The sequence below is a fragment of the Scyliorhinus torazame genome, chromosome 25 (assembly GCF_047496885.1).
Source record: "Scyliorhinus torazame isolate Kashiwa2021f chromosome 25, sScyTor2.1, whole genome shotgun sequence".
Classification (NCBI taxonomy): domain Eukaryota; kingdom Metazoa; phylum Chordata; class Chondrichthyes; order Carcharhiniformes; family Scyliorhinidae; genus Scyliorhinus; species Scyliorhinus torazame.
Window position 1 is genome coordinate 31,178,912 of NC_092731.1, and position 576,716 is coordinate 31,755,627.

Genomic DNA, 576,716 nt, shown 5'->3' on the forward strand with positions numbered 1-576,716 from the left:
CTGTATTAGGGGATGTAAGGTAGGACCTGCACTGCAGGTTTGCCGGTAGCTCCTGCCGGCTGGCTCCGCCCACAGTGAACTGTATAAATATGCATGACCTCCAGTGCCCTGCCATTTCGCCAGCTGCAGCAGGAGGCCACGCATCTGACTGTAATAAAGCCACAGTTGTACCCAACTTTAGTCTTTGTGCAATTGATCGTGCATCAGTCTGTACCTCTGGTCTGTGATCTTAACACCGCGGAAAATCTCCTTCAGGTGTAGTGATGCTTCAATCTGAGAGATAAAGATGTGATGACCCTGCTACCAGCTGGAAATAAACTACACAGGAGCCAGTATGTGTGCGCTGTATGGGCTGTAACTCTGTCCCTCCTTGGTGTTGATGAATTGGAGCATGTACAGTACTAGCCCTGATCCCCATGGCTGCCCAGGTTAATGCTCAGTCTGTTGTGTTTTTCAGGCTGCACCTTTCATCCGTGCCTACGGTGAGGAGAGGTCTGCCCTATGTTCTACCTGCCCACTCCAGTGTCTCCTTCCACCATCTCCTCGTGGCCATTGTTCTGCCACTGGTACTTGTGTTGGTCGTTCTCCTCCTCTTTGTGCTGCCCGCTGTGATTCAGGAGTGCAACTGGCATCGGAAAAACACCTTTCTGCCATTTCATTTCACATTGACCTACCTCAACGGCCCACCACCAACGTAATTGGGGCATTTTGGACCTTCCACCTACCCGATGGCGGAACGGGGGTCAATGACTGAAGAGCTTGCTCCCAATGTAAACATTGCAGCTGAGTACTGACTCCTGACGAGAGGTGCCCGATCGGAGCATGCCCCCCCCCCCCCCCCCCCCCAAACCCTGAGTGAGCGTCCAGTTCAGGATCACAGACTTCTCCCTCCGGGGTCACAGACCAGAACCAGGCTGAAATGAGCTGGGTTGGGCTACGTTTTGGCCAGGCAGTGGGACCGAGGCCAGCAATGTGTGAATCTAGAAGGTTCTGCATTGTTCCCTCCCTCAGAGGCTGGTCGACCTGGTGACTGTCTCCACCATTTTAATGCTTCAGAAAATTGCATCTCGCCTTAGGTGAGTCAACGCAAGAATGGCACGCCCCAGAGGGCAGCACGGTAGCATAGTGGTTAGCACAATTGCTTCACAGCTCCAGGGTCCCAGGTTCGATTCCGGCGTGGGTCACTGTCTGTGCGGAGTCTGCACATCCTCCCCGTGTCTGCGTGGGTTTCCTCCGGGTGCTCTGGTTTCCTCCCATAGTCCAAAGATGTGCAGGTTAGATGGATTGGCCATGATAAATTGCCCTTAGTGCCCAAAATTGCCCTGAGTGTGGGGTGGGGTTACTGGGTTATGGGGATAGGGTGGAGGTGTTGACCTTGGGTAGGGTGCTCTTTCCAAGAGCCGGTGCAGACTCGATGGGCCGAATGGCCTCCTTCTGCACTGTAAATTCTATGAAAACATTCTATGAGAGGAACAAGTGCAGGGTAATCCACCCCTTGCAGCGACCTGCCCATTTAATAATCCCACGGTAACAATTCCCGTAGTGACCCCTCACCTGCCCCGAATGGTACTCAGGGGTAATGCCCGCGAGGTAATTACCTGTCCTCCCGTGAGTGAACTCACCTCTGCAGTGACACCGAACCGCGAAACTCAGCAGGTTGATGGTGTAGTGGCCGGCAACCTCGTTTGGGGAGATGGTGGCGCAAAGAGTTGCTGGTCAGAGGGTTCAGCGACGCTCAGCAGGTGGGCAGAGTGAAAGAAAACTGGAGACGGGAAATGGTCAGGAACACGAGAAACGTTGTGTGACTCAATCGAGGCAAGGGGGGATGATTGAATGACAAAAGTGAGAACTGTGTAATGGACAGCACGAGAGAATAAAGGATTTGTGTGACTCGCCGTTTGAGTGGCCCATTCAATCAGTGTGTCTGAAGAGGGACTGGCAGACAACAGGGCAGCCGATCCATCCCCACCTGTGTCTCAATGGGGGGGGGGGGACACAGGCTGGAGTGTTGAGGGGGAAGTTAGGTCAAATGGGGGTTCGGGGGCTATTGAGTGGTGGGGGGGGTCAGGGTTGGTGTGGTAGTACCTATACTTCCTCAGGAAACTAAGGACATTCGGCATGTCCACATTGACTCTTACCAACTTTTACAGATGCACCATAGAAAGCATCCTATCTGGCTGCATCGCAGCCTGGTATGGCAACTGCTCGGCCCAAGACTGTAAGAAACTAGAGAGTCGTGAACACCGCCCAGTCCATCACGCGAACCCGCCTCCCATCCATTAACTCCGTCTACACCTCCTGCTGCCTTGGGAACGCGGGCAGCATAATCAAAGACCCCTCCCGCCCGGGCAGCATGATAGCACAGCGGTTAGCATTGTCGCTTCACAGCTCCAGGGTCCCGGGTTCGATTCCTGGCTTGGGTCCCGGGTTCGATTCCTGGCTTGGGTCACTGTCTTTCACAAACTGCTATCTGATTCAACCATGTCAGACACATCGCCCCAACACAACCCTGGAAAATAGAAGCAGGCCATTCGGCCCTTTGAACCTGCTCCGCCATTCATTATGATCCTGGCTGATCATCAAGATCAATATCCTGATCCCACCTTCCCACCCCATATCCCTCGATTCCTTTACCTCCAAGAGCTGTATGGGCAGCACGGTAGCACAGTGGGTAGCACAGTTGCTTCACAGCGCCAGGGTCCCAGGAACGATTCCCGGCTTGGGTCACTGTCTGTGCGGAGTCTGCACGTTCTCCCAGTGTCTGCGTGGGTTTCCTCCGGGTGCTCCGGTTTCCTCCCACAAGTCCCGAAAGACGTGCTTGTTAGATGAATTGGACATTCTGAATTCTCCCTCTGTGTACCCGAACAGGCGCCGGAATGTGACACCTAGGGGTTTTTCATCGTAACTTCATTGCAGTGTTAATGTAAGCCTACTTGTGACAATAAAGATTATTATTATTCTCTCTTCCAACCTTTTCCATCGGGCAGGAGATACAAAAGTCTGAGAACACGCATAAACCCCTCTGTTCTCAGACTCCAGAATGACCCTCTTATGGACTGAACTGATCTCTCTACGCATCTTCTCCACTGAGTGGCACTACACACCGTATGTTTTACCCAATGTCTGTGTCTATGTATTTACATTGTGTATTTCTCGTATGTCCTATGTTTTTTCATGTATGGAACGATCGGTCTGGACTGGACCTAGGACAATACTTTTCACTGAACCTTGCTACATGTGACAACAAATCAAATCCTGTTGTCTGGATGAGGGGGAGTCGCGGGGGAGTGAGGAGGGAAAGTAACAACAGAGAAACATTGGGGGTGTTTGTACACAAAACTTTGCAGATGGCAGACAGGTTAACAGCAGGAGCCCCTGGGATTTATAAATGACGGCATTGGTTCCAAAAGAAGTTATGCTCGACATAAATTTAAGGTGAATGGTGGAAGATATGGGGGGGATGTCAGAGGTAGGTTCTTTACCCAGAGAGTAGTGGGGGCATGGAATGCACTGCCTGTGGAAGTAGTTGAGTCGGAAACATTAGGGACCTTGAAGCAGCTATTGGATAGGTACACAGATTACGGTAGAATGATGGGGTGTAGATTAATTTGTTCTTAATCAAGGACAAAGGTTCGGCACAACATCTCGGGCCGAAAGGCCTGTTCTGTGCTGTATTTTCTATGTTCTATGTTTAAACCATTTGTAAAACAATCGTTGGGCTGGGGTACTTTCCTTTAATTAATTTACGGGATGTGGGTGTCACTGGCCGGGCCCAGCATTTGTTGCCCATTCCGAATTGCCCCTTGAGAAGGTGGTGGTGAGCTGCCTTTCTTGAACCGCTGCAGTCCATGTGGTGTAGGTACACCCACTGTGCTGTTAGGGAGGAGGTTCTAGGATTCTGACCCAGCGACAGCGAAGGAACGGCCGATACGTTTCCAAGTCAGTTTAGAGAGTGACCCCGGGTCAACGTCGTGTGGACTTTGCACTTTCTCCTCCTGTCTACATGGGTCTGACCACCCCCCACAACCCAAAAAAGATGTGCAGGGTAGGTGGATTGGCCACGCTAAGTTGCCCCTTAATTGAAAGATTTTTTTAAAAAAAGAATGGTGAGTGACTTGGAGGGGAGCCTCCGGAGTGTGGCGTTCCCATGTGTCCGCAGCCCTTGTCCTTCTGGAACTATGATAGAGGTGTTTAAAAACCTTGAGGGGTTTAGATATCGCAAATAGAGGGGCACTTTTCCAATGACTGCTTGAGGGTTAGGGCTAATGGGGACAGACTTCAACTGATTGGCAACAGAGCCAGATATGAGCGTGGGGAATAAACTTTTTAACCCAACCAGTGGTTAGGATCTGGAATGCACTCCCTGACGGGATGTCGGAATCTGATTCAACCGGAGTGGAATTGGGTGAGTATAAGAGGAAAAAGATGGTGGAGATGTGGGAGAGGCAGTGGTGGTATTGTCACTGGACTAGTAACCCGGACAGCCAGGGTCATGTTCTGGGGACCTGGGTTCGATTCCCAACACAGCAGAAGGTGAAATTTGAATTCAATAAAAAAAAATTAAAAATCTGGACTTAAAAGTCTAATGATCATCACGAATCGATTGTCGTAAAAAACCTCTCTGGCTCACTGATGTCCTTTAGAGAAGGAAATCTGCCATCCGTACCCGGTCTGGCCTACATTTGACCCACAGCAAGGTGGTTGACGCTTAAATGGCCTAGCTGGCAAGCCACTCAGTTCAAGGGCAATTAGGGACGGGCAACAAATGCTGGCCACGTCCCCACGCAAAAATAAAAATAAATAGCAGGAGAGTGGGAAAACCGGCTTATTCTTCCGACATACCGGTGCAGTACACGAGGATGGCTCGATTAGATTGCAGCCTGTAAGTCAATCCCAGGACAGGGAAAAGGTGTGGGGGGGGGGGGGGGGGGGGGGAATTAGGGAGAGAGCGATTTGCAGGCTCAATGTCTGCCTTCTGCCCTGTAACAATTCTATGATTCACTGGGTTGGAACGGAGGGGGTGCAGTGGGACGGGGAATTCTAGATTGGGGAGGGTTTGACAGGGGAGAGGCTGGGGAAGTGGAAGGTGTGTGTGAGGAGGTGGATTCTGGCAAGGTAATGATGGTGGGTTGTGGGTGGGATTGTGCTAGTAGGTTGGGGGTTGTTGGGTGGGTGGGTGGGGGGGGGGGGGGGGGGGTTGACGAGATCGGGAGCGTGACACAAGTACTCAGCTCGACCCCGGGCTCTCTGATTGGGGTTTCGCATCCCCGGAGCTCCTCAAACTCCCAGGGGTGGATAATGTTTCTGCCTGGTTTCGAACTCGGGGCCTTTGGCATGAAAGGGCAACGTGATGGCCACTGCACGACAGACACATTGCCATGGATGGTTAGTGTCATAACAGCCAAGAGGATCACAGGGAAACAACCATTGGCCTAGGACTTGTGGACAAGTTCCCCAGGTAGGGGGCTGAGGCCAACCGCCTGCCGCTCGTTATGAGCTAACATAAAAGCCGGCCCAAAGCAGGGCCTGGGGAGACCGGTCCTCCCAGCGCAGACTGCACTGGGACTGAGGTGCTGCATTACACAGACAATTGTAAATAAATCCATCTTTGTTTACAACCGCTTCCCTCTTGAGTTATTATAGTTGGTGCATCGTGGGCGGGATCACTTTTTGGCAAATCTGCAGGTTGCAGCGAGACAGCTAGTCTCAGTGTAATGTGCAGATTCCCGAGGTACCTGAGGCTTTGGGATTTAGGCCGTTCACCTCAGAGACTTCAGCAAGTGCCGTTCAGCACTGGGTTCCACAAACGGGGGCCAGATAGAAAGGCACTCGGGTATCTCCCAGGGGATTGGAGGCTGCCAGCTGCATACCCTCTGGGCAGGATGGTGTCCTGGCACTCCTACCTGGGTGCTAGCCTGGCACTGCCAAGGTGTCCAGGTGGCATTGCCAGGTTGGCACTGCCAATCGGGCCAGGGGTGCCCTCAGTAGGGGGGTGGGGGGGGGAAAGAGGGCTGGGGACTCTTGTGTAGTGAGTTTGGGCTGGAGGGGAGGCTGGGAATCGCTTTCAGGCCTTGGACCTCCGACCTCCCCACTGTACAAAACGGGACTACGTGCGGCCTCGCCTGCGCGCTCCCTTAGACAACACGAATCGCTTTGAATAGCCACGTGTTTCTCAGCACTGCGAGTACCGGAAAACACGCGGCTAAACTCCCTCGCTATGGGACCTTGTTCCCATTTTTGAATCGTGCCCCTGACGTTGAGGCTAAACTAATCGGAGGCTAGCGAAACACTTCCCTCAGCACAAGCGACATCTCCTCCGGCTCCTGTCCCCAAGCATTGCCCAATATCTGGGATTGGAGTCAGGGTGTGTGAGCTGAGTGATCTGAGCTTTATTGTGTATGCGTGTGCGTGCCTGTGTGCATGCGCCTAGTCTGCAGCAAGCAGAATGTCACGTGCCCCTGTGAGTTTCAGTGGCTGGAACCCAAACCGGCACTCCACCGGGAGACGGTGGGTGTGGCACCTCGCCACCCCGGCAAGCCAGTGCTTTCCAAGAGGGTTGAGTAAATCCTGGAAACAGAATGTGTCACTTATTTTCTCCACTGGATGGGCTTTTATTGTAATGACATGGACCAGAAATGGATAAGTCGGATCTAGATCTACGAGCAGTCCTTGGATAACATTCGGGCACATGCATTTCCCCCAACCCTCTGGCTCCTGAACACGCACAATGTGGCTTTCGTGATAACACTGTGTTCTCCACGGAGAGACCTTGACCCCAACTATCGATCTGTTCACTCTGCACCGTCCCGAACAGAAGGGGTGCACCTGATTTGGACCCATTCTTTGGGTGTACCAGCAAAACAGTATTGAAATTATGCACCGAGAGAGCTATGCACAGAGAGTGGGACCTTTGCAGAAATGCACGCAGTCATTCCCACACCCTCTGGCATCAAGTTAGATAGCATAACATGCAGCAGCGGTGAGTGCATTGCGAGAGCTTGCTGTTTCCATGAAGTGAAAGAAGTTATTCTAAATACTCGATGAGGCCCCAACCGTAGTCAACGTCGGTGAGGATAAAATACTTGTTAACGGACAGTGCGTGCACTGTGGGTGAGGACAATTCAGTGAGCAGCTTAGCAGTAACACAGGCAGTACGCTTAAACCAGTTCGCACTGCGCTGGAGTCAGAATGCAGTAAAAAGGCTTCTCCATTGTTGAAAAGTAAAACGCGCAAAAAAATAACCGGTTTAATGAGTTTGAGGCCCTTTGTTGTTGTTTGTTTCCAACTCTGGAAATGTAAACGAGAAGATTTGAAGCTGAGGCGGAGCGGGGAGCGAATACCTTACTCACTGGGCTAAAGAGCTGGCTTTTTAAAGCAGACCAAGGCAGGCCAGCAGCACGGTTCAATTCCCGTACCAGCCTCCCCGAACAGGCGCCGGAATGTGGCGACTCGGGGCTTTTCACAGTAACTTCATTGAAGCCTACTTGTGACAATAAGCGATTTTCAGTTCATTTCATTTCCCATCAAGTGGCCCCACAGTGTCTCTGGGGCGATGGTCGGGGTTTGTGGCTCTCCAGTCTCATCGAATCGCAGACGCAGGGTATTCCTGATCACCAGCTTTTCCACGATGAAGGACGCACAGAACCAGGGGACTGCATACTCCAGTGTCACTAACCCCATGAAGTCATAATCAAACTGGGAATAGTCCCAGGGGCAGGCGTTGAACTGACGCAGAATAAACCCAGTCGAGAACTCCCAGACGTAGGTCCAGAGGGTGTAGATGAGGCATCTCACCACGCTGGGATATCGGTCCTTGAGGTACAGGTACATTCGCTCCACCACCATGATGGAAGTGCCATAGATGAAAAGGGCCCAAACGCTGGTGACGCCTGGGAACTTCCAGTTAAAATTGACCACAAACTCCCAGGTTGCTGTAAACATCACCTCGCAGAAGTAACCATGGATGGCGTAAAGGTACCAGCGGGAGAGGGCACCGAGTGGCTCGACATCCGGCATCATCCTCCTGCCATCCCGAAACTGTGCACATACCTGAACCAAAAGAGATCAAGGTTATTTCCAGCAGTGTTAGACAGTGACAATACCCAGAGCCGTGAGACACCCTACACACCAAAACCCAAACTGTCACCCCCCCTAAGCGAGAAGGACCCGCCCCCAAAACCAAACCAGCAAGTCCTGAAGCCAGAGGAGTCTGAACCCCCAAATCAATCCGCATTCCCCAAAACCTGCAGGTACCTGTACCCCAAAACCAAGGGGAAAGATTTCAACAAATAAATTCATTTTTTTCCAATTAAGGGGCAATTTAACATGGCCAGTTCGCCCACGAGGCACATCTTTGTGTTGTGGGGGTGAGACCCACACAGACATGCCACCCCAATACCAGACAGACAGTCACCCTGCCCCCCAAAACCAGACAGACAGTCACCCTGTATCCCAAAACCAGACAGTCACCCTACCCCCCAAAACCAGACAGTCACCCTTCCCCCCCAAACCAGACAGACAGTCACCCTGTATCCCAAAACCAGACAGTCACCCTGTATCCCAAAACCAGACAGTCACCCTGCCCCCCAAAACCAGACAGTCACCCTGCCCCCCCAAAACCAGACAGACTGTCACCCTGTACCCCAAAACCAGACAGACTGTCACCCTGTCCCCCAAAACCAGACAGACAGTCACCCTGCCCCCCCAAAACCAGACAGTCACCCTGCCCCCCAAAACCAGACAGTCACCCTGCCCCCCAAAACCAGACAGGCTGTCACCCTGTACCCCAAAACCAGACAGACTGTCGTCCTGTACCCCAAAACCAGACAGACTGTCACCCTGTCCCTCAAAACCAGACAGTCACCCTGCCCCCCAAAACCAGACAGACTGTCGCCCTGTATCCCAAAACCAGACAGACTGTCACCCTGCCCCCCCAAAACCAGACAGTCACCCTGCCCCCCAAAACCAGACAGACTGTCACCCTGCCCCCCAAAACCAGACAGACTGTCACCCTGCCCCCCAAAACCAGACAGACTGTCACCCTGCCCCCCAAAACGAGACAGTCACCCTGCCCCCCAAAACCAGACAGACTGTCATCCTGTATCCTAAAACCAGACAGGCAGTCACCCTGCCCCCCCAAAGCCAGACACAGTCACCCTGCCCCCCCAAAACCAGACAGACTGTCACCCTGCCCCCCAAAACCAGACAGAGTCACCCTGCCCCCCAAAACCAGACAGTCACCCTGCCCCCCAAAACCAGACAGACTGTTGCCCTGTACCCCAGAACCAGACAGACTGTCACCCTGTATCCCAAAACCAGACAGACTGTCACCCTGCCCCCCAAAACCAGACAGTCACCCTGCCCCCCAAAACCAGACAGTCACCCTGCCCCCCAAAACCAGACAGACTGTCACCCTGTCCCCCAATACCAGACAGAGTCACCCTGCCCCCCAAAACCAGACAGTCACCCTGTACCCCAAAACCAGACAGACAGTCACCCTGTATCCCAAAACCAGACAGACAGTCACCCTGCCACCCAAAGCCAGACAGTCACCCTGCCCCCCAAAACCAGACAGTCACCCTGTACCCCAAAACCAGACAGTCACCCTGTACCCCAAAACCAGACAGACTGTCGCCCTGTACCCTAAAACCAGACAGACCGTCACTCTGTACCCCAAAACCAGACAGACCGTCACCCTGTACCCCAAAACCAGACAGACTGTCACCCTGTCCCCCAAAACCAGACAGACTGTCACCCTGTACCCCAAAACCAGACAGACTGTCACCCTGCCCCCCACAACCAGACAGACTGTCGCCCTGTACCCCAAAACCAGACAGACCGTCACCCTGTACCCCAAAACCAGACAGACTGTCACCCTGCCCCCCAAAACCAGACAGACTGTCGCCCTGTACCTCAAAACCAGACAGTCGCCCTGTACCCCAAAACCAGACAGACTGTCACCCTGTACCCCAAAACCAGACAGACTGTCACCCTACACCCATCCCCTGTCACACTCCCTGTGAACTGATTGGATTGGATTTGTTTATTGTCACGTGTACCGAGGTACAGTGAAAAGTATTTTTCTGCGAGTAGCTCAACCGATCATTAAGTACATGAGAAGAAAAGGGAATAAAAGAAAATACATAATAGGGCAACACAACATATACAATGTAACTACATAAGCACTGGCATCGGGTGAAGCATACAGGGTGCAGTGTTAATGAAATCAGTCCATAAGAGGGTCGTTTAGGAGTCTGGTAACAGCGGGGAGTGACATTCTGAGCTGAGGAACTGTCTCATTAACCTTATCCTGCCTTTAAACCCTCCGATCTGCTGGCAGCCTCAATGTATTGCTCCCATTTTTATTAGGTTCTTGATTGAAGGGACGCACTTGTGGCGCAGTGGTTAGCACTGTTTAGGGGCTGTTTAGCACAGGGCTAAATCGCTGGCTTTGAAAGCAGACAAAGGCAGACCAGCAGCACGGTTCAATTCCCGTACCAGCCTCCCCGAACAGGCGCCGGAATGTGGCGACTAGGGGCTTTTCACAGTAACTTCATTTGAAGCCTACTTGTGACAATAAGCGATTTTCATTTTCATTTTTTCATTCACTGCTGCCTCACGGCGCATTCTTCCCGTTTCTGCCCTAAGCGCCGATAACACAAATTAGGAGCAGGCCGAGCAGGCAAAGGTGGCACAGCGGTTAGAACTGTTGCCTCACAGCTCCAGGGACCCGGTTTCGATTCCGGCCTCGGGTGACTGTGCGGAGTTTGCACGTCCTCCCCGTGCCTGCGTGGGTTTCCTCCCACGGTCCAAAGCTGCGCAGGTTAGGTGGATTGGCCGTGATCAATTGCTCCTTAAGGTCAAAGATGTGCTGGTTAGCTGGAGCAACGGGGATAGGGTGGAGGGGGGGGTTGCTCATTCAGAGGGTCGGTGCAATCTCGATGGGCCAAATGGCCTGCTCTGTACTCTCGGGATTCTATCGTTAGCGGCCCAGGGATAATTGGATCAATCCTCGTTTTAAACATCAGGCCGTTCTTATTTTTCGGCAATATTTGTTCCATCAGATTAGTAACAGCTGGAAATCCATAGCCCAGGATGATTTAGGAAGTGGGGTTGGGGGTCTCCCGGCGGTACAGGCAGGGACCCAGGGGGTGGAGGTAACAGAGCACGACTACCATCAACAGGAGGGCTCAGTACAACGTGACATTTACATAAGCAGATTCCCTCAGAAAAATGCGAAAACAGGCAATGCGTGCAGAGTGAGATTTGTAATAAAAGCACAAGACTGCGGACAATGTAAATCTAGAACAAAAACAGAAAATGCGAGAAAAACCCAGCAGGTCTGGCAGCATCTGGGGAGAGGGAAACAGAGTTAGCGTTTCCAGTCAGCTTGATTCTTCCTGACTTTTAATAGCTTCCTTATATCATCGATTTTTAAGGAGAAATATCAAAAGTTCCGATTTTATAAATTACCTTTTTCCTTCTGTCAGCAAGACTCAAATCCATTGTGGGTGCTGATTGGACGGCGGAACATGAGGTTGAGGCTGCGGCCTTTGACCTGTGGGAACGGGGTCAAAACAAATTAAATGATATCGAACCCTTCGCCTCTTCACAGGGACTCAAAGACTAAACAGTGTCCTTCAGTGGCAGTAATTATCACGCTGCCCACATAATGGGTGGAATTTAATGTTGCCCGCTTGACAGACAGCGAGAGCCCCGGATTGCCCACTTTTCGGAAGGCCCACTCAACTAAGGGCAAATTAGACTCTTAACAGGCCCTCCCCGCGATAAAGGGCTCCCCAAAGACGGGAATCCTGCCCTCTTGAGAACCGGCAGCCAGATGTTGGCAGCTGTGCATTGGCTGACAGTGCCAATGGGAGACGGCGGCTGCTGGTAATGCACTCATCCAAGGCACAGGTTTGATCGCTGGGGGGTCCCAGGGTGAGGGATGGGGGACAGCAGCAAGGTGGTTCTCAGCAGATGATGCCAGCTCCCTCAAAAAGGCATTACCTTTGAACGTAGCTCCCGAAAACTTCCACCAGGAGCCCACAGGCAACCCCATTTCGTTTTGGGTCCCCTCCCCTCCCCTACTTAATTTTCGGAGAGCAAATGCTGAGGGACCGTCGTGTCAGAGAGCGTCAGACAAACAATTCTGTGGGGGTGCTGCACTGTCAGAGGGTCAGTACTGAGGGAGTGCTGCACTGTCAGAGGGTCAGTACTGAGGGAGTGCTGCACTGTCAGAGGGTCAGTACTGAGGGAGTGCTGCACTGTCAGAGGGTCAGTACTGAGGGAGTGCTGCCCTGTCAGAGGGTCAGTACTGATGGAGTGCTGCACTGCCAGAGGGTCAGTACTTAGGGAGTGCTGCACTGTTAGGAGGGGCATAGAACATAGAACATTACAGCGCAGTACAGTCCCTTCAGAGGGTCAGTACTGAGGGAGTGCGGCACTGTCAGAGGGTCAGTACTGATGGAGTGCTGCACTGTCAGAGGGTCAGTACTGAGGGAGTGCTGCATTGTCAAACGGTCAGTAGTGAGGGAGCACGGTATTGTCAGTGGGCCAGTACGGAAGGAGTGCTCTACTGTCAGAGGGTCAGTACTGAGGGAGTGCCGCACTGTCAGAGGGTTAGTACTGAGGGAGTGCTGCACTGTCAGAGGGGCAGTACTGAGGGAGTGCTGCACTGTCAGAGGGTCAGTACTGAGGGGGTGCTGCACTGTCAGAGGGTCAGTACTGAGGGAGTGCTGCACTGTCAGAGGGTCAGTACTGATGGAGTGCTGCACTGCCAGAGGGTCAGTACTGAGGGAGTGCTGCACTGTTAGAGGGGCATAGAACATAGAACATTACAGCGCAGTACAGTCCCTTCGGCCCTCGATGTTGCGCCGACCTGTGAAACCACTCTAAAGCCCATCTACACTATTCCCTTATCGTCCATATGTCTATCCAATGACCATTTGCATGCCCTTAGTGTTGGCGAGTCCACTACTATTGCAGGCAGGGCATTCCACGCCCTTACTATTCTCCGAGTAAAGAACCTACCTCTGACATCTGTCCTCTATCTATCTCCCCTCAATTTAAAGCTATGTCCCCTCGTGCTGGACATCGCCATCCGAGGAAAAAGGCTCTCACTGTCCACCCTATCTTATTCTCTGATCATCTTGAATGCCTCAATTAAGTCACCTCTTAACCTTCTTCTCTCTAACGAAAACAGCCTCAAGTCCCTCAGCCTTTCCTCATAAGATCTTCCCTCCATACCAGGCAACATTCTGGTAAATCTCCTCTGCACCCTTTCCAATGCTTCCACATCCTTCCTATAATGCGGCGACCAGGACTGCACGCAACACTCCAAATGCAGCCACACCAGAGTTTTGTACAGCTGCACCATGTCCTCATGGCTCTGAAACTCAATCCCTCTACCAATAAAAGCTAACACACCGTACGCCTTCTTAACAACTCTATCAACCTGGGTGGCAACTTTCAGGGATCTATGTACATGGACACCGAGATCTCTCTGCTCATCCACACTGCCAAGAATCTTACCATTAGCCCAGTACTCTGTATTCCTGTTACTCCTTCCAAAATGAATCACCTCACAATTTTCTGCATTAAACTCCATTTGCCACCTCTCAGCCCAGCGCTGCAGCTTATCTATGTCCCTCTGTAACTTGTAACATCCATCCGCACTGTCCACAACCCCACCGACTTTAGTGTCATCTGCAAATTTACTCACCCATCCTTCTACGCCCTCCTCCAGGTCATTTATAAAAATGACATACAGCAGTGGCCCCTAAACAGATCCTTGTGGTACACCACTAGTAACTGGACTCCAGTCTGAACATTTCCCATCAACCACCACCCTTTGTCTTCTTCCAGCTAGCCAATTTCTGATCCAAACTGCTAAATCACCCTGAATCCCATGCCTCCGTATTTTCTGCAGTAGCCTATCATGGGGAACCTTATCAAACGCTTTACTGAAATCCATATACACCACATCAACTGTTTTACCCTCACCCACCTGTTTGGTCACCTTCTCAAAGAACTCAATAAGGTTTGTGAGGCACGACCTACCCTTCACAAAACCGTGTTGACTATCTCTAATCAAATTATTCCTTTCCAGATGATTATACATCCTCTCTCTTATAAACCTTTCCAAGATTTTGCCCACAACAGAAGTAAGGCTCACTGGTCTATAGTTACCGGGGTTGTCTCTACTCCCCTTCTTGAACAAGGGGACAACATTTGCTATCCTCCAGTCTTCTGGCACTATTCCTGCAGACAAAGATGACTTAAAGATCAAAGCCAAAGGCTCAGCAATCTCCTCCCTAGCTTCCCAGAGAATCCTAGGATAAATCCCATCCGGCCCAGGGGACTTATCTATTTTCCCTCAGTACCTAGGGAGCGCCGCACTGTCAGAGGGTCAGTCGTGAGGGAGCGCCGCGCTGTCAGAGGGTCAATACTGAGGGAGTGCTGCAATGTCAGAGGGTCAGTAGTGAGGGACCGCCGCACTGTCAGAGGATCAGGACTGAGGGAGTGCTGCACTGTCAGAGGGTCAGTAGTGAGGGAGCGCCGCGCTGTCAGAGGGTCAGTAGTGAGGGACCGCCGCACTGTCAGAGGATCAGGACTGAGGGAGTGCTGCACTGTCAGAGGGTCAGTACTGAGGGAGTGCTGCACTGTCAGAGGGTCAGTACTGAGGGAGTGCTGCACTGTCAGAGGGTCAGTACTGAGGGAGTGCTGCACTGTCAGAGGGTCAGTACTGAGGGAGTGCTGCACTGTCAGAGGGTCAGTACTGAGTGAGTGCCTCACTCAGTAGCTGTGACTTGTGGGTGAGCCAGTGAAGCCAAGGCGCTATTATATGTAAAGGGTCCCACAGCACAATGTTGAAGAGCATGTGACTGCTCAGGTGTACATCCCTCCAGGAAAAGTCTTCATAATTATGATTTTCTTATTGCTTTGTGGGATCTTGCTGTGTGTCAATTGGCTACGACGCATCCCACATCACAATGCTGAACACACTTCGGAAATACTTGATTGACTTCAAAACACTTTGTGAAATCAAGCTAGGTTGTGAAAGGCGCTACAGCAATGCAAGTTCCATTTGTTGCATGTCTCGGTTGCACATAGAGTCCAGCATTGTATATACTCCTGGTTACTGTCCTGTCCAATCCTGTTACAGCGTCACAAATCCACAGGAGACATTCTCTCCAGTTCAGCATCGTCCATCACTTTACCAACTGGGCACTGGGCCCACTGTGCTCTCGAGTGCTCCTTTGCTATCTGACATCGGTTTAAATGACAGCGCAGCAGCGAGGGTCCAAGCAAGAAGTCTGCTTATTGCACACGCTGGATACAATGATCTTGACACACACCCTCTTAAGTTTTCACCGGTTAACTGACCCATTTTCGATGAAACATAGGAATGAACAGGACAGTATTCTCCTGTGCAATATAAGATTTCTTATTATGCCAATCGCCGAATTGTTCCGGCGCAAAAGGAGGCCATTCGGCCCATCGTCTCAGCCCCAACTCTCCAAACGAGCATCGTGACTCAGTGCCGTTCCCCTGCCTTGCCCCCCCCCCCCCCCTGCACATTGTTATCATTCAAATAATCGTCTAATCCATCTGGAAAGCCTCGATTGCAGCTGCCTCCACCACACTTCCAGGCCGCCCATTCCAGACCCCAGCCGCTCGCTGGGTGAAATAGTTTTTCTCACATCGCATTTGCTTCTTTTGCGAATCACTTTAAATCTGTGCCCCCCCCCCCCTCGTTCCCCATCCTTTCCCGAGTAGGAACAGTTTCCCCCCGTCTACTCTGTCCAGCCCCCCTCATGATTTTGAACATCAATCAAATCTCTATTATCTATCACGGTAGCCTTGTGGATAGCACAATTGCTTCACAGCTCCAGGGTCCCAGGTTTGATTCCGGCTTGGGTCACTGTCTGTGCGGAGTCTGCACATCCTCCCCGTGTGTGCGTGGGTTTCCTCCGGGTGCTCCGGTTTCCTCCCACAGTCCAAAGATGACATCTCCCTTTTTTTTAATGTTTGGATGACATATGTGAACGTATTTACAAGAATAGGCCAATATTAACATATGTACATGCAGTGGATGTGTACATGTGAAAACAGCTGTCTAATGTGAGAACACAGAACATAGGAAACAGAACAAATGGTCATAAGTCCAGTCTCTGCGGCTTGCGTCTGATCCTGGTCGACCGCCGGAGAGGTGGTGGTGGGGACGACAGCGCCTTGATGGGCGGGACTGAAGCCTGACTGGTGGTATCGTGAGTCGAGGTATCAGGAGGTGGCAAAACAACAGAAGGAAACACGAAGAATGTGATTGCGGGCAGGCCCGTCTGTTTCGTCGCACAACAGAACCATCAGCCAGACGCACAACATGCGAGCGGGAGGCAGCCTGGAGAACAGCAACAGCTGGAGCTGACCAACCTCCATCAGGGATCTTGACCCGAACAGTGTCTGACGGGGATAACACGGGCAAATCGGTGGCATGAGCATCATAGCCCTGTTTTTTGCCGGTCTCGGAGTTGCTGCACTTTCTGCAGCACCGGGAGGCGATCCAGGTTGGGCACGTGTATGGCTGGAAGTGTCGTTCGCAGGTCCCTGTTCATCAGGAGTTGAGCCGGCGACATGCCAGTGGACAGTGGGGCTGCCCTGTACACAAGCAGCGCAAGGTGAATGTCAGACACACAATCCACGGCCTTGCAGATGAGCTGCTTCACTATGTGCACCCCTTTCTCAACTTTTCCATTTGACTGCGGATAGTGTGGGCTGGAAGTGACGTGTTTAAACTGATACGGCTGGGCAAACAGAGACCATTCATGGCTACTGAAGCACGGGCCATTGTCACTCATGACAGTGAGTGGGATACCATGCCTGGAGAACGTCTCCTTACAGGCCTTGATGACGGTCCGAGATGTGAGGTTTGAGAGCTTCACAACTTCAGGGTAATTGGAAAAATAATCAATGATTAACACGTAATCACGACCATTTGCATGAAAGAGGTCGATGCCAACCTTGGACCACGGAGAGGTTTTGATTTCATGCTGCTGAAGTGGCTCCTTACTCTGCGCTGGCTGGAAGCGTTGACAGGTCGCACAGTTAAGGACCATGTTCGCGATGTCCTGGCTGATCCCGGGCCAGTGGACAGCCTGCCTGGCTCTGCGTCTGCACTTTTCCACACCCAGGTGGCCCTCATGGATTTGACGGAGCACCAAGCTCTGGAGACTGTGTGGAATTACAATCCGGTCCAGTTTGAGGAGGATACCATCAACCACCGTCAGGTCGTCCTTTACATTGAAAAATTGAGGGCAATGCCCTTTCTGCCAGCCATTGGCTAGGTGTTGCATAACACGCTGCAAGAGGGGGTCTTTGGCTGTCTCCTCACGGATATGAATCACCTTCTCAGCAGATGCCGGGAGGGTGCTAGCACACAGCTGCACCCGTGACACAGCCTGTGACTCAATTTGCCGGATGACGTTCAGTGGTTCACTAGGCATGGTGATGGACCGGGACAGTGTATCGGCAATGATAAGCTCCTTGCCAGGCGTGTAGACCAGGTCAATGTTGTACCTTCTGAGTTAGAGGAGGATGCGCTGCAACTGAGGTGTCATGTCATTAAGGTACTTGTGGATAATGTGGACCAGGGGCCTGTGATCTCTCTCGACTGTGAATGTCGGCAGGCCGTAGACATAGTCGTGAAACTTGAGAATGCCAGTGAGGAGGCCGAGGGATTCCTTCTCTATTTGTGCATACTTTTGTTCGGTGGGCGTCATTGCCCTTGATGCGTAGGCAACCGGTGCCCAGGATGAGGTGTCATCGCGTTGCAGCAGGACCGCACCGATGCCATCCTGCCTCGCAATAATCGCGACTTTGGTTTCCCTGTCTGGGTCGAAAAATGCCAATATGGGTGCAGTGGTGAGCTTGGCTTTCAGCTCCAACCACTCTGCCTGATGGGCGGCCTTCCACTCGAAGGCAGTGGAATTCTTCACTAGGTTTCGTAGGGCCGTGGTGTGTGAGGCCATGTTTGGGATGAACTTGTCCAGAAAATTGACCATGCCCAGGAAGCGCAATACCGCCTTCTTGTCTTCCGGGACATTCATGGCTGCGATTGCCTTGACCTTGTCTGTGTCGGGGCACACGCCCTGCTGAGAGATCTGGTCTCCTAGGAACTTGAGTGTCAACATGCCAAAGCAGCATTCGGCCCTGTTCAGCTTCAGGCCATTGGCGTGGACACGGCGGAATACCTGCTGGAGACGGGAAACATGCTCCTCAGGGGTTGTGGACCATATCATGACGTCGTCCACGTACACATGAACCCCTTCGATGCCGTCCATCATCTGCTCCATGATACCGAGACGATGCCGAACGGCATATATATATAGCAGTACCTGCCAAACGGCGTGTTGAAGGTGCAGAGCCTTCTGCTGGACTCATCCAGCTGGATTTGCCAGAATCCATGTGACGCATCTAACTTCGTGAAAAGCCGTGCATGTGCCATCTCACTGGTGAGTTCCTCCCGCTTCGGGATGGGGTACTGTTCACGCATTATATTCTGGTTGAGATCCTTGGGATCAACGCAGATGCGCAGGTCTCCAGAGGGTTTTTTAACCACCACCATCGAGCTGACCCAGTCAGTCGGTTCGGTTACCCTGGAAATGATCCCCTGCTGCTGCAGCTCCTTGAGCAGTTCCTTCAGGTGCTCCTTCAGCGGAGCCGGGACCTGGCGTGGTGCACGGACCACTGGCTTGGCATTAGGTCGCAGTAGGGTCTTGTAACGAGATGGCAAAGTGCCCATCCTGTCAAACACGCCTGGATACTGAGCGAGGATGTCGTCAATGCCAGCTTGAAGATGCACGTTGGAGGATGTCATTGAATAAACCCGGTGCACCAGGCTTAGCTTTTTGCAGGCATGCGCGCCCAGTAGGGATGCCCTGTCCGGCTTGACAATTTCAAACCTTAGCCGTGCATGGGTGCTCCGGTTAGAGACGAGTAGATGGCAGGACCCCAGTGCCGTGATGGCATTACCGTTATAGTCCAGGAGCTGGCAGGCTGCTGGAAGGACCTTGGGGGGCTTCTTGATGCCTTTGAAGTCTGCCTGTGAGAGGAGGTTGGCAGAAGCACCTGTGTCCAGCTTGAACTGGATGGAGCAGCGGTTGACCTGCATCACCGCACGCCATTCGTCCTCCGAATCCACAGCGAGGATCGACTGAATGCGAGATGAGTTAGGTGTGGCATGTTCACGTGTGGTAATGATGCCCACTCGGTAGGCGGACTCCAGGCACTCGTCCTCTGGATCCGTTGTACTGCCAGGATCAGAATCCTGTAATCGTCGTCGCACATTCTGGACACGCCGTCGTTGGAATTGGGAGCGCTGGCCTCTGACTTGGGTGGTGCAGACCTGCACAAGGCTGCATAGTGTCCAGGCTTCCCGCAGTTTAAACATCGCCTGCCTCTTGCAGGGCAGTATCCCTTTAAGTGGGCGTCGCCGCAGTTCGGGCACGTCAAGGCGTCGGCGTTGTGACACGGTGTACGTCGTCGCACATGCACAGTGCGGTCGTCAGACGTCTGCACCTACGCAGTGTGGATGTCGGCCGCTTCGTTATCCCGTTCGCATCGCGCATGCGTGGGGCTCCGGGAAAAGCGCGCGAGATGGCCGCTGTATTCAATGCTGAGGCGCTGCATCCGGGAGATGGCCCGCACACTCACTGCCTCGTGGGAGGCAAGTTTCTCATTTTCAGCCGATTTGTATTGGGAATGCCGATATTTTGCATGCTCGTGTTTCAATCGCGACTGGCAGGATCATATGCCTAATTTTTAAGAGCTGCTCTCCCAGAGGATCAGAGTGAACTCCATGGTCTCTGATCATGGAGTCAGCAATATCACCAAAGTTGCAGGACAACGCTAGCAGGCGGAGGTTAGTTAAGAAGGCATTGAAAGATTCATCTTTACCTTGAAGACGTTGTTTAAATATGTAGCGCTCAAAGATTTCATTGGTGTCCACTTCACAGTGACTATCGAACTTGTCCAGGATGGTCTGAAACTTTGTCCTGTCCTGGCCTTCGGTGAAGTTAAACGAGTTGAAGAGTTTGATGGCTTGATCACCCGCTGTTGAGAGGAGAAGCGCGATCTTTCTTGCATCAGACGTACCCTCGGGGTCTGAGGCTTCGATGTACAGCAGAAACTTTTGCTTGAATATCCGCCAATTGGCAGTGAGATTGCCGGAGGTCCTGAGCTGGTGAGGAGCCTGAATCTTCTCCATGGTGCCGGGATACAGTTTTCATAGAAGGTTTTCATAGAATTTACAGTGCAGAAGGAGGCCATTTGGCCCATCGAATCTGCACCAGCTCTTGGAAAGAGCACCCTACCCAAGGTCAACACCTCCACCCTATCCCCATAACCCAGTAACCCCACCCAACACTAAGGGCAATTTTGGACACTAAGGGCAATTTATCACGGCCAATCCACCTAACCTGCACATCTTTGGACTGTGGGAGGAAACCGGAGCACCCGGAGGAAACCCACGCACACACGGGGAGGATGTGCAGACTCCGCACAGACAGTGACCCAAGCCGGAATCGAACCTGGACCCTGGAGCTGTGAGTTGCTGGTCGTCACGGAACGGACTGAGGTAAGCCACCTTAAATTAGAAGTCTCCTGGTATCATGTCGTGTTAGGTACACTGGTACAACACTAGCTGCAACTGGATGCAGCTTAAATCAAAAAGATACTCCAGACTTAGAAGTTAGTTCAATCAGGTTTATTGAACTAATAGCACAGTTATGAAAATGAAAATGAAATGAATGAAAACTGCTTGTCACAAGTAGGCTTCAAATGAAGTTACTGTGAAAAGCCCCTAGTCGCCACATTCCGGCACCTGTTCGGGGAGGCTGGTACGGGAATTGAACAATGCTGCTGGCCTGCCTTGGTCTGCTTTAAAAGCCAGCGATTTAGCCCAGTGTGCTAAACCAGCCCCAGTTAGCAAAGTTCTCTGTGAGTTCGACTCTCTGCTAACTTAAGTGTGGTTACTCTGTCTGACTGAACCAGACTAGCTCTTAGCCACGTGGTGGAGGTGTGAGATTGTAACAACATCCTTGACTGACTCTCTAGATGTTCATCAATGGAACGAGGCGGAGTGTGAGTGCCTCGTGTCTTTTATAGTCAGATCCCACCCCTGAGTGTCCTGCCTGCTTATTGGTCATGTCCTGTTCTCTGTGTCCATTAGCTGCTTGTCTGTGCCTGCCTGTATATCATTGTGTGTGTTTCTGCATATCATGACAGAAACATCCGTTCCACATCCACCCTGTCACGTCCCCCTCAGGATCTTGTCTGTTTCAAGCAAGTCTCCTCTTACTCTTCTAAACTCCAGTGGGCACAGGCCTGTATTTAGCCCCCTCAACCTCTCTCTGTGGCAGAGAGCTCCGCATTAACCATAGAATTTACAGTGCAGAAGGAGGCCATTCGGCCCATCGAGTCTGCACCGGCTCTTGGAAAGAGCACCCTACCCAAGGTCAACACTTCCACCCTATCCCCATAACCCAGTAACCCCACCCAAGACTAAGGGCAATTTTGGACACTAAGGGCAATTTATCATGGCCAATCCACCTAACCTGCACATCTTTGGACTGTGGGAGGAAACCGGAGCACCCGGAGGAAACCCACGCACACACGGGGAGGATGTGCAGACTCCGCACAGACAGTGACCCAAGCCGGAATCGAACCTAGGTGGATTGGTCATTCTAAATTGCCCTTACTGTCCAAAAAAAGGTTAGCTGGGGTTACTGGGATAGGGTGGAGGTGTGGCTTAAGTAGGGTGCTCTTTGGGATCTGTCTGTTGTTTAAAATGTGAAAATGTTAAAATTATAAATGCCTCAATAAAATATTTTCTAAAAAAACAGTAGGGTGCTCTGTCCAAGGGCCTGTGCAGATTCGGAGGGGCGAATGGCCTCCTTCTGCACTGTAAATTCTATGACCTCTCGTTTTCGAATGCCCCACAAGAGGAAGCATCTGCTCCACGTCTACTTTATCCAAACCTTTTAGCATCTTGTCTACCTCAATTTGATCTCCCTTCATTCTTCTAAACTCTCAAGAGTATCGGCATAAATGGTTGAATATCTCCTCATATGACAAACCCCTCATCTCTGGAATCAATCTGGTGAACCTCCTCTGAACTGCCTCCAATGCCACCATCTCTTCTCAAATAAGGGGACCAGAACTGTGCACAATACTCCAGGTGCTGTCTCACCAATGCCTTGTACAGTTGCAACAACTCTTCCTTACCTTTATCCTCAATTCCTTTTGCTATAAATGCCAACACTCCATTTGCTTTCTTTACTATCTGCTGCACCTGCAGGTTCGTTTCTGTGACTCCTGCACAAGGACACCCAGATCCCTCTGTATCGGAGCTCCCCGAACTCTCTCCCCATTTAGATAATAAGTTGCCTTCCCATTTTTCCGAACAAAATGCATCACCTCACATTTTTCCACGTTAAACTGCATCTGCCACATTTTGGCCCACTCTCCTGTGGCTGGGTCCAGTTCAGTTTCTGGACAACAGTAAACCCCAGGATGTTGATTGTGGGGGGATTCAGTGCTGGTAATGACATTGAATGTCAAGGGGAGATGCTTAGATCCTGTCTTGTTGGAGATGGTCATTGCCTGGCACTTGTGTGGCGTGAATGTCACTTGTGACTATGCACATGCTAAAATAAATGAATTGATTACTGTGACTGATAAGTTTGCTCGTTCGAGAATAGGTATATGGCGATGGGTCATAGTTTGAGTTGTTGCTTAGTAAGCCGGACACTGAATTTTCTGTGTGTTCCAATTTTCCCAACCACATTCTCCCCGTGTCTGCGTGGGTCTCACTCCCACAACCCAACAAGATATGCAGGGTGGGTGGATTGGCCGTGCTAAATGGGAAAAAAAGAATAGGGTACTCTAAATTTATAAAGAAAAATGGGGCTGGTGACCTGCGGTTAGAGAATCATAGAATTTACAGTGCAGAAGGAGGCCATTCAGCCCACCGAGTCTGCACCGACTCTTTGAAAGAGCACACTACCCAAGCCCACACCTCCACCCTATCCCCATAAGCTAAAGGCAATTTTGGACACTCAGGGCAATTTAGCACGGCCAATCCACCTACCCTGCACATCTTTAGACTGTGGGAGGAAACCGGAGCACCCAGAGGAAACCCACGCAGACACGGGGAGGACGTGCAGACTCCGCACAGACAGTGACCCAAGCCGGAATCAAACCTGGGACCCTGGAGCTGTGAAGCAATTGTGCTATCCACAATGCTACCGTGCTGCCCTTAAGAACAAATAAATCTACACTATATCATTTTACCGTAATCCATGTACCTATCTAATAGCTGCTTGAAGGTCCCTAATGTTTCCGACTCAACTACTTCCACAGGCAGTGCATTCCATGCCCCCACTACTCTCTGGGTAAAGAACCTACCTCTGATATCCCTCCTATATCTTCCACCTTTCACCTTAAATTTATGTCCCCTTGTAATGGTTTGTTCCACCCGGGGAAAAAGTCTCTGACTGTCTACTCTATCTATTCCCCTGATCATCTTATAAACCCCTATCAAGTCGCCCCTCATCCTTCTCCGTTCTAATGAGAAAAGGCCTAGCACCCTCAACCTTTCCTCGTAAGACCTACTCTCCATTCCAGGTAACATCCTGGTAAATCTTCTTTGCACCTTTTCCAAAGCTTCCACATCCTTCCTAAAATGAGGTGACCAGAACTGTACACAGTACTCCAAATGTGGCCTTACCAAAGTTTTGTACAGCTGCATCAACACCTCACGGCTCTTAAATTCAATCCCTCTGTTAACGAACGCGAGCACACCATAGGCCTTCTTCACAGCTCTATCCACTTGAGCTGTGATCTCTTCCTGGTCTCAAATCCACACGGGGAGAACGTGCAGACTCCGCACAGACAGTCACCCAACTGGGAATTGAACCCAGGTCCCTGGAGTTGTGAAACAACAGTGCTAACCACTGTGCCACCGTGCTGCCCACATACACATTGAAGAATGAACATTTTTTTTCAAATAAGGAAACAAAAAGTGAAATGTTTGCAGTAGGCCTTTGATCCACCATGAGAAAGCTTCCCCATGTATCCCCCGGAGATATCTTGTTTGCTTTTCAGAATCTCTGACACACACTAATTGTTCAACATGTCCCCATTTCCTTATTTTCATTCACAATATAGCCGTTATCAGTCTTCACCCGCCTCACATCTGTTTAACCCTCTGCCAATTTGTATTTCTATTCATGGCGTTTCATTACCGGCTCGTTCGTTCTCATTTCTTTTGAAGCAGAGCACCTTTCTGCTGAACTCCACGGATCCTGATTTTAAATGTTTCCACTCTCGGTGGGGGGAGGTGGTGGAAATCTCGTCAAGATTTTCCCCCTCCCCACCGTTTTGTTTAATTCTGTCACGCGATGTGGGCGTTGCTGGCTCGGCCAGCAATTATTGCCCCATCACTAGTCGCCCTCGAGAAGTTGGTGGTCAGAGAATTATAGAATTTACAGTGCAGAAGGAGGCCATTCGGCCCATCAAGTCTGCACCAGCCCTTACAAAGAGCACCCTACTCAAGCCCACGTATCTACCCTATCCCTGAAACGCGTAACCGTAACCCCCACTTAACCTTTTTGGACACTAAGGGGCAATTTATCGTGGCAAATCCACCTAACCTGCACATCTTTGGACTGTGGGAGGAAAGCGGAGCACCCAGAGGAAACCCACGCAGAACATAGAACATTACAGCGCAGTACAGGCCCTTCGGCCCTCGATGTTGCGCCGACCTGTGAAACCACTCTAAAGCCCATCTACACTATTCCCTTATCGTCCATATGTCTATCCAATGACCATTTGAATGCCCTTAGTGTTGGCGAGTCCACTACTGTTGCAGGCAGGGCATTCCACGCCCTTACGACTCTCTGAGTAAAGAACCTACCTCTGACATCTGCCCTATATCTATCTCCCCTCAATTTAAAGCTATGTCCCCTCGTGCTGGACATCGCCATCCGAGGAAAAAGGCTCTCACTGTCCACCCTATCCAATCCTCTGATCATCTTGTATGCCTCAATTAAGTCACCTTCTTCTCTCTAATGAAAACAGCCTCAAGTCCCTCAGCCTTCCCTCATAAGATCTTCCCTCCATACCAGGCAACATCCTGGTAAATCTCCTCTGCACCCTTTCCAATGCTTCCACATCCTTCCTATAATGCGGCGACCAGAATTGCACGCAATACTCCAAATGTGGCCGCACCAGAGTTTTGTACAGCTGCAACGTGACCTCATGGCTCCGAAACTCAATCCCTCTACCAATAAAAGCTAACACACCGTACGCCTTCTTAACAACCCTCTCAACCTGGGTGGCAACTTTCAGGGATCTATGTACATGGACACCGAGATCTCCCTACTCATCCACACTACGAAGAATCGTACCATTAGCCCAGTGGTTCCCCCTCCCGTCAGACACGGGGAGAACGTGCAGACTCCGCACAGACAGCGACCCAAGCCGGGGATCACAGTGGTGAGTCGCTCTCTTGAAACGATGCAGCCCCTGTAGTGTAGGTACACCCACTGTGCTGTTCCGGGGTTACTCTTCCCCAGTTATATTTTCATTGACTCAAAATTATCTTGTTCCCAATCTATCCCAACCTGTATTTATGTTTTTTCTCAATCATTATTTTAAACCGAATCATGTTATGATTGCTATTGCCTCAGTGCTTACTTCCCTGACTATCTCCTGCACAGTACGAAGTCTTACAACACCAGGTTAAAGTCCAACAGGTTTGTTTCGATGTCACTAGCTTTCGGAGCGCTGCTCCTTCCTCAGGTGGATGCAGAGGTCTGTTCCAGAAACACAGATATAGACAAATTCAAAGATGCCAAACAATGCCAGGAATGCGAGCATTAGCAGGTGATTAAATCTTTACAGATCCAGAGATGGGGTAACCCCAGGTTAAAGAGGTGTAAATTGTATCAAGCCAGGACAGTTGGTAGGATTTTTCAGGCCAGATGGTGGGGGATGAATGTAATGCGACATGAATCCCAGGTCCCGGTTGAGGCCGCACTCATGTGTGCGGAACTTGGCTATAAGTTTCTGCTCGGCGATTCTGCGTTGTCGCGGGTGCTGAAGGCCGCCTTGGAGAACGCTTACCCGGCGATCAGAGGCTGACTGCCCTTGACTGCTGAAGTGTTCCCCGACTGGAAGGGAACATTCCTGCCTGGTGATTGTTGCGCAATGTCCGTTCATTCGTTGTCAGCGTCTGCATGGTCTCACCAATGTACCACGCTTCGGGACATCCTTTCCTGCAGCGTATGAGGTAGACAACGTTGGCCGAGTCGCACGAGTATGTACCGCGTACCTGGTGGGTGGTGTTCTCACGTGTAATAGTGGTATCCATGTCAATGATCTGGCACGTCTTGCAGAGATTGCCATGGCAGGGTTGTGTGGTGTCGTGGTCACTGTTCTGAAGACTGGGTAGTTTGCTGCAAACAATGGTTCGTTTGAGGTTGCGCGGTTGTTTGAAGGCAAGTAGTGGGGGTGTGGGGATGACCTTGGCAAGATGTTCATTGTCATCAATGACGTGTTGAAGGCTGTGAAGAAGATGACGTAGTTTCTCCGCTCCGGGGAAGTACTGGACGACGAAGGGTATTCTGTCGGTTGTGTCCCATGTTTGTCTTCTGAGGAGGTCGGTCCGGTTTTTCGCTGTGGCGCGTTGGAACTGTCGATCGATGAGTCGAGTGCCATATCCCGTTCGTACGAGGGCATCTTTCAACGTCTGTAGATGTCTGTTACACTCCTCCTCGTCTGAGCAGATCCTGTGTATACGGAGCGCTTGTCCATAGGGGATAGCTTCTTTAATGTGTTTAGGGTGGAAGCTGGAGAAGTGGAGCATCATGAGGTTATCCGTGGGTTTGCGGTAAAGCGACGTGCTGAGGTGACCGTCCTTGATGGAGACGAGTGTGTCCAAGAATGCAACTGATTTTGGAGAGTAGTCCATGGTGAGTCTGATGGTTGGATGGAACTTATTAATGTCATTGTGTAGTCGTTTCAGTGATTCTTCGCCGTGGGTCCAAAGGAAAAAAATGTCATCGATGTATCTGGTGTATAACGTCGGTTGAAGGTCCTGTGCGGTGAGTAGGTCCTGTTCAAACTTGTGCATGAAGATGTTGGCGTATTGGGGTGCCACCCACCAGGTACGCGGTACATACTCGTGCGACTCGGCCAACGTTGTCTACCTCATACGCTGCAGGAAAGGATGTCCCGAAGCGTGGTACATTGGCGAGACCATGCAGACGCTGCGACAACGAATGAACGGACGTCGCGCAACAATCACCCGGCAGGAGTGTTCCCTTCCAGTCGGAGAACACTTCAGCAGTCAAGGGCATTCGGCCTCTGATCTCCGGGTAAGCGTTCTCCAAGGCGGCCTTCAGGACGCGCGACAACGCAGAATCGCCGAGCAGAAACTTATAGCCAAGTTCCGCACACATGAGTGCGGCCTCAACCGGGACCTGAGATTCATGTCACATTACATTCACCCCCCCACCATCTGGCCTGCGAAATCCTACCAACTGTCCTGGCTTGATGCAATTCACACCTCTTTAACCTGGGGTTACCCCATCTCTGGATCTGTAAAGATTTAATCACCTGCTAATGCTCGCATTCCAAGCATTGTTTGGCATCTTTGAATTTGTCTATATATGTGTTTCTGGAACAGACCTCTGCATTCACCTGAGGAAGGAGCAGCGCTCCGAAAGTTAGTGACATCGAAACAAACCTGTTGGACTTTAACCTGGTGTTGTAAGACTTCGTACTGTGCTCACCCCAGTCCAACGCCGGCATCTCCACATCATCTCTCCTGCAGCACACCTCTCAACCTCACCTGCTGCTGGGGGTGTCTCAACCTCACCTGCTGCTGGGGGTGTCTCAACCTCACCTGCTGGCAAAGACTCGGCCCCGCCCCCGGCGCTTCCCATTGGTTCCCCCTCCCGTCGATCACGCCTACCTGGCATGGATGCTGAAAAGCGGAGACGGGCGGCGGGGACGCGCCTCAGTGGCCGCTCCGGCTGCTTCCCGGGAGGTGGGCCGTGTCCGCAGGCAGCCTCCTCCCTCCCGCTCCCGCTGCCGCCGCCGCCTCAACCACAGCCGCACCTCCGACCGGCGGAAAGCGACGTCTGCATGGCGTGACGACGTCACCGGCGCGGCCCCGCCTCCGGCGGAACGGCTCTGCGCAGGCGCAGTGCGCGGACGAACCGGGGAGTGATTGGCAGCTGGACTGGCCCGGGAGGCGGGGCTGCAGTTGGGGTGGGGCTGCTTTGGGGGTGGGGCTGTCCTGGAGGCGGGGCTGCAGTGGGGCAGGGCTGCAGTGGTGGGGGGCAGTCCTGGGGGTGGGACTGTAGTGGGGTGGGGCTGTCCTCAGGGTGGGGCTACAGTGGGGGTGGGGCTGTCCTGGGGACGGGTGTGCCGGGGGTGGGGCTGACCTGGGATGGGGTTGTCCTGGGGGTGGGGCTGCAGTGGGGGTGGGGCTGTCCAGGAGGAAGGGCTGCAATGTGGGTGCGGCTGACCAGGGGATGGGGCTGCAGAGGGGGTGGGGCTGCAGCGGGGTGGGGCGGGGCTGCAGTGTGGGTGAGGCTGTCCTGGGGGTGGGGCTGTCCTGGAGGCAGGGCTGCAGTGGGGGTGGGGCTGTCCTGGAGGTGGGGCTGCAGTGGGGGTGGGGCTGTCCTGGAGGTGGGGCTGCAGTGGGGGTTGGGCTGTCCTGGGGTGGGGCTGCAGAGGGGGCAGGGCTGCAGTGGCGGTGGGGCAGTCCTGGGGTGGGACTGCAGTAGGGTGGGGCTGTCCTCGGGGTGGGGCTGTAGTGGGGTGGGGCTGTCCTGGGGTTGGGACTGCAGTGGGGGGTGGGGATGCCAGGGGTGTGGGGGGCAGCAGCGTCATTGCCTGGCACTTGTGTGGTGCAATGTAACTTGCCAATTAACAGCCGGAGTCTGAATGTTGTCCGGGACTTGCTGCATATGGAGATTGTTGCTTCATTATCTGAATAGTCGCGAATAGTGCTGAATAAAAGGTTATTCAGAGAGAGGTGTTGGTTTGAGAGGAAGTTGCTGGGGGATTTCTGGGATGGGGAGCTGAGTAGATTGCTGACGATGACTGGGGATTATTTTTTGCTCATCCGTTGGGTGGGACTGGGGTGGAGGTCAGCTTCTCCGCCCAGTGCCTCAGTATTGCTGGAGGGTCTTATGAAGTTTTTATATCACGAGAAGGTCAAGTACACCGTGAGGGGGGCAATCGAGGGGTTCTACCGGAAGTGGCAGCCGTTTATTCTGGATTTTTAAGAGCTGGTCACCGTTAGTTGCTGGGGGAGGAGGGCATGAGGGGGTTTCCTTTGTTGGGGGGTTGGGGGGGGTGACATCATAAATGTAAAGAACGGCAAGGGTTAATGCAATGTCTAAATCAACCACTGGCGGAGCTAGATGTACAACTATATAAGGCATTGATGCTAAGTCTTGTGGGTGAGAGGTTGAGGAGAAAGCTAGCGAACAGAATGAAGAAAAGATAGTGTGAGTGAGAGCAGATCATAGTTAACGTAATAGTGTAGAGATTAGTAGTAGGTGAGTGTACATTATACGTTAAATATCAACTATTATATAGGAGTAAGTGTCAAATCCAAATAAGTAGTGTTAATAAATTTATAGCTTTGTTCAATTTAAAAGCTATTTCTGGTCTTTGTGAACACTTCGCCAACCAGACTGAATTTAGCAACAAAGAACACCATTGGGGGATGGTTCTGGGTTGTTTGTTATGGATTGATTGTTAAACTGAAAATGTTGAATGAAAATATATTTTAAATAAAATTTTGAACTGGCCAACACCTTGACCATGTATGCCATGGCTGGACAGAAAGCTGAGGGCCTAACCTCAAACCACCTTCCAGCGATGTTTGACCACCGCAACTATCCCCTCTTTGTGTTCAGTGTGACTTCAGTTGCTGGAGAATTCCGTCCAATCCTTATCTACTTCAATTGCCTTGGGCTTTGTGGTGTTCCACTTGGCGACAAGGGCTCTCGCCTGGCCTCCTGAGTTCATCTACTTCAGTTGACTTGGGCTTTGTGGTGTTCCACTTGGTGACAAGGGCTCTCGCCTCGCCTCCTGAGTTCAGCTTTTCTCACCTTGTTTGGGCTGAGGTTGCAATAAAGTTTGGAGCTGTGTGTTCCCGGCAGAAGACAAACTCAGTGTCGGTGAGGAACGCCGCTCGATACCACTTGTCAACAACATTTTACTGATGATCGAGAGTCTACAGATGAGGCAGCATTTGGACTGGGTTTGCCCTGCTTTGTGTGGACAGGACATACCCGGGCAATTATCAGCATTGTTCAGTGGACGCCGGTGTTGTAGCTGTGTAGGATAAGCTTGGCACGGGGCACGGCCAGTTCTGGAGCACTTCAATATTGTCAGGGCCCATAGTCTTTGCAGTATCTGCCGCCTTCACTTGTTCCTTGATATCACGTGGATTAAATCAGACGTCCGTAGTGATGTCTGTAGTGGGTCTCAGGGGGAGTTTGAGAATCGTGAGGTATGGGGAGGACATTTTTCCCATCATGCCTTGAAAGAAGGATTCAATTCGCCCCACAATCTTCCCCCATAGCCCTTCTCAAAAATAAATCCAGACCCCTTTTGAAAATTGCTATTAAAACTGTTTCCTCGACCTTGTTCTGAATTATTATTAATTCAGGGGATGTGGGCTTCACTAAACGGACCGTTATTTGTTGCCCATCCCTAATGGCCCATGGACTGAGGGACTTGCTAGGCTCAGTTCAGAGAGCTGTGGATCTGGAGTCACAAGTAGGCCAGACCAGGCTAAGGACAGCGGATTTCCCTCCTTCCCTGCATTGGTGAACCAGATGGGTTTTTTCCGACAATCGATGATGATGGTCTCACAGTCACCAGTTCCCAAACTTTATGACTTGAATTTGAATTCCACCAGTGGTGGGATTTGAATTTGTGCCCCTCCTCGATGATTAGCCTGGGCCTCTGGGTTAGAAGGCCGGTGAAGTTACCATTACACCACCATTTGCCCCCCGGGATGTTTCAGATCAGGGCAACTTATTCTCTGGAAATCTGGAATTAAAAGTCGAATGATGACCATGAAACGATTGTCATAAAAAAAACATCTGGCTCACTGGTGTCCTTTAGGGAAGGAAATCTGCCATCCTTACCTTGTCTGGCCTACATGTGACTCCAGATCCACGGCAATGTGGTTTATTCTTAACTTCCCCCTCCAGGGTAATTAGGGATGGCCAATTAATGCTGGCACATACCCACATCTCCCTCCCCGCTCCCCCCGGAGCAAAAATTACGGCATTCAGGGCACTTTTTCCCAAGCCAGGAAATTTCCCAACTCGAATTTCCCGCCTCAGGAGTGAAAATCCGGCCCAGAGTCTCTTATCATCCATATGAAATGAAAATGGCTTCTTGTCATGAGTAGGCTTCAATGAAGTTACTGTGAAAAGCCCCTAGTCGCCACATTCCAACGCCTGTTCGGGGAGGCTGGTACGGGAATTGAACCGTGCTCCTGGCCTGCTTTAAAAGCCAGCGATTTAGCCCAGTGAGCTAAACCAGCCCCATATCCAGGGGAAACCCCGCTTCAAAATATTAATGTAGCAGCTGCGACTCAGAGGCTGGCACCCTCCGCTCACAATCGCAAGATTCAAGTTCCACTCAAGGATTTGATCACAAAGGCTCCAGGCTGATACTCCAGTGCGGTACTGAGGGAGTGCTGCACTGTCGGAGGTGAAATTTTGAACTGGATCTTTTCCATCCAGATGTGAGGGCCTGTCTGGCCTCTCGGGTTGATATAAGAGACCCCATGCCATGCAGGGGAATCATAGAGTTTTACAGCACAGAAAGAGGCCCATTCGGCCCATCATGTCTGAGCTGGCCATCAAGCTCCTATCCTAATCCCATTTTCCAGCTCTTGGTCCGTAGCCTTGTCTGCGATGGCGTTCCAAGTGCTCATCTAAATGTTTCATTAAATGTTGTGAGGGTTCCCGCCTCCACCACCCTTTCAGGCAGCGAGTTCCAGATTCCCACCGCCCTCTGGGTGAAGAGTTTTTTCCTCAAATCCCGTCTAAACCTCCTACCGCTTACCTTAAATCTATGCCCCTGGTTATTGACCCCTCCACTCAGGAAAAAAGTTTCTTCCTATCTATCCTATCTATGTCCCTCATAATTTTGTCCACCTCAATCAGGTCCCCCCTCAGCCTTCTCGGCTCTAAGGAAAACAATCCCAGCCTAACCAATCTCTTTTCACAGCTGAGAAATTCCAGCCCTGGCAACATCCTGGGGAATCTGTTCCGGACCCTTTCCAGTGCAATCACATCATGGGTAGCACAGTGGTTAGCACTGCTGCCTCACCGCACCAGGGACCCGGGTTTGATTCTGGCCTTGAGTGACTATTTGTGCGGAGTCTGCACGTTCTCCTGTGACTGCGTGGGTTTCCTCCGGGTGCTCCAATTTCCTCCCACAGTCCAAAGATGTGCAGGTTAGATGGATTGACCGTGCTAAATTGCCTGTTAGTGGGCATAGACGTGCGGGTAAGGTGGGGTGATGGGGATAGAGCAAGGGAGTGGGCCTAGGCAGGGTGTTCTTTCAGAGAGTCGGTGCAGACTCGATGGGCCAAATGATCGCCTTCTGCACTGTAGGAATTCTATGGCCGCCAGATTGAGGTCGGCATGTTCACTAACCATGACCTTCACAAATAAGATTCGATACATTTAATACAGGCTGAATATTTCATATATATAGAAAATACTTAATCTGTCATATCTTAATGGAACTGTCATCAACTTCAAATGGTAAAAACAAAATAAATATTTCCAGTCTGATTGGACAAAGGGAGTGCACAGCTGTTGTGTGTAATCAGTATGCACCCTCACTTCACGTGTCCTTGCTCTATTGTAAATCACTTTAGTCACACTTGAAAAAATAACCATGTGGATTGAAATCAGAGGAATGTGGCAACAAACTGTCTCGTGGGCCACACTCAGAACCCAGGTGGGTCGCACATCTCCAAACATCTGTCCTGGTCCACCCACGTTGACGGTACCACCAAGAAAGCACAACAGCGCCTATACTTCCTCAGGAAACTAAGGAAATTCGGCATGTCCACATTGACTCTTACCAACTTTTGCAGATGCACCATAGAAAGCATCCTATCGGGCTGCATCACAGCCCGGTATGGCAACTGCTCGGCCCAGGACCGCAAGAAACTTCAGAGAGTCGTGAACACCGCCCAGTCCATCACACAAACCTACCTCCCATCCATTGACTCCATCTACACCTCCCGCTGTCTGGGGAAAGCGGGCAGTATAATCAAAGATTCCTCCCACCCGGCTTACTCACTCTTCCAACTTCTTCCATCGGGCAGGAGATACAGAAGTCTGAGAACACGCACGAACAGACTCAAACACAGCTTCTTCCTCACTGTCACCAGACTCCTAAATGACCCTCTTATGGGCTGATTTCATTAACACGACACCCTGTATGCTTCATCAGATGCCAATGCTTATGTAGTTACATTGTATATGTTGTGTTGCCCTATTATGTATTTTCTTTTATTCCCTTTTCTTCTCATGTACTTAATGATCTGTTGAGCTGCTCGCAGAAAAATACTTTTCACTGTACCTCGGTACACGTGACAATAAACAAATCCAATCCAATCCAATCGCATGTGGTTCCTGGGCTGCTGTAGATGTTTGGGGCCAACAAGGCCAAGCCTGGCTACAGAGCACAGCCTGGATGTGCTGACAGGGAGCAGTTTGCAGTACATACCTCTACACACTTGTACACGCCTGTATGCACCTGCACACACTTCTACACACCTGTATGCACCTGTACACACTTGTACACACCTGTATGCACTTGTACACTCTTGCACACCTGTATGCAGATGTACACACCTGTATACACATACACAACTGTACACGCCTGTACGCATCTGCATACATTTGCACACACATGTATACACCTGAATGCAGCTGTACACACCTGCAAGTACCTGTACACACCTGTATACACCTGTACACATACACACAGGTATGCAGCTGTATGCACTCGACATATGGACGATAAGGGAATAGTGTAGATGGGCTTTAGAGTGGTTTCACAGGTTGGCGCAACATCGAGGGCCGAAGGGCCTGTACTGCGCTGTAATGTTCTATGTACATACACCTGTACACCCCTTGACATACCTGCGTGAGGGGGCGGTGTTAGTGCTGTGGGCGGGGTTAGTACGGGGGGCAAGCTCAGTGCTGTGGGCGGAGACAGTGCGGGGGCGGGGTCAGTGCGGGGGACGTGCCGGCGCTGTGGGCGGGTTCAGTGCGGGGTAGGGGTCAGTGCGGGGGACGTGGCCGGCGCTGTGGGCGGGGTCAATGCGGGGGCGGGGTCAATGCGGGGGCGGGGTCAGTGCGGGGGACGTGGCCGGCGCTGTGGGCGGGGTCAGTGCGAGGGGACGTGGGCGGGCGGGGTTAGTGTGGGGGCGGGACCAGTCGGGGGGTGGGGGCGGGTTCAGTGCTGTGGGCTGGGCAGTGCGGGAGGCGGGGTTCGTGCGGGTTCGGGGTGAGTGCAGTGGGCGGGGCCGGTGGTTGTTCCTCCCTCTCGGGTCGCGGCTGCGCTGTTGCCAGCGGCGCGGGGCATGGCGGGGGTTGTAGTTCGCGGCTTCCAGCTCCCAGCAGCCGCCGCGCGGTGCGGGACATGGCGCCGACAATCCAGAACGCGCAGCGGGACGACGGCCACCGGTAGGCCCGGGAGAGGCGGGGAGTCCGGGCGGCGGGCTTTACACATCAGTCGGAGTAGTTTAAGAGAGAGGCGCTGTTTTCGCGGTCAGAGAAACTCTCAACGGAACTCAATCTTCCTGAGTTCGGTTGTCGCTTAGCCGATAAACAGACTGGGACTTCACCGGGTCCTAGTGCCCGCCGAGTTCGTCACTGACCCCCCCCCGCCTCCCCCGGTCACCGACTCTCTGCTCGCTGACCCCCTGCCCCCCCCTCGCTGACCCCCCCTTCCCCCCCTCGCTGACCCCCCTTCCCCCCCTCGCTGACCCCCCCTTCCCCCCCCCCTCGCTGACCCCCCCCTTCCCCCCCCCCTCGCTGACCCCCCCTTCCCCCCCCTCGCTGACCCCCCCTTCCCCCCCCTCGCTGACCCCCCTTCCCCCCCCCTCGCTGACCCCCTGCCCCCCTCGCTGACCCCCCCTTCCCCCCCCTCGCTGACCCCCCCTTCCCCCCCTTCCCCCCCCCTCGCTGACCCCCTGCCCCCCCCCTTCGCTGACCCCCCCTTCCCCCCCTCGCTGACCCCCCCCTTCCTCCCCCCTCGCTGACCCCCTGCCCCGCCCGCTCGCTGACCCCCCTTCCCCCCCCGCTGACCCCCCTTCCCCCCCTCGCTGACCCCCCTTCCCCCCTCGCTGACCCCCCTTCCCCCCTCGCTGACCCCCCTTCCCCCCTCGCTGACCCCCCTTCCCCCCCTCGCTGACCCCCCCCTTCCCCCCTCGCTGACCCCCCTTCCCCCCTCGCTGACCCCCCCTTCCCCCCTCGCTGACCCCCCCTTCCCCCCTCGCTGACCCCCCCCTTCCCCCCTCGCTGACCCCCCCTTCCCCCCTCGCTGACCCCCCCTTCCCCCCTCGCTGACCCCCCCTTCCCCCCTCGCTGACCCCCCCTTCCCCCTCGCTGACCCCCCCTTCCCCCCTCGCTGACCCCCCCTTCCCCCCTCGCTGACCCCCCCTTCCCCCCTCGCTGACCCCCCCTTCCCCCTCGCTGACCCCCCCTTCCCCCCTCGCTGACCCCCCCTTCCCCCCTCGCTGACCCCCCCTTCCCCCCTCGCTGACCCCCCCTTCCCCCCTCGCTGACCCCCCCTTCCCCCCTCGCTGACCCCCCCTCGCTGACCCCCCTTCCCCCTCTCGCTGACCCCCCCTTCCGCCGCTCGCTGACCCCCCCCCTCGCTGACCCCCCCTCCCCCCTCGCTGACCCCCCTCCCCCTCGCTGACCCCCCTCCCCCTCGCTGACCCCCCTCCCCCTCGCTGACCCCCCTCCCCCTCGCTGACCCCCCTCCCCCTCGCTGACCCCCCCTCCCCCTCGCTGACCCCCCTCCCCCTCGCTGACCCCCCTCCCCCTCGCTGACCCCCCTCCCCCTCGCTGACCCCCCTCCCCCCTCGCTGACCCCCCTTCCCCCCTCGCTGACCCCCCTTCCCCCCTCGCTGACCCCCCTTCCCCCCTCGCTGACCCCCCTTCCCCCCTCGCTGACCCCCCTTCCCCCCTCGCTGACCCCCCTTCCCCCCTCGCTGACCCCCCTTCCCCCCTCGCTGACCCCCCTTCCCCCCTCGCTGACCCCCCTTCCCCCCTCGCTGACCCCCCTTCCCCCCTCGCTGACCCCCCTTCCCCCCTCGCTGACCCCCCTTCCCCCCTCGCTGACCCCCCTTCCCCCCTCGCTGACCCCCCTTCCCCCCTCGCTGACCCCACCTTCCCCCCCTCGCTGACCCCCCTCCCCCCCTCGCTGACCCCCCCTTCCCCCCTCGCTGACCCCCCCTTCCCCCCTCGCTGACCCCCCCTTCCCCCCTCGCTGACCCCCCCTTCCCCCTCGCTGACCCCCCCTTCCCCCCTCGCTGACCCCCCCTTCCCTCCCCCTCGCTGACCCCCCCTTCCCTCCCCCTCGCTGACCCCCCCTTCCCTCCCCCTCGCTGACCCCCCCTTCCCTCCCCCTCGCTGACCCCCCCTTCCCTCCCCCTCGCTGACCCCCCCTTCCCTCCCCCTCGCTGACCCCCCCTTCCCTCCCCCTCGCTGACCCCCCCCTTCCCTCCCCCTCGCTGACCCCCCCTTCCCTCCCCCTCGCTGACCCCCCCTTCCCTCCCCCTCGCTGACCCCCCCTTCCTCCCCCTCGCTGACCCCCCCTTCCCTCCCCCTCGCTGACCCCCCCTTCCCTCCCCCTCGCTGACCCCCCCTTCCCTCCCCTCGCTGACCCCCCTTCCCTCCCCCTCGCTGACCCCCCCTTCCCTCCCCTCGCTGACCCCCCCTTCCCTCCCCCTCGCTGACCCCCCCTTTCCCCCCCACGGCTGGCCCCCCTTAGCCCCTGGCTGCTCCGCTGACCTTCCTTCCCCCCCCCCCCCCGCTGACCCCCTCCCCCCTTGCTGACCCCCCGTTCTCCGCTCGCTGAGCCCCCTTCCAGCCTCGCTGACCCTCTGCTCCCTCACATATAAAATCCATGTGTGCGCTTGTCTGAGCAGGTTCTGAAAGGAACTTTGGTCTGGCTGGAATGAAGAGTCGGCTCTTTTAGAGAGATTTCTTCACCCAAAGGACGGTTATGAGCCTTTGGAAATCCCAGAGAGCTATAGGATGTTCAGTCATTCTGTTTAAATCAAAACGGACAGATTTTTTGGATACAAGGGGAATAAGGGATATGGGTTAGTGTGGGAAGGTGTAGCTTGGGGCAGAATATAATTAGTGATTGTACTTGAGGCAGAGCAGGCTTGAAGTGCCAGGTACCAAGACCTATTCTTTATGTCCTAAGAAGATATAATTGTAGATCTTCTAATTGTTACCAATTTATAGAATGCATTCGCGGGATGTGGTCATCGCTGGCTAGGCCAGCATTTATTGACCATCTCTATTGCCCTTGAGAAGATGAGTCGCCTTCTTGAACCTTTTTGCTGTCCATGTGGTCTAGGTACATCCACAGTGCTGTTAGAGAGGGAGTTCCAGGATTTTGACACAGCGACAGTGAAAGAACAAGCGATATATAGAACATACAGTGCAGAAGGAGCCATTCAGCCCATCGAGTCTGCACCAACCCACTTAAGCCCTCACTTCCACCCTATCCCCGTAGCCCAATAACCCCTCCTAACCTTTTTGGTCGCTGAGGGCAATTTATCATGGCCAATCCACCTAACCTGCACATCTTTGGACTGTGGGAAGAAACCGGAGCATCCGGAAGAAACCCACGCACACACGGGGAGAACGTGCAGACTCCGCACAGACAGTGACCCAGCGGGGAATCGAACCTGGGACCCTGGCGCTGTGACGCCACAGTGCTTTCCACTTGTGCTACTGTGCTGCCCTACTTCCAAGTAATTTCGAGTGACTTGGAGGGAAACCTCCAGGTGGTGGTGTTCCCATGTATCTGTTGCCCTTGTCCTTCAAGATGGTAGCGCTCGTGGTTTGGGAAGGTGCTGTTGAAGCTTGCATCTTGTAGCTGGTACACACTGCTGCCACTATGCATCGGTGGTGGAGGGAGTGAATGTTAAAGGTGGTGGATGGGGTGCCAATCGAGCGGGGCTGCTTTGTCCTGGGTGGTGTCGAGCTTCTTGAATGTTGTCGGAGCTGCGCTCATCCAGGCAAGTGGAGAGTATTCCATCACACTCCTGACTTGTAGATGATGTACAGGCTTTGGGGGAGTCAGGAGGTGAGTTATACGCCACCGGATTTCTAGCCTCTGACCTCCTCCTGTAGTCACATAATAGAATTGGCTGACCTAGTTCAAATTCTGGTCAACGGTAACCCCATTGTTGATTGTGGGGGATTCAGTGATGATAATGCCATTGAATGCCAAGGGGCGGTGGTTAGATCCTCTCTTGTTGGAGATGGTCATTGCCTGGCACTTGTGTAGCACAAATGTAACTTGCCACTTGTCAGCCTAAGCCTGGATATTGTCTGGGTCTTGCTGCATTTGGACCTGGACTAGTTCAGTATCTGAAGAATCGGGAATGGTGGTGGTCATCAGCGAACATCCCCACTTCTGACCTTATGATGGCAGGAAGGCCATTACTGAAGCAACTAAAGATGGTTGGACCTGGGACACAACTCTGTAAACGTCCTGCATTGACCACTTGAAGTTGAGATGACAGACCTCCAACAATCACGACCTTGTGCTGTTATAACTCCAACCAGTTTCCCCCTGATTCTCATTGACTCCAGTTTTTCTTTCTTTTTAATAAATTTAGAGTATCCAATTATTATTTTTTTCCAATCAAGGGACAATTTAGTGTGGCCAATCCACCTACTCTGCACATCTTTTGGGTCGCGGGGGTGCGCCCCACGCAGACACGGGGCGAATGTGCAAACTCCACGCGGACAGTGACCCAGGGCCGGGATCGAACCTGGGACCTCGGTGCTGTGATGCAGCAGTGCTAACCACTGCGCCACCGTGCTGCCCAGATTCCAGTTTTGTTAGGCTGCCTTGACGCCCATCTCGGCCAAATGCTGCCTTGGTGTCAACTCTCACCTCTCAACTTGCCAAAACGTCTTAATTATTAGTTACTATTATGTTCTGAGACAGCTGGGAATCTTTATAATTCCAAAGTGCCGTGTATGATCGAGCCTGAGAATGATAGGTTTCTAGATACGAATGGCATCAATGATCATGGGGATAGTGCAGGAAACTGCCATTGAGGTTGAGGGTCAGCCATGATTTAGTTAAATGGCGGGACAGGCTCGATGGGCTGAATGGCCTCCTCCTGTTCCTATAAATCTTCCAAAATGCACTTGATTCAGGATTGTAAAGCAGCCAATGACGCTCCCAATATTTCACGAGATAAACGTCTGAACTGCGGACCTTTAAGTTTTAGCGTCTGTTGTGGAGGCTGCAGGAGTCTGTTTCCTGACCATATGAACAAATCGGAGCTGATCAGAGAGAGCCAAGGTGGATTTGAAACGGGCAAGCCATGTCAAACAGAGCCAGAGAAAAGCTGGGGTGCAGCACGAGGCCATTCAGCTACCGTGTCTGCGCCAGCAAGCAAGAAGAGAAAAAAACTTGCCGCTCATGTTAATCCCACCGTCCTGTCTGTACCCTCGCAGGTCCCAGCACTTCAGCCGCAGATCCAGGTACCCTTTTAAACAAGTTGAGCGTTTCATCCTCAACCACCAACTTAGGCAGTGAATTCCAGACGCCCATCACTTTCCGGGTGAAAGGGTTTTTCCTCATGATCCCCTCTAATCCTTTAAACTCGGCTGAGTGAGTGATTGGGGCGGGGGGGGGGGGGGGGGGGGGGGGGGGGGGCAGGTGCTATTCCTTGCTGAAAGTACAAGTGTAGTTATTTTCCTATGAATTAAGGCAGCAGAATACATTTTAATACATAACGCGTGTCACATCTCAAACGTAAAAATACGGAGTTTGGTTTTCAAAATCGACGTGGAGAGTTTGGTATTAAATAAATGATGAATTTGCCCAAAGCACTGGTTAAACACCAGTTTGAGACCGTGTGCAATTCTGGGAACCGGATGACAGGATGGAGGGGGCAGCAGGCTGAGAGCGAGAGCTCAAGTGGCATTTGTTTAAAAGAGCGGCAGTAGACAGGGCAGGAATGACGGGCTGAATGGTACGTTGTTACTGAAAGTCTCTGTGATGCGGCTCGGTACTGTGCGAAAAATACCATGGCCTGGTGAGCTTGAAGTTTACACCATGGCACGGGAAGGGCTCAAGCAACAGTGACTGTTGACAAATGGAAAATGTGCTTTCTTCTTGAACAGGAATCCTCACTGTTGTTGTGTTGTTTCAGATCCAGCGCACATCGAGCAGCACCCCGAGAGGTAAGTAACTCTTACGGTGGCTTTTCACTTGGGGAATGCAAGGCTCCAAATGGCATCTAGTACGCCGATCAAAGGTTGAACAGCCTGGGGCTCGTTTCTCCAGAAAAGAGGAGGCCAAGAGGTGACCTGGAGTGCTGGGTACAGTTTAGCTCCCCTTATTTGAGGAGGGATGTAGTTGCATTAGAGGCAGTTCACAGGAGAGACATGGTGGGGCGGGGGCGGGGGGGGTTGTCTTATGAAGCGAGATTGAGCAGTTTGGGCCGTTACTCTAGCGTTTTGAAGAATGAGGGGAGATCAAATTTAGGTGAATAAGATGATAAAGGGTTTTGACAAAGTAGGCGTAGAGCAGACGCTCCCTCTTGTGTGGCAATCTGGAACGAGAGGTCATAGTTTTAGGATAAGGGGTAGCAGATTTATAACTGAGATGAGGAGCAATTACTTCTCTCAAAGGGTTGTGAATCTGTGGAAGTCGCTACCCCAGTGTGCGGTGGATGCTGGGACAGTGAGTAAATTTAAGGATAAGATAGATTTTTAATTAGTAATGGGTTGAAGGGTTATGGAGAACGGACAGGACAGTGGAGTTGAGGCCGAGAGGAGATCAGCTAAATATCCCACTCCTTCCCCTAGTTCTCATGCCCTTAAGATGGAGGCCATTGAGATTATGACGGGGGGAAAATCTGGTCAGCGCCCCCTCTGGTGGGCAAGGTGACCAACCGTTCATTTTGCCCCTGTATCTGAGGTCGCTTTTCCTGTCCCGGGTTGCATATTGCCGTGCTGCTGTTTCTCCCCCATTTCAGAGATTTCGAAGTCCCGTGCGTACGCCGTACCCGCTCTGCATGTGTTTGCCTGTCATCGCAGCTCTGCCCCTTCCGACCCCTCGCCACCCAACTGTCATAGTTTTGGCAGCGCCTACCAAGCCCCCAACACTAATCGACCCCCAATGCCAGACTGTCCAGTAATTTTCCCTTTGAGTGTTGGTCACCCTGCTCGTGGGGGAGACCAAAGGCGAGGGCTATGAATATAAGATAGTCACTAATAATTCCAGCAGGGCGGCACGGTGGTTAGCACTGCTGCCTCACTGAGCCAGGGACCCGGGTTGGAATCCGGCCTTGGGTTATTGTCTGTGTTTCTCATGATTTCTGACTGTAGGTTAATTGAAGTTACCTGCTGGGTTTGAGGTGAGTCTAACCGGGGGCAAGTGGTGGGCCCAGGTATGAGGCTCCTGGGCCGGGTAGGTAGACTAGCGAACGGCTCTGTGACTAAATGCCGTTTCTCTTCCCCTCTCCAGATCGGGAGTAGTATGCAGGGTGAAGTATTGCAACTCTCTGCCAGACATTCCCTTTGACCCAAAGTTTGTGACGTATCCATTTGATCCCAACAGGTAAGGCAAAGATTTTTTCAATCAGCCTGTAGGATTAACCATTCTCCATCCTCACTTCCTGCACACCATTTACTGTATTGGAGCAGACAGCGGCAGCTGTTGGGGAGGAGAGGGAAGAATGGAGCTTGGGCAGATCAGCAAAGTGAGCAGATGGCTTGACGCATCCTCAGCCATTAAGGGTGAGAAAGCTTCCCCCTCCGCCAGAAGTGTAGGGCAGGTAGGCATCCAGAAGGGCTTGTGCGTCTTAGGTGGCATTGAGGGATGTCTCATGCACCAGAGAATGCTTGCCACAAAATTTAAATCTACATTGTAAATATAATCTGCCATAGCGAGTGTAGTACGGCACCTCGTGTACTGTCACAAAAGTGGTGGGCGACACGGTAGCACAGTGGTTAGCACTGTTGCTTCACCGCGCCAGGGACCCGGGTTCAATTCCCGGCATTGGATGCTGTCTCTGGAGTCTGCACACTCTCTCCGTGTCTGCGTGGGTTTCCTCCGGGTGCTCCGGTTTCCTCCCACAAGTCCGAAACAAGTTGGATGAATTGAACATGCTGAATTCTCCCTCTGTGTACCCGAAAAGGTGACTAGAGGATTTTCACAGTTACTTGATTGTAGTGTTAATGTAAGCCTACTTGTGACAATACAGATTATTGTTATTGTCGCACTATACCTCTGGCCTCCTACTGAACTGTGTGTCACCAAGGCTGCGTAGCATTTCTTCTAACAAAGCAGGTTCACAGGGGGTGTAAACAGTTCGTCCTGAAACAATGTGGCCATTAGCACTGGGCCAGGCAATTCCACGCCTGTCTGGTTTCCGCGGGAAGTTGACTGTCCAGGGTTGTATGAATGCTGTCGGTCCCAGCTCTGAAAACTGCAGAGTCCAGCTAGGCTTAAACTTGGCTTCAGCATTTCGAGTTTTTACCCACGCTCACGAAAAAATATCAATATTTTTGTAACAATCCTGGAGGTCATGGGTCACCTGACCACATATTACTCGGGTTTGTAAAATTAGGGGCTTTAAACTAAATAGTGCGGGAAAGGATCATGTGAGGGGAGATGTGGGAATCAATGAGGTAATAGAAAGAGTTGCGATTCGGATAATAATAAGAGTGTGGCAGGAAGGAACAGGGTGTACAGACCTAAGAGTGCAGCAGCAGATAAGACCAGAGATTGCAAAAATGCTAAACGGTCTTGAGTTAAAGACTCTGTATCTGGGCACAGCAGTTGTAACAAAATAGATGAATTGCTTGCACAAGTTAGAAATAAATGTGCATGGCCCCGATGGCCATCACAGAGACATGATTGCAAAGAGACCGGGGTTGGGACCCAAATATTGAAGGATGTTTGATATTTCAAAAAGACAGGGAGCTTGGAAAAGGTCGTGAGGGTAGCTCTGTTAATTAAGGATGACATTCGTACAGCAGTGAGAGTTGATCTTGGCTTGGAAGAGGAAGGTGTAGAATCAGTTTTGGTAGCGGTAAGTTATAGGAAAGGTAACAGGTCAATTGTGGGAGTAGTTTATAGGCCAAAGTGTACAGGAAGCAATAAGTAAGATGTCTAAAAAAAGATGCCACAATAATCATGGGTGATTTTAATCGACATGTGGATTAAGCAAATCCGATTGGCAATGGTAGCCTGGAAAATTAGTTCATAGTGTTTTTGGGACAATTTCTTAGGGCAGTACATTCTCAAGCCAAGCAGGTTATGCTAGAACCGGTATTGTGCAATGAGACCGCATTAATCAACAACATCACAGTAAAAGAATCTGGTAGCTGACAGCGATCATAATATGTTCCCAGCCTCCCCGAACAGGTGCCGGAATGTGGCAACTAGGGGCTTTTCTCAGTTACTTCATTTGAAGCCTACTTGTGACAATAAGCGATTTTCATTTCATTTTCATTCATGATATTTCACATTCAATTTGAAGTGGAGGAGTGTGGGTCTAAGACTAGAGTTTTCAACCTAAATAAAGGTAACTAAGAATACGAAGGCTAAAGTGAACCGGGAAACTAGGTCAAAAGTAGGGATGCAGCGGCAGACTTTTAAGGATATATTTAATAACGCTCAACAAAGATTTATCCCAGTGCGAAAGAAAGTCACTGAGAAGAATGCGTTCACCATGGCCAAACAGTGAGAAACGTCCGTTCTATTGCAGGCAACTCAACAACCAGACTTTGCCAGCATTTCCAAAAGTCAAAGCGGGCGCATTCCGCAAAATACTCCCCGATTTCCCCAACATCCAGTAATGGTTCATCTTGGCATTGACATCTCTGATTAGGAAGATGGGTCTCAGAAGCAGAAGTAGGTCTTTCGTCCCTTCAAGCCTGCTCCACCATTTGATACGGTCATGGCTGATCTGATTGCGGCCTTAACTTTGTTTTCCTGTCTGCAGCTCCCCACCCTCTTGCCCATAACCTTTAACTTTGTTGTCTTATCACAAATCTGTCTAATTATGCCTTGAAGAAATTCAGTGACCCAGTCTCAACTGCTTTCTTGGAAAAGAGATCACCACAGTCTAACGACCCCCTAAGAGACTGTTTTTTCAAACTATTTTTATGCCGGGACCCACTTTTACCAACCGGCCGACCTCCGCCACACCCCATTTTCGCTTGCCTTTAATGCGACAGGTGAGCCTGCTCAGTCCTCACAATCTCACTTGCTTTTGTTATCCAATGTGTTACATTTCTACTAAGGACTTCAGGTGATTTAAGTTCTCGCTGCGTCCTTTGAAAGAAAATCAAGAGGTTTGTCCTCGAACTCGACATGCCTTTGAAGTTTTGAGGGTTTTAGACTCTCATTCGGCAGTACTTCCCTGCATGTAACACACTTGGACTTTGCATCCTGATTTGCAACGGCACAATTAACAAAGCCGAACCTCAAGACATCGTTTATATACGGCTTTTTTCCCGCTTTTAGCATTTTCTTTGTTTAAAACGATACATCTCCAGTTCCTCACACCCCTGTTGCCTTGCTTGCTCGCAGCTAGAAATTGGAGGAATGTCTCTTCCTGATTTCGCACCAAAAGCAGTGTCAGTGTACGTGCCGGGTGCGTGATCTGCTCTCTGCCGCAGCTTCTGGCCGGAAGACTGAATCATACCATTTAAAAGCTGGATGCGTCCAGCATTCCCGATTTAACAAAGAACAAAGAAAAGTACAGCACAGGAACAGGCCCTTCGGCCCTCCAAGCCCGTGCCGACCATGCTGCCCGACTAAACTACAATCTTCTACACTTCCTGGGTCCGTGTCCCTCTATTCCCATCCTATTCATGTATTTGTCAAGATGCCCCTTAAACGTCACTATCGTCCCTGCTTCCACCACCTCCTCCGGCAGCGAGTTCCAGGCACCCACTACCCTCTGTGTAAAGAACTTACCTCGTACATCTACTCTAAACCTTGCCCCTCGCACCTTAAACCTATGCCCCCTAGTAATTGACCCCTCTACCCTGGGGAAAAGCCTCTGACTATCCACTCTGTCTATGCCCCTCATAATTTTGTAGACCTCTATCAGGTCGCCTCTCAACCTCCGTCGCGGCTGTTCGGTGCTTCTCCCGCGACAGAACACGCCACGACCGATCTCACCGCGACGCGCCCCCCCCCCCCCCCCCCACGCTTGCCCGTGGGTTGCACCCCGCAGTTTGAATGGTAACACAGTGGTTAACACCATTGCTTCACAGCGCTAGTGTCCCAGGTTCGATTCCCAGCTTGGGTCACTGTCTGTGCGGAGTCTGCACGTTCTCCCCGTGTCTGCGTGGGTTTCCTCCGGGTGCTCCGGTTTCCTCCCACAAGTCCCGAAAGACGTGCTTGTTAGGTGAATTGGACATTCTGAATTCATGTACCTGAACAGGCGCCGGAGTGTGGCGACTAGGGGATTTTCACAGTAAATTCATTGCAGTGTTAATGTAAGCCTACTTGTGACACTAATAAAGATTAGTATTATGATTATTGAAAAACCCTGCTCTGAGAAAGAAATTCCACCTCATCTCCGACTTAAAAGGGATTCCTCTTCTCTTTAGACTGTGTCCCCTAGCTCTAACCTCTCCCACAAAACAAAACATCCTCCCCAGTATCTACCCTGTCAGGTCCCTTCAGGATATCCTGGGCAGGATTCTCCAAGCAGCGCCGGTCGGGGGCCACTGAAAGAGGCCCCCGCGACTATTCTCCGCGGTCGACCCGCCGGCGTGGTTCCAGCCTGGTATCACGGGAGCTCGGACCCGCGGCCGCGGTGGACGTCCTGGTGGGGGGATCTGAGTCCTTGGGGGGGGGGGGGGCCTCCACGGGGACCAGGCCCACGATCGGGGGCATCCAATCGGTGGGCACCCGCGATCTGGAGGGGGCCTACCTCCTTCCGCGCAGACCCGCTGTAGGTCTCCGACATGTTGCTCGGCGCTGACGCGGAGATGGCAACCGTGGGCATGCGCCGGAGTGCTGCGTATGGGCCCAACCTGACTCCGAGGAATGAGTCATGTGGGCCTTCACTGAACTGCTTCTAACACAGTTAAATCAAAGTTAAGGTGACCAATACTGGACGCAGTGCTCCAGATGTGGTCTCATCAAGGCCCTGTAAAGCTGCAGTAAAGCATCCCTGTGTTTATATTCCGTTCCCCATGAATGTCAGGGGGGCATGGTTAGAATCTGTCGTGTTGGAGATGGTCATTGCCTGGCAATTGTGGGCATGAAAGTTCCTTGTCACTTACCCAAGCCTGAATTCCGATACCTGAAGAACTGCTAATCAGAGGACACAGATTGAGGGCAATTTAAGGAGCGTTTAGACAAGCTCTTGAAACGCCATAGCACGAAGCTACAGACCAAGTGCTGGAACATGGGTTAGAATAGATAGGTGCTTGATGGCCGGCACAGACACGCTGGGCCGAAGGTCCTCTTTCCATGCTGTAAAATGTTATGATTCTAACAAGGAAAGCAGTGATTAGGACCGAGATTGCAATGGCTGATGGGGTGATGGATTCAATCGTAGTGTCCAAAGGAAATTGGATAATTATGTGACGGAGAATTGTCGGGATATCTGGAAAGAGTAGGAAATCAGGACTAACTGGATTCATCTTTGAAAGGACTGTTGCAGACTTGATGGGCCGAACGGTTGCCTTCTGTGTTGTATTATTGTATAATTCTGTGTCAGCGCTGAACATTTTATCCTGTGTACTTCCCAGGTTTGTACAGTACAAAGCAACCTCTCTTGAAAAGCAGCACAAGCATGAGCTGTTAACAGAGCCAGACCTGGGAGTCGTGATTGATCTCATCAACCCTGATACCTACAGAATCGATAACAATGGTAAGATCCAGGCCTGCCTGCGGGCACCATGATGTTCTGCGTATTTCTGCCCCTTCTGGATCTCCTGTCCTTGTGCCCCCCCCCCCCCCCCACACTTTGGCCCCTGCTACCTACACCCAGGCAGCAGCAATGAGACCAGCTGCACTATTCCACCTGAGATTCTTCTGACGTATTTTCACTTTCAAAAGCTCAAGAGGCATCCTTGCAACCAGATTGTATGCCTTGTGATCAGAAATATGGTTCTTGTGGGCGGCGCAGTGGTTAGCACGTCGCAAGGACCCGGGTTTGATCCCGGCCCCGGGTCACTGTCCATGTGGAGTTTGCACAATCTCCCCGTGTGGGTCTCACCCCCACAACACACAGATGTATAGGTTAGGTGGATTGATCATGCTAAATTGTCCCTTAATTGGAAAAATCTGAATTGGGTACACTAAATTAAACACAATATGCATGGTCCTTTCCTTTCCTGACCCTGAAGAATGCTTGGAGCTGATGGTGGTGGTAAATTGAACACAAGGTTCCCACCAGCTCTGGCGCTTTAGTTGTCCGAGTGGAAAATATGACACTGGCCAGCGAACTGGTGCCACGAGGCTCAGACAGTGACCCAACTTAGTTACTCAAACTTGAGCTGTTATAAACCACAGAGGATTAGACTAACTGGGTGCAGGGTGATTCAACAGAGCTGTCTTAGTGAGGTTTAACTGCCCCACCTTCGATTATTCCCTTCCGGTCATGTCTCTTGGGGAATTTCACGTGTTTAAAAGCTGTACACTGATGGATCACATGAACATTGTCCTGTAAGCGCTAAGGAATCTGCACAGATCTCACTGTTAGCCACTTTGTTCCTTTTGTAGTAGGGAAGAAAATGCATTTTCCAGTCCTAATGATCAGATCAAAGCCGTGTTGTCCGTGGGAGAACCTGGGCCATTCTTAGTCACCCAGCTTGTGGCATTCGACCTCGGATGCCTTGTCAGAGTCCGACCCTGCACAATGGTGGAAGTTCATCTTTGCTTCGCCTTCTGAATTGAATGGCCGCGGCCAATTGGAAGCCCGAACGACTTTCCACCTACGCGCCCAAGTGTCGGCCCTCCCTGCTGTTGTGTGAACGATCCTGCTCCCTGGTGTTTGTAGTGAGCACTGCTGCCCTCTGATTGTGCCCTTGCCTCTCCACAGTCATCCTCGACATTGCAGATGAGAAGTTACTCGAAGAAGAAATTCAGGCACCGTCCACTTCAAAACGGTAAGTTTAGCCAGAGGCCTACCTCTGGAGTGCGCACCGGCCAATCAGAGCTGACCAGGAGTGGCGGGGGGGGGGGTTGCTGGCTGGGAGGGTAGTAAACATTGGCCTTGCATGGCCAGAGCCCAGTGCTGGCATACAGTCTCTTGGGGAAACAGTGACAATTGAGGAGTTATGTAACTGAGCACCTTTTTGTTCAGATCACAGCAACATGCGAAGGTAGTGCCATGGATGAGAAAGACTGAATACATCTCCACAGAGTTTAACCGATATGGCATCTCTAATGAGAAACCTGAAGTCAAGTAAGTGACATGGGAGCGGAGCTCCTGTGGATTATTTGAGGGGTGCATTGGGCCCGTGTTCTGTTAAACAGACTCGATCGGGGGGTTTGTGGCAATGTTTTTGGTTGCTTGCAGCTGGCCATGTGCCAAGTGGTATAAATTGAAATGTCTTCTCAAAACCATTTTAAGGTGAGCATCATATTTGCTCAGGGAAGGTGGGACTGTGGTGGGACAATAATAGCCGGAGACCCCGGAACAGGCTGCTTAACCCTCCCATTTTTCCAATGACGGCTTTCCCCAGCAAGACGTTGGGAAGCTCCCTCCTGAAGTTGTTCATTTACCGAATCCGGGTTCTTTTTGAGAATCGCTGCCTCTATGTCAGGTTCTGGGCCGAGGGTATCAGGGACTGAGTTCAGCTCTGAAAGTTACCAATTCTAAATGACGACTCTGGAAACCAATCCGTCCAGGATAGCGTGTCCCAGTATTGCTGCCCGATTATTGCAATCTGACTTGCCGTTTCAGTTTAACCTCCGGCACGGTGGCACAGCGGTTAGCACTGCTGCCTCACAGCTCCAGGGATCCCGGTTCGATTCCGGCCCTCTGGTGACTGTGTGGAGCTTGCACGTCCTCCCCGTGTCTGCGTGGGTTTCCTCTGGGTGCTCCGGTTTCCTCCCACAGTCTAAAGATGCGCAGGTTAGGTGGATTGGCCATGATAAATTGTCCCTAAGTGTCCGGAAGGTTGACAGCACGGTGGCGCAGTGGGTTAGCCCTGCTGCCTCACAGCACCGCGGTCCCAGGTTCGATCCTGGCTCTGGGTCACTGCCCGTGTGGAGTTTGCACATTCTCCCCGTGTTTGCATGGGTTTCGCCCCACAACCCAAAGATGTGGAGGCTAGGTGGATTGGCCACACTAAATTTGCCCCTTAATTGGAAAAAAAATGAATTGGGTACTCTAAATTTTAAAAAAAGTGTCCCGAAGGTTGGGTGGGGTTACTGGGTTACAGGATAGGGTGGAGCCGTGGGCTTATGTAGGGTGCTCTTTCCAAGGACTGGAGCGGATTCGATGGGCTGAATGGCCTCCTTCTGCACTTTAAATTCTATGATTTCCTGCCTTGCCTGTTGTGTACTTTGTAGTGGGAGTAATGTTGTTACTCTTGATGTTGCGTTCCTGTTTTGGGGTGTAAGTCGCGGCAGTTCTGACACTGTTCTACCTTCGCTCCTGCCCTGAAAACCAGGATTGGCGTGTCCGTCAAACAGCAGTTCACAGAGGAGGAGATCTACAAGGACAGAGACAGCCAGATCGCAGCAATTGAAAAGACCTTCGTGGACGCAAACAAAGAGGTAGAAAAAATGTGCAAACTGGCAGAATCCTCCCGAGAGTCTCAGACCATCCACTCCATCTTGAAGGAGGGCATTATAGTATACCTTCCTGTATGGCCATCAAGTTATACCCCTCCAGGAAGTTCACAAAACTATGCCCTAACTATTTTAATAAAAGCAAATTACTGCGGATGCTGGAATCTGAAACCAAAGAGAAAATGCTGGAAAATCTCAGCAGGTTTGGCAGCATCTGTAGGGGGAGAAAAGAGCTAACGTTTTGAGTCCAGATGATCCTTTGTCAAAGCAAACGTTAGCTCTTCTTACTCCCTACAGATGCTGCCAGACCTGCTGAGATTTTCCAGCATTTTCTCTTTGGGGCCCTATTTTCCCTGCTTGGGGATTAACCATTTTTAAAATCCCCTCCTTTGGAAGAGAGCGCACAAACGCTAAACTGTGACTTCCAAGGGACTGTGCACCTGAGGTATTGAACCATCTGTCAAATGTATCCCCCGAGAGACTGTTGCGAACTACTCCTGGCGGGCGGGCGGGGGAGAATGATGAACGAGCCTCCTTGGACCGTGAAGGCGTGATTACACCGTGGTGGTAATGTTGCTGGACTAGAAATCCAGATGTTCGAATGCAGCAGCCCCCTGGGTTCAAATCCCACCACTGCGTCTGGGAGTTTACACTCCATTAATTAGAGCTGGGAGATAAAAAGCTCAACTCCGCAATGGTGAGCAAATTACTTCATTGTATAATTAGATCAAGTTGAAGTAAGCAAGATGCTAAACGGTAAGGATAAAGTAGACGTGGAGCGGAAGCTTCTTCTTGTGGACATTCTAGAACAAGAGGTCATAATCTCAGGATAAGAGGTAGCAAATTTAAAACCGGGTTGAGGAGAAACTGCTTCTCCCAAAGGGTTGTGAATCTGTGGAATTCGCTAGCCCAGAGTGCGGTGGATGCTGGGACAGTCAGTAAATTTAAGGAGGAGTCGACAGGTTTTTTAAATTGGTAATGGGTTGAAGGGTTATGGAGAACAGGCAGGACGGTGGAGTTAAGGCCAGGGTGAGATCGGCCATGATTGAATGTTTAGGTGCTGACATTCTGACTGAGGGTTAAACTGGTGTCTCTGTCAGCGGTATGAATGTGTTCCCAACATTTGTAACTGGGGAAATGATTTGTGCGTAGACTGTGGTTTACTCTGGTGTCTCTGTCCCCCATCCTCTAGGTCACCCAACACTACAGTAAGCCTCGGGTCATTCCAGTGGAGGTCATGCCTGTCTTCCCCGATTTTAAGGTAAGAGCTATGGGCATGCTTTAACAATGGACGTCGCACGGCCATGGCACATTAATGAATCCCAGTCTCGTTTTGTGACCTTGTCCAGGCTGGGTGTTGGCTGGTATGGGGAGGTGGCAGGGATTAACTGCAAATGTTAGACGATGCCAGGGTTGGCCTTCTCATCGGCAACTTTTGAGATTGTTCTCCTTGTATCGACACACCCGAGACAGCGATATGCACAGAGCACAAAATTGGACCCAGAGCTGAAGGAGGCCATTCGCCCCATCGAGCCCATGCCAGTTCTCTGGAGAAACCCGGTCGGCCCTGCTCCATCCCCATACCCCAACAAATTTATTTCCCTCCGGTGCCCATTCAATTTCCTTCTGAAATCATTGATTGTCTCTGCTTCCCACCACCCTCGTGAGCCGCGGGTTCCAGCTCATTATTACCCACTGCGGCTGGAAGTCCTTCCTCCCGTCCCCACTTCTAAGCAACACCTATTTGCAATAAACTCTTTTGTTTTCTGTTCAGCTTTACTGGCAGGTTGTCTTGTGAGGAAAGATTGGAGAGGTTAAATTCGTACCCATTAGAGGTTTGAAGTGTAAGAGGCGACTTGATCGAATAAGACCCTGAGAGGTATTGATAGGGTAGACGTGGGGAGGATGTTTCCACTGTGGGAGAATGTAGAACTCGGGGTCACTGTTTAAAAATAAGAGGACACCCATTTGAGACGGAGATAAGGAGAATGTTTTTCTCTCTGGGGTCGTCAGTCTCTGGAATTTTCTTTCTCAAAAGGCAATGGAAACGGAATCTGAATATTTTTAAGGCAGGGTTAGACAGATTCATGATTAACAAGGGGGTGAAAGATTATCGGGATTGGGGGGGGGGAGAAATGTGGGGTTGAAGTTACAATCGGAAGAGCCAGGGCGGAAATGGCTGTCACGAGGGGGACATCATTTTAAGGTGATTGGAGGAAGGTATAGGGAGGATGTCAGAGGTAGGTTCTTTACACAGAGAGTGGTGGGTGTGTGGAATGCACTGCCAGCAGAGGTGGTGGAGTCAGAGTCATTAGGGACATTTAAGCGCCTCTTGGACAGGCACATGGAAGGGGTGTAGGTTAGGTTGATCTTAGATTAAGGATAAATGGTCGGCACAACATTGTGGGCCGAAGAGCCTGTACTGCTCTATGTTCTCTGATCATACTGAATGGCGGAGCAGGCTCGAGGGGCTGGGTGGCCTACTCCTGGCCTTAATTCATATGTTTCTATCCTCGTGGCTGTTATCATGAACCTGATTTTTCCGAGCAACTTTCTTGTGAGTAAATCTTCCTGATCTCTTTTCTGGGTAAATTGAATAAGTATTTAGAGCTGCGGAAAGCAGGCCCATCAGGAGAGAGTGAGATGATTCGTTTGGATTGAGATAGAGCTGTGAGGAGAGCCCAGGACAGTGGGACTAGTTTGAATTTGATACAGGGCTGTGGGGAATATCACTTACGAGCAAGTGGTATTTTCCTTAACTCTTGCTTCTTGTTAAACGACCAACTTTCTATTCTTGCAGCTACGTGTCCTTTTGTTCCAGGTGCCTGAACTTTTCGAACAAAGCTCTAGTGAGAAAATCCTGCTGCTCCCCTAACTCGGAGGGGAGACTGATACCCATTGAGTTAAACTGGCACTTCTGTCTGTCAGAGGACATTGGGTGAGGGATTATGTGAACAAGAGCGAACACGTTTTCGGTCTGTTGCTCCAAGCTGGCGACCTGGAAGTCCGAGAACCGATTGCAGGAAGATCCAGTCAGTGGGGAGGCGGTGGCGTAGTGGTGTTGTCGCTGGACTAGTAATCCAGAGACCCAGGGTAACGCTCTGAAGTCCCAGGTTCGAATCCCACCCTGGCAGATGGTGAAATTTGAATTCAATAAAAATCTGGAATTCAAAGTCTGATGATGACCATGAAACCATCGCCGATTGTCGTAAAAACCCATCTGGTTCACTAATGTCCTTCAAGGAAGGAAATCTGCCGTCATTACCTGGTCTGGATTACATGTGACTCCAGACCCACACAGCGATGTGGTTGACCCTTAACTGCCCCTCTGAAATGACTGAGCGAGACACTCCGTTTAAGGGCAACTAGGGATCAACAACAAATGCTGGGCCCAGTCAGCAACTCCACATCCCAAGAACGGATAAAAATAAAATCTCCAGAAGCACTTCACACAGGGGTTAGAGCTCACGCTTAAGGAATGCTCGCGATACCGCTGTGTTCCGTTCGGATGGTGCAGGATGATTTCAAATCTTTTGTGTCCTCCTTCTTTCCATAGATGTGGATTAACCCATGTGCGCAGGTCATATTCGACTCCGACCCAGCGCCCAAAGAGATCGCTGGCCCTGGTGCTGTGGAAATGATGTCCCAAGCTATGATCAGGTGAGATATTCCAGTCTGCTCGCTGCTGTGCTGGGAGTTAAAGGAGGGCGGGATGTTGGATTCAATGTGCATTGAGTACCTTGCGAGATCAAACTGTGAGCTTTCCTCATTAAAGCTTTTGGATGTGCAGTGATTAGCTGTCAAAAGATGGGATCGTATTGATCCTTCAAGGTTCCCGTTGGCGCAGAGTTGCAAACAAAATCACGGGGATACCATTTAAGGCCATGAAGGAAAATGGCTCAGAGTTAATAATAATCTTTATTAGTGTCACAAGTAGGCTTCCATTAACACTGCAATGAAGTTACTGTGAAAATCCCCTAGTCGCCACATTCCGGCGCCTGTTCGGGTACACAGAGGGAGAATTCAGAATGTCCAATTCACCTAACAGCACGTCTTTCGGGACTTGTGGGAGGAAACCGGAGCACCCGGAGGAAACCCACGTTTTCCCCGTGTCCGCGTGGGTTTCCTCCGGGTGCTCCGGTTCCCTCCCACAGTCCAAAGATGTGCAGGTTAGGTGGAGTGGCCACGCTAAATTGCCCCTTAGTGTCCAAAAAAGGATAGGTGGAGTTACTGGGTCACGGGGATAGGGTGGAGACGTAGGGCTTAAGTACGGTGCTCTTTCCAAGGGCTGGTGCAGACTCGATGGGCCAAATGATTCTCCTTCTGCACTGTAAATTCTATGATCCATGACGATGTGTTTCATCGTGTCCATCACCGGAGAATACAACCTGCACTTGATGTGGAGGAGGGGGGGGGGGGGCGGGGGCTGCACTTGATTGGCGAGGGGGGAATTCAAAACCTATTTGCAGAAGCAATATTTCAGCGACCGAGTGGTCCAGCTACAGGATAATTTTCCGAGTGATATGTTGGAAACCGTTATACTGATTCGTTCAGGAGCTAATTGGATAGCATTCTTTCAGAGACCCTCCCTACCTTGGCCTGGGCTGCCAAGGGGGAGTGGGAAAATCGCCATAAAGCTACTTCAACGCGAGTTGAAAACTGGGTCATGTTGAAAATCTCAGTCTGCCAGTACTGTGGTGGAGCAGGAAGGCAGCAGTATTGAAAGCACAACACTAGGGGGAGCGTGTCACTCGTGTACAGCTCCCGCCAGCAACATCACAGACAGTGACTGCCTTGGAAGCTGCCAGCATCAAAAATGGCTTCTGTCTTCACAGAGACCTCCCAGTTAGGGATGGGCATTCAATGTGGCAAGAGGATGCAGACTCCCACTCAGCACAGCCCCACACATGCCCACCTCCATCTCTTGACCTCTTTCTCCCCCCCACCCCCCCCTTTCTCGGTCTCCTCCCCCGTGTTTCCCCCCCCCCCCCCCCCCCACTGTTGCTCTGTTTCTCTGGTTCTAAATGTGGTGGTCAATATGGTCGCCTTCCTTAATCCTAATTATATTTGCTTTGGAGTCGCCAGGTATCTTTTGATACCGCCACAAGGTTCAAACTCGAATACTGATCAAAGAGCCAATACACCAGTTAGTTAGTTCAAAGTCAATACTATTTATTTACACACACAGTAAGATCGGCACATGCACAAAGTACGACAAACTAAACTATCTCTAACGCTAACGCCTATACTTAGCTTCGTGTGCCCACTCAGTCAGCGGAACAATGGCCGTTGTTCGGATCTGAGGCTGTTGGGTTCGAAGGGGTACAGGAGAACAGCTAAGGTCGTCCGTCTGGTAGCGAGCGTTGACCTTGGATTTAGTTGCTTCTGATGTAGCTGGTGCAAGGGTCTCTCCGCTTTTAGAGCCAATTCCAAGAGAGCGATTCTCTCTCGGGGGTTTCTTCTTATACCCGAAGGGGCTTCGCGCGCTTTTGGGCGGGCCTTGAACTTGGCCCCAATTAATTAGGCCGTATCTTGATCACTCGTATTTATCTTGACCAATAAAGGGGTGGGTGCCCTGATGGCTGGGCGTGTCCTAGGTGGCCGCTGGCCTTGCTTTGTTTACGCTTTCGGTTTGGGGAACTGGCGCCGCGATGTCTGGAGCTAGATCGGTTGCTTGAGTGCCTTTCCTTTGTTCCCGGAGATGGGCCATCAATATGTTAATTGCCCATCAATATGTTAATGGCCCTACAGTTTCAGTCCCTACAGTTTCAGGCTCTGCCTGCTTGCTTTCTTAACATTGTCCATAGTTCCCTACAGTCTTTGCGATCATCCATTTTGTATTCTGGTAGTGGCCATCCCAGATGGCTACACCACCCCCATCTCTCTCAGTTCTCACTGCCCCCCCCCGCCTTGCTACAAGTGAGGCAACAAGAGATGTCTCAAGGCTTTGTAGGTGGAAACTACAATTGTTCTGACCATTGGTAGCAGTGATTATGATCTATAATTGCTGAACTCAGTTAAGTCTAGAAGGCTGTGAAGTTGCTGTGGATCAGGTTAAAATGTAACTGTGTGTGTCTCTCCCCAGAGGTATGATGGATGAAGAAGGAAACCAGTTTGTTGCTTACTTCCTGCCAAATGAGGACACCATTAAGAAACGGAAGAGAGACAATGAGGAATGCATTGATTACATGCCTGAGGACGTGTAAGTCTGCAGCCTACTGTATTCTTGTGGTTAGAATTCAAAGACGTTATGTTGGATTGCAACAATATTGAAAACGAGGAAGTCACTACGTATTAACTGGGAGTTTCATGGTCTGGACTTTCATTGTCTATCCGCAGAGGGTGGTGAAATAGGTAAATGGATGCTTGAAACATTCCCTGGTCATGTACAGCATGGGATTAGATACAGAGAAAAATCCCTCTATACTCTCCCCAACAAACACTCAAGACAGGTATAAAGTAAGTAAGTAAAGTCGCCATAGTCCCAGGTGACCATAGGCTGCTTTACCCTTTGAGGGGTGAGAGCTGACTGGTGGTGATTTAACCTGAGGATCACCACATCTCAGGCGAGGGCCAAAGTTGAGAAGGCGGGGCCTTCATGAATGACCTCAGCCGGTACGGGGATTGAACCCACGCTGTTGGCCTCGCGCCACATCACAAATTAGCTGTCCAGCCAACTAAGCTAAACCAGCCCCAGGACTGTTATAGCAGGTACAGCACGGGATTAGATAGAGTAAAGCTCCCTCAACACTGTCCCCATCAAACACTCCCGGGACAGGTACAGCACGGGGTTAGATACAGAGTAAAGCTCCCTCTGCACTGTCCCCATCAAATACTCCCAGGGCAGGTACAGCACGGGGTTAGATACAGAGTAAAGCTCCCTCTACACTGTCCCCATCAAACACTCCCACAACAGGTACAGCACGGGGTTAGATACAGAGTAAAGCTCCCTCAACACTGTCCCCATCAAACACTCCCAGGACAGGTACAGCACGGGGTTAGATACAGAGTGAAGCTCCCTCTACACTGTCCCCAACAAACACTCCCAGGACAGGTACAGCATGGGGTCAGATACAGAGTAAAGCTCCCTCTACACTGTCCCCATCAAACACTCCCACAACAGGTACAGCACGGGGTTAGATACAGAGTAAAGCTCCCTCAACACTGTCTCTATCAAACACTCCCAGGACAGGTACAGCACAGGGTTAGATACAGAGTAAAGCTCCCTCAACACTGTCTCTATCAAACACTCCCAGGACAGGTGCAGCACGGGGTTAGATACAGAGTAAAGCTCCCTCAACACTGTCTCTATCAAACACTCCCAGGACAGGTACAGCACTGGTTTAGATCCAGAGTAAAGATCCCTCTACACTGTTCCCATCAAACACTCCAGGGTTAGATGCAGTGTGAAGAGTTTGGGTGTGAGATGCGATGCCTCCAAGTCTCGTGCTCAATGAGTTTCTACTTTTACAGGTACGAGTATAAAATATCCAGAGAGTATAACTGGAACGTGAAGAACAAAGCTAGCAAAGGATACGAGGAAAACTATTTCTTCATCTTCCGGGAGAGCGATGGAGTTTATTACAATGAGCTGGAGACCAGGTGAGCTGAGAGCTGCAGCGTCCTGGCCTGGCACTGGGACAATTTCTATCCTAGAGTTCTGTATCTGGCAAGACGCGAGTCACTTGGATCTTGGTTAATTTACACACATTGGCTTTGCTTGCCGCCTCCTCAAAGCTCTGAAGTAATGGTTATTTGCTCATCCCTCACACAACCTCTTCACTTCACCCTCCTCCGGTGACTTTTCCCAGCAATCCCATTCCCCTTTCATGGTTCCACTGTTTTAAAGTCGGCAGCATTTCCCTCGATGAAGTTCCCCGTGGTACAGTCACTGTGTTAAAGGGTAGGTCGTGTCTGACTAATTTGGTAGAATTTTTTGAGGACGTTACCAGTGCAGTAGATAATGGGGAGCCAATGGATATATCTGGATTTCCAGAAAGCTTTTGACAAGGTGCCACACAAAAGGTTGCTGCATAAACTAAAGATGCATGGCATTGCGGGTAAAGTGGTAGCATGGGTAGAGGATTGGTTAACTAACGCAGAAAGCAGAGAGTGGGGATAAATGGGTGTTTCTCTGGTTGGCAACCTGTAACTAGTGGGGTCCCTCAAGGATCCCGCAGTTGTTCACAATTTACATAGATGATTTGGAGTTGGGGACCAAGTGCAATGTGGCAAAGTTTGCAGACGACACTAAGATGAGTTGTAAAGCAAAAAGTGCAGAGGATACCGGAAGTCTGCAGAAGGATTTGGATAGGTTAGGTGAATGGGCTAGGGTCTGGCAGATGGAATTCAATGTTGCCAAGTGTGAGGCTATCCATTTTGGGAGGAATAACAGCAGAATGGATTATTATTTAAACGGTGAGATGTTAAAACGTGCTGCTGTGCAGAGTGACCTGGGTGTGCTGGTGCACGAGTCGCAAAATGTCGGTGTGCAGGTGCAACAGGTGATTAAGAAGGCTAATCGAGTTTTGTCTTTCATTGCTCGAGGGATGGAGTTCAAGACTAGGGAGGTTATGCTGCAATTGTATAAGGTGTTGGTGAGGCCACATCTGGAGTATTGTGTTCAGTTTTGGTCTCCTTACCTGAGAAAGGACATATTGGCACTGGAGGGAGTGCAGGTTCACTAGGTTGATCCCAGAGTTGAGGGGATTAGATTATGACGAGAGGTTGAGTAGACTGGGACTGTGCTCATTGGAGTTTAGAAGGATGCGGGGGGATCTTATTGAAACATATAAAATTATGAAGGGAATCGATAGGATAGATGCGGGCAGGTTGTTTCCACTGGTGGGTGAAAGCAGAACTAGGGGGCATAGCCTCAAAATAAGTGGAAGTAGATTTAGGACGGAGTGTAGGAGGAACTTCTTCACCCAAAGGGTTGTGAATCTCTGGAATTCCTTGCCCAGTGAAGCAGTTGAGGCTCCTTCTTTAAACGTTTTTAAGAAAAAGATAGATGCCTTTCTAAAGAATAAAGGGATTCGGGGATATGGTGTTCGGGCCGGAGAGAGGAGCTGAGTCCACAAAGATCAGCCATGATTTCATTGAATGGCGGAGCAGGCTCGAGGGGCCAGATGGCCTACTCCTGTTCCTAGTTCTTATGTTCTTATGAGATACTGTTAATGTTAACCTGTAGCTGCAGTGTCCGGCTGGCTGACTTATGTTATCTGTTCTACAGAGTTCGCCTCAGCAAGCGTCGTGCTAAGGGAGGTCACGGAGTTCAGTCCAACACCAATGCAATGTTGGTGGTAAAACATCGGGACATGAATGAGAAAGAACTGGAAGCACAGGTAGGTGAAGCTGCTGACCTATGTCCACTTTGAGTATATTCCATGGTGCAGCACCAACTCTGGGATCGAAATTTCAAAAATTTGCAAACCTGAGCAAAGAGATTTCTCCTAAATAATCAACCCCTTATCTTAAGACTGTGTCCCCGTGTTCCGAGTCCAGGGAAATTATCTCAACATCTACCCTAGCAGGCCCCTTCAGAATTCAGTACGTTCCAATTCGACCGCCTCTCAATCTTCTAAACTCCAGGGTATAGACCCAGTTTACTCTGCCTCTCGTCATAGGACAACCCTCGAATCTCGGAAACCTTCGCTGTCCAGCCTCCAAAAACAAGTACAGCCTTCCTTGGACATGGAGGCTATAACGCAGTGCTCCACACTCCCAGTGTTCCCACCTCGGCGACCTGCTGTTAATTGTGTGTCACTGGGCGAAAAACAAAATACTGCAGATGCTGGAAATCTGAAACAAAAACCGGGAATGTCGGGACGAAGAACAGGATGGACGGCACCGATCGAGCGAGAGAGAGAGAGAGAGCACTAAACAGTTGATCTGTCTGGTGTGAAACCTTTCTTGAAGCTAAATGATGTTAGAATTCTACTCGGTTGACTCGCTGATCACTTTCCCCTGTCTGTAGACAACTGCTGTTTCTACTTCCAGTTCACACCAAGATGTAGAACACCTCTTAAAGTTCACCTCTCCCTTGCATTTGATATGGTCCATCTCCAACTCTCCCCTTCCTTTCTTGGACTTGTATCGCCAGGGAGGGGTGGGCTGCCCACTGACATCTCCATTAGCCCAACAATTTCCGCACTTCACCTTTATTATGCTTCTTCCTGCCCTGCTTCCTGTAAAGACCCAATTTCCGTTGCCCAGTTTCTCTGCCTGCGTTGCATTTTCCCGGCCCTTCCACCTGCTGCCCCAGAGCTTTCCTCCTCGGCAGAAGTTACCCTCACCCAAGGTTCAGGCGCCCGATCACGTACCGCTTCTACCCCCCCAGCACTTTTTTTTTTCCCCTTCAGCAATGGTGTCACACTTGTCCTCATCTTCCACACCACCGGCCTCTGCAGTCGGCACTTCCAGCATCTCTGACGTATTGCCATCACCAAACAGGTCTCCCCCTTCCCTCTCAGAATTCCAATCCCTTTTACACCACCCCCACACACCTGTCCCCGATGTCTTCTCATGTACATGCCCGTACATGTCCGTCTCTCTCTCTCTCTCTCTCTCTCTCTCTCTCTCTTTTTTCCCCTTCCCCCCCATTAGAGTCACACAGCACGGAAAGAGGCCCGCCAGCCCACAGTGTCTGCGCTGGCCATCAAACACCAAACTACGCTAATCCCACTTTCCAGGCACTTGACCGTAGGCTTGTGTGATGTGGCAATTCAAATGCTCTTCTGAAGGCCTCTTAAATGTTGTGAGGGTTCCCGTCTCCGCCTCCCTTTCAGGCAGCGAGATCCAGATTCCCACCACCCTCTGGGTGAAAAGGTTTTCCTCAAATTCCCTCTTAAATTTCCTGTCCCCTTAAATCTTTGCCTAAGAGGAAAAGCTTCTTCCGATCTATGTCCCTCGTTATTTTATACACCTCAATCAGGAGTTCCCCCCCCCCCCCCCCCCCCCCCCACACCCCACCTTCTCTGCTCCAAGGAAAACAACCCCGGCCTATCCAGCCTCTCTTTCGAGCTGGGACGCTCCAGCCCAGGGAACATCCTGGTGAATCTCCTCTGCCCCTCTCCAGCGCCATCACTTCCTATCTACAGTGTGGCGGCCAGAACTGCACACAGTGCTCCAGCTGGGGCCTAACCAGCGTTTTATACAGCTCCAGCATAACCTCCCTGATCTTATATTCTACACTTTGGCTAAATATGCCATATGTCTTTTTAACCACATTCTCTACCTGCCCCGCTGCCTGTGATCATTGTCCAGGGCCCAGACATTCCTTCCAGGTAGGACCATGATCTAGTTGATCCACCACCACCTGAGTACTGTCTTTGCTGTCCATGTTGCGACCTCTACCCAGGGGAAATTGGGAGATTGCGCCTCCCTATCTGAAAATATCACCCCGGACCCCCTTGACTTCCTAAACTCCTGATCCCTCCCCTCCCTCTCTCCGTCCACGGCCCCCTTCCACTGAAACTCGGTGCAAGTTTCAGAAACAGCAGCTAATCTCTCTGCTGCTCGGAACCCTTTGGCCTCCATTACATATTCTCTCCGGCAGCAATGCGGTGGCAAGCTGGGATGAGGGTAGACCGGCGTTTCGGCAGATGCCTGCACGCTGATACCTTGGGGTAAATTTTAAGGTCCTGCCCACCGCGGGAACGGCCATGGGTGGGACAGACAATTTGATGGACCGCTTTATAAAGTCAGTTGATCTTTTGGGGGGGAGGGGGGGAATTTCCGGTCTCTGGGTGGGTGGAACCAAAAAATCCCACCCCTTATGTCAGCCTTGTGCATTTCCCTTGTGCCTTGTGCATTTGCCTTGTGCATTTCCCCGCCAAAAGGAAAGGATTTTTATTTACGATTTTTGCAACAGCACCAATTCCAGGGAATTCACGGGCCTGGTGCTGCTCCTGTTTCCATACCCCCTTATTAATCCCCCACCCTTACCCCTTTAACCCTCCCCTTCACATCTTCCGACCATAGTTACTGTTTTATAGAGGTTCAGCGAAACACCTTGGCTCTTGTGCTCTCTGCCGTTATATATAAAAACCATTGGAAAATTCCCTTTTCTGTGTGCCAAACCTTACAACCACAGCTCTGCCAGACAATTACACAACCTGGCCGCTCGTGTTGTATCACAAGCTCCACTTCTTCGAACCTGGTCTTGTGCAATGTTTGAAAAGCCAGAATCCCCCACAGAACAATCCCATGAGAATATCTTGGGTTAACAGTGCCGATTGGCACATGACTTCTAGATTCAGTTGCAAGCGTGAAAGTGACGAAGCCAGTAAATCAGCAGCAACCAAGTGGGAGATGTCAAAGTCCCAGAGGACCATTGGCTGCTTTCCCCTTTTGAGAGATGGAGCTGACCGGTGGTGATTTAACCTGAGGGTCACCACACCTCGGGCGAGGGGCAAGGTTGAGAAGTCGGGGGCCTTCACGAATAATCGAACCCGCGCTGTTGGCGACGCTCCACCTCGCGAACCGGCCGTTCAGCCAACTGGAGCTAACCCAACCCCACCCAACCAACCAGCACCAACCAATTCACTGACAATGTGACACTTCTGTCCACACAACTGGGCTTTGTTAGCATAAAAATTACACTTTTCACTGAGTAATAAAACCTCATTTTAAATTGAAACAACTCGCACATTCGAATGCCCAGCGTTGTCTGGGTCAGCACTCTGAAACTGCCTCCCGAACAGCACTGTGGGTGCACCTACACCACAGGACTGCAGCGGTTCAAGGAGGAGGCTCACCACCACCGTCTCGAGGGGCAATAAATGCTGGGCCGAGTCTGCGAAGCGCACTTCCCTTGTGTGAATATTTTTTAAAGCATATAATTGGAGAGCAAAGTGCGAACTGGAAATCTGAAGTCTAAAACAATAATGCTGGAAATACACAGTAGACCAGGCAGCATCTGTGGAGAGAGAAACAATTAACGCTTCAGGTCCACGATCTGCACTAGTTCTGACGAGGTGCCAGTGACTTCTGTTTCTCTCTGCATGGAGCAAAAATAGCCCCTCTCGGCACCCCTTCCTGAAGGCGCAACATCAAACATGAATTTCAATAAGTGTGGGTGCGTAGAGTGTGTGTGTGTGTGTGAGAGATGAGGAGACAACTTGCTCAAGTTGAGGGCAAGCACTAATAGGGAGGAACAGGTTGGACTGAATGGCCTGTATCAGTGTTGGAATTTCCAAATATTTCTATATAAATGAACTGATTCCCAGTGAGGTCTGTAAAAACAAATTGGGGTTAATGCAAAGATGGTGCAGTCAGACAGTGGCAAACTGTAGGGCAGTGGGAGAAGAGGGTGGAGATGATGTGCAGCCTTGCTGGGGACCCGGAATCCCGAGGCTGGAGATTATTGTCTGAATGTCTTTTGTGCTCTTACCCCGCAGGAGGCCAGACGGGCCCAGCTGGAGAATCACGAGCCCGAGGATGAAGAGGAAATCGACCATGGAATAGAGATCCCAGGATCAGGTAAAGATGTTTGTCCAGCTTTCCCCTGCAATAAACCTGTCCCCGAGTCTCCTCTCCACCGCCTACTTCCTCCATCCCTGGGTTAGGCCACCCCCCACCCCATTGTTGGCTATCAATTTGGCCCTAGATTCTGGAAAGGTCCCATCAGATTTGAAAATGGCAAAGTAACATCTTTTATAAAGAAAGGAGGGAGACCGTAAGCAGGAAACCTTAGGCCAGTTAGCCTGACCTCTGTCCCAGGGAAAATGCTGGAATCTACCATTATGGAAGGAATCGCAGGTCATTTAGAAAATCATCATATACTCAGGCAGTGTCAGATTGGATTTGTGAAAGAAAATAGTGTTTCACTAATTTATTAGAATTCTATGAGGAAGTAACAAACCGGGTGGATAATGGGGAACCTTTGGATGTGGTGTACTTGGGTTTCCAAAAGGCATTCTACAAGTTGCTACATCAAAGGGTACTTCACAATAGGTGATTGGGACATTCTGAATTCTCCCCATGTATCTGAACAGGGGCCGGAATGTGGCGACAAGGGGATTTTCACAGTAACTTCATTGCCGTGTTAATGTAAGCCTCCTTATGACAATAATAAAGGTCATAAAATAAGAGCTTGTGTTATAGGAGGTAACACATTAGCATGGATAGAGGATTGGTTAGCTCAACAGAAAGCAGAGAGAAGGACTAAATGGGTAAATTGGTAAGCTGTTATACTATTTTATTTTATAATCTTTTATTATCACAAGTGGGCTTACATTAACACTGCAATGAAGTTACTGTGAAAAGCCCCTAGTCGCCACATTCCAACGCTTGTTCGGGTACACAGAGGGAGAATTCAGAATGCCCAAATTACGTAATAGCACGTCCTTCAGGACTTGTGGGAGGAAACTGGAGCACCCGGAGGAAACCCACGCAGACACGGGGAGAACGCGCAGACTCCGCAGAGACAGTGACCCAAGGCGGGAGTCGAACCTGGGACCCTGGCGCTGTGAAGCCATTGTGCTAACTCGCTATGCTACCGTGCTGCCCACTGGTGGAGGACCACAGGAATTAGCTCTGGGACCTCAGCTGTATCAGTGACTTGGACGAAGGAACTGAATGTATGGTAGTGGAATTTGTTGATGATACAGAGATAGGTAGAAAGATAAGTTGTTTAGAGGGCATAGAGTTTACAAAAGGATTTAGAGAGGGTCTGGGGGAGAATGTGAACTTGTCCAATTTGGCAGGAAGAATGGAAAGTTTGAATGAAAGGCACTTAGACCTCTACATTAAAGAGGGACCTGGATGTCCTGGAACATGAATGACACAAAGCTAATTTGCAGGGGCCGCAAGTGATTAGGACGGCAAATGGCGTGTTGGTCTTTATCACAAGAGGAATGGAATATAAAAGTCGGGGTCTCCTGTTTAGAGACTGAGACAAGACATTTTCTTCTCTCAGAGGGACATGGGTCTGTGTGATTCTCTTCCCTGGAGGTTGGGTCATTGAATGTATTCAGGACTGAGTTAGACAGAGTGGGACAGATGGGAAAGTGGGGTTGAGATTGAGTTGACAATCTGATCAGCCATGATCATGTTGAATGGCGGAGCAGGCTCGAGGGGCCGAATGGCCGACTACTCCTCCTAATTCATGTGTTCTTCCTGCAACCCTGCCAATAGCAGTTGGAAAGTACCTGTGGAGTCGTTACAACACCGGCGAAGGTTATCCGGCCCATCGAGCCCATAGCAGCTCACGGTGGAGCAAACCCGTCAGTCCCATTTCCTGCTCCATTTCCTAACTCTAAGTTATTTCCTTCAAATGCCTCAACAATTTCCGTCTGAAGTCATCAATCGTCTCCGCTTGTACCACCCTGGTGTGCAGTCAGTTCCGGGTCTTCGCCACCCGCTGTGTTAAAACAAATTCTTCTACCCACCCCATACCTCTGACCCAAAGCCTTTAAATCTGCGCCTCCCCACTCGATCCTTGTCCCACCAGCTGATGGGAACTATGTCTACCTTATCGAAACGTGTCAATGTAACTTTAGTGCTGCTTCTGTTGCACTCTGCTTACGTCGTGCTGACTACCCCACTTTGGGCTGTTAGATTCTCCTCCTCCCGGGCCCACGTATGTGCTTGATATTAGCTCTCTCAGTATTGATGGTACACCTTCTGGTTGTTTGGATTGGGCCCACCGAGCCTGATGGTCATCAACTAGCACTTTCCGCCTTTCAAAATGGCAGCTTCCTGAAAAGTCTGTGCAAAGCACCAAGTGTTCACCTGCCCCCCGAGCATTTATAGGCATACATTATTTTTATTAATTTTTTGTTTCTGCAAGAAGCTCTGACCCTGCAGGAGAATGCTGCTTCTGCTCAATTAGGGAGGATGGGACAGTGTCGTGGGATCTGAACTCTCTGCCTGACTGACGCTGTCAGCTCAGTTGAACGCACTCTCACCTCGGGCTACAGGTTCTGCGTTCAAATTCCACCCGACGACTCGAGCACACTGCTTTGGGCAGACACTCCAGCATAGTACTGGGGAAAAGCAACACATTCTTTCAAATGAGCCCTGCCTGCTCTCTCAGGTGAAAGTGAAAGATCCCATGGCGCTATTTCCAAGAACAGGGACGTTCACCCCGGTGTCATGGCCAATGTTTATTCCTCAATCAACATCACGGTTTGTTTCTGGGAGCTTGCTTTTATTGCAGTCTCGAACCACGCCCCGCCAGTTGCTAGGATACCGGACAGAAACCCCAATATTTTATTTGTAAGACTGTGAGGGAAGGATATTTTGCTCCAGGAGTCCACGCACAAATAGGGCTGTGGTGTATCAAAACAAACTTTATTACTAACACAGTATGAATAGCTTTAATCTTATAAATACAAATAGCGGGTGGCACGGTGGGGCAGTGGTTAGCACTGCTGCCTCATGGCGCTGAGGACCCAGGTTCGATCCCGGCCCCGGGTCACTGTCTGTGTGGAGTTTGCACATTCTCCCTGTGTCTGTGTGGGTCTCACACAGATGGGCATTGGCCACTCTAAATTGCCTTTAATTGAAAAAAAATAATTGGGTACTCTAAAGTTTAAAAAAAAATAAATACAAATAGCTTTCAATTATCAGTTGAACAATGCTTATCAATTCCATAACACAATAAACCTTAACTATCTTTATTTCCACTCAAACAACACCCATCTCAAACCAAAATCCACTTTTAAATACCGTTAGCTATCTCAGCGCTACTTGCTGTAAAGAGAAGTCTTGGCTGAACCACTTTGAGAAAAAGAGATCCCTCAGGAAACCAGCTGCAGATTCATGCCCGTCTCAACTTGCTGTTTAAACTGCCCAGCTTGCTCACGGGCAAATCTTTAATTCACTGCCTTGAACTGCTTCTGGTCCGTCCACAGACTGGTCTTTAACTGAACTGTATTGAGAGCAGCTGCTTGTCATCTGTTCACGTCCCAATCTAAAACTAAACTCCAGAGATTGCTTCAGCCCCTTGGCTCCTCCCATTAACTTCATCTTACCAAGCTGAACACATTGTCTCTAATTATCCACTCCCCAGAGAAACCTTTCACATAAACAAAAGTCCAAACTTTTACGATGCTTTAATTACACCTCTTGTAGCCACAAAACCTAGCTGGCTTGGAACCAAGTCTAAACTTTTACGATGCTTTAATTACACCTCTTGTAGCCACAAAGCCTGGCTGCCTTCATACCGGGATTTTCTTTTAACGCTACTGCAGCAGTCATACACACACTAATTCGGGCTTTTAACTCTTACTGCACCAAATACATTATAATACAGTATATCTGAAATTCCTACATTCATCACACTTATAAAGTACTTGATTGGCTGTAAAGATGTCTCGTGGTTGTGAAAGGTGCTCTATAAATGCAAGTCTTTCTTTTTGTTTCCCCAGAAGATGAAAAAGAAAAGGAGAGTGGCAGCGAGAAGGCAGAAAGTGCGGACGAGCACTCAGCGAGCGAAAGCGAACCGGAAGAAGAGAAGGAGGATAAAGCGAGCATCAAGAGCAAGAGCGACGCGGAAAGCGTCAGCGGGGACGAGCGGCAGGCCCGCGAGGCCCGCGACGAGGAGGAAATCTTCGGCAGCGACGTCGAGAGCGACAACGAGGGGCGACGGAACGAGAGCGGCCAGGAGGAGAGCGGCAGTGATGAGGAGCAGCAGAGCGAGGAGGAGGAGGACGAAGAGCGCAGGAGCCGGAGCGCGTCCAACAGCGGCAGCGAGCAATCTGACAATGAGAACCAACAGGCCGCGCAGAGCGGCAGTGAGCAGGGCACGGATTCGAGCGAGAATGAGGGGAGTGGCAGCGAGAGCGACTGAACAGAGCTCCGCCCTCAACTGGCAGACGGCAGTGGGCTCAAATGGATCGGGGCATCATCTTCTAGATTCACCGAGACTTTGGGATGTCAATGACCCTCCCCTCCCCTTCCCCCTCTATCTGTCCATGCACTTGGTGAGTAAAGCTAGCACAGTTCTGTATATTGAAGCCTTGAGCTACTGACCAAGGTCAAGAGCAGTTACGCAAGATTTTAACACTTGGCTGACTGCTGATGTTTAAGCTCATTTTTTTTTATATAAGCATTTGTATAAAATTGCAGCATTCTATGACATTCTTAACTAGAAAATAAAAACCCGTTGTGTAAAACCTGACACTGGGAGTGCTGACAGTGGAATGATTGAAATACAAAGGGAGACATCTGGGGACCCGACTTCTCGGTTTCAGACCGCACACTGCATTCGAGAGTTGAAATATTCCCCTGGGCAAGGAGCTCATCCACTTTTTGTACTAAACTCCCCACAGTTTTATACAGGATGGAACTTTGTGGAGCACTTTTAGTGTTGATTCTTATTCTGGATGTGGTCGCAACGTACTTGTTGCAGGTTCCAGGATCCTGATTGTTAAGCTTTGCGATCCGGTTTCAAGCGAAAAAAAATTCCCATTTATTCATGACGTTGTGTGGTCTCTGCATCTTTTCCAGTCTTCACCGAGACTAGGGCGCGTTAGGGAGAGTTTTGACAATCGATTAGACATGAAAATGAAATGAAAATTGTTTATTGTCACAAGTAGGCTTCAAAATGAAGTTACTGTGAAAAGCCCCTAGTCGCCACATTCCGGCGCCTGTTTGGGGAGGCTGATACATCGTGAGCTGCGGAAGTTCATAGATACATAACGTAGAAGATAGGAGCAGAAGGAGGCCTTCTGGCCCTTCGAGTCTGCTCCGCCATTCATCACAATCATGGCTGATCATCCAACTCAATAGCCTAATCCTGCTTTCTCCCCATAGCGTTTGATCCCATTCTCCCCGAGTGCTATATCCAGCCGCCTCTTGAATATATTCAAAATTTTAACATCAACTGCTTCCTGTGGTAATGAATTCCACAGGCTCACCACTCTTTGGGTGAAGAAATGTCTCCTTATCTCTGTCCGAAATAGTTTACCCTGAATCCTCAGGCTGTGACCCCTGGTTCTGGACACACCCATCACTGGTAACATCTTCCCTGCATCTACCCTCTCTGGTCCAATTAGAATTTTATAAGTCTCTATGAGACCCCCCCCCCTCATTCTTCTAATTTCCAGCGAGAACAATCCTAACCTAGTCAATCTCTCCTCATATGACAGTCCCGCCATCCCTGGAATCAGTCTGGTAAACCTTCGCTGCACTCCCTCGAGAGCAAGAACCTCCTTCCTCAGAGAAGGAGACCAAAACTGCACACAATACTCCAGGTGTGGCCTCACCAAGGCCCTGTACAACTGCAGCAACACATCCCTGCTCCTGTACTCAACCTGTTGATGTCACAGGTTTGGCTCAGCCAGAGGGAGAGGTGCTCCTGCTGCGAGTGGGAACTTTACCAGCCAGCCCTTCACCCCACTGTTTCTGTGTTCTCTGTAATGGGGAAGAGGCAAAAGATGGTATTCATTTGGATCTGGTATTTAGGTGACACGGTGGTTAGCAGAGCTGCCTCACAACGCCAGGGACCTGGGTTCAATTCCGTCCTCTGGTCACTGTTTGTGTGGAACAAAGAACAATACAGCACAGGAACAGGCTCTTCTACCCTCCAAACTTTTTTGGACACTAAGGGCAATTTATCATGGCCAATCCAGCTAACCTGCACATCTTTGGACTGTGGGAGGAAACCGGAGCAGCCGGAGGAAACCCACGCAGACACCGGAAGAACGTGCAAACTCCACATAGACGGTCACCCGAGGCCGGAATCGAACCCGGCCCCCTGGCGCTGTGAGGCAGCAGTGCTAACCACTATGCCACAGTGTCGCCCTGCAAATTTGTACACGTCTCTGCTCAGGTCATTTTATAGAAATTGGGAGCCATACTAGTTTTAACCCCAAGCCCTGTTGCACCCCCTTATTGCCGCCCTCACTACCGTAACCTCCCGTACAAGCACTCACTTTCCCTGTTGACCTAACCGCTCCCGGGATTTATCCTGAGGCCCCACAGCTTTGAATTTTATTCATAACCTTTCATGTGGAACTTTGTAAAATGTCCGTCAGAGAGCCGGATATTGCACCCTCCACTTGGACAGAGTCAGGTTGGTCGGCCAGGATTCTCCATCCATGTTGACTGCTCTCCTCCGGAGTGCTGTAGAAATAACTTGCTTCAGAAAGCCACGAGAATGGTCCCCTCGATTCATGAGAATGGTCCCAGGGAATGAGAAACCGCGGTAATGAAGACAGATTGGAAAAGTTGGAGCTATTTCCTTCTGAGAAAAGAAGGCGGAGAGGAAATTTGATAGAGATATTCAAAGCCATGAGGAATCTGGGCAGAGTAGATCGGGAGAAATGTGAAAGGATGGCAAACAAGAGAGGCACAGATTTAAATATTTGGGGAAAAGATGATGAGTAAAAACGTTTACACACAGCGAGTGGTTAGAGTCTTGAGTGTGAGAGTGGAGGAGTGCAGGTGCAGGTTAAGTTGAGGCATTGAAAAGGGGATGAAACTTCTCTGAAGAATGTGCAGGGTGGGGGAACGGGGGGGGGGGGGGGGGTAGGAGGAATGGGCACTAAGTGAATCGCATGTTCGGAGAGTTGGTTTGGACCTGATGGGCTGAATGTCATCCTCCTGCATCATAACAACCCTGCGATTGTCCAATTGAAATGTGCAACCTGGTGAACCTAGATTTTCAAAAGACATTTGATAAAGTTCCATCTGAAAGGCTGTTGGTTAAACATGAAAAGTCGGAGGGAGTTGTAGGAAACTTTGGCAGTGGATCAGAAACTACCCAAGGGGTGGAAAGTCATTGGAGGAGGAACGGAGATTCTCCAAAGCTCCGTGTTGGGGGGCCCAATGCGTTTTCTAATTTACACCAGTAATTTGGATCCTGAAACTCAGGCTAGGCTTAGAGAAGATAAAGTAGCAGGGACAGTGGATTTGAAGGGACATGGACCAAGTTAGATGACGTACGTGTTATGGCCGAGGTGTTTTCAGAACCCCAAAATGTATCGTGGAGTTCAACCAACCTCTCCCTTTAATGTATTTGTTGCTTTTCCTAGCACACAGCTTGTTTCCTCGGTGTGGGATTACAATTATGGACACGTGGGTTTTTAAACACAAAATATGTTTATTCCATGATCTCAACTTAACATCTTAAATAAACATTGGATCTCTTAATACCCCTTACTTCAAAGATAACTCCGAAAATATTGCAACAGAAAATAATTCGTCAAAATGTTCCTTCAAACTTCCAAGAGACTTAACACCTTTAAACAGAATCACATCAGGTTAAAGGCTTCACTATTATGAGTTTAAATCACCCAAATGATCCAGAGATAGTCTTTCATGGCAGAGATCCAGCTCACTGCAAACACACACACTCCCAAGCTCTCTTCAAACTGCAAAACTATACTGCAAAATGGCTGACCTAACCTCAGCTCCACCCACTCTCTGACATCACTGTTTTCTTAAAGGTACATTGCCTAAACATCCATGTCTTAAAGGTACTCTCACATGACATATGTAATATTGAATGAAATAGTTGGACAGTACTTCATATAGGGAGGGAGAATGGGCACCACCCTTATTGTATAAATGGTGTCCAAGCACACACACGCATCTGAACATATGAAATTGGAGCTGAAGAAGGCCATTCAGCCCCTCAAGCCTGATCCACCATTCAGTACAGTCGCGGCCATTTTTCTATTTCAACTCCATATCCCTTTATTCCCCGAGAGATCTAAATTCTTGTCTATCTCAGCCATGAGCATGCTCAACAGTGGAACATGCACAACTCTCTGGAGTAACGTTTACCAGTCTCTGAGTAAAGGTGTTTCTCCTTCGTTCAGTCCTAAATGATCATCCCCTTATTCTGAGACTCTAGATTTCCCCCAGTCAGGAAAGAACTACCTTTGAGTCTACCCTGTTAATTCCCTTCATTCAGTTACAATTAAAGCACCTCTCAATATTCTTAGACATGATGTGGCGATGCCGACATTGGACTGGGATGGGCACAGTAAGAAGTCTTACAACACCAGGTTAAAGTCCAACAGGTTTGTTTGGAATCACTACCTTTCGGAGCGTAGCTCCTTCATCGGGTAGTGAAGAGGTAGGTTACACAGACACAGCATATAACGGCAAAGCCAATGATGCAAGATGATACTTTGTGTATCATCTTGCATCATTGGCTTTGCCGTTATATGCTGTGTTTGTGTAACCTACCTCTTCACTCACCTGATGAAGGAGCTACGCTCCGAAAGCTAGTGATTCCAAATAAACCTGGTGTTCTAAAACACAGAATTACTCATGGGACAACCCTCTCATGCCAACCTAGTTAAGGCTACAAACTATGCAATAATAAGAGCCCTGTAGGTTGGCATAAACCAAGAGGATGTTGCTACAGGAACCTCTGTACACAAGACATTTGATTAGCTTCAAGTTACACTTTAAACCCGCGATCTCATTGCTTGCCACCACTGCCCTCTGCAGTGCCACCGCTGCATACCCATCCTTTGCTGCGCATTACATCAAGCAAGACAAAGTTGAAATGAAGTGAGACCAGTTTATCCTCCTCCGGAGCTGTATCAGCTTCTTGGCCCGCGGGTTCAGTTAATTTCATCGGTGTCATAGAATTTACAGTGCAGAAGGAGGCCACCTGGCCCATCGGGTCTGCACTGGCTCTTGGAAAGAGCACCCTACCCAGTCCCACACCTCCACCCTGTCCCCATAACCCAGTAACCCCACCCAACACTAAGGGCAATTTATCACGGCCAATCCACCTAACCTGCACATCTTTGGACTGTGGGAGGAAACCGGAGCACCCGGAGGAAATCCACGCGCACACGGGGAGGACGTGCAGACTCCGTACAGACAGTGAGCCAAGCCGGGAATCGAACCTGGGACCCTGGAGCTGTGAAGCAATTGTGTTATCCATTATCCACTATGCTACCGTGCTGCCATTAATGACTTCGCTATTTAATTACTCTTGCCAATTGGCACACTACCTGTAGCGGGAACAGATAGTCTGGTTGGCAGGTGGCGATGTGAGCTGCTCGGGATTGAAGTGTTCTTATACTTGTACTGGGGGAGGAGATGATCATGCTGCCTCCATCAGCACTGCCCGCTTTCTGACCTGCAGAGGTGCGGGCGGGGGGTGGGGGGGTGGGGGGGGGGGGGGCGAGGCGGAGACGGCTGCTGGTGTCTCTACAGTTTACCCAAGTATATCTTGCTGGGAAATCGCAGCATATTCCGGGAGCATGATTCTGGACAGTGAAGCCATGAGTTATGGTGAAGGTATAACTCACAAAACAGCCACCTAGGCCTGCGCGTGAGCCTTGCTGCCTCATACAGGCTGAGGCGACCGTTACAATTACTAAAACTACCAGCCTCCACTCTGTTAGCAATCCTGTGCGAGGTGCACACCGGCCTTGCTGTCTCCCAGATGAAATATTTCCCTCCTGTGTCACCAATGTGTCGATGGCAAATCCTTGTTATGGGTGGGTGTGAAGTTTGAAGGGAGCCTGTGGAATCAGGGTTGGGATGGAGCGCTAGATGGCAGAGGGAGAGGGGTTAGAGGATAGAGTGACAGGAGAGGTATTGCCATAGATTTTTAAAATATTTAACATGCCAACATGCGAATTAGGACCAGGAGGAGGCCCCTCAAGCCTGCTCCGCCATTTTATAAGATTGTGGATTGTAACCTCAACCCCACATTCCTGCCCCCCCTCCCCCGATAATCTTTCACCCCCTTGTTAACCAAGAATCTATGCAACTCTGCCTTAAAAATATTCATACTCCGCCTCCCCCGCCTTTTGAGGAAGAGAGTTCCAAAGACTCACGAACCTCTGAGAGAAAAAGCTAATCTTTGTACCTCCATCTTAAATGAGCCACCCGTTATTTTTAAACAGTGACCCCCAGTTCTAGATTCTCCCACAAGAGGAAACATCCTCTCCACATCCACCCTGTCAATACCCCTCAGGACCTTCAAGGTTGGATCAAGTCACTCTTCTAAACTCCAGTGGATACAAACCTAAACTCCAGTGGATACAAACCTAACCTCCAGTGGATACAAACCTAACCTCCAGTGGATACAAACCTAACCTCCAGTGGATACAAACCTAACCTGTCCAACTTTTCCACACAAGAACCTGCCCATTCCTGGTATTAATCGAGTAAACTTTCTCTGAGCTATTTCTAACACTTTTACATCTTTCCTTAAATAAGGAGACCAATACTGTTCACAATACTCCAGATGTGGTCTCACCAATGCCCTGTACAGCTGAAGCATAACCTCCCTACTTTTGTATACAATTCCCTTCACAATAACATTCTGTTAGCTTTCCTAATGACTTGCTGGACCTGTATACACTCCTTTTGTGGTTCATGCAGCCAGGACACCCAGATCCCTCTGCACCCCCAGAACTCTGCAATCTCTCACCATTTAGATCATAAGCTTTTTTTTATTCTTCCTGCCCAAATGGACAATTTCACATTGGCCCACATTATACTCCCATTGCCCAGATTTTTGCCAACTCACTTAACCCTTGTAGCCTCCTTACGTCCTCTTCACAAATTTTCTCACCCACCTATCTTTGTGTTCTCCGAAAATTTAGCAACTAGACCTTCAGTCCCTTCATCCAAATTATTTGTATAAATTGTAAACGGTTGTGGCCCCAGCACTGATCCCTGTGGCACACCCCTCGTCACATCCTGCCAACCAGAAAAAACATCCATTTATGCCAACTCTGATTCCAGTTAGGGAGCCAATCCTCAATCCATGCCAAAATGTTATCCCCTACACCATGATCTTTTATTTTCCACAATAACCTTTGATGTGGCACTTTATCAAATGCCTTCTGGAAATCTAGGTCCAGTACATCCACCGGTTCCCCTTTATCCGCAGCACATGTGACTCCTTCAAAGAACTCCAATAAATTGGTTAGATGTGATTTCCCTTTCACAAAACCATGTTGACTCTGCCCGATTGCCTTGAAGTTTTCCAAGTGCATCTTTAATAATGGCTCCTAACAGTTTCCCTATAACAGACGTCAGACTAACTAGCCTATAGTTTCCTGCATTCTGCCTCCTTCCCTTTTGAATAAAGGAGTTACATTTGCTGTTATCCAATCCCCGAATTTTGGATAATTTAAACCAACGCATCAACTATCTCATTAGCCACTTCTTTCAAATCTTTAGAGTGAAGTCTTGGGGATGTGTCCGCCCACAGACCCAACAATTTGCTCAATGCCACTTCCCTGGGGATTGCAATTTTCCTGAGTTCCTCCCTCCCTTCCACTTCCTCATTTACAGCTATTTCTGGGATGTTACTTGTGTTCTTTGTAGTGAAGACTGGCGTAAAATATCTGTTTAATTCATCTGCCATAGCCCTGTTTTCCATTACCAATTCCCTAGGCACACTTTCGATAGAACCAACACTCACTTTGTTAACTCTTTTCTTGAAATATCTACAGAAACTTTTGTGTTACCAGGGTTCGGTTTTGGGGGGAGGGGTGGCGAGGGCTCGGTTTGGCGTGAGGGGGACAGGGTTTGGTTTTGGGGGGAAGCGGGCTCGGTTTTGGGGTGAGGGGGAGAGGGTTTGGCTTTGGGGGGAGGGGTGGAGAGGGCTTGGTTTTGGGGGGAGGGGGAGAGGGTTTGGTTTAGGGGGGAGGGGGGAGAGGGCTCGGTTTTGGGGTTGGGGGGAAGAGGGCACGGTTTTGGGATGAGGGGGAGAGGGTTCGGTTTTGGAGAGGGGGAGAGGGTTTGGTTTAGGGGTGGGGGGGAGAGGGTTCGGTTTTGGGGTGAGGGGGCCGAGGGCTTGGTTTTGGGGGGAGGGGGGAGAGGGCTCGCTTTTGGGGGGAGGGGGAGAGCGTTCGGTTTTGGGATGAGGGGGAGAGGGCAGATGTGAAAGGCACAGGAGAGATTGAGAATTTTTATTTGAAGAACAGGCTCTTGCTTTGGAAATTTAATGTTGGAAAAGGTGAGCAATGCGGAAATATTTACCCTTTGAAAGTTGTGAATAGAGTCACGTTGGCTGTTGGTAACAGTAAATCTACACAGCTACACAGTGTTTGAATCAAATCAATCACAACTCTCACAGGCCTCTGGGCACATTTAGTTGGAGCCTGGTTCAAATCATCGTGAACCGAATTGATTTTCCCTGTAAACACAGTCTTGTTTCTGCAGCAGCCGCCATTCCAGCTGCTGTCCCTCCTACATGGCCCCTGCCGCCGCTGCCGTGGGTGACCCTCTGCATTGATCCCCACTTTTTCCGGGCTGAAATCCTCTTCAGCAGACCCTGCAAGTTAACCGAGGCCAACGTGGGAGGAGCTGGGATGAGATGTGCAGCCAAGCAGACCATCGGCTCATCCCTTCTCCAACGAGAGGTAGATTGGATTGGATTGGATTTGTTTATTGTCACGTGTACCGAGGTACAGTGAAAAGTATTTTTCTGCGAGCAGCTCAACAGATCATTAAGTACATGGGAATAAAAGAAAATACATAATAGGGCAACAAGGTATACAATGTAACTACAACACCGGCATCGGATGAAGCATACAGGGGTGCAGTGTTAATGAGGTCAGTCCATAAGGGGGTCATTTAGGAGTCTGGTAACAGCGGGGAAGAAGCTGTTTTTGAGTCTGTTCACCGTGTTCTCAGACTTCTGTATCTCCTGCGGGAGAGATTGTTGTCGCTGCACCACTCCACTAGGTTCTCTATCTCCCTTCTGTATTCTGACTCTAGATCCGGCCCACTATGGTCGTAGCGTCAGCAAACTTGGAGATGGAGTTGGAACCAAATGTTGCCGTGCAGTCGTGTGTGTACAGAAAGTAGAGTAGGGGGCTAAGTACGCAGCCTTGGTGGGAAGGTAAGAGGCAAGATAATCCAGACCATAATATTAGTACTCTCCACAGTTTGTACAAGCAACGCATGTAACTTGATTCGTCCAAATGTGCGCTCTAAGGCAGAAGCATAGCTTAACTTCAAAAAATTGTGGGGCAATTGCTTTTAAGACTTGACAACCAGTATGACTTGCTTTACCCGGCACCTTTGCACAGAGGACAATGTCTCATGAAGCTCTATGGATTATAATCGGAAAATATACCATCCTTTGGTATATTTTTGCCGACTGAGAGACCGTTGTGTGCGAGAGAGAGAGAAACCTCTCCTCAACACAGTCTCAGGACAGTTCCCAATGCCGTGGGTGGATGCTCCTCACCATTTAATTCAGGCAGAGTTGAATTTCGCTCGAATTAAATAAAGGCCTTTTTTTTTTTTATTGAAGGCCGAGAGGCGGTGAGTGAAGGAGACTGGTACAGGTAATTGGGTGGGTTTATCTCATAATTCAATGAGATAAGCCTCATTAATGTCAAGATTAGCACTCAAGTCAATGTTTGAGCCTTATTGAACATTCCGGATTCCAGCTCACGGGTGGGTCCAGCGTGTGTTTAATTTCTGACGAGCTGAATCCAGGAATATATATATATATTTTTCTAAGACGACACCAGAAAAATATTTTTTTTTTTTTTGCACATTTTTACTCTGCTGAAGCAGCCATTTTGTGTTTTACCTGTTTCTGTTCTCGTTCAGACGGCTGCTCACCTGCTCCCGGCGCATCTTCCTTCTCTTGATTTCTTTCCTTTCCTAACACTGGTTAGCACGGCTGCCTCACTGCGCCAGGACCCCAGGTTCGATTACAGTCTCGGGTGTCTGTGTGGAGTTTGCACGTTCTCCCCGTGTCTGCGTGGGTTTCCTCTGGGTGCTCCGGTTTCCTCCCACAGTCCAGAGATGTGCAGATTAGGTGGATTGGCCGTGCTAAATTGTCCCTTGGTGCCCAAAGGTTAGATTGGTTTACAGGGATAGGGGTGGGGGAGTCGGGTGCCCTTTTGGAGGGTTTGTGCAAACTGGATTGCCCTAATGGCTGCCTCTTGCACTGTTTGGATTCTGCGACCTGCTGAGTTTTCTTTCACCATTTTTGGTTTTTATTTTGGATAACGAGACTGTGCGTTTTGATTGGGCCGTGGAAAGGCAGTGCGCCAGAGTTTGGACATGTCGGGCGCTCGATGGGAGGATTGGGGGGGGGGGGGGGCAGTTGGAAGCAGGCAGCCATGCGTTGAATACGGTAAACCACACTTGGTGGCTGTATCAGAACCCTATTTTCTAAACGCAATATGGCCAATGTAGTGACACTCCACTCCTGTGTCACCCTTGGGGCCTTGTTCAGCTCATGTCCGTTGTGTGAAGCATTGAACTGAGTTTTCCATGGCTCCGATGGAAAATTCCACAGCAGACTTCGAAGGGCACGGAGTTCAGTGGCTGTCCTGCTCAACACTCTACACTCTTCCCTGATGCAGTACCGCGCGCGCCATATAAACCGATTAAACACACAAGTATTAATTGTGGGTCTAGTCATGTCCCCTCAGTGGGCTAGTCCCTGGCTTCATCCCTATCCCATCCTTCCTCAGACTGCTCGCCCTCCCTCCTGTGTCCAAGTCTCCCTCGCTGACTCCTCCATCTTCAAACACATCCTGGTTAAGCTCACAGTTGGCCCATGAACCATGTTGCCTCCAGCTCTACCGGCTGTACCTAGCTAAATAGCAACCCAGCTCCGGTTCTTCAGAGCTAGGCCACACTATGGCTGCTCCAACCCAGTTGCACATCTGCTCTGCTTCCGTTCTTGCTCCTGTTATTATTTCGAAACCATTCCTCAGCTCCTCCGATTTTCTGTCAGCAACTTTTTATTTGACGCCTGTACTTTAAATATCAAGCAAATTGAAATGTGTTTATTTATATAACCAGTTTTTTTAAAAAAAGGAATACAGAAATGTCGAACATTAAACTGTAATTGCCTTCTGCTGGCTGTTTCCACATTATCTATGTCGAGATCAGCTCAAACACACCAGCCTAACTATTTCCTCGGGGATAAGGCTCCCTTGATATTTGCTCTTTCATTTCATAGAATTTACAGTGCAGAAGGAGGCCATTCGGCCCATCGAGTCTGCACCGGCTCTTGGAAAGAGCACCCTACCCAAGGTCAACACCTCCACCCTATCCCCATAACCCAGTAACACCACCCAACACTAAGGGTAATTTTGGACACTAAGGGCAATTTATCATGGCCAATCCACCTAACCTGCACATCTTTGGACTGTGGGAGGAAACCGGAGCACCCGGAGGAAACCCACGCAGACACGGGGAGGATGTGCAGACTCCGCACAGACAGTGACCCAAGCCGGAATCGAACCTGGGACCCTGGAGCTGTGAAGCAATTGTGCTATCCACAATGCTACTGTGCTGCCCCTGGGGTGTCAATGTCATTATGTCATTTGGACTGGGCCAGACCTCACCAGCTTTTCCGTTCTAGTAGGTGAGTGCTCACACAAAAAGAACCAAGCTCCCCCACCCTCTCCCTCAAACTTCCAAAGTACACATAAAATGTGGCCTCCTATTCCAACTCGAGAGAGAGCTGGGGAGGACAGCTACATGATTAAAGATGGTGTGTTCCAATTCGCCTGAGACAGCAAGGACAGCCTTGAGGGAACTGAAAACCGAACTGGATAGGGAAAGCTGATAATCTGTATTGTCACAAGTAGGCGTACATTAACACTGCAATGAAGTTATTGTGAAAAGCCCCATGTCGCCACATTCCGGCGCCTGTTCGGGTAACGGAGGGAGAATTCAGAATGTCCAATTCACCTAACAGCATGTCTTTCGGGACTTGTGGGAGGAAACCGGAGCACCCGGAGGAAACCCACGCAGACACGGGGAGAACGTGCAGACTCCGCACAGTCAGTGACCCAAGCCGGGAATCGAACCTGGGACCCTGGCGCTGTGAAGCAACATTACTGACCACTGTGCTACCGTGCCGCCCATTGCTGATGGTCAGTGCTGATGAGAATTTCTATGGGGACTATAAAGAATTGGTGTGTATCCAGAATTTTAAACAGTTGGCAGAGACCATCCAACATATTTTTTTACTGCCATTAAAATTACTGACGTTAAAATGTCATTGTGACCTCTTTAATAAACAGTTCAGCTGGAAGTGCCAGTGTCCATCCTTTGCCACTGGCTCGTTCCTCTCTGCTCCCGTAGCACCTTTCGAATCCTTGACCTCTTATCGGCTGGACGGATGAGGGCAGCAGACTCTTGGGAACACCGCCACATCCCAGGCTTTCCTCCTGAGTGGCACGCCATGCTGTCTTGAAACTATTTAGCTGTTCCTTCATTGCTGCTGGGTAAAAACCCCTGAATGTGCAAAGCGTCGACCTACAAATGGACTGCAACAGGGCAGCTCGCCACCATCTGTTCAAGCTGGGGCTGAGCATGAGCTGACAGGCCTAGTCAGCGATGTCCATATCCCATGAATGAATGTTTCAAAGCAGCTTCTGTGGCACGTTCTCGAACTGCCTCATCTCAATGCAATGGGTAACATTGTGGAGTCCGATTTTGTTTCCAATCCGAGGGCAAGTTTATGTTGATTCATTCTTCGGTAGAACAGGACAGTGGGCCTCGGGATTGCTGCAGGAAACAGAGTCTAAGCAACATCGGAACTCCAGGCGGGGAAGAGCTGAAAAACAAAAAGAATAAATATTAGCAGGAGCTGCATCAGGTGGCAACAGAGAGTAACTCAGGGTCCGACAAAAACAATTGGTGGCGAGCAAGGTGGCGCAGTGGCGTATGAGCGTCAGTGCTGTCCCAGGTTCGATCCCGGCCCTGGGTCACTGTCCTTGTGGAGTTTGCACATTCTCCCCGTGCCAAAGAACACTACAGGACAGGAACAGGCCCTTCGGCCCTCCCAAGCCTGTACTGGTCATGATACCACACTTGGCCAAAACCCTCAGCACTTGCTGGCGCCGTATCCCTCTCACCCCCCCAACCCAAAGATGTGCAGGGTAGGTGGATTGGCTACACTAAATTGCCCCTTAATTAGGGGGAAAAAAGAATTGGGCACTTTAAAATTGAAAAGAAAAATGAGTGACCAGCAATTTGGCTGTTTATGGTGTTGAATTGTTTCAATGTCGCGGGGACGGCTCCGCCCCGGACCCTCAGTGGGACGACCGTTATTTAAGCGCGTTGGTAGGATGTTCTCTGGCTTCAGAACTTAATGGCCAAGGAAGGTGCGCTCGAAATGTGGCCAAACAGGCTGATTAAACAGGCCGTAAAACCCTCCCAAATGTGCCTGATGGTCAGCCAAACTGCAGGAGGCAACGGCAAGCGGCGACACCGCTTTGCTGAGCATGATTATGGATCAGTCCATTGGAGGTCCATGGTCACCAGCACCCTCTTGGGGCACAGGGTATCTGGAGTTGGTGGAGCTGGGAGGTAGCATCCTATCATGGGAAGAATAAAGTGGGCATGGACTTGGAAAATAATATGGAACCGGAGTTGGCGGTATTGATATACATTATGAAAGTAGAAATAAAGGTTAATAGATTTAAAAATGTAATCAAACAAAGCATAAGGGTTCCTCTCCCAACGGAAGAGAATTGGAAAGTGTAGAAGTTATGTTAAACTTTTCCAGAGACCTGGTTAGATCACACTTACGAGTAAACATCACCACAAACCAGTTTCGACTGAACAATTCAGTCTTGCTTCAATTCCTTACCTGGGTCGTTGCCTGTCTGTGTGGGGTAGATGTCCTGGTAGATTGGAGGTTCCTTATCCTTGGCCTCACCAGACAGAACTACGCCAAGCAACGCCATGTCCACTTGGGAAGACGGGCCAAAATGGCCTTGATAAAAAGGAGCCCCCTGCAGCGTCAGGCAGTGCACTGTCTGAGGGCCACACTGCAATGCGAGCGATTCAGATAGAAACACTGAGTCAACCTCTGAGGCGGAACAGAATTTTGCGTGATCTCCAAAAACGGCTTCCTCGTAGGTTGGAAGAGACCATGGCTGGGCTGTCCGGTCCTCTCCCTTCCTTCTGCACCTGGAATGAGATGGGCCGTCAGAAAGCATGACACCGGCCTTGAGCTCTAACCCCCATTTCTCAGAGCTGCTGTCATATAATAGAATCACAGTATGGCTACAGCACAGGTGGAGGCCATTCGGCTTGGAGTGTTCATGCTGGCTCCGCAAGAACGATTTAGCTCATGCCATTCCCCTGCTTCCCCACTCAGCCCCCTGCCTCTTCCCCTTGGCTTGCAATGAGTTTCCTCTGAATGTTATCCAACCCTCTCTTGAAAGCCATGATTGCGTCTGCTTCCACCGTGTACATTCCCTTCCTAACCACTCGTTTAAGTTAAAGTTTTAATTTGTTAATTAATGGGATGTGGGCGTCGCTGGCTTGCATTCATTGTCTATCCCTAATTGCCCTTGAACTGAGTGACTTACTAGGTCATTTAAGAATCAACCACATTGCTGTGGATCTGGATAAACATGTCGGACAGACCAGGTAAGGATGGCAGATTTCCTTCGGTCATTAGTGAACCAGATGGATTTTTCTGACAATCGATAATGGTCAGCATTAGACTTTTAAGTCCAGTACTTTATCAAATACAAATTTCACCGTCTGCAGTGATGGGATTCGAACCGGGGTCCCCTGAGCTTTACCCTGGGTCTCTGGATTACTGGTCCAGTGACTATGCCGCCACCTTCCCCTATGTTGCCGCTGGTTCATTATCCTATCATAGAATTCCGAGAGTGCAGAAGGAGGCCATACGGCCAATCGGGTCTGCACCGACCCTCTGAAAGAGCACCCTAACCTAGGCCCACTCCCTCGCCCTATCCCCATAGCCCCACCTAACCTGCACATCTTTGGACTGTGGGAGGAAACCGGAACGCACAGACACTGGGAGAACGTGCAAACTCCACACAGACAGTCACCGAAGGCCGGAATTGAACCCGGGTCCCTGGCGCTGTGAGGCAGCAGTGCTAATCACCGTGCCACCCTATCATAAACTGGTGTCCACTAGCTCTCAACCCTTCCGCTGATAGCAAACGTTACTTCCCTATCTACTAGTCTAGAACACTAATGCTGTTGAACACCTTTATTAAATTGCCTCACAACCTCAATTCCTCCAAGGAGAACAGCTGCAACTTATTTGAATCTACCCGGCCCTCTCGGCTGTCTAACCTCGACCCTCCACTGTCTCAGCTCGCGCCAGCTCTGCCCCACTTCTTGTGCTTGGACCCTGATCTAATGTCCGAAGCTTTCCGTCACCCTCCCCCCACTGGTCAGCAGACTACCACTTTCCTGGACTCACCCGCAGCATTGCACGATCACCTTGGGCGTGAAGAGGACACACAGCATCAGCAGGAAGAGGATCCCTGCCAAGCACATGGCCAGGGCCGCAATCAGGGGCATGGAATGAGTCTCTGTGTGGACATGGGACTCCGCACCTGAAACAAGGACGTCAATGCTGGATTAGTGTTTGCTGCCTGCATTTCTGCCTCAGCCGAAAGCTGAAAGTCAGAAAGACCAGCTTGGTCACTGAAGCTATCAGGCCCTTGACACGTGGGAGATTTCCAACAGCCTTAAATTCACTGGGATAGTTTCAATACAAAAGCACAATTCTTCAAACATATTCAGGAGAATGTTCTCAGTCAGCGTAGAGCCAACCCTTTGGATGTTTAGGGGATGAAGCTGGGCAGATGAAAATTCCTAATTCAGGAAAAGCCAATTTTACCACCGTGAAATATAATCTGACATAAGTGGACTGGAAACAGCTTCTTGACGGTAAACCGGTGTCAGAAACACTTGGGAGGCGTTGAGGGCGGAGATACTGCAGAGAGGGTTCAGAGCCGATACTTTCTCACAAAGAGAAAGGGTGGGACTTCCTCAGTATTGTTGAAATTAAAAATAAAATAGGGAAACAAAGAGCGGGCGTGAATAATATTGACAGATAAAAGCAAGGAAACCCCAAAGCTGTTTTATAAATATATAAAGAGGAAGAGGATAACCAACAGAAAGGTTTGTGTGTGTGTGGGGAGGGGGGTGTGATCGTCCCTTCAGTCTGAGGCTGTGCCCTCGGATTCTAGTTTTTCCTACTAGTGGAAACATCCTCTCTGTGTCCACTCTATCCAGGCCTCTCCGTCTTCTGTAAGTTTCAATAAGATCCCCCCCTCATCCTTCTAAACTCCCAGACTCCTCAACCGCTCCCCGTATGACAAGTCCTTCATTCCCGGGATCATTCTTGTGAACCTCCTCCGCACCCCCTCCAAGGCCGGCACATCCTTCCTTAGATACGGGGCCCAATAAAATTATGACGGGCCTAGCTAAAAGTCGCCAGAGCCCCAGATGACCATTAGGGTCTTTTTCCCCTTGAGGCGGGGGGGGTGGGGGCGGCAGCTGACTGGTGGTGATTTAACCCGAGGGTCACCACACCTCAGTCGAGGGGCAGGGTTGAGAAGGCGGGACCTTCGGGGGACCTTCACGATTAAGCCCAGCCGGAACGGCAATCAAACTCACTCACAATCCAGCCGTCTGAGCTAAACGGGTTTGGATAGGAAGAGCGATTTTTCATTGGAGATGTCAAGAGCCAGGTAACGTTGATTTAAAGTAATTGGTCGAAAGATCGCGAGGCAGCTGACAATTCTTTACTCTCAGAGGCTGATGGGGATCTGGAAGTCACTGCCTGACATGGTGTTGGAGGCAGAAACCCTCATTGCATTGAAGAAATAGCTGGATATGTTTTTGAAGCGCCGAAACCTCAGAGGCTTTGGACCCAGAACTGGAAAATGGGGCGAGGCTGAATTTATTTTTACCGGCACATCAACGACGGATGCTGAGTAAATCTCTGCCATCGAAGATGGCAGGAATTCACGATTGCAGAGATCCTGGAGCTGAGTCGTTTCACTGACGGCTCCAAGGATAGGTGTCTGACCTTGGATGAGGCGATGGTGTGGATGGATCTGGGGTGTGGGCAGAGGCATGGGGGGGGCCGAGCAGAGCTGGGTGTGTGAGGCCTTGGACCAGGTGGGTTTGAAGGTGCACCTGCCAAGCAGGCTTGGAGTGGCCTCCGCGTTGGTTCTGAAGGGGTACATAACCAGAAATTGTTCTGAGGTTTTATTTTTGGGTGGGGTCTGGAGGTTCTGATCCCGTCCCCCCCCCCTCTGCCATCCTATGGATGCCGAACTGTGAATACACATGGGCGAATGACATGGGCGAGTGAGGTAGTGACATTGGAATAATGATACCGTACCTGATTGTTGTCCAGGCGCATGTCGTCCAGATGCATGCTCGATCAGTAATAGAAGTGACAACGCACTGGATAGAGTCGATAGGGAGCTCCTCATGTTCCTGGGCAACCTGTGGTCACAGTTAGCTGTCAAACACCACATCCAGCTCTCTGAAAAACAATTCACATTTAATTAAAAACACAGCTCTCTTACAGTTGTTCGCAACTTAGACATCATGTCCCTCAGCGCAGGGAGGGAATGCAGAGGAAGTCTCTGCAAAGAGAGAAGGATTGAGTTTGGAATAAATTCCTAGGAAAGAATATAGAAACAGATATGCTAATTGGGATTGTGATAAATAGATCTGTTTCTCAATAAATGGAGTTCAGGGGAGAAGCATTGGGATTGAGGGATATGGACTGAAGGTGGGATTGAGGGATATGGAATGAAGGTGGGATTGAGGGATATGGAATGAAGGTGGAATTGGTGGATATGGAATGGAGGTGGAATTGTGGGACGTGGAATGAAGATGGGATTGGGATATAGAATGAAGGTGGGATTGAGGGATATGGAATGAAGGTGGGGTTGAGGGATATGGAATGAAAGCGGGATTGTGGGAAATGAGAAAGTGGGATTGAAGGATATGGGACAAAGGCGGGTTTGAGGGATCTGGAACAAAGGTGGGGATTGTGGGATATTGGGAGAAAGGAGAGGTTGTGAGAAATGGAATGAAGGTGGGAAAAAGGGATATGGGAAGATCCTTTTGCGGGATTTGAATGTGGAAAATAACCCAACCTGAGTTAATCTTAACTCGCGTTTGCTGTGGATTATTTAGGGAAATTGGATCACAGAAATTGAGGGATTGGGAAAATACACCACCATTTATTTTCAAAACTTAATTCAAAACATCTGCTTATGGCAAGAGAAAATCAATGCAGTTTGACTGTCTCACTCCTGTCTGTAACATGAAGGATGAATGGGGTAGTTGTATTGAAGGAGGGAAATAATGTCTCTAATTGGCCTGGTTGGCTGGTACCTCAAGTGCGGAGATATTTGGACCTGTGACCCGCCCTCTTCCCCCACTTGACAGGACTCCTGACATAACATCATTGTCATTCAACCCCTGTGCTGGGATTGGGGAGGGGGAACATGAGCAAGATTGCAGGCTGACAAGGCCCTAATCCTGTTCTGCACAGAGGGCCCCGAGTCCTGTGGGGTCTGTGGCAAAGTGTCTTCCCTCCCTGGTAGACACTCTGTGGCATTGCCACAGATAGTTCTGGGGTTGCCTTCTTCCTATTCTGTTGCCCTTGTTTCTCCCCCCCCCCCCCCCCCCCCCGCCTTATCTTCCGCCCCGCCCCAGTTTCTTTTACTCCATCTCTGAGCATAAATTGATTCCTGTGTCAATCTGCAAATGCCGTGGATGGAAACCAGGTTGGCGAGATGGATTTTAAAAGGTGGGGGGGGGAGAGGGTTTCGAGATTCCCGGGGAGACATACACTGACTGCCTCTGTTATCTATACACAGTGAAACTCTCCCCGTATTCTGTCAGAGAATACACAGTGGCAGACAAGATAATAGAGAGAGAGCGGTTTAATCTTTCCTTAAAGATAAACATAAGGCATAGAGTACTCTAGTTTAGAGAGTACTCAGTTGTCAAGTTAAACACAGATTTATAGGTAAACACAGCTAGTTAGCGAGTAACATAGTTATAGAATTAAACAGAAAGCGAGAAAGCTAGCTAGTTAGTCAGAGAGTAACAACTGGGGGCAGGTTTCGCCCGGTTTAGCTCAGTTGGTTGGACAGCTGGTTCGGGAGGGTTCGATTCCCGTACCCGTTGAGGTAATTGATGAAGGGCCCCGCCTTCTCAACCTTGGTCCTCTGGTTCAATCACCACCAGTCAACTCTTTTCCCTCAAAGGGGAAAGTAGCCGATAATCATCTGGGACTATGGCGACTTTACCTTTACTTGAGCACAGTAAGAAGTCTTACAATACCAGGTTAAAGTCCAACAGGTTTGTTTCAAATCAGTAGCTTTTGGAGGACTGCTCCTTCATCCTTCATGAAGGAGCTACGCTCCGAAAGCTCGTGATTCGAAACAAACCTGTTGGACTTCAACCTGGTGTTTTAAGACTTCTTACTATGCCCACCCCAGTCCAACGCCAGCATCTCCACATCATGACTTGAACATGTTATCGAGTTAAACAGAGAGTTATTGATTTAAACGCGCACAGGGTTAGCTAGCTGGCGAGTAACACAGAATTAAAGAGTCAGAACACGTAGGGAGTGATAGAATTAAACAGAGAGAGCCAGCTAGTTAGAGAGTAACACATTGTAGAGGTAAACTGAGAGTTATAGAGTTAAACACACACAGTTAGCTGGCTGGCAAGTAACACAGAGGGTTAAAGAGTTAAAACACAGAGGGAGTTATGGAGTTAAACACAGAGAGTTAGACAGCTGGAGAGTTACAGGGTTAACTACAAGTGTAGCACAGAGCTATTGATGATTGCGGAGTGCAACAAAAAGAGAGTTACTACAGTTACCCACACTTCAGTTCCAGTCCTATTTGGTGCCCGAATCTCACTCTCAGCACCTGTCTGCCACTGACCTGCACTGTTCTGTGCTGTGATCGACCCAGACGGCTGGGAAATACCAAGGACCAGGGCCTTTTAAACGAGCAGCGATACGGAAACGGCAGACGTCATGGAGTGCGAGGTGGAAAGAGGAAGGAGGATGTGGTTCTGAGAGGCTGAATCTAATAATACTATCACAGAATGGTGACAGCCCAGAAGGAGGCAGTTCGGCCCGTCATGCCCCATGCTGCCTCTCTGCAAAGGCAACTTAGCTAGTCGCGCTCCCCTGTCCTTTCCCTGGACCACAAGATGTCTTTTCTTGGCCGTTTCCCGTCAGAAAACCTCGATTGAATCTGCCTCCAGCCTCTTCTCAAGTAGCACATTCCAGACCCTAAATACTTGTGTAACCAAATGTTCTCCTTCATGTCCTGTCTGATTCCTTTGCTAATCACCTTCAACCACTGTTCCCTGGTTCTCGACCCTTCAACCAATGGGATAACGGGTGGGATCCTTCGCCGCCCACCCCCCCATCCGTGTGTTTCTCGGCACCGTGCCGTTCGTTGGCGGTGGGATTCTCCATTCCCACCGCTTGTCAATGGGATTTCCCATTGAAGCCACCCTGTCAGTGCCAACCAAGAGGCGGAGCCTGAAAGGGGCAATGGCCATGAAAGGGGGGGGGGGGGGGATCTTCGGCGACCCTGTAGCAAGATGTCGGTCATTTGGAGGGGGTGGCATTGGTACCAGTGAGTTGGGGGGGGGGGGTGACCTGTTTCCTGCGAGTAGGGGGATGATGTCTCAGTCATCGAGGGGGGGGGGGGGAATGTAGGGTTGTCTGGAAACCAGGGCCCCCCGTTAGATATGGCACACCAATTTCTGAGGAGCAGGCCTAGCCAGCGTCTTTCGGTCCTGCATATCTCTTACCCGGCAGGAACCTCCCCAAGCTCCAAAACAAATGACCAAGAGAATTGCGATAGGAATCACGCCGGAGCAGCCGTTGGGATTCGCATTGCTTTTTCCGGTGACATTTAGACATTTTGTGAGAATTGTTATCCATCGTTACACACCCAAGGGCTAGTTCATTAACGTAGATCAAGAAAAGCAATGTCCATAGTACAAGCCCCTGGGAAACAGCACTGTACACCTCACTCCAGCCCATAAAACACCCATTCCACACTACCCACGTCCTGTCACCCAGCAACTGTACATCCTTGCTGCTGCCATTTTGATCCCATGGGCGCCATATTTGCGAGCCAGCCTGTTATGTGGCATCTTATCAAACACTTTGTGGAGGTCCATATACACCACATCAACCACGTTACCCTCATCGACTGTTTACCTCGACAAAAAAACTCCAATCAAGCTAGTTTAACACAAAATAATAGTCAGTGCGTGCTGGGGAAATGTTCCGAAGGAGAGTCACATTGGACTCGAAACGTGAACTCTGTTTCTCTCTCCGCAGAGGTAGCAGAGTTTTTCCGGTACTTTCTGGGTGGAACTTTACCGACCGACTTCCCTCCCGCCAAAGTCTTTGCCGTTTTGCATTGTTTGCCGCATCTTATGGCCCCGCCCAAAATTCTGCCACCCGTTTTTATTTCAGATCTTCAGCATCCGCAGTATTTTGCTTTTATTTTAGTTGAACATGATTTGCCTTCAATACTTGTCCAAGTGGCTGTTAATTTCATACCAGATTGGCATTTCTAAAAGTGTTTTCTTCACCGAGATCGAGCCCACTGGACTGTAGCTGTCGACTTCTCTAGTTTAGAAGAATGAGAGGCGACCTTATTGAGACATATCAGATTCTCAGGGGGTTTGACAGGCTCGATGCTGAGAGGTTGTTTCCCCTTGTGGGAGAGTCTAGGACCAGAGGGGACAATCTCAGTGAGGGGTAGCCCATTTCAGACAGAGATGAGGAGGAATTTCCTCTTTCAGAGGGGAGTGAATCAGTGCAATTCTTTACCGCAGAGAGCTGTCGAGGCTGGGCTGTTAAGTGTGTTCAAGGCTGAGCCAGATTTTTAATCAGTAAGGGAGTCGAGGGTTACGGGGATAAGGTGGGAAAGTGGAGTTGAGGATTATCAGATCAGTCACAATCTCATTGAATGGCGGAGCAGACTTAATGGGCCGAGTGGCCTAATTCTGTTCCTACGTCTTATGATCTTAAGTCTCTTCCTTCCATCCTTTTCTGAATAATCTCCCAGTCCTCTTACCAGTCCCCCAATGTTTAGGTTGAATGTTTGTGGCCAGAAGCTTCATAATTTCCACCCTTTGAGTAACAGCAAAGGTTGGTGAAGGGAATGCAATGGATGTTTCCTTTATAGATTTTAAGAAAATATTTGACAAGATGCCACATTTTGCTTAACAAAATTAAGGCTGATGGAATAGGGGAGTCAGTGCTTAGGGGGCCACATGCGGCCCATCTTGTTTCCAAGTGCGGCCCCCACGATGGATTTTGTTGACCGTTGCCCCCGCGCGGGATCGCCACATTCCGCTGATTCCCGTCCGTTCAGTTTTGTTTTCCTGCCGGTATGGCTGAAGTGATTCACACGTAAAGCGAGGGCGAGTGAAGTGAGGTGCGTGCTGATTGCTCACAACATTGACTGTGAGAGCCGTGCGCTCCCTCGGTGTCCAAAGTGTAAGTATTTCTATTTTTACCATTTGAAGTTGATGACGGTTCTACTAATATATAAACAATTGAGCATTTTCTCTGACTCATTATGAAATATTCAGCGTGTATGAAATGGGTTTAGTCTTATCCATGGGGTCACGGTTGGTGAACAAACCTGATTTCAATTCTACTGAGATGGAGGAGGGCCACTCATGCGGCCCATTCGCTCGCCCAGGCTGCCTGTCATTGGACTAGAAGATAGTGGGCAGTGATATTCCCCAATTGTTATACACACACACACACACACACACACACACACACACAGGAGGGGTTTCACAACATCCATCCCTTTTACACACACGATAAATGGGGATAAGGAAAAAGGAAGAGGGTTCAGGGCACAACCACAATAAAAATACAAGTTGGGTTTTACATAGTCCACGATCAGAAGTCAACTGGTTTGTTCCTTCTGAGGGGAGGTTGACTGATTGTAGAATACTCCTCTTCCCAGAGCGAGATTCCCACAATGGGAGAAGACATGGGTGGGTTTCTCTCACCCCGGGGCATACACGCCCTCCCCACCCCCGCCGGCGATTCTCCGCCCGGGATGGGCCGAGCGGCCACGCCAGAAATGCCGAGTCCCACCGGCGCCGTTCACACCTGCTCTTACCCGGCGGGACCTCGGTGTGGATCCATCCGGGGGCGGCCTATTTGTGGGGGAGAGGGGGGTCCGACCCCAGGGGGGGGGGGGGGGGGGGGGCCTCTGCTGTGGCCTGGCCCGCGATCGGGGCCTACCGATCGGCGGGCCGGCCTCTCAAGGGGGGCCTCTTTACATAGAACATAGAACGATACAGCGCAGTACAGGCCGTTCGGCCCACGATGTTGCACCGAAACAAAAGCCATCTAACCTACACTATGCCATTATCATCCATATGTTTATCCAATAAACTTTTAAATGCCCTCAATGTTGGCGAGTTCACTACTGTAGCAGGTAGGGCATTCCACGGCCTCACCACTCTTTGCGTAAAGAACCTACCTCTGACCTCTGTCCTATATCTATTACCCCTCAGTTTAAAGTTATGTCCCCTCGTGCCAGCCATTTCCATCCGCGGGAGAAGGCTCTCACTGTCCACCCTATCCAACCCCCTGATCATTTTGTATGCCTCTATTAAGTCTCCTCTTAACCTTCTTCTCTCCAACGAAAACAACCTCAAGTCCATTAGCCTTTCCTCATAAGATTTTCCCTCCATACCAGGCAACATCCTGGTAAATCTCCTCTGCACCCGCTCCAAAGCCTCCACGTCCTTCCTATAATGCGGTGACCAGAACTGTACGCAATACTCCAAATGCGGCCGTACCAGAGTTCTGTACAGCTGCAACATGACCTCCCGATTCCGGAACTCAATCCCTCTACCAATAAAGGCCAACACTCCATAGGCCTTCTTCACAACCCTATCAACCTGGGTGGCAACTTTCAGGGATCTATGTACATGGACACCTAGATCCCTCTGCTCATCCACAGTTCCAAGAACTTTACCATTAGCCAAATATTCCGCATTCCTGTTATTCCTTCCAAAGTGAATCACCTCACACTTCTCTACATTAAACTCCATTTGCCACCTCTCAGCTCAGCTCTGCAGCTTATCTATGTCCCTCTGTAACCTGCTACATCCTTCCACACTGTCGACAACACCACCGACTTTAGTGTCGTCTGCAAATTTACTCACCCACCCTTCTGCGCCTTCCTCTAGGCCATTGATAAAAATGACAAACAGCAACGGCCCCAGAACAGATCCTTGTGGTACGCCACTTGTAACTGAACTCCATTCTGAACATTTCCCATCAACCACCACCAATCAGAAATCAGCTAGCCAATTTCTGATCCACATCTCTAAATCACCCTCAATCCCCAGCCTCCGTATTTTCTGCAATAGCCTACCGTGGGGAACCTTATCAAACGCTTTACTGAAATCCATATACACCACATCAACTGCTCTACCCTCGTCTACCTGTTCACTATAGTCACACTTTAGTTCCGCGCCGGCCCCGGTAGCCCTACGCCAGGTTGCGTCGGGGCCGGCGTGGAGAAGGGAGCCACTGCGCATGCGCAGACCCCACGGCTGCCGTGCTGGGCCCCTGTAGGGGTCAGAATCGCTGTTCCTGAGGCCATGTTGACGCCGTCGAGAAACGCGACGGCATTTACGACGGCGTCAACACTTAGCCTCAGGATCAGAGAGTCCCGCCCGTGGAGTCTGGAATTCCCTGGCCATTGGGATTACCTTTTCCCTGCTGACAGCGCACCCCCGTTTCCTGGTCGCGTGGGGTGGCCCCAATGGGAAATCCCATTGACAAGCGGGGGAATAGTGAATCCCGCCAGCAGTGAACGGCGCGCCAGCGAGAAACACGCGGCTGGGGGGGACGGGGGGGGGGGGGGGGGCGGAGAATCCCGCCCATGGAATGAGTTGGTCGGGTGGCGCAGGTTGCGAGGTTCCAGCAAATGGCAGGTTTGAGGAGGGACCGTGTTCGTTCTGCTGCTACCAGCTTGATGATGGGCATAACGGGCTGGTGCCTGGAGATCTGGGAGGTCGGAGAGTAACTACTGGAATCCAATACCAACAGGCGATATCACAATGCAGCTTGTTGAGGAGCGGGGCTGGAGAGGGAGTAATGTGACATACCCCCTGTCAATATTGGACACAGGATGACTAGAATCCTGAGATTTAATTTGAGTCGGGATTCCTTTTGCTGTAGGAGACACTGGTTTCAGCTCAATGACAGACTCTCTCTCTCTTGCTGAGACCCAGAATTGTGTCGGAATTGCTAATGTTTCGGACATTCGTACCATTGTGGGAGATTACGACCAGCGCAGGGAGCGGGACCAGACCAACTGTCCATGTGGCCATTGTTACTTGGAAACTGCTGCAAGGCATCAGGCGACTGGCTGAACCCTTTGTCAGCTGAACAATGTTCCATTTTTAACAGCACAGAAAAAATGACTTCATAAAACCGTCCAGCTGGTGAATATATATATTTATCTTTCACATCTTGACCGTAACGCTAATGGTGAACATGAAATCATTGTCGATTGCAGTAAAAAAACCATCTGATTCACTAATGTCCCCTTCAGGGAAGGAAGTCTGCCGTCCTTACCCGGTCTGGCCTACATAGAATCATAGAATTTACAGTGCAGAAGGATGTGACTCCAGAGCCGCAGCAATGCCCCACTGAAGTGGCTGTGGAAGCTGCAAGCTCAGTTCAAGACCAAATAGGGCTAGGCAGCAAATGCAGGCCCAGCCAGCGATGCCCACATCCCATGAATGAATAGAAGATGGAATTTAACTCCGAGAAAGTGAGAGTTGGTGAAAGATAGTCTTAGTGGCGCAGTTCTTAAGCTTGGTCAGGGACAGAGGGACCTGGATGTGCCCATATATCAATCTTTGAAGGTAGCAGGACATGGAACCATAGAATTCCTACAGTGCAGAAGGAGGCTATTCGGCCCATCAAATCTGCACCGACACTCTGAAAGAACATCCTGCTTAGGCTCACTCCCCCACCTAAGCTGCAAATCTCTGGACACTATGGGCAATTTAGCACGGCCAGTCCACCTAACCCGGACATCTTTGGACTGTGGGAGGAAACCGGAGCGCCCGGAGGAAACTCACGCAGACACGGGGAGAAAGTGCAAACTCCACACAGGCAGGCACCCAAGGCTGGAATCGAACCCGGGTCCCTGGCGCTGTGAGGTAGCAGAGCTAACCACTGTGCCGCCCCTTTGATATATTGACAGCGCGATTAACAAAGCATAGCAATTTTGGGCTTCATTAATAGAAGCTTTGAGAACAATATCCGGGAGGTTCTGCTGAAACTTCATAAGGCCCCAATGTCCACATTCTGGTCACACTTTCGGAAGGATGTGCGGGGTCCTCGAGACCATACGGAGGAGATTTACCAGAATAGTTCAGGAGACCTTTAGTCATAAGGTTAGGGTTGGAGAAGCTGGGGTAGTTCTTCTTACGGCAAAGGAGATGGAGGGGAGATCAGGATTATGACAGCTTTAGATAAGGGTAGGCAGAGAAAAGCTGTTCTGATGAACTGGTGGGAACAGAGATTTGAGGTTCTGGGTAAGAGGGATGTGAGGAAGAACTTTCTTTCCATACACACGGCGAGTGGTAATAACCTGGAATCTTGCTGTCCATGAGTGCAGTGGTAACGGAGGCGATCCATAATTTCAAAGGGAAATTGTGGGAAGCTGTAGCACATCCCAGCACCCTGTATATAGTCATAGGTATTCTAATAAATAGTTTATCGTTGTTCAGATCTGGTGGTGGCCAATCACTCAGATATCACATTGGTGAAGAGGATTATCGGAAGCGCCTTGGAATTGCCACACAAAAGAGGAAACAGACCTTGTGTTCAAATACCTCAAGTCAGGCCAGTCATGAGTCAACAAAATGCCATTTTGTGGCAAATTAGAGCCGTTTAACTTCGAAGATTGGTTTCCAATATGTTATACTTCGTCAGTACTTTTCCCAGGCAAATGAAATGGGAGGCGGACAAGAGAAAAATTATACCACTTGCGTCCTGTGGAACCCAAAATTATAATTTAATGAGGAGCTTGGCATCTCCAACCGGCCCTGATTCAAAGACTTTCGCAGAGTTAGTACGTCTTGTGAAAGGGCATTACCGTCCGAAGCCTTCGATAATTATACAAAGATTTAAACTCAATTCAACCACAGGAGCCAATGGGTAAGTGGCCTTTGTGGTCAGATTCAGGCAAATAGAAAAAAAGATCGTGAATATGGACCTGGCCTGAATGATATGTGAAGAGACCGTCTAGTGTGCGGGGTGATTAACACTGCGATACAGAAGAAACAATAGGCAGAGTCCGAGAAAGCCCTGAAGAAGACACTGTAGGTTGCAATGGAAAACACAGAAAAAGACACTCTAGAGCTTCGAAGCGCGCAGGGCGGTGAAGCCCACCAGGTCTGGAATGATGATGTTCGCGGCAGCAGTGCCACGATTGTGGGCGCGAGGTTTAACGAGCAGAGAAATGAAGAAAGCGAAAGAATGCAGAGATATAAAAGATTCAGATAGCAGCCCAGGAGTAGTGTTAGGGAGAGTCACTCCCAGGAGAAGCCTGTGGCAGAAAAGGGCATGTTAGGCCCAAGTGTAGGAATAAGCAGGACTTGCCCAGTGAAAGCACAGCCAACAATCCGGCTCCAATGCACAGCATGAGAGCTAACTCAGGAAACGGACCAAACATCTTTAGATTGAATAATATAAAGCTGGACAGAGTAGCCCCAATTGCAATAGTGTTGATGGCCAAATATCCTTTACTCGAGATGGAGGTAGACGTGGGAGCCTCCATCGTGGTAACTGGAGAACAAACTTACCTATACCTACAGGGAAGGGTTCAACTCCTAAGATTAAAGAACACTGCAGCCAGGCTGGCCATATATACGGGTGAGGCTATCAAGATCGTACGGACAATGACGACCCCTGTGAGTTACAGGCAGCAAACTGTCTAGCTACCCTTAATCATATTTTCAGGCCAGCAGTCAGGTTTGCTGGGGCATGATTGGCTCCAAGAGATCAAGCTAAACTGGCTGGAAATGTTTAAGAAAGGTGAAGGAAGCCTGCATGAAGTCCGAAGTAAATACCAAGAAGTATTCCAGGAGGAATTGGATAACACCAGAGGGTTAAAAGCCAAGATTCATGTAGATCCTGAAGCTATACCGAGGTTCCCTAGGGCTAGATCTATGCTTTACTCATTGCTTGAAAAAGTGGAGACCAAGTTGAGGCGATTAGAGGATTCGGGCATTATAAAGCCTGTACAATTTTCAGAATGGGCAGCACCCATTGTACCTGTAGTCAAACCTGACAAGACCGTTCACATCTGTGGAGATTACGAGTTGATGGTAAACCAGGTGGTGACATTAGACAGGTACCCCGTCCCCAAAATAGAGAACCTGTATGCGAAGTTGGCCGGGGGGGGGGGGGGGGGGGGGGGCGTCGAACATATACGAAGTTAAACAAGAGCCTGCATACCTGCAACTGGAATTAGATGATGCTTCCAGAGAATTTGACACCATTGATACGCACAAGGGGCGATATCAGTTTACGTGATTACCATTTGGAGTCTTGTCGGCTTGTGCCATTTTTCAACGCACAATGGAGAGCCTGCTGTAAGATTTACCAAAAGTAGTCATTTACTTAGACAACATTTTGGTAACGGGAGCCACAGAAGAGGAGCATTTATCCAAATTGGAGAAAATTTTAAAAACATTCCAGAATACTGTGAGTGCGGTTAAAGAGAGAGAAATGCACCTTTCAAGCAAAAAAGGTAGCTTATTTGATTTATTGTCACACGTACCGAGGTAGTGAAAGGTTATAGAATATATGACCATAAGACCTAGGAACACAATTAGGCAACTCGGCCCATCGAGTCTGCTCTGCCATTCGATCATGGCTGATATTTTTCTCATCCCCATTCTCCTGCCTGTTCCCCATAACCCCTGATCCCCTTGTTAATCAAGAACCGACATATCTCTGTCTTAAAGACACTCAGTGATTTGGCCTCCTCAGCCTTCTGCGGCAAAAGGTTCCACAGATTCACCACCCTCTGGCTGAAGAAATTCCTCCTCATCTCTGTTTTAAAGGATCGTCCCTTCAGTCTGAGACTGGCCTCGGGTTCTAGTTTTTCCTACTAGTGGAAACATCCTCTCCACGTCCACTCTATCCAGGCCTCGCAGTATCCTGTAAGTTTCAAAAAGATCCCCCCTCATCCTTCTAAACTCCAACGAGTACAGACCCAGAGTCCTCAACCATTCCTCATACGACAAGCTCTTCATTCCAGGGATCATTCTTGTGAACCTCCTCTGGACCCTTTCCAAGGCCAGCACATCCTTGCTTAGATACAGGGTCCAAAACTGCTCACAATACTCCAAACGGGGTCTGACCAAAGCCTTGTACAGCCTCAGAAGTACATCCCTGGTCTTGTATTCTAGCCCTCTCAACATGAATGCTAACATTGCATTTGCCTTCCTAACTGCCGACTGAACCTGCATGTTAACCTGAAGAGAATCGTGAACAAGGACTCCCAAGTCCCTCTGTGCTTCTGATTTCCTAAGCATTTCCCCATTTAGAAAATAGTCTTTGCCTCTATTCTTCCTTCCAAAGTGCATAACCTCACACTTTTCAACATTGTATTCCATCTGCCACTTCTTTGCCCACTCTCCTAGCTTGTCCACGTCAAGGAAGACCAAGCAATCCCCACCAATTGCAGGTGAGATGATGCAGTGTTGGGCTTTGTTATTGGTTGCCTATGAATGCACTTCCCAACACTGCCCAGGGGCGCCTTAACCATCTTCCATTACCAGAGAGTACTCCACCCTCATCAGTGCCTCAGAAAATCGCCTTAGCCTTAAACATTCTTGATACATCCCTTGAATCTGCACAACGGATGAAGTCGTGGACCCAGAGAGATCCGATAATGTCCAAAGTCAAGCATATGACTACATGGTTGGCGCCATGACAAGACGTCAGAACAGTTGAACCTTATCAAACAAGGAAGGGTGAACTTAGCTGCGAGGATGGTCTCCTCCTGTGGGGAGTGAGTGGTCGACCCCGTCCCTGGAAAAAAGCCATTACTTGATGAATTTCACAGCGGCCACCCTGGAATGTCAAAGAGGAAGATGTTTGCTCGTAGTTACGTTTAGCGGCCTGGGGATAGACACAGATATCGAAGGAATGGCAAACAGTGAGTCCAATGCCAACTGCAGCCCCAATCCACCCTTGGGAATGGCCAGGTCGGCCTAGGGTGCAAGTTCATGTCGATTACATAGGCTCATTCATGGGGGCAATGTTCCTGGCAATGTTCAAAGTGGTTAGATGTTTACAAGATGAAGTCCACAGCTCCCTCTGCTACAGTGGAGAAGTTATGTTACTGCTTTGCCCTTTACTGCTTGCCTGAAGTACTAACTTCAGACAACGGGACAGCATTTACCAGTGCTGAGTTTTAACCCTGCATGGCGTCAATTGGGATGAAACACATACGTACCGCACCTCACCACGCCTCCTCGAATGGACTCGCTGGACAGACCTTTAAGGCAGCCACGAAGAAATAACCACCCGTGTCCCTGGAGACAAAATCGCCAGGTTTCCTCATTGCTTACAGAACCATTCCACACGTGACCTCTGGAGTGATTCTTGCTGAGTTAATGATGAGTCGTCAGTTAACAACGGGGTTGGACTTTGTGTTTCTAAATTTGGCGGGAAGGGTGGAGTCAAGGCAAAGTGTTCGGAATCTCGATGCATTGAGGGGCGAGGGGGACATTCGAAGAAGGCGATCCCGTGTTTGTCAAAGATTTTGGTAGTGGACCGAGTTGGGTGCCAGGTGTTGGGGCGGCCAGAACAGGCCAGGTATCGTGTGGGCTGGAGGCACAGGACCAAATCCCCCCCCCCCCCAAAAAAAAAAAGCACGTGGACCATTTGAGGAGACGGGAATCACTTCGAGAACCAGGGGGGGGGCAGTCCCCTCCGATTGTACGTGACAGCAATGTGACTGTTAGTCAAGGAACTGAAAGGGCGAGTCAGCCTGAGGAAGAGCCAAGCACTGTCCCACGAAGAGAGTCTGGTTTCTGAGAATCCAATCGAGATGAGCACGACTGCTATGTCACAATCTGATGAGCTACTCCACTCTCAGAAGAAGAGGAAGTCCCCAGATAGACTGAGTTAATAATAAACCGTGTTAAAATGTTGACATCGCCTTGTAAATTTTAACTTTCATGGTACGTTGTAGTAAGGGACTTAAGTGGGGAGAGATATGGTAGCAGGGCCTTTGAAGAGGCAGAGTTTCGGAAGGTCATGTGACCCGTCTGGCCAATTAGTGTGGGCATCCCGGGGCTGAGCGCGGGGTTTTCCAGGGCAGAATCGACCCTGGAGTTGCAGAGGTCAGCCGCACATCCAAGCACTCTGTTTATAGTCATAGTCACTCTAATAAATAATTTGTTGTTCAAATCTGGTGATCACCAATCACTCAGATACCCTTCTCCAATTCTTCTCTGTCCGTACCCACCAGACGCACTCTTCGATAACATTTGTACAGCCATTTTTATCTCTTTCAACAGCGCTGTCAAGGACATTTTCTTCGAACGCAACCTCCCCACCCATAGTAAATCACGGGCGGGATTCTCCGAATCCTCCGGTTTCTCGGCGGTGCTCCGTTCTCCCGGTGGCGGGATTCTCTTCTCCCGCTGCTTGCCAATGGGATTTCCCATTGAAGTCACCCCATGCCGCCTGGGAAAGGGGAATGGGCTGTCGGCAGGAAAGGAGAATCCCAGAGAATTCTGGTCCCGGAATCTGCAACATATGCTGTGTTTGATTATCACTTGGATCGAAGCGGAGGTCTTTAATCTCAGATTCCTGCGTTGTCATTTTAAAAAAATATATAAATTTAGAGTACCCAATTCATTTTTCCAATTAAGGGGCAATTTGGCGTGGCCAATCCACCTACCCTGCACATCGTTTTGGGTTGTGGGGGGCGAAACCCACGCAAACACGGGGAGAATGTGCAAATTCCTGACGGACAGTGACCCAGGGCCGGGATCGGACCTGGGGCCTCGGCGCCGTGAGGCAGCAGTGCTAACCACTGTGCCACCATGACGCCCTTCAATAGAATTCTAAACTACCATAGAGATATATCTTTATCTAATAATCAGTAACGACAAAGCCATTGCAAGGATGTAAATTATGTAACAATGACACAATCCACAATTACATAAATACATAGAAGATAGGAGCAGGCCTTTTGGCCCTTCGAGCCTGCTCCGCCATTCATCACGATCATGGCTAATCATCCAACTCAATAGCCTAATCCTACTTTCTTTTTACTAGGTTTAAGGTGCGAGGGGCAAGGTTTAGAGGAGATGTACAAGGCAGGTTTTTTACACAGAGGGTAGTGGGTGCCTGGAACTCGCTGCCGGAAGCAGGGACGATAGTGACATTTAAGGGGCATCTTGACAAATACATGAATAGGACGGGAATAGAGGGATACGGACCCAGGAAGTGTAGAAGATTGTAGTTTAGTCGGGCAGCATGGTCGGCACTGGCTTGGAGGGCGGAAGGGCCTGTTCCTGTGCTGTACTTTTCTTTGTTCTTCCCATTGCCTTTGATCCCATTCTCCCCAAGTGCTATATCCAGCCACCTCTTGAATATATTCAAAGTTTTAGCATCAACTACTTCCTGTGGTAATGAATTCCACAGGCTCACCACTCTTTGTGTGAAGAAGTGTCTCCTTATATCTGTCCGAAATGGTTTACCCGGAATCCTCCGGCTGTGACCCCTGGTTCTGGACACACCTGAATGAAATGAAATGAAAATCGCTTATTGGCACAAGTAGCCTTCAACGAAGTTACTGTGAAAAGCCCCTAGTCGCCACATTCCGGCGCCTGTTCAGGGAGGCTGGTACGGGAATAGAACCGTGCTGCTGGCCTGCCTTGGTCTCCTTTAAAAGCCAGCTATTTAGCCCAGTGAGCTAAACCAGCTCCAGTCATTGGTAACATCATTGGTAACATCTTCCCTGCATCTACCCTGTCTAGTCCTGTTAGAATTTCATGAGTCTCTATGAGATCCCCCCTCATTCTTCTGAACTCCAGCGAGAACAATCCCAATCTAGTCAATCTCTGCTCATATGACAGTCCCGCCATCCCTGGAATCAGTCTGGTAAACCTTCGCTGCACTCCCTCGAGAGCAAGAACATCCTTCCCCAGAGAACTGCACACAATACTCCAAGTGTGGCCTCATCAAGGCCCTGTACAATTGCAGCAACACATCTCTCGCAATGAAGGCCAATATACCATTAGCCTTCTTTACCGCCTGCTGCACCTGCATGCTTACCTTCAGTGACTGGTGCACAAGGACACCCAGATCCCGCTGCACACTCCCCTCTCCCAATTTACAACCATTCGGGGAGTAATCTGTCTTCCTGCTTTTGCTTCCAAAATGAATAACCTCACACTTATCCAAATTATACTGCATCTGCCATTGGTTTTCCCACTTGCCCAACTTTTCCAGATCTTACAGATTCATTTAGTAACATTCACACCACACAAGTGCCAGGCAATGACCATGGTTTAGCACACTGGGCTAAATCGCTGGCTTTTAAAGCAGACCAAGGCAGGCCAGCAGCACGGTTCAATTCCCTTACCAGCCTCCCCGAACAGGTGCCAGAATGTGGCAACTAGGGGCTTTTCACAGTAACTTCATTGAAGCCTACTCGTGACAATAAGTGATTTTCATTTTCATTTCATCTCCAACAAGAGAGAATCTAACCATCGCCCCATGACGTTCTATGGCATTACCATCACGGAATCACCCACAATCAACATCCTGGGGGTTACCAGTGACCCGAATCTGAACCAGCCATATAAATACTGCGGCTAGAAGAGCAGGTCAGAGGCTGGGAATCCTGTGGTGAGTAACTCACCTCCTGACCCCCCCCCCCAAAATCTGCCCACCATCCACAAGTCAGGAGTGTGATGGTTGAGCCTTTTGGCCAATTCATTGGCCACCAGCCAACCAATCGAACCGAGTTTTGCCTGGTTGAGTCCAACACCACCATCCAGGACAAAGCAGCCCGCTTGATGCTGTTACAAGCCCCTGAACTAGTGTGCAGTCATTTCCAGCCCCAATTGACCGGTGTCGCAATTTAACTTGCCCAACCTCTATATATACACACACACACACACACATAGACAAGACAGCCAAACACAGAGAGGAGGAGAGGGGTGTAGGCAAAAATGTTGAGTAAAAGGTAAGGGGTGGGATTCTCCTTTCGCTGACTCTGAAATCATAGATCATAGAATTTACAGTGCAGAAGGAGGCCATTCAGCCCATCGAGTCTGCACCAGCTCTTGGAAAGAGCACCTACCTAAGGTCAACACATCCACCCTATCCCCATAACCCAGTAACCCCACCCAACACTAAGGGCAATTTTGGACACTTAAGGGCAATTTAGCACGGCCAATCCACCTACCCTGCACATCTTTGGACTGTGGGAGGAAACCGGAGCACCCGGAGGAAACCCACGCAGACACGGGGAGAATGTGCAGACTCCGCACAGACAGTGACCCAAGCCGGAATCGAACCTGGGACCCTGGAGCTGTGAAGCAATTGTGCTATCCACAATGCTAACGTGCTGCCCCGAATCGGGCGTGCGATCAGGCCGTTTTTGAAATTGCAGCAGGTGCCGTTTGACGCCGCATCACGATGCTCCGCCTCCTTGAAAAAGGCGTCAATGCGACGCACTGCACCTGCTATTGAAGCACCATTCGCATACCATTAGTGGGCTCACCCGTGATTCTCCATCTCCGATGGGCCGAGTTCCTGACGGTGCGGTCCACGTGTGCTCTCACAAATCATGAACCTGGCGTGGTGGCTGCTGAGAGATAGAGGGTGGGTGTACGGACAGTGTCCAGCACCGCCATACTCCTCCGACAGCCGTGCCGCTGGCCGGGGGGGCTTCTGCCAGGGCTGGGGGCAGTAGTGGGGGCTGGCCAGGAGGTGGGGTCGGGGTGGACGGATACGCAACACCATTACCGCAGCCGGCAAGGCAGCCATGCATGCCGCTGACGGCCTGCTTTACACCTGGTGCCCTGGGTTGTATAGCTGACCCCCCCCCCCCAACCTCGGGGGACATTACGGCCTTTTGGCCAATTCATTGGCCACCAGCCAACCAATCGAACCGAGCCCCACCACACCTCTCTTGTGCCGAAATGTCCGACTTGTGTTGCTCGAAGCCAGCAGAGTGTTCTCTTTTGTAACTTTTCAATTCCTCATTTCCCCTGCTGCTTGACTTAAAGACACATGTCCATTAAGCATCCATGGATCAAAAATAAAGAAATCAACAGGAAGGATCCTTACAGCAGCCCATCCACAAGCATTCATTCCCTCTGCCAAAGATTAATAGTCGCTGCAGTGTGTGTACCATCTACAAGATGCACTTCAGGAACTCACCAATATAATGGCAATGGATCATAGCCCCAACTTATGTACAGACCTATTGAATTTTTAATTTAAAAAAAAAAGACATTCAAATAAAAACTTACTGAGAATATAAAGTAACCATTTGCTGTCATTCCTATGTGGATTATATGAGACAACAGAATGCCTCACCCTTTTTCAGACAGACACTTCAAAGGAAGAGATGCAATGCAAAAAATGAACTGTAATCTCCTGTGGAGATAATGGAAGATGATTACCATTTCGGCAGAGACCACCTCCTGCATGCCATACCCCCTTCCAGGAATACAGACGAAAAGGGGATTAAAAACCAACTGCAACCCTGGTCTCTGTGTGCTGGGTTAGTTCTACTGTGCGAATGTGTGCAGTGCAGGCCACAGCTGAAGAACATTCACTCAGCAGGTTAAAAAAGAGTCTTGCTCACTCTCTGACTGCTTAAAGCAAGTCAGCAAAGCCATAGTTGAAAAGGAAATAGGACACTTCCTTTCACCTAACGTGCAGAACCAAGAATCTCCAAACCAACTGCACAACTGCCAAAGCATGATTGGAATCACCCAACTTAATGGCTGCAATGTTTCACCATCTGCTCCTCACAGACAAGCCAAATGTGATTCGGCTATGTTTTTTCAACGTTTATTTTTGGACTCACTCTTCTCGTGTTTTAGTAACTAAAAAACTCACTCTCTTTTTAACTCAAGGAAGTGGGGTTAAATTGGTTCATTTTAATGCATTTAAACTGGGAAAGGTGATCCACCAGGGAAGGGATCCTTTTTAAATTAACCCTGTTGTGATCCACCGAGGGGGTTGCATAAAGATGGGGAGCATCATGCGTCAGCGGCATGCATGGCTGCCTTGCCGGCTGCGGTAATGGTGTTGCGTATCCGTCCACCCCCACCTTCCTCATCGGGGCACATAACAATTTGGGGGTAGCCCGTCCAGAACCAGAGCAAATTGGGAGACCTCGCCCAGGGACCAAGGCTCCTTTGACAGCACCTTCCAAACCCACGGCCGCTACCATCTAGAAGGACAAGGGCAGCAGACGCATGGGGGAACATCAACACCTGGAAGCACCACGAGAAGCCAATCACTTGGAAATACATCGGCCATTCCTCCGCTGTCGCTGGGTCAAGAATCGTGGCACTCCCTCACCAACAGCGCTGTGGGTGGACCGACACCACGGGGACCGCAGCAGCTCAAGAAGGCGGCACACCCACCACCTTCTCACGGGGCAATTGGGGATGGGAACAAGTGCCAGCCCAGCCAGCGACGCCCACGTCCATGTAAATGAGCAAAGCAATACTAATTCCCAAACCTCAGCGCTCGCATGAGTGAGCGCACCTCATACCGGATGGTAAAATGCCATTGCACGAGTGGCGATTACCTCAGACATGATGCCATCAAACCTCAGGCAAAACATCAGATGATTTTTCCATTGCGTCGAACGATCCTGTGCCAATCGATTCCAGGGTGGTATCAAACAACCGACACCCCCACCCCTCCACCCCTCCTCAAACCTCAGGTAGATTATCAAGAGGAAATATTGTTTGCTCGACGGGTTCGAAGCAGATTTAATCTGCTGCGAGGAAGCAAAGGAAACCACAGCTGCAGGTAGGAATCCAACGCTATCTGCATTTCTAAACAAAAGGAACCCAGACATCATCAATCCGTCGGCAGCGGGCGTCAATGTTCAAGTGCACGTAACAAAACACCTGCCAAATATAAATGAGCCTAACTCATAGTTTAACAGAGTTGCGGTGCCTGTAAGATAGCATCGCCAGCCAAACAACTACTGACTTTAAACGGGTCGTTTTGGCTGAACAGCTGGTTTGTGATGCGGAGTGACGTCAACAGCGAGGGTTCGATTCCCATATCCGGCCTACGATATCCATTCTTAAAAAAATATTTTTATTCAAGGCATTTTACACGTGAGAATATCAGAAGACCAAACAACAACGTGAAGGAAAAAAAAACCCCACATGCTCCCAACCACCCCAATACGAAAACCCCAAGACACCCGCACCTTCCTAATTTTTCCCCCTCACCCCCCCCCCCCCCCCCCTCGCCTCCCCCAGCCCCTTCCCTCCCGGCCCCTCAATTCACCCTGAAGAAATCAATGAACGGTTTCTACCTCCGGGTGAACCCCTTCCTCTGAGAAGCCCCTGCAAGGCGAACTACACCTTTTCCAACTGCAGGAATTGTCTCAGGTCACACACCCACAACCCCACCTTCGGGGGCTCCGCGTCCCGCCAGTGCGGTGTTCTTTGTGATTCTTATTATCCGGATGGAAGTTGCAGTGCTCACAAAGACCACAGAAGTTCAATACAAATTATTACACTACTTATTAAAGCTCGACCACTTGCTCCTATAGCAAGCAATAATCTAGTAATCTACACTCTACTAACACTAGTCTCTATACTCTATCTATAACTGTACTCTGCACTCTCTAGACCTCTCCTCTGCACTCTCTCCAGCTCTCTCCCAGAACCCTGAGAGTTAGTGCTTTGTATAGTCTGCATCTAGCTCCATCTAGTGGTTAATTATGTTATTACATTAACCCTTTGTATTCTAGACATTCTACAAAGTGTCACAGCCAGCACAACAAGATCCGTCTCCGGGCTATCAGGAGGCAAAGGCCAATACATCGGCCTCTCTCCTCCTCCCCCCGGACTCCCGAATCCTCCGAAGGCTCTCCATGAAGGCCATCCCGCCTTCTCAACCCAGCCCCTCGCCTGAGGAGTGGCGACCCTCAGGTTAAATCACTGCCAGTCAGCCCCCTCGCTCAAAAGGGGAGAGCGGCCTGTGATCCTTAGAGACAACGGAGACGTTCATTTCATTAGCTTTAAGGATGTCCTATAATCGAGTACTATCCGACTACAAGGTGCTTCGCAGATCGATACACGCAGCAATCACATTGCCCCCTACCCTCCCATTATTTTTCTTTGCTCACATTCCAGAACCAATAAGTTAATTAATCAAATCAGACTCCTCTACAAACCGCGGGCTCTGTACAGTTGGCCAGAAATTCCAGACTATTACTCTACCTGACGATCAAATATCTGGCGAGAGACTTGCCCGCTATTTGCAATTACCCCAAATTAATAGCCGGCACAAAAGTCTGCCTTTCACCAGTTGTTAGGTTAATGCACTTCAATAATTCCAATTTAGTTCAGAGCAGTGTTTTACTAACTCGCAACACAACTTGAGAAGAGACCTTTATCCTTCCATGGGACGTGATCGTCGCTGGTTGGACCCAACATTTGTTGTCCAATCTCTAATTGCCCTTGAACTGAGTGTCTCGCTCGGCCATTCCCGAGGGGCAGTCAAGAGGCAACTGCATTGCGGTGGGTCCGGAGTCACCTGTAGGCCAGACCGGGCAATTCTGATTCCCAATTGTCCTCCCGCAGCGCCAAGTCAGACTTTTGTCCCTTTCCCATAGCTAGGAATTCCCGGAACAGGTCGCTAGTCTGTCGCCAGGGGCTTACGGCATGAGGGGGCGCCGCTCCACATCAAGCCCGGCTGAACAGGAGTCCCTCCCGCTCTTACCGCCAGCCATTGGCGTGTTGGGAAGGATTTGCAGGTTGACGCGCTCAATCTGTTTGGCCGCGTTACGAACGCACCTTCCTTGGTCGTCAAGTCCTGGGGTGGGAATCGAACCCGGAGCTCCTGGTCCAGAGGCAGGGTCGCTAACCCCACTGCGTCACAAGACCCAGATCGGGATAGCAGACTCCTTCCCCAAAGGGCACGAGAGAACTAGATGAGTTTTTACGACAACCGACCATGGTTTCACGGTCACCATGACTGAGGCCAGGATCTCCGGGCCCCCAGCCACGTGGTTGGTTACTCCAGCCGCTTGTCAGTGGGATTTCCCATTGAAGCCGTCCCAAGCCCCCGGTAAGCCCACAGGGGGTGGGGGTGCACTGCCGGCGGGGAACAGTGAATCCCAATGGCCAGAGAATTCCGGCCTAGCTTTCCATTCCTGATTTATTCATTGAATTTAACTTGAGCCAGCTGCCGTGGTGGGATTTGACCCCATGATCCCAGAGTATCAGCCTGGGCCTCTGGATTACTGGTCCAGTGACAGCACCACTGCCCCACCATCTGGCCGAAAGGTGCCACTACACCACACGGTCTGCAGCGGTTCAAGAAGAGAGCTCATTACCACCTTCTCACGGGCGGTTACAATCATAGAGTTCCTACAGTGCAGGAACAGGCCATTCGGCCCATTGAGTCAAACCGACCCTCCAAAAGAGCTCACTACCTAGGCCCACACCCCGGCCTAACCCCCTTAACCCCGTCTAACTGCACGTCTTTTGGACTGTGGGAGGAAACCGGAGCACCCGGAGGAAACCCACGCAGGCACGGTGAGGACGGGCAGACTCCACACAGACCGTCACCCGAGGCTGGAATCGAACCCGGGTCCCTGGGGCTGTGAGGCAGCAGTACTAACCACTGTGCCGCCCATTGTAAATGGTCTTTCTATTCCCTTGGATCTTTTTACAGGCTGGAAACAACAGGGATGAACAATAAATGCTGGGCCCAGCCAGCAATGCCCACATCCCACGATAGAATGAAAAAGGGTAAAAGGCTGGATTAAGAACCAGGCTGTGGCAACTCCCAGACCGAATACTCTCCACAATTCTCTTTCGGCTCGGGACGAGTACAGAGCCTTCAGGATCTCCCGTGACGGCTCAATCCTTCCCCAACATTGAGTGCCAGATTAATCGAGCTCAGTCTTTCAGGGGTTTCCTCGATCCCCCAAACCCCTCTCTTAGGGCTCGGTTTAAAGCCTCACCCCTATGGCGGCCACCCGCTTGGACACTTGTCTCACTGGGCGATGGGCCAGCCTGTGTCCATTTCTTTTCCCAAGTGCGCACGGCAGAAGAAGGAGCGTGCATTCCCCTTGCGCCTTTCACAGCCTCCGGGCACTCCAAATCCCCCTGTGACCGACGGCTTGTGATATTCCCGATCTGATGGGTTGGCATTGGTTCGGCCGGGAATGGTGCAGTGAAACATCGTAAGCCGGCCACAAGAGGGAGCTCCAAGATAAAGAACAAGAACAAGCATGACCCATCCACCTAACCTGCCCATCTTTAGACATCTAGGGGCAATTTAGCACGGCCAATCCATCCAACCTGCACACCTTTGGACTGTGGGAGGAGACCGGAGCACCCGGAGGAAACCCACGCAGCCACGGGGAGAACATTCAAACTCCACACGGACAGTCACCCGAGTCCAGAATTGAACGCAGGTCCCTGGCGCTGTGAGGCAGCAGTGCTAACCATTGTGTCACCGTGCTCTCTGAGGAAGTGAATCCCAAAGATAAGTGACCCTCTGAGACTATAAATTCCACCTCATATCCGTCTTAAAGAGGAAATTCATTGGATCGCTGATGAACAAGAGGTGCCCCACTCATTGGAGATCATGGCTGATTTGTGAACTAACTCCATATAACTCCCGATGTCCCACGAAAACAACAATTTATATTTATGTAGCACCTTTAAGGTACTAAAAGCTCCCAAAGTGCTTCACCTGGTCAGAGTGGCAAGTTTTGGGGCAGCACGGTGGCACCGTGGTTAGCACTGCTGCCTAAGGCGCCAAGGACCCGGGTTCGATCCCGGCTCTGGGTCACTGTCCATGTGGAGTTTGCACATTCTCCCCGTGTCTGCGTGGGTTTCGCCCCCACACCCCAAAGATGTGCAGGGTACGTGGGTTGGCCACGCTAAATTGCCCCTTAATTGGAAAAAAAAAATTGGGTACTCTCAAATTTATTTTAAAAAAAGAAGAGGCAAGTTTTAAGAAGTGTCTTCGAAGATGAAAGTGGGGCAGAGAGGGAATTCCAATCTGTAGGGCCCAGGCAACTGAAGGCACGGCCGGCAAAGGTTTTTAAAATTCTTTCATGAGATGTGGGCATTGCTGGCTGGGCCGACATTTAATGCCCATATCTCTTTGCCCCTTGAGAAGGTGGTGGTGAGCTGCCTTCTTGAACCGCCGCAGTCCGCGTGGAGTAGGCACACCCGTAGTGCTGATAGAGAGGGAGTTTCAGGATTTTGACCCAGCGACAGTGAAGGAACGGCCAATATTTTTCCAAGTCAGGAATGGTGAGTGATTAGGAGGGGAACCTTCAGGTGGTGGGGTTCCCAGGTATCTCTTGTCCTTCTAGATGGTCGGCGTTGTGAGTTTGGAAGGTGTTGTCTAAGGAGTCTTGGTGAGTTACTGCAGTGCGTTTTGAAGATGGTGCACACGGCTGCCACTGTTCGTCGGTGGTGGAGGGAGTGAATGTTGAAGGTGGTGAATGGGCTATTGATCAAGCGGGGCTGCTTTGTCCTGGATGGTGTCGAGCTTCTGGAGTGTTGTTGGAGCTGCACTCATCCAGGCAAGTGGGGAGTATTCCATCACACTCCTGACCTGAGCCTTGTAGGTTTTGGGGAGTCAGGAGGTGAGTTACACGCCGCAAGATTCCCAGCCTTTGACCTGCTCTCGTAGCCACAGTATTTATATGGCTGGGTCCAGCTCAGTTTCTGGTCAATGGATGCTGATTGTGAGGGATTCAGCAATGGTAATGCCATTGAATGTCAAGGGGAGATGGTTAGATCCTCTCTTGTTGGAGATGATCATTGCCTGGTACTTGTGTGGCGTGAATGTGACTTGCCACCTGTCCGCCCAAGCCAGGATATTGTCCAGGTCTTGCTTCAGTATCTGAGGAGTCGCGAATGTTGCTGAACGTGCAGTCATCCGCAAACATCCCCACTTCTGACCTTATGATGGAGGGAAGGTCATTGATGAAGCAGCTGAAGATGGTTGGGCCGAGGTTACTACCCTGGGGAACTCTTGCAGTGATGTCCTGGAGCTGAAATGATTGACCTCCAACCATCACCATCACCTTCCTTTGTATGGCTCCAACCAACAATGGTTTCATGGTCATCATGATTGAGTATAAATTGAACCAGCTGTCGTGGTAGGATTTGACCCCGTGACCCCAGAGTATCAGCCTAGGCCTCTGGATTATTGGTCCAGGGACAGCGCCACTGCGCCACCATCTGGCCCAAAGGTGCCACTACACCACACGGTCTGCAATGGTTCAAGAAGAGAGCTCCCTGCCACCTTCTAAAGGCCATAGAGTCCCTACAGTGCACAAGGAGGCCATTCAGCCCATCGAGTCTGCACTGACCCTCCACAAGAGGACCCTGCCTAGGCCCACACCCCAGCCTATCCCCCTAACCCCACCTAACCTGCACATCTTTGATCACTAAGGTGCAATTTATCACGGCCAATCCACCTAACCTGCACATCTTTTGGACTGTGGGAGGAAACTGGAGCACCCGGAGGAAACCCACGCAGCCACGGGGAGAATGTGCAGACTCCGCACAGACAGTCACCCGAGGCCAGACTGTGGCCATTCCCAGCCCGAATACTCTCCACAATTGTCTTTCAGCTCGGGAGGAGTACATTGAGTGCCAAATTAATCGAGCTCAGTCTTTCAGGGGTTTCCTCGATCCCCAAAACCCCTTCTGGCCCCTCTCTTAGGGCTCGGTTTAAAGCCTCACCCCTATGGCGGCCACGCACTTGGACACTTGTCTCACTGGGCGATGGGCCAGCCTGTGTCCATTTCTTTTCCCAAGCGTGCACGGCAGAAGAAGGAGCGTCCATTCCCCTCGCGCCTTTCACAGCCTATCGGCATTCCGAAGACCCCAGTGACCAACGGTTTGTGATATTCCCGATCCGATGGTTTGGCATTGATTAGGCCGGGAATGATGCAGTGAAACATCATCAGCCGGCCACAAGGGGGAGCTCCATGATAAAGGACGAGGACAAGCATGACCCATCCACCTAACCTGCACATCTTTGGACTGTGGGAGGAAACCGGAGCACCCGGAGGAAACCCACGCAGACACGGGGAGAACGTGCAAACTCCACACAGTCAGTCAACCGAAGCTGGAATTGAACCCGGGTCCCTGCCGCTGTGAGGCAGCAGTGCTAACCACTGCGCCGCCCCCATGGGTGATTATTTTTTTTAAAGATCGCCAGTCTTCGAGAGGCGACAGAGAGAGTCTGTAAAGGGATATAGATAGAAGTGAGTGGGCAGAAAAGCAGCATATGGAGTATAATGTGGGTGAAAGTGAACCTGCCCAGTTTGGCAGAATAGAGAAGCAGTGTACTACTTAAATGGTGAGACAGGACTCTCTCGCTGCCCTGGTATATAACTCACACAGAGTCAGTGCACAGCGAAGGATTAGGAAGGCAATTGGAATGTCGGCATTTATTGCAAGCGGAGTGGAATATAAAAGTAGGGATGTTTTACTGCGGCTGTACAGGGTATCAGTGAGACCACATCTGGAGCACTGTGTGCAGGTTTGGACTCCCTATTTAAAACAAAATACTTAACTGCTTCAGAAGCAGTTCAGAGAAGGTTTACTGGATTCATTCCTGGGATGAAGGGCTTATATTAGGAAGAAAGATTGAGCAGGTTAGGCCTTTACCCATTGGAGGTGAGGAGAAACATATGAGATCTTGGGGAGACTTGATAGGGTGGATACTTTCGTCTTTTTCTTGAGCCGCCCCTCAGGTGACTTGCTTCCACTCCGGGGAGGTGGTTCCTGCGGTGGCTGAATAGCCCAATCCTGGATCCGCAGACTCTGCCACAGGTTTGGCAGGGGGCATTTGATGAGATGGGTGGGTGGGACACTCTGGATTCTGCGCTCTCCTTCCGCTGTTTACGCTCGGCCTCCGCATGCTCCACCCTACGCTGCGCGAGGTGATTGGCTTTTCTCCAGCTTGTGCGTTCTAAGGCGAGCGATTCCCACGTGTTGATGGGGATGTTGCATTTATTTAGGGAGGCTTTCAGAGTGTCCTTGTGATGTTTCCTCTGCCCTCCCAGTGATCGCTGCCCCTGCGGAGCTCGGAGTGGAGCACTTGTTTCGGGAGTCCTGTGTGGGGCAATGTGGCTCGCCCATCGCAGCTGGTCGAATGTGACCAGTGCCTCGATACTGGGGATGTCTTCGGAGAGGGCACTCACGTTGGTAAGCCTATCCTGCCAGTGCATATGCAGGGTTTTGTGGAGGTAACGTTGGTGTATCTCACTGGGCTAAATCGCTGGCTTTTAAAGCAGACCAAGGCAGACCAGCAGCACGGTTCAATTCCCGTACCAGCCTCCCCGAACAGGCGCCGGAATGTGGCGACTAGGGGCTTTTCACAGTAACTTCATTTGAAGCCTACTTGTGACAATAAGCGATTTTCATTTCATTTCATTTCATTTGAGGTGTCTGCTGTACAATGTCCATGTTTATGATGCATGCAGGAGGGCAAGATCACGGCTGCTCTGTACACCATGAGCTTGGTGATGGGTTTGAGGTCTCGGTCTTCGAACATTCTGTTCCTCAGCCGTCCGAAGACTGCGCTGACGCATTTATTTTTTGAAATCGCTTATTGTCACAAGTAGGCTTCAAATGAAGTTACTGTGAAAAGCCCCTAGTCGCCACATTCCGGCGCCTGTTCGGGGAGGCTGGTACGGGAATTGGTTACCAGGTGGGAGTTTCCTTCTTGGGGAGACTAAAACTAGGGAACATAGTTTAAAAATAAGAGGTCCCCCTTTTAAGACAGAGTTGGGGAGAATTTTATTTCTCCCAAAAGGCGTGGAATTCTATTACCCAGAAAGTCAATGAAAGTGGTGTCATTGAATTCATTCAAGGCAAAGTTAGATAGATTTTTGATAGTCAAGGGTTATGGGAGGGTTAGGGTTAGGGTGGGGGGGGAGTGCAGAATGGCAGGACAGTGGAACTAAGATTGCAACCAGATCGATCATGGTCATATCGCAAGGCGGAACAGGCTCAAAGGGCCGAATGGCCTTTTTCTGCTCCTATGTCCTTAGATTTATCAGACATGCTCGATCCAGAGGGTAGTTGGACTCGCTGAGAGAGGGGTGGAGGCAGGTCCGTTCGAGATGTCCAAAAGGGTTGCCACCTGAAAAGAATATGCAAGTTTATGGGGGGGTTAAGACAGGGGGAGTGAGACCTGGTAGAACGCTCTTTCAGAGAGCGGGTGTAGACTTGATGGGCCGAATGGCCTCCTTCTGCACTGCACACAATCTGGGGTACCCTCGTGACAAGCCCAAGCTGAAAGATTTCAACGTGCCCAGCCACTCCCTCCTTGATCACTGACACTAATCATTTTCTGGCAACAAGACGTTAGGCTCACTGGTCAACAGTTCCTTAACAGAGGGATGTGCGGAAGTCTTCAACCTCAAGGGACTTCCCTGAATCGAGAGAAATTTGGAAGATTACTGTCGTAATCTGGGGTCGAGCGGGTCACGGGACACTAATGAAACCTTAAGCAGGTGATGGGACATGAAGAGGCTGGGGGATTGATATTCCTAAAGGAACACACTCTGAGTGGCATCCTGTACAAAATCGGAGGGCTGTGCACTGTGAGCTGGCCCCTGTAGTAGAGTAGCTGCTCTGTACTCTTGTTCTGTTGCATTGAACCTTTTTCCTTTGACTCAACCTGTTAGGCTTGGTGTGGATTCCTTTCCAGACCTCATGATAATTACAGTTACAGTAGCTGCAATGTTTTCATTGGCGATAATCAGGGACAGTCAGCGTGGCTTTGTCAGAGGGCAGGCAGGCCGCACAACTTTGATTGAATTTTTCGAGGAGGCGATCGGGTGTGTAGATAATAATCATTATCTTTATTAATATCACAAGTCGGCTTACATTAACACTGAAGTGCCGTTACTGTGAAAATCCGCTCGTCGCCATATTCCGCCGTCAGTTCGGGAACACGAAGGGAGAATTCAGAATGTCCAAATTACCGAACAAGCTTTTTGGGCCTTGTGGGAGGAAACCGGAGCACCCGGAGGAAACCCACGCAGACACGGGGAGAAGGTGCAGACTCCGCACAGACAGTGACCCAAGCCGGGAATCGAACCCGGGACCCTGGCGCTGTGAAGCAACAGCGATAACCACTGTGCTACCGGATAAGCAGGGCCAATCGTGGGGGTGGGGGGAGGGGGGGGAAAAGGAGGGCCATTTTGCCTGGGTCTGGGCCTCGAATTTCGACACTTGCGTTGGCGTTTGCTAAGTTCCGCAAATTGTTTTTCCATGCATAAGGAAGTAACGTAGAGAAAGAAAGTAAGTTTTACAGTTCCGCATTGTACAGCAGGCAGCGACGGTGCAGCCTACCCTACAGGCGGGTGAAGGAGGGTGCAAGTACGTGGATACATGAAGGCAGCAGAGCTAGAGCACGGTTGAAGTTGTCATTTGAATGCATAATATCAACTGTGACGTTTCACATAGCTGGATTTTCCCCCAATAATTTTTTTTTAAATTTTAAAATAATTTTTATTAAGGTTTTCATAAAATATTAATAACAAAATGAAAAAGGAACCCAACAGGGTTACGTACAAAACATGGTCTAGAAAAGCAACCCTCCCTACCCCCCTCCCCCCTGTACATAAATAATAAATTAACATTAACACCCCGACTTAACACAACTGGTATATACACCCCCCTGGACCCTCCAGTGTAAATAACAAAGACAAAAATAACCCCCCCCCCCCCCCCCCCCACGTTGCTGCTGCCATTGACCAATGTCTAACGTTCTGCCAGGAAGTCTTAAGAACGGTTGTCACCGCCTAAAGAACCCTTGTACCGACTCTCTCAAAGCAAATTTCACCCTCTCCAATTTAATGAACCCCGCCATATCGTTGATCCAGGATTCCACGCTTGGGGACCTCGCATCCCTTCACTGAAGAAGAATCCTTCGCCGGGCTACCAGGGACGCAAAGGCCAGAATACCGGCCTCATTCGCCTCCTGCACTCCCGGCTCCTCTGCCACCCCAAATATTGCGAGCCCCCAGCCCGGTTTGACACTGGATCCTACCACCCTCGACACCGTCCTCGCTACGCTCTTCCAAAATTCCTCCAGCGCTGGGCATGCCCAGAACATATGGGTGTGATTTGCTGGGCTCCCTGAGCACCTAACACACCTGTCCTCACCTCCAAAGAACCGGCTCATCCTTGTCCCGGTCATGTGTGCCCTGTGCAGCACCTTAAACTGTATGAGGCTGAGCCTCGCGCACAATGAGGAAGAATTCACTCTCCCTAGGGCATCTGCCCACATCCCTTCCTCAATCTCCTCTCCCAACTCCTCCTCCCACTTACCTTTCACCTCCACCACCGAGGCCTCCTCCTCCTCCTGCATCACCTGGTAAGTTTCCGAGATCTTCCCCACTCCCACCCACAAACCCCGAGAGCACCCTGTCCTGTACTGTGTGTGGCAGTAGCCGCGGGAATTCCACCACCTGCCGTCTGGCAAACGCCCTTACCTGTAAGTACCTGAAGGTGTTCCCCGGGGGGAGCCCGTACTTCTCCTCCAGCTCACCCAGGCTCGCAAACTTCCCGTCCACAAACAGGTCCCCTAACCTTAGTATCCCTGCCCTGTGCCACACCGAAAACCCTCCATCTGTTCTCCCTGGGAGGAACCGGTGGTTCCCCCGTATTGGGGTCCACGTCGAGGCCCCAACTTCCCCCTATGCCACCTCCACTGCCCCCAGATTTTGAGGGCAGCCGCCACCACCGGGCTCGTGGTATACCTCCTTGGAGGGAGCGGCAGCGGCGCCGTTGCCAGCACCCCCAGACTCGTACCCACACAAGACGCCATCTCCAGCCTCTTCCATGCAGCCCCCTCCCCCTCCATCACCCACTTGCGCACCATCGTCACATTGGCGGCCCAGTAATACCCACAGAGGTTGGGCAGCGCCAGTCCCCCCCTATCTCTACTCCGCTCCAGGAACACCCTTCTCACCCTCGGAGTCCCTCACGCCCACACAAACCTTGGGCGAAATTCTCCCCCAACAACGATGTCCGCCGACTGGCGCCAAAAACGGCACCAATCAGACGGGCATCGCGCCGGCCCAAAGGTGCGGAATGCTCCGCATCTTTGGGGGCCAGCCCCAACATTGCGGGGCTAGGCCGGCGCCGGAGGGATTTCCGCCCCGCCAGCTGGCAGAAATGGCGTTTGGTGCCCCGCCAGCGGAAATGCGGCGCATGCGCGGGAGCGTCAGCGGCCGCCGACAGTTTCCCGCGCATGCGCAGTGGGGAGAGTCACTTCCTCCTCTGCCATGGTGGAGACCGTGGCGGAGGCGGAAGGGAAAGAGTGCCCCCACGGCACAGGCCCGCCCGCGGATCGGTGGGCCCCGATCGCGGGCCAGGCCACAGTGGTCAGATCGCCCCGCGCCCCCCCCCAGGACCCCGGAGCCCGCCCACGCCGCCTGGTCCCGCCGGTAAATACCAGCTTTGATTTACGCCGGTGGGACAGGCAATTTCTGGGCGGAACTTGGGCCCGTCCGGGCCGGAGAATTGAGCGGGGGGGGCCCAACCGGCGTGGCCCGATTCCCGCCCCCGCCCAATCTCCGGTACCGAAGACTTCGGCGGGGGCGAGGGCGGGATTCACGGCGGCCAACGGCCATTCTCCGACCCGGCGGGGGGTCGGAGAATGACGCCCTGTATTATGCTCCTGTTGATCCGCCTAAAAGAAGCCTTCGGGATAAACACGGGGAGGCACTGGAACAGGAACAAAAACCTTGGGAGCACCGACATTTTGATTTACTGCACCCTACCCGCCAAGGACAGCGGCAACACGTCCCACCTCTTAAACTCCTCCTCCATTTGCTCCACCAGCCTTGTAAAATTAAACCTATGCAGGGCCCCCCAGCTCCTGGCCACCTGGACCCCCAAATACCTGAAGCTCCTCTCCGCCCTTTTTCGTGGGAGCTCGCCAATCCCCCTCTCCTGGTCCCCTGGGTGAACCACAAACAGCTCACTCTTCCCCATGTTAAGCTTGTACCCGGAAAAGTCCCCGAATTCCCTAAGAATCCTCATTACCTCTGGCATTCCCCCCACCGGGTCCGCCACATATAGCAGCAGGTCTTCCGCATAGAGCGACACCCTATGCTCCTCCCCACCCCGCACCAACCCCCTCCAGTTCCTTGACTCCCTCAGTGCCATAGCCAGGGGTTCAATCGCCAGTGCGAAGAGCAGGCGGGACAGGGGACACCCGTGCCTCGTCCCTCGGTGCAACCGAAAGTACTCGGACCTCCTCCTGTTTGTGGCCACACTCGCCATCGGGACCTCATACAACAGCCTAACCCACCTGACAAACCCCTCCCCAAACCCGAACCTCTTCAGCACCCCCCACAAGTACCCCCACCCTACCCTATCGAAGGCTTTCTCAGCGTCCATCGCCACCACTATCTCCGCCTCCCCCTCCCTCGCCGGCATCATGATAACGTTCAAAAGCCTCCGCACATTCGCGTTCAACCGCCTCCCTTTCACAAACCCCGTCTGGTCTTCATGGATGATCTGCGGCACACAATCCTCAATCCTCGTGGCTAAGACCTTCGCCAGCACCTTGGCATCTACATTTAACAACAAAATCGTTCTGTAAGACTCACACTGCAGGGGATCCTTGTCCCGCTTCAGGATCAAGGAGATCAGTGCCAGGGACATCGTCGGGGGCAAAGCACCCCCCCCCACCCCCCTCCCCCCTCCCTTGCCTCATTGAAGATCCTGACTAGCAACGGGCCCAACAGGTCCATATATTTTTTATAGAATTCGACCGGGAAACCATCCGGCCCCGGTGCCTTCCCTGCCTGCATGCTGCCTATCCCTTTGGTCAGCTCCTCCAGCCCAATCAGGGCCCCCAATCCCGCCACCAGTCCCTCTTCCACCTCTGGAAACCTCAATTGGTCCAGGAAGCGGCCCATCCCTCCCTCCTCCCGTTGGGGCTCGGGTCGGTACAATTGCTCGTAAAAGTCCCTGAAGACCCCATTGATGCCAACCCCACTCCGCACCACGCTCCATCCCCTGTCCTTAACTCCCCTGATCTCCCTAGCTGCGTCCCGCTTCCGAAGCTGATGCACCAGCATCCGGCTTGCCTTTTCCCCATACTCGTAGACCGCCCCCTGGGCCTTCCTCCACTGCACCTCCCCTTCCTGGTGGTCACCAGGTCGAATTCGGCCTGGAGGCTGCGCCTCTTCCTCAACAATCCTTCCTCGGGCACCTCCGCATATCTCCTGTCTACCCTCACCATCTCCCCCACCAGCCTCTCCCTCTCCCCCCGCTCCCTCCGCTCCTTATGGGCCCTAATGGCGATCAGCTCTCTCCTCACCACCGCCTTCAGCGCCTCCCATACCATCCCCACTCGGACCTCCCCATTGTCGTTGGTCTCCAAGTACCTCACTATACTTCCTCGGACCCGCTCGCTCATCTCCTCGTCCGCCAACAGCCCTACCTCCAAGCGCCACAGCGGGCACTGGTCCCTCTCCTCCCCCAGCTCCAAGTCCACCCCATGCGGGGCGTGGTCCGAAATGGCTATTGCCGAATACTCAGTATCCTCTACTCTCGCTATCAGCGCCCTACTCAAAATGAAAAAGTCGATTCGAGAATAAGCCTTATGAACATGTGAGAAGAATGAAAATTCCCTAGCCCCCAGCCTTGCAAATCTCCAAGGGACCCCCCTCTCATCTGGTCCATAAACCCCCTCAGCACTCTAGCCACCACCGGCTTCCTACCCGTCCTAGACCTGGAGCGATCCAATGGCGGATCCAACACCCTGTTAAAGACTCCCCCCATTATCAGGCCCCCCACTTCCAAGTCTGGGATCCGACCCAACATACGCCGCATAAAACCCGCATCGTCCCAGTTCGGGGCATACACATTGACCAGTACCACCCTCTCTCCCTGCAACTTACCACTTACCATTATGTACCTACCGCCATTATCTGCCACAATGCTCGACGCCTCAAATTACACCTTCTTTCCCACACCTTCTTTCCCACTAAGATCGCCACCCCTCGATTTTTGGCACCCTGCCCCGAGTGAAACACCTGACCTACCCACTCTTTCCTCAGTCTTACCTGGTCTGCCACCTTCAGGTGTGTCTCCTGGAGCATCACCACATCCGCCTTGAGCCCCTTCAGGTGAGCGAACACCCGGGTCCGCTTAAACGGCCCGTTCAGTCCCCTTACATTCCAGGTTATCAGCCGGATCAGGGGGCTACCCGCCCCCCTTCCCCGCCGACTATCCATAACCCCTCCTCGGCCAGCCACGCGCCCGCACCCCACACCCGGCCCGTTCCCCACGGCGGCATACCCCCGTCTCGACCCTCCACACTCGCTCCAGCTCCTCATAGAACATACAGTGCAGAAGGAGGCCATTCGGCCCATCGAGTCTGCACCGACCCACTTCAGCCCTCACTTCCACCCTATCCCCGTAACCCAATAACCCCTCCTAACCTTTTTGGTCACTAAGGGCAATTTAGCATGGCCAATCCACCTAACCTGCACGTCTTTGGACTGTGGGAGGAAACCGGAGCACCCGGAGGAAACCCACGCAGACATGGGGAGAACGTGCAGACTCCGACCCAGCGGGGAATCGAACCTGGGACCCTGGCGCTGTGAAGCCACAGTGCTATCCACTTGTGCTACCATGCTCCTCCTTGACCAAAAAGCAGCAGCAACTCGATTTCTCCCCCCCCCCCAGCTAGTACCCATCCTCCCTGATTTACTCCGCCCATTGCACTTCCGCAAGTCAGCTGACTCCTGCTGACCTCGGCCACTCCCGCCTCTCCTTCGACTCCTCCCATTGTGTGGCACACCCTCCTCTCCTGTTCCCCATCCATAGGCTCTCCCCCTGCCCCTTCCATTCTAAGCGCGGGAAACAACCCTCGTTTCCCCGCCCCGCCTCCTCCAGTCTTCTGCGCGGGAAAAAGCCCGCGCTTTCCACCTACCCGGCTCCGCCACCTCTGACGCAGCTCCTTTTACTGGCCCAGTCCCCTCACCCCCGACTCGGGCCTCCCCCTCCCCCGCGGGGCCCCATCTCACCGCCGTCCACCTATCCTGTTCCGTTTACCTACCCCCCTCCAAGAGCCCCCCCCGACCAACTCAACCAAAACAGCGCCCAACCCGCCCCGTCCACCCTCACCAACCCGAAAGAGAACTACACAGAGAAAAAGAAACCAGGAGCAAAGCAAAGGCCCCCCACTCAAAAAAAATTAACATATCCACCACAGTCCCCAAACGCCCATTCCGACCCACAATCTGTGTCCAACTTCTCGGTCTGAACAAAGGCCCACGCCTCCTCCAGAGACTCAAAATAATGGTGCCGGTCCTTGTAGGTAACCCACAGTCGCGCCGGCTGCAACATGCCAAACTTCACTCCCTTCCTGTGCAGCACCGCCTTCGCTCGATTGTACCCGGCCCTCCTCTTCGCCACCTCCGCTCTCCAGTCCTGATATATCCGAACCTCCGCGTTCTCCCACCTGCTGCTCCTCTCCTTCTTGGCCCACCTGAGCACACACTCCCGATCGACGAACCGATGGAACCGCACCAGCACCGCCCGCGGAGGCCCGTTAGCCTTGGGCCTCCTCGCCAACACTCTGGGCCCCTGGAAGGACCCCGCTCCCATCAGCGAGTTCAACATGGTGACCACATAGGCCCCCACGTCCGGCCCCTCCGGGAGGCCCAGAATCCGCAGATTCTTCCGCCTCGACCAATTCCCCATCTCCTCGAACCGCTTCTGCCATTTCTTGTGGAGCGCCTCGTACGCCTCCACCTTTACCGCCAGGCCTAAGATCTCATCCTCGTTGTCGGAGATCGTTTTTCGAGCCTCGCGGATCTCCACCCGCTGGGCCGTCTGTGTCTCCAGCAGCTTATCAATAGAAGCCTTCATCGGCTCTAGCAGGTCCGCTTTAATCTCTCTGAGGCAGCGCTGGATACCCTCCTGCTGCTCCTCCGCCCACTGCCTCCACGCTGCCTGGTCTCCGCCCGCCGCCATTTTGTTCTTCTCCCCTCCCTTCTTCGGGTCCACCACCACCTTTTTTGTCGCCCCGCTCCTAGTTAAAGCCATATACTATCGGGGAGCTGTTATAATCTCCTACCCACACCGGGAAACGCCGAAAAAGTGCCGTTGGGGGCCCTGAAAAGAGCCCAAAAGTCGTTTTTTGCGGGAGCCGCCGAATGTGCGACTTAGCTCCGCATAGCCGCAACCGGAAGGTGAAAATTACTTTCACCAATAATTAGTGCTTTAGCACAGAAAAAAGGTTAGAAAGGCATTTGTTAAATGTTTTTGAAAAATTCAAATGATGTCCCACTTTATTCGGCGGGTTTCATTTTTTTAAAATCCGGGGCCTCAAATGTTGCAATATTTTTCAGTCCGTGTCAGATCAATTCTTGGCCCGCAAGGGAGTCAAAGGTTATCGGCGGGGGGAGCAAAGCGGACTTGAGGGCATCAGTCAGATCAGCCAGGATCTTAAAGAATGGCAGAACAGATTTGAGGGGCTGAATGGCGTACTCCGTCTGTTCATAATTAAGAGAGTCTGAATAATGACTGAAGAAAGGAATTGGATAGGCTTGGCGGATTCGGTGAAGTGAAGAGGGCAGGAGGAGGCTCCTGTGGCCCATACATTGGGATGTAATTTGGTTGCCAACTCCTTCAGGATTGGCCTGGAGACTCCAGGGATTGACAATCATTCTCCAGGACCCTGCAGCATCGGCATTTAAAAATAGATCTGGTGCGGGATTCACCGGTTGGTCGATATCGTAATCGATGATCGGGCGGAGAATCCTTTCCGATGCCCAAATGGGGCGCCAGTTTGCCGCTGGTTTTCTATCCTGCGAAACAACATCATCGCGCCGCGCGCCGTTGGAACGACGTTGGTGCGTCACCTGAAGGCCCTCCCCCGATGCGCCGCCACGATGGGCCGCGTTCCCCAGCGCGCGGTTGACGTGTGGCCTCAGCGGTTGGGAACCCGGCGCGGCGGCTGCGGGCTGCGTTCTGCGCCGCCGGGCCGTGCTGCTGGCCGGCGGGGAGGCTTCCACGAGGGCTGGGTGGACTTGGAGGGGGTGGCCAGGAGGGGGCACCATCTGGCAGGCCGGATCTGCGTTACGGCGCGATCGCTGCAGGCCGTCACTGCGCGCATGCGCGGCCACTCTCCAGCCAATTTTGTCATGGGAGCCGGATGTTTTAGCCACCACGGCTGCTAGCCCCTCACCGGTCGCAGGATCGGTGAGGGCCTGGTGCCGATTTTCACATCGGAAAACACCACAGTTCCCACGCCAGTATTGGCACTTAGTCTCCAAATCGGTGAATCCAGCCCCGGGTTTTCTCTTTGCCTGATCTAAAAATATTAAATTTGTGGTTTAAAATAGGTGTTCAGCTGACAACCAATTGGGTAATGAGTCTTTCTGCTTTCCGATTGGCGTAGGCAGGCCCGGGTTCAAATCCCACCAGGGCAGGTGGGGAAATTTGAACTCAAAAGTCTAATGACGGTGCGATCAATGCCGATTGCCATGAAAACCCATCTGGATCGCGAATGGCCTTCAGGGAAGGAAATCTGCCGCCCTTACCCGGTCTGGCCTACTGGTGACTCCAGACCCACAGCAATGTGGTCGACTCTGAACTGCTCCTCTGAAATGGCCGAGCGAGACGCCCAGTTCAAGGGCAATTAGGGCAGGGCAACAAATGAATGGCCAATGACGCTTGCAACCCACGGATGAATTTTTAAAAAAAAGTCTATGGAATTCCTGACAATGTGGATCCTTGATAATGTGGACAATGAGTGAAATAGCCAGCAAACATTTTAACAGAAAACAGATGATAAAATAGATGGGATGGTGAGTCAGTCAGTAATTAACAGGGAAAATATGAAGTGGGAGAAAAGACTGGCGTTATAAAGATAAGTTTGAATCAACCAGCGAGAGCTTTTGACCCTCCCACTCACCACAATATTTCTGCAACTCAGTCTCCCGAATGCACTTGGCCACCAGGGAAACCTTCATTCCCGTTCCTGGTTATTCCCCCGATACGGAACCAATCTCCCCTCCCTTAACTTCAAGGATTGCGAGTGTGAAATCTTAGCCATTCATCGCTAGAACATAGAATCCCCAGGGTGCAGAAGGAAGCCATTCGGCCCATCGAGTCTGCACCGTCCCTCTGAAAGAGCACGCCACCCAGGCCCACTGCCTATCCCTGGAGCGCTACCTGCACATCTTTGGATTGTGGGGGAAACCGGAGCACCCGGAGACATGGGGAGAACATGTGGGGCGGGATTCTCCACTCCCGCGCCGAAGTGGCCGCGCCGTCGTGAACGCCGTCGAGGTTCACGACGGCGCGAAACGGCCCTGATCCCGACCGATTCAGGCTCTGACAATGGGCTAGGATCGGGGCCGCGTCATCTACACACGCCAGGCCTTGTCGCCCGCGTAAAGGCGGCGCCGCATAGATGACGCGGCCGGCGCCGCATAACTGGCGTCATCCACGCATGCGTGGTTGCCGTCCTCTCTAAGTCCGTCCCGCAAGAAGATGGCGGACGGATATTGCGGGGCCATGGAAGGAAGGAGGTCCTCCTTCAGAGAGGACGGCCCGATGATCGGTGGGCACCGATCGCGGGCCACCCCACATTTGAGGTACCCCCGGTGCAGGATCCCCCCTCGCCCCCCCGCAGGCCGCCCTCCCAGCGTTCGCACGCTGTTCCCGACGGCAGCAACCAGGTGTGGTCGGCGCCGGGGGGAACCCGCCGTTTTGGCCTGGCCGCTCGGCCCATCCGGGCCTGAGAATAGCGGGGGTGCCGGAGAATCGCCATTTTGGGTGTCTCCGGCGATTCTCCGGCCTGCGGCCCGCGGAACTCGACCGGGCCGTTCCCGCCGCTTGGGAGAATCGCGGGAGGGCGTCGGACCGGCATCCCGGGAAATTTTGGCGGCCCAGGCGATTCTCCCAACCGGCGGGGGAGTGGAGAATCTCGCCCCGTGAACTCCACACAGGTCGGAATTGAACCCGGGTCCCTGGCTCTGTGATGAAACAATGCTAACCACTGCGCCACTATGCCACCCATGCTAGTGGATTTGACTGGAACAGGTAAAGCACTAATGGATCCGGTGCACGTCCACTAAATTAGCTCCTGAATCCAGGAACATCCTGGAATGCAAAGACATCCCCCAGCTTCTTTTCAACACTGCAAATCTTTATCTTAAACCCCTTCGTCCCTTCCCCCGCCACAGACATCACCCAGAGCAATTGTGAGGTGACTACGGCCTAGATCTTTGTCACAATGATTGAGACCATTGTCCAGTTGCCTGTGCACCACGTGGTCACTGCATTTAATTAAAATTATTTTCCAAACAGCGAATGCATTTCAAAAGCACTTCAACAGCTAAAGAAAGGTATGTCAGGTGCTGAGGTCATGAAAGGAGGTTGCATGGGGGGGGGGGGGCGAGATTGGGTCAACTGGACCTGTATTCATCTGCACTCAGAAGAATGAGAGGGGGGTCTCATTGAAGCGTATAAAATTCTGACAGGGCTGGACAGACTGGAGGCAGGGATGCTCTTTCCCCTGGCTGGGCCGGGTGGGGTCCAGAACAAGGGGTCAGGGTCTCGGGATATGGTGTAATCGCCCTCACGGGTCCCTGTAGTACGACCCGATTGATTTCCCCATGGGACTCGTGGAATACGAGCTCCCACCCGAGTGGACAGAGGCCCATCACCCAGGGCTCGTAACAATCACCTGTTAAAAGCCGGCCCGAATTGGCAGCGCCACGATTGGACCCTTGCTCACGCGGCCTTTTCTTGTGGCTGAAAATCAATTGGCGTTTGGATTTAACTTCTCGGGTCTCCTCAGCTTTTATAACAGGGTAGGCCGTTTAGGCCTGAGAAATGTCTTTACGCAGAGAGGGTGGGATTTTCACAGATGGCTGTGAAGGTCAAGTCACTGGATGGATTTAAGAAGGACTCTAATGGCATCAAGGCGTGTGGGGAGACCGCGGGCAGGTGGCAGTGAGGTAGAGGATCAGCCGTAATCACATTGAATCACGGAGCAGGCTCGAAGGGCTGAATAGCCTGCTCCTGCTCCTATTTTCCTTGGCAAGGCACATTTTTCTTGTTTCAATGCACTAGGAGGCAGGTCTTGTTATGGCTACACACACTTCTATATGCATGTTGTAACCCACGGCGGATAGCACAGGCTGACTGGGCAACCCGTGCTCTCTGATCGCCTCTTACTGGAGTGCGTGGGAAGGATTTACAAGTTGATACTCAACCCTTTTCTTTTTAGTTCCTTTTTACGGTAGGCCAGCATTTGTTGCCCATCCGTAATTGCCCCTTGAGAAGGTGGTGGTGAGCTGCCTGAACTGCTGCAGTCCATGTGGTGTAGGTACACCCACAGTGCTGTTAGGGATGTTGTTCCAGGATTTTGACAGTGAAAGAACGGCCGATGTATTTCCAAGTCAGGGTGGTGAGTGACTTGGAGGGGAACCTTCAGGTAGTGGGATTCCCAGGTATCTGCTGCTCTTGTCCTTGTAGATAGCAGAGGTTGTGGGTTTGGAATGTGCTGCCTGAAGAGACTTGGTGAGTTCCTGCAGGTCATCCTGTAGGTCATAGAATTATAGAATCCCTACAGTGCAGAAGGTGGACTATCCGCCCGTCCACCGACCCTCCAAAAGAGCACCCTACCTAGGCCCTCTCCCCTCGCCCTATCCCTGTAACCCTAACGCAGCGCGGTATGGGCAGCACGGTAGCATTGTGGATGGCACAATTGCTTCACAGCTCCAGGGTCCCAGGTTCGATTCCGGCTTGGGTCACTGTCTGTGCGGAGTCTGCACATCCTCCCCGTGTGTGCGAGGGTTTCCTCCGGGTGCTCCGGTTTCCTCCCACAGTCCAAAGATGTGCAGGTTAGGTGGATTGGCCATGATAAATTGCCCTTAGTGTCCAAAATTGCCCTTCGTGTTGGGTGGGGTTACTGGGTTATGGGGATAGGGTGGAGGTGTTGACCTTGGATAGGGTTCTCTTTCCAAGAACTGGTGCAGACTCGATGGGCCGAATGGCCTCCTTCTGCACTGTAAATTCTATGAGAATCTATGGTAACCTTTGGACACTAACGGGCCAATCCACCTAGCCTGCACGTCTTTGGACTGTGGGATGAAACCAGAGCACCCGGAGGAAACCCACGCAGACACAGTGAGAACGTGCAAACTCCACACAGACAGTGATCCGAGTCCGCAATTGAACCCGGGACCCTGGCGCTGTAAGACAAGAGCGCGAACCCACTGCGCCGCCCAAGTGGTACACGCAGCTGCTACTGTGTGTCGGGGGTGGAGGGAGTGAATGTTTGCGGATGGAGTGCCAATCAAGCGAGGCTGCTTTTGTCCTGGGTGACGTTGAGCTTCTCGAGTGTTGCTGGAGCTGTGCTGGTCCAGGCAAGTGGGGCATGTTCCATCACACTCCTGACTTGTGCTTTGTAGGTGCCCTGGGGTGGGACTCACTGAACCACACGGCCGCTTGTGTTCCTCCTTCCACAAACCAATCACCCCACCCTGCTCTGCGAAAACATATCACCCAACATTCTCACTGTAAATATTGGCTGACGTGTTCACTATAATCTTCTCACACTCTGACTCTGCCAGAGTAAACACCGAGTGCCGCCTCTGCTCCATCTACTGTCGAGAACTCAACCCACCTGAATTTGAAAAGGGTTTTTTATTCCCCTCCCAGAGGCAGAGATGGGAGCCGGCAGCAGGGGCTGTCCGCACAATTCCCAACCTGACTGACTGACGGACTGCTTCTGCAGCTGCAAACTGAGGGCACTGACCCTCCTTCCACAGTGTGCCAGGTTCAAACAGCCTCCCATCCCAATGAATAATTGTCCCCACCCCAGCCCACGATCATAGATCATAGAATTTACAGTGCAGAAGGAGGCCATTCGGCCCATCGAGTCTGCACCGGCTCTTGGAAAGAGCACCCTACCCAAGCCCACACCCTCTCCCCATAACCCAGTCGCCCCACCCAACACTCAGGGCAATTTTGGACACTAAGGGCAATTTAGCACGGCCAATCCACCTAACCTGCACATCTTTGGACTGTGGGAGGAAACCGGAGCACCCGGAGGAAACCCTCGCACACACGGGGAGGATGGTGCAGACTCCGCAGACAGTGACCCAAGCCGGAATCGAACCTGGGACCCTGGAGCTGTGAAGCAATTGTGCTGCCCAATCAATGGAGAGCAAAGCCTTCCCCCAATTGTGTGTGGTGCTCCTCGGGGGAGGGGGGCATTGAGCTCAGCCTGTGCCGAAAACAGGAAACAGCAACGGGCTGACGCCAGCAGTTCCTCTCGGCACAAGTTTCCCTTTTGCAGCCTGTGCTCTGACAAGAATCAGCATTCTTGGCCCTGTGCCTGAGCGATTGCAGATGCTGGGAGTGACGCACTCAGCAACTAATCCCTAACTTGCTCAGCATCGCACAGTTCAGCACAAAGCCCTTTGCCACCGCTAACCGTGACATTCAACACCGCTTTGCGCCTGCCCACCGGTCGAACAATCCCTCAAGCATTTTCCACTCTTATATTTCCCATTCCCACTACCGCGCCAAGTCCGGCATCGCAAAGATATCCAAGGTGATCGTTAAAAATATGGGGACACACTCGACCAGTATTGGTGCCAACGTCCGGATCAGCAAGTCCCAGTTTCCATATCCCTCTACAACACTGCCTTCGATGCATTATCCATTTTAATATTAATACTCACAGGTCCTTGCTCAAACCGTGACGTGAACCCCACAACCTCACACTCTCTGTATCAATACATTACACATGACACTTAGTTGCAAATTTCTTATCTTGGATTTTGTCTTGTGGTCACTTTCAAAAGCCCTCAACAACTGGCCATGTATCTATCCATGTTTTTTCACATTCATCTACAATCATACCCAATAATCAGCGCCCATGCCAGCCACTTAGTGTGTGTGGGACCCGTACCCCAGTGAGAGTCAGTGTGTGAGAAATCCGTACCCCATTGAGAGTCAGTGTGTGTGGGACATATACCCCAGTCAGAGTCAGTGTGTGTGGAACCCGTATCCCAGTGAGAGTCAGTGTGTGTGGAACCCGTATCCCAGTGAGAGTCAGTGTGTGTGGGACCAGTACCCCAGTGAGAGTCAGTGTGTGTGGGACCCGTATCCCAGTGAGAGTCAGTGTGTGTGGGACCCGTATCCCAGTGAGAGTCAGTGTGTGTGGACCTGTACCCCAGTGAGAATCCGTGTGTGTGAGACCCGTACCCCAGTGAGAGTCAGTGTGTGTGGGACCCGTATCCCAGTGAGAGTCAGTGTGTGTGGGACCCGTATCCCAGTGAGAGTCGGTGTGTGTGGACCTGTACCCCAGTGAGAATCAGTGTGTGTGGGACCCGTACCCCAGTGAGAGTCGGTGTGTGTGAAACCTGTACCCCGGTGAGAGTCAGTGTGTGTGAAACCTGTACCCCAGTGAGAGTCGGTGTGTGTGGAACCTGTACCCCAGTGAGAGTCAGTGTGGGTGGAAACCGTACCCCAGTGGGAGTCAGTGTGTGTGGGACCCGTACCCCAGTGAGAATCAGTGTGTGTGGAACCCGTACCCCAGTGGGAGTCAGTGTGTGTCGAACCCGTACCCCGGTGAGAGTCAGTGCGTGTGGAACCCGTACCCCAGTGAGAGTCAGTGTGTGTGGAAACCGTACCCCAGTGGGAGTCAGTGTGTGTGGGACCCGTACCCCAGTGAGAATCAGTGTGTGTGGAACCTGTACCCCAGTGAGAGTCAGTGTGTGTGGGACCCGTACCCCAGTGAGAGTCAGTGTGTGTGGGACCCGTACCCCAGTGAGAGTCAGTGTGTGTGGAACCCGTATCCCAGTGAGAGTCAGTGTGTGTGGAACCCATATCCCAGTGAGAGTCAGTGTGTGTGGAACCCGTATCCCAGTGAGAGTCAGTGTGTGTGGAACCTGTACCCCAGTAAGAGTCAGTGTGTGTGGGACCCGTACCCCAGTGAGAATCAGTGTGTGTGGAACCTGTACCCCAGTGAGAGTCAGTGTGTGTGGGACTCGTGCCCCAGTGAGAGTCAGTGTGTGTGGGACCCGTACCCCAGTGAGAGTCAGTGTGTGTGGAACCCATATCCCAGTGAGAGTCAGTGTGTGTGGAACCCGTACCCCAGTGGGAGTCAGTGTGTGTGGAACACGTACCCCAGTGAGAGTCAGTGTGTGTGGAACCCGTATCCCAGTGATAGTCAGTGTGTGTGGAACCCGTATCCCAGTGAGAGTCAGTGTGTGTGGAACCCATATCCCAGTGAGAGTCAGTGTGTGTGGAACCCGTATCCCAGTGAGAGTCAGTGTGTGTGGACCCGTACCCCAGTGAGAGTCCGTGTGTGTGGGACCCGTACCCCAGTGAGAGTCAGTGTGTGTGGGACCCGTACCCCAGTGAGAGTCAGTGTGTGTGGACCCGTACCCCAGTGAGAGTCCGTGTGTGTGGGACCCGTACCCCAGTGAGAGTCAGTGTGTGTGGGACCCGTACCCCAGTGAGAGTCAGTGTGTGTGAAACCTGTACCCCAGTGAGAGTCAGTGTGTGTGAAACCTGTACCCCAGTGAGAGTCAGTGTGTGTGAAGCCTGTACCCCAGTGAGAGTCAGTGTGTGTGGAAACCGTACCCCAGTGGGAGTCAGTGTGTGTGGGAACCGTACCCCAGTGAGAATCAGTGTGTGTGGAACCTGTACCCCAGTGAGAGTCAGTGTGTGTGGGACCCGTACCCCAGTGAGAGTCAGTGTGTGTGGAACCCGTATCCCAGTGAGAGTCAGTGTGTGTGGAACCCGTACCCCAGTGAGAGTCAGTGTGGGTGGAAACCGTACCCCAGTGGGAGTCAGTGTGTGTGGGACCCGTACCCCAGTGAGAATCAGTGTGTGTGGAACCCGTACCCCAGTTGGAGTCAGTGTGTGTCGAACCCGTACCCCGGTGAGAGTCAGTGCGTGTGGAACCCGTACCCCAGTGAGAGTCAGTGTGTGTGGAAACCGTACCCCAGTGGGAGTCAGTGTGTGTGGGACCCGTACCCCAGTGAGAATCAGTGTGTGTGGAACCTGTACCCCAGTGAGAGTCAGTGTGTGTGGGACCCGTACCCCAGTGAGAGTCAGTGTGTGTGGGACCCGTACCCCAGTGAGAGTCAGTGTGTGTGGAACCCGTATCCCAGTGAGAGTCAGTGTGAGTGGAACCCATATCCCAGTGAGAGTCAGTGTGTGTGGAACCCGTATCCCAGTGAGAGTCAGTGTGTGTGGAACCTGTACCCCAGTAAGAGTCAGTGTGTGTGGGACCCGTACCCCAGTGAGAATCAGTGTGTGTGGAACCTGTACCCCAGTGAGAGTCAGTGTGTGTGGGACTCGTGCCCCAGTGAGAGTCAGTGTGTGTGGGACCCGTACCCCAGTGAGAGTCAGTGTGTGTGGAACCCGTATCCCAGTGAGAGTCAGTGTGTGTGGAACCCGTACCCCAGTGGGAGTCAGTGTGTGTGGAACACGTACCCCAGTGAGAGTCCGTGTGTGTGGAACCCGTACCCCAGTGAGAGTCCGTGTGTGTGGGACCCGTACCCCAGTGAGAGTCAGTGTGTGTGGGACCCGTACCCCAGTGAGAGTCAGTGTGTGTGGACCCGTACCCCAGTGAGAGTCCGTGTGTGTGGGACCCGTACCCCAGTGAGAGTCAGTGTGTGTGGGACCCGTACCCCAGTGAGAGTCAGTGTGTGTGAAACCTGTACCCCAGTGAGAGTCAGTGTGTGTGAAACCTGTACCCCAGTGAGAGTCAGTGTGTGTGAAGCCTGTACCCCAGTGAGAGTCAGTGTGTGTGGAAACCGTACCCCAGTGGGAGTCAGTGTGTGTGGGAACCGTACCCCAGTGAGAATCAGTGTGTGTGGAACCTGTACCCCAGTGAGAGTCAGTGTGTGTGGGACCCGTACCCCAGTGAGAGTCAGTGTGTGTGGAACCCGTATCCCAGTGAGAGTAAGTGTGTGTGGAACCCGTACCCCAGTGAGAGTCAGTGTGTGTGGAACCCGTACGCCAGTGAGAGTCAGTGTGTGTGGGACTCGTGCCCCAGTGAGAGTCAGTGTGTGTGGAACCCGTACCCCAGTGAGAGTCAGCGTGAGGGGAGCCCATACCCCAGTGAGAGTCAGTGTGTGTGGAACAGGTACCCCAGTGAGAGTCAGTGTGTGTGAAACCTGTACCCCAGTGAGAGTCAGTGTGTGTGGAACCGTACCCCAGTGAGAGTCAGTGTGTGTGGAACCGTACCCCACTGAGAGTCAGTGTGTGTGGGACCCGTACCCCGGTGAGAGTCAGTGGGTGTGGGACCCGTACCCCAGTGAGAGTCAGCAAGTGTGGAACCCGCACCCCAATGATGGTCAGTGTGTGTGGGACCCGTACCCCAGTGAGAGTCAGTGTGTGTGGAATCCATACCCCAGTGGGAGTCAGTGTGTGTGGGACCCGTACCCCAGTGAGAATCAGTGTGTGGAACCCGTACCCCAGTGAGAGTCAGTGTGTGTGGAACCCGTACCCCAGTGACAGTCAGTGTGTGTAGAACTCATATCCCAGTGAGAGTCCGTGTGTGTGGGACCCATACCCCAGTGAGAGTCAGTGTGTGTGGGACACTTACCCCAGTGAGAATCAGTGTGTGTGGAACCTGTACCCCAGTGAGGGTCAGTGTGTGTGGGGAGCCCATGCCCCAGTGAGAGTCAGTGTGTGTGGAACCGGTACCCCAGTGAGAGTCAGTGTGTGTGGAATCCGTACCCCAGTGAGAGTCAGTGTTTGGGGAGCCCGTGCCCCAGTGAGAGTCAGTTTGTCTGGAACCGGTACCCCAGTGAGAGTCGGTGTGCGTGGAACAGGTACCCCAGTGCGAGTCAGTGTGTGTGGAACCTGTACTCCAGTGAGAGTCAGTGTGTTTGGGACCCGTACCCCAGTGAGAGTCGGCGTGTGTGGAATCGGTACCCCAGTGAGAGTCAGTGTGTGTGGAACCTGTACCCCAGTGAGAGTTAGTGTGTGTGGAACAGGTACCCCAGTGAGAGTGTGTGTGGAACAGGTACCCCAGAGAGAGTCAGTGTGTTTGGAACTTGTACCCCAGTGAGAGTCAGTGTGTGTGAAACCTGTACCCCAGTGAGAGTCAATGTGTGTGAAGCCTGTACCCCAGTGAGAGTCAGTGTGTGTGGGACACGTACCCCAGTGAGAGTCAGTGTGTGTAGAACCCATACCCCAGTGAGAGTCAGTGTATGTGGAAACCGTACCCTAGTGGGAGTCAGTGTGTCTGGGACCCGTACCCCAGTGAGAATCAGTGTGTGTGGAACCCGTACCCCAGTGAGAGTCAGTGTGTGTGGGACCCGTACCCCAGTGAGAGTCAGTGTGTGTGGGACCCGTACCCCAGTGAGAGTCAGTGTGTCTGGAACCCGTACCCCAGTGAGAGTCAGTGTATGTGGTACCCATACCCCAGTGAGAATCTGTGTGTGTGGGACCCGTACCCCAGTGAGAGTCAGCGTGTGTGGAACCCGTATCCCAGTGAGAGTCAGTGTATGTGGTACCCATACCCCAGTCAGAGTCAGTGTGTGTGGGACCCGTACCCCAGTGAGAGTCAGTGTGTCTGGAACCCGTACCCCAGTGAGAGTCAGTGTATGTGGTACCCATACCCCAGTGAGAGTCAGTGTGTGTGGAACCCGTACCCCAGTGAGAGTCAGTGTATGTGAGACCCGTACCCCAGTGTGAGTCAGTGTGTGTGGAACCGGTACCCCAGTGGGAGTCAGTGTGTGTGGGACACTTACCCCAGTGAGTGTCAGTGTGTGTGGGACTCGTACCCCAGTGAGAGTCAGTGTGTGTGGGACACAAACCCCAGTGAGTGTCAGTGTGTGTGGGACTCGTACCCCAGTGAGAATCAGTGTGTGTGGAACGCGTACCCCAGTGAGAGTCAGCGTGAGGGGAGCCCATACCCCAGTGAGGGTCAGTGTGTGCGAAACCTGTACCCCAGTGAGAGTCAGTGTGTGTGGAACCGTACCCCAGTGAGAGTCTGTGTGTGTGAAACCTGTACCCCAGTGAGGGTCAGTGTGTGTGAAACCTGTACCCCACTGAGAGTCAGTGTGTGTGGAACCGTACCCCAGTGAGAGTCAGTGTGTGTGGAACCCGTACCCCAGTGAGAGTCAGTGTGTGTGGGACCCATACCCCACTTAGAGTCAGTGTGTGTGGGACCCGTACCCCGGTGAGAGTCAGTGAGTGTGGGACCCGTACCCCAGTGAGAGTCAGCATGTGTGGAACCCGCACCCCAATGAGGGTCAGTGTGTGTGGGACCCGTACCCCAGTGAGAATCAGTGTGTGGAACCCGTACCCCAGTGAGAGTCAGTGTGTGTGGAACCCGTACCCCAGTGACAGTCAGTATGTGTAGAACTCATATCCCAGTGAGAGTCCGTGTGTGTGGGACCCATACCCCAGTGAGAGTCAGTTTGTGTGGGACACTTACCCCAGTGAGAGTCAGTGTGTGTGGAACCTGTACCCCAGTGAGAGTCAGTGTGTGTGGGACCCGTACCCCAGTGAGAGTCAGTGTGTGTGGGACCCATACCCAAGTGAGAATCAGTGTGTGTGGGACACTTACCCCAGTGAGAGTCAGTGTGTGTGGAACCTGTACCTCAGTGAGAGTCAGTGTGTGTGGAACCCGTACCCCAGTGACAGTCACTGTGTGTAGAACTCATATCCCAGTGAGAGTCCGTGTGTGTGGGACCCATACCACAGTGAGAGTCAGTGTGTGTGGGACACTTACCCCAGTGAGAATCAGTGTGTGTGGGGCCCGTACCCCAGTGAGAGTCAGTGTGTGTGGGACACGTACCCCAGTGAGAGTCAGTGTGTGGGGAGCCCATGCCCCAGTGAGAGTCAGTGTGTATGGGGCCCGTACCCCAGTGAGAGTCAGTGTGTGTGGAACCGGTACCCCAGTGAGAGTCAGTGTGCGTGGAACAGGTACCCCAGTGAGAGTCAGTGTGTGTGGAACCCGTACGCCAGTGAGAGTCAGTGTGTGTGGGACTCGTGCCCCAGTGAGAGTCAGTGTGTGTGGAACCCGTACCCCAGTGAGAGTCAGCGTGAGGGGAGCCCATACCCCAGTGAGAGTCAGTGTGTGTGGAACAGGTACCCCAGTGAGAGTCAGTGTGTGTGAAACCTGTACCCCAGTGAGAGTCAGTGTGTGTGGAACCGTACCCCAGTGAGAGTCAGTGTGTGTGGAACCGTACCCCACTGAGAGTCAGTGTGTGTGGGACCCGTACCCCGGTGAGAGTCAGTGGGTGTGGGACCCGTACCCCAGTGAGAGTCAGCAAGTGTGGAACCCGCACCCCAATGATGGTCAGTGTGTGTGGGACCCGTACCCCAGTGAGAGTCAGTGTGTGTGGAATCCATACCCCAGTGGGAGTCAGTGTGTGTGGGACCCGTACCCCAGTGAGAATCAGTGTGTGGAACCCGTACCCCAGTGAGAGTCAGTGTGTGTGGAACCCGTACCCCAGTGACAGTCAGTGTGTGTAGAACTCATATCCCAGTGAGAGTCCGTGTGTGTGGGACCCATACCCCAGTGAGAGTCAGTGTGTGTGGGACACTTACCCCAGTGAGAATCAGTGTGTGTGGAACCTGTACCCCAGTGAGAGTCAGTGTGTGTGGGGAGCCCATGCCCCAGTGAGAGTCAGTGTGTGTGGAACCGGTACCCCAGTGAGAGTCAGTGTGTGTGGAATCCGTACCCCAGTGAGAGTCAGTGTTTGGGGAGCCCGTGCCCCAGTGAGAGTCAGTTTGTCTGGAACCGGTACCCCAGTGAGAGTCGGTGTGCGTGGAACAGGTACCCCAGTGCGAGTCAGTGTGTGTGGAACCTGTACTCCAGTGAGAGTCAGTGTGTGTGGGACCCGTACCCCAGTGCGAGTCAGTGTGTGTGGAACCTGTACTCCAGTGAGAGTCAGTGTGTGGGGAGCCCGTACCCCAGTGAGCGTCAGTGTGTTTGGGACCCATACCCCAGTGAGAGTCGGCGTGTGTGGAATCGGTACCCCAGTGAGAGTCAGTGTGTGTGGAACCTGTACCCCAGTGAGAGTTAGTGTGTGTGGAACAGGTACCCCAGTGAGAGTGTGTGTGGAACAGGTACCCCAGAGAGAGTCAGTGTGTTTGGAACTTGTACCCCAGTGAGAGTCAGTGTGTGTGAAACCTGTACCCCAGTGAGAGTCAATGTGTGTGAAGCCTGTACCCCAGTGAGAGTCAGTGTGTGTGGAAACCGTACCCCAGTGGGAGTCAGTGTGTCTGGGACCCGTACCCCAGTGAGAATCAGTGTGTGTGGAACCCGTACCCCAGTGAGAGTCAGTGTGTGTGGGACCCGTACCCCAGTGAGAGTCAGTGTGTGTGGGACCCGTACCCCAGTGAGAGTCAGTGTGTCTGGAACCCGTACCCCAGTGAGAGTCAGTGTATGTGGTACCCATACCCCAGTGAGAATCTGTGTGTGTGGGACCCGTACCCCAGTGAGAGTCAGCGTGTGTGGAACCCGTATCCCAGTGAGAGTCAGTGTATGTGGTACCCATACCCCAGTCAGAGTCAGTGTGTGTGGGACCCGTACCCCAGTGAGAGTCAGTGTGTCTGGAACCCGTACCCCAGTGAGAGTCAGTGTATGTGGTACCCATACCCCAGTGAGAGTCAGTGTGTGTGGAACCCGTACCCCAGTGAGAGTCAGTGTATGTGAGACCCGTACCCCAGTGTGAGTCAGTGTGTGTGGAACCGGTACCCCAGTGGGAGTCAGTGTGTGTGGGACACTTACCCCAGTGAGTGTCAGTGTGTGTGGGACTCGTACCCCAGTGAGAGTCAGTGTGTGTGGGACACAAACCCCAGTGAGTGTCAGTGTGTGTGGGACTCGTACCCCAGTGAGAATCAGTGTGTGTGGAACGCGTACCCCAGTGAGAGTCAGCGTGAGGGGAGCCCATACCCCAGTGAGGGTCAGTGTGTGCGAAACCTGTACCCCAGTGAGAGTCAGTGTGTGTGGAACCGTACCCCAGTGAGAGTCTGTGTGTGTGAAACCTGTACCCCAGTGAGAGTCAGTGTGTGTGGGACCCATACCCCACTTAGAGTCAGTGTGTGTGGGACCCGTACCCCGGTGAGAGTCAGTGAGTGTGGGACCCGTACCCCAGTGAGAGTCAGCATGTGTGGAACCCGCACCCCAATGAGGGTCAGTGTGTGTGGGACCCGTACCCCAGTGAGAATCTGTGTGTGGAACCCGTACCCCAGTGAGAGTCAGTGTGTGTGGAACCCGTACCCCAGTGACAGTCAGTGTGTGTAGAACTCATATCCCAGTGAGAGTCCGTGTGTGTGGGACCCATACCCCAGTGAGAGTCAGTTTGTGTGGGACACTTACCCCAGTGAGAGTCAGTGTGTGTGGAACCTGTACCCCAGTGAGAGTCAGTGTGTGTGGGACCCGTACCCCAGTGAGAGTCAGTGTGTGTGGGACCCATACCCAAGTGAGAATCAGTGTGTGTGGGACACTTACCCCAGTGAGAGTCAGTGTGTGTGGAACCTGTACCTCAGTGAGAGTCAGTGTGTGTGGAACCCGTACCCCAGTGACAGTCAGTGTGTGTAGAACTCATATCCCAGTGAGAGTCCGTGTGTGTGGGACCCATACCACAGTGAGAGTCAGTGTGTGTGGGACACTTACCCCAGTGAGAATCAGTGTGTGTGGGGCCCGTACCCCAGTGAGAGTCAGTGTGTGTGGGACACGTACCCCAGTGAGAGTCAGTGTGTGGGGAGCCCATGCCCCAGTGAGAGTCAGTGTGTATGGGGCCCGTACCCCAGTGAGAGTCAGTGTGTGTGGAACCGGTACCCCAGTGAGAGTCAGTGTGCGTGGAACAGGTACCCCAGTGAGAGTCAGTGTGTGTGGAATCCGTACCCCAGTGAGAGTCAGTGTTTGGGGAGCCCGTGCCCCAGTGAGAGTCAGTTTGTGTGGAACAGGAACCCCAGTGCGAGTCAGTGTGTGTGGAACCTGTACTCGAGTGAGAGTCAGTGTGTGTGGAACCCGTACTCCAGTGAGAGTCAGTGTGTGTGGAACCGTTACCCCAGTGAGAGTCAGTGTGTGGGGAGCCCGTACCCCAGTGAGAATCAGTGTGTGTGGGACCTGTACCCCAGTGAGAGTCAGTGTGTGTGGGACCTGTACCCCAGTGAGAGTCAGTGTGTGTGGGACCTGTACCCCAGTGAGAGTCAGTGTGTGTGGAACAGGTACCCCAGTGAGAGTGTGTGTGGAACAGGTACCCCAGTGAGAGTCAGTGTGTGTGGAACCCGTACCCCAGTGAGAGTCAGTGTGTGTGGAACCGTACCCCAGTGAGAGTCAGTGTGTGTGGGACCCCTACTCCAGTGAGAGTCAGTGTTTGGGGAGCCCGTGCCCCAGTGAGAGTCAGTTTGTGTGGAACAGGTACCCCAGTGCGAGTCAGTGTGTGTGGAACCTGTACTCCAGTGAGAGTCAGTGTGTGTGGGACACGTACCCCAGTGAGAGTGTGTGTGTGTGGGACCTGTACCCCAGTGAGAGTCAGTGTGTGTGGAACAAGTACCCCAGTGAGATTTTGTGTGGAACAGGTACCCCAGTGAGAGTCAGTGTGTGTGAAACCTGTACCCCAGTGAGAGTCAGTGTGTGTGAAACCTGTACCCCAGTGAGAGTCAGTGTGTGTGGAACCCGTACCCCAGTGAGAGTCAGTGTGTGTGGGACCCGTACGCCAGTGAGAATCAGTGTGTGTGGAACCTGTACCCCAGTGAGAGTCAGTGTGTGTGGAACCCGTACCCCAGTGAGAGTCAGTGTGTGTGGAACCGTACCCCAGTGAGAGTCAGTGTGTGTGGGACCCGTACCCCAGTGAGAGTCAGTGTGTGTGGGACCCATACCCCAGTGAGAGTCAGTGTGTGTGAAACCTGTGTGCCAACCCAGAACTCAGACACACTCAGAGCTTGTGTGTGTATTTGCAACCCAGATAGTGAGACGCAATCGAAACCCCCGCTCGTTTGCATTCTAATGGCCCATTTCCCCAGAACAAAAGAACTGTGCTCAGGTAACCGATACAGATACAGACTAATCGGCGCCACTCTCTTTACTCAGGGAGCCCAAACAGCCACGGTCAATGACCGCTAAGGACACGCTCAGCCATTAAGGCACCCGCCCCTTTATTGGCCAAAATCGAAGGCAGTGATCAAAGCCTGTCGAATTATTGGGTCCAAGTTAAGGACAGCCCCAAAGAGCGCAAAATCCCAAAGGGATAAGAAGAGACACAACCGTGTGCTCGGTCTCTCTTGGACCCGGCCTATGCCAACCCAAGTGCAGCATAACGACCAGACAGACAAGTTCAAGACCAACGATCGCTACCGGACGGGTGAGCCCAGCAGAAACGGAGCCACTTCTTCCACCCAGCCACGCAAAATCCGGACAAAGGCCTTGCCCATAACTTGTAGTGTTTTGTGTTGCATGTCGAAGTAATCCTTGTGTGTCAATAAACCACCTTTGAACTTGAACTGACTAACTGGTCGTGTGGTCCTTTGATTGATATCTGGTAAAGCCTTGTGGTGGTATCATTTGATACCTGGCGACTCTCAAGAGCACCATTATTAATTGGCAACATTATTGGCGACTCCGGTGCCGATTAGCAACATTATTGGCGACATCTGACGGGACTCGAATTAGGGAAGTGATTTGGTCACTCCGAGAGAACCCACAAACGTTGAAATCCAATTGCGTGAAAGAGAAAGAACCACAAGTGCAAACCTATATCGACCAAATTACCGAATTTTGGAAGTGTGTACTAACCTGCATGCGTACTAACAGGGATATAAGGTAAACTCGTTAGATTGTGTCAAAACTATCGAGGGAATTGTGAACCGGAAAATAGCTCAGGGCAGACACGCAGTTCAAATCCCCGCCTTATCCCACTGTCCCAAATTAACGATAGGAAACAGAAATTAACGGTAGGAAAAGAGATGTTAGAAGCAATGGCCACAAAAGTGATGGAACGTTTGAATGAACCCACAGGAACCCGAGGTCGCAGCGACCAACAGAGCAGAGCATGCCCCATATTGGAAGAAGAGTTGAAGTATTTAAAGGGGAAAGGATGGCCCCTTTGTTCCGATTCTTGTTCAAATGAAGAGTAAGGCCAGGAAGCATAGGGCAAACCTGGTGGGACAACCTAACCGAGGTGCATAAGGAAAATGCAGCAAAAGTGTGAAAACCGATGGCAATAGTGTCCTGTTTGGCACAGTTGCGAGGCACAGAGGAGGTCGTGAGGATGCTCCGCAGGCAGCTAGTTGAGAAAGAGGAATGAGGGGAAACAATAGTGAAAGCGAAAAGATTATTGAGCAACTCCGGGATCAGTTGGCAGCTGAAGATAAAGAGATGGCTGATGTCAAACGGGCACACCAATCTGGTTTAGATCACCTTAGCAGCTTTCAGACCCAGTACGATAAAACCCACCAAGATACACAGCGCGCAGTCTTGGTACGAGAAGAGACAGAACAGCAGGTAGCACAGTTAACGAGTCAATGCGCGGATTTAAAGGCATCTTTACGAGCGTTCCATAGCTCCACTACAGAACAAAATACAGAACAGAGCACAGTAGGCCATGCGAAACGTAGGCAACAAATAGAGAAGTTGCAGTCACTACTGTAGCCATCTGGGATGGCCACTTCCAACTAGATACAGAGAAACTCGCAAAGCCTAGTGGGTAAAATGGACAAGCCAAGACTCAGGCAGGCACAGAGCCTGAAATGCATATTTGAAAGCAAGAAGTTCAGATGGTATCGAAATTCCGTCCAATTGGCATTTTAATGGGGCCGACAAAGGACTGGTCCTCGAGCAACCGGGACAGTCCCAGACATTTTGGCGTCACTCCCTGTTCAAGAGCAACGCAAACAATGGGGTCAGTGACCGCTTGGGACACGCCCAGCCATCCAGATCCCCGCCCACTTATTGGCTAAGGAATTGAACGGAGTGACCAGGGATCACCCAATTAGTGAGGCCCAAACCGAAGGACCGCCCAAAAGAGCGCGAAAACCCCCAAGTATAAGAAGAAGAGTCCGGCACATGTTCGCTCTCTCTTGGTCCTGGTACCCCGGTCACGGCCATCTCCAAGTGCAGCAACACCAGAAGCAAGTTCAAGTTCAACGCCCGCTACCAGACAGATGAGCCCAGCTGAGCAGCAGTTACTCCTTCGAACCCGAGAGATCCAGAATTGAACAGCGGCCACTGTTTTCTGACCTAAGCCGGGTGCCCGCAGTTAAGTACAGGTTGTCTTAGTTGATAGGTGTAGTTAACTAGTAGTGTTTCTGTTGCATGACTAATTGTGTGTAAATAAAGTAACCTTGACCTTGAACTAACTAACTGGTGTTTGGCTCTTTGATCGATAGCCGGTTGAAACTTGTGGTGGTATCATTTTATACCTGGCGACTCTAAGCATTAGGACATAGATAACATAGGAAGAAGGGCAAATTCACTGATTGCCATAATTGGAACAGAGCCACAGAAAGGACAGAGAAAAGAGTACAGGAAAGAAAAGGCAACACTACTTCCAGTGCAAAATGGATTTAGGTATACTTTTGGACAAAATTTAGATGAGGAAGGTGCCTCCAATTGGCAAGAGCTAAATGAAACCGCCCAGAGATAAGTGAGGACACAGAAAATCACAATAGAGCCCCCCATGCCCCGAAAAGGAAAGCACCCGCACCACCGACTGCACAGGCAGCACGCACCCCCATGAATCCGGTCACCACACAGCGCAAGTCATCGGATCGGGAGGAGCCCGATTGCGTTTACACCACCCCATTATCCATCACCCAATTGAGAGATGCCTGCGCTAAAATTGATCCATTCGAACCCACCGCAGACCTGCATAATTTCTTTGAGAGAGTGCGCCGGCAAAACATTTTGAACGGTCTAGACGAAAGGGAGGAAGTTAAACTTATAGTAATGAGCCTTGACCAGTCCGTCAGCTCAGCTTTGCCAGAACCCCAGAATGTAGGACGAGGAACCCTACAGGAGATGAAAACGGCCATTTTAGATGCATTCGGGTACAACAAGGGAGATCCGGTAGAAGGTTTAAACCATTGTATGCAAAAGAGGGGAGGGCATCCGACCGCATTTGCAGGTGGCCCTTAGATCCATTTCAAGGCAGTATTTGGGGATTTGAACCACGCACACTTAAATGAGAACAACACCACTAAATGGTCTCGCACTTTAGTCTCGCATGCCACAGAAGCGGGTCAAAAGGCTTGTGTGAATTACGACCCCGCAGACCACACACATACTGAGGTTTGGGTTTTAAAGAGACTCTCCAGAGCATGGGAACAATCCCTACACAGGAAGGCAGATCAGGAACAGATAGAAGCAAATATGCACCCAGTCAGGACTAGCCAGGACCCAGCATGGATAAATGAGGGTAGACATGAAGGACAGCACCCCAGAGCACAGGCACCCCGAGGTTGTTACAATTGTGGACACATGGGACATTACGCCCGCGAATGCCGACAAAACCCCCGAACCAGCACCTACCAACAACCAAACCCCCCACCGAGGAACAATGTTAATTAGGCCCATGCATACTGTTAGCGCCCGTTCAGGCGATTTAGCGGTCAACACCACAGATTAACGGTGTTTGGACTCCCCAACTTGGGTCTGCGACACACTCTGGGACAAATCAGGCAGACCAGTAGTCACAGGCACAGTCCGGGGACATCCAGTAGAATTTCTTTGGGACACAGGAGGGTCTTGCCCCACTTTAAACTCCTCCACAATGTTCCAGCGTGACAAATGGCCCACCACAGACACCATCACCCTTAGTGGATTTACCGGACACGTACAGCAGGGATACATCACAGCCCCCGTAGATATTCAGATAGGAACCATAAGAACCAGACACCCCGTCGTTTTAGTCGACTTGCCCCAAGCAGCCGAGCACATTCTAGGAATCGATTTTATGAGCTCCCAGAACCTTTCCTTTGATCCCGTGAATAGATGTCTATGGAAAATGGCCAAAACATGGACTATGAACATAGGATTTGCTCAGTACATAGATTTTACATAGAATTTACAGTGCAGAAGGAGGCCATTCAGCCCATCGAGTCTGCACCGGCTCTTGGAAAGAGCACCCTACCCAAGGTCCACACCTCCACCCTATCCCCATAACCCAGTAACCCCACCCAACACTAAGGGCAATTTTGGACACTAAGGACAATTTAACATGGCCAATCCACCTAACCTACACATCTTTGGGCTATGGGAGGAAACCGGAGCACCCGGAGGAAACCCACGCACACACGGGGAGGATGTGCAGACTCCGCACAGACAATGACCCAAGCCGGAATCGAACCTGGGACCCTGGAGCTGTGAAGCAATTGTGCTATCCACAATGCTACCGTGCTGCAGTAGGAGACCATTGGTTTGATCCGCAAACAATTAGACAATTAGAGAGGTCCTCAGGAAACATAAAGCTTCCTTCGCCCAACACAAACACAATTATGGGAAGATCCCAGGAATGGTCACAATTTCAGGTCCCGATCCTAAGCCACAGAAGCAATACGGTTTCCCACAGCAAGCCGAGGGTGAAATTTCTAAAGTTATCAATAGTTTATTAGACCAAGGAGTAATTTGGCTGGTAGCCTCAACAAATAATGCCCCAATTTGGCCCGTAAGAAAACCCGATGGTTCATGGCGATTAACGATCGACTACCGAGAACTTAACAAGGTAACCCCTTTAGCAGCCCCCGCCGTTGCCACGAGTCCCGAGACCATGCTCAAGCAGGGAGTACAGGCAAAGTAATCCACAGTGCTGGACATCAGCAATGGCTTTTGGTCCATCCCGCTAGACAAGACCTGTCAATATAAGTTTGCGTTCACATTTCAAGGGCAGCAGTAGACGTGGCAAGCCTGCTCCACCATTCAATATGATTATGGCTGATCTATGCCGGCCTCAACTCCTTTTCTGTGCCATTTCCCCATCACCCTCTGTTCCGCGATCTATGAAATATTTATCCACCTGCAGTTTAAATACTTCTAATGGTTTAGCCTCCACCGCCCCATGGGGCAGAGAATTGCAAAGATTCACCACCCTCTGCGAGAAGACAGTTCTACACACCTCAGTTTTAAACGACCAGCCCTTGATCTTGTAGCCCTTGTTTGAGACTCTTCCTCTAGTGAAAACATCTCACCATCTACCCTGTCAAGCCCCCTCAGGATCTTATGGACTGGATTCTCCACTGGCGCCCAGGGATTTCCCGACGGTGTGGGGTTGCCCCCCATTGGCTGGCTGGCGGGATGGAGAATCCCGCCCGTTATATTTGGATAAGGTCACCCAACACTCTTCTGAACTCTGAAGAATACTGACCCAGGCTATTTAGTCTCTCTTGATAGGACAACCCTCTCATCCCAGGAATTAGCCTGGTGAATCTCCGTTGGATTTCCTCCAATGTTTTTTTTTATTCCTTCATCAGATTTACAAAGCCAGAGGTTAGAGTGTGGACAGGGGCAAACCCCTAATCCAGTTCCTTGCCTGCTCCAAAAACCAATTTAAATTGAATCCAACTCATGGTCCCCACAAGAGAGACATACCAAATCCAGGCATTACACCCTTTTGACTCTTCCTACCAAAGTGCATGACCTCACACTTCCCCACATTTAACTCCATTTTTCGCCCAGTCACTCAATCTATCCGTATCCCGTTGCAGTGTCACAGCATCCTCATCACAACATGCCTTTGCACCTATTTTCATATCATCGGCAAATTTAGAAACGTTACATTCTTTTCCTTCCTCCAGGTCATTAATGTAAATAGTGAATAATTGCGGGCCAAGAATTTATCCCTGTGGTACTCCACTCGTTACATCTTTCCACTCTGAAAAGGACCCATTTGTTCCAACTCTCTGTTTTCTATGTGGCAGCCAGTTTTCAGTCCATACTAACACACTTCCTCCAATTCCATGAATTTTTACTTCATGCGTTCTTAAGCGACACCTTGTCAAATGCCTTTTGGAAATCTAAATACACAACATCTACAGGATCTCCTCTATCTACTCTCCCTGTTACATCTTCAAAGAATTCGAGAAAATTTGTCCAACGTGATTTACCTTTCACAAAACCATGTTGACTAGGTTTGATTCCATTCAGCTTTCATAAATGATAAGCTACTTCCTTTTTGATTATTGACTCCAGCATCTTGTCAATAATAGATGTTAAACTAGCTGGCCTATAATTCCCTGCCTTCTGCCTTTCGCCCCTTTCAAACAAGGGATTCACATTGGCCGTTTCCCAATCTTCCGGTACCCTCCAGGAATTTAGTGAGTTACGGAAAATTTCAACCAATGGGTCCACACTCTCTGCCGCCACTTCCATTAAAACCCTAGCGTGCTGTTCATCGGGTCCTGGTGACTTGTCCGTCTTCAGCCCCTTGCGTTTCTCTAATACTCTATCCCTTGTGAGTGGGATTTTGTAGGTACTACCATGTTATTTGAAATCGGCCCACCTGATATCTTCGGGATATTTGCAATGTCTTCCATGGTGAAGACTGATAAAAAAAATGTATTTAGCATATCAGCCATTTTGTTTGCTGTTATTAGTTCACCAGCCTCATTCAGTAGAGGTCCCACATTTACCTTAGCCGCCCGCTTCCTATTTATATAGTCATAGAAACTCTTACTGTTTGTTTTTATGCTGCATGCAAGTCATTTCCTCCCACCTTATGAGGTTCTTAGGTTCTTTTTGGAGATTTTAAAAATTGAGTTTTTAGATTTTATATCCAATAAATTATACGTTATCAGAAAAAAACGGTGCAGAAACCAACAGGTATATTTACAAGTGAGCATCTTTATAACAACAACTGTGGCTGTGACCCCCGCTCCTTAACCGGCATATATATTTTACATTCCCCAAAATGGCCAACACACAGATTAACAGGCATTTTTATACAATTCGGTTTGGGCTTTAGCTGCCATCGGACTGGTCTCTTGCGGCTTGTCCTTCCTGCTCCATACCTTGCCTTCCTTTTTGCTTGCCTTTTACCCCGTCCCGCCCTTCCCTCCTTCTCGATCCCCTTACCTTTTTCCTCTCTGCCCCGTGGTTCGCCCATCTCTCTCTCTCTCTCTCCCCCCCCACCCCTCGCTCTATTAGTCGCTGGCTACAAACAGGTGTCGAGACAGGCTAGTGAACAGCTCCCGCGTCCTCTTCCGATCCTCAAATGGCGAATGTTATTTTCTCCGGCCTGAGAAATTCCGCCAGGTCGGACAGCCCAGTCTGCAGCCTTCCCGGTTGGTGCTGACGATCGCCGGCCGGGCAGGATTCTCCGGCGGGCGATCAAGGAGGCAAAGGCTAGGGCGTGAGCCCCCCTCCCCGTGAAGAGCTCTGGCTGATCTGATAGCTCGAAGACCACCACTCTCGGGCATGGCTCCACCCTCACTCTCACAACCCTGAACGTGACCTCGAAGAAGGATGTCCAATACCCAACAAGCCCAGAACATAGGGCGTGGTTGGTCGAGCCTCCCTGGCACCGTGCACATTTGTCCAGGAAGAATCTGCTCATTCGGGTTCTGGTGCGCCTGTGCACCACCTATAGCTTGTTCTGGTGGATCCTAAAGCTTCCCAGTCCTCTGGCCGACCACTATCCCTTCCACATATCCTGATTTTCAATTTAACATCATCCTTCACTTCCTTTGTTACTCATGGATTTTGTCTATTTCTCATGGAATTCCTCTTTTTGATTGGGCTAAACCCCTGCTGAGCATTATGGACCATTATTAGTATCTGCCACTGCTCATCTACTTACCCAGTTCACCTTAGACAACTCTTCCCTCATACAATTGTAATTGCCCTTATTTACGTTCCAGATTACAACTCACTGCGTAACTTTTTAAAAACATTTTTCAATGGACTGATTTCATTAACACTACACCCTGTATGCTTCATCCGATACCAGTGCTTATGTAGTTACATTATATGTTGTGTTGCCCTATTATGTATTTTCTTTTATTCCCTTTTCTTCCCATGTACTTAATGATCTGTTGAGCTGCTCGCAGAAAAATACTTTTCACTGTACCTCGGTACACGCGACAATAAACAAATCCAATCCAATCCAAATTAAGGGGCAATTTAGAGTGGCCAATCGACCTACTCTGCATATTTTTGTGTTGTGGGTCTCACCTGGGTATCGCTGGTTAGCCCAGCATTTACGTAAGAACATAAGAACTAGGAGCAGGAGTAGGCCATCTGGCCCCTTGAGCCTGCTCCGCCATCGAATGAGATCATGGCTGACCTTTTGTGGACTCAGCTCCACTTTCCGGCCCGAACACCGTAACTCTTAATCCCTTCATTCGTCAAAAACTATCTATCTTTATCTTAAAAACATTTAATGAAGGAGCCTCAACTGCTTCACTGGGCAAGGAATTCCATAGATTCACAACCCTTTGGGTGAAGAAGTTCCTCCTAAGGTCAACCTCTCCTCATAATCCACCCCCTTCAGCTCTGGGATTAACCTCGTGAATCTCCTCTGCACACCTTCCAGCGCCAGTGTGTCCTTTCTCAGGTAAGGAGACCAAAACTGAACACAGTTAAACATTACTAGTTGCCATTACTAGTGGTGGTGCACAGCCTTCTTGAACCGTTGCAGTCCATGTGGTGTAGGTACATCCACAGTGCTGTTAGGAAGGGAGCTCCAGGATGTTGCCCCAGCGACAGTGAAGGAACGGCCGACATATTTCCAAGTCAGGGTGGTGAGCGACTTGGAGGGGAACCTCCAGGTGGGTGGGGTTCCCAGGTATCTGCTGCTCTTGTCCTTCTAGATGGGAGCAATCGTGCGTTTTGAAGGAATCTTGGTGAGTTACTGCAGTGCATCTTGGAGATGATACACACGGCTGCCACTGTTCGTCGGTCGTGGAGGGATTGCATTCTCTTCTCATCTTTTGATCAACCTACTCTCTTTTCTCAGCCTGTAGGCCTTTTTGCCTGTAGCTCTCGCATTTCCCTCTCCTACCACACCCTCCCCCTCACGGCCACACCCATCCCACCACCACAGACTCCAACCCATGCTCCTGCCCCTATTCACCAGCACTGCAACCTGCACGATGCCTCAGTAATATCTGCTGCGAGATTGAGAAGGTGGGGCCTTCGTGAATAATTTCAGCCGGTACGGGAATTGAACCTGCGCTGCTGGCCTCGCTCCGCATCAGGAATTAGACGACTAGCCAACTGAGCTAAACCAGCTCCCAACGTCGCTGTTAGGTCATTAAGTATGATCAAGGCTGAGAGAGACAAATCTTTAATCAGTAAGAGAATCGGGTGTTTTGGGAAGGAGGGAGGGGGGGGGGGGGAAAGTGGAGTGGAGGATTAGTAAATCAGCCATGAGCACATGGAATGGCAGAGCACGGTAGCATTGTGGTTAGCACAATTGCTTCACAGCTCCAGGGTCCCAGGTTCGATTCCGGCTTGGGTCACTGTCTGTGCGGAGTCTGCACATCCTCCCCGTGTGTGCGTGGGTTTCCTCCGGGTGCTCCGGTTTCCTCCCACAGTCCAAAGATGTGCAGGTTAGGTGGATGGGCCAGGATAAATTGCCCTTAGTGTCCAAAATTGCCCTTAGTGTTGGGTGAGGTTACCGGGTTATGGGGATAGGGTGGAGGTGTTGACCTTGCGTAGGGTGCTCTTTCCAAGAGCCGGTGCAGACTCGATGGGCCGAATGGCCTCCTTCTGCACTGTAAATTCTATGATAATCTATGATGATAAGCACACTCGATGGGCCGAGTGGCCTACGTCTGCTCCTATACAAGGCCCTAGTTAGACCACACCTGGAATACTGTGAACAGTTTTGGTCCCCTCAACTAAGGAAAGATATTCTGGCATTGGAGGCAGTCCAGAGAATGTTCACTAGGTTGATCCTGGGTAGGGAGGGATTTTCCTATGAGGAGAGGTTGAGTAGGCTGGGCCTGTGCTCATTGGAGTTCGGAAAAATGAGAGGCGACCTTATTGAGACATCTCGGATTCTCAGGGGGTTTGACAGGGTCGATGCTGAGAGGTTGTTTCCCCTTGTGGGAGAGACTGGGACCAGAGGACAGTGAGGGGTCGCCCATTTCAGACAGAGATGAGGAGGAATTTCCTCTCTCAGAGGGGAGTGAATGTGTGGAATTCTTTACCGCAGAGAGCTGTAGAGGCTGGGTCGTTAAGTGTGTTCAAGGCTGAGAAAGGGGATAAGGTGGGAAAGTGGAGTTGTGGATCGTCACATCAGTCATGATCTCATTGAATGGGGGAGTAAACCCGATGGGCCGAGTGGCCTACTTCTGCTCCTACGGCTTATGGTCTTTACTCAACGCCGAGGTTTTTGGAATGACTACAGAGCGGGTGATTCATAGCGAGATGAATGGGCAGCATCAACCTGGACACGAGCCCTTGAGGCAGGTCCCTAACTGTCCTGGAACGGAGTGTCTCGCTCAACCATTTCAGAGGGACAGTTAAGAGTCAACCACATTGGTGTGGGTCTGGAATCACGTGTCGGCCAGACCTGGTAAGGAAGGCAGATTTCCTTCCCGAAAGGGGCATTTAGTGAACCAGGTGGGTTTTTGCAACAATCGATGATAGTTGTGCGGTGACTAGCTTTATTCTCCAGATCTTCCAGACGAAATAGATTTAGGATGGATAGCAGGCCAAACTTTACACATATAGGTTTGTGTGGTTAGTGGCATTCACTACCAGTGTTAATGGTCAAAGCAGAGAGCACAGCAATACTTAAGAGGTTAGATGGAAGTGGGTAGAAGGGTATGGGAAAAAAGGGAGGATTAATGGATCGATTCACAGCTTTGGGCAAGGCAAAATACCAGCATGGCGTCAAAGGATATGCAAACGTTTGCTATTGCACTTTGGGAATTGGCACGTCATTCTCCCTCCTTCCTCTGCCCATAAGTAAGCATTCCTCCACAGTGCGAGTTCAAATTATAGCAGTCACTATCTGTGTGCTGGAGATCTTGTGGTGTAGTGGGTGGCGTCGCGACCTCTGGGCCAGAAGACCTGGGTTCAAGTCCCACCCCAGGACCTGATGGCCATGAAGGTGGATTCAAATATGGCCAAACAGGCCCATTATCAACCAGTAAATCCTTCCAATGGGAGAGTCTCCTGGTCAACTACTGATGTCTCCTCAAGCTACTGGTGACAGATTAGCGACCTGTTCCAGGGGAAAACCTAGCCACGGGACTTGACACAAACACGTCCTTCATCTTGTCTCTCGGTTTAAGAGAATTGAGAGAAGGACGAAAAACAAACCCCAAAGTCACGGCGGTGTGTCTCAAGAGAGCAAGACGGTGCATGTCTGTCTGTAAATCACGTGTGTCTGTCTGTAAATCACGTGTGTGTGTGCGTTGCTCAGAGAGCAAGAGTGTGTGTGAGAAAGAGAGAGAGAATCCACTCTGATCTTCACAGACATATTGGAGCAGGGGTTGGGAGTGAAATAACTAGCTATTTTTGTAGCATTACTCAGCTGATAATAACTGAAAACATATTTACTGGAATGGAGTTAGTAATGTGCTGGAAATGCGTTGACTCAATGTTTTTCTTTAAAACTTACATTTGATCCAACACAAATGATGCAATCATTTTGGTTGCAAAATGAAAAAGAACATTTAAAACATGTGTGTCTCAAATGTCAGCTTCTCCTTGGGGATTGCTAAAAACGCAGCACACTGAAGCACAGAGAGTGAGATTGGGATATTAAACTCCTCTGTACCTCCCAGGCAATCCCAGTCTCTAAATAGCCACCGGCGCCATACCACCCCCACCCCCAAGAGTCTGGGCGTGACCCTTGCACACAAGACTTCCTTGTTTTAACTCTGGGCACTTTGCCAGAGTGCAGAGTACGGTGCTTGTGGAACAGTTGGGGGAAGGGGGTTAAACTGTACCAGCAGAGGAGAGACACGCAACATACACACAGTGGCAAACGTCGCCACAGACCCGGAGGAGAGGGGGGCTGACTGGTGGTGATTTAACCGGAGGGTCACCGCACCTCAGGCGAGGGGCAAGGTTGAGAAGGCGGGACCTTCACGACTAACTTCAGCCAGTACGGGAATTTAACCCGCGCTGTTGGCATCGCTCCGCTTCACGGACCAGCCGTCCGGTCAACCGATGTACGCCGACTCCTCCACCCCCACACACCCACGAGTACTGGCAGGTGAGAATGCTTATCAGCAAGTTAAAGCTTTATCCCTCTCCCGCCGCCCACCCCAAAACACATGGTTCAGGTAACCTGCATTTGGCACAGGGCTGCATTTGCACCAAGCTAGCAGGATGTTGTGCACCTTGTATCATAGTTAATTTTTAGTTAACAAGTGATGACGGAGAGTTTCCATAGCTACCCTACTGTGCGTAGCACTAAAGATATATATATATAAAACCACAAGTGGCAGGGTGCAGGGGTAAAGTTCAACTGACTATAATTATCGCTGGACGCACACACACACACGCTCAAATATTTCCAAAACTAGAGACACCAGAAATCTTCTGTTTCACTTGTGAGATTAGAAAAAAATGCGCCAGCAACATTTTAAACAGATAAAAAAGGTCAGAACCTTTCCATTTATTTATTTTTATAAAGATCATAAATTATCTAATAAAATATATATTGCTATATCATTAAATATACAAAACATTCCAAAAAATCTTCAATAAATAATTTAAATAAAATCTATATTGTGCAGTAAACGCTTAGAAAGTTTGTTTTTAAAAAAAGAATACTTGGTACAAGTAGATGTATATTATGTAATATTGAAAATGGGGTGTTTCTCCCTGACTGCACTTGGATCACGAGAGTTTCCAACCTGTGCATTTTTAAGAAGGTGATTCACAGTTTTTGCTACAACAATATCCCATCCTGCAGGAATCCAGAACCCTCCACCCCCCCTTCCCCTCTCGTCACCAGCAAAAGGTAGTCAGTGGAATATAGGAGGCAGGTTCTTCACCCCTTATTGCCTGCCCCACATTTCGATAGGGTCGCAACTGGTCCGGTTGCGGTCCCAAACCTCCACTTTTCTCTCTGTCCCTCCGCCCTCCCAACGCCCTCGACTATCAAAAAACCTGCCTTGAATGAAGACCCGAGGAAAGACAACTGTAACCAGTTCTTGGCTTATAAGGTGAAACTGGAGGAAGGGGCAGCGCCCACTTTGCCAGTCTCCAAGCAGAATTAAAACAGAAACACCAAATGAACATTGTCCCCCAGGCACACGTTTTCACTCGTCTGACACGGAGATCCTGCTGAAGATGGGGAGGCGCCTGTTCTGGTCGAAGATGGGAGATTCAGAGCCACTGCTGCTGTAGTCCTCCTGGTCAGAGAGAGAGTCTGCATAGGGGCTCCTGAAGGACATGTCTGCTTGAGGCTGGGCCGCAGGCTTCAGGTGCTTGTGGCAGCTGGAGCAGGTGAGCTTCATGACCCGGGCGAATTCCTGGCTGACGGCCTCTCGCAGCGAGTCCCAGTCGGGGAGGTCAGAGCACGGCGGCGGCGAGAGGGAGAGAGAGCCTCGGGAGCCCGGGCAGAGCCCCACCAGGCCGTCCGAGGAGAAGCCCGAGAAGCTGGTGCTCTGGCGGAGGCGGGGGCGGGCTGACAGCGGGCGGGATGCCCGCTCCTCCTCCGGGTTGTGAACGAAATGGCAGCGGGCACCGTAGGGACAAATGCCGCAGGAGTGGAAGGTGCGGCAGAGCTCGGTCTTGTACTTGGGGTGGCGGCTGAGGATCCGGAGCTCCCCCAGGCCGTGGGCGAACTGGCACTTGTCCCCGTAGCGGCAGATACCGCTCTCCTGGAAGGGCCGGCACAGCTCGGTCTTGTAGCGGGGGCTCGGCTGCTGCTGCTGTTGCTGGGCGGGGGGCCTGTCAGAAGCCCCCATGGCGGATTTGCTAAATTCCTCCAGCGAGTTCCCATGACTTAGGCAGCGTCCCAGACCCGGGGGGCAGGAGCTGTCGCCTGGGGCAAGGGCTTGGCACCTCCCTGGGGGCACCAAGCTGGTTGAGTGTCTGCGGAATCCTGCTGGGGGCTTGACCGTTCGATAGTCCAGTCCGAGTTGAATAGGGCTCAGGTCATCCGAGTCCAGGAAGCTCAACTAGAGGAAGAGAAAGAGAGGAAAGAATCAGAAACAAGGTCCAAAAACACCACCGAGGGGGGGGGGGGGGAAGATAATTCCAAATCCCTGCCTCACTGCCCCCTTCTTGGACCCCCTCACTCCCCCTTCCTGGGATCAACCTCTCCCCAAAAAGTTGTGGATTTGCAATCACTGTAGAAATTTGGGCAAACAACCACCCACGAAGTTAACCCACTGAGGGAAAGCCAGACATAAAAAGACCCCAAACACTTTTGTCTACCCTCACCTAATCCGGCAGTGCAGAAGGAGGCCATTCGCCCCATCAAGCCTGCACCGACCCTCCGAAAGAGCACCCTAACTCGGCTCAAACCCCCACCCCTGTAACCCCACCTAGCCTTTGGACACGAAGGGGGGGGGGGGGAATTTAGCGCCGCCAAATCCACCTAACCTGCACATCTTTTCTGTCGGAGGAAACCCACGCAGACACGGGGAGAGCGTGCAGACTCCGCACAGACAGTGACCCAAGCCGGGGAATCGAACCCAGGTCCCTGGCGCTGTGAAGCAACAGTGCTCACCAGTGCTGGTATATTTCAAAAGATAAATATTTATCTCCCCATTTAATCGCCCAATTCACAGCAAAGGAAACAGCGAATCGAAAGAAGCGGCGGTTTGTGGGATCTTGCTGTGCACACTCAGTCACTCACCCCGGACACCAGCTCGCACAAATCCTTCAAGCCGCTCATTGCTGCCTCTGCACACACAGCTCTGCACACACAGTTCCTCTGCACACACAGTTCCTCTGCACACTGCTGCAGCCACCCTGCCCGCTCCGCCTTTTATCCCGGCGGGGCGGGGCGGGGAACTCGCCCGCAGCCCGCCCGCTCTGACGCACAACAGCAGCCGGGAACACGGGGCAGTGAGTCACCGGCGGGCAGGGAGCCGGGGAGAGGCCGCCGGAGGGCGGCAGAGGGTCAGCGGCCCGGCCCGGGGGGGGGGGGGAGAAAGGGGCACAGAGCTGGGAGGGGGCACATGGAAATACAGAGTGGGGGGCAGAGGTGGAGGGGGGCACATAGCTGGGGGGGCACAGAGCTGGGGGGGCACAGAGCTGGGGGGGGCAATACAGAGCTGGGAGGGGGCACATGGAAATACAGAGTGGGGGGCAGAGGTGGAGGGGGGCACATAGCTGGGGGGGGCACAGAGCTGGGGGGGCACAGAGCTGGGGGGGCAATACAGAGCTGGGAGGGGGCACATGGAAATACAGAGTGGGGGGCAGAGGTGGAGGGGGGCACATAGCTGGGGGGGCACAGAGCTGGGGGGGCACAGAGCTGGGGGGGGCAATACAGAGCTGGGAGGGGGCACATGGAAATACAGAGTGGGGGGCAGAGGTGGAGGGGGGCACATAGCTGGGGGGGGGAATACAGAGCTGGGAGGGGGGCACAGAGCTGGGGGGGGGGGCACAGAGCTGGGGGACACAGAGCTGAAGGGGGGGGGGAAATACAGAGCTAGGGGGCACAGAGCTGGGGGAGGGCACAGAGCCCGGGGAGGAGGGCACAGAGTCCAGGACAGAGGGGGGCATAGAGCCCGGGGAGGGGGCGCACAGAACCCGGAGGAGTGGGCGGGGGCACAGAGCCCTGGGGAGGAAGGGGCACAGAGCCCGGGGGGGAGGGGCACAGAGCCCGGGGAGGGGGGCACAGAACCGTGGGAGGGGGGGGGGGGGTCACAGAGCTCTCCCCACTCCGTCTCTCTCAGTTCCAATCACTGTGACACTGATCAATGATCAAATTAACACAATAAAATCTCCAAAGTAAACAAGTTGAAACTTACCCAATTAAAATGTTGTAGAATTTGGTTCGTCATGTCTCTTCCTTTTGTGTTTGTTCATCCCTCTCTCCCTCTCCCCTTCTCCAGGAGTGTCGTCCCCTCTCTCATGTCTGTCTCCACGAGTAGGTTTCTGTATGTGGGTAAATGTGTTCAATAACTTCACAGTTATCTCCGTGTGCGTGACCTTGTGTGTCATTATATCTGTTTCTATTTGTGTGTGTGCATGTTCCTGGCCATCTGTGTAGGTTTCTCATGTGGTTCTGTCGCTGTGTCCCTCTCTCTGTCTCCATCTCCCCGTTGTGTGAAGCGGTTTATGTATCTGTGGGTCGCTAACTGTGTAAAGTGATCTCAGGCATCAGAGAGTACAGGAGGAGGTCCAGTCCTGCGTGTCGGATATGTTCCACGGATGGAAGGGAGCCTGGTCTCGAGGGGATGCAGCGGAGAGAGGGGTTAATATGAGTGGGGCAAAGGGATATCGCAGGGCAGAGCCACGGTCCACAGCACCTTCAGGCAGAAGTGTCAAGTGGATGATGCTTCTCGGCCTCCTGAAATCGCCACCATCTCACAGAAGCCAGACTTCAAACAATTCGATTCGCTCCAGATGATGTTAAGTAATGGCTGAAGGCTGTGTTACTGCAAAGGCTATGGGGCCCTGAAAACATTCCCCCAATAGTACTGATGGGTGGCACAGTGGTCAGCACTGTTGCTTCTCAGCGCCAGGCTCCCGGGTTCGACTCCCAGCTTGGGTCACTGTGCGGAGTCTGCACGTTCTCTCCGTGTCTGCGTGGGTTTCCTCCGGGTGTTCCGGTTTCCTCCCACAAGTCCTGAAAGACGTGCTTGTTGGGTGAATTGGACATTCTGAATTCCCTCTCAGTGTACCCGAACAGGCGCCGGAGAGTGGCGACTCGGGGATTTTCACACTCACTTCATTGCAGTGTTAATGTGAGCTTACTGGTGACAATAATGAAGATTATTATTATTAAGACATATGTTCCAGAACTTGCCGCACCCCTAACCAGCCACAGCACTGGCAACTCCCCACCAATATGGAAAATTGCCCAGGTGCGTCCTGCACACAAAAAAGCAGGACAAATCCAACCCAGCCGATGGCTGCCCCTTTGGGTGATCCTCCATGATCAGTGTATTGATGGAAGGCCGCTGACAGTGCTATCAATATACTCAGCAATAACCTGCTCACTGACACTCAGATTGGGTTCCGCCTGGGCCCCTCAGCTCCTGACCTCATTACAGCCTTGGTACAAACATGGACAAAGGAGTTGAATTCTAGGGTGAGGTGGTGACTGCCTTTGACATCAAGGCAGCATTCAGCCAATTCCAAAGATGTGCAGGTTAGGTGGATTGGCCATGATAAATTTTCCCTTGGTGTCCAGGGTTAGGTTACAGGGATAGGGTGGGTTGGAGCGGGGGTGGACCTGGGTACTGTGCTCTTACGGAGGGTCAGTGCAGACTTGATGGGCCAAATGGCCTCCTCTTGCATTGTCGGGATTCTATGATTGTATGAAGTGTGACATCAAGGAGCCTATAGATTCTATAGTAGTCTATAGCCCGAGTAAAATTAAAGTGAATGGGAATCAATGGGGAAGCTCCTCCGCTGGTTGGAGTCATACTTAGCACAAAGGAAGATGCTTGTGGTTGTTGGAGGTCAGTCATCTCAGACCGAGGACAATGCGGTGGGAGTTCCTCATGAGTTCCTCGGCCCAAACATCTTCAGCTCCTTCATCAGTGACCTTCCCTCCATCATAAGCTCAGAAGTGGGGATGTTCGCTGATGACTGCACAATGCCCAAAACCCCCCTCCCTGAATTTGTTCCCACACTTTGACATCATTTGCTTTCAGCAGCATTCACCCGATGTCAACGGCACCCAGCTCCAATCATTTTGTCATCGTTTGATGTCAGATCAATTATCTGGCTGTCATTCTATTTCACTTTCACTCAGAGACATATTTGGAAGTGTCAAATGATAGTTATCAACTGACGCCATTCTCACCAATTATGGGTGTCACAACAACATGTGATGATATACAGCCAAGACATTGCAGCTGATTATCTACACAGTGGGTAGGATCAACCCCCCCAACACAAAGCCCACCCCCCCCAAACCCCCACCAAACCTTTCTCTCGCCTTCTTCCCACCACACCCCTGATTCCCCTCGCCAAACCCCTTTTATTCCTCCCCCCTTCTTCCCTCTCTTTCTCCCCCTCATTCTTTCCCCTTCTCGTTCCCCCTCCCCTCTTTCCCCCCTCCCCTCCTTCCCCTCCGCTCTTTACCTCTGCCCCCTCCCCTCTTTACCCCTGCCCCCTCCCTCCTTGCTCCTTCCTTTCTCTTCCTATTCCCCCCCCCTCAACCAACTGAAGATCTGTTTACAGGTCCCGGTGGAAACCGAACGTGATGTTTTCCGGGATGACCCCTGTCCAGATTTGAAGTCGGAGCAACGGGTTACATGTTGGGAAGTCGCGGGGGGAAGGGAGGGTTTGGCAGAAGCCGGTCATGGGATGGGGGGGGGGGGTGAGGGGCGGGGGGTTCGAGGAAAAGAGACTGGAGGGAGGGGAAGAGACTGGAGGGTGGGATCTGCTGAGCGTATTTGATAGCTCTGAGTACACAAGATAACTTTGAGCGTACTGTCAAATTTGATGTCAAATTAGAATGCTTGATGTCAAATTGTAATTGACAGCATTAAGCACACTTGAAAGCGAAAATTATGATAAAATATTCATGAAGGGCTATAATAATTTTAATAATCTTTATTGTCACAAGTAGGCTTACATTAACATTGCAATGAAGTTACTGTGGAAAGCCCCTAGTCTCCACACTCTGGCATCTGTTCGGGTACACAGAGGGAGAATTCAGAATGTCCAATTCACCTAACAAGCACGTCTTTTGGGACTTGTGGGAGGAAACCGGTGCACCCAGAGGAAACCCACGTAGACGCGGGGAGAACGTGCAGACTCCGCACAGACAGTGACCCAAGGCGGGAATCGAACTTGGGACCCTGGAGCTGTGAAACAACAGTGCTAACCACTGTGCTACCGTACTGTCCATATTCACAACTCCTCAGACATTGAAGCAGTCTGGGAGGTCCTGTCAGATCCTTCGGCACGCCTGGAGTCTCACCACCACCCCCCTCCCCCGCCATCCCCACTCCGCACGCTGCCCTCAAGGTTGAGGGCGTTGGGCGAGGGCCACGTTCAAAGCTCACTGCAGCGCAGAGAATGCGAGTCGACATCCTCTGTTGTCGACTTTGGCCACGTTGTGGAGGAGACCGCGTTGTCCACCTCCGTCTGGGAACGTGCCTTTGCAAAGAAAGTCCGGAGAAAGGCTTCTGTTGGGGTTCGCTCCCGAGCGGTTCCTCAATGCAGGACTCTGTGATCCACCGGCTGTTCCCAGGGACTCAGGCCCAGATAAACACACGCCGACTGTAGCTGGAGGATCACCAGCTCGGTGAAAGACGTTCTTCAGCCTGCCCGGAACTTGTTGGCCTTCCAGTGCAAAGATCTGTCCGCGCCTGATGTGTGGCAGGCTGGCGTATTCCAAGATCCAGGACTACGTGCTGGCGAACACATTAAACTTGGGGCAACCGCGGCAGAGGTTGAATGGGGAACGGCTGATGTCTAAGGGTCTCCCCCAATTGGATAGACAGGATTGGAACCCTTGTAAAACCCCTTGAGGTGAACTCAGCAGAGAATGTTTGACATGAAATGCAGATTGGAAATATAAGTATATGGCCTCAGAATGCCATATATTGTATTGAAAGGAAGTAAACAAATTTCATGAATTAAGTATATTTTTGGCTAGAGAAAGAAAATGGCCGACGCTCAGTGCCACGCTGCTGGGGAATGCTGGCTCTCACACGAGGCATTAAACTAAGGCCCCGTCACGTGGGCGGTGAAAGGTTCCATGGTATCCTGGGCCACTTGCTCATCCCTCAGCCACCATCTCCGGAACATTATTCGGACATTTGCGACATTGCCGTTAGTGGGATCTTGCTGTGTGCCGATGCTCGCTGCAGCAGTGACCAGACACCCACCGGAAGTGGGGGCGATTTTGATCCCGCCCGCGGCGTGCGCGACGCGGGCGGGAAATTCCCACGGGGATTGGGAAATGCGAGTCCCTCCGGATAGACCGCGTTTCCCAATTCCCTCCGCTCCTCGCCCGTGACGCGCAAGGTTCACGCCTGCAAAGGGCGAGGGCCACGTTTTCATGCATTCGGGTGGTGTTAAATATTATTTTTAAAAATTAATTTAGAATATCCAATGGGTTTTTTCTCCAATGAAGGGGCAATTTAGCGCGGCCAATCCACCTCCCCTGTACATCTTTGGGTTGCGGGGGCGAAACCCTCGCAGACACGGGGGGAATGTGCAAACTCCACACGGACAGTGACCCAGGGCCGGGATCGAACCCGGGTCCTCGCAGCAGTGCTAACCACCGTGCCGCCCAGTTTTAATTATTACTAACAGGCCCCTCGCCACGTGATCCCCCTTCCTCATTAAATAAAATATACCTCACGATGGCGAGGTTCACCACAGATTTGATCAAACGAAAAATAATCGAGGGGAGGGTGGGGGCTCCAGGGGTAAGAATAACCCCCGGTGGCAGGGGGGGGGGCAATTAAACATGCCTGGGCACTGTCCCCGCTGCAGATTGGCACTGCCAAATCAGCAGTGGCCAACCTGGCGGTGCCAACCTGTGCCAACGACGATTGTTGGGGCGGGCGGAAGATCCCCCGATACCTCCATGATGAGGGCTGGGGGCCGTTAAGCGGTACGATGATCCTTTTAAAGATGGTGCCCTGATCTTGCTCAATCCTTGGAGAGAAACCTGATCTGTGCGACTGGAGAGTGACACGCCAGTTTTCAATCTGAACCTGACACAGTGCCAAGTTCCGGACAGTTCCAACCCTTTATTTTTGTCTCTCCTGAGTGATTCAGGGCTCTCCGCTGGCACTGACACCTGAAGGTGATGAGGTCATATGTCTTTCCTGAATTAAATATGTGGGAAAATCCCAAGTAGGAATTTGAGCTATAAGCACGGCCCCAACTCAACCATAAGCCCAGATAGAGTTCACTGTGTTGGATTTGGCTGCATCCGTTTTCCTCTTATGGAGGTTCAAGTGCTGGTGTCAGGGTCGGCCTGCTAACCCACTCAGCTCTCGGTGAATCACCAGCTCTGTAATCAGTCCCCAATCCTGGGCGTTGAGCTCGGGGCAGGATCAACGCCCTCTTCTGAGCACAGAATGCGAGTTGGCGTCCTCTGCTGTTGCCTTTGGCTGCCCCATAGGGACTCTTTCCGACAGAGACAAAGAGACAGGAGTGTGGGGGTGGGGTGGGGGGGGGGGGGGGGATCCTGGAATAGGGGTGTAGTGGGGGTGGTTGTTCGTTGAGCAGTATCAAGAGCGGTGTGTGCACCAGACCAGACAGAGAGTAACTAAACCACACCAGAGGTAAAGCTCCCTCTACGCCAGTGGTACGTCTGAACCCCGACAGTGCAGAAGGAGGCCATTCGGCCCATCGTACAGACTCTCTGAAAGAGCACCCTACCCAGGCCCACGTAACACCATCAACACATTAAGGGGCAATTTAGCATGGCCAATCCACCTAACCCGCACACCTTTGGACTGTGGGAGGAAACCGGAGCACCCGGAGGAAACCCACGCAGACACGGGGAGAACGTGCAGACTCCGCACAGACAGTGACCCGAGGTCGGAATCGAACCCGGGTCACTGGTGCTGTGAGGCAGCAGTGCTAACCGCTGTGCCGTCCCCAACTGAGTGGGTAGTAGGAAATGGCCATTCGGCCCATCGAGTCTGCTCTGCCATTCAATAAGATCACGGCTGATTTGATTGTAACCTCAACCCACATTCCCGCTCCGCCACCCCCCATAATACCCCTTGACCCTCCCCTTGTTAATCAAGAATCTATCTACTCTTGGCACACAAAAATATTCAGTGACCCTACCTCCACCCCTCTCTGGGGAAGAGTGTTCCAAAGACTCACTGCCCCGTGAGAGAGGGGAGACCCCTTATTTTTAAACCCATGTCCCCTGGTTCTAGTCTTTCCCCCAAGAGGAAACTTCCTCTCGGCCTGCACCCTGTCAAGTCCCCTCAGGATTCTAAATGACAGGGCAGCACGGTGGCACAGTGGGTTAGCACTGCTGCCTCACGGCGCCGAGGTCCCAGGTTCGATCCCGGCCCTGGGTCACTGTCCGTGTGGAGTTTGCACATTCTCCCCGTGTCTGCGTGGGTTTCGCCCCCACAACCCAAAAATGTGCAGGGTTGATGGATTGGCCGCGCTAAATTGCCCCTTAATTGGAACAATGAATTGGGTACTCTAAATTAAAAAAAAAAGGATTCTAAATGACTCAGTAAGGTCATCCCTCATTCTCTGAAACTCCATCAGATACAGGCCCATCCTGTCCGGCCTTTCCTTGTAGGGTGACAGCACCCTACCGCACCCCCTCCCCCCTCCCCCCGCTATTCTAGGTACTAGTCGAGTACTGTACTGTGAAGAGGCATGCAAAAGGACAGTAAAGGAGTTACAGGTTACGAGAGTGAGGTCAAAAGAGAAAGGCTAAAAAGAGAGGATTTAAAAATAAGCATCGGTTTATATTGGGTGTGGGAGGTCACGAACAATTTATTTTCTATTCATAGAATCCCCAACAGTGCAAAAGGAGTCCATTCGGCCCATCGAGTCTGCACTGACCCTCTGAAAGAGCGCCCTACCTAGGCCCAATCCACCTGCCCTATTCCCACCACCCCACCTAACCCGCACATCTTTGGACTGTGGGAGGAAACCGGAGCACCCGGAGGAAACCCACGCAGACTCCGCACAGACAGTCACCCGAGGTCGGAATCGAACCCGGGTCTCTGACGCTGTGAAGCAGCAGTGCTAACCACTGTGCCATCGTGACACCCTTATCCGTACTACATCCTTAAATGCTCTTGACGGAACAGTCTACATCCTATAAAAAGCGAAGAGGAAATTGCTTAGATAATCTGGAAAGAGAAATCGTCAAATAATGCAGTGCACAGACAATGGAAAATAGTTAAGGAGCTGGCCGGGGTTACACACTGGGTTTGTTTTAAGATTGTTTAAAGGAAGGTGCAGTTATGTCCTTGAGTGAGTAGAGGATTTTTTTTTAACCCCGAAAATAAGCTGGGCCGCATGCGTTCGTGATGATATGAACGTGAGTCTTTCTTTCCCCTGCCGATTCTTCATGGCTCTGTTCGCCTGCTGCTTTCGGATTGCCCATACTGTTCTTAAAATGCAAGGCGGCGGCAAAAAATGCATTTGTGTAGCACCTTTAACGGGTGGAGCTGCCCAAGGTGCTTCACAGGAGCGCTGGCAAACCAAACAGGGCACTGAGGCACACAAGGAGATGTGCTGGTGGTCAGCCCTAAAGTGTGCTCAGAGAGGTAGCCGTCGAGGACAAAGTGAGATACAGAGACGGAGAGGAGTAGGAGCTCCCTACTTGGCCCCATTCCCCTGTCCATTCCCCAGAGCCTATTAAGTATTTCCTTTTGCAATACTCATCCAAATCCCTTATGTCCCCGTTTCCATGGTTTCCACACCAACCGATCCAACTGTTAACAAAAGAAAATTTCTCTCCACCTCTCCCTCTTGAAGTTTTGCACCATGACTTATACTTTTTAAGTGGTGATTCATTGACAAGTGACGTTTGGGCCACAGGCGGATCAGCTGCAACATGGTCTAGTGGCGGAGAGGTTTGATGGGCCGAATGGGCTACTACGGCTCCATTGGGTTGCGTAACCTTTTGAAAAAAAATTAGAATACGCAATTCCTTTTTTTTCCAGTTAAGGGGAAATTTAGCGGGGCCAATCCACCTGCATATCGTTGGGTTGTGGGGGTGAGCCCCATGCAGACACGGATGAATATCTGCTTGAGAGGAGAGAGATGCAGAGTTCAATAGCAGCAGAGTCGGAAGAATTGATTGGCTCCTTCAAAGACCCACCACAGAATTGAGGGACCGAATGGCCTTCTTCCACATTGTAGTCGTCTAAGGATTTTTCCTTTTAGTTTTGAATAGATCTCCTCATTATTTGACCTCATCTTCATGAGCAGCTTCAATGTCAGGTGTCTGGAGCGTGCACAGTACTTTTTTAAAAGTTTCCCAATTAAGGGGCAATTTAGCGTGGCCAATCCACCTACCCAGCACATCTTTTTGGGTTGTGGGAGTAATACCCACGCAGACACGGGGAGAATGTGCAACCTCCACACTGACAGTGACCCAGGGCCAGGATCGAATCCGGGTCCTGGGCGCCATGAGGCAGCAGTGCTAACCACTCTACCACTCAAGTGTGCACAGTCCTGTTGCAAAATACAAATTGTAAGGTGAGTGATATCAAGAGTGGAGTGTGCATCAACCAGGCCGAGAGTAACTAAACCAGACCGAGAGTAACTAAACCAGACCGAGAGTAACTACACCAGAATCGGAGTAACTAAACCAGACTAAGAGTAACTAAACCAGACCGAGAGTAACTGAACCAGACCGAGAGTAACTGAACCAGACCGAGAGTAACTGAACCAGACCGAGAGTAACTAAATGAGTCCGAGAGTAACTACAACAGAATCGGAGTAACTAAACCAGACTAAAAGTAACAAAGCTAAACCAATAGTAACTAAACCAGACGAGTGTAATTAAACCAGACCGAGAGTAACTAAACCGGACCGAGAGTAACTAAACCGGACCGAGAGTAACTAAACCAGACCAAGAATAACTAAACCAGACCGAAGGTAACTAAAGCAGACCAAGAGTAACTAAACCAGACTGAGAGTAACTAAACCGGACCGAGAGTAACTAAACCAGACTGAGAGTAACTAAACCAGACTGAGAGTAACTAAAATAGACCAAAAGTAACTAAGCCAGACCAAGAGTAACTAAACCAGACCTGGAGAAACTAAACCAGATCGAGAATAACTAAACCAGACCGAGAGTGACTAAACCAGACTGAGAGTAACTAAACCAGACTGAGAGTAACTAAACCAGACTGAGTGTAACTAAACCACACCGAGAGTAACTAAGCCAGTATGTGAATAATTACTGGACTGGGAGTATCTAAACCAGACCAGTGTAACTAAGCCAGACCAGGAATAACTAAACAAGACTGGGAATAACGAACCCAGACCATGAGTAACTAAACCAGACCTGGAGTAACTAAACCAGACCTGGAGAAACTAAACCAGACCGAGAGTAACTAAACAAGACTGAGAGTAACTAAATCACACCGAGAGAAACTAAACCAGACTGAGAGTAACTAAACCAGACCGAGAGTAACTAAACCCGACCGAGAGTAACTAAACCAGACCGAGAGTAACTAAACCAGACCGAGAGTAACTAAACCAGACGAGTGTAACTAAACCAGACTGAGAGTAACTAAACCAGACCGAGAGTAACTAAACCCGACCGAGAGTAACTAAACCAGACCGAGAGTAACTAAACCAGACCGAGAGTAACTAAATCACACCGAGAGAAACTAAACCAGACTGAGAGTAACTAAACCAGACTGAGAGTAACTAAACAAGACTGGGAATAACTAAACCGGACCGAGAGTAACTAAACCGGACCGAGAGTAACTAAACCAGACCGAGGGTAACTAAACCAGACCGAGAGTAACTAAACCAGACGAAGAGTAACTAAACCAGACTGAGAGTAACTAAACCAGACTGAGAGTAACTAAACCAGACCGAGAGTAACTAAACCAGACGAAGAGTAACTAAACCAGACTGAGAGTAACTAAACCAGACGAAGAGTAACTAAACCAGACCGAGAGAAACTAAACCAGACGAAGAGTAACTAAACCAGACTGAGAGTAACTAAACCAGACGAAGAGTAACTAAACCAGACCGAGAGTAACTAAACCAGACGAAGAGTAACTAAACCAGACTGAGAGTAACTAAACCAGACGAAGAGTAACTAAACCAGACTGAGAGTAACTAAACCAGACGAAGAGTAACTAAACCAGACTGAGAGTAACTAAACCAGACGAAGAGTAACTAAACCAGACTGAGAGTAACTAAACCAGACCGAGAGTAACTAAACCAGACGAAGAGTAACTAAACCAGACTGAGAGTAACTAAACCAGACGAAGAGTAACTAAACCAGACCGAGAGAAACTAAACCAGACGAAGAGTAACTAAACCAGACTGAGAGTAACTAAACCAGACGAAGAGTAACTAAACCAGACCGAGAGTAACTAAACCAGACGAAGAGTAACTAAACCAGACTGAGAGTAACTAAACCAGACGAAGAGTAACTAAACCAGACTGAGAGTAACTAAACCAGACGAAGAGTAACTAAACCAGACTGAGAGTAACTAAACCAGACGAAGAGTAACTAAACCAGACTGAGAGTAACTAAACCAGACCTGGAGAAACTAAACCAGACGAAGAGTAACTAAACAAGACCGAGAGTAACTAAACCAGACTGAGAGTAACTAAACCAGACGAAGAGTAACTAAACAAGACCGAGAGTAACTAAACCCGACCGAGAGTAACTAAACCAGACCGAGAGTAACTAAACCAGACCGAGAGTAACTAAACCAGACCGAGAGAAACTAAACCAGACTGAGAGTAACTAAACCAGACTGAGAGTAACTAAACCAGACCGAGAGTAACTAAACCAGACTGAGAGTAACTAAACCGGACCGAGAGTAACTAAACCAGACCGAGGGTAACTAAACCAGACCGAGAGTAACTAAACCAGACGAAGAGTAACTAAACCAGACTGAGAGTAACTAAACCAGACCGAGAGTAACTAAACCAGACGAAGAGTAACTAAACCAGACCGAGAGAAACTAAACCAGACGAAGAGTAACTAAACCAGACTGAGAGTAACTAAACCAGACTGAGAGTAACTAAACAAGACCGAGAGTAACTAAACCAGACGAAGAGTAACTAAACCAGACTGAGAGTAACTAAACCAGACGAAGAGTAACTAAACCAGACCGAGAGCAACTAAACCAGACGAAGAGTAACTAAACCAGACTGAGAGTAACTAAACCAGACCAAGAGAAACTAAACCAGACCGAGAGTGACTAAACCAGACTGAGAGTAACTAAACCAGACGAAGAGTAACTAAACCAGACTGAGAGTAACTAAACCAGACGAAGAGTAACTAAACCAGACTGAGAGTAACTAAACCAGACGAAGAGTAACTAAACCAGACTGAGAGTAACTAAACCAGACGAAGAGTAACTAAACCAGACTGAGAGTAACTAAACCAGACCAAGAGAAACTAAACCAGACCGAGAGTGACTAAACCAGACTGAGAGTAACTAAACCAGACGAAGAGTAACTAAACAAGACCAAGAGTAACTAAACCAGACCGAGAGTAACTAAACCAGACGAAGAGTAACTAAACCAGACCGAGAGTAACTAAACCAGACTGAGAGTAACTAAACCAGACTGAGAGTAACTAAACCAGACCAAGAGAAACTAAACAAGACCGAGAGTAACTAAACCAGACCAAGAGTAACTAAACCAGACGAAGAGTAACTAAACCAGACCGAGAGTAACTAAACCAGACCGAGAGTAACTAAACCAGACTGAGAGTAACTAAACCAGACTGAGAGTAACTAAACCAGACGAAGAGTAACTAAACAAGACCAAGAGTAACTAAACCAGACTGAGAGTAACTAAACCAGACTGAGAGTAACTAAACCAGACGAAGAGTAACTAAACAAGACCAAGAGTAACTAAACCAGACCGAGAGTAACTAAACCAGACGAAGAGTAACTAAACCAGACCGAGAGTAACTAAACCAGACTGAGAGTAACTAAACCAGACTGAGAGTAACTAAACCAGACCAAGAGAAACTAAACAAGACCGAGAGTAACTAAACCAGACCAAGAGTAACTAAACCAGACGAAGAGTAACTAAACCAGACCGAGAGTAACTAAACCAGACCGAGAGTAACTAAACCAGACTGAGAGTAACTAAACCAGACTGAGAGTAACTAAACAAGACCGAGAGTAACTAAACAAGACCGAGAGAAATTAAACCAGACTGAGAGTAATTAAACCAGACCTGGAGTAACTAAACCAGACGAAGAGTAACTAAACCAGACCAAGTGTAACTAAACGAGACCGAGTGTAACTACACCAGAATCGGAGTAACTGAACCAGACTAAGAGTAACTAAACCAGACCAAGCGTAACTGTAACTAAACCAGACTGAGAGTAACTAAACCAGAATGAGTGTAACTGAACCAGACCGAGAGTGACTAAGCCAGACCGAGGGTAACAAAACAAGACAGAGTAACTAAACCAGACTGAGCGTAACTATACCAGACTGAGAGTAACTAAGCCAGACCAATGGTAACAAACCAGACCAAGCGTACCTAAACCAGTCTGAGAGTAACTAAACCAGATCGAGAGTAACTAAGCCAGACCAAGGGTAACAAAACCAGACTGAGAGTAACTAAACCAGACTGGGAGTAACTTAACAAGACAAAAGTAACTAACCAGACTGAGAGTAACTAAATAAGACTGAGAGTAACTAAACCAGCCCAAGAGTAACTGAGCCAGGCCAAGGGTAACAAAACCAGACTTAGGGTAACTAAACCAGACCGAGACTAACTAAACCAGACTGAGAGTAACTAAACCAGACCAAGTGTAACTAAACCAGACCGAGAGTGACTAAGCCAGACCTGGGGTAACTAAGCCAGACCGAGAGTAACTAAACCAGACCAAGTGTAACTAAACCAGACCGAGAGTGACTAAGCCAGACCTGGGGTAACTAAGCCAGACCGAGGGTAACTAAACCAGACCGAGAGTAACTAAGCCAGACCGAGAGTAACTAAACTAGACTGAGGGTAACTAAACTAGACTAAGAGTAACTAAACCAGACCGAGAGTAACTAAACCAGACCAAGAGTAACTAAACTAAACCAGACTGAGAGTAACTAAACTAAGCCAGACCGAGAGTAACTAAACCAGACCTGGAGAAACTAAACCAGATCGAGAATAACTAAACCAGACCAAGAGTGACTAAACCAGACTTAGTGTAACTAAACCACACCGAGAGTAACTAAGCCAGTATGTGAATAATTACTGGACTGGGAGTAACTAAACCAGGCCAGTGTAACTAAGCCAGACCAGGAATAACTAAACAAGACTGGGAATAACGAACCCAGACCATGAGTAACTAAATCAGACTGAGAGTAACTAAACCAGACCTGGAGAAACTAAACCAGATCGAGAATAACTAAATCACACCGAGAGAAACTAAACCAGACCGAGAGTAACTAAACCAGACCGAGAGTAACTAAACCAGACTGAGAGTAACTAAACCAGACCGAGAGTAACTAAACCAGACGAAGAGTAACTAAACCAGACTGAGAGTAACTAAACAAGACCGAGAGTAACTAAACCAGACTGAGAGTAACTAAACCAGACGAAGAGTAACTAAACCAGACTGAGAGTAACTAAACAAGACCGAGAGTAACTAAACCAGACCGAGAGTAACTAAACAAGACCGAGAGTAACTAAACCAGACTGAGAGTAACTAAACAAGACCGAGAGTAACTAAACCAGACTGAGAGTAACTAAACCAGACGAAGAGTAACTAAACCAGACTGAGAGTAACTAAACAAGACCGAGAGTAACTAAACCAGACCGAGAGTAACTAAACAAGACCGAGAGTAACTAAACCAGACTGAGAGTAACTAAACCAGACCGAGAGTAACTGAGCCAGACCGAGAGTAACTAAACAAGACTGAGAGTAACTAAACCAGACCGAGAGTAATTAAACCAAACCTGGAGTAACTAAACCAGACGAAGAGTAACTGAACCAGACCGAGAGTAACTAAACCAGACCAAGTGTAACTAAACAAGACCGAGTGTAACTACACCAGAATCGGAGTAACTAAACCAGACTAAGAGTAACTAAACCAGAATGAGTGTAACTGAACCAGACCGAGAGTGACTAAGCCAGACCGAGGGTAACAAAACAAGACTGAGAGTAACTAAACCAGACTGAGCGTAACTATACCAGACTGAGAGTAACTAAGCCAGACCAATGGTAACTAAACCAGACCAAGCGTACCTAAACCAGTCCGAGAGTAACTAAACCAGACTGAGAGTAACTAAACCAGATCGAGAGTAACTAAGCCAGACCAAGGGTAACAAAACCAGACTGAGAGTAACTAAACCAGACTGGGAGTAACTTAACAAGACAAAAGTAACTAACCAGGCTGAGAGTAACTAAATAAGGCTGTGAGTAACTAAACCAGCCCAAGAGTAACTGAGCCAGGCCAAGGGTAACAAAACCAGACTTAGGGTAGCTAAACCAGACCGAGACTAACTAAACCAGACTGAGAGTAACTAAACCAGACCAAGTGTAACTAAACCAGACCGAGAGTGACTAAGCCAGATCTGGGGTAACTAAGCCAGACCGAGGGTAACTAAGCCAGACCGAGAGTAACTAAACTAGACTGAGAGTAACTAAACCAGACCGAGAGTAACTAAACCAGACTGAGAGCAACTAAACCAGACCAAGAGTAACTAAACTAGACTGAAGGTAACTACACCAGACTGCGAGTAACTAAACCAGACTGAGAGTAACTAAGCCAGACTGAGGGTACCTAAACCAGACCAAGGGTAACTGAATCAGTCCGAGAGTAACTAAACCAGACCGAGAGTAACTAAACCAGACCAAGAGTAACTAAACTAGACTGAGGGTAACTAAACCAGACTGAGAGTAACTAAACCAGACCGATAGTAACTAAGCCAGACCGAGGGTAACTAAACCAGACCAAGAGTAACTAAACCAGACTGAGAGTAACTAAACCAGACTGAGTGTAACTAAGCCAGTATGAGAATCATTACTAGACTGGGAGTAACTAAACCAGACCAGTGTAACTAAGCCAGACTGAGAGTAACTAAACCAGACTGAGTGTAACTAAGCCAGTATGAGAATCATTACTAGACTGGAGTAACTAAAGTCAGACTGGGGGTAACTAAGCCAGACCAGGAATAACTAAACCAGACCGAGAGTAACTAAATCAGACCGAGAGTAAATAAACCAGACCAAGAGTAACTAAACCAGACTGAGAGTAACTAAACCAGACCAAGAGTAACTAAACCAGAATGAGAGTAACTAAACCAGACGGTGAGTAACTAAACAAAACTGAGAGCAACTAAACCAGTCCAAGCGTAACTAAACCAGACCGAGAGTAATCAAACCAGACCTGGAGAAACTAAACCAGACCGTGGGTAGCAAAACCAGACTGAGATTAACTAAAAATGACTTAGAGTAACTAAACCAGCCCACGAATAACTGAGCCAGACCAAGGGTAACTAAACCAGGCTTAGGGTAACTAAACCTGACCAAGAGTAACTAAACCAGACCAACTGTAACTAAACCAGACCGAGATTAACTAAACCAGACCAAGAATAACTAAACCAGACCGAGAGTAACTAAACCAGACTGAGAGTAACTAAACCAGACCAAGAGTAACTAAACCAGACGGATGGTAACTAAACCAGACCGAGAGTAACTAAACCAGACGGAGAGTAACTAAACCAGACCGAGTGTAACTAAACCAGACTGAGAGTAACTATACCAGACTGAGAGTAACTAAACAAGACCAAGAGTAACTAAACCAGACTGAGAGTAACTAAACCAGACTGAGAGTAACTAAACAAGACCAAGAGTAACTAAACCAGACCGAGAGTGACTAAACCAGACTGAGAGTAACTAAACCAGACCGAGAGTAACTAAACCAGACTGAGAGTAACTAAACCAGACCGAGAGTAACTAAACAAGACCAAGAGTAACTAAACCAGACTGAGAGTAACGCAACCAGACCGAGAGTAACTAAACCAGACCGAGAGTAACGAAACCAGACCAAGAGTAACTAAACCAGACTGAGTGTAACTAAACCAGACTGAGAGTAACTAAACCAGACTGAGAGTAACTAAACCAGACCAAGAGTAACTAAACCAGACCAAGAGTAACTAAACCAGACCGAGAGTAACTAAACCAGACCAAGAGTAACTAAACCAGACCGAGAGTAACGCAACCAGACTGAGTGTAGCTAAGCCAGTATGAGAATAATTACTAGACTGGGAGTAACTAAAGTCAGACTGGGAGTAACTAAACCAGGCCAGTGTAACTAAGGCAGACCAGGAATAACTAAACAAGACTGGGAATAACTAAACCAGACTGAGAGTAACTAAACCAGACCGAGAGTAACTAAACCAGACTGAGAGTAACTAAACCAGACCGAGAGTAACTAAACCAGACCTGGATTATCTAAACCCGACCAAGAGCAATTCAACCAGACCGAGAGTAACTAAGCCAGACCGAGATTAACTAAGCCAGATTAGGAGTAACTGAACCAGACGGAGAGTAACTAAATCAGACCGAGAGTAACTAAGCCAGACCGAGAGCAACTAAACCAGACTGAGAGTAACTAAACCAGACCAAGAGTAACTAAATCAGACCGAGAGCAACTAAACCAGACCAAGAGTAACAAAACCAGACTGAGAGTAACTAAACCAGACCGATGGTAACTAAACCACACTGAGAGTAACTAAACCGGACTGAGAGTAACTAAATCAGACCGAGAGTAACTAAGCCAGACCGAGAGCAACTAAACCAGACCAAGAGTAACAAAACCAGACCGAGAGTAACTAAACCAGACCGAGGGTAACTAAACCAGACCGAGAGTAACTAAACCAGACCAAGAGTAGCAAAACCAGACTGAGAGTAACTATACCAGGCTGAGAGTAACTAAACCAGACCGAGGGTAACTAAACCAGACCAAGAGTAACTAAACCAGACTGAGAGTAACTAAACCAGACCGAGAGTAACTAAACCAGACTGAGAGTAACTAAACCAGACCGATGGTAACTAAATCAGACCGAGAGTAACTAAATCAGACCGAGAGTAACTAAACCAGACTGAGAGTAACTAAACCAGACTGAGAGTAACTAAACCAGACCGATGGTAACTAAATCAGACCGAGAGTAACTAAACCAGACTGAGAGTAACTAAACCAGACTGAGAGTAACTAAACCAGACCGATGGTAACTAAATCAGACCGAGAGTAACTAAACCAGACCGAGGGTAACTAAACCAGACTGAGAGTAACTAAACCAGACCGATGGTAACTAAATCAGACCGAGAGTAACTAAATCAGACCGAGAGTAACTAAACCAGACCGAGGGTAACTAAACCAGACTGAGAGTAACTAAACCAGACTGAGAGTAACTAAACCAGACTGAGAGTAACTAAACCGGACCGAGAGTAACTAAACCGGACTGAGAGTAACTAAACCAGACTGAGAGTAACTAAACCGGACCGAGAGTAACTAAACCGGACTGAGAGTAACTAAACCAGACCGAGAGTAACTAAACCAGACTGAGAGTAACTAAGCCAGACCGAGAGCAACTAAACCAGACCAAGAGTAACAAAACCAGACCGAGAGTAACTAAACCAGACCGAGGGTAACTAAACCAGACCGAGAGTAACTAAACCAGACCAAGAGTAGCAAAACCAGACTGAGAGTAACTAAACCAGACCGAGGGTAACTAAACCAGACTGAGAGTAACTAAACCAGACTGAGAGTAACTAAACCAGACCGAGGGTAACTAAACCAGACCGAGAGTAACTAAACCAGACGAAGAGTAACAAAACCAGACCGAGAGTAACTAAACCAGACCGAGGGTAACTAAACCAGACCGAGAGTAACTAAACCAGACTGAGAGTAACTAAACCAGACCGAGGGTAACTAAACCAGACCGAGAGTAACAAAACCAGACGAAGAGTAACAAAACCAGACCGAGAGTAACTAAACCAGACCGAGGGTAACTAAACCAGACCGAGAGTAACTAAACCAGACGAAGAGTAACAAAACCAGACCGAGAGTAACTAAACCAGACCGAGGGTAACTAAACCAGACCGAGAGTAACTAAACCAGACGAAGAGTAACAAAACCAGACCGAGGGTAACTAAACCAGACTGAGAGTAACTAAACCAGACCAAGAGTAGCAAAACCAGACTGAGAGTAACTAAACCAGACCGAGAGTAACTAAACCAGACCAAGAGTAGCAAAACCAGACTGAGAGTAACTAAACTAGACTGAGAGTAACTAAACCAGACCGAGGGTAACTAAACCAGACCAAGAGTAACTAAACCAGACTGAGAGTAACTAAACCAGACCGAGAGTAACTAAACCAGACCGAGAGTAACTAAACCGGACCAAGAGTAACTAAACCAGACCGAGAGTAACAAAACCAGACCGAGTGTAACTAAACCAGACCAAGAGTAACTAAACCAGACTGAGAGTAACTAAACCAGACCGAGAGTAACTAAACCAGACCAAGAGTAACTAAACCAGACTGAGAGTAACTATACCAGGCTGAGAGTAACTAAACCAGACCAAGAGTAACTAAACCAGACTGAGAGTAACTATACCAGGCTGAGAGTAGCAAAACCAGACCGAGAGTAACTAAACCAGACCAAGGGTAAATAAACCAGACTGAGAGCAACTAAACCAGACCAAGAGTAACTAAACCAGACTGAGAGTAACTATACCAGGCTGAGAGTAACTAAACCAGACCAAGAGTAACAAAACCAGATTGAGAGTAGCAAAACCAGACCGAGGGTAACTAAACAGACCGAGAGTAACAAAACCAGACTGAGAGTAACTAAACCAGACCGAGGGTAACTAAACAGACCGAGAGTAGCAAAACCAGACCGAGTGTAACTAAACCAGACCGAGAATAACTAAACCAGACAGGGAATAACTAAACCAGACCGAGAATAACTAAACCAGACAGGGAATAACTAAACCAGACCGAGAGTAACTAAACCAGACTGAGAGTAACTAAACCAGACCAAGAGTAACTAAACCAGACTGAGAGTAACTAAACCAGACCGAGAATAACTAAACCAGACAGGGAATAACTAAACCAGACCTGGAGTAACTAAACCAGACTGAGAGTAACTAAACCAGACCAAGAGTAACTAAACCAGACTGAGAGTAACTAAACCAGACCGAGAGTAACTAAACCAGACCGAGAGTAACAAAACCAGACAGGGAATAACTAAACCAGACCTGGAGTAACTAAACCAGACTGAGAGTAACTAAACCAGACCAAGAGTAACTAAACCAGACTGAGAGTAACTAAACCAGACCGTGAGTAACTAAACCAAAGTTAGATTAACTAAACCAGAATAGAATAACTAAAACAGACCAAAAGTAACTAGCCAGACCAGGAATTACTAAACAGGGCCAGGAATAGCTAAACCAGCCCGGGTATTACTAAACTGGAGCGGGAGGAACTAAACTAGACTGAGAGTAACTGAACCAGATGGGGAGTTACCAAGCGGGACCAGGTGTAACTAAACCAGACTAAGAGGAATGAAACCAGACCGTAAATAACTAAATCAGAGTTAGATTAACTAAACCAGACTGGAATAACTAAAGCAGACCAAAGGTAACTGAACCAGGCCAAGTTTTTGTTTTCAAGAAGCAGTTAGATACAGCACTTGGGCAAACGGGATCAAAGGATTTGGGGGAAAAGCAGAGTTAGGATATTGAGCTGGATGATCAGCAATGATCATAATGAATGGCGGAGCAGGCTCGAAGGGCCGAATGGCCACCTCCTGCTCCTATTTTTCATATGTTAAGTGACTGGGCTAGGCTCTGGCAGGTGGAATACAATGTTAACAAATGTGAGGTTATCCATTTTGGTGGGAGTATTATTTAAATGATAAAATATTAAAACATGCTGCTGTGGAGAGAGACCTGGGTGTGCTAGTGCATGAGTAGCAAAAAGTTGGTTTACAGGCGCAACAGGTGATTTAGAAGGCAAATGGAATTTTGTCCTTCATTGCTAGAGGGATGGGGTTTAAGACAAGGAAGGTTATGCTGCAATTGTATAAGGTGTTAGTGAGGCCACACCTGGAGTATTGTGTTCAGTTTTGGTCTCCTTACCTGAGAAAGGACGTACTGGCGCTGGAGGATGTGCAGAGGAGATTCACTAGGTTAATCCCAGAGCTGAAGAGGTTGGATTACGAGGAGAGGTTGATTAGACTGGGACTGTACTCATTGGAATTCAGAAGGATGCGGGGGGGGGACCTTATAGAAACATATAAGATTATGAAGGGAATAGATAGGATAGATGCGGGCAGGTTGTTTCCACTAGCGGGTGAAAGCAGAACTAGGGGGCATACCCTTAAAATAAGGGGAAGTAGATTTAGGACTGACCTTAGAAGGAACTTCTTCACCCAAAGCGTTGTGGAATTCCTTGTATAGTGAAGCAGTTGAGGCTCCTTCATTAAATGTTTTTAAGATAAAGATAGATAGTTTTTTGAAGAATAAAGGGATTAAGGGTTATGGTGTTCGGGCCGGAAAGTGGAGCTGAGTCCACAAAAGATCAGCCATGATCTCATTGAATTGTGGAGCAGGCTCGAGGGGCCAGATGGCCGACTCCTGCTCCTGGTTCTTATGTTCTTATGTTTCTATGTTTCTAAACAAGAATGAAAATAACTAAATCAGACCAAAGTAAATAAGCCAGACCAGAACTAATTAAACCAGTCTGGGAATAATTCAATCAGACCGGGAGAAATAAACCGGATTGTAAGTAAACGAGACCGAGAGGAACTAAACGAGACTGAGAGTAACTAAACCAGGCAAGAGTCACGAAACCAGACTGAGAGTAACTGAACCAAGCCAGTAGTAACTAAATGAGACCGGGAGTAACCAAACTAGACCCGGAGTAACTAAACCAGGCCAGGAGTAACTATACCAGCTGCAAAGCAGAGCAGACGCTGATTTTAGTGAGAGACACTGGGCGGGATTCTCTCACCCCGGGGCCGAGCTGGAGAATCACCGTGACCGGCACGAATCGCGCCCCGCCGCCCCGATGCTGGGATGCGATTCTCCAGAGAGTGGAGAATTGGTGCCGGCGAGGTCAGCGCGGCGCCGAGGCGCCCCCCGCCCCCCCGGCGATTCTCCGCCCGGGATGGGCCGAGTGGCCGTACAAATAAACAGAGTCATGTCGGCGCCGTTCTAACCTGGTCTTACCCGGCGGGACCTCGGCGGGGAAGGATCCGGGGGTAGCCTGTTGGGGGGGGGGGGTAGGGGAGCTCCAAACCCGGAGGGGACGGCCTCTCAGGCTGGGGGTCTCCTTTGTTACGCGCCGGCCCCTGTAGCCCTACACCAAGTTGCGTCGGGGCCAGCGCGAAGAAGGGAGACACCGCACATGCACGGAAAGCGCGCGGGTCCCACTGCGAATGCGCGGAAAGCGCGCGGGTCCCACTGCGAATGCGCGGAAAGCGCGCGGGTCCCACTGCGAATGCGCGGAAATCGCGCGGGTCCCACTGCGAATGCGCGTAAATCATGCGGGTCCCACTGCGAATGCGCGAAAAGCGCGTGGGTCCCACTGCGAATGCGCGTAAATCATGCGGGTCCCACTGCGAATGCGCGGAAATCATGCGGGTCCCACTGCGCATGTGCGTAAATCATGCGGGTCCCACTGCGAATGCGCGGAAATCGCGCGTGTCCCACTGCGCATGCACGGAAAGCGCGTGGGTCCCACTGCGAATGTGCGGAAATCATGCAGGTCCCACTGCGAATGCGCGGACATCGCGCGGGTCCCACTGCGCATGCACGGAAATCGCGCGTGTCCCACTGCGCATGCACGGAAATCATGCAGGTCCCACTGCGCATGCACGGAAATCATGCAGGTCCCACTGCGAATGTGCGGAAATCATGCAGGTCCCACTGCGCATGCACGGAAAGCGCGTGGGTCCCACTGCGAATGTGCGGAAATCATGCAGGTCCCACTGCGAATGCGCGGACATCGCGCGGGTCCCACTGCGCATGTGCGTAAATCATGCGGGTCCCACTGCGAATGCGCGGAAATCGCGTGGGTCCCACTGCGCATGCACGGAAATCATGCAGGACCCACTGCGAATGCGCGGACATCGCGCGGGTCCCACTGCGAATGCGCGTAAATCATGCGGGTCCCACTGCACATGTGCGTAAATCATGCGGGTCCCACTGCGCATGCACGGAAAGCGCGTGGGTCCCACTGCGAATGCGCGGACATCGCGCGGGTCCCACTGCGCATGTGCGTAAATCATGCGGGTCCCACTGCGAATGCGCGGAAATCATGCGGGTCCCACTGCGAATGCGCGGAAATCATGCAGGTCCAACTGCGAATGCGCGGAAATCATGCGGGTCCCACTGCGAATGCGCGGAAATCATGCAGGTCCCACTGCGAATGCGCGGAAATCATGCGGGTCCCACTGCGAATGCGCGGACATCGCGCGGGTCCCACTGCGAATGCGCGTAAATCATGCGGGTCCCACTGCGAATGCGCGGAAATCGCGCGGGTCCCACTGCGAATGTGCGGAAATCATGCAGGTCCCACTGCGCATGTGCGGAAATCATGCGGGTCCCACTGCGAATGTGCGGAAATCATGCGGGTCCCACTGCGAATGCACGGAAAGCGCGTGTATCCCACTGCGAATGCGCGGAAATCATGCGGGTCCCACTGCGAATGTGCGGACATCGCGCGGGTCCCACTGCGCATGTGCGTAAATCATGCGGGTCCCACTGCGAATGCGCGGACATCGCGCGGGTCCCACTGCGCATGTGCGTAAATCATGCGGGTCCCACTGCGAATGCGCGGAAATCGCGCGTGTCCCACTGCGCATGCACGGAAAGCGCGTGGGTCCCACTGCGAATGCGCGGAAATCATGCGGGTACCACTGCGCATGCACGGAAAGCGCGTGGGTCCCACTGCGAATGTGCGGAAATCATGCAGCTCCCACTGCGCATGCACGGAAAGCGCGTGTATCCCACTGCGAATGCGCGGAAATCATGCGGGTCCCACTGCGAATGTGCGGACATCGCGCGGGTCCCACTGCGCATGTGCGTAAATCATGCGGGTCCCACTGCGAATGCGCGGACATCGCGCGGGTCCCACTGCGCATGTGCGTAAATCATGCGGGTCCCACTGCGAATGCACGGAAAGCGCGTGGGTCCCACTGCGAATGCGCGGAAATCATGCAGGTCCCACTGCGCATGCACGGAAAGCGCGTGGGTCCCACTGCGAATGTGCGGAAATCATGCAGGTCCCACTGCGCATGCGCGGACATCGCGCGGGTCCCACTGCGAATGCGCGGAAATCATGCGGGTCCCACTGCGAATGCGCGGAAAGCGCGTGGGTCCCACTGCGAATGCGCGGAAATCATGCGGGTCCCACTGCGAATGCGCGGACATCGCGCGGGTCCCACTGCGCATGTGCGTAAATCATGCGGGTCCCACTGCGAATGCGCGGAAATCATGCGGGTCCCACTGCGAATGCGCGGAAAGCGCGTGGGTCCCACTGCGAATGCGCGGAAATCATGCAGGTCCCACTGCGAATGTGCGGAAATCATGCAGGTCCCACTGCGAATGCGCGGAAATCATGCGGGTCCCACTGCGAATGCGCGGAAATCATGCGGGTCCCACTGCGAATGCGCGGAAAGCGCGTGGGTCCCACTGCGAATGCGCGGACATCGCGCGGGTCCCACTGCGCATGTGCGGAAATCGCATGGGTCCAACTGCGAATGTGCGGAAAGCGCGTGGGTCCCACTGCGCATGCGCGTAAATCATGCGGGTCCCACTGCGAATGCGCGGAAATCATGCGGGTCCCACTGCGCATGTGCGTAAATCATGCGGGTCCCACTGCGAATGCGCGGAAATCATGCGGGTCCCACTGCGAATGCGCGGAAAGCGCGTGGGTCCCACTGCGAATGCGCGGAAATCATGCGGGTCCCACTGCGAATGCGCGGACATCGCGCGGGTCCCACTGCGCATGTGCGTAAATCATGCGGGTCCCAATGCGAATGCGCGGAAATCATGCGGGTCCCACTGCGAATGCGCGGAAAGCGCGTGGGTCCCACTGCGAATGCGCGGACATCGCGCGGGTCCCACTGCGCATGTGCGGAAATCGCATGGGTCCAACTGCGAATGTGCGGAAAGCGCGTGGGTCCCACTGCGCATGCGCGTAAATCATGCGGGTCCCACTGCGAATGCGCGGAAAGCGCACGAGTCCCACTGCGCATGCGCGTAAATCATGCGGGTCCCACTGCGAAAGCGCGGAAATCGCACGAGTCCCACTGCGCATGCCCGGAAATCGCGCGGGTCCCACTGCGCATGCATGGAAATCGCACGAGTCCCACTGCGAATGCGCGGAAATCGCGCGGGTCCCACTGCGAATGCGCGGAAATCGCACGAGTCCCACTGCGCATGCACGGAAAGCGCGTGTATCCCACTGCGAATGCGCGGAAATCATGCGGGTCCCACTGCGAATGCGCGGACATCGCGCGGGTCCCACTGCGCATGTGCGTAAATCATGCGGGTCCCACTGCGAATGCGCGGAAATCATGCGGGTCCCACTGCGAATGCGCGGACATCGCGCGGGTCCCACTGCGCATGTGCGTAAATCATGCGGGTCCCACTGCGAATGCGCGGAAATCGCGCGTGTCCCACTGCGCATGCACGGAAAGCGCGTGGGTCCCACTGCGAATGTGCGGAAATCATGCAGGTCCCACTGCGCATGCACGGAAAGCGCGTGGGTCCCACTGCGAATGCGCGGAAATCATGCGGGTCCCACTGCGAATGCGCGGACATCGCGCGGGTCCCACTGCGCATGTGCGTAAATCATGCGGGTCCCACTGCGAATGCGCGGACATCGCGCGGGTCCCACTGCGCATGTGCGTAAATCATGCGGGTCCCACTGCGAATGCGCGGAAATCGCGCGTGTCCCACTGCGCATGCACGGAAAGCGCATGGGTCCCACTGCGAATGCGCGGAAATCGCGCGGGTCCCACTGCGAATGTGCGGAAATCATGCAGGTCCCACTGCGCATGTGCGGAAATCATGCGGGTCCCACTGCGAATGTGCGGAAATCATGCGGTCCCACTGCGAATGCACGGAAAGCGCGTGGGTCCCACTGCGAATGCGCGTAAATCATGCGGGTCCCACTGCGAATGCGCGGAAATCGCGCGTGTCCCACTGCGAATGCGCGGAAATCATGCGGGTCCCACTGCGAATGCGCGGAAATCGCGCGGGTCCCACTGCGAATGCGCGGAAATCGCGCGTGTCCCACTGCGAATGCGCGGAAATCATGCGGGTCCCACTGCGAATGCGCGGAAATCGCGCGGGTCCCACTGCGAATGTGCGGAAATCATGCAGGTCCCACTGCGCATGTGCGGAAATCATGCGGGTCCCACTGCGAATGTGCGGAAATCATGCGGGTCCCACTGCGAATGCACGGAAAGCGCGTGTATCCCACTGCGAATGCGCGGAAATCATGCGGGTACCACTGCGCATGCACAGAAAGCGCGTGGGTCCCACTGCGAATGTGCGGAAATCATGCAGGTCCCACTGCGCATGCACGGAAAGCGCGTGTATCCCACTGCGAATGCGCGGAAATCATGCGGGTCCCACTGCGAATGTGCGGACATCGCGCGGGTCCCACTGCGCATGTGCGTAAATCATGCGGGTCCCACTGCGAATGCGCGGACATCGCGCGGGTCCCACTGCGCATGTGCGTAAATCATGCGGGTCCCACTGCGAATGCACGGAAAGCGCGTGGGTCCCACTGCGCATGTGCGGAAATCGCATGGGTCCAACTGCGAATGTGCGGAAAGCGCGTGGGTCCCACTGCGCATGCGCGTAAATCATGCGGGTCCCACTGCGAATGCGCGGAAAGCGCACGAGTCCCACTGCGCATGCGCGTAAATCATGCGGGTCCCACTGCGAAAGCGCGGAAATCGCACGAGTCCCACTGCGCATGCCCGGAAATCGCGCGGGTCCCACTGCGCATGCATGGAAATCGCACGAGTCCCACTGCGAATGCGCGGAAATCGCGCGGGTCCCACTGCGAATGCGCGGAAATCGCACGAGTCCCACTGCGCATGCACGGAAAGCGCGTGTATCCCACTGCGAATGCGCGGAAATCATGCGGGTCCCACTGCGAATGCGCGGACATCGCGCGGGTCCCACTGCGCATGTGCGTAAATCATGCGGGTCCCACTGCGAATGCGCGGAAATCATGCGGGTCCCACTGCGAATGCGCGGACATCGCGCGGGTCCCACTGCGCATGTGCGTAAATCATGCGGGTCCCACTGCGAATGCGCGGAAATCGCGCGTGTCCCACTGCGCATGCACGGAAAGCGCGTGGGTCCCACTGCGAATGTGCGGAAATCATGCAGGTCCCACTGCGCATGCACGGAAAGCGCGTGGGTCCCACTGCGAATGCGCGGAAATCATGCGGGTCCCACTGCGAATGCGCGGACATCGCGCGGGTCCCACTGCGCATGTGCGTAAATCATGCGGGTCCCACTGCGAATGCGCGGACATCGCGCGGGTCCCACTGCGCATGTGCGTAAATCATGCGGGTCCCACTGCGAATGCGCGGAAATCGCGCGTGTCCCACTGCGCATGCACGGAAAGCGCATGGGTCCCACTGCGAATGCGCGGAAATCGCGCGGGTCCCACTGCGAATGTGCGGAAATCATGCAGGTCCCACTGCGCATGTGCGGAAATCATGCGGGTCCCACTGCGAATGTGCGGAAATCATGCGGTCCCACTGCGAATGCACGGAAAGCGCGTGGGTCCCACTGCGAATGCGCGTAAATCATGCGGGTCCCACTGCGAATGCGCGGAAATCGCGCGTGTCCCACTGTGAATGCGCGGAAATCATGCGGGTCCCACTGCGAATGCGCGGAAATCGCGCGGGTCCCACTGCGAATGCGCGGAAATCGCGCGTGTCCCACTGCGAATGCGCGGAAATCATGCGGGTCCCACTGCGAATGCGCGGAAATCGCGCGGGTCCCACTGCGAATGTGCGGAAATCATGCAGGTCCCACTGCGCATGTGCGGAAATCATGCGGGTCCCACTGCGAATGTGCGGAAATCATGCGGGTCCCACTGCGAATGCACGGAAAGCGCGTGTATCCCACTGCGAATGCGCGGAAATCATGCGGGTACCACTGCGCATGCACAGAAAGCGCGTGGGTCCCACTGCGAATGTGCGGAAATCATGCAGGTCCCACTGCGCATGCACGGAAAGCGCGTGTATCCCACTGCGAATGCGCGGAAATCATGCGGGTCCCACTGCGAATGTGCGGACATCGCGCGGGTCCCACTGCGCATGTGCGTAAATCATGCGGGTCCCACTGCGAATGCGCGGACATCGCGCGGGTCCCACTGCGCATGTGCGTAAATCATGCGGGTCCCACTGCGAATGCACGGAAAGCGCGTGGGTCCCACTGCGAATGCGCGGAAATCATGCAGGTCCCACTGCGCATGCACGGAAAGCGCGTGGGTCCCACTGCGAATGTGCGGAAATCATGCAGGTCCCACTGCGCATGCACGGAAAGCGCGTGGGTCCCACTGCGAATGCGCGGAAATCATGCGGGTCCCACTGCGAATGCGCGGACATCGCGCGGGTCCCACTGCGCATGTGCGTAAATCATGCGGGTCCCACTGCGAATGCGCGGAAATCATGCGGGTCCCACTGCGAATGCGCGGAAAGCGCGTGGGTCCCACTGCGAATGCGCGGAAATCATGCAGGTCCCACTGCGAATGTGCGGAAATCATGCAGGTCCCACTGCAAATGCGCGGAAATCATGCGGGTCCCACTGCGAATGCGCGGAAATCATGCGGGTCCCACTGCGAATGCGCGGAAAGCGCGTGGGTCCCACTGCGAATGCGCGGACATCGCGCGGGTCCCACTGCGCATGTGCGGAAATCGCATGGGTCCAACTGCGAATGTGCGGAAAGCGCGTGGGTCCCACTGCGCATGCGCGTAAATCATGCGGGTCCCACTGCGAATGCGCGGAAATCATGCGGGTCCCACTGCGCATGTGCGTAAATCATGCGGGTCCCACTGCGAATGCGCGGAAATCATGCGGGTCCCACTGCGAATGCGCGGAAAGCGCGTGGGTCCCACTGCGAATGCGCGGAAATCATGCGGGTCCCACTGCGAATGCGCGGACATCGCGCGGGTCCCACTGCGCATGTGCGTAAATCATGCGGGTCCCAATGCGAATGCGCGGAAATCATGCGGGTCCCACTGCGAATGCGCGGAAAGCGCGTGGGTCCCACTGCGAATGCGCGGACATCGCGCGGGTCCCACTGCGCATGTGCAGAAATCGCATGGGTCCAACTGCGAATGTGCGGAAAGCGCGTGGGTCCCACTGCGCATGCGCGTAAATCATGCGGGTCCCACTGCGAATGCGCGGAAAGCGCACGAGTCCCACTGCGCATGCGCGTAAATCATGCGGGTCCCACTGCGAAAGCGCGGAAATCGCACGAGTCCCACTGCGCATGCCCGGAAATCGCGCGGGTCCCACTGCGCATGCATGGAAATCGCACGAGTCCCACTGCGAATGCGCGGAAATCGCGCGGGTCCCACTGCGAATGCGCGGAAATCGCACGAGTCCCACTGCGCATGCACGGAAAGCGCGTGTATCCCACTGCGAATGCGCGGAAATCATGCGGGTCCCACTGCGAATGCGCGGACATCGCGCGGGTCCCACTGCGCATGTGCGTAAATCATGCGGGTCCCACTGCGAATGCGCGGAAATCATGCGGGTCCCACTGCGAATGCGCGGACATCGCGCGGGTCCCACTGCGCATGTGCGTAAATCATGCGGGTCCCACTGCGAATGCGCGGAATTCGCGCGTGTCCCACTGCGCATGCACGGAAAGCGCGTGGGTCCCACTGCGAATGTGCGGAAATCATGCAGGTCCCACTGCGCATGCACGGAAAGCGCGTGGGTCCCACTGCGAATGCGCGGAAATCATGCGGGTCCCACTGCGAATGCGCGGACATCGCGCGGGTCCCACTGCGCATGTGCGTAAATCATGCGGGTCCCACTGCGAATGCGCGGACATCGCGCGGGTCCCACTGCGCATGTGCGTAAATCATGCGGGTCCCACTGCGAATGCGCGGAAATCGCGCGTGTCCCACTGCGCATGCACGGAAAGCGCGTGGGTCCCACTGCGAATGTGCGGAAATCATGCAGGTCCCACTGCGCATGCACGGAAAGCGCGTGGGTCCCACTGCGAATGCGCGGAAATCATGCGGGTCCCACTGCGAATGCGCGGACATCGCGCGGGTCCCACTGCGCATGTGCGTAAATCATGCGGGTCCCACTGCGAATGCGCGGAAAGCGCGTGGGTCCCACTGCGAATGCGCGGAAATCATGCGGGTCCCACTGCGAATGCGCGGACATCGCGCGGGTCCCACTGCGCATGTGCGTAAATCATGCGGGTCCCAATGCGAATGCGCGGAAATCATGCGGGTCCCACTGCGAATGCGCGGAAATCATGCGGGTCCCACTGCGAATGCGCGGAAAGCGCGTGGGTCCCACTGCGAATGCGCGGACATCGCGCGGGTCCCACTGCGCATGTGCGGAAATCGCATGGGTCCAACTGCGAATGTGCGGAAAGCGCGTGGGTCCCACTGCGCATGCGCGTAAATCATGCGGGTCCCACTGCGAATGCGCGGAAAGCGCACGAGTCCCACTGCGCATGCGCGTAAATCATGCGGGTCCCACTGCGAAAGCGCGGAAATCGCACGAGTCCCACTGCGCATGCCCGGAAATCGCGCGGGTCCCACTGCGCATGCATGGAAATCGCACGAGTCCCACTGCGAATGCGCGGAAATCGCGCGGGTCCCACTGCGAATGCGCGGAAATCGCACGAGTCCCACTGCGCATGTGCGGAAATCACACGAGTCCCACTGCGCATGCCCGGAAATCATGCGGGTCCCACTGCGAATGCGCGGAAATCATGCGGGTCCCACTGCGAATGCGCGGAAATCATGCGGGTCCCACTGCGAATGCGCGGAAAGCGCGTGGGTCCCACTGCGAATGCGCGGACATCGCGCGGGTCCCACTGCGCATGTGCGGAAATCGCATGGGTCCAACTGCGAATGTGCGGAAAGCGCGTGAGTCCCACTGCGCATGCGCGTAAATCATGCGGGTCCCACTGCGAATGCGCGGAAAGCGCGTGGGTCCCACTGCGAATGTGCGGAAAGCACGTGGGTCCCACTGCGCATGCGCGTAAATCATGCGGGTCCCACTGCGAAAGCGCGGAAATCGCACGAGTCCCACTGCGCATGCCCGGAAATCACGCGGGTCCCACTGCGCATGCACGGAAATCGCGCGGGTCCCACTGCGCATGCATGGAAATCGCACGAGTCCCACTGCGAATGCGCGGAAATCGCGCGGGTCCCGCTGCGAATGCGCGGAAATCGCACGAGTCCCACTGCGCATGTGCGGAAATCACACGAGTCCCACTGCGCATGCCCGGAAATCGCGCGGGTCCCAATGCGCATGCACGGAAATCGCACGAGTCCCACTGCGCATGCCCGGAAATCGCGCGGGTCCCAATGCGCATGCCCGGAAATCGCACGAGTCCCACTGCGCATTCCCGGAAATCGCACGAGTCCCAATGCACATGCCCGGAAATCGCACGGGTCCCACTGCGCATGCCCGGAAATCGCACGAGTCCCACTGCGCATGCGCGGAAATCGCGCGGGTCCCACTGCGCATGCCCGGAAATCGCACAAGTCCCACTGCGCATGCCCGGAAATCGCACGAGTCCCACTGCGCATGCCCGGAAATCGCGCGGGTCCCACTGCGCATGCCCGGAAATCGCACGAGTCCCACTGCGCATGCCCGGAAATCGCACGAGTCCCACTGCGCATGCCCGGAAATCGCGCGGGTCCCACTGCGCATGCGCGGAAATCGCACGAGTCCCACTGCGCATGCCCGGAAATCGCGCGGGTCCCACTGCGCATGCGCGGAAATCGCACGAGTCCCACTGCGCATGCCCGGAAATCGCGCGGGTCCCATTGCGAATGTGCGGAAATCGCGTGGGTCCCACTGCGAATGTGCGGAAATCACATGGGTCCCACAGCGCATGCCCGGAAATCGCGCGGGTCCCACTGCGAATGTGCGGAAATCGCGCGGGTCCCACTGCGCATGCCCGGAAATCGCGCGGGTCCCACTGCGCATGCGAGGAAATCGCGCGGGTCCCACTGCGCATGCGCAGACCCGCGGCGTCCATCTGATGCCGGGAGCGGCGTGGGTCGCTCCAGTGCCGTGCTGGCCCCCTATAGGTGTCTGAATTGCTGCTCCTGAGGCCATGTTGGCGCTGTCGGGAAACGCGACGGCGTTTACGACAGCGTCAACTGTTAGCCTCAGGATCAGACAGTCCCGCCCACTATCCTTGTTACATAGGGTGAAATGGAAAGAATTTAGTTTCAGAATCCAGCGCCTGCTTCTGAACATTTCAGAGACTGACCAGAAACTGACCAGAAATTGACAAGAGACTGACCAGAAACTGACCAGATTCTGACCAGAAACTGACCAGATTCTGACCAGAAACTGACCAGAGGCCGACCAGAAGCCGACCAGAGACCGATCAGAAACTGACCAGAGACTGACCAGAGACTGGCTAGAAAGTGACCAGAGGCTACTCAGAGAATGACCAGAAACGGACCAGAGACTGACCAGTGGCTGCTCAGACACCCAGGACGCAATCCTGGCTGCGGAATGGAATCCTGAAATTCAAAGTGTGTGTTATCCTGACCGATTAGTCTCAGTGACAGCCTACGTTCAGTTTGTCCAGTGAGTCACCACAAGGATCAAATGTGGATTTCACTTTCCGTTCTCAGTTTTGTGTTTGAGTTGCCCCTCTGGACTGGGTATTGTGTAAGTCTGAGGAGATTGATCACGTTCTCTCCTACACCTGCACAGCACTGCTGTCAACATCATTCATAACTCAATTAAACTCACCAATCCCCAGTAAACTGCAGGGTGAGCAATGCAATTTTATCAGCAAAACATTTTCAAACTGATTCATGCACTTTGTGATGTACAGCTAACATTGCAGGATTCATAGACCATTCAAAAGAAAAACATACAGAGTAAAGCTCCCTCTATACTGTCCCCATCAAACACTCCCAGAGCAGATACAGCACGGGGTCAGATACAGTGTAAAGTTCCCTCTGCACTGTCCCCATCAAACACTCACAGGACAAGTACAGCACGGGGCCAGACACAGTGTAAAGTTCCCTCTGCACTGTCCCCATCGAACGCTCCCAGGACAGGTACAGTACGGGGTTAGATACAGAGTAAAGCCCCCTCTACACTGTCCCTGTCAAACACTCCCAGGACAGGTACAGTACGGGGCTAGATACAGAGTAAAACTCCCTCTACACTGTCCCCATCAAACACTCCCAGGACAGGTACAGCACGGGGTTAGATACAGAGTAAAGCCCCCTCTACACTGTCCCTGTCAAACACTCCCAGGAGAGGTACAGCACGGGGTTAGATACAGAGTAAAGCTCCCTCTACACTGTCCCCATTAAGCACTCCCAGGGCAGGTACAGCACGGGGTTAGATACAGAGTAAAGCTCCCTCTACACTGTCCCCATCAAACACTCCCAGGACAGGTACAGCACGGGGTTAGATACAGAGTAAAGCTCCCTCTGCTCTGTCCCCATCAAACACTCCCAGGACAGGTACAACACGGGGTTAGATACAGAGTAAAGCTCCCTCTACACTGTCCCCATTAAACACTCCCAGGACAGGTACAGCACGAGGTTAGATACAGAGTAAAGCTCCCTCTACACTGTCCCCATTAAACACTCCCAGGACAGGTACAGCACGGGGTTAGATACAGAGTAAACCTCCCTCTACACTGTCCCCATGAAACGCTCCCAGGTCAGGTACAGCACAGGGTTAGATACAGAGTAAAGCTCCCTCTACACTGTCCCCATCAAACACTCCCAGGACAGGTACAGCACGGGGCTAGATACAGAGTAAAGCTCCCTCCACACTGTCCCCATCAAACACTCCCAGGACAGGTACAGCACGGGGTTAGATACAGAGTAAAGCTTCCTCTACACTGTCACCATCAAACACTCCCAGGACAGGTACAGCACGGGGTTAGTTACACAGTAAAGCTCCCTCTACACTGTCCCCATCAAACACTCCCAGGTCAGGTACAGCACGGGGTTAGGTACAGAGTAAAGCTCCCTCTACACTGTCCCATCAAACACTCCCAGGACAGGTACAGCACGGGGTTAGATACAGAGTAAAGCTCCCTCTACACTGTCCCCATCAAACACTCCCAGGACAGGTACAGCACAGGGTTAGATACAGAGTAATGCTCCCTCTACACTGTTCCCAACAAACACTCCCAGGACAGGTACAGCACGGGGTTAGATACAGAGTAATGCTCCCTCTACACTGTTCCCAACAAACACTCCCAGGACAGGTACAGCACGGGGTTAGATACAGAGTAAAGTCCCCTCTGCACTGTCCCCAGTAAACACTCCCAGGACAGGTACAGCACGGGGTTAGATACAGAGTAAAGTCCCCTCTGCACTGTCCCCAGTAAACACTCCCAGGACAGGTACAGCACGGGGTTAGATACAGAGTAAAGTCCCCTCTGCACTGTCCCCAGTAAACACTTCTGGGACAGGTACAGCACAGGGTTAGATACAGAGTAAAGCTCCCTCTACACTGTCCCCATCAAACACTCCCAGGACAGGTACAGCACGGGGTTAGATACAGAGTAAAGTCCCCTCTGCACTGTCCCCAGTAAACACTCCCAGGACAGGTACAGCACGGGGTTTGATACAGAGTAAAGCTCCCTCTACACTGTCCCCATGAAACACTCCCAGGACAGGTACAGCACAGGGTTAGATACAGAGTAAAGCTCCCTCTACACTGTCCCCATCAAACACTCCCAGGACAGGTACAGCACGGGGCTAGATACAGAGTAAAGCTCCCTCCACACTGTCCCCATCAAACACTCCCAGGACAGGTACAGCACGGGGTTAGATACAGAGTAAAGCTTCCTCTACACTGTCACCATCAAACACTCCCAGGACAGGTACAGCACGGGGTTAGTTACACAGTAAAGCTCCCTCTACACTGTCCCCATCAAACACTCCCAGGTCAGGTACAGCACGGGGTTAGGTACAGAGTAAAGCTCCCTCTACACTGTCCCATCAAACACTCCCAGGACAGGTACAGCACGGGGTTAGATACAGAGTAAAGCTCCCTCTACACTGTCCCCATCAAACACTCCCAGGACAGGTACAGCACAGGGTTAGATACAGAGTAATGCTCCCTCTACACTGTTCCCAACAAACACTCCCAGGACAGGTACAGCACGGGGTTAGATACAGAGTAATGCTCCCTCTACACTGTTCCCAACAAACACTCCCAGGACAGGTACAGCACGGGGTTAGATACAGAGTAAAGTCCCCTCTGCACTGTCCCCAGTAAACACTCCCAGGACAGGTACAGCACGGGGTTAGATACAGAGTAAAGTCCCCTCTGCACTGTCCCCAGTAAACACTCCCAGGACAGGTACAGCACGGGGTTAGATACAGAGTAAAGTCCCCTCTGCACTGTCCCCAGTAAACACTTCTGGGACAGGTACAGCACAGGGTTAGATACAGAGTAAAGCTCCCTCTACACTGTCCCCATCAAACACTCCCAGGACAGGTACAGCACGGGGTTAGATACAGAGTAAAGTCCCCTCTGCACTGTCCCCAGTAAACACTCCCAGGACAGGTACAGCACGGGGTTTGATACAGAGTAAAGCTCCCTCTACACTGTCCCCATCAAACACTCCCAGGACAGGTACAGCACGGGGTTAGTTACAGAGTAAAGCTCCCTCTACACTGTCCCCAGTAAACACTTCTGGGACAGGTACAGCACGGGGTTAGATACCGAGTGAAACTCCCTCTACACTGTCCCCAGTAAACACTTCTGGGACAGGTACAGCACGGGGTTAGATACCGAGTGAAACTCCCTCTCCACTGTCCCCAGTAAACACTTCTGGGACAGGTACAGCACGGGGTTAGATACCGAGTGCTGTTTATGTTCATTCTCGGTAGTTGAAAGAAAAATGGGAATATTGCCTTGCATTTACATATCTCTTCACACAACGCCAGGATGTCTCAAAACGCTTTACGGGACAGTGTCGTCATTGCTGCAACGTAGGAACATAGCTGCCAATTTGTGCATCGCAAGAACTGCAATCCTGATTTTTGTAACCCCTGATTGAAGTAGAAACTTTGGCCAGGAGTTCCCCTCTTGCTCTTTATCACAGAGTGTTTCAGAGGACCGTCCCTTCCCATCTCGAAGGGCCTTAGGTACACATCTCGCCTGAGAGACAGCACTTCCAACAGTGCAGCAGCTGCCCAGTCCCGGACTGGAGCACTGGCTTCGACCTCTGCAACTCAAGGCCCTGGAATGGGGCCCACAACCCTGGGATTCAGAAGCGAGAGTGTTACCAACCGAGCCATGGCACAGATGTCAGCCACTCGCTATATCTATGTGCTCTTTACATATATCAAGTATTGAATTTTACATATACATATTCTCTGTATAATCCCCCCTGGCAGCACTGTTGCTTCACAGCGCCAGGACCCGAGTTCAATCCGGCCCTCGGGTGTCTGTGTGGAGTTTGCACGTTCTCCTCGTTTCTGCGTGGGTTTCCACCTGGTGCTCCGGTTTCCTCCCACAGTGCAAAGATGTGCAGCTTAGATGGATTGGCCATGCTAAATTGCCCCTTAGTGTCCAAAAATGTGCAGCTTAGGTGGATTGGCCGTGCTAAATTGCCCCTTAGTGTCCAAAGATGTGCAGTTTAGGTGGATTGGCCGTGCTAAATTGCCCCTTAGTGTCCAAAGATGTGCAGTTTAGGTGGATTGGCCGTGCTAAATTGCCCCTTAGTGTCCAAAGATGTGCAGGTTAGGTGGATTGGCCATGCTAAATTGCCCCTTAGTGTCCAAAGATGTGCAGTTTAGGTGGATTGGCCGTGCTAAATTGCCCCTTAGTGTCCAAAGATGTGCAGGTTAGGTGGATTGGCCGTGCTAAATTGCCCCTTGGTGTCCAAAGGTGTGCAGGTTAGGTGGATTGGCCGTGCTAAATTGCCCCTTAGTGTCCAAAAAAAGTTGGGTGGTGTTACTGGGTTACGGGGATAGGGTGCAGGTGTGGGCCTGGGTTAGGGTGCTCTTTCCTGGGGTCGGTGCAGACTCGATGGGCTGAATGGCCTCCTTCTGCACTGTAGGGATTCTACGATTCTATGATGTGGTGCAGTGTGTGTGTGGCTGATAGGGTGTGGGCTGTTAATATTAAACAAGAACATGTTCCTCAAGACTGCTGTATTGCATCAGTCCACAGCTCACCACGGTAACCACACATAAACTGAGTGCCTCAGGCGTCTAGTTTGACGCTGGGACACCGATGTTATCACATTCAGCCAGCTGTACGTGCAGCTCCACGCAGCTGGCATGTCAGCTCCAGTACCCAGTGAGTCACAACCCATTCCGCAGCATTCCACACTCCCTCCTCCAGACCCAGCTTAACAATTTCTGGGAAAACAAGGAGAGAGAGGCTGCGGGCGGGGAGGAAGGGAATAAATAAACTGCATCCGACAGCGCTTCAAAAAACAGCTTCGGAATAAAACTCCTGGCCTACTTTGCCCTGGCGCAAATGGACAGTAAGGTTCTGCCTTGTGGAAAGAAAGGGTGGCTCTGTACAGTGACACAGAGTAATCCTTGCCCTGCTGAATTAACAGCAACTCTGTGCAGTTACGCAGAGCAACTGTGGCACCACCAGGGTGCCCGGGTGGCAGTGCCAAGGTGCCGGTGGGAATGCCGGGGGGGGGGGGTTTGCTGGGTACGCTCGTCGCTGTGGTCGCTTTCGCTTATTGCCCTTTGTCCCTCTTGGTTCTCTCCTTCTATTTGTCTTGCATTTCCCAACCCCCCCTCCCCCGCAACCTGCATCCCCCCCCCCCCCCTACATGCCCCCCCCCCCCCCCCCCTCCTTCCCCCTTCCTACTCCCCCCTCTTCCAGCATGAATTGTAAGCAATTCCCAGCCCGAATTGTAAGCAATTCCCAGCCCAGTGGTCGGAATAACGTTGGACAGACTGACAGGCTGGAGCTGTCTTTAAATGCTCCACTCACCACACACTCATTACAGCCACAAAGCTGGCTCAGAGAAGACATGCCCCCCACCCCCCCCCCCCCCACCCCCCTCCCACCCCCAACCCCTGCCGAGTTTGGGAGTCTGATGCGGACCCACTGCTCAATGCCATTGAGGAGCGGAGGGACATCCTCTTCCCAGGCTGGGCCGCAGACCCAAGTCCGCCCTCCTGAACAGCGCCTGGGAGGAGGTGGCAGAGGCAGTCAGTGTCTGCCAGCCTCACCAGGTGGAGATAGCTCTGAATCTAGGACAAAGGTTCGGCACGACATTGTGGGCCGAAGGGCCTGTTCTGTGTTGTATTTTTCTATGTTCGATGTTCTATCCTGAGGGGTGCGGGGTCCCTGGTGAGGCCTCTGCCCAGAGAGGAGCAGAGAACCAGGAAGAACTCAAAGGCCACAGTGCAACTGGGGTGAGCTCTTTTAACCCAGTATATCCAGCCTCTCCTTACAACTCAAACCATCAAGTCCTAGTAAATCTTCTCTGCACTCTTTCTAGTTTAACAATATCCTTCCTATAATAGGGTGACCAGAACTGAACACAGTATTCCATGTGTGGTCTTACCAATGTCTTGTACAACTTCAACAAGACTTCCCAACTCCTGTATTCAATATTCTGACCAATAAAACCTAGCATGCTGAATGCCTTCTTCACCACCCTGTCCACCTGTAACTCCACCTTCAAGGAGCGATGAACCTGTATTCCATATTCCTAGATCTCTTTGTTCTGTAACTCTCCCCAACTCCCTACCATCAACTGAATAGATTCTGCCCTGATACCAAAATGAATAACCTCACATTTATCCAAATTAAACTCCATCTGCCATTCATCGGTCCATTGGCCCAATTGATCAAGAACCCATTGCAATCCTAGATAACCTTCTCCACTGTCCAACATGCCACCTGCATTGGTGTCATCTGCAAACTTACTAACCATAGCTCCTAAATTCTCATCCAAATATGAATAGAAATAACAGTGGATCCAGCACCGATCCCTGAGGCACACTGCTGGTCACAGGCCTCCAGTTTGTAAAATGACCCTCCTCAACCACCTTTAGGCTTCGGTCGCCAAGCCAATGTTGTATCCAATTGGCTACCTCACCCTGGATCCCGTGGGATTCAACCTTATGCAACAACCAACCATGTAGTATCTTGTCAAAGGCCTTGCTAAAGACCATGTAGACAACGTCAACTGCATTGCCCTCATCTACCTTCTTGGTTACCTCTTCAAAAAACTCAATCGAATTCGTGAGACATGATTTTCCACTCACAAAGCCATGCCGACTGCCCCGAATCAGTTCTTGCCTCACTAAATACCTGTAGGACCCTGGCTGGATTCTCTGTTTTTGAGACTAAGTCCCCACGCCAGCAGGAAAACTGCCGTAAAACGACCACTGATTCCCCGTTTTGCTGGGATCTAACAGGGAGGCAGCATAGAGCTCGCAGCACTAGCTGCCGATACGGCCCTCAGCACTTCCGGTTCAGAGGTCGCGCCGTGCTCCATGGTGGACTCAGCCCACGGACCTGGACCGCCAAAGTAGTGGCCCCCATCAGCCGCTCGCGTGCCCCAGACCGCCCGCCCACATTGCCCCCAGCCCCGAATGAAGCCCCTCCTACCTGCCGATCGGCCCTCCCCCAACTGTATCGGCCCCGGAGTGAGTCCGCAGCCGCCGTGCGAGCTTCCCGGACGGTGTGAACACACATAACCCACACCATTGGGAACTCGGCTGGTCAGGGACGGAGCATCGCGGGCCAGGCCTCGGGCGCGGAGAATTAAGAAACAGGCGGCGTGCCCGATTTCGACGCCAAAACGGATTCTCCGCCCTGTCGCCGAACGCGATTTCAGTGTTGGGGAGCAGAGAATTCAGTCTCCTGTCTCTCAGAATACCTTCTAACAACTTACCCATCACAGACATTAGGCTGACCGGTATGTAGTCCCAATCTTTTCTCTGCGGCCCTTCTTAAACAAAGGCACAACATTTGCTGCCCTCCAATCTTCAGGCACCTCACCTGTGGCTGTCGACGATTCAAAGATCTCTGCTGGGGGACCCTCAATTTCCTCCCTAGCCTCCCCCAACGTCCTGGGATACATTTCATCTGGTCCCGGGGATTTATCTACCTTGATGCACTTTAAGACTTGCAGCATCTCCTTCTCTGTACTATGCACACTCCACATGACATCACTATTTATTTCCCCAATCTATTTATTATCCGTGCCTTTTCTTTTTTTCATTTTTAAGAGTACCCAATTTTTTTTTTCCAATTCAGGGGCAATTTAGCGTGGCCAATTCTCCTAACCTGCACAACTTTGGGTTGTGGGGGTGAGACCCACGCAGACACGGGAAGAATGTGCAAACTTCACACGGACAGTGACCCAGAGCCGGGATCGAACCCGGGTCCTCAGCACTGTAAGCAGAAGTGCTAACCACTGCGCCACCTTGCTGCTCCATCCATGCCTTTCTCAACAGTAAATACCGATGAGAAATATTCATTTAGGATCTCACCTATCTCTTGTGGATCCGCACATAGATGACCTTGTAGATCCTTAATTAGCATACAAAGTGGCAAAGATTAGTGGGAGACTAGAGGACTGGGAAATCTTTAGGGGGCAACAGAAAGCTACGAAAAAATCTATAAAGAAGAGTAAGGTAGATTATGAGAGTAAACTTGCTCAGAATATAAAAACAGATAGTAAAAGTTCCTGCAAATATATAAAACAAAAAAGAGTGGCTAAGGCAAATATTGGTCCTTTCGAGGATGAGAAGGGAGATTTAATAATGGGAGATGAGGAAATGGTTGAGGAACTGAACAGGTTTTTTGGATCGGTCTTCACAGTGGAAGACACAAATAACATGCCAGTGACTGATGGAAATAAGGCTATGACAGGTGAGGACCTTGAGAGGATTGTTATCACTAAAGAGGTAGTGATGGGCAAGCTAATGGGGCTAAAGGTAGACAGGTCTCCTGGCCCTGATGGAATGCATCCCAGAGTGCTAAAAGAGATGGCTAGGGAAATTGCAAATGCACTAGTGATAATTTACCAAAATTCACTAGACTCTGGGGTGGTCCCGGCGGACTGGAAATTAGCAAACGTGACACCACTGTTTAAAAAAGGAGGTAGGCAGAAAGCGGGTAATTATAGGCCAGTGAGCTTAACTTCGGTAGCAGGGAAGATGCTGGAATCTACCATCAAGGAAGAAATAGCGAGGCATCTGGATGGAAATTGTCCCATTGGGCAGACGCAGAATGGGTTCATAAAGGGCAGGTCGTGCCTAACTAATTTAGTGGAGTTTTTTGAGAACATTACCAGTGCGGTAGATAATGGGGAGCCAATAGATGTGATATATCTGGATTTCCAGAAAGCTTTTGACAAGGTGCCACACAAAAGGTTGCTGCATGAGATAAAGATGCATGGCAATAAGGGTAAAGTAGTAGCATGGAGAGAGGATTGGTTAATTAATAGAAAGCAAAGAGTGGGGATTAATGGGTGTTTCTCTGGTTGGCAATCAGTAGCTAGTGGTGTCCCTCAGGGATCAGTGTTGGGCCCACAATTGTTCACAATTTATATAGATAATTTGGAGTTGGGGACCAAGTGCAATGTGTCCAAGTTTGCAGACGACACTAAGATGAGTGGTAAAGCAAAAAGTGCAGAGGATACCGGAAGTCTGCAGAGGGATTTGGATAGGTTAAGTGAATGGGCTAGGCTCTGGCAGATGGAATACAATGTTGACAAATGTGAGGTTATCCATTTTGGAAGGAATAACAGCAAGAGGGATTATTATTTAAATGATAAAATATTAAAACATGCTGCTGTGCAGAGAGACCTGGGTGTGCTAGTGCATGAGTCGCAAAACGTTGGTTTACAGGTGCAACAGGTGATTAAGAAGGCAAATGGAATTTTGTCCTTCATTGCTAGAGGGATGGAGTTTAAGACTAGGGAGGTTATGCTGCAATTGTATAAGGTGTTAGTGAGGCCACACCTGGAGTATTGTGTTCAGTTTTGAACTCCTTACCTGAGAAAGGACGTACTGGCACTGGAGGGTGTGCAGAGGAGATTCACTAGATTCATCCCAAAGTTGAGGGGGTTGGATTACGAGGAGAGATTGAGTAGACTGAGACTATACTCGTTGGAATTTAGAAGGATGAGGGGGGACCTTACAGAAACATATAAAATTATGAAGGGAATAGATAGGATAGATGAGGGCAGGTTGTTTCCACTGGTGGGTGAAAGCAGAACTAGGGGGCATAGCCTCAAAATAAGGGGAAGTAGATTTAGGACTGAGTTTAGGAGGAACTTCTTCACCCAAAGGGTTGTGAATCTATGGAATTCCTTGCCCAGTGAAGCAGTTGAGGCTCCTTCATTAAATGTTTTCAAGGTAAAGATAGATAGTTTTTTGAAGAATAAAGGGATTAAGGGTTATGGTGTTCGGGCCGGAAAGTGGAGCTGAGTCCACAAAAGATCAGCCATGTTCTCATTGAATGGCGGAGCAGGCTCGAGGGGTCAGATGGCCTACTCCTAGTTCTCATGTTCTTATGTTCTTAAGAGGCCCTACTCTCTTCCTAATTACTCTTTTTGGCCTTTGAGTGTTTGTAGAAGCAAAGTAGCACCAAAGGGGTGGGTTTAAATGACAGACTGCAATAATAGTTTTCTGAGCCAGGCCACGCCAATCCCCAGGCGGACACCCCGAGTCCTCCGATTCAGCACCACATTATTCCTCATTATTCCACCCCCCCCAGCCCAGGCAACCATCCCACCCTTCAGCAAGCCCGACAATCTTTGAGAGTTTTTGTAGTCTCGCGCTCCCCCTCAACAGCCATGGCGCCCAGGCCCCGCTTGTGAATACTTATTTTAATAAATTTAGAGCACTTAATTTATTTTTTCCAAATAAGGGACAATTTTAGCGTGGCAAATCCACCTACCCTGCCCATCTTTGGGTTGTGGGGGCGAAACCCAGACAAACATGGGGAGAATGTGCAAACTCCACACGGACAGTGACCCAGAGCCGGGATCGAACCTGGGACCTCAGCACCGTGAGGCAGCAGTGCTAACCACTGTGCTGCCCCTCCCGCTTATGAATACTTGCACAAATTCATGCCCGCGTGACTCCTGCCTGAGAGGGGTGGAGCATGACATTTCCAACCCGATAATGGGATTTAAATCCAGGCGAATGACGTTTGCGCAGGGTTTGGGGTGAATATTTCACGAATCCCCCCAGAGGGGAACCTGTGCAGAGCGTCGGAATCGGCGCCAGGCGCAAATCGTGATTTATCACCTGCGTGCCTTTCTCTACCCGATCGTGAGTCTCGCTGCCGGAAACGGGAAGCGGAGAATTCAGCGCAATCACAGTCAGACAGAGTAATCCTGTCCCTGCCGAATAATGTCGTCACATGTGAATGGAATAGGAACAGGAAGATCAGATAATTCCTGTGGAAATTCGCAGCCGCTCTTTGATTGCTGGATACAAGCTATTTCTCAACCCTTAAGGAACTCGTAGCCACAACAACTTCACACTAGTCTGCCTACGCAACCTCGTTGGAAAAACATGCTTGTTGTGGCCTGACGCATCTCGCCAGCAGTCAGCCCGGCCACTCAGGGACCATCACTTCCTTGCATCGACTGTTGGCACCCACAGGCACTGGGTGATGAAGGAGGAGCTGGGGGTGCAGAGGGGCAGTGGTGGGGGGAGTGAGCAGTCGGAAGGAAATTGGTGAAGGATTTGTACTTTCGCAGGCCGATTGGTGTTTAAAGCTGTGTGGAGAGATGCACGCTCCTATCTTACACCATCTGTAAACTCGGTAACTCTGCTGCCTGCCACCCAATCATGTCCCATCCGCTGCGCTCTCTGATCTGCATTGGTTCCTTGTCCAACAGCATCTATAATGCTCAATTAATAAAAGCAAATTACTGCGGATGCTGCAATCTGAAACGAAAAAGAAAATGCTGGAAAATCTCAGCAGGTCTGGCAGCATCTGTAGGGAGAGAAAAGAGCGAATGTTTCGAGTCCAATGACGCTTTGTCAAAGCTCGTCAAAGCTTTGTCAAACCATGTATAATGCTCACCCTTGCGATCAAATTCCTCCAAGATCTCACCCTTCCCTATCTCCGCTAACCCCTCCACTCCCCAAATCGCTCTGAGATATTTGGTCCGGATTTCTCCTGCGGTTGGGATTCTCTGGTCCCGCGGATTTCCCGGGAAATCCCATTGACAAGCGGCGGGAATATAGAACCCGGTGCCAGCGAACGGCCCGCCGCCAAGAAACGCACAGCTGGGGGATGGGAGAATCGTGCCCCGGATCTCCTCCAATCCCCGTCTCTCTTCGGATCCCCAATTTTCCTCATTCCGCCATTGGATTCCGTACATTGGGCCGCAGGTCCCAATATCTGGGAGGACCTCCCTGAGTCTCTCCCTCCTGCCTCTCCCTCTGCTCCTCAAACTCTCTCTCTCTCTCGCTAAGCAAACTTTGAGGCACCAGTCCTCCAATCACCCCGTGTCCAATTCCAATGTCAAACCCAACCGGCCGCAAATGGGCCTATTCCAATTTTAACCTCGAAGAATTTGGAAACCGGCCTGGAGAGAAAGGCTTGCAATTTCATGGTACCCTTCTGACCTCAGGACACTTTACTGACAAAAATCTCCCACAAACACCAACGTGACGATGACCCGATAAGCTTGGTGCTGTTTTTCCCCTCTTCAGCGATGTTGATCGAGGGATTAATATTGGCCAGGTCACCACGGAGACTTCCTCCGCAGCTCTTTCGAATAGAGCCATAGGGCATTTTTTTTGATAGGGGTGATGGGTCAGAACCCCCCCCCCCCTCAGCGCTACGCGCCCTCAGCCCCGCACTGGGCACGTCAGCCTCCATCCTGTGCTCAAAGTGGGACCCGAACTCACATACCTTTTGACGATTGACCTGACAGAAGACTAGTCACTAAAGTCATGCTATCCAGCCTGTAGGGCGCTGAGCAATTTAACACCGTGATTAAAAAACAAAACAACACACACTATCGACACCACTGTTGCCAATGTCAGACCTCAGTCACATCATTCGTGCCCTACTGAGTCACCTTGTTAACAGGTGCCCTGTTGAGTGCAGCAGAGGCCTACATCAGGCAGAGAGACAGGCCTGCATAGTTCCATCAGTAAAAGGCCTCAGTGACTGAACACAGGTCCTGAGACAATGGCCAAGCTCACTGTTTTTAAAAAGATTTTCATTTATACAGTGCTTTCCGATGGATATCTCAAAGTGCTTTCCAGGCAACTAAATATTTTTATGAAGCGCCATCGCTCTGTCAATAAGAGGCCTTGTGGGGCAATGGGTTAGTGTCCCTGCCTCTGAGCTGGAGGCCTTGGGTTCAAGTCCCGCCCGCGGACTTGACGGGCAAGGAAGGTGCGATCATAACGCGGCCAAGCTGGTTGCTTGTGGCAGCACGGTAGCACATGTGGATAGTACTGTGGCTTCACAGCGCCAGGGTCCCAGGTTCGGTTCCCCGCTGGGTCACTGTCTGTGCGGAGTCTGCACGTTCTCCCCGTGTGTGCGTGGGTTTCCTCCGGGTGCTCCGGTTTCCTCCCACAGTCCACAGTCCATGGTGGATTGGCCATGCTAAATTGCCCTTTGTGTGCAAAAAGGTTAGGAGGGGTTATTGGGTGACGGGGATAGGGTGGAAGTGAGGGCTTAAGCGGGTCGGTGCAGACTCGATGGGCCGAATGGCCTCATTCTGCACTATATGTTCTATGTTCTATGCTGCGTGCGTCAACCTGGAAATCGTTCCGAACACGCCTGTGGCTGGCAGGAAGAGTGGGAGACTCTAGGTCAGCCACAGTTGATGTGGAGCGGCGCCCCTTCAAGCTATAAGTCTCTGGCGACAGACTAGCGACCTGCTCCGGGAATAACGAGCTACGGGAATGGACGAAAGTCTGCCTCAGGTCACCACTCGCAGCGGGCAGGGTAGTGGAGAAAACCCAGCAGCCAATTTGCGCCCAGCAAGATCCCAGGAACAACAAATGTAATGAGCAGCTAACTGTGGAGGGTTGGAAACTCTCAAAGTCCAAGGATCAGTAAATTCCACCCCCCACCCCCCCCCCCCCCAACACACACACTTCTTTGAAGCATTGATTCCCCTGGGAAGAGCACACATGTGGAGCCCATTCACGCAGCCAGCGCAGGAATACAAAGTGTTTTGTCCCAAACCGATGATAACGTTCTTCCAAGAAATTGCTGTGGGAAGGGAAATCCGGGGAAATTAGAAAGTTCTACTCTCAGGGAAGTCTGCATCCCTCCCAGATAAGAGAGAGAGCGGGAGGGAAAGCCCTCTCGCGTGCACGAAAATCCCCGTTTCTACATTGCGCAGGATGTGAGGAACTTTGTGCCACTTTGAAGTAAATAACCCAGGCTGCTCAGTTCTCTCCCTCATGGATTTGGCTCCGAGCCCATTCCGTGACGCACTCCCCAGAGCTCATGCAAGCCCCTTTGTTCCGACATGTGCCAAACAATTCATCCACACGAGTCAACTGCTGGCTTCAGTCTTAATTCAGCAACTCCCCCCCCCCCCCCCCCCCCCCCCCACCATGTTACTGTGCGAGTGCGAACATGCCAGAGAGTGTACTCAGCTATGTCGCTGTGCTTTCCTGCTAATAGCATCGCAGGATTGGCTCACCTTCAGGTCGCCGTGAGCAACAGGACGAAATTCGCATCGCAAATTGCTTGGTTGTTTGTAACATTTAATTCCAACACGGTTGCTCGTTATTTATAAAAACAAACATTGGACAATAGGGGGAGGAGGGGGGCGGGGGGTGGTAAAGAGGCTATTTGACTGGATGGGGCAGTTGGAGCCAGGGACTGTTTGTTTAAATTTAGAGGACACAATTATTTTTTTTCCAATTAAGGGGCAATTTAAGTGTGACCGATCCACCTACCCTGCACATCTTTTTGAGCTGTGGGGATGAAACCCACGTAGGAACGTGGGGGGAGAATGTGCAAACTCCACGCGGACGGTGACCCGGGGCCGGATTCAAACCCGGGTCCTCGGCGCCGTGAGGCAGCAGGGCTAACCACTGTTCTCCTCGGAGAGAAGAAGGCCGAGGGGAGATTTGATAAAGATGTTCAAAATCATGAGGGGGGCTCGACAGGGTAGACGGGTGGAAACCGTTCCTGCTCGGCAAAGGATCGGGAACGAGAGGGGCACAGATTTAAAGTGATTAGGAAAAGAAGAAAATGCGATGCGAGAAAAAACCATTACGCCCAGCGAGTGGTTGGGGTCTGGAATGCGCGGCCTGGAAGTGTGGAGGAGGCAGCTTCAATCGAGGCTTTCCAGAGGCCATTTGAATAGAAAGAATGTGCGGGGGTAAATGGCACTGAGTCACGATGCTCGTTTGGAGAGATGGCGCGGAGACGATGGGCCGAATGGCCCCCTTCCGCGCCGTGACAATTCTGTGATTCTGTGAACCGCCCCAGTCTTTTGGGGGAGGGTGTTCCAAATTTCCCGTCCCTGATGGGCTGGCTCGTCCTGGGCTCCCAAACCTTATCCTATCGAAATCCATTTATCAATTAGCTGACCCACAAGTCTTTACACTCGAGGGAATACAAGCACGTCGTCCAGGCAACTGTCCGCATAATTTAACCCTTTTAGTTCTAGCATTGTTCTACCGAATGTAACCCCTCCTGAACCTGCTGTGCCCAAAACTGAACACATTTATTCCCTGTGTCTCCACAGCTGAGGTGTCACTGCCTCCTTTTATATCCTCGTCCCCTTGGGATAAAGACCAACATCCCATAGGCCTTTTCACTGACTTTTTTCGGTTTATTCACGAGTCTTGATTTCTGCCTTGGGCCCCCTACTCTCTCGGCTCCAACGCAAGTTCACTACTTAGCAAATATTCTGATCATCCATCTTGTGACCCAAGGGGTCGACCTCACAATTCACCGTACTGAGCTCCCAACTCCCAACTCTCAGCTTTGCCCATTCCCAGCAACACAGCGAACTAGCGGAAAGCACAGTGACATAGCAGAGTACTCGCTCTGGCATGTTCGCATTCCCAACTCCCAATGCCTCAGCTTTGCCCATTCCCAGCAAACTGTCGCTCATCATTGATACACTTCGATAGGCAGCCCTGTCTCTTCTTTCATCCAAGTTAGGGTTGTCTTTGGCTGGTGGCTGAAGGGGGCCTGGGAAAGGCAAATCCCACATCCCATCCCATTATTGCTGCTTCCGTCTCACAGCCAATTCCTCATCATTGAGATATCTAATACAGTATCCTGGGCTTTATTAATAGAGGCATAGATTGCAAGAGTAAGGAGGTTGTGCTGTAATTAGATAAGACACAAGTTAGGCCTCAACGAGAGCATTGTGCACAGTTCTGGGCATCACATTGGAGGAAGGATGTGATTGCATTGGAGAGAGCTTAGAGTGTTTGTCCATAGATCTCTGAAGGCAGTAGGGCAGGTTAATCGGGTGGTGAAAAAGACATATGGGACACTTGCCTTTATCAATTTAGGCATAGATAACAAAAGCAGGATGGTATGTTGGAGTTGTACGGAACTTTGGTGAGGCCACAGTTTAGGGTTAGTGTTGGATTTAGGGTCAGGGTTGGATTTAGGGTCAGGGTTGGGTTTAGGGTCTGGGTTGGGTTTAGGGTCCTGGGAGTGTTTGGTGGGACAGTGTAGAGGGAGCTTTATCCGTATTTAACCCTGTGCTGTACCTGTACTGGAAGTGTTTGATGGGGACAGTGTAGAGGGAGCTTTACTCTGTATCTAACCCCGTGCTGTACCTGTCCTGGGAATGTTTGATGGGGACAGTGTAGAGGGAGCTTTACTCTGTATCTAACCCCGTGCTGTACCTGTCCTGGGAGTGTTTGATGGGGACAGTGTAGAGGGAGCTTTACTCTGTATCTAACCCCGTGCTGTACCTGTCCTGGGAGTGTTTGATGAGGACAGTGTAAAGGGAGCTTTACTCTGTATCTAACCCCGTGCTGTACCTGTCCTGGGAATGTTTGATGGGGACAGTGTAGAGGGAGCTTTACTCTGTATCTAACCCTGTGCTGTACCTGTCCTGGGAATGTTTGATGGGGACAGTGTAGAGGCAGCTTCACTCTGTATCTAACCCCGTGCTGTACCTGTCCTGGGAGTGTTTGATGGGGAGAGTGTAGAGGGAGATTTAGCACAGGGCTAAATCGCTGGCTTTGAAAGCAGACCAAGGCAGGCCAGCAGCACGGTTCAATTCCCGTACCAGCCTCCCCGAACAGGCGCCGGAATGTGGCGACTTGGGGCTTTTCACAGTAACTTCGTTTGAAGCCTACTTGACAATAAGCGATTTTCATTTCATTTCATTTCAATCTGTATCTAACCCTGTGCTGTACCTGTCCCGGGCGTGTTTGATGAGGACAGTGTAGAGGGAGCTTTACTCTGTATCTAACCCTGTGCTGTAGCTGTCCCGGGCGTGTTTGATGGGGACAGTGTAGAGGGAGCTTTACTCTGGATTTAACCCCGTGCTGTACCTGTGCTGGGAGTGTTTGATGGGGACAGTGTAGAGGGAGCTTTACTCTGTATCTAACCCAGTGCTGTACCTGTCCCGGGCGTGTTTGATTGGGACAGTGTAGAGGGAGCTTTACTCTGTATCTAACCCTGTGCTGTACCTGTCCTGGGCGTGTTTGATGGGGACAGTGTAGAGGGAGTTTCGCTCTGTATCTAACCCCGTGCTGTACCTGTCCCGGGCGTGTTTGATGGGGAAAGTGTAGAGGGAGCTTTACTCTGTATCTAACCCCGTGCTGGGAGTGTTTGATGGGGACAGTGTAGAGGGAGCTTTACTCTGTATCTAACCCCGTGCTGTACCTGTCCTGGGCGTGTTTGATGGGGACAGTGTAGAGGGAGTTTCACTCTGTATCTAACCCCGTGCTGTACCTGTCCCGGGCATGTTTGATGGGGACAGTGTAGAGGGAGCTTTACTCTGTATCTAACCCCGTGCTGTTCCTGTGCTGGGAGTGTTTGATGGGGACAGTGTAGAGGGAGTTATACTCGGTATCTCACCCCGTGCCGTACCTGTCCTGGGAGTGTTTGATGGGGACAGTGTAGAGGGAGCATTACTCTGTATCTATACCCGTGCTGTACCTGTCCTGGGAGTGTTTGATGGGGACTGTGTAGAGGGAGCTTTACTCTGTATCTAACCCCGTGTTGTACCTGTCCTGGGAGCGTTTGATGGGGACAGTGTAGAGAGAGCTTTACTCTGTATCTAACCCCGTGCTGTACCTGTCCTGGGAGTGTTTGATGGGGACAGTGTAGAGGGAGCTTTACTCGGTATCTCACCCCGTGCCGTACCTGTCCTGGGAGTGTTTGATGGGGACAGTGTAGAGGGAGCATTACTCTGTATCTATACCCGTGCTGTACCTGTCCTGGGAGTGTTTGATGGGGACTGTGTAGAGGGAGCTTTACTCTGTATCTAACCCCGTGTTGTACCTGTCCTGGGAGCGTTTGATGGGGACAGTGTAGAGAGAGCTTTACTCTGTATCTAATCCCGTGCTGTACCTGTCCTGGGAGTGTTTGATGGGGACAGTGTAGAGGGAGCTTTACTCTGTATCTAACCCCGTGCTGTGTCTGTCCTGGGAGTGTTTGATGTTCCTTTCCGCAATGATGTGTGAGTTGTTAATGTGGCTTTGATGTTAGGACAGAAATAAGTAGAGGGTGTGTCAAGGAATATTCATCAGCAAAAAGTCCCTTGGCTGATCAATGCAGCAAACCTGTTTGGGGCTATCAGGAATTGTTAGAAACCAGGAAAACCAGTTTCGGTTGACTGATTAATAAACTGGTTCCAGAACGTCATCTACCTGATTTCAAGACAAAGCAATTATTCTTTTCCAGTCATCTTGCTTTGTGCTCCTGTCGGATATTGTGACTGCACATTCCCGGAACCGGCCACAGGTGAGGTATTATACTACTAGGTAGGTAGTGGCCACAATGACTCCACCGCTCCTAAAGGGGGAGGGCTGTTTGACTGACAGTCGAACATCGTCCAATTGGGCAAGAAGTCTTTTTGCTTTCCGATTGGCTTAGGTAGGCCGCGCATCACAAGGGCGGACGTGCTGGCCGAGTAATGGCTGGCGTGTTGGGGGGGCAGGTCATGTGATAACTTTGAGAAGGTGGCGACAAGACACCTGGTGGTGGAGGGACATCCCTAGTGACGTTTAGCCAACTCTCCGGCACCGTAAAGCGGTTTGCTCGGCCCTCGCAGAATAAGCTGCAAGGTGTGGGCTGGGAGTCACGTGGAGGCAAGACCGGGTAATGACGGCCGGTCTCCTTCCCTGAAGGCCATTAACAAACCAGATGGGATGTTGTGTTAATCAAGTAATTTACGGCAACACAGTGGTTAGCACTGCTGCCTTGCAGTGCCAGGGACCCAGGTTCAATTCCAGCCTTGGGTGACTATCTGTGTGGAGTTTGCACTTTCTCCCCGTATCAGCGTGGGTTTCCTCTGGGTGCTCCGGTTTCCTCCAAAGATGTGCAGGTTAGGTGGATTGGCCGTGCCAAATTACCCTTAGTGTCCGAAGATGTGCAGGTTAGCTTGGGTTAGAGGGATAGGGTGAGGGAGTAGGCCGAGGTAAGAAACTCCTTCAGAGGATTGGTGCAGACTCGATGGGCCGAATGGCCTCCTTCTGCACTGTAGGGATTCTATGATTGTACATCTATTCAAGATTTTTAAAAATTTGTCGAATTTAAATCCTCCTAGATGTCTTGTTGCCTCCAAGGTATGAAAGAAGCCTCTGGATTACTAATGAAATGAAATGAAAATCGCTTATTGTCACAAGTAGGCTTCAAATGAAGTTACTGTGAAAAGCCCCTAGTCGCCACATTCCGGCGCCTGTTCGGGGAGGCTGTTACAGGAATTGAACCGTGCTGCTGGCCTGCCTTGGTCTGTTTTAAAAGCCAGCGATTTAGCCCTGTGCTAAACAGCCCCTTTTAACCAGTAATATTGCCATTACGCACCCAATCCTTGGGCTTGATCTCAGTTGAGTAAATTGGTTCGATCTGGAGCAGGCGTGGGGTAGGATTCACTGTCCCTCTGCCCAATGGCCCTCCCGGAGCGCCATGGCTTCCCGGGTGTGGGCAACAGGAACCTATAGCCAACCGTGCCACTGAGTGCCAAGGTACCAACTTCACCCACGCGAGGGGCAGCACTGCCGCTGTGCTGCCAGCTATCGGCCTCAATCACTCCGAACTGTTTGGAGCCTGTCTTATCTGGGCCTTTTCAAAGTGACGCAACTCGAGTGCGATGTTTTCTTTTTTCAAGGTCCTGAAGAAAAGGCGTCACACGCACACACACACAAAGTTGTTGCATAACCGAGCGTTGTTTTTCTTTCCACATCACTGAGTTGCCAAGTTGGGAAACGAGAAGTGAGAGCGTGAGAAGGGTCCGGTGACATTGCGCAGAGAGTGAGACGGCCCACCAGCGGACTAGTTTGATCTGCGCAGCACTTGGACGCCCTGTCGCACCGCAATGTCTGTCAGCCCGTCTCCACTTAGCTCTCTCCCTCTTCCAAAGAGCACAAGGCAGGCTCAATGGGCCAAATGCCCCCCCCCCCCCCCCTCCCCCACCCCACCCCCTCAGTCCAGCCAACGGCCTGGCTTCTCAGTGTTCTGTTTTTGCGGTCTGGGTCAGGACTGCCCTTAACTGGGCCTCAACCCTGACCCCCGAGTCTTAAGCCCATGTTGCGTCCTGCACACCTGACGATCTGCGCTGTTTTTTAAAAAAATAATCTTTATTAAAGGTTTTCATAAAATATCAATAATAAAATGAGAAAGAAAAAAGAACCCAACACAATCTAAAAAAGCAATCCCCCAAACCCCTCCCCCCCCCCCCCCCCCCGTACCTAAATAATAAATTAACATTAACACCCCGACTTAACACAACAGGTGTATACACCCCCTCAGACCCTCCAGTGTAAATAACATAAACAAAAATAAAATAACCCCCCACGCACCCCCCCCCCCCCCCCCCCCGCCGAGCTGCTGCTGCCATTGACCAATATCTACCGTTCTGCCAGGAAGTCTAAGAACGGTTGCCACCGCCTAAAGAACCCTTGTACCGACCCTCTCAAGGCGAATTTCACCCTCTCCAATTTAATGAACCCCGCCATATCGCTGATCCAGGATTCCACGCTTGGGGGCCTCGCATCTTTCTACTGAAGGAGAATCCTTCGTCGGGCTACCAGGGATGCAAAGGCCATAATTCCGGCCTCTTTCGCCTCCTGCACTCCCGGCTCCTCTGCCCACCCCAAATATTGCGAGCCCCCAGCCCGGTCTGACCCTGGATCCTACCACCCTCATCACCGTCCTCGCTACGCCCTTCCAAATTTCCTCCAGTGCTGGGCATTCCCAGAACATATGGGTGTGATTTGCTGGGCTCCCTGAGCACCTAACACACCTGTCCTCACCCCCAAAGAACCGGCTCATCCTTGTCCCGGTCATGTGTGCCCTGTGCAGCACCTTAAACTGTATGAGGCTGAGCCTCGCGCACGAAGAGGAAGAATTCACCCTCCCTAGGGCATCTGCCCACGTCCCCTCTTCGATCTCCTCTCCCAACTCCTCCTCCCACTTACCTCTCAACTCCACCAACGAGGCCTACTCCTCCTCCTGCATCACCTGGTACATTTCCGAGATCTTCCCCACTCCCACCCACCCCCCCGAGAGCACCCTGTCCTGTACTGTGTGTGGCAGTAGCCGCGGGAATTCCACCACCTGCCGTCTGGCAAACGCCCTTACCTGTAAGTACCTGAAAGTGTTCCCCAGGGGGAGCCCGTACTTCTCCAGCTCACCCAAGCTCGCGAACTTCCCGTCCACAAACAGGTCCCCCAACTTTCGTATCCCTGCCCTGTGCCACCCCAAAAACGCTCCACCTGTTCTTCCTGGGGCGAACCGGTGGTTCCCCCTTATTGGGGTCGACTCCAAGGCCCCAACTTCCCCCCCTATGCCGCCTCCACTGCCCCAAGATTTTGAGGGCCGCCACCACCACTGGGCTCGTGGTATACCTCCTTGGAGGGAGCGGCAGCGGCGCCGTTGCCAGCGCCCCCAGACTCGTGCCCACACAGGACGCCGTCTCCAGCCTCTTCCATGCAGCCCCCTCCCCCTCCATCACCCACTAGCGCACCATCGTCGCATTGGCGGCCCAGTAATACCCACAGAGGTTGGGCAGCGCTAGCCCCCCCCCATACCTCTAATCCGCTCCAGGAACACCCTTCTCACCCTCGGAGTCCCTCGCGCCCACACAAACCCCATTATACTCCTGTTAACCCGCCTGAAAAAGGCCTTCGGGATAAACACGGGGAGGCACTGGAACAGGAACAAAAACCTTGGGAGCACCGTCATTTTGATTGACTGCACCCTACCCGCCAGGGACAGCGGCAACGCGTCCCACCTCTTGAACTCCTCCTCCATTTGCTCCACCAGCCTTGTAAAGTTAAGCCTATACAGGGCCCCCCCCAGCTCCTGACCACCTGGACCCCCAAATATCTGAAACTCCTCTCCGCCCTTTTTAGTGGGAGCTCGCCAATCCCCCTCTCCTGGTCCCCTAGCTGAACTACGAACAGCTCGCTCTTCCCCATATTGAGCTTGTACCCCGAAAAGTCCCCGAATTCCCTAAGGATCCTCATTACCTCCAGCATTCCTCCCACCGGGTCCGCCACATACAGCAGCAGGTCGTCCGCATAGAGTGACACCCTATGCTCCTCCCCACCCCGCACCAACCCGCTCCAGTTCCTCGACTCTCTCAGTGCCATAGCCAGGGGTTCAATCGCCAGTGCGAAGAGCAGGGGGGACAGGGGACACCCCTGTCTCGTCCCTCGGTGCAACCGAAAGTACTCGGACCTCCTTCTATTTGTGGCCACACTCGCCATCGGGACCTCATACAACAGCCTAACCCACCTGACAAACCCCTCCCCAAACCCGAACCTCTTCAGCATCTCCCACAGGTACCCCCACTCTACCCTATCGAAGGCTTTCTCAGCGTCGATCGCAGCCACTATCTCCGCCTCCCCCTCCCTCGCCGGCATCATGAAAATGTTCAAAAGCCTCCGCACATTCGTGTTCAACTGTCTCCCCTTCACAAAATCTGTCTGGTCTTCATGGATGATCTGCGGCACACAATCCTCAATCCTCGTGGCTAAGACCTTCGCCAGCACCTTGGCATCTACATTTAGCAAGGAAATCAGTCTGTAAGACCCACATTGCAGGGGATCCTTATCCCGCTTCAGGATCAAGGAGATCAGTGCCCGGGACATCGTCGGGGGTAAAGCCCCCCCCTCCCTTGCCTCATTAAAGGTCCTAACTAACAGCGGGCCCAACAGGTCCATATATTTTTTATAGAACTCGACCAGGAAACCGTCCGGCCCCGGTGCCTTCCCCGCCTGCATGCTTCCTATCCCTTTGATCAGCTCCTCCAGCCCAATCGGGGCCCCCAGTCCCGCCACCAGTCCCTCTTCCACCTTTGGAAACCTCAATTGGTCCAGGAAACGGCCCATCCCTCCCTCCTCCCGTGGGGGCTCGGATCGGTACCATTCCTCGTAGAAGTCCCTGAAGACCCCATTGATGCCAACCCCACTCCGCACCACGCTCCCTCCCCTGTCCTTAACTCCCCCGATCTCCCTAGCTGCGTCCCGCTTCCGAAGCTGATGCGCCAGCATCCGGCTTGCCTTTTCCCCATACTCGTAGACCGCCTCCTGAGCCTTCCTCCACTGCACCTCCGCCTTCCTGGTGGTCACCAGGTCGAATTCGGCCTGGAGGCTGCGCCTCTTCCTCAACAATCCTTCCTCAGGCTCTTCTGCATACCTCCTGTCTACCCTCACCATCTCCCCCACCAGCCTCTCCCTCTCCCCCCGCTCCCTCCGCTCCTTGTGGGCCCTAATGGAGATCAGCTCTCCCCTCACCACCGCCTTCAGTGTCTCCCATACCATCCCCACTCGGATCTCCCCATTGTCGTTGGTCTCCAAGTACCTCTCTATACTTCCTCGGACCCGCTCGCTCACCTCCTCGTCCACCAACAGCCCCACCTCCAAGCGCCACAGCGGGCGCTGGTCCCTCTCCTCCCCCATCTCCAAGTCCATCCAATGCGGGGCGTGGTCCGAAATGGCAATTGCCGAATACTCAGTATCCTCTACTCTCGCTATCAATGCCCTACTCAAAGTGAAAAAGTCGATTTGGGAATAAGCCTAATGGACATGTGAGAAGAATGAAAATTCCCTAGCCCCCTGCCTTGCAAACCTCCAAGGGTCCACCCCTCCCATCTGGTCCATAAACCCCCTCAGCACTCTAGCCGCTGCCGGCTTCCTACCCGTCCTAGACCTGGAGCGATCCAGTGCCGGATCCAACACCGTGTTAAAGTCTCCCCCCATTATCAGGCTCCCCACTTCCAAGTCTGGGATCCGACCCAACATACGCCACATAAAACCCGCATCGTCCCAGTTCGGAGCATACACATTGACCAGTACCACCCTCTCTCCCTGCAACTTACCACTTACCATTATGTACCTACCGCCATTATCTGCCACAATGCTCGACGCCTCGAATAACACCTTCTTTCCCAAGATCGCCACCCCTCGATTTTTGGCATTTAGCCCCGAGTGAAACACCTGACCTCCCCACCCTTTCCTCAGTCTTACCTGGTCTGCCACTTTCAGGTGTGTCTCCTGGAGCATAACCACATCCGCCTTCAGCCCCTTCAGGTGCGCGAACATGCGGGCCCACTTAACCGGCCCATTCAGTCCCCTTACATTCCAGGTTATCAGCCGGATCAGGGGGCTACCCGCCCCAATCCCCCGCCGACTAGCCATGACCCCTCCTCGGCCAGCCACGCGCCCGCACCCCACACCCGGCCCGTTCCCCACAGCAGCATACCCCCGTCTTGACCCACCCCACTCGCTCCAGCTGCTCCTTGACCTTAGCAGCAGCAACTCGATACCCCCCCCAACCCCCCCACCCCACATCACCCCCCCGGCTAGGACCCATCCTAGCTGGTTTACTCCCCCCATTGCACTTCCTCAAGTCAGCTGACTCCTGCTGACCCCGGCCACTCCCGCCTCCCCTTCGACTCCTCCCATTGTGTGGCACACCTTCCTCTCCCGCTCCCCATCCACAGGCTCTCCCCCTCCCCCCTCCGTTCTAAGCGCGGGAAACAATCCTCGCTTCCCCGCCCCGGCCCTACCCCCCCGAGACTTCGGCGCGGGGAAAAAGCCCGCGCTCTCCACCTACCAGGCCCCGCCACCAACCAAAACAGTGCCCAACCCGCCCCATCCACCCTCCCCAACCCGAAAGAGAAACACAGAGAAAAAGAAACCCGAAACAATGCAAAGGCCCCCCCCCCCACGCCCCGAACAAAAAATAGGCATAACTTATCCACCGCAGTCTCCGACCCTCAGTCTGTGTCCAGTTTCTCGGCCTAAACAAGGGCTCACGCCTCCTCCGGAGACTCAAAATAATGGTGCCGGTCCTTGTAGGTGACCCACAGTCGCGCCGGCTGCAACATGCCAAACTTCACCCCCTTCCTGTGCAGCACCGCCTTTGCTCGATTGTACCCGGCCCTCCTCTTCGCCACCTCCGCACTCCAGTCCTGGTATATTCGAACCTCCGCGTTCTCCCACCTGCTGCTCCTCTCCTTCTTGGCCCACCTGAGCACACACTCCCGATCGATGAACCGATGGAACCGCACCAGCACCGCCCGCGGAGGCTCGTTAGCCTTGGGCCTCCTCGCCAACACTCTATGGGCCCCTTCCAGCTCCAGGGGCCCTTGGAAGGACCCCGCTCCCATCAGCGAGTTCAACATGGTGACCACATTGGCCCCCACGTCCGGCCCCTCCAGCCCCTCCGGGAGGCCCAGAATCCACAGATTCTTCCGCCTCGACCGATTCTCCATCTCCTCGAACCGCTCCTGCCATTTCTTGTGGAGCGCCTCGTGCGTCTCCACCTTTACCGCCAGGCCTAAAATCTCGTCCTCATTGTCAGAGATCTTTTGTCGAGCCTTTCGGATCGCCACCCCCTGGGCCGTCTGTGCCTCCAGCAGCTTATCAATAGAAGCCTTCATCGGCTCTAGCAGGTCCTTTTTAATCTCTCTGAGGCAGCGCTGGATACCCTCCTGTTGCTCCTCCGCCCACTGCCTCCACGCTGCCTGGTCTCCACCCGCCGCCATTTTGTCCTTCTTCCCTCCCTTCTTCGGGTCCACCATCACCTTTTTTGTCGCCCCGCTCCTAGTTAAAGCCATATACTGACGGGGAGCTGTTATAAACTCCTTCCCACACCGGGAAACATCAAAAAGGTTCCCTTGTGGGCCCTGAAAAGAGCACAAAAATCCGTTTTTGCGGGAGCCGCCGAATGTGCGACTTAGCTCCGCATAGCCGCAACCGGAAGTCTCGAGAGGGAATCCTTTTGGCAGTGTTCGCTTCACCAATCTACTCCAAAAAGTCTGTGGAAACTCCTGAAAAAGGTCTGAGAGTCCGTTCCTGACAGGAGCTGCCGACTGCGCGACCTACTCCTCCATGGCTGCCTCCAGAAGCCTCGGCCCCGCTTCTTCAATGGCCTTGGTAGATCTTTTCACAGTTGTTCCCTCTACTGCTAGAATTCACCTTTAATAAAGGCCCTCAAGTCAGCTTGCAACCTTTAAGCCTGCCCTTCCCCTGCCTGCATGTTGGAAGAAGCTTTTGTCTCAGCCAAATCTTTTACTGTTTCTGCCGGGTCTGGTAACCAAGAGACATACCATTCCTGGGGGACACTGTTGGGGGAATGTTGCAGTCTTCTTCCCACACCGGGAAATGTCGAACAAATGCCGTTGGGGGCCCTGTAAAGAGCCCAAAAGTCCGTTCCAAGCAGGACCTACCGAACATGCGACATAGCTCTGCATAGCCGCACCCGGAAGTCCGATCTGCACTGTTTTTTTGACAGTCAGAGAGATCTAGTTGTACAGGTCCACAGGTCACTGAAAGGGGCAACACAGGTGGAGAAGGTAGTCAAGAAGGCATATGGCATGCTTGCCTTCATTGGCCGGGGCATTGAGTATAAGAATTGGCAAGTCATGTTGCAGCTGTATAGAATCTTAGTTAGGCCACACTTGGGGTATAGTGTTCAATTCTGTTCGCCACACTACCAGAAGGATGTGGAGGCTTTAGAGAGGGTGCAGAAGAGATTTACCAGAATGTTGCCTGGTATGGAGGGCATTAGCTATGAGGAGCGGTTGAATAAACTCAGTTTGTTCTCACTGGAACGACGAAGGTTGAGGGGCGACCTGATAGAGGTCTACAAAATTATGAGGGGCATAGACAGAGTGGATAGTCAGAGACTTTTTCCCAGGGTAGAGGGGTCAATTACTAGGGGGCATAGGATTAAGGTGTGAGGGGCAAGGTTTAGAGGAGATGTACGAGGCAAGTTCTTTACACAGAGGGTAGTGGATGCCTGGAACTCGCTACCGGAGGAGGTGGTGGAAGCAGGGACGATAGGGACATTTAAGGGGCATCTTGACATATACATGAATAGGATGGGAATAGAGGGATACGGACACCGGAAGTGTAGAAGATTTTAGTTTAGACGGGCAGCATGGTCGGCGCAGGCTTGGAGGGCCGAAGGGCCTGTTCCTGTGCTGTACTTTTCATTGTTCTTTGTTTGTTTATCCCACACTTTGGTCTTGTCCGGGTTGGCTGACCAGGGCTAGGTGCCACCCCAGACAAGCGGTTGGGTAAACTGGGTGATTGTGTGTCTATGTCGCTGTATGTATGTGTGTGCCTGTGTGTGCATATATGTGTCTGTGTTTGAGTGTCTGTATTTGTGTGTGTCTGTCTGTGGTTGCATGTGTGGGTCTGTGTATGTGTATCTGTATTTGTGTGCGGGTTTGTGTATGTTTGTGTGTCTGTGTGTGTGTGTGTTTGCATGTGCGTGTTTGTATGTGTGTCTGTGTGTTTGGTGTGCGTCTGTGTTTGCATGTGTCTGTGTTTATGTGTCTGTGTTTGTGTGTGTCTGTGTTTATGTGTCTGTGTTTGTGTGTGTGCAATGTTTGTGTGCATGTGTGTATGTGTTTGTGCATGTGTGAGCATCCGTTTGCATGTGTGTCTGTGTGTATACCTGTGTTTGTGTGTGTCTGTGTTTGGTGTGTGTGTCTATGTGTGTCTGCATGTGCATGTATGTCTGTGTCCATGTGTGTTTGTGTGTGTCTGTGTTTGCATGCGTGTGAGTTTGTGTCTGTGTTTGCGTGTGTGTATTTGTGTGTCTGTGTTTGTGTGTCTTTGTTTGCATGTGTGTGGGTATGTGTGTTTGCATGTGTGTGCATCTGTGTTTGTGTGTCTGCATGTGTGTTTGCATGTGTGTGTGTATGTGTGTTTGCATGTGTGTGCATCTGTGTTTGTGTGTCTGTATGTGTGTGTGTCTGTGTTTGCATGTTTGTGTATGTGTGTCTGTGTTTGATGATAAATATTTGTGTATGTGTGGTGATTATGAAGTGCAAATAGAGTTTGGATGGGCTTGAGTCCCTCTCCCTCAGATTGGGCCGGATTTTGCACTTTCTCAGCAGCCCCGGGACTGCGGAGATACTGAGACGGCCCTTTCAGCTTGGCCAGCAGCCTGGAGTTGCATTCCAGCTGCTCCACGAGCTCATCACCCCCACAGTGTCGAGAATTTCCTGTTTGGTAAGAACATTTCCTTAAAAGGGATTGGTTTCCAGAAAAACAGCCGAGGTTTGGCCACGGAGCAGCTGTCAGCAGGCAAGCTGAGGCTGCACTAACCTGTGCAGTTTACTGAGCGGGGAGTCCCGTACACTCTGTACCCAACTCCAAAAACCAGCATCATAACGGCAATTCCGACACCAGCAATCCACTGGGAATAAGGGGGAGGGGAATGGGGCCAAATTATCCAAAAATTAAAACAGATTTCAGGATCATTTATTGACGGCACCAAAATCTGAACATAATACTCATAGAATTGTAGAATTTACAGTGCAGAAGGAGGCCATTCGGCCCATCGAGTCTGCACCGATCCTTACAAAGAGCACTCTATTCAAACCCACAATTCTACCCTATTCCCGTAACCCAGTAACCCCCACTTAACTTTTTTGGACACTAAGGGCAATTTAGCTTGGCCGATCCACCGAACCTGCACATCTTTGGACTGTGGGAGGAAACCGGAGCACCCGGAGGGAACCCACGCAGACACGGGGAGGACGGGCAGACTCCGCACAGACAGTGACCCAGCAGGGAATCGAACCTGGGGCACTGGAAGTTGTGAAGCAACTGTGCTAACCACTATGCTACCATGCTGCCCTTACTCACAAATACTGTCTCCATCAAACATAGATACAGAGCGAACGTCCCTCTACACTGTCCCCATCAAACACTCCCAGGACAGGTACAGCACGGGGTTAGATACAGAGAAAAGCTCCCTCTACACTATCCCCATCAAACACTCCCAGCACAGGTACAGCATGGGGTGAGATACAGGGAAAAGCTCCCTCTACACTGTCCCCATCAAACACTCCCAGGACAGGTGCAGCACGGGGTTAGATAGAGTAAAGCTTCCTCTACACTGTTCCCATCAAACACTCCCAGGACAGGTACAGCACGGGGTTAGATACAGAGTAAAGCTCCCTCTACACTGTCCCATCAAACACTCCCAGGACAGGGACAGCACTGGGTTAGATACAGAGTAAAGCTCCCTCTACACTGTCCCAATCAAACATCCCAGGACAGGTACAGCGCAGGGCTAGATACAGAGTAAAGCTCTCTCTACACTGTCCCCATCAAACACTCCCAGGACAGGTACAGCACTGGGTTAGATGCAGAGTAAAGCTCCCTCTACACTGTCCCAATCAAACACTCCCAGGACAGGTACAGCACGGGGCTAGATACAGAGTAAAGCTCTCTCTACACTGTCCCCATCAAACACTCCCAGGACAGGTACAGCACTGGGTTAGATGCAGAGTAAAGCTCCCTCTACACTGTCCCAATCAAACACTCCCAGGACAGGTACAGCACGGGGCTAGATACAGAGTAAAGCTCTCTCTACACTGTCCCAATCAAACACTCCCAGGACAGGTACAGCACGGGGCTAGATACAGAGTAAAGCTCTCTCTACACTGTCCCAATCAAACACTCCCAGGACAGGTACAGCACGGGGCTAGATACAGAGTAAAGCTCTCTCTACACTGTCCCAATCAAATACTCCCAGGTCAGGTACAGCACGGGGCTAGATACAGAGTAAAGCTCTCTCTACACTGTCCCCAGCAAACACTCCGAGGACAGGTACAGCACTGGGTTAGATGCAGAGTAATGCTCCCTCTACACTATCACTGTTTATGACCTGTTTTTGGTCAAATATTCTTGAATGTTAGATAGAGTGGGCTGCGTCCAGAATTAAGTGTGCCATTTCCTGATCGACTCCACCGCCCATCCCCCCTCGCCTGCCTTAGGCCGACCTGCCGAACCTGAATTCCTGTCTCTGTGTGGACAATCCCAATTGATGTAATCCTTATCGAGTTTTCAGTGAGAGCACGGCCTGGCAATTTGAACAAGAGTTTCAGTTTGGCTCCTGGGCCCTGCGATCCTCTGAGGGGTGTGGGGTGGGGGAGTGAATTACAGGGCACATTCCGAGCATATTCCTGCTCTCCACGCAATTCTCCTGGCCCGAGTCAGTCCCTGGAGATGTGCCTCTCACAAATCTGGGAATATCTCACACGGGATTAGGAGTGAGGCTGCAATTTATGGTCGGGCCTCTGTGACACCTCGCAGTTCCAGCCTCCAAGGCCTGTTTGCTTTTAGTTTTCCATTGAACAGCACATTCCCGGGGCTCGCTCCAAGCAATAACTCGTGTGAAATCTAACTGTCTAATCGGATAACATCCATGGAAAGTCCAAAGAAGCAGATTATTGGCCCCAGCTCACCTTTGTCCCCGGTTGTGTCATACGTTACTCCCTCTCCTCAGTTGGAATGTTCCATAACCCCAGTTTCTGCATCAGGGACCGTCCACCACCATCTGTATCCTGGGGGCTCACTTGGTGTCCCCACAGAACACTCACTATTTCTCTCTCAGTGTATTGAAGACCCTCACCCTCCCTCGCTGAACGTATCGGGGACCCTCAGAGAATCATAGACATCGCAGAAGGAGGCCATTCAGCCCCTCTGACTCTTGAGCAGTGCTATCCGTCCCACTCCCATACAACCATAGATTCTCTACAATGCAGAAGGAGGCCATTCAGCCCATCGAGTCTGCACCAACCCTCTGAAAGAGCACCCTCCCCTGCCCTATCTCCGTAACCCCACCTAACCTGAACTCCTTTGGACACTAAGGGGTAATTTATCACGGCCAATCCACCTAACCTGCACATCTTTGGACTGTGGGATGAAACCCACGCAGACACGGGGAGAACGTGCAGACTCCACACACTCAGCCAAGGCTGGAATTGAACCTGGGTCCCTGGCGATGTAAGGCAGCAATGCTAAACACTGTGCTACCCTTCTCTCTCAGTCTACATGGGACCCTATACCCCCCTCGCTCTCTCTCTCTCTCCCACTTTCTCTCTCTCTTTACCTCTCTCTGTCTACCAGAGACCCTGTCATCTCTCCCTCCCTCTCTCTCTCTCTCTCTCTCCCCGTTTCTCTCTGTCTCTCTCTCTTTCTCTTTCTTTCTCTCAGTCTACCAGGGACTCTCTCTCTCTCTTTGTTTACCAGGGACCCTATCACCTCTCTCTCTCCCGCTCCCTCTTTCTCTCTCTCTCTGTTTACCCCCTATCACTTCTCTCTCTCTCAGTCTACCCTAGACCCTATGCCCTCTCTCGCTCAGTCATCTAGGGACCCTTCCCCCACCAGCGATTATTGCATTCCCCCTCTGTGGTAAACACCACCGGTAACACATTACGTGTATTATGGTACTGCCACTGTGATCCTCGATCAATAACTCCAGAAGCGAGATTGGAGACAATTGAAGGCTTTATTACACTAGATGTTTCCCCCAGCAGCGCAGGTACAGAAGGCAGCTGCTGGGGAGACACGGGCTCTTATACTCCGCCTTACTGGGCGGAACCAGCAGGCAGGCTTCACCAATGAAAACAGTACCTCCTACACCAATGGTCTTACAGCATCACAGGGAACCGTAATACCTCTAATACAGACTATCACATTCACCCCCTGTTAAAAAAAAGAGTCCGGCGGGGGTGGTGGCCTCGCATTACACAGTGGTAGAGGTTAAGGTTATGGAGGTACCCGGTATACATCACTACAGTAGTTTTGCCTCGTTACATCGCAACTATTTACAAAATGTATTTACAGTTCAGAATGAAGCAATTAGTTGATCGGGGGCCCTGGTTGTCCTTTGCGATCGTCGTAGCTTCGGTGGTGATGCAGGCGGCGGCTCGGGCATCCGTGGCTCCGGGAGCGTGGCTTTGGCTTCTTCAGCAGCTTTGTCACCCCTAGACGGGATCGGTGGGAGGACCGGTCCACCTGGGAAGGGGGCGGCTGTGGCGTGCGCCGGTGGGAGGGTGGGATTGGTAGTGGGGGTGTGTGTGGGGACCCAGCGGGCGCCAGGTCCCGTAGGGAGACCGTATCCTGTCGGCCGTCGGGGTACGCCTCGTAGGCGTACTGAGGGTTAGCGTGGAGGAGATGGACCCTCTCGCCCAATGGGTCCGACTTGTGCGCCCGCACGTGTTTGCGGAGCGGGATGGGTCCAGGAGTTGCCAGGCTGGTTGGGAGCGAGGTTCCAGAGGAGGACTTCCTGGGGAAGACAAGGAGACGTTCATGAGGTGTTTCGTTGGTCATGGTACACAGCAGTGACCGGATGGAGTGGAGGGCATCCGGGACGACTTCCTAACAGCGGGAGACTGGGAGATTCCTGGACCGTAGGGCCAGTAGGACGGTCTTCCAGACCGTTCCGTTCTCCCTCTCTACCTGTCCCTTTCCCCGGGGGTTGTAACTGGTCGTCCTGCTCGAGGCGATGCCCTTGCTGAGCAGGAATTGACGCAGCTCGTCGCTCATAAAGGAGGACCTCTTATTGCTGTGTATGTAGGCGGGGAATCCGAACAGCGCAAAGATACTGTGGAGGGCCTTGATGACGGTGGCTGCAGTCATGTCGGGACAGGGGATGGCGAATGGGAACCGGGAGTACTCGTCAATCACGTTCAGGAAGTACGTGTTGCAGTCAGTGGAGGGGAGGGGCTCTTTGAAGTCCATACTGAGGCGTTCAAAGGGACTGGAAGCCTTTATCAGGTGCGCTTTCTCTGGCCTGTAGAAGTGCAACTTGCACTCTGCGCAGATTTGGCAGTTCCTGGTGGCGGTCCTGACCTCCTCGATGGAGTAGGGCAGGTTGCGGGTTTTAATGAAATGGAAAAATCGAGTGACCCCCGGGTGGCAGAGGTCCTCGTGGAGGGCCTGGAGGCGGTCCACTTGTGCGTTGGCACATGTGCTGCGGGATAGGGCATCAGGAGGCTCGTATAGCTTCCCAGGATGATACAAGATCTCATAGTTGTAGGTGGAGAGTTTGATCCGCCACCGTAAGATCTTGTCATTCTTTATCTTGCCCCGCTGTGCGTTATTGAACATGAAGGTAACTGACCGTTGGTCAGTGAGGAGAGTGAATCTCCTGCCGGCCAGATAATACCTCCAATGCCGCACAGCTTCTACTATGGCCTGGGCCTCCTTTTCAACTGAGGAATGGCGGATTTCTGAAGCGTGGAGGGTGCGTGAGAAGAAGGCCACGGGTCTGCCCGCTTGGTTGAGGGTGGCCGCCAGTGCTACATCGGACGCGTCGCTCTCGACTTGGAAGGGGAGGGACACGTCGATGGCGCGCATCGTGGCCTTTGCGATGTCCGCTTTGATGCGGCTGAAGGCCTGGTGGGCCTGTCGACAGGGGAAAAACCGTGGATTTGATTAGCGGGCGGGCCTTGTCCACATAGTTGGGGACCCACTGGGCATAATAAGAGAAAAATCCCAGGCAGCGTCTCAGGGCCTTGGAGCAGTGAGGGAGGGGGAACCCCATGAGGGGGCGCATGCGTTCAGGGTCTGGGCCTATAACTCCATCATGCACTACGTAGCCTAGGATGGCTAGACGGCTTTTGCTGAACACGCATTTATCCTTGTTATATGTGAGGTTAAGGATTTTTGCGGTATGGAGGAATTTTCGGAGGTTGGTGTCGTGGTCCTGCTGGTCGTGGCTGCAGATGATGACATTATCGAGATACGGGAATGTTGCCCGTAAACCGTACCGGTCAACCATTCGGTCCATCTCCCGTTGGAAGACCGAGACTCTATTAGTGACACCGAAGGGAACCCTTTGGAAGTGGTAGAGCCGCCCATCTGCTTCGAAGGCAGTGTACTTGCGGCCGCCAGGGCGGATGGGGAGCTGGTGGTAGGCGGACTTTAGATCCGCCGTGGAAAAGACCTTGTATTGTGCGATCCTGTTGTCCAGATCGGATATGCGGGGGAGAGGGTACGCATCGAGCTGCGTAAACCTGTTGATGGTCTGGCTATAATCGATGACCATCCTATGCTTCTCCCCGGTCTTTACAACCACTACTTGAGCTCTCCAGGGACTGTTGCTAGCCTAAATGGCCCCTTCCCTCAGTAATCACTGGACCTCCGACCTAATGAAGGTCCGGTCCTGGGCACTGTACCGTCTGCTCCTGGTGGCGACGGGTTTGCAATCCGGGGTGAGGTTCGCAAACAGGGAAGGCGGATCGACCTTGAGGGTCGCGAGGCCGCAGACAGTGAGGGGGGGTATAGGGCCGCCAAATTTAAAGGTTAAGCTTTGGAGGTTGCATTGAAAATCTAATCCTAGGAGCGTGGCAGCGCAGAGGTGGGGAAGGACGTAGAGCCGGTAATTTTTAAACTCCCTTCCCTGGACCGTGAGGTTCGCTATGCAGAACCCCTTGATCTCCACTGAGTGGGACCGGAGGCCAGGGAGATTTTTTGATTAACGGGGTGGACGGGGAGAGAACAGCGCTTTACCGTGTTGGGGTGTATGAAGCTCTCCGTGCTCCCAGAGTCGATCAGACAGGATGTTTCATGCCCATTGATGAGCATGGTCGTCGTTGCAATTGAGAGTATTCGGGGCCGAGACTGGTCCAGGGTCACCGAGGCTTGTCGTGGCTGAACTTGGATGTTCTCCTCGGGCGGTGTGTGGTCATCCGAGTCGGGGTCCTGAGAGTCCAGCCAAGATGGCGGTGCCCACTGGTCACACATGGCTGGGGGTGCACAAGATGGCGGCCCCCATTCATCACATGTGGTGTCCGAGAGACAGGATGGCGGCGCCCGGAGGCCACACGTGGCCCTGAAGGAGGAAGATGGTGGCGCCCGCTGGCCGCAAGTGGCCCGTGGAGAGGGTTGTGGTGGCGGTCCCGATTCGCCTCCGGAGACCGCAGCGACCGCCCGGGCTTAGCATACCACCAGGAAGTGGCCCTTTTTGCCGCATCCTTTGCAGAGGGATGAGCGGGCCGGACAGCGCTGTCGGGGGTGTTTGGCTTGCCTGCAGAAATAGCAGCGGGGCCTGGCAGTCTCGTAGCACAAGCTTGTGGGGTGATGGGCGATGCATCGGAGTCCGTCGATGGGGAATTCCACGCTGCCCAAGGGGCTGCCGCGCGGACGGGGACGTAAGCGCGAGCGTTTCGGGCGGCCACATCGAGGGAGCTAGCAAGGGTCCGTGTCTCCTTGAGGCCTAGTGTCTCTTTCTCCAGCAATCGCTGGTGGATTTGGGAGGACAGTGTACCTGCAACAAATGCATCCCGGATCAAAAGTTCTGTGTGGTCGCTGGACGAAACCTGCGGGCAGTTACAGTTCCTCCCCAACACCAGGAGTGCACGGTAGAACTCCTCCAGCAATTCCCCAGGGATTTGTCGCTTCGTCGCTAGTAGATGTCGGGCGTAGACCTGGTTTACAGGGCGAATATAGTGTCCTTTCAGTAGATTCATTGCGGCCTCGAAATCGTCCGCGTCCTTGATGAGAGTGTAGATCTCTGGGCTCACACTCGAGTGCAGAACTTGCATTTCCTGGTCCTCCGTGGGTGTAATTGTGGCCGCCCTGAGATATCCATTAAAACACGCCAGCCAGTGCTTGAAGGTCGCCGCTGAGTTTGCCGCGTGGGGGCTGAGTTGCAGACACCCCGGCTTGATTCGGAGCTCCATCCTTTAAAATCTAGTGTGATAAATTGATGCTCGATCAATAACTCCAGAAGTGAGATTGGAGACAATTGAAGGCTTTATTACACTAGATGTTTCCCCAGCAGCGCAGGTACAGAAGGCAGCTGCTGGGAAGACACGGGCTCTTATACTCTGCCTGACTGGGCGGAACCAGCAGGCAGGCTTAACCAATGAAAACAGTACCTCCTACACCAATGGTCTTACAGCATTACAGGGTATCGTAATACCTCGAATACCGACTACCGCATGTACTACAGTTAACACAGTAAATCCCAGCTTGCTGGCTCCAACCAGCAGGCGCTGTATAAAAGTGTACGCTCTCCTGCGCTGCTTTCATTCTGGTACCATCTGCAGGAGGCACAACATCTAGTGCAATAAAGCCTCAATAGTTTCACCATTTCGTCTCGTGGTCATTGACGGTGCATCAATTTATTGCACTATAATTTTAGGGATGAACGTCTTAATCAAGCCTGATCGCCTGGAGCTGAACCCTCATGCAGCCGGCGCCACAGCCACCTTCGAGCACTGGCTAGCCTGCTTTGAAGGATACCTCGGAGCATCCACAGAAGCCCTCTCAGACCCGCAGAAGCTCCAGATCCGCTACTCACAGGTGAGCCCACAAGTTTACCCCTCATTCGGGACGCGCCTACTGACACGGAAGCGATGGCGCTACTAAAGGGACAGTACACCAGGTCTGTGAATCAAGTGTTCGCCAGGCACCTCCTGGCCGCGAGACGGCAACTCCCGGGGGAGTCTCAGGACGATTTCTTGCGTGCTTTGCGGATACTCAGTAGGAACTGTAATTGCCAGGCGGTGTCAGCAGAACTGCTGATCAGAGACGCCTATGTCACGGGCATTAAGTCTAATTACGTTCGCCAGCGGTTATTGGAAGGAGGTACGCTCGACCTTACAGAGACTGTGCAGCTCGCTAACTCCCTAGAAGTGGCCTCCCGCAACCTGGAGTCCTACACCTCCGACCGCGCGGCACCCTCGTGGGCGTCGTGGGCCCACCATCTTCCGACCCGGGTACACCGCGAGCCTGCGCCAACTCCAGAGGACCCAAATGTTATTTTTGTGGCCAGAGCAAGCATCCCAGGCAGCGCTGCCCAGCGCGGAGCGCGACCTGCAACGGGTGTGGCAAGAGGGGCCACTTCATCTCCGTTTGCCAGGCCCGACCAGCCGCTGCCGTTTCCAGGCCCAGCATCGCCGCACCCCCCACTTGGGATCCAGGGGCGCCGCCATCTTCACCGCCGCCCACCACGTGCGGCCCGTGGGTGCCGCCATCTTGGATGTCATCCGCCATGTGCGCCCTGTGGGCGCCACCATCTTCGGCGCCATCTTGGACCGCGCCTCAGGACCCCTGCTCGCCCGGCCGTTCGCAGGCCGCCGATACCTCCTCCACTGCCGATCAGCCCAACAACTCCCAACATCTTCCGCAGCTTGCCTCCATCACCCTCGATCAGTCTCGGCCCCGCAACCTCGCGACCGCTACGACGACTGTAACTATCAACGGGCATGAGACGGCCTGCCTCCTAGACTCCGGGAGCACAGAGAGTTTCATCCACCCTGCTACGGTAAGGCGCTGCTCCCTCACGGTACTCCCCGTCACCCAGAAATTCTCCCTGGCCTCCGGATCCCATTCCGTGCAAGTCCGGGGGTACTGCGTCGCCACCCTCTCCGTACAGGGCGTAGGGTACAGCAACTTCAGACTCCACGTCCTCCCCCATCTCTGCGCTGCCCTGTTACTAGGCCTCGATTTTCAGTGCCACCTCCAAAGCCTCACTCTGAAGTTCGACGGACCCCTGCCCCCCCTCACCGTCTGTGGCCTCAAGACCCTTAAGGTCGATCCGCACTCACTTTTCGCAAACCTCACCCCGGACTGTAAGCCCGTCGCCACGAGGAGCAGACGGTACATGCCCAGGACAGGACCTTTATCAGGTCAGAAGTCCAACGGCTTCTGCGGGAGGGGGTCATTGAGGCCAGTAACAGCCCCTGGAGAGCTCACGTGGTGGTAGTTAAGGCTGGGGAGAAACACCGGATGGTCATCGACTGCAGTCAGACCATCAACCGGTGCACGCAGCTCGACGCGTACCACCTCCCCCGCATATCTGACATGGTCAATCAGATTGCGCAGTATCGAGTCTTCTCCACAGTCTGCCTATCACCAGCTCCCCATCCGCCTGGAGGACCGCCAATACACTGCGTTCGAAGCAGATGGCTGCCTCTATCACTTCCTTAGAGTCTCCTTCGGCGTCATCAATGGAGTCTAGGTCTTCCAGCGCGAGATGGACCGAATGGTTGACCAGTACGGGCTGCAGGCCATGTTCCCGTACCTAGATAATGTCACCATCTGCGGCCACGACCAGCTGAGCCACAAAGCGAATCTCCAAAAATTCCTCCATACCGCCAAACTCCTTAACCTCACCTACAATAAGGAGAAATGCGTTTTCGGCACCTCCCGCTTAGCCATTCTGAAATGAAATGAAATGAAAATCGCTTATTGTCACAAGTAGGCTTCAAATGAAGTTACTGTGAAAAGCCCCTAGTCACCATATTCCAGGGCCTGCTCGGGGAGGCTGGTACGGGAATTGAACCCTGCTGCAGGCCTGCCTTGGTCTGCTTTAAAAGCCAGCTATTTAGCCCAGTGTGCTAAACCAGCCCCTTGGCTACGTTCTGGAAAATGGAGTCCTAGGGCCTGACCCCGACCGCATGCGCCCCCTCCTGGAACTCCCCATCCCCCACGGCTCCAAGGCCCTGAAACGATGCCTGGGGTTCTTCTCATATTACGCCCAGTGGGTCCCTAGTTACGCGGACAAGGCCCGCCCACCCATCAAGTCCACAGTTTTTCCCCTGACGGCTGAGGCCCGCCAGGCCTTCAATCACATCAAGGTGGACATCACCAAAGTCACGATGCACGCGGTCGACGAGACCCTCCCCTTTCAGGTCGAGAGCGATGCATCGGACATGGCTCTGGCCGCCACCCTCAACCAGGCGGGCAGGCCCGTGGCTTTTTTCTCCCGCACCCTTCATGCCTCCGAAATTCGGCACTCCTCTGTCGAAAAGGAGGCCCAAGCCATTGTTGAATCTGTGCGACACTGGAGGCATTACCTGGCCGGCAGGAGATTCACTCTCCTCACTGACCAACGGTCGATTGCCTTTATGTTTAGCAATACACAGCGGGGCAAGATCAAGAACGACAAGGTCTTGAGGTGGAGGATCGAGCTCTCCACCTATAACTACGAGATCTTGTGTTGCCCGGGGAAGCTCAATGAGCCTCCAGATGCCCTATCCCGCGGTACATGTGCCAGCGCACAAGTGGACCGACTCCAGGCTCTCCACAATGACCTCTGCCACCCGGGGGTCTCCCGGTTCTTCCATTTTATCAAGGCCCGCAACCTGCCCTACTCCATTGAGGAGGTCAGGACCGTCACCAGAGACTGCCAGGTCTGCGCGGAGTGCAAGCCGCACTTCTACTGGCCAGACAGAGCACATCTGGTGAAGGCCTCCTGCCCCTTTGAACGCCTCAGCATCGATTTCAAAGGGCCCCTCCCCTCCACTGACCGCAAAGTGTACTTTCTCAATGTAATTGATGAGTACTCCCGGTTCCCTTTCGCCATCCCATGCCCCGATATGACGTCTGCCACGGTCATCAAGGCCCTTCACAGCATCTTCTCCTTGTTCGGTTTCCTCACCTACATCCACAGCGATCGGGGATCCTCCTTCATGAGCGATGAGCTGCGCCAGTTCCTGCTCAGCAAGGGCATCGCCTCGAGCAGGATGACCAGCTACAACTCCTGGGGAAACGGGCAGGTGGAGAGGGAGAATGCGACGGTCTGGAAGGCCGTCCTGCTGGCCCTTCGGTCTCCCGCTGGCAGGAGGTCCTCCCTGATGCACTCCACTCCATCCGGTTGCTCCTGTGCACTGCTACTAATGAGACCCCTCACGAACGTATGTTTGCCTTCCCTAGGAAGTCCACATCCGGGGTCTCGCTCCCATCCTGGCTGACGGTTCCTGGGCCCGTCCTCCTCCGGAAGCATGCGAGGACCCATAAATCGGACCCCCTGATCGAGAAAGTCCACCTCCTCCATGCGAATCCACAATACGCCTACGTGGCACATCATGACGGGCGACAGGACACAGTCTCCCTCCGGGACCTGGCACCCGCTGGGTCACTACCCACAACCACCACCACCCCCGACCTGGCACCATCCCTTCCCCCTCCGGTTGCCTTCCCCGCCCCTGCGCCACCCGCCCTCCCTCCAGCGAACCTCACCGCAGCCCCCACCCCAGCAGGATCCGTCCTCCCACTGGATCCACTCAGGGGTGACGAAGACGAGGACAACACACTCTCGGAGTCGCAGGTGACCACATCGGCGCCCACACCACCACCAGGACTGAGGCGATCGTGGCGGAAGGTCACAGCCCCCGATAGACTCAATCTGTAACGTTGTTTTTCACCGCTGCTGGACATTTTTTTAAACAGGGGGTAAATGTGGTAAACACCACTGGTAACACACTACGTGTATTACGGTACTACCACTGTACTACAGCTAACACAGTAAACTCCGCCCAGCAGGCGCTGTAAAAGTGTATGCTCTCCTGCGCTGCTTCCATTCTGGTTCCAGCTGCAGGAGGGCAGCACGGTAGCATTGTGGTTAGCATAATTGCTTCACAGCTCCAGGGTCCCAGGTTCGATTCCCTGCTGGGTCACTGTCTGTGCGGAGTCTGCACATCCTCCCCGTGTGTGCGTGGGTTTCCTCCGGGTGCTCCGGTTTCCTCCCACAGTCCACATGCAGGTTAGGTGGATTGGCCATTCTAAATTGCCCTTAGTGTTGGGTGGGGTTACTGGGTTATGGGGATAGGGTGGAGGTGTGGCTCTTTGGTAGGGTGATCTTTCCAAGAGCCGGTGCAGACTCGATGGGCTGAATGGCCTCCTTCTGCACTGTAAATTCTATGAAATCTAGTGCAATAAAGCCTCAATAGTTTCATCATTTCGTGTCGTGGTCATTGATGGTACATCTTCCTCTCTCACTCACTTTTAGTTTACCAGTGGCCACCATCTTTTCCCCCATGTACCTGTGACCCTCCCCCATTCTTGGTGTGTCTTGCCCCCCACCCCCGCCCCCCGCCTCAAAATCTCCGGTGTAGATTTCTTTCACATTCCAACTTCAAAATAAAACAAAACCTGAGAGGCGGGGAGTGGACACAAGTGGTTGTCAAAGGGACAGAGGGAGTGAACCGAATATAGAACCTGAAATAAAAAAGTCCAGGTCCAGAGAGAGTTCAGTCTGGGCGACAGCACGGTTTGAGAATTTACACGACTGATACAGAGGATCATGGGTTAAAATGGCTGCCTCTCTGGGAACTTGTGTGAAGGGAGTTTGTTCTGAAGTAGAGTCAGTTTTGGACAGGGTAAGTTCTGTGACCGCACATTCATTGTAAATCTCAGACATATAAAGGAATGGCGAATCCCAGCCAGAAATAGTCCAGCCTGCGCGTGACCATAAAGTTCCTCTTTCAATAACTCACATCCCCTTTCAGCTGCCCTGCTTCATCAAATCTACACGCAAAATTCTTCACTCCCGTCAGTCGCAGGCGGCCATTTTAGAAGTCAGCCCTCCGGAGAGGGTGCAGAGGAGATTCACCGGGGTGTTGACTGGGCTGGAGCGTTTCAGCTCTGAAGAGAGGCTGGATAGGCCGGGGTTGTTTTCCATAGAGCAGAGAAGGCCGAGGGGGGAACCTGACTGAGGTGTACAAAATTATCAGGGAAATGGATAGGGTAGATAGGGAGAACCGTTTGCCCTTGATGGAGGGGTCAATAATCAGGGGGGGGCGTAGATTTAAGGTAAGGGGCAGGAAGGGCAGCACGGTGGTGCAGTGGTTAGCACTGCAGTCTCACGGCGCTGAGGTCCCAGGTTCGATCCCGACTCAGGGTCACTGTCCGTGTGGAGTTTGCACGTTCTCCCCGTGTGTGCGTGGGTTTCGTCCCCACAACCCAAAGATGTGCGGGGTAGGTGGATCGAACACGCTAAATTGCCCCTTAATTGGAAAAAATGAATTGGGTACTCTAAATTTAAAAAACGAAACAAAATCCAAAAAAAACAGGTAAGGGGCAGGAGATTTCGAGGGGATTTTTTCGGAAAAATCTTTTCACCCAGAGGGTGGTGGGAATCTGGAAGGGTGGTGGAGGTGGGAACTCTCACAACTATTAAGAAGCGTTTAGATGAGCACTTGAAGTGCCATCGCGTACAAGGCTACAGCCCAAGTGCTGGAACATAGGATTTGAATAGATAGGTGCTTGATGGACTGAAGGGCCTATTTTTGTGCTGTGTAAAACTGAATGTGTCGAACAACCTTCTCTCCATCATAAGGTCAGAAGTGAGGATGTTCATTGACGTGAAGTTATGCACTTTGGTAGGAAGAATAAAGGAGCTGAATATTATTTAAATGGAGAAGGACTGCAGAAAGCTGCAACGCAGAGGGATCTTTTAAAAAAAATTTAGAGTACCCAATTCATTTTTTCCAATTAAGGGGCAATTTAGCGTGGCCAATCCACCTACCCTGCACATCTTTGGGTTGTGGGGGCGTAACCCACGCAAACACTGGGAGAATGTGCAAACTCCACACGGACAGTGACCCAGAGCCGGGATCGAACCTGGGACCTTGGCGCCGTGAGGCAGCAGGGCTAACCCACTGTGCCACCGTGTTGCCCAGCACAGAGGGACCTGGGGGTCCTCATGCATAAATCACACAAAGCTAGCAAGCAAATTCAGCAGGTAATTGGGAGGGCAGATGGAACATTGGTCTTTATTTCAAAGGGAATGCAGTATAAAAATAGGGTAGCCCTGCTAAAACTATACAAACCACACCTGGAATACAGTCCAGAGAAGGTTGATCCCGGGTATGGAGGGATTTTCTCATGAGGATGGGTTGAGTAGGTTGGGGCCTGTGCTCATTGGAGTTCAGACGAATGAGAGGCGACCTTACTGAGACATATCGGATTCTCAGGGGGTTTGACAGGGTCGATGCTGAGAGGTTGTTTCCCCTTGTGGGAGAGTCTAGGACCAGAGGGCAGAATGTCAGAGTGAGGGGTCGCCCCATTTCAGACAGAGATGAGGAGGAATTTCTTCTCTCAGAGCGGAGTGAATCTGTGGAATTCTTTACCGCAGAGAGCTGTAGAGGCTGGGTCGTTAAGTATGTTCAGGGCTGAGAGAGACAGAATTTTAATCAGTGAGAGATCGAAGGTTATGGGGATAAGGCGGGAAAATGGAATTGAGGATTACCACATTAGATCAGTTATGATCTCGTAGAATGATGGAGCAGACTCGATGGGCCGAATGGCCTCATTCAACTCCTGCGTCTTGTGGTCCAAAGAGTTTTCTGTTTAAGATGGAGATGAAGGGAAATTTCTTCTCTCGGATGATCATTAGTCTCCGGAATTCTCTTGTGCAGATAAGAGTGGACGCTTGGCCGTTGAATATATTCCGGACTGAGTTAGACAGATTTTGACGAGGGAGCTAAGGGGGCAGCAGGACCGTGGAGTTAAGGCCACAACCAGATCAACAATGACGTTAATGGATGGCGGAGTGGGCCCCGAGAGGCCAGATGGCTTACTCCTCCTCCCATATTTCACGTTCTATGAGACGGACGTAGTCTAGTCATATGGGAATGGAAAAAGACAGATTCTGCTAAAAATACATTTTGGAATGACCTTGTCTAATGAGGGATGTGGGTGGAAATACTTCAACTTTGTCATCGTGCAACAGTGACCCTCCAGTCTCGTCATTCCTGATTGGCGGAGAAATACATTGAGCACCAATCAAAGATTGAGTTGGTTACCTTTACATGAAATGATTCAGATGTATAAGATTATGAGGGGCATAGATAGAGTAGACAGGAAGAAACATTTCCCCTTGTTGGAGGGATCAATGACCAGGGGGCAGAGATTTAAGTTAAGGGACAGGAGGGTTAGAGGGGATGTGAGGAAAAACATTTTTACCCAGAGGGTGGTGGAGGCAGAGACCCTCATAACATTTAAGAACTATTTAGCTGCGCACTTGCAATCCCAGGGCAGACACGAGCTACGGGCCAAGGGCTGGGAAATGGGATTAGAATAGTTAGGTGGTTGTTTTTAAAAATAAATTTAAAGTGCCCAATTCTTTTCTTTTCCGACTATGGGGCAATTTGGCGTGGCCAATCCACCTTACCGGCACATCTTTGGGTTGTGGGAGTGAGACCCACGCAGACGCGGGGAGAATGTGCAAACTCCACATGGACAGTGACCCAGGGCCGCGATTGAACCAGGGTCCTCGGCGCCATGAGTGCTAACCACTGTGCCATCGTGCCGCCCCAAGGCGGTCCATTTTCACCGGCCCAGATCCGGGGGCTGAAGGGCCTTTTCTGTGCTGTAGACCTCGATGACTCTACAAGGTTTGAGGAAATTGGAGTGAGGCAGAACAATGAGGCAATAAGATTGCTAAACAGTGAGCTACGGGTTGGAGGCCATTGGGCCACTTCCTGTACTTGATCCAGGGTCACTACGCTGATTTCAGCTACCACCACTGCCCCCCCCCCCCCCCCCCCCCCCCATGCATGGCTCCCTTACCATGGCTCTGATCTCGCCAGTACTGGGAAGCAGCATCTCCACCCTGACCCTCGCAGCCGTACGCCCCGACGTGCCTCTCTGAATCTAGGCAGACCTGCCGCTTCTTGACTCTGTCGCAAAATACCCCACGCTCCCTCCTGCCCTGAGCCCAACTCCGCCGAAATCTGCCTTGCTATTGGCCTTTGAGATGGAATCGCATGTCCACTCATTTCCCTCGGCGCTCCCACTCACAAGCATCGCCAGCGAGGAGCCCCCTTCCACCCCCCATCGCAGGCGTCAAGTGATAATGAGGTACCGCAACGCAAGTGAAAAATTCCCACCCGCCTGCATTTCGTGTCCACCCGTGAGCCCCCAACCCCGCGCCAAACCCTGCCTCCCATCAGAGACCACCCCCCCCAACAGCCCCCCCCCCGTCACACCCCCCGCAACCTCCATGTCACCCTATTAGTAGCCAGTGTTCTCTTTGCCCTGATATTTTCCCCCATTGAAGTCACCCAAGAATTAACACTGGACTCAGATAGAGAAACATACAGATTGGAGGGCTAAACGTTACCCTGTCCCTCGCACTGTGCATTAACAGCTCAAAGCGAAAGTGCCCTGTTCCCACCATTGACATCTTCAACACAACAAAGGAAAATAATGTTTATTTCAGGTCTTCATGGTTTCTGGCTTAGGAAATTTTAAACTGTTTCCTTTTAGTTATTAGTCACGATGAATCCTAAATTGGAACATGAGATCTCTGAACCAAAACAGGAAGCTTCTGGAAAGTGATGATAAGGAACTTCCTGCTCGTCCCGTGTGTACTAACAAGAGAAGTTAACTCATGCTTACTCCATGATTGAGCCTTGCTTTAATCTGACCATGCAGCACACTATCCTCCGAAATGTACTCTTTCCACTGTGGTAAAATGTTGAGAAAATAATTCCAACCTTACCGAGACTCATGAGTCTCCCAGACCTTTACATGACCTCAGAGTAGTATTAGGTCCAGCCCAAGGCCTTCATACAGCCTCACAGTCTCCCAGGCTTAAACACAGCCTCGCAGCCTCCAAGGCCTAAACACAGCCTCACAGTCTCCCAGGCATAAACACAACCTCACGGTTTCCCAGGCCTAAACACACCCTCATAGTCTCCCAGGCCTAAACACAGCCTCATAGTCTCCCAGGCCTAAACACAGCCTCATAGTCTCCCAGACCTAAACACAGCCTCATAGTCTCCCAGGCCTAAACACAGCCTCATAGTCTCCCAGGCCTAAACACAGCCTCATAGTCTCCCAGGCCTAAACACAGCCTCATAGTCTCCCAGGCCTAAACACAGCCTCATAGTCTCCCAGGCCTAAACACAGCCTCATAGTCTCCTAGGCCTAAACACAGCCTCATAGTCTCCCAGGCCTAAACACAGCCTCATAGTCTCCTAGGCCTAAACACAGCCTCACGGTCTCCCAGGCCTAAACACAGCCTCACGGTCTCCCAGGCCTAAACACAGCCTCACAGTCTCCCAGGCCTAAACACAACCTCACAGTCTCCCAGGCCTAAACACAGCCTCACAGTCTCCCAGGCCTAAACACAGCCTCACAGTCTCCCAGGCCTAAACACAGCCTCATGGTCTCCCAGGCCTAAACACAGCCTCACAGTCTCCCAGACCATGGCCCCAAGCCTTAACTTGGCCTCAGGGTGTACCAGGCTCAAGCCGAGGCTTTTATCCCAGGATCACGCAGGCCCAGGCCTTCACATAGCCTGAAGGTCCCCAGACGTTCATACAGCCACAGAATCTCCCAGGCCCAAGCCTCAGCTCTTCACACTGTCTCTGGGTCTTGCAGCTAGGCCTAAGCCCAGGCCCATGCAGGACTTTACACAGCCTTAGTGTCTCCCTCCGCAAGCGGGACTCCACACAGCCTTAATGGGTCTCCCAGGCCCAATCTCAGGCCTTCGCATGTGGGATTTGAGCCTGTCAAGTACCAATGGCTGGTTCAGCCTTTGGAATCCATGTCAAGTTATCTAAGCTGACAGGGTAGGGAAGCCATCACTTATTCTTCTCAAGGCAAGAATGGGTTAACGGCCATGGGAAAAACCAACCACAAATGAGACCGACTCATTGGTGGGCATTCAGCAATTTATTGACACTTTAATATTTAGCCACAGACAAATATTTGATTACCAGTTAATCTTTAGCCAAGTAGCAAACTAATCAGGAGGCTGCGGGTTCAGGTTCCACTTCAGAGATTTGATCGCGTCTCGCTGACACTCCCCACCGGGGCCGAGGGTGTGCTGCACTGACAGAGGTGCCATCTCTCGAATGAGACATCAAAGTGAGCTCCCATCTGCCTCTTGGCTGGACATGGAAGGTCCCAGGGAGCTACTGGAAGAAGGACAGGGGAGCTGTCCCCAGTCTCCTGCCAATTATTTTTCCCTCAATTAAGATCACTGAGCCACCTGATCACATTGCTGTTCGTGAGAGCTTACTGGGCACAAGCTGACTACGTTACCATGGTGACACCACATCATTAGCTGTAAAGCGCTTTAAGGCCTCCTGAGGTAATGAAAGGTGCTATAGGAATGTACGTTTATCCTTTTCGATGGTAGATTAAGGAGCTATTTGAGAAAAACAATACTGAGAGGCAAGGTCAAAATACTAACTGTCAGTTTTCAGTAAACAGGCAGATTCAGACATATCGGATTCTCAGGGGGTTTGACAGGGTCGATGGTGAGAGGTTGTTTCCCCTTATGGGAGAGTCTGGGACCAGAGGGCAGAATCTCAGAGTGAGGGGGTTCGCCCATTTCAGACAGAGATGAGGAGGAATTTTTTCTCTCAGAGGGGAGTGAATCTGTGGAATTCTTTACCGCAGAGAGCTGTGGAGGCTGGGATCGTTAAGTGTGTTCAAGGCTGAGAGAGACAGAATTTTAATCAGTGAGAGATCGAAGGTTATGGGGATAAGGCGGGAAAATGGAGTTGAGGATTACCACATCAGCCATGATCTCATTGAATGGCGGAGAAGGCTTGATGGGCCGAATGGCCTCCTTCTGCTCCTACGTCTATGGTCTTATGGGCTAAATATACAAAATCGCCCAAGAGTTGAAGGTAGTAGAACGGAAATTAAATGTGAAATTATAATTTAGTGTTGAAGGTGATTAAAGAGTCCTGGTAAATGAACAATTTAAAAAAAAATGTCCAATTAAGGGGCAATTTTAGCGTGGCTAATCCACCTAACCTGCACATCTTTGGTTTATGGGGGTGAGACCCACGCAGACATGGGGGAATGTGCAAACAGCACACGGACAGTGACCTGGGGTCAGGATGAAACGTGGGACCTCGGCGCCAGGAGGCAGCAGTGCTAACCACTGTGCCAGAGTGGCGTCCTCCAATAAATGGACTGATGATGATGGGTTCTCTCCCAGGTGATGTATTTGCAGATCCCGGGTGCGATTCAGCGGCTCGTCGCTCCCTACTTGGTGACGTGACGAGGACGCTGAAGCCTGCGAGACGTCGCGATCTGGATCTCGCCCTCACTGAACTCCCAGACCAGTAGAGACCCCCCCCCCCACCCCTCCAGGTGGTCGGGGACAGGGAAGGCTAGCAGTCTGGAACTCTCCCTGGCACCCTGGCACCCAGGCACCTTGCCACTGCGAGCCTTGGCACTGCCAGGGATCAGATCCCGGGGGGCCTTACCAGGTTTTGGGGAGGGGGATGGGGTGAGGGGGTGTTCCCTGGGGCCTCACCGAGGTTGCGGGGGGGGGGGGGGGGGGGGGGGGTGGGGACCAAAAAACGTGGCGGGGGGGGCGGGGATTGTAAAGGGCAGGGAAAGATCAGGAGAAACGGTCAAATTGGTGCCCCAGCTCGCCAGCAGGGCATCACTCTAAAGTGCCAACTTCATGGAGAGAATCTCCCCGAGGCCAAAAAACCCCCGACAAAGTTCTGTTGAACAGCGCAATGTTAGACACCCAGCTAAACGCACCATTCAGAGGACTTTAACTGAATTTAACCCAACTCCGAGATTGGCTTTCAGAATGTCTTTGTCTCTGAGCTTGGCGGGGGGGGGGGGCGCCCTGTGATCAGCTGGCTGTAGGATACAAGAGGACCCACATTTGACCACATGTTGCAGAGTATACAAATATCGCAACTTCAGTGTTTCAGGACTGTCGTGTGTGGCAGGTTGCGAATGAGCAAACCATCTCGACTTGACTCGCGTATAGACAATGTCCCTGCTATGAGTCACTCCAATTCAGAGTCACTGAGCTGTGCGCTAAAGAGACACATCGATATGTCAGGGAGGGATATTTTGAATATTTTTCCCTAGAATACAATTGTACCTCATAATGAAGTATCTGTTATCAGATCTATCTCTGCGTTTTCAGATAAGGTGGTTCATGATTTGGGCTTGCAGAGGGAAGTGGTGACATTCTGGTATTGACTCTGAACTAGCAACCCAGAGACCTAGCACTCTGCCCTGGGATCGAATCCCTCCAGGGCAGATGGTGAAAGTTGACTTCGTTACAAATCTGAAATTAAAGCTCTTTTTTTTTAACATAAATTTAGAGTACCCAATTATTATTTTTTCCCAATTACGGGGCAATTTAGCGTGGCCAATCCACCTAACTTGCACATATTTGGGTTGTGGGGGTGAGACCCGTGCAGACATGGGGATAATGTGTAAACTCCACACGGACAGTGACCCGGGGCCAGGATTCAAACCCGGGTCCTCAGCGCCGCAGTCCCAGTGCTAACCACTACATGTGACAGCGATGTGGTTGACTCTGGGAGACCTTTCCAGGGTTCTGTTTAGTACTGGTACACACAAACATGGACCAGTCGTAATGGTATCAGGTGGGGGTGGGGGGGTCTCCCAGGCCATTGACAGGGTAGGGTGGCACCCAGGCACCTTGACACTGTCAGCCTGGCATCCAGGGATGGGAAATGAATGCTGGGCCCAGCCAGCATTCCATGAAACATCCCAAGAAATATTTTTTAATGTACTGCTGGCAAACCTGACCTTTTGTAACTGGGCGGCAGGGTAGCACAGTGGTTAGCAGAGTTGCTTAATAGCTCCAGGGTCCCAGGATCGATTCCGGCTTGGGTCACTATCTGTGTGGAGTCTGCATATCCTCCAGGTGTGTGCGTGGGTTTCCTCCGGGTGCTCCGGTTTCCTCCCACAGTCCAAAGATGTGCAGGTTAAGTGGATTGGCCATGCTAGATTGCTCTTCTTGTCCAAAAAGGTTAAGTGGGGGTTACTGGGTTATGGGGATAGGGTGGAGGTGTGGGCTTAGGTAGGGTGCTCTTTCCAAGGGCTGGTGCAGACTTGATGGGCCAAATGGTCTCCTTCCGCACTGTAAATTCTATGATAATTCTGTGATAATTAAACATATACATTGCAAATTTGGCACGTGGTTCTACGCAGAACGATCTCTCCTCTCTGTTGGCTAAATCGCTGGCTTTGATAGCAGACCAAGGCAGGCCAGCAGCACGGTTCAATTCCCGTAACACCCTCCCCGAACAGGCGCCGGAATGTGGTGACTAGGGGCTTTTCACAGTAACTTCATTTGAAGCCTACTTGCGACAATAAGCGATTTTCATTCATTCATTCATTCATATGATCTAACATCACTGACATTTACACATTGATGCACGATCAATTACACTCAAGACGAAGTGATTTCATAACTGAAGGCTTTAATCGACTAGAACTTGTTCCCCAGCAGCTTCGGTACAGAAAGTGAAGGCTGCTGGGACAGCACCATTTCTTATACTCCGCCTATCAGGGCGGAGCTACGTATCAACAGCCAATGGTTTAACCAATGGTCATCAGCCTCTTGGGTATAACAATAACTTATAATACAGCATTCACCCCCTGTTAAAAAAAGAGTCCAGTGGGGGTGGTGGCCAATGGTAACAATCTCATTTAACATGGTATGATCAGATATGGAGGTACCGTGATACCTCCTTACAGAGCCGTCGAGAATATTTACAAAGTGTTCGTTCATGGTTAAAGTTACAGTGAAGCAATCAGTCGGTCGGGTGGCCTGGTCGTCCTCCTGGATCGTCTGGGCTTCGGTGGTGATTCTGGTGGGAGTCCAGGTGGTTGCGATTCCGGGAGCGTGGTTTTGGCCTCCATGGCAGCTTCGTCACCCCTAGGCAGCGCTGTTGGGGCAAACGGTTGACACGGGGGGGGGGGGGGGGGGGGGCGCCTGTAGGGGGCGTCGGTGGGTGGGCGGGCCTAGGCAGGAGCGGCGTGAGTACTGACCCTCCAGTGAGGTGCTGAGGGGGGGGGTGGGGGTGGGGGTAATGGTTCGGGTGCGCGTGGGGTCCGGCGGGCGCCTGGTCCCGAAGGGAGACTGTATCTTGCCGGCCGTCAGGGAACGCCACGTAGGCGTACTGGGGGTTAGAGTGCAGCAGGTGGACCCTCTCGACCAACGGGTCCGACTTGTGCGCCCGCACGTGCTTCCGAAGCAGGATGGGTCCGGGTGTCGCTAGCCAGGTTGGGAGCGAGGTCCTGGAGGAGGACTTCCTGGGGAAAACAAGGAGACGTTCATGAAGTGTCTGATTGGTGGTTGTACCGAGCAGCAACCGGATGGCGTGGAGGGCCACCGGGAGGACTTCTTGCCAGCGGGAGACTGGGAGGTTCCTGGACCGTAGGGCCAGTAGAACAGTCTTCCAGACCGTTCCGTTCTCCCTCTCTACCTGCCCATTTCCCTGGGGTTTGTAACTGGTCGTCCTGCTTGAGGCAATGTCCCTGTTGAGCAGGAATTGACGCAGTTCGTCGCTCATAAAGGAGGACCCCCTATCACTGTGTATGTACGCGGGGAAACCGAACAGTGTAAAGATACTTTGGAGGGCCTTGATGACGGTGGTTGTGGTCATGTCTGGGCAGGGAATGGCGAATGGGAACCGGGAGTACTCGTCAATCACGTTCAGGAAATACGTGTTGCGGTCCGTGGAGGGGAGGGGGCCTTTGAAGTCCATGCTGAGGCGTTCAAAGGGACGGGAAGCCTTTATCAGGTGCGCCCTCTCTGGCCGGTAGAAGTGCGGTTTGCACTCCGCGCAGATTTGGCAGTCCCTGGTGACTGTCCTGACCCCCTCGATGGAGTAGGGCAGGTTGCGGGTCTTGATGAAGTGGAAAAAACGAGTGACCCCCGGGTGGCAGAGGTCCTCGTGGAGGGCTCGGAGACGGTCCACTTGTGCAGTGGCACAAGTGCCGTGGGACAGGGCATCAGGAGGTTCGTTTAGCTTCCCCGGACGGTACAAGATCTCGTAGTTGAAGGTGGAGAGTTCTATCCTCCACCGCAATATCTTGTCGTTTTTAATCTTGCCCCGCTGTGCATTATCAAACATGAAAGCAACCGACCGTTGGCCCGTGAGGAGAGTGAACCTCCTGCCGGCCAGGTAATGCCTCCAATGTCGCACAGCTTCTACTGTGGCTTGTGCCTCTTTTTTGACCGAGGAATGGCGAATTTCGGAAGCATGAAGGGTGCGGGAGAAAAAAGCCACAGGCCTGCCCGCTTGGTTGAGGGTGGCCGCCAGAGCTACGTCGGACGTGTCGCTCTCGACCTGGAAGGGGAGAGACTCGTCGATGGCGTGCATCGTGGCCTTTGCAATGCCTGCTTTGATGTGGCTGAAGGCCTGGCGGGCCTCTGTCAACAGGGGGAAGGTTGTGGACTGGATTAGGGGTCGGGCTTTGTCCGCGTAGTTCGGGACCCACTGGGCGTAGTAACTGAAAAACCCGAGGCAGTGCTTCAGGGCCTTGGGGCAGTGAGGGAGGGGGAACTCCATAAGGGGGCGCATGCATTCAGGGTCGGGGCCTGTAACTCCATTTTGCACTACATAGCTAGAATGGCTAGACGGTCGGTGCTAAATACGCATTTATCCTTATTGTACGTTAAGTTAAGGATTTGCGCGGTCTGGAGAAATTTTCGGAGGTTGGTGTCGTGGTCCTGCTGATCATGGCCGCAGATGGTGACGTTATCCAGATACGGGAACGTTGCGCGTAAGCCGTACCGGTCAACCATTCGGTCCATCTCTCGCTGGAAGACAGAGACCCCATTAGTGACATCAAAGGGAACTCTTAAAAATTGATAGAGCCGTCCATCTACTTGCGGTCACTAGTACGGAGAGGTAGCTGATGGTAGGCGGACTTGAGATCCACCGTGGAGAAGACCTTGTATTGCGCGATCCTGTTTACCAGGTCGGCTATACGGGGGAGAGGGTACGCGTCCAGCTGGTAAACCTGTTGATGGTCTGACTATAGTCAATGACCATCATATGTTTCTCCCCGGTCTTTACCACCACTACTTGAGCCCTCCAGGGGCTGTTGCTCGCTTTGATGACCCTTCCCTCAGCAGCCTTTGGACCTCTGACCTGATGACGGTCCGGTCCTGGGCACTGTACCGTCTGCTCCTGGTGGCGATGGGTTTGCAATCCGGGGTGAGGTTCGCAAACAGGGAAGGTGGGTCGATCTTAAGGGTCGCGAGGCCGCAGACAGTAAGGGGGGTTATAGGGCCGCCGAATTTAAAGGTCAGGCTTTGCAAGTTACATTGGAAGTCCAGCCCCAGGAGGGTAGCCGCGCAGAGGTGCGACAGGACATACAGGCGGAAATTGTCGAATTTCCTGCCTTGGACAGCGAGGTTCGCTAGGCAGAACCCCTTTATCTCCACCGAGTGTGACCCGGAGGCCAGGGAGATCCTTTGGTTTACAGGGTGGGTAACAAGTGAACAGCGCCTTACCGTGTCGGGGTGAACAAAGCTTTCCTTGCTCCCAGAGTCGATCAGGCAAGACGTCTCGTGGCCGTTGATGAAGACCGTCGTTGTTGCTGTTGCGAGTGTCCGAGGTCGACTTTGGTCCAGTGTCACCGAGGCCAGATGAAGCAGTTGCGGGTTTTGATCGGGCAGCGTGTATTCGGCCGTGCTGGGAGCCTGGGCCCCAATCCACGATGGTGTCTCCCATGGTCGCACATGGTGGTCGGGGATGGACAAGATGGCGGCGGGGATGGACAAAATGGCGGCGCCCATCCGTCCAGCGTGGTGTCCGGGGGGCAAGATGGCCACGCCAGTGGGTCGCACGAATCCCGAGGAAAGGGGGGTGGCGGTGAGCGCTGGCCAGTTGGGGCCTGAAGGGGGGGTTGCCGTGGTGGTCTGGAGTCGCTGGAGACCGCGGCCACAGCGCAGGCCTGGCAGACCCCACAAAATGGCCCTTCTTGCTGGACCCTTTGCAGGTGGCGGCGCGGGCCGGGCAGCGCTGGCGGGGATGCTTCGCCTGCCCGCAGAAGAAACAGTGGGGCCCGACGGAGTTAGCGGGCTGTCTCACAGCGCAGGCCTGCGGGGTCAGGGGGAAGGTCTGTGGGGCTGCCGCTGCGGGGTGCCACACAGCCCAGGGGGCCACCGCGCGGTCGGGTGCATAGGACTGCATGTTTTTGGAGGCTACATCCATGGACCCTGCCAGGGCCCGTGCCTCTCTAAGTCCCAGGGTGTCCTTTTCTAAGAGTCTTTGGTGGATCTCTGAGGAGCTCATACCTGCTACGAAGGCATCCCTGATTAAAGGTTCCGTGTGCTCGCTCCCCGAAACTTGCGGGCAGCCAGTTTCTGCCCAGCACCAGTAGCGCCCGGTAGAACTGCTCCAACGATTCCCCGGGGCCTTGCCGTCTAGTTGCAAGCAGGTGACGTGCTTAGACCTGATTTACAGTGCGGATACAATGTCCTTTTAACAGTTCGATCGCAGCATCATAGTCCTCCGCCTCCTCGATAAGGGTGTAGATCCCAGGGCTGACCCTCGAGTGCAGGAGATGCAGTTTCTGTTCTCCTGAGGGGGTGCCGCCGGCCGTTTCAAGGTAGCCTTTAAAGAACGCCAGCCAGTGTTTAAATATTGCAGCTGAGTTCTCCGCGTGGGGGCTGAGTTGTAGACACTCCGGTTTGATTCGGAGATCCATCCTTCCAGCTTAAGTGTAGTCGATTAAATTGATGCACGATCAATTACACTCAAGACAAAGTGATTCCATAACTGAAGGCTTTAATCGACTAGAACTGTTCCCCAGCAGCTTCGGTACAGAATGAGGGCTGCTGGGACGGCACCGGTTCTTATACTCCGCCTGTCAGGGCGGAGCTACGTATCAACAGCCAATGGTAAACTCCAAGGTTTAACCAATGGTCATCAGCCTCTAGGGTACAGCAATAACTGATAATACCACACGCATTTAACCTGAATCCTTTATACTACACCTCTCAGGGGAGGGAGGAGGATGGGGATGGGGGGGTGGGGGGAACAGAAAACTCCCTGCCAATGACATTAATATACATTATTTACATTATCCTACATCTCCCCCCTCCCCCGAAAACAAAGTCTGTCTTCATATCTGCTCCACAGACAAGTGCTGCAATGGTTTGACTAATCTCACTGATCCTGTTCACAGATCTCTCTCTTTCACAGATATCACTGTTCTGTTGTCAGATGCCCTTATGTCACTGACGGTATAGACTATATACTGACATATTTAACATATTAAGCCTTGAAACTTAAGATACAGGAGGGGGAATGTGTGATTGTCGATCAGCAGAGGTAGGGAATCGGGGTGGAAGTTAGAGGAGAAGGTCCCAGAGACATGGATCAACTGTTCTACAGGTACAAGGTCCTTGCTATCGTGAGGATAAGGCTACAGGAAGGACAGCCAGAACGCGGATCTCTATACTATGGAGCTTGGGGCTGCCTGAAAATGTGAGGAAAACAGAAAAGTTATATTTATAACATATTCAGTAATTATCGAGATAGATAGTGTTCCCCAGAATCCCCAGCAAGAGGCTAGGAGTGTGTGTTAACTATCTGATTATCCAATAAAGGGGACGGACTTGAGTGGATTTACGATAAGCTTACAAAATGGTAATGGAGGAAATAACGGGACTCAAGACAGACTCATTTTCAGGAGCTGCTGATTTTTTACCTCCGAGGTATTGACAGAAACAAGTACAGGAATGAAAGATGAGGATCGGTATTCTTCCAAAGTTCTCCAGGTTTTAGAGTCCCTGAGGAAATGTCCAGTTTAGAGTTGGTTGTCACAGAATTTACACTGCAGGAGGCCATTCGGCCCATCGAGTCTGCACCGGTCCTTGGAAAGAGCACCCCACCGAAATCCACACTTCCACCCTATCCCCACACTTCCACCCTATCCCCGTAACCCCACGCAACCCCACCCAACCCCCTGTGAGGAGGTTATTGACGTATGTCATCAGGGACAGAGCAGTTGGTCAAATGTGAGCTGGATCACTTAGGAAAGGAAATCAGAGAGGATGCTGGTCGTGTGAGCCAGGGTTCACGGTCCATTCTGGGAGAAATATTATAGCTTCTGCTGAGGATGTATGAGGAGCTAAATTAAAAAGCAGAACATTGGGCTGAATCATCTCAGTATTACTACGAGAACCACATGCTGATTGGCAAAGCGACAGAAAGGTCAGGAAATTGAACGTAAGGATTTAAGACTCTGGTGACAGTTGATACACGCCTACATCATGGGGCGATGTCAATCTGAAGAAACCAAGGAAGCTGTGTTGCAGAAGAAATGTGGCTAGAATTAAAGCTTCATACATGCTGAGAGAGCAGTAGTAAGGGCAGCGACTGAACGCCTAGATTTCATTCAGGAGAGTTTTCTGTTTTTGAATCCAGAACGAGACTTGGCGATGAGTGATGGGTCAGAATGAGTTGACAATTTGACCGTTAGGGAGCGTCTGTCCAATGGTGACGCTGGTTGGATTCGATGTCAGTTTTAAGAAGCGATGGTCACCAAACAAGGCAAGTCACGCAGGAACAAGAACTGGAAAGTGGGCCGCATTGTTTACAGCTGAACCTATAGACAAACGATGGGGCGTTCAAAGACGAGGCCACACTGGTAGCATTATTCTGTGCGACAGTCTCACCAAATGAGCTAGGTCACCCCTGAATATCCTGATTAAGGAATTCAACCAAAGTCAAATTCATGGAAGTTTGAGAAGAATGAGAAATGATCTTGGCACAGCATCTAGGCCTGAGGCTTCCCCTCCCGCCCGCAATTGATGGGATGGAGAGTTTGATGGACAAGCAAAGGGTCTGTTGACCTCAAGTGGGAATCTCTAGTCCCAGAGCAGGCAGGATCGGAAAAGAACCTGCCCATAGGATTGTGTGGGAGTGTTGGGCAGGGTGAGAGGGTGTTTCCCCCTCATGGGGGATCTCGAACTTGGGGACACAGGTTGGGGTTGGCGGGGTGTGGGTGGGTTCTCCCATTTCGGATGGAGGTGAGAAGAAATGTCTCCTCTCAGAAGGTCGTTGGACTTTGGAGTTCTCTTCCAAAGAGGGTGATGAAGGATGGGTCACTGAATGTACCCGTGGCTGGGGTTCGATGGCCTTCTGATATGCAGGGGAGTCAAGGGTAATGGGGGTGGCGGACTGGAAACTAAGGCCGCAATCAGATCAACCATGATCTTGTTGGACGGGGGAGCAGTCTCGATGGGCCGAATGGCCTACTTCTACTCTTATTTCGTCCGATCTTACCTTCTTATAAGATTTTGATTTGATACAAAATGCCTCAAAAACGACAAAAGCCCCACCCACTTGTGTCGTTAAGCAATCAAATAGGGGAAGAGACAGCGGGAGGCCAAAAAAGATGAACATCAGGTGGATTGGGAGAGCTCTGAAAAACATTCAGGAATGTGAGGAAAAAGCGTGCGAGAGAGATCAAAGCTAACAGCAAGTTTGTAGAAAAGCATTAGCGAGTCAGCAGTAAGGGAAATTATGGCCCCGGTTAAAGACAAATAAACACCTGGAATTGAAAGTCTAATGACAGCCATGAAACCATTGTCGATTGTTGTAAAACCCCACCTGGTTCACTAATGTCCTTTAGGGAAGGAAATCTGCCGTCCTTACCCGGTCTGGCCTACATGTGACTCCAGACCCCACAGCAATGTTGTTGACTTTTAAATGCCCTCAGGGATTTGCAATAAATGCTGGGCCCAGCCAGCAATGCCCACATCCCATGAACGAATAAAAAAAAAAATAATCGATTGTTTCTGTACTCTGTGAGAAAATGAAAATAATAAGTTTTTAAAAAAGGAGACAGAAGGAACCCAGTCGTTCACAGGATACGAACTCTCCCCCGAGCAAAGAAGAATGAAGACACGGATTTTTGATTCACGAGGGGGGGGGGGGGGGGGGGGGGGGCACGGTCTATCTTCAATCTCAGTGAGGACTGAACTAACCTTATCAACCATATCCGCCCACCCTTCATTCCGCCCTAGCTGCACTTGACTTCTTAATTAAGGAGATGGGGGATGACTCGACCCGTTCGGCCACCTCCAACCCCCCACAACACAAGCAGCGAGAATAGGGCAAAATAGGACTGACGTTGTGCCCCATCGAATCTGATGCACTCAGCCTCCAAATCAAGATTACCAAAGCATTGCGGCCAATTCTCAAACTCAAGCAGGAATTTATCGCCCATCTACCCGGGCTCAGGGGCGCAACCCACCCGGGCCCCCAACTCCTGAACCCGCCAGGATGCCCGACATTCCACGCAGTAGGACTGCGATATCGCGAAGACGGCCCCTAACCAGGGCCAGCGCTCTCTTGAGTGAAAAAAAACCCTCTCGCTGGGATATATCTTTGTTGCGAGTCATGAACTATTTTCACAAACGTCTGCCATTGCTGATTAACCGTCTTTTCTGCTAAACTCATTTTCCAATCCACCCCAGCCAACTCTGCCCTCATTCCTTTGCAATTACCCTTATTTAAGTTTGGCAAGGTTGTTTCTGACCCAGGTTTCTCACTCTCAAACTGAATGCTAAATTCTACCATGTTATGATCACTGTTTCCTCGGGGATCTGTTGTTTTTTCTCTGAGATTGTTTTTAAACCTGCCTCACTGCACATTACCAGATCAAAAATAGCCTGATCACTGGTTAGATTCACCACATATTGCTCTCAGAAACCCATGATTGATGTACTGCCTGTGTAACACTCTTATTCGAAAAGGAAGGGAGACAAAAAATAGGTAACTATATATAAGTAAAAATGAGCTTAACATTTGTCATTGGGAAAATGTTAGAGTCCATTATAAAAGATATAATCGAAGGGCAGCACGGTGGTGCAGTGGTTAGCACTGCCGCCTCAGGGTGAGCGGGTGGGTAAGTGGAGCTGAGTCCACAGAAAGATCGTCCATGATCTTATTGAATGGTGGAGCAGGCTCGAGGGGCCAGATGGCCTACTCCAGCTCCTAGTTCTTATCTGTACTGTGGTCTCAATATAGAGAGACCTTATATCCAAGTTTGTTGATGACAGGACTTTGGGAAGCATAGCGTAGGACGTTACACAAAGAGCCACGAACAGGTTAATTGAGAAAGGCTGGAATTGCTAAACAGCTCAGATATTAGAAACAGCGGAGCAACAAAGAGACTTGTGTGTCCATGTACACGAGTGCTTAAGTTCAAGAGCAATCAGAAAACAGTCCCAGCCCCTCCCAGAAGGGAAAAATAACCCTGACCGACATTCGTATTTTCTCATTTTACTGTCTTGTCCCTTTGGGGGTCACTTCTCTGTAACTTATCCCGGCTCTCTTCAACCACCACATATACTGGGTCTTTGAGTGGGTGTGCGCACATTTATCTGATTATGTACGTGAGTAATCTGAGTTGTGACGTTTGGTGAATGGAGCTGGCTGGGGAGGAATGAACTGACCTTGGACTAAATCTCTGGATGATGAGGGGGGGTTTCCTTCTCTGGGTCTGCTGTAGACTCAGTAATAGAGGTCGCTGCGACTGTCAACAACATCATTATCGTGCATCATGTGATTAGCGGGATGGTAAAAGGACCTTCACCTTTCCCCATCTGGCAACTCCTCTGTGTGGGAGTCTTTCTGTTTCTGAACAAATGGATCTGTGTGTAATTGTGTACATCTGTGTGGACTGTGTGTGTTTGTGTGGGAGTGTGTGTGTGTGAGTGTGAGTGTGAGTGCTTCTGTGTGTGAGAATGTGTGTGAGAATGTGTGTGTGTGTGTGTGTGAGAGAGTGTGTGCGTGAGTGTGAGTGCGTGTGTGTGAGAATGTGTGTGAGAGAGTGTGTGTGGGAGTGTGTGTGAGTGTGAGTGCTTGTGTGTGAGAAAGTGTGTATGAGTGTGTATGTAGGATTGTGTGGGAGTGTGTGTGGGAGTGTGCCTGTGTGTGACAGAGTGTGTGTATGAGAGTGTGTATGTCGGTTGTGTGTGAATGAGAGAGAGTGTGTGGGAGTATGTGTGTGAGTGCGTCTGAGTGTGTGTGACTATTTGTGTGTGAGTGTGTCTGAGTGTGTGTGACTATTTGTGTGTGAGTGTGTCTGTGTGTGTGTGACTATTTGTGTGTGAGTGTGTCTGTGTGTGTGTGACTATTTGTGTGTGAGTGTGTCTGTGTGTGAGAGAGTGATTACGAGATTCTCCGTCTGCCGACGGCAGAATGAGGAAACGCGATTGGGAGGAGAATCACGCGTGAGGCAAAAATCGGGGCCGGCATCAGGCGCCCAATGGAATGCCATGCTCCGTTGGCCCGACAGCGACGCCAGTGTGTTCTACTCCGCATGTACAGTAAACGTCATTGGCATATCAATAACGGGTCTGACCCAGTATTCTCCGGGGCCTCCGCCATGCTCCGCCTCCACAAGGAGGAATTACCGATAGCGCACGCCGCTGACTGTCCATTGTGAACTTAGGGCCACGGGTCGTATGGGTCTCCCCCCAGGCCACCCCCTTAGGTGCCCTCTGGCCACAGCCGACCCATCAGCGGGATGGGCGCGCTCCAACACAACCAGTGCCACCTTGTTGGCTGGGATGAGTGTGTGTGGGGAGTGGAGTGCTAATAGGCGGCTGCAGCTTGTCAGCCTCCCGAGTGTCAATCTCGACCCTGGCGAATCCAACATTGTTTTTCATTCATTACAGAGTCAGAGAGTCATAGATGTTTACAGCATGGAAAAAAGCCCTTCAGCCCAGCTTGTCCATGCCGTCCAGTTTCTATCACTAGGCTAGTCCCAATTGCCCGCATTTGGCCCATATCCCTCTATACCCATCCTGCCCATATACAAAGAACAAAGAAGAAAGAAAAATACAGCACAGGAACAGGCCCTTCGGCCCTCCAAGCCTGCGCCGACCATGCTGCCCGTCTAAACTAAAATCTTCTACACTTCCGGGGACCGTATCCCTCTATTCCCGTCCTATTCATGTATTTGTCAAGATGCCCCTTAAAGGTCACTATCGTCCCTGCTTCCACCACCTCCTCTAGCAGCGAGTTCCAGGCACCCACTACCCTCTGTGTAAATAGCTTGCCTCGTACGTCTCCTCTAAACCTTGCCCCTCGCACCTTAAACCTATGCCCCCTAGTAATTGACCCCTCTACCCTGGGAAAAAGTCTCTGACTATCCACTCTGTCTATGCCCCTCATAATTTTGTAGACCTCTATCAGGTCGCCCCTCAGCATCCATCGTTCCAGTGAGAACAAACCGAGTTTATTCAACCGCTCCTGTAACTGTCTAACTGCTTTTTAAAAGACAAAATCATATCCACCTCCACCACTGGACAAAAGCAAATTACTGCGGATGCTGGAATCTGAAACGAAAGAGAAAATGCTGGAAAATCTCAGCAGGTCTGGCAGCATCTGTAGGGAGAGAAACAAGCTCACGTTTCGAGTCCAATGACTCTTTGTCAAAGCCCGCCTCTACCACTGCCTCTGGCAGCTCGTTCCAGACACTCACCACCCTCTGTGTGAAACAATTTCCCCTCTGGTCCCTTTTGTATCTCTCCCCTCTCACCTTAAACCTATGCCCTCTAGGCCTAGACTCTTCGACCTTTGGGAAAAGATGTTGACTATCTTATCTATGCTTCTCATTATTTTATAGACCTCTATAAGATTATCCCTAAGCCCAGGAAAAAAAGTCTCAGACTATCCAGCCTCTCCTTATAACTCAAACCATCAAGTCCTGGTAGCATCCTCGTAAATCTCTTCTGCACTCTTTCTCGTTTAACAACATACTTCCTATAATAGGGTGACCAGAACTGATCACAGTATTCCATGTGTGGTCTTACCAATGTCTTGTACAACTTCAACAAGACGTTCCAACTCCTATATTCAATAATTGGAATTGATCGTGCTCCGCAAGGCACCAGTGCCAGCCCATTAACAGTTCCCGAAATGCTCCGGGACCGGTACCAATTTACTGTCGTAGAAGTCCACCAATTTTGTCCCGGCGTCAACACTTAAGCCTCTGAAACGGAGAATCCTGCCCTATGCGTGTGGGGGGGGGGGAATGTGTGTAAGTGTATGCATGTGGGAGTTTGTCTGTGTGAGTGTGTGTGAAAGTTGTGTGTGCGGGGATGTGTGTGTGTGTATGTGTGTGTGTGAATGTGTGAGAATGTGTGTGTCAGGGAGTGTGTGCATGCATGTGGGAGCTTGTGTGTATGCAAGTGTGAGTGGAAGTGTGTGTGTGGGGATGTGCGAGTGTAGTGTGTGTGAGAATGTGTGCGTGTGTGTGTGTGGGAATGTGCGAGTGTGTCTGTCTGTGTGTGTATGCGCGCAAGTGAGTGTGTGGGAGTGCGTGAGTGTGCGGGTGAGTGAGTGGAAGTGTGTGGGAGGGGATATGCGTGTGTCTGTGGGAATGTGTGTGTCTGTGTGTGGGAATGTTGTGTGTGTGGGACTGGGAGTGCGTGAGTGTGCGAGTGAGTGAGTGGAAGTGTGTGGGAGGGAATATGTGTGTTTGTGGGAATGTGTGTGGATATGTGTGTGTGTGAGTGTGTCGGACTGGGAGTGCGTGAGTGTGCGAGTGGGTGTGTGGAAGTGTGTGTGGGGGTATGCGTGTGTTTGTGGGAATGTGTGCGTCTGTGTGTGGGAATGTGTGTGTATGTGTGAGTGTGTGGGACTGGGAGTGCGTGAGTGTGCGAGTGAGTGTGTGGAAGTGTGTGTGGGGATATGCGTGTGTTTGTGGGAATGTGTGCGTCTGTGTGTGGGAATGTGTGTGTATGTGTGAGTGTGTGGGACTGGGAGTGCGTGAGTGTGCAAGTGAGTGTGTGAAAGTGTGTGTGGGGATATGCGTGTGTTTGTGGGAATGTGTGTGTCTGTGTGTGGGAATGTTTGGATATGTGTGTGTGAGTGTGTGGGATTGGGAATGCGTGAGTGTGCGAGTGAGTGTGTGGAAGTGTGTGAGGGGATATGCGTGTGTTTGTGGGAATGTGTGTGTCTGTGTGTGGTAATGTGTGGATATGTGTGTGTGTGAGTGTGTGGGATTGGGAGTGCCTGAGTGTGTGAGTGAGTGTGTGGAAGTGTGTGTGGGGATATGCGTGTGTTTGTGGGAATGTGTGAATATGTGTGTGTGTGTGAGTGTGTGGGATTGGGAGTGCCTGAGTGTGCGTGTGGGAGTGTGTGTGTGAGGGTGTGTGTATCAGTGTGAGATTCTGACTATCTGTATAAGAGAACAGCTGGAATTTGATGTTCTTTCCCGGAGTGAGATTGGTGGTGGGGGTGACAATTAACCGTGTGGGAGGATGGGAGGGGAAGGCCCCACTGTGTCCGTCGACCCCTCCCCACCCCCCGATTAAAGCCAGGGTGATGCACGATCAATGACCACTAAAGCGAGGTTGTTGTCCAACTGAAGGCTTTAATAAGCTAGATGTTTCCCCCAGCAGCTCAGGTACAGAAAGGAGGCTGCTGGGGTGGCACGGGTTCTTATACCCTGCCTTGCAGGGCGGAGCTACCATACAGCTTGACCAATAGGAAAACATACAATATCTACCAATGGTGTTCCAGCATTACCAGGTACCGTAATACCTCTACACAGACTATCACACAGGGCAGGAATGATCATGAACTCCCTGCTGCCAACTGAGAGCCTTAAATAGGAAATGCTGGACATTGTCAGGGTGGCTTGTTTATTGCTGGGTATTTGTGGATATGTGTATGTTTTGTGAGGGCCACGAAGCATCCAGCACGGGTCTTTAGAATCAAACAGAAAGTAACTTTATTGACCAAAAATATGTACACAGGGCCAGTAGCTGGTTCCCTCTCTAGCCAGTACCACACTGGCCAGCTCCATTTATACAGCTACAACTGCTAATGATTGCTCCCCCCCCCAATTGGGAAGCTCATATTCCCCAGGAAACATAGAGTAACCATGTCCGGACAGGCCTTGGCGTTCCTTGTTGCCATCCAGCGGCGGAGGTCCTCACTGGAGGTCCCTCTACGGAGGTGTCCTCCCTGTCAAACGTGGGGACCTGGGGTGGAGGGTGATGCACGCGGCTGTGCCGTGCAACCACCGCTTGCACCAGTTCACGGACGTACAAGAGCCTTGCCTTTTATGCTGCCTTGTGGAGCCCGTGAGCTACATACATGTTGAATGTCCCAGGTTGCACTCCCTTTTCAGCTTCTTGACAATGTTGTTGTTAAAGTTCTGTTTGCATTTCAGCCCCAAGCTCCTGATCTACGGGCATCCCGTACGGGGGGGGGGGGGGGGGGGGGGGGGGGGTGGAGGGCTGAGGATCTCCTCGTGAACCTGCTCCTGGGCCTGGTGAAGCTTGCCATAAATAGGTCCAGGCAGCGAGCAATCGAAGGGGTCATCCAACCGGACTGTCTGCCCCTCTTCCGCGTCTTTATTCGCGGCCGGGTGTCCCTGGAGCGGGCGGTGGCTACGGGCACGCTCAATGCCTTCCGCGCTCGATGGGCGCCGCAGCGGTTGGACTGTTTCATCGGCCACAGTTTTCACATTTTGATTTAATGTTTTTAAGTTTCCATTCCTCTTTACTCTTTTTGGGCTGTGCTCTGTTTTAGGAACGGCCCCCTTTACTTTATCCCTCAGTTAATTTCTGTTCTTCTATTTAGTTGATTGGGCTCGAAAATAAAACATGAGGTAAGCAATTGTGCCCAGCCAATAGGATCCGGGCAGGTTATAATAGTGTGCGTATGTCTGTGTATGTGTGTATATATCTGTGTGTGTGTGCATCTGTGTGCGTGTGTTTGTGTATGTCTGTGTGTTTGCATCTGCCTGAGCATGTACGCATCTGTGTATGTATGTGTATGTGTTTGTACATATCTGTGTGTGGCTGTGTATCTGTATGTGAGCGATTGTGTATATCTGAAGAGAACATAGAACATACAGTGCAGAAGGAGGCCATTCGGCCCATCGAGTCTACACCGACCTACTTAAGCTCTCACTTCCACCCTATCACCGTGACCCAATAACCCCTCCTAACGTTTTTTTGGTCACTAAGGGCAATTTATCATGGCCAATCCACCTAACCTGCATGTCTTTGGACTATGGGAGGAAACCGGAGCACACGGAGGAAACCCACGCAGGCACGGGGAGAACGTGCAAACTCCACACTGACAGTGACCCAGCGGGGAATCGAACCTGGGACCCTAGCGCTGTGAAGCCACAGTGCTATCCACTTGTGCTACCGTGCTGCCCAATGTGTGTATGTGTGTGTTTGGGTATATCTGTGTGTGTATGTATCCGTATGTGTGTGATTGTGCATATCTGTGTGTATATGTATGTGTGTGTGTTTGCTTGTATGTGTGTGTGTGTGTTTATCTGTGTGTGAGTGTATCTGTATGTGTGTAATTGTGTATATCTGTGTGTATATGTGTCTGTGTATATGCACACTTGTGCATCTGTATACATCTGCACCAGTATCTGCACCACAATGTCACCTCTCTGCTGGTTTTTCTTGTCAGTGTTTGAGTTGCAATATATCACATGAGGCCTGTTGCCAGGACACTTTTTCAGGAAGTGCTGCCGTGTCTGAGACCTTGAATATGACGACTGAGCCTCAGCAACCAGAACAATGGAGCAATAAAGGTCGCACACGCACACCGGCTCATGTCGAAACACTTTCCCGATTATCGTGCACAATGAGTTGCATTTCGCGGAGTTTTTACATAATTCTGCGACGTCCCATAATCCTTTGTCAGACGTGCGATCCCGGTCATGTGCTGCTGGCAGTTCGAGAGGCTGAATTGGAGATTGGTGGGGGGGGGGGGGGGGCTCACATGATTCAGGGGATGCATAGGGGGGCTGGAGTTGGGCCTAATGTCGCATCTTAAGCCTTTGTGGATTCAGTACTCTGGCATGCAATGGACCCTCAGCTCAGCCTACAGATCGAGGCCCACAAGCGCCTGATCAGAGGCCTGATTGCCATCAAAAACACACGGTGGGGCCAAAGATCTCCTAGTAAAATTTAAGGGTCCCCTGTCATGTGAGAGTACGTTTAAGAAATGGGTGTTTAAGAAATGTATATTTAAGAAATGGGTGTTTATCAGTGATGTCAGAGTGTGGGTGGAGCTGGGCTGTCTGTCAGCTTTTTTACTTTCATTTTAGGCTGTTTGCTGCAGGGTGTGTTTTAGTTTAGTTTTCAGAGCTGGATAGCTGCAGTCACAGCCAGAAGGAGTATTAGTCTTTCTCTCTGTAATCTAAAAACTGTAAATCGATCCTTTGGTGATTTAAAACTAATAACTGCTCTCAGTAGTGGCTTTAACCTGATGTGCTTCTGTTAAAATTTCTTTTTTAAGTCTTATGGATGTTAAAAGGACAGCTTAAGGATTACTTAGTGTTATACTCTTTAAGGGTTGTATTTGAATTAATGGTTGCTAAGATGTTCACTGTATGTTTTAAAAAGGTTAACTTGAGTTCACAGAATAAACATTGTTTTGCTTCAAAAATAACTTTCCCATTTCTGCTCTACTACGCCTGTCGAGTGGGCCGTGTGCTCCCCATACCACAATCTATTAAATGTTGTGAGTCAGGTGAACTCCATGATACACTTTGGGGTGCTCTAAACCCTGGCCCATAACAAATTGGGGGCTCAAGGGGGATAAAAGTCTATCTATTGGATAGGTTTAGTGAACTTAAAGACAGTGAGGGGTGAGGATATTGTGGTTGCTTTTCAGGTGTGGTATTCTAGTTTAAGTAGGGAGTCTGATGTGGACAATGGCTCTTTCAGAGGCTCAGACGTTTTTGTGGGTGGAGACGGTCAGACGCAGTACCTTACGGACAGAGACTAAAAGCAGACTGTTAGATTTGGCAAAAACATTGCAGTTAACATTACCTGACAAAATGCGAAAAGATGAGGTAATTATGGTGATGGCTAAGCATTTAACGTTGCCTGAGATACAGTTTGACTCATTGGAAATGGCAAAAAGTCAGTTACAAATTAAACAAATGGAACATGAGAAAGAATTAAAGCAGCTTGAATATGAAAGAAAGAGAGAGAGAGGAAAAAGAAAGAGAAAGGGAGATACAGATCAGGGAAAAAGATAAAGAGAGAGAGTTTGAACTTCAGAAAATGGCCATGAAACATGACAGTCAGTTAAAATTGGCAGACGTAAAGGGAAACGTACAGTTGGATGATAGTGATGAGAATAGTGAGAAAAGCATCAAAGTCGAAGGCTTGGTGGGAATCTATTTCAATATGTCAAAGCATTGCCAAGGTTTGACGAGAAGGAGGTAGAAGCCTTTTTCATTTCATTTGAGAAGATAGCTAAACAAATGAAATGGCCACAGGACATGTGGGTATTACTGATTCAAACAAAGCTGATAGGTAGGGCTAGTGAAGTGTTTACATCACTACCAGAGGAGTTATCTGGGACATATGAGGAGATGAAAAAATCCATCTTAGGTGCATATGAGCTAGTGCCTGAAGCCTACAGACAAAAGTTTCGAAATTTAAGGAAATAATTTGGTCAAATATACATGGAGTTTGAAAGGCTCAAACAGAGTAATTTTGATAGGTGGATAAAGGCTTTGAAAATAGACCAAACGTATGAAGCTCTCAGAGAAATTATACTTTTGGAGCAGTTTAAAAATTCAATTCCTGATGTAGTGAGAACTCATGTGGAAGAGCAGAGGGTTAAAACTGTGAGGTTAGCAGCAGAAATGGCAGATGATTATGAATTAGTTCAGAAATCAAAGCTTGGTTTCCGACATCAGTTTCAGCCTGTGAGGGATAAAAACTGGGGACATGAGAAATACTCAAGTGGTAAAGGTAAAGATGATCTGATGAGAGATAATAAGGAGAGTGTACCTCAGATTAAAAAAGAAATCCAGGAGGGTGGAAAAGAAATGAAAAGTTTCAAATGTTTTCACTGTAATAAACTAGGCCATTGTAAAGTCACAGTGTTGGTGGTTGAAGAAAAGCACTGGGAAGGTTGATATGGTAAAACAGGGTAAGACAGTGGGATTTGTTAGAGTGGTCAAGGAAAGCGCAAGTGAAGCGAAGGAGGTGCAAAAGATTGTACAGCCTGATCAAGAGGTAATTGATAAGAAGGTGCCAGATCTCGTGTGGGTAAAGTTTACTCATGCGTATCAGGAGGAGCAGGTAAAGAAGTCACAATTTTAAGAGATACGGGAGCTAGTCAATCTTTAATGGTAAGAGATGAGGAGTTATGTAGTTTGGGAAGAATGTTGCCAGAAAAGGTGGTAATATGTGGAATTCAGGGTGAGAAGAGTGGTGGGTCAGGTGAACTCCATGATACACTTTGGATTCTCTAAACCCTGGCCCATAACACCCCCAGTACAATTTACTGGTTCCCAGTTGAAGCCTCGGCCTGTGCTTGGTTTAGGGTTGCCAACTGTGATGAAATGCATTCCTGGAGGTTTCATCACATGACTTTCCCACCACACCCCAGTCAGTAGCTGGCCAACACGGCCATCTTTGTGATGTCCGGCCTTCCTATGCCAATCGGAAGCAAATTGGACGATATTTGACTGTCACCTAAACAGGCAGGTTTTTTCCCCTCAATTTTCAATACTTTTATATCTGGTAGTGGGAAATGTTGAAATAAAACGACAAAAAAACGCAATAATCTCCAGCCAGAAGTGCCGAGTGGATGATCCAAATCGGTCTCCTCCAGAGGTCCTCCAGATGCTGATCTTCAGCCAATACGATTCACTCCACGTGATATCAAGAAACAGCTAAAGTCACTGGACACTGCAAAGGCTATGGGCCCTTACAATATCCCGGCAATATTACTGAAGACCTGTGCTCCAGAACTTGCCGCACCCCTAGCCAAGCTGATCCAGTCCAGCTGCAATACTGTAATCTACCCGGCAATGTGGAAAATTGCCCAGGTATGTCCTGTACACAAGAAACAGGATAAATCCAACCCAGCCAATTACCGCCCTATCAGTCTACTCTCCATCATCAGAATAGTGATGGAAGGAGTCATCGACAGCGCTATCAAACAGCACTTACTCAGCAATAACCTGCTCACGGACGCTCAGTTTGGGTCCCGCCAGGGTCACTCAGTTCATGACCTCATTACAGCCTTGGTTCAAACATGGACAAAAGAGCTGAATGCCAGAGGTGAGGTGAGAGTGACTGCCCCTTGACACCAAGGCAACGTTTGACCGAGTGTGGCATCAAGGAGCCCGAGCTAAACTGGAGTCAATGGGAATCAGGGGGAAATCCCTCTGCTGGTTGGAGTCATACCCGGCACAAAGGAAGATGGTTGTGGTGGTTGGAGGTCAGTCACCTCAGCTCCAGTTCCTCAGGGTAGTGTCCTCGGCCCAACCATCTTCAGCTGCTTCATCAATGACCTTCCCTCCATCATAAGGTCAGAAGTGGAATGTTTGCGGATGACTGCACAATGTTCAGCACCATTCCCAACTCCTCAGATAATGAAGCAGCTCATGTCCAAATGCAGCAAGACCTGGACAATATCCAGGCTTAGGGCTGACAAGTGGCAAGTTACATTCACGCCACACAAGTGCCCGGCAATGACCATCTCCAATAGAACATAGAACATTACAGCGCAGTACAGGCCCTTCGGCCCTCGATGCTGCGCCGACCTGTGAAACCACTCTTAAGCCCATCTACACTATTCCCTTATCGTCCATATGTCTATCCAATGACCATTTGAATGCCCTTAGTGTTGGCGAGTCCACTACTGTTGCAGGCAGGGCATTCCACGCCCTTACTACTCTCTGAGTAAAGAACCTACCTCTGACATCTGTCTTATATCTATCTCCCCTCAATTTAAAGCTATGTCCCCTCGTGCTAGACATCACCATCCGAGGAAGAAGTCTCTCACTGTCCACCCTATCCAAACCTCTGATCATCTTGTATGCCTCAATTAAGTCACCTCTTAACCTTCTTCTCTCTAATGAAAACAGCCTCAAGTCCCTCAGTCTTTCCTCATAAGGGGCGCGATTCTCCAACCCCCCACCGGGTCGGAGAATCGCCGGGGGCTGGCGTCAATCCCGCCCCCGCCGGTTGCCGAATTCTCCGGCACCGGATATTCGGCGGGGGCGGGAATCGCGCCGCGCCAGTTGGCGGCCCCCCCCGGTGATTCTCCGGCCCGTATGGGCCGAAGTCCCGCTGCTAGGATGCCTGTCCCACCGGCGTGGATTAAACCACCTCTCTCACCGGCGGTACAAGGCGGCGCGTGTGGGCTCCGGGGTCCTGGGGGGGGTGATATGGCCCCGGGGGGTGCCCCCACGGTGGCCTGGCCCACGATCGGGGCCCACCGATCTGCAGGCGGGTCTGTGCCATGGGGGCACTCTTTTCCTTCCGCCTTCGCCACGGTCTCCACCATGGCGGAGGCGGAAGAGACTCCCTCCACTGCGCATGCGCGGGGATGCCGTGAGCGGCCGCTGACGCTCCCGCGCATGCGCCGCCCGGCACTGTCATTTCCGCGCCAGTTGGCGGGGCACCAAAGGCCTTTCCCGCCAGCTGGCGGGGCGGAAATCAGTCCGGCGCCGGCCTAGCCCCTCAGGGTTAGGGCTCGGCCGCTCAAGGGGCGGAGGATTCCGCACCTTTGGGGCGGCGCGATGCCGGTCTGATTCGCGCTGTTTTTGGCGCCGGTCGGCGGACATCGCGCCGATTGCGGAGAATCCCGCCCAAGATCTTCCCTCCATACCTGGCAACATTCTGGTAAATCTCCTCTGCACCCTTTCCAATGCTTCCACATCCTTCCTATAATGCGGCGACCAGAATTGCACGCAATACTCCAAATGTGGCCTGTAGCCACCTGAGTTGGCCACTTCCCGACTTAAAATGGAGAACCACAAAGGCTGAAGGGAAATTCAGCCAACACAAGCAAAGACTAGCAAATACAGAAATCATGTATATTGGAACCTGCAAAACAACCAGACAGCACCGAAACCAGCAGCCATCTGCATAGTAATGTAGCAGCCAGCTACATAGTAATGTGCGATTCCCAGGCACAATGGCAACATTTAAGGTAAATAAAGCCAAGCCAGACTCCTCGGCGCCAGCAGGAGCCAAGACAAAGGAAGGCCAACGGACACTAAGGACCGCCCAGCGATCAGGGAACCGCTCCAGCATTGGAGAAATCGATCCAAGTGATCGGAAGGCAGTCCAATCACTTGGAACCAGGTACGGGGTCCGCCCCGAAGGGCGGGGAGCCCCTGGGGACTATAAAGTAAAGCCCCCAAGTTCAAATCGTCCTTCTTGGCAGGGTCACTCAGCAGCGAATCAACCCTTGACAGTGAACTGCCCAAGCTGCCGCATCAACCAAGTAAGTCCCAAGTCAATGCTCGCTACGAGATAGGCGCTCCTAGCTACCAGTCCCTACCAGCTTTTGAATCCTGCAGACTCAGGACCTGAACGAAAGGCCATTTGTTCCCCTGACCTGGTGGGCCAGTCCGAATCTAAGTATCGGCCTGTTAGTTATAGAAATAGCCTAGAAAGTAGTTATGCATGAGTAGTGATTTACTGTGTATAATAAATGTGTTTTGATTAGAATCTTACTAATTGGTGTGTTGAGTTATTGATCATGACTTGAACTTGAACCTCGTGGCGGTATCATAAAGATGCCTGGCGACTCGAGTCAAAGGTTAAACAAACAGAGCAAATTACGATTTAAGAGCCAACCAAAAGCTAGCAACAGGCCGTACCAGAGTTTTGTACAGCTGCAACATGACCTCATGGCTCCGAAACTCAATCCCTCTACCAATAAAAGCTAACACACCGTACGCCTTCTTAACAACCCTCTCAACCTGGGTGGCAACTTTCAGGGATCCTTGTGGTACACCACTAGTAACTGGACTCCAGTCTGAACATTTCCCATCAACCACCACCCTTTGTCTTCTTCCAGCTAGCCAATTTCCGATCCAAACTGCTAACTCACCCTGAATCCCATGCTTCCGTATTTTCTGCAGTAGCCTACCGTGGGGAACCTTATCAAACGCTTTACTGAAATCCATATACACCACATCAACTGCTTTACCCTCATCCACCTGTTTGGTCACCTTCTCAAAGAACTCAATAAGGTTTGTGAGGCACGACCTACCTTTCACAAAACTGTGTTGACTATCTCTAATCAAATTATTCCTTTCCAGATGATTTTACATCCTATCTCTTATAAACCTTTCCAAGATTTTGCCCACAACAGAAGTAAGGCTCACTGGTCTATAGTTACCGGGGTTGTCTCTACTCCCCTTCTTGAACAAGGGGACAGCATTTGCTATCCTCCAGTCTTCTGGCACTATTCCTGTAGACAAAGATGACTCAACGATCAAAGCCAAACGCTCAGCAATCTCCTCCCTAGCTTCCCAGAGAATCCTAGGATAAATCCCATCCGGCCCAGGGGACTTATCTATTTTCACACTTTCCAGAATTGCTAACACCTCCTCCTTATGAACCTCAAGCCCTTCTAGTCTAGTAGCCTGAATCTCAGTATTCTCCTCGACAACATTGTCTTTTTCCTGTGTGAATACTGACGAAAAATGTTCATTTAGCACCTCTCTTATCTCCTCGGACTCCAAGCACAACTTCCCACTACTGTCCTTGACTGGCCCTACTCTTACCCTAGTCATTTGTTTATTCCTGACATATCTACAGAAAGCTTTAGGGTTATCCTTGATCCTCCCTGCCAAAGACTTCTCATGTCCCATCCTGGCTCTTCTTCGCTCTCTCTTTCGGTCCTTCCGAGCTAACTTTTAACTCTTGAGCGCCCTAACTGAACCTTCATGTCTCATCTTTACATAGGCCTCCTTCTTCCTCTTGACAAGTGTTTTGACTGCTTTAGTAAACCACGGTTCCCTTGCTCAACAACTTCCTCCCTGCCTGACAGGTACATACTAATCAAGGACACGCAGTAGCTGTTCCTTGAACAAGCTCCACATTTCCATTGTACCCATCCCCTGCAGTTTTCCTCTCCATCCGATGCATCCTAAGTCTTGTCTCATCGCATCATAATTGCCTTTCCCCCAGATATAACTCTTACCCTGCGGTATATACCTATCCCTTTCCATCACTAAAGTAAACGTAATGGAATTGTGGTCACTATCACCAAAGTGCTCACCTTCCTCCAAATCTAACACCTGTCCTGGTTCATTACACAGTACCAAATCCAATGTGGCCTCGCCTCTCAGTGGCCTATCTACATACTGTGTCAGGAAACCCTCCTGCACACATTGGACAAAAACAAACCCATCTAAAGTACTCGAACTATAGAGTTTCCAGTCAATATTTGGAAAGTTAAAGTCCCCCATAATAACTACCCTGTTGCTTTCGCTCCTATCCAGAATCATCTTTGCAATCCTTTCCTCTACATCTCTGGAACTTTTCGGAGGCCTATAGAAAACCCCTAACAGGGTGACCTCTCCTTTCCTGTTTCTAACCTCAGCCCATACTACCTCAGTAGACGAGTCCTCATCAAACGTCCTTTCTGCCACCGTAATAGTGTCCTTGATTAACAATGCCACCCCTCTCCCTCTTTTACCACCTTCCATGAGCTTACTGAAATATCTAAACCCCGGCACCTGCAACAACCAGTCCTGTTCCTGCTCTATCCATGTCTCCGAAATGGCCACAACATCGAAGTCCCAGGTACCAACCCATGCCGCAAGTTCACCCACCTTATTCTGGATGCTCCTGGCATTGAAGAAGACACGCTTTAAACCACCTTCCTGCCTGCCGGTACACTCCTGCAACTTTGAAACCTTACTCATGACCTCACTACTCTCAACCTCCTGTATACTGGAGCTACAATTCAGGTTCCCAAGCCCCTGCTGAACTAGTTTAAACCCTCCCGAAAAGCATTAGCAAATTTCCCCCCCAGGATATTGGTACCCCTCTGGTCCAGGTGCAGACCATCCCGTTTGTAGAGGTCCGCCGACCCCAGAATGAGCCCCAATTATCCAGAAATCTGAAACCCTCCCTCCTGCACCATCCCTGTAGCCATGTGTTCAACTCCTCTCTCTCCCTATTCCTCGTCTCGCTAGCACGTGGCATGGGTAACAACCCAGAGATAATAACTCTGTTTGTCCTAGATCTAAGTTTCCACCCTAGCTCCCTGAATTCCTGCCTTACATCCCTATCCCTTTTCCTACCTCTGTCGTTGGTACTTATGTGGACCACAACTTGGGGCTGCTCCCCCTCCCCCTTAAGGACCCCGAAAACAATAAGAGAGGATCAAAACATCACATCTTGGCATTCAATTGGCATTACCATCACTGAATCCCCCAGCATCCTGGGGCTACCATTGACTGGAAACTGAACTAGGCTAGCCACATTAATACTGTGGCTACCAGGGCAGGTCAGAGGCTGGGCATCCTGTGGTGAGTAACTCACCTCCTGACTCCCCAAAACCTGTTCACCATCCACAAAGCACAAGTCAGGAGTGTGATGGAACACTCTCCACTTGCCTGGGTGAGCACAGCTCCAACAACACTCAAGAAGCTCGACACCATCCAGGACAAAGCAGCCCCGTTTGATTGGCACCCCATCCACAAACATTCACTCCCTCCACCACCAATGAACAGTAGCAGCCGTGTGCACCCTCTACACGATGCACTGCAGGAACACATCAAGGCTCCTTCGGCAGCACCTTCCAAACCCACAACTGCTACCACCCAGAAGGACAAGGTCCTGGGAGCCCCACCACCTGGAGGTTCCCCTCTGAGCCACTCACCATCAGGACTTGGGAATATAGCGGCCGTTCCTCCACGGTCGCTGGGTCTTGATCCTGGAACTCCCTAACAGCACTGAGGGTGTACCTACACCGCAAGGCCTGCAGTGTTTTAAGAAGGTAACTCACCACCACCTTCTCAAAGGGCAACTAGGGATGGGCAACAAATATTGGCCGAGCCAGCGACGGCCACACCTGTAAAACATTAATTGAAAAAAAAGCATGTTCGGATGGTGTTTTTCTAGGATTGCACACAGCCGTGTCCTGGGGATTGATAAGAATAATAATCTTTATTGTCACAAGTAGGCTTACATTAACACTACAATGAAGTTACTGTGAAAAGCCCCTAGTCGCCACATTCCAGCGCCTGTTCGGGTACACAGAGGGAGAATTCCGAATATCCAATTCACCTAAAAGTACGTCTTTCGGGACTTGTGGGAGGAAACCGGAGCACCCGGAGGAAACCCGCGCAGACACGGGGAGAAATTGTAGACTCCACACAGACAGTGACCCAAGCCGGGAATCAAACCCGGGACCCTGGCGCTGCGAAGCAACAGTGCCAACCACTGAGCTACCGTGATGGTCAATCCCTGGATATTCCGGGACAATGCTGGAGGGTTGGAGACCCAAGTTCACGATGGGCTTGTACGGAGTGAATTCCCGTGACCCTTTATCTGTGACACCCCGAAGTGCTCCAAAACCAGGCGCGCGCTATTGGAGAGGGGACCGCGAGCTGGGTTTGACACACTTCAACTCTGACCCCCGCAGACTGCGGCCCACCGAAAGCAGGAGCCAATCGGAGGGACGGTCAGCCTCAGGGGCAAGAATTGGCAACCCCCCCTCCCCCACCCCCCACCCCCCACCCTCGCTAATTTGGAGTCAGATCAGCACCGGGTTTACCTCTCCGCCGTCTCAGACACCACGATTCCCGAGCGGATTGCGTGCAGCCTGTTCATTCTGGGGATGATCCGCAGTCATTCTTGGAAGTCTCTCGCTTACTGTTACTAACAAGCGTCCGGGCTGCTTCCTGTAACTGTCTGAGTTCAACTGTTGCACACTCTGCCACTCAGCTCTTTCTCAAGGGCTGTAAACAAACAACACCGATCCACTCTCCCAATCCTGTCCCTGCCAGGCCAGCATAGCCATCACCGCCTGTCAAGTCATGTTCATTCATCATCCCTGCGTTTTCCACCTACACTGGCTTAGAATCACTGAATCACAGAATATTACAGTATCAAGTCTGCACCGACGTATGACAGGCTCTGACCTACCAACCTAATCCCACTTGCCAGCCCTTGGCCCAGAGCATTGAATGTTAAGACGTGCCAACTGCTCATCCAGGTACTTTTTAAAGGATGTGAGGCAACCCGCCTCTCCCACCCTCCCAGGCAGCGCGTTCCAGACCCGCCTCTCCCACCCTCCCAGGCAGTGCGTTCCAGACCCTCACCACCCTCCCAGGCAGTGCGTTCCAGACCCGCCTCTCCCACCCTCCCAGGCAGTGCGTCCCAGACCCTCACCTCCCTTTGGGTAGAAACAATTTTCTTCAAATCCTCCCTAAACCTCCTGTCTGAGTCCCCTCATACCTGTCCCTTCAGCTAAGGGGAGCAGCTGCTCCCTATCCACCCTGTCCATGCCCCTCATAATCTTGTTCACCTCGATCAGGTCGTCCCTCAGTCTTCTCTGCTCCAGCAAAAACAACCCAAGCCTATCCAACCTCTCTTCATAACTTAAATGTTCCATCCCAGGCAACATCCTGGTGAATCGCCTCTGCTCCCCCTCCAGTGCAATCACATCCTTCCAATAACGTGGCGACCAGAATTGCACACAGTGGGCGCGATTCTCCGACCCCCCCACCGGGTCGGAGAATCGTCGGGGGCTGGCGTGAATCCCGCCCCCGCCGTGTCCCGAATTCTCCGCCACCAGAGATTCGGCGGGGGCGGGAATCGCGCCGCGCCGGTCGGCGGGCCCACCCTCCGGCGATTCTCCGGCCCGCGATGGGCCGAAGTCCCGCCGCTGTCAACCCTCTCCCGCCGGCGTGGATTAAACCACCTTTTGAACAGCGGGACACGGCGGCGCGGGCGGGCTCCGGGGTCCTGGGGGGGGGGGGGCGTGGGGCGATCTGGCCCTTGGGGGTGTCCACACAGTGGCCTGGCCCGCGATCGGGGCCCACCGATCCGCGGGCAGGCCTGTGCCACGATGGCACTCTTTTTCATCCACCTTCGCCATGCTCTTCACTATGGCGGAGGCGGAAGAGACCCCCCCTCCCCTGCGCATGCGCGGGGATGACGTCAGCAGCCGTTGATGCTCCCGCGCATGCGTCGCCCGGCGAAGACCTTTCGGCCCCGGCTGGCGTGGCGCCAAAGGCCTTTCCCGCCAGTCGGCGGAGCGGAAACCACTCCGGCGCAGGCCGAGCCCCTCACGGTGAGGGCTTGGCCCCTAAAGATGCGGAGACTTCCACACCTTTGGGGCGGCCCGACGCCGGAGAGGTTCCCGCCACTCCATTACACCGGAACCCCCCGCCACACCGGGTAGGGGAGAATCCTGCCCAGTACTCCAGCTGTGGCCTCACCAAAGTTCTATACAACTCCAACATGACCTTCCTGCTTTTGTAATCTACGCCCCGATTGATAAAAGCCATCTATCTTCACCCTCCGTCTCCTACCGCTAAGCCAATTATGAATCCACCTTATCAAGTTCCCCTGTGTCTGACGTGCATTTGCCTTCTTAATAAGTCTCCCATGTGGAACCATGTCAAAGGCTTTGGTAAAATCCATGTAAACTGCATCAACTACACTACCCTCATCTATACACTTGGTTACATGTTCAAGCATTTCCGCCATCAACAAGCCAAGATCTTTGCGCTCCTCCGTTACTGGGGCGGGATTCTCCGGTCCCCTAACCGTGAGTTTCTCGGAGGTGCGCCATTCGTTGGCGGGGGGGGGGGGGGATTCTCTCTTCCCACTGCTTGTCAATGGGAATTCCCATTGAAGCCTCGCCACGCTGCCGGGAAACCTGCAGGCGGAGGTGTACTGCCAGCGGGAACAGTTAGTCCCGACAGCCAGAAAATTCCAGCCCTGATCTCTTGACCAGTTTCCTCGCTCCACCATTGGCGGCCGTGTCTTCAGCTGCCCGCACGGGCCCTGAAACCTCTGGAACTCCCAACTCCCAAACCCTCTCCGTCTCCCTACCTCGCCTTCCTCCTTAAGACACTCCTTTAAGGCCTCTGCCTTTCACCAACGACTTGTACTTATACACCACCTCTAACGTTAATAAAACATCCCAAGGTGCTTCACCGCAACTTTAAACAGCAAAACAGTACACCCAGTGTAATGACATAATGAACCAAAAAATATTTATTTACAAATGATCTTCAAGAGCAGCATTGTGTTTGCAGCTAATTCTAAAATACCCTTGGCCTACCCCTGAGGGTGATTCCCCACTCTGAGTCTCGATTGGTCACCCAAACCAGGTGACCCGTACTCTGCTGTGTTGCCCTTAAAAGAGTCAATCATCACATTTGGCCACTTAAGCAGATATCAGGGACAGGTGATCAAACACTTGTTCAAAGAGACAGGTTCTTTCAGAGCATCATAAAGGTGGTCCATGGTTTAATGTGGGAATGGGATCCAGGGAACCAGGAGGTGGATCTCACCAAGGCTGGCCAGCTCAGTGGGCTGGACAGCTGGTTCGTGATGCGGAGCGAGGCCAGCAGTGTGGGTTCAATCCCTGTACCAGCTGAGGTTATCCCTGAGGCCTTCTCAACCTTGCCCCTCGCCTGAGGTGTGGTGACCCTCAGGTTAAATCACCACCAGTCAGCTCTCCCTCCTCAAAGGGGAAAGCAGCCTGTGGTCATCTGGGGCTATGACGACTTTACTCCTGGACAAACGCAGCTCGGAGGGAGTCTGCATGGTGGGGGGGGGGGGGGGGGGGGGGAATCAAACACTGTTGCTGTATTATCTCCATATGAGACTCAGTCTCCGAGCGTGTTTAATTCTGCAGTGGAGTGTTAAGGGAGCTATAGAAATGCAAGCTGTTGTTACAGCAGCTATGTATCTCCAGGTAAGCTCTTTTATAACTGGTCAGTAACCTTTGACCTGGCATTTGAGGTTCAAAGGGCAAAACCTCACCTGGTTCACTAAGGGAGGAAATCAACCCTCCTTGCTCATTCTGGGACTACACGTGACTCCAGTCTCGCTGCAATGTGGTGGACTTTTAACTGGGCCCCCTCCCTTCCTCTCCCTTAGGCTGAGCAACCAAGGTGTCCTCACCCATGTTGCACAGATACCTAGAACCTCAGAGGAGGAATTAAAACCGTAGGTTTCCTCCCAGAACTAACTGGAGGATTGAAAATATTCCAGCGCCTCAACACATTCCGATTTACTGGACCTGGTTTCACAATGTGGCTATCGTGGGGCAGCTTGACTCACAACAAAAACATCTCATCCTCTGATAAGAGAGAGAGGGAGGGAGGGAGAGAGAGAGGGAGGAAGAGAGTGGCAGGTAGACTGACAGACAGATAGAGAGAGCAAAAGAGAGAGAAGGGCGGGGAGAGAGAGAAAAACAGACAGAAAAACCGAGAGACAAAGGAAGGGAAAGAAAGAGAGACTGAGAGACAGACAGGTCGAGAGAGAGAGAGAGAGAGAGTCAGGGAGAGTGAGAGACACAGACAGAGAGAGAGAAAGAAAAACAGAGAGAGACAGAAGGGAGAGAGACCCATGGGAGGTGGACAGGGAGCTAGAGATAACGAGATTGAGAGACAGATAGAGAGAAAGCGACAGAGGGAAATAGAGCGGAAGACCAGGAGAATAAGACAGACGAAGACAGCGGGAGAAAGAGAGGGAGAAACATTAGAGGCTGCGAGAGGGGGATTGAGAGTCAGAGAGGGATAGAGATTGAGAGATAGAGTGAAACTGGGAGAGAGAAAGAGAAAGACACAAAGAGAGGGAGGCAGAGAGCAACTGAGCAACAGAGAGAGACCGAGGGAAAGGGAGTCACAGAGCCTGAAAAGAGCAGGACAAGAGGCAGACACGGAGAGTGAGAGAGGGATAGAAGGAAAGCTAAAAAAAAATGATAGTTGAGCGGGTGAATGAGAAAGAGGTTGTCCCACCTCTTTACCAGGAATTCTCATGAACTTTACCCTCCTTTCCTGTTGTTTATAATCACTTGAATATTTGTTTGGCTGAGTCACCATGAATTTACAACATTAGTGTTTACAATGTTACCTAACACTCTAGACTGCGTCTTCATATCAGAGTGACAGAGCCACTCAAACAGGGTGTGTCAGACAGACCCAGATTCGACTGCCCGACTGCTGTGCCCACACACAAACCCAGCTGACTGCCAGTAACATAGAGAGCACACAGGCTGCCAGTGAAAGAGCGTGCACTGCAATCTACACTGGCTGCCAAAACCTCTGTTTGCACTGCCCATCTATAATACTGCCCTAGCTATCTATAACATTACGCACACTGGTTTCTATAATACCACACTGGCTCTCTGTAACACTGCACCCGCTGATTTCTATAATACTGCACTGGCTCTCTGTAACACTGCGCCCGCTGATTTCTATAATACTGCACTGGCTCTCTGTAACACTGCACCCGCTGATTTCTATAATACTGCCCCAGCTATCTATAACATTGCGCACACTGGTTTCTATAATACTGCCCCAGCTATCTATAAACTTGCACACACTGGTTTCTATAATACCGCACTGGCTCTCTGTAACACTGCGCCCGCTGTTTTCTATAATACTGCCCTAGCTATCTATAACACTGCGCCCGCTGATTTCTATAATACTGCACTGGCTCTCTGTAACATTGCGCCTGCTGATTTCTATAATACCGCCCTAGCTATCTATAACATTGCGCACACTGGTTTCTATAATACCGCACTGGCTCTCTGTAACACTGCACCCACTGATTTCTATAATACTGCACTGGCTCTCTGTAACACTACGCCCGCTGATTTCTATAATACTGCCCTAGCTATCTATAACATTGTGCCCACTGGTTTCTATAAGACTGCACTGGCTCTCTGTAACACTGTGCCCGCTGATTTCTATAATACTGCACTGGCTCTCTGTAACACTGCACCCGCTGGTTTCGATAATACTGGACTGGCTCTCTGTAACACTGCACCCGCTGATTTCTATAATACTGCACTGGCTCTCTGCAACATTGGCACACTGATTTCTATAATACTGCACTGGCTCTCTGTAACACTGCACCCGCTGATTTCTATAATACTGCACTGGCTCTCTGTAACACTGCACACACTGGTTTCTATAATACTGCACTGGCTCTCTGTAACACTGCGCCCAGTGATTTTGATAATACTGCACTGGCTCTCTGTAACACTGTGCCCGCTGATTTCTACAATACTGCACTGGCTCTCTGTAACACTGTGCCCGCTGATTTCTATAATACTGCACTGGCTCTCTGTAACACTGAGCACACTGGTTTCTATAATACTGCACTGGCTCTCTGTAACACTGCGCACACTGGTTTCTATAATACTGCACTGGCTCTCTGTAACACTGCGCCCGCTGATTTCTACAATACTGCACTGGCTCTCTGTAACACTGCGCCCGCTGATTTCTATAATACTGCACTGGCTCTCTGTAACACTGCGCCACTGATTTCTATAATACTGCACTGGCTCTCTGTAACACTATGCCCGCTGATTTATATAATACTGCACTGGCTCTCTGTCACACTGCACCCGCTGGTTTCTATAATACTGCACTGGCTCTCACTAACACTGCGCCCGCTGGTTTCTATAACACTGCACTGGCTCTCTGTAACACTGTGCCCGCTGGTTTCTATAATACTGCACTGGCTCTCTGTAACACTGTGCCCGCTGGTTTCTGTAACAATGCATTGGCTCTCTGTAACACTGCGCCTGCTGATTTCTATAATACTGCACTGGCTCTCTGTAACACTGCGCCTGCTGATTTCTATAAGACTGCACTGGCTCTCTGTAACACTGCACCCGCTGATTTCTATAATACTGCACTGGCTCTCTGTAACACTGCGCCTGCTGATTTCTATAATACTGCACTGGCTCTCTGTAACACTGCGCCTGCTGATTTCTATAATACTGCACTGGCTCTCTGTAACACTGCGCCTGCTGATTTCTATAATACTGCACTGGCTCTCTGTAACACTGCGCCTGCTGATTTCTATAATACTGCACTGGCTCTCTGTAACACTGCGCCTGCTGATTTCTATAATACTGCACTGGCTCTCTGTAACACTGTGCCCGCTGGTTTCTATAATACTGCACTGGCTCTCTGTAACACTACACCCGCTGATTTCTATAATACTGCACTGGCTCTCTGCAACATTGGCACACTGATTTCTATAATACTGCACTGGCTCTCTGTAACACTGCACCCGCTGATTTCTATAATACTGCACTGGCTCTCTGTAACACTGCACACACTGGTTTCTATAATACTGCACTGGCTCTCTGTAACACTGCGCCCAGTGATTTTGATAATACTGCACTGGCTCTCTGTAACACTGTGCCCGCTGATTTCTACAATACTGCACTGGCTCTCTGTAACACTGTGCCAGCTGATTTCTATAATACTGCACTGGCTCTCTGTAACACTGAGCACACTGGTTTCTATAATACTGCACTGGCTCTCTGTAACACTGCGCACACTGGTTTCTATAATACTGCACTGGCTCTCTGTAACACTGCGCCCGCTGATTTCTACAATACTGCACTGGCTCTCTGTAACACTGCGCCCGCTGATTTCTATAATACTGCACTGGCTCTCTGTAACACTGCGCCACTGATTTCTATAATACTGCACTGGCTCTCTGTAACACTATGCCCGCTGATTTATATAATACTGCACTGGCTCTCTGTCACACTGCACCCGCTGGTTTCTATAATACTGCACTGGCTCTCATTAACACTGCGCCCGCTGGTTTCTATAACACTGCACTGGCTCTCTGTAACACTGTGCCCGCTGGTTTCTATAATACTGCACTGGCTCTCTGTAACACTGTGCCCGCTGGTTTCTGTAACAATGCATTGGCTCTCTGTAACACTGCGCCTGCTGATTTCTATAATACTGCACTGGCTCTCTGTAACACTGCGCCTGCTGATTTCTATAAGACTGCACTGGCTCTCTGTAACACTGCACCCGCTGATTTCTATAATACTGCACTGGCTCTCTGTAACACTGCGCCTGCTGATTTCTATAATACTGCACTGGCTCTCTGTAACACTGCGCCTGCTGATTTCTATAATACTGCACTGGCTCTCTGTAACACTGCGCCTGCTGATTTCTATAATACTGCACTGGCTCTCTGTAACACTGCGCCTGCTGATTTCTATAATACTGCACTGGCTCTCTGTAACACTGCGCCTGCTGATTTCTATAATACTGCACTGGCTCTCTGTAACACTGTGCCCGCTGGTTTCTATAATACTGCACTGGGTCTCTGTAACACTGCACCCGCTGATTTCTATAATACTGCACTGGCTCTCTGTAACACTGCGCCTGCTGATTTCTATAATACTGCACTGGCTCTCTGTAACACTGCGCCTGCTGATTTCTATAATACTGCACTGGCTCTCTGTAACACTGCGCCTGCTGATTTCTATAATACTGCACTGGCTCTCTGTAACACTGCGCCTGCTGATTTCTATAATACTGCACTGGCTCTCTGTAACACTGCACCCGCTGATTTCTATAATACTGCACTGGCTCTCTGTAACACTGCACCCGCTGATTTCTATAATACTGCACTGGCTCTCTGTAATACTGCACCCGCTGATTTTTACATTACTGCACTGGCTCTCTGTAAAACTGTGGCCGCTGATTTCTATAATACTGCACTGGCTCTCTGTAACACTGCGCCTGCTGATTTCTACAATACTGCACTGGATCTCTGTAACACTGCGCCCGCTGATTTCTACAATACTGCACGGGCTCTCTGTAACACTGCACCCGCTGATTTCTATAATACTGCACTGGCTCTCTGTAATACTGCACCCGCTGATTTTTACATTACTGCACTGGCTCTCTGTAACACTGTGGCCGCTGATTTCTATAATACTGCACTGGCTCTCTGTAACACTGCGCCTGCTGATTTCTACAATACTGCACTGGATCTCTGTAACACTGCGCCCGCTGATTTCTACAATACTGCACGGGCTCTCTGTAACACTGCACCCGCTGATTTCTACAATACTCCACTGGCTCTCTGTAACACTGTGCACACTGGTTTCTATAATACTGCACTGGCTCTCTGTAACACTGAGCACACTGGTTTCTATAATACTGCACTGGCTCTCTGTAACACTGCGCACACTGGTTTCTATAATACTGCACTGGCTCTCTGTAACACTGCGCCCGCTGATTTCTACAATACTGCACTGGCTCTCTGTAACACTGCACCCGCTGATTTCTATAATACTGCACTGGCTCTCTGTAACACTGAGCACACTGGTTTCTATAATACTGCACTGGCTCTCTGTAACACTGCGCACACTGGTTTCTATAATACTGCACTGGCTCTCTGTAACACTGCGCCCGCTGATTTCTACAATACTGCACTGGCTCTCTGTAACACTGCACCCGCTGATTTCTACAATACTCCACTGGCTCTCTGTAACACTGTGCACACTGATTTCTATAATACTGCACTGGCTCTCTGTAACACTGCGCCCGCTGATTTCTATAATACTGCACTGGCTCTCTGTAACACTATGCCCGCTGATTTATATAATACTGCACTGGCTCTCTGTCACACTGCACCCGCTGGTTTCTATAATACTGCACTGGCTCTCACTAACACTGCGCCCGCTGGTTTCTATAACACTGCACTGGCTCTCTGTAACACTGTGCCCGCTGGTTTCTATAATACTGCACTGGCTCTCTGTAACACTGTGCCCGCTGGTTTCTGTAACAATGCATTGGCTCTCTGTAACACTGCGCCTGCTGATTTCTATAATACTGCACTGGCTCTCTGTAACACTGCGCCTGCTGATTTCTATAAGACTGCACTGGCTCTCTGTAACACTGCACCCGCAGATTTCTATAATACTGCACTGGCTCTCTGTAACACTGCGCCTGCTGATTTCTATAATACTGCACTGGCTCTCTGTAACACTGCGCCTGCTGATTTCTATAATACTGCACTGGCTCTCTGTAACACTGCGCCTGCTGATTTCTATAATACTGCACTGGCTCTCTGTAACACTGCGCCTGCTGATTTCTATAATACTGCACTGGCTCTCTGTAACACTGCGCCTGCTGATTTCTATAATACTGCACTGGCTCTCTGTAACACTGTGCCCGCTGGTTTCTATAATACTGCACTGGCTCTCTGTAACACTGCACCCGCTGATTTCTATAATACTGCACTGGCTCTCGGTAACACTGCGCCTGCTGGTTTCTATAATACTGCACTGGCTCTCTGTAATACTGCACCCGCTGATTTTTACATTACTGCACTGGCTCTCTGTAACACTGTGGCCGATGATTTCTATAATACTGCACTGGCTCTCTGTAACACTGCGCCTGCTGATTTCTACAATACTGCACTGGATCTCTGTAACACTGCGCCCGCTGATTTCTACAATACTGCACGGGCTCTCTGTAACACTGCACCCGCTGATTTCTATAATACTGCACTGGCTCTCTGTAATACTGCACCCGCTGATTTTTACATTACTGCACTGGCTCTCTGTAACACTGTGGCCGCTGATTTCTATAATACTGCACTGGCTCTCTGTAACACTGCGCCTGCTGATTTCTACAATACTGCACTGGATCTCTGTAACACTGCGCCTGCTGATTTCTACAATACTGCACGGGCTCTCTGTAACACTGCACCCGCTGATTTCTACAATACTCCACTGGCTCTCTGTAACACTGTGCACACTGGTTTCTATAATACTGCACTGGCTCTCTGTAACACTGAGCACACTGGTTTCTATAATACTGCACTGGCTCTCTGTAACACTGCGCACACTGGTTTCTATAATACCACACTGGCTCTCTGTAACACTGCACCCGCTGATTTCTATAATACTGCACTGGCTCTCTGTAACACTGCGCCCGCTGATTTCTATAATACTGCACTGGCTCTCTGTAACACTGCGCCCGCTGATTTCTATAATACTGCCCCAGCTATCTATAACATTGCGCACACTGGTTTCTATAATACTGCCCCAGCTATCTATAAACTTGCACACACTGGTTTCTATAATACCGCACTGGCTCTCTGTAACACTGCGCCCGCTGTTTTCTATGATACTGCCCTAGCTATCTATAACACTGCGCCCGCTGATTTCTATAATACTGCACTGGCTCTCTGTAACATTGCGCCTGCTGATTTCTATAATACCGCCCTAGCTATCTATAACATTGCGCACACTGGTTTCTATAATACCGCACTGGCTCTCTGTAACACTGCACCCACTGATTTCTATAATACTGCACTGGCTCTCTGTAACACTACGCCCGCTGATTTCTATAATACTGCCCTAGCTATCTATAACATTGTGCCCACTGGTTTCTATAAGACTGCACTGGCTCTCTGTAACACTGTGCCCGCTGATTTCTATAATACTGCACTGGCTCTCTGTAACACTGCACCCGCTGGTTTCGATAATACTGCACTGGCTCTCTGTAACACTGCACCCGCTGATTTCTATAATACTGCACTGGCTCTCTGCAACATTGGCACACTGATTTCTATAATACTGCACTGGCTCTCTGTAACACTGCACCGCTGATTTCTATAATACTGCACTGGCTCTCTGTAACACTGCACACACTGGTTTCTATAATACTGCACTGGCTCTCTGTAACACTGCGCCCAGTGATTTTGATAATACTGCACTGGCTCTCTGTAACACTGCACCCGCTGATTTCTATAATACTGCACTGGCTCTCTGTAACACTGCGCCACTGATTTCTATAATACTGCACTGGCTCTCTGTAACACTATGCCGGCTGATTTATATAATACTGCACTGGCTCTCTGTCACACTGCACCCGCTGGTTTCTATAATACTGCACTGGCTCTCACTAACACTGCGCCCGCTGGTTTCTATAACACTGCACTGGCTCTCTGTAACATTGTGCCCGCTGGTTTCTATAATACTGCACTGGCTCTCTGTAACACTGTGCCCGCTGGTTTCTGTAACAATGCATTGGCTCTCTGTAACACTGCGCCTGCTGATTTCTATAATACTGCACTGGCTCTCTGTAACACTGCGCCTGCTGATTTCTATAAGACTGCACTGGCTCTCTGTAACACTGCACCCGCTGATTTCTATAATACTGCACTGGCTCTCTGTAACACTGCGCCTGCTGATTTCTACAATACTGCACTGGATCTCTGTAACACTGCGCCCGCTGATTGCTACAATACTGCACGGGCTCTCTGTAACACTGCACCCGCTGATTTCTATAATACTGCACTGGCTCTCTGTAATAATGCACCCGCTGATTTTTACATTACTGCACTGGCTCTCTGTAACACTGTGGCCGCTGATTTCTATAATACTGCACTGGCTCTCTGTAACACTGCGCCTGCTGATTTCTACAATACTGCACTGGATCTCTGTAACACTGCGCCCGCTGATTTCTACAATACTGCACGGGCTCTCTGTAACACTGCACCCGCTGATTTCTACAATACTCCACTGGCTCTCTGTAACACTGTGCACACTGGTTTCTATAATACTGCACTGGCTCTCTGTAACACTGAGCACACTGGTTTCTATAATACTGCACTGGCTCTCTGTAACACTGCGCACACTGGTTTCTATAATACTGCACTGGCTCTCTGTAACACTGCGCCCGCTGATTTCTACAATACTGCACTGGCTCTCTGTAACACTGCACCCGCTGATTTCTATAATACTGCACTGGCTCTCTGTAACACTGAGCACACTGGTTTCTATAATACTGCACTGGCTCTCTGTAACACTGCGCACACTGGTTTCTATAATACTGCACTGGCTCTCTGTAACACTGCGCCCGCTGATTTCTACAATACTGCACTGGCTCTCTGTAACACTGCACCCGCTGATTTCTACAATACTCCACTGGCTCTCTGTAACACTGTGCACACTGGTTTCTATAATACTGCACTGGCTCTCTGTAACACTGAGCACACTGGTTTCTATAATACTGCACTGGCTCTCTGTAACACTGTGCACACTTGTTTCTATAATACTGCACTGGCTCTCTGTAACACTGCGCCCGCTGATTTCTACAATACTGCACTGGCTCTCTCTAACACTGCGCCCGCTGATTTCTATAATACTGCACTGGCTCTCGGTAACACTGCGCCCGTTGATTTCTATAATACTGCACTGGCTCTCTGTAACACTGTGCCCGCTGATTTCTATAATGCTGCACTGGCTCTCTGTAACACTGTGCCCGCTGATTTCTATAATACTGCACTGGCTCTCTGTCACACTGCACCCGCTGGTTTCTAGAATACTGCACTGGCTCTCTCTAACACTGCGCCCGCTGGTTTCTATAATACTGCACTGGCTCTCTGTAACACTGTGCCCGCTGGTTTCTATAATACTGCACTGGCTCTCTGTAACACTGAGCACACAGGTTTCTAGAATACTGCACTGGCTCTCTGTAACACTGCACCCACTGGTTTCTATAATACTGCACTGGCTCTCTGTAACACTGCACCTGCTGATTTCTATAATACTGCACAGGCTCTCTGTAACACTGCACCCGCTGATTTCTATAATACTGCACTGGCTCTCTGTAACACTGCACACACTGATTTCTATAATACTGCACTGGCTCTCTGTAACACTGCGCCCGCTTATTTCTATAATACTGCACTGGCTCTCTGTAACACTGCACCCGCTGATTTCTATAATACTGCACTGGCTCTCTGTAACACTGCGCACACTGATTTCTATAATACTGCCCAGCTATCTATAACATTGTGCCCACTGGTTTCTACAATACTGCACTGGCTCTCTGTAACACTGCGCACACTGATTTCTATAATACTGCCCTAGCTATCTATAACATTGTGCCCACTGATTTCTATAATACTGCACTGGCTCTCTGTAACACTGCGCCCGCTGATTTCTACAATACTGCACTGACTCTCTCTAACACTGCGCCCGCTGATTTCTATAATACTGCACTTGCTCTCTGTAACACTGCGCCCGCTGATTTCTATAATACTGCACTGGCTCTCTGTAACACTGTGCCCACTGATTTCTATAATGCTGCACTGGCTCTCTGTAACACTGTGCCTGCTGATTTCTAAACTACTGCACTGGCTCTCTGTAACACTGTGCCCGCTGATTTCTATTATACTGCACTGGCTCTCTGTAACACTGCACCCGCTGATTTCTATAATACTGCACTGACTCTCTGTAACACTGCACCCGCTGATTTCTATAATACTGCACTGGCTCTCTGCAACATTGGCACACTGATTTCTATAATACTGCACTGGCTCTCTGTAACACTGCACCCGCTGATTTCTATAATACTGCACTGGCTCTCTGTAACACTGCACACACTGGTTTCTGTAATACTGCACTGGCTCTCTCTAACACTGCGCCCGCTGGTTTCTATAATACTGCACTGACTCTCTATAACATTGCGCCTGCTGATTTCTATAATACTGCCCTAGCTATCTATCTATCACATTGCGCACACTGGTTTCTATAATACCACACTGGCTCTCTGTAACACTGCACCCGCTGATTTCTATAATACTGCATTGGCTCTCTGTAACACTGCGCCCGCTGATTTCTATAATACTGCCCTAGCTATCTATAACATTGTGCCCACTGGTTTCTATAATACTGCACTGGCTCTCTGTAACACTGTGCACACTGGTTTCTATAATACTGCACTGGCTCTCTGTAACACTGAGCGCACTGGTTTCTATAATGCTGCACTGGCTCTCTGTAACACTGTGCCCGCTGATTTATATAATACTGCACTGGCTCTCTGTAACACTGCACTCGCTGATTTCTTTAATACTGCACTGGCTCTCTGTAACACTGTGCCCGCTGATTTATATAATACTGCACTGGCTCTCTGTAACACTGCACCCGCTGGTTTATATAATACTGCACTGGCTCTCTCTAACACTGCGCCCGCTGGTTTCTATAATACTGCACTGGCTCTCACCTTTAGTATTTAAGGCTCTCAGTTGGCAGCAGGGAGTTCACGATCATTCCTGCCCTGTGTGATAGTCTGTGTAGAGGTATTACGGTACTTGGTAATGCTGGAACACCATTGGTAGATATTGTATGTTTTCCTATTGGTCAAGCTGTATGGTAGCTCCGCCCTGCAAGGCGGGGTATAAGAACCCGTGCCACCCCAGCAGCCTCCTTTCTGTACCTGAGCTGCTGGGGGAAACATCTAGCTTATTAAAGCCTTCAGTTGGACAACAACCTCGCTTTAATGGTCATTGATCGTGCATCACCCTATCCTTAATCGGGGGGGAGGGGTCGACGGACACAGTAGGGCCTTCCCCTCCCACCCTCCCACACGGTTAATTGTCACCCCCACCACCAATCTCACTCTGGGAGAGAACATCAAATTCCAGCTGTTCTCTTATACAGATAGTCAGAATCTCACACTGATACACACACCCTCACACACACACTCCCACACGCACACTCAGGCACTCCCAATCCCACACACTCACACACACACACATATCCACACATTCCCACAAACACAGGCATATCCCCTCACACACTTCCACACACTCACTCGCACACTCAGGCACTCCCAATCCCACACACTCACACACACACATATCCACACATTCCCACACACAGACACACACATTCCCACAAACACAAGCATATCCCCTCACACACTTCCACACACTCACTCGCACACTCACGCATTCCCAATCCCACACACTCACACACACACATATCCACACATTCCCACACATAGACACACACATTCCCACAAACACACGCATATCCCCACACACACTTTCACACACTCACTTGCACACTCACGCACTCCCAGTCCCACACACTCACACATACACACACATTCCCACACACAGACGCACACATTCCCACAAACACATGCATAGCCCCACACACACCCACTCGCACACTCACGCACTCCCAGTCCCACACACTCACACATACACACACATTCCCACACACAGACGCACACATTCCCACAAACACACGCATATCCCCACACACACTTCCACACACTCACTCGCACACTCACGCATTCCCAATCCCACACACTCACACATACACACACATTCCCACACACAGACGCACACATTCCCACAAACACACGCATACCCCCACACACACTTCCACACACCCACTCGCACACTCACGCATCATCCACCTGTTTGGTCACCTTCTCAAAGAACTCAATAAGGTTTGTGAGGCACAACCTATCCTTCACAAAACCGTGTTGACTATCTCTAACTAGCACTGCATACCACTGGCTATCTGTAACACTGGCTAACTGGCTAACCACAACAGCATTCACTGAATTTCTATAACACCACATGCACATCTATAACTTTCCTCACACTGTCAAAATATATATGTGCATTCACTGCCTCTGTACAGCTACGTTCACTGGCTGGCTGTGACGCTGCATACATTGGCTATCTGAATCCCTGAATACACTGGCTGCTTATAATACAATGTGCACTAGTTTTGTATAACACTGCGACCATGGGCTGACGATCACACTATGGACATTGGCAATTTTTAAGACCGTGGGCACTGGTTCCATGAAACACTGTGGATACTGGCAACGTGTAACACTGAGCACTGGCTGTCCATGACACTGTGAGCACTGGCTGTTTTTAACACAGTGGACACCGGCTGTCTTTAACGCTGTGAGCACTGGCTGTCTTTAACACAGTGGACACTGGCTGTCTTTAACACTGTGAGCACTGGCTGTCTTTAACATTGTGGGCACTGGCTGTCTTTAACACTGTGAGCACTGGCTATCTTTAACATTGTGGACACTGGCTGCCTTTAACATTGTGAGCACTGGCTATCTTTAACATTGTGAACACTGGCTGCCTTTAACACTGTGAGCACTGGCTATCTTTAACATTGTGAACACTGGCTGTCTTTAACACTGTGAGCACTGGCTATCTTTAACATTGTGGACACTGGCTGCCTTTAACACTGTGAACACTGACTGTCTTTAACACTGTGAACACTAGCTGTTTTTAACACAGTGGACACCTGCTGTCTTTAACGCTGTGGACACTGGCAGTCTTTAACACGGTGAGCACTGGCTGTCTTTAACACTGTTAACACTGGCTGTCTTTAACACTGTTAATACTGGCTGTCTTTCACACAGTGGAAACTGGCTGTCTTTAATGCTGTGAGCACTGGCTGTCTTTAATACTGTTAACACTGGCTGTCTTTAACACAGTGGACACTGGCTGTCTTTAATGCTGTGAGCACTGGCTGTCTTTAACACTGTTAACACTGGCTGTCTTTAACACAGTGGACACTGGCTGTCTTTAACACAGTGGACACTGGCTGTCTTTAATGCTGTGAGCACTGGCTGTCTTTAACACTGTTAACACTGGCTGTCTTTAACACAGTGAGCTTGCTTTTTTTTGATCAGTTTGATTTTATTGCTCCGCATTTTAATGATTTCTCTGCCCCTCTATTTGTCTTAATTTAACCTTGCTTTTTTATTATTAAACTTCAAACGATCATTGCAAAATATTGTTTGACAAAACTTTCCCATGATTGGCCAGATGCCATATTGCAACGTGATCTGCAGTAGTCGTGTGGTCTGGAGACCAGGGAAAAGCAGAAATTGTATTTCTGTAGCGCCTTTCACATCCCTTGGACATTTCAAAGCACTTTACGCCAACGCAGTAATTATTGGCGCACTGCCACCGATGCCAAGCAGTAAACGGCTCAGCCAAGCTACACACAGCAAGATCCCATGGCCGCTCATTCCTAAAATGAGCCTGAATCCGATTGAAGGTGGAATAATGGTCCAGGTCACTGGGAGAACGCACGGCTCTTCCGCAAAGCAGCAGTCCCGATCCCTTGGCCCTCATGCAGGAGCGGCAGGCACGGCCTGGTGTCCAACGCCTAACCTGAAAGGCAGAACGCCCACCAAGGGCACGGCCGTCCGCTCATCACAGTTCTGCAACGGGGCAGGACCCACAACGTTTAAACCCAGGTGTGCGCTGCCAAAACTGCCGTGGTGGCAAGGCGGGCAAGAATTCCCTGAGAACGACTCCTTTTGGACACTCCTGACCCTTGAGACAAAGAGGACATCATTGTCCTATTCTCCCAAAGGTGGTGGGAAGCTCAGAGCACTGTCGGAAGGCACTCCCTCCCCCCACCCCAAAAAGCTCGGAGAATCTGGGGGCACCTTCTGGTCAGAGCGAGCTTTGTGGCTTCACAGTTCCCACAAGGCCTCGCTTCGTAAACATCTTGCTTTGGGGAAGTTGACGAGATTCTCAGAGGGCTACCTGTCCCCTGTCCACAGCAGTGAGTGAGAAACAAGCCATTGTTCAGATGATTGCCTGATTTGCAGAAGTGTCGTTCTGGGTAGGCCCCAGACGACCAGATTCTGGTAAGGGTGACTCACTGGGGTCAGTGCCAGGAACTGAGAAGATAAACAGAAAGCCTGGTGACAACCTCGTTTCCCAACACAGCACCAGCAGAAAAACAGTCTGCCCGGCCTCCAGGCAGAACACTGGGATTAGCAGAGGAAGCTCACAGACTCCTTCGCCCTGAGCCTCGACGGATCCGTGCACGTGGCTCTGAACCTTGCCTCCCGGCTGGCCGCCTCCAGACGGCAGGCGGGCACCTGGCGAGCTGCTCAGGAGGCCGGGAACTCAGAGGGTGAGGGTATTGTTGGCTTCACTGCCTGTGGTACCCCTCCCCACTTCGTTGGGCCTTGGAGCCTCCAGACCCAAAGGGCCCCTCCCCAAAAGGGTTGCACAGGGAAGCCTCCTTGAAGCTGACAGACCCTGTTTCCCCCATCCCACACAACCACCACCCTACCCCTCCTGGCCCCAAGCCACCATCAGCTAAAAGTTTCCAACTCAGTTGAAAGCCCCTCAATCATGAGCCTTTAATGAGGCCAATCGGCTGTCTGCCTCCTTGGAGCTGGGAAGTGGGCAGAAGACGGGAAATTGTAGGCCGGTTAGCCTGACTTCGGTCATTGGTAAGATTTTAGAGTCTATTATTAAGGATGAGATTGCGGAGTACTTGGAAGGGCATGGTAAAATAGGACTGAGTCAGCACGGCTTCGTCAAGGAGAGGTCATGCCTGACAAATCTGTTAGAATTCTTTGAGGAAGGGCAGCACGGTGGCACAGTGGTTAGCATTGGTGTCTACAGCGCTGAGGGCCCAGGTTCGAATCCTGGCCCTGGGTCACTGTCCGTGTGGAGTTTGCACATTCTCCCCGTGTCTGCGTGGGTTTCACCCCCACAATAGGTGGATTGGCCACGCTAAATTGCCCCTTAATTGAAAAAAATAATTGGGTACTCTAATTTTTTAAAAATTCTTTAAGGGGGTAACGAGGAAGTTAGACAAAGGAGAGCTGGTGGATGTGATCTATTTAGGTTTCCTGAAAGCCTTTGACAAGGTTAGGAGGCTGCTAAATAAGAGCCCATGGTGTCAAGGGTAAGATCCTGGCGTGGATAGAGGATTGGCTGACTGGCAGAAGGCAGAGAGTGGGGATAAAGGGGTCTTTTTCAGGGTGGCAGCCGGTGACTAGTGGTGTTTCGCAGGGGTCAGTGTTGGGACCACAATTATTCATGTTAACGATCTGGAAGAAGGAACTGAGGGCAATGTTGCGAAGTTTGCAAATTATACAAAGATATGCAGAGGGACAGGTAGTATTGAGGAAGCGGGGGGGGCTGCAGAAGGACTTGGACAGGCTAGGAGAGTGGGCAAAGAAGTGGCAGATGGAATACAATGTGGAAAAGTGTGAGGATATGCACTTTGGAAGGAAGAATAGAGGCATAGACTATTCCTGGCCCTGATGGGGTGCATCCCAGAGTGTTAAAAGAGATGACTAGGGAAATTGTAAACGCACTAGTGATAATTTATCAAAATTCACTAGACTCTGGGGTGGTCCCAGAGGATTGGAAAGTAGCAAACGTGACACCACTGTTTAAAAAAGGAGGTCGGCAGAAAGCGGGTAAGTATAGGCCGGTAAGCTTAACTTCGGTTGTAGGGAAAATGCTGGAATCTATCATTAAGGAGGAAATAGCGGGGCACCTGGAGGGAAATTGTCCCATTGGGCAGACGCAGCATGGGTTCATAAAGGGTAGGTCGTGTCTGACTAATCTGGTAGAATTTTTTGAGGACATTACCAGTGCAGTAGATAATGGGGAGCCAATGGATGGGGTATATCTGGATTTCCAGAAAGCTTTGGACAAGGTGCCACACAAAAGGTTGCTGCATAAACTAAAGATGCATGGCATTGAGGGTAAAGTGGTAGCATGGGTAGAGGATTGGTTAACTAACAAAAATCAGAGAGTGGGGATAAATGGGCATTTCTCTGGTTGGCAACCTGTAACTAGTGGGGTCCCTCAAGGATCAGTGTTGGGCCCGCAGTTGTTCACAATTTACATAGATGATTTGGAGTTGGGGACCAAGTGCAATGTGGCAAAGTTTGCAGATGACACTAAGATGAGTGGTAAAGCAAAAAGTGCAGAGGATACCGGAAGACTGCAGAAGGATTTGGATAGGTTAGGTGAATGGGCTAGGGTCTGGCAGATGGAATTCAATGTTGCCAAGTGTGAGGCTATTCATTCAATAATAGAATGGATTATTATTTAAACGGTAAGATGTTAAAACATGCTGCTGTGCAGAGGGACCTGGGTGTGCTGGTGCACGAGTCGCAAAAAGTTGGTGTGCAGGTGCAACAGGTGATTAAGAAGGCTAATCGAGTTTTGTCTTTCATTGCTAGAGGGATGGAGTTCAAGACTAGGGAGGTTATGCTGCAGTTGTATAAGGTGTTTGTGAGGCCACATCTGGAGTATTGTGTTCAGTTTTGGTCTCCTTACCTGAGAAAGGACATATTGGCACTGGAGGGAGTGCAGAGGAGATTCACTAGGTTGATCCCAGAGTTGAGGGGATTAGATTATGACGAGAGGTTGAGTAGACTGGGACTGTACTCATTGGAGTTTAGAAGGACGCGGGGGGATCTTATTGAAACATATAAAATTATGAAGGGAATAGATAGGATAGATGCGGGCAGGTTGTTTCCACTGGTCGGGGAAAGCAGAACTAGGGGGCATAGCCTCAAAATAAGGGGAAGTAGATTTAGGACCGGGTTTAGGAGGAACTTCTTCACCCAAAGGGTTGTGAATCTCTGGAATTCCTTGCCCAGTGAAGCAGTTGAGGCTCCTTCTTTAAACGTTTTTAAGAAAAAGATAGATACCTTTCTAAAGAATAAAGGGATTCGGGGATATGGTGTACGGGCCGGAGAGTGGAGCTGAGTCCACAAAGATCAGCCATGATCTCATTGAATGGCGGAGCAGGCTCGAGGGGCCAGATGGCCTACTCCTGCTCCTAGTTCTTATGTTCTTATGTTCTATGTTTTCTAAATGGAAAAGACTTTGGAAATCTGAAGCACAAAGGGACTTTGGAGTCCTTGTTCACGATTCTCTTAAGGTTAACGTGCAGGTTCAGTCGGCAGTTAGGAAAGCAAATGTAATGTTAGCATTCATGTCGAGAGGGCTAGAATACAAGAGGAGGGATGTACTGTTGAGGCTGTATCAGGCTCTGGTCAGACCCCATTGGAATATTGCAAGCAGTTTTGGGCCCCGTATCTAAGGAAGGATATGCTGGCTTTGGAAAGGGTCCAGAGGAGGTTCACAAGAATGATCCCTGGAATGAAGAGCTTGTCGTATGAGGAACGGTTGAGGACTCTGGGTCTGTACTCGATGGAGTTTAGAAGGATGAGTAGGAACTCATTGAAACTTACAGGATACTACGAGGCCTGGATCGAGTGGATGTGGAGAGGATGTTTCCACTAGTAGGAGAGACCAGATCCCGAGGGCACAACCTCAGGCTGATGGGACGATCCTTCAAAACAGGGATTAGGAGGAATTTCTTCAGCCAGAGGATGGTGATTCTGTGGAACTCTTTGCCGCAGAAGGCTGTGGAGGCCAAATCACTGAGTGTCCCGAAGACAGAGATAGATAGGTTCTTGATTAATAAGGGGATCAGGGGTTATGGGGAGAAGGCAGGAGAATGGGGATGAGAAAAATATCAGCCATGATTGAATGAAGGAGCAGACTCGATGGGCCAAAAGGCCTAATTCTATGCCGATTCTTATGGGCTAATTGGCAGGACCGGATCAGAGAGCCAAGCCAGCATGGTTCCCCTTGTATTTGTCATCCCCTCACTTCTCCCTATGTGATGGCAGGACTGATGTATGAGGAGAGACTGAATCGGTTAGGATTGTATTCACCACAGTTCAGAAGAACGAGGGGAGAATCTCATAGAAACCTCTAAAATCCTAACAGGACTAGACAGGGTAGATGCCGGTAGGATGTTCCTGATGGTGGGGGTGTCTAGAACCAGGGGGTCACAGTCTGAGGACCATTTAGGACAGAGGTGAGGCGAACTTTCTTCAGCCAGAGAGTGGTCGACCTGCGGAATTTGTTACCACAGAAAGTAGTTGAGGCCCAAAAACTATGTTTTCAAGAAGCAGTTAGATATAGCACTTGGAGCAAAGCAAAGGGGATCAAAGGATATGGGGGGGAAAGTGGGATTAGGCTATTATGTTGGATGATCAGCCATGATCATAATGAATGGCGGAGCAGGATCGAAGGGCCGAATGGCCTCCTCCTGCTCTCATTTTCTATGTTTCTTCTTCGATATAATGTCACGGGATCTGCGACAGCCACCTGAAGGAGAGTTCGACGTATCACGTGGAAGACGGCCCTCCGGCTTTGCGGCGCTTCCTCAGTACCGCGTTGGAGAGTGTCGGCCTCGATTCTCGCGGTCGGCCCCCCGCAGCGGGACGCGAAGCCACAAATTCCGGTGAAAGTGCGACCCACTGCGCCAAGGCAGATACAGGAACACCCTTCCCCACTCCCCTCCCTTCCCAAACCCCCCCAAACAGAAACAGGACGGGTGACATCCTCCGCCACTGCGTCAATGCCAGTTGACCTCTGGCCCTCAGTGTCGGTCAGGGCGTCGCAAGTTCTGAGAAGGTAGAGCGGTGGGGATGCGAAAAGAGAAGTGAAAAACAGACAGACCAGAGACGGAGATGTTTCCCGACCGTTCCCAAGTGTACATAAAGAGAGAAGATACCCACAGCCCTGGACGGTTAGTGACCCTGTTGGCACATTGAAAAGGAACTGAAAGACACAAGCTGTTTTGAAGCATTCAGGCAGAGCGGGGTTTCCCCCTGAGGTACAGCTGCTCCTCTATTTGTTCCCAATCGCACAGTCCTTTCGCTTTGAAATATTTACAGCTCTCTGAAACCAATCACTTCCCATCACACACAAAGCCTCTCTCAGAATGACATCGAAAAACACAGAAACACCCTTATTGATTGTGAGTGAGACGCATGTGACCCAGTTTAAAATAAACAAAGAAAACAGTGTAAGAACCGGCCAGCTTTATCTGTTCTTCAACTGCAGCTTTGATTTATAAATCAGTGAAGAGAGAATTGTCCTCATCAAACACTCTCAGGACAGGTACAGCACAGGGTTAGATACAAAGTAAAGCTCCCTCTACACTGTCCCCATCAAACACTCCCAGGACAGGTACAGCACGGGGTTAGATACAGAGTAAAGCTCCCTCTACACTGTCCCCATCAAACACTCCCAGGACAGGGACAGCACGGGGTTAGATACAGAGTAAAGCTCCCTCTACACTGTCCCCATCAAACACTCCCAGCACAGGTACAGCACGGGGTTAGATACAGAGTAAAGCTCCCTCGACACTGTCCTCATCAAACACTCCCAGGACAGGTACAGCACGGGGTTAGATACAGACTAAAGCTCCCTCTATACTATCCCCATCAAACAGTCCCAGGACAGGTACAGCACGGGGTTAGATACAGAGTAAAGCTCCCTCTACATTGTCCTCATCAAACTTTCCCAGGACAGGTACAGCACGGGTTAGATACAGAGTAAAGCTCCCTCTGCACTGTCCCCATCAAACATTCCCAGGACAGGTACAGCACGGGGTTAGATACTGAGTAAAGCTCTCTCCACACTGTCCCCATCAAACATTCCCAGGACAGGTACAGCACGGTGTTAAATACAGAGTAAAGCTCCCTCTTCACTGTCCTCATCAAACAATCTCAGGACAGGTACAGCACGGGATTAGATACCGAGTAAAGCTTCCTTTACGCAATCCCCATCAAACACTCCCAGGATAGGTACAGCACGGGGTTAGATACAGAGTAAAGCTCCCTCTTCACTGTCCTCATCAAACATTCCCAGGACAGGTACAGCATGGGGTTAGATACAGAGTAAAGCTCCCTCTACATTGTCCCCATCAAGTTTTCCCAGGACAGGTACAGCACGGGGTTAGATACAGAGTAAAGCTCCCTCTGCACTGTCCCCATCAAATACTCTTAGGACAGGTACAGCACGGGGTTAGATACTGAGTAAAGCTCTCTCCACACTGTCCCCATCAAACATTCCCAGGACAGGTACAGCACGGTGTTAAATACAGAGTAAAGCTCCCTCTTCACTGTCCTCATCAAACAATCTCAGGACAGGTACAGCACGGGATTAGATACCGAGTAAAGCTTCCTTTACGCAATCCCCATCAAACACTCCCAGGATAGGTACAGCACGGGGTTAGATACAGAGTAAAGCTCCCTCTACACTGTCCCCATCAAACACTCCCAGGACAGGTACAGCACGGGGTTAGAGACAGAGTAAAGCTCCCTCTTCACTGTCCTCATCAAACAATCTCAGGACAGGTACAGCACGGGATTAGATACCGAGTAAAGCTTCCTTTACGCAATCCCCATCAAACACTCCCAGGATAGGTACAGCACGGGGTTAGATACAGAGTAAAGCTCCCTCTACACTGTCCCCATCAAACACTCCCAGGACAGGTACAGCACGGGGTTAGAGACAGAGTAAAGCTCCCTCTTCACTGTCCTCATCAACCATTCCCAGGACAGGTACAGCATGGGGTTAGATACAGAGTAAAGCTCCCTCTACATTGTCCCCATCAAGTTTTCCCAGGACAGGTACAGCACGGGGTTAGATACAGAGTAAAGCTCCCTCTGCACTGTCCCCATCAAATACTCTTAGGACAGGTACAGCACGGGGTTAGATACTGAGTAAAGCTCTCTCCACACTGTCCCCATCAAACATTCCCAGGACAGGTACAGCACGGTGTTAAATACAGAGTAAAGCTCCCTCTTCACTTTCCTCATCAAACAATCTCAGGACAGGTACAGCACGGGATTAGATACCGAGTAAAGCTTCCTTTACGCAATCCCCATCAAACACTCCCAGGATAGGTACAGCACGGGGTTAGATACAGAGTAAAGCTCCCTCTACATTGTCCTCATCAAACTTTCCCAGGACAGGTACAGCACGGGTTAGATACAGAGTAAAGCTCCCTCTACACTGTCCTCATCAACCATTCCCAGGACAGGTACAGCATGGGGTTAGATACAGAGTAAAGCTCCCTCTACATTGTCCCCATCAAGTTTTCCCAGGACAGGTACAGCACGGGGTTAGATACAGAGTAAAGCTCCCTCTGCACTGTCCCCATCAAATACTCTTAGGACAGGTACAGCACGGGGTTAGATACTGAGTAAAGCTCTCTCCACACTGTCCCCATCAAACATTCCCAGGACAGGTACAGCACGGTGTTAAATACAGAGTAAAGCTCCCTCTTCACTGTCCTCATCAAACAATCTCAGGACAGGTACAGCGCGGGATTAGATACCGAGTAAAGCTTCCTTTACGCAATCCCCATCAAACACTCCCAGGATAGGTACAGCACGGGGTTAGATACAGAGTAAAGCTCCCTCTACACTGTCCCCATCAAACACTCCCAGGACAGGTACAGCACGGGGTTAGAGACAGAGTAAAGCTCCCTCTTCACTGTCCTCATCAAACAATCTCAGGACAGGTACAGCACGGGATTAGATACCGAGTAAAGCTTCCTTTACGCAATCCCCATCAAACACTCCCAGGATAGGTACAGCACGGGGTTAGATACAGAGTAAAGCTCCCTCTACATTGTCCTCATCAAACTTTCCCAGGACAGGTACAGCACGGGTTAGATACAGAGTAAAGCTCCCTCTACACTGTCCTCATCAACCATTCCCAGGACAGGTACAGCATGGGGTTAGATACAGAGTAAAGCTCCCTCTACATTGTCCCCATCAAGTTTTCCCAGGACAGGTACAGCACGGGGTTAGATACAGAGTAAAGCTCCCTCTGCACTGTCCCCATCAAATACTCTTAGGACAGGTACAGCACGGGGTTAGATACTGAGTAAAGCTCTCTCCACACTGTCCCCATCAAACATTCCCAGGACAGGTACAGCACGGTGTTAAATACAGAGTAAAGCTCCCTCTTCACTGTCCTCATCAAACAATCTCAGGACAGGTACAGCGCGGGATTAGATACCGAGTAAAGCTTCCTTTACGCAATCCCCATCAAACACTCCCAGGATAGGTACAGCACGGGGTTAGATACAGAGTAAAGCTCCCTCTACACTGTCCCCATCAAACACTCCCAGGACAGGTACAGCACGGGGTTAGAGACAGAGTAAAGCTCCCTCTTCACTGTCCTCATCAAACAATCTCAGGACAGGTACAGCACGGGGTTAGATACCGAGTAAAGCTTCCTTTACACAATCCCCATCAAACACTCCCAGGACAGGTACAGCACGGGGTTAAATATAGAGTAAAGCTCCCACTAAACTGTCCCTGTCAAACACTCCCAGGACAGGGACAGTATGGTGTTAGATACAGAGTAAAGCTCCCTCTACACTGTCCCCATCCAACACTCCCAGGACAGGTACAGCACGGGGTTAGATACAGAGTAAAGCTCCCTCTGCACTGTCCTCATCAAACAATCTCAGGACAGGTACAACACGGGGTTAGATACAGACTAAAGCTCCCTCTATACTATCCCCATTAAACAGTCCCAGGACAGGTACAGCACGGGGTTAGATACAGAGTAAAGCTCCCTCTACATTGTCCCCATCAAACACTCCCAGGACAGGTACAGCACGGGGTTAGATACAGAGTAAAGCTCCCTCTGCACTGTCCCCATCAAACATTCCCAGGACAGGTACAGCACGGGGTTAGATACAGAGTAAAGCTCCCTCTACACTGTCCCCATCAAACACTCCCAGGACAGGTACAGCACGGGGTTAGATACAGAGTAAAGCTCCCTCTACACTGTCCCCATCAAACACTCACAGGACAGCGACAGCACGGGGTTAAATACAGAGTAAAGCTCTCTCTACACTGTCCCCATCAAACACTCACAGCACAGGTACAGCACGGGGTTAGATACAGAGTAAAGCTCCCTCTACATTGTCCTCATCAAACTTTCCCAGGACAGGTACAGCACGGGTTAGATACAGAGTAAAGCTCCCTCTGCACTGTCCCCATCAAACATTCCCAGGACAGGTACAGCACGGGGTTAGATACAGAGTAAATCTCCCTCTACATTGTCCCCATCAAGCTTTCCCAGGACAGGTACAGCACGGGGTTAGATACAGAGTAAAGCTCCCTCTGCACTGTCCCCATCAAATACTCTTAGGACAGGTCCAGCACGGGGTTAGATACCGAGTAAAGCTCTCTCCACACTGTCCCCATCAAACATTCCCAGGACAGGTACAGCACGGTGTTAAATACAGAGTAAAGCTCCCTCTACACTGTCCCCATCAAACACTCCCAGGACGGGTACAGCACAGGGTTAGATACCGAGTAAAGCTCCCTCCACACTGTCCCCATCAAACACTCCCAGGACAGGTACAGCACGGGGTTAAAAATAGAGTAAAGCTCCCATTACACTGTCCCTTTCAAACACTCCCAGGACAGGTACAGCACGGGGTTAGATACAGAGTAAAGCTCCCTCTACACTGTCCCCATCAAATACTCCCAGGACTGGTCCGGCACGGGGTGAGATACCGAGTAAAGCTCCCTCTACACTGTCCCCATCAAACACTCGCAGGACAGGTACAACACGGGGTTAGATACAGAGTAAAGCTCCCGCTACACTGTCCCCATCAAACATTCCCAGGACAGGTACAGCACGGGGTGAGATACCGAGTAAAGCTCCCTCTACACTGCCCCCATTAAACACTCCCAGGACAGGTACAGCACGGGGTGAGATACAGAGTAAAGCTCCCTCTGCACTGCCCCCATCAAACACTCCCAGGACAGGTACAGCACGGGGTTAGATACAGAGTAAAGCTCCCTCTAAACTGTTCCCATCAAACATTCCCAGGACAGGTACAACACGGGGTTAGATACAGAGTAAAGCTCCCTCTACACTGTCCCCATCAAACACTCCCAGGACAGGTACAACACGGGGTTAGATACAGAGTAAAGCTCCCTCTAAACTGTCCCAATCAAACACTCCCAGGACAGGTACAGCATGGGGTTAGATACAGAGTAAAGCTCCCTCTACACTGTCCCCATCAAACACTCCCAGGACAGGTACAGCACGGGGTTAGATACAGAGTAAAGCTCCCTCTACACTGTCCCCATCAAACACTCCCAGGACAGGTACAGCACGGTGTTAGATACAGAGTAAAGCTCCCTCTACACTGTCCCCATCAAACACTCCCAGGACAGGTACAGCACGGGGTCAGATACAGAGTAAAGCTCCCTCTACACTGTCCCCATCAAACACTCCCAGGGCAGGTACAGCACGGGGTCAGATACAGAGTAAAGCTCCCTCTGCACTGTCACCATCAAATGCGCCCAGGACAGGTAAAGCATGGGGTTAGATACAGAGTAAAGCTCCCTCTACACTGTCCGCTCAGTTGCTCTGATGGTCACTGCCTCATTGAACCTTTTTGCCACTGGAACCTTCCAAGTCTCCATTCGTGATCTACGCAGAATCTCCCAATCGGAAGTATAAGGGAGGTGACCACAGCCCTTTTCAATAAAGCTCAGCATTACGTGCAGGTCTATACGGACAATGCAGGCCAGGCTGCCAGAGCTGTAGAATTCACTTGGATTCCCAGCTTCCTGCAAGTGTGGGTGTGCCATTGACTGCACACAAGAGGCCTGGCCAGCTCCCTGGCAGCATTCTGCGCGATTCGTTAATAGAAAAGGCTGACGGAAAGCTGGTCCAGCTAGGTACCCAGACAGCTCTCAGCATTCGCACATTTTAAGTTACTCGCAGGTACGAGAGATATTCGAGGGAGCTCAGCATAATTGACTCCTCAGTGTAACGAGGTACCCACCTCCCAGAGGAGATGGCGAAAGAAGCCCATTTGCCGCAGAGTGCACTTGAGGAGAGATACAATGCTACACATGTTACGCAAGGACTTAAATAGAGCAGATTATTGACCTCTTATAGACGCATTTCCGATGTTTGTAGTGGTCAGGTGGGGCTCTCCAATACTCGCCACAGAGTATGTCCCGTATCATCGTCATTTCCTCCACCCTGCACAGGGGCGGGGGGGGGCGTGTTGCCAGAGGGACACATGGGAGGAGCTAATTGTCACCTCGGACAAGGAGGGCCTGGAAGGGGATGATCCTGAAGCGGGAGAGAAGCCAGACAAGTCACATGAGGAGGCCAATGCACGGGAATGAATCGGGAGCCGTGCTCATGCCAACCTCACAGCGACAAGTTGTTACGAGCGCGGATCTCGTCACACTTCGGTGGCGGCAACAAAACCCTCATTGTCCTCTTCAGCGTACCGCGCACGGTCGTCCCAATCTCGCAATGATCACGCAGGAACCATAAGTCACCTCCAACCCTCACAATGGGGTTATCCCCGGGAGACGTGGGAGCCTAGGGAAGGTGGGCGTGCTGTGGAATGTGATGATCACTGCGCCTTAACAACTACACATAGTGCAGTCCTTTCAGCCATGGTGACAAGTCAAGGCCACTGCATCCTTCAAGAGGCGCAAACGCTATTGCACACATGGCTTCACTCGTGACAGTGGCTCAGCAAGATGACTCTCAAACAAAAAGCATTTAGCGTCACAGTCATGGAGTCCTACAGCACAGAAAGGGCCCTTCGGCCCATCTAGTCTGTGCCGGTCAGAAACAATCACCGAACTATTCCAATTCCATTTTTCAACATTTGGCCCATAGCTTTGTCTGCCCTGCAAGCGCACATCTAAATACTTCTTAAATGTTATGAGGGTCTCTGCCTCCACTGCCCTTTCAGGCAGCGAGTTCCAAACTCCCACCACCCTGAAGTAGGTTTTCTTCACACCCCCTCTAATCCTCCTGCCCCTTACCGTAAATCTCTGCCCCCTGGTCACTGACCCCTCCACCAAGGGGGAAAGTTTTTTCCTGTCGACTCTATCTGTGACCCTCGTAATTTTATACATCTCAATCATGTCCCCCCTCAGTCTCCTCTGCTCCAAGGAAAACAACCCCAGTCAATCCAATCTCTCTTCACAGCTAAAACTCTCCAGCCCAGGCAACATGCTGGTAAATCTCCTCTGCACCCTTTCCAGTGCTATCACATCCCTCCTATTCCAGAACTGCGCACAGCATCATCTCTCTCAGTGCCAGCTCTCATAATTGAGTAATTCAGAGGCTGGATCTGGATACTGAGCTCCAAGATGCTGTGGAACATCAGGTCGTACTGATTTGTTACATAGACGAGTGCTTGAAACACCGAAGTGCACAAGGCTACAGGCCAAGTGCTGGGAAATGAGATGAGAAGAATAGGCCGGCGCAGACAGGATGGGCCGAATGGTCACTTTCTTTGCTGCAAAACCCCATAACTCTAGGGCTGGTTTAGCTCAGTGGGCTGGACAGCTGTTTTGTGATGCAGAACAAGGCCAGCAACGCGGGTTCAATTCCCGTAGCAGCCTCCCCAAACAGGCGCCGGAATGTGGCGACGAGGGGCTTTTCATAGTAACTTTATACTTGTGACAATGAAAGGTTATCATTATTATAACTCTATGAAACAGGTAAACTAGGAGCAGGAAGAGGCCATTTGGCCCTTCGAGCCTGCTCCACCGTTCAATATGATCATGGTTGATCCTTTATCTCAACGCCCCACTCCTGCGCTCTACCCGTGCTCCTTGACATCTTTAGAGTCTAGCTATCTGTATATTTCCTTCTTAACTACATTCAGTGGCTCGGCCTCCACAGCCTCCTGTGGCCGAGAATTCCACAGCTTCACCGCCCTCTGCGTGAAGAGGTTTCTCCTCAGCTCAGTCCTAAACGGCCTGACCGGCCATTCTGAGACCGTGACCCCCCTTTGTTCTGGACACCTCCTCCCCTCCCCTCACCAGCCAGAGGAAGCACCATGGAACCACGAGTCCACAGCTGGGCGTTATCTTAGTCTTGTCCTCAGAGTGGTTCAGCAGGAATAGCGTGGCAGAGATTCTCTTGGGCTTCGGAGAGTGTGTGTGATGATGGCTCAGGGACTGGGGGTGGGTTCCACTCAGGTACAGGCCGGGTGTTCACCAGTCATGGCGAGAGTTCCACACAATGAGCTCATCGGCTATGCGAGGAATCACACACTCCAATTGTGGCCGTTGGAGGTGTTTCAAAATAAAATATTGGACATAAAGGTGTCCAGTGCAGGACAGGGGCCAGGCCAGCTGACTGTAAAACCAGACAAATGGCCACCCTGAGCGTCACACCCCCGTCACCTCCTCCGACCCAATAACCACCTGTTTTAGACACTCTCTCTGAGAGAGTGGAATCTGGTCGCTGCTCACTAATCCAGGGCGGCACAGTGGTTAGCACTGCTGCCTCACGGCAGATCCGGGTTCAATTCCAACCTCCGGTGACTGTCTGTGCGGAGTCTGCACGTTCTCCCTGTGTCTACGTGGGTTTCCTCCGGGTGCTCCGGTTTCCTCCCACAGCCCAAAGATGTGCAGGTTAGGTGGGTCGGCCATGCTAAAATTGCCCCTTCGTGTCCAAAATGGTTAGATGGGGTTACAGGGATAGGGCAGGGGAGTGGGTCTGGGTGAGTTGGGCTTTCAGAGAGTCGGTGCAGACTCGATGGGCCGAATGGCCTGTTTCTGCATTGTAGGGATTCTATGATTCGGTGATTGTGTGGTTATTGACAAACACCCATTGCCCTATATTCACGGGAAGTCTGCCAAGCTTCCGTCCTGGGGGAGATGTGGGCCAGGCAGGTTCGATAAAGCAATCAATGATAACTTTACCCGTTCATAGCATTCAGGAGATGTGCTGGAGAATAACTTTGATATCATCACGATTCTTCAACATTGTCCATCCCACAAAAAACGATCCTTGCCGCGTACGCCAGGCCATGTCACGAATTCCGTCATCGATTTGCGTTCTGTGACCTGACCGAGGGATTGCCTGAAGCACCGCTCGACAGACGTTCAGGGGCACAGCAAGGCGACCCTCGTGGGTAAGTGGTCGGGTTCCTCTGGGCGAGCACAGACTTCTGACAGCTCACACTCGTTCCCCTCTCGCAGGCATCTCGAGTGCCACCGAGTGGGACCAGCGTCGGTCGCTCAGCATCGAGCACGGGGAGCCAGGGATCCAATAAAAAAATATCGTTCAGCCTTCAATGCGGAGATGGAAATACGCTGCAGGGAACCGTGAACAGCGCTTGGCGATGAAAAACTACTTTGCCCAGAACGTCGCGATCAAAAACTAAACACCATCGCAAAGGGTACTTTGGTGAAAAAACGCTGACATTAGTCACAACAAATACTGACAGCATCCACAAACTACAGAACCGGGGTAAACATGTAGGCCAGGCCAGGCAAGGATGGCAGATTTCCTTCCCGAAAGGGCATTACCTTCCACGACAATCATTGGTTGAAATAAGTTTGCAATCCCAGATTTTCTTAATTCAACATAATCCCCACCAGCGGCCAGGGAGGGATTTGAAGCCGTGCCCCCAGGGCACTAGCCTGGGCCTCTGGATGTCCAGCCCAGCGACACTACCACTGCACCACCACGTAACTGGGTTGGTTTAATCGTCACAGAGGAGTCTGGTTTATTGCTGTTCTAACCCCCTTGAGAGAACAATTACTGGTCTTCCAGTGGGGATTATTGAATACCAGATCCCCGGGTAGGGGTAGGGTCCCGCCACCTGGGGTTCATCGGACTAGAGGATAAATTCAGGCCCCAGTTCCGGCCTGGTCAGAACGATGCTCCCAATGGGGTCTATACTGGGAGCGAGGAACATGAATAACTTGTATATATATAAATAAATCCAGTTATGTTTATGATAGTTTCTTTTGGAGTTATTACAATTGCCAAAGTAAAGTATATACAAGTCTCAGCCCCAGTCGGGCCTACTCTGGAGCTCAGCTACTACCTCGGCTCATGGGGAGATTGATCGGGTTGCGCCCCCACCCCCCCACCCCCACGCTCCCCATCCCCACCGCCCCAACCCCACCCCCGCCGGGTATTGTGGGGGTTACAACAATTCGATTTGTGCAAGGGCAGGCCAGATACGAGACCCAGTCAAGACATAATGACTGACGTGAGGATAGGGAAAGCTGGGATCGAGTCTGAGATCTCAGTGACCCAGAGCTGCCTGATCCACGCATAATTCATAAGACCATAAGACATAGGAGCAGAATTAGGCCACTCGACCCATCAGGTCTGCTCCGTCATTCAATCATGGCTGATATTTTTCTCATCCCCATTCTCCTGCCTTCTCCCCATAACCCCTGATCCCCTTATTAATCAAGAACCTATATATCTCTGTCTTCGGGACACTCAGTGATTTGGCCTCCACAGCCTTCTGCGGCAAAGAATCCCACAGATTCACCACCCTCTGGCTGAAGAAATTCTTCCTCATCTCTGTTTTAAAGGATCGTCCCTTTAGTCTGAGGTTGTGTCCTGTGCTTCTAGTTTTTCCTACAAGTGGAAACATCCTCTCCACGTCCACTCTATCCAGGCCTCGCAGTATCCTGTAAGTTTCAATAAGATCCCCCCTCATCCTTCTAAACTCCAACGAGTACAGCCCCAGAGTCCTCAACCGTTCCTCATACGACAAGCTCTTCATTCCAGGGATCATTCTTGTGGACCTCCTCTGGAACCTTTCCAAGGTCAGCACATCCTTCCTTAGATACGGGGCCCAAAACTGCTCACAATGGGGTCTGACCAGAGCCTGATACAGCCTCAGAAGTACAGCCCTCCTCTTGTATTCTAGCCCTCTCGACATCAATGCTAACATTGCATTTGCCTTCCGAACTGCCGACTGAACCTGCACGTTAACCTTAAGAGAATCGTGAACAAGGACTCCCAAGTCCCTTTGTGCTTCTGATTTCCTAAGCATTTTCCCAGTGAGAAAATAGTCAATGCCTCCATTCCTCCTTCCAAAGTGCATAACCTCACACTTTTCCACATTGTATTCCATCTGCCAATTCATTGCCCACTCTCCTATCCTGTCCAAATCCTTCTCCAGCCCCCTTGCTTCCTCAATACTACCTGTCCCTCTATCATCTGCAAACTTAGCAACAGGGCCTTCAGTTCCTTCTTCGAGATCATTAATGTATATTGTGAAAAGTTGTGGCCCCAGCACAGACCCCTGAGGCACACCACTAGTCACCGGCTGACACCCTGAAAAAGACCCCTTTATCCCCACTCTCTGCCTTCTGCCAGTCAGCCAATCCTCTATCCATGCCAGGATCTTACCCTTAACCCCGTTCCGGCAGCTGGAATGTTTCCTGAGAGCTGCCGGGAAACTCCCAGACGGCGACTGTGAGTTGAACTCCCGGCAAACCACAGGGAGGCCCCTTCGCTCAGCTCTGTGTGTCTGCAGCCTCAAACCCATAACTGAAAATGTGCTTTCTGATTCCAGCTACACGTAATTCCACATCAGACATGTGGGTAAGCTGGGTCGCCCGCGTGGCCAGTTACAGGCAGACTGCTCACCAAAAGACCCACAGGAGTGTGGGAACTGTTAAAACAGAAAACACTGGACAAACTTAGCAGGCCCGGCAACGTCTGTGAAGAGAGACACAGAGTTAATGTTTCGGATCTGAACCATCCTTCCTTGGATCCTTCTGTGGCGTAAGAATCCTTGGCGTTATAACAAGAACGCAAAAGCAAGGAGGGTTTCTAGACTGTGGAGGCGTGGGGCCTTCAAGGGGGCGGTCCTGGTGGCCCAGATGACCGGCTGACGGCCAATCACATGGGAACGCAAGGTCCCCGCTCAAATATATATACCAGCCTTTGCCTTGTGTTAATAAATCCCTTTGGTTACTACTGAAAGCCTCCAGAGTGTTTCTTGAGCCACCACATACCTTTATAAATCTCTGGTTGGGCCTAGCTGGGGGACTGCATCCGAGCCTGGGGCCCTCCACATCAGGACTTTGAGAGGCTCCAGAGCGGATCTACTGGAATGGAAGAAGGAATTGGGAAGACTGGAAAAGCTAGGATTGTTCTCCTAACAGCAGAGAAAGGTAAGGGCAGATCTCAAGGAGACATTGAACATCATGGGGGCATTTGATAGAGTAACTCGAGAGATTGTTTCCTCTGGGCGGATGAGCGATAAACAGAGAAAACCGACTGGGCAGCACGGTAGCACAGTGGTTAACACTGTGGCTTCACAGCTCCAGGGTCCCAGGTTCGATTCCCCGCTGGGTCACTGTCTGTGCGGAGTCTGCACATCCTCCCCGTGTGTGCGTGGGTTTCCTCCGGGTGCTCCGGTTTCCTCCCACAGCCCAAAGATGTGCAGGTTAGGTGGATTGGCCATGATAAATTGCCCCTTAGTGTCCAAAGATGTGCGGGTTAGGGGGGGTTACGGGGATAAGGTTGAGGGAGTGGTCCGAGATAGAGTGTTCTTTGATTTGATTTATTGTCACATGTACCGAAGTAGAGTGAAAAGTATTTTTCTGTGGCCGAGGGAACGTACACAGTACGTACACAGTAGACAAAAAGAATAATCAACAGAGATCATTCTTTAAGAAAAGTTTGAGGGCCTACAGGGAGTGGACAGAGTGGGCCCTTCTTTCAAACCACTGGTACATGTCATAATATCCTCATGTATATAAGGAGATGCAGACAGGCAGTGATTGACAAGACAGGATAACCAATGAACACACACGACACAGAACAACCAATCACCAGACAGGACACCACCACTAGAAAGCACACAGGGCATTAAGACTCTCTCTCACACAGGACACAGCTACTGAGATAGTCAGAGTGCACAAGCCAGTGAGCACTATCACCATGAGGTAGAGAGTTAGTCTGGCCAAGCCAGTAGGATCAGTTAGATTGATAGAGTGTCAACTCACAGCAGACTATGTACAGCAATCAGGAAGTTCAATAAAACAGTGTTGGACCATCTCCTGTGTCAGAAGCCTGTTTCTAGTTTCACAACATCCAGCTCCAGTCAACGTTGAACCAACTTACTCAACACATCAGTACACACACAAGGTCAAAGGGTCTCCTTCTGCACTGAGAGAATCTACAGGCCGAGGCTGAGTAAAATCCAGTGGGTGAGTTCTCTACACAAAACCCGCCTACCCCGATCCCTGGGCGCAAGGGTGGAATCGGGACTTCCCCCTACTGCCACTGCCATTATTTTACCCGTGGTGGGCAGAAGGCCAGGCGGGAATGCCAGTAGATTTAGCTACGGCATCCAGCCACACTGCCTCTCATTGGGGTACGGGTTTCACACACATTGACTCTCTCTGGGGTACCCGTTCCACACACACTGACTCTCACTGGGGTACAGGTTCCACACACACTGACTCTCACTGGGGTACGGGTTCCACACACACTGACCCTCACTGAGGTACCGGTTTCACACACACTAACTCTCTCTGGGGTACCCGTTCCACACACACTGACTCTCACTGAGGTACCGGTTTCACATACACTGACTCTCACTGGGGTACAGGTTCCACACACACTGACTCTCACTGGGGTACGGGTTCCACACACACTGACCCTCACTGAGGTACCGGTTTCACACACACTAACTCTCTCTGGGGTACCCGTTCCACACACACTGACTCTCACTGAGGTACCGGTTTCACATACACTGACTCTCACTGGGGTATGGGTCCCACACACACTGACCCTCACTGGGGTACGGGTCCCAGACACACTGACTCTCACTGGGGTATGGGTCCCACACACACTGACCCTCACTGGGGTACGGGTCCCAGACACACTGACTCTCACTGGGGTACCGGTCCCACACACACTGACTCTCACTGGGGTATGGGTCCCACACACACTGACTCTCACTGGGGTACGGGTCCACACACACTGACTCTCACAGGGGTATGGGTCCCACACACACTCACTCTCACTGGGGTATGGGTCCCACACACACTGACTCTCACTGGGGTATGGGTCCCACACACACTGACTCTCACTGGGGTACGGGTCCACACACACTGACTCTCACAGGGGTATGGGTCCCACACACAATGACTCTCACTGGGGTACGGGTTCCACACACACTGACTGTCACTGGGGTACGGGTTCCAAACACACTGACTCTCACTGGGGTACGGGTTCCACACACACTGACTCCCACTGGGGTACGGGTCCCACACACACTGACTCTCACAGGGGTATGGGTCCCACACACACTGACCCTCACTGGGGTACGGGTTCCACACACACTGACTCCCACTGGTGTACGGGTTCCACACACATTGACTTTCACTGGGGTAAATGGTTTCACACGCACTTACTCTCACTGGGGTACGGGTCCACACACACTGACTCTCACTGGGATAAGGGTCCCACATACACTGACTCTCACTGGGGTACGGGTCCCACATACATTGACTCTCACTGGGATACGGGTCCCACATACACTGACAATCACTGGGGTACGGGTTCCACACACACTGACCCTCACTGAGGTACCGGATTCACACACACTGACTCTCACTGGGGTATGGGTCCCACACACACTGACTCTCACTGGGGTATGGGTCCCACACACACTGACTCTCACTGGGGTACGGGTCCACACACACTGACTCTCACAGGGGTATGGGTCCCACACACACTCACTCTCACTGGGGTATGGGTCCCACACACACTGACTCTCACTGGGGTATGGGTCCCACACACACTGACTCTCACTGGGGTACGGGTCCACACACACTGACTCTCACAGGGGTATGGGTCCCACACACACTGACTCGCACTGGGGTACGGGTTCCACACACACTGACTCTCACTGGGGTACGGGTTCCACACACACTGACTCCCACTGGGGTACGGGTTCCACACACACTGACTCCCACTGGGGTACGGGTCCCACACACACTGACTCTCACAGGGGTATGGGTCCCACACACACTGACTCTCACTGGGGTACGGGTTCCACACACACTGACTCCCACTGGGGTACGGGTTCCACACACATTGACTTTCACTGGGGTAAATGGTTTCACACGCACTTACTCTCACTGGGGTACGGGTCCACACACACTGACTCTCACTGGGATACGGGTCCCACATACACTGACTCTCACTGGGGTACGGGTCCCACATACATTGACTCTCACTGGGATACGGGTCCCACATACACTGACAATCACTGGGGTACGGGTCCACACACACTGACTCTCACTGGGGTACGGGTCCCACATACACTTACTCTCACTGGGGTACGGATTCCACACACGCTGACTCTCACTGGGGTACGGGTCTCACAACCACGGGATCTCACTGGGGTATGTGTCCCACACACACTGACTCTCACTCGGGTACGGGTCCCACACACACTGACTCTCATGGGATACGGGTGCCACATGCACTGACTCTCACTGGGGTACGGGTCCCACACACACTGACTCTCACTGGGGCACAGGTTCCACACACACTGACTCTCACTGGGGTATGGGTTCCACACACACTAACTCTCACTGGGATACGGGTGCCACATGCACTGACTCTCACTGGGGTACGGGTCCCACACACACTGACTCTCACTGGGATACGGGTGCCACATGCACTGACTCTCACTGGGGTACGGGTCCCACACACACTGACTCTCACTGGGGCACAGGTTCCACACACACACACTCTCACTGGGGTATGGGTTCCACACACACTGGCTCTCACTGGGGTACGGGTCGCACATAAATTGACTCTTACTGGGATATGGGTCCCACATACACTGACAATCACTGGGGTACGGGTCCACACACACTGACTCTCACTGGGGTACGGGTCCCACATACACTGACTCTCACTGGGGTACGGGTTCCACACACACTGACTCTCATTTTCATTCATTTCATTTCACTGGGGTACATGTCCCACAAACACTGACTCTCACTGGGGTAGGGGTCTCACACACAATGAGTCTCACTGGAGTGCGGGTTCCACACACTCTGACTCTCACTGGGCTACGGGTTCTACACACACTGACTCTCACTGGGGTATGGGTCCCAGACACACTGACTCTCACTGGGGTACGGGTCCACACACACTGACTCTCACTGGGGTATGGTTCCCACACACACTGACTCTTACTGGGGTATGGGTCCCACACACACTGACTCTCATTTTCATTCATTTCATTTAACTGGGGTACGTGTCCCACAAACACTGACTCTCACAGGGGACTGGGTCCCACACACACTGACTCTCACTGGGGTACGGGTTCCACACACACTGACTCTCACTGGGGTACGGGTTCCACACACACTGACTCCCACTGGGGTACGGGTTCCACACACACTGGCTCCCACTGGGGTACGGGTCCCACACACACTGACTCTCACAGGGGTATGGGTCCCACACACACTGACTCTCACTGGGGTACGGGTCCCACACACACTGACTCCCACTGGGGTACGGGTTCCACACACATTGACTTTCACTGGGGTAAATGGTTTCACACACAATGACTCTCACTGGGGCACGGATCCCACACACACTGACTCTCACTGGGGTACGGATTCCACACACACTGATTCTCACTGGGGTACGGGTTCCACACACAATGACTCTCACTGGGGTACGGATCCCACACACACTGACTCTCACTGGGGTACGGGTTATACACACACACTGACTCTCACTGAGGTACGGGTTCCAAAATCACAGACTCTAACTGGGGTACGTGTCCCACACACTGACTCTCACTGAGGTACGCGTTCCACGCACACTGACTGTCACTGGGGTACTGGTCCCACACACACTGACTCTCACTGGGGTATGGGTCCCACACACACTGACTCTCACTGGGGTACGGGTCCCACACACACTGACTCTCACTGGGGTACGGGTTCCACACACACTGACTCTCACTGGGGTACGGCTTCCACACACACTGACTCTCACTGGGGTATGGGTCCACACACACTGACTCTCACTGGGGTACGGGTCCCACACACACTGACTCTCACTGGGGTACAGGTTCCACACACACGGACTCTCACTGGGGTACAGGTTCCACACACACTGACTCTCACTGGGGTACAGGTTCCACACACACTGACTCTCACTGGGGTACGGGTTCCACACACACTGACTCTCACTGGGGTACGGGTCCCACATACAATGACTCTCACTGGGGTACGGGTTCCACACACACTGACTCTCATTTTCATTCATTTCATTTCACTGGGGTACGTGTCCCACAAACACTGACTCTCACTGGGGTATGGGTTCCACACACACTGGCTCTCACTGCGGTACGGGTCGCACATAAATTGACTCTTACTGGGATATGGGTCCCACATACACTGACAATCACTGGGGTACGGGTCCACACACACTGACTCTCACTGGGGTACGGGTCCCACATACACTGACTCTCACTGGGGTACGGGTTCCACACACACTGACTCTCATTTTCATTCATTTCATTTCACTGGGGTACGTGTCCCACAAACACTGACTCTCACTGGGGTATGGGTCTCACACACAATGACTCTCACTGGAGTGCGGGTTCCACACACTCTGACTCTCACTGGGGTACGGGTTCTACACACACTGACTCTCACTGGGGTATGGGTCCCAGACACACTGACTCTCACTGGGGTACGGGTCCACACACACTGACTCTCACTGGGGTATGGTTCCCACACACACTGACTCTTACTGGGGTATGGGTCCCACACACATTGAATCTCATTTTCATTCATTTCATTTCACTGGGGTACGTGTCCCACAAACACTGACTCTCACTGGGGTATGTGTCCCACACACACTCTCACTGGGGTACGGGTCTCACACACACGGATTCTCTCTGGGTATGTGTCCCACACACACTGACTCTCACTGGGGTTCGGGTTCCACACACACTGACTCTCACTGGGGTACAGGTCCCACACACACTGACTCTCACTGGGGTACGGATTTCTCACACACTGACTCTCACTGGCGTACGTGTCCCACACACACTGACTCTCACTGGGGTACAGGTTCCACACGCACTGACTCTCTCTGGGGTACGGGTCTCACACACAATGACTCTCACTGGAGTGCGGGTTCCACACACTCTGACTCTCACTGGGGTACGGGTTCCACAGACACTGACTCTCACTGGGATACGGGTCTCAAACACACGGACTCTCACTGGGGTATGGCTGCCACACACACTGACTCTCACTGCGGTACGGGTCCCACACACACTGACTCTCACTGGGGTACGGGTTGCACACACACTGACTCTCACTGAGGTACGGGTTCCACACACACTGACTCTCACTGGGGTACGGCATCCACTCACACTGCCTCTCACTGGGGTACCGGTCCCACACACACTGACTCTCACTGAGGTACTGGTTCCATAATCACAGACTCTCACTGGGGTACGGGCTCCCCACACACTGACTCTCACTGGGGTACGTGTCCCACACACTGACTGTCACTGGGGTACGGGTTCAACGCATACTGACTGTCACTGGGATACGGGTCCCACACACACTGACTCTCACTGGGGTATGGATTCCACACACACTGATTCTCACTGGGGTACGGGTTCCACACACAATGACTCTCACTGGGGTACGGATCCCACACACACTGACTCTCACTGGGGTACGGGTTATACACACACACTGACTCTCACTGAGGTACGGGTTCCAAAATCACAGACTCTCACTGGGGTACGTGTCCCACACACTGACTCTCACTGAGGTACGCGTTCCACGCACACTGACTGTCACTGGGGTACTGGTCCCACACACACTGACTCTCACTGGGGTATGGGTCCCACACACACTGACTCTCACTGGGGTACGGGTCCCACACACACTGACTCTCACTGGGGTACGGGTTCCACACACACTGACTCTCACTGGGGTACGGCTTCCACACACACTGACTCTCAATGGGGTACGGGTCCACACACACTGACTCTCACTGGGGTACGGGTCCCACACACACTGACTCTCACTGGGGTACAGGTTCCACACACACGGACTCTCACTGGGGTACAGGTTCCACACACACTGACTCTCACTGGGGTACAGGTTCCACACACACTGACTCTCACTGGGGTACGGGTTCCACACACACTGACTCTCACTGGGGTACGGGTCCCACATACAATGACTCTCACTGGGGTACGGGTTCCACACACACTGACTCTCATTTTCATTCATTTCATTTCACTGGGGTACGTGTCCCACAAACACTGACTCTCACTGGGGTATGGGTTCCACACACACTGGCTCTCACTGCGGTACGGGTCGCACATAAATTGACTCTTACTGGGATATGGGTCCCACATACACTGACAATCACTGGGGTACGGGTCCACACACACTGACTCTCACTGGGGTACGGGTCCCACATACACTGACTCTCACTGGGGTACGGGTTCCACACACACTGACTCTCATTTTCATTCATTTCATTTCACTGGGGTACGTGTCCCACAAACACTGACTCTCACTGGGGTATGGGTCTCACACACAATGTGTCTCACTGGAGTGCGGGTTCCACACACTCTGACTCTCACTGGGGTACGGGTTCTACACACACTGACTCTCACTGGGGTATGGGTCCCAGACACACTGACTCTCACTGGGGTACGGGTCCACACACACTGACTCTCACTGGGGTATGGTTCCCACACACACTGACTCTTACTGGGGTATGGGTCCCACACACACTGAATCTCATTTTCATTCATTTCATTTCACTGGGGTACGTGTCCCACAAACACTGACTCTCACTGGGGTATGTGTCCCACACACACTCTCACTGGGGTACGGGTCTCACACATACGGATTCTCTCTGGGTATGTGTCCCACACACACTGACTCTCACTGGGGTTCGGGTTCCACACACACTGACTCTCACTGGGGTACAGGTCCCACACACACTGACTCTCACTGGGGTACGGATTTCTCACACACTGACTCTCACTGGGGTACGTGTCCCACACACACTGACTCTCACTGGGGTACAAGTTCCACACACACTGACTCTCTCTGGGGTACGGGTCTCACACACAATGACTCTCACTGGAGTGCGGGTTCCACACACTCTGACTCTCACTGGGGTACGGGTTCCACAGACACTGACTCTCACTGGGATACGGGTCTCAAACACACGGACTCTCACTGGGGTATGGCTCCCACACACACTGACTCTCACTGCGGTACGGGTCCCACACACACTGACTCTCACTGGGGTACGGGTTGCACACACACTGACTCTCACTGAGGTACGGGTTCCACACACACTGACTCTCACTGGGGTACGGCATCCACTCACACTGCCTCTCACTGGGGTACCGGTCCCACACACACTGACTCTCACTGAGGTACGGGTTCCATAATCACAGACTCTCACTGGGGTACGGGCTCCCCACACACTGACTCTCACTGGGGTACGTGTCCCACACACTGACTGTCACTGGGGTACGGATTCCACGCATACTGACTGTCACTGGGATACGGGTCCCACACACACTGACTCTCACTGGGGTACGGGTTCCACACAGACTGATTCTCACTTGGGTACGGGTTCCACACACACTGACTCTAACTGGGGTACGGGTCCCACACACACTGACTCTCACTGGGGTATGGATTCCACACACACTGACTCTCACTGGGGTACGGGTTCCAAAATCACAGACTCTCACTGGGGTACGTGTCCCACACACTGACTCTCACTGAGGTACGCGTTCCACGCACACTGACTGTCACTGGGGTACGGGTTCCACACACACTGACTCTCACTGGCGTATGGGTCCCACACACACTGACTCTCACTGGGGTACGGGTCCCACACACACTGACTCTCACTGGGGTACGGGTTCCACACACACTGACTCTCACTGGGGTACGGCTTCCACACACACTGACTCTCACTGGGGTACGGGTCCACACACACTGACTATCACTGGGGTACGGGTCCCACACACACTGACTCTCACTGGGGTACAGGTTCCACACACACGGACTCTCACTGGGGTACAGGTTCCACACACACTGACTCTCACTGGGGTACAGGTTCCACACACACTGACTCTCACTGGGGTACGGGTTCCACACACACTGACTCTCACTCGGGTACGGGTCCCACATACAATGACTCTCACTGGGGTACGGGTTCCACACACACTGACTCTCATTTTCATTCATTTCATTTCACTGGGGTACGTGTCCCACAAACACTGACTCTCACTGGGGTATGGGTTCCACACACACTGTCTCGCACTGGGGGAACGGGTCGCACATCAATTGACTCTTACTGGGATATGGGTCCCACATACACTGACAATCACTGGGGTACGGGTCCACACACACTGACTCTCACTGGGGTACGGGTCCCACATACACTGACTCTCACTGGGGTACGGGTTCCACATACACTGACTCTCATTTTCATTCATTTCATTTCACTGGGGTACGTGTCCCACAAACACTGACTCTCACTGGGGTATGGGTCTCACACACAATGAGTCTCACTGGAGTGCGGGTTCCACACACTCTGACTCTCACTGGGGTACGGGTTCTACACACACTGACTCTCACTGGGGTATGGGTCCCAGACACACTGACTCTCACTGGGGTACGGGTCCACACACACTGACTCTCACTGGGGTATGGTTCCCACACACACTGACTCTTACTGGGGTATGGGTCCCACACACACTGACTCTCATTTTCATTCATTTCATTTCACTGGGGTACGTGTCCCACAAACACTGACTCTCACTGGGGTATGTGTCCCACACACACTCTCACTGGGGTACGGGTCTCACACACACGGATTCTCTCTGGGTATGTGTCCCACACACACTGACTCTCACTGGGGTTCGGGTTCCACACACACTGACTCTCACTGGGGTACAGGTCCCACACACACTGACTCTCACTGGGGTACGGATTTCTCACACACTGACTCTCACTGGGGTACGTGTCCCACACACACTGACTCTCACTGGGGTACAGGTTCCACACACACTGACTCTCTGTGGGGTACGGGTCTCACACACAATGACTCTCACTGGAGTGCGGGTTCCACACACTCTGACTCTCACTGGGGTACGGGTTCCACAGACACTGACTCTCACTGGGATACGGGTCTCAAACACACGGACTCTCACTGGGGTATGGCTCCCACACACACTGACTCTCACTGCGGTACGGGTCCCACACACACTGACTCCCACTGGGGTACGGGTTGCACACACACTGACTCTCACTGGGGTACGGGTTCCACACACACTGACTCTCACTGGGGTACCGCATCCGCTCACACTGCCACTCACTGGGGTACGGGTCCCACACACACTGACTCTCACGGGGGTACGGCATCCACTCACACTGCCTCTCACTGGGGTACCGGTCCCACACACACTGACTCTCACTGAGGTACGGGTTCCATAATCACAGACTCTCACTGGGGTACGGGCTCCCCACACACTGACTCTCACTGGGGTACGTGTCCCACACACTGACTGTCACTGGGATACGGGTTCCACGCATACTGACTGTCACTGGGATACGGGTTCCACACAGACTGACTCTCACTGGGGTACGGGTTCCACACAGACTGATTCTCACTGGAGTACGGGTTCCACACACACTGACTCTCACTGGGGTACGGGTTCCACACACACTGATTCTCACTTGGGTACGGGTTCCACACACACTGACTCTAACTGGGGTACGGGTCCCACACACACTGACTCTCACTGGGGTACGGATTCCACACACACTGATTCTCACTTGGGTACGGGTTCCACACACACTGACTCTAACTGGGGTACGGATCCCACACACACTGACTCTCACTGGGGTACGGATCCCACACACACTGACTCTCACTGGGGTACGGGTTATACACACACACTGACTCTCACTGAGGTACGGGTTCCAAAATTACAGACTCTCACTGGGGTACGTGTCCCACACACTGACTCTCACTGGGGTACGGGTCCCACACACACTGACTCTCACTGGGGTACTGGTCCCACCCACACAGACTCTCACTGGGGTACGGCTTCCACACACACTGACTCCCACTGGGGTATGGGTCCCACACACACTGACTCTCACTGGGATACGGGTTCCACACCCACTAACTCTCACTGGGGTACGGGTCCCACACACACTGACTCTCACTGGGGTACGGCTTCCACACACACTAACTCTCACTGGGGTACGGGTCCACACACACTGATTCTCACTGGGGTACGGGTCCCACACACACTGACTCTCACTGGTTTACAGGTTCCACACACACGGACTCTCACTGGGGTACAGGTTCCACACACACTGACTCTCACTGGGGTACGGGTTCCACACACACTGACTCTCACTGGGGTACGGGTCCCACATACAATGACTCTCACTGGGGTACGGGTTCCACACACACTGACTCTCATTTTCATTCATTTCATTTCACTGGGGTACGTGTCCCACAAACACTGACTCTCACTGGGGTATGGGTCTCACACACTCTGACTCTCACTGGGGTATGGGTTCTACACACACTGACTCTCACTGGGGTATGGTTCCCACACACACTGACTCTTACTGGGGTATGGGTCCCACACACACTGACTCTCATTTTCATTCATTTCATTTCACTGGGGTACGTGTCCTACAAACACTGACTCTCACTGGGGTATGTGTCCCACACACACTCTCACTGGGGTACAGGTCTCACACACACGGATTCTCTCTGGGTATGTGTCCCACACACACTGACTCTCACTGGGGTTCGTGTTCCACACACACTGACTCTCACTGGGGTACAGGTCCCACACACACTGACTCTCACTGGGGTACGGATTTCTCACACACTGACTCTCACTGGGGTACGTGTCCCACACACACTGACTCTCACTGGGGTACAGGTTGCACACACACTGACTCTCTCTGGGGTACGGGTCTCACACACAATGACTCTCACTGGGGTACAAGTTCCACACACACTGACTCTCTCTGGGGTACGGGTCTCACACACAATGACTCTCACTGGAGTGCGGGTTCCACACACTCTGACTCTCACTGGGGTACGGGTTCCACAGACACTGACTCTCACTGGGGTACGGGTCTCACACACACGGACTCTCACTGGGGTATGGCTCCCACACACACTGACTCTCACTGCGGTACGGGTCCCACACGCACTGACTCTCACTGGGGTACGGGTTGCACACACACTGACTCTCACTGGGGTACCGCATCCGCTCACACTGCCACTCACTGGGGTACGGGTCCCACACACACTGACTCTCACTGGGGTACGGCATCCACTCACACTGCCTCTCACTGGGGTACCGGTCTCACACACACTGACTCTCACTGAAGTACGGGTTCCATAATCACAGACTCTCACTGGGGTACGTGTCCCACACACTGACTGTCACTGGGGTACGGGTTCCACGCATACTGACTGTCACTGGGGTATGGGTACCACACACACTGACTCTCACTGAGGTACGGGTTCCACACAGACTGACTCTCATTGAGGTACGGGTTCCACACAGATTGATTCTCACTGGGGTACGGGTTCCACACACACTGACTCTCACTGGGGTACGGTTTCCACACACACTGATTCTCACTTGGGTACGGGTTCCACACACACTGACTCTAACTGGGGTACGGGTCCCACACACACTGACTCTAACTGGGGTACGGGTTCCACACACACTGATTCTCACTGGGGTACGGGTTCCACACACAATGACTCTCACTGGGGTACGGATCCCACACACACTGACTCTCACTGGGGTACGGGTTCCAAAATCACAGACTCTCACTGCGGTACGTGTCCCACACACTGACTGTCACTGGGGTACTGGTCCCACACACACTGACTCTCACTGGGGTATGGGTCCCACACACACTGACTCTCACTGGGGTACGGGTCCCATACACACTGACTCTCACTGGGGTACGGGTTCCACACACACTGACTCTCACTGGGGTACGGGTCCACACACAATGACTCTCACTGGGGTACGGGTCCCACACACACTGACTCTCACTGGGGTACAGGTTCAACACACACGGACTCTCACTGGGGTACAGGTTCCACACACACTGACTCTCACTGGGGTACGGGTTCCACACACACTGACTCTCACTGGGGTACGGGTTCCACACAAACTGACTCTCACTGGGGTACGTGTCCCACACACTGACTGTCACTGGGGTACGGGTTCCACGCATACTGACTGTCACAGGGGTATGGGTACCACACACACTGACTCTCACTGAGGTACGGGTTCCACACAGACTGACTCTCACTGAGGTACGGGTTCCACACAGATTGATTCTCACTGGGGTACGGGTTCCACACACACTGACTCTCACTGGGGTACGGTTTCCACACACACTGATTCTCACTTGGGTACGGGTTCCACACACACTGACTCTAACTGGGGTACGGGTCCCACACACACTGACTCTAACTGGGGTACGGGTTCCACACACACTGATTCTCACTGGGGTACGGGTTCCACACACAATGACTCTCACTGGGGTACGGATCCCACACACACTGACTCTCACTGGGGTACGGGTTCCAAAATCACAGACTCTCACTGCGGTACGTGTCCCACACACTGACTGTCACTGGGGTACTGGTCCCACACACACTGACTCTCACTGGGGTATGGGTCCCACACACACTGACTCTCACTGGGGTACGGGTCCCATACACACTGACTCTCACTGGGGTACGGGTTCCACACACACTGACTCTCACTGGGGTACGGGTCCACACACAATGACTCTCACTGGGGTACGGGTCCCACACACACTGACTCTCACTGGGGTACAGGTTCAACACACACGGACTCTCACTGGGGTACAGGTTCCACACACACTGACTCTCACTGGGGTACGGGTTCCACACACACTGACTCTCACTGGGGTACGGGTTCCACACAAACTGACTTTCACTGGGGTACGGGTTCCACACACCCTGACTCTCACTGGGGTACGGGTTCCACACACACTGACTCTCACTGGGGTACGGGTTCCACACACACTGACTCTCACTGGGGTACGGGATCCACACACACTGACTCTCACTGGGGTACAGGTCCCACACACACTGACTCTCACTCGCGTATGGGTCCCACACACACTGACTCTCACTGGGGTACGGATTTCTCACACACTCACTCTCACTGGAGTACGGGTTCCACACACTCTGGCTCTCACTGGGGAACGGCTTCCACACATACTGACTCTCACTGGGGTAAGTGTCCCACCCACACCGACTCCCACTGGTACACGGATCCCACACATACTGACTCTCACTGGGGTATGGGTTTCCCACACACTGACTATCACTGGGGTACGGGTCCCCCACACACTGACTCTCACTGGGGTACTGGTTCCACACACACTGACTCTCACTGGGGTACGGATCCCACACACACTGACTCTCACTGGGGTACGGGTTCCACACACACTGACTCTCACTGGGCTACGGGTCCCACACACACTGACTCTCACTGGGGAACGGGTTCCACACACACTGACTCTCATTGGGCTACGGGTCCCACACACACTGACTCTCACTGGGGAACGGTTTCCACACACACTGACTCTCACTGGGGTACGGGTTCCACACACACTGACTCTCACTGGGGTACGGGTCCCCCACACACACTGTCTCTCACTGGGGAACACGTCCCACACACACTGACTCTCCCTGGGGAACGGTTTCCACACACACTGACTCTCACTGAGGTACGGGTCACACACACACTGACTCTCACTGGGATACGGGTCCCACACACACTGACTCTCACTGAGGTACGGGTCACACACACACTGACTCTCACTGGGATACGGGTCCCACACACACTGACTCTCACTGGGGTACGGGTTGCACACACACTGACTCTCACTGGGGTACGGGTTCCACACACACTGACTCTCACTGGGGTACCGCATCCGCTCACACTGCCACTCACTGGGGTACGGGTCCCACACACACTGACTCTCACTGGGGTATGGGTCCCACACACACTGACTCTCACTGGGGTACGGCATCCACTCACACTGCCTCTCACTGGGGTACCGGTCCCACACACACTGACTCTCACAGGGGTACGTGTCCCACACACTGACTGCCACTGGGGTATGGGTACCACACACACTGACTCTCACTGAGGTTCGGGTTCCACACAGACTGACTCTCACTGGGGTACAGGTTTCACACACACTGACACTCATTTTCATTCATTTCATTTCAATGGGGTACGTGTCACACACACACTGACTCTCACTGGGATACTGGTCCCACAAACACTGACTCTCACTGGGGTACGGATTCCGCACACACTTACTCTCACTGGGGTACAGGTTCCACACACACTGAATCTCATTTTCATTCATTTCATTTCACTGGGGTACGTGTCCCACACACACTGACTCTCACTGGGGTATGTGTCCCACACACACTCTCACTGGGGTATGGGTCTCACATCACGGATTCTCACTGGGGTACCAGTTCCACACACACTGACCCTCACTGGGGTACGGGACCCACACACACTGACTCTCACTCGGTTACGGGTCCCACACACACTGACTCTCACTGGGGTACGGGTCTCACACACACTGGCTCTCACTGGAGTACGGGTTCCACACACGCTGACTCTCACTGGGGTACGGGATCCACACACACTGACTGTCACTGGGGTACGGGTTCCACACACACTGACTCTCACTGGGGCACGGGTTCCACACACACTGACTCTCACTGGGATACGGGTCCCACATACACTGACTCTCACTGGGGTACGGGTCCCACATACATTGACTCTCACTGGGATACGGGTCCCACATACACTGACAATCACTGGGGTACGGGTTCCACACACACTGACCCTCACTGAGGTACCGGTTTCACACACACTGACTCTCACTGGGGTATGGGTCCCACACACACTGACTCTCACTGGGGTATGGGTCCCACACACACTGACTTTCACTGGGGTACAGGTCCACACACTCTGACTCTCACAGGGGTATGGGTCCCACACACACTCACTCTCACTGGGGTATGGGTCCCACACACACTGACTCTCACTGGGGTATGGGTCCCACACACACTGACTCTCACTGGGGTACGGGTCCACACACACTGACTCTCACAGGGGTACGGGTCCCACACACACTGACTCTCACTGGGGTACGGGTTCCACACACACTGACTCTCACTGGGGTACGGGTTCCACACACACTGACTCCCACTGGGGTACGGGTTCCACACACACTGACTCCCACTGGGGTACGGGTCCCACACACACTGACTCTCACAGGGGTATGGGTCCCACACACACTGACTCTCACTGGGGTACGGGTTCCACACACACTGACTCCCACTGGGGTACGGGTTCCACACACATTGACTTTCACTGGGGTAAATGGTTTCACACGCACTTACTCTCACTGGGGTACGGGTCCACACACACTGACTCTCACTGGGATACGGGTCCCACATACACTGACTCTCACTGGGGTACGGGTCCCACATACATTGACTCTCACTGGGATATGGGTCCCACATACACTGACAATCACTGGGGTACGGGTCCACACACACTGACTCTCACTGGGGTACGGGTCCCACATACACTTACTCTCACTGGGGTACGGATTCCACACACACTGACTCTCACTGGGGTACGGGTCTCACAACCACGGGATCTCACTGGGGTATGTGTCCCACACACACTGACTCTCACTGGGGTACGGGTGCCACATGCACTGACTCTCACTCGCGTATGGGTCCCACACACACTGACTCTCACTGGGGTACGGATTTCTCACACACTCACTCTCACTGGGGTACGGGTCTCACACACAATGACTCTCACTGGAGTACGGGTTCCACACACTCTGGCTCTCACTGGGGAACGGCTTCCACACATACTGACTCTCACTGGGGTAAGTGTCCCACCCACACCGACTCCCACTGGTACACGGGTTCCACACACACTGACTCTCACTGGGGTACGGATCCCACACATACTGACTCTCACTGGGGTATGGGTTTCACACACACTGACTCTCACTGGGGTACGGGTCCCCCACACACTGACTCTCACTGGGGTACTGGTTCCACACACACTGACTCTCACTGGGGTACGGATCCCACACACACTGACTCTCACTGGGGTACGGGTTCCACACACACTGACTCTCACTGGGCTACGGGTCCCACACACACTGACTCTCACTGGGGAATGGGTTCCACACACACTGACTCTCATTGGGCTACGGGTCCCACACACACTGACTCTCACTGGGGAACGGTTTCCACACACACTGACTCTCACTGGGGTACGGGTCCCCCACACACACTGTCTCTCACTGGGGAACACGTCCCACACACACTGACTCTCCCTGGGGAACGGTTTCCACACACACTCACTCTCACTGAGGTACGGGTCACACACACACTGACTCTCACTGGGATACGGGTCCCACACACACTGACTCTCACTGAGGTACGGGTCACACACACACTGACTCTCACTGGGATACGGGTCCCACACACACTGACTCTCACTGTGGTACGGGTTGCACACACACTGACTCTCACTGGGGTACGGGTTCCACACACACTGACTCTCACTGGGGTACCGCATCCGCTCACACTGCCACTCACTGGGGTACGGGTCCCACACACACTGACTCTCACTGGGGTACGGGTCCCACACACACTGACTCTCACTGGGGTACGGCATCCACTCACACTGCCTCTCACTGGGGTACCGATCCCACACACACTGACTCTCACAAGGGTACGTGTCCCACACACTGACTGCCACTGGGGTATGGGTACCACACACACTGACTCTCACTGAGGTACGGGTTCCACACAGACTGACTCTCACTGGGGTACAGGTTTCACACACACTGACACTCATTTTCATTCATTTCATTTCAATGGGGTACGTGTCACACACACACTGACTCTCACTGGGATACTGGTCCCACAAACACTGACTCTCACTGGGGTACGGATTCCGCACACACTGACTCTCACTGGGGTACAGGTTCCACACACACTGAATCTCATTTTCATTCATTTCATTTCACTGGGGTACGTGTCCCACACACACTGACTCTCACTGGGGTATGTGTCCCACACACACTCTCACTGGGGTACGGGTCTCACATCACGGATTCTCACTGGGGTACCAGTTCCACACACACTGACCCTCACTGGGGTACGGGACCCACACACACTGACTCTCACTCGGGTACGGGTCCCACACACACTGACTCTCACTGGGGTACGGGTCTCACACACACTGGCTCTCACTGGAGTACGGGTTCCACACACGCTGACTCTCACTGGGGTACGGGATCCACACACACTGACTGTCACTGGGGTACGGGTTCCACACACACTGACTCTCACTGGGGCACGGGTTCCACACACACTGACTCTCACTGGGGTACGTGTTCCACACACACTGACTCTCATTTGCATTCATTTCATTTCACTGGGGTACGTGTCCCACAAACACTGACTCTCACTCGGTATGTGTCCCACACACACTGACTCTCACTGGGGTATGGGTTCCACAGACACTGTCTCTCACTGGGGTACAGGTTCTACACACACTGACTCTCACTGGGGTACAGGTCGCACACACACTGACTCTCACTGGGGTACGGATTTCTCACACACTGTCTCTCACTGGGGTACAGGTTCCATACACAATGACTCTCTCTGGGGTACGGGTCTCACACACAATGACTCTCACTGGAGTGCGGGTTCCACACACTCTGACTCTCACTGGGGTACGGGTTCTACACACACTGACTCTCACTGGGGTACGGGTCCCAGACACACTGACTCTCACTGGGGTACGGGTCCACACACACTGACTCTCACTGGGGTACGTGTCCCACACACACTGACTCTCACTGGGGTACGTGTCCCACACACACTGACTCTCACTGGGTTACGGGTTCCACACACACTGACTCTCACTGGGTTGCGGGTCCCACACACACTGACTCTCACTGGGGTATGGGTCCCACACACACTGACTCTCACTGGGGTACAGGTTCCACACACACTGACTCTCTCTGGGGTACGGGTCTCACACAGAATGACTCTCACTGGAGTGCGGGTTCCACACACTCTGACTCTCACTGGGGTACGGGTTCTACACACACTGACTCTCACTGGGGTACGGGTCCACACACACTGACTCTCACAGGGGTACGGGTTCCACACACACTGACTCTCACTGGGGTAAATGGTTTCACACACACTGACTCTCACTGGGGTACGGGTCCCACACACACTGACTCTCACTGGGGTACGGGTCCCACACACACTGACTCTCACAGGGGTACGGGCCCCACACACACTGACTCTCATTGGAGTACGTGTCCCACACACACTGACTCTCACTGGGGTACGGGTCCCACACACAATGACTCTCACTGGGATACGGGTTCCACACACACTGACTCTCACTGGGGTACGGGTCCCACATACATTGACTCTCACTGGGATACGGGTCCCACATACACTGACAATCACTGGGGTAAGGGTCCCACACACTCTGACTCTCACTGGGGTACGGGTCTCACACACACTGACTCTCACTGGGGTACGGGTCTCACAACCACGGAATCTCACTGGGGTATGTGTCCCACACACACTGACTCTCACTCGGGTACGGGTCCCACACACACTGACTCTCACTGGGATACGGGTCCCACATACACTGACTCTCACTGGGGTACGGGTCCACACACACTGACTCTCACTGGGATACGGGTCCCACATACACTGACTCTCACTGGGGTACGGGTCCCACATACATTGACTCTCACTGGGATACGGGTCCCACATACACTGGCAATCACTGGGGTACGGGTCCACACACACTGGCTCTCACTGGGGTACGGGTCCCACATACACTGACTCTCACTGGGGTACGGATTCCACACACACTGACTCTCACTGGGGTACGGGTCTCACAACCACGGGATCTCACTGGGGTATGTGTCCCACACACACTGACTCTCACTCGGGTACGGGTCCCACACACACTGACTCTCACTGGGATACGGGTGCCACATGCTCTGACTCTCACTGGGGTATGGGTTCCACACACACTGGCTCTCACTGGGGTACGGGTCCCACATAAATTGACTCTCACTGGGATATGGGTCCCACATACACTGACAATCACTGGGGTACGGGTCCACACACACTGACTCTCACTGGGGTACGGGTCCCACATACAGTGACTCTCACTGGGGTACGGGTTCCACACACACTGACTCTCATTTTCATTCATTTTATTTCAATGGGGTACGTGTCCCACAAACACTGACTCTCACTGGGGTATGGGTCTCACACACAATGAGTCTCACTGGAGTGCGGGTTCCACACACTCTGACTCTCACTGGGGTACGGGTTCTACACACACTGACTCTCACTGGGGTATGGGTCCCAGACACACTGACACTCACTGGGGTACGGGTCCACACACACTGACTCTCACTGGGGTATGGGTCCCACACACACTGACTCTTACTGGGGTATGGGTCCCACACACACTGACTCTCATTTTCATTCATTTCATTTCACTGGGGTACGTGTCCCACAAACACTGACTCTCACTGGGGTATGTGTCCCACACACACTGACTCTCACTGGGGTACAGGTTCCACACACACTGACTCTCTCTGGGGTACGGGTCTCACACACAATGACTCTCACTGGAGTGCGGGTTCCACACACTCTGACTCTCACTGGGGTACGGGTTCCACAGACACTGACTCTCACTGGGGTACGGGTCTCACACACACTGACTCTCACTGGGGTATGGGTCTCACACACAATGAGTCTCACTGGAGTGCGGGTTCCACACACTCTGACTCTCACTGGGGTACGGGTTCTACACACACTGACTCTCACTGGGGTATGGGTCCCAGACAGACTGACACTCACTGGGGTACGGGTCCACAAACACTGACTCTCACTGGGGTATGGGTCCCACACACACTGACTCTTACTGGGGTATGGGTCCCACACACACTGTCTCTCATTTTCATTCATTTCATTTCACTGGGGTACGTGTCCCACAAACACTGACTCTCACTGGGGTATGTGACCCACACACACTCTCACTGGGGTACGGGTCTCACACACACGTATTCTCACTGGGTATGTGTTCCACACACACTGACTCTCACTGGGGTACAGGTTTCACACACACTGACTCTCACTGGGGTATGTGACCCACACACACTCTCACTGGGATACGGGTCCCACATACACTGACAATCACTGGGGTACGGGTTCCACACACACTGACCCTCACTGAGGTACCGGTTTCACACACACTGACTCTCACTGGGGTATGTGACCCACACACACTCTCACTGGGGTACGGGTCTCACACACACGTATTCTCACTGGAGTACGTGTCCCACACACACTGACTCTCACTGGGGTACAGGTTCCACACACACTGACTCTCTCTGGGGTACGGGTCTCACACACAATGACTCTCACTGGAGTGCGGGTTCCACACACTCTGACTCCCACTGGGGTACCGGTTCCACAGACACTGACTCTCACTGGGGTACGGGTCTCACACACACGGACTCTCACTGGGGTATGGCTCCCACACACACTGACTCTCACTGCGGAACGGGTCCCACACACACTGCCACTCACTGGGGTACGGGTCCCACACACGCTGACTCTCACTGGGGTACGGCATCCACTCACACTGCCTCTCACTGGGGTACCGGTCCCACACACACTGACTCTCACTGGGGTACGTGTCCCACACACTGACTGTCACTGGGGTATGGGTACCACACACACTGACTCTCACTGAGGTACGGGTTCCACACAGACTGACTCTCACTGGGGTACGGGTTCCACACACACTGACTCTCACTGGGGTACAGGTTCCACACACACTGAATCTCATTTTCATTCATTTCATTTCACTGGGGTACGTGTCCCACACACACTCTCACTGGGGTACGGGTCTCACATCACGGATTCTCACTGGGGTACCAGTTCCACGCACACTGACCCTCACTGGGGTACGGGTTACACAGACACTGATTCTCACTGGGGTACGGGTTCCACACACACTGACTCTCACTCGGGTACGGGTCCCACACACACTGACTCTCACTGGGGTACGGGTCTCACACACACTGACCCTCACTGGGGTACGGGTCTCACACACACTGGCTCTCACTGGAGTACGGGTTCCACACATGCTGACTCTCACTGGGGTACGGGATCCACACACACTGACTGTCACTGGGGTACGGGTTCCACACACACTGACTCTCACTGGGGTACGGGTTCCACACACACTGACTCTCACTGGGGTACGGGTTCCACACACACTGACTCTCATTTGCATTCATTTCATTTCACTGGGGTACGTGTCCCACAAACACTGACTCTCACTGGGGTATGGGTTCCACAGACACTGACTCTCACTGGGGTACAGGTTCCACACACACTGACTCTCACTGGGGTACAGGTCGCACACACACTGACTCTCACTTGGGTACGGATTTCTCACACACTGTCTCTCACTGGGGTACAGGTTCCACACACACTGACTCTCTCTGGGGTACGGGTCTCACACACAATGACTCTCACTGGAGTGCGGGTTCCACACACTCTGACTCTCACTGGGGTACGTGTTCTACACACACTGACTCTCACTGGGGTACGGGTCCCAGACACACTGACTCTCACTGGGGTACGGGTCCACACACACTGTCTCTCACTGGGGTATGGGTCCCACACACACTGACTCTCACTGGGGTTTGGGTCCCACACACACTGACTCTCACTGGGGTACGGGTCCACAAACACTGACTCTCACAGGGGTATGGGTCCCACACACACAGACTCTCACTGGGGTAGGGGTTCCACACACACTGACTCCCACTGGGGTACAGGTCCCACACACACTGACTCTCACTGGGGTACGGGTCCACACACACTGACTCTCACTGGGATACGGGTCCCACATACACTGACTCTCACTGGGGTACGGGTCCCACATACATTGACTCTCACTGGGATACGGGTCCCACATACACTGACAATCACTGGGGTACGGGTCCACACACACTGACTCTCACTGGGGTACGGGTCCCACATACACTGACTCTCACTGGGGTACGGGTTCCACACACACTGACTCTCACTGGGATACGGGTCCCACATACACTGACTCTCACTGGGGTATGGGTTCCACACACACTGACTCTCACTGGGATACGGCTCCCACATAAATTGACTCTCACTGGGATATGGGTCTCACATACACTGACAATCACTGGCGTACGGGTCCACACACACTGACTCTCACTGGGGTACGGATCCCACATACACTGACTCTCACTGGGGTACGGGTTCCACACACACTGACTCTCATTTTCATTCATTTCATTTCACTGGGGTACGTGTCCCACAAACACTGACTCTCACTGGGGTATGGGTCTCACACACAATGAGTCTCACTGGAGTGTGGGTTCCACACACTCTGACTCTCACTGGGGTATGGGTTCTACACACACTGACTCTCACTGGGGTACGGGTCCCAGACACACTGACTCTCACTGGGGTACGGGTCCACACACACTGACTCTCACTGGGGTTTGGGTCCCACACACACTGACTCTCACTGGGGTACGGATTTCTCACACACTGACTCTCACTGGGGTGCGGATTTCTCACACACTGTCTCTCACTGGGGTACGTGTCCCACACACACTGACTCTCACTGGGGTACAGGTTCCACACACACTGACTCTCTCTGGGGTACGGGTCTCACACACAATGACTCTCACTGGAGTGCGGGTTCCACACTCTCTGACTCTCACTGGGGTACGGGTTCTACACACACTGACTCTCACTGGGGTACGGGTCCCAGACACACTGACTCTCACTGGGGTACGGGTCCACACACACTGACTCTCACTGGGGTATGGGTCCCACACACACTTACTCTCACTGGGGTACGGGTCCACACACACTGACTCTCACTAGGATACGGGCCCCACATACACTGACTCTCACTGGGGTACGGGTCCCACATACATTGACTCTCACTGGGATACGGGTCCCACATACACTGACAATCACTGGGGTACGGGTCCACACACACTGACTCTCACTGGGGTACGGGTCCCACATACACTGACTCTCACTGGGGTACGGATTCCACACACACTGACTCTCACTGGGGTACGGGTCTCACAACCACGGGATCTCACTGGGGTATGTGTCCCACACACACTGACTCTCACTCGGGTACGGGTCCCACACACACTGACTCTCACTGGGATACGGGTGCCACATACACTGACTCTCACTGGGGTATGGGTTCCACACACACTGACTCTCACTGGGGTACGGGTCCCACATAAATTGACTCTCACTGGGATATGGGTCCCACATACACTGACAATCACTGGGGTACGGGTTCCACACACACTGACTCTCATTTTCATTCATTTCATTTCACTGGGGTACGTGTCCCACAAACACTGACTCTCACTGGGGTATGGGTCTCACACACAATGATTCTCACTGGAGTGCGGGTTCCACACACTCTGACTCTCACTGGGGTATGGGTCCCAGACACACTGACTCTCACTGGGGTACGGGTTCTGCACACACTGACTCTCACTGGGGTATGGGTCCCAGACACACTGACTCTCACTGGGGTACGGGTCCACACATACTGACTCTCACTGGGGTATGGGTCCCACACACACTGACTCTTACTGGGGTATGGGTCCCACACACACTGACTCTCATTATCATTCATTTCATTTCACTGGGGTACGTGTCCCACAAACACTGACTCTCACTGGGGTGTGTGTCCCACACACACTCTCACTGGGGTACGGGTCTCACACACACGGATTCTCACTGGGTATGTGTCCCACACACACTAACTCTCACTGGGGTTCGGGTTCCACACACACTGACTCTCACTGGGGTACAGGTCCCACACACACTGACTCTCACTGGGGTACGGATTTCTCACACACTGACTCTCACTGGGGTACGTGTCCCACACACACTGACTCTCACTGGGGTACAGGTTCCACACACACTGACTCTCTCTGGGGTACGGGTCTCACACACAATGACTCTCACTGCAGTGCGGGTTCCACACACTCTGACTCTCACTGGGGTACGGGTTCCACAGACACTGACTCTCATTGGGGTACGGGTCTCACACACACGGACTATCACTGGGGTATGGCTCCCACACACACTGACTCTCACTGGGGTACGGGTCCACACACACTGACTCTCACTGAGGTACGGGTTCCACACACACTGACTCTCACTGGGGTACGGGTCTCACACACACGGACTCTCACTGGTTATGGCTCCCACATACACTGACTCTCACTGCGGTACGGGTTCCACAGACACTGACTCTCACTGGGGTACGGGTCTCACACACATGGACTCTCTCTGGGGTATGGCTCCCACACACACTGACTCTCACTGGGGTATGGGTCCCACACACACTGACTCTCACTGGGGTATGGTCCCACACACACTGACTCTCACTGGGGTATGGGTCCCACACACACGGACTATCACTGGGGTATGGGTCCCAGACACACTGTCTTTCACTGAGGTATGGGTCCCACACACACTGTCTCTCACTGGGGTACGTGTTCCACACACACTGACTCTCACTGGGGTACGGGTTCCACACACACTGACTCTCACTGGGGTACGGATCCCACACACACTGACTCTCACTGGGGTACGGATCCCTCAAACACTGACTCTCACTGGGGTACGGGTGCCACACACACTGACTCTCACTGGGGTACGGATCCCACACACACTGACTCTCACTGGGGTACGGATCCCACACACACTGACTCTCACTGGGGTACGGGTTCCACACACACTGACTCTCACTGGGGTACGGGTTCCACACACACTGACTCTCACTGGGGTACGGGTTCCACACACACTGACTCTCACTGGGGTACGGGTCCCACATACACTGACTCTCACTGGGGTACGCGTTCCACAGACACTGACTCTCACTGGGGTACGTGTCCCACACACACTGACTCTCACTGGGGTACAGGCTTCACACACACACTGACTCTCACTGAGGTATGAGCTCCACACCCACTGAGTCTCAGATCATTTTTTGCAGATCGTGTCCGTGTCGGTAACAGCACAGTTATACAATGAGGTGAGGCAACGCCCTTTGTCCTGCAGAAGCAAAATCCGGCAGATGCTGCAAATCTGCAATAAATGCAGGCGCAGCTAGAAATATTCAGCAGGTAGGGCAATGAAGAATCCGAGCTAAAGTTTCAAATCGCCGTTGTCCCTTTAGTCGAACAGGGCGATCGCTCTTCCCGAAGGGGAGTGAGGTGACTAGACCTCGACAGCGGGGGCAGTGCGAGGGGTGGTGATTCACTGGAGATTCACAGTGATTCCTGAAACTACACCAATGTCACAGGGGTGCTGCACTCGCATATTCCAAGAAGTGATGAGAGACTGTCAAGTCAACTGACTGGTAAAAGGCATGTAGTAACTGGAACGGGATTTCACAAGGAGTAACGCTGCTCGTGTTTTTGGTAACTTCATGAACCTGAAACAGTTTTGAGTCATGAACTGAAAACGGATCTAGCTTGTTGGCCGATGAGGCAGAATGATTCACGCCCCGTCACCTGCCAAACACACCTGACTGGGTAGTCCATGCAAATCTCCTTTATTGCAGGCTTGTGGCTCGTTACCTCGTCCTCCTCCACCTGACGGCCGTCACCCCTTCAAAACGCTTCGGGAAAATCCTGGCCGACCGGCCGGGCCTGTGGTCCGCCGCCCTTGTGTCATGTGACTAGGCGACGGCCTGATAAACGTTCCGGGGTCGCGTTACCACCCTGCTTCCCCATTCGCCTGGACACCAACCACCCACGCGGGGCGCAAAGTCACCACCCGCGCGAATCGGGTCACTGTCCGTGTGGAGTTTGCACGTTCTCCCCGTGTCTGCGTGGGTCTCACCCCCACAACCCAAAGATGTGCAGGGGAGGTGGATTGGCCGCGCTAAATTGCCCAAATTGGAAAAAAAATAATTGGGTACTCTAAATTAAAAACAAAAATCTTTCTTCTTTGTGACAAACTCGGGAACGGTGACCGCAACAACCATCATCGATTGTTGTTAAAAACCCCGTCTGGTTCACTGATGCCCCCTTTAGGGAAGGAAATCTGCCCTCCTTACCCGGTCTGGCCGACATGTGACTCCAGACGCACACGCCGATGTGGTTGGCCCCTCTGTAATGGCTGAGCGAGACACTCAATTGAAGGGCAATTAGGAATGGGCCCAGCCAGCTACACCCACATCCCACGGAAGGATAAATGATAATAAAGTGTTGCCTGAATCGAGGTTGTTGCTGCTGCTGCGTGTGACTGACGGGACACCATTAATCTTGTGCATGAAGGTTCCTGCTGAGCGAAACTGGGCTCACATCTTACTGAGGGAGCCAGTCAGTCAGCAACGTACAGGCTCGGACCGCGACCGCGCGTTCAAATCTGCCCGAGCTGTACAATTCCCTCCGTCTGACCTCCACGTTGTTCCTTGTTGTTTGCAAAACAGATCGTTGCAAGTGACAGGGCCGATTGAGGAAGTTGCTGATCAAGAACTCAGGATTGCAGGCTTTATAAATAAGAGGGAGAGTGCTGTGGTAACCGAGTGGGCCTAGCTTTGAGCCTGGACAAAATTGGATATCCTAAATTGGACACTTTAAATTAAACTACGGTCAGCTCCAGAAACCAGACTGCTGGGAATTCGGACTTGGCCAAGTTGGAAAATACAGAACTCAGACAGGTTCCCTGGGCATGTCTGGAGTTGCCCTGTCAAACGCTCATCAACAGATCATCGCACTCTATTGATATGCACCGGTTATTGAGCCAGACTCCTGGGCGCCCCGAGTGCTCTATTTGGCAAGGGGGTACATACAGGCCGCACTAGAAATGGACACGGGGGCGGGCCCAGGTGTCCTGTCAACGGGCCATCAACTGGATCACTAGCTGCTGAGACCCTCTCCCGAGGCCTCATTGGCAGAAGGCCAAGGGAAGTGGCAACAGGGCATAAAGGAAAATAGGGTAGAAATAGACACCTTTGGCACATCTCGCGAAGGCTCGACGTGGGAGGTGACCTTGACCATCCGAAGAACTGACCAAGAAGGAAGAAGCTGCCAGCGAGACCCACCTTGGTGACGACGGACCAGAGGGACTCAGGAATCGGGCCTACTCTTCAACCAGACCACCTTTGCGGGTAGCATAATCGAATCTTGGGTGTTTCTTGTATATATACTTGGATTAATTTACGGGTTGTTGAATAAAAATTATTGAACTTGTATTCCTGTTTGGCCTTTGTATCATTCTTAGCACCTACGTAAGAACATAAGAAATACAAGAAGTAGGCCATTGGGCCCCTCGAGCCTGCTCCACCATTCAATTAGATCATGGCTAATCTGTTTGCGTTGAGTTCCCCAGTCTTCATCTAACCCCCGATAACTTTTGACCCCCTGGCCTAACAAGAATCTATCCACCTCCGCCTTCAATGACCCCTCCTCTCTATCGCCTTCCAAAGTGCCACAACCCTCCGAGAGAAAGACATTGTCAGCTCTGTCCCGAAAGGGCGACCCCTTGTTTTAAAATGGCGCCCCCTAGTTCTGGAGTTCCCGATCGCTTCAGGAAGGTTGTCAAGGCCTTGGAGAGAGTGAAGAGGGAAATTGGTGTCAGTGATAAGGGGCCTCAACTATGCGGGAGAGAAGTTGGGATTGTAGTCCTTGGAGAACAGAAGGTTAATGAAAATTATGGTCAGGTAGAGTTTTGAGAGCATAAGGAAGAATTTATTTTCCAGCCGCAGGAAGGTCAGTAACCGGGGAACACACAATTACAGCTTTGACACCGGGCTGACACCCTGCCCATCTGACCCTGTGATGTCCCTTCACTAACATCTGGTGACTTACGTCAAAATTGGGAGAGCCACCCCATTGATCAAGATGCAACAGCCCTTCCCTGTTTATTTCCTTTGTTCCCATTTATTTTCTTATTTTTGGTCCAGGGACCCATAATCGAAATGTGCCTTGAAGCAGAAGAGTGCTTGCCAGGACAGTGTGTTCCTAGGTTTGGTATTTTGGAGAGGAGAAACCAGACTCGCCGGCACCGAGTGAATCTTAGAAACTAGTTTTGGAGGAAGTTGGTTCGATTGGCTAAATTGACAACCGGTGGGTTGGCCAGGAACAGTGTTCTGCCTGACAACAGTCAGTGATTGGTTCCTGCCGGGCCTTTTTTTTTCTTGGCGCGAACTTGCCAGAAGCCTCTAGGTCCGCAAAGGAAGAGGAGCTGTGTTTCTCCTCGTCTGTGCTCCCGGTTTCCTGCTGGCTTTGTGAGTTTCCGGTGAAGGTCAGTACAAGTTGAAGGAAAGGTAAGTACCTAACTGAAGGCCTAACCTTGAGAAAGAAACTAACTGGAATACAGCCACCTGAATGAAAGATCCTTTATCCTTTTATTTTATTAACACTTACTTTACCTTTCAACCACCCTTTGCCCTCTGTGTATGTGTGTGCATCTAGGAGTGGGCGCCACCAGATACGCAACATTCCTGATCACTCCGAACGTGCGCGTAACGCAGGCCGTCAACAGTATGAATGCCTGGCGTTCGTTCTCCATGATGTTGTTGGCAAAGAGGAAATAAGGAATCCTTTCTTCGTACTGGTTCCAGTCTTCAACACCAGCATCTAACCGCCCAAACAGAGGCGTGGCAAAATAATCGGTTCCAAACTGGGTCCGGAAAACCGGAGAGGTGACTCAGCCGAGTAGATCGCAGCAACGACAGCAGACCAGTTTAATCCTCGTCGCCAGTTTGATGAAGACACGGGGAGTCCACACCGAGTAAATTTAAAAACAAAATTTAGAGTACCCAATAGCTTTTTTTCCAATCAAGGGGCAATTTAGTGCGGCCAATCTACCTACCCTGCACATTTTTGGGTTTGTGAGGGTGGGACCCAAGCAGCCACGGGGAGAATGTGTAAACTCCACACGGATAGTGACTCGGGGACGGCGGCGACGCGAGGCAACAGTGCTAACCACTGCGCCGCCGTGCCGCCCTTACCACACCGAGTAAAATAGAGAACTTTGGTTTATTTGCAGCTGGTTAAATACAACTCACGGTGGATCACTATCAGATCCCTTCCAGGTCGGTGCTTACTGGCCGGCCTTATATGCACAGCTGAATGGAGGTCCACTCCTCCCCCACCCAAGCAGGGGAGTCATACTCAGCGAGATTCACGGGAAAGATAATCCTTCCCACCCCGTAAGTCCCGTGCGGAACATTACAGGGGGATAGATAGAAAGGGACAGTTGTGAATCGGATAGTGGATAGCCAGTTTTTGTTGGCCTGTTTAATTATAATCATTGTTAAGAATAAAGGATTAATCGTGCTTACATTTACAAACCTGGGGCGGGATTCTCTGACCCCCCACCCCGCCGGGACGGAGAATCGCCGGGGGGGGGCGGCGTGAATCCCGCCCCGCCGCTGGCTGCCGAATCCTCTGGTGGCGTTTTTTTGGTGGGGGTGGGAATCGCGCCGCGCCGGTCGGGGGCTGTTGGCAGTGCCCCCCCACTGGCAATTCTCCGCTCCGCGATGGGCCGAGCGGTCGCCCGTTTTCAGCCAGTCCCGCCGGCGTATATTACACCAGGTCCGTACCGGCGGGACCTGGCTCTGCGGGCGGCCTGCAGAATCCTCAGGGGGGTGAGGTGGGATCCGGTCCCAGGTGGGGGGGGGGGGGGGAGCTCCCCCACGGCGGCCTGGCCCGTGATCGGGGTCCACCGACCTGCGGGCGGACCTGTGCCGTGGGGGCACTCTTTCCCCCTGCGCCGGCCGCTGTAAAGCTCCGCTATGACCGGCGCGGAGAGGAAACCCTCTGTTGCTAACTTTCCGTTGGTTCAATTGCTCTGTTTTATTACCTTTGCTCTCGAGTCGGCAGGTATCTTTATGAGACCGCCACGAGGTTCAAGTCCGAGTAATGATCAATAACCCAATACACCGATTAGTAAGATTCAAATCAAAGCACATTTATTATACACAGTAATCGCTACTCATGCACAAATTCTACGTCTAAGCTACTTCTACAGCTAACAGGCCTATACTTAACTTCGGACTGGCCCACCAGGTCAGGGGAACAAATGGCCTTTCGTTCGGGTTCTGAGTCTGCGGGATTGGAAGTTGGTACGGATTGGTAGCTAGGAGCGCCTATCTCGTAGCGTGCGTTGAATTAAGACTTACTTCTGTCGGTGGTCACTGCACCGGTCACGGTCAAGGTTGGTTCGTGTTGCTGGGTGACCCGGGCAGGACGAAGAGGTGAAGAGAGCGATTTGAACTTGGGGCTTAACTCTTATAGTCCCCAGGGGCTTCCCGCCTTTCGGGGCGGACCCTGTACCTGGTCCCAAGTGATTGGACATTGTCCCAATCGCTTGGTTCGATTTCTCCAATGCTGGAGCGGTTCCCTGATCGATGGGCGGTCTCGAGGTGTTCGTTCACCTCCTTTGTGTTGGCTCCTGCTGGCGCCGAGGAGTCTGGCTTCGCTTTGTGTGTCCCAAATGTTACTTATTGTTCCCGGGGATTGCTCATCAGTATGCAGATGGCTGTTACATTGTTATAGTGATGGTCGCTGGTATCGATGTTGTCTGGCCTTTTGCAGAGTTAAATACACAGCAAACCTGCACCTGCTGGTTTCTGTCTCTCTGTCGGCTGAGTTTCCCATCAGCCTTTTGCCGTTCGCCATTTTAAATCGGGAGTTGGCCAATTTAGGTGGCTACACCTCTGCGCCTGTGCAGGAAATACGCCAGCGGTTCTGTGCATGCACCAGAACACGCAGGCGCTCCTGCGCATGCGCCAACCCGAGGGCCGGCGGAGGCCGTTCGGCACCAGTTGGCACAGCGGCAACTACTCCAGCGCTGGCCTAGCCCCCGAAAGTGCGGAGGATTCCACACCTTCCGGGCGGCCCGGCGCTGGAGTGGTTCACTCCACTCCTTGGTGCCGGTACGGCCTGCCCCGCCGGTTAGCGGAGAATCCCGGCCTTGATAAGAGTCGACAATTCAACTCAACCAAAGCCACAGGTATTAATCATTGATTCATCGAGTCTGCACCGACCCTGGGAAAGACCACCCTATTCCTGCATCCCCGCCCTGAGAGGCAATCTATCAAGCCAATCCACCTAACCTGCACATCTTTGGAATGTGGGAGGAAACCGGAGCACCCGTAGGAAACCCATGGCAGACACGGGGATAACTGCACAAAAGGTAAGGTCACATAACCGAAGGATCAGGCTTGTTGAACACGTTAATATTGTCATCCTGTTCTGGAAACTCCAATCTGCCGCTTTGACATCTGACTAGCAGGTCACACAGGAGGAGCTCTGGCCCAGGTTGGATTCCTGACCACATCTACCCTGACTGTCCTGGAAGTTCTGCACCGTCAGCTATAAAACCCGATTCACCTCTGCGCGCCTCCTTCAGCTTGCAATGTCAGAAAAGTGAATATCACAGCACCGGTTTTCAACCCGCCCGACCTCTGTGAAGGAATTCCTCGTCTGACTTTGATTCTGGACTCTGCAACTCAGGTGAACCAACATTTACTTTCTCTGATCTCTCTGTCCTGTAAAACCTTCTTCCCTCCATCCCTATCTTTGCTGTATGAGTGCAGCGGGGGTTATTGAAAGTGTGCAATAAACTAACCCTTTGAGTTTGCTGTGGGGTTGAAAAGAACGAGGGGCTAGGGAATACGCCACCGCTTACCAAAAAATGAACAAATCAAAAACACGTTTCTGCTTACGGGTGAATGGAAGAAAGGAATCATTTGTATTATTTATTAAAAATAAATTTGGAGTACCTAATTCTTTTTTTCCAATTCAGCGGCAATTTAGCATGGCCAATGCACCTACCCAGTACATCTTTGGGTTGTGGGGGTGAGACTCACGCAGACACGGGGAGAAAGTGCAAACATCCACACGGACAGTGACCCGGGGCTGGGATCGAACCGGGTCCTCGGCACCATGAGGCAGCAGTGCTAACCACTGTGCCGCCCTAACAATTTGTATTATGTTCATGAATCCACTGCCCTGCTCATTGATAGGCGAAACAATAAAGGTAATCGTTTTCTCTCCAGAATTTAAAATAATTTCTTTACCCTGTGAAGCAAGATACAGTTCCCGTCATGGTTAAACATCCCACCACGTTGGCTAAAAATAAAACACATAAATCTTGCTGCTGCTTGGAAGCTGTAAACTAAACCCTTGTAAAGCAGGTTTTCAATGGAAACACAATCTAAATTCTTTGACGTAACTTGAATTAAATTATCTGTGTTTCCATTCTCAACATTAAACATACTCTGTAACAATGATATATCATGTTGTGTGGAATCTATAGCCAACAACACTAATTACTATTATAAACTATCTCAGTGCGCAATCTGCTCCCCCAAAAGTTCACATACCCAAAGAACTGCACATGTCAGCAGGCTGGCAACATCCTCACCACAAACACACAAGTTTCCAGGTTCAAGTCCGACTCCAGAACTTGTGCGCTAGTAAATCAGGGCTGGCGCTACAGTCTTGGAGATGTCCCATTTTTTTTTGGGGGGGGGGTGGTGGGTGGGACATTAAACAAGTCCCCCCATTGACTTCAAGAAGCAGAGTACTGTACACACCCGTCAGCATTAACGGAGCTGAGGTGGAGGTGGTTTCGAATTCCTAGGGGTACACATCACCAAAAATCTCTCCTGATCCACCCACGTCGATGCTACCACCAAGAAAGTACAACGGCGCCTATACGTCCCCAGGAAACTAAGGAAATTCGGCATGTCCACATTAACTCTTACCAACTTTTACAGATGCACCATAGAAAGCATCCTATCGGGCTGCATCACAGCCTGGTATGGCAACCGCTCGGCCCAAGACCGCAAGAAACTTCAGAGAGTCATGAACACAGCCCAGTCCATCCCACGAACCTGCCTCCCATCCATTAACTCCATCTACACCTCCCGCTGCCTGGGGAAAGCGGGCAGCATAATCAAAGACCCCTCCCACCCGGCTTACTCACTCTTCCAACTTCTTCCATCGGGCAGGAGATACAAAAGTCTGAGAACACGCATGAACAGACTCAAAAACAGCTTCTTCCCCACTGTTACCAGACTCCTAAACGACCCTCTTATAGACTGACCTCATTAATAATAATAGCTTATTGTCACAAGTAGGCTTCAGTTAAGTTACTGTGAAAAGCCCCTAGTCGCCACATTCCGGCGCCTGTTTGGGGAGGCTGGAACGGGAATTGAACCGCTGGTTTTGTTCTGCATTACAAGTCAGCTGCCTTCGCCCACTGTGCTACACCAGCCCCTGTACAACACTACACTCCTGTATGCTTCACCCGATGCCAGTGTTATGTAGTTACATTGTGTACCTTGTGTTGCCCTATTATGTATTTTCTTTTATTTCCTTTTCTTTTCAAGTACTTAATGATCTGTTGAGCTGCTCGCAGAAAAATACTTTTCACTGTACCTCGGCACACGTGACAGTAAACAAAATCCAATCCATCTGCCTGCCGACTGGGTGTGAAACATCCCGTGGCACTATCTCGAAGAGCAGGGGTGTTCTCCCCAGCGCCCTGGCCAATATTTATCCCTCAATCAACCTGACAAAGAAACGTGGTCTGTTCACGATCCCATTGTTGCTTGTGGGAGCTTGCTATGCACAAATTGGCTGCTGCATTTCCCAAATCACCATACGACTGCCCACAATTGGAGGGAATGTGCTTTGAGATGTCCGGTGGTGGCGAGTTGTGCTATACATTGTATATAGTGGTGTAAAAGTTAACCCCATGATTTGTGGTCTAAAATATCCTAATTTTTCATAGGCACTGTGTAAAACATGACCCTAGTATTTTAATCATACCGAACCAAAATATAATCCTGGAGGTATTATTCATTTGATTTGACCCTAAATATATTAAACATATTTAAAAACTGGTGCGCTTTTAGAAACATTTAAGCTTTTCAATTTTGTTTTTATTGATTCAAATGATTAAAGATTATGAATAATAATTAATCTGAATTCTTTAATGTTATCAATTTTTTTCTTCTTTTTTATTCCGACAGTCTTTTTTGGGAAGTAAAGGATATGGAGAATGGGTGAGTAAATGGAGCTCAAGTCCAAGGTCAGCCATGATCGTATATTTTTAAAATCTATTTATGGGATGTGGGTGTCGTTGGTTAGGCCAGAATTTATTGCCCATCTCTAGTTCCCCTCCGAAGGTGGTGGTGAGCTGCCTTCTTGAACCGCTGCAGTCCCTTTGGTGTAGTTACACCCACTGTGCTGTTAGGGAGGGAGTTCCAGGATTTTGCCCCAGCGACAGTGAAGGAAAGGCCAATATATTTCCAAGTCAGGGTGGTGACAGACTTGGAGGGGAACCTCCAGGTGGTGATGTCCCCAAATATCTGCTGCCCTTGTCCTTCTAGATAGTAGAGGTTGTGGGTTTTGAAGGTGCTGTCTAAGGAACCTTGGTGAGTTCCAGCAGTGCGTCTTGTAGTTGACACACGGCTGCCACTGTGCGTTAGTGGTGGAGGGATTGAAATATGTAATGTTCTTGGAAAGGGTAGCAATCAAGCGGGGCTGCTTTGTCCTGGATGGTGTTGAGCTGAGCTTTGTTGGAGCTGCGCTTATCCAGGCAGGTGGACAGTATTCCATCACACTCCTGACTTGTGCCTTGTAGATGATTAACAGGCTTTGGGGAGTCAGGAGGTGAGTTACTCACCACAGGATTCCCAGCCTCTGACCTGCTCTCGTAGCCACAGTATTTATTTGACCAGTCCATTCAGTTTCTGGTTAATGGTAACCCCCAGGATGTTGATAGTTGGAGTTCAGTGATGGTAATGCCATTGAATTTCAAGGTGAGATGGTTAGATTATCTGTTGTTGGAGATGGTCATTGCCTGGCACTTGTGTGGCGTGAATGTAACTTGCCACTTGTCAGCCCAGAGCCTGGATATTGTCCAGGTCTTGCTGCATCTGGACATAAGCTGCTTCAGCATCTGAGGAATTGCGAATGGTGCTGAACATTGTGCAGTCATCCGCAATCATCCCCACTTCTGACCTTATGATGGACGGAAGGTCATTGATGAAGCAGCTGAAGATGGTTGGGCCTGGGACACGACCCTGAGGAACTCCTGCAGCAACGTCCCAGCGGCGCTGACTTGAATTGTCCACTCCTGCTTCTTGTGGGAGTTCACTTGGGCCAAAAAAAAACCCACACATCAACCCTGGCAAAAAAAAATCACTGGTGGAAAAACCAGGACTTTTCACCTAAAGCGCTGGTCCCACAAATTTGATTTTTACACAAGTACAGGCGGTAAATAGAATTCTTTTTTTGAAAGACAGGATGAGTTAGTGAGCATGGAACAGTGTCTGGCACAAGCCAGCATGCATCGAACTTTACGCGCAGCATGAAGCACAGCATGATGAACCAGACTCAACCCCTGTTGGGAACTGTGCCTGTCATCACCAAGCACCCATGGGTGTCAATGCAGCTCAATCCACAGCACTACAGAGAATCGTGAACACAGCCCAGTCCATCACAGCGAACCTGCCTTCCATCCACTGACTCTGTCCACACCTCCCGCTGCCTTGAGAAAGCGGGCAGCGTAATCAAAGACCCCTCCCACCCGGGTTATTGTCTCTCCCAACCTCTTGCACCGGGCAGGAGATACAAAACTCTGACAACACGCACAGAATCAAAAACAGCTTCTTCCTCGCTTTTACCAGACTCCTGAATGACCCGCTAATAGACTGAACTGATCTCTCTACGCATCTTCTCTTCTATTGTAGCACTACACTCTGTATGCTTCACCCCGGTGCCCATTGTGCATTTATCGTATGTCCTGTATTTTTGTATACAGAACGATCTGCCTGGACTGTATGCAGAACAATACTTTTCACTGTACCTCGATACACGCGACAAGAAATCTAGATGGAACTGTGCTTTGCAGGAACTAGCACATGTGAAAGGGCGTCACTGTAGCACAGTGGTTAGCACTGTTGCTTCACAGCTCCAGGGTCCGAGGTTCGATTCCCGGCTGGGTCACTGTCTGTGTGGCGTTTGCACGTTCTCTCCGTGTCTGCGTGGGTTTCCTCCGGGTGCTCTGGTTTCTTCCCACAGTCCAAAGATGTGCAGGTTAGGTGGATTGGCCATGCTAAATTGTTCCTTAGTGTCCAAAAAGGTTAGGTGGGGTTACTGGGATAGAACATAAGAACATAAGAACCAGGAGCAGGAGTAGGCCATCTGGCCCCTCGAGCCTGCTCCGCCATTCAATGAGATCATGGCTGATCTTTTGTGGACTCAGCTCCACTTTCCGGCCTAAACACCATAACCCTTAATCCCTTTATTCTTCAAAAAACTATCTATCTTTATCTTAAAAACATTTAATGAAGGAGCCTCTACTGCTTCACTGGGCAAGGAATTCCAGATTCACAAACCTTTGGGTGAAGAAGTTCCTCCTAAACTCAGTCCTAAATCTACTTCCCCTTATTTTGAGGCTATGCCCCCTAGTTCTGCTTTCACCCGCCAGTGGAAACAACCTGCCCGCATCTATCCTATCTATTCCCTTCATAATTTTATATGTTTCTATAAGATCTCCCCTCATCCTTTTAAATTCCAACGAGTACAGTCCCAGTCTACTCAATCTCTCCTCGTAATCCAACCCCTTCAGCTCTGGGATTAACCTAGTGAATCTCCTCTGCACACCCTCCAGTCCCAGTACGTCCTTTCTCAAGTAAGGAGACCAAAACTGAACACAATACTCCAGGTGTGGCCTCACTAACACCTTATACAATTGCAGCAGAACCTCCCTAGTCTTGAACTCCATCCCTCTAGCAATGAAGGACAAAATTCCATTTGCCTTCTTAATCACCTGTGTACCTGTAAACCAACTTTTTGCGACTCATGCACTAGCACACCCAGGTCCCTCTGCACAGCAGCATGTTTTAATATCTTATCATTTAAATAATAATCCCTTTTGCTGTTATTCCTACCAAAATGGATAACCTCACATTTGTCAACATTGTATTCCATCTGCCAGACCCTAGCCCATTCACTTAGCCTATCCAAATCCCTCTGCAGACTTCCAGTATCCTCTGCACTTTTTGCTTTACCACTCATCTTAGTGTCGTCTGCAAACTTGGACACATTGCCCTTGGTCCCTAACTCCAAATCATCTATGTAAATTGTGAACAATTGTGGGCCCAACACTGATCCCTGAGGGACACCACTAGCTACTGAATGCCAACCAGAGAAACACCCATTAATCCCCACCCTATGCTTTCTATTAATTAACTAATCCTCTATCCATGCTACTACTTTCCCCTTAATGCCATGCATCTTTATCTTATGCAGCAACCTTTTGTGTGGCACCTTGTCAAAGGCTTTCTGGAAATCCAGATATACCACATCCATTGGCTCCCCGTTATCTACCGCACTGGTAATATCCTCAAAAAATTCCACTAAATTAGTTAGGCACGATCTGCCCTTTATGAGCCCATGCTGCGTCTGCCCAATGGGACAATTTCCATCCAGATGCCTCGCTATTTCTTTCTTGATGATAGATTCCAGCATCTTCCCTACTACCGAAGTTAAGCTCACTGGCCTATAATTACCCGCTTTCTGCCTACCTCCTTTTTTAAACAGTGGTGTCACATTTGCTAATTTCCAATCCGCCGGGACCACCCCAGAGTCGAGTGAATTTTGGTAAATTATCACCAGTGCATTTGCAATTTCCCTAGCCATCTCTTTTAGCACTCTGGTGCATTCCATCAGGGCCAGGAGACTTGTCTACCTTTAGCCCCATTAGCTTGCCCATCACTACCTCCTTAGTGATAACAATCCTCTCAAGATCCTCACCTGTCATAGCCTCATTTCCATCAGTCACTGGCATGTGATGGTGTAGGCTTAATTAGAGTGCTCTTTCCAAGGGCTGGTGCAGACTCAATGGGCTGAATGGCCTCCTTCTGCACTGTTGATTCTGTGAGTTTATATTTTCCCAATGGATGCAGCACCTCTCTGTGACTCGAGTCCAAGGGTCGGTGCGACCTGATTATTTACATTTTCTGTTTACGTGCTATAAATCGATTTTCTCAAAGTGGAGAACGTTTTTTTATCCCAGTTGACTGTTTTCAGTTCGAACCTCAGTCTCTCACTGTGATGCTCAGAGTTTGAGATTTTCATTCACTGTACGGGACTGCCCCCTGCAGGTCGCTCCTGATCTGGACGCATTATTCCCACTTGCTGCTGTCACCAGGTCCCACAGGCAATCTCTGAGTATTCAATCACCCTCCACAGAATCAGTAACATGCAGACATTACAAGAATATTGAGGGCGTATTTAATTCAGATACTTTTCGCACCAGAAATAAGATCTCGAATCCCATCCATTTTTAGCCATTTGTTTGTCATTAATCCGACAGTTCATCCGTGGGCCACACTTGCTATCACCTGGCATTCCTGGGAATTGTAACCTTGCTCCTAGGAATTGAGACTTACGGCTAGGCAAGGAGACGTTTGTGCGAGATGGTGGAGAGACAGCCAATCAGCATCCCGTCAGTCTAGATTACAATCATAGAATCCCTACAGTGCAGAAGGGGGCCGTTTGGCCCATTGAATCTGCACCGGCCCTCTGAAAGAGCACCCCACCCAGGACAACTCCCCCACCCTATCCCCGGAACTCCCCACCTAATTTGCACATCTTTGGGCTGTGGGAGGAAACCGGAGCACCCGGAGGAAACCCACGCGCACACGGGGAGAACGTGCAAACTCCACACCTGCACCCAAATTCAGAATCGAACTAGGTTCCCTGGTGCTGTGACGCTACAGTGCTAGCCACCGAGACACACACATGTACAGCACGGGGTTTGATACAGAGTAATGAACTCTCCACACTTACCCATCAGACATTCCCAAGGTAAGGACACCACAGGGTTAGATGCAGAGTAACGTTCCCTCTACACCTGTTTTTCAAACTTTTTTTTAACCTGGACCCATTTTTGCCAACCACCCTTCACGACACACGCCATGTTTGCTCACCTTTAAAGCGAAAGAGGAGCCTGCTTGGTCCTCACGATCTCACTTGAATCAGGTTCAAAGGAGGAAAGGACAATGCCCTTATTAGGTGCAGACTTCATTCAGTTCCTTTGTGCTGTCTTCATCTTTATGAAAACGGAAAATCAATTCTCACACATGAGGGTCACCGTGAAGGACAACAGCAACAAAATGCTTGTTTTACTCAGCACTGGATACTCCTGGAAGATGCTACTCCAAAATATTGACAGCCTTGTGGGCTTTTGGCCTGTTTTAATGTGCTGGCACAGGTCAGGTACAGCAGGTTAGTCTTTTCATTTGGAGTCAGCTCCAGGTAAATAACTGACTCTGGGGTCTCAACCTCAAAAGGAATGTTTCACACACCACTTTTCTCTCAAAATCTGAAACTTCTCCAATCATTGCCAGTACTTCCCTGCATATAACACATACTTAATTGCATTAACACAATTGACAAAACCATACCTCAAGAAATCATCTTCATATTGCTTTGTTCCCGAGTTAAGTTTCTTCTTTGTAGACTGTTAACCAGAGTCCTTGGAACTCTGTACAAAGCTAACACTAGCATCGCTCTGTCCTGCCCTGGACTCTCCTGTGCAGCTCTTGCCAGCAAATTCAGTTGTGAGATCCTGTCCAATGGGCAAACTGCCTATTTCAGTCTCTGGCCATCTTTTACTTTTAAGAAAACCATTAATCTTCAGAGTTAACTTGCCTGCTGGGCACATGACCTGTTCACTGCTGCTGCTTCTGGCCAAAAGACTGCACTCAGCCTCATTTATTTCCATTTAAAGGCGGCAACTCCTGCCATTCTTGATGCAAAAGCTGGTTGCGGCCATTAGGCGCTTCTCCCACGATCGGAACCACCGCGGGAATAGTGCGACAGATCGCTCAGCAGGCCCCTTAAAATCTGCCCGCAGCCCACCTGCACGTCACGACCCACACTTCGAAAACCCCTGTTCTACAATGCCTGTTACCCAGTGAGAGACAGTGCCTAACTCTGACACAGTCTGTTACCCAGTGAGAGACAGTGCCTAACTCTGACACAGTCTGTACCCAGTGAGAGACAGTGCCTGGCTCTGACACAGTCTGTACCCAGTGAGAGACAGTGCCTAACTCTGACACAGTCTGTACCCAGTGAGGGACAGTGCCTAACTCTGACACAGTCTGTACCCAGTGAGAGACAGTGCCTGGCTCTGACACAGTCTGTACCCAGTGAGGGACAGTGCCTGCCTCTGACACAGTCTGTTACCCAGTGAGAGACAGTGCCTGGCTCTGACACACTCTGTTACCCAGTGAGAGACAGTGCCTGGCTCTGACACAGTCTGTACCCAGTGAGAGACAGTGCCTAACTCTGACACACTCTGTACCCAGTGAGAGACAGTGCCTAACTCTGACACGGTCTGTACCCAGTGAGGGACAGTGCCTGGCTCTGACACAGTCTGTACCCAGTGACAGACAGTGCCTGGCTCTGACACAGTCTGTTACCCAGTGAGAGACAGTGCCTGGCTCTGACACAGTCTGTTACCCAGTGAGAGACAGTGCCTGGCTCTGACACACTCTGTTACCCAGTGAGAGACAGTGCCTGGCTCTGACACAGTCTGTACCCAGTGAGAGACAGTGCCTAACTCTGACACAGTCTGTACCCAGTGAGGGACAGTGCCTAACTCTGACACAGTCTGTACCCAGTGAGAGTCAGTGCCTAACTCTGACACAGTCTGTACCCAGTGACAGACAGTGCCTAACTCTGACACAGTCTGTACCCAGTGACAGACAGTGCCTGGCTCTGACACAGTCTGTTACCCAGTGAGAGACAGTGCCTGGCTCTGACACAGTCTGTTACCCAGTGAGAGACAGTGCCTAACTCTGACACACTCTGTTACCCAGTGAGAGACAGTGCCTGGCTCTGACACAGTCTGTTACCCAGTGAGAGACAGTGCCTGGCTCTGACACACTCTGTTACCCAGTGAGGGACAGTGCCTGGCTCTGACACAGTCTGTACCCAGTGAAAGTCAGTGCCTAACTCTGACACAGTCTGTACCCAGTGAGGGACAGTGCCTAACTCTGACACAGTCTGTACCCAGTGACAGACAGTGCCTGGCTCTGACACAGTCTGTTACCCAGTGAGAGACAGTGCCTGGCTCTGACACACTCTGTTACCCAGTGAGAGCCAGTGCCTGGCTCTGACACACTCTGTTACCCAGTGAGAGACAGTGCCTGGCTCTGACAGTCTGTACGCAGTGAGAGACAGTGCCTGGCTCTGACACAGTCTGTACCCAGTGAGGGACAGTGCCTGCCTCTGACACAGTCTGTACCCAGTGAGAGACAGTGCCTGGCTCTGACAGTCTGTACGCAGTGAGAGACAGTGCCTGGCTCTGACACAGTCTGTACCCAGTGAGGGACAGTGCCTGCCTCTGACACAGTCTGTACCCAGTGAGAGACAGTGCCTGGCTCTGACACACTCTGTTACCCAGTGAGAGCCAGTGCCTGGCTCTGACACAGTCTGTACGCAGTGACAGACAGTGCCTGGCTCTGACACGCTCTGTTACCCAGTGAGAGCCAGTGCCTGGCTCTGACACACTCTGTTACCCAGTGAGAGACAGTGCCTGGCTCTGACACAGTCTGTACCCAGTGAGGGACAGTGCCTGGCTCTGACACAGTCTGTACCCAGTGAGGGACAGTGCCTAACTCTGACACAGTCTGTTACCCAGTGAGAGACAGTGCCTGGCTCTGACACAGTCTGTACCCAGTGAGAGTCAGTGCCTAACTCTGACACAGTCTGTACCCAGTGAGGGACAGTGCCTAACTCTGACACAGTCTGTACCCAGTGACAGACAGTGCCTGGTTCTGACACAGTCTGTTACCCAGTGAGAGACAGTGCCTGGCTCTGACACACTCTGTTACCCAGTGAGAGCCAGTGCCTGGCTGACACACTCTGTTACCCAGTGAGAGACAGTGCCTGGCTCTGACAGTCTGTACGCAGTGAGAGACAGTGCCTGGCTCTGACACAGTCTGTACCCAGTGAGGGACAGTGCCTGCCTCTGACACAGTCTGTACCCAGTGAGAGACAGTGCCTGGCTCTGACACACTCTGTTACCCAGTGAGAGCCAGTGCCTGGCTCTGACACAGTCTGTACCCAGTGAGAGACAGTGCCTAACTCTGACACAGTCTGTTACCCAGTGAGAGACAGTGCCTGGCTCTGACACACTCTGTTACCCAGTGAGAGACAGTGCCTGGCTCTGACACAGTCTGTACGCAGTGAGAGACAGTGCCTGGCTCTGACACGCTCTGTTACCCAGTGAGAGCCAGTGCCTGGCTCTGACACACTCTGTTACCCAGTGAGTGACAGTGCCTGGCTCTGACACAGTCTGTACCCAGTGAGGGACAGTGCCTGGCTCTGACACAGTCTGTACCCAGTGAGAGACAGTGCCTAACTCTGACACAGTCTGTACCCAGTGAGAGCCAGTGCCTGGCTCTGACACAGTCTGTACCCAGTGAGAGACAGTGCCTAACTCTGACACAGTCTGTACCCAGTGACAGACAGTGCCTGGCTCTGACACAGTCTGTTACCCAGTGAGAGACAGTGCCTGGCTCTGACACACTCTGTTACCCAGTGAGAGACAGTGCCTGGCTCTGACACAGTCTGTACGCAGTGAGAGACAGTGCCTGGCTCTGACACGCTCTGTTACCCAGTGAGAGCCAGTGCCTGGCTCTGACACACTCTGTTACCCAGTGAGTGACAGTGCCTGGCTCTGACACAGTCTGTACCCAGTGAGGGACAGTGCCTGGCTCTGACACACTCTGTTACCCAGTGAGAGCCAGTGCCTGGCTCTGACACAGTCTGTACCCAGTGAGAGACAGTGCCTAACTCTGACACAGTCTGTTACCCAGTGAGAGACAGTGCCTGGCTCTGACACACTCTGTTACCCAGTGAGAGACAGTGCCTGGCTCTGACACAGTCTGTACGCAGTGAGAGACAGTGCCTGGCTCTGACACGCTCTGTTACCCAGTGAGAGCCAGTGCCTGGCTCTGACACACTCTGTTACCCAGTGAGTGACAGTGCCTGGCTCTGACACAATCTGTACCCAGTGAGGGACAGTGCCTGGCTCTGACACAGTCTGTACCCAGTGAGAGACAGTGCCTAACTCTGACACAGTCTGTACCCAGTGAGAGCCAGTGCCTGGCTCTGACACAGTCTGTACCCAGTGAGAGACAGTGCCTAACTCTGACACAGTCTGTACCCAGTGACAGACAGTGCCTGGCTCTGACACAGTCTGTTACCCAGTGAGAGACAGTGCCTGGCTCTGACACAGTCTGTACGCAGTGAGAGACAGTGCCTGGCTCTGACACGCTCTGTTACCCAGTGAGAGCCAGTGCCTGGCTTTGACACACTCTGTTACCCAGTGAGTGACAGTGCCTGGCTCTGACACAGTCTGTACCCAGTGAGGGACAGTGCCTGGCTCTGACACAGTCTGTACCCAGTGAGAGACAGTGCCTAACTCTGACACAGTCTGTTACCCAGTGAGAGCCAGTGCCTGGCTCTGACACACTCTGTTACCCAATGAGAGACAGTGCCTGCCTCTGACACAGTCTGTACGCAGTGAGCGACAGTGCCTGGCTCTGACACAGTCTGTACCCAGTGAGAGCCAGTGCCTGCCTCTGACACAGTCTGTACCCAGTTAGAGACAGTGCCTGGCTCTGACATAGTCTCTGCCCTGTGAGCGACAGTGCCTGGCTCTGACACAGTCTCTACCCAGTGAGACACAGTGCCTGGCTCTGACAGTCTGTACCCAGTTAGAGACAGTGCCTGGCTCTGACACAGTCTGCACCCAGAGAGAGACAGTGCCTTGCTCTGACACAGTCTCTACCCAGTGAGAGACAGTGCCTGATATTAAAACAGTCCACCCGAATGCGAGACAATGAGCAAACAGCAATACCAGGGTTCAATACAGTTATTTGCACTCTGTGCTCTTACAGTTTAGGAAATCTCCTTTTAAAGTTCGTCAGAGGGGGCAGCACGGTGGCGCAGTGCTTAGCACAGCTGCCACACGGCGCCGAGGGCCCAGGTTCGATCCCGGCTCTGGTTCACTGTCCGTGTGGAGTCTGCACATTCTCCCCGTGTTTCCGTGGGTTGCGCCCCCACAACCCAAAGATGTGCAGGCAGGCTGGATGGTCACGCTAAATTGCCTCTTAATTGGAAGAAATTAATGGGGTACTCTATATTTAAAAAATAAAATGTTGATAAAAGTCAGAGATCGTGCAACAGGATATTGGGGCAGATATTAACAAGGACATTCCTGGGAGTGCTGGTTCTACAGGCTATCAGGTATTTCCTTGAGTCCTTTTTACATTTGGCTCCAGGCTGGCTGAGTTCCAGTTGTTCTGCAGAGGAGGAACAGGCTGTACTGTACAATCCGCACACTCCCCTAATCTGACTCATTGAATTGTGCAATGCCTCAAAGGCAGCAGCATTCGCAAAGGGGTCAATTAGTTCAATGCTGCTCATTCACTGGGCCTGAAGGGCCCTAGCTGCTCTCAAATACAACGCTCCTGGAATACAATTGCCAGCTTGCACACACTTGCACACACAGGGACGTGGGTATTCCATCATTAGTGTAAGGCATGCCTGGAAACTTACTGAAGCTACAACACAGGACGACATGCCTGTCAAACAGTGGAAGCAACGCAAGCTCGACAGAGGTAAATAATCCCACACCTAAAGTATCAAATCAAAGCTTTGTAGTCCTGTCATTTCCAGAACAATGCTGCTGGACCGACAGTGATAGGGGGAGGAGGAAAGTCCAAACGCAATGATGGGGGAGCCCAGCCCATCAGGCTGAAGCATTCGCAACTTGCACCGAGTGGGTGATCCGCCTCGGACTCCTCCCGAGGTCCCCAGCATCACAGATGTCGGTCTTCAGCCAATTCGATTCACTCCATGGTGATGTCAAGAAACGGCTGCAGGCACTGGATGCTGCAAAGGCTATGGGCCCTGACAGTATCCCAATGGTGCTGTAGGCTTGTGCTCCAGAACTTGCCGCGCACCCCCTAGCCAGGCTGTTCCAGTACGGCTGCAACACTGGCATCCACCCGGCAGGTAGGGGCTGGTTTAGCACAGGGCTAAATCGCTGGCTTTGAAAACAGACCAAGGCAGGCCAGCAGCACGGTTAAATTCCCATACTGATGTGTTGGGTGCTCTGCTACACAGACGAACCAACACGGTTGCGAATGGTACAACGGTTTTATTTCTAACATTTATTTACAGTGGTAAACTGGTTACTGAGGTTCGATCATAACCCTTGAATCTGTGGACCTATTCCTAACACTATCCTGGAGTGGCACTCAGCACAAGGTGGATGTCTGAGTGGCTTGCTGTGAGCTCTGTGCCCTGAGCTGTCTCCTGCTGGAATGAGCGGGAAGTGTCGTGTTCCCTGTTTTGTAGTGTCTATGCTCTTGCCTGTGGTGTTGATTGGTCCGTTGATCTGTCCATCAGTATGTATGTATGTTTGCACCATGATGTTTACCTGAATATCATGACACGTACCAGCCTCCCCGAACAGGTGCCGGAATGTGGTGACTAGGGGCTTTTCACAGTAACTTTATTTTAAGCCTACTTTTGACAATAAGCGATTTTCATTTCATTTTTCATTTCGATGTGGAAAGTTGTCCAGGTGTGTCCTGTACACAAGAAACAGGACAAATCCAACCCGGCCCCATCAGTCGTCTTTTGATCATCAGTAAAGTAATGGAAGGGGCCGTCGACAGTGCAATAACCTGCTCACTGACACTCAGTTTGGGTTCTGCCAGGGCCAGACAGCTCCTGACCTCAGTACAGCCTTGGTCCAAACATGGAGAGAAGGGCTGACCTGCAGCGGTGAGGTGACTGCCCTTGAAGTCCGCGGGGATCAGAGAGAAGAGTTTCCACTGGTTGAAGTCGTACAGAGCGCAAAGAAAGGTAGTGGTGGTTGTTGGAGGCCAATCATTTCAGGTCCAGGATGTCGCTGCCAGGGGTTTCTCAAGGTAGCGTCCTGGGCCCAACCACCTCAGCTGCTTGATGAAGCAGTCTGCGTCCCCATTCAGCAGCACCTAGATTTTATATTCAGCCTTGGATCGATAAGGGACAATAATATATTCATCCTACTCAAGTGTCAGGCATGAGAGAATCTAAATGTTCAATGGCATGACCATCATCGAATCCCCCACCATCAACATCCTGGGGGGTCACTATCAACTAGAAACATAACTGCACCAGCCATATAAATGCTGAAGCTCTATGTTTAAGCTAGAGGCTGGGAATTCTGTCTACGCAAAGCCTGTCCACCATCTACAAGGCACAAGTCAGGAGTGTGATGGAATACTCTCCACTGTAAGATGTCTGGAGCAGAATGGCAATACTGAGCATCGGTGTGCAGGTTATTGGTGAGTAAGTGCCTCTTGAGACCAGTTGGAATGCAGCTCCAACAACTCAAGGAGTTCAACACCATCCAGGACAAAGCAGCCCCGCCTAATTGGCACCCAATCCACAAAGATTCACTCCCTCCTCCACCACCGCTGCACAGTGGCAGCCGTGTGCACCATCTACAAGATGCACTGCAGGAACTCACCAAGGTTCCTTCAACAGCACCTTCCAAACCCACAACCTCTACAATTTAGAAGGACAAGGGCAGCAGGCATACACGAACACCACCAGCAAGATACCCTCCAAGCCCCACACCATCCTGGTGGTTTAAAAAAAATGTATTCATGGTGTGTGGGTGTCGCTGGCTGGGCCAGGATTTAATGCCCATCCCTCATTGCCCCTTGAGAAGGTGGTGGCGAGGTGCCTTCTTGTACCACTGCAGTCGGTGTTTTTTTTTTTTTTCAAAAAAATATACTTTATTCATAAAAATTTATCATGAGCATTACAGAAACATTTCAAATTGTCTTGACTGTACATTTCCGGCAGGGTTACACGTTGCCTTGACTATCTTCCATTCAATTTTGATATTGTCATACACATATCACTCTTTACATTACAATTCCTTCTTAAATATTTATAGTGCCAGTTTTTTTTGTACATTGGAGTGTTGGTTGCCCAGACCGAGGGGCTTTACACTGTTACCCGCCCCTCGGTGTACATTTGCTGGAAAGACTTTACACAGTGGTCTTTCCCCATTGCGCCTTGGCGGCAGCTGCCCCAAGCTTGAGTGCGTCCCTCAGCACGTAGTCCTGGACCTTGGAATGTGCCAGTCTGCAACACTCGGTCGAGGACAATTCTTTGCACTGGAAGATCAGCAGGTTTCGGGCAGACCAAAGAGCGTCTTTTACCGAGTTGATGACCTTCCAGCAGCAGTTGATATTTGTCTCGGTGTGTGTCCCTGGAAACAGTCCGTAGAGCACAGAGTCCTGTGTCACAGATCTGTTTGGGATAAACCTTGACAAATACCACTGCATCTCTCTCCAGACCTTCTTTGCAAAGGCACATTCCACAAGGAGGCGTGTGACCGTCTCATTTCCCCCACAGCCACTCCGAGGGCAGCGTGCATTGGTGCAGAGCCTTCGGGTGTGCATGAAGAATCTGACAGGGAGGGCCCTTCTCACCACCAGCCAAGCTAGGTCTTGGTGCTTGTTTGAAAGTTCTGGTGATGAGGCGTTCTGCCAGATGACTCTGGCAGTCTGCTCAGGGAACCATCCAACGTCCTCCACGGTCTCCTTTTCCCTGAGGGCCTCGAGGACATTACGTGCTGACCACTGCTTCATTGCCTTGTGGTCAAAGGTGTTTTCCTTCAAAGACTTTTCCACAAAGGACAGGTGGTACGGTACGGTCCAACTACTTGGAGCGTTCCGCGGCAATGAGGCCAGGCCCATCCTTCGCAACACCGGGGACAGGTAGAACCTCAGTATGTAGTGACACTTGGTGTTTGCATACTGGGGGTCCACGCACAGCTTGATGCAGCTGGACACAAAGGTGGCCAACAGGATGAGGGAGGCGTTGGGTACGTTCCGCCCTCCCTTCTCCAGAGGTTTGTACATGGTGTCCCTTCGGACACGGTCCATCTTGGATCGCCAGATAAATTTGAAGATGGCCCGGGTGACTGCTGTGGCGTAGGGTCGGGTTATGGGCCAGACCTGCGCCACGTACAGTAGCACCGAGAGTACCTCACACCTGATGACCAGGGTTTTGCCCGCAATGGAGAGGGAGCGTTGCTCCCACCAGCCCAGTTTCTGTCTTACCTTTCCTATGCGCTCCTCCCAGTTTTTGGTGCACGCACCAGCAGCTCCGAACCATATCCCCAGCACCTTCAGGTAATCTGACCTGACAGTGAAGGGGACAAAGGACCGGTCGGCCCAGTTCCCAAAGAACATGGCCTCGCTCTTGCCACGGTTTACCTTGGCTCCCGAGGCCAGTTCAAACTGGTCGCAGGTGGTCAAGAGCCTGCGCACAGACGCAGGATCCGAGCAGAAGACGGCAACGTCGTCCATGTACAGGGAGGCCTTGACTTGCATGCCTCCACTGCCTGGGATCGTCACTCCTCTTATGCCCGGATCCCTCCTGATGGACTCGGCAAAAGGTTCTATGCAGCACACAAAAAGGGCAGAGGAGAGAGGGCAGCCCTGCCTGACTCCAGATTTGATCTGGAACTTTTCTGATTCCCACCCATTGATTGAGACTGCGCTATAGATGTTTGTGTAGAGCAGTTTGATCCAATTGCGAATTCCCTCCCCAAACCCCATTTTGGAGAGCACATCCATCATGTAGGTGTGTGATATTCTGTCAAAAGCCTTCTCCTGGTCAAGGCTGATGAGGCAAGTGTCCACCCCCCTGTCCTGCACGTAGGCGATCGTATCCCTGAGTAGCGCGAGGCTATCAGAGATCTTCCTGCCGGGTACAGCACAGGTCTGGTCAAGGTGGATCACCGACTCCAGAGCAGACCTGACCCGATTGGCGATGACCTTTGCTAGAATTTTGTAGTCCACATTCAACAGTGAAATGGGTCGCCAATTTCGAATTTCTTCCCTTTCCCCCTCCTGCTTGTAGATGAGGGTGATGATGCCTTTCCTCATGGACTCTGACATGCTGCCTTCCAGAAGCATACTCTCGTACACTTCCAGCAGGTCTGGGCCCATCCAGTCCCACAGAGCCGAATACAACTCAACCGGTAAGCCGTCGCTTCCGGGAGTTTTACTCGTCTCGAAGGACTTGGCGGCCTTTGTCAGCTCGTCCAGAGTTAGTGGTTTGTCCAGGTTTTCCAGCTCGCTGTCGCCTATGACCTCCGTGATAGTCGACAGGAAGGTCTGGGAAACAGTGCTATCTGTTGGCTTCAGGTCATACAGTCCGGCATAAAAGGATTGGCTGATCCTCAGGATGTCAGACTGCGATGACTTTTCAGAGCCATCTTCTTCCTTCAGGCTGCTGATCACAGAGGTCTCTCTGTGCACCTTTTGGAAGAAGAAGCGTGAGCACTTTTCGTCCTGCTCCACGGAGCGGACTCTGGAACGGAAGATAACCTTGGAGGCCTCCGAGGTGTAGAGCGAGGCTTGCTGGCTCTTCACCTCTTGGAGATCCTCCTTGACATCCACCCCCATCGACTGCAGCTGGAGCAAATTTTGCATACTTTTCTGGAGCCTGGACATGACCCCTCGTCTCTCTCTCACCTTTTGAACGCCCTTGAGGATGAAAAACCTCTTGATATTCCCCTTGATTGCTTCCCACCAGAGATGTGGGGCCTCAAAGAGGGGTTTCACGGTTCTCCAACCTTTGTAATCCCTCCTGAGTTCCTCGATGTTCTCAGGGGTCAGCAGTTTTACATTTAGCTTCCACGTCCCCCTGCCTACCCCCTGGTCTTCCTGCAGGTGGCAGTCGGCCAGTAGGAGGCAGTGGTCAGAGAAGATCACCGGCGTTACGTCGGTGGACCTGACCGTGAAAGCTCGGGACACAAAAAAGAAGTCTATCCTGGAGCGGACGGACCCGTCTGGCCGTGACCATGTGTATCTACGCTGCGCTCCGTCTGCAGGGTTGCTGCAGACGTCGAGCAGCTTGGCGTCTTTTACCGTTTCCATCAGGAGTCTGGACGTAGCGTCTAGTTTGCTGTCGGCTTTGCTGGATCGTCCAGCCGCATCGATGATGCAGTTGAAGTCACCACCCAGGATGACCGGCTTGGAGGTGGCCAACAGCAGTGGGAGTTGCTGGAGAACTGCCAGCCGCTCACTTTTTACGGCCGGGGCGTACACATTAATAAGTCTGAGAGGGGTGTTTTTGTATTTCACGTCTGCTACGAGGAGGCGCCCGCCCACCACCTCCTTAACGTCGGAGATGGTGAAGTTGCCTCCCCGCAGCAGAATACCCAGGCCGGAGGAGCGGCAGTCGTTTCCTCCTGACCAGATGGATGGCCCGTGGGACCACCAGCTCGACCAGCGCCTGTAGTTGCTGAGGTGCGGAATTCCGCACTCCTGCAGGAACAGTAGGTCAGCTTTTACATTTGCCAAATAGTTGAGTGTGGCTACACACCGCGAAGTATCTTTGATGCTTCGCACATTTATGGATGCAATTTTTAAACCCATTATAAAAAGATAGATTTACCTGTCTCAAGAGTCCAGAGTCTATACAGTTGGCTGTTCCAGCTGTTGAATGTTCCCCAGCATGCCGGTGGTGCTCGCAAACTTTAGCACAGTTGCAGGGCTGAGAAAACTGTTCTGGTCCGTACTGGCCCCGTGATTTTGATGCAGCTGCATTGGGGGGGTGGTGTAGCCCTGGGGTTCGTCGTGGCAGTCAGTAGGTGTTGGGGTTGCAGGCCGGTCTTCACCTGGGTTGTTGCTGCTCGTTGCTATCGGGGGTTGGTCTGTGACCTTGTTTTCTTCCCGATGGGTGGTCTGGGGGGTCTGTGCCTTCCGTTCCACGTTGGTGCTTTGCCTCTTTATCTGAGGCCGATTCTTGTCCTGTTTTCCCTCATCGGATGAGGTGTCGGCACTAAGTGCGCCGGCTGAGAGGTGTCGCTTTTTGCCACTACCCCTCAGGGGGTTCTTCAGTTTGTTTTTTTGTTTTCTCTTTCGTTTGTCCCTGTTCACGGTTTCCCAGGGCTCTTTATTCTTTGTCCCATCCTCTTCCTCTTCCATTGAGTGTTCCTCATCAGATGGGGCTGGGGTTGGGTTGTCAGGGGGTGCTGGGGCCTCCTCTTTTTGTTGGGGGCCCTTCTGTTGCTTTTCCTCATTCTGAACCGTGGTGTCTTTTTCGGTGGAGGGTGTATGCACCTCCTCTCTGGTCGCCTTTTTGACTCCGCTGCTGATGATCTGTGCATATGTCGCCCCGCGTTTCGGGCAGGCCCTGTAAAGATGGCCGGCCTCCCCACACAGGTTGCAGCACTTGTCTTCCTTGCAGTCCTTAGTCATGTGTCCCTCCTGCCTGCAGTTCTTGCAGAAGGTCACACTGCAGTTTGCGGCAACATGCCCCGTTTTGCCACAGGTGTGGCATACTCGTGGCTGTCCCACGTAGTAGAGGTGGCCACGATTTACTCCAATAGCGAAATTGGAGGGGGGATGCAGGATGGCTCCGTTGCTGTCCGTTCTTAGGGTCACCTTGACCTGGTGCTCACTTGTCCAGATGCCGAAGGTGTCTTTCACTTGCACGCTGTCACTTTTCAGCTCAGCGTACCTGGCGAGGAACGTGAGCACATCAGACACAGGGACGTGGGGGTTGTACGTGTGCAGTGTAACAACCCGATTTCGCTGTGCCGGTAGCGTAAACAGAGGCTCCGCAGTCAGGATCGACAGGGGACTCTGGTTACCTTTTTCCTTGAAGACGTTCAAGAATTTGATGCACGCTGCGACGCTCTTGAAGGTGACATCAAAGAAGCCATTCTTGGGGAAGTTTTGCAAGCAGAAGATTTCTGTTGCTTTAAACCCACAACACTCGAGCAGCACCCGCTTCACGAAGAGTATCCGATCCAAAGGTGACTCTCCTTCCGTTTTCTTCACTGTGACTCGGACAGTGTTTCGCACTCCCCAGCCTGGTGGTCGGGATGCAGCTGCATCCATAGCTCGTTCGTTGGGTGTGAAACTGTATCGGCGTTAGGCCTAAACCCGAGGTTTAGGCCAGCATGTAGATCCACCAATAGCAGCCAAGCTCCAAACGTTTCCTCTTTTACGACTTCAATCCCTCCGAGTTCTCCAATCCACAATCGACATCGAAATCCTCAGCTTCCCTCGATCAAAAGAGACTACACTTGATCTTAGCCAAAAGGCCGACCACTGCAGTCGGTGTGGTGTAGGTACACCCGCAGTGCTGATAGGGAGGGAATTCCAGGATTTGACCCAGCGACAGTGAAGGAACGGCCGATATATTTCTGAATCAGGGTGGTGAGTGTCTTGGAGGGGAACCTCCAGGTGGTGGGGTTCCCAGGTATCTGCTGCCCATGTCCTTCTAGATGGTGGTGGTCGTGGGTTTGGAAACTGCAGCCATCTGGGATGGCCACTTACAAAGGAAACATGGATACTTGCAAAGACTCAAGGGAAATATGGCCAATACAGGATTCAGGCAAACTCAGAACCTAAATGTATATTTCAGGTATCAGATACAGACTCATCGGCGCCACTCCCTTCACCCAGGAAGCCCAAACAGCCAAGGTCAATGACCGCTCAGGACACGCCCAGCCATCAAGGCACCCGCCCCTTTATTGGCTCAAATCGAAGGCAGTAATCGAAGCCTGACGAATTATTGGGTCTAAAGCTAAGGACTGCCCAAAAGAACACGAAACCCCCAAAGGATAAAGAGAGACACTGCCATGTGTTCGATCTCTTTTGGCCCTGGCACACCGGCACTCTTCGGCCCGGCCTATACCTGAAGCCAACTGCAGCACCGCGACCAGAAGCAAGTTCAAGATCAACGATCGCTCCCAGGCGGATGAGCCCGGCAGAACCGAAGTTACTTCTCCAGACCCAGCCACTCCAGATCCGAACAAAGGCCTTGTTCCTCTGCCAAAGCCGGCTGCCTGATGTTAAGTACAGGTTGTTGTAGTGTTAGGTATAATTTAGCTACAGTGTTTTTATGTTGCATGTGTGAGTTAATCTTGTCTGTAAATAAACTATTATTGAACTTGAACTAACTGAATGGTTGTTGGGTCTTTGATCGATATCCAGTTGAACCTTGAGGTGGTATCATTTGATACCTGGCGACTCTGAAAAGCAATATCATCATTATTCATTGGCAACATTCTTGGTGACGCTGGTGGGATAGTATCCCACTCAGTATTAAAAAAGGGCAACAAAGCTACAGGACGCACAGCCGATATATTTCCAAGTCAGGGTGGTGAGTAAAAAATACAGTTGGAAATATATCCCTGTTCCTTCATGAGGTCATCAAGGTCCAAAAACAGAGTTGTGGGTACGGTGGGCAGATCTGGGAGGATGCCGATGCATTTTGAGAAGGAAATGGTGGTTGGAGATAGGGACAATAGTTCACAAAGATCATCCTTTTTTGTGAAAGAGGGCGATGACATCATGGTGAGAGAACCATTCATAATAAAAACAGAAAATTCTGGATAAGCTCAGCAGGTCTGGCAGCATCTGTGGTGAGAGAAACATCGGTTAACTTTTCGGATGCAAATAATCCTTCTACAGGATTTATAAGATTGGTTAGTAGGGGGGCCAGGGAGGGAAACTGAGTGGGTTGCGAGAGAGGTAAGACGGAGAGACTCAAACAAAGCATTTAAAATCATTCTATTCGGCAGCCATTGTCGGGAGTTATATACATCTTCCAAATGATCCTTTATTATGTGAAGAGTTTGCGATGAGTAAACTGCACAAGTTGCCGGCAGGGCTGAAAAGGCTGTGGATGGAAACAAATCACTTTGTAGAAACGGTCGCATGAACTGGCCATCCTGTCTGAGGAACTGGATGGATGAACCGAGAGCTTCCCCCTGCACCGTGCGCTGACTCCGCCGAGGTGGGGGCCCTTAATTCAGCAGAGAGCAGGTTTCACCTGCGGCAGGTGAGGGGGGGGGGGATCAGACTTAAAGGTTGCTTGGCAGACCCCAACAACAGATGGAGGATCAGATCACTCTCGAGCAACGCCGCCCTTTCCTCAGGTGTGCCGCACAATTTGGCCGCAGCGGCAGAGGTGCCGGGGTCACACGCCGAGAGTCAAACACTTTCCCAGCGGGAACGGGTCAGTGGAATGGTCCGACAGTGCGAGCTGGGCCCAACACAGGTCAGCCTCCGCACCCCAGGCAAGGCACCCGATAACTGGGCCCCGGCGAGAGTCAGTAGCGTCAGACCGGAACCCGGGGCTGAAAGGGTTAAACCGTGAGGATACGTTACACAAAATAGGCTCGTGTACCCTTGAGTTTAAGAAGCTGAATGGTGATTTAATCGAGGTATTTGAAATTATAAGATAACTTGGTCGGGTTGACCGAGAGAAACTATTTCATCTGGTGACAGTGGACATCGAAGGGACGTAAATCTTGGAAATCGAGTGAGGCCCAGCAGGGTCGAACTAAGGAAGCACTTTCAGACAAAGGGGGATGGAAATCTGGGACTTAATCAGCCAAAAGGCTGTGGATGATAGGGGGGTCAATTGCCACATTCAAGGCTGAGATTGCTAGATTTTTGTCCAGCTAGGTTATGATGGGGTAAAAATCAAATGGAGTCAAGGATCGGATGTTGGGATAGAATTGAGGGACCTTTTCTTCCAGCATTTCATTTATGGAAGGATAAAAATTCTGCTGAGTTTAGTGTCAGCCCCCGGCCTTCCCATTGATGCCCTACCCACTCAGTCCAGCGTACACGTACCAAGGTGCAAGCCTCCCTTTGTATTAACGCTCCAGTAGCTGATGTTTCCTGCTTCAGAACATGCTGCGCAATGTGGAGTTAAGAGGACAGGTTGAACCTGTTTAAAGGAGGTGACTGTTTAATGCTCACATGCTCAATGGGACACAGGCGACACAATGAACCTCTATGGTAAACACTCTTCTAACCCTAACAGCCTCCCACTGAACAGGGGGGGGGGATGGAGAATGGGTGCACGACAGGAGAGAGGTAGACAGACTCTGACGTTTACTCCCACCCCACCCCCCTCCTGCTCCGGAATGACCATGTCTGAATCCACCAGGAGACGGCAGCTCCAGCCTCCGGAGTCCTGGAATATGCACGCTCAAGAAGGAATTGTCCAAATTTGGGCTGCGGACACGGTGGAGGCACTCAGATCTGCCCCTTGCTGGCAATCCTCTTTGAGCACTCCAGGAGGGCGTTGTGAATGTCCTTGGCACAGGAGATCTGCGACTTGATCATACTCAGGTACTGAGTGTACGACTGGCTCTCTGTCTGCACCGTGTCTGGCTTGGTTGCAGTGGGGACCAGGTTAGGCGAGTGTTTGGAACTGTCGATGCTCTGGGAAAGGCATTCAAACGCCAGCCTCTGCAAAGGAAGGCTTACAGTCACCATCAAAAGGAAGAGAGGTCACACACACACACACATACACGCACACGCACACCTCAAGCTAACTAAACGTCAATTTTAACAAAGCCAATCCACTTAACCTGCACATCTTTGGACTGTGGGAGGAAATCGATAGGGTGGAAGTGAGGTCGTAAGTAGGTCGGTGCAGGCTCGATGGGCCGAATGGCTTCCTTCTGCACTGTATGTTCTATGAAACCCACGCAGACACGGGGGGGAACGTGCAGACTCCACACAGTGTCACCCAAGGCTGGAATTGAACCGGGTCCTTGGCGCTGTGAGGCAGCAGTGCTAACCACCGTGCTACCCGTGGAGCAGGATGTGAGGGAAAGCTTTTTCACAGGGGGGGTGGTGGGAGTCTGGAATTCGCTGCCTGAAAAGGGTGGTGGAGGCAGAGACCCTCACAACGTTTAAGAAGTATTTAGATGTGCACCTGCGATGCCAAGGCAGCCAAGTCTATGGGCCAAGTGCTGGAAAATGGGGTTAGAAAAGTTAGGCGTTTGTTTTTGACTGGCAGAGACGTGATGGGCCAAAATGACATTTGTGCTGTAGACCTCTACGGCTGGAGCAGCGATTCGGTCAGTGAGCATGTGCGAGAGTCGGAAGCGTGCTGGCGGACAATCAAGCCAGTAATTTAGCTCATTGAGGGGGCAATTGGACAGAATTTTACGTGGCCCGTCTGCTTTCACAATTGGCCGGGTGGCGTTTATGTTTAAGCTGCATCTTCGATCCAGAGTGGGCGTGACAGCCAGGGCTGCAACAGGATTAAATGAGGTGCCTGTGGACTGCGGTTTGTGTTGCAATGTGCCGCCTGAACACTCTTTGCATGGTTTTTCCATCGTAATTTACTGGGACTTCGTGAGACTGCTTTGCCGCAGCATTTCCCCCTGAGGGGCAATTGGAAATGGGCAGGAAATGTTGGTAGAGCCACATCCCTTCAATGAACAAAACTCCAAGACCGAAGCTCCCAGTGTACGGCACACGCACTGTGGTTTCCAGATGGATTGGCCAGCAGCTGGGTTGATAGACTGGGGCTCAGGTGGGAGAACATGGGAAAGGATCTGACGGACATGGGGATGGGCTAACAGGGAGACAGATACAGTAGTTGGGGAGGGCAGAAAACCAGGTCAACCCGTCAATATAACCACAGTCTGGATCATGTCCGATTTGAAATCCTGTCACTCACCAGGCACAGCTCCACCTGGTCACAGAGGGCGTAAAACTCCTCCAAGCTCTTATCGAATCGCTGCAGCGCTGTGTCATTGCTCTTCCTGGAGAGGAAAGAATAATGACAGTATATTAATCTGACGCTTAATCCTGCCCCAGAGGAAATGTTATCAAAGACCTCCAGAATGTGTGTCCCTGGTATATCCAGCTGGTGGCAGCATTTCCCCACAAACAATCCACCAAAATCAACTCTGCACCAGGCTCAGCACAGGGTCTCCGTAACTCTAATCGACCCGGTTCCCCCAGGGTCTCAGTAACTCTAATAGACCTGGTTCCCCACAGGGTCTGATTTCCGAGGCCTACAGAGCGACGTTTTTCCAAGGCCTAGTATTTTCTTCAGAAGGCCAGCATTCGGTACCTGCCCTGGGAATGTTTGACAGAACACTGTAGAGGTCACTTTACAATTGGCCAGCACTGTGGGTGGACCTTCACCACAGGGACTGCAGCGGTTCAAGACAGCTCCCCACCACCTTCTCAAGGGGCAATTAGAATGGGTAATAAATGCTGGGCCTAGCCAGCGACAGCCTATGAATGAAGAAATAAAAAGGCAGATTAATTTAGTTAGGCAGGTCTTTGATCTACAAGAGAGTCAAGGGGTATGGGGGCCAGGAAAGGGGAGTTCAGGTTGACAATCATGCAAGATCATATTGAATGGCAGAGCAGATTCAAAGGGCTGCATGGTCTACTTCCGTTGTGCTTTTGTTATGTTCCCACGCTTCTTGTCTCACTGTCCAGCACCAAACTCGATTAAATTCAAATAAAACTTGGGATCTGGGGCCTCCCATTTGGAAGATGGCTGCCCTTGCGGCCTGGTTGCTGGAGACACTGTACAAACTCCTCATAGTTTACCGCAACTATTGTCCTGACACTCTAACAGTAAGGGGAACCGCAGACTAACCGACAGGACCTCCATCCCATCCCAGTCAACCCATCAATGGCTGGACCACATGCTAACAGGTACAAAGAGAAGGGAAGGCCTGAACAGAGGGCGGCAAGTTAAGCCGCTTCTCTTTTAACAGCTGATGGAAGCTCGCCTGCCCTGTTGATTTGTGGAAAATGATACTCACTGTCCGTTGTCTATGGTTGTATTCTGGGACAAGTTCAGCGCTGCAATCCTCATGAGATTCTAGAAGGTAAACACAAAGTTACACACGCATCAGGAGGCCACTCGGCCCCTCGAGCCTGCTGCTCCATTCAATAAGATCAATGAGCAGCAGGGTAGCACAAGTGGATAGCACTGCGGCTTCACAGCTCCAGGGTCCCAGGTTCGATTCCCCGCTGGGTCACTGGCTGTGCAGAATCTGCATGTTCTCCCCGTGTCTGCGTGGGTTTCCTCCGGGTGCTCCGGTTTCCTCCCACAGTCCAAAGACGTGCAGGTTAGGTGGATTGGCCATGATAAATTGCCCTTAGCGACCAAAAAGGTGAGGAGGGGTTTGTTGGGTTACGGGGATAGGGTAGAAGTGAGGGCTTAAGTGGTCGGTGCAGACACGATGGGCTGAATGGCCTCCTTCTGCACTGTATGTTCTATGTCTATGTCTATATCTATGTCTATGGCTGGCCTGACTGTAACCTCAAAACCACATATTCTTTATGAGTGTCACGAGTAGGCTTACATTAACACTGCAATGAAGTTACTGTGAAAATCCCCTAGTCGCCACATTCCGGCGCCTGTTCTGAGGGAGAATTAAGAACGTCCAAATCACCTAACAAGCACGTCTTTCGAGACTTGTGGGAGGAAACCGGAGCACCCGGAGGAAACCCACGCAGACACAGGGAGAATGTGCAGACAGTGGCCCAAGCCGGGAATCAAACCTGTGAGCCTGGCGCTGTGAAGCAACAGTGCTAACCACTGTGCTGCCGTGCCGCCCATAATATCTCCCTATCCTGACAAGATGGCTGTCACTGTTCGTCGGCGGTGGAGGTTTAAGGCAGTGGACGAGATGCCAATCAAGCGGGGGTGTTTTATCATGGATGGTGTCAATCTTCTTCACACTCCTCACTGATGTCTGGTAGATGGTGGACAGGCTTTGGGGAGTCAGGAGGGGAGTTACTCACCGCAGGATTCCCAGCCTCTGAACTGCTCTTGTAGCCACAGTGTTTATTATTTTTTTTTATAACTTTAGAGTACCCAATTCATTTTTTCCAATGAAGGGGCAATTTAGGGTGGTCAATCCACCCAGCCTGCACATCTTTGGGTTGTGGGAACGAAACCCACACAGACACGGGGAGAATGTGCAAACTCCACACGGACAGTGACCCAGGGCCGGGATCGAACCCGGGTCCGCGGCGCCGTGAGGCAGCAGTGCTAACTCACTGCGCCACCGTGCTGCCCTTGCAGCCACAGTATTTATACGGCTGAGTCCAGTTCAATTTCTGGTCAATAGTAATCCCCAGGATGTCGTTGAGGGTTATGAAATAACCAGATTTGTGTAATAATCCATCTGGTTCACTCGTTTCCTTCGGTCCTAGAAAGTCTTTATAGAAAAGTCAAATAAGATTAAAACCGGACGGTCCATCCAGCGCGGATCTGGGTCAGGGTTTTTCAAAGTGCGGGTCGTGGCCCGTGGGTGTGTCACTGGATGGGTGTCAGGAGGGTTGGGGAGCGATCGGTTGCAGCGTTCCCGCAGTGGTCCCGATCACGGGAGAAGCGCACAATGGTCACTACCAGAATTTTTATTTGGAATGGCAGCTGCTGCTGCCTCTCAAATGTGAAATGAAGCTGTGGCCAGTCTTCCGGCCAGAAGGGGCAGTAGCGAGCGGGGTCATGCGCCCTGCACATACACGTGACGTCAAGCGGCCTGTATGTACGTGCTTTTGTAGCCAAATCACGGAAGGGAGCTTCATCCATTTTCTAGCTGCTGGCATGAGGATTCTGACGATGAATCGTTTTATTGTAAGCAAGAGACAGACAGGGACACAAATACGCAGTATAGCTACTGCCAGGATCTCACAACCGGATCTGCTGGAGAGAGCTGCACAGGAGAGTCCAGGGCAGGACAGAGCATTGCAAGTGTTAGCTCTGTTCAGAGCTCCAGGGCCTCTGGTTAACAGCCTACAAAGAAGGAACTTAACTCGGGAACAAATCAGTACAAAGATGCTTTCTTGAGGTTATGATTTCGTCAATTGTGTCAGTGCAGGTAAGGGTGCAAAGCCCATGTGTACTATATGCTGGGAAATACTGGCAAATGAGAGAAGTTTCAGATTGGTGAAAAATTCCTTTTGAGGTTGAGACCCCAGAGTCAGTTATTCACCTGGAGCTGACTCGAAATGAAAAGACTATGCTGCTGTACCTGACCTGTGATAACACATTAAAAACAGGCCAAAAGCCCATGACACTGTCAGCATTCTGGAGTAGCATCTCCCAGGAGTATCCAGTGCTGAGTAAAACAAGCATTGTGTTGCTATTGCCCTTCACAACGACCCTCATGTCTGAGGTTGGATTTTCCGTTCTCACAAAGATGAGGATGGCACAAAGGAACTAGTTGAAGTCTGCACCTGATATACGCTTTGCCCTTTCCTCCTGGTGTGAGATAGTTGAGGACCAAGCAGGCTCCCCTTTCGCATTAAAGGGTAAGCGAACGTAGTGTGTGTGGTGAAGATCAGCTGGCGTGGGTGCCAACAGTTAGCCGGTTGGCAAATGTGAGACCCGGGAACAAAAGTTTTAAAAACTCTGATCTCAGCAGACACATCAGCACTGTAAATCCTGCAAAGGGGACTTTATGAACTGCTGGGATCTTGTATGAAAATTGGGAGAGCTGTCCCACAGACCAGTCAAGCAACAGCCTGACAGTGACTCACAGAATCATACCTTACAGCCAATGTCCCAGATTTCACCATCACGATCTCGGAGTATGTCCTATCCCACTGGCAGAGGAGACCCAGCAGAGGTGGAAGTGCAGTGAGTTGGGAGGGAGTTGCCCTGGGGAATCCTCAACGCCATGAAGTCTTATGGTATCAGGTCAAACATGGGCATCACGGTAGCATTGTGGATAGCACAATTGCTTCAGCGCTCCAGGGTCCCAGGTTCGATTCCAGCTTGGGTCACTGTCTGTGCGGAGTCTGCACATCCTCCCCGTGTGTGCGTGGGTTTCTTCCGGGTGCTCTGGTTTCCTCCCACAGTCCAAAGATGTGCAGGTTAGGTGGATTGGCCATGATAAATTGCCCTTAGTGTCCAAAATTGCCCTTAGTGTTGGGTGGGGTTACTGGGTTATGGGGATAGGGTGGAGGTGTGGATCTTGGGTAGGGTGCCCTTTCCAAGAGCTGGTGCAGACTCGATGGGCTGAATGGCCTCCTTCTGCACTGTAAATTCTATGAAATTGTCTATGGGCAAGGAAACCTCAACTGATCAGTAGTCTTCCATGTCGAACATCACTTGGAGGAAGCACTGAGGGTGGCAAGGAAGCCGAACGTATTCTGGGCGGATGACTAACAGAGTGACTCGGTAGCACCACTACTGACCCAGCCGGCTCAGTCCTGAAGGACTTCCTCTGCAGTAGCTGTAGAGGGAATTAACCTATTATACCGTATCCTCACCAATGTACCCGCCACAAATGCATCTTTTCAAAATGCAGTTTATGGGACGCGAGCGTCGCTGGCTCGACCAGCAGTTATTGCCCATCCCTAACTGAGAGTCAACCACGTTGCTCTGGGTCTGGAGTCACATGTAGGCCAGACCGGGTAAAGACGGCAGATTTCCTTCCCTAAAGAACATTAGCGAACCAGATGGGTTTTTACAACAACCAACACTGGTTTCATGGTCATCATTAGACTTTTAATTCCAGATTCAAATTTCACTATGTGCAGTGGTGGTCCCCAGATCTAGCCCCGTGTCTCTGGATTACTAGTCTAGTAATAATACAACAGCGCCACTGCCTCTGTCCATTACAGCATTGGTAACCACTGCATAGTCCACTGGAGACAAAAGTTCCAACACCACATTAAGGCTACCCTCCATCATGTTAAATGGCACTACCACTGTGCTAAATGGGACGGATTCAGATTCAGAAGAAATCTAGCAACTCAAAACTGGGCATCCATGAGGTGCTGCGGGGCCACCTGGTCATGGATTCTCCTGACCCAAGAATGCGGAGGTACCCCGCCCTTGACGCCAGATGACCATGCATCCCACTAACACTTGACTCTATGGTCAATAGGATCCATAGCCATTTGACAACCAAGGGTCACCTGAGTCAAGGTTCATTGAGTACCCATGTCCATCTGGGGCAGCCATGGCTTCCAGCGACCCATTACCCTCCCCCCCCCCACGGCCATGGTCCCACTAATGCTTGACCCCCAGATGGCCATGAGTCCCACTGACACTTGATCCCCCCCCTCAGACAGTCATGGGTTCCACTGACCTCAACTCCCAGATGGCTGTGAAATCTGCTGACACTTGTCCATCAGGTGGCCACGGATCCTATTGACCATTGAGTCCAGATGGCCATGGATCCTATTGACCATTGACCCCAGATAACTATGGATCACTATGACCATGGACCACAGATGGCCATGGATCACATTGATCACCATTGGCCACAGATGGTCATGGATCACATGGATCACTATTGACCACAGATGGTCATGGATCACATTGATCACCATTGGCCACAGATGGTCATGGATCACATTGATCACCATTGACCACAGATGGCCATGGATCACATGGATCACTATTGACCACAGATGGCCATGGATCACTATTGGCCACAGATGGTCATGGATCACATTGATCCCCATTGACCACAGATGGCCATGGATCACATGGATCCCCATTGACCCTAGATGGTCATGGATCAGATTGATCACCATTGGCCACAGATGGTCATGGATCACATTGATCACTATTGACCACAGATGGCCATCGATCACATTGATCACCATTGGCCACAGATGGTCATGGATCACATTGATCCCCATTGACCACAGATGGCCATGGATCACATGGATCCCCATTGACCCTAGATGGTCATGGATCAGATTGATCACCATTGGCCACAGATGGTCATGGATCACATTGATCACTATTGACCACAGATGGCCATGGATCACATTGATCACCATTGGCCACAGATGATCATGGATCACATTGATCACTATTGACCACAGATGGCCATCGATCACATTGATCACCATTGGCCACAGATGGCCATGGATCACATTGATCCCCATTGACCACAGATGGCCATGGATCACATGGATCCCCATTGGCCACAGATGGCCATGGATCACATTGATCACAATTGACCACAGATGGCCATGGATCACTATTGGCCACAGATGGTCATGGATCACATTGATCCCCATTGACCACAGGTGGCCATGGATCACATGGATCCCCATTGACCCTAGATGGTCATGGATCAGATTGATCACCATTGGCCACAGATGGTCATGGATCACATTGATCACTATTGACCACAGGTGGCCATCCATCACATTGATCACCATTGGCCACAGATGGTCATGGATCACATTGATCCCCATTGACCACAGATGGCCATGGATCACATGGATCCCCATTGACCCTAGATGGTCATGGATCAGATTGATCACCATTGGCCACAGATGGTCATGGATCACATTGATCACTATTGACCACAGATGGCCATGGATCACATGGATCACCATTGGCCACAGATGATCATGGATCACATTGATCACTAAAGACCACAGATGGCCATCGATCACATTGATCACCATTGGCCACAGATGGCCATGGATCACATGGATCCCCATTGACCACAGATGGCCATGGATCACATTGACCCCAGATGGCCATGGATCACCATTGATCACTATTGACCACAGATGGTCATGGATCACATTGATCCCCATTGACCACAGATGGCCATGGATCACAGTGACCACAGATGGCCATGGATCACATTGATCACTATTGACCACAGATGGTCATGGATCACATTGATCCCCATTGACCACAGATGGCCATGGATCCCCATTGACCACAGATGGTCATGGATCACATTGATCCCCATTGACCACAGATGGTCATGGATCACATTGACCCCAGATGGCCATGGATCACATTGATCACTATTGACCACAGATGGTCATGGATCACATTGATCCCCATTGACCACAGATGGCCATGGATCACATGGATCCCCATTGACCACAGATGGTCATGGATCACATTGATCACTATTGACCACAGATGGCCATGGATCACATTGATCACTATTGGCCACAGATGGCCATGGATCACATTGATCACCATTGGCCACAGATCACATTGATCACCATTGGCCACAGATGGTCATGGATCACATTGATCACTATTGACCACAGATGGCCATGGATCACATTGATCACCATTGGCCACAGATGGTCATGGATCACATTGATCACTATTGACCACAGATGGTCATGGATCACATTGATCCCCACTGACCACAGATGGTCATGGATCACATTGATCACCATTGACCACAGATGGCCATGGATCACATTGATCACCATTGGCCACAGATGGCCATGGATCACATTGATCACTATTGACCCCAGATGGCCATGGATCACATTGATCTCCATTGACCACAGATGGCCATGGATCACTATTGACCACAGATGGCCATGGATCACATGGATCCCCATTGACCACAGATGGCCATGGATCACATGGATCCCCATTGGCCACAGATGGCCATGGATCACATTGATCCCCATTGACCACAGATGGCCATGGATCACATTGATCCCCATTGACCACAGATGGCCATGGATCACATTGATCACTATTGACCACAGATGGCCATGGATCACATTGACCCCAGATGGTCATGGATCACATGGATCCCCATTGACCCCAGATGGCCATGGATCACATTGATCACTATTGACCACAGATGGCCATGGATCACATTGATCACTATTGACCACAGATGGCCATGGATCACATTGATCACCATTGACCACAGATGGCCATGGATCACATGGATCACATTGACCACAGATGGCCATGGATCCCCATTGACCCCAGATGGCCATGGATCACATGGATCACATTGACCACAGATGGCCATGGATCACATTGATCATTATTGACCACAGATGGCCCACTGACCCTGCCAGGCCGTTACCTGTAGAGAGTCCTTCAGCTGAGGGATCAGTAGTTTGAATTTGGCCACTGGGTCGTCCTGTTGTTGGGCCTGCTGCTGCTGTTGCTGCGGGAGCGCTGGCTGACCAGCCTGGGCCTGGGCTGCGGCCAGCTGCTGGGCCTGAACCAGCTGCTGCTGCTGCTGCTGCGGCGGCTGCGGCTGCGGCTGGGCCGCCAGTTGTTGTTGCTGCTGGTTGAGCGGCGCCGCCATCTTCCCGCTCTCACCTGGCGGATCCGCCTCACTCGTGCCTCATTTGTCCGCGGGGCCCATGACGTCACCACCAGACCCGTTACCCATTGGCTGCCCGCTGCGTCAATCACCGGAGCTGGGCCGGCTGAAAGCTGCGCATGCGCAGATGGGTCCGATTGGGGCCGCCATCTGTGATACTGGCGCGCACTCACAAAAAGCAACCCCAGCCGCCCACCATCTTTCATACTGGCGCACTCGCAAAAAAAGTAACCCAACCGCCCACCATCTTTGGTACTGGCAAATCCAGCACCTCAGACACCTTTGAGGGTGAAATGCTGGTATCAGTCTGATTTATGTTACTCGGGCGGCGCATGGCGCGGTGGTTCGTACTGGGACTATGGGGCTGAGGACTCGGGTTTGCATGCCGGCCCTGGGTCACTGTCCGTGTGGAGTTTGCACATTCTTTGCCTGTGTTTGTGTGGGTTTTGCCCCCACAACCCAAAGAGGTTAGTTAGGTGGATTGGCCACTCTAAATTGTCCCTTAATTGGAAAAAATAAATAATTCGGTACTCTTAATTTATTAAAAAAATATGATATCTGTTACTTGCAGCGCATACTCGCCTCTAACCCAAGCCACAGGTTACACCCTTCGCAAAGGTCATAAGACATAGGAGCAGAATTAGGCCACTCGGCCCATCGAGTCTGCTCCGCCATTCAATCATGGCTGATATTTTCTCATCCCCATTCTCCTGTCTTCTCCCCATAACCCCTGATCCCCTAATTAATCAAGAACCTATCTATCTCTGTCTTAAAGACACTCAGTGATTTGGCCTCCACAGCCTTCTGCGGCAAAGAGTTCCACAGGTTCACCACCCTCCGGCTGAAGAAATTCCTCCTCATCTCCATTTTAAAGGTGACTGCTCTCCAACCTTCCATATTGGCCACATCCTTGCCCCCTAGGTTCTGCTGCCCCATAATGTGCATACCAGCTTAACCAACAAAGAGCTGGCGCCCAGCAGCCAGCTGGCTCACTTCGCTAATCTTACGAGCAGTTGTCAGTGCTGACCCCCAAGTGCCCCAAGTGTTCACGGATTTTAAAATCAACCCACAAATTCTGCGTGACCAGCCCTCCAGGATTGGGGCCTCCAGACTGTTGCTAATTGTGTTCTCTCTTAATTTGACTCTGTTTAATTACGTTTGCTCAAGAGTCGCCAGGTATCTTTCGATACCGCCACAAGCTTCAAAACCGAATACTGATCAAAGACTCGATACACCAGTTAGTAAATTCAAAATCAATGCTCATTTATTTACACACTGATGCACGATCAATGACCACTAAAGTGAGGTTGTAGTCCAACTGAAGGCTTTAATAAGCTAGATGTTTCCCCCAGCAGCTCAGGTACAAAATGAAGGCTGCTGGGGTGGCACGGGCTCTTATACCACGCCTTGCAGGGCGGAGCTACCATACAGCTTGACCAATAGGAAGCATACAATATCTACCAATGGCGTTCCAGTATTACCAGGTACCGTAATACCTCTACACAGACTACCACATTCACCCACTGTTAAAAAAGAGTCCGGAGGGGGTGGTGGCCTGATATTACAACATGGTAACGTGGTAGAAATGATAGTTATGGAGGTACCGTAATACCTCCGTACAGTGTTTTGCAACTATTTACAATTCTAATTACTATTTACAAGTTATGATTCATAATTAAATATACACTTTAAAATGAAGCAATCAGTCGATCGGGGGCCCTGGTCATCCTCTGTGATCGTCGAAGCTTTGGTGGTGACTCCAGTGGAGGCTCGGGTGTCTGTGACTCCGGGAGCGTTGCCTCGGTCTCTGTGGCAGCTTCGACACCCCTACACGGCGCTGGTGGGGAAAACGGTTGACCTGGGAAGGGAGCGTCTGCGGGGTGCATCGGTGGGTGGGGGGGCCTAGACGGGGCCGGCAGAAGGACCGATCCTCTTGTAAGGTGCACTGGTGGGAGGGAGGGTGGGACTGGTGGCTGGGATGTGCGTGGGACTCCGGCGGGCGCCAGGTCTCGTAGGGAGACCGTATCTTTGTCGGCAGTCGGGGTACGCCACGTAGGCGTACTGGGGGTTAGCGTGGAGAAGGTGGACCCTCTCGACCAACGGGTCCGACTTGTGTGCCTGCACGTGTTTTCGGAGAAGGATGGGTCCGGGAGCTGGCAGCCAGGTCGGGAGCGAGGTCCCAGAGGAGGACTTCCTGGGAAGGACAAGGAGACGTTCAAGAGGTGTTTGTAGGTTGTGGTACAAAGCAGTGACCGGATGGAATGGAGGGCATCCGGGAGGACTTCCTGCCAGCGGGAGACTGGGAGATTCCTGGACCGTAGGGCCAGTAGGACTGTCTTCCAGACTGTTCCGTTCTTCCTCTCCACCTGTCCGTTACCCTGGGGGTTGTAACTGGTCGTCCTGCTCGAGGCAATGCCCTTGCTGAGCAGGAATTGACGCAGTTCGTTGCTCATAAAGGAGGACCCCCTATCACTATGTATGTAAGCGGGGAACATGAACAGTGCCAAGATGCTATGGAGGGCCTTGATGACGGTGGTTGCGGTCATGTCGGGGCAGGGGATGGCGAATGGGAACCGGGAGTACTCATCAATCACGTTCAGGAAGTGCATGTTGCAATCGGTGGAGGGGAGGGGGCCTTTGAAGTCCATGCTGAGGCATTCAAAGGGACGGGAAGCCTTTATCAGATGCGCTTTCTCTGGCCGGTAGAAGTGCGGTTTGCACTCCGCGCAGATTTGGCAGTCCCTGGTGGCTGTCCTGACCTCCTCGATGGAGTGGGGCAGGTTGCGGGTCTTGATCAAGTAAAAAAGCGAGTGACCCCCGGGTGGCAGAGGTCCTCATGGAGGGCTCGGAGGCGGTCCACTTGTGCGTTGGCACATGTGCTGCGGGACAGGGCATCAGGAGGCTCGTTTAGCTTCCTGGGACGATAGAAGATCTTGTAGTTGTAGGTGGAGAGTTCGATCCTCCACCGCAAGATCTTGTCGTTTTTGATCTTGCCCCGCTGTGCATTATCGAACATGAAGGCAACTGACCGTTGGTCAGTGAGGAGAGTGAATCTCCTGCCGGCCAGGTAATGCCTCCAATGTCGCACAGCTTCTACTATGGCCTGGGCCTCCTTTTCCACTGAGGAGTGACGGATTTCGGAAGCATGGAGGATACGTGAGAAGAAGGCCACGGGTCTGCCAACTTGGTTGAGGGTGGCCGCCAGGGCTACGTCGGACGCATCGCTCTCGACCTGGAAGGGGAGGGACTCGTCGATGGCGTGCATCGTGGCCTTTGCAATGTCTACCTTGATGCGGCTGAAGGCCTGGTGGGCATCTATCGACAGGGGAAAAGCTGTGGATTGGATCAGGGGGATGGGCCTTGTCAGCATAGTTGGGGACCCACTGGGCGTAGTAACTGAAAAACCCGAGGCAGCGCTTCAGGGCCTTGGGGCAGTGAGGGAGGGGGAACTCCTTAAGGGGGCGCATGCGTTCAGGGTCAGGGCCTATAACTTCATTTCTCACTACGTAGCCGTGGATGGCTAGGCGGTCGGTGCTAAACACGCATTTATCCTGTTTTGTATGTAAGGTTAAGGATCTTTGCGGTCTGGAGGAATTTTCGGAGGTTGGTGTCGTGGTCCTGCTGGTCATGGCCGCAGATGGTGACATTATCGAGCTACGGGAATGTTGCCCGTAAACCGTACCGGTCAGCCATTCGGTCCATCTCGCGTTGGTGACACCGAACAGAACCTTTAAGAAGTGATAGAGCCGCCCATCTGCCTCGAAGGCAGTGTATTTGCGGTCACTAGTGCGGATGGGGAGCTGGTGGTAGGCAGACTTAAGATCCACCGTGGAGAAGACCTTGTAATGCGCGATCCTGTTTACCAGGTCGGATGTGCGGGGGAGAGGGTACGCGTCCAGCTGCGTAAATCTGTTGATGGTCTGACTGTAGTCGATGACCATCCTATGCTTCTCCCCGGTCTTTACCACCACTACTTGAGCTCTCCAGGGACTGTTGCTCGCTTCGATGACCCCTTCCCTCAGTACCTTTGGACCTCTGACCTAATAAAGATCCGGTCCTGGGCACTGTACCGTCTGCTCCTGGTGGTGACGGGTTTGCAATCCGGGATGAGGTTCGCAAACAGGGAAGGCGGGTCAACCTTGAAGGTCGCGAGGCCGCAGACAGTGAGGGGGGGTATAGGGCCGCCGAATTTGAAAGTTAGGTTTTGGAGATTACACTGGAAGTCTAACCCTAGGAGTGTAGTCGCGCAGAGGTGGGGAAGGACGTAGAGCCGGTAATTTTTAAGCTCCCTTCCCTGGACTGTGAGGTTTGCTACACAAATCCCCTTTATCTCTACTGAGTGTGAACCGGAGGCCAGGGAGATTTTTTGATTAACGGGGTGGACGAGGAGAGAACAGCACCTTACCGTGTCGGGGTGTATGAAGCTCTCCGTGCTCCCAGAGTCGATTAAGCAGGACGTCTCGTGCCCGCTGATAAGTACAGTTGTTGCGACACTTGAGAGTGTTCGAGGCCGGGATTGATCCAGGGTCACCGAGGCTAATCTCAGCAGCTGAATGTTCTCTTCGGACGGTGTGTGCTCAGCCCAGCTGGGGTCCTGGGAGTCCATCCAAGGTGGCGGCTCCCATTGGTCGCACATGGCTGGGGGTGCACAAAATGGCGGCGCCCATCCATCGAGCGTGGCCGTGGGACAAGATGGCGGCGCCCGGGGGCCGCTCGTGGCCCCAGAGTAGGAAGATGGCGGCGCCCGCTGGCCGCCCGGGGATCTTGGAGAGGTTTATGGTGTATTAAATTGATGCACGATCAATTACTACTAAAGCGAGGTTGTAGTCCAACTGAAGGCTTTAATAAGCTAGATGTTTCCCCCAGCAGCTCAGGTACAGAATGAAGGCTGCTGGGGCGGCACGGGCTATTTTCCCCACCTTGCAGGGCGGAGCTACCATACAGCTTGACCAATAGGAAGCATACAATATCTACCAATGGTGTTCCAGCATTACCAGATATCGTAATACCTCTACACAGACTACCACACACACAGAGTCAAATATACTCATGCATAAAACTCTACAACCTAAACTATCACTATTACTAAAGCCTATACTTAGCTTCGGGTGCCCACTCAGTCAGAGGAACAATGGCCGTTGCTCGGTTCTGAGGCTGCTGGGTTGAGCTGTTTACAGGATAGCAACTAGGAGCGTCTATCTCGTAGCGTGTGTTGACTTGGAACTTACTTGGTCTGGAGCAGCTTTGGCGGGTCTCTCCTCGCTGAGAACCAAGGCCATGATTCTCTCTTGGGGAGTCCTTTTTATACCCCAAAAGGGCTTTGCGCGCTTTTGGGCGGGCCTTGAACTTGGCCCCAATTAATTGGGCCGTTTCCCAATCGTTCTTATCGATTTTCCTCCAATAGAGGGGTGGGTTCCCTGGTTGCTGGGCGTGTCCTAGGTGGCCGTAGGTCTGCTTTGTTTTAGTCTCCTCTGGCGCTGGGGTGTCTGTCTTAGCATTGTTTACCTAAATGTTACTCTTTTGTCCTCGGAGATGGCTCATTAGTATATAGAGTTCTGCAGTCTCAGTCTTGTCTGGGAGCTATAGCTCCAATCAACAGACAAACCTTGTACCTGCTTGCTTTCTCGGTATTGTCCAATGTTCCCTGCATTCTTTGCAAAGTGTCCATTTTGTAATTGGGACGTGGCCATCCCAGATGGCTTCAAGACTCTTCCATCAGGCAGAAGATACAGAAGTCGGAAGACCCGCACATCCAGACTTAGGAACAGCTTCTTCCCCACAGCTACTGAACTCCTCAACGACTCCCCCTCGGACTGATCTGCTCCCTGTAAGAACACTATTCATGACGCCCTATGCTGCTCTTGTTTGGCCCTTGTTCCGCACTGTAACCAATTACTATTTGTTGATGTACCATTTGTCAATGTACTCGGTCAATTATTCTTTTGTCGTACTATGTACGTTCCCTTTGCCGCAGAAAAATACTTTTCACTGTACTTCGGTACATGTGATAATAAATATCAATCAATCAATCAATCGATATCCTCCTGCAGTCCATATCAATCCTCCTTGCTGTCTACTGCACAGCCAACTTTGTGTTGTTTGCAAAATTCTTGATCATTCCCCTCTATGTTTATATCCAAATCGTTGCTATGTTTCACGAAATACAGGCGATATAACACTGAGCCCTGCGGAACCCCACTGAAGACAACCACTTGTCACAAAAAACATCCGTTACAATTGCCCTTACTGCGTTCCACTGGGCCAATTTCCGGTTTCCGGTTTCCTCTCACAAATCCCGAAAGACGTGCTTGTTAGGTGAATTGGACATTCTGGATTCTCCCTCCGTGTACCCGAACAGGCGGCGGAATCTGGCGACTAGGGACTTTTCACAGTAACTTCATTGCAGTGTTAATGTAAGCCTACTTGTGACAATAAAAAATTAAATAATATTATGATTAATAATGTGGAAGAAGGAACTGAAGGCCCTGTTGCTAAGTTTACAGATGATACAAAGATCTGTAGAGGGACAGGTAGTATTGAGGAAGCAGGGGGGGCTGCAGAAGGACTTGGACAGGCGAGAGAGTGGGCAAAGAAGTGGCAGATGGAACACAATGTGGAAAAGTGTGAGGTTATGCACTTTGGAAGGAGGAATGGAGGCATCGACTATTTTCTGAATGGGGAAATGCTTAGGAAATCAGAAGCACAAAGGGACTTCCGAACACCCGGAGCGACAGGTGTCCGCCCGACCACAACGGAAAATGAACTCAACCTCACCGCCCCACAAGACCAGACCGGCCCCTGTGCAACCCGCTCCAGTGAGCCTGACACTGCCACCATCATCCACGACCCCCCCGAACGCAATCACTTTCCTTACGCAAAGCCAGCCCTGCCATCCAAGAGCAGGCTCCAACCCAGGAAGCGGGGAAAATGCGCCGGCCTGAAGGTGAAACTCAAATTACGTGGCTTCAAGACTCCTCTCCCCAGCGTGCTCCTGGCGAACGTTCGAGCGATTGAGAAGACGTTTGATGACCTCAACGCTGGACTCACCTCCCAGAGTGAAGTGAGACACTGCTGTGTGCTCTGCTTCACTTGGCTCGCTCCAGCCACACCAGACTGGGCCATCCAACCCGAAGGCTTCCCGATCCACCAGATTGACCGCACGATGGCCTCGGGCAAGTCGAAGGACCCCTGGTGCTCGGCTGTGGTGTCCCTAATGTGCCACTGCTCCCCTGACCTAGAATACCTGACCGAGAAGTGTCGCCCCTTCTAGCCCCCCACGTGGATTCATCTCTGTACTCATCACGGCAGCCTACATCCCACCCCAGGCGGAAGGGAAGAAAGCACTTGACGAACTCCACCCCACCATCAACAACCAAGAAACAAATCACCCCGGAGCCCTGACAATTGTGGCTGGAGATTTCAACCAGGCCAACCTCAGGAAGGTTCCACCCAAACTCCATCAACATATCCCCTGCCCCACCTGAGGTGCAAACGCCACTGCTATACGAGCATCAAAGGTGCCTACCACTCCATTTCCCGACCACACTTTGGCAAATCCGACCACAAGTCGATACTCCTACTTCCGGCTGACAAACAGCAACTCCAGCGTGCTGAGCCAGTCAAGAAAGCCATGCAGTGCTGGGCCGAGGAATCTGAGGACATCCTCCGCGACTGCTTGGAGACTGTGGACTGGTCCATATTCAAGGCCTCGGCAGCTAACCTGGACGAGTGCGCAACCACCGACACAGACTTCATCAGTGTGTCGAGGACTGTGTACCAAAGAAGACAATACGGGTGTTCCCCTGGCTCAACCCTGCTGAAGTTCTGGACGGAGGCGTTCAAGTCTGCCGATCCTGACCTGTATAGGAAATCCAGGTACGACGTATGGGAAGCCATCGGGGATGCCAAAAGACAATACGGCATCAAACTAGAGTCCCAGGCCAACGACACTAACCCACGATGACTATGGCAGGGTCTACACAAGATCACAGGCTACAAAGCAAGGGCAGGCGGAATCTATGGGGCTGGAGCATCTCTCCCCGATGAACTGAACAAGTTCTATGCCCGCTTTGAGCAGTCAGCCAATGCATCAGTGCCATCCGCCCCAACAGCCCTGGACACACCCATACCCACTATTACAGCCTCAGAGGTAAGAACTGCCTTCTTGAAAGTGAGTCCGCGGAAAGCAACGGGGCCCCGACGGAGTCCCTGGGCGAGCAGACCAGCTGGCGAGCGTATTCGCAGATATCTTCGCCACCTCACTCCCCCGCTCTGAGGTCCCCACCTCCTTCAAGAAGACCACCATAATACCAGTACCAAAGAAGAACAAGGTAGCCTGCCTCAACGCCTACCGACCGGTGGCCCTGACGTCTGTTATCATGAAATGCTTCGAAAGGCTAATCATGAGACGGATCACTGCCAGCCTCCCAGACGGTCTTGGTCCACTGCAGTTCGTCTATCGCCGCAACCGGTCCACAGCAGATGCTATCTCCCTGGCTCTACAATCAACACATGAACACCTCCCCCTCTTCTCTTCTTTTTGTGGTTTCTCTACCTTCCAGCTAGTCCTCAACACTGGGGCCCGCAGGGATGTGTGCTCAGTCCTCTACTGTACTCCCTGTACGAACACGACTGTGCAGCAAGATTTAACTCCAACTCAATCTATACGTTTGCGGATGATACGACTGTGGTGGGTCGTATCTCAAACAACGACGAATCAGACTACAGAGGGAGATAAATCACTTGGTTGCATGGTGTACCGAAAACAACCTCTCTCTAAATGTAGGAAAGACCAAGGAACTGATCATCGACTTCAGGAAGCGCAGCACGACACACACTCCCGTCTACATCAATGGCTCCGAAGTGGAGATGGTTGATAGCTTTAAGTTCCTGGGAGGTCACCATCACCAATCGTCTGTCCTGGTCCACTCACGTTGATTCAACAGTCAAGAAAGCCCAACAATGTCTCTACTTCCCACAGAAGCTAAAGAAATTCGGCATGTCTGCATCGACTCTCACAAACTTCTACAGATGTGCGATAGAGAGCATCCTATCCGGCTGCATCACAGCTTGGTATGGCAACTGCTCGGCCCAAGATCGCAAGAAACTGCAGAGTGTGGTGAACTCAGCTCAACGCATCGTACAAGCTTGCCATCCTCACATTGATTCTGTCTACACCTCTCGCTGCCTTGGGAAGGCAGACAGCATTGTCAGAGACCCCTCCCACACAGGCATTGCCTTCTTCCAGATCCTTCCATCAGGCAGAAGGTACAGAAGTCTGAAGACCCGCACATCCAGACATAGGAACAGCTTCCTCCCCACAGCTACAAGACTCCTCAACGACTCTCCCTCAGACTGATCTGTTCCCTGTAAGAACACTATTCACGACGCCCTATGCTGCTCTTGCTCATGTATTTGCTTTGTTTGGCCCCTTGTTCCGCACTGTAACCAATCACTGTTTGTCGATGTCCCATTTGTCAATGTACTCTGTTGATTATTCTTTTTGTCTACTATGTACGTACTGTGTACGTTCCCTCGGCCGCAGAAAACTACTTTTCACTGTACTTTGGTAAATGTGACAATAAATCAAATCAAATCAAATATTTACCCAATGTCAATTTGTCTGTGGCTCAGAGATTGTTACCTTTGTGGTTCTGCATTTTAATTGAGCCCAGAGCTGCTCATCCTCCCTGATCAGAACCTCTTTCTTAGTCCTGTCTGTGTGGTTGGTACCCACCGATACAACAACAACTGAATTCTTCCCCCAAGAGTTAGTAACCCCGGCACTGGGCTGGCAACACGGCCCTCGGGGCTCACAGTCTCTCGATGCTGAGAACACTGTCTATCCCTCTAACAACACTGTCCCCTGCTACAATCCCATTCCTTTACATTCCTCCCACTTGTCTGTGTCCCTGTCCCCAGGTGCGGTGGTCAGTCTGCTCATCCTCCCTACAGCCCTCGCTCTCGTCCACACAGGCTGCAAAAACCTCCAATCTCTCGGACAAGTGTAAGTGCTGAGTGTCTTCCATTACTACCTCCTGGATCCTCACGTGGAGTCATACTGTGTGTTGAGTGGAAAGTGTACAGCTATTCAACTATAGTGTCCTCACCCTCAGGATCATGAGAGACCGGACAAAGACTCTTGGAGTTATAAACAAGGTGTTCATAGCCATTATAAGAACAAAGAACAACAAAGAACAAAGAAATGGACAGCACAGGAACAGGCCCTTCGGCCCTCCAAGCCCGTGCCGACCATGATGCCCGACTAAACTACAATCTTCTACACTTCCTGGGTCCGTATCCCTCTATTCCCATCCTATTCATGTATTTGTCAAGATGCCCCTTAAATGTCACTATCGTCCCTGCTTCCACCACCTCCTCCGGCAGCGAGTTCCAGGCACCCACTACCCTCTGTGTAAAAAACTTGCCTCTTACATCTACTCCAAACCTTGCCCCTCTCACCTTAAACCTATGCCCCCTAGTAATTGACCCCTCTACCCTGGGGAAAAGCCTCTGACTATCCACTCTGTCTATGCCTCTCATAATTTTGTAGACCTCTATCAGGTCGCCCCTCAACCTCCTTTGTTCCAGTGAGAACAAACCGAGTTTATTTAACTGTGCTGGTGGTGTTCACAGCTACCACACAGACAGCCCTGATTCCAGCATTGTGCAGACAGTTATACTTCAGTTTAGGTTACAGGGAATTAGCGTTGGTGGTAGCGACGACAAATATTTCCTCAGGAAACTAAGGAAATTCGGCATGTCCACATTAACCCTTACCAACTTTTACAGGTGCACCATAGAAAGCATCCTATCGGGCTGCATCACAGCCTGGTATGGCAACTGCTCGGCCCAGGACCGCAAGAAACTTCAGAGAGTCGTGAACACAGCCCAGTCCATCACACGAACCTGCCTCCCATCCATTGACTCCATCTACACCTCCCGCTGCCTGGGGAAAGCAGGCAGTATAATCAAAGATCCCTCCCACCCGGCTTACTCACTCTTCCAACTTTTTCCATCGGGCAGGAGATACAGAAGTCTGAGAACACGCACGAACAGACTCAAAAACAGCTTCTTCCCCACTGTCACCAGACTCCTAAATGACCCTCTTATGGACTGACCTGATTAACACTACACCCTGTATGCTTCATCCGATGCCAGTGCTTATGTAGTTACATTGTATACCTTGTGTTGCCCTATTACGTATTTTCTTTTATTCCCTTTTCTTCCCATGTACTTAATGATCTGTTGAGCTGCTCGCAGAAAAATAGAACATAGAACATAGAACATAGAACGATACAGCGCAGTCCAGGCCCTTCGGCCCACGATGTTGCACCGACATGGGAAGTCAAAAAAACAAAAGCCATCTAACCTACACTATGCCATTATCATCCATATGCTTATCCAATAAACTTATACTTTTCACTGTACCTCGGTACATATGACAATAAACAAATCCAAACCATATAACAATCACTTGTCACTAGTTATGTATGCCCAATCATGACTATTTATTAGGTTAACATAATAATAACAATAATCTTTACTGTCACAAATAGGCTTACATTAACACTGCAATGAAGTTACTGTGAAAAGCACCCAGTCGCCACATTCTGGTGCCTGTACACAGGGTGCACAGAGGGAGAATTCAGAATGTCCAAATTACCTAACAGCACGTCGCGTGGGACTTGTGGGAGGAAACCGGAGCATCCGGAGGAAACCCACGCAGACACGGGGAGAATGTGCAGACTCCACACAGACAGTGACCCATGCCGGGAATCGAACCTGGGACCCTGGAGCTGTGAAGCAACAGTGCTGCCCCCTGTGCTACAATGCTGCCCCCTGTGCTACCATGCTGCCCTAATATGCACAGTATATGAGAATGACTAACCAATTGCAACAGGTGCATATTATTTAATTATAATATCAGTACAAAGACACGTACACGCTGTCTCCCAATATTTATCACTGGCTCACCATTATCAAGAATGTGTATAATGTTCTTCCAAAGGTTAACGGCCCACTGTAATAATAATTCTGGATGATTATGGGCGCAATTTAATGGAAATTGTGGACGTGTTTAGCCGGGTGTTTCCTGGAGAGAGCGCCCCCGCTATTAAACGGGATGCTGCTTCTAAATCACCAGCGAGATGTGTCCTTGGGCATGCTTCCTGCAGCGACAACTCCAGCTGTGTGTGTAACACAGATCGATACAGAAGAACTTTAACCCCTTCAGAACTTATTGGATAACTAAAGTTTTTAAAATAATTTCAATGTAATATTTTTTCCCTCATCACTGTCTGTTCTTGATCACGGACCCAATGAAGTAGCTAAGCTAAGGGGTGTGACAAAGTGTCCAGGGAGCATTATCTCTCCCTGATGCCATTGCCCTGTCTGATGCTCCGAGTCCAGCTCATTCACTCTGAGCCGCAGTTCCTCGAGCTGTGGACACTTACTGAAGATGTGGTTGCTGTGGATCAGACATCACCTGCCTCGCAGTGAATTTTGTTTAACTAAATCGGGTCTCAAGTTTAGAAATATCGCTCAGTGAGATTTCACAATTCCCCAGATTCGAGGTGGGGAACATTCATGGCGATATCGAGGTTTGAGATAGTTTGCTGCTTCTCGCTGTGGTGTGACTCTCAAAGGTAGACAAGTCTCCTGGCCCTGATGGAGTGCATCCCAGGGTAATAAAAGAAATGGCTAGGGAAATTGCAAATGCACTAGTGATAATTTATCAAAATTCACTAGACTCTGGGTTGGTCCTGGCGGATTGGAAATTAGCAAACGTGACACCACTGTTTAAAGAAGGAGGTAGGCAGAAAACGGGTAATTATAGGCCAGTTAACTTAACTTCGGTAGTAGGGAAGATGCTGGAATCTATCATTAAGGAAAATATAGTGAGGCATCTGGTCGGGCAGCATGGTAGCATTGTGGATAGCACAATTGCTTCACAGCTCCAGGATCCCAGGTTCGATTCCGGCTTGGGTCACTGTCTGTGCGGAGTCTGCACGTTCTCCCCGTGTGTGCGTGGGTTTCCTCCGGGTGCTCCGGTTTCCTCCCACAGTCCAAAGATGTGCAGGTTAGGTGGATTGGCCATGATAAATTGCCCTTAGTGTCCAAAATTGCCCTTAGTTGCTGGGTGGGGTTGCTGGGTCATGGGGATATGGTGGAGGTGTTGACCTTGGGTAGGGTGCTCTTTCCAAGAGCTGGTGCAGACTCGATGGGCCGAATGGCCTCCTTCGGCACTGTAAATTCTATGATAATCTATGACAACATCGTACCGGCCAATTTCAATGTGCGCAACAAGCTCATTTGAAAAATGAAAGAAATGAAAATCGCTTATTGTCACAAGTAGGCTTCAAATGGCGTTACTGTGAAAAGCCCCGAGTCGCCACATTCCGGTGCCTGTTCGGGGAGGCTGCTCCGGGAATTGAACCGTGCTGCTGGCCTGCTTTGGAAGCCAGCTATTTAGCCCAGTGTGCTAAACCAGCCCCATTTACCTTGTTCCCTACACTGCGCGCATTTAGGTCAATCTTTCATTGACCACCTCCCTTTTCACATTTGTTACCTCTTTTGCTCTGCCTGAGGGCGATGTTGTTCTTTTATTTTGGTTCTCTATTTCCCCTTTAGCCAATACACCTTCTAAGCTCACATTCTGGTTCCCACCCCCCTGCCACACTAGTTTAAATCCTGCCAAGTGAATTTAGCAAACCTCCCAGCCAGGATATCGGTGCCCCTCCTGTTTAGATGTAACCCGTCCTTCTTGTACACGTCCCACCTGACCCGGAAGAGATCCCAATGGTCCAAAAATCTGAAACCCTCCCTCCTGCACCACCAGTTTAGCCACGCATTTAGCTGCACTATCCTCCTATTTCTAGCCTCACTGGCACATGGAACAGGGAGTAATCCTGAGATTACAACCCTAGAGGTCCTGCTTTTTAGCTTGCCGCCTAACACCCTGAACTCCTTCTGCAGGATATAGTCACTTTTCCTGCCTATGTCGTTACTACCTATGTTTACTGCGACCCCTGGCTGTTCACCCTCCCCCTTCAGGATGTCCTGTGTTCGTTCAGAGACATCCTTGTCCCTGGCACCAGGGGGGCAACATACCATCCTGGAGTCTCTTTCACGTCCACAGAAGCGCCTATCTGTGCCCCTTACTATGGAGTCCCCTATAACTGTTGCTCTCCTGCACTTTGCCCTCCCCTGCTGAGCAACAGAGCCAGTTGTGGTGCCACTGTTCTGGCTGCTGTTGTTTTCCCCTGATAGACTATCACCTCCAACAGCATTCAAAACAGTATACCTGTTATACCTGAGAATCTGCATCCCAGAGTGCTTAAGGAGGTGGCTCTGGAAATAGTGGATGCATGGGTGCTGCTCGTGCTGGGCCGAAACTGTGGCTGCCCACCAGTTTCGGGGAGCGAGCACACGGAACGTTTGATCAGGGATGCTTTCGTGGCAGGTATGACCTCCCCCGATATCCACCGAAGGCTCCTAGAAAGGGACACGCTGGGACTTACAGAGGCACGGGCCCTGGCAGGGTCCATGGACGTTGCCTACAAAAACGCGCTGTCCTTTGCACCCGATCGTGCGGCGGCCCCCTGGGCTGCGTGGCACCCTGCAGCGGCAGCCCCTCAGACCTTCCCCCTGACCCCGCAAGCCTGCGCGGTGAGACGGCCCGCTAACACCGCCGGACCCCGCTGTTTCTTCTGCGGGCAGGCGAATCATCCCCGCCCGCCGCTACCTGGCCCGCACCGCCACCTGCAAAGGGTGCGGCAAGAAGGGCCACTTTGTGGGGGTCTGCCAGGCCCGCGCCGTGGCCGCGGTCTCCAGCGACTATCGGCAACCCCCCCTTCAGGCCCGACCGCCCAGCGCTCACCGCCACCCCCCTATCCTAAGGCCACATGTGACCCGCGGGTACGGCCATTTTGTCCCCCGGACACCACGCTGGACAGGTGGGTGCCGCCATTTTGTCCCTCGCCGCCGTCATCTTCTTCATCCCCGGACACCATGTGCGACCCATGGGTGACGCCATCTTGGGTGGGGCCCCAGGCCCCCAGCACAGCCGACTACACGATGCCCGACCAGAACTCTCAATTACTTCAGCTGGCCTCGGTGACTGGACCAGAGTCGGCCCCGGACGCTTGCAACAGCTGCGACGACGATCTCCATCAACGGCCACGAGACGTCTTGCCTGATCGACTCTGGGAGCACGGAAAGCTTTGTTCACCCCGACACGGTACGGCGCTGTTCTCTTGTCACCCATCCCGTAAACCAACGGATCTCCCTGGCCTCCGGGTCACACTCGGTGGAGATAAAGGGGTTCTGCCTAGTGAACCTCACTGTCCAAGGCAGGGAATACAACAATTTCCACCTGTACGTCCTGCCGCACCTCTGCACAGCCACCCTTCTTGGGCTGGATTTCCAGTGCCATCTGCAAAGCCTGACCTTTAAATTCGGCGGCCCTATAGCCCCCCCTTACTGTCTGCGGCCTCGCGACCCTAAAGGTCGACCCGCCTTCCCTGTTTGCGAACCTCACCCCAGATTGCAAACCCGTCACCACCAGGAGCAGACGGTACAGTGCCCAGGACCGGACCTTCATCAGGTCCGAGGTCCAAAGGCTGCTGAGGGAAGGGGTCATTGAAGCTAGCAACAGTCCCTGGAGAGCTCAAGTAGTGGTGGTAAAGACCGGGGAGAAGCATAGGATGGTCATCGACTACAGCCAGACCATCAACAGGTTTACGCAGCTGGACGCGTACCCTCTCCCCCGTATAGCCGACCTGGTGAACAGGATCGCACAATACAAGGTCTTCTCCACGGTGGATCTCAAGTCTGCCTAACACTAGCTACCCCTCCGTAATGGTGACCGCAAGTACACTGCCTTCGAAGCAGACGGGCGGCTCTATCACTTTTTAAGAGTTCCCTTCGGTGTCACGAACGGGGTCTCGGTCTTCCAGCGAGCGATGGACCGAATGGTTGACCGGTACGGCTAACGTGCAACGTTCCCGAATCTGGATAACATCACCATCTACGGCCACGACCAGCAGGACCACGACACCAACCTCCGCAAATTCCTCCAGACCGCGCAAATCCTTAACCTGACATACAATAAGGATAAAAGCGTGTTTAGCATCGACCGTCTAGCCATCCTCGGCTATGTAGTGCGAAATGGAGTTATAGGCCCGACCCTGAACGCATGCGCCCCCTTAAGGAGTTCCCCCTCCCTCACTGCTCCAAGGCCCTGAAACGCTGCCTCGGGGTTTTCAGCTATTACGCACAGTAGGTCCCCAATTACGCGGACAAAGCCCGACCCCTAATCCAATCCATAACCTTCCCCTTGTCGACGGAGGCCCGCCAGGCCTTCAGCCGCATCAAAGCAGACATTGCAAAGGCCACGATGCGCGCCATCGACGAGTCCCTCCCCTTCCAGGTCGAGAGCGATGCGTCCGACGTAGCTCTGGCGGCCACCCTCAACCAAACGGGCAGGCCCGTGGCTTTCTTCTCTCGTACCCTCCATGCTTCCGAAATTTGCCACTCCTCGGTCGAAAAAGAGGCCCAGGCCATAGTGGAAGCTGTGCGACATTGGAGGCATTACCTGGCCGGCAGGAGATTCACTCTCCTCACGGACCAACGGTCGGTTGCCTTCATGTTCGATAATGCACAGCGGGGCAAGATTAAGAACGACAAGATCTTGCGGTGGAGGATCGAACTCTCCACCTACAATTACGAGATCTTGTACCGTCCCGGGAAGCTGAACGAGCCGTCTGATGCCCTGTCCCGCGGCACTGTCCCACCGACCGCAACACGTATTTCCTTAACGTAATTGACGAGTACTCCCGGTTCCCATTCGCCATCCCCTGCCCAGACATGACCGCCTCCACCGTCATCAAGGCTCTCCAGGGTATCTTTACACTGTTCGGTTTCCCCACGTACATACACAGTGATAGGGGGTCCTCCTTTATGAGCGACGAACTGCGTCAATTCCTGCTCAGCAGGGGCATTGCCTCAAGCAGGACGACCTGTTACAACCCCCGGGGAAAGGGACAGGTAGAGAGGGAGAACGGAACGGTCTGGAAGACCGTCCTACTGGCCCTACGGTCCAGGAACCTCCCAGTCTCCCGCTGGCAGGTAGTCCCCCCGGTGGCCCTTCACTCCATCCGGTCGCTGCTCTGTACTACCACAAACCAGACACCTCAGGAATGTCTCCTTGTTTTCCCCAGGAAGTCCTCCTCTGGGACCTCGCTCCCAACCTGGCTAGCGACACCCGGACCCATCCTGCTTCGGAAACATGTAAGGGCGCACAAGTCGGACCCGTTGGTCGAGAGGGCCCACCTGCTGCACTCTAACCCCCAGTACGCCTACGTAGCGTTCCCCGACGGCCGGCAGGACACAGTCCCCCTTCGGGACCTGGCGCCCGCTGGAGCCCCACGCGCACCCGCACCATTGCCCCCCCCCCCCACCCTCCCCGCAGCACCTGACTGGAGGGTCAGTACTCCCGCCGCTCCTGCCTGGGCCCGACCACACACCGACACCCCCTACAGGCGCTTTCCCCCCCTGTCCACCTTTTGCCCCAACAGCGCTGCCTAGGGGTGACGAAGCTGCCAGGGTGGACGACATCACGCTCCCGGAGTCGCAACCGCCGGGACCCTCATCAGAATCACCGCCGAGGCCCAGACGCTTCAGAAGGACGACCAAGCCTCCCGATCGACTGATTGCTGCACTGTGAACACTTTGTTATTACCCTCGACATCACGGTACCTCCATACCTGGTCATACCATGCGAAAGGCGACTATTAACGCTGGCCACCACCCCCGCCGGGCTCTTTTTTAACAGGGGGTGAATGTGGTAGTACCAGGTATTGCGGTACCTAAGAGGTGGATGACCATTGGTTAGACCCAGGAGTCTACCATTGGCTGTTGCACATAGCTCCGCCCTGAGAGGCGGAGTAGAAGAACCAGTGCCGTCCCAGCAGCCTTCACTTTCTGTATCGAAGCTGCTGGGGAAGAGTTCTAGCAGATTAAAGCCTTCAGTTATGAATCACTTCGTCTTGAGAGTAATTGATTGCACATCACACTAGTAACGGGACTCCAGTCTGAACATTCAGTAGGGAGTCAACCTCACGATTGAGCCATGGTTTCCGGTTGGGGAACGCACGTACTGCTTTCTTTGGCACGCAGTCGTCCACACATTTGCTGAAGTCTGTGACGGTGGTGGCATACTCATTTAAGTTGGTCGCTGAGTTCTTAAATATGGACCAGTCCACTGTCTCTAAGCAGTCACGTAAGAGCTCTTCTGTTTCCTCAGACCAGCACTGCACGACCTTCTTAGCTGGATTCTCCCGCTTGAGTTTCTGCTTGTATGCCGGGAGAAGGAGCACCGTCTTATGGTCTGATTTCCCAAAGTGCGGTCGGGGGATGGAACGGTAGGCGCCCTTGATTTTTGAGTAGCAGTGGTCAAGAGTGTTGTCGCCCCTGGTGAGACAGGAGATGTGCTGGTGGAATTTTGGCAGTACCGTCTTGAGGTTGGCCTTGTTGAAGTCTCCGGCCACGATGAACAAGGCCTCCGGGTGTTCTGTTTCGTAGTTGTTTATTACTGTGTATAGTTCGTCCAGCGCCTTCCTCACTACTGCCTGGGGTGGGATGTAGACCGCTGTGATAATGGCTGAAGTGAACTCACGTAGAAGATAATATGGGCGGCACTTCACGGTCAGGTATTCCAGGTCTGGGGAGCAGTAGGTCGCCAGAGTCGCCACATCCAAGCGCCAGGAGGAGTTGATGAGGAGGCAAACCCCTCCACCCTTCGCTTTGCCTGATGATGCCGTGCGGTCCGCCCGGTGAATTGAGAAGCCTTCAGGTTGTATGGCACAGTCCGGTGAGGCCGGGGTGAGCCATGTCTCTGTGAAACAGAGCACACAGCAGTCTCTTACTTCCCTCTGAGAGGTAAGTCTGGCGTTAAGTTCATCCAGCTTGTTTTCGATCGCTTGGACGTTTGCCAGGAGCATGCTGGGGAGAGGGGTCTTGAAACCGCGTTGCTTCAGTCTAACCTGCAGACCGCCGCGTTCCCCCCGCTTCCTCGGACTGCGGCTGCTGCTGGATGACCCTGGGATCCGATGGGAGACGTCAGCCCTTGTGGAAGGTAGGTGGTCGCGTCTGGCGGGGTCCAGGGCGCTGGCGGGGACCAGGGCGCTGGTTATGTATCCGGGGTCACGTCTGGCTGGGTCCCGGGTGCTGCTTGAGGTAGAGGGGCTGCGAGGGGGGCATGTTCGGGGTAGATGCAGGGAGGATGTTACCAATGATGGGTGTGTCCAGAACCAGGGGTCACAGCCTGAGGATTCAGGGTAACCATTTCGGACAGAGATAAGGAGACACTTCTACACACAAAGAGTGGTGAGCCTGTGGAATTCATTACCACAGGAAGTAGTTGATGCTAAAACATTGAATATATTCAAGAGGCGGCTGGATATAGCACTCGGGGAGAATGGGATCAAAGGCTATGGGGAGAAAGCAGGATTAGGCTATTGAGTTGGATGATCAGCCATGATCGTGATGAATGGCGGAGCAGACTCGAAGGGCCAAAAGGCCTCCTCCTGCTCCTATCTTCCATGTATCTATGTATGTCAGAGAGGGGGACAGCCACAGAGGATTCCTGCACTGACTACCAGCCCTTTCTAGCGGTCACCCATCTGTCTGCCTGCACCTTGGGTGTGACCACGTCTCGCTAACTCCTATCTATGACGCTTTCCGCCACCCGCATTTTCACCTGATCTTTCACAGACAGGATGGGATCCTGCTGTTCTCTTTGTACTTTGTGGTGCGACACTGCCACCTGCTGGTGTAACAGCAGCAGCAGCCGTCACGTCTCTGCTCTCAAATGATGACAGAGGCACCCCTGGTGTCACAGTCTGAAACTGCCAACTTCATTGAGCCGAATGCTGCAACTCGTGGGGTCATTTCGACTTTGCGGCAATTGGGGTAAATAAAAATTGGGAGAGATATAGGCCGGGATTCTCCGATGCTGCGCCGGCTTGGAGAATCGCTGGGGGGGGGGGCGCGCAAATCCCGCCACGCTGCTCCGACGCTGGGACTGCGATGCTCCGACCCGGGAAAAACCGGGGTGGGTGGGTGGGGGGTAGGGTGGGGAGTGCCGGGGATGGGGGGGGGAGAGCCGGGGATGGTGGGAGGGGGGGGTGTGGGGGGGGGTGCCGGGAATGGGGGAGCGGGGGGGAGTGCCGGGGATGGGGGGGGGGAGTGCTGGGGATGGGGTGTGGGGGGTGGGGGTGGGGGGGGGGAGTGCCGGGTCTGGGGGAGTGGGGGGGAGTGCCGGGGATGGGGGGGGGGGGTGCCGGGGATGGGGGAGGGGGGAGTGCTGGGGATGGGGGAGGGGGGAGTGCTGGGGATGGGGAGTGGGGGGGAGTGCCGGGGTTGGGGAGGGGGGAGTGCCGGGGATGGGGGAGGGGGAAGTGCTGGGGATGGGGGTGGGGGGGGGGAGTGCCGGGGATCGGGGGGGTGAGTGCCGGGGATGGGGGGGGGAGAGTGCCGGGGAGGGGGGAGTGCCGGGGATGGGGGGGGGGGAGTGCCGGGGATCGGGGGGGTGAGTGCCGGGGATGGGGGGGGGGTGCCGGGGATGGGGGGACGAGTGCCGGGGATGGGGGGGGGGGGGAGTGCCGGGGATGGGGGGGGGAGTGCCGGGGATGGGGGGGGGGGGAGTGCCGGGGATGGGGGGGGGGGGGTGCCGGGGATGGGGGGACGAGTGCCGGGGATGGGGGGGGGGGAGTGCCGGGGATGGGGGGGGGGGAGTGCCGGGGATGGGGGGGGGGGAGTGCCGGGGATGGGGGGGGGGGGGAGCGCCGGGAAACCGTCGCCTGTATATGACACCTGATGGCACACCTGGCACCGCGTGGGACCTGGGAGGACACCCTCTACCGGTGGCCGTCAAGGTGACGGTGGCGCTGAACTTCTACGCGACGGGGTCGTTCCAGTCGCCGAGTGGGGACCTGTTCGGCATCTCCCAGACATCGGTGCACAGGTGCACCCGTGCAATGACCGACGCCATGTACGACATCGCGGAGCGCTACATTCAGCTCCCTGTGGACCTCACCCACCAGGATGCCAGGGCAGCGGGCTTCGCTGCCGTGGCCAGGATCCCCATGGCACAGGGGGGGCGATCGATGGGGTGCACGTCGCCACGCGGCCACCAGCGGATAACAGGGCCACGTCCATGAACAGGAAGGGGTACCACTCCATGAACGTGCAGGTGGTTTGTGACCACCAGAGGAGGATCCTGCACGTCTGCGCCCGGTGCCCGGGCAGTGTGCATGACTCGTTCATATTGGCCCAATCGTTCATCCCTGCCATGTTCGAGGGACCGCCCCCCCCCCCCCCGCCCCCCCCGCCTCCCCGCCCCCGCCGCCGGCTGGGGTGTTGGTTGCTGGGTGACAGGTGTTACCCGTTGCGGTTGTGGCTGATGACGGCTATACGGAGGCCACAGACTGACACGGAGAACCGCTACAACGATGCCCATGCAGCGACCAGGGGTGTGGTCGAGAGGTGCTTTGGGCTGCTGAAGATGCGGTTTCGGTGCCTGGACCACTCTGGAGGGGCCCTCCAGTACCCGTCAGGTAGGGTCGGCCGCATCGTAGCGATGTGCTGCGTCCTGCACAACACAGCCCAGCAGAGGGGCGATGTGCTGCAGGCAGAGGAGGGGGAGGAGGAGGGGGAACACGACAAAGGGCACGCCTCCCAGAGGAGGGGGATGTGGAGGATGGGGGCAATGTACGGGACATACGAGCTGGACAGGGATGGGAAGTTGCCCACTGATACCGGCTGAGTTGATAGCCGCACGATTCGCAGACTAGGGGGGGATTGACTGGGCATGAACACGGACAGCACAGTACCGCACCACCCACCACCCCCACCCCGCCACCACCCACCACCCACCACCCCCACCCCCACCCCGCCCACCACCCACCACCCACCACCCACCACCCCCACCCCCACCCCGCCCACCACCCACCACCCCCACACCCACCCCAAACACCACCCACCACCCCCACCCCCGCCCACCACCCACCACCCCGCCCACCACCCACCACCCCCACCCCCACCCCACCCACCACCGCCACCCCACCCACCACCCACCACCCCCACCCCACCCACCACCCCCACCCCCACCCCACCCACCACCCACCACCCTGCCCACCACCCACCACCGCCACCCCGCCCACCACCCCCACCCCCACCCACCACCCACCACCCCGCCCACCACCCACCACCCACCACCCCCACCCCACCCCACCCCCACCCCCACCCCACCCACCACCCACCACCCCGCCCACCACCCCCACCCCCACCCCACCCACCACCACCACCCCCACCACACCACACCACCCACCACCGCCACCCCGCCCACCACCCACCACCCCCCACCCCGCCCACCACCCACCACCCCCACCCCGCCCACCACAGGGCCAGGTCCATGAACAGGGTGGGTGGGGCAGCATGGTAGCATTGTGGATAGCACAATTGCTTCACAGCTCCAGGGTCCAGGTTCGATTCCGGCTTGGGTCGCTGTCTGTGCGGAGTCTGCACGTTCTCCCCATGTCTGCGTGGGTTTCCTCCGGGTGCTCCGGTTTCCTCCCACAGTCCAAAGATGTGCAGGTTAGGTGGATTGGCCATGATAAATTGCCCTTAGTGTCCAAAATTGCCCTTAGTGTTGGGTGGGGTTACTGGGTTATGGGGATAGGGTGGCGGTGTTGACCTTGGGTAGGGTGCTCTTTCCAAGAGCCGGTGCAGACTCGATGGGCTGAATGGCCTCCTTCTGCACTGTAAATTCTATGATAATCTATGACCCGCTCTGCGATGAGCTCCTGGCTCTACATCGTTAGACAATGTCTGACTGTTTTGGGCCAATGTTTAGAGAACCCCAAAGTGTATCATGGAGTTCACCTGACCCACAACTTTTACTAGATTGTGGTATGGGGAGCACACGGCCCACTCTACAGGTGTGGGACAGCAGAAATGGAAAAGTATTTTTGAAAGCAAAACAATGTTTATTCTATGAACTCAAGTTAACCTTTTTAAAACATACAGTGAACATCTTAGCAACCATCAATTCAAATACAACACCCAAAGAATACAACACTAAGTAATCCTTAATAACTTCCCAAACAACATCCAGAAGACAAAAGAAACACCTTTTAACAGAAGCACATTAGGTTTACATTCACTACTGAGAACATTTATAATTCTGAATTCACCAAATGATCAAGGGATAGTCTTTTCATGGCAGAGAGAACAGCAGTACACCCGCTCTGTCTGGCTTCAGCTCCAACACTGAAAACAAAACTAAAACACACCCTGCAGCAAACAGCCTAAAACGAAAGTAAAAAGCTGACAGACAGCCCAGCTCCACCCTCTCTCTGACATCACTGCAGTAATAAACACCCATTTCTTAAAGGTACATTTCTTACACATCCATTTCTTAAAGGACTCTGACTCACGGCCACAGTACCGCCCTCCACCTGGGCCGTCTCTGCATGCAGCCCGGACACAGCAGTGCACGGATCTGCCGTCTGCCCGGGGGCAGGGTGGCGAGTGCGACCCGGGGGTGTGTGGGGGGGGGGGGGGGCGCACGCCACACTCACACTCGATGTCTCATCATCCCTCACACGGACTGGTGCTCTCGTCCCACCCCATCCCCGCACGCATCGGACAGATCACAGAGGCAGCTTCCGTAGGTGTGAACGTTATTTTAATGACAAACAGTTCATCCACGTGCCCTAGTCCCTATAACTAATCTGTGCCCTGCACCCGTGCCAACTTACTCAGTGTCTAATTTTCTGGCCTTGCGGGCCCTATGGCCACGTCTACCTGGTTCCCCAGACGGTGCAGCAGAACTGGAGGTGGACTCCTGTGATTCCTGCCCTGTGACTAGGGACCCCTTTGGCGGCCGTTTCCGGGGGCGGCCCGGCCTGGATGGGTCAGGCTGCGGCTCGGGCGAGGGGGATGGCGAGCTGCAATCCTGTTCTTCCCGTTGCCCATAAGATGCACCTGGGATGGAAGGGGAGGGTGTCCGAGGTATCGCGGTGTTCCGGGACCTCCCCTGCAGGGGGACCCGGAAGGGGCCCCAGCACCTCCTCCTCGCTCGGGGTGCCCGATGGCCCCCGGGGCTCTCCACGGGATGGGGAGCGGGCGGATCCAACACCCGAGGCACCCCCGGCATGTGGCGCTGCCAGTCCTGGGGGCCCGCCCTGGTATCGACAAGGGTCTGCAAGTTTGCAGCCATGGAGCTCAGGGAGTTGGCCATCCCTGTCTGTGTCTGGGTGACGCCGGCCAGCACCTGGGCAAAGGTGCTGATGCCCTCAGCGATGGTCTGCTGAGACTGGGCCATGGCGTTGAGCGCCTCTGCGATCTGCAGTTGGTTCTCGCTCATGGCTTCCTGTGAGAGGGCAGCCACGTCCTGGGCCACGGACGCCGCCTGCACGGAAAGCCCCAAGCCTTGCATACTGCGACCCATGTCTGACACCGTCGCCTCCCATTGCCTCCACCGCGGACCCGTCTGGCCGCCAGCTGGTTGCTGGGGTCGGGCTGCCCTCCAACCGCCCGGCCCCTCGGCTGCCCCTACCTCCACCTGCTGTACCGGGACGGCTGTGTTGTGCGCACCAGTGAGTGTACCAGACGCCTCATCGCTAAAGTGCCCAACCGAGGTGAGAGTCTCTGCGATGGTGGAGGGTGTGGGAGATAGCAGTGACGTCCCGTGGAGGACCTCATCGGACCCGAAGTCCAGGGTCCCCTCGGGTGGTGTGTCCTGTCCGTCCGTCCCCTATGTCTGGGTGTCCTGTCCGTCCGTCCCCTGTGTCTGACTGTCCTGTCCGTACGTCCCCTGTGCCTGACTGTCCTGTCCCCCTCCCCCCTGTGACTGGGTGTCCTGTCCGTCCATCCCCTGTGTCTGGGTGTCCTGTCCGTCCGTCCCCTGTGTCTGGGTGTCCTGTCCGTCCGTCCCCTGTGTCTGACTGTCCTGTCCATCCGTCCCCTGGTCTGGGTGTCCTGTCCGTCCATCCCCTGTTGGTGTGATGGGAGGAGGGGGAAGCGGGATGTGAGGAGGGGAGGAAGGGGAGATGAGAGGAAGGAGGCAGGAGTGTGGGGGCGGCTCGCAGGGGGGAAGGGAGGATGAGCGGAGGGGGGAAGGAGTGGGGGGGGGTAGTGTAGCCACCTGGGTTGGCCACTTCCCGACTTAAAATGGAGACCCGCTAAGACTACAGGGAAATTCAGTCAAACGCAGGAAAAACAGCAGGTGCAAAGTTTCCTGTGTATCAGAACTTGCAGGAACCCAGACAGCACTGAAACTAACAGCCATCTACATATTGATGAGCTATCCCCGGGAACAATTGGAAACAGTTAAGATAAACAAGGCCAAGCCAGACTCCTCGGCGCCAGCAGGAGCCAAGACAAAGGACGGCCAACGGACACTTAGGAACCGCCCAGCGATTAGGGAACAACTCCAGTATTGGAGAAATCGATCCAAGTGATCGGAACGCAGTCCAATCACTTGGAACCAGGTACGGGGTCCGCCCAAAAGGGCGCGAAGCCCCTGGAGACTATAAAATAGAGTCCCCAAGTTCAATTCGTCCTTCTTGGCAGGGTCACTCAGCATCTCGAACCAACCCTTGACAGTGAACTGCCTAGTTGCTGCACCAACAAAGTAAGTCTCCAGCCAACGCACGCTACGAGATAGGCGCTCCTAGCTATCAGTCTATACCAGCTTTGAAGCCTGCAGATTCAGAATCGAACGAAAGGCCATTTGTTCCCCTGACCTGGTGGGCCAGTCCAAAGCTAAGTATAGGCCTTTTAGTGTTAGAGATAGTCTAGGAAGTAGAGTTTTATACATGAGTAGTGATTGACTGTATATAATAAATGTGTTTTGATTTGAAACTTACTAACTGGTGTATTGAGTTATTGATCAGCACTTGAACTTGAACCTCGTGGCGGTATCATAAAGATACCTGGCGACTCTAGAGCAAAGGTTATAGAAACAGAGCAAATTAAGTAAAGACCAACGAGCAACATTTAAGAGCCAACCAAAAGTTAGCGACATTTACCGGCGACATCTGACGGGGCTCGACTTAGAAGTGGCCTAACCACTCCGAGAGGACCCAAAATTTGAATTGAGAATCCAATTGGGAACAGAAACATTCACAAGTGTTCAAGCAATTCTGATCAATCCTCATAATTCAGAAGCGTGTTAATGCATGCGTAACTAACAGGGCTATAAGGTAAACCTGATAGATTTTTGTTGCGTAAAAACTGTCGGGAGTTTGTATTCCGGAAAGTAGCGAACGCTGTAACCGTGTTTACAGCACCGCCTTAGCACCCCTCGTTCCAAATTTAGAAGAGCATTCAGATAGGAAAAATGGCAATGAAGGCAATGGAATGCCTCATGAACCCCCAGGAATTCGAGGTCGCAGCGACCAGTAGAGTAGGACAGTGTCCCGTTTGGGAAGAAGAGATCAGGAAATATCTCAAAGGGAAAGGATGGCCCCTTTGGAGTGAATTCTGTGATAATGAGGAAACAGGTACCGGGAGTATAGCACATACTTGGTGGGAGAACCTGTCAGAGATCCATAAGAAAAGCTTGGGAAAAGCTCGCAAGCCGATGGCAATCGTGTCTTGTCTGGCACAATTGCGAGGCACAGAGATCAAGAACGAGAATATAGATTTAAGAAGGAAGTTGGCAGCAAAGGACGGAGAGGTGGATGATGCCAAGAGGGCACACCAGTCTTGTCTAGCGCATCTGAGCAGCTTCAAACCCAGCTAGGCCACAACCTTGATCTAACCTAAAGGGGAGAGGTGCCTGATTGAATAGACAGCCTGCAACTGGCTAAGCTAGCCGAATGGCAAGGGACGTTGGACAACCGTACTCTGAGGTACCAGAATATACTCAGCGATCCCCAACTGTAGAATGGATGAAATAACTGGGGTAGAGATGGTTCTGATGATCCCTATCAGCACACTGGGGTACTATCTCATCGAGACCTCTGCTATACGCAGGGATAATATATGGGATCTCCCTCACGTTGCCCCACCCGGTGGGACAGGGAGAGTTGGACGAATGTGGGTTAATCAGAACTCATGGTTGTGTCTCAGAGATTACACCTGCCTCCGTGCATTTTAAGTTTACAGAGAAAAAGGAAATACTGCGTCTCTGCCACGGTAACCTCCTATTGCTATAACTTTTGCACCCCTTCGGCCCACCACCATCGGCCTAGCAAGGATCATTTGGGTTAGGATTATAAATAGCCAGAGATGGTCCCACATCTTGCAGAAACTCTGAGGAAACGAAGACTCAAGATCGGTCAATCAGTTCAGCTTTACCACCAGTTAACGAAAAATTCATGCTTTGAAAAACAAAAAGCAGACAGACACACACAGAGGAACTATTTCAGAGTGAAAGTTAGTGGCAGAGAGTGTGGGACCGTCAGATGAGCTCACTTGAAAACTGCGATGAATAACATCATTTAATGGCAGACAGCAGAGTTAGTCAGGGAGGCAGGAATGATTGATATCAAGACATTAAATGTGACATACATGGGTTCGTTTGAGGGGTGATCTTTGAATCACATGCACGGTGTACGTACGGAACATCTGGGAGGTTACATGCCCCAAAGGCCATATTAAACGCACCCTGCAGCCCTCGTATCGAATCATTGTGGTCATCTGGGATTCAGTAAACTTCTTCCTGGACCAAAAGAAGGGACTGTTGGGGGACCTTTTCTGATCCTGGACTATGATATAAATTATAGGTGGCTCAGTAACGACATTTTTGCTCCTATATTACTTCTGAATAGTTCTGCTGAGACAAAAGGTATTCATTGGCTTAGATGCCTGTTTAGAAGAGGCAATTTGTAGAAATAGATAGTGTGTCCACAATGCTTGTTAATATCAGAAAGGATACAAAATGGCTGTTAGCTATTAAAGCAATACTAAAGACACAAAATGGCTGAACTAGCCACTTTCCTGAACAATACGTTACAAACTGTGTAAATTACCTCATGAGAACCGTGGGAGTATCTCAAAAGCTGCTGATAACAGCTTCACTGAACAAGGAATGCAATGTATAAGTTCAAGGTCCCCGCTGTAGACAGGACATATCCTTGTGTTAGTTTTGAATGGCTTCTGTATGAAGTTAGGGGCGGATAAGACAACTCCCACTTTAACCATATTTGGGATAACTGGGTTTCGGGGGGGTGGTAGAATCGCGTGCGGGGGTCGGGGCGGCGTGGCGCAAATCGCGCAGCGCCCCGGCGATTCTCCCACCCGGCGAGGGGGGGGTGAATACCGCCCACTGTATATGCAAGATGACACAAAATAATCAATTACCCCAAATAGAACACAAAACACACAGTGCAGAAGGAGGCAATTCGGCCCATCGAGTCTGCACCGACCCACTTAAGCCCTCACTTCCACCCTATCCCCGTAACCCAATAACCCCTCCTAACATTTTTGGACAGTAAGGGTAATTTAGCATGGCCAATCCACCTAATCTGCACGTGTTTGGACTGTGGGAGGAAACCGGAGCACCCGGAGGAAACCCACGCGGACACGGGGAGAACGTGCAGACTCCGCACAGATAGTGACCCTGCAGGGAATCGAACCTGGGACCCTGGCGTTGTGAAGCCGCAGTGCTAGCCACTGGACTTCACCGGTCTGCAAAACAGCCTGCTCGTTCTTTTTCAGTCTAAACAGTAGGAAAATTTCACACGCCCATTGTACACTTTACTGACATCATTCAATATGTTTACATTGTAACTTCGATCTATTTTCTGCGAAGCTGAATTACTTCCTAACCACTCACTCAATTCGTCCTGCGGAGGCTCTGAACCATACAGGCTCCCATAAAATAAACACTCCATTCACCTTATCCGGGGCTGAGTCCAGACTAACCTCCAAATCCCTAACCTGAACAATCTCCCTGGCCGCATCCTGCCACGTTAATTGGTGAGCCAAGAGAGGGCTGGCCTTCTCCCCATACTCACACACCGTCCCATTCACCCGCCTCAATTACCGCAAAACCCTGTCCGTGGACAGCAAGTCAAACTGCATTTGCAGACTTTTCCTGCACGCCAAATACTCCGGGGTCGTGACCTTCACACACCTACGACCCACCCCGAGAATCTCATCCACCTGTTTCTGTGGCTCCTCCCTCGCCTCCCCGTCCACATGTGCCTTAAACACTCTGATCTCTTTCCTGATCACCACCTTCAGCCCCTCCCACAAATTCGAGGGAGAGACCTCCAAGGTTTTCGGCCTGGATCGATGCACCTTCGGGTCCAACACAGTTTAGATCCCCCCTAAAATAAATTGTTGGGTCTCCATATCCGGCTCTGTAGCCAGCAGCCGTTTCATAAACGATCCATCGTCCCAATTCAGGGTGCTCACATTCACCAGAACCACCGACATCTCCTCTAATGCCCCTGCTACCATCACGTACCGTCCACCCCGATCAGCGATAACCCTCTCCGCCCGGAACCAAACTCTCTTATTAATTAAGATCACCATCTCCCGGGCCCGACTATCAAAGCCCGACTGAAACACCTGGCTCGCCCAGGATTTCCGGAGCCTACAGGGGTCCCGTTCCCACATGTGCGTCTCTTGTAAAAACACCACATCGGCTCCCAGACTCTGTAAATGTGCAAAACCCCTCGCCGTCTTTCCTGGTTACCCCCAGACCTCGAACATTCCAGGTGACTAACCTGTCAGAGGCCTCTCAACCCCCCTTCACCCTCAAGTCAGCCATTACCACCGCGATGCGTCATCACCACCAGTTCCTAGGCCCCAGGCCCACCTAAGATGGCCACCTGCCCCAGCAAACGGGTGAGACAATGAAACTCATCTGATCACAGTTAACTCCCTACCCCTCCCCTGCCCCCCTCCATACCTATTGCCTAACCCCCCAAGCCAGCAGACTGCCTGCTGCCTCAACTCACCCCCTGCCCCTCCCAAAAACACATTCTCGATTGATTGAGCCTCACCAAAATAGTCCAGCAAATCGCAGCCCCTCCCCCCACACCACTGCCGGTAACTAACCTGGGGAGCCTTGGAGTTTCCCAAGGTGGGAGAGGAATTGCGGGTGGAACTGGAGGCCCCACTGGGCCTGGAGGAGAGTCAGATCGCGTTGAAACACATGCAGGCAGGGAAGGCACCGGGACCGGATGGGTTTCCGATGGAATTTTAAAAGAAGTTATTGGATCAGTTGGGTCGCTGTTGCTGGGCATGTTTAGGGACTCTTTGGCACGGGACACCCTCTCAGAGACGTTGGAGCAGGGGTCTATCTCGTTGCTTCTGATAAAGGATAAGGACCCCACAGAGTGTGGCCGTATTGCCCGATCTTCCTGTTAGCCTCGGACCCCGATGCAACCAAAAAGACCCCAAGCTCCTGGTGTTGGTGCAAATACTGGAAAACGGGGCCGCACCCACGATACAAACCCAGGTCCAAACCCAAACTTCTCCAACTCCGCGAAAAGGTGCCCCCACTCCACCCGGTCAAACACCTTCTCCGTGACCAATGATACAATTATCTCCGGTCCCGGCCTGGCCGCAGGGTCAGCGCCACATTCAACAACCGCCGCACATTAGAAACATACAGAGAAAATAGAAGCAGGAGGAGGCCATTCGGCCCTTCGACACTACTCCGCCATTCATTATTACCATGGCTGATCATCACATTCAATACCCTGATCCCGCCTCCCCCCCACACCCCTTGATCCCTTTAGCCCCAAGAGCGATATCGAATTCCTTCTTGAAATTAAACAATGTTTTTGCCTCAACTACTTTCTGTGGTAGTGAATTCCACAGATTCACCGCTCTCTGGGTGAAGTAATTTCTCCTCAGTCCAAAAAGATTTTTCCCTTATCCTTCAACTATGACCCCTTGTTTTGGACTCCCCCACCATCGGGAATATTCTTTCTGAATCTACCCTGTCTGATCCTGTTAGAATTTTATAAGTTTCTACGAGGTCCCCTCTCAATCTTCTAAACTCTAAAGAATAAAATTTTAACCAATTTAGTCTCTCCTCATATGACAGACCCGTCATCCCGGGAATCAGTCTGGTAAACCTTCGCTGCTCTCCCTCCAAGAACATCCTTCCTCAGATAAGGTCACCAAAACTGCCCACAATACTCCAGGTGTGACCTCACCAATACCCTATACAATTGTGGTAAAATATCCCTATTCCTATTCTCAAATCCTCTCGCCATGAAGGCCAACATACCATTTGCCTTCTTTACTGCCGGCTGTACCTGCGCGCTTACTTTCAGCGACTGATGCACGAGGACACCAAGGTCTCGCTGCATATCCACCTCTCTCAATTTACACCTAATTGTGTTCCCATCTCCATTTGACCTGCCCAAGCCTCCCTTCTGCCATTGAATCTCTCCTGCACTCCACCCTTTCAGAGATACCCATTTGTTCTTTTCTCCCTCGCCTCTCCCTGCCTCCGCACTTGCTTAAAACCTATTACATCTCGAACCTTTCCCAGTTTTGGTGAGTGGTCGTCAACCTGAAATGTTGACTGTCTCCCTCCCCCTCCTCAGATGCTGCCTGATCTGCTGAGGATTTGCAGCATCTTGTTTTATTTCAGCTTTCAAACATTGTTTTGATGTTAGTGTCAATTGGTAATTATTAATGACACTGGCTGGAGGGGGTGATTGTAGCACGACAGATTCACAAAAGTCGTTTGCATTATAAAAGTGGACACAGAGATCTATAATAGAAATAGAGAGATAACAGGATGTATGACCTTAAACAAAGGTTGGAATTACAGCTGAGGTCCGGGCTCAATATCCCCTCAACCTGCTTCACCCAAAACGTGTACTTGGCCATGACTCTCTCGGGTGAAATCCCACAGGGAAAACAATCAAACAATGAATAGAAAAACTTCTGCTTTTTCAAAGAAGTTAGACATTCCACGTGTTTGAATCTTGAAGATAACATCTTGCAACATTTTAACACACTGTATATGCTAGAAAACCCAAAATGTTCAATTACCCCAAATGCTGGACTCCACCGGTCTGCAAAACAACCTGCTCGTTCTTTTTCAGTCAAAACAGTAGGAAAATTTCACTCACCCATCGTACACTTTACTGACATCATTCAGTATGTTCACATTGTAACTTCAATCTATTTTCTGCGAAGCTGAATTACTTCCTAACCACTCAATTCAATTATTTGAGAATATACCCAGAAGTTCTTTTAAAAATCTAACTCGATTCCAGTTCTTTGGTTCCCTGTGCAATCATGTCCCAAATGCCAGCTGGAGTTCACACAACCCAAAAATACAGACAATTCTGGAAATACAAACTCAGCAATGTCTGCATTTGCACTGTTAGAAAATACTCGGAATGGGAAGAAAATCGTCACGTCGGGCTTCAGGCTTCCTGACTTTTGCTGGGGTCCAGACACACTTGGAGCAGACCTTCCCCAAGCACCAGTTTATTTTTACACGCAAATGAGAGTTATGCAACCTGGAGGGCATCACAACTGAGACCAACCTTGTTCTCATCCAACACATTGAGTGTTGCTGGACATCTAGCTCGTTTTTTTATTTCAGATTTATTCGTTAATTGAATTTAAACTCCCCCAAGCTGCTGTGGTGGAAACTGAACTCGAGTCTCTGGCGCATTAGTCCAGACGTCTGGATTTCTTGTCCGGTCGGAGAGGGCGGAGAGCCGATCCGCAGGCAGTGGGGCCGCCGTGCGCAAGTGCGGCCACGGACCGGGCAATTCTCCGGGCCGGATCGGCAGATAGAGCCGGATGCTCGACACTGACGGCGTGCCAGCCCCCAGCCACACGGAGGATCGGTGGCTGTTTTACACCATTTCTTCGGGCGTAAAACGCCACCGTTCCCACGCTGGCATCGGGGACAGAGCCTCAAAATCAGAGAGTCCAGACCATGGACCTCCGGTGATGACATGTGAAAGTCGGTCACATGAAATGTGGCTCCTGCAAGGGTCCCGGTATATTGATTATTTTTCCTGTTGTTTTAGGATGGGAATAGAGGGATACGGACCCCGGAAGTGTAGAAGATTTTTGTTTAGACGGGCAGCATGGTCGGTGCAGGCTTGGAGGGCCGAAGGGCCTGTTCCTGTGCTGTACTTGTCTTTGTTCTTTGTTTTGGGAGATTTTGGGTTGGACCATAGAATTTACAGAGCAGACGGAGGCTATTCTGCCCATCGAGTCTGCACCGGCCCTTGGAAAGAGCACTTTATTTAACCCCACACTTCCACTCTATCCCTGTAACCCAGTAACCCCACCTATCCTTTTTTGGACATTAAGGACAATTTAGCATGGTCAATCCACCTAACCTGCACATCTGGACTGTGGGAGGAAACCGGAGCACCCGGAGGAAACCCACGCAGACGCGGAGAGGACGTGCAGACTTCGCACAGACAGTGACCCAGCCGGGAATCGAACCTGGGGCCTTGGAGCTGTGAAGCAACTGTGCCAACCACTGTGCTACCGTGCGGCGTGACTGGGTTCTAACCCAGTAGGTTGGTGTGGAGAACAGAAAGGCGACAGAATGATGTCAAAAGCTTCGACGAAAACTCCGGCTGGAAGGCCGGCAAAGGAATCTGGGGAGAAAAGCTGCCGGAGGCGGCCATACCCATCACGTCAGAGACGCTGGCTGGGGAGATGCTGCAGGAGTTGGAGAAGTTTGGTCAATTTGAGCCACAAGGAAAGGAGATTAAAGACTCGTTCAAAGCCACCATCGAGGAGGCATTGGACCCAATACGGTAGCAGCTGGGCAAGATGGTCAAGGCTGTGAAGCAGCAAGGTGAGATGCTGAAGGGTGTGGAGGAGGCCTTGTCGAGGCATGGGGCTCAGTTTGCCTCATAGGAAGCTGAGACGCTGCTCACGGCGGACAGGAATAAGGGCCTGAAGGCCAAAGTTTAAGTTCTGACGTTCTGGAGAACAGGTCGAGGAGCGTGAACCTCAGAGTGGTGGGCTTATCGAAGGGTGTGGAGGGCCCAAGACCGGCCGAGTACTTTTCAGAAATGTCCTCTCGATTGGTGGGAGGGGATGAAGCGTTCTCCGCTCCGGAATTGGACAGGGAGCATCGGGCTCTGCGGCAGAAACCGCAGCCGAACGAGCCGCCGCGGGCGGTGATCGTCCGATTTCACAGGTACCGGGGAAGGAGCGGGTCCTGGAGTGGGCCAAGAAGAGTCGGAACATCGATTGGGAGGCACACACGGTGCACATCAACCAGGATATTGGTACCGGACTGGCGAAGCGGCGGGCGGCCTTCAATCAGGCGCGGGCGGAGCTGTACAATAACGGTGTGGGGATCGGGGTGGTGTATCCAGCGAGGCTGAGAGTCACACTGGACTCAAAGCATCACTATTTTAACAAGCCGGAGCAGGCTGAGGCCTTCATCAAGGACAAAGGACAGGGACTGGTTTGAGGAGGGCTGGGGGGATTTATTGTGTGTGAAAGTTGGTTCAGGGTAGCTGTAACTATTGCAATATAGTGAGATATGTCTTTACTCTTCTTGCTCTTGGGTTTGCTGGGGGCATTTTGTCTGGAGGCCAGGGTCACGGGGGAGGTGGAGCGGGGAATTGATGTGGTAATTGGAGGGAACGAGAAGCAGGAAAAGGATGCTGGGATTTGGACAAGGGAGTAGGGAAGATGGGGTTGTTGGCCTTTGTTCTGGTCAGATTTGGACGGGACAATGAAGGGGTGGGGGGGGGGGGGAAACCTTGCTGGCACTAAGAGGTAGGCTAATGACCGGCAGTGTTGTGGGGGGAGGAGCTGCGATTTGCTGGACCTGTCTGCTGAGGCTCGATTGGTCGAGAATGTTATTTTTCGGAGGGGCAGGGGGTTAGTTGAGGCAGCAGGCAGTCTGCTGGCTTGGTGGGGAGGCAGTACGTATGGAGGGGGGCAGGAGAGGGGTAGGGGGCAAACTATGATCAGGTGATTTTCTTTGTCTCACCCGTTGGGCGGGGCAGGTGGCCATCTTAGGTGGGCCTGGGGCCTAGGAACAGGTGATGACGGTATGATGCATCGCGGTAGTAAAGGCTGACTTGAGGGTGAAGTGGGGTTGAGATGCCTCCGACAGGGTTAGTGACCTGGAATGTGTGAGGTCTGGGGGGGAACCTGTAAATGGGGTGAGGGGTTTTGCACATTTAAAGAGTCTGGGAACCATGTGGTGTTTTTACAAGAGACTCACATGTGGGTACGGGACCCCTGTAGGCTACGGAAACCCTGGGCGAGCCAGGTGTTTCTCTCGGGCTTTAATAGTGGGGCCCGGGAGGTGGCGATCTCAATAAATAACAGAGTTTGGTTCCGGGCGGAGAGGGTTATAGCTGATCGGGGTGGACGGTACGTGATGGCAGCAGGGGCATTAGCGGAGATGTCGGTGGTTCTGGTGAATGTGAGCACCCTGAACTGGGACGATGGATCGTTTATGAAACGGCTGCTGGCTACAGAGCCGGATATGGAGACCCAACAATTGATTTTAGGGGGGATTTAAACTGTGAGTTGGACCCGAAGGTGCATCGATCCAGGCTGAAAACCTTGGTCCCGGCAGGGATGGCGAAGATACCGTCTGCATTTAAGGAGGTGATGGAGGGTGGGGGGAAAGTTGGTGGGGGGGCAGATCTGTGACTGTTTACACGCCCCGGGGAGAAGGAGTTCTCAATTTTTCCTTTGTTCGGTGATCGGCCGTAGAATCAAAGCTCCCGACCGAATCAGGGGCGGCGCAGCTTTCGCGATGCGCCCCCTCTAAAGCGGCGTCTCGGCGGCCTCAGGACATTGCCTGAGGCCCACCCCCCGATGCTCTGCCCCGACCGGCCGAGTTCCTGACGGCGTTGGTCGATGTTGTCTCATCCGTCGGGAACTCAGCGTGGCGGCTGCGGACTCAGTCCAGCGGCGCCACAGTCAGGGGAGGGCCGATCCGCGGGCAGGGGGGGACTTAATCGAGGGGGGGGGGGGAGTGGTCCGGGGCGTGCAAGTATGCCAAAAGGGGTCATTATTTGGCGGGCTAGCCGCGTGCTCTATGCTGCCGGCGTGCTAGCTCCCAGCCCAACGGAGGATCGGTGGCTGTTTTACACCATTTACTCTGCCGTTGCCACGTTGCCGTGGGGACAGAGCCTCAGAATCGGAGAATCCAGCCCAAGGTGCATCCGGGGCCTGATTATTTTATGCTGAGTCGGACTCTTCTCGCTGGGGTGAGGAAGGCTGAGTACTCGGCGGGGGTTATTTCACATCAGGCCCCACATTGGGTGGACCTGGTGTTTGATGTCGGTCGGGAGGGTCGGAGGGGGGGGGGGGGCGGTTAGGCGTAGGGTGCTGTCGGATTTGGGGTTCTGTGTGAGGATTCCGAGGGCCATACGGGAGTCTGTGCAACATAATGATAATGAGGAGGTCTCTCCCTCGAATTTGTGGGAGGGGCTGAAGGTGGTGATCAGGGGATAGATCAGAGTGTTTAAGGCACATGCGGACGGGGAGGCGAGGGAGGAGCGACAGAAACAGGTGGATGAGATTCTCGGGGTGGGTCGTAGGTGAGTGAGGGTCACGACCCCGGAGTATTTGGCGTGCAGGAACAATCTGCAAATGCAGTTTGACTTGCTGTCCACAGACAGGGCTTTGCGGTAATTGAGGCGGGTGAATGGGACGGTGTATGAGTATGGGGAGAAGGCCAGCCCTCTCTTGGCTCACCAATTAACGTGGCAGGATGCGGCCAGGGAGAGTGTTCAGGTTAGGGATTTGGAGGGGAGGCTGGACTCAGCCCCGGATAAGGTGAATGGAGTGTTTATTTTATGGGAGCCTGTATAGGTCAGAGCCTCCGCAGGACGAACGAGGGATGGCAGAGTTCCTGGGTGGGTTTGGAGATTCCCAAGGTGGGGGAGGAATTGTGGGTGGAACTGGAGGCCCCACTGGGCCTGGAGGAGATTCAGATCGCGTTGAAACACATGCAGGCAGGGAAGGCACCGGGGCCGGATGGGTTTCCGATGGAATTGTAAAAGAAGTTTTCGGATCAGTTGGGTCCGCTGTTGCTGGGCATGTTTAGGGACTCTTTGGCACGGGACACCCTCTCAGAGATGTTGGAACAGGGGTCTATCTCGTTGCTTCTGAAAAAGTATAAGGACCCCACAAAGTGTGGCCGTGTTGCCCGATCTCCCTGTAAAATGTAGATGCCAATTTATTCGCCAAGGTATTGGCTTTAAGGTTGGAGTCTTTCCTTCCGGAGGTGGTGGGGGAAGATCAGACGGGGTGTGTGATGGGCAGAAGTTGTCTTCGAATGTGGTGCTGCGCTGCCTGAGGTGTTGTCTTTCAGACGAGGTGTTGGACTGAGGTCCTGTCCACTCTCAGGTGAATGTAAAAGATCCCATGGCAATATTTAGAATTGGGGAGGGGATGGTCATTAACAGCAGTGAATGGCCAATGGGGACAGTTGCAAACTGACCACTGTTACCAGACAGGTAATCCAGAGGTCTGGACTAATGCTCCAGAGACTCGAGTTCAGTTTCCATCACAGCAGCTTGGGGGAGTTTATATTCAATTAACTAATAAATCTGGAATAAAAAAACAAGCTAGATGTCCACCAACACTCAATGTGTTGGATGAGAACAAGGTTGGTCTCAGTTGTGATGCCCTCCAGGTTGCATAACTCTCATTTGCGTGTAAAAATAACTGGTGCTTGGGGAAGGTCTTCTGCTCCAAGTGTGTCTGGACCCCAGCAAAAGACAGGAAGCCTGAAGCCCGACGTGACGATTTTCTTCCCATTCCGAGTATTTTCTAACAGTGCAAATGCAGACATTGCTGAGTTTGTATTTCCAGAATTGTCTGTATTTTTGGGTTGTGTGAACTCCAGCTGGCATTTGGGACATGATTGCACAGGGAACCAAAGAACTGGAATCGAGTTAGATTTTTAAAAGAACTTCTGGGTATATTCTCAAATAATTGAATTGAGTGGTTAGGAAGTAATTCAGCTTCGTAGAAAATAGATCGAAGTTACAATGTGAACATATTGAATGATGTCAGTAAAGTGTACGATGGGTGTGTGAAATTTTCCTACTGTTCTGACTGAAAAAGAACGAGCAGGTTGTTTTGCAGACCGATGGAGTCCAACATTTGGGGTAATTGATCATTTTGTGTTTTCTTGCATATACAGTGTGTTAAAATGTTGCCATATGTTATCTTCAAGGTTCAAACACGTGGAATGTCTAACTTCTTTGAAGAAACTGAAGTTTTTCTATTCATTGTTTGATTGTTTTCCCTGTGGGATTTCACCCGAGAGAGTCGTGGACAAGTATAAGTTTTGGGTGAAGCAGGTTGACGGGATATTGAGCCCGGACCTCAGCTGTAATTCCAACCTTTGTTTAAGGTCATACATCCTGTTATCTCTCTATTTCTATTAAAGATCTCTCTGCCCACTTTTATAATGCAAACAACTTTTGTGAATTTGTCGTGCTACAATCACCCCCTCCAGCCAGTGCCATTAATAATTACCAATTGACACTAACATCAAAACACTGTTTGAAAGCTGAAATAAAACAAGATGCTGCAAATCCTCAGCAGATCAGGCAGCATCTGAGGAGGGGGAGGGAGACAGTCAACATTTCAGGTTGATGACCATTCACCGGAACTGGGAATGGTTCGAGATGTAATAGGTTTTAAGCAAGTACAGAGGCAGGGAGAGGCGAGGGAGAAAAGAACAAATGGGTATCTCTGAAAGGGTGGAGTGCAGGAGAGATTCAATGGCAGAAGGGAGGCTTGGGCAGGTCAAATGGAGATGGAAACACAATTAGGTGTAAATTGAGAGAGGTGGATACTCAGCGAGACCTTGGTGTCCTCGTGCATCAGTCGCTGAAAGTAAGCGCGCAGATACAGCCGGCAGTAAAGGTAAATGATATGTTGGCCTTCATGGCGAGAGGATTTGAGAATCGGAATAGGGATATTTTACCACAATTGTATGGGCATTGGTGAGGTCACACCTGGAGTATTGTGGGCAGTTTTGGTGACCTTACCTGAGGAAGGATGTTCTTGCTATGGAGGGAGGACAGCGAAGGTTTCCCAGGCTGATTCCCGGGATGGCGGGACTGTCATATGAGGAGAGACTAAATTGGTTAAGATTTTATTCATTCGAGTTTAGAAGATTGAAAAGGGATCTCATGGAAACATAAAATTCTAACAGGATCAGACAGGGTAGATTCAAAAAGAATGTTCCCGATGGTGGGGGAGTCCAGAACAAGGGGTCATAGTTGAAGGATAAGGGGTAAATCTTTTGGAGTGAGGTGAGGAGAAATTACTTCACCCAGAGAGCGGTGAATCTGTGGAATTCATTGCCACAGAAAGTAGTTGCTGCAAAAACATTGTTTAATTTCAAGAAGGAATTCGATATCGCTCTTGGGGCTAAAGGGATCAAGGGGTGTGGGGGGGGAGGCGGGATCAGGGTATTGAATGTGATGATCAGCCATGATCAGAATGAATGGCGGAGCAGGCTCGAAGGGCCGAATGGCCTCCTCCTGTTTCTATTTTCTCTGTCTGTTTCTAATGTGCGGCGGTTGTTGAATGTGGCGCTGACCCTGCGGCCAGGCCGGGACCGGAGATAATTGTATCATTGGTCACGGAGAAGGTGTTTGACCGGGTGGAGTGGGGGCACCTTTTCGCGGAGTTGGAGAAGTTTGGGTTTGGACCTGGGTTTGTATCGTGGGTGCGGCCCCGTTTTCCAGTATTTGCACCAACACCAGGAGCTTGAGGTTTTTTTGGTTGCATCGGGGTCCGAGGCTAACAGGAAGATCGGGCAATACGGCCACACTCTGTGGGGTCCTTATCCTTCATCAGAAGCAACGAGATAGACCCCTGCTCCAACGTCTCTGAGAGGGTGTCCCGTGCCAAAGAGTCCCTAAACATGCCCAGCAACAGCGACCCAACTGATCCGAAAACTTCTTTCAAAATTCCATCGGAAACCCATCCGGTCCCGGTGCCTTCCCTGCCTGCATGTGTTTCAGCGCGATCTGAATCTCCTCCAGGCCCAGTGGTGCCTCCAGTTCCACCCACAATTCCTCCCCCACCTTGGGAAACTCCAAACCCACCCAGGAACTCTGCCATCCCTCGTTCGTCCTGCGGAGGCTCTGACCTACACAGGCTCACATAAAATAAACACTCCATTCACCTTATCCGGGGCTGAGTCCAGCCTCCCCTCCAAATCCCTAACCTGAACAATCTCCCTGGCCACATCCTGCCACGTTAATTGGTGAGCCAAGAGAGTGCTGGCCTTCTCCCCATACTCACACACCGTCCCATTCACCCGCCTCAATTACCGCAAAGCCCTGTCTGTGGACAGCAAGTCAAACTGCATTTGCAGATTGGTCCTGCGCTCCAAAAACTCCGGGGTCGTGACCCTCACTCACCTACGACCCACCCCGAGAATCTCATCCACCTGTTTCTGTCGCTCCTCCCTCGCCTCCCCGTCCACATGTGCGTTAAACACTCTGATCTCTCCCCTGATCACCACCTTCAGCCCCTCCCACAAATTCGAGGGAGAGACCTCCTCATTATCATTATGTTGCACAGACTCCCGTATGGCCCTCGGAATCCTCACACAGAACCCCAAGTCCGACAGCACCCTACGTCTAACCGCCACCCCCTACGACCCTCCCGACCGACATCAAACACCAGGTCCACCCAATGTGGGGCCTGATGTGAAATAACCCCCGCCAAGTACTCAGCCTTCCTCACCCCAGCGAGAAGAGTCCGACTCAGCATAAAATAATCAGGCCCCGGATGCACCTTGGGCTGGATTCTCCGATTCTGAGGCTCTGTCTCCACGGCAACGTGGCAACGGCAGAACAAATGGCGTAAAACAGCCACCGATCCTCTGTTGGGCTGGGGGCCGGCATTCCGGCAGCACAGAGCACCCGGCTCGATCTGCCGATACGGCCCGGAGAATTGTTGGGTCTGTGGCCGCGCTTACGCAGGGCGGGGGCTGCAACCGCCCCGCCGTGCTACATGGCGGAGGCCGCTCGCGGACCCGGACCCCAAAATAGTGCCCCCACTTTGGCCGGCTTGCGTGCCCCGGACCACTCGACCCACTGATGATGTCCCCCCTGCCCGCGGATCAGCCCCACCCCTGACCTTGGCGCCGCTGGACTGAGTCCGCAGCCGCCACGCTGAGTTCCCGACGGATGAGACAACATCGACCAACGCTGTCGGGAACTCGGCCGGTCGGGGCAGAGCATCGGGGGGGTGCCTCAGGCAATGTCCTGAGGCCGTCGATACGCTGCTTTAGAGGGGGCGCATCGTGAAAGCTTCGCCGCCCCCGATTCGGTCGGGAACTTTGATTCTCCGGCCGATCGACGAACGCGATTTTGGCGTCGGTGACGGGAGAGTCCAGCCCCTTGTGTACCAAAGAAAAAATTGAGAACTCCTTCTCCCCAGGGCGTGTAAACTGCCACAGATCAGCATCCTCCACCCCCCACCTCCTCCATAAATGCAGACAATACCTTCACCATCTCTGCCGGGACCACGAATTTCGGCCTGGATCGATGCACCTTCGGGTCCAACACACAGTTTAGATCCCCCCTAAAATAAATTGTTGGGTCTCCATATCCGGCTCTGTAGCCAGCAGCCGTTTCATAAACGATCCATGGTCCCAATTCAGGGCGCTCACATTCACCAGAACCACCGACATCTCCGCTAATGCCCCTGCTACCATCACGTACCGTCCACCCCGATCAGCGATAACCCTCTCCGCCCGGAACCAAACTCTCTTATTAATTAAGATCACCACCTCCCGGGCCCGACTGTCAAAGCCCGAGTGGAACACCTGGCTCGCCCAGGATTTCCGGAGCCTACAGGGGTCCCGTTCCCACTTGTGAGTCTCTTGTAAAAACACCACATCGGCTCCCAGACTCTGTAAATGTGCAAAAGCCCTCGTCCGATGTGGTGAGCCACGTATGGCTGTTGTAAATATTATTGTATTTCTCACTGTTACTGTTGTTGTGTTGATGTTGTTGTTGGCTCCGCCTGTGGCTCCGCCCCTCTGGGAAGGTATATAACCCATCGATCCAGGACAGCCTCTCAGTGTGGGAGGAGCTACTGGTGGGCACATTCTCGCTGATTAAACCACAGTTCTTGTTCACTACCGTTTTGACTGGATTGATTGGGATCAATTTAATCAGCTGGAATTTTTACGATGGAAGCCGTTTTAAAACCAGAACGCCTCGAACTTGACCTGCAGGCGCCGGAGGCTACGGCAATATTTGAGCATTGGCTCAATTGCTATGAGGCCTGCCTCAGCTCCTTTGCCACCGAGGTCTGCCCGGAAATTAAACAGCGTCTCCTCAACGCCCGGGTGAGCCACAGGATTTTCCAGCTCATCAGAGACGCAGCCTCGTACACGGAGGCAGTGGAGCTGCTCAAATGACAGTCCGTGAGGCCGGTGAACGAGGTACTGGCTCGCCACCTCCTGACCACGCGGCATCAGCGCCAGGGTGAGTCTCTGGCTGAATATCTGCGTGCGCTGAGAGTACTCGTCCGCAGTTGTAACTGCAGGATTGTCACAGCGGTCGAGCACGCGGAGCTGATGGTCCGGGACACCGATGTGGCAGGTGTCCAGTCCATCTACATCCGGCAGCGGCTTCTAGAAAAGGGGGCCCTCGACCTCGAGGAGACTGCGAAGCTGGCTACCTCGCTGGAAGTGGCCTTCCAGAGCCTGAATGCCTTCCCATCCGACCACACGGCATCCTCGGGAACGTCGGAGGCGCAGCCATCACCTGACCCAGGCGTACCTCAATCCTGCGCCGCGCGGCAGCCGTCCAGCTCCGGAGGACCATGCTGTTACTACTGCGGTCAGGGCCAGCACCCCAGGCAGCGTTGCCCGGCTCGCAACTCCACGTGTAATGAGTGTGGCAAGGAGGGGCACTACGCTAAGGTATGCCTGGCTAAGCCTAAAAATCAAAATCAAAAACCAAAAGCCTGTCAAGCCCGGTCTGAGACTCACAGACCCCGCAGCGGGGCATCGTGCCTGCCTGGAGCGCACTCTGCTGACACGTCACTCGCTGCGTGCGATCCATGGGGGCCGCCATCTTGTCTGACGTCATGGATGCCGAACGCCGCGTGCGATCCATGGGGGCCGCCATTTTGTCTGACTTCGTCGACGCCGCCATTTTGCGACCAGCACGACACTCATCGCCATCAACTCATCTCCAGTCAACTTGACCAGTCCCGGCCTTGCCATCTTCAAAGCTTGATGATGGCCATCAGCCTCAACGGGCATGAGACGTCCTGCCTCTTCGACTCCGGGAGCACGGATAGATTCGTCCACCCGGACATGGTAGGGCGCTGTTCCCTCCTGGTCCTCCCCGTCTCACAAGTCACATCCCTAGCTTCCGGATCACACTCCGTGCAGATCCGGGGGTACTGCACCGCCAACCTGGCAATACAGGGCATTGAATGCGCCAATTTTAAACTCTACGTCCTCCCCCATCTCTGCGCCCCTCTCCTACTGCGTTTAGACTTTCAGTGCAACCTCCGTAGTCTAACACTGAAGTTCGGGGGACCCCTGCCCCCTCTCACCGTCTGTAGCCTCGTGACCCTGAAGGCCGCCCTGACCTCGCTCTTTGCGAACCTCACCCCAGACTGTAAGCCCGTCGCCACCCGGAGCAGACGGTACAGTGCTCATGACAAGGCCTTCATCGGGTCAGAGGCCCAGCGACTCCTGAGGGAAGGGATCATTGAGGCCAGTAATAGCCCCTGGAGAGCACAAGTGGTGGTCGTCAGGACCCGGAAGAAACACCGGATGGTCATCGACTACAGTCAGACGATCAACCAGTACACGCAGCTCGATGCGTATCCCCTCCCGCGCATATCTGACATGGTCAATCAGATTGCGCAGTACCGAGTCTTCTCTCCGGTGGACTTGAAGTCCGCGTACCACCAGCTCCCGATCCGGCGGGAGGACGGCCAATACACTGCCTTTGAGGCAGATGGCCACCTCTTCCATTTCCTCTGGGTCCCCCTCGGCGTCACCAACGGGGCTTCAGTCTTCCAACGAACGATGGACCGAATGGTCGACCAGTACGGGCTGCGGGCCACGTTCCCACTCTTGGGATAATGTTACCATCTGCGGCCGTGACCTGCAGGACCACCACGCCAACCTTCAAAACTTCCTCCGCACCGCCCGACTCCTTAATTTGACATCGAAGTGGAAATGCGTTTTCCGCACAACCCGGCGAGCCATCCTCGGCTATGTCGTGGAAAATGGAGTCCTAGGGCCTGACCCCGAACGCATGCGCCCCCTCCCCCACTGCCCCAAGGCCCGGAAAAGGTGCTTGGGGTTCTTCACCTACTCTGCCCAGTGGGTCCCCAACCACGCGGACAAAACCCGCCCACTCATTAAGTCCGCCACTTTTCCCCTGACGGCTGAGGCCCTCCTGGCCTTCAACCGCACCAGATCCGAAATTGCCACGGCCACGATGCACGCCGTGGACGAATCCATCCCGTTCCTGCTGGAAAGCGATGCGTCTGACTTTGCCCTGGCAGCCACTCTTAACCCGGCAGGGAGGCCTGTCGCCTTTTTTTCCCGTACCCTCCATGCCTCCAAAATTCAACACTTCTCTGTTGAAAAGGAGGCGCAAGCCATTGTGGAAGCTGTGCGGCACTGGAGGCATTACCTGGCCGACAGGAGATTCACTCTCCTCACAGACCAATGGTCGGTTGCCTTCATGTTCAACAACACGCAGCGGGGCAAAATTAAGAACGACAAGATTTTGCGGTGGATGATCGAGCTTTCCACCTATAACTATGACATCTTGTATCGTCCTGGGAAGCTCAATGAGCCCCCAGATGCCCTGTCCCGTGGCACCTGTGCCAACGCGCAGGCTGACCGGTTATGGGCTATCCACAACGACCTCTGTCACCCGGGGGTTACCCGGCTTCTCCACTTTGTCAAGGCCCACAGCCTGCCTTACTCCACCGAGGAGATCATGGCCATGACCAGGGACTGCCAAGTCTGTGCGGAGTGCAAGCCGCACATCTATCGGCCAGACAAGGCCCACCTGGTGAAGGCCTCCCGCCCTTTTTAACGCCTCAGTATGGATTTCAAAGGTCACTCCCCTCCACTGATCGTAACGTGTACTTTCTCAACGTTGTTGATGAGTACTCACGTTTTCCTTTCGCCGTCCCATGCCCTGACATGACCTCTGCCACAGTCATCAAGGCCCTGCACAGCATCTTCACCCTGTTCAGTTTCCACACTTATATTCACAGCGATCGGGGATCCTCATTCAGGAGCGATGAGCTGCGTCAGTACCTGCTCAGTAAGGGCATCGCCTCGAGCAGGACTACCAGCTACAACCCCAGCGGAAACGGGCAAGTGGAGAGGGAGAATGCTACAGTCTGGAAGGCCGTCCTTCCGGCCCTACGGTCTAGAAGTCTCCCAGTCGCCCGCTGGCAGGAGGTCCTCCCTGACCCGCTCCACTCCATCCGGTCACTGTTGTGCACAGCCACTAACGAGACCCCTCACGACCGTCTATTTGTCTTTCCCAGGACGTCGATCTCCGGGATCTCGCTTCCTACCTGGCTCACGACTCCTGGGTCGGTACTCCTCTGGAAGTACGTGAGGAGCCATAAGGCCGACCCCTTGGTCGAGAGGGTTCACCTCCTCCATGCGAACCCTCAGTACGCATACGTGACACACCGCGACGGGCGGCAGGACACAGTCTCCCTCAGGGATCTGGCCCCCGTGGGTACCCCTGCGCCCACCATCACCTCACCGCTTCCTTCTACCTCCCATCTACCCCATCAACTGGTACCCATGTGCCCACCATCACCTCACCGCTTCCTTCTACCTCCCCACCTACCCCATCAACTGGTACCCCTGCCCCCACCATCACCTCACCGCTTCCTTCTACCTCCCCACCTACCCCATCAACTCATCCGGGGTCCATTAGCACCGCCCCTGCGCCGTCACCCTATCCGGGACTCTGTTGTGAGGACGACGTGCTCCCGGAGATGAAGGTCTCGACGCCAGCGCCTTCACTGCGACGTTCACAGTGGACAATCCACCCTCCTCTGAGACTGAACCTGTGAGTCCACTTCACCCCCGCCGGACTTTTTTAACAGGGGGTGAATGTGGTGAGCCACGTATGGCTGTTGTAAATATTATTGTATTTCTCACTGTTACTGTTACTGTTGATGTTGTGTTGGCTCCGCCTGTGGCTCCGCCCCTCTGAGAAGGTACATAACCCATCGATCCGGGACAGCCTCTCAGTGCAGGAGGAGCTACTGGTGGGCACATTCTAGCTGATTAAACCCACAGATCTTGTTAACTACCGTTTCGACTGGATTGATTGGTATCACCCTATTTACAGTTTCCTCCCCAGGCCTCGCACATTCCAGGTCACTAACCCTGTCGGCGGCCTCTCACCCCCCCTTCACCCTCAAGTCAGCCATTACCACCGCGATGCATCATACCGTCATCACCGGGTCCTAGGCCCCAGGCCCACCTAAGATGGCCACCTGCCCCACCCAATGGGTGAGACAAAGAAAATCACCTGATCACGGTTAGCTCCCTACCCCTCTCCTACCCCCCTCCATACCTACTGCCTTCCCCCCCAAGCCAGCAGACTGCCTCCTGCCTCAACTAACCCCCTGCCCCTCCCAAAAATAACATTCCAGACTGAGTCTCAGCAGACAGGTCCAGCAAATCGCAGCTGTAGATAAATGTATCTATTTAATAGATTTATCACTACTGTAGATAAACGTAGCAGGTCATCATTCACAAAGAACAAAAAAAATAACCCAAAAATAAAAAAAGTATAAAACAACAAAAACAAAAAAAATTCTTTTTTGCCTTTTTGGCCTTATTAAATTACAGTAGTTAGACCCTATAAAAGGTCTAAACCGGCCAGCATTAATCCAGCATGCAGCCTCGTGTTAAACAACTTTAAGTCCAGCCTCCGGTGACTTCTCCCACTTACTTTACAAGTCAATCCATTCATTCATGTTTTAAACATTCTCATTCACGTTTCTGTCCCCCTCCCTCTCTCGCTCTTTCTCTCTTCAAATTAAACTTTCTTGGGGCACTGAGGGTCTTGAATTGCGGCCTAGTCAGAGAGGCTGCATTAAACCTCAGGAGACAATGATTCACAGGCCATAATACACAGCTCCCGGTAAGACCCAGCCGGGTCTTAACAGGTCGGTGCTGAACTGTCCGACCTTATATACAACATGGATTGAGTTTCCCCCGCCCCCTTAACGAGTCTGATGATCACGCTCCAGCCCGAGGGCGGGGGTGGGGAGGGGATGGGGGAGGCTGGTGGGAGTGTGGAGGTGAGTCTACCGTACCCCACCATCTCCCCAAACATCTTCGTAGAAAATGGGAGTTGGGCCTTCCATCCCCTCTGACACCCTCACAATTCGAGTATTTTGCATCCGGGAACGATTCTCCAAATCATTCACTTTGTCCTTCAGCGCTTTATTCAGATCGGCCATCAGAGACGCTTCCGCTTCCAGAGAGGAGACCTGGGGCAGGATTCTCTGACCCCCCCGCCGGGTCGGAAAATCGCCAGGGGGGGCGGGGGGGGCGTGAATCCTGACCCGTGGCTCCGACGCCGGCTGCCGAATTCTCCAGCGTTGGGTTTTTGGCGGGGGTGGGGATCGCGCCGGTCGGGGGCCGTTGGCAGTGCCCCCGCCCCCCCCGGTGATTCTCCAGTCCCCGATGGGCCGAGCGACCACCCGTTTCTGGCCAGACTCGCCGGCGTGGATTAGACCAGGTCCGTACCGGCGGGAGCTGGCTCTGACGGCGGCCTGCGGAGTCCTCGGCGGGGCGCGGGGAGATCCGGCCCTGGGGCGGGCCCTACGGTGGCCTGGCCCACAACCGGGGCCCACTCTGCGAGCAGGCCTGTGCCGTGGAGGCACTCTGTCCCTCCGCGCCGGCCTCTGTAAAGCTCCACCATGGCCGGCGTAGAGAAGAAACCCCCTGCGCAGGAACCACGCCAGTGGTTCTGGGAAAACGCTGGCACTGCTGCACATGTGCAAACTTGCGCCGGCCAGCGCAGGCCGTTCAGCGCCGGTTGGCACGGCGACAACCACTCCAGCGCTGGTCTAGCCCCCGAACACGCGGTTGATTCCGCACCTTCCGGGCGGCCCGACGCCGGAGTGGTTCACGCCGCTCTTTGGCGCCGGTACGGCCCGCCGGATCCCGAGAATCCCGGCCCTGGTCACTGAGCCTCGAAAGGGCCACCTCCGTGCCTCGCACTGTGTCACCGTGCGCCTTTACCATTTCGTTGGTCCTCTCCAGCGCCAAACAAATGGGAGCCAAGGCCCCTTCCATCGATTTGTGGAGGTTCCCCAACACAAACCGCTAGTGTTTGTCACATTCCGCTGCCAAGGTGCGAGGAGGCATCTCGGCCGTTAGTGGAGGGGCCGGAGTCACAGAGGCTGCCTCCGCCATTTTCTCCACCGACGAGCCCCGAGAGGGTCCGATTCAGTCGATGAACTTCTACTTTCAGCCTTTTTCCCCCTGGGTTTTCTGGGCATTTCACCTGTGTCGGTTCCTTATTCCATTGAACAAGTGGGTTTTTAAACAAAGATACCCCCTGAAACTAAGCGAAAAGAACTAAAAGAACAGAACCCAAGCGGGAGCCGCCTCGCGCCTGCCTCAGAACCAGAGAATTCCTCAGTGCAGAAGGAGGCCATTCAGCCCATCCAGTTTGCACCAATCCCCTGAAAGGTCACTCTACTTAGGCCCATTCCCTGTGCCTATCCCTATAACCCCATAACCCCGCCTAACCGACATATCCCTGGACACTAAGGGACAATTTAGCACGGCCAATCCACTTAACCTGCCCGACTTTGAGCTGTGGGAGGAAACTGGAGCACCCGGAGGTAACCCACGCAGACACGGGGAGAACGTGCAAACGCCACACAGGCAGTCACCCAAGGCTGGAATTGAACCCTCGGCCCTGGCGCTGTGAGGCAGCAGTGCTAATCACTGTGCCACCGTGCTGTCCCCTACATAACCTACAACCTCCCCCTACATAACGGCACCGGAAGTCAACCTGTCACAAAGCTGCCCAAATCCAACAACCCTACACTTGTTTTCTCAGTAATCTAACTCTAGTAAAATAGGGACCTTTCCTGGGACACATTTACTGGGATGCAGAGCGATACAACTCAGTCAGTAAATTCACACTCCGATAGATGAGGGTCATCATTAATCTGACCATTGTGACTAAGTAAATTGGAGTGGGAATTGTGCTGGACTTACAGCTGAGTGACTCGGTCTGAGTGCTGATAGCTGAGTGCAACCTATAAAGTGACACTTTCCAGATGTCCTCACTTCTCAGTATTTTGCTCAGAGAATCCAAGCCGACAAGCCCCGCACCAGAACAACAGGTTCCTCAAACCTCTCACACGTTGGACAAGAGCAAAATATTTGAATCAGCAGCCTAGGATTCTTCACCCGATTTGCATTTGCTGAGCTAATCTGGGTTGTAACCATCCCGAGAGCTGAATAAAAGAGGCAGAGACACGGAGAGACAAACATCGATCACTCGGAGGCAACGAGAAGTCATGGAGTCCCCGAAACTCACTGCCATCCTCATCGTGCTCGGAGGTAAGTGATCTGGTATGGGGACAGTGTAGAGGGAGCTTTACTCTGTATCTAACGCCCTGCTGTACCTGTCCTGGGAGTGTTTGATGGGGACAGTATATAGGGAGCTTTACTCTGTATCTAACCCCGTGCTGTACCTGTCCTGGGATTGTTTGATGGGGACAGTGTAAAGGGAGCTTTACTCTCTATCTAACCCCATGCTGTACCTGTCCTGGGAGTGTTTGATGGGGACAGTGTAGAGGGAGCTTTACTCTCTGTCTAACCCCATGCTGTACCTGTCCTGGGAGTGTTTGATGGGGACATTGTAGAGGGAGCTTTACTCTGTATCTAACCCCGTGCTGTACCTGTCCTGGGAGTGTTTGATGGGGACAGTGTAGAGGGAGCGTTACTCTGTACTAACCCCGTGCTGTACCTGTCGTTGGGAGTGTTTGTTGGGGACAGTGTAGAGGGAGCTTTGCTCTGTATCTAACCCCATGCTGTACCTGTCCTGGGAGTGTTTGATGGGGACAGTGTAGAGGGAGCTTTACTCTGTACTAACCCCGTGCTGTACCTGTCGTTGGGAGTGTTTGTTGGGGACAGTGTAGAGGGAGCTTTGCTCTGTATCTAACTGTGGTGGTATGTATTAGGGGCACACCACGATGCCAACAGGCTATTGGTAGATGGATACCGGGTCCTGATAGGATCTGCCGCCTACTGGGCTCCACCCAGAAATGCCGGTTTAAGAACCCGGATTTCCCCCAGCAGGCATTCTGTACCCAAGCTGCTGGGGATCAAGTTCTGCTCAATAAAGACTTTAATTGATGTTACTTCAACCTGCCTTGCGTCATATTGACGGTACAACACTAACCCCGTGCTGTACCTGTCCTGGGAGTGTTTGATGGGGACAGTGTAGAGGGAGCTTTACTCTGTATCTAACCCCGTGCTGTACCTGTCCTGGGAGTGTTTGATGGGGACAGTGCAGAGGGAGCTTTACTCTGTATCTAACCCCATGCTGTACCTGTCCTGGGAGTGTTTGATGGGGACAGTTTAGAGGGAGCTTTACTCTGTATCTAACCCCGTGCTGTACCTGTCCTGGGAGTGTTTGATGGGGACAGTGTAGAGGGAGCTTTACTCTGTATCTAACCCCGTGCTGTACCTGTCCTGGGAGTGTTTGATGGGGACAGTGCAGAGGGAGCTTTACTCTGTATCTAACCCCGTGCTGTACCTGTCCTGGGAGTGTTTGATGGTCAGATAGTGAAACTCACTACTACAGGGAATGTTTGATGGGAATATTATTGATGGCTTTAAGGGGAAGCTCGGTAAGTACATGAGGGCGAAAGGAATGGAAAGTTACGCTGCAAGTGTTAGAGCAAGCGGGATTGGAGGAGCCTGGTGTGGAACAGATCCGGACAGGCAGAGGGATGGGTGACCACTAGAAGGGGCAGGCAGTCAGTGCAGGAATCCCCTGTGGTTATCCCCCTCTCGAACAGGTATACGGCTTTGGATCCTGTAGGGGGGAATAGCCTATGAGGGGAAAACAGCAGCAGCCAGAGCAGTGGCACCATGGCTGGCTCTGATGTTCAGCAGGGAGGGTCAAAGCACAGAAGAGCAATAGTCATAGGGGACTCTATAGTCAGGGGCACAGATAGATGCTTCTGTGGATGTGAAAGGGGCTCCAGGATGGTATGTTGCATCCCTGGTGCCAGGGTCCAGGATGTCTCAGAATGGGTAACGGGCATCCTGAAGGGGGAGGGCAAACAGATAGAGGTTGTGGTACATATTGGTACAAACGACATAGGCAGAAAGGGGGATGAGGTCCCGCAGCAGGAGTTCAGGGAGCTGGGCAGAAAGTTAAAAGACAGGACCTTTAGGGTTGTAATCTCGGGATTATTCCCTGTGCCACGTGCCAGTGAGGTTAGAAATAGGAAGATAGAGCAGCTAAACAAGTGGCTAAACAGCTGGTGTAGGAGGGAGAGTTTCAGTTATCTGGACCACTGGGAACTCTTCCGGGGCAGGTGTGACCTGTATAAGATGGACGGGTTGCATCTAAACTGGAGAGGCATAAATATCCTGGCCGCAAGGTTTGTTAGTGTCACACGAGAGGGTTTAAACTAGTATGGCATTGGGGGTGGGTATCGCAGCAATAGGTCAGAAGGTGAAAAGATTGAGGGAGAACTAGGGAATAGGCCAGTTTGGCTCTGAGGAAGAGCAGACAGGGAGATGTTGCTGAAAACAGTGGGACTGGTGGCCTGATGTGCCTATGTTTTTAATGCAATAAGTATAACAGGTAAGGCAGATGAACTTAGATCTTGGATTAGTACTTGGAACTATGATGTTGTTGCCATTACAGAGACCTGGTTGAGGGAAGGACAGGATTGTCAGCTAAAGGTTCCAGGATTTAGATGTTTCAGGCGGGATAGAGGGGGATGTAAAAGGGGTGGAGGGGTTCCGCTACTTGTCATGTGGGAGTAGCTTTAAGAAATGGGTGTTTATAAATGGGTGTGTATAAAAATATCTGTAGTGAGAGTACGTTTAAGAAATGGGTGTTTACTACTGCAGTGATGTCAGAGAGTGGGTGGTGCTAGGCTGTCTGTCAGCTTTTTACTTTCGTTTTTGAACAGGCTGCAGGGTGTGTTTTAGTTTTGTTTTCAGTGTTGGAGCTGAAGCCAGGTGTACTGCTGTTCTCTCTGCCATCAAAAGGCTATCTCTTGATCATTTGATGAATTCAGAATTATAAATGTTTTCAGTAGTGACTTTAAACTGATTTGCTTCTGATAAAGCTTTTGTTTTTAAGTCGTATGGATGTTAAAAAGGAAAGCTTAAAGGCTTACTTAGTGTTGTATTCTTTGGGGGTTGTATTTGAATTGATGGTTGCTAAGATGTTCACTGTATGTTTTAAAAGGGTTAACTTGAGTTCATAGAATAAACATTGTTTTTCTTTAAAAAATACTTTCCCATTTCTGCTGTCCCACACCTGTAGAGTGGGCCGTGTGCTCCCCATACCACAATCTATTAAAAGTTGTGGGTCAGGTGAACTCCATGATACACTTTGGAGTTCTCTAAACCCTGGCCCATAACATACTGGTTCGGGAGAATCTCACAGCTGTACTGCGGGACTACACATCAGAGGGCAGCGAGGCTATATGGGCAGAGATCAGGAATAAGAAGGGTGCAGTCACAATGTTGGGGGTTTACTACAGGCCACCCAACAGCCAACGGGAGATAGAGGAGCAGATAGGTAGACAGATTTTTGAAAGGAGTAAAAGCAACAGTGTTGTTGTGATGGGAGACTTTAACTTCCCCAATATTGACTGGGATTCACTTAGTGCTAGGGGCTTGGGCGGGGCAGAGTTTGTAAGGAGCACCCAGGGGGGCTTCTTAAAGCAATATGTAGATCGTCCAACTGGGGAAGGGGCGGTACTGGACCTGGTATTGGGGAATGAGCCCGGCCAGGTGGTAGAAGTTTCAGTAGGGGATCATTTCGGGAACAGTGACAACAATTCAGTAAGTTTTAAAGTGCTGGTGGACAAGGATAAGAGTGGCCTTAGGGTGAATGTGCTAAATTGGGGGAAGGCTATTTATAACAATATTAGGCGGGAACTGAAGAACCTAGATTGTGAGCGGCTGTTTGAGGGTAAATCAACATCTGACATGTGGGCGGCTTTCAAATGTCAGTTGAAAGGGATTCAGGACTGGCATGTTCCTGTGAGGAAGAAGGATAAATACGGCAAATTTCAGGAACCTTGGACAACAAGAGATATTGTAGGCCTCGTCAAAAAGAAAAAGGAGGCATTTGTCAGGGCTAGAAGGCTGGGAACAGACGAAGCCTGTGTGGAATATAAGGAAAGTAGGAAGGAACTTAAGCAAGGAGTTAGGAGGGCTAAAAGGGGTCACAAAATGTGATTGGCAAATAGGGTTAAGGAAAATCCCAAGGCTTTTTACACGTTGTGGTAAACCACTGTGTTCTGATATTAGAGGATATACGGTAGAACCTGCACTACAGGTTCACTGTGGCCCCTGCATGCTAGCTCCGCCCAGGAGGCGGGTTATAAATATGCGTGGCCTCCAGCTCGCAGCCATTTCGCCAGCTGCTGTGGAGTCCACACATCTGATACTAATAAAGCCTCAGTTTGGATTCAACTTCGTCTCCAATCAAATTGATCGTGCCTCACACATAAATAAAAAGCAAGAGGGTAGCCAGGGAAAGGGTTGGGCCACTGAAAGACAGGGGAGGGAACCTATGAGTGGAGCCAGAGGAAATGGGCGAGGTACTAAATGAATACTTTGCATCAGTATTCACCAAAGGAAAGGAATTGGTGGATGTTGAGTCTGGAGAAGGGTGCGTAGTTAGCCGGGTCACATTGAGATCCAAAAAGACGAGGTGTTGGGCATCTTGAAAAATATTAAGGTAGACAAATCCCCAGGGCCTGATGGGATCTACCCCAGAATACTGAAGGAGACAAGAGAAGAAATTGCCGAGGCCTTGACAGAAATCTTTGGATCCTCACTGTCTTCAGGTGATGTCCCGGAGGACTGGAGAATAGCCAATGTTGTCCCTTTGTTTAAGAAGGGTACCAAGGATAATCCAAGGAACTACAGGCCGGTGAGCCTTATGTGAGTGGTTGAGAAATTACTGGAGAGAATTCTTCGAGACAGGATCCACTCCCATTTGGAAGCAAATGGACATATTAGCCAGAGGCAGCACGGTTTTGTGAAGGGGATGTTGAGTCTCACTAACTTGATAGAGTTTTTCGAGGAGGTCACAAAGATGATTGATACCGGTAGGGCAGTGGATGTTGTCTATATGGACTTTGACATGGTCCCACATGGCAGACGAGTACAAAAGGTGAAGTCACACGGGATCAGGGGTGAGCTGGCAAGGTGGGTACAGAACTGGCTAGGTCATAGAAGGCAGAGAGTAGCAATGGAAGGATGCTTTTCTGATTAGAGGGCTGTGACTAGTGGTGTTCCGCAGGGATCAGTGCTGGGACCTTTGCTGTTCATCATATATATAAATGATTTGGAGGAAAATGTAACTGGTCTGATTAGTAAGTTTGCAGACGACACAAAGGTTGGTGGAATTGCGGATAGCAATGAGGACTGTCAGAGGATACAGCAGGGTTTAGATCATTTGGAGACTTGGGTGGAGAAATGGCAGATGGAGTTTAATCCAGACAAATATGAGGTAATGCATTTTGGAAGGTCTTATGTAGGTGGGTAATATATAGTGAATGGTAGAACCCTCAAGAGTATTGACAGTCAGAGAGATCTTGGTGTACAGGTCCACAGGTCACTGAAAGGGGCAACACAGGTGGAGAAGGTAGTGAAGAAGGCATACGGCATGCTTGCCTTCATTGGCCGGGGCATTGAGTATAAGAATTGGCAAGTCATGTTGCAGCTGTATGGGATCTTAGTTCGGTCGCACTTGGAGTATAGTGTTCAATTCTGGTCGCCACACTACCAGAAGGATGTGGAGGCTTTAGAAGGGGTGCAGAAGAGGTTTACTAGGATGTTGCCTGGTATGGAGGGCATTAGCTATGAGGAGCGGTTGAATAAACTCGGTTTGTTCTCACTGGAACGATGGAGGTTGAGGGGCGACCTGATAGAGGTCTACAAAATTATGAGGGACATAGACAGGGTGGATAGTCAGAGACTTTTTCCCAGGGTAGAGGGGTCAATTACTAGGGGGCATAGGTTAAAGGTGCGAGGGGCAAGGTTTAGAGGAGATGTACGAGGCACGTTTTTTACACAGAGGGTAGTGGGTGCCTGGAACTCGCCTCTGGAGGAGGTGGTGGAAGCAGGGACGATAGTGACGTTTAAGGGGCATCTTGACAAATACATGAATAGGATGGGACGAGAGGGATACTGACCCCGGAAGTGTAGAAGGTTTTAGGTTAGACGGGCAGCATGGTCGGCACGGGCTTGGAGGGCCGAAGGGCCCGTTCCTGTGCTGTACTTTTCATTGTTCTTTGCTCTTTGTTGGATTCTCCATGCGGCGACCAAGTTTTCCCGCTGGACTAGAATCGCTCCGGGTCTGCGCTGGCACCAGGAGCAGTGCCCAGGAGCGATTCCCTCTCTCTCGCTATATAAATGTATGCATGGCATGAATCCTGCGGGATGCTGTCGGAACCCGGCTAGCGGACCGCCAAGTGCTTTGACTTCCTCTTTTTCACAGCAGGAAGCACTTAGCTGCGTTTGATGTGGCGAGGGGCTGTCAGTCACAGCAAGAGGATTTGTGTTGTGGGGGGCTGGGGGCCATCCATGGACTTTGGGGGGGCACATTCGTTACATACTTATCGCCTCGACCCACCGCGGGGTGCACAGCTTCAGGGCAACGCTTGAAAATACCCTCGCCAATCCACACCCGCCTGAATCCCGGCTGAGAGACCTGGAGCATCCCGGGGGTCCTGGAAAATCAGGTTTCCAGCCGGTTAATCAGGCTTTACTGGATACCCATGACCCATTTGCATCCTCCCGCGGCGTGCGGCGTGTAGCTCACAGCCGCTGTGGGCGGGGACCGGAACACCGGGCTGGATTCACCGATTTTGAGGCTCTGTCCGGAGAATGTGTCTAGTGTTACGGCCAAAACGTCTGCGCCGCCCCCGCACCGATGCTCCACCCCGTGGGGGGCGACCAGCCGCATCACGTAAAACCCCCGGCTTCCCCTGCAGGTACAGATGGAGAATTGCCGGGTCCGTGGCCGCGCATTGCGCACGGTGACGACCGACAGCTGTCACGCCGGACAACATGGTGCCGGCCGCGCGCGGACAAGGCCTGCCAGATAGTGACCCTCTGTGACCCCGCAGCCCCGCCGAAGCAGGCCGGGTCCGCGGGTCCGCACATGCACGGCCACGGACTCGGCAATCCTCCATCCGTATCTGCAGGGGAGGCCGGGGGCTTTACGTGGCGTGGCTCCTAGCCCCTCCCACTGGGCGGAGCATCGGTGCGGGGGCGGCGCCGACTTTTTCATTGTAAAACTAGACACATGCTCCGGACCCAGCCTCAAAACCCGGAGAATCCAGCCACCAATTTCCGCTGAATTCACAAATATTCTTTTGCAGATTCTTCTGCTTTCTAACTCGGCGTGTTGTTAAATTGTCTCCCTGCTCACCAGGGCTTTCCTGACACAATGACTTATTTAGTTTTCCTCTTGTAGCAATCTGGATCCCTGCTCAGGGATTCACAGATTACCAAAGCATGATGATCTTCCTAAACATTGATCAGTGCGTCAATCCAACTCTCCCGTACCAGCGCTACAGGAACTACGGCTGTTTCTGTGGGATTGGAGGAAATGGAAAACAGCCAGTGGATGATTTTGACAGGTATAATGAGACGATACTTGTGTAAAAACTCTCTCCGTGAAGCCAAGATGTGGATGTTTGCGCTGGCTGAGAATCAGCAAGGTTTTGTTCTGGTACAAAGCAGCGAGCAGACATTCCAGAGAAAGACAGAACCTGTTTCTCTATAGTCCTTATCACTGCCTCCAGGGAGAATGCAATTTGTACACAGCAAGATCCCACAATAGTTATGATATAATGACCAGGTTGATCTATTTTCCTGATGCTGGTTTAGGGAAAAATACACCTTGTGCTGTTTGTCACTGACACCCTGAGTTCCAGTTCAGTCAAGCAGAGCTGCTAAGAGTAATTTCACAAAGTTACTGGGGGTAATTTACAGGAGTTACTGGGGGTAATTTATAGGAGTTACTGGGGGTGATTTACAGGAGTTATTGGGGGTCATTTACAGGAGTTACTGGGGGTAATTTATAGGAGTTACTGGGGGTGATTTACAGGAGTTATTGGGGGTAATTTATAGGAGTTACTGGGAGTTATTTATAGGAGTTACTGGGTAATTTATAGGAGATACTGGGGGTAATTTACAGGAGTTACTGGGGTAATTTATAGGAGTTACTGGGAGTAATTTATAGGAGTTACTGGGGTAATTTATAGGAGTTACTGGGAGTAATTTATAGGAGTTACTGGGTAATTTATAGGAGTTACTGGGGGTAATTTATAAGAGTTACTGGGGTAATTTACAGGAGTTACTGGGGTAATTTATAGGAGTTACTGGGAGTAATTTATAGGAGTTACTGGGTAATTTATAGGAGTTACTGGGGGTAATTTATAAGAGTTACTGGGGTAATTTACAGGAGTTACTGGGGGTAATTTATCGGAGTTACTGGGGGTAATCTATAGGAGTTACTGGGGTAATTTATAGGAGTTATTGGGGTAATTTATAGGAGTTACTGGAGGTAATTTATGGGAGTTATTGGGGTAATTTATAGGAGTTACTGGAGGTAATTTATGGGAGTTATTGGGAGTAATTTATAGGAGTTACTGGGTAATTTATAGGAGTTACTGGGGTAATTTATAGGAGTTACTGGAGGTAATTTATGGGAGTTATTGGGGTAATTTATAGGAGTTACTGGAGGTAATTTATGGGAGTTATTGGGAGTAATTTATAGGAGTTACTGGGTAATTTATAGGAGTTACTGGGGGAATTTACAGGAATTACTGGGAGTAATTTATAGGAGTTACTGGGGGTAATTTACTGGAGTTACTGGGGGTAATTTATAGGAGTTACTGGAGGTAATTTATGGGAGTTATTGGGGGTAATTTACAGGAGTTACTGGGGTAATTTATAATCTTTGTTAGTGTTAGAAATAGGTTTACACTAATACTGCAATGAAGTTGCTGTGAAAATCCCCTAGTCTTCACACTCCGGCACCTGTTCGATACACTGAGGGAAAATTCACAATATGCAATTCACCACACAAGCACGTCTTTCGGGATTTGTGGGAGGAAACCACTATGCTACCGTGCAACCTAAACGAGTACAGACCCAGAGTCCTCAACCGTTCCTCATACGCCAAGTTCTTCATTCCAGGGATCATTCTTGTGAACCTCCTCTGGACCCTTTCCAAGGCCAGCACATCCTTCCTTAGATACGGTGCCCAAAACTGTTCACAATACTCCAAATGGGGTCTGACCAGAGCCTTATACAGCCTCAGAAGTACATCCCTGGTCTTGTATTCTAGCCCTCTTGACATGAATGCTAATGTTGCATTTGCCTTCCTAACTGTCGACTGAACCTGCACGTTAACCTTAAGAGAATCGTTAACAAGGGCTCCCAAGTCCTTTTGTACTTCTCCATTCCTCCATCCAAATTGTATCACCTCACACCTTTCCACATTGTATTCCATCTGCCACTTCTTTGCCCACTCTCCTAGCCTGTCCAAGTCCTTCTGCAGCCCCCCTGCTTCCTCAATACTACCTGTAAACTTAGCAACAGTGCCTTCAGTTCCTTCTTCCAAATCGTTAATGTATATTGTGAAAAGTTGTGGTCCAGCACCGACCTCTGAGGCACACCACTAGTCATCGGCTGCCATCCTGAAAAAGACCCCTTTATCCCCACTCTCTGCCTTCTGCCAGTCAGCCAATCCTCTATCCATGCCAGGATCTTACTCTGAACACCATGTTGAGGAATGGGCGAAGAGACATTCCAAATAGATGTCTCATTTATGTTAAGTAGCCAATAATTGAGACTGATATATAAAGAGGCTTCAGGTGATCTTTGATGTGGCGATCGAGTTTTGTACAGAGTGTGTTAAAGGAAAATAAAGGTGTTTGTGAAAAGGAGCAGAACTCTTGACTCTTTCCACAACAGCTGCCAAGGTTAACATTGGTAACACAGGAAGGTTGCTGTGCAAATGTGAAGGGCTGAAAGATACATTTTTTCCAGACTCAACCAAGCAGTGAGTGAGAATAATTTTAAAAATATATATATGGCTGAATCTACGTCAAAGGTGGCCAGATATGACTATCCATCATTATTTTCTGAAAGGGGACCGTACGACCAATGGAGAAGTGCAGTTGTTATGTGGACTAAGGTAACTGCCTTGGGAAAGAGGAAACAAGGTATGGCATTGGCTCTTTCTCTACCTTATGAGAGTTAAATCTGAAGCAAAGTGTTTTCTGAACTGGAATTGGAAGGATTAGATTCAGGAGAGGGCAGCAGAGTGGAGCCGCTGATTGGCTGTTGCGGGGAAGATTTGCATCAGTGCATTGCGGTCACTGTGTCCAGAAGGTGTACCTGAGCAAGACACCCTCCGTGTTCAAGTGAAAGCAAGCATCCAGCAGAGGGCAGCAGAGCGGAGCCACTGATTGGCTGTTGCGGGGAACATTTGCATCCGTGCATTGCGGTCACTGTATCCAGAAGGTGATTTGTGGAGGAGCTGTTGTCAAGTGACAGTTAAACCCCAAACACTTCTTCAGTGTTTCGCAACCGTACCTCCTCCTCTAACCAAAAAAAACAATCACTGTAAGTATCCCAGCCGAGTAAAAATCAAGAGGGAGACTCAAGGGCAGGTAAAAGTAGAAAGAAGTTGAACCATGACATCACAGCCAGCGTGTAAGTGCTTGGCTGGTGACTGGTAAGTAGTTTTTCTTTTCCCTGAGGTGTGTTGAAAAGGTAAGGGCTTTCTATTACAATTTTTAAAAATTTATCATGTGATTGGTAACAATTTTTCTTTTTTTTTCTTTTTTCATTTATCTATTATTTGATATTATAGTTGGACTAAGTTAAGCTTAAGATTAAAAATGGCAGGAGAACTCAGACCCGTGTTATGCACCTCTTGCTCAATGTGGGAGCTCAGGGTCGTGGCTGATGTCCCTGGCTCCTTCACGTGTGGGAAGTCTGTCCAGCCACATCTCTTGTTAGACCGCATGACGGCTCTGGAGCTGTGGATGGACTCACTTTGGAGCATCCGCGATGGTGAGGAGGTCATGGATAACACGTTTAGCGAATTGGTCACACCACAGATTAGGATTGCTGAGGCAGAAAGGGAATGGGTGACCAAAAGGCAGAGAAAAAGCAGGAAGGCAGTGCAGGTGTACCCTGCGGTCATCTCCCTCCAAAACAGGTATACAGTTTTGGATACTGTTGGGGGAGGTGGCTTACCAGGGGAAGGCAGCAGTAGCCAGGTTCATGGCGCCGTGGCTGGCTCTGCTGTACAGAAGGGCGGGAAAAAGAGTGGAAGGGCTATAGTCATAGGGGATTCAATTGTAAGGGGAGTAGATAGGCGGTTCTGTGGTTGAAAACAAGACTCCTGAATGGCATGTTGCCTCCCAGGTGCACGGGTCAGGGATGTCTCAGATCGGCTGCACAACATTCTGAAGTTTCAGTCGGGGATTACTTTGGGAATAGCGATCACAATTCCGTAAGTTTTAGAATACGCATGGACAAAGACGAGAGTGGTCCTAAAGGAAGTGTGCTAAATTGGGGGAAGGCCAACTACACCAAGATTCGGCAGGAGCTGGGGAATGTGGATTGGGTGCAGGTGTTTGAAGGTAAATCCACATTTGATATGTGGGAGGCTTTTAAAGAGAGGTTGATTAGAGTGCAGGGCAGACATGTCCCTGTGGAAATGAGGGATAGAAATGGCAAGATTAGGGAACCATGGATGACAGGTGAAATTGTGAGACTAGCTAAGAGGAAAAAGGAAGCATACATAAGGTCTCGGCGACTGAAGACAGACAAAGCTTTGGAAGAATGTCGGGAATGTAGGACCAATCTGAAATGAGGAATCAAGAGGGCTAAAAGGGGTCATGAAATATCTTTAGCAAACAGGGTTGAGGAAAATCCCAAAGCTTTTTATTCATATATAAGGAGCAAGAGGGTAACTAGAGAAAGGGTTGGCCCACTCTAGGACAAAGGAGGAAAGTTATGCGTGGAGTCAGAGAAAATGGGTGAGATTCTTAACGAGTACTTTGCATCGGTATTCACTGAGGAGGGGGACATGAAAGATGTTGAGGTTGGGGATAGATGTTTGATTACTCTAGGTAAGCGAGGGACGAAATAGCTGGGGCCTTAACAGGTATCTTTGCAGCATCCTTGAGCACGGGTGAGGTCCCGGAGGACTGGAGAATTGCTAATGTTGTCCCTTTGTTTAAGAAGGGGAGCAGGGATAATCAAGGGAATTATAGACTTGTGAGCTTGACATCAGTGGTAGGCAAACTGTTGGAGAAGATACTGAGGGATAGGATCTATTCACATTTGGAAGAAAATAGACTTATCAGTGATAGACAGCATGGTTTTGTGCAGGGAAGGTCATGCCTTACAAACCTAATAGAATTCTTTGAGGAAGTGACAAAGTTAATTTATGAAGGAAGGGCTGTAGATGTCATATACATGGACTTCAGTAAGGCGTTTTATAAAGTTTCCCATGGCAGGTTGATGGAAAAAGTCAAGTCGTATGGGGTTCAGGGTGTACTAGCTAGATGGATAAAGAACTGGCTGGGCAACAGGAGACAGAGAGTAGTGGTGGAAGGGAGTGTCTCAAAATGAAGAAAGGTGACTAGTGGTGTTCCACAGGGATCCGTGTTCGGACCACTGTTGTTTGTGATACACATAAATTATCTGGACGAAAGTATAGGTGGTCTGATTAGCAAGTTTGCAGATGATACTAAGATTGGTGGAGTTGCAGATAGCGAGGAGGACTGTCAGAGAATACAGCAAAATATAGATAGATTGGAGAGTTGGGTAGGGAAATGGCAGATGGAGGTCAATCCAGGCAAATGCGAGGTGATGCATTTTGGAAGATCTAATTCAAGAGCGGACTATACGGTCAATGGAAGAGTCCTGGGGAAAATTGATGTACAGAGAGATCTGGGTGTTCAGGTCCATTGTACCCTGAAGGTGGCAACGCAGGTCGATAGAGTGGTCAAGAAGGCATACAGCATGCTTGCCTTCATCGGACGGGGTTTTGAGTACAAGAGTCGGCAGGTCATGTTACAGTTGTATAGGACTTTGGTTAGGCCACATTTGGAATACTGCGTGCAGTTCTGGTCGCCACATTACCAGAAGGATGTGGATGCTTTAGAGACGGTGCAGAGGAGGTTCACCAGGATGTTGCCTGGTATGGAGGGTGCTAGCTATGAAGAAAGGTTGAGTAGATTAGGATTGTTTTCGTTGGAAAGACGGAGGTTGAAGGGGGACCTGATTGAGGTCTACAAAATGATGAGAGGTATGGACAGGGTGGATAGCAACAAGCTTTTTCCAAGAGTGGGGGTGTCAATTACAAGGGGTCACGATTTCAAGGTGAGAGGGGGAAAGTTTAAGGGAGATGTGCGTGGAAAGTTTTTTACGCAGAGGGTGGTGGGTGCCTGGAACGCTTTGCCAGCGGAGGTGGTAGAGGCGGGCACAATAGCATCATTTAAGATGCATCTAGACAGATATATGAACGGGCGGGGAACAAAGGGAAGTCGATCCTTGGAAGATAGAAGACAGGTTTAGATAAAGGATCTGGACAGGCACAGGCTGGGAGGACCGAAGGGCCTGTTTCTGTGCTGTAATTTTCTTTGTTCTTTGTTCATAATGTCCAGCAATCAAATATCGTTTTTCAGCAAGGAGACATAGTGGGCGTCATTCTCCGACCCCCCGCCGGGTCGGAGAATGGCCGTTGGCCGCCGTGAATCCTGCCCCCGCCGAAGTCTCCGGTACCGGAGATTGGGCGGAGGCGGGAATCGGGCCGCGCCGGTTGGCGGGACCCCCCGCTCAATTCTCCGGCCCGGATGGGCCGAAGTCCCGCTCAGAAATTGCCTGTCCCGCCGGCGTAAATCAAAGCTGGTATTTACCGGCGGGACCAGGCGGCGTGGGCGGGCTCCGGAGTCCTGGGGGGGGGGCGCGGGGCGATCTGACCCTGGGGGGTGTCCCCACGGTGGCCTGGCCCGCGATCGGGGCCCACTGATCCGCGGGCGGGCCTGTGCTGTGGGGGCACTCTTTCCCTTCCGCCTCTGCAACGGCCTCCACCATGGCGGAGGCGGATGTGACTCTCCCCACTGTGCATGCGCGGGAAACTTTCAGCGGCTGCTGACGCTCCAGCGCATGCGCCGCATTTCCGCGCCAGCTGGCGGGGCAACAAACGCCATTTCCGCCAGCTGGCGGGGCGGAAATCCCTCTGGCGTCGGCCTAGCCCCTCAATGTTGGGGCTTGGCCCCCAAAGATGCGGAGCATTCCGCACCTTTGGGCCGGCGCGATGCCCATCTGATTGGCGCCGTTTTTGGCGCCAGTCGGCGGACATCGCGCCGTTGGGGGAGAATTTCGCCCAGTATACTTTAAGAGAGACAATTTTAATGAATGGAAAGGCCCAGGGAAGATCATCGGCATAGATGGCAAAACAATTATTTTGCATCATGGCAATCAAACAGTTAGGGTACATTCATCAAGGATAATGGGTACAGATTACACATTTCATGATGAAGAACCAGGGTCATCTGAAACACATGTGTTACAGAACTATGAGGACCAGTTAACTGATATGGACAGGGTTTCTGTAGAGGAACACAATACTTCTGATGAATTAGAACAGGTCATTTTTCTGAAAAGCCAACTGCCAAAAGTTGGTACAAAAGTGACATACTTGCCTGAAGGATCTAGTCAATGGAAGGATGGTTTGAGGAAAGAATTCAGGGTTGAAAGTCAGGCTTCCGGCGCATTTAAATATGTTGAACTGGAAATCGGACAGACTAAGTTAGGAGCAACTTTACGCCAGCAATCTTATTTGGAGAGCATCAGCCCAATAGCAATTAGTCATGGTCGGGTTTAACAAAAAGACGCAGTGGTTTGAAAGATGGAAAAAAAGCAACTGTGAAGTTTAATTGGGCACTGAATTGGTTAGGTAGACAGACTAGACCAGACATTAGTTTTGATGTCTTAAAGTTGAGTACAAAAATGAATGATCCCAAAGTGGAAGACATAATGAGAGCAAATAAAGCATTGGTCAAACTAAAAATGCAAGAGCATGTTTTGAGGTTCCCGGTTTTAGGTGGCCTTAGGCACTTGAAACTCCTAGTTTATAGTGATGCATCCTATGCAAATTTATATGATGGGGTTTCAAGCGCAGGAATTTTCATTATTTTCCTTTTGGGGAACAATGGTAAATGTTGCCCTCTTGTGTGGGAAACAAAGAAAATAGGGAGAGTGGTCAAAAGCACTTTGGCTGCTGAGACGATAAGCCTTGTAGAGGCGGCGGACATGGCCTTTTATATATCTCAGATATTGACAGATATTTTGGGATTAGGGGATTTGGGAAACATACCCATTGAGTGTCACATTGACAGTAAATCCCGTGGGAAAATGTGCACTCCACAAAAAGTGTCAATGAGAAAAGTTTAAGGATAGACATCGCAAGTTTGAAGCAGATACATAGATACATAGGAGATAGGAGCAGGAGGAGGCCTTTTGGCCCTTCGAGCCTGCTCTGCAATTCATCGCGATCAGGGTTGATCACCCAACTCAATAGCCTAATCCTGCTTTCTCCCCATAGCCTTTGATCCCATTCTCCCTGAGTGCAATATCCAGCCGTCTCTTGAATATATTCAAAGTTTTCGCATCAACTACTTCCTGTGGGAATGAATTCCACAGGATCACCAATCTTTGGGTGAAGAAATGTCTCCTTATCTCTGTCCGAAATAGTTTGCACTGAATTCTCAGACTATGACCCCTTGTTCTGGACACATCCATCATTGGTAACATCTTCCCTGCATCTACCTTATCTAGTCCTGTTAGAATTTTATAAGTCTCTATGAGATCCTCCCTCATTCTTCTGAACTCCAGCAAGAACAATCCCAATCTAGTCAATCTGTCCTCATATAACAGTCCCGCCATCTCTGGAATCAGTCCGGTAAACCTTCGCTGCGCTCCCTCGAGAGCAAGAACATCCTTCCTCAGAGAAGGAGACCAAAACTGCACACAATACTCCAGGTGTGGCCTCACCAAGGCCCTGTACAATTGCAGCAACACATCCCTGCTTCTGTATTCAAAACCCCTCGCAATGAAGGCCAACATACCATTTGCCTTCTTTACCGCCTGCTGCACCTGCATGCTTACCTTCAGCGACTGGTGCACAAGGAAGGACACCCAAGTCCCGCTGCACACTCCCCTCTCCCAATTTACAACCATTCGGGTAGTAATCTGTCTTCCTGCTTTTGCTTCCAAAATGAATAACCTCACACTTATCCAAATTATACTACATCTGCCTTTGGTTTGCCTACTCGCCCAACCTGTCCAGATCTTGCTGTGGGATCCCTGCATCCTCGCTACAATTTACCCTCCCACTTAATTTAGTATCATCTGCCAAACTTTGAGATGTTACATTTTGTTCCCTCATCCAAATCATTAATATATATTGTGAATAGCTGGGGTCCCAGCACCGATCCCTGTGGCACCCCACTGGTTACTGACTGCCAATTTGAAAAGGACCCATTAATCCCTACTTATAGCGGTTACCGGAGGTAATTTGTAGCATTTACTGGCGGTAATTTATAGGAGTTACAGGGGGTAATTTATAGGAGTTACTGGTGGTAATTTACAGGAGTTACTGGGGGTAATTTATAGGAGTTACTGGGGGTAATTTACAGGAGTTACTGGGGGTAATTTATAGGAGTTACAGGGGGTAATTTATAGGAGTTACTGGTGGTAATTTATAGGAGTTACTGGGGTAATTTACAGGAGTTACTGGGGGTAATTTATAGGAGTTACTGGGGTAATTTATAGGAGTTACTGGGGGTAATTTATAGGAGTTACTGGGGTAATTTACAGGAGTTACTGGGGGTAATTTATAGGAGTTACTGGGGGTAATTTACAGGAGTTACTGGGGGTAATTTATAGGAGTTACAGGGGGTAATTTATAGGAGTTACTGGGGGTAATTTACAGGAGTTACTGGGGGTAATTTATAGGAGTTACTGGGGTAATTTATAGGAGTTACTGAGGTAATTTATAGGAGTTACTCAGGTAATTTATAGGAGTTACTGGGATAATTTATAGGGGTTACTGGGGTAATATATAAGAGTTACTGGGGGTGATTTATAGGAGTTAATGGAGCAATTTATAGGAGTTACTGGGAGTAATTCCGATAGTTTTCTGGGGGTAATTTATCGGGGTTACTGGGGGTAATTTATCGGAGTTACTGGGGGTAATTTATTGGAGTAACTGGGGGTGATGTATAGGGTTTGCTGGGGGTAATTTACAGGGGTTACCCGGGTTAATTTATCGGGTTTGCTGGGGGTAATGTATAGGGCTACTCGGGGTAACTACCCCGTTGTCCCTGCTCTGTGAGGCTCCGACTCCAGGAGCAGTTATGCTCAGCGTTTCCCAGGAGATCCTATACAGAGGTCCAGGTGAGAAAGATTGAGCTCCGGTTCAAGGTAAAGTTGCCATAATCCCAGATGGCCATGGGCAGCTTTCCCCTTTTCAGGGAGAGAGTTGACTGTTGGTGATTTAACCTGAGGGTCACCACATGTCAGGAGAGGGTCAAGGGTGAGAAGGCGGGGCCTTCATGGATGCTTCAGAAGGTACGGGAATTGAACCCGCGCTGTTGGCATCTCTCCACATCACAGACCAACAGCGAGGGAAGTAAGTGCGAGAGGAGTAGCAATCCGAAGATCAGTGATCGTCATTCCTCGGAAGATTGGGTCCATTGAAATAGAAATCTGTCGCTCATAACCGCTGTCTTCAATAATTGGGAGTCTTTAAATTCTGATTGGACATATTCTGGGAGATATCATCACATGATCTCCTAATCTGAACTGCCCCTTCCCCAGACTCCTGCCATTGGTCACTCAACATGAGCATCATCTCGGATCTCCCCAAGGATTCTCAATGTGTCCGACTTTTGACTTTTGAAAAGCTGGTCATCCGAATGAATGACCCAATTTAACTGAACACCTGCTGTTACTTAGAAATTCTGGGAATCTCCCACTATCAGAATACAAAAGCAGCAAGTTAAAACAGGCGTTCAATTTTGGTTTGTAAGTGTAAAAGAGCAAATACATCAGACGGCCGTGTCAGTAATTGGGAGCCTCTATATTTGTCATGGGCAGGTTATTGTCACGTTTCCTGTGAGCAGTGCTCCATCTTTGATGCGGGCAGTTCTCCATTTTTGATGAGGGATGTGCTCCATGTTTGTTGTGGGCAGTGCTCCATGATTGTTGAGGGCAGTGCTCCATGTTTGTTGAGGGTAGAGCTGCATTTTTGTTGGGGGCAGGGCTGCATTTTCTGGGGGGGCAGGGCTCCATGTTTGTTCGGGGCAGGGCTCCATGTTTGTTGAGGGCAGGGCTCCATGTTTGTTGGGGGTAGGGCTCCATGATTGTTCGGGCAGTGCTCCATGTTTATTGTGGGCAGTGCTCCATGTTTGTAATAGGCAGTGCCCCATGTTTGTTGGGGGCAGTGCTCCATGTTTATTGTGGGCAGTGCTCCATGTTTGTTGGGGGCAGTGCTCCATGTTTGTTGGGGGCAGGGCTCCATGTTTGTTGGGGGCAGTGCTCCATGTTTATTGTGGGCAGTGCTCCATGTTTGTTCGGGGGCAGGGCTCCATGTTTGTTGGGGGCAGGGCTGCATGCTTGTTGGGGGTAGGGCTCCATGTTTGTTGGGGGCAGGGCTCCATGTTTGTTGTGGGCAGTGCTCCATGGTTATTGTGGGCAGTGCCCCATGTTTATTGTGGGCAGTTCTCCATCTTTGATGCAGGCAGTTCTCCATTTCTTTTTAGAAAATATTATATTGAAGCATTTGTAATTTCCACAGTTTAACACATTAACATTTCTTAAAAGAAAAACCCATGTGGGCCGTCGCACGCAAAAAACCTAAAAAACAATGTCCCCTACTGCCCACGCCCTATTCCCGAATTCCCGTATACTGAGTTTCCAGTCCTTATCTAATGCTGCTATGCCTCCTATTTTCTTCCCCCCCCCCCTTTACTGCTTCAGTTTTCTTTGAAGAAGTCGATGAGCGGCTGCCATCTCTGGGCGAACCCCTGAGTTGATCCTCTCAAGGCGAACTTGATTTTTTTCCAGGCTGAGGAACGCTGCCATATCGCTGACCCACACACCTGACTTTGGGGGCTCCGAGTCCCTCCATCCCAGCAAAATCCGTCTCCGGGCCACCAGGGAGGAGAAGGCCAGGACATCGGCCTCCCTCCCCCCCTTGGCCCCCGGATCATCCAACACCCCAAATATTGCCAGTTCTGGACCCGGGGTTACCGTCCCTACCAGGACTTCTGACATACCGTCCGCAAATCCCTGCCAGAATCCCTCAATTTCCGACATGCCCAGAACATATGGACATGGTTAGCCGGGCTACCCCCACACCGCCCACATCTATCCTCCACCTCCTCAAAGAACCTGCTCATCCGGGCTCCCTTCATGTGGGCCCTGTGGACCACTTTGAACTGGATCGGGCTAAGGCTGGCACAGGACAAAGGTGAATTGACTCTCTTCAATGTTTTTTCCCACTTTTCCATTTCCAGCTCTCTTTCCAGCTCCTCTTCCCACTTCTGCTTCACCTCCCTGATCAGGGCTCCCTCCCACTCCATCAATTCCTTGTATATCTCCGAAGTCCCCCCCTCGTCTCCCCCCCCCCACTCAGTGTACCCCACCAGGCATTCAATGTTCTAAGGGCCATTGCTAAAGGCTCTATGGCCAGGGCAAACAGTAATGGGGAGAGCGGGCATCCCTGCCTTGTCCCTCTCCTGAGATTAAAATATTCTGACCGGGTTCGGTTGTTTCTCACATTTGCCACTGAGGCCTGATACAACAGCCGGACCCAGTCCACATATCCCTGCCTGAACCCAAACCTGCCGAAAACATCCCATAGGTATGTCCACTCCACCCGGTCGAAAGCCTTCTCTGCGTCCATGGCTACCACCACCTCAGCCTCACGCCCCTCAGCTGGCATCATTATAACATTAAGATGCCGTCTAATATTGGACGTCAGGTGCCTGCCCTTCCCAAATCCCGTTTGATCCTCACCTATTGCCTCCGGGACACAGTCCTCTATTCCGGTGGCCAAGATCTTTGCCAGTAATTTAGCATCTACATTTTAAATATTCATATATTGCCAATTTAACCCTCCTCAGCTGTCCCTCCGCCTTGCCTGTGGAAAGGAACCAAAATCCACTTGAAGTCTCTGACGCTCCTTCCGGAGCTCCTCATTCGGAGACTCCACATATCTCCTATCCACATGTAAGATTTCTCCTACTAGCCTGTCCAGCTCCGCCCGTTTAGCCCTTTGCCTATGGGACCGAATTAAAATATATCCCCCTCTGATGACCGCTTTCAGTGCCTCCCACACCGCCCCAGCCGCGGTCTCTCCCGCCGTCTCTCGCTCACATATCTTGTCGTCTCACAGCCCTGCATCTAGCCTCCACTGTGGGCACTGAGAATTTCCCGTGTTCACCTGTAGGCCGAGCCAATGTGGTGCATGGTCCGATTCTACGATTGCTGAATACTCTGTGTCCACCACCCCCGCTAACAATGTTTTATCCAATATTAAAAAATCGATCCTGGAGTACGCCTTGTGCACATGAGAGTAGAATGAATATTCCTTGCTCCTTGGCTCTCAAATCTCCACGGATTAACCCCCCCCCCCATGTGCTCCATGAACCCCCGCAGCTCTTTCGCCATTGCTGATACTTTCCCCGACCTCGAACTCGACCCGGTCCATCCCAGAATCCAAGTCCGTGTTAAAACCACCCCCCATAATCAACCGGTGCGAGTCGAGGTCCGGAAAATATCTTCCTAACAAACGCGACGTCATCCCAGTTTGGGGCAGATATATTTACCAGCACCACTGCCATTCCCTCCAGTTTCCCGCTCACCAGAATAAATCTGCCTCCCGAGTCGGTCTCCATTTTCCCCACCTCAAACTCCACCCTTTTGTTAATCGGGATGGCCACCCCCCTTGTTTTAAAATCCAATCCTGAATGGAACACCTGTCCGACCCATCCCTTTTTCAGTCTAAATTCATCCCCCAGCTTCAAGTGTGTCTCCTGTAACATGGCCACATCCTTGAACTGTCTCAAGTGTGCAAACACATGGGCCCTCTTGACCGAGCCCATTCAGGCCACGAACAGTCCACGTAACCAGTCTGGTCGTGGGGGGGCTCTTGCTCCCCCCCCCCCCTCCCCTGCCAATCAGCCGAGGCCAACCCTTAGCCCATGGCCCGCACCTCCCCAGATCTAGTCTCCATCTCCAGCCTGCTGGAAGACCCCTAAACGTCAGCATTTTCCCCCTCCCCCTCCCCACCCCTCCCCCCCACACCGTCACTTTTCAGCTCACCCCTGCTTTGTTTCCGTGAGCTAGCCTTACCAGCTAGCCTAACAGGTCCACCCCTGATGCCTAAAAGTCTTCCAGCTGCTGGATCTTTACCCCCCAACTCTTAACCTAAGTTTTCAAAACAATACCTCCAAGCACAGAAAGGAAACACACCATCCACTTAAAGTCTCGGCTCAACGGCCCACCCCACCCCCTTTACAACATCTTATCAATCCCATCACCTTCAAACAGAGCCCCAAACAATGGAAGTGTAAACAAACAGGGTAAATGGAAAGACAGGAAAAATTGTGCATGCAAAACTCAAACAGATGTCTTTCCTTCCGACAGCATCTTTAAGGACAGTATTACGGTGGCAGAAAGGACGTTTGATGAGGACTCGTCTACTGAGGTAGAATGCGCTGAGGTTAGAAACAGGAAAGGAAAGGTCACCCTGTTAGGGGTTTTCTATAGGCCTCCGAAAAGTTCCAGAGATGTAGAGGAAAGGATTGCAAAGATGATTCTGGATAGGGGCGAAAGCAACAGGGTAGTTGTTATGGGGGACTTTAACTTTCCAAATATTGACTGGAAACACAATAGTTCGAGTACTTTAGATGGGTCCGTTTTTGTCCACTGTGTGCAGGAGGGTTTCCTGACACAGTATGTAGATAGGCCAACAAGAGGCGAGGCCATGTTGGATTTGGTACTGGGTAATGAACCAGGACAGGTGTTAGATTTGGAGGTAGGTGAGCACTTTGGTGATAGTGACCAAAATTCGATTACGTTTACTTTAGTGATGGAAAGGGATAGGTATATACCGCAGGGCAAGAGTTATATCTGGGGGAAAGGCAATTATGATGCGATGAGGCAAAGACTTAGGATGCATCGGATGGAGAGGAAAACTGCAGGGGATGGACAATAGAAATGTGGAGCTTATTCAAGGAACAGCTACTGCGTGTCCTTGATAAGTATGTACCTGTCAGGCAGGGAGGAAGTGGTCGGGCGAGGGAACCGTGGTTTACTAAAGCAGTCGAAACACTTGTCAAGAGGAAGAAGGAGGTTTATGTAAAGATGAGACGTGAAGGTTCAGTTAGGGCGCTCGAGAGTTACAAGTTAGCTATGAAGGACCTAAAGAGAGAGCTAAGAAGAGCCAGGAGGGGACATGAGCAGTCTTTGGCAGATAGGATCAAGGATAACCCTAAAGCTTTCTATAGATATGTCAGGAATAAAAGAATGACTAGGGTAAGAGTAGGGCCAGTCAAGGACAGTAGTGGGAAGTTGTGCGCGGAGTCCGAGGAGATACGAAAGGTGCTAAATGAATATTTTTCATCAGTATTCACACAGGAAAAAGACAATGTTGTCGAGGAGAATACTGAGATTCAGGCTACTAGACTATAAGGGCTTGAGGTTCATAAGGAGGAGGTGTTAGCAATTCTGGAAAGTGTGAAAATAGATAAGTCCCCTGGGTTAGATGGGATTCATCCTAAGATTCTCTGGGAAGCGAGGGAGGAGATTGCTGAGCCTTTGGCTTTGATTTCTAAGTCATCTTTGTCTACAGGAATAGTGCCAGAAGACTGGAGGATAGCAAATGTTGTCCCCTTGTTCAAGAAGGGGAGTAGAGACAACCTTGGTAACTATAGACCAGTGAGCCTTTCTCCTGTTGTGGGCAAAGTCTTGGAAAGGTTTATAAGAGATAGAATGTATAATCGTCCGGAAAGGAATGATTTTATTAGAGATAGTCAACACGGTTTTGTGAAGGGTAGGTCATGCCTCACAAACCTGATTGAGTTCTTTGAAGGTGACCAAACAGGTGGATGAAGGTAAAGCAGTTGATGTGGTGTATATAGATTTCAGTAAAGCGTTTGATAAGGTTCCCCACAGTAGGTTACTGCAGAAAATACGGAGAGATGGGATTCAGGGTGATTTAGCAGTTTGGATCAGAAATTGGCTAGCTGGAAGAAGACAAAGGGTGGTGGTTGATGGGAAATGTTCAGACTGGAGTCCAGTTACTAGTGGTGGACCACAAGGATCTGCTTTAGGGCCACTGCTGTTTGTCATTTTTATAAATGACCTGGAGGAGGGCGTAGAAGGATGGGTGAGTAAATTTGCAGATGACACTAAAGTCGGTGGAGTTGTGGACAGTGCGGAAGGATGTTACAAGTTACAGAGGGACATAGATAAGCTGCAGCGCTGGGCTGAGAGGTGGCAAATGGAGTTTAATGCAGAAAAGTGTGAGGTGATTCATTTTGGAAGGAATAACAGGAAGACAGAGTACTGGGCTAATGGTAAGATTCTTGGCAGTGTGGATGAGCAGAGAGATCTCGGTGTCCATGTACATATATCCCTGAAAGTTGCCACCCAGGTTGAGAGGATTGTTAAGAAGACGTACGGTGTGTTAGCTTTTATTGGTAGAGGGATTGAGTTTCGGAGCCATGAGGTCATGTTGCAGTTGTACAAAACTCTGGTGCGGCCGCATTTGGAGTATTGCATGCAATTCTGGTCGCCGCATTATAGGAAGGATGTGGAAGCATCGGAAAAGGTGCAGAGGAGATTTACTAGAATGTTGCCTGGTATGGAGGGAAGACCTTATGAGGAAAGGCTGAGGGACTTGAGGCTGTTTTCGTTAGAGAAACGAAGGTTGAGAGGTGACTTAATTGAGGCATACAAGATGATCAGTGGATTAGATAGGGTGGACAGTGAGAGCCTTTTTCCTCGGATGGTGATGTCCAGCACGAGGGGACATAGCTTTAAATTGAGGGGGGATGGACATGGGACAGATGTCAGAGGTAGATTCTTTACTCAGAGCGTAGCAAGGGCGTGGAATGCCCTGCCTGCAACAGTAGTGGACTCGCCAACACTATGGGCATTCAAATGGTCATTGGATAGACATATGGACGATAAGGGAATAGTGTAGATGGGCTTCAGAGTGGTTTCACAGGTCGGCGCAACATCGAGGGCCGAAGGCCCTGTTCTGCGCTGTAATGTCCAAATTTTATTCCCTTCGCATACATGGCCGCTTTAACTTTATTAAAACTCGCCCTCCTCTCAGCAAGTTCTGCTCCCAAGTCTTGGTAAACCCAGATCTCAGTTTCTTCCCATACGAACCGTTTCGTCTCCCTTGCCCATCTCATGATGCATTCTTTGTCCAGGAATCGATGCAGCGTCATCACCAATGCACTCGGGGGCTCATGACCCTGGGGCTTGCGCGTAAGTGCCCTGTGAGCCCGGTCCACCTCCAACAGCCTGTCGAACGCCTCTGCCCCCATCATTTTCTCGAACATCTTCACAACATACGCACCGGCATCCGTTCCTTCCTTTCCCTCTGGCAGACCGACGATCTGAATGTCCTGCCTATGGGAACGATTTTCCAGGTCTTCCACCTTTTCCAGCAGCCGCTTTTGCCGATCCTGCAAAATGCCAATTTGCAGTGCCATCCCAGTGGACTGCTCCTCTTGTTCCATCGCCTACTCCTGTAGCTTTTGGATCGACTGTCCCTGGGCCGTCACTGTCACCTCCATCCGGTCGACAGCCTCCTTAATCGAGGCTACCACCTCGGTCAGGTCCTCGCACACTCCTTACGGTGCCGGGCGAACTTCGCATCCAGGTATGTAACCAACTGGTCCATCGACCATTGGGCCGGAGTGGCCGGACCTCGCTGCTCTGCCATTGCAGCCACCAAGCTCAGATCCTCACCTCCAACCAGCTTTTGATTCCTTCTTTTGTGATTACTTTTTGAGCGTAGTTCCACAGGATAGGAGTCGCCTTCTCCTCCTCTCACTTTAATCCACTTATGTTAGAAAAAGTTTCTGCGAAAATCCAGCTTAAAAGCCGTTAAGAAAACCACCAAGAGCAGGAGCTGCTAAATGTGCGACCTTTCACATCATGGTCGCCACTGGAAGTCCGTTCTCCATTTTTGATGAGGGATGTGCTCCATGTTTGTTGTAGGCAGTGCTCCATGTTTGTTGGGGGCAGGCCTCAATGTTTGCTGGGGGCAGCGCTCCATGTTTGTTGGGGGCAGTGCTCCATGTTTGTTGGGGCAGCACTCCATGTTTGTTGGGGGCAGGCTTCAATGTTTGTTGGGGAAAGCACTCCATGTTTGTTGGGGGCAGTGCTCCATGTTTGTTGGGGCAGCACTCCATGTTTGTTGGGGGCAGGCTTCAATGTTTGTTGGGGAAAGCACTCCATGTTTGTTGGGGGCAGTGCTCCATGTTTGTTGGGGATAGCGCTCTATAAGTCCGCAAAGTTCATAAATTAAGTCTCTGAGATGGACGACGAATTCTGGTTGACCGCCTCAAGGGTGGGTCGAGAGCCGCCGGTTCAGGAGCGGGCTGGACTGCGTCAGAGTCAGAGGGATGCAGAGTGATAGGGAGCTCGGCATAGTCCGTGGCAGGGTCAGCAGGAGGGCGAGGCGACAGTGGAGGATCACATGACGAGCATGGAACGAGACGAAGGGCGCGTCGATTGCGGCGCAGAATAGAGCCATCCGGTAGACGAACCAGGAACCAGCGGGGGGCCACCTGCCGAAGGACCACAGCGGTTGCAGACCAGCCACCACCCGGAAGATGGATGCGGACATTGTCATCTGGAGCCAGAGCAGGGAGATCAACTGCACGGGAGTCATGAGCCGCCTTGTGCTGTGCACGAGACAGCTGCATCCGGCGAAGGACCGGAACGTGGTCGAGGTCTGGGACATGGATGGACGGCACCGTCGTCCTCAGGGTACGACCCATGAGTAACTGGGCTGGCGACAGGCCCCGGGGACAGTGGGGCGGAGCGATAGGCCAGCAAGGCGAGGTAGAAATCAGACCCAGCATCGGCAGCCTTGCATAGGAGCCGTTTGACTATATGTACTCCCTTCTCCGCTTTGCCGTTGGATTGGGGGTACAGGGGACTGGATGGCACATGGGCAAAATTGTACCGCCTGGCAAAGTTGGACCATTCCTGGCTGGCGAAGCAGAGGCCATTGTCCGACATAACCGTGAGCGAGATGCCGTGTCGAGCAAAGGTTTCTTTACATGCACGAATGACTGCAGACGAGGTGATGTTGTGCAACCGTATCACCTCCGGGTAATTCGAAAAGTAGTCCACGATCAGGACATAGTCTCTCCCCAGCGCATGGAACAGGTCGATGCTCACCTTGGTCCAAGGTGACGTGACCAACTCATGGGGCTGCAGGGTCTCACGTGGTTGGGCCGGCTGGAAGTGCTGACAAGTGGGGCAGTTGAGCACTGTGTTGGCTATGTCCTCACTAATGCCGGGCCAGTACACTGCCTCTCGGGCCCACCGGTGGCACTTTTCCACGCCAAGATGGCCCTCGTGTAGCTGTTCCAAGACGAGCTGGCGCATGCTATGCGGGATGACAATGCGGTCCAGTTTTAGAAGAACCCCGTCTACTACCGCCAGATCATCTCTGACATTATAGAACTGCGGGCATTGGCCCTTGAGCCACCCGTCCGTTAGGTGGCGCATGACACGCTGTAGCAAAGGGTCAGCCGCCGTCTCGCGGCGAATTTGGACGAGGCGTTCATCCGTGGCAGGTAGATTGGAGGCTGCAAATGCCACATGGGCGTCAACCTGGCAGACAAATCCCGCTGGGTCACACGGAGTGTTGACTGCCCTGGAGAGAGCGTCAGCAATGATGAGGTCTTTGCCTGGGGTGTATACCAGCTGGAAGTAGTATCGCCGGAGCTTGAGAAGAATACGCTGGAGGCGAGGCGTCATGTCGTTCAAGTCTTTCTGTATTATATTGACCAGCGGGCGATGGTCGGTCTCGACGGTGAATTGAGGTAGTCCGTAGACATAATCGTGAAACTTAACCACACCGGTCAGAAGGCCCAGGCACTCCTTTCCTATCTGCACGTAGCGCTGCTCCGTGGGGGTCAATGCACATGATGCATATGCAACGGGGGCCCATGATGACGCCTCATCACGTTGAAGGAGCACTGCCCCAATGCCGGATTGGCTGGCATCGGTCGAAATTTTGGTCTCCTTTGCTGGATCAGAGAAAGCTAAGGCCGGGGCCGTGGTCAGTTTTGTTTTGAGTTCTCTCCATTCGCGCTCGTGGGCAGGGAGCCATTGGAAGTCTGTCATCTTCCTGACCAGGTTCCTGAGAGCCGTGGTATGAGAGGCGAGGTTCGGGATAAATTTCCCTAAAAAATTGACCATGCCCAGAAATCGGAGGACCGCCTTCTTGTCCTCTGTTGTTTTCATAGCTGTGATGGCAGCTACCTTGTCCGCATCCGGCTGCACACCCAATTGGGAGATGTGGTCCCCAAGGAACTTGAGTTCCGTCTGACCAAAAGAGCATTTGGCCCTGTTGAGGCGGAGGCCATGCTCATGTATACGTCTGAATACACGCTGGAGGCGACTAAAATGCTTCTGCGGGGTGGTGGACCAAATGATTATGTCATCGACATAGACGCGAACACCTTCAATGCCTTCCATCATTTGTTCCATAATCCTATGGAGCACTTCTGATGCCGAGATGATCCCAAACGGCATCCTGTTGTAACAATATCTGTCAAAGGGGGTATTAAATGTACACAGTTTCCTGCTGGATTTGTCGAGCTGGATTTGCCAGAATCCTTTTGAGGCGTTGAGTTTGGTGAAGAGCTTGGCGCGAGCCATCTCGCATGTGAGCTCTTCGCACTTGGGAATTGGATGATGCTCCCTCATGATATTGCGATTTAGATCCTTGGGATCAATGCAAATTCTCAATTCGCCGGAAGGCTTTTTTACACATACCATGGAACTGACCCGGTCGGTCGGTTCCGTGACTTTGGAAATCACTCCTTGGTTCTGGAGGTCCTGCAGCTGCTGCTTGAGGTGGTCCTTAAGGGGTGCTGGGACCCTGCGGGGCGCGTGCACCACAGGCGTGGCTTTCGCTTTTAATAAAATCTTGTAGGTGTACGGGAGCGTGCCCTTGCCCTCGAAGACGTTGTGGTGATTGTTGATAATGGCGTCGAGCTGCACCCTGAAGTCGGTGTCCTGAAAGGCAGATGCGTCAGCAGGCGAGAGAGTGAACTCTCTGAACTAGGCTCAACAGCTTGCATGCCTGCGCGCAAAGCAGGGAGGCTTTCGAGGAGCCCACGATTTCAAAGGGAAGGATGGCTTTGCGTGACCTGTGCGTCACTTCAAGTTGGCTCGAGCCGCTGGCAGCAATGGCATTGCCATTATAATCTAATAGCTGGCAGGCTGATGGCAGGATGGCTGGTTTGACACGAAGGCTTTGGAGGTCAGACCGCGCAATGGGATTGGCGGAGGCACTAGTGTCCAGGCGGAATCGTATTCGGGACCGGTTGACCATCAGGGTGGCACACCATTCATCGTCTGGATCGATGCTGTATACCGATAGAGGCTGGATTCTTTGCTTCGGGGAAACCCTGTTTTTTGTAACGATAACGCCTTGACAAGGCGCCTTCGGGTCCTCGGTGTCAATATCGGGTAGTAGGTCCGCATCGGACGCGGTGACCGTGGGTTGAATGGCCCGGACATTCCTGCGAGGCTGGCTGGAGCGATATAAGTTGGCAGGCTGAGCTGATCTGCATAATGCAGCATAGTGGCCAATTTGCCACATCTCAGGCATCATCGGGATTTGGCAGGGCATTGTCGCTTTAAGTGGGCGGAGCCGCAGTTGCCGCACGTTGTAGCGTCAGTACGTTCGCTGCGCCACCGCGCATGCGCAATGCGGTCATACGTGATGCGCGCCTGCGCAGTACGTTCGTCGACGTCGCCGTCCCCTCGTTCGGTGCGCACAAGCGGGGAGTCCACGAAAAGTGCGCGAAATGGCCTCCCTCATCCAGGCTGAGGCCCTGGAGTTGCTCGATTGCTAGGACCCGTTCTGCCTCGTGGCGACCTTGCCGTGCCGTTTCAGCCGCTTGGATGTGGGAATACCGACTAGTGGCGTGTTCGTGTCGCACGCAGGTCTCGATGGCAATCGCTAGGGTGAGCTGCTTTACCTTGAGGAGCTGCTGGCGTAGGGGGTCCGATCTGGTCGCGTATCATGGAGTCGGAGGTGGGCCCGTAATTACAGGACTGCGCAAGGATGCGGAGGTGGGTGAGAAAGGACTGGAAAGGTTCATGCTTACTCTGCACACGCTGTTGGAATACATAACGCTCTAAACTTTCATTCACCTCTATGCTGCAGTGACTGTCAAACTTGAGGAGGACCGTCTTGAATTTTGCTTTATCTTCATCATCCGCAAAGGTGAGAGAATTGAAAATGTGGATGACATGTTCCCCGGCCGTGGATAGGAAGAGAGCGATCTTCCTGGCGTCTGAGGCAGCTTCCCGGTCTGTGGCTTCAAGGTAGAGCTGGAAGCGTTGTTTGAATACCTTCCAGTTTGCCCCTCGGTTACCGGTGATGCGGAGCGGTGGCGGCGGGCAGACGCTGTCCATTTTGCAGGATGGCTGTGTGCTGGTGGAAGGCAGATCACTTGCAGGTAGGTCTAAGAAGTTCTAATATCCCTCAACTCCTGGTATCATGATGTGTTGGGTGCTCTGGATCCGTGGAACACATACAGGCCACCAACACTTAAAATAGTGCAACACTATTTTATTAAGTTAGAAACTGTTGAACATACTTTCACTGTGGGTTAACACGATGTTAGATTATACTAAAGACCTATGCCTGTCCTAACCAGTCTATGCACTCAGCACATGGTGAAGATCTGTGCTGTAAGCTGTAAGCTCTGTCCTTCTAGGAGGCTGCATCCCGAATGAGCGGGAACTCTGATGCCCCCTGTCTGTATAGTGAGTGAGCTCTAACTGGTGATTGGCTGCGGTGTTGTGTGTGTTGATTGGTCTTGCTGTGTGTCCATCAGTGTGTGTGTCTGCACCATGATATACTGGTGTATATTATGACAGGCAGTGCTCCGTGTTCATTGTGGGCAGTGCTCCATGTTTGTTGTTGGCTGGCTTCCATATTTGTTAGGGACTGGGCTCCGTGTTCTTTCACAAAATATTGGTGCCCACCTTTCCAAACCAATTGGAAAGTGAACAGACTCTTTGTCATCTGATTGGGTGTTTTTTCAGAAACAGCTTTTCCCTCCCACCCCCAGTTTCTCTCCAATGATCAAATGCGTTGAAATAAAATCGGAGAAGACCATGTTGTTAAAGTGCTGCAATGACCTTATCCCCTCAGTTATGTGAAATGAGTTCCCGGAGGATTCATCTTTACTTCCTGAAATCTCCAGGACAATTCTTCAGAGTTGGGAACCCAATCTGAGGCTTGTTTGGAATCATTCAGCCCCTGACTGAGTTTCAGTCTCTCCGTGAAAAACTTACATCTGAAATGATATCTCTTGTTTGTCACCCACTCAGGTGCTGTCAAGGGCACAAAGACTGTTATAGAGAAGCTGGAATTATGGGATGTCCCATCTTTCATAAATTGCACCGTTCAACTTGTGAAAATGGAATTCTCAAGTGCGGTAAGTAAACACCAAACAAAATCGATGTTGACCTCGGGGAGTTGCTCTGATTCCCTGTCCTCTCACTTCCCTCAATAGTTCAACATCAGTAAAGTACAACAACAACTTATATTTATGTTGTGCCTTCAGAGGAATGAAACATCCAAAGTGACTGACCAAGCTGCTGATTGGCATTTGCGGGGGAAATTTGCATACATCCGTGTGCTCCACCTAACTTGAAGGTGGTTTGTGGAGGAGCTGTTGTCAAGTGACACTTAAACCCGAAACACTGCTTCAGTGTTTCCCTCCCTACCCCCTCCTCTAACCAAAAAAAAAAACAACCGCTGTAAGGCTCGAGGACAGGTAGAAGTCGAAAGAAGTTGAACCGTGACGTCACAGCCTGCAGGTAAGGGACTGGCTGGTGACTGGTAAGTAGTTTTTCTTTTATTTTCCCTCACGTGCTATCGTGCGGGGCGCAGAGGTTGCTGAGTGAGTGCTTGCTGAGAAGGGGAGTGAATAACAGGTAAGCTCTTTCTTTTTCTTTTTCTTTCTAGAGGGGGTGGCAGGGAAGGTAGTGCAATGTTCCTCCTGCAGAATGTTTGAGGTGAGGGACGCCGTCAGTGTCCCTGCTGATTTCATCTGTGGGAAGTGCGCCCATCTCCAGCTCCTCAGAAACCGTGTTAGGGAGCTGGAGCTGGATGAACTTCGGATCATTCGGGAGGCAGAGGTGGTCATAGATAGAAGCTTCAGGGATGTAGTTATTCTGAAGAATAAAGATAGAAGGGTGACGGTGAGAGGGTCTGGGAGGAAGCAGTCAATACAGGGATCCCCTGTAGTCGTTCCCCTTAGTAACAAGTATACCGCTTTGGATACTGTTGGGGGGGGTCTTACCAGGGGTAAGCCATGGGGTACAGGTCTCTGGCACAGAGTCTGTCCCTGTTGCTCAGAAGGGAAGGGGGGAGAGGAGGAGAGTATTAGTCATTGGAGACTCCATAGTTAGGGAGATAGATAGGAGATTCTGTGGGAACGAGAGAGACTCGCGCGCGGTTGGTGTGTTGCCTCCCAGGTGCCAGGGTCCGTGATGTCTCGGATCTTGTTTTCGGGATCTTTAAGGGGGAGGGGGAGCAACCCCAAGTCATGGTCCACATAGGTACCAACGACAAAGGTAGGAAATGGGATAGGGATGTAAGGCAGGAATTCGGGAGCTAGGGTGGAAACTTACATCTAGGACAACAGAGTTATTATCTCTCGGTTGTTACCCGTGCCACGTGCTAGCGAGACGAGGAATAGGGAGAGAGAGTAGTTGAACACGTGGCTACAGGGATGGTGCAGGGGGAGGGTTTCAGATTTCTGGATAATTGGGGCTCATTCTGGGGTCGGTAGGACCTCTACAAACTGGATGGTCTACAGCTGGACCAGAGGGGTACCAATATCCTGGGGGGTAAATTTGCTGATGCTCTTCGGGAGGGTTTCAACTAGTTCAGCAGGCGCTTGGGAACCTGAATTGTAGCTCCAGTATACAGGAGGTTGAGAGCAGTGAGGTCATGGGTAAGGTTTCAAAATTGCAGGAGTGTACCGGCAGGCAGGAAGGTGGTTTAAAGTGTGTCTTCTTCAACGCCAGGAGCATCCGGAATAAGGTGGGTGAACTTGCGGCATGGGTTGGTACCTGGGACTTCGATGTTGTGGCCATTTCGGAGATATGGATAGAACAGGGACAGGAATGGTTGTTGCATGTGCCGGGGTTTAGATATTTCAGTAAGCTCAGGGAAGGTGGTAAAAGAGGGGGAGGGGTGGCATTGTTAGTCAAGGACAGTATTACGGTGGCAGAAAGGACGTTTGATGAGGACTCGTCTACTGAAGTAGTATGGGCTGAGGTTAGAAACAGGAAAGGAGAGGTCACCCTGTTAGGGGTTTTCTACAGGCCTCTGAAAAGTTCCAGAGATGTAGAGGAAAGGATTGCAAAGATGATTCTGGATAGGAGCGAAAGCAACAGGGTAGTTGTTATGGGGGACATTAACTTTCCAAATATTGACTGAAAACGCGATAGTTCAAGTACTTTAGATGGGTCTGTTTTTGTCCAATGTGTGAAGGAGGGTTCCTGACACATGTAGATAGGCCAACGAGAGGTGAGGCCATGTTGGATTTGGTACTGGGTAATGAACCAGTACAGGTGTTAGATTTGGAGGTAGGTGAGCTTTGATGATGGTGACCACAATTCAATTAAGTTTACTTTAGTGATGGAAAGGGATAGGTATATACCGCAGGGTAAGAGTTATATCTGGGGGAAAGGCAATTATGATGCGATGAGGCGAGACTTAGGATGCATCGGATGGAGAGGAAAACTGCAGGGGATGGGCACAATGGAAATGTGGAGCTTGTTCAAGGAACAGCTACTGCGTGTCCTTGATAAGTATGTACCTGTCAGGCAGGGAGGAAGTGGTCAAGCAAGGGAACCATGGTTTACTAAAGCAGTCGAAACTCTTGTCAAGAGGAAGAAGGAGGCTTATGTAAAGAGGAGACATGAAGGTTCAGTTAGGGCGCTCGAGAGTTACAAGTTAGCCAGGAAAGACCTAAAGAGAGAGCTAAGAAGAGCCAGGAGGGGACAAGTCTTTGGCAGGTAGGATGAAGGATAACGCTAAAACTTTCTGTAGATATGTCAGGAATAAAAGAATGACTAGGGTGTAGCGCACAAAGACTCCGAGAGACGAATAGAGTGAAGTCGATGAGGCTTTATTAAGCGTGACTGTTTCCCCCGCAGTTCAGTAGTAGACTGCCTGCGGGGGAGGACTCCAGGTACTTATACTCCGCCTTCAGGGCGGAGCTAGAGGTCAACGTCCAACCAGGACCCGGGATCTGTCAGCCAATGACATCATGGCTTCACAGTCCCACATGACCCCTAATGCATACTACCACATTCACCCCTTGTTAAAAATGAATCCGGCGGGGTGATGCTTCGCATGGTGGTAAGGGTTTACAAGGCTGGTCCTGGGAGGAAAGCTTTCACATGTTATAACAGTATGTACAAGGTTTTTATTTTTTTGTTTCAAACTATTTACAGTAATCGTCAGGAATAGACAAAATGTTCTCGTTAAAAGTCCACATTGTACTGTTAGATCGACGCCACGAGTCGGTCGGGCGGTCTGGTCGTCCGTGTCGATCGCCTCGGCCCCGATGGCGGTGGTCGTGCTTGTTCCGGTGTTGTCTTCTCCGGGAGCCTTACGGTTTCAGCTTGGGCTTCATTCCTGGTCGGGTCTGGGAGGAGGACTGATCCTCCTGGGAAGGGGGCGGTCGCGGGGTGCGGCGGTGGCAGGAAGGGGGGGGGTTGGGTGATTGGTGTCGGGGGGGTGTGTGTGTTGCCGGCGGGCGCCAGATCTCGCAGAGAGACCGTGTCCTGTCGGCCGTCGGGGTACTCCACGTAAGCGTACTGCGGGTTCGCGTGAAGGAGGTGAACCCTTTCGACCAACGGGTCCGACTTGTGCGCCCGCACGTGCTTTCGGAGCAAGATGGGTCCTGGGGCCGCCAGCCAAGTCGGCAGCGACGTTCCAGAGGAGGACTTCCTGGGGAAGACAAGGAGGCGCTCATGGGGCGTTTGATTAGTGCTCGTACACAGTAGTGACCGGATGGAGTGGAGGGCGTCCGGAAGGACCTCCTGCCACCGTGAAACTGGGAGGTCCCTGGACCGTAGGGCCAGTAGGACGGTCTTCCAGACCGTGCCGTTCTCCCTCTCTACTTGCCCGTTCCCCCGGGGGTTGTAGCTGGTCGTCCTGCTCGAGGCTATCCCGTTGCTGAGCAGGAACTGGCGCAGCTCGTCACTCATGAAGGAGGACCCCCTGTCGCTGTGGACGTATGCAGGGCAACCGAACAGTGTGAATATGGTGTTCAGGGCTTTAATGACTGTGGCCGCGGTCATGTCAGAACAGGGGATGGCGAATGGGAAGCGGGAGTACTCGTCCACCACATTAAGGAAGTATATGTTGCGGTCGGTGGAGGGGAGGGGTCCTTTGAAATCCAGACTAAGGCGTTCAAAGGGGCGGGAAGCCTTAATCAGGTGCGCACCATCCGGCCTGAAAAAATGCGGTTTGCACTCTGCGCAGATGTGGCAGTTCCTTGTGACTGTACGGACCTCCTCTAAGGAGTATGGGAGGTTGCGGGACTTGATAAAGTGGTAAAATCGAGTGACCCCCGGGTGGCAGAGGTCCTCGTGGAGGGTTTGGAGGCGGTTAATTTGTGCGTTGGCACATGTGCCGCGGGATAGGGCATCGGACGGCTCGTTCAGCTTTCCGGGACGATACAAGATCTCGTAGTTGAAGGTGGAGAGCTCGATCCTCCACCTTAAGATCTTGTCGTTTTTGATTTTGCCCCGCTGTGCATTATCGAACTTGAAGGCTACCGACTGTTGGTCGGTGAGGAGAGTGAATCTCCTGCCGGCCAGGTAATGCCTCCAATGTCGCACAGCTTCCACTATGGCTTGGGCTTCCTTTTCCACTGAGGAGTGGTGGATTTCTGAAGCGTGGAGGGTTCGGGAGAAAAAGGCCACGGGTCTGCCCGCTTGGTTAAGGGTGGCCGCTAGAGCTACGTCGGAGGCGTCGCTCTCGACCTGGAAGGGGAGGGACTCGTCGATGGCGCGCATCGTGGCCTTTGCAATATCCGCTTTGATGTGGCTGAAGGCCTGGCAAGCCTCTGTCGACAGGGGGAAGGTCGTGGTCTGTATTAGGGGGCGGGCCTTGTCTGCGTACTGGGGGACCCACTGGGCGTAGTATGAAAAAAACCCCAGGCAGCGTTTCAGGGCTTTTGAGCAGTGCGGGAGGGGAAATTCCATGAGGGCGCGCATACGTTTGGTGTCGGGGCCTATTATCCCATTGCGCACTACGTAGCCCAGGATGGCTAGCCGGTTGGTGCTAAAAACGCACTTGTCCTCGTTGTTCGTGAGGTTCAAGGCTTTAGCGGTCTGGAGGAATTTTTGGAGGTTGGCGTCGTGGTCCTGCTGATCGTGGCCGCAGATGGTTACATTGTCGAGATACGGGAACGTGGCCCGCAACCCGTGTTGATCAACCATTCGGTCCATCTCTCGTTGGAAGACCGAGACCCCGTTTGTGACGCCAAATGGGACCCTTAGGAAATGGTATAATCGCCCGTCTGCCTCGAAGGCTGTGTACTTGCGGTCACTTGGGCGGATGGGGAGCTGATGGTAGACGGACTTGAGGTCCACGGTGGAGAAGACTTTATATTGGGCAATCCGATTGACCATGTCGGATATGCGGGGGAGAGGGTACGCGTCTAGTTGTGTGTACCTGTTGATGGTCTGGCTATAGTCTATGACCATACTTTGCTTCTCCCCTGTCTTTACTACTACCACCTGTGCTCTCCAGGGACTATTGCTGGCCTGGATTATGCCTTCCTTTAGTAGCCGCTGGACTTCGGACCGAATGAAGGTCCGGTCCTGTGCGCTGTACCGTCTGCTCCTAGTGGCGACGGGTTTGCAATCCGGGGTGAGGTTTGCAAACAAGGATGGGGGTTGCACCTTGAGGGTTGCGAGGCCGCAGATAGTGAGTGGGGGTATTGGGCCGCCGAATTTGAAGGTAAGGCTCTGTAGATTGCACTGGAAGTCTAATCCCAGTAATGTGGGGGCGCAGAGTTGGGGAAGGACGTAGAGCCTGTAGTTTTTGAACTCCCTCCCCTGCACCGTTAGGGTAACTATGCAGAAGCCTTTGATCTGTACGGAGTGGGATCCTGCAGCTAGGGAAATCTTTTGTGCGCTGGGATGGGTGGTCAAAGAACAGCGTCTTACCGTGTCGGGGTGGATAAAGCTCTCCGTGCTCCCGGAGTCGACTAGGCATGGTGTCTCGTGCCCGTTTATCAGCACCGTTGTCGTCGTCGTCTGGAGTGTCCGGGGCCGAGCTTGGTCCAGCGTTATTGAAGCGAGACGTGGTTGTAGTAGTTGAGCGTCTACTTCGAACCCCGTGGAGCCGTCGACACTGGGGTCCGTTGTTGCCGTCCAAGATGGCGTCGGGGGTGAACAAAATGGCTGCCCCCATGCATCGCACATGGCTGGGGGGTCACAAGATGGTGGCGGGGGTGGACAAAATTGCCGCCCCCATGCGTCGTACAGGTCTGGGGTGGTCCAAGATGGCGGCGCCCTTCCTCCCCTCGTGGTGGCCGGGACCCAAAATGGCTGCGCCTGCGGGTCGCACATGGCGCGCTGGGGGGGTTGGGGAGCGTTAGGAACGCGCGGGGCTCCCTCATCTCTGGGGATAGCGGTGGTCGGGACCCAAATTGGTAGCGCCGGCGGGTCATACGTGGGGCACGGGCGGGGGGGGGGTTTGGGGGGCGTTAGAGCCGCGCAGAACTCCCTCTTCTCCGGGGAGAGCGGTGGTCGGGACCCAAAGTGGTAGCGCCGGCGGGTCATACATGGGGCGCGGGGGGGGGGGGTTGGGGAGCGTAAGCGGCGTGCAGGGCTCCCTGTTCTCCCGGGACCACGGTGGTCGGGACCCAGAGTGGCTGCGCCTGCGGGTCGTACATGGGGCGCAGGGGGGGTTGGGGAGCGTAAGCGGCGTGCAGGGCTCCCTGTTCTCCCGGGACCGCGGCGACCTCGCGGGCCCGGCACACAACCGCGAAATGACGCTTTTTCCCGCAGCTCTTGCAGATCGCTGCGCGGGCCGGGCAGCGCTGCCGGGGGTGTTTCGCCTGGCCGCAGAAATAGCAGCGGGCGACCCGGTGCGACTTGGCGTTTGGACCGCGCAAGCCTGTGGGGTGTCCGGGGGGGGGGGTGGGTTTGTCGCAACGGGTACGTACGGAGCCCAATGGGCTGCCGCGCGGTTGGGGCCGTAGGCGCGGGTATTTCGCGCGGCCACGTCTAGGGAGGCTGCTAGGGCCCGTGCCTCTGAAAGTCCTAGCGACTCTTTTTGTAGACGTCTTTGGCGGATTTGGGAGGAGTTCATACCTGCCACAAAAGCATCGCGCATTAACATGTCCGTGTGTTCATTTGCGTTCACCGACGGGCAGCTGTAGGCTCGTCCCAAAATTAGTAGTGTGGCGTAGAATTCATCTATCGATTCTCCGGGACTTTGCCGTCTCGTTGCGAGTTGATAGCGAGCGTAGATCTGGTTTACTGGGCGGACATAGAGACTTTTTAGTGCTGCGAACGCTGTCTGGAAATCCTCTGCGTCTTCGATAAAAGAGAAAATCTCCGTGCTTAACCTCGAGTGCAGGACCTGTAGTTTTTGGTCTTCTGTGACCCGGCCGGTGGCCGTTCTGAGGTAGGCCTCAAAACAAGTCTGCCAGTGCTTGAAAGCTGCAGCCGCGTTCACTGCGTGGGGGCTGATCCTCAGGCATTCCGGCATGATCCTGAGCTCCATAGTCCTTTTTAGTCACGCTTAATAAATTGTAGCGCACAAAGACTCCGAGAGACGAATAGAGTGAAGTCGATGAGGCTTTATTAAGTGTGACTGTTTCCCCCGCAGTTCAGTAGTAGACTGCCTGCGGGGGAGGACTCCAGGTACTTATACTCCGCCTTCAGGGCGGAGCTAGAGGTCAACGTCCAACCAGGACCCGGGATCTGTCAGCCAATGACATCATGGCTTCACAGTCCCACATGACCCCTAATGCATACTACCACATAGGGTAAGAGTAGGGCCAGTCAAGGACAGTAGTGGGAAGATGTGCTTGGAGTCCGAGGAGATAGGAGAGGTGCTAAATGAATATTTTTCGTCAGTATTCTCACAGGAAAAAGACAATGTTGTCGAGGAGAATACTGAGATTCAGGCTACTAGACTAGAAGGGCTTGAGGTTCATAAGGAGGAGGTGTTAGCAATTCTGGGCCAGATGGGATTTATCCTAGGATTCTCTGGGAAGCTGGGGAGGAGATTGCTGAGCCTTTGGCTTTGATCTTTCAGTCATCTTTGTCTACAGGAATAGTGCCAGAAGACTGGAGGATAGCAAATGTTGTCCCCTTGTTCAAGAAGGGGAGTAGAGTCAACCTCGGTAACTATAGACCAGTGAGCCTTACTTCTGTTGTGGGCAAAATCTTGGAAAGGTTTATAAGAGATAGGATGTATAATCAGCTGGAAAGGAATAATTTGATTAGAGATAGTCAACACGGTTTTGTGAAGGGTAGGTCGTGCCTCACAAACCTGATTGAGTTCTTTGAGAAGGTGACCAAACAGGTGGATGAGGGTAAAGCAGTTGATGTGGTGTATATGGATTTCAGTAAAGCGTTTGATAAGGTTCCCCACAGTAGGTTACTGCAGAAAATACAGAGGCATGGGATTCAGGGTGATTTAGCAGTTTGGATCAGAAATTGGCTAGCTGGAAGAAGACAAAAGGTGGTGGTTGATGGGAAATGTTCAGACTGTAGTCCAGTTACTAGTGGTGGACCACAAGGATCTGTTTTTGGGCCACTGCTGTTTGTCATTTTTATAAATGACCTGGAGGAGGGCGTGGAAGGATGGGTGAGTAAATTTGTCGATGACACTAAAGTCGGTGGAGTTGTGGACAGTGCGGAAGGATGTTACAAGTTACAGAGGGACATAGATAAGCTGCAGCACTGGGCTGAGAGGTGGCAAATGGAGTTTAATGCAGAAAAGTGTGAGGTGATTCATTTTGGAAGGAATAACAGGAAGACAGAGTACTGGGCTAATGGTAAGATTCTTGGCAGTGTGGATGAGCAGAGAGATCTCGGTGTCCATGTACATATATCCCTGAAAGTTGCCACCCAGGTTGAGAGGATTGTTAAGAAGACGTATGGTGTGTTAGCTTTTATTGGTAGAGGGATTGAGTTTCGGAGCCATGAGGTCATGTTGCAGCTGTACAAAACTCTGGTGCGACCGCATTTGGAGTATTGCGTGCAATTCTGGTCGCCGCATTATAGGAAGGATGTGGAAGCATTGGAAAGGGTGCAGAGGAGATTTACCAGAATGTTGCCTGGTATGGAGGGAAGATCTTATGAGGGAAGGCTGAGGGACTTGAGGCTGTTTTCGTTAGGGAGAAGAAGGTTGAAAGGTGACTTAATTGAGGCATACAAGATGATCAGAGGATTAGATAGGGTGGACAGTGAGAGCCTTTTTCCTCGGATGGTGATGACTAGCACGAGGGGACATAGCTTTAAATTGAGGGGAGATAGATATAGGACAGATGTCAGAGGTAGGTTCATTACTCAGAGCGTAGCAAGGGCGTGGAATGCCCTGCCTGCAACAGTAGTGGACTCGCCAACACCAGGGGCATTCAAATGGTCATTGGATAAACATATAGACGATAAGGGAATAGTGTAGATGGGCTTTAGAGTGGTTTCACAGGTCGGCGCAACATCGAGGGCCGAAGGGCCTGTACTGCGCTGTAATGTTCTATGTTCTAAAAGCTTTTGTTAAAGATGTTTTAAGGAACGTCTCAATCGAGACGGAAAGGTAGAGGGAGGGAATTTCGGAGCTTGGGGTCCAGACACCTGAAGACACGGCCACCAATGGTGAACCGATTAAAATTGGGACTGCTCAAGAGACCAGGCCCGGAACTTTCCGTTTGGGAGACTGAGGGCCGGAGTCTCCGTCGCATCGGGAAATCTGCTACCAGCGGCGGGCAGCGGAGAATCCACCGCGGGCAGGAAACGGGATTGCCGACGGGCACCATCGGGAGAATGTGAATGGGTCATTAAGATTTATTTGCATCCTATTATAGGGCTGTGCCCCATATTCTCCGAATCGTCAGGATTCTCCGGTCCTCCGGGCCGGGAATCACGGGGGCAGGAATTAGTGCAGGTCTTGACCAGCGTGGCCCTGATGTGGTGGGCCTCACGGTGGGCCAAGGGGGTCACTCTTTACGGGAGTTGCCCCCAAAGTCCAATGGAGGGCCACCCTCCCTACCTCCCACAATGCAAAACCTGCCCACCCCATCCCCACCAGACACCCCCTCACCAGAGGCCCTCTATTTAAAGAGACCCCCACCAGAGACCCCCTCACCAGGGGCCCTCTAATTAAAGAGACCCCCGCTACCTGTGTACTTTAAACGCTCATAAGGCCTCTGGTCATCTGGGAGCCCACTCAGGCCGCCCCACTGGACACCTTCATACCTCAGTTGTATCATCAAGGGGATACAGACATGACTTCCGGTTGCGGCCATGCCTGAATAGGTCGCACGTTCGGCAGCTCCCGCCGGGAACGGACTTTAGAGCTCTCTAGAGGGGCCCCAACGGCACGTGTTCAATGGCTTCCAGTGTGGGAAGGTGACAGCAAGGTCCCCCCGACAGTACATGGATTGGACCAGGAGTGGAGCGGTGAAAAAAGGGATCTTGGAGCAGTGAAAAGTGAGAGGGAGAAAAAGCAAGATGGCGGCGGGTGGAGACCAAGCAGCATGGGCGCAGTGGTCGCAGGAGCAGCAGGAGTTTCTTCAACGCTGCTTTGAGGAGCTGAAGACAGAAATGCTGGCGCCAATGAAGGCGGCGATTGAGAAGCTAGTGGAGACCCAGAGGGCCCAGGGGGCGGCGATCCGGGAGGTACGGCAGAAAGCCTCGGAGAACGAGGATGAGATCTTGGGCCTGGCGGGGAAGGTGGAGGCACACGAGGCGCTGCACAACAGGTGGGCGGAAAGATTTGAGGACCTGGAGAATAGGTCGAGGAGGAAGAATCTTCGGATTCTGGGTCTCCCTGAAGGAGTGGAGGGGCCCGATGCCGGGGCATATGTGAGCACGATGCTCAATTCACTGATGGGCGCGGGAGCCTTCCCGAGCCCCCTGGAGCTGGATGGGGCACATCGGGTCCTGGCAAGGAGACCCAAGGCCAACGAGCCGCCAAGGGCTGTAGTGGTGAGGTTTCACCGCTTTATGGACAGAGAGTGTGTCTTGAGATGGGCCAAGAAAGAGCGGAGCAGCAGGTGGGAGAACACGGAGATCCGAATCTATGAGGACTGGAGTGCAGAGGTGGCCAAGAAGAGAGCTGGCTTTAATCGGGCTAAGGCGGTGCTCCATCGGAAGGGGGTGAAGTTCGGTTTGCTGCAGCCAGCGCGATTGTGGGTCACATTCCATGATCGGCACCACTATTTCGAAACGCCTGAGGAGGCTTGGAGCTTTATACAGACTGAAAAGTTGGACACAAATTGAGGGTCTGTGGTTGTGGGGGGGATGTCTGCTATATATATGGGGCGAGATTCTCCGACCCCCCCCCGGCAGGTGAGGGAATTCCCGCTGCTCCCGGCACAGAGGATTCAGGACAGGGTGATTTCGGGTGTATGGGTCGGAGAAGGCAAGGTTTCGGCGATCTATCAAGAGATGAAAGAAGAGGAGGAGATTTCGGCAGAGGAGCTAAAGGGCAAGTGGGAGGAGGTGCTTGGGGAGGAGATTGATGAGGGTCTGTGGGCTGATGCCCTGAATAGGGTTAACTCCTCTTCCTCTTGCGCCAGGCTCAGACTAATACAATTTAAGGTTACTCACAGAGCGCACATGACAGGGGCGAGGTTGAGTAGGTTCTTTGGGGTGGAGGACAGATGTGGGAGGTGTTTGGGAAGCCCAGCGAATCACGTCCACATGTTCTGGTCGTGCCCGGCACTGGATGGGTTCTGGAGGGGTTTCGCAAGGACTATGTCCAAGGTGGTGAAAGTCCAGGTCAAACCGAGTTGGGCATTGGCACTATTTGGGGTAACGGACGAGCCGGAAGTGCAGGAGGCGAAAGAGGCCGGTATCCTGGCCTTTGCATCCCTGGTAGCCCGGCGGAGGATCTTGCTATTATGGAAGGATGCGAAGCCCCCCAGTGTAGAAGCTTGGATAAATGACATGGCTGGGTTCATTAAGCTGGAGAGGATAAAGTTTGCCTTGAGAGGGTCTGTACAGGGGTTCTTCAGGCGGTGGCAACCGTTCCTAGACTATCTCGCGGAGCGTTAGGAGGAGGTCAGCAGCAGCAGCAACCCGGGGGGGGGGGGGAGGGTGGGAAGTCTCTTTCGGGGGGGGGGTATTTGGGCGGGGGGGGGTTTCACCAAGGGTACTTTTGAATGTTATATGGGAGGGTTAATATATGCGGGAGAAATCCAATGTATAAGTAGTTTATTATTTTTGATTGTGGGGTTTGTGTTCTTTCTTCTTTTCCTTATGGGGGGGGGGTTTGTTTGTTAAAAATGTTGTTGGAAAAATTTGAATTAAAATATTTATTTTTTTAAAAAGGGGATACAGACATCAGGGGCGTCATTCTCCGACCCCCCGCCGGGTCGGAGGATGGCCGTTGGCCGCCGTGAATCCCGCCCCCGCCCCCGCCGAAGTCTCCGGTACCGGAGATTGGGCGGGCGCGGGAATCGGGCCGCGCCGGTTGGCGGGACCCCCCGCTCAATTCTCCGGCCCGGATGGGCCGAAGTCCCGCCCAGAAATTGCCTGTCCCGCCGGCGTAAATCAAAGCTGGTATTTACCGGCGGGACCAGGCGGCGTGGGCGGGCTCCGGGGTCCTGGGGGGGGCGTGGGGCGATCTGACCACGGTGGCCTGCCCCGTGATCGGGGCCCACTGATCCGCGGGCGGGCCTGTGCCGTGGGGGCACTCTTTCCCTTCCGCCTCCGCCACGGTCTCCACCATGGCGCAGGCGGAAGAGACTCTCCCCACTGCGCATGCGCGGGAAACTGTCGGCGGCCGCTGACGCTCCCGCGCATGCGCCGCCCCGACATGTCATTTCCGCGCCAGCTGGCGGGGCAACAAAGGCTGTTTCCGCCAGCTGGCGGGGCGGAAATCCCTCCGGCGCCGACCTAGCCCCTCAATGTTGGGGCTCGGCCCCCAAAGATGCGGAGCATTCCGCACCTTTGGGGCGGCGCGATGCCCATCTGATTGGCGCCGTTTTGGGAGCCAGTCGGCGGACATCGCGCCGTTTGGGGAGAATTTCACCCCAGAGCAGAATTAGGCCACTCGGCCCATCGAGTCTGCTCCGCCATTCAAACATGGCTGAGATGTTTCTCATCCCCATTCTCCTGCCTTCTCCCCATTGCCCCTTATTAATCCCCTTGTTAATCAAGGTGGGCGTGGCCAAAATAAAACAGATGCCCAGCAGGTGTTGGCATTCTTCTGAAGCGCTGCCCCACTGCAGAGGGCAGGTGATCAGCCAAGCTCACCCCAACCAGAGGACACCTGCACCGTGGCCTTTGGAGGCCTCCCTGGTTCTCTGCCCCTCTCAGGGCAGAAGCCTCACAGCGTGGGTCCCGAAGGTGGGCTGGTGTGGGTCGTGAAGGTCGCTCGGTGTGGGTCCCGAAGGTGGGCTGGTGTGGGTCGCGAAGGTCGCTCGGTGTGGGTCGTGAAGGTCGCTCGGTGTGGGTCGTGAAGGTCGCTCGGTGTGGGTCGTGAAGGTCGCTCGGTGTGGGTCGCGAAGGTCGCTCGGTGTGGGTCGTGAAGGTTCGTTCGGTGTGGGTCCCGAAGGTCGCTCGGTGTGGGTCGTGAAGGTCGCTCGGTGTGGGTCCCGAAGGTCGGTCAGTGTGGGTCCCGAAGGTCGCTCGGTGTGGGTCGTGAAGGTCGCTCGGTGTGGGTCCCGAAGGTCGCTCGGTGTGGGTCCCGAAGGTCGCTCGGTGTGGGTCATGAAGGTCGGTCGGTGTGGGTCGCGAAGGTCGCTCGGTGTGGGTCCCGAAGGTCGGTCGGTGTGGGTCCCGAAGGTCGCTCGGTGTGGGTCGTGAAGGTCGGTCGGTGTGGGTCGCGAAGGTCGCTCGGTGTGGGTCCCGAAGGTGGGCTGGTGTGGGTCGTGAAGGTCGGTCAGTGTGGGTCCCGAAGGTCGCTCGGTGTGGGTCGCGACTCCTCTGCACTTCCGGGGGCTAGGTCGACGCCGGAAGGTTTGGCGCTGCGCCAACTAGTGGCGAAGGGCAAGCGCGAGTTGACGAATGTGCAGAACCGCCTGCGTGGGTCCGCGCATACACAGACTGGCCCGCGTGTTCCTGCGCATGCGCAGACTGGCCGGCGTGTTCCTGCGCATACACAGACTGGCCCGCGTGTTCCTGCGCATACACAGACTGGCCCGCGTGTTCCTGCACATACACAGACTGGCCCGCGTGTTCCTGCGCATACACAGACTGGCCCGCATGTTCCTGCGCATGCGCAGACTGGCCGGCGTGTTCCTGCGCATGCGCAGACTGGCCGGCGTGATCCTGCGCATACACAGACTGGCCCGCGTGTTCCTGCACATACACAGACTGGCCCGCGTGTTCCTGCGCATACACAGACTGGCCGGCGTGTTCCTGCGCATACACAGACTGGCCCGCGTGTTCCTGCGCATACACAGACTGGCCCGCGTGTTCCTGCGCATACACAGACTGGCCCGCGTGTTCCTGCGCATACACAGACTGGCCGGCGTGTTCCTGCGCATACACAGACTGGCCCGCGTGTTCCTGCGCATACACAGACTGGCCGGCGTGTTCCTGCGCATGCGCAGACTGGCCGGCGTGTTCCTGCGCATACACAGACTGGCCCGCATGTTCCTGCGCATGCGCAGACTGGCCGGCGTGTTCCTGCGCATGCGCAGACTGGCCGGTGTGTTCCTGCGCATACACAGACTGGCCCGCGTGTTCCTGCGCATGCGCAGACTGGCCGGCGTGTTCCTGCGCATGCGCAGACTGGCCGGCGTGTTCCTGCGCATACACAGACTGGCCGGCGTGTTCCTGCGCATACACAGACTGGCCCGCGTGTTCCTGCGCATACACAGACTGGCCCGCGTGTTCCTGCGCATACACAGACTGGCCGGCATGTTCCTGCGCATACACAGACTGGCCCGCGTGTTCCTGCGCATACACAGACTGGCCCGCGTGTTCCTGCGCATGCGCAGACTGGCCGGCGTGTTCCTGCGCATACACAGACTGGCCCGCGTGTTCCTGCGCATACACAGACTGGCCCCCGTGTTCCTGCGCATGCGCAGGGGGGTTCTTCTCCGCGCCGACCATGGCGGAGCCCGACTGGGACGGGCGCGGAAGGAAGGAGGACCCCCACGGCACAGGCCGGCCCGCAGATGGGTGGGACCCGATCACTGGCCAGGCCACCTTGAGGGGCCCCCCGGGACCGGATCCTCCTGCCCCCCCACCCCCGAGGACTCACCTAGCCGGCCTCCAAGCCCGGCCCCGCCGTGACGGACCATGTCCATTTCACACCGGCGGGACAGGCCAGGAAATGACGGCCGCTCGGCCCATCGGGGCCCGGAGAATTGCCGGGGGTGCCGCTAACAATGGCCCCCGACCCGCGGGGGTAAACCCAACCCCCGGCCGAAAACCGGCGCCGAAGAATACGGCAGCCGGCGTCAGAGCGGCGAGGTGGGATTCACGCCGCCCCCCCCCCGGGGATTCCCCGACCCGGCGGGAGGTCGGAGAATCCGCCCTAGATTTCACTTCTAGTGTTTTTCAAATTATTAACTGAATGTTTAAATTCCACCAGCTGCCGTGGTGGGATTTGAACCCGAGTCCCCAGAGCTTTAGTCTGGGTCTCTGCAGGTAGCTTGGTGGTTAGCACAGTTGCTTCACAGCTCCAGGAACTCGGGTTCAATTCCCGCCTTGGGTCACTGTCTGTGCGGAGTCTGCACGTTCTCCCCGTGTGGGCGTGGGTTTCCTCCGGGGGCTCCGGGTTCCTCCCACAGTCCAAAGATGTGCAGGTTAGGTGGATTGGCCGTGATAAATTGCCCTTCGTGTCCAAAAAGGTTAATTGGGGTTACTGGGTTAAGGGCATGGGGTGGAGGAGGTGTGTGCTTGAGTGATGTACTTGTGGTGATCTCTATGTGTGCATGAACACAAGGGGTTAATGTGTCATCAGTAGCACCACATGATCACTAGAGGGCCGGACCAACAGGGGTATAAAAGACAGCCACATTGTCTCTCTCTCTCTCTCTTGGGTGCACTGTGATCAAAGCAACAGCAGACTAGTTCCAGTGGAGTTACGTATAGTTACCATAGTTAGATCTTGTTAACCTTATCACTAGTATCAAAGTTAAAGTAAAGAACTCATGAAAATGAAAATCGCTTATTGTCACAAGTAGGCTTCAATGAAGTTACTGTGAAAAGCCCCTAGTCGCCACATTCCGGCGCCTGTTCAGGGAGGCTGTTACGGGAATTGAACCGTGCTGCTGGCCTGCCTTTGTCTGCTTTCAAAGCCAGCGATTTAGCCCTGTGCTAAACAGCCCCTGCTAAATATTGTTGTAGTTGTAAATATTGTTGTAGTTACTCAATAAACCTTTTGTTACTACTGGAAGAGTTTGAATCTTCTTCTCTGGATTCAGAATACCTCAACACTAACCAAGGATTGAGTAGCACATGTTACCTACCACACAGGTAACAAAACATGGTACCAGTTGAGTGGCTTTAACAGAACTAGTTAAATAAGGTTAGACAAAAAGAGAAGAAAAAGGGAAGACTGGACATTCGACTGTGGAAGACTTCGCAGCAAATGGATCCTCGCCGACTAACTATAGGACTCATTAGACTTCTAGGGCAGCTGGAAACAACCGGTAATTTAAGTTATGACTGGAAAAAATTTGAACAGATATTCCAAATATTTATCACAGCTAATGGTTTAAGCATGGTCTCTAATGCAACGAAAATAGCACTACTACTCTCAAGGAGGGCATGAAGCTAGAGAAATCTATAATTGCTTTAATTACTTAGAAGGTGAAGACGACACCAAAATAACAGTAATACTCAAAATATTTGATGAACACTGTAAGAGTCAGTCTGGTGAGATGCTGGAAAGATTTAACAATTGTTATAAATGCCAGAGAAACTGACAGCCCATCAGTGATTTTATTACAAATCTCAAGTTAACACCACAAGGCTGTGATTATGTTGATTTCAGAGACATTGTGATAATGGATCAATTAATTTCTGGACTATCTGATAAAAATTTGAGGGAAGAACTATCACAAAATAAGTATCTAACTCGAGAAACTGCTATACAAAAATGCCTTGCTTATGAATGAAAATAAAATCAATACTGTGAGTCTTTACAAACACAGAACCAGTGTCTAGAAAACAAAATCGGTAAAAATGGCGCCAAAACTTACCACAAGGCAGAGTTGAAACAGAAGAAGATGGAAGTTCTGAGCGGCAGCCATCTTGAGAAAGGAGCCGCACATGCCCAGCTGTGCAAAGAGCGCACAGTAAAGGAAATGCAAATTGCACATGTGCAACTGGGTCCTACGCATGATGTCACGAGCGTCATGATGTCAGAGGACCAGGGCCACGCCCACTTTAAAGGGAAATGCATGAAAATTCTCAAAAAGAAATTTAAAGCTGCAAAACCCAATTTGTTTACCTCAAAAGACAGAACAATGCCCGAACTCACACCAGCAGTTGAAAATAACTTTCACAACACCCTGGAACAAGCAGCCTGCACTACCCAAAGTGAAGAGCACAATGAAAAATCCGAAACCAAAGAAGATGATTTGTTCATTGAACATGAAGAGAACGATCACAACTCCCAAACAAAAAGCGATGATTTGTCTATCGAACAATACACACAATACTGCTCAGACGTGGCTGGGTTATTCGGATATGCTGATCACAGCATCAGCAACACGGTTGATAAGCTCAATACGACTCTTCTCATGGTGGATGAATCCAACACCATGGTGCCATGGCAGATCGTCGATACATTGGATGACAGCAATACCCAAGAAGAAGGCGACGCCACACAGAGAGCACAGAACGACTCCGCTGATGGAGCACAGATCGACTTTACAGCGCGAACACTGCACGACTCCACAGAGAGAGCGATGACAGACTCCACAGAGAGAGCGATGACAGACTCCACAGAGAGAGCGATGACAGACTCTACAGAGAGAGCGATGACAGACTCCACAGAGAGAGCGATGACAGACTCCACAGAGAGAGCGATGAAGGACTCCACAGAGCGAGCGATGCAAGCCTCCAGAAAGAGAGCGACGCAAACCTCCACAGACAGTTCGGTGACAGACTCAAAAATGGAAGCAAGCAAACACCCCATAGCGAATGCTATGCATGAACAAGACCATGAAGATCTATCAAGCTTATTTGAGCCACCAGCAGCAGACTATGACAGTCTACCCAGCTTATTTAACCAACAACAAGACACTGAATGTCTACCCACTGTATGTGAGACAAGAGACGAAGAAATCACAATTCCCATACCAGATGTGCAGAATCACAGCGAGACTGACAGATCTCAGCTCGTCTGCACAGAAGCACTCAATAATTCATGAGTCCAGAGAGATCACGTCAAATGAAATCGTGAAGATTTTGACCCCAGAAGAGGAGCACAAAGAGATCACAGATGATTCAAGTGAACCAGAATTGACTCTAGAAGAGGAGGACCAAGGAAGCAAAGAAGAGGAATCAAACCCACCACAAATGACTGATGTCAGCAACATCAATGCAACATCAGATCATTCTCACAATTCTCAAGATGAAACACTCAATGTAACAGATACCACAAAGGACACTGTCACCAATAACTGTGACAATGACTCATGTCATCTACACGGAACACTCATTGAGCACAACAGGAACAACAACAACCGCAAGAAGCACAGCAGAAACAAGAACAACGACAGCAACATCAAAAACTACAAGAAGCATAACAAAAACAGAAACAATGGGCACGACAAGAAAAACACCAAGAACAACAGCGAGAACAACAAAAACAGAAACAACAAGCAGGACAAAAACAACAACAACGACAACGACCAAGACTGAAACGACAACAATGAAACAATGACCTGTACAACATGGGACAACTCTGCACATGAAGGACAATGCCACAGCACACGGCAAAACAATGGCAAGAGTACAAACATGCCATGGCACGGCAACAAATCTCACAAATTCACATTTGCTCCACAACAAACAAGCAAACCAGCTGTCAAGAAAGATGACATGCAGAATCAATACCACAAACACAAGAAAAAGTCCAGGTCAGACAACAAAGATGACATACGGAATCAGCACCACAAACACAGGGAAAAGTCCAGGTCAGACAACAAGGATGTAACACAGAATCGCTACAACAAGGATAGAAAAAGAAAAGGCATAAATCAGACAACAAAGTGATTCGACCATTCACATCCCTCATTGATGACTTCTTGGTTACTTAAACACAGGAACACTGATGACGTTCACAAAGAAACAACAATATCAACATCACCACTTCAACAACAGAAGACGAAAGCAACTCGACCGAACAAACTCATAAAGTATGGACTCACAAATGTTTTTTAATTAAGACTGGGCTCATAAATATTAATTGACTTTGTATAATCGTCAAGATCACCACAACTTGTACATAACATCATTTGTCGACCTATTTCACGCAAGCAAAAAAAACTTAAGAGACTGAATGTATCAACATTTGACAGACTAACTCGTTGATTTTATGTCATGCATTTGCAAACTGCATCCATTATGTTTTGTTCAATTTTCTTTCCAACATACAGAAAATATGTAACACGAAAAAAAGGGGGATGTGGTGATCTCTATGTGTGCATGTACACAAGGAGTTAATGTGTCATCAGTAGCACCACATGCTCACTAGAGGGCCGGACCAACAGGGGTATAAAAGGCAGCCACACTGTCTCTCTCTCTCTCTCTCTTGGGTGCACTGTGATCAAAGCAACAGCAGACTAGTTTAGATGGCCAGTGGAGTTACGTATAGTTACCATAGTTAGATCTTGTTAACCTTATCACTAGTATCAAAGTTAAAGTAAAGAACTCATGTAAATATTGTTGCAGTTACTCAATAAACCTTTTGTTACTACTGGAAGAGTTTGAATCTTCTTCATCAAGATTCAGAATACCTCAACACTAACCAAGGATTGAGTAGCACATGTTACCTACCACACTGGAAACAAAACAGGGCTCTTTCTAAGATCCGGTGCAGACTCGATGGGCCGAATGGCCTCTTTCTGCACTGTAAATTCTATAAAAACGCTATGAAATCTATTACTAATCCACCTCCCACCATTTTGTTTAAAGTCTGCTCCACAGCCCTGGTCATGTGATTTGCCAGGACACAGCTCCCAGCGCCGTGCAAGTGAAACCCACCCCAATGGTACAGCTCTCTCTGTCCTCAGTACTGATGCCAGTGCCCCATGAATGGTGACCCATTGCTCCCACACCAATCTCTGAGCCAGGCACTCAACTCCCTGATCGTATTTACCCAATGTCAATTTTGTCTGTGGCTCAGAGATTGTTACCTTTGTGGTTCTGCTTTTTAATTGAGCCCAGAGCTGCTCATCCTCCCTGATCAGAACCTCTTTCTTAGTCCTGTCTGTGTGGTTGGTACCCACCGATACAACAACAACTGAATTCTTCCCCCAAGAGTTAGTAACCCCGGCACTGGGCTGGCAACACGGCCCTCGGGGCTCACACTCTCTCGATGCTGAGAACACTGTCTATCCCTCTAACAACACTGTCCCCTGCTACAATCCCATTCCTTTACATTCCTCCCACTTGTCTGTGTCCCTGTCCCCAGGTGCGGTGGTCAGTCTGCTCATCCTCCCTGCAGCCCTCGCTCTCGTCCACACAGGCTGCAAAAACCTCCAATCTCTCGGACACGTGCAAGGGCTGAGTGTCTTCCATTTCTACCTCCTGGATTTTCAAGTGTAGTCAGACTGTCTGTCCCTGATCATGGACCAAATGAAGTAGCTAAGCTAGGGGGTGTGACAAAGTGTCCAGGGAGCATTCTCTCTCCCTGATGCCATTGCCCTGTCTGAAGCTCCGAGTCCAGCTCATTCACTCTGAGTCGCAGTTCCTCGAGCTGTGGACACTTACTGAAGATGTGGTTGCTGTGGATCAGATATCACCTGTGTGGTGATATGCATCACTGTAAATACACAAGGGGTTAATGTAGGTACACTGCAACTAGGTAAACACTAGAGGGAGCACCAGAGACATCATGACACACAGATATTCAACCGATAAGTCAGTAAGATAGGACACAACCAATTGGGCAGTCAAGGCACACCCCAGAGGTGACACTACCACAAGGGGACGATCCTTATAAAAGGACAGGGCACACGTGCTCTTTCTCTTTCCATCGGCAACACTCAGAGAGACAGGGGCAGATCAGGAAGCATCACACCCACCGCATGGATTAGAGCAGACTGGTTAGTTAGATTGAGTGACTATAGCAAGGTCAGCAGGAGAATCAAACTCAAGTCGGAGAATTGTTAATTGTTCAATCAATGTGTTAAACCTCTCTCCAAGTCTGAACTTCCCTTTGTCAGAGTATACATCAAGGAAGCAGTTTATGCTACACGAAGAAGCAGAACACAACAACTTGCCTCGCAGTGAATTTTCTTGAACGAATTTGGGTTTCAATTCGGAAATATCGCTCAGTGAGATTTCACAATTCCCCAGATTCGAGGTGGGGAACGTTTGTGGCGATATTGAGGCTTGAGATAGTTTGCTGCTTCTCGCTGTGGTGGGACTCTCATTATGTCACCCATAGAAATCACCCTGTTAGGGACCCCCCCACCCCACAATGTTAGAGACCCCCAACACATTAAAGGAACACAGCCCACATCACTGACAGCATTAGGGAACTTCACAATATTAGGGAACCCCTGACAACATCAAGGACAGAATCCACAGCCGACGATTACAGGCCACCCCTTCCTCACCCACGTTAAAGACTCTCCACAGATTCAGACCCACCCCCTCAGCACCAAAGTATTAGACTAAAAATTAATGACCATCCAGAACTTGAGGACGGCCATTCGCACATCAGAGACATTCGAAGACGTTAGCTGCCCCGTCGTTTAGGAAGCTTCAAGAACATTATTGGACCCCAACCATTGTGAGTCACCCACAACATTAAGGACCCAACAACAATGAAGATTTTTCAACGTTGCGGAATCTCACATCCTTAACCCCACCCAGCACATTAGTGTGTACATTAATGTGTGTATATTCCAGTGTGTGTTTCCAGGTGAACATTACAGTGCCTATTTTACACTGTGTATATTTAGTTGTTCTCTCCTCTTTTTTAGCTGCTTTCTCGGTGACGTCTCACGACGCAGAGTGTGTTGAGAAGATGTGCGACTGTAACATGGCAACTGCCCTGTGCCTCAAGGAGAACAGCGACAAATACAACCCAAAGTTTGTGGATTATGACCGAAACCTGTGCAAGACCGTCCCCTAGCTCCAGCTCGCAATGAAGCGATGGGGATGTGGCCGAGAGTCACACTGACAAGAATCTCTCCAATAGAATATTCCGGGTGTGATTGATGGGATTTCTCTCTCGCCGTCTCCCTGATTTCTAATTGCTCACTGAGTCTCTCTCAGATCTCGCTTTTGTTGCTGTTTTACCTTTAATTCATTTCAAATGTACTTTACAATTCTGGTGAAATAAAACACACTGATTGAAGCATGCAATGCTGGGAGTGGGAGTGTTTATTCATTATTGATACAGGGGGCAATGTCCAATTAGTTTCTGCACAGACATTCTGATCTTTCACAGACAGTATGGGATCCTGCTGTTCTCTTTATACTTTGTGGTGCGACACTGCCACCTGCTGGTGTAACAGCAGCAGCCGTCACGTCTCTGCTCTCAAATGATGACAGAGGCACCCCTGGTGTCAGTCTGAAAATGCCAACTTCATTGAGCCGAATGCTGTAACTCGTGGGGTCATTTCGACATTGCTGCAATCAGTGTAAATAAAAATTGGGAGAGATATAAAGTGGGCTCTCAAACCCGGGTCACAATTACCCCCAGTAAATAGTGTTAAATCTCTCATTCATTCAGACTCCTGTCCCAAGTTATTGCAAAGTGTTTAATTCTTTAGCAATGTGAGACCAAACTGTGTTCACTACAGGCTCGGTTAGAAGTTGAAGCGATGAGAAATTGCCCTTTGCTGTTTGACCATGAGTTCATTTAAAGATGAGGTTGTGGTGAAATAAAGCAGAGTGAGGGAGCCTCTCTGCTGCTCTCACTGATTGGAGCCTGCAATGCTGGCAGTGGGAATGTGTGTTAATTACTGACACAGAAATCGCTCTTGTCTCCGGTTGTCAGGACCCCGGGGAAGACGAACAACAATGTGGGAACAGGCAGACCCAGGCAAGGCTTGTCATTGTGGTAGTCACCACTGTTGTTTTATATTGTATATACTGCACTGCATACGAGGGTATTACGGGAAGGCCCCTGTACTACAGGTATGGGGGTAGCCCCCTGCCTGCTGGCTCCGCCCAGTAGGCGGAGTATAAATGTGTGTGCTCTCCGAACTGCAGCCATTTCAGCAGCAGCTGCGGGAGGCTCCACACCTCTCTGTAATAAAGCCTCGATTACTCTCAAACTTCGTCGCGTCGTAATTGATAGAGCATCAATTTATTACACAGAGATTTTACAAAGATGGATCTCCGCATCAAGCCAGATCGCCTGCAGCTGCTTCCTCAAGCAGACAACGCCAAGTCGGCCTTCGCACATTGGCTAGCTCGCTTTGAAGCTTACATCGGATCTGCGACAGACCCAATCCCAGAAGCACAGAAGCTCCAGATTCTGTACACGCGGCTGAGCTCCGATGTCTTTCCCCTCGTCCAGGACGCGCCGACCTACGCAGAGGCCATGGCGCCACTGAAGGAGAATTACGCTCAGCAGACCAACAAGATCTACGGCAGGCACCTCCTGTCCACGCGGCACCAACATCCCGGTGAGTCTGTGGAAGATTTCTGGCGCGCCCTGCTCGCCCTGGTGAGAGACTGTGATTGCCAGGCCGTTTCGGCCGCTGAACATTCTAACCTGCTAATGAGAGGCGCGGTCATTACGGGCATAGGGACGGCCTACATCCGCCAGCGCCTCATAGAAGGGGCTACGCCTGACCTTGCGGCGACCAAGAAACTAGCGCTCTCGCTCACAGTCGCCTCACGCAACGTACAGGTGAATGCCCCCGACCGCACGGCCCACCCCTCCTGGGCATCGTGGACCCCGCCAGCGGCCACCCCATCGTGGATCCTATCAGCGACCGCCCCCAGCCAACCCCACGATGGCGCTAGGCGGCAGCCAACCAACCCCGGGGGACCCAAGTGCTTCTTCTGTGGACAGACAAAACACCCCCTTTTGCTCCCCTCACAACACGTGCGGCCTGTGGGCAACGCCATCTTGCTTACCTCACAACCAATGGGCGGAGCCATCTTGCCTGCCCCAGGGCACGTGCGACCCGCGGGCGCCGCCATCCTGCCTGCCTCAGGACCCCTGCCCGTCGGGCACCTCATCGGGCCGCTCATCGCCTGCAACTGCCGACGACCAGCTGTATCTCGCCTCCATCACGATCGACCAGTCTCGACCACACAACCTCGCGACCGCGTCGACAAAGGTGAAGGTCGACGGGCACGAGATATCCTGCCTTCTGGACTCTGGGAGTACTGAGAGCTTCCTCCACCCCGATACGGTAAGGCGCTGCTCCCTCGCGGTACACCCCATTAACCAAAGAATCTCCCTGGCCTCCGGATCCCACTCCATGGCGATCCGGGGGTACTGCATCGCCGCCCTCACCATCCAGGGCGTAGAGTTCAGCGGCTTCCGGCTCCACGTCCTCCCCAACCTCTGCGCTGCCTTGCTACTCGGCCTGGACTTCCAGTGCAACCTCTAGAGCCTAACCCTGAAATTTGGCGGGCCCCTACCACCCCTTACTGTGTGCGGCCTCGCGACCCTCAAGGTCGACCCACCTTCCCTGTTTGCGAACCTCTCCCCGGATTGCAAACCCATCGCCACCAGGACCAGACGGCACAGCGCCCAGGACAGGACCTTCATCAGGTCTGAGGTCCAGCGGCTGCTGCGGGAAGGTATCATCGAGGCCAGCAACAGGCCCTGGAGAGCCCAAGTGGTCATTGTGAAAACGGGGGAGAAAAACAGGATGGTCGTTGACTACAGTCAGACCATCAATCGGTACACGCAACTCGACGCGTACCCCCTTCCACTCATATCTGATATGGTCACTCAGATTGCACAGTACCGGGTCTTCTCGACAGTGGACCTTAAATCTGCCTACCACCAGCTCCCCATTCGCAAGGCGGACCGCCCGTACACCGCGTTTGAAGCGGACGGCCACCTTTACCACTTCCTTAGAGTTCCCTTCGGCGTCACTAACGGGGTCTTGGTCTTCCAACGGGAGATGGACCGAATGGTTGACCGGTACGAACTGCGAGCCACTTTCCCGTACTTGGATGACGTCACCATCTGCGCCCACGACCAGCAGGACCACGACGCTAACCTTTCCAAATTCCTCCACATCGCCAAACTCCTCAACCTAACCTACAACATGGAGAAGTGCGTGTTCAGCACGAAACGGTTAGCCATCCTCGGTTAGGTGGTTCAGAATAGAGTTCTAGGGCCCGACCCCGATCGCATGCGCCCCCTCATGGAACTCCCCCTTCCCCACAGCCCCAAGGCCCTCAAACGATGCCTGGGGTTATTCTCGTACTACGCCCAGTGGGTCCCTAACTATGCGGACAAGGCCCGCCAATCATCCACGCCACAGTTTTTCCCCTGACGGCCGAAGCTCACCAGGCCTTCAACCGTATCAAGGCCGACATCGCCAAGGCCGCGATGCACGCGGTCGACGAGACGCTCCCCTTCCAAGTCGAGAGCGATGCTTCAGACGTCGCTCTGGCCGCCACCCTCAACTAGGCCGGCAGGGCCGTGGCATTCTATTCCCGCACCCTCCATACCTCCAAAATTCGGCACTCCTCTGTCGAAAAGGAGGCCCAGGCTATCGTTGACGCTGTGCAGCATTGGAGACATTACTTGGCTGCCAGGAGATTCACTCTCCTCACTGACCAATGGTCGGTTGCCTTCCTGTTTAGCAACACACAGCGGGGTAAGATAAAAATCATAAGACCTTGAGGTGGAGGGTCGAGCTCTCCACCGACAATTACGAGATTTTGTCTCTCCCCGGTAAGCTCAACGAGCCCCCGATTCCCCATTCCGAGGTACATGTGCCAGCGCACAAGTGGACCGACTCCGGACCCTGCACGACGATCTCTGTCACCCAGGGGTCACCCACTTTTATCACTTCATAAAGGCCCGCAATCTGTCCTACTCCATCGAGGAAGTCAGGTCTATCACCAGAGACTGCCAGGTCTGTGCGGAGTGCAAGCCGCACTTCTACCGGCCAGACCGTGCGTGCCAGGTGAAGGCCTCCCGCCCCTTTGAACGCCTCAGCGTGGACTTCAAAGGGCCCCTCCCCTCCACCGACCGCAACACTTACTTTCTTAATGTGGTCGACGAATATTCAAGATTCCCCTACGCCATCCCATGACCCGATTTGACATCTGCCACCGTCACCAAAGCCCTCAACACCATCTTCGTTCTGTTCGGTTTCCCCGCCTACATCCACAGCGACCGGGGATCCTCATTTATGAGCGATGAGCTGCGCCAGTACCTGCTCAACAGGGGCATTGCCTCGAGCAGGACGACCAGCTACAACCCCCGGGGAAACGGGCAGGTGGAGAGGGAGAATGGGACGGTCTGGAGGGCCGTCCAGCTGGCCCTACGGTCCAGAAATCTCCCGGCCTCCCGCTGGCAGGAGGTCCTCCCCAACGCCCTTCACTCCATTCGGTCGCTCCTGTGCACTACGACATTGAAACTCCCATGAACGTCTCCTTGCCTTCCCCAGGAAGTCCACCTCCGGGGTTTTCCTCCTAACATGGCTGGCAGCTCCAGGACCCGTTCTCCTCCGCAAGCACGTGCGGCACCACAAGGCGGACCCGTTGGTAGAGAGGGTACAGCTACTCCACGCGAACCCGCAATACACCTACGTAGTGTATCCCGACGGCCGCCAAGACACAGTCTCCCTCAGGGACCTGGCGCCAGCCGGGTCGCCCCCCCCGTCTGCCTCGGCGCCACCCTGCCTCTCCCCGGCGCACCCCACCACAGCCCCCGCTCCAGGACGATCCATCCTCCCCTTGGTCCCACCCAGGAATGAAGATGAGATCGACACGCTGCCGTAGTCACCGACGACCGAACCGACGCCTGAATCACCACCAGAACTTCGGGGCTCGCGATGACGGATCAAGGCGCCCGATTGTCTAAATTGTAACCTCTTTCTTAAATTTTGAACAACCTGAATGTAAGTAGTTTTCCACCACCCCCGCTGGACACTTTTTTAAGAGGGGGTGAATGTGGTAGTCACCACTATTGTATTGTATATACTGCATACGAGGGTATTACGGTAATCCCCTGTACTACAGGTACGGGGGTAAAACCCTGCCTGCTAGCTCCGCCCAGTAGGCGGAGTATAAATGTGTGTGCTCTCCGAACTGCAGCCATTTCAGCAGCAGCTGCGGGAGGCTCCACATCTCTGTGTAATAAAGCCTCGATTACTCTCTACTCTCGTCTCGTCGTAATTGCTGTTGCATCAACATGACACATTCCAAATACAAGTGATCATTCTTCACACCAGCTACAAATCTAGGTTTTCTTTATCAGCTACTGTACCTACAGATGGTGAACTATCCTGAGGTCCACTTTCTGCAGGTTCTGACTCTCACTGACTCTCACTGGGGTACAGTTCCTGAAGGTGCTGACTCTCACTGGGGTACAGTTCCTGAAGGTGCTGACTCTCACTGGGGGACAGTTCCTGAAGGTGCTGACTCTCACTGGGGTACAGTTCCTGAAGGTGCTGACTTTCACTGGGGTACAGTTCCTGAAGGTGCTGACTCTCACTGGGGTACAGTTCCTGAAGGTGCTGACTCTCACTGGGGTACAGTTTCTGAAGGTGCTGACTCTCAGTGGGGTACAGTTCCTGAAGGTGCTGACTCTCACTGGGGTACAGTTCCTGAGGGTGCTGACTCTCACTGGGGTACAGTTCCTGAAGGTGCTGACTCTCACTGGGCTACAGTTCCTGAAGGTGCTGACTCTCACTGGGGTACAGTTCCTGAAGGTGCTGACTCTCACTGGGGTACAGTTCCTGAAAGTGTGGACTCTCACTGGGGTAGAGTTCCTGAAGGTGTGGACTCTCACTGGGGTACAGTTTCTGAGGGTGTGGACTCTCACTGGGGTACAGTTTCTGAAGGTGCTGACTCTCACTGGGGTACAGTTCCTGAAAGTGTGGACTCTCACTGGGGTAGAGTTCCTGAAGGTGTGGACTCTCACTGGGGTACAGTTTCTGAGGGTGTGGACTCTCACTGGGGTACAGTTTCTGAGGGTGTGGACTCTCACTGAGGTACAGTTCCTGAGGGTGTGGACTCTTCCTAGTTCACTCATAAGAATTTCTCTTGTTTATGTGTGAGCCACAGTGCAAATTGTGGCAGGATATTTAACCATGTGGTACATCACCTATCGCAAAGCTTTTTAAATAAAATATATTATTGCAAATTTTTCATTGTAAACAATGTAATATAAAACGATTCATTCAAGTTACAATGACAAAGAACATGACAATCAAAAATTCAAATTAACTAACCCCCCAACAGGAAACAAAACGCCTGAACAACTGACGGTGACTTGATCTTAAAAAAGTAAATGGGCAGCACGGTATCACAGTGGTTAGCACAGTTGCTTCACAGCTCCAGGGTCCCAGGTTCGATTCCCCGCTGGGTCACTGTCTGTGCTGAGTCTGCACATCCTCCCTGTGTCTGCGTGGGTTTCCTCCGGGTGCTCCGGTTTCCTCCCACAGTCCAAAGATGTGCAGGTTAGGTGGAGCGACCATGCTAAATTGCCCCTGAGTGTCCAAAGAAAAGTTTGGGTGGGGTTACTGTGTTACGGGGATAGGTTGGAGGTGTGGGCTTTGGTGGGGAGCCCCAATCCAAGGGCCAGTGCAGACTCGATGGGCCGAATGGCCTCCTTCTGCACTGTAAATTCTATGATTCCATGATTGGCTGCCATCTTCGATCGAACACTTCAACCCCCCCCCCCCCAATGGTGAACTTGACCTTCTCCAAATGTAAGAACGACACGAGGTCTCCCAGCCAAGCCGAGGCCCTGGGCGGAGTCGGAAACCTCCACCCAATCAGAACTCGTCTCTGGTTATTAATGAGGAAAATGCGATGACATCCGCCTTCACCCCCGACCTCAGCACCGGCGAGTCCGATACCCTGAAAATGGCCACCAGCGGACATGGCTCCAGATGAACGGGCGAAATTCTCCGGTATCGGCGCGATGTCCGCCGACTGGCGCCCAAAACGGCGCAAATCAGTCGGGGATCGTGCCGCCCCAAAGGTGCGGAACGCTCTGCATCTTGGTGGGCCGAGCCCCACCCTTAAGGGGCTAGGCCCGCGCCGGATGAATTTCCGCCTCACCAGCTGGCGGAAAAGGCCTTTGGTGCCCCGCCAGCTGGCGCAGAAATGTCATCTCCGGGCGGCGCATGCGCGGGAGCGTTAGCGGCCGCTGACGGCATTCCCGCGCATGCGCAATGGAGGGAGTCTCTTCCGCCTCAGCCATGGTGGAGACAGTGGCGAAGGCGGAAGGGAAAGAGTGCCCCCACGGCACAGGCCCGCCCGCGGATCGGTGGGCCCCGATCGCGGGCCAGGCCACCGCGGCCCCCCCCCCCCCCAGGACCCCGGAACCCGCCCGCGCCGCCTTGTCCCGCCGGTAAGAGAGGTGGTTTAATCTACGCCGGCGGGACAGGCATTTTAGCGGCGGGACTTCGGCCCATTTGGGCCGGAGAATCGAGCGGGGGGGGGCCTGCCAACCGGCGTGGCGCGATTCCAGCCCCCGCCGAATATCCAGTGCCGGAGAATTCGTCAACCGGCGGGGGCGGGATTCACGCCAGCCCCCGGCGATTCTCCAACCCGGCGGGGGGTCTGAGAATCTCGCCCAACATTGAGTATCTCTGACATGGTGTTGATGAAAAAAACCCAAAAACTTACTAACTTGGGACAAGACCAGAACATGTGAGTGTGGTTAGCCGGCCCCCCACCCCCCCACCCCGAGAACAACGCTCATTTCTGTCCCCCACCCCATCCGTCATCCTCGCCCTGGTCAGACAAACCCTTGCACCACCTTGAAGTGGATCAGACTGAGCCGAGCGCAAGAGGAGGTGGAGCTGACCCTGTGAAGAGCCTCGCTCCACACCCCCTCATCCGGAATAGGACCTAATTCACCCTCCCATTCCACCTCATCCAACGGAGCCGACTCCGCTGATAGAATCTGACCGTTTCTGCACAAAATAATCCCCCCACCAGACCCGACCAAAGACAAAATCCTCTTCAACAGGGAGGAGGGGGGTGTCAAGGGAAAAGAGGGAAAAGCCATGCGGGAAAAGTCGGGAACTGAAAGTATCTAAACAGATTGGAACCAGGGAGTTGGAATTTCTCCGACAGCTCCTTAAAACTGGCCAACCTTCCCTCCACGAACAAGTCCCCAAACCTCTCCAAACCCTTCCCCTTCCAGGACCTAAACGTCGAGTCCAAACCCGCTGGCAAAAAGAGCTGATTATTGCAGATAGGGGGCAGCAGAGGCAAGGAACTAAGTTTAAAATGTTGTCTGAACTGCTTCTGGATTCTCAGGGTGGTCACCACGACCGGATTCGAGGAACATCTTACCGGAGTGAACGGCAGCGATGCGGTTACGAAAGCACCAAGGCTAGAACCCTGACAGGAAGTCGCCTCCATTTACCCCCCTATGGAAGCCGGATCACTAAACCACCCCAGTACCTTCTCACTATTGGCTGTCCAATAGTAAAATAATAAACTGGGTAAAGCCCAGCCTCCTGGTTGTCTATCCCTCTGGAGGAATGCCCTCCGGATCCTTGGGGTCTTTCCTGCCCAAATGAATGAGGACACCAGTTTATTAATTTTGACAAAGAAGGACTTGGGGAGAAAGTGGGGAGACATTAAAAAACAAATAAAAATCTCGGGAGCACATTCATTTTAATTGTCTGGACCCTGTCCCCCCAAGGACAGGGGGAGGGTACCCCACTTCTGTAAATCAGAGTTGACCCCATTAACCAGACGAGTATAATTTAATTTATGAAGCGAGGTCCAATCGTGGGCCACCCGGATTCCCAGGTAACAAAAGCTCGATCTGGCAAGGTGTAAAGGTAACATCCCCAGAAAGGCTCCCCTCCCCGGGGGGGAACCAGGAAGTATTCGCTCTGATCCAACTTCAACTAATACCCAGAGATGGAGCCAATGCTCCCGAGGAGCTTCATTATCTCATCCAGAGTGGATACTGGGTATGTCATATAAAGAAGCAGGTCATCCGTGTACAAGGACACCCTCTGCTCTGGGATCCCCATAATCTCTCGAACCCCCCCCCACCCCCCACCCCCCACCCCCACCCCCCTCCCCACCCCCAGCGGGTCAGAAATATACAAAGGTCGGTAGTCCGCAGGTTGATTGGGCAGCACGGTAGCACAGTGAGCAGCATTGTTACTTCACAGCGCCAGGGTCCCAGGTTCGATTCCCCGCAGGGTCACTGTCTGTGCGGAGTCTGCACGTTCTCCCCGTGTCTGCGTGGGTTTCCTCCGGGCGCTCCGGTTTCCTCCCACAGGCCGCGAAAGACGTGCTTGTTAGGTGAATTGGACATTCTGAATTCTCCCTCAGGGTCCCCGAACAGGCGCCGGAATGTGGCGACACGGGGCTGTTCACAGTAACTTCATTGCAGCGTTAATGTCAGCCTACTTGTGCAAATGAAGATTATTATTATATAACGAGACCCTGTGCTCCACCACCCCGATACTATCCTCTGCCAGTCCTTTGACGCTCTCAGCGCCATCGCCCGTGGTTCTCTGGCCAAGGCAAACAATAGTGGGGATTGTGGACATCCCGGCCTCGTCCCCCGGTGCAGCCTGAAACAATCCGAGCTCACTCGGTTCGTCCGCTCGCCCCCGGTGCCTGGTACAGCAACCGGACCCAGTCCACAAAGCCCTGACCAAACCCAAACTGCACCAGGACCTCCCATAAGTATTCCCACTCCACCCGTCAAAGGCCTTCTCCGCATCCATGGCAACCACCACCTCCACTTCCCTTCTCTCGGAGGGCATCATAATCACATTTAAAAGCCTTCTAATGGTCGCTGCCAAATGCCTCCCCTTCACAAACCCCATCTGGTCCTCCCCTCGTACCCCTGCCACACAATCCTCTATTCTCCAGGCCAAGATCTTGGTCAGTAGCTTGTCATCTACATTTAGAAGGAGGATTGGCCTGTACGACCCGTATTGTTCCGGGTCCTTATCCTGCTTCAGGATGAGAGAGTCAAGGCCTGTGACATCGTCGGAGGGAGGACCCCTCGCTCCCTAGCCTCATTAAACACCCTTACCGCAGGGGCTCCAGCACTCCTGAAAACATTTGATAAAACTCCACTGGGTACCCGTCCAGCCCCGGGGCGTTGTCCGACTGCATCGCCTCCAGCCCCTCCCCCACTTCAACCAGCCCAATTGGGGTCCTGGGCCCCCAGCAGCTCTTCTTCCACCCTCGGAAACTCCAATCCCTCCAAAAACCGCCTGATCCCCTCCATCCTGGCTGGGGGTTACGACTGATATAACCTGCTGTAAAAGTCCCGAAACACACGTTCACCCCCACCACGTCCCAAGATCATGTTCCCCCCTCTATCCTTCACTTTCCCAATCTCCCTCGCTGCATCCCGTTTCCTGAGCTGGTGCGCTAACTGGTGTGTTGGGGAAGCTGGGTCTGCGACTTTGAGGAGTTGCTGGCGAAGGGGATCGGAATGGACCCCGAAAACGATCTGGTCGCGGATCATGGAGTCGGAAGTGGAGCCGTAGTTGCAGGACTGCGCGAGGATATGGAGATGGGTTAAGAAGGACTGAAAAGGTTCCTCCTTACCCTGAAGCCTCTGCTGGAACACATAGCGTTCAAAGCTCTCGGTGACTTCGATGTCACAGTGGCTGTCGAACCTCAGCAGGACTGTTTTAAACTTTGTCTTGTCCTCACCTTCAGCAAAGATGAGGGAGTTAAAAATGTGGATAGCGTGGTCCCCAAAAAGAGGAAGAGGGCAATCTTTCTGCTATCCGATGCGGCCTCGAGGTCGATGGCTTCAAGATACAACTGAAACTTCTGCTTCAAAATCTTCCAGTTCGCACCGAGGTTGCCGGCGATGCGGAGCGGCGGGGGAGGGCGGACGCTGTCCATGTTGCCGGATGGCTGATCGCTGGTCAAAGGCAGACTATCTCAAGTTAGGTCCGTCAAACTCAAACAAAACTCACTGGTACCATGATGTGTTGGGTAAGCTGGGTCTGCGAGGACTGCGTTTACTGTAGCAGTGAGAGAGACAGGCTTCCAACACTTAAAGAAATGCAACTCTATTTTATTAAACTCTTAACTATTAAACATACTTTAACTGTGGGTTGACACTATGCTGACTTGACTGGAGACCTGAGGCTAACCTGACCAGACTATCTTACTACCACATGGTGTATGTTCTAGTTGCTGCTCACAGGCTCTGACTGTCTCAGAGGCTGCACCCCAAGACAGCGGGAAAACTAGTGCCCCCTGGTTATATAGTGGCCGTGTCCTGTCTGGTGATTGGCTGCTGTGTTCTGTATGTTCATTGGTCATCCTTTGTGTCACTCACTGTCTGTCTGTGCACCATCAAATACTTGTGTATATATTGTGACACTAACATCCCGCAGGCCTTCTCCCCATATTCATACTCTGCCCCTCTCGCCTTTCTCAACTGCCCACCCGCCTTCTCTGTAGATAGCAACCCAAACTCCATTTGCAGCCTCTGCCACTCCTTCAACAACCCCGCCTCCGGGGCCTCCGAGTACCCCCTGTCTACCTGGAGGATCTCCCTCACTAACCTATCCACCTCCGCCCGCTCCACCTCCTCCCAGTGTGCCCGAATCGAGATGAACTCCCCTCTCACCACTGCCTTCAACGCCTTCATACCGTAGCTGCCGAAACCTCCCCCGTATCGTTTATCTCCACATACCTCCGAATGGCCCCCCTCACCAGCACACACACCTTCTCCTCCACTAATAGTCCTACATCTAACCTCCTGCGGGCGCTGGCCCCCCTCCTTACTCACCCGTACGCCCAGTGTGGGGCACGATCCGACATTACTCTCGTCGAGGACTCATCGTCCACCACCCCCGCCAACTACGTTCTGTCCATAACGAAAACGTCAATCCGCGAGTACCCTTTGTGTACATGGGGAGAAAATGAGTACTCTCTCGCCCTCGGCTGTCCAAACCTTCATGGATCTACCACCCCATGACTTCCATAATCCCCTTTAGTTCCTTCGCACCCACCGACGCCCTCCCTGTCCTCGAACTCGACCGATCCAGCCTTGGATCCATAACCGTATTAAAGTCACCCCCCCCCCCCCCCATAATCAGCCGATGCGAGTCCAGATCAGGGATCTTCCCCAATACCCGCATCATAAACCCTACGTCGTCCCAGTTCGGTGTATAAATGTTCACCAGCACCACCGCCATCCCCTCCAACCTCCCGCTCACTATAACGTTTCTGCCCCCCGAGCCCCCACTGTAGCTCCCACTTCAAATGCCACCCGCTTGTAAATCAGAATCGCCACCCCCCTTGATTTAAAATCTAGCCCCGAATGGAATACCTGCCCTACCCACCCCTTCCTCAGCCTAGTCTGATCCACACCCCTCAGGTATGTCGCCTGTATCATTGCCACGTCCGCCTTTAAGCTTTTCAAATGTGCCAACACACGGGCCCTCTTGATTGGCCCATTGAACCCTCTCACATTCCATGTGATAGCCTGGTCGGGGGGGGGGGGCACCCTGCACCCCTCTGCCGATCAACCACATCCTTCCTGGGCCAGTCTCCAGCCCACGTCGCACACTTCCTCGGGCCCGCCCTAGGGCGCCAACCGTCATCGACCCTCACCACGTCACCCTTCAACAACCCCTCTCCTGTCAGCAGTCTTCTCACCCCCCCCCCCCACCCCATAGCAAAATAACAATCCCAATCCCCATCAACACACTTACCACCAGCTCACCCCCCACTGCACTCCCTGAGCTAGCCCGCCCAGCTAGCCTGGTAGACCCCGCCCATAGTGCCTAGCATCCTTCTGCAGGCTCCTTTGTTGTTCTTGGATCTTCCCCATCTCCGCACATATTGAGGCAAGCTGTTCCTCGTGTTTCCCCACCACCTCCTCCACCTTCTGGATTGCTTGCCCCTTGGCCTCGAACCTCATCTCCATGTGGTCGATCCCCGCCTTTATCGGATCCACCACCCTGGCCAGGTCCTCCATGTTCTCATTTCTCTGCTGGGCAAACGTCTCGTGGAGTAGGCTCACCAGCTGACCCATCACCCACTGGGCAGGCAGACTCGTACCCTGACCCTTCACCACCTTCCCCTGTGTCGCAAACCCGGACCCTGACCCTTCACCACCTTCCCCTGTGTCGCAGACTCGTACCCTGACCCTTCACCACCTTCCCCTGTGTCGCAGACTCGTACCCTGACCCTTCACCACCTTCCCCTGTGTCGCAAACCCGGACCCTGACCCTTCACCACCTTCCCCTGTGTCGCAGACTCGTACCCTGACCCTTCACCACCTTCCCCTGTGTCGCAAACCCGGACCCTGACCCTTCACCACCTTCCCCTGTGTCGCAAACCCGGACCCTGACCCTTCACCACCTTCCCCTGTGTCGCAAACCCGGACCCTGACCCTTCACCACCTTCCCCTGTGTCGCAGACCCGGACCCTGACCCTTCACCACTGTCATGATATTCAAGTGAACATCACAGCACATACACACAGACATAGTGATGGACAGGTCAACGGACCAATTAGCACACACAACATGGCAGCCAATCACAGACAAGAGCATACACAGTACAAAACAAGGAATACGACACTTCCTGGGCAGTCCATCAGGAGACAGCTCAGGGCACAGACCTCATTGCCAGCCACTCAGACTGTCACCATGGGCTGAGTACCAGAGTTTACTATGTCAATAATTAAATGAAATAAAACTGCGTTGTACCATTCGCAACCGTGTTGGTTTGTCTGTGTCTCAGAGTACCCAACACTTCATGGTGCCAGAAGTGAATTAATACGTACCCACAAATCTGCCATCCTGCGCCATGGACACCATCAACACACCGCAGCCGTTGCAAGTCGCTGGGAACCTTGGCGTAAATTGGACGTTGTTCAAATAGCGTTTCGAACTCTTTCTGGAAGCCAACGAAAGAGAGAGCGCCTCGGACACCAGAAAGATCGCCATCCTCCTCACCACCGCAGGGCAGCACGCCATCCATGTCGACAACTCCCTGGTGTTCACGGAAGGCGAGGACAAATCTAAATACAAGACGGTCCTCCTCAAGCTCGACCAACACTTCAACATCGAGGTCAACGAAAGCTTCGAGAGGTATGTCTTCCAGCAGCGCCTGCAAGGTAAGGATGAGTTCTTTCAGTCATTCCTGACGCATCTCCGCATCCTCGCGCAGTCCTGCGGTTACGACACCACCTCAGAGTCCATGATCCGGGACAGATTGTTTTTGGGGTCGCCTCGGGCAGCCTACGCCAGCAGCTTTTAAAAATAAAAGGCCTCACCTTAGCCTCCGCAATCGAAGCCTGTGTCCTGCACGAAAACGCGATTAGCCGCTATGCCCAATTTCAGGTGACCGAATCGGCGCGGAGGGGGTCCTACGCGACCGGATCGGCGAGCCAGGCGCCCCACGAGGCCGAACGGGTCCAGGCGATCGAGTTCCTCCCGGCCCGCGGCCCGGATGAGGGTGGCTGTTTCGTGTGCTTTTCGGGACCTCCTGCGCTTGTGCGCACCAAAACCTACGGCAACACTGAGGGACGTGATGCGCAGGCGCGCTCGATACAAGACCGAACTGCGCATGCGCAGTGGCGCAACGAACGCCATGCCGTCACGACGTGCGGCAACTGTGGAGCTGCACATTTAAAAGGGCAATGTCCCGCAAGAACCCGACAATGCCTACGCTGTGGCAAGGTGGGCCACTACGCTGCCTACTGTCGAGCGGCTCAACCTGTCGATCTGCCACATCTCCGACAACCTCGCAGGGACGTGCGGACCATTCAGCCTCCCCATGACGAATCGGGCCCAGACAACATCCAGACCGATGACCGAGACGCCTTCCGGGTTGCGGTCATTGATGGGAACCTAGTCAACACGATCAATCCGGGTGATGAATGGTGTGCCACCCTGACGGTCAACCGATCACCGATCACTTTCCGCCTGGACACTGGCGCCTCCGCCAACCTCATAGCATGGTCAGCCTTCTACGCCATGAAGGTCAGACCACCAATCCAGCCATCCCGGTGCAGGATGGTCGACTACAACGGGAACGTTATCCTGGCCATGGGATCCTGCCAGCTCCAGGTGACACACATGGCCACACTCTCGTTCGAGATAGTTGGCTCATCGAAGGACTCCCTGCTGGGCGCACAGGCATGCAAGGCTCTCCACCTCGTGCAACGAGTCCACTCTCTCTCTCCAGACGGCATGTCTGACTTCCCGGATGCAGAGTTCTACGCACAGTTCCAATCACTCCTCGCCCACAACCAGGAGGCATTCGAGGGCATGGGAACACTGCCATACACCTACCGAATTTGCCTCAAACCAGACGCCATCCCGGTCATTCACGCACCTCGCAGGGTCCCTGCGCCACTCGAAGACCGCCTCAAGCAGCAGCTGCAGGATCACCAGGACCAAGGGGTCCTATCCAGGGTCACGGAGCCCACGCCGTGGGTCAGCTCCATGGTGTGTGTCAAGAAGCCCTCCGGCGAGCTCCGGATATTTATTGACCCAAAAGACCTCAATAGCAATATCATGAGGGAACATTATCCCATACCCAAACGGGAGGAGAGCACCAGTGAAATGGCCCAGGTGAAGATATTCACGAAACTGGATGCTTCTAAAGGATTTTGGCAGATCCAACTGGACCCGTCCAGCTGAAAGCTGTGCACCTTCAACACCCCTTTCGGCAGGTTCTGCTACAACCGGATGCCAGTTGGCATCATCTCGGCATCCGAGGTCTTTCATCGGATCATGGAGCAGATGATGGAAGGCATCGAAGGAGTGCGCGTATACGTGGACGACGTCATCATCTGGTCCACCACACCACAGGAGCACATATATCGTCTCCAATGCGTTTTTGCCCGCATACGGGAAAACAGCCTGCGCCTCAACCGAGCCAAGTGTTCCTTTGGCTAAACCGAGCTGAAGTTCCTGGGGACCATATTTCCCGGTCAGGGGTCTGTCCGGATGCAGACAAGGTGAGCGCCATCACAGCCATGCCGCAGCCGGCAGACAAGAAAGCAGTACTACGCTTCCTAAGCATGGTCAACTTCCTGGGGAAGTTCCTTCCCAACCTTGCCTCCCACACGACAGCTCTGCGCCACCTCAAAAAGTCAAAAAGTCCACAGAGTTCCAGTGGCAACACACACACCAGCTGGAATGGGAGGAGCTCAAACGCAAACTCACCACTGCACCGGTATTGGCGTTTTTTGACACGTCTCGTGCCACCAAAATCTCGACTGATGCCAGCCAGTCCGGCATTGGAGCAGTGCTCCTGCAGCGGGATGACACGGCGTCATGGGCCCCAGTGGCCTATGCATCGCGGGCCATGACCCCCACAGAGCAGCGTTACGCGCAGATCGAAAAGGAGTGCCTGGGCTTGCTAACTGGTTTAGACAAGTTCCATGATTATGTGTAAGGTCTTCCCCGATTCACTGTTGAAACTGACCACCGCCCCCTGGTCAGCATAATAAACAAGGACCTGAACGAGATGACCCCTCGCCTCCAGCGCATCCTACTTAAACTCAGGAGGTACGACTTCCAACTGGTCTACACCCCAGGAAAGGACCTCATCGTGGCGGATGCCCTATCCAGAGCAGTGAGCACGCCGCCAGATTCGGAGGGGTTCGTCTGTCAGGTCGAGGCGCAGGTGGCCTTAACATCGGCAAATCTGCCAGCTGATGACTCCAGTCTGGCCCGTATCTGCCGCGAGACTGCGGCCGACCCCCTTCTACAACGTGTGATGCGCCACATGACGGGAGGGTGGCTCAAAGGGCAGTGCCCGCAGTTCTACAATGTCCGGGACGACCTGGCCGTCATTGATGGGATCCTTCTGAAGCTGGACCGGATTGTGATTCCGCACAGCATGCACAAGCTGGTTCTCGACCAACTACACGAAGGCCACCTGGGGGTCGAGAAGTGCAGACGGAGGGCCCGAGAGGCGGTATACTGGCCAGGCATCAGTGACAATATTACCAATATGGTGCTCAACTGTACAACCTGCCAAAGGTTTCAGCGGGCGCAACCTCCTGAAACGCTTCTGCCCCATGAGCTGGTGACGTCCCCCTGGGCGAAGGTGGGTGTGGACCTATTTCACGCTCTCGGCAGGGAGTATGTCATCATCGTTGACTACTTCTCCAACTACCCAGAGGTCATACGCCTGCACGATTTGACGTCGTCTGCTGTCATAAGGGCCTGCAAAGACACATTCGCTCGCCACGGCATTCCGATGACTGTCATGTCGGACAATGGGCCCTGTTTCGCCAGCCAGGAATGGTCATCGTTTGCTGCCTCATATGGCTTCACACACGTGACGTCCAGCCCTCTGCACCCCCAGTCCAATGGAAAGGCGGAGAAGGGCGTTAACATTGTAAAGCGGCTCCTCTGCAAGGCTGCTGCTGCCGGATCGGATTTCTGCCTCGCCCTGCTGGCCTATCGCTCGGCCCCACTAGCCACGGGTCTCTCGCCAGCACAGCTGCTGATGGGTCACGCCCTCAGGACCACTGTGCCTTCCATTCTGGCGCCCACAATAGACCATGCTCCGGTACTGCGCAGGATGCAACTGCAGCGCAGTCGCCAGAAGAGGTCATATGACACACGGGCAACTGATCTTCCCGCCCTGGCCCCTGGAGATGAAGTCCGCATCCACCTACCAGACGGTGGCTGGTCAGCACCTGCCGAAGTTCTCCGACGCGTGGATGCCCGCTCGTTCCTGGTTCGCATGCCTGATGGATCTGTTCGTCGGCGCAATCGCTGGGCTCTTCGCCTACTTCCACGCTCGCTACGAGACCTTACACTGACACCGTGTCCTCCTGTCGTTCCTGATAGCGACTTTGTGGAGCTGCCTGCTACCATGCCCCTTCCGTCGTCGCCCGTGGCCAGGCTCGCACCTCAGCCGGTGGTTCCAGATCTACCCTTGAGGCGGTCAACCCAAATTCGTCGCCCACCTACTAGACTGGACTTATGAGACTGTTGAACACGTTGAACTCATGCAACCACTGTATTAACATGTTTATGTTCTTATCATTACAGGAATTTGTTTTATCGTTCCACATTTCCCCGTTCTTTGTTGTGGTACAACCTCGTTGTTATGTCACACCCGACATCGCCCCTTGTATATAGTTAAGCTCCAGGTACATGCTGTAAATATTACACACACACACATTTAGCTGCACTCAGTACACATCTCTATTTATAACCACGTAGGCACATAATCTTGTAAAAAAAGGGGGATGTCATGATATTCAAGTGAACATCACAGCACATACACACAGACATAGTGATGGACAGGTCAACGGACCAATAAGCACACACAACACAACAGCCAATCACAGACAAGAGCATACACAGTACAAAACAAGGAATACGACACTTCCTGGGCAGTCCATCAGGAGACAGCTCAGGGCACAGACCTCATTGCCAGCCACTCAGACAGTCACCATGTGCTGAGTACCAGAGTTTACTATGTCAATAGTTAAATGAAATAAAACTGCGTTGTACCATTCGCAACCGTGTTGGTTCGCCTGTGTCTCAGAGTACCCAACACTTCAACCACCTTCCACTGTCTCGCAGACCCGGACCCTGACCCTTCACCACCTTCCACTGTCTCGCAGACCCGGACCCTGACCCTTCACCACCTTCCACTGTCTCGCAGACCCGGACCCTGACCCTTCACCACCTTCCACTGTCTCGCAGACCCGGACCCTGACCCTTCACCACCTTCCCCTGTGTCGCAGACACGGACCCTGACCCTTCCCCATCTTCCCCTGTGTCGCAGACCCGGACCCTGACCCTTCACCACCTTCCACTATCTCGCAGACCCGGACCCTGACCCTTCACCACCTTCCCCTGTGTCGCAGGCTCCACACCAGCGTTGAGAAATTGTCCCTCTTTTTCAACCACTTCTGGTCCACAAATCCATACACCAGTGGGATACTCTTGTCTTCCACTCCTCCTGCACCTTACACCATCACTCAGCTCCGCCGTTAATCGGGGAAAAGGCCCAAAAAATCCATGACGAGCGGGAGCCACCGAATGTGCGACCAGTCACACGATGGCCGCCGCTGAAAGTCTCCGGTTTTGAACAACTCTTTAATCTCCTTCCCTTGCAGCTAATTTGATCAAACCTTCCCAACTCCTGCACCAGCACCCCAGCCAGCGTCTCTAACGGGATGGGTGTGGCCGCCTCCGCCATCTTTTCTTCCCAGATTCCTTTGCCGGCCTTCCAGCCGGAGCTTCCGCCGAGGCTTTTGATATTCCTCTGCCGCCTTTCCGATCTCCACACCAACCGACTGGGTTAGAGCCCCAAATCCCCCAAAACAACAGGAAAAGGAATCAAAATACCGGGACTATGGCAGGAGCCACATTTCATGTTACCCACTTTCACATGTCATCACCGGAGGTCCAGATGTGGAATTGTCGGGGATCCTTGTTCATGTTTGTATTTTTCTGTTTTTGTTTGGGTTGAATGTTTTGCAAGTTGGACTTGGGCAGGGGATTTATTTTTATGTGGGTTTTTGCTCTATTTGTTCTAACCGTTGTGAAAATATATCGCACCCTGTTGGAATACTATGTTTTATGTAGTTTATAAACTTTGTGACTTTTTTCTGTTCGCATTTTTCTTCACTCTGGGTGGGAGCCGCCCTGCCAGCTGAAGAGTTAGCTAACGGGAGCGGTGCTGAGGGATTGACTGCAGCTCAGTATATTAGTTCTGTTTTAGATAATGAGCTCAGTGCTTTTGTTCAGTTTGGGGTGAGGTTTATTAGAAGTAGGTTTTCGTGGTTTATGTTCACCTTGCCGTTTTCTGTCTGCATATTTGGGTGTAGTCGTGCCTGAGGGTGGGGAAGAGGGGGGAGGGGCAGTTTGCTGAACGTGATTGCAGTTTTCTCTTTGTTTAATCTTGTTAGTGGGTTTGGCGGCCATCTTGGGTGGGCCTGGTTGCTGCACTTTCGATGGAACTGTTGGATAATACCTCTTGGTGGAAATGGCTGACTCCGGATCGAGGGGTGGTGGCCCCCAATTCGTTTGGTCGCCTGGAATGAGGGGGGGGTTGAATGGCCCAGCGAAAAGGTCGAGGGCATTTCCTCGCCTTAAAGGTTTAACTGCCGATGTGGTGTTTCTGCAAGAGACTCATTTCTGGCTCAGCGACGGGACGAGGTTGGGGAAGGTGTGGGTGGGACAAGTTTTTAATTCGGGTTTTGATGGTGGGGTCCGGGGTAAGGCAACTTTGATCAATAAAAGGGTTCAGTTTTCTGCCGCTAAGATCTTGGCTGACCCCAATGGCAGAAATGTTATTGTCTGTGGGTCTTTGACGGGTACCTCGATAGTCCTGGTTAACGTCTCTGCTCCAAACTGGGACAATACGGGTTTTATTAACAAGCTGCCAGCCTCCATCCCCAATTTGGATTCATTTCAGCTTATTTTGTGGGCGATTTAAACTGTGTTGCGGACACTGGGATGGACCCAGATCCAAATCTCTGACCCCATCAGGGGTGGCCGAGGTATTGTTGGTTTTCATGGAGCAGATGTGGGGGGGGGGGGGCAGATCCGTGGTGATTTTTGTACCCGGATGATAAAGGCTTTTCCTCTTTCTCCCGTCTCCACCAGGTATACTCACCTATCGACTTTTCTGTGGTGGATAATCTCTCCTCCCTTTGGTGGAGGGGACGGGCTACTCGGCCATTGTGATTTCCCATCATGCCCCACATTGTATTGATTTGGTTCCAGAGTCAGGCCCCTCCCAGCGTCCGCCATGGAGATTGGATCCGGCATTATTAACGGACAAGAGAATTTGTGAACGCGTGTCCACCGCCATTGGGGAATAGATTTAAATGTAATAAAAGTGAGACTTGGATCACAGATCATAGAATTTACAGTGCAGAAGGAGGCCATTCGGCCCATCGAGTCTGCACCGGCTCTTGGAAAGAGCACCCGACCTAAGGTCCACACCTCCATCCTATCCCCATAACCCAGCAACCCCACCCAACACTAAGGGCAATTTTGGACACTAAGGGCAATTTATCATGGCCAATCCACCTAACCTGCACATCTTTGGGCTGTGGGAGGAAACCGGAGCACCCGGAGGAAACCCGCGCAGACACGGGGAGGACGTGCAGACTCCACACAGACAGTGACCCAAGCCGGAATCGAACCTGGGACCCAGGAGCTAATTGTGCTATCCACAATGAAACCATGCTACCCTTTCTCATCGTCTCATCTTTCTCATCTTCTATGCTGTGGGAAGCCCTTAAGGTGGTTATCGGGGGAGATAATTTCCCTCAAAGTGCCCATGGGAAGGAAAGTGAGGGCGGAGTGGCAGAGGCTGGAGGACTCCATCCTTGAGGTGCATCATCAATACTCACTTGTCCCAGTTGTTGCCAAGTAGGAAAAAGCTGCAGACACAATTTGAATTATTATCAATAAGACGGCACGGTGGCGCAGTGGTTAGCACTGCTGCCTCACGGCGCCGAGGACCCGGGTTCGATCACGGCCCCGGGTCACTGTCCGTGTGGAGTTTAACATTCTCCCCGTGTCTGCGTGGGTCTCACCCCACATCACAAAGATGTGCAGTGTCGGTGAATTGGCCACGCTAAATTGCCCCTGAAATGGAAGAAAATAGAATTGGGCACTCTAAATTTAGATTTTAAAAAAGAATTCTTATCACTGGATAAGGCGGTGGGCCAGCTGTGACGTTCGAGGGGAGTATTTATGAACACGGGGAGCAGGCCAGTCGCCTCTTAGCTCACCAGCTCAGACAGCAGGCAGCTTCCCGGGAGATTGAGCAGAGACGGGTCTCGAGTGGCAGCCTGGTTTCCACCCGCCTCAGCTCAATGCAGCTCCCGAAACATTTGATCAGGATCTCAGTACATCGGAGCCCCCGGTGGGGGGTTTCGACCATGACGGATTTTTTGGATGGGTTACCCATCCCAGTGATGGAGCGGGAGAGGCGGGAAGAGTTGGAATCCCGGTTGGGCCCAGAGAAAATGAGGAAATGCGTTGGGGTGATGCCGACGGGTAAAGTTCCTGGCCCTGATGGATTCCCCACTGAGTTTGAACTTTGTGGAACAATTGGTCGCTCTAATTTTCGATATGTTCAGCGACTCCTTGTCCCGGGGTTCGTTGCTCATTACACTTGCGCGGGCTTCTATTTCCCTGATCCTTAAGAAAGAAAAGGGCCCGACAGAATGAGGGTCGCACCGACCTATTTGACTTTTAAATGCGGACACTAAGTTACTGCCAAAGTGCTGGCAGCGGTTGGAGTCATGCCTCCCAGAGGTGATCTAGGAAGACCAGACTGCCGTCGTCAAGGTCGGCAATTGTTGGCCAAAATACATCGCCTATTAAATGTTGTCCTCTCCCACTCTTCGGTGCTCGAGCCGGAGGTGATTGGTTCCCGAGACGCTGAAAATGCCTTTGATAGGGTGGAGTGGGGATCTCTCTTTGAGATTCTTGGCAGGTTTGGATTTGGACAAAAGTTTATATCCTGGATTGTTTATTGTCTCGGGCCCCCACTGCGAGTGTTCATACAAATACTGGGAATTTGGTGACATTCCGCTGAATAGGGGCACGAGGCAGGAATATTCATTGTCTCCTGTTTGCTTTGCCGATAGATCTGCCGTCCATCGCGCTGAGATCTTCCAGTAAGTGGAGGGGGATGAATTGGGGAGGGGTGGAGCAGAGGGTGTCCTTGTACACGGATGACCTGCTTCTTTATATTACACACCCACTATCCACTCTGGATGAGATAATGAAGCTGTTCGGGAGCATTGGCTCCATCTCTGGGTAGAAGTTGAATTGGATAACAGCAAATGTTTTTTAAAAATTGCACGAAGTGATGCCCCAATTGGTTAAATATCCTGCCACAATTTGCAAAGTGGTTCACCCACAAACAAGGAGAATTCCTATGAGTGAACTAGGAAGAGTCCACACCTTCAGGAACTGTACCCCAGTGAGAGTCAGCACCTTCAGGAACTGTACCCCAGTGAGAGTCAGCACCTTCAGGAGCTGTGCCCCAGTGAGAGTCAGCACCTTCAGGAACTGTACCCCAGTGAGAGTCAGCACCTTCAGGAACTGTACCCCAGTGAGAGTCAGCACCTTCAGGAGCTGTGCCCCAGTGAGAGTCAGCACCTTCAGGAGCTGTGCCCCAGTGAGAGTCAGCACCTTCAGGAACTGTCTCCCAGTGAAAGTCCACACCTTCAGGAACTGTACCCCAGTGAAAGTCAGCACCTTCAGGAACTGTACCCCAGTGAAAGTCAGCACCTTCAGGAGCTGTGCCCCAGTGAGAGTCAGCACCTTCAGGAACTGTACCCCTGTGAGAGTCAGCACCTTCAAGAACTGTACCCCAGTGAGAGTCAGCACCTTCAGGAACTGTACCCCAGTGAGAGTCAGCACCTTCAGGAACTGTACCCCAGTGAGAGTCAGCACCTTCAGGAGATGTGCCCCAGTGAGAGTCAGCACCTTCAGGAGCTGTGCCCCAGTGAGAGTCAGCACCTTCAGGAACTGTCTCCCAGTGAAAGTCCACACCTTCAGGAACTGTACCCCAGTGAGAGTTAGCACCTTCAGGAACTGTACCCCAGTGAAAGTCCACACCTTCAGGAACTGTACCCCAGTGAGAGTCAGCACCTTGAGGAACTGTACCCCAGTGAGAGTCAGCACCTTCAGGAACTGTACCCCAGTGAGAGTCAGCACCTTCAGGAACTGTACCCCAGTGAGAGTCAGCACTCTCAGGAACTGTACCCCAGTGATAGTCAGCACCTTTAGGAACTGTACCCCAGTGAGAGTCAGCACTCTCAGGAACTGTACCCCAGTGAAAGTCCGCACCTTCAGTGACTGTACCCCAGTGAGAGTCAGCACCTTCAGGACCTTACTCCATTAAGAGTCTGCACTTTCAGGAACTGTACCCCAGTGAGAGTCAGCACCTTCAGGAACTGTACCCCAGTGAGAGTCAGCACCTTCAGGAGCTGTGCCCCAGTGAGAGTCAGCACCTTCAGGAACTGTACCACAGTGAGAGTCAGCACCTTCAGGAACTGTACCCCAGTGAGAGTCAGCACCTTCAGGAGCTGTGCCGCAGTGAGAGTCAGCACCTTCAGGAGCTGTGCCCCAGTGAGAGTCAGCACCTTCAGGAACTGCCTCCCAGTGAAAGTCCACACCTTCAGGAACTGTACCCCAGTGAAAGTCAGCACATTCAGGAACTGTACCCCAGTGAAAGTCAGCACCTTCAGGAGCTGTGCCCCAGTGAGAGTCAGCACCTTCAGGAACTGTACCTCAGTGAGAGTCAGCACCTTCAGGAACTGTACCCCAGTGAGAGTCAGCACCTTCAAGAACTGTACCCCAGTGAGAGTCAGCACCTTCAGGAACTGTGCCCCAGTGAGAGTCAGCACCTTCAGGAGCTGTGCCCCAGTGAGAGTCAGCACCGTCAGGAACTGTACCCAAGTGAGAGTCAGCACCTTCAGGAACTGTACCCCAGTGAGAGTCAGCACCTTCAGGAGATGTGCCCCAGTGAGAGTCAGCACCTTCAGGAGCTGTGCCCCAGTGAGAGTCAGCACCTTCAGGAACTGTCTCCCAGTGAAAGTCCACACCTTCAGGAACTGTACCCCAGTGAGAGTTAGCACCTTCAGGAACTGTACCCCAGTGAAAGTCCACACCTTCAGGAACTGTACCCCAGTGAGAGTCAGCACCTTCAGGAACTGTACCACAGTGAGAGTCAGCACTCTCAGGAATTGTACCCCAGTGATAGTCAGCACCTTTAGGAACTGTACCCCAGTGAGAGTCAGCACTCTCAGGAACTGTACCCCAGTGAAAGTCCACACCTTCAGTGACTGTACCCCAGTGAGAGTCAGCACCTTCAGGACCTTACTCCATTAAGAGTCTGCACTTTCAGGAACTGTACCTCAGTGAGAGTCAGCACCTTCAGGAACTGTACCCCAGTGAGAGTCAGCACCTTCAGGAACTGTACCCAAGTGAGAGTCAGCACCTTCAAGAACTGTACCCCAGTGAGAGTCAGCACCTTCAGGAACTGTACCCCAGTGAGAGTCAGCACTCTCAGGAACTGTACCCCAGTGAGAGTCAGCACCTTCAGGACCTTACTCCATTAAGAGTCAGCACCTTCAGGAACTGTACCTCAGTGAGAGTCAGCACCTTCAGGAACTGTACCCCAGTGAGAGCCAGCACCTTCAAGAACTGTACCCCAGTTAGGGTCAGCACCTTCAGGAACTGTACCCCAGTGAGAGTCAGCACCTTCAGGAACTGTACCCCAGTGAGAGTCAGCACCTTCACGAACTGTACCCCAGTGAGAGTCAGCACCTTCAGGAACTGTACCCCAGTGAGAGTCAGCACCTTCAGGAACTGACCCCCAGTGAGAGTCAGCACCTTCAGGAACTGCACCCCAGTGAGCGTCAGCACCTTCAGGAACTTTACCCCAGTTAGAGTCAGCACCTTCAGGAACTGTACCCCAGTGAGAGTCAGCACCTTCAGGAACTGTACCCCAGTGAAAGTCAGCACCTTCACGAACTGTACCCCAGTGAGAGTCAGCACCTTCAGGAACTGTACCCCAGTGAGAGTCAGCACCTTCAGCAACTGACCCCCAGTGAGAGTCAGCACCTTCAGGAACTGTACCCCAGTGAGGGTCAGCACCTTCAGGAACTGTACCCCAGTGAGAGTCAGCACCTTCAGGAACTGTACCCCAGTGAGAGCCAGCATCCGCAGATACTGGAACACAAAAAACGTCACCATCTCTCGGAACAGAATCTGATAAAGAAAACCTGGACTTGTAGCTGGTGTGAAGAATAATCTCTGGTATTAGGAACGTTGTCATGTGTGGAGCTGAACAGAGAATTTGTCAGGAGTTTGAGGAGCTGCTGATTCTCGCTGGCCCAGAGTTTCTGATGTGTGTTTGTCTGGGTGCGTGTCTGCCTGTGTGTGAGGATGCTTATGTGTCTAATTGTTTGTGTGTCTGGAGGTGCATGGATGCAAGAATTGAAGATATCTGCTTTGGAATTGACAATGACATTTCGGGATAACAAATGACAAGCATTGCCTGGGTCTGCCTGTTCCCACATTGTTGTTCGTCTCCCCCGGGGTCCTGACAACCGGAGCCAAGAGCGATTTCTGTGTCAGTAATTAACACACATTCCCACTGCCAGCATTGCAGGCTCCAATCAGTGAGAGCAGCAGAGAGGCTACCTCACTCTGCTTTATTTCACCACAACCTCATCTGTAAATGAACTCATGGTCAAACAGCAAAGGGCAATTTCTCATCGCTTCAACTTCTAACCGGGCCCCAGAAACAGCAAGCTCTCCCTGATCCGGCTGCCATGGCGACATTCCGGAGCTGGGAGGATGGCATCACGTGGAAGATGTCTTTACCCTCCAATTGAATCTCAGTCTCCTGACCCACCCACAGCCTCATCTCTGCAAGAGTTTGCAAAGGGTCAGGAAATGACCCTCAGCAGGAGGTAAACGAACCAGCTGCCCTGGAGCAGGGTGACCAACAGGGGAGGAGGTCACCACCCTGACATTGTCGGGAGTCTCTCCTGGATCCATTGGTCCTGAGGCTGAGATGGACAGAGTTTTGGTCACTCAGGGAATCAAGGATGTGGGGAGTGGACGGGAAAGAGGAATCGAGGCAAGGATCGGCCATAATAATTTTGAACGTGGAGCCGGCTCGAGGGGCCGAGTGGCCTGCTCCTGTTCCCATTTCTCATGTTTTTATGATATTTGACAATGTCTCTGGTGAGAAGATTCCTGTAGTGAACACAGTTTGGTCTCACATTGCTAAAGAATTAAACACTTTGCAATAACTTGGGACAGGAGTCTGAATGAATGAGAGATTTAACACTATTTACTGGGGGTAATTGTGACCCGGGTTTGAGAGCCCACTTTATATCTCTCCCAATTTTTATTTACACTGATTGCAGCAATGTCGAAATGACCCCACGAGTTACAGCATTCGGCTCAATGAAGTTGGCATTTTCAGACTGACACCAGGGGTGCCTCTGTCATCATTTGAGAGCAGAGACGTGACGGCTGCTGCTGTTACACCAGCAGGTGGCAGTGTCGCACCACAAAGTATAAAGAGAACAGCAGGATCCCATACTGTCTGTGAAAGATCAGAATGTCTGTGCAGAAACTAATTGGACATTGCCCCCTGTATCAATAATGAATAAACACTCCCACTCCCAGCATTGCATGCTTCAATCAGTGTGTTTTATTTCACCAGAATTGTAAAGTACATTTGAAATGAATTAAAGGTAAAACAGCAACAAAAGCGAGATCTGAGAGAGACTCAGTGAGCAATTAGAAATCAGGGAGACGGCGAGAGAGAAATCCCATCAATCACACCCGGAATATTCTATTGGAGAGATTCTTGTCAGTGTGACTCTCGGCCACATCCCCATCGCTTCATTGCGAGCTGGAGCTAGGGGACGGTCTTGCACAGGTTTCGGTCATAATCCACAAACTTTGGGTTGTATTTGTCGCTGTTCTCCTTGAGGCACAGGGCAGTTGCCATGTTACAGTCGCACATCTTCTCAACACACTCTGCGTCGTGAGACGTCACCGAGAAAGCAGCTAAAAAAGAGGAGAGAACAACTAAATATACACAGTGTAAAATAGGCACTGTAATGTTCACCTGGAAACACACACTGGAATATACACACATTAATGTACACACTAATGTGCTGGGTGGGGTTAAGGATGTGAGATTCCGCAACGTTGAAAAATCTTCATTGTTGTTGGGTCCTTAATGTTGTGGGTGACTCACAATGGTTGGGGTCCAATAATGTTCTTGAAGCTTCCTAAACGACGGGGCAGCTAACGTCTTCGAATGTCTCTGATGTGCGAATGGCCGTCCTCAAGTTCTGGATGGTCATTAATTTTTAGTCTAATACTTTGGTGCTGAGGGGGTGGGTCTGAATCTGTGGAGAGTCTTTAACGTGGGTGAGGAAGGGGTGGCCTGTAATCGTCGGCTGTGGATTCTGTCCTTGATGTTGTCAGGGGTTCCCTAATATTGTGAAGTTCCCTAATGCTGTCAGTGATGTGGGCTGTGTTCCTTTAATGTGTTGGGGGTCTCTAACATTGTGGGGTGGGGGGGTCCCTAACAGGGTGATTTCTATGGGTGACATAATGAGAGTCCCACCACAGCGAGAAGCAGCAAACTATCTCAAGCCTCAATATCGCCACAAACGTTCCCCACCTCGAATCTGGGGAATTGTGAAATCTCACTGAGCGATATTTCCGAATTGAAACCCAAATTCGTTCAAGAAAATTCACTGCGAGGCAAGTTGTTGTGTTCTGCTTCTTCGTGTAGCATAAACTGCTTCCTTGATGTATACTCTGACAAAGGGAAGTTCAGACTTGGAGAGAGGTTTAACACATTGATTGAACAATTAACAATTCTCCGACTTGAGTTTGATTCTCCTGCTGACCTTGCTATAGTCACTCAATCTAACTAACCAGTCTGCTCTAATCCATGCGGTGGGTGTGATGCTTCCTGATCTGCCCCTGTCTCTCTGAGTGTTGCCGATGGAAAGAGAAAGAGCACGTGTGCCCTGTCCTTTTATAAGGATCGTCCCCTTGTGGTAGTGTCACCTCTGGGGTGTGCCTTGACTGCCCAATTGGTTGTGTCCTATCTTACTGACTTATCGGTTGAATATCTGTGTGTCATGATGTCTCTGGTGCTCCCTCTAGTGTTTACCTAGTTGCAGTGTACCTACATTAACCCCTTGTGTATTTACAGTGATGCATATCACCACACAGGTGATATCTGATCCACAGCAACCACATCTTCAGTAAGTGTCCACAGCTCGAGGAACTGCGACTCAGAGTGAATGAGCTGGACTCGGAGCTTCAGACAGGGCAATGGCATCAGGGAGAGAGAATGCTCCCTGGACACTTTGTCACACCCCCTAGCTTAGCTACTTCATTTGGTCCATGATCAGGGACAGACAGTCTGACTACACTTGAAAATCCAGGAGGTAGAAATGGAAGACACTCAGCCCTTGCACGTGTCCGAGAGATTGGAGGTTTTTGCAGCCTGTGTGGACGAGAGCGAGGGCTGCAGGGAGGATGAGCAGACTGACCACCGCACCTGGGGACAGGGACACAGACAAGTGGGAGGAATGTAAAGGAATGGGATTGTAGCAGGGGACAGTGTTGTTAGAGGGATAGACAGTGTTCTCAGCATCGAGAGAGTGTGAGCCCCGAGGGCCGTGTTGCCAGCCCAGTGCCGGGGTTACTAACTCTTGGGGGAAGAATTCAGTTGTTGTTGTATCGGTGGGTACCAACCACACAGACAGGACTAAGAAAGAGGTTCTGATCAGGGAGGATGAGCAGCTCTGGGCTCAATTAAAAAGCAGAACCACAAAGGTAACAATCTCTGAGCCACAGACAAAATTGACATTGGGTAAATACGATCAGGGAGTTGAGTGCCTGGCTCAGAGATTGGTGTGGGAGCAATGGGTCACCATTCATGGGGCACTGGCATCAGTACTGAGGACAGAGAGAGCTGTACCATTGGGGTGGGTTTCACTTGCACGGCGCTGGGAGCTGTGTCCTGGCAAATCACATGACCAGGGCTGTGGAGCAGACTTTAAACAAAATGGTGGGAGGTGGATTAGTAATAGATTTCATAGCGTTTTTATAGAATTTACAGTGCAGAAAGAGGCCATTCGGCCCATCGAGTCTGCACCGGATCTTAGAAAGAGCCCTGTTTTGTTTCCAGTGTGGTAGGTAACATGTGCTACTCAATCCTTGGTTAGTGTTGAGGTATTCTGAATCTTGATGAAGAAGATTCAAACTCTTCCAGTAGTAACAAAAGGTTTATTGAGTAACTGCAACAATATTTACATGAGTTCTTTACTTTAACTTTGATACTAGTGATAAGGTTAACAAGATCTAACTATGGTAACTATACGTAACTCCACTGGCCATCTAAACTAGTCTGCTGTTGCTTTGATCACAGTGCACCCAAGAGAGAGAGAGAGAGAGACAGTGTGGCTGCCTTTTATACCCCTGTTGGTCCGGCCCTCTAGTGAGCATGTGGTGCTACTGATGACACATTAACTCCTTGTGTACATGCACACATAGAGATCACCACATCCCCCTTTTTTTCGTGTTACATATTTTCTGTATGTTGGAAAGAAAATTGAACAAAACATAATGGATGCAGTTTGCAAATGCATGACATAAAATCAACGAGTTAGTCTGTCAAATGTTGATACATTCAGTCTCTTAAGTTTTTTTTGCTTGCGTGAAATAGGTCGACAAATGATGTTATGTACAAGTTGTGGTGATCTTGACGATTATACAAAGTCAATTAATATTTATGAGCCCAGTCTTAATTAAAAAACATTTGTGAGTCCATACTTTATGAGTTTGTTCGGTCGAGTTGCTTTCGTCTTCTGTTGTTGAAGTGGTGATGTTGATATTGTTGTTTCTTTGTGAACGTCATCAGTGTTCCTGTGTTTAAGTAACCAAGAAGTCATCAATGAGGGATGTGAATGGTCGAATCACTTTGTTGTCTGATTTATGCCTTTTCTTTTTCTATCCTTGTTGTAGCGATTCTGTGTTACATCCTTGTTGTCTGACCTGGACTTTTCCCTGTGTTTGTGGTGCTGATTCCGTATGTCATCTTTGTTGTCTGACCTGGACTTTTTCTTGTGTTTGTGGTATTGATTCTGCATGTCATCTTTCTTGACAGCTGGTTTGCTTGTTTGTTGTGGAGCAAATGTGAATTTGTGAGATTTGTTGCCGTGCCATGGCATGTTTGTACTCTTGCCATTGTTTTGCCGTGTGCTGTGGCATTGTCCTTCATGTGCAGAGTTGTCCCATGTTGTACAGGTCATTGTTTCATTGTTGTCGTTTCAGTCTTGGTCGTTGTCGTTGTTGTTGTTTTTGTCCTGCTTGTTGTTTCTGTTTTTGTTGTTCTCGCTGTTGTTCTTGGTGTTTTTCTTGTCGTGCCCATTGTTTCTGTTTTTGTTATGCTTCTTGTAGTTTTTGATGTTGCTGTCGTTGTTCTTGTTTCTGCTGTGCTTCTTGCGGTTGTTGTTGTTCCTGTTGTGCTCAATGAGTGTTCCGTGTAGATGACATGAGTCATTGTCACAGTTATTGGTGACAGTGTCCTTTGTGGTATCTGTTACATTGAGTGTTTCATCTTGAGAATTGTGAGAATGATCTGATGTTGCATTGATGTTGCTGACATCAGTCATTTGTGGTGGGTTTGATTCCTCTTCTTTGCTTCCTTGGTCCTCCTCTTCTAGAGTCAATTCTGGTTCACTTGAATCATCTGTGATCTCTTTGTGCTCCTCTTCTGGGGTCAAAATCTTCACGATTTCATTTGACGTGATCTCTCTGGACTCATGAATTATTGAGTGCTTCTGTGCAGACGAGCTGAGATCTGTCAGTCTCGCTGTGATTCTGCACATCTGGTATGGGAATTGTGATTTCTTCGTCTCTTGTCTCACAGACAGTGGGTAGACATTCAGTGTCTTGTTGTTGGTTAAATAAGCTGGGTAGACTGTCATAGTCTGCTGCTGGTGGCTCAAATAAGCTTGATAGATCTTCATGGTCTTGTTCATGCATAGTACAAAGTCTTACAACACCAGGTTAAAGTCCAACAGGATTGTTTCGATGTCACCAGTAAACTACCCAGTCTTCAGAACAGTGACCACGACACCACACAATCCTGTCATGGCAATCTCTGCAAGACGTGCCAGATCATTGACATGGATACCACTATTACACGTGAGAACACCACCCACCCGGTACGCGGTACATACTCGTGCGACTCGGCCAACGTTGTCTACCTCATACGCTGCAGGAAAGGATGTCCCGAAGCATGGTACATTGGCGAGACCATGCAGACGCTGCGACAACGAATGAACGGACATCGCGCAACAATCACCAGGCAGGAATGTTCCCTTCCAGTCGGGGAACACTTCAGCAGTCAAGGGCATTCAGCCTCTGATCTCCGGGTAAGCGTTCTCCAAGGCGGCCTTCAGGACCCGCGACAACGCAGAATCGCCGAGCAGAAACTTATAGCCAAGTTCCGCACACATGAGTGCGGCCTCAACCGGGACCTGGGATTCATGTCGCATTACATTCATCCCCCACCATCTGGCCTGCAAAATCCTACCAACTGTCCTGGCTTGATGCAATTCACACCTCTTTAACCGGGGGTTACCCCATCTCTGGATCTGTAAAGATTTAATCACCTGCTAATGCTCGCATTCCTAGCATTGTTTGGCATCTTTGAATTTGTCTATATATGTGTTTCTGGAACAGACCTCTGCATTCACCTGAGGAAGGAGCAGCGCTCCGAAAACGTGACATCGAAACAAACCTGTTGGACTTTAACCTGGTGTTGTAAGACTTCGTACTGTGCTCACCCCAGTCCAACGCCGGCATCTCCACATCTTGTTCATGCATAGCATTCGCTATGGGGTGTTTGCTTGCTTCCATTTTTGAGTCTGTCACCGAGCTGTCTGTGGAGGTTTGCGTCGCTCTCTTTGTGGAGGCTTGCATCGCTCGCGCTGTGGAGTCTGTCATCGCTCTCTTTGTGGAGTCTGTCATCGCTCTCTCTGTGGAGTCTGTCATCGCTCTCTCTGTGGAGTCTGTCATCACTCTCTCTGTGGAGTCGTGCAGTGTTCGTGCTGTAAAGTCGATCTGTGCTCCATCAGCGGAGTCGTTCTGTGCTCTCTGTGTGGCGTCGCCTTCTTCTTGGGTATTGCTGTCATCCACTGTATCGACGATCTGCCATGGCACCATGGTGTTGGATTCATCCACCATGAGAAGAGTCGTATTGAGCTTATCAACCGTGTTGCTGATACTGTGATCAGCATATCCGAATAACCCAGCCACGTCTGAGTAGTATTGTGTGTATTGTTCGATAGACAAATCATCGCTTTTTGTTTGGGAGTTGTGATCGTTCTCTTCATGTTCAATGAACAAATCATCTTCTTTGGTTTCGGATTTTTCATTGTGCTCTTCACTTTGGGTAGTGCAGGCTGCTTGTTCCAGGGTGTTGTGAAAGTTATTTTCAACTGCTGGTGTGAGTTCGGGCATTGTTCTGTCTTTTGAGGTAAACAAATTGGGTTTTGCAGCTTTAAATTTCTTTTTGAGAATTTTCATGCATTTCCCTTTAAAGTGGGCGTGGCCCTGGTCCTCTGACATCATGACGCTCGTGACATCATGCGTAGGACCCAGTTGCACATGTGCAATTTGCATTTCCTTTACTGTGCGCTCTTTGCACAGCTGGGCATGTGCGGCTCCTTTCTCAAGATGGCTGCCGCTCAGAACTTCCATCTTCTTCTGTTTCAACTCTGCCTTGTGGTAAGTTTTGGCGCCATTTTTACCGATTTTGTTTTCTTGACACTGGTTCTGTGTTTGTAAAGACTCACAGTATTGATTTTATTTTCATTCATAAGCAAGGCATTTTTGTATAGCAGTTTCTCGAGTTAGATACTTATTTTGTGATAGTTCTTCCCTCAAATTTTTATCAGATAGTCCAGAAATTAATTGATCCATTATCACAATGTCTCTGAAATCAACATAATCACAGCCTTGTGGTGTTAACTTGAGATTTGTAATAAAATCACTGATGGGCTGTCAGTTTCTCTGGCATTTCTGACAATTGTTAAATCTTTCCAGCATCTCACCAGACTGACTCTTACAGTGTTCATCAAATATTTTGAGTATTACTGTTATTTTGGTGTCGTCTTCACCTTCTAAGTAATTAAAGCAATTATAGATTTCTCTAGCTTCATGCCCTCCTTGAGAGTAGTAGTGCTATTTTCGTTGCATTAGAGACCATGCTTAAACCATTAGCTGTGATAAATATTTGGAATATCTGTTCAAATTTTTTCCAGTCATAACTTAAATTACCGGTTGTTTCCAGCTGCCCTAGAAGTCTAATGAGTCCCATCGTTAGTCGGCGAGGATCCATTTGCTGCGAAGTCTTCCACAGTCGAATGTCCAGTCTTCCCTTTTTCTTCTCTTTTTGTCTAACCTTATTTAACTAGTTCTGTTAAAGCCACTCAACTGGTACCATGTTTTGTTACCTGTGTGGTAGGTAACATGTGCTACTCAATCCTTGGTTAGTGTTGAGGTATTCTGAATCCAGAGAAGAAGATTCAAACTTTTCCAGTAGTAACAAAAGGTTTATTGAGTAACTACAACAATATTTACAACTACAACAATATTTAGCAGGGGCTGTTTAGCACAGGGCTAAATCGCTGGCTTTGAAAGCAGACCAAGGCAGGCCAGCAGCACGGTTCAATTCCCGTAACAGCCTCCCCGAACAGGCGCCGGAATGTGGCGACTAGGGGCTTTTCACAGTAACTTCATTGAAGCCTACTTGTGACAATAAGCGATTTTCATTTTCATGAGTTCTTTACTTTAACTTTGATACTAGTGATAAGGTTAACAAGATCTAACTATGGTAACTATACGTAATTCCACTGGAACTAGTCTGCTGTTGCTTTGATCACAGTGCACCCAAGAGAGAGAGAGGGAGACCCAATGTGGCTGCCTTTTATACCCCTGTTGGTCCGGCCCTCTAGTGATCATGTGGTGCTACTGATGACACATTAACCCCTTGTGTTCATGCACACATAGAGATCACCACAAGTACATCACTCAAGCACACACCTCCTCCACCCCATGCCCTTAACCCAGTAACCCCAATTAACCTTTTTGGACACGAAGGGCAATTTATCATGGCCAATTCACCTAACCTGCACATCTTTGGACTGTGGGAGGAAACCGGAGCACCCGGAGGAAACCCACGCAGACACGGGGAGAACGTGCAGACTCCACACAGACTGTGACCCAAGCCGGGAATCGAACCTGGGACCCTGTAGCTGTGAAGCAACTGTGCTAACCACCAAGCTACCTGCAGAGACCCAGACTAAAGCTCTGGGGACACAGGTTCAAATCCCAGCACGGCAGCTGGTGGAATTTAAACATTCAGTTAATAATTTTAAAAACACTAGAAGTGAAATCTAGGGCGGATTCTCCGACCTCCCGCCGGGTCGGGGAATCCCCGGGGGGGCGGCGTGAATCCCACCTCGCCGCTCTGACGCCGGCTGCCGTATTCTTCGGCGCCGGTTTTCGGCCGGGGGTTGGGTTTACCCCCGCGGGTCGGGGGCCATTGTTAGCGGCACCCCCGGCAATTCTCCAGGCCCCGATGGGCCGAGCGGCCGTCATTTCCTGGCCTGTCCCGCCGGCGTGAAATGGACATGGTCCGTCACGGCGGGACCTGGCTTGGAGGCCGGCGTGGTGAGTCCTCGGTGGGGGGGGGGCAGGAGGATCCGGTCCCGGGGGGGCCCCTCAAGGTGGCCTGACCAGTGATCGGGTCCCACCCATCTGCGGGCCGGCCTGTGCCGTGGGGGTCCTCCTTCCTTCCGCGCCCGTCCCAGTCGGGCTCCGCCATGGTCGGCGCGGAGAAGAATCCCCCTGCGCATGCGCAGGAACACGCCGGCCAGTCTGCGCATGCGCAGGAACACGCCGGCCAGTCTGTGTATGCGCAGGAACACGCCGGCCAGTCTGTGTATGCGCAGGAACACGCCGGCCAGTCTGCGCATGCGCAGGAACACGCCGGCCAGTCTGCGCATGCGCAGGAACACGCCGGCCAGTCTGTGTATGCGCAGGAACACGCCGGCCAGTCTGTGAATGCGCAGGAACACGCCGGCCAGTCTGTGTATGCGCAGGAACACGCCGGCCAGTCTGCGCATGCGCAGGAACACGCGGGCCAGTCTGCGCATGCGCAGGAACACGCCGGCCAGTCTGCGCATGCGCAGGAACACGCGGGCCAGTCTGCGCATGCGCAGGAACACGCCGGCCAGTCTGTGCATGCGCAGGAACACGCCGGCCAGTCTGTGTATGCGCAGGAACACGCCGGCCAGTCTGCGCATGCGCAGGAACACGCGGGCCAGACTGCGCATGCGCAGGAACACGCCGGCCAGTCTGCGCATGCGCAGGAACACGCCGGCCAGTCTGTGTATGCGCAGGAACACGCGGGCCAGTCTGCGCATGCGCAGGAACACGCCGGCCAGTCTGTGTATGCGCAGGAACACGCCGGCCAGTCTGTGTATGCGCAGGAACACGCCGGCCAGTCTGTGTATGCGCAGGAACACGCCGGCCAGTCTGCGCATGCGCAGGAACACGCCGGCCAGTCCGCGCATGCGCAGGAACACGCGGGCCAGTCTGCGCATGCGCAGGAACACGCCGGCCAGTCTGCGCATGCGCAGGAACACGCCGGCCAGTCTGTGTATGCGCAGGAACACGCCGGCCAGTCTGTGTATGCGCAGGAACACGCCGGCCAGTCTGTGTATGCGCAGGAACACGCCGGCCAGTCTGCGCATGTGCAGGAACACGCCGGCCAGTCTGCGCATGCGCAGGAACACGCCGGCCAGTCTGTGTATGCGCAGGAACACGCGGGCCAGTCTGCGCATGCGCAGGAACACGCCGGCCACTCTGGGTATGCGCAGGAACACGCCGGCCAGTCTGCGCATGCGCAGGAACACGCCGGCCAGTCTGCGCATGCGCAGGAACACGCCGGCCAGTCTGCGCATGCGCAGGAACACGCGGGCCAGTCTGCGCATGCGCAGGAACACGCGGGCCAGTCTGCGCATGCGCAGGAACACGCGGGCCAGTCTGCGCATGCGCAGGAACACGCCGGCCAGTCTGCGCATGCGCAGGAACACGCCGGCCAGTCTGCGCATGCGCAGGAACACGCGGGCCAGTCTGTGTATGCGCAGGAACACGCCGGCCAGTCTGCGCATGCGCAGGAACACGCGGGCCAGTCTGTGTATGCGCAGGAACACACCGGCAAGTCTGCGCATGCGCAGGAACACGCGGGCCAGTCTGTGTATGCGCAGGAACACACGGGCCAGTCTGTGTATGCGCAGGAACACGCGGGCCAGTCTGTGTATGCGCAGGAACACACGGGCCAGTCTGTGTATGCGCAGGAGCATGCGGGCCAGTCTGTGTATGCGCGGACCCACGCAGGCGGTTCTGCACATTCGTCAACTCGCGCTTGCCCTTCGCCACCAGTTGGCGCAGCGCCAAACCTTCCGGCGTCGACCTAGCCCCCGGAAGTGCAGAGGAGTCGCGACCCACACTGACCGACCTTCGGGACCCACACCGAGCGACCTTCACGACCCACACTGACCCACCTTCACGACCCACACTGACCGACCTTCACGACCCACACCGAGCGACCTTCGCGACCCACACCGACCGACCTTCGCGACCCACACTGACCGACCTTCACGACCCACACTGACCCACCTTCACGACCCACACTGACCGACCTTCACGACCCACACCGAGCGACCTTCGCGACCCACACCGACCGACCTTCACGACCCACACCGAACGACCTTCGGGACCCACACCGAGCGACCTTCACGACCCACACCGAGCGACCTTCGGGACCCACACTGACCGACCTTCGGGACCCACACCGAGCGACCTTCACGACCCACACCGAGCGACCTTCGGGACCCACACCGAGCGACCTTCACGACCCACACTGACCGACCTTCACGAACCACACCGAGCGACCTTCACGACCCACACTGACCGACCTTCACGACCCACACCGAGCGACCTTCACGACCCACACGGAGCGACCTTCGGGACCCACACCGAGCGACCTTCACGACCCACACTGACCGACCTTCGCGACCCACACCGAGCGACCTTCACGACCCACACTGACCGACCTTCGCGACCCACACCGAGCGACCTTCACGACCCACACTGACCAACCTTCGCGACCCACACCGAGCGACCTTCACGACCCACACCAGCCCACCTTCGGGACCCACGCTGTGAGGCCTCTGCCCTGAGAGGGGCAGAGAACCAGGGAGGCCTCCAAAGGCCACGGTGCAGGTGTCCTCTGGTTGGGGTGAGCTTGGCTGATCACCTGCCCTCTGCAGTGGGGCAGCGCTTCGGAAGAATGCCAACACCTGGTGGGCATCTGTTTTATCTTGGCCACGCCCATCTTGATTAACAAGGGGATTAACAAGGGGCAATGGGGAGAAGGCAGGAGAATAGGGATGAGAAACATCTCAGCCATGTTTGAATGGCGGAGCAGACTCGATGGGCCGAGTGGCCTAATTCTGCTCTGGGGTGAAATTCTCCCCAAACGGCGCGATGTCCGCCGACTGGCGCCCAAAACGGCGCCAATCAGATGGGCATCGCGCCGCCCCAAAGGTGCGGAATGCTCCGCATCTTTGGGGGCCGAGCCCCAACATTGAGGGGCTAGGTCGGCGCCGGAGGGATTTCCGCCCCGCCAGCTGGCGCGGAAATGACATGTCGGGGCGGCGCATGCGCGGGAGCGTCAGCGGCCGCCGACAGTTTCCCGCGCATGCGCAGTGGGGAGAGTCTCTTCCGCCTCCGCCATGGTGGAGACCGTGGCGGAGGCGGAAGGGAAAGAGTGCCCCCACGGCACAGGCCCGCCCGCGGATCGGTGGGCCCCGATCGCGGGCCAGGCCACCGTGGTCAGATCGCCCCGCGCCCCCCCCAGGACCCCGGAAACCGCCCACGCCGCCTGGTCCCGCCGGTAAATACCAGCTTTGATTTACGCCGGCGGGACAGGCAATTACTGGGCGGGACTTCGGCCCATCCGGACCGGAGAATTGAGCGGGGGGTCCCGCCAACCGGCGCGGCCCGATTCCCGCGCCCGCCCAATCTCCGGTACCGGAGACTTCGGCAGGGGCGGGGGCGGGATTCACGGCGGCCAACGGCCATTCTCCGACCCGGCGGGGGGTCGGAGAATGACGCCCCTGATGTCTGTATCCCCTTTTTAAAAAAATAAATATTTTAATTCAAATTTTTCCAACAACATTTTTAACAAACAAATCCCCCCCCATAAGGAAAAGAAGAAAGAACACAAACCCCACAATCAAAAATAATAAACTACTTATACATTGGATTTCTCCCGCATATATTAACCCTCCCATATAACATTCAAAAGTACCCTTGGTGAAACCCCCCCCGCCCAAACCCCCCCCCCCCCCCCCCCGAAAGAGACTTCCCCCCCCTCCCCCCTTCCCCCCCCCCGGGTTGCTGCTGCTGACCTCCTCCTAACGCTCCGCGAGATAGTCTAGGAACGGTTGCCACCGCCTGAAGAACCCCTGTACAGACCCTCGCAAGGCAAACTTTATCCTCTCCAGCTTAATGAACCCAGCCATGTCATTTATCCAAGCTTCTACACTGGGGGGCTTCGCATCCTTCCATAATAGCAAGATCCTCCGCCGGGCTACCAGGGATGCAAAGGCCAGGATACCGGCCTCTTTCGCCTCCTGCACTTCCGGCTCGTCCGTTACCCCAAATAATGCCAACCCCCAACTCGACTTGACCTGGACTTTCACCACCTTGGACATAGTCCTTGCGAAACCCCTCCAGAACCCATCCAGTGCCGGGCACGACCAGAACATGTGGACGTGATTCGCTGGGCTTCCCGAACACCTCCCACATCTGTCCTCCACCCCAAAGAACCTACTCAACCTCGCCCCTGTCATGTGCGCTCTGTGAGTAACCTTAAATTGTATTAGTCTGAGCCTGGCGCAAGAGGAAGAGGAGTTAACCCTACTCAGGGCATCAGCCCACAGACCCTCATCAATCTCCTCCCCAAGCTCCTCCTCCCACTTGCCCTTTAGCTCCTCTACCGAAACCTCCTCCTCTTCTTTCATCTCTTGATAGATCGCCGAAACCTTGCCTTCTCCGACCCATACACCCGAAATCACCCTGTCCTGAATCCTCTGTGCCGGGAGCAGCGGGAATTCCCTCACCTGCCGGGGGGGGGTCGGAGAATCTCGCCCCATATATATAGCAGACATCCCCCCCACAACCACAGACCCTCAATTTGTGTCCAACTTTTCAGTCTGTATAAAGCTCCAAGCCTCCTCAGGCGTTTCGAAATAGTGGTGCCGATCATGGAATGTGACCCACAATCGCGCTGGCTGCAGCAAACTGAACTTCACCCCCTTCCGATGGAGCACCGCCTTAGCCCGATTAAAGCCAGCTCTCTTCTTGGCCACCTCTGCACTCCAGTCCTGATAAATTCGGATCTCCGTGTTCTCCCACCTGCTGCTCCGCTCTTCCTTGGCCCATCTCAAGACGCACTCTCTGTCCATAAAGCGGTGGAACCTCACCACTACAGCCCTTGGCGGCTCGTTGGCCTTGGGTCTCCTTGCCAGGACCCGATGAGCCCCATCCAGCTCCAGGGGCCGCGGGAAAGCTCCTGCGCCCATCAGCAAATTGAGCATCGTGCTCACATATGCCCTGGCATCGGGCCCCTCCACTCCTTCAGGGAGACCCAGAATCCGAAGATTCTTCCTCCTCGTCCTCAGTCTCCAGGTCCTCAAATCTTTCTGCCCACCTCTTGTGCAGCGCCTCGTGTGCCTCCACCTTCCCCGCCAGGCCCAAGATCTCATCCTCGTTCTCCGAGGCTTTCTGCCGTACCTCCCGGATCGCCGCCCCCTGGGCCCTCTGGGTCTCCACTAGCTTTTGAATCGCCGCCTTCATTGGCGCCAGCATTTCTGTCTTCAGCTCCTCAAAGCAGCATTGAAGAAACCCCTGCTGCTCCTGCAACCACTGCGCCCATGCTGCTTGGTCTCCACCCGCCGCCATCTTGCTTTTTCTCCCTCTCACTTTTCACTGCTCCAAGATCCCTTTTTTCACCGCTCCACTCCTGGTCCAATCCATATACTGTCGGGGGGACCTTGCTGTCACCTTCCCACACTGGAAGCCATCGAACACGTGCCGTTGGGGCCCCTCTAGAGAGCTCTAAAGTCCGTTCCCGGCGGGAGCTGCCGAACGTGCGACCTATTCAGGCATGGCCGCAACCGGAAGTCATGTCTGTATCCCCTTGATGATACAACTGAGGTATGAAGGTGTCCAGTGGGGCGGCCTGAGTGGGCTCCCAGATGACCAGAGGCCTTATGAGCATTTAAAGTACACAGGTAGCGGGGGTCTCTTTAATTAGAGGGCCCCTGGTGAGGGGGTCTCTGGTGGGGGTCTCTTTAAATAGAGGGCCTCTGGTGAGGGGGTGTCTGGTGGGGGTGGGGTGGGCAGGTTTTGCATTGTGGGGGGTGGGGAGGGTGGCCCTCCATTGGACTTTGGGGGCAACCCCCGTAAAGAGTGACCCCCTTGGCCCACCGTGAGGCCCACCACATCAGGGCCACGCTGGTCAAGACCTGCACTAATTCCTGCCCACGTGATTCCCGGCACAGAGGACCGGAGAATCCCGACGATTTGGAGAATATGGGGCACAGCCCAATAATAGGATGTAAATAAATCTTAATGACCCATTCACATTCTCCCGATGGTGCCCGTCGGCAATCCCGTTTTCTGCCCGCGCTGGATTCTCCGCTGTCCGCCGCTGGTAGCAGATTTCCCGATGCGACGGAGAATCCGGCCCTTAGTCTCCCACAGGGAAAGTTCCGGGCTTGGTCTCTTGAACATTCGAAATTTTAATCGATTCACCATTGGTGGCCGTGTCTTCAGGTGTCTTGACCCCAAGCTCCGAAATTCCCTCCCTCTACCTTTCCGTCTCTATTGAGAAGTTCCTTAAAAGATCTTTAACAAAAGCTTTTAGAACATAGAACATAGAACATTACAGCGCAGTACAGGCCCTTCGGCCCTCGATGTTGCGCCGACCTGTGAAACCACTCTAAAGCCCATCTACACGATTCCCTTATTGTCCATATGTCTATCCAGTGACCATTTGAATGCCCTTAGTGTTGGCGAGTCCACTACTGTTGCAGGCAGGGCATTCCACGCCCTTACTACTCTCTGAGTAAAGAACCTACCTCTGACATCTGTCCTACATCTATCTCCCCTCAATTTAAAGCGATGACCCCTCGTGCTAGACATCGCCATCCGAGGAAAAAGGCTCTCACTGTCCACCCTATCTAATCCACTGATCATCTTGTATGCCTCAATTAAGTCACCTTTCAACCTTCTTCTCCCTAACGAAAACAGCCTCAAGTCCCTCAGCCTTTCCTCATAAGATCTTCCCTCCAGACCAGGCAACATTCTGGTAAATCTCCTCTGCACCCTTTCCAATGCTTCCACATCCTTCCTATAATGCGGCGACCAGAATTGCACGCAATACTCCAAATGCGGTCGCACCAGTGTTTTGCACAGTTGCAACATGACCTCATGGCTCCGAAACTCAATCCCTCTACCAATAAAAGCTAATACACCGTACGCCTTCTGAACAACCCTCTCAACCTGGGTGGCAACTTTCAGGAATCTATGTACATGGACACCGAGATCTCTCTGCTCATCCACACTGCCAAGAATCTTACCATTAGCCCAGTACTCTGTCTTCCTGTTATTCCTTCCAAAATGAATCACCTCACACTTTTCTGCATTAAACTCAATTTGCCACCTCTCAGCCCAGTGCTGCAGCTTATCTATGTCCCTCTGTAACTTGTAACATCCTTCCGCACTGTCCACAACTCCACCGACTTTAGTGTCATCGACAAATTTACTCACCCATCCTTCCACGCCCTCCTCCAGGTCATTTATAAAAATGACAAACAGCAGTGGCCCCAAAACAGATCCTTGTGGTCCACCACTAGTAACTGGACTCCAGTCTGAACATTTCCCATCAACCACCACCTTTTGTCTTCTTCCAGCTAGCCAATTTCTGATCCAAACTGCTAAATCACCCTGAATCCCATGCCTCTGTATTTTCTGCAGTAGCCTATCATGGGGAACCTTATCAAACGCTTTACTGAAATCCATATACACCACATCAACTGCTTTACCCTCATCCACCTGTTTGGTCACCTTCTCAAAGAAATCAATAAGGTTTGTGAGGCACGACCTACCCTTCACAAAACCGTGTTGACTATCTCTAATCAAATTATTCCTTTCCAGATGATTATACATCCTATCTCTTATAAACCTTTCCAAGATTTTGCCCACAACAGAAGTAAGGCTCACTGGTCTATAGTTACCGAGGTTGACTCTACTCCCCTTCTTGAACAAGGGGACAACATTTGCTATCCTCCAGTCTTCTGGCACTATTCCTGTAGACAAAGATGACTGAAAGATCAAAGCCAAAGGCTCAGCAATCTCCTCCCCAGCTTCCCAGAGAATCCTAGGATAAATCCCATCTGGCCCAGAATTGCTAACACCTCCTCCTGATGAACCTCAAGCCCTTCTAGTCTAGTAGCCTGAATCTCAGTATTCTCCTCGACAACATTGTCTTTTTCCTGTGAGAATACTGACGAAAAATATTCATTTAGCACCTCTCCTATCTCCTCGGACTCCAAGCACAACTTCCCACTACTGTCCTTGACTGGCCCTACTCTTACCCTATGTGGTAGTATGCATTAGGGGTCATGTGGGACTGTGAAGCCATGATGTCATTGGCTGACAGATCCCAGGTCCTGGTTGGACGTTGACCTCTAGCTCCGCCCTGAAGGCGGAATATAAGTACCTGGAGTCCTCCCCCGCAGGCAGTCTACTACTGAACTGCGGGGGAAACAGTCACGCTTAATAAAGCCTCATCGACTTCACTCTATTCGTCTCTCGGAGTCTTTGTGCGCTACAATTTATTATGCGTGACTAAAAAGGACTATGGAGCTCAGGATCATCCTGGAATGCCTGAGGATCAGCCCCCACGCAGTGAACGCGGCAGCAGCTTTCAAGCACTGGCAGACTTGTTTTGAGGCCTACCTCAGAACGGCCACCGGCCGGGTCACAGAAGACCAGAAACTACAGGTCCTGCACTCGAGGTTAAGCACGGAGATTTTCTCTTTTATCGAAGACGCAGAGGATTTCCAAACAGCGTTCGCAGCACTAAAAAGTCTCTATGTCCGCCCAGTAAACCAGATCTACGCTCGCTATCAACTCGCAACGAGACTTCAAAGTCCCGGAGAATCGATAGATGAATTCTACGCCGCACTACTAATTTTGGGACGAGCCTGCAGCTGCCCGTCGGTGAACGCAAATGAACACACGGACATGTTAATGCGCGATGCTTTTGTGGCAGGTATGAACTCCTCCCAAATCCGCCAAAGACTTCTAGAAAAAGAGTCGCTAGGACTTTCAGAGGCACGGGCACTAGCAGCCTCCCTAGACGTGGCCGCGCGAAATACCCGCGCCTACGGCCCCGACCGCGCGGCAGCCCATTGGGCTCCGTACGTACCCGTCGCGACAAACCCACCCCCCCCCGGACACCCCACAGGCTTGCGCGGTCCAAACGCCAAGTCGCACCGGGGCGCCCGCTGCTATTTCTGCGGCCAGGCGAAACACCCCCGGCAGCGCTGCCCGGCCCGCGCAGCGATCTGCAAGAGCTGCGGGAAAAAGGGCCATTTCGCGGTTGTGTGCCGGTCCCGCGAGGTTGCCGCTGTCCCAGGAGAACAGGGAGCCCTGCACGCCGCTTACGCTCCCCAACCCCACCTGCGCCCCATGTACGACCCACAGGCGCAGCCACTCTGGGTCCCGACCACCGCGGTCCCGGGAGAACAGGGAGCCCTGCACGCCGCTTACGCTCCCAACCCCCCCCCCGCGCCCCATGTATGACCCGCCGGCGCTACCACTTTGGGTCCCGACCACCGCTCTGCCCGGAGAAGAGGGAGTTCTGCGCGGCTCTAACGCCCCCCAAACCCCCCCCCCGTGCCCCACGTATGACCCGCCGGCGCTACCAATTTGGGTCCCGACCACCGCTGTCCCTAGAGATGAGGGAGCCCCGCGCGTTCCTAACGCTCCCCAACCCCCCCAGCGCCCCATGTGCGACCCGCAGGCGCAGCCATTTTGGGTCCCGGCCACCACGAGGGGAGGAAGGGCGCCGCCATCATGGACCACCCCAGACCTGTACGACGCATGGGGGCGGCCATTTTGTCCACCCCCGCCGCCATCTTGTGACCCCCCAGCCATGTGCGATGCATGGGGGCAGCCATTTTGTTCACCCCCGACGCCATCTTGGACGGCAACAACGGACCCCAGTGTCGACGGCTCCACGGGGTTCGAAGAAGACGCTCAACTACTACAACCACGTCTCGCTTCAATAACGCTGGACCAAGCTCGGCCCCGGACACTCCGACGACGACGACAACGGTGCTGATAAACGGGCACGAGACACCATGCCTAGTCGACTCCGGGAGCACGGAGAGCTTTATCCACCCCGACACGGTAAGACGCTGTTCTTTGACCACCCATCCCAGCGCACAAAAGATTTCCCTAGCTGCAGGATCCCACTCCGTACAGATCAAAGGCTTCTGCATAGTTACCCTAATGGTGCAGGGGAGGGAGTTCAAAAACTACAGGCTCTACGTCCTTCCCCAACTCTGCGCCCCCACATTACTGGGATTAGACTTCCAGTGCAATCTACAGAGCCTTACCTTCAAATTCGGCAGCCCAATACCCCCACTCACTATCTGCGGCCTCGCAACCCTCAAGGTGCAACCCCCGTCCTTGTTTGCAAACCTCACCCCGGATTGCAAACCCGTCGCCACTAGGAGCAGACGGTACAGCGCACAGGACCGGACCTTCATTCGATCCGAAGTCCAGCGGCTACTAAAGGAAGGCATAATCCAGGCCAGCAATAGTCCCTGGAGAGCACAGGTGGTAGTAGTAAAGACAGGGGAGAAGCAAAGCATGGTCATAGACTATAGCCAGACCATCAACAGGTACACACAACTAGACGCGTACCCTCTCCCCCGCATATCCGACATGGTCAATCGGATTGCCCAATATAAAGTCTTCTCCACCGTGGACCTCAAGTCCGCCTACCATCAGCTCCCCATCCGCCCAAGTGACCGCAAGTACACAGCCTTCGAGGCAGACGAGCGATTATACCATTTCCTAAGGGTCCCATTTGGCATCACAAACGGGGTCTCGGTCTTCCAACGAGAGATGGACCGAATGGTTGATCAACACGGGTTGCGGGCCACGTTCCCGTATCTCGACAATGTAACCATCTGCGGCCACGACCAGCAGGACCACGACGCCAAACTCCAAACATTCCTCCAGACCGCTAAAGCCTTGAACCTCACGTACAACGAGGACAAGTGCGTTTTTAGCACCAACCGGCTAGCCATCCTGGGCTACGTAGTGCGCAATGGGATAATAGGCCCCGACACCAAACGTATGCGCGCCCTCATGGAATTTCCCCTCCCGCACTGCTCAAAAGCCCTGAAACGCTGCCTGGGGGTTTTTTCATACTACGCCCAGTGGGTCCCCCAGTACGCAGACAAGGCCCGCCCCCTAATACAGACCACGACCTTCCCTCTGTCGACAGAGGCTTGCCAGGCCTTCAGCCGCATCAAAGCTGATATCGCAAAGGCCACGATGCGCGCCATCGACGAGTCCCTCCCCTTCCAGGTCGAGAGCGACGCCTCCGATGTAGCTCTAGCGGCCACCCTTAACTAAGCGGGCAGACCCGTGGCCTTTTTCTCCCGAACCCTCCACGCTTCAGAAATCCGCCACTCCTCAGTGGAAAAGGAAGCCCAAGCCATAGTGGAAGCTGTGCGACATTGGAGGCATTACCTGGCCGGCAGGAGATTCACTCTCCTCACGGACCAACGGTCGGTAGCCTTCATGATCGATAATGCACAGCGGGGCAAAATCAAAAACGACAAGATCTTAAGGTGGAGGATCGAGCTCTCCACCTTCAACTACGAGATCTTGTATCGTCCCGGAAAGCTGAACGAGCCGTCCGATGCCCTATCCCGCGGCACATGTGCCAACGCACAAATTAACCGCCTCCAAACCCTCCACGCAGACCTCTGCCACCCGGGGGTCACTCGATTTTACCACTTTATCAAGTCCCGCAACCTCCCATACTCCTTAGAGGAGGTCCGTACAGTCACAAGGAACTGCCACATCTGCGCAGAGTGCAAACCGCATTTTTTCAGGCCGGATGGTGCGCACCTGATTAAGGCTTCCCGCCCCTTTGAACGCCTTAGTCTGGATTTCAAAGGACCCCTCCCCTCCACCGACCACAACATATACTTCCTTAATGCGGTGGACGAGTAATCTCGCTTCCCATTCGCCATCCCCTGTTCTGACATGACCGCGCCCACAGTCATTAAAGCCCTGAACACCATATTCACACTGTTCGGTTGCCCCGCATACGTCCATAGCGACAGGGGGTCCTCCTTCATGAGTGACGAGCTGCGCCAGTTCCTGCTCAGCAACGGGATAGCCTCGAGCAGGACGACCAGCTACAACCCCCGGGGGAACGGGCAAGTAGAGAGGGAGAACGGCACGGTCTGGAAGACCGTCCTACTGGCCCTACGGTCCAGGGACCTCCCAGTTTCACGGTGGCAGGAGGTCCTTCCGGACGCCCTCCACTCCATCCGGTCACTACTGTGTACTCGCACTAATCAAACGCCTCATGAGCGCCTCCTTGTCTTCCCCAGGAAGTCCTCCTCTGGAACGTCGCTGCCGACCTGGCTGGCGGCCCCAGGACCCATCTTGCTCCGAAAGCACGTGCGGGCGCACAAGTCGGACCCGTTGGTCGAAAGGGTTCACCTCCTTCATGCGAACCCGCAGTACGCTTACGTGGAGTACCCCGACGGCCGACAGGACACGGTCTCTCTGCGAGATCTGGCTCCCGCCGGCAACACACACACCCCCCCGACACCAATCACCCAACCCCCCCCCTTCCTGCCACCGCAGCACCCCGCGACCGCCCCCTTCCCAGGAGGATCAGTCCTCCTCCCAGACCCGACCAGGAATGAAGCCCAAGCTGAAACCATAAGGCTCCCGGAGAAGACAACACCGGAACAAGCACGACCACCACCACCGGGGCTGAGGCGATCGACACGGACGACCAGACCGCCCGACCGACTCGTGGCGTCGATCTAACAGTACAATGTGGACTTTTAACGAGAACATTTTGTCTATTCCTGACGATTACTGTAAATAGTTTGAAACAAAAAAAAAACCTTGTACATACTGTTATAACATGTGAAAGTTTTCCTCCCAGGACCAGCCTTGTAAACCCTTACCACCATGCGAAGCATCACCCCGCCGGGTTCATTTTTAACAAGGGGTGAATGTGGTAGTATGCATTAGGTGTCATGTGGGACTGTGAAGCCATGATGTCATTGGCTGACAGATCCCGGGTCCTGGTTGGACGTTGACCTCTAGCTCCGCCCTGAAGGCGGAGTATAAGTACCTGGAGTCCTCCCCCGCAGGCAGTCTACTACTGAACTGCGGGGGAAACAGTCACGCTTAATAAAGCCTCATCGACTTCACTCTATTCGTCTCTCGGAGTCTTTGTGCACTACACCCTAGTCATTCTTTTATTCCTGACATATCTACAGAAAGTTTTAGCGTTATCCTTCATCCTACCTGCCAAAGACTTGTCCCCTCCTGGCTCTTCTTAGCTCTCTCTTTAGGTCCTTCCTGGCTAACTTGTAACTCTCGAGCGCCCTAACTGAACCTTCATGTCTCCTCTTTACATAAGCCTCCTTCTTCCTCTTGACAAGAGTTTCGACTGCTTTAGTAAACCATGGTTCCCTTGCTTGACCACTTCCTCCCTGCCTGACAGGTACATACTTCTCAAGGACACGCAGTAGCTGTTCCTTGAACAAGCTCCACATTTCTATTGTGCCCATCCCCTGCAGTTTTCCTCTCCATCCGATGCATCCTACGTCTCGCCTCATCGCATCATAATTGCCTTTCCCCCAGATATAACTCTTACCCTGCTGTATATACCTATCCCTTTCCATCACTAAAGTAAACTTAATTGAATTGTGGTCACCATCATCAAAGTGCTCACCTACCTCCAAATCTAACACCTGTACTGGTTCATTACCCAGTACCAAATCCAACATGGCCTCGCCTCTCGTTGGCCTATCTACATACTGTGTCAGGAAACCCTCCTGCACACATTGGACAAAAACAGACCCATCTAAAGTACTTGAACTATAGCGTTTTCAGTCAATATTTGGAAAGTTAATGTCCCCCATAACAACTACCCTGTTGCTTTCGCTCGTATCCAGAATCATCTTTGCAATCCTTTCCTCTACATCTCTGGAACTTTTCAGAGGCCTATAGAGAACCCCTAACAGGGTGACCTCTCCTTTCCTGTTTCTAACCTCAGCCCATACTACTTCAGTAGACGAGTCCTCATCAAACGTCCTTTCTGCCACCGTAATACTGTCCTTGACTAATAATGCCACCCCTCCCCCTCTTTTACCACCTTCCCTGAGCTTACTGAAATATCTAAACCCCGGCACCTGCAACAACCATTCCTGTCCTATCCATATCTCCGAAATGGCCACAACATCGAAGTCCCAGGTACCAACCCATGCCGCAAGTTCACCCACCTTATTCCGGATGCTCCTGGCGTTGAAGAAGACACACTTTAAACCACCTTCCTGCCTGCCGGTACACTCCTGCAATTTTGAAACCTTACCCATGACCTCACTGCTCTCAACCTCCTGTATACTGGAGCTACAATTCAGGTTCCCAAGCCCCTGCTGAACTAGTTGAAACCCTCCCGAAGAGCATTAGCAAATTTCCCCCCCAGGATATTGGTACCTCTCTGGTCCAGCTGTAGACCACCCAGTTTGTAGAGGTCCTACCGACCCCAGAATGAGCCCCAATTATCCAGAAATCTGAAACCCTCCCCCCTGCACCATCCCTGTAGCCACGTGTTCAACTGCTCTCTCTCCCTATTCCTCGTCTCGCTAGCACGTGGCACGGGTAACAACCGAGAGATAATAACTCTGTTTGTCCTAGATGTAAGTTTCCACCCTAGCTCCCGAATTCCTGCCTTACATCCCTATCCCATTTCCTACCTATGTCGTTGGTACCTATGTGGACCACGACTTGGGGTTGCTCCCCCTCCCCCTTAAAGATCCCGAAAACAAGATCCGAGACATCACGGACCCTGGCACATGGGAGGCAACACACCGCGCGCGAGTCTCTCTCGTTCCCACAGAATCTCCTATCTATCTCCCTAACTATGGAGTCTCCAATGACTAATGCTCTCCTCCTCTCCCCCCTTCCCTTCTGAGCAACAGGGACAGACTCTGTGCCAGAGACCTGTACCCCATGGCTTACCCCTGGTAAGACCCCCCCCAACAGTATCCAAAGCGGTATACTTGTTACTAAGGGGAACGACCACAGGGGATCCCTGTTCTGACTGCTTCCTCCCAGACCCTCTCACCGTCACCCATCTATCTTTATTCTTCAGAATAACTACATCCCTGAAGCTTCTATCTATGACCACCTCTGCCTCCCGAATGATCCGAAGTTCATCCAGCTCCAGCTCCAGTTCCCTAACACGGTTTCTGAGGAGCTGGAGATGGGCGCACTTCCCACAGATGAAATCAGCAGGGACACTGACGGCGTCCCTCACCTCAAACATTCTGCAGGAGGAACATTGCACTACCTTCCCTGCCATCCCCTCTAGATAAAAAAAGAAAAAGAAAGAGCTTACCTGTTATTCACTCCCCTTCTCAGCAAGCACTCACTCAGCAACCTCTGCGCCCCGCACGATAGCACGTGAGGGAAAATAAAAGAAAAACTACTTACCAGTCACCAGCCAGTCCCTTACCTGCAGGCTGTGACGTCACGGTTCAACTTCTTTCGACTTCTACCTGTCCTCGAGCCTTACAGTGGTTGTTTTTTTTTTGGTTAGAGGAGGGGGTAGGGAGGGAAACACTGAAGAAGTGTTTCGGATTTAAGTGTCACTTGACAACAGCTCCTCCACAAACCACCTTCAAGATAGGTGGAGCACACGGATGTATGCAAATTTCCCCCGCAAATGCCAATCAGCAGCTTGGTCAGTCACTTTGGATGTTTCATTCCTCTGAAGGCACAACATAAATATAAGTTGTTGTTGTACTTTACTGATGTTGAACTATTGAGGGAAGTGAGAGGACAGGGAATCAGAGCAACTCCCCGAGGTCAACATCGATTTTGTTTGGTGTTTACTTACCGCACTTGAGAATTCCATTTTCACAAGTTGAACGGTGCAATCTATGAAAGATGGGACATCCCATCATTCCAGCTTCTCTATAACAGTCTTTGTGCCCTTGACAGCATCTGAGAGGGTGACAAACAAGAGATATCATTTCAGATGTAAGTTTTTCACGGAGAGACTGAAACTCAGTCAGGGGCTTAATGATTCCAAACAAGCCTCAGATTGGGTTCCCAACTCTGAAGAATTGTCCTGGAGATTTCAGGAAGTAAAGATGAATCCTCCGGGAACTCATTCCACATAACTGAGGGGATAAGGTCATTGCAGCACTTTAACAACATGGTCTTCTCCGATTTTATTTCAACGCATTTGATCATTGGAGAGAAACTGGGGGTGGGAGGGAAAAACACCCAATCAGATGACAAAGAGTCTGTTCACTTTCCAATTGGTTTGGAAAGGTGGGCACCAATATTTTGTGAAAGAACACGGAGCCCAGTCCCTAACAAATATGGAAGCCAGCCAACAACAAACATGGAGCACTGCCCACAATGAACACGGAGCACTGCCTGTCATAATATACACCAGTATATCATGGTGCAGACACACACACTGATGGATACACAGCAAGACCAATCAACACACACAACACCGCAACCAATCACCAGTTGGAGCACACTCACTATAAAGACAGGGGGCATCAGAGTTCCCGCTCATTCGGGATGCAGCCTCCTAGAAGGACAGAGCTTACAGCTTACAGCACAGATCTTCACCATGTGCTGAGTGCATAGACTGGTTAGGACAGGCATAGGTCTTTAGTATAATCTAACATCGTGTTAACCCACAGTGAAAGTATGTTCAACAGTTTCTAACTTAATAAAATAGTGTTGCACTATTTTAAGTGTTGGTGGCCTGTATGTGTTCCACGGATCCAGAGCACCCAACACATCATGATACCAGGAGTTGAGGGATATTAGAACTTCTTAGACCTACCTGCAAGTGATCTGCCTTCCACCAGCACACAGCCATCCTGCAAAATGGACAGCGTCCGCCCGCCGCCGCCGCTCCGCATCACCGGTAACCGAGGGGCAAACTGGAAGGTATTCAAACAACGCTTCCAGCTCTACCTTGAAGCCACAGACCGGGAAGCTGCCTCAGACGCCAGGAAGATCGCTCTCTTCCTATCCACGGCCGGGGAACATGCCATCCACATTTTCAATTCTCTCACCTTTGCGGATGATGAAGATAAAGCAAAATTCAAGATGGTCCTCCTCAAGTTTGACAGTCACTGCAGCGTAGAGGTGAATGAAAGTTTCGAGCGTTATGTATTCCAACAGCGTGTGCAGAGTAAGCATGAACCTTTCCAGTCCTTTCTCACCCACCTCCGCATCCTTGCGCAGTCCTGTAATTACGGGCCCACCTCCGACTCCATGATACGCGACCAGATCGTTTTCGGTGTTCAGTCGGACCCCCTACGCCAGCAGCTCCTCAAGGTAAACCCTAGCGATTGCCATCGAGACCTGCGTGCGACACGAACACGCCACTAGTCGGTATTCCCACATCCAAGCGGCTGAAACGGCACGGCAAGGTCGCCACGAGGCAGAACGGGTCCTAGCAATCGAGCAACTCCAGGGCCTCAGCCTGGATGAGGGAGGCCATTTCGCGCACTTTTCGTGGACTCCCCGCTTGTGCACACCGAACGAGGGGACGGCGACGTCGACGAACGTACTGCGCAGACGCGCATCACGTATGACCGCATTGCGCATGCGCGGTGGCGCAGCGAACGTACTGACGCTACAACGTGCGGCAACTGCGGCTCCGCCCACTTAAAGCGACAATGCCCTGCCAAATCCCGATGATGCCTGAGATGTGGCAAACTTGGCCACTATGCTGCATTATGCAGATCAGCTCAGCCTGCCAACTTATATCGCTCCAGCCTCGCAGGAATGTCCGGGCCATTCAACCCACGGTCACCGCGTCCGATGCGGACCTACTACCCGATATTGACACCGAGGACCCGAAGGCGCCTTGTCGAGGCGTTATCGTTACAAAAAACAGGGTTTCCCCGAAGCAAAGAATCCAGCCTCTATCGGTATACAGCATCGATCCAGACGATGAGTGGTGTGCCACCCTGATGGTCAACCGGTCCCAAATACGATTCCGCCTGGACACTAGTGCCTCCACCAATCCCATTGCGCGGTCTGACCTCCAAAGCCTTCGTGTCAAACCAGCCATCCTGCCATCAGCCTGCCAGCTATTAGATTATAATGGCAATGCCATTGCTGCCAGCGGCTCGAGCCAACTTGAAGTGACGCACAGGTCACGCAAAGCCATCCTTCCCTTTGAAATCGTGGGCTCCTCGAAAGCCTCCCTGCTTGGCGCGCAGGCATGCAAGCTGTTGAACCTAGTTCAGAGAGTTCACACTCTCTCGCCTGCTGACGCATCTGCCTTTCAGGACACCGACTTCAGGGTGCAGCTCGACGCCATTATCAACCATCACCACAACGTCTTCGAGGACATGGGCACGCTCCCGTACACCTACAAGATCTTATTGAAACAGAACGCCATGCCTGTGGTGCACGCGCCCCGCAGGGTCCCAGCACCCCTTAAGGACCACCTCAAGCAGCAGCTGCAGGACCTCCAGAACCAAGGAGTGATTTCCAAAGTCACGGAACCAACCGACTGGGTCAGTTCCATGGTATGTGTAAAAAAGCCTTCCGGCGAATTGAGAATTTGCATTGATCCCAAGGATCTAAATCGCAATATCATGAGAGAGCACTATCTAATTCCCAAGCGCGAAGTGCTCACATGCGAGATGGCTCGCGCCAAGCTCTTCACCAAACTCGACGCCTCAAAAGGATTCTGGCAAATCCAGCTTGACAAATCCAGCAGGAAACTTTGCACATTTAATACCCCCTTTGACAGATATTGTTACAACAGGATGCCGTTTGGGATCATATCTGCTTCAGAAGTGTTCCATAGGATTATGGAACAAATGATGGAAGGCATTGAAGGTGTTCGAGTCTATGTCGATGACATAATCATTTGGTCCACCACCCCGCAGAAGCATGTCAGTCGCCTCCAGCGCGTATTCAGACGTATACATGAGCATGACCTCCGCCTCAACAGGGCCAAATGCTCTTTTGGTCAGGCGGAACTCAAGATCCTAGGGGACCACATCTCCCAATTGGGTGTGCAGCCGGATGCGGACAAGGTAGCTGCCATCACAGCTATGAAAACACCAGAGGACAAGAAGGCGGTCCTCCGATTTCTGGGCATGGTCAATTTTTTAGGGGAATTTATCCCGAACCTCGCCTCTCATACTACGGCTCTCAGGAACCTGGTCAGGAAGACGACAGACTTCCAATGGCTCCCTGCCCACGAGCGCGAATGGAGAGAACTCAAAACAAAACTGACCACGGCCCCGGCCTTTGCTTTCTCTGATCCAGCAAAGGAGACCAAAATTTCGACGGATGCCAGTCAATCCGGCATTGGGGCAGTGCTCCTTCAACGTGATGAGGCCTCATCATGGGCCCCCGTTGCATATGCATCATGTGCGATGACCCCCACGGAGCAGCGCTACATGCAGATAGGAAAGGAGTGCCTGGGCCTTCTGACCGGTGTGGTTAAGTTTCACTATTATGTCTACGGACTACCTCAATTCACCGTCGGGACCGACCATCGCCCGCTGGTCAATATAATACAGAAAGACTTGAACGACATGACGCCTCGCCTCCAGCGTATTCTTCTCAAGCTCCAGCGATACGACTTCCAGCTGATATACACCCCAGGCAAAGACCTCATCATTGCTGACGCTCTCTCCAGGGCAGTCAACACTCCATGTGACCCAGCGGGATTTGTCTGCCAGGTTGACGCCCATGTGGCATTTGCAGCCTCCAATCTACCTGCCCCGGATGAACGCCTCGTCCAAATTCGCCGCGAGACGGCGGCTGACCCTTTGCTACAGCGTGTCATGCGCCACCTAACAGACGGGTGGCTCAAGGGCCAATGCCCGCAGTTCTATAATGTCAGAGATGATCTGGCGGTAGTAGACGGGGTTCTTCTAAAACTGGACCGCATTGTCATCCCGCATAGCATGCGCCAGCTTGTCCTGGAACAGCTACACGAGGGCCATCTTGGCGTGGAAAAGTGCCGCCGGTGGGCCCGAGAGTCAGTGTACTGGCCCGGCATTAGTGAGGACATAGCCAACACAGTGCTCAACTGCCCCACTTGTCAGCACTTCCAGCCGGCCCAACCACGTGAGACCCTGCAGCCCCATGAGTTGGTCACGTCACCATGGACCAAGGTGGGCATCGACCTGTTCCATGCGCTGGGGAGAGACTATGTCCTGATCGTGGACTACTTTTCGAATTACCCGGAGGTGATACGGTTGCACGACATCACCTCGTCTGCAGTCATTCGTGCATGTAAAGAAACCTTTGCTCGACACGGCATCCCGTTCACGGTTATGTCGGACAATGGCCTCTGCTTCGCCAGCCAGGAATGGTCCAACTTTGCCAGGCGGTACAATTTTGCCCATGTGACATCCAGTCCCCTGTACCCCCAATCCAACGGCAAAGCGGAGAAGGGAGTACATATAGTCAAACGGCTCCCCTGGAAGGCTGCCGATGCTGGGTCTGATTTCTACCTCGCCTTGCTGGCCTATCACTCCGCCCCACTGTCCACGGGCCTGTCGCCAGCCCAGTTACTCATGGGTCGTACCCTGAGGACGACGGTGCCGTCCATCCATGTCCCAGACCTCGACCACGTTCCGGTCCTTCGCCGGATGCAGCTGTCTCGTGCACAGCACAAGGCGGCTCATGACTCCCGTGCAGTTGATCTCCCTGCTCTGGCTCCAGATAACAATGTCCGCGTCCATCTTCCGGGTGGTGGCTGGTCTGCAACCGCTGTTGTCCTTCGGCAGGTGGCCCCCCGCTGGTTCCTGGTTCGTCTACCGGATGGCTCTATTCTGCGCCGCAATCGACGCGCCCTTCGTCTCGTTCCACGCTCGTCATGTGATCCTCCACTGTCGCCTCGCCCTCCTGCTGACCCTGCCACGGACTATGCCGAGCTCCCTGTCACTCTGCATCCCCCTGACTCTGACGCAGTCCAGCCCGCTCCTGAACCGGCGGCTCTCGACCCACCCTTGAGGCGGTCAACCAGAATTCGTCGTCCACCTCAGAGACTTAATTTATGAACTTTGCGGACTTATAGACTCTCTGAATTGTTTTGTTGCTTTGTTTGATCGTTTCCCTGGTTTGTATATAGTGTTGATGTCGTTACTCTTGTTGCATACTGCTTCTCTGCACCAGGCACCTTCCCATGTAAATAGCTTAGTTCTCATGTACGTAGTCCTGTAAATATGTCTTCGCACCCCACACATAGTTAGGAACATTCTCACCACACACTATTTATTGTCACACAGGTACATTCTTTTATAAAAGGGTTGATGTCATAATATATACCAGTATATCATGGTGCAGTCACACACACTGATGGACACACCGTGGGACCAATCACACACACAACACCACAGCCAATCACCAGTTAGAGCACACTCACTATAAAGACAGGGGGCATCAGAGTTCCCGCTCATTCGGGATGCAGCCTCCTAGAAGGACAGAGCTTACAGCCTGCAGCACAGATCTTCACCATGTGCTGAGTGCATAGACTGGTTAGGACAGGCATAGGTCTTTACTTTAATCTAATATTGTGTCAACCCACAGTGAAAGTATGTTCAACAGTTTCTAACTTAATAAAATAGTGTTGCACTATTTTAAGTGTTGGTGGCCTGTATGTGTTTCACAGATCCAGAGCACCCACACATCACTGCCCACAACAAACACAGAGCACTGCCCCCAACAAACATGGAGCGCCGCCCCCAATAAATATGGAGCGCTATCCCCAACAAACATGGAGCACTGCCCCCAACAAACATGGAGTGCTTTCCCCAACAAACATTGAAGCCTGCCCCTAACAAACATGGAGTGCTGCCCCAACAAACATGGAGCACTGCCCCCAACAAACATGGAGTGCTTTCCCCAACAAACATTGAAGCCTGCCCCCAACAAACATGGAGTGCTGCCCCAACAAACGTGGAGAACTGCCCCCAACAAACATGGAGCGCTGCCCCCAGCAAACATTGAGGCCTGCCCCCAACAAACATGGAGCACTGCCTACAACAAACATGGAGCACATCCCTCATCAAAAATGGAGAACGGACTTCCAGTGGCGACCATGATGTGAAAGGTCGCACATTTAGCAGCTTCTGCTCTTGGTGGTTTTCTTAACGGCTTTTAAGCTGGATTTTCGCAGAAACTTTTTCTAACATAAGTGGATTAAAGTGAGAGGAGGAGAAGGCGACTCCTATCCTGTGGAGCTACGCTCAAAAAGTAATCACAAAAGAAGGAATCAAAAGCTGGTTGGAGGTGAGGATCTGAGCTTGGTGGCTGCAATGGCAGAGCAGCGAGGTCCGGCCACTCCGGCCCAATGGTCGATGGACCAGTTGGTTACACACCTGGATGCGAAGTTCGCCCGGCACCGTAAGGAGTGTGCGAGGACCTGACCGAGGTGGTAGCCTCGATTAAGGAGGCTGTCGACCGGATGGAAGTGACAGTGACGGCCCAGGGACAGTCGATCCAAAAGCTACAGGAGTAGGCGATGGAACAAGAGGAGCAGTCCACTGGGATGGCACTGCAAATTGGCATTTTGCAGGATCGGCAAAAGCGGCTGCTGGAAAAGGTGGAAGACCTGGAGAATCGTTCCCATAGGCAGGACATTCAGATCGTCGGTCTGCCAGAGGAAAGGAAGGAACGGATGCCGGTGCATATGTTGTGAAGATGTTCGAGAAAATGATGGGGGCAGAGGCGTTCGACAGGCTGTTGGAGGTGGACCGGGCTCACAGGGCAGTTACGCGCAAGCCCCAGGGTCATGAGCCCCCGAGTGCATTGGTGATGAGGCTGCATCGATTCCTGGACAAAGAATGCATCATGAGATGGGCAAGGGAGACGAAACGGTTCGTATGGGAAGAAACTGAGATCTGGGTTTACCAAGACTTGGGAGCAGAACTTGCTGAGAGGAGGGCAAGTTTTAATAAAGTTAAAGCGGCCATGTATGCGAAGGGAATAAAATTTGGACATTACAGCGCAGAACAGGGCCTTCGGCCCTCGATGTTGCGCCGACCTGTGAAACCACTCTGAAGCCCATCTACACTATTCCCTTATCGTCCATATGCCTATCCACTGACCATTTGAATGCCCTTAGTATTGGCGAGTCCACTACTGTTGCAGGCAGGGCATTCCACGCCCTTACTACTCTGAGTAAAGAACCTACCTCTGACATCTGCCCTATATCTATCTCCCCTCAATTTAAAGCTATGTCCCCTCGTGCTAGACATCACCATCCGAGGAAAAAGGCTCTCACTGTCCACCCTATCTAATCCACTGATCATCTTGTATGCCTCAATTAAGTCACCTCTCAACCTTCGTCTCTCTAACGAAAACAGCCTCAAGTCCCTCAGCCTTTCCTCATAAGGTCTTCCCTCCATACCAGGCAACATTCTAGTAAATCTCCTCTGCACCTTTTCCAATGCTTCCACATCCTTCCTATAATGCGGCGACCAGAATTGCACGCAATACTCCAAATGCGGCCGCACCAGAGTTTTGTACAACTGCAACATGACCTCATGGCTCCAAAACTCAATCCCTCTACCAATAAAAGCTAACACACCGTACGTCTTCTTAACAATCCTCTCAACCTGGGTGGCAACTTTCAGGGATCTATGTACATGGACACCGAGATCTCTCTGCTCATCCACACTGCCAAGAATCTTACCATTAGCCCAGTACTCTGTCTTCCTGTTATTCCTTCCAAAATGAATCACCTCACACTTTTCTGCATTAAACTCCATTTGCCACCTCTCAGCCCAGCGCTGCAGCTTATCTATGTCCCTCTGTAACTTGTAACATCCTTCCGCACTGTCCACAACTCCACCGACTTTAGTGTCATCGACAAATTTACTCACCCCTCCTTCTACGCCCTCCTCCAGGTCATTTATAAAAATGACAAACAGCAGTGGCCCTAAAGCAGATCCTTGTGGTCCACCACTAGTAACTGGACTCCAGTCTGAACATTTCCCATCAACCACCACCTTTTGTCTTCTTCCAGCTAGCCAATTTCTGATCCAAACTGCTAAATCACCCTGAATCCCATCCCTCCGTATTTTCTGCAGTAACCTACTGTGGGGAACCTTATCAAACGCTTTACTGAAATCTATATACACCACATCAACTGCTTTACCTTCATCCACCTGTTTGGTCACCTTCAAAGAACTCAATCAGGTTTGTGAGGCATGACCTACCCTTCACAAAACCGTGTTGACTATCTCTAATAAAATCATTCCTTTCCGGACGATTATACATTCTACCTCTTATAAACCTTTCCAAGACTTTGCCCACAACAGAAGAAAGGCTCACTGGTCTATAGTTACCAAGGTTGTCTCTACTCCCCTTCTTGAACAAGGGGACAACATTTGCTATCCTTCAGTCTTCTGGCACTATTCCTGTAGACAAAGATGACTTAGAAATCAAAGCCAAAGGCTCAGCAATCTCCTCCCTAGCTTCCCAGAGAATCTTAGGATGAATCCCATCTAACCCAGGGGACTTATCTATTTTCACACTTTCCAGAATTGCTAACACCTCCTCCTTATGAACCTCAAGCCCTTATAGTCTAGTAGCCTGAATCTCAGTATTCTCCTCGACAACATTGTCTTTTTCCTGTGTGAATACTGATGAAAAATATTCATTTAGCACCTTTCGTATCTCCTCGGACTCCGCGCACAAATTCCCACTACTGTCCTTGACTGGCCCTACTCTTACCCTAGTCATTCTTTTATTCCTGACATATCTATAGAAAGCTTTAGGGTTATCCTTGATCCTATCTGCCAAAGACTTCTCATGTCCCCTCCTGGCTCTTCTTAGCTCTCTCTTTAGGTCCTTCATAGCTAACTTGTAACTCTCGAGCGCCCTAACTGAACCTTCACGTCTCATCTTTACATAAACCTCCTTCTTCCTCTTGACAAGTGTTTCAACTGCTTTAGTAAACCACGGTTCCCTCGCCCGACCACTTCCTCTCTGCCTAACAGGTACATACTTATCAAGGACACGCAGTAGCTGTTCCTTGAACAAGCTCCACATTTCTATTGTCCATCCCCTGCAGTTTTCCTCTCCATCCGATGCATCCTAAGTCTTTGCCTCATCGCATCATAATTGCCTTTCCCCCAGATATAACTCTTGCCCTGCGGTATATACCTATCCCTTTCCATCACTAAAGTAAACGTAATCGAATTTTGGTCACTATCACCAAAGTGCTCACCTACCTCCAAATCTAACACCTGTCCTGGTTCATTACCCAGTACCAAATCCAACATGGCCTCGCCTCTTGTTGGCCTATCTACATACTGTGTCAGGAAACCCTCCTGCACACAGTGGACAAAAACGGACCCATCTAAAGTACTCGAACTATTGTGTTTCCAGTCAATATTTGGAAAGTTAAAGTCCCCCATAACAACTACCCTGTTGCTTTCGCCCCTATCCAGAATCATCTTTGCAATCCTTTCCTCTACATCTCTGGAACTTTTCGGAGGCCTATAGAAAACCCCTAACAGGGTGACCTTTCCTTTCCTGTTTCTAACCTCAGCGCATTCTACCTCAGTAGACGAGTCCTCATCAAACGTTTTTTCTGCCACCGTAATACTGTCCTTAAAGATGCTGTCGGGAGGAAAGACATCTGTTTGAGTTTTGCATGCACAATTTTTCCTGTCTTTCCATTTACCCTGTTTGTTTACACTTCCATTGTTTGGGGCTCTGTTTGAAGGTGATGGGATTGATAAGATGTTGTAAAGGGGGTGGGGTGGGCCTTTGAGCCGAGACTTTAAGTGGATGGTGTGTTTCCTTTCTGTGCTTGGAGGTATTGTTTTGAAAACTTAGGTTAAGAGTTGGGGGGTAAAGATCCAGCAGCTGGAAGACTTTTAGGCATCAGGGGTGGACCTGTTAGGCTAGCTGGTAAGGCTAGCTCACGGAAACAAAGCAGGGGTGAGCTGAAAAGTGACGGTGTGGGGGGGAGGGGTGGGGAGGGGGAGGGGGAAAATGCTGACGTTCAGGGGTCTTCCAGCAGGCTGGAGATGGAGACTAGATCTGGGGAGGTGCGGGCCATGGGCTAAGGGTTGGCCTCGGCTGATTGGCAGGGGAGGGGGGGGGGAGCAAGAGCCCCCCCACGACCAGACTGGTTACGTGGACTGTTCGTGGCCTGAATGGGCTCGGTCAAGAGGGCCCATGTGTTTGCACACTTGAGACAGTTCAAGGATGTGGCCATGTTACAGGAGACACACTTGAAGCTGGGGGATCAATTTAGACTGAAAAAGGGATGGGTCGGACAGGTGTTCCATTCAGGATTGGATTTTAAAACAAGGAGGGTGGCCATCCTGATTAACAAAAGGGTGGAATTTGAGGTGGGGAAAATGGAGACCGACTCGGGAGGCAGATTTATTCTGGTGAGCGGGAAACTGGAGGGAATGGCAGTGGTGCTGGTAAATATATCTGCCCCAAACTGGGATGACGTCGCGTTTGTTAGGAAGATATATTCCGGACCTCGACTCGCACCGGTTGATTATGGGGGGGTGATTTAAACACGGACTTGGATTCTGGGATGGACCGGGTCGAGTTCGAGGTCGGGGAAAGTATCAGCAATGGCGAAAGAGCTGCGGGGGTTCATGGAGCACATGGGGGGGGGGGGGGTTAATCCGTGGAGATTTGAGAGCCAAGGAGCAAGGAATATTCATTCTACTCTCATGTGCACAAGGCGTACTCCAGGATCGATTTTTTATATTGGATAAAACATTGTTAGCGGGGGTGGTGGACACAGACTATTCAGCAATCATAGAATCGGACCATGCACCACATTGGCTCGACCTACAGGTGAACACGGGAAATTCTCAGCGCCCACAGTGGAGGCTAGATGCAGGGCTGTCAGACGACAAGATATGTGAGCGAGAGACCGCGGGAGAGACCGCGGCTGGGGTGGTATGGGAGGCACTGAAAGCGGTCATCAGAGGGGGATATATTTTGATTCGGTCCCATAGGCAAAGGGCTGAACGGGCGGAGCTGGAGAGGCGAGGAGGAGAAATCTTACATGTGGACAGGAGATACGTGGAGTCTCCGAATGAGGAGCTCCGGAAGGAGCGTCAGAGACTTCAAATGGATTTTGGTTCCTTTCCACAGGCAAGGCGGAGGGACAGCTGAGGAGGGTTAAATTGGCAATATATGAATATTTTAAATGTAGATGCTAAATTACTGGCAAAGATCATGGCCACCGGAATAGAGGACTGTGTCCCGGAGGCAATAGGTGAGGATCAAACGGGATTTGGGAAGGGCAGGCACCTGACGTCCAATATTCGACGGCATCTTAATGTTATAATGATGCCAGCTGAGGGGCGTGAGGCTGAGGTGGTGGTAGCCATGGACGCAGAGAAGGCTTTCGACCGGGTGGAGTGGACATACCTATGGGATGTTTTCGGCAGGTTTGGGTTCAGGCAGGGATATGTGGACTGGGTCCGGCTGTTGTATCAGGCCCCAGTGGCAAATGTGAGAACCAACTGAACCCGGTCAGAATATTTTAATCTCAGGAGAGGGACACGGCAGGGATGCCCGCTCTCCCCATTATTGTTTGCCATGGCCATAGAGCCTTTAGCAATGGCCCTTAGAACATTGAATGCCTGGTGGGGTACACTGAGTGGGGGGGGGAGACGAGGGGGGGACTTCGGAGATATACAAGGAGTTGATGGAGTGGGAGGGGGCCCTGATCAGGGAGGTGAAGTGGAAGTGGGAAGAGGAGCTGGAAAGAGAGCTGGAAATGGAAAAGTGGGAAACAACATTGAAGAGAGTCAATTCACCTTTGTCCTGTGCCAGCCTTAGCCCGATCCAGTTCAAAGTGGTCCACAGGGCCCACATGAAGGGAGCCCGGATGAGCAGGTTCTTTGAGGAGGTGGAGGATAGATGTGGGCGGTGTGGGGGTAGCCCGGCTAACCATGTCCATATGTTCTGGGCATGTCGGAAATTGAGGGATTCTGGCAGGGATTTGCGGACGTTATGTCAGAAGTCCTGGAAGGGACGGTAACCCCGGGTCCAGAACTGGCAATATTTGGGGTGTTGGATGATCCGGGGGCCAAGGGGGGGAGGGAGGCCGATGTCCTGGCCTTCTCCTCCCTGGTGGCCCGGAGACGGATTTTGCTGGGATGGAGGGACTCGGAGCCCCCAAAGTCAGGTGTGTGGGTCAGCGGTATGGCAGCGTTCCTCAGCCTGGAAAAAAATCAAGTTCGCCTTGAGAGGGTCAACTCAGGGGTTCGCCCAGAGATGGCAGCCGCTCATCGACTTCTTCAAAGAAAACTGAACGTCAGCAGTAAAGGGGGGGAGGGGGGGGGGGGGGGAAGAAAATAGGAGGCATGGCAGCATTAGATAAGGACTGGAAACTCAGTATACGGGAATTCGGGAATGGGGCGTGGGCAGTAGGGGACATTGTTTTTTAGGTTTTTTGCGTGCGACGGCCCACATGGGTTTTTCTTTTAAGAAATGTTAATGTGTTAAACTGTGGAAATTACAAATGCTTCAATATAATATTTTCTAAAAAGAAATGGAGAACTGCCTGCATCAAAGATGGAGAACTGCCCACAATAAACATGGGGCACTGCCCACAATAACCATGGAGCACTGCCCACAACAAACATGGAGCCCTACCCCCAACAAACATGGAGCCCTACCCCCAACAAGCATGCAGCCCTGCCCCCAACAAACATGGAGCCCTGCCCCCTAACAAACATGGAGCACTGCCCACAATAAACTTGGAGCACTGCCCCCAACAAACATGGAGCCCTGCCCCCAACAAACATGGAGCACTGCCCCCAACAAACATGGAGCACTGCCCACAATAAACATGGAGAACTGCCCCCAACAAACATGGGGCACTGCCTATTACAAACATGGAGCACTGCCCACAATAAACATGGAGCACTGCCCGAACAATCATGGAGCCCTACCCCCAACAAACATGGAGCCCTGCCCTCAACAAACATGGAGCCCTGCCCCGAACAAACATGGAGCCCTGCCCCCCCAGAAAATGCAGCCCTGCCCCCAACAAAAATGCAGCTCTACCCTCAACAAACATGGAGCACTGCCCTCAACAATCATGGAGCACTGCCCACAACAAACATGGAGCACATCCCTCATCAAAAATGGAGAACTGCCCGCATCAAAGATGGAGCACTGCTCACAGGAAACGTGACAATAACCTGCCCATGACAAATATAGAGGCTCCCAATTACTGACACGGCCGTCTGATGTATTTGCTCTTTTACACTTACAAACCAAAATTGAACGCCTGTTTTAACTTGCTGCTTTTGTATTCTGATAGTGGGAGATTCCCAGAATTTCTAAGTAACAGCAGGTGTTCAGTTAAATTGGGTCATTCATTCGGATGACCAGCTTTTCAAAAGTCAAAAGTCGGACACATTGAGAATCCTTGGGGAGATCCGAGATGATGCTCATGTTGAGTGACCAATGGCAGGAGTCTGGGGAAGGGGCAGTTCAGATTAGGAGATCATGTGATGATATCTCCCAGAATATGTCCAATCAGAATTTAAAGACTCCCAATTATTGAAGACAGCGGTTATGAGCGACAGATTTCTATTTCAATGGACCCAATCTTCCGAGGAATGACGATCACTGATCTTCGGATTGCTACTCCTCTCGCACTTACTCCCCTCGCTGCTGGTCTGTGATGTGGAGAGATGCCAACAGCGCGGGTTCAATTCCCGTACCTTCTGAGGCATCCATGAAGGCCCCGCCTTCTCACCCTTGACCCTCTCCTGACATGTGGTGACCCTCAGGTTAAATCACCAACAGTCAACTCTCTCCCTGAAAAGGGGAAAGCTGCCCATGGCCATCTGGGATTATGGCAACTTTACCTTGAACCGGAGCTCAATCTTTCTCACCTGGACCTCTGTATAGGATCTCCTGGGAAACGCTGAGCATAACTGCTCCTGGAGTCGGAGCCTCACAGAGCAGGGACAACGGGGTAGTTACCCCGAGTAGCCCTATACATTACCCCCAGCAAACCCTATAAATTAACCCGGGTAACCCCTGTAAATTACCCCCAGCAAACCCTATACATCACCCCCAGTTACTCCAATAAATTACCCCCAGTAACTCCGATAAATTACCCCCAGTAACCCCGATAAATTACCCCCAGAAAACTATCGGAATTACTCCCAGTAACTCCTATAAATTGCTCCATTAACTCCTATAAATCACCCCCAGTAACTCTTATATAGTACCCCAGTAACCCCTATAAATTACCCCAGTAACTCCTATAAATTACCCGAGTAACTCCTATAAATTACCCCAGTAACTCCTATAAATTACCCCCAGTAACTCCTGTAAATTACCCCCAGTAACTCCTATAAATTACCCCCAGTAACTCCTGTAAATTACCCCCAGTAACTCCTATAAATTACCCCTGTAACTCCTATAAATTACCGCCAGTAAATGCTACAAATTACCTCCGGTAACCGCTATAAGTAGGGATTAATGGGTCCTTTTCAAATTGGCAGTCAGTAACCAGTGGGGTGCCACAGGGATCGGTGCTGGGACCCCAGCTATTCACAATATATATTAATGATTTGGATGAGGGAACAAAATGTAACATCTCAAAGTTTGGCAGATGATACTAAATTAAGTGGGAGGGTAAATTGTAGCGAGGATGCAGGGATCCTCCAGCAAGATCTGGACAGGTTGGGCGAGTAGGCAAACCAAAGGCAGATGCAGTATAATTTGGATAAGTGTGAGGTTATTCATTTTGGAAGCAAAAGCAGGAAGACAGATTACTACCCGAATGGTTGTAAATTGGGAGAGGGGAGTGTGCAGCGGGACTTGGGTGTCCTTCCTTGTGCACCAGTCGCTGAAGGTAAGCATACAGGTGCAGCAGGCGGTAAAGAAGGCAAATGGTATGTTGGCCTTCATAGCGAGAGGATTCGAGTACAGGAGCAGGGATGTGTTGCTGCAATTGTACAGGGCCTTGGTGAGGCCACACCTGGAGTATTGTGGGCAGTTTTGGTCTCCTTCTCTGAGGAAGGATGTTCTTGCTCTCGAGGGAGAGCAGCGAAGGTTTACCAGACTGATTCCAGAGATGGCGGGACTGTTATATGAGGAGAGATTGACTAGGTTGGGATTGTTCTCGCTGGAGTTCAGAAGAACGAGGGAGGATCTCATAGAGACTTATAAAATTCTAACAGGACTAGATAAGGTAGATGCAGGGAAGATGTTACCAATGATGGGTGTGTCCAGAACAAGGGGTCATAGTCTGAGAATTCAGTGCAAACTATTTCGGACAGAGTTAAGGAGACATTTCTTCACCCAAAGATTGTTGATCCTGTGGAATTCATTCCCACAGGAAGTAGTTGATGCAAAAACTTTGAATATATTCAAGAGACGGCTGGATATAGCACTCAGGGAGAATGGGATCAAAGGCTATGGGGAGAAAGCAGGATTAGGCTATTGAGTTGGGTGATCAACCCTGATCGCGATGAATTGCAGAGCAGGCTCGAAGGGCCAAAAGGCCTCCTCCTGCTCCTATCTCCTATGTATCTATGTATCTGCTTCAAACTTGCGATGTCTATCCTTAAACTTTTCTCATTGACACTTTTTGTGGAGTGCACATTTTCCCACGGGATTTACTGTCAATGTGACACTCAATGGGTATGTTTCCCAAATCCCCTAATCCCAAAATATCTGTCAATATCTGAGATATATAAAAGGCCATGTCCGCCGCCTCTACAAGGCTTATCGTCTCAGCAGCCAAAGTGCTTTTGACCACTCTCCCTATTTTCTTTGTTTCCCACACAAGAGGGCAACATTTACCATTGTTCCCCAAAAGGAAAATAATGAAAATTCCTGCGCTTGAAACCCCATCATATAAATTTGCATAGGATGCATCACTATAAACTATGAGTTTCAAGTGCCTAAGGCCACCTAAAACCGGGAACCTCAAAACATGCTCTTGCATTTTTAGTTTGACCAATGCTTTATTTGCTCTCATTATGTCTTCCACTTTGGGATCATTCATTTTTGTACTCAACTTTAAGACATCAAAACTAATGTCTGGTCTAGTCTGTCTACCTAATCAATTCAGTGCCCAATTAAACTTCACAGTTGCTTTTTTTCCATCTTTCAAACCACTGCGTCTTTTTGTTAAACCCGACCATGACTAATTGCTATTGGGCTGATGCTCTCCAAATAAGATTGCTGACGTAAAGTTGCTCCTAACTTAGTCTGTCCGATTTCCAGTTCAACATATTTAAATGCGCCGGAAGCCTGACTTTCAACCCTGAATTCTTTCCTCAAACCATCCTTCCATTGACTAGATCCTTCAGGCAAGTATGTCACTTTTGTACCAACTTTTGGCAGTTGGCTTTTCGGAAAAATGACCTGTTCTAATTCATCAGAAGTATTGTGTTCCTCTACAGAAACCCTGTCCATATCAGTTAACTGGTCCTCATAGTTCTGTAACACATGTGTATCAGATGACCCTGGTTTTTCATCATGAAATGTGTAATCTGTATATCCTTGATGAATGTACCCTAACTGTTTGATTGCCATGATGCAAAATAATTGTTTTGCCATCTATGCCGATGATCTTCCCTGGGCCTTTCCATTCATTAAAATTGTCTCTCTTAAAGTATACTGGGCGAAATTCTCCCCCAACGACGCGATGTCCGCCGACTGGCGCCAAAAACGGCGCCAATCAGACGGGCATCGCGCCGGCCCAAAGGTGCGGAATGCTCCGCATCTTTGGGGGCCGAGCCCCAACATTGAGGGGCTAGGCCGACGCCGGAGGGAATTCCGCCCCGCCAGCTGGCGGAAATGGCGTTTGTTGCCCCGCCAGCTGGCGCGGAAATGCGGCGCATGCGCTGGAGCGTCAGCGGCCGCTGACAGTTTCCCGGCGCATGCGCGGGAGCGTCAGCGGCCGCTGAAAGTTTCCCGCGCATGCGCAGTGGGGAGAGTCACATCCGCCTCCGCCATGGTGGAGGCCGTTGCGGAGGCGGAAGGGAAAGAGTGCACCCACGGCACAGGCCCGCCCGCGGATCAGTGGGCCCCGATCGCGGGCCAGGCCACCGTGGGGGCACCCCCCAGGGTCAGATCGCCCCGCGCCCCCCCAGGACCCCGGAGCCCACCCACGCCGCCTGGTCCCGCCGGTAAATACCAGCTTTGATTTATGCCGGCGGGACAGGCAATTTCTGGGCGGGACTTCGGCCCAACCGGGCCGGAGAATTGAGCGGGGGATCCCGCCAACCGGCGCGGCCCGATTCCCGCCTCCGCCCAATCTCCGGTGCCGGAGACTTCGGCGGGGGCGGGATTCACGGTGGCCAACGGCCATTCTCCGACCCGGCGGGGGGTCGGAGAATGACGCCCACTATGTCTCCTTGCTGAAAAACGGTATTTGATTGCTGGACATTATGAACAAAGAACAAAGAAAATTACAGCACAGGAACAGGCCCTTCGGTCCTCCCAGCCTACGCCGATCCAAATCCTTTATCTAAACCTGTCTTCTATCTTCCAAGGATCGACTTCCCTCTGTTCCCCGCCCGTTCATATATCTGTCTAGATGCATCTTAAATGATGCTATTGTGCCCACCTCTACCACCTCTGCTGGCAAAGCGTTCCAGGCACCCATCACCCTCTGCGTAAAAAACTTTCCACGCACATCTCCCTTAAACTTTCCCCCTCTCACCTTGAAATCGTGACCCCTTGTAATTGACACCCCCACTCTTGGAAAAAGCTTGTTGCTATCCACCCTGTCCATACCTCTCATCATTTTGTAGACCTCAATCAGGTCCCCCTTCAACCTCCGTCTTTCCAACGAAAACAATCCTAATCTACTCAACCTTTCTTCATAGCTAGCACCCTCCATACCAGGCAACATCCTGGTGAACCTCCTCTGCACCGTCTCTAAAGCATCCACATCCTTCTGGTAATGTGGCGACCACAACTGCACGCAGTATTCCAAATGTGGCCTAACCAAAGTCCTATACAACTGTAACATGACCTGCCGACTCTTGTACTCAAAACCCCGTCTGATGAAGGCAAGCATGCTGTATGCCTTCTTGACCACTCTATCGACCTGCGTTGCCACCTTCAGGGTACAATGGCCCTGAACTCCCAGATCTCTCTGTACATCAATTTTCCCCAGGACTCTTCCATTGACCGTATAGTCCGCTCTTGAATTGGATCTTCCAAAATGCATCACCTCGCATTTGTCTGGATTGAACTCCACCTGCCATTTCCCTACCCAACTCTCCAATCTATATATATTTTGCTGTATTCTCTGACAGTCCTCCTCGCTATCTGCAACTCCACCAATCTTAGTATCATCTGCAAACTTGCTAATCAGACCACCTATACTTTCGTCCAGATAATTTATGTGTATCACAAACAACAGTGGTCCGAACACGGATCCCTGTGGAACACCACTAGTCACCTTTCTCCATTTTGAGACACTCCCTTCCACCACTACTCTCTGTCTCCTGTTGCCCAGCCAGTTCTTTATCCATCGAGCTAGTACACCCTGAACCCCATACGACTTGACTTTTTCCATCAACCTGCCATGGGAAACTTTATAAAACGCCTTACTGAAGTCCATGTATATGACATCTACAGCCCTTCCCTCATAAATTAACTTTGTCACTTCCTCAAAGAATTCTATTAGGTTTGTAAGACATGACCTTCCCTGCACAAAACCATGCTGTCTATCACTGATAAGTCTATTTTCTTCCAAATATGAATAGATCCTATCCCTCAGCATCTTCTCCAACAGTTTGCCTACCACTGATGTCAAGCTCACAAGTCTATAATTCCCTTGATTATCCCTGCTCCCCTTCTTAAACAAAGGGACAACATTAGCAATTCTCCAGTCCTCCGGGACCTCACCCGTGCTCAAGGATGCTGCAAAGATACCTGTTAAGGCCCCAGCTATTTCGTCCCTCGCTTACCTAGAGTAATCAAACATCTATCCCCAACCTCAACATCTTTCATGTCCCCCTCCTCAGTGAATACCGATGCAAAGTACTCGTTAAGAATCTCACCCATTTTCTCTGACTCCACGCATAACTTTCCTCCTTTGTCCTAGAGTGGGCCAACCCTTTCTCTAGTTACCCTCTTGCTCCTTATATATGAATAAAAAGCTTTGGGATTTTCCTTAACCCTGTTTGCTAAAGATATTTCATGACCCCTTTTAGCCCTCTTGATTCCTCGTTTCAGATTGGTCCTACATTCCCGACATTCTTCCAAAGCTTTGTCTGTCTTCAGTCGCCTAGACCTTATGTATGCTTCCTTTTTCCTCTTAGCTAGTCTCACAATTTCACCTGTCATCCATGGTTCCCTAATCTTGCCATTTCTATCCCTCATTTCCACAGGGACATGTCTGCCCTGCACTCTAATCAACCTCTCTTTAAAAGCCTCCCACATATCAAATGTGGATTTACCTTCAAACACCTGCACCCAATCCACATTCCCAGCTCCTGCCGAATCTTGGTGTAGTTGGCCTTCCCCCAATTTAGCACTCTTCCTTTAGGACCACTCTCGTCTTTGTCCATGAGTATTCTAAAACTTACGGAATTGTGATCGCTATTCCCAAAGTAATCCCCGACTGAAACTTCAGAATGTTGTGCAGCCGATCTGAGACATCCCTGACCCGTGCACCTGGGAGGCAACATGCCATTCAGGAGTCTTGTTTTCAACCACAGAACCGCCTATCTACTCCCCTTACAATTGAATCCCCTATGACTATAGCCCTTCCACTCTTTTTCCCGCCCTTCTGTACAGCAGAGCCAGCCACGGCGCCATGAACCTGGCTACTGCTGCCTTCCCCGGTGAGCCATCTCCCCGAACAGTATCCAAAACTGTATACCTGTTTTGGAGGGAAATGACCGCAGGGTACACCTGCACTGCTTTCCTGCTTTTTCTCTGCCTTTTGGTCACCCATTCCCTTTCTGCCTCAGCAATCCTAATCTGTGGTGTGACCAATTCGCTAAACGTGTTATCCATGACCTCCTCAGCATCGCGGATGCTCCAAAGTGAGTCCATCCACAGCTCCAGAGCCGTCATGCGGTCTAACAAGAGATGTGGCTGGACAGACTTCCCACACGTGAAGGAGCCAGGGACATCAGCCACGACCCTGAGCTCCCACATTGAGCAAGAGGTGCATAACACGGGTCTGAGTTCTCCTGCCATTTTTAATCTTAAGCTTAACTTAGTCCAACTATAATATCAAATAATAGATAAATGAAAAAAGAAAAAAAAAGAAAAATTGTTACCAATCACATGATAAATTTTTTAAAATTGTAATAGAAAGCCCTTACCTTTTCAACACACCTCAGGGAAAAGAAAAACTACTTACCAGTCACCAGCCAAGCACTTACACGCTGGCTGTGATGTCATGGTTCAACTTCTTTCTACTTTTACCTGCCCTCGAGTCTCCCTCTTGATTTTTACTCGGCTGGGATACTTACAGTGATTGTTTTTTTTGGTTAGAGGAGGAAGTACGGTTGCGAAACACTGAAGAAGTGTTTGGGGTTTAACTGTCACTTGACAACAGCTCCTCCACAAATCACCTTCTGGATACAGTGACCGCAATGCACGGATGCAAATTTTCCCCGCAACAGCCAATCAGTGGCTCCACTCTGCTGCCCTCTGCTGGATGCTTGCTTTCACTTGAACACGGAGGGTGTCTTGCTCAGGTACACCTTCAGGATACAGTGACCGCAATGCACTGATGCAAATCTTCCCCGCAACAGCCAATCAGCGGCTCCACTCTGCTGCCCTCTCCTGAATCTAATCCTTCCAATTCCAGTTCAGAAAACACTTTGCTTCGGATTTAACTCTCATAAGGTAGAGAAAGAGCCAATGCCATACCTTGTTTCCTCTTTCCCAAGGCAGTTACCTTAGTCCACATAACAACTGCACTTCTCCATTGGTCGTACGTTCCCCTTTCAGAAAATAATGATGGATAGTCATATCTGGCCACCTTTGACGTAGATTCAGCCATATATATATTTTTAAAATTATTCTCACTCATTGCTTGGTTGAGTCTGGAAAAGTTGTATCTTTCAGCCCTTCACATTTGCACAGCAACCTTCCTGTGTTACCAATGTTAACCTTGGCAGCTGTTGTGGAAAGAGTCAAGAGTTCTGCTCCTTTTCACAAACACCTTTATTTTCCTTTAACACACTCTGTACAAAACTCGATCGCCACATCAAAGATCACCTGAAGCCTCTTTATATATCAGTCTCAATTATTGGATACTTAACATAAATGAGACATCTATTTGGAATGTCTCTTCACCCATTCCTCAACATGGTGTTCAGAGTAAGATCCTGGCATGGATAGAGGATTGGCTGACTGGCAGAAGGCAGAGAGTGGGGATAAAGGGGTCTTTTTCAGGATGGCAGCCGATGACTAGTGGTGTGCCTCAGAGGTCGGTGCTGGACCACAACTTTTCACAATATACATTAACGATTTGGAAGAAGGAACTGAAGGCACTGTTGCTAAGTTTACAGGTAGTATTGAGGAAGCAGGGGGGCTGCAGAAGGACTTGGACAGGCTAGGAGAGTGGGCAAAGAAGTGGCAGATGGAATACAATGTGGAAAAGTGTGAGGTGATACAATTTGGATGGAGGAATGGAGAAGTACAAAAGGACTTGGGAGTCCTTGTTAACGATTCTCTTAAGGTTAACGTGCAGGTTCAGTCGACAGTTAGGAAGGCAAATGCAACATTAGCATTCATGTCAAGAGGGCTAGAATACAAGACCAGGGATGTACTTCTGAGGCTGTATAAGGCTCTGGTCAGACCCCATTTGGAGTATTGTGAACAGTTTTGGGCACCATATCTAAGGAAGGATGTGCTGGCCTTGGAAAGGGTCCAGAGGAGGTTCACAAGAATGATCCCTGGAATGAAGAACTTGGCGTATGAGGAACGGTTGAGGACTCTGGGTCTGTACTCGTTTAGGTTGCACGGTAGCATAGTGGTTTCCTCCCACAAATCCCAAAAGACGTGCTTGTGTGGTGAATTGCACATTGTGAATTTTCCCTCAGTGTATCGAACAGGTGCCGGAGTGTGAAGACTAGGGGATTTTCACAGCAACTTCATTGCAGTATTAGTGTAAACCTATTTCTAACACTAACAAAGATTATAAATTACCCCAGTAACTCCTGTAAATTACCCCCAATAACTCCCATAAATTACCTCCATTAACTCCTATAAATTACCCCCAGTAACTCCTGTAAATTACCCCCGTAACTCCTGTAAATTACCCCCAGTAACTCCTATAAATTACCCCCAGTAATTCCTGTAAATTCCCCCAGTAACTCCTATAAATTACCCAGTAACTCCTATAAATTACTCCCAGTAACTCCTATAAATTACTCCCAGTAACTCCTATAAATTACCCCAGTAACTCCTATAAATTACCCCAGTAACTCCTATAAATTACCCCCAATAACTCCCATAAATTACCCCCAGTAACTCCTATAAATTACCCCAGTAACTCCTATAAATTACCTCCAGTAACTCCTATAAATTACCCCCAGTAACTCCTATAAATTACCCCCAGTGACTCCTACAAATTACCCCAGTAACTCCTGTAAATTACTCCCAGTAACTCCTATAAATTACCCCAGTAACTCCTATAAATTACCCCCAATAACTCCCATAAATTATCCCCAGTAACTCCTATAAATTACCTCCAGTAACTCCTATAAATTACCCCCAGTAACTCCTGTAAATTACTCCCAGTAACTCCTATAAATTACCCCAGTAACTCCTATAAATTACCCCCAATAACTCCCATAAATTATCCCCAGTAACTCCTATAAATTACCTCCAGTAACTCCTATAAATTACCCCCAGTAACTCCTGTAAATTACTCCCAGTAACTCCTATAAATTACCCCAGTAACTCCTATAAATTACCCCCAATAACTCCCATAAATTACCCCCAGTAACTCCTATAAATTACCCCAGTAACTCCTATAAATTACCCCAGTAACTCCTATAAATTACCCGAGTAACTCCTATAAATTACCCCCAGTAATTCCTATAAATTACCCAGTAACTCCTATAAATTACTCCCAGTAACTCCTATAAATTACCCCAGTAACTCCCATAAATTACCTCAGTAACTCCTGTAAATTACCGCCAGTAACTCCTGTAAATGACCCCCAATAACTCGTGTAAATCACCCCCAGTAACTCCTATAAATTACCCCCAGTAATTCCTGTAAATTCCCCCAGTAACTCCTGTAAATTACCCCCAGTAACTTTGTGAAATTACTCTTAGCAGCTCTGCTTGACTGAACTGGAACTCAGGGTGTCAGTGACAAACAGCACAAGGTGTATTTATCCCTGAACCAGCATCAGGAAAATAGATCAACCTGGTCATTATATCATAACTATTGTGGGATCTTGCTGTGTACAAATTGCATTCTCCCTGGAGGCAGTGATAAGGACTATAGAGAAACAGGTTCTGTCTTTCTCTGGAATGTCTGCTCTCTGCTTTGTACCAGAACAAAACCTTGCTGAGTCTCAGCCAGCTCAAACATCCACATCTTGGCTTCACGGAGAGAGTTTTTACACAAGTATCGTCTCATTGTACCTGTCGAGGTCATCCACTGGCTGTTTTCCATTTCCTCCAATCCCACAGAAACAGCCGTAGTTCCTGTAGCGCTGGTACGGGAGAGTTGGATTGACGCACTGATCAATGTTTAGGAAGATCATCATGCTTTGGTCATCTGTGAATCCCTGAGCAGGGATCCAGATTGCTACAAGAGGAAAACTAAATAAATCATTGTGTCAGGAAAGCCCTGGTGAGCAGGGAGACAATTTAACAACACGCCGAGTTAGAAAGCAGAAGAATCTGCAAAAGAATATTTGTGAATTCAGCGGAAATTGGGGGCTGGATTCTCCGGGTTTGAGGCTGTGTCCGGAGCATGTGTCTAGTTTTACAATGAAAAAGTCGGCGCCGCCCCCGCACCGATGCTCCGCCCAGTGGGAGGGGCTAGGAGCCACGCCACGTAAAGCCCCCGGCCTCCCCTGCAGATACGGATGGAGGATTGCCGAGTCCGTGGCCGTGCTTGTGCGGACCCGCGGACCCGGCCTGCTTCGGCGGGGCTGCGGGGTCACAGAGGGTCACTATCTGGCAGGCCTTGTCCGCGCGCGGCCGGCACCATGTTGTACGGCTCGACAGCTGTCGGTCGTCACCGTGCGCAATGCGCGGCCACGGACCCGGCAATTCTCCATCTGTATCTGCAGGGGAAGCCGGGGGTTTTACGTGATGCGGCTGGTCGCCCCCCACGGGGTGGAGCATCGGTGCGGGGGCGGCGCAGACGTTTTGGCCGTAACACTAGACACGTTCTCCGGACAGAGCCTCAAAATCGGTGAATCCAGCCCGGTGTTCCGGTCCCCGCCCACAGCGGCTGTGAGCTACACGCCGCACGCCGCGGGAGGATGCAAATGGGTCATGGGTATCCAGTAAAGCCTGATTAACCGGCTGGAAACCTGATTTTCCAGGACCCCCGGGATGCTCCAGGTCTCTCAGCCGGGATTCAGGCGGGTGTGGATTGGCGAGGGTATTTTCAAGCGTTGCCCTGAAGCTGTGCACCCCGCGGTGGGTCGAGGCGATAAGTATGTAACGAACGTGCCCCCCCAAACTCCATGGATGGCCCCCAGCCCCCCACAACACAAATCCTCTTGCTGTGACTGACAGCCCCTCGCCACATCAAACGCAGCTAAGTGCTTCCTGCTGTGAAAAAGAGGAAGTCAAAGCACTTGGTGGTCCGCTAGCCGGGTTCCAACAGCATCCCGCAGGATTCATGCCATGCATACATTTATATAGCGAGAGAGAGGGAATCGCTCCTGGGCACTGCTCCTGGTGCCAGCGCAGACCCGGAGCGATTCTAGTCCAGCGGGAAAACTTGGTCGCCGCATGGAGAATCCAACAAAGAGCAAAGAACAATGAAAAGTACAGCACAGGAACGGGCCCTTCAGCCCTCCAAGCCCATGCCGACCATGCTGCCTATCAAAACTAAAATCTTCTACACTTCCGGGGTCAGTATCCCTCTCGTCCCATCCTATTCATGTATTTGTCAAGATGCCCCTTAAACGTCACTATCGTCCCTGCTTCCACCACCTCCTCCGGCAGCGAGTTCCAGGCACCCACTACCCTCTGTGTAAAAAACGTGCCTCGTACATCTCCTCTAAACCTTGCCCCTTGCACCTTTAACCTATGCCCCCTCGTAATTGACCCCTCTACCCTGGGAAAAAGTCTCTGACTATCCACCCTGTCTATGTCCCTCATAATTTTGTAGACCTCTATCAGGTCGCCCCTCAACCTCCTTCGTTCCAGTGAGAACAAACCGAGTTTATTCAACCGCTCCTCATAGCTAATGCCCTCCATACCAGGCAGCATCCTAGTAAACCTCTTCTGCACCCCTTCTAAAGCCTCCACATCCTTCTGGTAGTGTGGCGACCAGAATTGAACACTATACTCCAAGTGCGACCGAACTAAGATCCCATACAGCTGCAACATGACTTGCCAATTCTTATACTCAATGCCCCGGCCAATGAAGGCAAGCATGCCGTATGCCTTCTTGACTACCTTCTCCACCTGTGTTGCCCCTTTCAGTGACCTGTGGACCTGTACACCAAGATCTCTCTGACTGTCAATACTCTTGAGGGTTCTACCATTCACTATATATTACCCACCTACATAAGACCTTCCAAAATGCATTACCTCATATTTGTCTGGATTAAACTCCATCTGCCATTTCTCCGCCCAAGTCTCCAAATGATCTAAACCCTGCTGTATCCTCTGACAGTCCTCATTGCTATCCGCAATTCCACCAACCTTTGTGTCGTCTGCAAACTTACTAATCAGACCAGTTACATTTTCCTCCAAATCATTTATATATATGATGAACAGCAAAGGTCCCAGCACTGATCCCTGTGGAACACCACTAGTCACAGCCCTCTAATCAGAAAAGCATCCTTCCATTGCTACTCTCTGCCTTCTATGACCTAGCCAGTTCTGTACCCACCTTGCCAGCTCACCCCTGATCCCGTGTGACTTCACCTTTTGTACTAGTCTGCCATGTGGGACCATGTCAAAGTCCATATAGACAACATCCACTGCCCTACCGGTATCAATCATCTTTGTGACCTCCTCGAAAAACTCTATCAAGTTAGTGAGACACAACATCCCCTTCACAAAACCGTGCTGCCTCTGGCTAATATGTCCATTTGCTTCCAAATGGGAGTGGATCCTGTCTCGAAGAATTCTCTCCAGTAATTTCTCAACCACTCACGTAAGGCTCACCGGCCTGTAGTTCCTTGGATTATCCTTGGTACACTTCTTAAACAAAGGGACAACATTGGCTATTCTCCAGTCCTCCGGGACATCACCTGAAGACAGTGAGGATCCAAAGATTTCTGTCAAGGCCTCGGCAATTTCTTCTCTTGTCTCCTTCAGTATTCTGGGGTAGATCCCATCAGGCCCTGGGGATTTGTCTACCTTAATATTTTTCAAGATGCCCAACACCTCGTCTTTTTGGATCTCAATGTGACCCGGCTAACTACGCACCCTTCTCCAGACTCAACATCCACCAATTCCTTTTCTTTGGTGAATACTGATGCAAAGTATTCATTTAGTACCTCGCCCATTTCCTCTGGCTCCACTCATAGGTTCCCTCCCCTGTCTTTCAGTGGCCCAACCCTTTCCCTGGCTACCCTCTTGCTTTTTATTTACGTGTGAGGCACGATCAATTTGACTGGAGACGAAGTTGAATCCAAACTGAGGCTTTATTCGTATCAGATGTGTGGACTCCACAGCAGCTGGCGAAATGGCTGCGAGCTGGAGGCCACGCATATTTATAACCCGCCTCCTGGGCGGAGCTAGCATGCAGGGGCCACAGTGAACCTGTAGTGCAGGTTCTACCGTATATCCTCTAATATCAGACACAGTGGTTTACCACAACGTGTAAAAAGCCTTGGGATTTTCCTTAACCCTATTTGCCAATCACTTTTTGTGACCCCTTTTAGCCCTCCTAACTCCTTGCTTAAGTTCCTTCCTACTTTCCTTATATTCCACACAGGCTTCGTCTGTTCCCAGCCTTCTAGCCCTGACAAATGCCTCCTTTTTCTTTTTGACGAGTCCTACAATATCTCTTGTTGTCCAAGGTTCCTGAAATTTGCCGTATTTATCCTTCTTCCTCACAGGAACATGCCAGTCCTGAATCTCTTTCAACTGACATTTGAAAGCCGCCCACATGTCAGATGTTGATTTACCCTCAAACAGCCGCCCACAATCTAGGTTCTTCAGTTCCCGCCTACTATTGTTATAAATAGCCTTCCCCCAATTTAGCACATTCACCCTAAGGCCACTCTTATCCTTGTCCACCAGCACTTTAAAACTTACTGAATTGTTGTCACTGTTCCCGAAATGCTCCCCTACTGAAACTTCTACCACCTGGCCGGGCTCATTCCCCAATACCAGGTCCAGTACAGCCCCTTCCCCAGTTGGACGATCTACATATTGTTTTAAGAAGCCCTCCTGGATGCTCCTTACAAACTCTGCCCCGCCTAAGCCCCTGGCACTAAGTGAATCCCAGTCAATATTGGGGAAGTTGAAGTCTCCCATCACAACAACATTGTTGCTTTTACTCTTTTCAAAAATCTGTCTACCTATCTGCTCCTCTATCTCCCGTTGGCTGTTGGGTGGCCTGTAGTAAACCCCCAACATTGTGACTGCACCCTTCTTATTCCTGATCTCTGCCCATATAGCCTCGCTGCCCTCTGAGGTGTCCTCCCGCAGTACAGCTGTGATATTCTCCCGAACCAGTATGTTATGGGCCAGGGTTTAGAGAACTCCAAAGTGTATCATGGAGTTCACCTGACCCACAACTTTTAATAGATTGTGGTATGGGGAGCACACGGCCCACTCTACAGGTGTGGGACAGCAGAAATGGGAAAGTATTTTTTAAAGAAAAACAATGTTTATTCTATGAACTCAAGTTAACCCTTTTAAAACATACAGTGAACATCTTAGCAACCATTAATTCAAATACAACTCCCAAAGACTACAACACTAAGTAAACCTTTAAGCTTTCCTTTTTAACATCCATACGACTTAAAAACAAAAGCTTTATCAGAAGCAAATCAGTTTAAAGTCGCTACTGAAAACATTTATAATTCTGAATTCATCAAATGATCAAGAGATAGTCTTTTGATGGCAGAGAGAACAGCAGTACACCTGCTCTGTCTGGCTTCAGCTCCAACACTGAAAACAAAACTAAAACACACCTTGCAGCCTGTTCAAAAACGAAAGTAAAAAGCTGACAGACAGCCTAGCACCACCCACTCGCTGACATCACTGCAGTAGTAAACACCCATTTCTTAAACGTACTCTCACTACAGATATTTTTATACACACCCATTTATAAACACCCATTTCTTAAAGCTACTCCCACATGACAAGTAGCGGAACCCCTCCACCCCTTTTACATCTCCCTCTATCCCGCCTGAAACATCTAAATCCTGGAACGTTTAGCTGCCAATCCTGCCCTTCCCTCAACCAGGTCTCTGTAATGGCAACAACATCATAGTTCCAAGTACTAATCCAAGATCTAAGTTCATCTGCCTTACCTGTTATACTTATTGCATTAAAAACATAGGCACATCAGGCCACCAGTCCCACTGTTTTCAGCAACATCTCCCTGTCTGCTCTTCCTCAAAGCCAAACTATCCCTATTCCCTAGTTCTCCCTCAATCTTTTCACCTTCTGACCTATTGCTCCGATACCCACCCCCAATGCCATACTAGTTTAAACCCTCTCGTGTGACACTAACAAACCTTGCGGCCAGGATATTTATGCCTCTCCAGTTTAGATGCAACCCGTCCTTCTTATACAGGTCACACCTGCCCCGGAAGAGCTCCCAGTGGTCCAGATAACTGAAACTCTCCCTCCTACACCAGCTGTTTAGCCATTTGTTTAGCTGCTCTATCTTCCTATTTCTAACCTCACTGGCACGTGGCACAGGGAGTAATCCCGAGATTACAACCCTAAAGGTCCTGTCTTTTAACTTTCTGCCCAGCTCCCTGAACTCCTGCTGCGGGACCTCATCCCCCTTCCTGCCTATGTCGTTTGTACCAACATGTACCACAACCTCTATCTGTTTGCCCTCCCCCTTCAGGATGCCCGCTACCCATTCTGAGACATCCTGGACCCTGGCACCAGGGAGGCAACATACCGTCCTGGAGCCCCTTTCACATCCACAGAAGCATCTATCTGTGCCCCTGACTATAGAGTCCCCTATGACTATTGCTCTTCTGTGCTTTGACCCTCCCTGCTGAACATCAGAGCCAGCCATGGTGCCACTGCTCTGTCTGCTGCTGTTTTCCCCTCATAGGCTATTCCCCCCTACAGGATCCAAAGCCGTATATCTGTTCGAGAGGGGGATAACCACAGGGGATTCCTGCACTGACTGCCTGCCCCTTCTGGTGGTCACCCATCCCTCTGCCTGTCCGGATCTGTTCCACACCAGGCTCCTCCAATCCCGCTTGCTCTAACACTTGCAGCGTAACTTTCCATTCCTTTCGCCCTCATGTACTTACCGAGCTTCCCCTTAAAGCCATCAATAATATTCCCATCAAACATTCCCTGTGGTAGTGAGTTTCACTATCTGACCATCAAACACTCCCAGGACAGGTACAGCGTGGGCTTAGATACAGAGTAAAGCTCCCTCTACACTGTCCCCATCAAACACTCCCAGGACAGGTACAGCACGGGGTTAGATACAGAGTAAAGCTCCCTCTGCACTGTGTGGCGCACAAAGATTCCGTGAGACAAATAGAGTGAAGTCGATGAGACTTTATTAAGCGTGTCTGTTCCCCAGCAGCCCGATAGTAAACTGGCCTGCGGGGGAAGGCACCGGCTTCTTATACTTCGCCTTCAGGGCGGAGTATGAGGTCAACGGCCAACCAGGACCCGGGATCTGTCAGCCAATGACATTAGGGCTTCCAGTCCCACATGACCCCTAATACATACTACCACATTCACCCCTTGTCAAAAATGAACCCGGCGGGGTGATGCTTCGTATGGTGGTAAGGGTTTACAGTACTGGTCCTGGGAGGATAGAACAGTTACATGGTAGTACCGTATTGGACAGTATCGTCCTGTTACAACTATTTACAGAGGATATAGGAAAAACAAAATGTTCATTGGACAGTCCATCTTTGTTTTACATCGACGCCACGAGTCGGTCGGGCGGTCTGGTCGTCCGTGTCGATCGCCTCGGCCCCGGCGGTGGTGGTGGTGCTTGTACCAGCGTTGTCGCCTCCGGGAGCCGCACGGTTTCAGCTGTCGGTGCAAAGGGGAGGGGGACTGATCCTCCTGGGAAGGGGGCGGTCGCGGGGTGCGGCGGTGGCAGGAAGGGGGGCGGTTGGGTTGATGGTGTCGGGGGGGTGTGCGTGGTGCCGGCGGGCGCCAGATCCCGCAGGGAGACCGTGTCCTGTCGGCCGTCGGGGTACTCCACGTAGGCGTACTGGGGGTTTGCGTGGAGGAGGTGAACCCTTTCGACCAATGGGTCCACCTTATGTGCCCGCACGTGCTTTCGGAGCAGGATGGGTCCTGGGGCCGCCAGCCAGGTCGGCAGCGACGTTCCAGAGGAGGACCTCCGTGTCGGGATGTATAAAACTTTCCGTGCTCCCGGAGTAGACTAGGCATGGCGTCTCGTGGCCGTTAATTAGGACCGTTGTCGTCGTCGTCTGGAAAGTCCGGGGCCGAGCCTGATCAAGTGTAACCGAAGCGAGCCGTGGTTGTAGTAGTGGGGTGGGGTCCGTTGTTGCCGTCCAAGATGGCGTCGGGGATGGACAAAATGGCCACCCCCATACCTCGCCCGTAGCTGAGGGGTCACAAGATGGCGTCGGGGGTGGACAAAATGGCCGCCCCCATGCGTCGTACAGGTCGGGGGCGGTCCAAGATGGCGGGGCCCCTCCTCCCCTCGTGCTGGTCGGGACCCAAAATGGCGGTGTCTGCGGGTCGCACATTGAGTGCTGGGGGGTCTGGGGGGCGCTAGGACCGCACGGAGTTCCTGCATTGCGAGCGCCCGGGCCGCGGGCGCTAGGACCGCGCGGAGTTCCTTGGCTGCGAGCGCCAGGGCCGCGGGCGCTAGGACCGCGCGGAGCTCCCTCGCCGGGGACAGCGGTGGTCGGGGCCAAGGCCGGCGGGTCAGTACTGCGAGCGCTGGGACCGTGAGGAGGTCCCTCGCCGGGGACGGAGGTGATCGGGGTCCAGGTAAGTTGTATTGCCGGCGGGTCAGGCGTGGGGCGCGGGACGGGGGTGAGGGCCCAGGTCGGCGGCGCTGGCGGGTCAGGCGTGGGGCGCGGGACGGGGGTGAGGGCCCAGGTCGGCAGCGCTGGCGGGTCAGGCGTGGGGCGCGGGACGGGGGTGAGGGCCCAGGTCGGCGGCGCTGGCGGGTCAGGCGTGGGCCGCGGGACGGGGGTGAGGGCCCAGGTCGGCGGCGCTGGCGGGTCAGGCGTGGGCCGCGGGACGGGGGTGAGGGCCCAGGTCGGCGGCGCTGGCGGGTCAGGCGTGGGGCGCGGGACGGGGGTGAGGGCCCAGGTCGGCGGCTCCGGCGGGTCAGTCGTGGGGCCGCAAGCGCTGGCACCGCGCGGAGCTCCCTCGCCGGGGACAGCGGTGGTCGGGGTCAAGGTAGGTGGCGCCGGCGGGTCAGGCGTGGGGCGCGGGACGGGGGTGAGGGTGGCGTTCGGGATGCGAAAAACCCCCTCCTCTCCGTGAAGAGTGTTGGCCGGCACCCAAATCGGGAGCGCCGGCGGCGGGTCGTACATGGGCTGCGGGGAGGGGGGTTGGGGAGCGTAGGCGGTGTGCAGGGCTCCCAGTTCTCCCGGGGCCGCGGTGGTCGGGACCCAAAATGGCGGCGCCTGCGGGTCGCACATGGCGTGCTGGGGGGGTTGGGAGGCATAGACTGCCTGTAGGGCTCCCTGTTCTCCCGGGACGGCGGCGACCACGCGGGATCGGCACACCACCGCATAGTGGCCCTTTTTCCCGCAGCTTTTGCAGATGGCTGCGCGGGCCGGACAGCATTGTCGGGGGTGCTTCGCCTGGCCGCAGAAATAACAGCGGGCGCCCCCGGTGCGACTCGGCGTTTGGACTGCGCAAGCCTGTGGGGTGTCCGGGGGGGGGGTAGGGGGTTTGCCGCAGCGGGTACGTACGGGGCCCAATGGCCTGCCGCGCGGTCGGGGCCGTAGGCGCGGGTATTACGCGCGGCTACGTCCAGCGAGGCTGCCAGGGCCCGTGCCTCTGAGAGTCCTAGTGACTCTTTTTCTAGAAGTCTTTGGCGGATTTGGGAGGATTGCATACCTGCAACAAAAGCATCGCGCATTAACATGTCCGTGTGTTCGTTTGCGTTCACCGACGGGCAGCTGCAGCCTCGTCCCAAAATCAGCAGCGCGGCGTAGAACTCGTCCATCGATTCTCCGGGAGCTTGCCGTCTTGTCGCGAGCTGGTAGCGAGCGTAGATTTGGTTAACTGGGCGAACGTAGAGACTTCTCAGTGCTGTGAAGGCCGTCTGGAAATTGCGGGTGTCTTCAATGAGAGTGAAAATCTCCGTGCTCACCCTCGAGTGCAGGACCTGCAGTTTTTGTTCGTCTGAGACTCGGCCTGTGGTCGATGTGATGTAGGCCTCAAAGCAAGTCTGCCAGTGTTTGAAGGCTGCTGCCGCATTCACTGCGTGGGGGCTGATCCTCAGGCATTCTGGAATGATCCTGAGCTCCATAGTCCTTTTTAGGCACGCTTAATAAATTGTGGCGCACAAAGACTCCGTGAGACAAACAGAGTGAAGTCGATGAGGCTTTATTAAGCGTGTCTGTTCCCCAGCAGCCCGATAGTAAACTGGCCTGCGGGGGAAGGCACCGGCTTCTTATACTTCGCCTTCAGGGCGGAGTATGAGGTCAACGGCCAACCAGGACCCGGGATCTGTCAGCCAATGACATTAGGGCTTCCAGTCCCACATGACCCCCAATACATACTACCACACACTGTCCCCATCAAACACTCGCAGGACAGGTACAGCACGGGGTTAGATAGAGAGTAAAGCTCCCTCTACACTGTCCCCATCAAACACTCCCAGGACAGGTACAGCACGGGGTTAGTGTTGTACCGTCAATATGACGCAAGGCAGGTTGAAGTAACATCAATTAAAGGCTTTATTGAGCAGAACTTGATCCCCAGCAGCTTGGGTACAGAATGCCTGCTGGGGGAAATCCGGGTTCTTATACCGGCATTTCTGGGTGGAGCCCAGTAGGCGGCAGATCCTATCAGGACCCGGTATCCATCTACCAATAGCCTGTCGGCATCGTGGTGTACCCCTAATACACACCACCACAGTTAGATACAGAGCAAAGCTCCCTCTACACTGTCCCCAACAAACACTCCCAACGACAGGTACAGCACGGGGTTAGTACAGAGTAAAGCTCCCTCTACACTGTCCCCATCAAACACTCCCAGGACAGGTACAGCATGGGGTTAGACAGAGAGTAAAGCTCCCTCTACACTGTCCCCATCAAACACTCCCAGGACAGGTACAGCATGGGGTTAGATACAGAGTAAAGCTCCCTCTACAATGTCCCCATCAAACACTCCCAGGACAGGTACAGCATGGGGTTAGACAGAGAGTAAAGCTCCCTCTACACTGTCCCCATCAAACACTCCCAGGACAGGTACAGCATGGGGTTAGATAGAGAGTAAAGCTCCCTTTACACTGTCCCCATCAAACAATCCCAGGACAGGTACAGCACGGGGTTAGATACAGAGTAAAGCTCCCTCTACACTGTCCCCATCAAACACTCCCAGGATAAGGACAGCACGGAGTTAGATACAAAGTAAATCTCCCTCTACACTGTCCCCATCAAACACTACCAGGACAGAGATAGCACGGGGTTAGATACAGAGTAAAGCTCCCTCTCCAGTGCCCCCATGAAACACTCCCAGGGCAGAGGCAGCAAGGGGTTAGGTACAGAGTAAAGCTCCCTCTACACTTTCCCCATCAAACACTCCCAGGACAGGTACAGCACGGCGTTAGATACAGAGTAAAGCTCCCTCTACACTGTCCCCATCAAACACTCCCAGGACAGGTATTCACATTTCTTTTAGCTTCTTTGTCATTGACAATTCCCTGTTCTAAATCTCCCCCAGTTTTGGGTGCTGCCTCACTTGCTGTTCCCCCCACTCCTAAAGCACATCCCTGAGGTCTCCAGTTGATCACTTACCTCCGAGCACGATGAGGATGGCAGTGAGTTTCGGGGACTCCATGACTTCTCTTTGCCTCCGAGTGATCGATGTTTGTCTCTCCGTGTCTCTGCCTCTTTTATTCAGCTCTCGGGGTGGTTACAACCCAGATTAGCTCAGCAAATGCAAATCGGGTGAAGAATCCTGGGCTGCTGATTCAAATATTTTGCTCTTGTCCAACGTGTGAGAGGTTTGAGGAACCTGTTGTTCTGGTGCGGGGCTTGTCGGCTTGGATTCTCTGAGCAAAATACTGAGAAGTGAGGACACCTGGAAAGTGTCACTTTATAGGTTGCACTCAGCTATCAGCACTCAGACCGAGTCACTCAGCTGTAAGTCCAGCACAATTCACACTCCAATTTATTTAGTCACAATGGTCAGATTAATGATGACCCTCATCTATCGGAGTGTGAATTTACTGACTGAGTTGTATCGCTCAGCATCCCAGTAAATGTGTCCCAGGAAAGGTCCCTATTTTACTAGAGTTAGATTCCTGGGAAAACATGTGGAGTGTTGTTGGATTTGGTCAGCTTTGTGACAGGTTGACCTCCAGTGGCGTTATATAGGGGGAAGATGTAGGTTATGTAGGGGACAGCATGGTGGCACAGTGATTAGCACTGCTACCTCACAGAGCCAGGGCCGAGGGTTCAATTCCAGCCTTGGGTAACTGTGCGGCGTTTGCACGTTCTCCCCGTGTCTGCGTGGGTTACCTCCGGGTGCTCCAGTTTCCTCCCACAGCTCAAAGTCGGGCAGGTTAAGTGGATTGGCCATGCTAAATTGTCCCTTAGTGTCCAGGGATGTGTCGGTTAGGCGGGGTTATGGGGTTATAGGGATAGGCACAGGGAATGGGCCTAAGTAGAGTGACCTTTCAGGGGATTGGTGCAAACTGGATGGGCTGAATGGCCTCCTTCTGCACTGAGGAATTCTCTGGTTCTGAGGCAGGCGCGAGGCGGCTCCCGCTCGGGTTCTGTTCTTTTAGTTCTTTTCGCTTAGTTTCAGGGGGTATCTTTGTTTAAAAACCCACTTGTTCAATGGAATAAGGAACCGACACAGGTGAAATGCCCAGAAAACCCAGGGGGAAAACGGCTGAAAGTAGAAGTTCATCGACTGAATCGGACCCGCTCGGGGCTCGTCGGTGGAGAAAGTGGCGGAGGCAGCCTCTGTGACTCCGGCCCCTCCACTAACGGCCGAGATGCTTCCTCGCACCTTGGCAGCGGAATGTGACAAACACTGGCGGTTTGTGTCGGGGAACCTCCACAAATCGATGGCCTTGGCTCCCATTTGTTTGGCGCTGGAGAGGACCAACGAAATGGTAAAGGCGCACGGTGACACAGTGCGAGGCACGGAGGTGGCCCTTTCGAGGCTCAGTGACCATGGCCTGGATTCTCGGGATCCGGCGGGCCGTACCGGCGCCAAAGAGCGGCGTGAACCACTCCGGCGTCGGGCCGGCCGGAAGGTGCGGAATCAACCGCGTGTTCGGGGGCTAGACCAGCGCTGGAGTGGTTGTCGCCGTGCCAACCGGCGCTGAACGGCCTGCGCTGGCCGGCGCAAGTTTGCACATGTGCAGCAGTGCCAGCGTGTTCCCAGAACCACTGCCGTGGTTCCTGCGCAGGGGGTTTCTTCTCTACGCCGACCATGGTGGAGCTTTACAGAGGACGGCGCGGAGGGAAAGAGTGCCTCCATGGCACAGGCCTGCCCGCAGAGTGGGCCCCGATCGTGGGCCAGGCCACCGTAGGGCCCGCCCCAGGGCCGGATACCCCCGCGCCCCGCCGAGGACTCCGCAGGCCGCCGTCAGAGCCAGCTCCCGCCGGTACGGACCTGGTCTAATCCACGCCGGCGAGACTGGCCAGAAACGGGTGGTCGCTCGGCCCATCGGGGACTGGAGAATCACCGGGGGGGCGGGCCCCCGACCGGCGCGATCCCCACCCCCGCCAAAAACCCAACGCTGGAGAATCCGGCAGCCGGCGTCGGAGCCGCGGGTCAGGATTCACGCCGCCCCCCCCCCCCCCCCCCGGCGATTTTCCGACCCGGCGGGGGGGTCAGAGAATCCCGCCCCAGGTCTCCTCTCTGGAAGCGGCAGCGTCTCTGATGGCCGATCTGAATAAAGCGCTGAAGGACAAAGTGAATGATTTGGAGAATGGTTCCAGGAGGCAAAATACCCGAATTGTGGGGGTGTCAGAGGGGATGGAAGGCCCAACTCCCATTTTCTACGAAGATGTTTGTGGAGATGGTGGGGTACGGTAGACTCACCTCCCCCCACTCCCACCAGCCTCCCCCCATCCCCTCCCCACCCCCGCCCTCGGGCTGGAGCGTGATCATCAGACTCGTTGGTTGTGGTTGTCTCCCCTGTGGTTGTCCCCCTCTCGAACAGATATACCCCTTTGGATACTGTCGGGGGGGAATAGCCTATCAGGGGAAAACAGCAGCAGCCAGAGCAGTGGCACCACGGCTGGCTCTGATGTTCAGAAGGGAGGGTCAAAGCGCAGAAGAGTAATTGTAATAGGGGACTCTATAGTCAGGGGCACAGATAGGCGCTTCTGTGGATGTGAAAGAGACTCCAGGATGGTATGTTGCCTCCCTGGTGCCAGGGTCCAGGATGTCTCCGAACGGGTAGAGGGAATCCTGAAGGGGGAGGGCAAACAGGCAGAGGTCGTTGTACATATTGGTACTAACGACATAGGCAGGAAGGGGCATGAGGTCCTGCAGCAGGAGTTCAGGGAGCTAGGCAGAAAGTTAAAAGACAGGACCTCGAGGGTTGTAATCTCGGGATTACTCCCTGTGCCACGTGCCAGTGAGGCTAGAAATAGGAAGATAGAGCAGACAAACACGTGGCTAAACAGCTGGTGTAGGAGGGAGGGTTTCCGTTATCTGGACCACTGGGAGCTCTTCCGGGGCAGGTGTGACCTGTATAAGATGGACGGGTTGCATCTAAACCGGAGAGGCATAAATATCCTGGCCGCGAGGTTTGCTAGTGTCACACGGGAGGGTTTAAACTAGTATGGCAGGGGGGTGGGCACGGGAGCAATAGGTCAGAAGGTGAGAGCATTGAGGGAGAACTAGGGAATAGGGACAGTGTGGCTCTGAGGCAGAGCAGACGGGGAGAAGTTGCTGAACACAGCGGGTCTGGTGGCCTGAAGTGCATATGTTTTAATGCAAGGAGCATTACGGGTAAGGCAGATGAACTTAGAGCTTGGATTACTACTTGGAACTATGATGTTGTTGCCATTACAGAGACCTGGTTGAGGGAAGGGCAGGATTGGCAGCTAAACGTTCCAGGATTTAGATGTTTCAGGCGGGATAGAGGGGGATGTAAAAGGGGAGGCGGAGTTGCGCTACTTGTTCGGGAGAGTATCACAGCTATACAGCGAGAGGACACCTCAGAGGGCAGTGAGGCTATATGGGTAGAGATCAGGAATAAGAAGGGTGCAGTCACAATGTTGGGGGTATACTACAGGCCTCCCAACAGCCAGCGGGAGATAGAGGAGCAGATAGGTAGACAGATTTTGGAAAAGAGTAAAAACAACAGGGTTGTGGTGATGGGAGACTCCAACTTCCCCAATATTGACTGGGACTCACTTAGTGCCAGGGGCTTAGACGGGGCAGAGTTTGTAAGGAGCATCCAGGAGGGCTTCTTAAAACAATATGTAAACAGTCCAACTAGGGAAGGGGCGGTACTGGACCTGGTATTGGGGAATGAGCCCGGCCAGGTGGTAGATGTTTCAGTAGGGGAGCATTTCGGTAACAGTGACCACAATTCAGTAAGTTTTAAAGTACTGGTGGACAAGGATAAGAGTGGTCCGAGGATGCATGTGCTAAATTGGGGGAAGGCTAATTATAACAATATTAGGCGGGAACTGAAGAACATAGATTGGGGGCGGATGTTTGAGGGCAAATCAACATCTGACATGTGAGAGGCTTTCAAGTGTCAGTTGAAAGGAATACAGGACAGGCATGTTCCTGTGAGGAAGAAAGATAAATACGGCAATTTTCGGGAACCTTGGATGACGAGTGATATTGTAGGCCTCGTCAAAAAGAAAAAGGAGGCATTTGTCAGGGCTAAAAGGCTGGGAACAGACGAAGCCTGTGTGGCATATAAGGAAAGTAGGAAGGAACTTAAGCAAGGAGTCAGGAGGGCTAGAAGGGGTCATGAAAAGTCATTGGCAAATAGGGTTAAGGAAAATCCCAAGGCTTTTTACACGTACATAAAAAGCAAGAGGGTAGCCAGGGAAAGGGTTGGCCCACTGAAGGATAGGCAAGGGAATCTATGTGTGGAGCCAGAGGAAATGGGCGAGGTACTAAATGAATACTTTGCATCAGTATTCACCAAAGAGAAGGAATTGGTAGATGTTGAGTCTGGAGAAGGGGGTGTAGATAGCCTGGGTCACATTGTGATCCAAAAAGACGAGGTGTTGGGTGTCTTAAAAAATATTAAGGTAGATAAGTCCCCAGGGCCGGATGGGATCTACCCCAGAATACTGAAGGAGGCTGGAGAGGAAATTGCTGAGGCCTTGACAGAAATCTTTGGATCCTCGCTGTCTTCAGGGGATGTCCCGGAGGACTGGAGAATAGCCAATGTTGTTCCTCTGTTTAAGAAGGGTGGCAGGGATAATCCCGGGAACTACAGGCCGGTGAGCCTTACTTCAGTGGTAGGGAAATTACTGGAGAGAATTCTTCGAGACAGGATCTACTCCCATTTGGAAGCAAATGGACGTATTAGTGAGAGGCAGCACGGTTTTGTGAAGGGGAGGTCGTGTCTCACTAACTTGATAGAGTTTTTCGAGGAGGTCACTAAGGTGATTGATGAAGGTAGGGCAGTGGATGTTGTCTATATGGACTTCAGTAAGGCCTTTGACAAGGTCCCTCATGGTAGACTAGTACAAAAGGTGAAGTCACACGGGATCAGGGGTGAACTGGCAAGGTGGATACAGAACTGGCTAGGCCATAGAAGGCAGAGGGTAGCAATGGAGGGATGCTTTTCTAATTGGAGGGCTGTGACCAGTGGTGTTCCACAGGGATCAGTGCTGGGACCTTTGCTCTTTGTAGTATATATAAATGATTTGGAGGAAAATGTAACTGGTCTGATTAGTAAGTTTGCAGACGACACAAAGGTTGGTGGAATTGCGGATAGCGATGAGGACTGTCTGAGGATACAGCAGGATTTAGATTGTCTGGAGACTTGGGCGGAGAGATGGCAGATGGAGTTTAACCTGGACAAATGTGAGGTAATGCATTTTGGAAGGGCTAATGCAGGTAGGGAATATACAGTGAATGGTAGAACCCTCAAGAGTATTGAAAGTCAAAGAGATCTAGGAGTACAGGTCCACAGATCACTGAAAGGGGCTACACAGGTGGAGAAGGTAGTCAAGAAGGCATACGGCATGCTTGCCTTCATTGGCCGGGGCATTGAGTATAAGAATTGGCAAGTCATGTTGCAGCTGTATAGAACCTTAGTTAGGCCACACTTGGAGTATAGTGTTCAATTCTGGTCGCCACACTACCAGAAGGATGTGGAGGCTTTAGAGAGGGTGCAGAAGAGATTTACCAGAATGTTGCCTGGTATGGAGGGCATAAGCTATGAGGAGCGATTGAATAAACTCGGTTTGTTCTCACTGGAACGAAGGAGGTTGAGGGGCGACCTGATAGAGGTATACAAAATTATGAGGGGCATAGACAGAGTGGATAGTCAGAGGCTTTTCCCCAGGGTAGAGGGGTCAATTACTAGGGGGCATAGGTTTAAGGTGAGAGGGGCAAAGTTTAGATTAGATGTACGAGGCAAGTTTTTTACGCAGAGGGTAGTGGGTGCCTGGAACTCACTACCGGAGGAGGTAGTGGAAGCAGGGACGATAGGGACATTTAAGGGGCATCTTGACAAATATATGAATAGGATGGGAATAGAAGGATACGGACCCAGGAAGTGTAGAAGATTGTAATTTAGTCGGGCAGTATGGTCGGCGCGGGCTTGGAGGGCCGAAGGGCCTGCTCCTGTGCTGTACATTTCTTTGTTCTTTGTTCTTTGTTAAGGGGGCGGGGGAAACTCAATCTATGTTGTATATAAGGTCAGCCAGGTCAGCACCGACCTGTTAAGACCCGGCTGGGTCTTACCGGGAGCTGTGTATTATGGCCTGTGAATCATTGTCTCCTGAGGTTTAATGCAGCCTCTCTGACTAGGCCGCAATTCAAGACCCTCAGTGCCCCAAGAAGATTTAATTTGAAGAGAGAAAGAGCGAGAGAGGGAGGGGGACAGAAACGTGAATGAGAATGTTTAAAACATAAATGAATGGATTGACTTGTAAAGTAAGTGGGAGAAGTCACCGGAGGCTGGACTTAAAGTTGTTTAACACGAGGCTGCATGCTGGATTAATGCTGGCCGGTTTAGACCTTTTATAGGGTCTAACTACTGTAATTTAATAAGGCCAAAAAGGCAAAAAAGAATTTGTTTTTGTTTTTGTTGTTTTATACTTTTTTTATTTTTGGGTTATTTTTTTCTGTTCTTTGTGAATGATGACCTGCTACGTTTATCTACAGTAGTGATAAATCTATTAAATAGATAAATTTATCTACAGCTGCGATTTGCTGGACCTGTCTGCTGAGACTCAGTCTGGAATGTTATTTTTGGGAGGGGCAGGGGGTGAGTTGAGGCAGGAGGCAGTCTGCTGGCTTGGGGGGGAAGGCAGTAGGTATGGAGGGGGGCAGGAGAGGGTAGGGAGCTAACCGTGATCAGGTGATTTTCTTTGTCTCACCCATTGGGTGGGGCAGGTGGCCATCTTAGGTGGGCCTGGGGCCTAGGACCCGGTGATGACGGTATGATGCATCGCGGTGGTAATGGCTGACTTGAGGGTGAAGCGGGGGTGAGAGGCCGCCGACAGGGTTAGTCACCTGGAATGTGCGAGGCCTGGGGAGGAAACTGTAAATAGGATGATACCAATCAATCCAGTCGAAACGGTAGTTAACAAGAACTGTGGTTTTAATCAGCTAGAATGTGCCCACCAGTAGCTCCTCCCGCACTGAGAGGCTGTCCTGGATCGATGGGTTATATACCTTCCCAGAGGGGCGGAGCCACAGGCGGAGCCAACAACAACATCAACACAACAACAGTAAAAGTGAGAAATACAATAATATTTACAACAGCCATACGTGGCTCACCACATCGGACGAGGGCTTTTGCACATTTACAGAGTCTGGGAGCCGATGTGGTGTTTTTACAAGAGACTCACAAGTGGGAACGGGACCCCTCTAGGCTCCGGAAATCCTGGGCGAGCCAGGTGTTCCACTCGGGCTTTGATAGTAGGGCCCGGGAGATGGTGATCTTAATTAATAAGAGAGTTTGGTTCCGGGCGGAGAGGGTTATCGCTGATCGGGGTGGACGGTACGTGATGGTAGCAGGGGCATTAGAGGAGATGTCGGTGGTTCTGGTGAATGTGAGCGCCCTGAATTGGGACGATGGATCGTTTATGAAACGGCTGCTGGCTACAGAGCCGGATATGGAGACCCAACAATTTATTTTAGGGGGGATCTAAACTGTGTGTTGGACCCAAAGGTGCATCGATCCAGGCCGAAATTCGTGGTCCCGGCAGAGATGGTGAAGGTATTGTCTGCATTTATGGAGGAGGTGGGGGGTGGAGGATGCTGATCTGTGGCAGTTTACACGCCCTGGGGAGAAGGAGTTCTCAATTTTTTCTTTGGTACACAAGGGGCTGGACTCTCCCGTCACCGACGCCAAAATCGCGTTCGGCGATCGGCCGGAGAATCAAAGTTCCCGACCGAATCGGGGGCGGCGAAGCTTTCACGATGCGCCCCCTCTAAAGCAGCGTATCGACGGCCTCAGGACATTGCCTGAGGCACCCCCTCCCCCCGATGCTCCGCCCCGACCGGCCGAGTTCCCGACGCCGTTGGTCAATGTTGTCTCATCCGTCGGGAACTCAGCGTGGCGGCTGCGGACTCAGTCCAGCGGCGCCAAGGTCAGGGGAGGGCCGATCCGCGGGCACGGGGGACATCATCATGGGGTCGAGTGGTCCGGGGCGTGCAAGCCGGCCAAAGTGGGGGCACTATTTTGGGGTCCGGGTCCGCGAGCGGCCTCCGCCATGTAGCACGGCGGGGCGGTTGCAGCCCCCGCCCTGCGTAAGCGCGGCCACAGACCCAGCAATTCTCCGGGCCGTATCGGCAGATCGAGCCGGGTGCTCTGTGCTGCCGGAATGCCGGCTCCCAGCCCAACGCAGGGTCGGTGGCTGTTTTACACCATTTATTCTGCCGCTGCCACGTTGCCGTGGGGACATGGCCTCAGAATCGGAGAATCCAGCCCAAGGTGTATCCGGGGCCTGATTATTTTATGCTGAGTCGGACTCTTCTCGCTGGGGTGAGGAAGGCTGAGTACTCGGCGGGGGTTATTTCACATCAGGCCCCACATTGGGTGGACCTGGTGTTTGATGTCGGTCGGGAGGGTCGTAGGGGGTGGCGGTTAGACGTAGGGTGCTGTCGGACTTGGGGTTCTGTGTGAGGATTCCGAGGGCCATACGGGAGTATGTGGAACATAATGATAATGAGGAGGTCTCTCCCTCGAATTTGTGGGAGGGGCTGAAGGTGGTGATCAGGGGAGAGATCAGAGTGTTTAAGGCACATGCGGACGGGGAGGCGAGGGAGGAGCGACAGAAACAGGTGGATGAGATTCTCGGGGTGGGTCGTCGGTGAGTGAGGGTCACGATCCCGGAGTTTTTGGAGCGCAGGACCAATCTGCAAATGCAGTTTGACTTGCTGTTCACAGACAGGGCTTTGCAGTAATTGAGGCGGGTGAATGGGACGGTGTGTGAGTATGGGGAGAAGGCCAGCCCTCTCTTGGCTCACCAATTAACGTGGCAGGATGCGGCCAGGGAGATTGTTCAGGTTCGGGATTTGGAGGGGAGGCTGGACTCAGCCCCGGATAAGGTGAATGGAGTGTTTATTTTATGTGAGCCTGTATAGGTCAGAGCCTCCGCAGGACGAACGAGGGCTGGCAGAGTTCCTGGGTGGGTTTGGAGTTTCCCAAGGTGGGGGAGGAATTGTGGGTGGAACTGGAGGCCCCACTGGGCCTGGAGGAGATTCAGATCGCGCTGAAACACACGCAGGCAGGGAAGGCACCGGGGCCGGATGGGTTTCCGATGGAATTTTAAAAGAAGTTATTGGATCAGTTGGGTCTGCTGTTGCTGGGCATGTTTAGGGACTCTTTGGCACGGGACACCCTCTCAGAGACATTGGAGCAGGGGTCTATCTCGTTGCTTCTGATAAAGGATAAGGACCCCACAGAGTGTGGCCGTATTGCCCGATCTTCCTGTTAGCCTCGGACCCCGATGCAACCAAAAAAACCTCAAGCTCCTGGTGTTGGTGCAAATACTGGAAAACGGGGCCACACCCACGATACAAACCCAGGTCCAAACCCAAACTTCTCCAACTCCGCGAAAAGGTGCCCCCACTCCACCCGGTCAAACACCTTCTCCGTGACCAATGATACAATTATCTCCGGTCCCGGCCTGGCCGCAGGGTCAGCGCCACATTCAACAACCGCCGCACATTAGAAACAGACAGAGAAAATAGAAGCAGGAGGAGGCCATTCGGCCCTTCGACACTACTCCGACATTCATTATTACCATGGCTGATCATCACTTTCAATACCCTGATCCCGCCTCCCCCCCCACACCCCTTGATCCCTTTAGCCCCAAGAGCGATATCGAATTCCTTCTTGAAATTAAACAATGTTTTTGCCTCAACTACTTTCTGTGGGAGGAATTCCACAGATTCACTGCTCTCTGGGTGAAGTAATTTCTCCTCGCCTCAGTTCCGAATGATTTACCCCTTATCCTCAAACTATGACCCCTTGTTCTGGAGTCCCCTAAAATCGGGAACATTCTTTTTGAATCTACCCTGTCTGATCCTGTTAGAATTTGATGTTTGCATGTGACCCCCTCTCAATCTTCCAAACTCGAAAGAATAAAATCTTAACCAATTTAGTCTCTCCTCATATGACAGTCCCGCCATCCCGGGAATCAGCCTGGGAAACCTTCGCTGTCCTCCCTCCATAGCAAGAACATCCTTCCTCAGATAAGGACACCAAAACTGCTCACAATACTCCAGGTGTGGCCTCACCAATGCCTGTACAATTGTGGTAAAATATCCCTATTCCTATTCTCAAATCCTCTCGCCATGAAGGCCAACACACCATTTGCCTTCTTTACTGCCGGCTGTACCTGCGCGCTTACTTTCAGCAACTGGTGCACGAGGACAGCAAGGTCTCGCTGAGTATCCACCTCTCTCAATTTACACCTAATTGTGTTTCCATCTCCATTTGACCAGCCCAAGCCTCCCTTCTCCATTGAATCTCTCCTGCACTCCTCCCTTTCAGAGATACCCATTTGTTCTTTTCTCCCTCGCCTCTCCCTGCCTCTGTACTTGCTTCAAACCTATTACATCTCTAACCTTTCCCAGTTTTGGTGAATGGTCATCAACCTGAAATGTTGACTGTCTCCCCCCCCTCAGATGCTGCCTGATCTGCTGAGGATTTCCAGCATCTTGTTTTATTTCAGCTTTCAAACAGTGTTTTGATGTTAGTGTCAATTGGTAATTATTAATGACACTGGCTGGAGGGGGTGATTGTAGCACGACAGATTCACAAAAGTCGTTTGCATTATAAAAGTGGGCACAGAGATCTATAATAGAAACAGAGAAATAACAGGATGTATGACCTTAAACAAAGGTTGGAATTACAGCTGAGGTCCGGGCTCAATATCCCCTCAACCTGCTTCACCCAAAACTTATACTTGGCCACGACTCTCTCGGGTGAAACCCCACAGGGAAAACAATCAAACAATGAATAGAAAAACTTCTGTTTCTTCAAAGAAGTTAGACATTCAACGTGTTTGAATCTTGAAGATAACATATGGCAACATTTTAGCACACTGTATATGCAATAAAACCCAAAATGATCAATCACCCCAAATGCTGGACTCCACCGGTCTGCAAAACAACCTGCTCGTTCTTTTTCAGTCAAAACAGTAGGAAAATTTCACACATCCATCGTACACTTGACTGACATCATTTAACATGTTTACCTTGTAACCTCGATCTATTTTCTATGAAGCTGAATTACTTCCTCACCACTCAATTCAATTATTTGAGAATATACCCAGAAGATCTTTTAAAAATCTAACTCGATTCCAGTTCTTTGGTTCCCTGTGCAATCATGTCCCAAATGCCAGCTGGAGTTCACACAACCCAAAAATACAGACAATTCTGGAAATACAAACTCAGCAATGTCTGCATTTGCACTGTTAGAAAATACTCGGAATGGGAAGAAAATCGTCACGTCGGGCTTCAGGCTTCCTGACTTTTGCTGGGGTCCAGACACACTTGGAGCAGAAGACCTTCCCCAAGCACCAGTTATTTTTACACGCAAATGAAAGTTATGCAACCTGGAGGGAATCACAACTGAGACCAACCTTGTTCTCATCCAACACATTGAGTGTTGCTGGACATCTAGCTCGTTTTTTATTCCAGATTTATTAGTTAATTGAATTTAAACTCCCCCAAGCTGCTGTGGTGGAAACTGAACTCGAGTCTCTGGAGCATTAGTCCAGACCTCTGGATTACTTGTCTGGTAACAGTGGTCACTATGGAACTGTCCCCATTGGCCAGTCAAATGCTGTTAACGACCATCCCCTCCCCAATTCTAAATATTGCCATGGGATCTTTTACATTCACCTGAGAGTGGACAGGACCTCAGTTTAACACCTCGTCTGAAAGACAACACCTCAGGCAGCGCAGCACCACATTCGAAGACAACTTCTGCCCATCACACACCGCGTCTGATCTTCCCCTACCACCTCTGGAAGGAAAGACTCCAACCTTAAAGCCGATACCTTGGCGAATAACTTGGCATCTACATTTTACAGGAAGATCAGGCAATAGGGCCACACTCTGTGGGGTCCTTAGCCTTTTTCAGAAGCAACGAGATAGACCCCTGTTCCAACGTCTCTGAGAGGGTGTCCCGTGCCAAAGAGTCCCTAAACATGCCCAGCAACAGCGGACCCAACTGATCCGAAAACTTCTTTCAAAATTCCATCGGAAACCCATCTGGTCCCGGTGCCTTCCCTGCCTGCATGTGTTTCAACGCGATCTGAATCTCCTCCAGGCCCAGTGGGGCCTCCAGTTCCACCCTCAATTCCTCCCCCACCTTGGGAAACTCCAAACCCACCCAGGAACTCTGCCAGCCCTCGTTCGTCCTGCGGAGGCTCTGACCTATACAGGCTCACATAAAATAAACACTCCATTCACCTTATCCGGGGCTGAGTCCATACTAACCTCCAAATCCCTAACCTGAACAATCTCCCTGGCCACATCCTGCCGCGTTAATTGGTGAGCCAAGAGAGGGCTGGCCTTCTCCCCATACTCATACACCGTCCCATTCACCCGCCTCAATTACCGCAAAGCCCTGTCCATGGACAGCAAGTCAAACTGCATTTGCAGATTGTTCCTGCACGCCAAATACTCCGGGGTCGTGACCCTCACTCACCGATGACCCACCCCGAGAATCTCATCCACCTGTTTCTGTCGCTCCTCACTCGCCTCCCCGTCCACATGTGCCTTAAACACTCTGATCTATCCCCTGATCACCACCTTCAGCCCCTCCCGCAAATTCGAGGGAGAGACCTCCTCATTATCATTATGTTCCACATACTCCCGTATGGCCTTTGGAATCCTCACACAGAACCCCAAGTCCGATAGCACCCTACGTCTACGCCCCTCCCGTCACACCACTGCCGTTCACTAGCCTGGGTGGGTTTGGAGTTTCCCAAGGTGGGGGAGGAATTGTGGGTGGAATTGGAGGCACCACTGGGCCTGGAGGAGATTCAGATCGCGTTGAAACACATGCAGGCAGGGAAGGCACCGGGACCGGATGGGTTTCCGATGGAATTTTAAAAGAAGTTTTCGGATCAGTTGGGTCCGCTGTTGCTGGGCATGTTTAGGGACTCTTTGGCACGTGACACCCTCTCAGAGACGTTGGAGCAGGGGTCTATCTCGTTGCTTCTGATAAAGGATAAGGACCCCACAGAGTGTGTCCTTATTGCCCAATCTTCCTGTTCAATGTAGATGCCAAGTTATTCGCCAAGGTATTGGCTTTAAGGTTGGAGTCTTTCCTTCCAGAGGTGGTAGGAGAAGATCAGACGGGGTTTGTGATGTGCGGAAGTTGTCTTCGAATGTGGTGCTGCGCTGCCTGAGGTGTTGTCTTTCAGACGAGGTGTTGGACTGAGGTCCTGTCCACTCTCAGGTGAAAATGAAAGAAACCATGGTAATATAATAATCATCACTATTGTCACGAGTAGGCTTGCATAACACTGCAGGAAAGTTACTGTGAAAATCCCCTCGTCGCCACATTCCGGCGCCTGTTCGGATACACAAAGGGAGAATTCAGAATGTCCATTTCACCTAACATCTGACTTTTCAGGACTTGTGGGAGGAAACCGGAGCCCTCGGAGGAAACCCACGCAGACACGGGGAGAACGTGCAGACTCCGCACAGACAAGCTAGAATCAAACCCATATCCTTGGCGCTGTGAAGCAACAGCGCTAACCACTGTGCAACCAGGTCACCCACTTAGAGTTGGGAAGGGGATAGTCGTTAACAGCAGTGACTGGCTAATGTGGACAGTTGCAATGTAATTACTGTTATCAGACAAGTAATCCAGAGGTCTGGACTAATGCTCCAGAGACTCGAGTTCAGTTTCCATCACAGCAGCTTGGGGGAGTTTAAATTCAATTAACTAATAAATCTGGAATAAGAAGACTCGTTAAATGTGCAGCAACACTCAATGTGTTGGATAGGAACAAGGTTGGTCTCAGTTGTGATGCCCTCCAGGTTGCATAACTTTCATTTGAGTGTAAAAATAACTGGTGCTTGGGGAAGGTCTTCTGCTCCAAGTGTGTCTGGACCCCAGCAAAAGTCAGGAAGCCTGATGCCCGACGTGACGATTTTCTTCCCATTCCGAGTATTTTCTAACAGTGCAAATGCAGACATTGCTGAGTTTGTATTTCCAGAATTGTCTGTATTTTTGGGTTGTGTGAACTCCAGCTGGCATTTGGGACATGATTGCACAGGGAACTAAAGACCTGGAATCGAGTTAGATTTTTAAAAGATCTTCTGGGTATATTCTCAAATAATTGAATTGAGTGGTTAGGAAGTAATTCAGCTTCATAGAAAATAGATCGAGGTTACAAGGTAAACATGTTAAATGATGTCAGTCAAGTGTACGATGGGTGTGTGAAATTTTCCTACTGTTTTGACTGAAAAAGAACGAGCAGGTTGTTTTGCAGACCGGTGGAGTCCAGCATTTGGGGTAATTGATCATTTTGGGTTTTATTGCATATACAGTGTGCTAAAATGTTGCCATATGTTATCTTCAAGATTCAAACACGTGGAATGTCCAACTTCTTTGAAGAAACGGAAGTTTTTCTATTCATTGTTTGATTGTTTTCCCTGTGGGATTTCACCCGAGAGAGTCGTGGCCAAGTATAAGTTTTGGGTGAAGCAGGTTGAGAGGATATTGAGCCCGGACCTCAGCTGTAATTCCAACCTTTGTTTAAGATCAAACATCCTGTTATTTCTCTGTTTCTATTATAGATCTCTGTGCCCACTTTTATAATGCAAACGATTTTGTGAATTTGTTCCAGTCAGTGTCATTAATAATTACCAATTGACACTAATATCAAAACAATGTTTGAAAGCTGAAATAAAACAAGATGCTGCAAATCCTCAGCAGATCAGGCAGCATCTGAGGGGGGGGAGGGAGACAGTCAACATTTCAGGTTGACGACCACTCACCAGAACTGGGAATGGTTAGAGATGTAATAGGTTTGAAGCAAGTACGGAGGCAGGGAGAGGCGAGGGAGAAAAGAACGAATGGGTATCTCTGAAAGGGAGGAGTGCAGGAGAGATTCAATGGAGAAGGGAGGCTTGGGCAGGTCAAATGGAGATGGAAACACAATTAGGTGTAAATTGAGAGAGGTGGATACTCAGCGAGACCTTGGTGTCCTCGGGCATCAGTCGCTGAAAGTAAGCGAGCAGGTACAGCCGGCAGTAAAGAAGGCAAATGGTATGTTGGCCTTCATGGCGAGAGGATTTGAGTTTAGGAATCGGGATATTTTACCACAATTGTGTCAGCCTTGGTGAGGTCACACCTGGAGTATTGTGGGCAGTTTTGGTGACCTTACCTGAGGAAGGATGTTCTTGCTATGGAGGGAGTACAGCGAAGGTTTACCAGGCTGATCCGAAATCTTCTTCGAAAATTCCATTTTAAACCCATCCGGCCCCGGTGCCTTCCCTGCCTGCATGTGTTTCAGCGCGATCTGAATCTCCTCCAGGCCCAGTGGGGCCTCCAGTTCCACCCGCAATTCCTTCCCCACCTTGGGAATCCCCAAGGCTCCCAGGCTAGTGAACGGCAGTGGTGTGGGGGGAGGGGCTGCGATTTGCTGGACTATTTTGGTGAGGCTCAATCAGTCGAAAATGTTTTTTTTGGAGGGGCAGGGGGTGAGTTGAGGCAGCAGGCAGTCTGCTGGCTTGGGGGGTTAGGCAATAGGTATGGAGGTGGGCAGGGGAGGAGTAGGGAGTTAACTGTGATCAGGTGAGTTTCATAGTCTCACCCGTTTGCTGGGGCAGGTGGCCATCTAAGGTGGGCCTGGGGCCTAGGAACTGGTGATGACGCATCGCGGTGGTAATGGCTGACTTGAGGGTGAAGGGGGGTTGAGAGGCCTCTGACAGGTTCGTCACCTGGAATGTTCGAGGTCTGGGAGCGACCAGGAAAGACGGCGAGGGGTTTTGCACATTTGAAGAGTCTGGGAGCCGATGTGGTGTTTTTACAAGAGACTCACATGTGGGAACGGGACCCCTCTAGGCTCCTGAAATCCCTGGCGAACCAGGTGTTTCACTCGGGCTTTGACAGTCGGGCCCGGGAGGTGGTGATCTTAATTAATAAGAGAGTTTGGTTCCGGGGGTTATAGCTGATCAGGGTGGATGGTACGTGATGGCAGCAGGGGCATTAGCGGAGATGTCGGTGGTTCTGGTGATTGTGAGCACCCTGAACTGGGACGATGGATCGTTTATGAAACGGCTGCTGGCTACAGAGCCGGATATGGAGACCCAACAATTGATTTTAGGGAGGATCTAAACTGTGAGTTGGACCCAAAGATGCATCGATCCAGGCCGAAATCCTTGGAGGTCTCGAATTTGTGGGAGGGGCTGAAGGTGGTGACCAGGGGAGAGATCCGAGTGTTTAAGGCACATGTGGTCAGGAAGGCGAGGGACGAGCAACAGAAACAGGTGGATGAGAATCTAGGGGTGAGTCATAGGTGTGTGAAGGTCACGACCCCGGAGTTTTTGGTGTGCAGGAAAAATCTGCAAATGCAGTTTGACTTGCTGTCCACGGACAGGGCTTTGCGGCAATTGAGGCGGGTGAATGGGACGGTGTATGAGTATGGGGAGAAGGCCAGCACTCCCTTGGCTCACCAATTAACGTGGCAGGATGCGGCCAGGGAGATTGTTCAGGTTAGGGATTTGGAGGGGAGGCTGGACTCAGCCCCGGATAAGGTGAATGGAGTGTTTATTTTATGTGAGCCTGTATAGGTCAGAGCCTCCGCAGGACGAACGAGGGATGGCAGAGTTCCTGGGTGGGTTTGGAGTTTCCCAAGGTGGGGGAGGAATTGAGGGTGGAACTGGAGGCCCCACTGGGCCTGGAGGAGATTCAGATCGCGCTGAAACACACGCAGGCAGGGAAGACGGCCGGATGCCAAAATATTCGCCAAGGTATTGGCTTTAAGGTTGGAGCCTTTCCTTCCGGAGGTGGTAGGGGAAGATCAGACGGGGTTTGTGATGGGGCGGAAGTTGTCTTCGAATGTGGTGCTGCGCTGCCTGAGGTGTTGTCTTTCAGACGAGATGTTGGACTGAGGTCCTGTCCACTCTCAGGTGAACGTAAAAGATCCCACGGCAAAATTTAGAGTTGGGGAGGGGATGGTCGTTAATAGCAGTGACTGGCCAATGGGGACAGTTGCATAGTGACCACTGTTACCAGACAAGTAATCCAGAGGCCTGGACTAATGCTCCAGAGACTCGAGTTCAGTTTCCACCACAGCAGCTTGGGGGAGTTTAAATTCAATGAACTAGAACAACAAACAAAGAACAAAGAAATGTCCAGCACAGGAACAGGCCCTTCGGCCCTCCAAGCCCGTGCCGACCATGCTGCCCGACTAAACTACAATCTTCTACGCTTCCGGGGAACGTATCCCTCTATTCCCATCCTATTCATGTATTTGTCAAGGTGCCCCTTAAGTGTCACTATCGTCCCTGCTTCCACCACCTCCTCCGGCAGCGAGTTCCAGGCACACACTACCCTCTGCGTAAAAAACTTGCCTCGTACATCTACTCTAAACCTTGCCCCTCGCACCTTAAACCTATGCCCCCTAGTAATTGACTCCTCTACCCCGGGGAAAAGCCTCTGACTATCCAGTCTGTCTATGCCCCTCATAATTTTGTATACCTCTATCAGGTCGCCCCTCAACCTCCTTCGTTCCAGTGAGAACAAACCGAGTTTATTCAACCGCTCCTCATAGCTAATGCCCTCCATACCAGGCAACATTCTGGTAAATCTCTTCTGCACCCTCTCTAAAGCCTCCACATCCTTCTGGTAGTGTAGCGACCAGAATTGAACACTATACTCCAAGTGTGGCCTAACTAAGGTTCTATACAGCTGCAACATGACTTGCCAATTCTTATACTCAATGCCCCGGCCAATGAAGGCAAGCATGCCGTATGCCTTCTTTACTACCTTCTCCACCTGTGTTGCCCCTTTCAGTGACCTGTGGACATGTACTCTTAGATCTCTTTGACTTTCAATACTCTTGAGGGTTCTACCATTTACTGTATATTCCCTACCTGCATTAGACCTTCCAAAATGCATTACCTCACATTTGTCCGGATTAAACTCCATCTGCCATCTCTCCGCCCAAGTCTCCAAACAATCTAAATCCTGCTGTATCCTCCGACAGTCCTCATCGCTATCCGCAATTCCACCAACCTTTGTGTCGTCTGCAAACTTACTAATCAGACCAGTTACATTTTCCTCCAAATCATTTATATATATGACGAACAGCAAAGGTCCCAGCACAGATCCCTGTGGAACACCACTGGTCACAGCCCTCCAATTAGAAAAGCATCCTTCCATTGCTACTCTCTGCCTTCTATGACCTAGCCAGTTCTGTATCCATCTTGCCAGCTCACCCCTGATCCCGTGTGACTTCACCTTTTGTACTAGTCTACCATGAGGGACCTTGTCAAAGGCCTTACTGAAGTCCATATAGACAACATCCACTGCCCTACCTGCATCAATCATCTTCGTGACCTCCTCGAAAAACTCTATCAAGTTAGTGAGACACGACCTCCCCTTCACAAAACCATGCTGCCTCTCACTAATACGTCCATTTGCTTCCAAATGGGAGTAGATCCTGTCTCGAACAATTCTCTCCAGTAATTTCCCTACCACTGAAGTAAGGCTTACCGGCCTGTAGTTCCCTGGATTATCCTTGCTACCCTTCTTAAACAGAGGAACAACATTGGCTATTCTCCAGTCCTCCGGGACATCACCTGAAGACAGTGAGGATCCAAAGATTTCTGTCAAGGCCTCAGCAATTTCCTCTCCAGCCTCCTTCAGTATCCTGGGGTAGATCCCATCAGGCCCTGGTGACTTATCTACCTTAATATTTTTTAAGACACCCAACACCTCGTCTTTTTGGATCTCAATGTGACCCAGGCTATCTACACACCCTTCTCCAGACTCAACATCTACCAATTTCTTCTCTTTGGTGAATACTGATGCAAAGTATTCATTTAGTACCTCGCCCATTTTCTCTGGCTCCACACATAGATTCCCTTGCCTATCCTTCAGTGGGCCAACCCTTTCCCTGGCTACCCTCTTGCTTTTTATGTACGTGTAAAAAGCCTTGGGATTTTCCTTAACCCTATTTGCCAATGACTTTTCGTGACCCCTTCTAGCCCTCCTGACTCCTTGCTTAAGTTCCTTCCTACTTTCCTTATATTCCACACAGGCTTCGTCTGTTCCCAGCCTTTTAGCCCTGACAAATGCCTCCTTTTTCTTTTTGACGAGGCCTACAATATCACTCGTTATCCAAGATTCCCGAAAATTGCCGTATTTATCCTTCTTCCTGACAGGAACATGCCGGTCCTGAATTCCTTTCAACTGACACTTCAAAGCCTCCCACATGTCAGATGTTGATTTGCCCTCAAACATCCGCCCCCAATCTAGGTTCTTCAGTTCCCGCCTAAAATTGTTATAATTAGCCGTCCCCCAATTTAGCACATTCATCCTGGGACCACTCTTATCCTTGTCCACCAGCACTTTAAAGCTTACTGAATTGTGGTCGCTGTCCCGAATTGCTCCCCTACTGAAACATCTACCACCTGGCCGGGCTCATTCCCCAATACCAGGTCCAGTACCGCTCCTTCCCTAGTTGGACTGTCCACATATTGTTTTAAGAAGCCCTCCCGGATGCTCCTTACAAACTCCGCCCCGTCTAAGCCCCTGGCACTAAGTGAGTCCCAGTCAATATTGGGGAAGTTGAAGTCTCCCATCACCACAACCCTGTTGTTTTTACTCTTTTCCAAAATCTGTCTACCTATCTGCTCCTCTATCTCCCGCTGGCTGTTGGGAGGCCTGTAGTAAACCCCCAACATTGTGACTGCACCCTTCTTATTCCTGATCTCTACCCATATAGCCTCACTGCCCTCTGAGGTGTCCTCCCGCACTACAGCTGTGATATTCTCCCTAACCAGTAGCGCAACTCCGCCACCCCTTTTACATCCCCCTCTATCCCGCCTGAAACATTTAAATCCTGGAACGTTTAGCTGCCAATCCTGCCCTTCCCTCAACCAGGTCTCTGTAATGGCAACAACATCATAGTTCCAAGTACTAATCCAAGCTCTAAGTTCATCTGCCTTACCCGTAATACTTCTTGCATTAAAACATATGGACTTCAGGCCACCAGACCCGCTGTGTTCAGCAACTTCTCCCTGTCTGCTCTGCCTCAGAGCCCCACTGTCCCTATTTCCTAGTTCTCCCTCAATGCTCTCACCTTCTGACCTATTGCTCCCGTGCCCACCCCCCTGCCATACTAGTTTAAACCCTCCCGTGTGACACTAGCAAACCTCGCGGCCAGGATATTTATGCCTCTCCAGTTTAGATGCAACCCGTCCTTCTTATATAGGTCACACCTGCCCCGGAAGAGCTCCCAGTGGTCCAGATAACGGAAACCCTCCCTCCTACACCAGCTGTTTAGCCACGTGTTTAGCTGCTCTATCTTCCTATTTCTAGCCTCACTGGCACGTGGCACAGGGAGTAATCCCGAGATTACAACCCTAGAGGTCCTGTCTTTTAACTTTCTGCCTAGCTCCCTGATCTCCTGCTGCAGGACCTCATGTCCCCTTCCTGCCTATGTCGTTAGTACCAATATGTACAACGACCTCTGCCTGTTTGCCCTCCCCCTTCAGGATGCCCTCTACCCGTTCGGAGACATCCTGGACCCTGGCACCAGGGAGGCAACATACCATCCTGGAGTCTCTTTCACGTCCACAGAAGCGCCTATCTGTGCAACTGACTATAGAGTCCCCTATTACTATTGCTCTTCTGCGCTTTGACCCTCCCTACTGAACATCAGAGCCAGCCGTGGTGCCACTGCTCTGGCTGCTGCTGTTTTCCCCTGATAGGCTATCCCCCCCGACAGTATCCAAAGGGGTATACCTGTTCGAGAGGGGGACAACCACAGGGGATTCTTGCACTGACTGCCTGCCCTTTCTGGTGGTCACCCATTTCTCTGCCTGCACCTTGGTGTGACCACATTTATATAACTGCGATCTATGACACTTTCCGCCACCTGCATGCTCCTAAGTGCATCCAATTGCTGCTCCAACCGAACCATGCGGTCTGTGAGGAGCTCCAGTTGGGTGCACTTTCTGCAGATGAAGCCATCCGGGACGCTGGAAGCCTCCCGGACCTGCCACATCTCACAGTCAGAGTACTGCACCCCTCTAACTGACATAGCGTCAATTAATTAAAATTAAAAGTTTTTTTTTAAATGTTTTAATATATATATATTTTTAAAGTTACTGTTAACTATCTGTCTCCTAGCACTAGATTTCTAATATAAATGCGAAAGCTAAATATAGTACTCTCCGATCTCTGGCTTAGATACCCCTCTAAATTATAATTAAGTAATTATGTTTAATTAGTTACCAATGCTTAATTTTTTAAAATTTAGTGTAGATTCCCAACCAGCCACTCAGGTCACAGCTTTTCTGTTTCCCCCCCGACACACACAATTTGAAAAAGGTATAAAAGTAAAAATGAGTAAAAATCACTTACTTACCTTCCTACCTTCTGAGTGTCTTAGATGTTCTCAGGTTCTCTCCCTGACAGAGACTGCTCCTCCTCCTCTGAACTACGATGGAGGTACGCAAATTTCCCTTGTAACACCAATCAGCAGCTCCGCTCTACTGCCCTCTGCTGGAACTAATACATCTGGAATAAAAAAACTAGTTAGATGTCCAGCAACACTCAATGTGTTGGATGAGAACAAGGTTGGTCTCAGTTGTGATGCCCTCTAAGAGTTACTGGGGTAATTTCCAAGAGTTACTGGGGTAATTTCTAAGAGTTACTGGGGTAATTTCTAAGAGTTACTGGGGTAATTTCTAAGATTTACTGGGGTAATTTCTAAGAGTTACTGGGGTAATTTCTAAGAGTTACTGGGGTAATTTCTAAGATTTACTGGGGTAATTTCTAAGAGTTACTGGGGTAATTTCTAAGAGTTACTGGGGTAATTTCTAAGATTTACTGGGGTAATTTCTAAGAGTTACTGGGGTAATTTCTGTTGTGTTATGTAATTTGGAATAACACAAGCTGCCACTTGCTGTAGTTTTGAGTAAAAGATGCTCCAGACTTTGAAGTGAGTTCAACGTGTTTTCTTGAACTATTCGCACAGTTCTCACTGTGTTCGACTCTCTGCTAATCTAAATGTAGTGACTCAGTCTAACTGAACCAGCCTTGCTCTAAGCCACGTGCTGGGGTGTGATGCTGAGGATACACCCTGTCTCACTCTGTAGATGTTGGTCTGTGGAAAGAGGAGGGGTGTGGGTGCCTCATCCCTTTTATAGTGAGGTACCACCCCTGAGTGTCCTGACTGCTCATTGGCCGTGTCGGTCATGATATGCAGACATGCAGATAATGATATACAGACAGGCACAGACAGGCAGCTAAGGAACACAGTGAACAGGCCATGACCAATGAGCAGGGGAAGAGGGTGTCCCTCTGCTCCTCACTGGCCTGGAGCTGCGGGTCCACCTGGGCCTCCCGACCTTGGGGGGCAGGTCTTCTGTGAACCATCTTGGTGGTTGCAGTGAGTGTGGTAAGTGGAGGGTTTCAAAACAGCTCCAGCTTCCGGGTCTTTCGCGCTAACTCCAGCTCCAGAGGTTAGAGCGCCCGCTGGGCCGGGAATCGCTCGGAATTCTCACCGGCACAGTGCTGGCTCATTTGCATATCCTTCCTCTCTTTCCGAATAACGCCCCAACGAGAACGTGAACCGCGTGCAATTCAGTCCCGGCGTTAGCACTTAGGCCGGGATTCTCCGTTCGGGAGACTCCGGTTGTGACGATTCACTTTTCCCACCAGCAGCATCCACCCCCATGCCCCGCCCCTCCCCCCCAAGCCGTCTTCCCCACCACCTGTGAGTGTAATGATATGTATATAGGCAAGTTCGTGAAGGGTTAATTATTACATCTCTGTGTAATTCAAACACTAGAGGGCACCACCACTTCTCTGTATAAAAATCAGACCTCCGGGAATGCTGGGCAGTGTGAATGAAGGAGAAAGCACTGAGAAGAAGATTAGGTTAGAGAGAGTTACACAAGGTTATTATTGGTGACTCTTGAGATTATTGATGACTGCTAGGCAGGTTCAATATTACTTTATTATTAACGCTAACTCAGTAGCGTGTGCAAACTTCATTTAATTAATCGGTATACAATAAATTAGGTTTATTTCAATGTAATGATTGGTGGATTCTTTGTGATCAACTCGACGGACTAGTCTGGAACAAAAGACAAAGAACGCAACATATTACCGCCAAGGGTCAAATCTAACACGGGTTTCCCAGCAGCGTGGGGTGGTTCTGGGGAAGCAACAGCGGCCACGATGAGAAGGAACTTCAATCAACAATCGCCTGGGATAGATTTGCCCCGTTTGAAACCCCAGCAGGGAGGGGGAGAGGGCAGAAAGGTGCAGAAACGAGAGGGGAAAGAGGGGGGGCACAGAAAGCAACGGGCAGGGGGAGGTAAAGATGGTTCCCGGGGGAGGCGGGGGGCCCACCACACTAGCGAGCGGGCTAGCACGGGGATATATGGAGGGGGGGGGAGGGGGGGGCGGCACAGCTCCCGACTGGGAGGGAGTGCCGAGCAGAAGGTGGGGGTGAAACACTCAGCAAGAGGGAAGAATGGGGGCAAGGGGAGGGGGAGAAAAGAGGGGTAGACAGGTCCGGGGGGGGGGGGAATGGGGGGTGGGGGGAGGGAATGGGGGGTGGGGGGAGGGAATGGCGGGTGGGGGAGGGCAATACGCTGGCTACAGCAGGTCGCACAGGGCGACAGCAGGAACAAAGGCATCAAAAACAGCCGTCTTGGAGTCTTGGATGGCCCCCAAACAAAGGGAAACCCCGGAGTGCAGGGGGGCTCCCACGGGGCAGGGATGGTTGATGCCGCAGGAGGGGGAGGACAGAAACCCCCATAAACATGGTCAGCTGGAACGTCAGGGGACTTACCGACCCGGTGAACCGATCCAGAGTCTTCGTCCAACTGAAAAGCCTGAAGGCCGACGTCATCTTCCTCAAAGAGACACACCTGAGGGAGAAGGACCGACTGAGAGTAAGAAACAGCTGGGTGAGGGCGGCACGGTGACGCAGTGGTTAGCACTGCTGCCTCACGGAGCCGAGGACCCGGGTTCGATCCAAGCCCCGGGTCACTGTCCGTGTGGATTTTGCACGTTCTCCCCGAGTGTGCGTGGGTCTCACATCCACAACACACAACACAAAGATGTGCAGGGTAGGTGGATTGGCCAGGCTAAATTGCCCCTTAATTGGAAAAAAAGTGAATTGGGTGCTTTAAATTTAAAAGAAAGGAAGAGCTGGGTGGGACAGACAAACCAGTCGTGTTACGGGGCGGGTGCTGGCGGGGTGGGGGGGGGGCATACTGCTCAATAAGAGGACGGCATTCCCGGTGATAAAGACGGTGATGGACCCAGGGGGACGGTATGTCACGGTTCGCCGTGTCCTGGAAGGGGCACCAATGGTGTTTGTAAATGTAAACGCCCCCAACTGGGACAATGCTGACTTTATAAAGAAAACCGTGGCAGAAATCCCCGACATAGACTCACAACAGCTCATTCTGGGCAACGACTTTCACTGTGTACAGGACCCATGGACAGACAGATCCTGCCCCAAATCGGCAAAACAGTCAGCGTGGCGAGGGAACTAAACACCTTTAAGGAAGAGAGGAAGTTCACACACGCAAGGGAGAAGGAGTTCTCTTTCTCCTCCCAGGTCCACAGGGTCTACACGAGAATCAACTTCTCCGTAGTGGGGAAATCGGTGCTTCCAGGGATAGGAGGGGAGTTCTCCCCAATAGTAATCTCCAGCCATGCTCCACATTACCTGGATGTGAGATTGGAGCCGGGCCGGGCCCAACGCCCCCCATGGAGGCTGGACACGGCCCTCCTCACTGACAAGGCGTTGTGTGAACGGACATCACAAGCCATCGACGGTTACGTAGCCTGCAACCACAATGGGAAGGTCTCACCCTCCACGTTCTGGGAGGCACTGAAGGTGGTGATAAGAGGGGAGATTATTACGTTCAGGGCACTTAAAGACGGGAAGGAGAGAATGGCGAGGCAACAGCTGATCGACTCCGTACTGGAGGTGGATCGGCGATACTCCGCGGCCCCGCCCGTGGAACTACTGGCGGAGAGGAAAAAGCTACAAATGGACTTTGACCTGCTCTCCACTGGGAAAGCAGTGCACCAGCTCCACCAGACACGGGGGACATTTTACGATCATGGAGACAAGGCCAGGCGCCTGCTGGCTCACCAGCTGAGGAAGCAGGCAGCCACGAGGGAAATAGCTCAGGGGAAGGATAGGAACGGCAGACTGGACGCAGCACTAGAGGAGATCAACAAAGCCTTTGCGACCTTCTACCGAGAGCTGTACACCTCCGAGCCCCCGGAGGGAGACTCGAAGATGAAGCAGTTCCTCGACCGTCTGGACATGCTGGCGGTGGGGGAGGAGGGGAGATGGGGCCTGGAAGCATCATTAGAACTGAGGGAATCATGGAGAGCATCAACTCCATGCAGGCAGAGAAGGTGCCGGAGCCGGACAGATTCCCGGCGGATTCTACAACACATTCACGCCAGCACTGGCCCCGCTCCTGCGGGAGATGTTCGCTGACTCGCGATCAATGGAAACCCTGTCACCAACGCTGGCTCAGGCCTCAATACCACTGATCCCCCAAAAAGACAAAGTCCCAATAGAGTGTGGGTCACACAGACCTATCCCACTCCTTAATACTGAGGCTAAGACCCTGGCGAAGGCCCTGCTGAGGTGGATGGAGAGCTGCCTACCAGAGGTAATCGTGGAAGGTCAGAAGGGTTTTCTCATGGGCAGGCAATTAATAAAAATCATCTGGCACCTGCCAAATGTGATCATGACCCCATCCGGGAAAACCAGAGGTGATCGTCGCCCTGGACGCAGGAAAGGCCTTCGACAGGCTCAGAGAGCTACTGGAAGGGTTTGGGTTTGGGCCAGGGTTCACCTCGTGGGGGAAACTACTGTACAGCGCCCCCATGGCGAGCGTACAGACAAACACCAGCAGCTCTGAATACTTCCTGCTGCACAGAGGCACGAGGCAGGGATGCCCTTTATCCCTGCTGCTGCTCGCCCTGGCAATTGAGCCACTGGCGATCGCTCTCAGAGCGGAGAAGGGGTAGAGGGGGATCCAAAGGGGAGACGGAGAGCACCGAGTCTCACTCTATGTGGATGACCTGCTCCAAAGGTGTTCAGAACCTTCTCTGGTTACAACCTTAACCTGAGTCAGAGCGAAATCTTCCCTGTAAACCCACAGGGTGGAGGGGCAGAGCTGGAGAGGCTGCCGATCAAACTGGGCCAGACCAAATTCCGGTCCCTAGGCAGCCAAATAGCCCACGGCCGGACACGGATCCACAAATGGAAGCTGCCGAGTCTGGTGGAGGAAGTTAAAGGGGATCTGCCGAGGTGGGACTCACTCCCGCTCTCCCTGGCGAGGAGAGTGCAGACGATCAAGGTCAACGTGCTGCCCAGGATCCTCTTCCTGTTCAGTTCCCTCCCGATCTTATCCCCAAGGCCCACAATCCATAAACTAATCAGTGCGACAGGGGTCACCCTGGTGGAAAGTGTGGTGTTGGGTGCTCTGGTGCACAGATGAGCCAACACAGTTGTATGTGGTACAACTCTATTTTATTATAACTCTTATAATACAGTTCGTTCTGGATACTCTGCACGTGCTGTCTCCCTAAGTGTGTTTGGCAACAGATGTGTCCTGGTTCTCCTCTGCAGCTAATACTGACCACCGGGGGTCGTGTCTGTGCTTTTATATCTTTCTGTCATTGGTTGTGGTGTTGTGTGTTCTGATTTGTCTGTTGGTGTGTCTATCATGATGTGTGTGTTTGAATATCATGACATCCCCCCTTTTTACAAAGATATGTGCCTACGTGGTTATAAATATAATTGTGTCGTGAGTGCATCGAAGAGTGTGTGTGTGTGTTATGTACAGCGTGTGTATATGACGTAACTATTTACATGGGGCGATGTCGGGTGCGTCACACTAACAAGGTTGTACCATAACAAAACTTGGATGCGAGAGAAAAAAAACTTGAACATTGGTCTGGTCAGACGATATCTGGAACAATAAACAACAACAGGTTATAATACAGAAGTGTTTGACTTTTTGAACGTATGAACAGCGTTATAAGTCCAGTCTAATGGGTGACCGCCTCAAGAATGGGCTGGTCCTCAAGCCGGTTCAGCTGTGGAGATTTGGGGTCACACTGGTTCACCTTGGACTGTTGGAGGTGATGCTGTTGCCGAAGTCTCTACTTTACCATTTGTTGTACTTCGTGCAGTGCTTGGTTTTTTCATTCGTGCAAATATAACATTCGACATCTTTGTTAGTGGTGCCTTGGCTGTGGTTTGGTTCTGGTGGCGATGGAAGGGGCATGATCCGTGGCATCTCCACGAAGTCATCCTTGGGAACCAGTGGAGGATCCGGCGTGTGCGTACGGTTCAGTTGCGAGCGTGGAAGGCGGCGCAAAGCTCGCTGATTGCGCCGACGCACCAATCCATCCGCCCTGCATGCCAGGAACAAGGTGGAGTCTTTTTCTTTTTATGTTTGTGGTGGACGGCATCTTGTAGCCGATGGGTCGTCGCCATCGAAGTAGCACCATCACTAATATCATGCAAGGCGATGACTGTGCCAGATGTGGAAGTTGGCCGAGACCGTGTACGCTGGTTCCGGCCACCTGCTGTGCCGGAAGGGCGACTCCGCAGAGAAACGTCGAAGCATGTCGCCTTGGAGA

General features: G+C 51.7%; 8 protein-coding genes across 16 annotated transcripts in view; 3 read left to right on the forward strand and 5 right to left on the reverse strand.

The window, feature by feature from the left end:
• The window catches only part of LOC140402456 (nesprin-2), a 67,643-nt gene extending 64,050 nt beyond the window's left edge, over window positions 1–3,593 (forward strand). The window contains exon 12 of one of the 2 annotated variants that reach the window (XM_072490257.1): window positions 2,988–3,593. In XM_072490257.1, the coding sequence (XP_072346358.1) occupies window positions 2,988–3,060 (73 nt within the window). In that variant the 3' untranslated portion in view covers window positions 3,061–3,593. Of the gene's footprint in view, window positions 1–457; window positions 1,891–2,987 lie in introns of those variants that run through there. The other variant, XM_072490256.1, reaches the window with a different exon arrangement.
• Window positions 3,594–6,581: 2,988 nt separating this feature from the next.
• LOC140402457 (transmembrane protein 229B-like) lies at window positions 6,582–28,205 on the reverse strand. Its single transcript, XM_072490258.1, has 3 exons — window positions 28,040–28,205; window positions 11,473–11,557; window positions 6,582–8,049 (listed from the first exon to the last, which is right to left on the reverse strand). The coding sequence occupies exons 2-3, from the start codon at window positions 11,503–11,505 to the stop codon at window positions 7,504–7,506; spliced, it is 579 nt and encodes a 192-aa protein (XP_072346359.1). The 5' UTR covers window positions 11,506–11,557; window positions 28,040–28,205; the 3' UTR covers window positions 6,582–7,503.
• Window positions 28,206–40,630: 12,425 nt separating this feature from the next.
• paf1 (PAF1 homolog, Paf1/RNA polymerase II complex component) lies at window positions 40,631–68,263 on the forward strand. The gene is made up of 13 exons (XM_072489878.1): window positions 40,631–40,716; window positions 41,884–41,976; window positions 47,142–47,263; window positions 48,437–48,503; window positions 48,701–48,802; window positions 50,016–50,121; window positions 51,329–51,397; window positions 53,693–53,796; window positions 56,222–56,338; window positions 57,610–57,738; window positions 59,369–59,480; window positions 63,537–63,618; window positions 67,512–68,263. Exons 1-13 carry the CDS (start codon window positions 40,631–40,633, stop codon window positions 67,931–67,933), a joined length of 1,611 nt encoding a protein of 536 aa, XP_072345979.1. The 3' UTR covers window positions 67,934–68,263.
• A 10,435-nt stretch (window positions 68,264–78,698) lies between these two features.
• On the reverse strand, window positions 78,699–87,868 carry LOC140402537 (uncharacterized). Of its 2 annotated transcripts, none has more exons than XM_072490391.1 (5): window positions 87,777–87,868; window positions 85,199–85,345; window positions 83,261–83,396; window positions 81,662–81,984; window positions 78,699–80,623 (listed from the first exon to the last, which is right to left on the reverse strand). In XM_072490391.1, exons 2-5 carry the CDS (start codon window positions 85,335–85,337, stop codon window positions 80,526–80,528), a joined length of 696 nt encoding a protein of 231 aa, XP_072346492.1. In that variant the 5' UTR covers window positions 85,338–85,345; window positions 87,777–87,868; the 3' UTR covers window positions 78,699–80,525. The 2 variants fall into 2 exon arrangements, with proteins under 2 accessions (XP_072346492.1, XP_072346490.1); XM_072490389.1 differs by having other exon boundaries at window positions 87,716–87,802.
• Window positions 87,869–150,037: 62,169 nt separating this feature from the next.
• On the forward strand, window positions 150,038–463,879 carry LOC140402460 (acidic phospholipase A2 E-like). Of its 6 annotated transcripts, none has more exons than XM_072490267.1 (6): window positions 150,038–150,338; window positions 327,751–327,974; window positions 330,503–330,535; window positions 418,230–418,395; window positions 441,479–441,585; window positions 463,495–463,879. In XM_072490267.1, the coding sequence occupies exons 3-6, from the start codon at window positions 330,532–330,534 to the stop codon at window positions 463,644–463,646; spliced, it is 429 nt and encodes a 142-aa protein (XP_072346368.1). In that variant the 5' UTR covers window positions 150,038–150,338; window positions 327,751–327,974; window positions 330,503–330,531; the 3' UTR covers window positions 463,647–463,879. The 6 variants fall into 6 exon arrangements, with proteins under 6 accessions (XP_072346368.1, XP_072346365.1, XP_072346369.1 ...); XM_072490264.1 differs by lacking the exon at window positions 327,751–327,974 and adding an exon at window positions 410,841–411,097; XM_072490268.1 differs by lacking the exon at window positions 327,751–327,974.
• LOC140402458 (mRNA decay activator protein ZFP36L1-like) lies at window positions 150,709–154,207 on the reverse strand. Of its 2 annotated transcripts, none has more exons than XM_072490260.1 (2): window positions 154,060–154,207; window positions 150,709–152,256 (listed from the first exon to the last, which is right to left on the reverse strand). In XM_072490260.1, the coding sequence occupies exons 1-2, from the start codon at window positions 154,090–154,092 to the stop codon at window positions 151,393–151,395; spliced, it is 897 nt and encodes a 298-aa protein (XP_072346361.1). In that variant the 5' UTR covers window positions 154,093–154,207; the 3' UTR covers window positions 150,709–151,392. The 2 variants fall into 2 exon arrangements, with proteins under 2 accessions (XP_072346361.1, XP_072346360.1); XM_072490259.1 differs by lacking the exon at window positions 154,060–154,207 and adding an exon at window positions 152,940–153,039.
• med29 (mediator complex subunit 29) lies at window positions 351,345–361,503 on the reverse strand. Its single transcript, XM_072490262.1, has 4 exons — window positions 361,234–361,503; window positions 354,202–354,260; window positions 353,094–353,178; window positions 351,345–351,868 (listed from the first exon to the last, which is right to left on the reverse strand). Exons 1-4 carry the CDS (start codon window positions 361,459–361,461, stop codon window positions 351,653–351,655), a joined length of 588 nt encoding a protein of 195 aa, XP_072346363.1. The 5' UTR covers window positions 361,462–361,503; the 3' UTR covers window positions 351,345–351,652.
• A 26,940-nt stretch (window positions 463,880–490,819) lies between the features above and the next one.
• LOC140402538 (basic phospholipase A2 nigexine-like) lies at window positions 490,820–549,137 on the reverse strand. The gene is made up of 4 exons (XM_072490392.1): window positions 548,977–549,137; window positions 538,292–538,457; window positions 514,564–514,670; window positions 490,820–491,204 (listed from the first exon to the last, which is right to left on the reverse strand). The coding sequence occupies exons 1-4, from the start codon at window positions 549,017–549,019 to the stop codon at window positions 491,053–491,055; spliced, it is 468 nt and encodes a 155-aa protein (XP_072346493.1). The 5' UTR covers window positions 549,020–549,137; the 3' UTR covers window positions 490,820–491,052.
• Between the last annotated feature and the right edge of the window lie 27,579 nt (window positions 549,138–576,716).

Excerpts from the sequence above, each read along its gene's own strand:
- LOC140402538 (XM_072490392.1), bottom strand. The coding sequence starts at position 549,019 with ATGGAGTCCCCGAAACTCACTGCCATCCTCATCGTGCTCGGAG. Across the intron at positions 538,458-548,976 it reads CATCCTCATCGTGCTCGGAG|CAATCTGGATCCCTGCTCAG; the intron begins GTAAGTGATCAA and ends TTCCTCTTGTAG. Across the intron at positions 514,671-538,291 it reads CCAGTGGATGACCTCGACAG|ATGCTGTCAAGGGCACAAAG; the intron begins GTACAATGAGAC and ends TCACCCTCTCAG.
- paf1 (XM_072489878.1), top strand. The coding sequence starts at position 40,631 with ATGCAAGGCTCCAAATGGCATCTAGTACGCCGATCAAAGGTTGAACAG. Across the intron at positions 48,504-48,700 it reads GCACCGTCCACTTCAAAACG|ATCACAGCAACATGCGAAGG; the intron begins GTAAGTTTAGCC and ends CTTTTTGTTCAG. Across the intron at positions 51,398-53,692 it reads CTGTCTTCCCCGATTTTAAG|ATGTGGATTAACCCATGTGC; the intron begins GTAAGAGCTATG and ends TTCTTTCCATAG.
- med29 (XM_072490262.1), bottom strand. The coding sequence starts at position 361,461 with ATGGCGGCGCCGCTCAACCAGCAGCAACAACAACTGGCGGCCCAGCCG. Across the intron at positions 354,261-361,233 it reads AGCTGAAGGACTCTCTACAG|AATCTCATGAGGATTGCAGC; the intron begins GTAACGGCCTGG and ends TTTACCTTCTAG. Across the intron at positions 353,179-354,201 it reads ACAACCATAGACAACGGACA|GAAGAGCAATGACACAGCGC; the intron begins GTGAGTATCATT and ends TTTCCTCTCCAG.
- LOC140402537 (XM_072490391.1), bottom strand. The coding sequence starts at position 85,337 with ATGTGGTGTTTGACAGCTAACTGTGACCACAGGTTGCCCAGGAACATG. Across the intron at positions 83,397-85,198 it reads TGCGCCTGGACAACAATCAG|GTGCGGAGTCCCATGTCCAC; the intron begins GTACGGTATCAT and ends TCCTTGTTTCAG. Across the intron at positions 80,624-81,661 it reads ACAGACAGGCAACGACCCAG|CTCTTCCCCGCCTGGAGTTC; the intron begins GTAAGGAATTGA and ends TTTGTTTTTCAG.
- LOC140402458 (XM_072490259.1), bottom strand. The coding sequence starts at position 152,978 with ATGAGCGGCTTGAAGGATTTGTGCGAGCTGGTGTCCGGG. Across the intron at positions 152,257-152,939 it reads TGTGCGAGCTGGTGTCCGGG|TTGAGCTTCCTGGACTCGGA; the intron begins GTGAGTGACTGA and ends CTCTTCCTCTAG.
- LOC140402460 (XM_072490263.1), top strand. The coding sequence starts at position 150,293 with ATGTACGCCGACTCCTCCACCCCCACACACCCACGAGTACTGGCAG. Across the intron at positions 418,396-441,478 it reads CCAGTGGATGATTTTGACAG|GTGCTGTCAAGGGCACAAAG; the intron begins GTATAATGAGAC and ends TCACCCACTCAG. Across the intron at positions 441,586-463,494 it reads AAATGGAATTCTCAAGTGCG|CTGCTTTCTCGGTGACGTCT; the intron begins GTAAGTAAACAC and ends CCTCTTTTTTAG.
- LOC140402457 (XM_072490258.1), bottom strand. The coding sequence starts at position 11,505 with ATGGATTTGAGTCTTGCTGACAGAAGGAAAAAG. Across the intron at positions 8,050-11,472 it reads TTGCTGACAGAAGGAAAAAG|GTATGTGCACAGTTTCGGGA; the intron begins GTAATTTATAAA and ends CTTTTGGTTCAG.